The sequence below is a fragment of the Gouania willdenowi genome, chromosome 11 (genome assembly GCF_900634775.1).
Source record: "Gouania willdenowi chromosome 11, fGouWil2.1, whole genome shotgun sequence".
Classification (NCBI taxonomy): Eukaryota; Metazoa; Chordata; class Actinopteri; order Blenniiformes; family Gobiesocidae; genus Gouania; species Gouania willdenowi.
The window spans coordinates 22974522-23551237 of record NC_041054.1 but is presented as its reverse complement, the minus strand read 5'-3'; the positions used below and the strand labels follow the sequence as shown (position 1 = coordinate 23551237).

The 576716-nt window shown below is 38.4% G+C and overlaps 7 protein-coding genes, 3 long non-coding RNA genes and 1 other non-coding gene across 17 annotated transcripts; 4 read left to right on the top strand and 7 right to left on the bottom strand.

Moving 5' to 3' along the window:
* Window positions 1–3497: 3497 nt before the first annotated feature.
* On the bottom strand, window positions 3498–94688 carry kcnk9 (potassium channel, subfamily K, member 9). Its single transcript, XM_028461642.1, has 2 exons — window positions 93184–94688; window positions 3498–4384 (listed from the first exon to the last, which is right to left on the bottom strand). The coding sequence occupies exons 1-2, from the start codon at window positions 93785–93787 to the stop codon at window positions 3498–3500; spliced, it is 1491 nt and encodes a 496-aa protein (XP_028317443.1). The 5' UTR covers window positions 93788–94688.
* LOC114472395 (uncharacterized) lies at window positions 29947–31408 on the top strand. The gene is made up of 3 exons (XR_003675090.1): window positions 29947–30091; window positions 30172–30243; window positions 31129–31408. It is a non-coding gene; the product is annotated as an uncharacterized LOC114472395 (long non-coding RNA).
* A 25138-nt stretch (window positions 94689–119826) lies between the features above and the next one.
* Window positions 119827–432442, bottom strand: trappc9 (trafficking protein particle complex subunit 9). 2 transcript variants are annotated; one of them, XM_028461358.1, is made up of 23 exons: window positions 432338–432442; window positions 426516–427111; window positions 417271–417416; window positions 415723–415845; window positions 414690–414716; window positions 413838–413959; window positions 410557–410682; window positions 403876–404092; window positions 395971–396114; window positions 393212–393338; window positions 389656–389801; window positions 382076–382161; window positions 371537–371663; window positions 370880–371012; window positions 366259–366422; window positions 344651–344803; window positions 331748–331866; window positions 294184–294326; window positions 269915–270025; window positions 233525–233678; window positions 224479–224569; window positions 126395–126618; window positions 119827–121781 (listed from the first exon to the last, which is right to left on the bottom strand). In XM_028461358.1, the coding sequence occupies exons 2-23, from the start codon at window positions 427097–427099 to the stop codon at window positions 121602–121604; spliced, it is 3447 nt and encodes a 1148-aa protein (XP_028317159.1). In that variant the 5' UTR covers window positions 427100–427111; window positions 432338–432442; the 3' UTR covers window positions 119827–121601. The 2 variants fall into 2 exon arrangements, with proteins under 2 accessions (XP_028317159.1, XP_028317160.1); XM_028461359.1 differs by lacking the exon at window positions 414690–414716.
* Window positions 432443–434672: 2230 nt separating this feature from the next.
* On the bottom strand, window positions 434673–445868 carry sh3bgrl3 (SH3 domain binding glutamate-rich protein like 3). The gene is made up of 3 exons (XM_028461297.1): window positions 445740–445868; window positions 438443–438610; window positions 434673–436602 (listed from the first exon to the last, which is right to left on the bottom strand). Exons 1-3 carry the CDS (start codon window positions 445782–445784, stop codon window positions 436537–436539), a joined length of 279 nt encoding a protein of 92 aa, XP_028317098.1. The 5' UTR covers window positions 445785–445868; the 3' UTR covers window positions 434673–436536.
* Window positions 445869–459638: 13770 nt separating this feature from the next.
* Window positions 459639–464206, bottom strand: LOC114472333 (uncharacterized). Of its 2 annotated transcripts, none has more exons than XR_003675078.1 (6): window positions 464104–464206; window positions 463058–463182; window positions 462894–462981; window positions 462720–462822; window positions 461193–462606; window positions 459639–459920 (listed from the first exon to the last, which is right to left on the bottom strand). It is a non-coding gene; the product is annotated as an uncharacterized LOC114472333 (long non-coding RNA). The 2 variants fall into 2 exon arrangements; XR_003675077.1 differs by having other exon boundaries at window positions 463092–463182.
* Window positions 464207–481727: 17521 nt separating this feature from the next.
* On the bottom strand, window positions 481728–487285 carry LOC114472183 (membrane progestin receptor alpha-B-like). Of its 5 annotated transcripts, XM_028461340.1 has the most exons (5): window positions 487202–487268; window positions 487083–487131; window positions 483269–483385; window positions 482114–483192; window positions 481728–481789 (listed from the first exon to the last, which is right to left on the bottom strand). In XM_028461340.1, the coding sequence occupies exon 4, from the start codon at window positions 483188–483190 to the stop codon at window positions 482132–482134; it is 1059 nt and encodes a 352-aa protein (XP_028317141.1). In that variant the 5' UTR covers window positions 483191–483192; window positions 483269–483385; window positions 487083–487131; window positions 487202–487268; the 3' UTR covers window positions 481728–481789; window positions 482114–482131. The 5 variants fall into 5 exon arrangements, with proteins under 5 accessions (XP_028317141.1, XP_028317139.1, XP_028317143.1 ...); XM_028461338.1 differs by lacking the exon at window positions 481728–481789 and having other exon boundaries at window positions 481963–483192; XM_028461342.1 differs by lacking the exon at window positions 481728–481789 and having other exon boundaries at window positions 481963–483192; window positions 487013–487131; window positions 487202–487261.
* A 5941-nt stretch (window positions 487286–493226) lies between these two features.
* On the bottom strand, window positions 493227–508099 carry LOC114472184 (membrane progestin receptor alpha-B-like). Its single transcript, XM_028461343.1, has 2 exons — window positions 507975–508099; window positions 493227–495612 (listed from the first exon to the last, which is right to left on the bottom strand). The coding sequence occupies exon 2, from the start codon at window positions 495596–495598 to the stop codon at window positions 494546–494548; it is 1053 nt and encodes a 350-aa protein (XP_028317144.1). The 5' UTR covers window positions 495599–495612; window positions 507975–508099; the 3' UTR covers window positions 493227–494545.
* Window positions 508100–519800: 11701 nt separating this feature from the next.
* Window positions 519801–526831, top strand: tmem222b (transmembrane protein 222b). The gene is made up of 6 exons (XM_028461664.1): window positions 519801–519995; window positions 522197–522281; window positions 524475–524506; window positions 524629–524725; window positions 524812–524942; window positions 526319–526831. Exons 1-6 carry the CDS (start codon window positions 519859–519861, stop codon window positions 526404–526406), a joined length of 570 nt encoding a protein of 189 aa, XP_028317465.1. The 5' UTR covers window positions 519801–519858; the 3' UTR covers window positions 526407–526831.
* A 5121-nt stretch (window positions 526832–531952) lies between these two features.
* Window positions 531953–539444, top strand: tpbg1b (trophoblast glycoprotein 1b). Its single transcript, XM_028461225.1, has 2 exons — window positions 531953–532373; window positions 534652–539444. Exons 1-2 carry the CDS (start codon window positions 532120–532122, stop codon window positions 535499–535501), a joined length of 1104 nt encoding a protein of 367 aa, XP_028317026.1. The 5' UTR covers window positions 531953–532119; the 3' UTR covers window positions 535502–539444.
* Window positions 539445–562330: 22886 nt separating this feature from the next.
* Window positions 562331–562402, bottom strand: trnag-ucc (transfer RNA glycine (anticodon UCC)). Its single transcript has one exon. It is a non-coding gene; the product is annotated as a tRNA-Gly (tRNA).
* Window positions 562403–562516: 114 nt separating this feature from the next.
* LOC114472543 (uncharacterized) lies at window positions 562517–563781 on the top strand. The gene is made up of 3 exons (XR_003675141.1): window positions 562517–562620; window positions 563363–563464; window positions 563543–563781. It is a non-coding gene; the product is annotated as an uncharacterized LOC114472543 (long non-coding RNA).
* The last annotated feature ends 12935 nt before the right edge of the window (window positions 563782–576716 follow it).

The window sequence follows — 576716 nt, the reverse complement described above, 5'->3', positions numbered from 1 at the left end:
AACCTATTACTAGATTAGCCTAGCAATAGTATTAACCTAGCAATCATAGACATTATATACGTAGACGGCGCATTGACTGTGGAGGGCCACATCTACAGCGCCTCCTTCTTGGACCAGTGGTGGTGGAGGCAGCGGTGCATGGACATTACGACAGAAAGAGATACTTTTTTTTTTTAAAGGATTTTTTGGGCTCTAGTAGCCTTTATATGACAGTTGCTTGACAGGAAAGGGATCAGAGAGGAATGACATGCAGCAAAGGGTCCCAGGCCGGGAATCGAACCTGGACCGGCTGCAGGTGAGGAACTACAGCCTCCGTTCATGGGGCGGGCGCTCAACCCATTGAGCTAAACACCACCCCGAGAAAGAGATACTTTTCAATCTCTAAGTAGAATAATTTGTTGAATTTTGAACCGATTTCCAAAGTGTTTAATTTTTTTAAAAAGTAACACATGCAGTTATGATACAAGGTGCTTGGATATACTTAAAATGCTGGTTTTACCTCGCAACACTTAATCTCCACACCCTCTCTGCCTCTAGTTTAAACAGTGCAGCAGACAAGAACGATGCTAAACTGTGAATTTACATAAACGCATGTTATTATAATTTAAATGTTCATTTATGCACACTCGTTAATGTAAATACTGTAAAAAATCATCACCTCATGTTTACTTCATCATCCTTTTGCACTACTCACCACTGCAGGTTACTTTTTTACTACTACTACTGATGATGACGTGTTGTTGCAATATTAATCCTGCTCTGCTGATCTTATTACAGTATATTGTCTTATTTAGTCTTTAGTTACAGGCAAAACATTTTTTAGTTGATTGTTATTATTTTTATGTTTACATTGCACAGAGAGAGCACAGTCTACTGTCTCCTTGTATGTTAAACTTATATGGCCAGTAAAGATGATTCTGATTCTGAAATAAACGCCGACAGGACGAACAGAACCCTCAATGTTATGAATCTAGCGTTCCTATAGCAACAGCCTGTTACACAGAAAAAAACAGACTTACTGCAGTAATTGATGGGTTAGAATACAGCATCTATTGGAGCTATTAATAGGCCTAATCAATGATGAAATTACATTTGTTTGTTGTTGATTATTCTTTATCCCAAAGACAATGGGAACTGGCAGTGAAACAAAATAATTTGTAATTTTTTAATGAATATTTCAGTTATTTTTCTACAACAATAATAAAGATGATGATGATGATGATAGGTATATAATAGTAATAGTGATAATAATAATAGTAATAGTAATGGTTATATAATAATAATAATAATAATAATAATAATAATAATAATAATAATAATAATAATAATAATAATAATAACAAAATAATATAATAATATAGTAAGTATAATACAATAATAAAAACATTAATATTCATAATAAACTATGTATATATATATATACTGATCATAATTGAATTGTATTTGAAGATGGGTAATTAAAAAAGGTAATTGTAATTGACATTCATGGGATAAAAAATTGTAATTGTAATTTAATAGTATTTGGAAAAAATGCTGGTAACTGTAATTGTAATTGAATCATAATTGAACATGGGTAATTGAAAATGTAATCGTAACTAAAACATGTAATTGACCCCAACCCTGTCCTGAACTAACAATGTGTCTGAATTGTGCTTTCACCATTTGTAACAACATCTAAATGCTTGAGTTGATGTTTACTTTAAAAGTCTTATTATTATTATTATTCATGTTGATGAATTTAAACATCTTTATTCACTTTCTCCTAATAATGTTGCATGTGGGGCAGCCAGAGTAACTCATGTCCCTATTGAGGTCATCTCTGGGTGTCCATGGGAAGAATTGTTAGCTGTTTTTGTTTCTGGTCAGTTTAAAATTGACTACTTTTAAAAAATAAATAATTTTTGTAAATTCATGGAAATATGATGAAAGGGGACATCTGTGGGTTTTAATGGAACTATTCAATATGAATCTCAGCAGGACAGTTTTACACACCATTTATTTATTGGGTGACTGGTCTTAAAAACTATAGAATCAATATAATAGTGTAGCAGGAGATGTGGCTTTTTCATTTTGGTCAATATTAGAAAAAGAAGGCTGAATGGGTGAAGTTAAAGCTGCCGTGGAAACATTTGACCTTAATGGGGCGTGAGCGGCAATAACAGAAGCATAATTGTTGGATTTAGGACTTACATTCACCCCATTACAGAGCTGTTCTAGTAACATAAAGAAGAAAAAAAACATGGCATCATTTTGTGATAACATATAGGCCTACACATAATCATATTGACAATAGTATTTTAGCCTGGTGTATAAAAAAACAGAAAAATACATTTGCATTAAAAAAACAAAAAAAAAAAAAAAACAATACAAGGTTATTTTGAGATTCACCATCTGACAGTAAAAAAAAAAAAAGCAATGGAAAGTTACAACATAAAGATTTTTTATAAGCAAAACTCGCATCCTCACTTTGAAAAATAGCATTTGTCAGTGTGCATTATTTGGGAGGAAACCAATGAAAATGTATTATCTTCATGGTATAGTAAAAATAAAAATAATTTCTTTGAACTTGTAGATACAACATAATTAATGTAGTTGTGCACCAATCTATACAGCAGCTTTTTAAGACTCAATAACTAAGGCCATGTTGAGAAACAGTAGAGGAGGCAGTTATTTCTAATTAAACAGAAGGCTGGGAATGACATACACACTGTACCATACGGTAAATATTTTGTCATCTAAAGCAGTGGTTCTCAAACTTTTTTTATCGTTCCACACCTTTTGAATGCAAATACCCCTCTTTATCCAACCACTGCATTTTGCTCAGAATTCTGTGAAAAACCAACCATAGAGCATAATGCTGGAATTAATGGGTGATAACACACATTTTTAAAGAATCACATTGTGCAAATAAGTGGAATGAAACAGTATTTAGTGCCTCCTGAAAATATTTGTTTCTACAGTTTTGCATTGAATTAAATTGTAATTGACATTTTTTAGTGACTTTCCATGGTAATTACAATTACAAAGCCAATTATCGGAATTAAATTACAATTCAATTCTGATTACAACGGCGACAGATTCTTAAAATCACAAATATGAATATAATTACGCCATTATTGTAATTAATTATCAATTACGCAATCACAGTTATAATTGATCCCAACCCTTCTGGCAGATGTCAAACAACATACATTTTGTGCTTGAAGGTATAGATTGATGCAAAACTCCACATGAAACAACGATAATTATGTTCTTATTAACAATTTCAAAGAAATGTATTTTTGTGTTTTCTTTTACTGCAACTATTTATTTATGGATCATTCTCTTGAGAAAAAATAGACATCCATGCTTCATGCTTACCGTCCCATTGAAATTTTTGTTACAGACAGCCAAACTGGGATTAACAAAAGTGCTGAAGAAGATTTGGTAAGAGCAGCTTAAGAAATGTTTGACCTTGTGTATAAAATCTTAAAACCCATTTGTCCTGCTAGAGGGATTCAGATGGATTTCCTTCTCCTCATTAGCTGCTGACTGTCTGTGAAGCTGTGGAGGCCCGGGGACACCGAGCTAATGGGCGAGGGGTAGAAGCTGCTTTTCAACATGCTGGGGGAAATCTCCTCTATCCTGTAGGAGACAGAGTGAAAGTACTGGTGTGGGTTAAGCTGTGAGCTGAATGAGTTCTGTTGCGAGAAGGCACAGCCCAGACCTTCCATCCTTTCCCCAGAGCTGCCAAATTCATGTGAGTGGTAATGCATGCAGGAGCACACCGCCTGCAGGTCCGTCACCTCCGCTCGGTACGGTGGCTCGCGTCTTCGCCGACCTCTCGGCAGAGTCTCGTCCTGGATGTGGATGATCATGCTATTCCGATTGCCAGCGAGCGAGGCCCGTTCCTCAGCATCCCGCCGCTCATCCTCATTGTTCATAGTCAGAAAACGGAGCACCACCAAATTAAGAAAAGCTCCAATGACCGTCAGACCTACTAGGATGTACATAAAACTAAACGCCACATAGAGGGGCTTCTTTTGCAGGGCCCTATTCTTTTGAAGAGCCACAAAGTCCCCAAAGCCTATAGTTGTTAACGTAATGAAGCAATAATAGTAGGATTGGAAGAAGCTCCAGTCCTCATAATGTGAAAAGGCTGCTGCTCCAATGCAAAGTGTCCCAATGCAGGAGAAAAAGCCCACAGTCACCATGTTTTCCATTGAGACATCGGTGATGCTCATCCCACAGCACTTCTTAATCCGTTTTAGGAGGTATTTAACAAAAGTGTTCATTCTCTCGCCCAGACTTTGGAACATGACCAGGGTCAAAGGAATTCCCAGGACAGCATAAAACATACAAAAGGCCTTCCCTGCATCTGTTCCCGGTGCTGCATGTCCATAGCCTGAGAAGAAAGAAGAAAACAGCTGCATTAGTCATGTTGTTCTATTTTGTTAATGTTCCAGTATTATGCTACTTTTCACACATCTCCATTTTGTTCTCAGCACCCCAACAGCATATTGAGGTTTACTTTCCCAAACTTGCCTGTTTTACAAAGTTTTAGTCCTCTGAAAAGTCACTTTCATGACGCTTCTAAAAACAGGCTGTTTTGGACTCTTCATGCATATGCATGAGTGGGCGTGTCTAGACGCAGACTTCCTGACAAGCTCTGGTAGAGGATTATCACCATAGCGATAATCCTGTTGTTACTGTTTTCAGCCAAAAAACTGCACATTACAGTAAAACACATGGCTATTTAAGCGGCTATTGTGATTGTGAGTCCGATTAACGCCGCTTCAGGGGTTGTGTGCTGCAGCAGCAGTGGAGTTGTTTCAAACACTCACCAGAGTGTTAAACTGCTAAATCACTTGCTTTTAATCCTCGTCTCTTCTAACCACAGGAATAGTTCATTTAAGGTGATAATCATTAGTGTTGTACAACCGCTGCGTCACATGCAAACACGTCAGATCACGTCAAAGACGATATGAGGCAATATAACAGCTACTAAAAATGGAAGTGATAGACAACACTCACTGTGGGATGTTGATCAGTCCCTTATTTTAACCCTAACTGCTTTCAGGTCACTACACCGTGGCTGCCCACTGCTCCTCAGGGAGGAGTTAAATGCAGAGAACACATTGTGTGTATGTAGCTGTACATACTGTACATGACAATAAAGTATAGTGTATATTCTATATTAAACCGCAGTGTTTGTTTTACCTGTGAGATAGTTTGAGAGGGAGAAGCTCACATTCTTATATAGGGTAGGAGGAGCCAGGATCGTCAGGAGGAGGAGTTTCTCCCTTATGATGCAATATTAGGGAAAAAATCCAACTCATCCATTTTTAGCTGACTTTTTACAACATGTGGAATAACAAGGAAGGGAGAAACAGAACTTTTTCAACGTTGGCCCTCTGAATGAGGCTAAAGGAATGTAAAACACTACAGAAAAACCATTATAAAGTGATTTTTTTTTCATAATACTGTCCATTTAAGTTGTCTCTCAAAAAGCCTCAGATCGACTGCTGTTTGCAAACAGGAATAGGTAAAAAATCTCCCTAAAGGGTCTCAGTATGCAGCTAAAAAGGTGTATTGATGTTTTGGTGAAGGGTACAATGATGAGTTTGCTCACTATTCTTATTTGGACTCCAAGATTATGACAGGGAGGTGTCCAGCCAGCTTCTAGTGAGTTAAAGCAGTTTTGGAAAAAGGATTTGGAAACAGTCCTGAGGGCCAGCAATGCTTTTAGCTTAATTAAACTGTTGCTGCGCACTCAAACTGACTTTTGAATACACAGTACAGTATTGACACAGTATTACAGTATTATTTAAACAATGTATACAGCTTGTAACATACTTGACTTTCAAACTTATAGCATTGATGGAACCTACCATTGTATATATATATATATGTATATATAAAAATATATAAAAGAACAAACGCTCACGTTAACTCTCACCCTGACGTACATATGTACTCCTACACAATCACTTCCACCCACACACACACACAACCCTTCAAACACCATACAACGATCCCTGGAGAGCAACGCTCAGCCGTGTGCTCGGGAAAACCCACACACACCCAAGATCTCACACCCTCATCTGTGTAAATCAGGGTAGGAGGCCTACATAGGGCCAGTCTTCCTGCATTTGGCCCTAAAACCCAATAGGCCGGTCTAAGGGGCAGATTCACTAAAGGTTTAGGGTTATTAAAACATGTGCAAATGTCACTCCATGCACTGATAAGGGGTACAAATCCCAGGGAATCAGGAATGCACATCTTCAATGTGTCACAATGCACCCACAATCCATTTAACGCGCTTCCCTCTGATGAATATGTAACATAGGCAGATCGTATACGGGGGGCAAAAAAAGGGAAACTCTCGTGTCACGTTGATGGCAAAGAGCGGCTTCATGAGTGAATGTGTGAGTGTGCGTGACACAGCGCGACTCAGGAGCTCAGACCTGCTGGATGATACTCAGTAGATCATCTTCAAGGGCCAGTTGTTTGTGATCAAATCTTGAAAATGGGTTGTTCAAAAGCGAAATAAGGATTCTGAAATTGGATTGGATGAAAGAAATCCAATCCTAGTTTTTATCTGGATCAAACCTTCAGTATGTGTTGTTTAAAACGTCAGTAGGATTTGGAGCTTTGATCCAAAAAACAGGATTATCCCGATCCCAACAGTGGGTAGGATTTCAAGGTGGATTTCAGGAAGAAAATGTAGTGAAACATTAAAATTGGTCAAATATTACATTTGTATAATTTAGTGTATATACTTTTGTTTATATTTTGCTCTTGACTTGTTTAACATTACAGTGATGAAGTAAATACCATTGACATAGGATACCAAATAAGCCTTTCACTATAGTAAAGTCAAAATATATTAAAAATGATCTTGTGAAAACAATTAAACCGTCGAGCAATCCCCCCCAAACAGATTTCAATAACAAAGAAAAATATATTAAATGTTTCTGTCATCACTGAATATTAATTTCAAAGAAAAAATCATCAGAGATGAAACTGTCAAATAAATAATGTCTAACAATTACATCCCTGACTACACGTTTAGTCAGTGCCTCATTCTGACAGAACGCCAGAGGTTGGTCTGGTTCTGAGAGTTAATTCCTCTTTAAAACTCACCGTGTAAACACTTCATTCCTAATGCTAATTTAATTCCGAATTAAACTTCAATCCAAATGAGGTGGCTGGTTTATTCTGATTTGAGTTCAGAATGAGATAATTCCTCTTTCATGTAAGCACTTAACTTACTTAGATCAGCTTTATGTTAATTTGGGTCATTAGAGCCAAGACTATTTAATTATAAGAGCCTCAAAAGACATGGTTATAATGAAGAGAGTGGATGGACAGAGGCGTAAACACGACTTTCACACGGACACACACGGACTTATCAAACACACACGGACCACGGTAAACGAAACAGGCTTCTCCAGACGGCTGGCACTAGGACCTGGAGGCGGAGTAAATACGGCCCTGTATTGCATGTACAGGCTGTAATATCACCAGTTTATCATTTTACCTGTTGTTAGAGCTACTATCTTTACCAGGGAGAAAATATTTATTCCTGGTGATTGTTTTCTGGAGTTTTACTGGGCTTTATTTACCGGTGAAAACAGTTCTCATGTGTGGTAGTCTATGTTGTAGCCGACAATAAAAGGTTTGTTGTGTTTTTCCCGATAAACAATACATCACGTTCGCCCACTGTCCAATCAGAGCCTTCCCAACCCCCAGACCTAAAGCAGAATTATCTAAATGGCTCAGGTGGTAGAGGGTCGTCTTCTGATCGAGAGGTTGGGGGTTCGATCCCAGTAACTGACTATGTGTCGAAGTGTCCTTGGGCAAGACACTGAACTAAAGTTGCTCCCAGTGGTCGACTAGCGCCTTGCATGGCAGTCCTGTCCCACTGGTGTGTGAATGTGAGAGTGACTGGGTGAATGAGCTGATATGTAAAGCGCTTTGAGACTGCTTCAGTGTGGGTATAAAACGCTATATAAATCAAGTCCATTTACCATTTAAAGCTGAATAAACTAGTTTTCTATGTACACCTCAATTTGGGACTTACTACTTCCATGTAAATGCAAAGCAGAACACTTTAATTCCGACTGATATAATTCGGAATAACTAATTCCGAATTAAAAACATCATGTAACGTGGCCATTGTACCTGGTAGCGATGTTGTGCAGGACAATACACACAAGTATTATGTTGCATGCTCCCTGTGGTTCTACACGCAAGTAGTTAAGGCATGCAAAGCAACTCTTCACAACTCCATTTAAATGCTCAATTGCACATCTTGTTTTGCAATGAGCAGTGTTGAAGCGTGGGCGCACAGTTTCTTAGTGGTTAGCACGTCTGCCTCACAGCAAGAAGGTTCTGGGTTCTAGCCCTGGAATCGACACCTGGGTCCTTTTCTGTGTGGAGACCGGAACATTTCTTATACTATATTATACAAAAAAATTATTACTGCCACAATAGACGTGAAACAACAAAGGAATACAGAGTGTTATAAGGAGGTTTGGAGCATCCATCTTCCTGCAGCGAAGTCTCGCGGGATAAGATTTCATAGGAGTTATGAGGCTCCTCCCCAAAACAACGTTCAAAGGAAACACGTTCAAAGCGCAATTATGCTTTGTCGACATTTAGAAACATCGCTTTTATTTTGTGAAAATCTGTAATGGAAACCCAGCTACAATTACATCCATCAATGTTTTTTTCTTGCAGACTGATTACTGAGTGTTTGAGGTTGTAGAGTAGAGTCTCACTGTGTAACCTGTTTGTCTGGTCATATTACTTCTATTATCTGCCGTCGTCTTGGGAACAGACATATTTACTCAGCCTCACGAAGGCCCTGCCATGCACAGGTGTTTTTGTCCTTGTGCGTGCACAGGTGATTGTGTGTGCAGCGTGGAAGAAAGAAAATTGCAACCTCATTTATTTTGAATGAATGAAAAAAAGCACATGTAAATCCTGCTCACAGACATAACCCCTCTATCAATTTTTATAAGAGAAATGACAAGCATCCCCATCCCAGACACACAATGGACACGTTTATGCAGAAAGTTACTTTTGTTTTATTTTGAAAGGGTTTGACTTTAGTTACTTCAATTCCATATTTGCTTCTTCGAGGATTTAACAGCTGGGAACACCTGATGCCAATGCTCTAATTTTTAAAATACCAAAGAAGTGAGAAGGGTCATAATTGTATTAATCATCTTTATTATTGATGGCATATTTATTTGTGGATCTTAGGTGATGAAGAGTTGTTTTTATATATACATAGTGTACAGACATTTTAAGGGAATGTATAGAAAATTGTTTATTTTATTCCTGATTTTGGGTCAAAGTATTAAAAAGTGGGTTATATTCCTGGACAGGATAGAATAAAATATGCTAAGCTACATGTCTTCTATCTCTGTTGCTGCCTAGTGGGGAGCTCAGTGTGTTATTATTGATGCAAGATGTTGAAGAAGGCAGAATCAGGCATAAATAAGATGGAAATAGGTTGGAATGAGCATCACGCAGAGGAGATGGAAATCCAGAATATAAAAGGGGCTTGACTCAGTCAGAGTTTAGAGGTTAATCCTAGATTTCAGCAGATGATAAGGTAAATGTCATCTTGGAGTTGCCTTACTTTAATAAATCCATTGCTATTGGCACAGCTTAAAGTCAGGAAACATAGGAAGCAGGTTAAAAAACAAGATGAGTCTTTTAGTGCCGCAAGGTCAAGTACCAGACGATGGGTTTTTCCTAGGAGACCAGGGGCTACAAGGCCAAGACAGGAGATTATAGCAACACGCAGCCCAAATCGGACAAAAACCAGCCATGGTGGAGGATGAAGTGGAAAGAGGACTGTGAAAGAAGAGTAAGGTTTTAGATTTAATTCATATTAATATATTATACATATATTATATGGAAAACACAGATGGAGATGAGATGCCTCCATATTTACTTTCATAAACAGTGTGTGTGCCTGCATGGTTACATATTCCTCAGGACCTTTTTTACGCATGCAGGTCACTTCAGGGTTTTATTTAGTTCATACTCTAAACCAGGGGTTCTCATCCTTGGGTTCGCGGATAGTGGGAGGGGGTCGCCAGATGCCTTTAAGAAACTATATTTCTCACAATTTTTGCTTATTTTTACCATTTTTCTACACCAAACCTGCCATATTTTAACATTAACTTGCTAAATTGCACATTTTCTGCACATTTTTTCCACTTTCAAGACATTTTCAGCACTTTTAAACCATTTCAACCACTTTTACCACCTAATTTAACCACATTCATGATGTGTCATGCCCATTATTTGCCAGTTTAAACAAATTGTTCCTACTTTTTTCCGCCACTTTTAAGCCAATATTGATTTTACCTCTTTTTCTGTCCGTTTTTCACCACTCTCATTTGCAACTTTTAACCATGTTCTGTGGTTATTAAAATCCCATTTCACCACCATTCCATTTCCACCATTTTTGTTCACTTTTAACCCATTTTATTTCTGATTAAAGCCAGGATTTACATCTTTAAGATGGCTTTATACTATGGTACAAATAATAAACTTCCTGGATAACAGTGGATTTTATTAAGATAAATAAATAAATAAATGTGGTTATCACAGATTCAAATACAAACATTTTTACTGACTTTATGGATGGGCCCCAAAAAGCTCTCCCCATTATTCCCCCTCTATAGATGGCCCTGTCGCCACACGACTGTTCTTCAATGTCTGTATTCAACCACCTTTAGGTACAGTGGGGTCCCCGGTCTTCAGCACCTTTGTGTTGGTGTTGTGGTCCAGAAAGGTTGCAAACTACTGCTCTAAACTGATAGAAGTCTCATTGAATGCATAATACGAACAAGCACAAAAAAAAAATTGGAATTGTGAACTTCCTTCAATTACGTAACCTTGCCTGCAAGATGGATTCTGGTGTTCCCAAACACCAGAATCCATTTTGTGCTGCTCCAGCCCTTACCCTTCATAAGCAAACCTAACTGGTTAGAACCAATCATGAGGCAGTGTTGTGGTTTAGGGTGGGATATCTGATTTGCTTCAACAGAATTGTTGAAGCAAAACTGGCGCATTTGCAGTTGTGGGGAGAGGAAGTAGCTGGACTACCGCTATTAGCATAGCTCTGAATCGAAACAGAAAGATGTTGACGCAGGAGGATAGTAAACGTGTGGAAGCTGCTATAAACTTAGTTTTAGAAGAATCCAACATTTCCTTTTTGAAAGAGCAACGTTAGAGGTGTTTTGTGCATTTTTGGACGGTAAAGACGGCAAAGTGGAGCCTTGTTGTTGTTGTAGCCATAGCAGTGTCGTGTGATTGGATAAAACAAATCATGGTGGACAGGCGCTTCACCCAATCAGCTTCAAGCTCTATGTTCATGTCTCTCTCAGGTTCCGAAAGGATTCACCTGACACAGACCCAGATCGATGTGTAGAACTCAAGTTAGAGGGAGGGCTACACATCAATCTGGCTCTTGCCAGGTTAGCAAATACTGCCAATCTTGGATGAGCCCTTTAGTAGTATTGTATGGACATTGTTGGACCATTAGAAAGAACGCAGGGCAGAAAGAAAGTTTTATTCTGGTAATTTGTGATTATGATACAATATCTAGAACCAGTGTTGGAAGGTGACTTGTATGCCTGAACGTCATTGAACCCTCTAAGAGGGAAAGGAACATCCACAATATCATGGTGAATGAAAACAGTGAAGTATCAATTTTGTATTGACTTCAGGAAGGCAAATGCAAGCTCTGAATTCAATATTGATCCTTTGCCAAGGCTGAAAACTTTGATTGAATGAGTTGGTCGGTCAAATTTCATTACTACCCATGCAGAGACTGTTGGCAAAGACCCCTGTCTGATGCTGCTGAACCTTTAACTGTTTTCAGGACGCCACAAGGATTTTGGAAGTTCACCAAGATGCCATTTGGTCTTCATGGAGTGCCTGCTGCATTCCAGAGACTAATAAATGTCATTCTGTCTGGTATGGAGTCTTTTCTTTTGCTGGGGCTAACCTTGATGACATTTTTTATACAGTAGTTCTTGGTAGGATCTCCTGCCCCTGGGTAAATATTGAGGAAGATAAAAGATGCAGGTCTGAGGTGAGCAAGTGCATGAGACCCCACCTTTCTTCACCAGATTTCTCATATTTATTAATTTAGCTATAACTTACTTTTGCTTTTATAACATTTCAACACTTACTATTCCAGGTTTGTTTGTGTCAGCAGCATAGTTTACATCAAAGCTTAGTCACTTAAAGCAACACACAATTTATTAAAACCTCTTTAGTTAGTCTTTATTTCATTACCTATCATTTTGACGTTTATGTATACTCACGTGTTTGTTTTTGTTTAGTGTGCCGTTTGGTCAGCCACTAGTGCAGGACCATCATTTCCTGCCTTTTCAGTGTTCAGACATATCTGGGCCATACCAACTGAGGGGTATTTTCTTCTTTGATTGACATTTCTTTTCGTAACTTGTAATGATTATTTAGTCCCTCCTATCTCCTTTCCTATCCACTGTTCCTTCACCCCCGAAAGTGTTTAAGTGGTGGCCGTGATAAAGAGCGTCAAAGCTCTCTTTAAGCTCAGGAAAAGAGGCTCATTGCTTCCTTTTTCACCTCCTTTAGCCTAGGAAACACTGATACATCCTTTACCAAAGGAGGCAAGATACTGCTGACCCACAATTCCTTGCGGCGACAACATTTAAAGGGACACGCACACCCGAGCGCTTACGGAAACTCACGATGATTGACAAGTAAGGGAGATCATGTAAGTTACCAATGCAATAATATGCCTAGAACAACTTTAAATAAATAATCTTAAACCCATAACTTATTATATGATTATATGACACATTATCAGATTATAACTAATGTAAAACAGACACTCTGTGGTTCAAGAAAAAGGATCAGATACATTTTTATTCACATTATGTTTTATTCAACATAATTCATATTTCTGAGTGGAAGGTGAGTGTGAGCAACTATTCCTAATGTGACGTTCTTTGAATTTCACTTTTGTTCCTCGTAGCCTGGTAACCTCTTTTCCTTTGGTTTACATGTGATTTTTAGATTATATCAAGGGAAAGTGTTATAAATGTTGTTTTAGTCCATTTTTATAAATGTTTAGTTTTTTCACCACGGCAGACGTCACTAACCTTTGCTGCCGTCCGATTATTACGTCACCTAGTGGAAGTGTGTCTTATTGTCAAAACAAACGTGATGGCCTTTTCCTTACTCCTCTTCTAACACCTTTCCTTAACCCTGTGACGTCATCCACGGGGTTATGGAGAAGTGGATAGGAACGGAGATAGGAGGGACCATTCTGACGCAGCCTATATATACAATTTTGTGTAGAATACTGTATATATTGAATGTGTGTTGTAAAACTAGTAATATTAGACTACTAATTATTATAATGTTTTTTTTTATATTATCTCAAGAGCCTTGCTTTGTTTTTAGCGATGAGGTAGGTGTGTATAAGCTTTTGCTTCAACCTACATCCTTTCAGCTGATTAGTTAATTGAGTGTTGTTTGTTCTGCTTTTAGTTTTTCTGAAGACTGCTGAAATGAAATAACAAAAATAAATTCTAAAAATGGAAGCCTCACAACTCCAGTGAAATCTCATCCCACGAGACTTCGACGCAGGAAGATGGAGGCTTAAAACACTCTGTATTAATTTGTTGTTTACTGTCATTACTGTGTAATATGGCAGTAATAATTTTTAAGTATAACACTAAGAAATGTCCCATTCTCCTCTTCTGTCCACATGCACCGCGTCATGTTTACTCTGAGAAAAGTGGTCACGTCCTGTGATGTGTATTTGCGGAAAAAAAATTTCCATGGCTCTTTTGCGACACATTTCAAAATCAAACAATATGTCCTCATAAAAGCGTAAAAACATTTTTGCAATATTTGAGAGATTTTTTGACATGTGGGTATTTCCATTACCAGTTTTTATTGCTCTATTTAGATTTTACGCATTTCTGACGGAAACGCAGCTACTCTGAGCTTGAAAAATCAAAACAGGTGAGAGAAATGACTTACATTAGCAGAAATTGTAGCTTTTTAAACAAGTAAAATTGCATTTAAAGCACAACAAAAACTTTTCTGTAAAAATATTCAGAAACTGTTTATTGAAAAAGCTGAGACTTATAACTTATGAGACAAAATTAACTTTCGGTCACTAAAAAAAGCTTTTGTGTCAGTAAGCGGTACCAGGTTGTGGAACAGTTAGTGTGTTAAAATGAAAAAAATTCAGAATTTAAAGCAATTTAAACAAAAATAGATAACGTTTAACTTCTTGTGTTAAAGGAAAATAAATTGTAAATAGGTTTGTATATACTTGCATATGTGTGGACCAACGATTACATGAATTATGTATATATATATATATATATATATATATCTTTATGTTGTAAATAGGCGTATATTATAAGTGTATAGCACTAGATATTACAAGGGGTAGGATCATATAAGTTTATACTTCCTCCTCCTCCTTTTCGAACATGTACAGGCTTCACGAGCAGGATTTTGTAACCATTTATTCTTTCTTTGCTTTGTTTGATTTATTTAAACTATATTATCATATTTTTTTTTCATTGTGGTAGATACATTGCTGTCGTATTCATGTTCGAAATTAAATTAAATCAATCAATCAAAAAAATAAATAAATGCGCATCTAGATTTATGCATGCTCATAAATCTTTCTATTATAACAGATTTTCCTCTAGATCCATATGCCTGCACCAAATATGCATGAACTGTTTACAAATGGTAATGGTGCTGGTGTGTGTGTGTGAGTGTACGTCATACCCAGCTACCCTCTAATGACCTTATACATTACATTGATTATATAAACAAAAAAAAATTAGAACCATTAACATCTTGATTTAAAGACAACCCATTCTTTTTTTTGTTACTTTTAAACTGTGTTGTGAAGCACTTTGTGGCTTTTGTCTGAGAAAGGTGCTTTATAAATAAATGTTACTTTCTTACATACTTCTCTCAATGTTTTCCTTTCACTTGATTCTGCTTGTACAAGATACATTATCAATTATTCATTAAACCGTGGGGGTAGTCATTAGCACACACCTTCAGCCTCCATAGTTGTACTACATGCGCGTGCAGTTGCTTAAACTGACACCTTTTGCTCGTTTGATCTGCAGGTTAATCTACCTTGAATCATTTCTGTTGCCCCAGTGGCATTAATAGCTACAGGCCGTGGCATTTTAATGAAGGTCAAGATTAGGAGGGAGCTCTAGCATAAACACAGATTATAAAACCTTTTTTTCCAGAGTCTCCACCACGTTGCAGACAGGAGCTTAATGTCTTTGATATCTTACTGCAATGACGGTGTCTTTGAGCTGCTAGTCACTGTAATTGGCTTAAGAAAAAATGTCAAACAGAGAAATTCTGCCAGCAGCACAGAAAAATCACATTTACATTTTAAGTGTTTCGTCCACTTCTTTTATTCCGAGACAAACAATGCAGAGCAGAATGAATGGTAAACAGCAACATGAAAACAACAACGTGAAGATCAGAATCCCCTTCAAGTCTTTGTTCAACATGTAAAGATGTGGAAGGATCTGCAAGATTTGGCCGAGAAAAATCTTTCCGAATTGGTTGTTGAGCACCCTGTTTTGGCAGCACATAAATGGAACGATGTGAGAGACTTTTCTTTATTTTTATTAACTAACTCACTTATCATAGAGCACATATTGGCAGAGGTGAAATTAACAGTGCTCATGTTACTGTAATTGACTTGCTTTTATGGGTACTTTTTTGAGTATTTTTCTAAATCAGTAATTTCACTTGTACTTAAGGACGTTTTAAAATAAGTAAAGTAATTAGTTACGTTTCTCAAACTGTTACTGAGTAAATTATAATTCTTTGTTTTAAAATGATCAACGGACAATGTGAAACTACAAATGATCACACAACCATCAAATGCATCACATCATAGCCTCCCAATCAGATTAAATGAAACGCACCGTGTCAAAACAGCATTGAATGCAACATCACATAAAGAAGAACTAGCTACAGCCGCTTATGTGGACTAGAGTAAACCATGGACAGTATAGGAGACAGTCCAGAGGAAACACCACAAGAGAGAGAGGCTGATGATGATGATGATGATGCTAATCCTTGGCTGCATATTTATGACATATTTACATTTAAACAGGAAAGGCTACATTGTCATCATGCAATATAAACTTTGCCTACCCAAGCAAATGGATGTTGTCGCGTTCAGGACTTCTGCGTCAAATTTGGGTAAAGATGTAAAGTTAAGAAACATTCACTGCTAATATTTAGCAGAAAATGTATAGACCCGTTCCCAGGATTACAATGTGTTGTTAATACAAGACTATTAGTTACGTTTCTTCATTTATACAGAAATTTAAAAAAAAACAGATGTGATATTGCTTTATTCCAGGCAACTAGACTCTGTTAGAAAAACTTTAATTTTGCCTGCAATGCTCATCAACTGCTGCCTCGTCATGTTGTGAGCTACAAGGTTATTTGAGAAAGTATATAACCCTTTATCCATCCATCTTTATACCCGCTTATTCCCGTTTATCAGGGTCGTGGGGGTCTGCCGGCTCTCATAGGGCGCTGGGCGGGGGTACACCCTGGACAGGGCGCCAGTCCATCACAGGGCAACACAGACAGACAATCATTCACTCTCTCATTCACTCCTATGGGCAATTTAGAGACTCCAATCAACCTTACAGTCATGTTTTTGGATTGTGGGAGGAAGCCTGGGTACCCGGGGGAAACCCACGCAGCACGGGGAGAACATGCAAACTCCACACAGAAAAGACTTAAGTGTCCACCCCAGGGCTTGAACCCAGGACCTTCTTGCTGTGAGGCAGACGTGCTAAACGCTAATCCACCGTGCGCTCCTATATAACCTTTTATTTATTTAAAAATACATTTTATATGGATACCTTTGTGGAAAAAAAAACAAGTTTCAATTGTGCAAGATTGTGTCTCTTCCTTTTTAAGTTTATACATGAGATGTTTACTGTATGCAAAAGAATCGTGGCAGGATTTATAACCAAAAATAAACGTGTACTTGAGTATTTTATGTATGACTTACTTGAGTACAATTTTAATCAAGTAACAGTACTTCTACTTGAGTAGGATATATTAATACTCTTTATACCTCTGTATATTGGATAAGTAAGAAACATTATCCAACTGCATCAAGCATAAATTTTAAATTTTTTAGCTGCAAAATTGAAAATATTAGCAAAGACAGATCTTGGAATTAAGGGAATTATTAAGTTTAGGAAAGTTATCCTGACTAATTATCAGTTTTATAACCAAAACATTTTTAATTTCTTTTCACTGTAACATTGTTAAAGGCACACTGTGTAACTTTTGGCCATTAGGGGCGTTAAACTGGTAACTTTCACGTCAAGCGCCCCGAGTGGCCACAAGCGCCGCAGCACTGTCGCAAACAGTCAGTCGGGCCAGCCTCCCTTTTCTTTTGATTGTGTATGCAGACAGTAGTTGACCTGTAACTTCAGGATAAGGATTGGCTCTCAGGGCTGGGCTCGCCCTCCTCTCCTTGCCGCTGGAGTCCCGGCGCACGGCCTTCCTCGCCGCGTTGGTGGCGCTCCCCCCCTACTCCCTGGCCTCGCCGCACCCTTCGCTGAGGGTCGGCGCGGCGGCCAGGGTTGAGGCGGACGGGTTGCTCATCCCCTCCAACCCCAAGCGAAGGTGGCCAACAATGGCGGCGAGGCCAGGGAGTGAGGGGGAAGCGCCACCAACGCGGTGATAAAAGGCCAAGCATCGGGTCTCCGGCAGCGGAGAGAAGAGCGCGGCGGTGGCGGCTGAAGTTGTTGTTTTCAAAGTTTGAGCGTGAGCTCCAAAATATGACTTCTATCGTTCCCTGAGTCCAGGCTAGTTTTTGAAACTTTACTCTGACATAAGTTGCAGTAGTCCCTGCACATATATCACATCAAGAGATAGAGTAGAGGTTTTGCCTGCAATCACGTCTTCTTCCTTAAAAAACACTCTTTTATTGTTTAGAAAAACAACGTACTGATCAATGTCCAACTTGTGTTACACAGCAGCACTGAAATTATGTCTCTCTCCTGCACAGCATCATCCTCAGCTGCACTCTTACTTTGAAAACAACGGTTTTGCTTTTGTGTTCAAACCTTTGATTTTTTGTTTTTGTTTACGCTTTCTTGACCTTTATAAAGAAAAATGCCTTGATTTCAATTTTAAATTCTTGAATTTCAAAATGAACATCATATACCCATTCTTTTTTTTTGTTTGTTTTTTTAATATCCGTTTTTTAATTTTAAAAAAAATTCTAATTTTAAAATCATACACTGACCCTCATAGATCAATTAATCAAAGATCATTTGCTTGAAAAAAAGATGTAAAAGGTTGAAAGAGAGTCCCGTAGAATAGATGGATCCATAGAAGTGTTTTTATTTCACTCTTACTGTGATTTCTTGGTTTTGCCCTCAAAAACACTGCCAAAGTTACTTCCCCAACACATTTGTGGCGCTTTCATGGACTGAAGGATGTAGCAAATAATTAACATTTATTTTCAGATTTACTCTGAAGTGTCCGAATCTGGCTGAAATCAAATGTCTCACGAAGTGAGGTGATGTCATGGGGAACACCGAAAAACAAAAGAGAACAAAGATTGTGTCAAGAGAATCACTGTCCTTGAATTCATTTGTGTGTCAAGCTGCTTTAATCCCTCTGTACTCTTATGACACCAAAATATCACCTGACCTACTACATTATAATATAAACAAAGATAACTAAGGCGGGAACGCTCTTTGGAAACAACTCTCGGGGGGGACTGTCATGCATCAAATCAGTTTTTCATGAATCCTTTGTAGGCTTACAATAGGTGGGTCACGGAAAGGTACATTTTTCTTGGGCAGACAAGCGTAATGCTACACAAACACAGGGAGTGTGAAATAAAGGATGAGCCATCTTGACAATACAAATGATAATCCTCAGCCTTGCCTGCGTGTGTCACTTTGATGCTGAAGCTCCTTGGAGAAATGGAGATTCCTTAAATCCTGGCAGAAACTGTGTCCATTGGGTATGTAACCTATTGCATATTTCTACCCTGACTGTAATGTTTGCAGCGACACTAGATTCTCAATAGCCGGTTCCCTGATGGACCCATGAAACACTACAGTGAAATTTATCTCTGAATTTGACCTATCCTGCTGAGGAATAATATATAATAAAAAAATAATACTAATCTGTAAGCACACAATAAAACATCTTATTCAGAATTATCACTTAATGTATTTAATTAATTAGCCTTTACTGGCATTTGCAGTGAGACACAAATCAGAAAAAATTGTAAAAATAAATCTACCAAACATTTGTTGATTGAACATGTAGCAGTATTACAACATATTCATCACTCTGAAACAAATCGCTACAACTTTAATGAGAAGGGTGAGGTAAAAAAGATGCACAGAATTCAGCAATGTTTGGTTGAATTTGAGAGACTTTTATGATGCGTTCACACCAAACGCGTTTCGGGCGCAAACTTGTGCCTCACGCCCCTAGTTGGACGCTTGTGCTCAGTGAATCAGACACTTGTCATTCAGCGTAGAAGACGCTCTTGACGCGCGTCCAAACAAGTTTGGAAAAGTGCACGTTGAGCACGTTTAGGGGAGGGACTTCTCTGTTGCCGGTGGTGTTCATACAATGAATGATATTGTGGCGATCAGCTACGTTCATAAATCACCCTGTGACTGTGAAGTGGTGGGGAACATTATTGTGTTGAGAAGGCGGTGTATAAGGTTGGATGTATTTTGGTGTGACTCAGTGTGTGCACTGTGATATTAGAGGGTTATAGAGAAATGTGGTTGAATGGAGAATAAAGTTTGGAGTTCCTTGCTGAACACGTCGCCTCTGACTCCCGTTCATCAGCTCTACATTATCCAGAGAGTGACTTGGCTGTATTTGCGCCTCGGCGCCGTTTCTGAATTCACCAGAGCTGCGCTCGGACGTGAGTCGCTTTCAGTACTACGTCTGTCTCTCCCGTGCCATGTATGACGACCTGCTGACCCATATCGGCGCTCACATCTCCTACCAGGACACCAACTACAGGCGCTCTATTCCATCAGAAGAGCGACGGTCCATCTGTCTACGGTGAGTGTTTTTTTTTTTTTTTTCATTTTTTTGAATACATCACGGTTGGGGAAAGCTCCTGATTGGTCAACGCGCAGCAATATGCCCCAAAAGTTCAACAATTCCAACTCCAGCGTCAGCCACGTTGGAGGCGCCGGAGACCCGTCAAAAGCGTCCGCCGGCATAAAGCTTCAAAACACGGGCTTCAAGGCTCGGGATGCGCAGCGGGATCTCTCGATGCTCCTCGAAGTGCGTCCACTAAATATTGTCTATGTAAACCTGACACTGTTGACGCTTTGAACGGTTTTAACGCATTTGATGTGATCGTGCCATTAGTCTTTCATCATTCTCTAAGCAAAGTCTTTTTCTATATTTTGTTTTCATGTTTTTCAAAACTGAAAATCCACTTTCACACAAGTACTTGGTGACAAAGGGCATCAAAGCAAAGCAAAGCAATCATTGTATTTGTGCTTTTTTGAAAAGATTGTTCCACTGTCACCACTAGAGGATAGTCTTACAGAGGGTAATGTGTAATGTGTGGCAATGCATGGAGGCTCCTAACTGCTGGTGTATTTATATTCTAGTTTCCAATGTTGTCAAGCTGTAATTTTTATTCACGTACCCCGTCCCCTATGACAATTTGCGTACCCTGGCGGTACCCGTACCCCAATTTGGGAACCTAGGATGTAGACTTAAACAACAGTACTCGGTTAGGAAGTTTAAGTGAGCATGTTGCATGAAGAATATAACAACATTTACAGTATTATGTTAGCCGTTAGGACTGTGGAGCTCTACCTGTTGTTTCTTTCTGTCTCTCTCACTCGCCCTCTGCGAGAATGTTGTGCGTTCGCAGACATTGGTGAGTTAGCCTGTGTATGTGTGCAGGTGTTGCTGGGTTTGCAAGTTTCAGTGTGTGTTGTTGTGACTGAACACAGGTGTGTGTGTTTTGTGCACTGGTGCTTGTCCTCTATTTTGTGATGCTGTTACCAGTTGGTTAATATAAAGCAAGCATTAATGCAAACAAGGCATCTGTGAATTCCTAATAAATATGAAAATGGGAAGTGTCGATGCATCCAACCCCTGCAATTGCAGAAAAGGACTTTCAAATCAGATGTATGTCACACATGAATAAGGTTGTGAAAACAATAAAAGTGCAAAGTCTTGAGTGTCAAAGTTTTGAAATTTGAACCTGTATTTTGAAAAAACAAATTACACGAAATCAGAATCTATATTTGTATGCTCTCCCTCATGATAAACCTGCTTGCTCAAAATAGATGTTCGAGCTTTTTAATGTAACATTTAATCTGTCTACACACCGATAATTTCCCTTTTGAGTTTTACACACCTTCTACCTTTAATGTTAATACTGTATGTTTTCAAAATCCTTCCTAACATTCTACTTAACTACATTTTTGGTGTCATTTGGTGAAAAATCAATAATAATCTTTCAGAAAATTGTAATTTTGTTATGCTTTTTGTTAACTCTCTATTCAAGGTTTAGAAAACAAGGAGTGGGATGTTTTTCCTTAGCCAGTCAAATGTCTTTTTTACATGAGCTGTTTGGAGCTGTTTCTATTTTAAATCTACTATTACTTGTTTTTTAGCCACATAAAGCCCATAATGATTTTGTGAAGCGTGCATTCTAAATGTTGAATTATTGTCTGTCACTGTTAATGTCTCACAAGAAAATATACACAAGCTCTGATGTGATGCTTTGAAAAGTAATTTCTCTGGAGATATATTGTCTTTCTACATCAGTGACACAAATGTAACAAAAAATACATATATTCCTCTTTAGCAGGAAGAAGACGTGCCTGAGGATGCAGCCCTGCCACAGCTACAGGAAAATGTGATGTTGGGGAGACAGCTGAGTGGTGTGATTGGAGATGATCCAGCGTCGTAGCTAAAACACCTCAATGACAATGCAAATACAGACTGACTTTCCTAAAAACCAAGACAATTAGCGATTAAATAGTCATTACTACAGGCTAATGACTAACGAAAAGAAGATCAGAGGGTCCTGGCTGGTCTACAGCAGAGCAAATGATTCAGTTTTATGCTTTCATTGTAGACTCTTTGGGGATGAGAAGACACAGGCCACGTTTACATGGCAGCATTAAAGGTATAGTGGACGATTTTTTGGAGGTTTAGAAAAGAAATGCCCTCTGGACATACAACGCACTACCTGCTTCCAAGAGGGAAAGTCTACATGCGTGACAGGAAAACTGGGCTCGTCCACAGCTTTGTTTACAAGTTGGAGTCGGCTGCGCTGATGCAAACTTACCTTCCAAAAGAAGATATGCACTTTCCCCACAATGTCAGACTCGCCACCGGTAAGTGAAAATCCATTTTCAAAAGAACCCGATGTGCGCCGGGCACGCGCACGAGCGCCTACGAAGTGCCTCCTGTTGCATAACTGACAAAGACGACATTATACATGCTGCTCAAAAACGGCCAAGTTTACATGGGAGCTTTAATTCCCCTTCAATTCAGAATAAAAGTTAAATCCTCTTTAAACTGACCTTGTAAACACTGAATGCAAATGTAACTCCGAATTAAATTTCTGAATTAGGTGGCTGGTTTATTCTAATTTTAATTCCAAATTAAATACTTCCTCTATCTTCTAAAAGTTTAATTCCACTTTAAGTTAATTCCGGCGCATGCTTGGCCAGTCGCGATGGCACACTGGTGAAGACATATCCCAAGATGGCCGCCTGAATTAGAGCCAAGACTATTTATTTAATAAGAGCCTTATAAGACATGAATATAATGAAAAGAGTGGAAGGACAGAGGCATAAACATGTGGACATTCACTCGGACACACAAACTTAGTGCCGTGGTGGCCAGTGGATGCCGATTTTGTCGAGGAGGGGGGAGTCGATTGAAACAGCACCGCTCAATCTACTGCTTTTTATCCAGACAAGCGCGCATTGAGCGTAGGATTTGCTTGTTCTCTGTTCCAGCCGGCTTGTTTTCTCAGTGCATTGCTACAAACAACAGACTACTGAGTCTATGGAGCACCCGCGGTGTCCGCCATGTTGTAAACAAAGCTCTGAGCTGCTACGGGAAGCAGGAAGGTCAAATGTCATCGTGCTGCTTGTCCTTTTAAACTTTTTTACTTGTTCTTATTTTGTGAAACTTTGAATTTTATATTAACGTTTTTATTATTTCCTAGTCACTGTGTTTTTTGGCACTTAAAATATTTGTATATTATGTAAATTATATTAAAAATTGGGAATACTGTAATGAAATCTTTTGACCACTATGAGGGGCAATGCCCCCCAGCAAACTCCGCATATGCCCCTGTCTTTCATGTAAACCTTTAGGGTTAGGGTAAATGATTTAATTTAGAAAAACTAATTCTGAATAAAAAAAAAAACATCATGTAACCGTGAACAATGCTAGACTGAAGTGGATTCAACAACTGGAAAAAACAGTAAAACAGTACTTTTAATAAGTGCATTACCATTTTTTGGTGAAGTTTTAACTACTTATCTAAATATTTTAGTTAAGCCCATGGTGATGATACATCTTAACTTTCATATCAGTCAGACTGCAAGGCAAGAGAAGATTAGCTGTGCTTTGTGATTCAAATATCATCCGTCTCCCTTCAGCAGAGCCATTTTTCTTAAGTGTAGAAGTTTCATTTTCCTCCCTGACATCCCCATACTTTGAAAAATCCAATTCCTGATAATGGGTTAAAGAAAAAGACATTTCACTTCACATCTCCAATCCTCCGCTCATATGCATTCAGTCACACTCTCATTTTCTCACAAAGGGGACTCAGAGGCCACCTATCTCCTCAAAACTGCTAATCAACAATGAGTCAGCCAGCGCCTTATCAGATAGGCATTGTAACCGTGGTCTTCAATCTTCAAGTTTTTAGTTATTTATTTATTTTTCCTAAGCCCCCACTACAACACTGCCTGGAAGTAATTTTGCTGATAAAAACATTGTAGGCAAGATGTGTATTAAAAAGGTGATTCATGCTTGTGTGACCAGCAAATCAAATCATAGTTCGATATTTCATATTAAAGGATGTTTCACAGATTTTCTCTGTTCTAAATGAGCAGCCCTTTGTGCTGTCTTTGAAGTCTCCCACACACAAACAAAATAGTCTGTTTTGTCTGAACTCCGCTATTATCACTATGGAGCACGGCTATAGGTTGGTAAAACTCCAAATGTGTAGGCAAATTGTTTTTCATTAACAAAGATTTATTACAGAATTGTTAAACTTAATTGGTTTTATATATATATATATATATATATATATATATATATATATACATATAGCGCTGGCTGACTCATATCATGATTATTTTGTATCAGGAGTCCTATATTGTATTTTGTATTGTATTGTTATTATTATATTTATTATTACTATTTTGTTACACCACTGGTAATGGATCTTTAACCGAATGTTACATGTATATAAATTAACTTATACAACAACACATCATCAGTAACAGTGGTGATTTTGGTATGGAAATTCTGGTGGGGCCACACAATATTCAGGCAAGAAATTCTCAAGCAATCTGTATATATGTATATATATTTATATATATATATATATATATATATATATATATATATATATATATATATATATACAGATCTGCCCCTGTTCACAAGAAAAGTTTAGTAGATTAAAGGCTCAAACATACCCGGGCAGACACCCGCAAAACAGAGTCCGTGAGGAGTCCGCCATGGAGAGATGAACACGAGCTTAGAGGAAAGACTGGCAGATGAGCTACGACAGTAGCAACACCTTTAAAACACGTCCCAGGAGTACTATGCGCCGGTGCTCCCAAGTATGTAAGCTCTGAGGAGTGCGGACAGTCCGCAGAGATGTCCGTTGTGCGCTGGGTCTGCCTGGGTATGTTTGAGCCTTAAGCCCACCCGTAAAAGGCTTCCTATTCACTGGCAAGCAACAACATGGAAAGACCAGAGCTAAAGTGAAAAGACTACATCAAATTTAAATTCTTTTGGATTACGGATGAGGACCCCAAACCACACTGTATTTTGTGCTGCGAATCGCAAGCAAAAGAGGAAAGGAAACCTTTGAAACTCAAACGGCATTTTGAGACAATGCCAATTGAGTTTAGATTATTCATATAATAATAAAGTATATGAATAATAATATTATTTTGTAATAATAATGTTGGGGCAGTATACAGTTCTATTGGGTTTGGATATTGTTGAGTTTCTAAATTGCTCAATTGATGTAATTTCCGCTGGCGGTCATACGGGTGCGTTCACACCAAACGCGACTGTAGCGCTGCAGTCACTTAAATTGCCCCTGAGTAGTCGATTGCACATAGTGGTGCTTTTTGGTCACTCCACCACGTCATCAGTCCAGTGACGCGATCACCAGGGAACAATGTGTGTGTGTGGGTGTGTGTGTGTGTGTGTTGAGCCAGTGACATGGAAGAGAGAAAGAGAGAGAGGGTTGATAACTTGTTTTCCTTCTTGCTCAGTTTTAAGGTTTAAATGATCAATGTACGGAGATATTAAAGGATGAGTTAACTCAGAATGTGTTATGATCAGTTACTCTGGTTTTCAAGAACTTAACCGCATTAATTTTGCCCCGATAAATTGAGGACGTTGCACAGCCCTCCGCAGCAGCCGTCTGCACTGAAGCGGGAGGGAGCAGGGAGGGGCTGCGGCCTCCGCTCTACACACAGTGAAGGACAAGAGAGTTGTTGCTTGAAGTTGCTTATAAAGTTCAGATATTTCAACTTTGAGCGATGAGGTCGCGCTTGACCTTGTTGCTCAAATCACGCAAGTCACGTCGCTTGAGGGGGGATAACTTGAGGTTGCGTCATTTACATTGATTTCAATGTAATCTAGTTCCTTTAGTCGCGTTCGGTGTGAACGCACCTTTAGAAGACAATCTACCCCCACAGTCTTTTTCCTGTTGCTGTTGACCACCTTGACCAAAGTTGGTACAAGCTTTTGTCATGTCATTGGGAGTCCAGCAGAAATACAACATGCACATTTCTGTCAGTACAACAGTGACCGCTCAAAAGATCCAAAGCAGGGTAAAAACAGATACTTGCTAATCCAGGCTGAAACAGCAAAATACCAACCAGCTGTATAGGCAGGGGTTTTATTGCTGAGTTTGAATAAAGTTTTCTTTAGGAGAAATGTATCAATTTTCAAAAAGTAGCACAGTGTGTAAAAAGGATAATGACCCCTCGTCTATCTTGTTAAAAAAAAAAAAAATTAAACTGCAACCATGTGGTTGGCACATAGATTAATTTAATCATAAAGTTAAAAAGCCATGATAAGATTATATTTAAGACTAGTGTATCCAGGTACATTGCTTTTCACACCTTTAACACCCATTTATCTATAACCCTGTTCGAACGGGACTAGTTTTATCTAGGGGCATGTTTATTTACTTTTGACGAAGAATGGAGGCTGCATTGGAGTGTTTAGAAAACCTTTTGGGTCCCGGGCCAGTAAAACCTTATCAGCCCGTAACGTATGGCAACCAAAACAGAAGGAGCAATATCAGAAGCAAATGGTAGATCAAATGGTAGCAGACGTTGGAAGGTAATTTATTTATTACATGTAGTCCCTAGGTAAAACTTATCCCGTGTGAATAGGGCTTATGACGGCTCTGAGAGGTTTTGCATTTTTTCAGAACTGCCAAAAGAAAATCCAACACAGCATGACAAGCATCCACTGTTAAGCTAGTAGAACATATTACCTTCCTAGCTCCTTACAGTTCAACTCAACCATTCAGTAGAGTAGTGAAGCCTTAGAATGGATAAAGAAAATCAACAGCAAAGCATGGTCTTCCTCTGACAATTAAAAAAACCAATGAGCTTATTCCAGTAGCTCATACACTCTTGGTTAAAAATAAATTTGAACAATAAGTAATTCAATAAACATATCAATGCTATGTTGATGACGTAAAGACCAATGTTTAGAGCAGCACTGGAGGCTTACTTGTTCATATTGGACAATTACCGTGTGCAGTATGGATTTGTTTCATCAATAAAGAGAAGGCTACTATCGGCTGTGCTGTTTGCATTTGATTATCAACCTAAAACTCAATTTGCGTGTGTTTCGGTGTCAATAAAAAGACCTGCCCAGCAACTGCTGCCATGCAATTGTGAGGGTGTTACTTCATTTCAAACGCTCTCAAATATCCTGCTTTTTGATAGCTAGCTAAAGAGCACATGCTATGCTTTACTACTTTATGCAATGTATGAAAATAGATTAAAAGCAGTGACGTGCCGTCAGGGTAGGCAAGGTAGGCAGTGCCTACCCAAGGGTGAATTGATATTTTCAGAATCAGAATCAGAATCAGTCGGCGCACGAAACAAAAAACAAAGAAAACAAAGAACAAAGAAACAAGCCAGAAAAACAAAAAAACAAAGAAACAACCCAGCAACAATAATAATAATAATGATAAATATAAAGGATGATTGATTATTTGTTTTAATTATAATATAAATATAAATTATCATATATATATATATATATATATTTATATATATATATATATATATTTATATATATATATATATATTTTTTTTTTTATTATTATATATAATAGTCTACAGTACCTATAAGTTTGAAAGTGTCTGCATTTTCTGCATTTCATAGCCCAAATTACTAAACAGCGCTATTTCCTGGAACAGCTGCACAGTCTCACTCCGCTGTAAGGCAGAGGGAGGCCACGCCCCCTCCCAAAAGCACATTGCTGCTCTACCTCTGTTCTCATTGCGTGTTTTTATGTGTTTGCGCATGCGCTGTCAGTTCCCCAAGATGACAACCATTTACGTCCAAAGGCAGCATAGAGAGCTGCCTTTAGACGTAACCGCGCTATGCTAAATACGTAAGTTCACAGTGCATTAGTGAATTGATTCCATGTGACCGCTGCTGCTACGTTCTCTAGCTAGTGGGCGGGATAACACTACAGGCAGGATGACAGCGCTAGAGACGATAGAGAAACTTTTTTCTGAGGAAAATGACAGCTTTTAAAAGATAGAGACCAACACCTGAGCTACCAGACCTTCAGCAAAGGTAAGGTCAGAAAACGTTTCATACTTTTCACAGTGAATGGTACAAAAGGAAGGATTGGCTTTGTGGATGCTCCTCACTAAGGCTGTTCTGAGTTGTTGTTGTTGTCTTTTTCTCCGTGTTTCTGTGTTTCACACAAACAATGGATGCGCTGCCGTGTCATGAGATATATCTTGTTGGGAGTATGGAGGCTATATTAAACAATTGTTTATGTTTCTTTAATGGTGTTTTACAATGTTGATTTTGTTAGATGGCTAAATACTTGTTCATGTGGATCTTGTTGGGTTTTTTTTTTCTTTCTTATTATGAATTTTATATTTTGATAAGCGTATAAAAATGACTTTCTTGGAAATTGCTTTATACAAATAAAGCTGATTTGAATTGAATTAACACTTGCCAGCAGAAACATATAAAATTGTCATTGGTGGTCTCGATTTACAAAGTTCCTACCCAACCCTAGTGGTCAAGGCACGTCACTGATTAAAAGGTAGGCCAGGTGCGCAAGACATAGAGACATAAGTGTAAAAATATCTTAGATGGGGACTGATGATATTGTTTAGTGCAGTGTTTCTCAAATACACACAACAACAAAGACAACAAAAACACACAAAATAAGAGAAAAAAACTGAATGATAAAAAGAACAAACAACAACAAAATGACACCAAAAACGACCGATGGATGGATATAATTTTCTAATGTTGTAGTCGGACAAAGGGGGTACTTGGATTCAGAAATGAGAGAAAGGGGAATCTACTGCACTAAGGAACTGCATTGTTGTGCAACAATTTAGTTAGATCAAAGCAGCAGCATCTTTCAAGTTTCAGTTCTCCAGAACGTTGTCCAGAGTACCTAAATATTTTAGTGAATTATTTATTTGTGTTACTGTACATCAACAAATTCATAGTATAATTACAGAACATACATGTCCTTGTTTATGTTTTGTGTTTTTTACTATCAGGTATTCAGGCAGAACTGCTATGGATTATTTGTTCTCTATATGTAGTTCTACAGTCACAGTGCTGTCACACTGTATTGGTTGTCCAACCTCCAGGGCTCTACATTTAGCATCAGAAACACTTCTTGTGTATCAAATGCAATAATGGCTCACACACTGAAACCAAGCCACTGACACAGATTTTATGCTGCTGTTCGATGGTAATAACTCCTACAGGTGATCACACACTCCCACACACTCAAGTCGCCACAGATGGAATAAAGTGATTGTGATACAACCCACGTAGGAGTGAATTACTGTGTCGGCTTCTACAAAGAGAAAGGGATTGTCCAGGTCCTGCTGGAGTAAAATAACAGTAGATGTATAACAACCCAGTCTCACAGCAAAATGTCTAATAGCAACATTTGTCCACAAGCTACTGTATATTGTAAGTATTTTACATATGAGGCGTAGAACGTAAGATGCGCAGAGTGGAAGGTTATGTTTTACCCTGCGTTTATCTGTGTCTGTCTGTTAGCAAGATAACTTGAAAGTCATGAACGGATTTGGATGAAATTTTCAGGAAAATTGATAAATGGGACAAGGAACAGATGATTACATTTTGGTGATGTTCTGGCAAAACAAAAAAATATATATGCTAACGTGAGGCTAATGCTAACGCTAGGCTAATGCGATTGCTAGGTTATTGTTAACGCTGAGCTAACTCTAAGCTGATAGCTAATGCGACACGGGCCAGCACCTGCATCCTCACTTGTATTTTCTTCAGAAAATATATATATATATATGTAACCCACATGAATAATAGGGTTATAAATCTGTGTGGTTAGAGGTGTAGTCTTGCCGCCGAACAGAAGGTGGCGCACCTACTCTGTGTTTATGTTAGTGTGCACTCTGTGGTTTCTTCCTTTTCCGGTTGAGACGTTATACCTGACGGCCGCACCCACACAAGCTAAGGATACCCCGTACGTAGATAGGATATAAAAGTCATAAACCCATGATTAATATTCCTATATTGATTATTAACAGGTTGTTGTTTATACAGGCACTGATTCTTGTGTTAGAGTGAACGGGAGGCGCTGCATGTGTCTTGTCGGCCCTCTCGCTGTGAGCTCCGGTAAGCAAGGCCTAGTCTATGTTGCTAATAAGCTAATCCTCCATGTTAGCTTGTGGAAGTTAGTTGACTACACAATACCTTGTTTACACACTTTCCTTAAAACCAATCGGAGTTATGGTACTGATGCCTGATGTTTAGCATTACTAGGGAACGGACTGTATCACTGTAATTTAGTTGTAATGTCCTCAAAAAGATCGCTAATAGTGTTAGCCTCTATGCTAACAGCTATCATTTCCTATGCTATTTAATGAGTGCTAATGCTGCAGCTATTCCAGCTAGATAATATAGCAGCACAGTAGTGAGTGTGGTGCAGCATTAGGTGCATTATACCCATTTATGTTGTATTAAATAATTTTGTTAAATGAGTATTCATTCACTGTGATGTTTGATAAAGATGCAGTTTGATTTATTTCATTTTTATTGTTAAAATGCCTATATTTAATGAAGAGTTAATAGTTAATATGTTTTAACAGGGTAATTAGATTAAAATATTTATATTTAAAAAAAAAGAAGGAGTTATATGAAAAAGCTGTTTAAAAAGTTAAATGTTGTTTAAAAGATAAATGGTATTTAAAAGAAAAAAGGACTGAGTTAAATGTAAAAGCAGTTTAGAAGATAAATTGTTTAAGAAAAAAGGGAACGACTTCATTGTTTATTTAAACTAATAATTGCCATTAGGGAAATTAGGATTAATAAATTGTTATAATAATAAAATACTTTTGTTGAGATGCATGTCAATCTATTTCACAAGGATTGGAGTACTTGATAACCTGAATAATTGGTTATACTGGAAAAGATACTTTGAGTGATGGATACAAGTTATGAGGTCTGATGATGAACTGATAGAGAAGATAGTAATGTATTCTTTCTGCACTATATGTGTAGATTGGTTTTACTTTGACTAGGATTGGACCATTCAGAACCAGAACCTGAATCCTTTCGGGTTCAGTGGCGAGCCAACCCAAGAGACGATAGACTGTGGACGGACCGGAATCACGGTGTGGCCAGCCGTGGGGCCGCCCTCAGTGGACATCGGGATCATCGACTCAATCCATTCATTCAGGAACAGATAAGACTCAACACAATAAAACTACCCGGGTAGTGTTAAATAGGGTGCACCCAACAATTCAAGAACATCTGTCTTTTCCATAAAGGAGAAGTGAATCTAAGGGAATAACTTGGAGGATTTCATAAAAGGACATTTTTATTTGAAGTTCGTTTATTGAATTTATTTTGTATTTTGGTACATTGGAAGAGTTCTATTTTGTACACTTATATTTTTATTTTGGGATATTCATTTGAATCGCCACATGGTAGCGATGAGGCAATAAAGATTGTCATTGTTCATCTTCACGTCCATTCGTCCTTGTTATTTGATCAGGAAACTAAAGATATCCATTCACGAACCTAGTTGAATGTTAGCGTTGTCGATCATAGCTGTTATCAAGTAGGTAAAGCTAGAGGGCGCTACATAAACCTTGGCGAGCCAGCCAGGAGAGTGGTTTAAATTCTTCGTGACGTGAAGGCTGAACGGTGGACAATTTTATTGCACTTCATCTGTGTGCACTGGTATCATCCAAACATGGATACGATTACATCTGAAAATGTTAAAGTGCCCAGTTCTCTTTTAGTAAGTGGCATGGGTAGCCAGGAAGCGGATGTTGAAATCCTCGAGCATTTGGAACAGTATGGTAAAATTCGAAGAGTAATTCCGGTTACCAGCCCTGAGGCTAAGTTTAAAGACACTGTCATAGTGGAATATCAATCAGGTGAAGCTATTGAGTATATCCAGGATAGCCTACCTTGCGACAGACCTTCCAGTAATCCAGATATTGTTTACCACATACAACTTCTGTCTGAACTGTACACTGCTGATAGAGGTTCCACTTTAACTCAGACTTACTTAAACGAACTAAAGAGTGTTGCTAAACTAAGTGGGGCGGATTTTGAGAAGATTTTGCTAGATGAGCTAGCTAGAATTCAAGCCTCTACCCAACCTAAGATGACCGAACCTGACACATCAAAAAGTCAGGTATCTCAGCATACAATTGCTCCACACGCGGCTGACACAGCAGTTAATCCAAGTCCCCTGAAAATAGTTACAGACTTGATTCACCCCCATGAACGTGGCTCACCCTTACTTGACATAGGTGCCGAGGCGTCAACCATGCAGAGGAAACCAACCCTGTACTTACCTTCTGAACATCTCACAACCCCAGAGGTGCAGAAAGTAGTGGTTGAGCATGTAATTAAGAATAGCAGTCTGCCCTCTCACTATCATGGCAATACCAGACTCAGACCCTTCTCAGGGAAGATTCCATGTCCACCTTCAGAGACTGATTATGAGACATGGCGCAGCAATGTTGAGTTCTACCTTGCAGATCCTTCCATGTCTGACAAACATACAACCAGGAAAATGGTGGAAGGCCTTCTTCCTCCTGCTACCACCATAGTCAAGCATCTTGGGCCCAACTCTCCTCCACATGAATATCTTGCTCTTCTCGACTCTGCGTATGGTATCATTGATGATGGAGATGAACTCTTTGCAAAATTCCTACACATGAACCAAGACTCTGGTGAAAAGCCTTCTGGATATTTGCAACGCTTGCAGACAACCCTGAGTAAAGTTATCAAACGAGGTGGTTTGGGTGCTCAGGATTCGGATCGCCAGCTGCTTAAGCAATTCTGCAGAGGCTGTTGGAACAATGGCTTAATTACCAGCCTCCAGCTTGAACAGAAGAAAAATGACCCACCCCCCTTTTCTGAATTACTCCTTTTGGTACGCTCCGAGGAAGATAGGCAAGCTGCCAAGTCAAGCCGAATGAAGCAGCACTTTGGGATTACCAAAACAAAAGCCCAGTCAAATTCACTCTCAGTAGAAGAACATGCCCCTGACATCGACGCAGCAACACCTGCCTCTTATGACACACAAAAACTAGGAAAGCAAATGGCTCAGCTACAAGCCCAAATAGCTTCTCTTAAAGCCTCCCTACGTTCAAGCCAGGTGTCTGCAAAACCAAGCAAGAAAACAAATGCAAACCCTAAAGTGCCCACTGTAGAGAATACCCCATCCTCCACCGAGGCGAGATTCACAAAGAAGCCCCGACCATGGTACTGTTTCAAGTGTGGGGAGGATGGCCACATTGTACCTTCCTGCAGCAATGAAGCAAACCCTGAGCTAGTTGAAAAGAAACGGAAAGAGTTGAAACAAAGACAAGCAGCTTGGGAGGAGAGTTTAAACTGAATGCAGTTCCTGTGGAGGGACTGCCAGGAACTGGAGCTAGAAATGAACGTCCCAGAACCAAAACCAAGACTAAAGCATTGATTCAATCCCACAATGTAGATCACCAAATTCAGCTACATAAGAAACTTGTAGGACAGAAATGTACAGTCAATGTTGGTGTGTCAGGAGTCAACGCTACATGTCTCCTTGACTCTGGGTCCCAAGTGACCACAGTAACTCAATCTTTCTACAACAACCATCTGTCAGAGCATCCCATACAATCACTTGATAGTTTGGATGTTGAAGGTGCCAACGGCCAGAACGTTCCATACTTAGGTTATGTCCCCCTCACTCTCAAATTTCCAAAAGAATTCATCGAGACTGAGCCCGAAGTTTCTGCCTTGGCCTTAGTGGTCCCAGACCGGCGCAGTAACTGCAACCTACCTGTACTAATTGGGACAAATGCACTCGATATCATGTATGAGGAATACTGCAGTGACAAAAACCCAAACGAGTTGTCCTCTGCTTATGGCTACCGGCAGATCATTCGTGTACTCAAGCTCAGGAACAAAACAAATTCTACAGGAAAAGTAGGGTTAGCTACCCTAAAAGGCAAAATGCAGCAAATGATACCTGCCCACGAGAGAGTCTGCCTTGAAAGCTATGCCCGAGCTAACACCACCAGCGAGCATGCAATCGTTGAACAACCTGACTCCTCTGCCTTACCTGGTGGAGTATTTGTAGAGTGCTGCCTCATCACCCTAACCAAACAGCGCCCTCACAAATTGTCTGTGTGGGTGAGAAATGAAAATGATCATAACGTCACACTCCCCTCAAATTGTGTCATCGCTGAGCTCCATACTCCCGACAAGATTTACGACCATTCACCAGGCCCAAACAAAAGAACTGACAAAGTGAAATGTTGTTCTGTCATCCCTCAACCAGTCAATGGACCTGACATGCCCAATCCTAAATTTGACTTTGGCGATTCCCCTCTCCCAAACGAGTGGAAAGATAGAATAACAAAGAGCTTAAATCAGTATGGTGATGTTTTCGCCGCCAATGACTTAGATTTTGGACATGCCACTAAAGTAAAGCATCATATCAATCTAAAAGACGGAACCCCATTCAAGCAAAGGTCCCGCCCAATCCATCCAAATGATTACGAGGCTGTGAGGAAACATCTGCAGACGCTCCTTGATGCAGGTGTGATCCGAGAATCAGAATCCCCTTATGCGTCACCAATTGTGGTGGTTCGTAAAAAAAATGGAGAGGTCCGTCTTTGTATAGATTACCGGAAGTTAAATGCACTGACAATCAGAGACGCCTATGCACTTCCAAACCTCGAAGAAGCTTTCTCAGCTCTTTCTGGATCCAGATGGTTCTCGGTCATGGATTTAAAGTCTGGATATTACCAGATTGAGATGGAGGAGTGTGATAAGCCTAAAACCGCCTTTGTATGCCCCTTGGGGTTTTACGAATTTAATCGCATGCCCCAGGGTATTACCAACGCCCCTGGTACTTTCCAGCGATTAATGGAGAGAGTCATGGGCAGCATCAATCTGAAGGAAGTACTAGTGTTCTTAGACGACATCATTGTGTTTTCAAAGACATTAGAAGAACATGAAATTAGGCTTAAGCATGTCCTCCAGCAACTGAGAGAAAATGGCCTGAAACTTTCCCCAAAAAAATGCCACTTCTTCAAAAGCTCAGTGCGGTATTTGGGCCACATTGTCTCAAGTAGAGGGGTAGAGACCGATCCTGACAAAGTTAGTGCTCTCCGCACTTGGCCCAGACCTCAAACCCTTGGTGAGCTGAAGTCATTTTTGGGTTTTGCCGGGTACTACCGTCGTTTTGTTCAAGACTATTCAAGGATAGTCAGACCTCTGAATGACCTCACCAGCGGCTACCCACCCTACAAGAAGGGCCAAAAAACATCTTATCCTGGGGGGTACTTCAACCCCAAAGAACCCTTTAAAGAACGGTGGACCCATGAGTGTCAAAAAGCTTTTGACGTCATCATTGAAAAACTTACCTCTGCACCTGTACTTGGTTTTGCTGACCCGAAATCACCGTACATCCTCCACACCGATGCGAGTACTACTGGTCTAGGGGCTGCCCTGTACCAGGAGCAGGATGGTGAAATGCGTGTGATTGCCTACGCTAGCAGAGGGCTTTCATCCAGTGAAAAGCGATACCCAGCCCACAAGCTGGAGTTTCTAGCCATGAAGTGGTCCATTGTAGAGAAATTCCAAGACTATCTATATGGAAACACATTCACGGTCATTACCGATAACAACCCATTGACTTATGTCTTGAAGTCAGCTAAGCTTGACGCTGCCAGTTATCGGTGGTTGGCTGCTCTTTCCACCTTCGATTTCAATATCAAGTATCGTGCTGGAAGAAGCAACCAAGATGCAGACGGCCTTTCCCGTCGACCTCATGAAACTCTGGCCGATGACCAAGCTTCCCTTGAGGAGAGAGCGCGAATCAAACAGTTCACCTCTCATCATCTCTCTTCGTCTCCTAATCAACAAGACATACCAGCAGACACAGTTACTGCTTTGTGTCAACGCCATCTCTCAGGAAAAGATGACGACAATCCATCTTCAATCACCATAGTGGAATCTCTTGCCATTCATCCTGAAGCAGTACCGGATATCTATGGCGGCGAGGAAGTCCTCGGGTGTTCTACCATACCAACTTGGAGCCCAGCAGAACTCCAACAACATCAAAAGGCTGACCCCGCCATTGGACGGGTCATCAATATCTTGGAAGCGGGAGGTGAAGTCAAACCCAACCTTGCCTCTGACTCTGATGAGCTCAGGCTGATGTTCAAGGAGTGGAAAAGGTTGGAGATGAAGGATGGTATACTCTACAGAATTCGTTGGTCAGGAGAAAACGTGAGTTACCAGTTCGTTGCCCCCAAGTCTCTTAGGCCCACCATTCTCACATGCCTACATGAAGATATGGGGCACATGGGTTTAGAAAGAACACTGGACTTGGTTAGAGCAAGGTTTTACTGGCCGAAGATGGCTGGAGATGTAGAGAAAAAGCTTAAGTCATGTGGACGTTGTGTCAGAAGGAAGACACAACCAGAAAAATCGGCACCCTTGGTGAATATCCAAACAACACGTCCCATGGAGCTAGTGTGCATGGATTATTTATCTCTAGAACCTGATAGTCACAACACTAAAGACATCTTGGTCATAACTGATCATTTTACTAAGTATGCGGTTGCCATACCAACAAAAGATCAGAAGGCTACTACAGTTGCAAAGACTCTTTGGGAACAGTTCTTGGTGCATTACGGGTTTCCAGAACGGCTGCTAAGTGATCAGGGCAGAGATTTTGAGTCTCAACTCATCAAGGAACTCTGCACCCTGGTAGGCATCACTAAAGTGCGCACAAGTCCCTATCACCCAAGAGGAAACCCTGTAGAGCGGTTTAACCGAACACTTTTAGGCATGTTGGGAACCTTAAAGGGCAAAGAAAAAAGTCACTGGCGAGATTATGTGAAACCGCTAACTCATGCTTATAACTGCACCAAAAACGATGTCACAGGGTTCAGCCCATATGAGCTAATGTTTGGGCGCCAGCCACGGTTGCCAGTGGACATTGCATTCTGCTTACCTGTAAAAGATGGCTCTCCTAAATCCCACTCCCAGTATGTCAAGAATTTGAAAGCACGCCTAGAGGAGAGTTATGAGATTGCCACCAAGAATTCACAAAAAGTTGCTGATCGAAACAAACGCCGTTTTGACAAAACCGTAAGAGAGTCAACACTAGAACAAGGTGACCCAGTTTTAGTGAAGAACCTACGGCTGCGGAATAAACACAAGCTTGCAGATAAGTGGGAGTCAACTGTGTACAAAGTTCTACAAAGAATGGGAGACTTACCTGTGTATAAAGTACAGCCCATCAGTGGGGACGGACCCGCTCGAACTTTACATAGGGATCTCTTACTCCCTTGTGGTGACCTGACCGAGGTGGAGGAAACTGAACCAGCTACACCCAAAATCAGCAGACCGAGAACCAGACAAAGTCACCCTCAGCTCTCAGAGGTGCACTCAGAGTCTGAGGACGATACACCTATCTATCCTATTCAATCATCTGAAATTCCTGAGAAAAGATTTGTCCAGGTGTGCGAAGTTCCCAAGAGACAACACATCAGTGTAAATCGAGCAGCGGAGGATAAATGCTTGCCGTTCATGCCAACAAACCCCTCAGCCTCCAGTCCTCAGGATGAACTTAATGAGACCAGTCTTCCTGTTGAAACCATTGGAACACCTTCTGAGATGGTTGAAAGTGAGGAGCCTGAAGTCATGGGTGAGCAGTCCTCTGCAGACAAAGACATAAATCAACTGGACATGAGAAATGAAGATGAGATTGAGAAAAATGAGAATGAAATGGATAAGTCAAATAAAAATCCAGCTTTTGCTGATGAAGGAAATGATCAATCCTCTGGTGATTTGGAGGAGCCTGCGAATGAAGACACAAGTGACTCTGCACGAAAGTCAGAGAGGCCACGACAACCCCCTGACCGCCTTCACTACATTCAGTTAGGAAAACCTTTAATCTCCTTTGCACAAAGTCTCTTTAAAAGCTTTAACGAAGCTCTTGACACAATCAGTGACTATGATAATTCCCCTATGAGCTACATTACAGCATGAAGAGACTCATGCAGATTCAAGAGGGGAGGGTGTAACCCACATGAATAATAGGGTTATAAATCTGTGTGGTTAGAGGTGTAGTCTTGCCGCCGAACAGAAGGTGGCGCACCTACTCTGTGTTTATGTTAGTGTGCACTCTGTGGTTTCTTCCTTTTCCGGTTGAGACGTTATACCTGACGGCCGCACCCACACAAGCTAAGGATACCCCGTACGTAGATAGGATATAAAAGTCATAAACCCATGATTAATATTCCTATATTGATTATTAACAGGTTGTTGTTTATACAGGCACTGATTCTTGTGTTAGAGTGAACGGGAGGCGCTGCATGTGTCTTGTCGGCCCTCTCGCTGTGAGCTCCGGTAAGCAAGGCCTAGTCTATGTTGCTAATAAGCTAATCCTCCATGTTAGCTTGTGGAAGTTAGTTGACTACACAATACCTTGTTTACACACTTTCCTTAAAACCAATCGGAGTTATGGTACTGATGCCTGATGTTTAGCATTACTAGGGAACGGACTGTATCACTGTAATTTAGTTGTAATGTCCTCAAAAAGATCGCTAATAGTGTTAGCCTCTATGCTAACAGCTATCATTTCCTATGCTATTTAATGAGTGCTAATGCTGCAGCTATTCCAGCTAGATAATATAGCAGCACAGTAGTGAGTGTGGTGCAGCATTAGGTGCATTATACCCATTTATGTTGTATTTAAATAATTTTGTTAAATGAGTATTCATTCACTGTGATGTTTGATAAAGATGCAGTTTGATTTATTTCATTTTTATTGTTAAAATGCCTATATTTAATGAAGAGTTAATAGTTAATATGTTTTAACAGGGTAATTAGATTAAAATATTTATATTTAAAAAAAAAGAAGGAGTTATATGAAAAAGCTGTTTAAAAAGTTAAATGTTGTTTAAAAGATAAATGGTATTTAAAAGAAAAAAGGACTGAGTTAAATGTAAAAGCAGTTTAGAAGATAAATTGTTTAAGAAAAAAGGGAACGACTTCATTGTTTATTTAAACTAATAATTGCCATTAGGGAAATTAGGATTAATAAATTGTTATAATAATAAAATACTTTTGTTGAGATGCATGTCAATCTATTTCACAAGGATTGGAGTACTTGATAACCTGAATAATTGGTTATACTGGAAAAGATACTTTGAGTGATGGATACAAGTTATGAGGTCTGATGATGAACTGATAGAGAAGATAGTAATGTATTCTTTCTGCACTATATGTGTAGATTGGTTTTACTTTGACTAGGATTGGACCATTCAGAACCAGAACCTGAATCCTTTCGGGTTCAGTGGCGAGCCAACCCAAGAGACGATAGACTGTGGACGGACCGGAATCACGGTGTGGCCAGCCGTGGGGCCGCCCTCAGTGGACATCGGGATCATCGACTCAATCCATTCATTCAGGAACAGATAAGACTCAACACAATAAAACTACCCGGGTAGTGTTAAATAGGGTGCACCCAACAATTCAAGAACATCTGTCTTTTCCATAAAGGAGAAGTGAATCTAAGGGAATAACTTGGAGGATTTCACAAAAGGACATTTTTATTTGAAGTTCGTTTATTGAATTTATTTTGTATTTTGGTACATTGGAAGAGTTCTATTTTGTACACTTATATTTTTATTTTGGGATATTCATTTGAATCGCCACATGGTAGCGATGAGGCAATAAAGATTGTCATTGTTCATCTTCACGTCCATTCGTCCTTGTTATTTGATCAGGAAACTAAAGATATCCATTCACGAACCTAGTTGAATGTTAGCGTTGTCGATCATAGCTGTTATCAAGTAGGTAAAGCTAGAGGGCGCTACATATATAATTAGAGCGGTGGCTTATGGGTAATGTAGTAGAGGTAGGGAAGTGCATTGTGTGTATGTCCCGCTCGGTACTCATGCTGTACTTGGTGCAGGTCTGCACTCTGAGTGCTCTAGTTTTTGTATATATTTTTTTGTATTAGTGGTGTTTTTCTAGACTGGCGTCCTGTACAGGGTCAGTGGCGGATGCTTTAAGACTACAAGGGAACCTCAGCTTCCCCTAAAATCAGTGGTCAAATATGTAGTGTTGTGTGTACATTTCATTGACTAAATATATGACAGAACACATGTATGTTTAGTTCAGAATCAGCTTCTTATAACAGGAAACTGACAGTGACAGCGTGACGTTCTTCATTCATTACCGCAGCGTCACAGTGTTAATAAACAGTGGTGAAGTTCAGCTTCAATTGACTTCAATGGGAGAGGATTTAGGGGTTGATCCACTGCAGTCAAACTAGACGCTCATTGGATAAATGCTCGGTTATGACGCACTTAGTCCCGCCCATCGGACGCCGGGCTTCACAGGAGGTCTATGGAGCAGTGGGCTGGATCTGTCTGTTCCGGACGCTGGAATAATGGATGATGATTGGATGATCTGTCTCAGGCTAATTCAATTTTGATTGACAGCGAAATGAGCCAATCAGAGAGTATGACGTTGTAAGCACACAGGCGGGTTTTTCAAATATTTCAGTCTGTTGCTCTGTGTTGACACGGAGACTTTGCTGATCCTCTCATAGCGAATCAACTTCTGACAAACCTAGTGTCTGTTTTTGGTGTTTGTGGAGACTGTTACTGCTTGTGTTGTGAGACTTTTGACCAAACACTCACACTCCAGCGCGCAGCAGCTACGCGCATGCGTGCGTGCGTGTGCGCGCGCGTGCATGTGTGATAATCTACAAATAGTTGTGGACAACAAAATAAACAGATACATTTTCTGAAGTAGGCAGAAAATCAGAATCAGAATCAGAATCAGAAATGTTTTATTTGCCTTGTACAGTTTTAAGGACAGTACAAGGAATTTGACTTGGTGGTTGGTGCACAAAACAAACAACAAAAAGAAATAAAAACAAAACAACAAAGAACAACCCAGCAACAATAATAATAATAATGATAAATATAAAGGATGAGGGATAAATAAAGGATAGATAGAGAATAAAGGATAAATAGGATAAATATAAATATATATATACAGTGCAGCAGATATCAAGCTGGTGGAGGTGGTGATCGGGTGGGGGGGGTGGGGTTCAGTGGGTGAATGAGCTTCCCCTGCATGAAAGACCAGCAGCCGCCACTGTACAGGGTGTACCCTAAATACCGCCCAATAAGAGCTAAAGATAGGCACCAGCAGACCCCCGCGACCCTGAAAAAAGGTACAACCGTGTCAGAAAATGGATTAATGGATGTATAGTGTTTTCCTATTTTCATTTGTTTTTCTGTTTTCATTCATTTATACTATTATTATTTATTCTATTTACTGTATTCTTTAAGGGCTTAACGTGGAACTTGGAGATGTTATTTAATCACGTTCATGCACATGACAAATAAAAATAATTTTTTAACAGAAATAGGTTAAATATCTTTAAAATATAGCTCATTTAAAAAATGAAAAAAAATCTTGTTTAGTGCCTGTCTATCAATTTTTTTCTTAATTTATTAATCTGAAAATAGTCATTGTTTTTAAGTGAAGGCTTAAAGCTAGGGTAGGCGATTTTCTCCAGATACACTTTTTAATTCAAGATCACTTCATATAAACTGATTCCATAGTATGAAAGTTAAGGGTAGGTTTGTCACTAGAAATGTTATCAAAACAATTCTAAAGCCACAATCTATTTTGAAATAGGGCAATTTGCCACTAAAATATACAAGATGTCCGCCATGTTTTTCATTTAGGCAGGCTGATGTCAACCCTGGACCTCACACACTATTATTTTGATAGCCCATTTAAATAAAGTCAATTAAGAAAATATTTTAATCGTTGAACAACTATTCATGTGAAATTGTGACAACTGCTAAATACATTTCAACAGCTTCATTATCTGTGTCTGAATGCAAAGTTTCCAAGAAGAAGGCCATCTTATTGTTCTTTAGTAAAACCCCTTCAGATCCCTGGTCCTGTGTCTTTTCTTGATTCTTCAGCAGGTTGGTCACATGACACCACACTACAGCCCTTTGACTTTGGAAAGACATTTAAATTCCCAAACCTGGGGGCCAAGTGCAGTGGCAATGTTGATCCAGCTAAGATCGATGCACTATTGTTGTGCCAAGACCTCACAAATGGCCTTTTGAAAGTACACAATGCTGACAAGGTCATCATCTGAAGGCTCCATGACTTTGGGAGGATGGCACAAGGCCGGCAACACAGCAGAACTACAGATGCAGTACTATCTGTATTTTTATGTTTAGTGGTCGACATACATTAGTCGCTGATATATTGGCCGCTAGGCGCTCACTTCTGAAAGACTGTGGAAAGTTACAGCACTTTGAACATTTCAAGATTGAAATGTAGGTATGCCATATCTCAGGAACGTTAAGGCCATTCCCAGTGCGTTGGATAGCCTGTATATGATTTACTGGGGGTGCGTGTGGACAAAATCTAATTCTCTACCAAGAAAAAAAACTTATTAGCTTAGTACAAGCAAAATTGGGTGACTGTGTATCAGTGGTAGAGTGGGTTGTCCAATAACCGAAAGGTTGAAGGTTCGAATCCCGCACTAGCCAAGTCATTGTTGTTGCGTCCTTGGGCAAAGCACTTTACCCACATTGTCTTGTATGAATTGTGCATTAATGTTGGTGGTGGCCACGCTTCTGTTGGTCTTCCCCAGGGCAGCTGTGGCTACATTGTAGCTTACCACTACTGGTATGACTGGTGTGAATGGATAATGGTCTCTGTACGCGTTTTGAGTCTCCTCGAAAAAAGTGCTATACAAATCCAAGCCATTATTAAAATTTGTGCCCCCATTTTGGAGTTTTTTGAGGCTAGCTCCTAGACAATAAGTGCCACCATAATGCTTCTTATATCAAAAGATTGGCTCATTAGTGGAGGTATTTTGTACCTTAGTGCACATGTAAAGAATATTTTCAGAGAAAGGAAGTTATGAGCCAAAAACATCCTTTTTTTGCTGGTCCGAAGGTGGTTTTCGTCTCTATAACCTAACCCTGACCCCAAATCTTTATAACTAACAACTAAATGTACCAGCTGCTTAACTAGTAATAATAAACCTTCTAGTCAAAGGCGAATACAATATACAGTTGTATACAAAGATCAATGACATGCACAAAAAATGTGTACTGAACATAACACAGCAAAATGAAAAGGTAATAGTTCCTGGAGTTTAACCAACTACGGTATATACATGAACTAAACCAAAAAGGGTGATCAAGGAAGAACTTCAAGACTGAATAATTGAAAATGTGAAAAATGCAAACAGGTGTGTGATAATCACATCTATATACCTGTATGTGGAAAAATTATTTTCCTACACAAAGAAAATATGTGAGCAGGTCTACAAACTATTAATGTTTTACTTTGTTCAACATTGAAAAGTACATTTCCTAAAAGGAGGAAATTTAAAAAAAAAAAAGGTATCAGATGGGATTAATGCTTTATTATACGTGTAGTGTTTTTTTTTGCTATTAAAGCTGAAGTATGTAAGTTTTCTTTGGCGACATTTGGTCGGCAATACATAACAACCTTTCAGAATACTGTAATTCTTCATTAAGATAAGACACTGGAGCTCTGCACCTTCTCGTATTAGCTCTGAATTCATATAACATACGTGCACGTTCACAAGGATGCCTGTGTACGACAACAGCAAGTAATTTATGTTCGAAACAGAAAGGGGAGGGGGGATCGTGGTTGTTTCCATACCAAGCTCACATATTCCAGCTTTAAAGGGGACAAATCTACTTTTTTTAGCCCTTAAATGCATTTTGTTGTATATTTAGAGTGTTTAGAAGTACAGAAAAAATCAAATTAGTCTCTTCAGGTTCTCCGTAGATATCTTCATATTCTGTTTTGGTCATATTTTTCAATCTGTTTCGATTTTTCTATTCTCTATTACGTTTTTTGAACAATAACGTCACAGTATTTGCAGCGGAACTGCCAAATTAGGACATCGACTCCAGGCCAAACACTTCGAGCAATCCGCCATTTTTATTTCTCGCTTTTATTTTGTAGTCCAAGCTCAAGGATGTAGAAGTTACGAGAGGATAAGTCAAAATGTTCGGTTGCTGGATGTAGTAACCCACACGCTTCATTACGTCTCCCAGCATCAGAACCTTTTCAAAGTGCCTGGTTGAGTTTTATTTTTCACGGAAATGTACCCACATCTGTGGGTAAGGTCATTTTTGTGCGCGCGAAGCACTTCAAGGATGACTGCTTCAGCAACCTCCGCCAATATAAAGAAGGATTTGCCGAAAGACTTTGTCTGATTGAGGGTTCAATTCCATCTATCTTTGGAGACGACGAACAGAGCTGTAAATAACGCTAAAAAGTGTGATGATAAGACGTCCCTGTCATTGTTTTGTTAGCATTAGCAGTTGCACCGTCTTCAGACTTCATATGTTAGCGCTGTGTGCTCGTTTTAGATCCTTGATGATATGGCCTACGTGATTTAATTTAAGTCTAAAGTTTTCATTAGTCATTTCATTTTGCCGTTTTTTGTCTTTGAAAAGACTGTATTAAAATGCATTTTGTGACGTTAGCTTGGCGCTAGCGTTAGCTCGGTGCTTGTGTTAGCTCACTTGTTAGGGTTCTGCAGGTTCATCATCTTCATTTTCATCTCGCTCTGCCGGGTCAGACTCTGGCTGGAACATGTAGGCTGGATGGACAAGTCTTCGGTTGTTGACATTTTGTAAATAACCTCTGAATAAAAGTTTATGCGCCGCTACATAACCTTATCTCTTCTATCAAACTACAAAAATGGCCGAGCAGGGTGGAGTTGAACCGAGAGGGGGCGGGGTATGAAGTGTCTCATTTGCATTTAAAGAGACCGCACCAAAACGAGTTGCTCTTAGAAGCACATCAGAAAAGGGTAGAAAATGGGTGGAGCTATATATGAGGAATTCAGACCCAAGCAGTGCAGTTCCACTTTATATAGACCACAACTGTAATGATTTATATCTAAAAAGGAAGGATTTAAAACCATGATATGTCCCCTTTAAATGTTATGTTTTATTTATTGCTTATATTGTTTATTGAGAATCTTTTGCCAGTTGGAGAACTTTCTTTTGGAATTTTGCAGCAGTATGAATAAGAATCAGATAATGGTATCTGTTATTCTCTGTTTTTGTAGGATATGTTTTGTTTAATCAGAAGTTTAATATTTAAAAAAAAAACTGCTGATGTTTCAATTTAATAATAAACCGTCTCTTGCTAAATGATGCAGTGACATGTACTCAGGTCATCATGTTATGTAAATACTACAATGAAAAGATAAAAATTAATCTGTCCACTCACTTGACTGCTCTATAAATTCATTTTCTGTATGATTTAATCATTTTTATGGTAAAAAAAAAAAAAAAATCATTAAATTTACACATTAATCCATTGAAAAAGAGTGAGATGAGACCACATGCAGCCTTCAATCTTATTAAATGTGATTCAAGAATTTGGAAGTAATATGAAGCCCAACATAATAAACAAGATTACTCCAAATGCTACACAAAACAACAGCAAAGTGCACAGAATTTCAACAAAAGTGCAAGAAGCAACAACAAAAAAAGGATTGCAAAAATAGACAAAAAAGACTCATAATGCACACAAAAGGACACCAGACACACAAAACAACCACATAAAGGCACAAAACAACAACAATTACACAAAATAACATAAAATATCCAAAAAAAACAAAAATATTGAAAAATGTTTTTTAAAGAAAAGGCACAGATTGACAATAAACAAAATGTAAATATACCACACAAAAAATAACAAAAACACATATAATGACTCATAAAATACACAAAATGCCAGCAGAAATTTCTAAAATGTGAGATAAATACACAAAATAACTCCAAAACCACACAATGACTAAAAACAAACAACAAAACCTTTGTTTTTTTCTGTGTTAATGCTCAAATGTGTCATAATCCTTAATACTGCATGAATGTTGATAATGTGGCCCTTGGATCAGACGATCACATTTTTGTGGCCCTGCTGTGATAGAGTTGCCCATCCATGATGTGTTCAGCACTAGGAGTGGTGGCTCATGCTTCAGTACTGGAGGTGACAGACCAGCAGTGAGCAGACCTAAACAATACCCTTGACCTCCAAACTTCATATAAAGATATGATTATTATTGAAAAAAACATGTACATCTTGTAAAAAAAACAACGTGGGACCTTGTAATGCACGTTCCTGCTTTTTTTTTTGTTGCTATTGTTGAAAACATATGGAATGGATTAAAACAAATAAATGTTCCAAGTGAGGTCAAAATTTAAATATAATCAGAATCTGAATGCTCATGATAAATTATGTTCCAACTTGTGCCATTTCAGTGCAAGAACATACAACATATGCAACAATATCTTCTTGCAAAAACAGGATAAAATGGTAAAAGTACGAGGAAATGACTGCTGCTTATTTACAAATACAAAATGACATTAAAAAAAGACATTGAAATTCTATTGGGTTCATGAATTTGTTCAGCACCTCACCAGTCAAGCACCTCACTGCGTGTCACTGAAATGATGAAAATGTCAAACCATGTAATGTTCCTCTTTCTCGCACTTGAGCTGTGAGCAGGAACACTGCACAGTTTGGCAGCTGGATACCATGTGATGCTGACTCACAGTTTAGAGCGCCCATAGTGGATCAGAGAGCAGATAGCAGCCAAGCAATGAGTGAGCTAAATGTCAGATCCTCTGTTGCTCTGTCACTTAATTTCCGGCTAAGCAAAAATATGGATTCCATTCTGCTGATGACTTCAAATGACTCAACAAAGTGAGTGGTGGGTAAATTGGTATACTGTACATCAGACGTGCCAAACACACATCGTCAGAATTCCATTTGATAATTGTAGGATGATTCACCTTAAAGTGAAAAGTGTTTTTTAAAACTTTAATCATGACTTAAATCACAATGTATTTCTAAACAAGTGGTTTACACCCGTTTAATTCTAAGAAATGTAGTTATTACCATTTGCCCTTAGAATACTCGCACACTAAAGTTAAAAATGCAATAAATATTCTGATCTGAACAATTTAAGATCTAACTGAGCTGTACTATATGTATCATCTGAACTAAAATGTGTTTGACACTCCTGATGTACATTAAAGGTCCAGTATTATGATATTTTTCACCCATCTCCATTTGTTCTAAGAACTCCAACAACATATTTGAGATTTATTTTCCCAAACTTGCCTGTTTTCTGGAGTTTTAGCCCTCTGAAAAGTCACTTTCAGAGCTCTCCTAAAAACAGGCAGTTTTTTGGGCCTTCGTGCATATGCATGAGTGGGCGTAAACACACGCTACTTCAGGGTGTGTGTTTATCACAGCAGCAGTAAATCATTAACAGCCTTCATTCTCCTTACTCGTCTGACCACAGAACTAGTCCATTGAAGATGATAGTCGATTGTTTTGTCCAACCGCTGCGTCGCATTGGGTCACATATCATATCATCTCATAAAGGCGATACAAGGCGTGTAATGGCTTCTAAAAATGGAACTGTTGTGAGTGCCTTCGGTTTTTCTTTATACTGAATGTAAACATATTAACTGTGATATCAATCTGCCATATGTTTGTTTTACTTGTGGGGTAGTTTGAGAGGGAGGAGCTCACATTCTTATAGGGAAGGAGGAGCCAGGATTGGTAGGAGGAGGTGTTTCCCCCTTATGACTCATAAGGGGGCAAAAATCCAGCAGATATTTTACAAAATGTGGAATAGCAAGGGAGGGATAAAACAGACCTTTTTCAACTTTGGCCCTCTGAATGAGGCTAAAGGAATTATATCACTGTAGCAACATCATTATAGTTTTTTTCATAATACTGACCCTTTAACAGGGCATGTTACCCCTTTTACTGTAAGTGTCCTCACTGTGCTTTTGGTGAATACAAGATATTTTGAATGCATTATCACATGTAACAGAAGTATCTGTATGCTATCTAGGTATAGAAAAGAGATTGAAGCCAATTAGCTCTGAAACTAAAAGCTGACTTATCCATCATCAGGTCATCTTCTTTGCACTACTGTAGATATGAATATGGGCACAGCTTAACAAGACTAAAATTCAATTAGAAATTCATTACTCCAACTTTTTGTTCCTTTTTAAATGGTCCTTGTCTTTGCAATCTTTAGGCTATTTTTAAACAAATACTATTTGTATAATACAAGTAACAATGGTATATCTATTAAAGCCTCCAGCCTTACCTCCTGACCATTAATCAGTAGCTTATTGCAGTAAGTGAAGCACACCCTGTGTCTCTAGCTGATGAAGTGAGGTGTGAAAATGAAGCTGATTTAAGTCTTTTTTTAGAATTGCATTACTGCTATTTCTATTTTTAGAAGAATAACCTCAGCACAGAACCTCAATTTATTGTGTTAAATATACACTTTGGGAGCAAAAACTAACAGTTAAAGGTTTAGTTAGTTTTGCTCATTTTAAAAACATATGTAACTCAAATACAATCCTTAAAGTTTCACGCAGAAGCGTTTCAACGAGTCAAAGTTCCATTCATTATATTCAGTAGAGCCACAAGTCATAATGATGTTACTGTATATCTAAGACAAGATATAATGTTCATTCCCCGTGACCCTGCAAAAAGGAGCAAACGGGTCCAAAAATGGATGTCTTGGCCACTCAAGCAGTGGACAAACAGTCATTAATAGTGATGGGCATTAACGTGTTACTGTAATCTGATTATTTTTCCCAATTAACAAGTAAAGTAAGGGATTATAATTGAAGAAACAATAATTAGATTACAGTGATTTTCCCGCAAGCAGGCTGAATTTTACTAAGTGAAATTGTCTCGCTACTGTTTGTTGGGCATCTCACATTTTATAGCGCTTTTTTTTTCTTTCTTTTTTTTTTTAACATTATAACCCAGTCAGCCACCGTAGTCTCAAGCCAATGACGTAAGCAGTGCGACATCATTGGTAAACAACACACGAAGATGGAGAGAGAATGTCCAAGCAGCTTTTACGTAATTCTTGGAAGAACCAACATTACCTAGAGTTTGACTCCATAAAAGACGACAAAAACATTTGCGTCCGCTGTGCACTCTGCGTGGGAAGAAAACTTGGTTCTACATCGAAGAATTCCAACGGAAATCTGAGTAAGCACCTAGCAAGCCGGCACAGGAATGTAGAAGTCATTGAGAAAGACCCAGATCAACATCCACTTCCACTGAGCCAAACTCCAGGGGTCCATCTCCTGCTAAACAGGTGAAAATAGATTTAAGAGCGACAGGAGTTAGTGCTGCTGAACTGATAAAGCTTGTTGCTGGCTATATTATCTAAGACTGTTGCCAATTTCTATCGTAAACGTAATTGTCTAAGCATCGTAGAAAAAATACCGGCCAAAAACGGCTTCTAACTGCCACAGAGAAAGTCAGAAATATAAGTTAATATAGAAGAAATATTTTTTTTTTTTCCGAGTCAGAAACTTTTGCATTTACTTTCATTTTTGCTTGATGCAATGTGCATAGTGTTAAAATTAAACAAGATTAAAAAAGAAACTTAAATGTTGTATGTGGAACATGCCAAAAGAATAGAATTAGGCTGAAAGATCTACTGGTTAATATTTTGTGCATCACATTATAGTGTAACTTAATTATATTAAATACAGTAATTAAAGTACCGAGATGATAAATAATCAGTAAAGTAACTGGATTACTTCCTTTGAGGAGTAATCACTAATCACTTACTAATTACTATTTCCAAATAACTTGACCAACACTGGTCATTACACATTTTGGAGTGAAACTGGGCTGTAACCCTAAAGGGCAATTCTCACTGTCCAGCTACACTCCCTCTCTACTTCAGATTAATCCATCCATAATTTCATTATATGGCGAGCCAAAAAAATCATATTTAAAAGCATATATTTAGGACTAGCTCAGCTATCTTATTTCTCACTCCTTCTGGCTGGCCTTCTCCCACCTGGGTGGATCTTGGCCCACTTTTTCATCCACACACTGACTTCCTAACTTTATCACTAACATTTAAGTGGTTTCTTATTTGACGTTAATGTGCTCTCCTTTCTTCTTTCATCTTCAGATTTATACATCCATATTGTCTCCATCTGTTGAACGGATATTATTAAATAGGGCTTAAAACTGATTACATGTAAATGTTGATGCTGTGATGTGTTATTCTTTCAATGGTGTGTGCTTTCTTCTCTCTATTCTCTTCCTCTATCCATCCAGGATGTTCTTAGTGTCCTGTTTTTTCCTCGTCTTCATGTCCACTAGCCACAACCACTTTAAAAAAAAGTACTTATTCCTCTCCATCATCACTGATGCTTTCTCATGTGGAAACTTTTTTTTTTCCATTATAACATAACTTTATATTTGTGATGAGTGCCTTAAAATTACTTGTTGTACTTGGGGCTTTATGAATAAAACTGAATTGAATCTGACCCTGATTGTGCTGTGTGCTACCTTTTTCAAAGCAAAATGTCTGTGCACTGTTCTTATTATTCAAAGAATAATAACAGTTTTTATTTAATGTAATTCTCTCTTTTTTACAGTGAGTCAAGTAACTTTTATCACAGTGGGGGCCACAAAAATGTGATTCATCATCATCAATATCTTTTTTTTTTACCTTGTCTGCACATGCTGTTGAAGTTCAACACTAAGTATAAGGAATGCATGTTTTATTATTGCAATTAAATACATTAATTTATTTTATTGCATAACCGTAATTATCACTAGCCCTCAGACCATCACCATCATTGTCAATATTTATTGCTGACTCTTAGTCCAGGAAGTGTAAATTTGTGTATTTTTGTTGTCCTTTGTGCATTTTATTGTTTAAATTTTTGCAGTCATTATGTGTATGTTTGGTCTTGTTTTGTGTATTTGTCTGTCACTGTGTGTGTTTCAAGGCATTTTGTGAGTTTACTTTGAGGGCCACACAATACTATATCAAGAGCTGCATGTGTCCCACGGTCTGTCACTTGCCATTGTCTGATCTAAATAATACCTCAGACGGGAGTTAGTCTGGTAGTAATACCTTAACAGTTGCTATACAAATAACCTAAATTATGTCAGAAGCATTTCATTTCTGGTGCATGTGGGTTTAGGATCCCACAAAACGTCCAAAGGATAAAGCGAGACTTGGACCCCCACTCATTAATTCTGGAACTGTGTACTAACAAGTTATTGAAGTTGTTTACAGAAAAAGTCAAGTATTTATTAGATAAGTACTAGGGATGTAACGATTAATCGTAAGGCAGTTAAAAATCGATTCATAGGTATCACGGTTCATATTGATTCTCTGAAAATTGAATCGCAGTACTTTTCTAAACAGCAGAGGGCGCTCTTATCCTTCTCTTGTCCAAATCCTGAGGCGGTGGGTGGAATTTGCTTCTACTTTCTTTCTGGCCGCCTTCTACTCCTAAACATGTTCATAAATGATTCCTTACCTCTTTAGCATCGAAAGAATATCTGCAATTCAGAGACAAAACAAGCTGTAAACTTGGCTAGATATAAAGAAAAAAGAGATGAACTTTTCTTTTTAACTGGAGGAACACAAACAACGTCTGGGAATGAAATCTACGGGGAAGAAGGACGACACGAACAACGATGGAGAGGAAGAATAAAAAAAAAAGAAGACAACACTGACTACAGATGAGAATAAATCCTACACAAAAAAGGACAAAAAAAAACAAAAAAAAATTAAATTGTGTTCAGAACCAAAGAATGTTTGACCAGAGAGACAAGCTCTGATGTAAATTTTCTGTGTTCAAAATGGGGGACGGGACTCGGATAAGCAACCTGCTTCTCTCGTCTCCTTTTTCGGCATGTACAAAAAAAAAAGAGAAAAAGAAAACTTCTGTGAATGCAACTTATATTTTCTCACATTGAGAACTGTTTTACTGTATGGTGATTTTCTAACAACACTGCACTAAAACCTGTAGAACAGTTGTATAAACAAGCCTTTAAAAAACCCAGTTCTTCTCACCTTTGTCCATTTTTAGAGAAATATAATTTTTTGAGTTTTAACAACTTTAAAATTTTGAAACATGCCTGTCTGATGTTGCTTCGATTAGTTGTAAATAATGTATATATTATGTCCATGTCTGTATTTTTTATTGGCACTGTCTTAAATGTATGAGGACTACAGTTGGAAGGTAGCTCATGGCTAAATCTGGCACATGTACACAAATTATTGTACTTGTGTTCATTAATGTGCACTTTCCTCTCCAGATAAACAAATAAAGTAAATAAAAACTACTTTGTTAAAGCAATAAAAATGCATTGATTTGCCCTGTATTGTAAAATAATTTGATCTTTTACTGTACTGTTGCACAAAACCAAAATACCTAAAGAAAATCTTCCTAACATAGCCTCACAATTCTAATCAGTCGTCATAAAAAAGCTACAAACAAGGCAGTGACAATCTGTACGGTTGCCGTATCAATATACCAACATTCTATCCGTACGCAGTGCCCCATTTGGCCAGTTTAAGTCACGTGATAGGTCAGTCATTGGTCAATTTAGGTCGCGTGACTAAGACTAAACCTTACCCTAAACCTAATCTAACTCTAACCCTAACCTTAAAATTTGTTGCGATATTAGTTATAACCTCACCCTAACCCTAAACCTAATCCTAAACCTAACCCTAAATGCTAAATACTTGTACTTCGGTAACCGTACCAATAGCACCGGGGGTTGTCCGTATGGCAACTGTACAAATAGAGACTTTCTACAAACTTTTTTTTTTCTCTTGTCTGCACGTGCTGTCAAAGGTCAACACTACAAGAAGTGCAATCATTATGAGACAGCAACGCATGTTTTGTTATTGCAATAAAATAAATTGATTTATTTTATTGGTTTATTGTGACCATCACCAGCCCTCCCTAAGGAAGGGTAAGAAATATTTTATTATAGGCAGGATGTAAAAAGGGAGAGCAGTGTTACACCTAGGCAGGGGGGGGGGAGCAGGGAGGAGAGACTCAAGGTAGGAAATAGAAAGGGTGGGGAAGAATAGATTGTTTTACAGTGAGGGTGAGATGTGAAGTTGTAGAACATATTGTGCTTATTATGTTGTGTAATCAAGCCAGTATAGTGACAAGTGTGAAGCTTAGCTATAAAGTTGGTGGCTGTGGACAGGGGGAATGAGTGAGTGGTAGTACCTAAAGCAGGTATTTGGGATTAACGTGTCTAAAGTTATGCCCAGTATGAGTTCTATCCCACATCCCAAGGCATGCCAGTGCATCTTAGACCAGTTTATGTGCAAAAACCCCTACCGCAAACCCAGGAACTGCCCCGGGCCCGCAGATGCAGCCAGGCCAGCAGAAAGAGCGGGGGCCAGGGAGCCCCAGGACACTTTCTACAAACATGCATCCACTGGGTTGTTCTTAATAAAGCAGTCCATATTTCATACAGCATTTAAATTGCAGTGCAATTCCCTTCAAGCTGTTTTTTTTATATACCCTGATTAAAGATAAACTACTACAATAGGCGTGCAGTAAATCTCACTCATCAGGTTATTGCCACCTTTAAATATTTACCTCGTCTGCAGTAATAGCTTGTTTGATTTGCAATGAAATGTACCTTGTCTGAGAAGAGATTTGTCTTTATATTCACCACAGATCCACCAGTAGCAGAGTTCAGACAAAATAAAGTACTGAAACGACATTAAATCAAAAAACACAGCACGATATATGGATGGAATGGACAACAGAAAAATATTTGACTAGGAGTGATGTTTCTGTAAACCAATAAATGTTAATAATAATACAAAAAGCAAAGACATATGCTCAAAGCTCTGCACATGAACACTTAAAGGTAAGTTATAGGTTTTAGCCAACAACAGATGAGCATGCACATTTCCTTCTGCACACAGGATCATCAGGTGCTCCAAGTGTTGCTGTGCTCGAAGCCAAAACTGATGAATCCAATGAGGCAAAAAAAAAACTAAATATAGTAAAAATCAGCCGGCAGATGGCAGAAAGTAAAAGCACCAAAAGGTTATTATCAAAACCACCTTATTTGGAAGAAGTACAGTAAAAACACCAACATGCTGATGTGATAAAATGTAATTTGGCAGCAGTTTGGTGAATGTTGTCATGTGCTTGTGTTTTTTTATTAGAATTAGTTTAGTTAACCCAAAGGCTTGTTTTTATGGTCATCATGCTGCGTGTTTCTCGCACCATCTGACTTTTTTTTCATTTCATTTCATTTAGCAGCTATTTATATTATAGAAATTAGTTTGGTGAATATTTAACAAGCCTGGACAGATGAAACAACAACATGCTGGGGAAATCATGCGCTCTCTTCTACAAACTAAATGTGTTTTCTTTTCAATGTTTCAAATAATTGTCGTTAGCATCAATTCTGTCTGACGAAGAAGCGGGTTAAATTCAGATTTAAATGGAAGTTCTTAACAACTACGGAAATTAGAAACTTTTAAATTGATGATCCTTGATGAAGACAGTGACTATCTGCTGTAAATATGCATTGTTTAAATCCTTATGTAACTTGTAGAGATAGTTAATGCCAAAGTGCTTTTATCGAACGAGTTCAAAAGCTCATGCAGCTCATTTCGACATACATTAAGCAACATTCCCCAAGTACGACATAATAACATAGGATGTGGGTTTAAAGTGCCTGTGTTGAAGTCAATGTTTATACTTCATGATCAAAAATTGCACAAATACACACATCCTTACAGTTACAAATCTGGCAACTACCTCACTATGATTAATTGTGAATGCATGTACCGTTCGTTCTTTGGTTATTCCATTTTAAAACCAAATTAAAAGCAGAAATCCAAAAATTAGATAAGCAGTGATTTTCTGTTTTAAAAAATTATTGTTCTATGTGCCTGATATTTGGATGTTTACGGGGCTATTTACTGGGATTAGAGCGAAAACAGAAGTCCGCTGCACCTGGTTTCCCTCCACAGATCCTGGACCAGGTCTCCTCACACAACAGGACTGTTTAGGATTTATTTCAGTATTTTTCTTGTCCTGCTCCTGTTTTCATTCAATCTGTGAATATTTCAGTAAAAAGCTGTTTTGCGGTGTTACGGTTCAAATAGTATCCAAATAAACTGGTGACTGATATTGACTGTGAGGCTGGTGTGAAGAACAATAGATGTTAGAACTTCTACCATTTGACATTTTGCAAAAACAATTACAGCTTTTTTGAGAGCAATAAAAACTATTTATTTTTTGCACGTTATAAATACCACCAGCCACTAACAGCAGCCGTCAACACACACGGAAGTTGATCACAAGAAACTAGAAGCACTAGTAGATTCATTACACCACCTCTGGTTCCTTTAATCACATATTATGTGCATGCTTTTCGTAACATCCATTTTGGGGGGGATATATTTAGACAGTGACTATCCGTACGGTTGCCGTATCAATATACTGACATTCTTTTCGTACACAGCGCCCCTCATTGGCCTGTTCAGGTCATGTGACTAAGACTGAACCTAACCCTAACCCTAAGATGCTACGTACGTGTACTTCAGTAAACCAATAGCACCAGATGTAGTCCATACGGCAACTGTACCAATCATTGTAAAGTTCCTCTACTTTCAGCAGAAGCTCAGAGTTCTCCATCTCTCTCGCGACAAAAAGGAGCTTGTGTACAATGGAGCCAGAGTGCATATTATCCTGACTTCAGTGTGGCACTAATGGAGAAGCGCCGCTCATTTAATGCCGCAAAGAAGAAGCTCCGTGACCTGGAGATACAGTACAACTGGGTCTATCCCTCATCTCTTCGAATCCATGCAGACAACGGCAAATTCCTACTGCTCCGTTCTGCTGATGAGGTGGAGGTGTACATCCGTAACGTTTCCAAATGATTCACACGACTCTGGTCTGTAAACCTTCTTTCTGCGTGTCACTTATATTTAAGTTCTGATCTGATGCGGCTGACTGTTGACTATTGTGCACGCTGTTCTCTGTTTGCCGTAAACGGTGGCTGTCGTGATTTATCACCTGATGCATCCCGTCTATTTGACTGTTTGGAGCAGCAGATTCGACTGTTATAATGTCAATATATTAATGGTGAGTGGTTTCTGCTTTTGTTACATTAATTAGGGTTATTTAATTTTTCTCTAACAAATCCTATGTCTTTGATTGATATACATTTTGGTATGCTATCTAGTCTAAGAAGATCTCCCTAATTTAATATTGCAGACTGAGATTTCTTTCTGAGATTTCTGTTTTGTTTTTGTTGCTGTTTGCTGTTTCTTGTATTATGTATGTATGTGTGATTGTGTGGTGGTGTGGAAGTGTAGTATGATTATAAGTGCTCTTGACTGGTTGTTCTCACTCTTATTTGTTGTAAATTGCTTTATATTTTTCTCTATATTTTCTTTTTTATTAAGTATGGTTAATGGTCTTAAAATGATTCATGTGAACATTAGAAGCTTACTTCCTAAAATCGACCAATTGAGAGCCTGGATAACTTACAATAAACTAGCATTATTACAATATCTGAAACATGGATTTCTTCTAGCATCTCTGACAATGATATTTATCTGGAGAATTATACTTTGTACAGAGCAGACCGAGGCTCTAGAGGCGGCGGCGTAGCCACCTTTATAGCTAATCTTCAATCTCTGCTTATTCACCCAAAAGAAAAACAAGTGCATTGAAGGTCTGTTTGTATAAGTTATTTTGCATGAAATAAACAATTAATCATTGGTAATATTTACAGACCTCCTAACTCCCCTTCTGATTCCGTGAAAAATATATTGTCTACAGTTTCATCCTTAGGCCGTAATAATGAGATGATATTACTGGGTGACTTTAACATAAACTGGTTGGCTCCTTCCTCTGCATCTGAGCGAAACATTTTTAATAGCTCAAACTTTTCCCAGTTGATTAATGACCCTACAAGAATTAGTCCCACATCACAATCTCTTCTTGATCTGATCTTAGTAACTCACCCTGAGCGCTTTTTAGACTCTGGTGTGTTATCTGATTGTTTTAGCGATCACTGTATTGTGTATTGTATATGGAAAATTAACCTCCATGTCTCACCCCAAAAATTATTAAAGTTCGTAGAACAAAATGGTTAAACAGTGAAAAACTTTATTAACGATATTTTAAATATTAACTGGGACAGATTTTTATTTAATACCTTCCATAATGAAGCCTGGGACTATTTCTCCTCTGAACTGCTAAATGTTATTAATCTTCATGCTCCATTTACAGAAATCAAAGTTAAAGGAAGCCATCTTCCCTGGGTGAATGGACTCCTCAGTCTGTTTAGACAACGGGATAAGGCCTGGTCAACATTTAATCAAACTAAGCTTGCTGCTGACTGGGATGTACATCAACACCTGCAAAATATATGTACCACGCAAACTAGAAATGCTAGATCAAATTATTACAAAAACAGTCTTACAAATAACTTTAAACATCCTAAACAGTTTTGGAAGCAAAATAAACAATTATCAGGTAAATCTAACTCTGCAAACACATAATATGCTTATTAATGATGTAATTACTAATGACTCTGGTGCGATTGCTTCTGCCTTTAGCCAACATTTTTCACAACTTCCACAGGTCCATTCTCCTCCCCATGCTTCACTTTCTTCCTCTGATGCTCTATCTTGCAGCAGTTTCTCATTCAGTAGGGTAAGCCCAGCTGTAGTAGAGCAGATCATAAATGAACTTTCTCACAGCAGTGCTGTCCAGACGGCATTGAGACCAAGTTTATCAAGCTTGCCGCTCATGTTCTATGTTTTCCTTTAGCCGATTTGTTTAACTTATCATTTAGTACATGTGAAGTTCCCTCTGCCTGGAAATGTGCAAAGGTCATCCCCCTGCATAAAGTGGGTGACACTAGTAATGTAAATAACTACAGACCAATCTCTATGATTAATAGTATTGTTAAAGTCTATGAGAAAATAGTCTTTAATCAACTATCAGAACACTCTCAACCAATAACCTCTTATCTCCATTTCAATCTGGCTTTAGAAAAACACTTCTCTACTACATCTGCTTTATTAAAATTACCAATGATATTTTTTCTGGCTTTGACAATAATCTGCTTACTGGTGCTTTATTTATGGATCTCACCAAAGCGTTTGATACGGTCGATCACTATTTGCTTTTAGACAAGCTTCATTCTATAGGCCTGGATAGGTCTTCGCTCCTCTGGTTCAATTCTTACCTTCATCATCAGCAACAGTGTGTGTTTTACAATGGCAGCTACTCTGAATTTTCATTTATTGAGAAAGGCGTTCCGCAGGGGTTCTTCTCTTGGCCCACTTTTATTTTCAATATTTATTAATGATCTCCCTCTTGCATGCAATGACTGTAACATCCAACTTTATGCTGATGACACCGTGATTTATTCTGCAAAATCTAATATCTCAGATATTAATCACTCTATTCAGCATGACTTCAATGCAGTTCAATCCTGGCTACAATCTAATAAACTATTACTCAATAACTCGAAATCAAATTTTATGCTGTTCCAGAAGCGGGTTCGCCCAGTCTCAGCCAATGAGATTAAACTTACTTTTTCTGATTTTGTCACCTGTCCCAGTTGTTGATCAGTTTAAATATCTTGGTCTATGGCTAGACTCCTCACTGTCATTTAAAACTCATATAAAAACTATTACAAACAAAATTTCTTATCACTTAAAATTGCTTATCAATCAGTTAATTGTTTTAGTTACTCAGTTAGAAAAGGATCATTTCCCAATTGATTCTTCCCATTATTGATTACAGTGATATTATTTATCAAAACACCACTGCCGCGATTCTCCAACCACTTAATGTCATTACAATAGTCTGTGTAGATTTATCCTCCGCTGTCCCTTCAGAACTCACCACTGCCCAAATGTATGAACATTTGTCATGGCTCTCTCTGGCATCTAGATGACAGCTTCACTGGTTATTATTTATATTTAAATGTATTAATTTAAGTTTTCCTGATTATTTAAAACAATATATAATTCCTTTCAGATCGTCATACAGTTTGCGTCATGCTGATCAACCATATCTTGTAGTCCCTAGAGTCAAAAAAGTAGTCGGTAAATTTACATTCAAATAAAGCTCCATTTGACTGGAACATTCTCCCATTATCGATCCGCTCTCTAACCTCTGTGTCTCCGTTTTAAAAATGCTCTTATCCTCCATCTCCAGAATATCTGTCAGTGTTTTTGATTATAGGCTATGTAACCCAAACCTTTTTATTCATTTAATCTAATGAAAGTTTTTACTATCATTAGATAGCTACTATTAATGATATCACTATTATACTTATTTATTTTTGTATAAAATATTTACTGTTTTGAGCAACTGTTAAATGTATACTGTGTGTGTGTGGGTGTGTATGTGTGTGTGTCTATTTATATTTTGTTGTATTTATTATTTTTGAAATATTGAATTTTTGTATTGTCTGCTCTGTTGTATCTGTCATTTTATGTAAGTTGAGGACCCCCTCGAAAACGAGATGTTCCATCTCAAGGGGCTTATCCTCCAATAAATAAATTTGAAATAAATTTGAGACACTTTCATTTACTTATGTATTGCTCCTTTTTTTGTCAAGGTGCATAAGTCTGCCCCGTCTGTGGGTCCCCTTTGTGTGGTGAGCTTTAAAACATGAAGCTGTCATCCTTTTTTCCCCTAAATATCCAAATATCACACAAATAAAACAAGATTTAATTTTAAAACAGAAAAGCCCTGCTTGTCAAGTTTTTTTTAAGTTTTTTTTCTGTTTGATTTTAAGTCAGTAAAATAAAATAATCACACCATTTTTTTGTTGTTTTGATTTGGTTTTAAAACAAAACAACCAAAAAACAAACGGTACACGGATTATTGTGCTGTTTGAATAATGATTTTCAACCTGTGTAACCACATTCACATTGCACACCAATGTTCAGTTCTGAGAGGTCGGTAAAAAACATGTTTTTTCCTTTTCTTTTAAACTGTAGTTATTTGGTCATCAATCATCGGTGCAAAAATATAAATAAATGTTAAGGATGATAAAATACTTTTCCACATTTGTGAAAAGCAGGTTGACAAACAAGTACTTCATAATGAATTGAAGTGTGCTGCAGAGCTCTTTTCAGTGCACAAACCTGTCACACTCATACCGCTCCACAAAACAGTCTTCTTTGCTTCAACATCTTGCGAAAAAACTAGTTGCTTCATTGATTATTTTACACATAATCTCATGTGCAACAGGATTCAGCCGACTGATACATATCTAAAGATGAACGAACCATGAATTCAATCCACTCCTACACAGTAGATATAGATACTACAATGTAGGTCAGGCAGCAGCAAACTTTTGAAGTTTTGTCACATCTTTCTCACTGATGTGACAAAAATTCTGTGATGTAGATAAACCTAGCACACCTGGTACATTGATTCACAAGTACTGGTCCTGCCCTTCATTGGTCAATTTTTGAAATTTAGTTTTTAACACAATCTCCGAGGTCCTGCATCACCAAATTCAGCCAGATCCAACCTGTGCTGTTTTTGGTGTAGCCCTGGATCTTAACTTGTCAAAAAACAATCTCAGTGCTACATTTCTCATTACTGCTGGCCAGACAAGCTATATTGCTCAAATGGAAAGATTCCATGGCCCCTTCACATGCACAGTGGATAAAACGATGTAATGTCCTATATGGATTTGGAAAAAATGAGATACAAAATTCGCGGATCTGAAAACAAATTTTATAAATGTTGGCGCCCTTTTCTAGATTACTTTGAGAGACCTACAACTACAGCATCTGAGTTTTTTTTTTAATTTATTTATTGTTTGTTGTTGTTTTGTTTAATGTGTATGGGGTAAAATTAAAGAAAATGTAAAGCTCAACATATTTTCATTGTACATCGTAAACTGTTTAATAAAAACACCCTTGAAAGATAAACCTAGAGGCAGGATAATAATCCAGCCTACTAAGAATTTAATAAAATTTAATCTACTCTGATTAGGTAAACTAAAATAATAATTTCAAATGTTCTAGATTTCTTCTCCTAAATTATTTGCTGATTAACCTTCACCAAAAAGCTGGAAGAAGAAAAATAATGACCTAAGCATCTTTGCTTTGTCTGACTGTACAGAGTTCATTTCTGTTGCTTTTAAAGTTATGCTGCACATGTGACTTATCTCCATTGGGATTGATAAACCCAAAGACAACAATTCTTTAGGACGGTGATCATAGTGTAAGAAAATATTGAAAGTCAAGGCAAAAAATATTATCTATTGTTTTTTTTTTTTTTTATTTTGTATACATTTTTAAAAAAAAACATTTCAAAAGGCCACAAACAGGTTTACAGAACAGCTAAATGTTAGCTATATGCTAATTTCAGGTTGATCACTTGTATACAAAAACAAAGAAATACCATTCAGATCATCAGGAGTGCCTCCAACTAAATCCACAGCCTTAACTACCCTGTTCTGTATTTATGATTGTTAGCTGAATACATAAAATAGTGGCAGCAATAATGGTTCATAATACCTAAAAAACAAGATCACTGCAGGCATGAGCGGTGTTTGTGGGAGGGCAGGGGGAACATTGCTTCCCCTAGTGGTTAAATATTTTCATTGCAGTTTTCCCAAATTCATTTAAAAAAAAAAATTCTTAATATAATGTACATAATGTACAAATGTTTTAAGTGCCATAAAACACAGTGACTGGACAAAATATATATGAATTAACTTGTTTTTTTAAAAAAAAAAAAATGTTATTTTTTGGTGCTTGAGTCATGTGACTTGGTTCTTCTTTTGTTGCTCACATATTCTTCTTCACACTGTAAATGTGATGTGACACTGCACCCAACAGTTCATGTATGGTACTGCAGCAAAAATGAAGCAGAAAGCAGCCGCCGGAATGATTTTAACATGAATTTACAACATTAATCTAAAAATGTGGATTTTTAATGACACGGTCATCCTCACAGAGCTAAAAAAAAAAAAAAAAAAAAAAAAAAGTAAAAAAGAAATCACAACTGAGCTGCTTTCTTCTTCTAAATAGGATGTTACATTTTTTTTTTTTTACAGCAATTTTACTGTATTTTGGACCAAATAATGGAATTCATTGAATTTTTATACGCAAACGTATAAATGGACTGCCAGTCTATGCATACGCAGCGCCCATATTGGCCAGTTTAGGTGCGTGATAGGTGCACCACCTGACTTAAAGTTCCATCAGTTTTATTTTAGCTCGTATTTATTTTTAGCTACCTTGCTAACCCTTTTGTCATAGCCCTAATCCTAACCCTAATCCTAACACTAAGCCAGGAAATATCCTAAAATGTTTATTTTTTTCATTAATGTATTTTTAAAGGTAGAATTTGCCGTGTTAAATATGTTAAAATGTAAAAATACATATGTCAAAAGTGGGATTCAAACCCAAAGCTCCTGAAAACGTAGCCTTAGTCCCGGAGGTATTTTTTAAAGTCTGAGGAAGATTTTGAGAGCACTTTTGATGAAATGTGGATTCAGTATGACATGGCATTGCTTTTAAGGTGAGAGTGCTGGCTTGTTTATGTCGCCATTGTTTTTCCTAGTTTGACAAAATAATAGTGTGTTTACTGTGATGGTTGTGTTTTAAAATGGTATTAGACAAGCATTTATTCTAGAGCAGCGATTCTCAACTGGTGGGTCGGGACCGCAGAAAGCTGGCCAAGAAAAATAAATAAAAAAATACTTTAAAGTATCTTTAAAAAGATACTTAAAATCTCTCATGTTGGACTTGTCTTTTATTTTGAAAGAAACTTTTCTTTTGACAGGCATGCTGTGAAATGCATGTTGCACAGCGATAGGTTAGAGAAAGAAAAAAATTAATTTGGTTGGTTGGATTCTTTAAAAAAAAGTGGGTCGCAATTTGATGACCGTGGCAAAATGTGGGACCTTCACCAGCCCTCCCTAAGGAAGGATAATAAACACTTTATTATAGGGAGGATATAAAAAGACAGGGCAGTGCTACACCTTAGTGAGGGGGGAAGGGAACAGGGAGGAGAGACTCCAGGTAGGAAATGGAAAGGGTGGAGAAGAGTTGATTATTTTAAAGTGAGATGTGAAGTTGCAGTTGTGCATATGGTGACAAGTGTGAAGCTTAGGTATAATGGTGGTGGCTGTGAACAGAGGGAAGGAATGAGTGGTTCTACCTATAACACGTATTTAGTTTAAACCGACTACTTGCACATGGTATATTGTTGTCATGCTTTACTGCTACTTACCTATCCTGTACTTTTTGTTTTACTTGGTTGTGTACGGGTATATTTAAAGTTCAACAAATGTTAAGAGTTCTATTGGTGTATTTAATTTAATTTCTAATACATTTATATCATATGAGTGTTTCAATTGTCTTTCATATTCAATGTGCTTTAAAAAAAGCTTTCAAAATTTTTGTAGTCGACATTATTAATTATGTTACTCATCATTTTTGCATTATTGTATATGTTACACACATTTTGGTTGGCGTAAATCTCGAGATGGTCTATATATTTAATTCTATTTTGTATTTTTGTCCCCTCTGGCAAGAATCACAAACCTAGCCTGACTGCAGGTCAAGTAAGCAAACAATAGTTTATACCTCAAACTACAATGATCATGTTATTAATATGAGTTTTTCAATTTCACTTCAACATTCACTCAACACACTTATTCAAACGGCAAACGTTGATTTATTTCATTGATGAACTACAGACACCCATTTTCTGCACAATGGATTTCAAAACCAATCAAACTGATCAGGAAACCCTATCATAATTCAAATTATAGTTAGCAGATGCTTTTACCCAAAGCAACATACAATACAAGCAGTTAGGTATGAGAGACCTGCTCGACAGTGATGGACCAGCTTGGATTTGAACCAGTGAACGTTCCATTACAAGCACGCTCACTCCACCGTTACGTCACCACTGCCCACCACATATTCTACTATTTCTCTGCAAGGATAACTGTTTTTTTTTTTTTTTTTTTTTTTTTTTATAATAAAATATCAGATTCATGGCATTAATGACAAACTCACACAAACTTGACCATTTTTCTTTTGCACACAGCATTCTCATTTCATTCACAGTAAATGCAGTTTGTCATCTTAACTTGCCCTTTTGAGAATGTTTTGCAAGAGTAAGTCTGAGCAAAGTTTACCCTCAGGGCAGTGAAACCTCCCACAGAGCAAATCAGCACAGCAGTAACTCATCCCTATCGATCTGCGTGCGTGTGTGCGTGTGTGCACATCCAGCATCATGCAGGAGACCCCCAGGAGGGAAAATCACCTGCTACACAAAATACCACCCTCAAAACTTGTGCCGGCACTAGCTGTCCAACAGTATGTTCTATTTCCAGAAAATATGAGAATAAGTTAGTTCAACGTTATGACAAAATACAAAGTTATTGTTGAAGGTCAGGGAGCGAATACCAAATAGACATGGGCAATATGGACCAAAACTCATATCCCAATATTTTTCTTGAAAATGGCGATATACGATATTAATCTTGTTATTTTTAACTTAAAGTTTTCATAAAAAGCCAATTCTGAGTTAAATTTGCTCATATGAAATGCCACACGAGCACATTTTTAAGAAACAGCTGCACAATATGTGCCATTTTAGGCTTTTTCTCCTCTAAGGGACAGCACGTGTGAGTGAGTTCTGTTGTGTGGCTTATTTAGGGGAAGGTCTGGGTTAGGTAATCCACCTAACTGTGCTTTTCATGCTGTTCTGAGATGTAACGAAAGCAGCAACTCCTAAAATAAGCTATAAAAATATACATATCAGAAATATGGAAAAATTGTAAAGAAGGGATAATATTAAATACTTGTATGATGTGATTTGTACTGTGTGATTGTAAAAATAAAATCAAGTTACAAAAATATAGATATATCTCGATATAGGAAATATTGTCATTTTCTATATCACCAAAATAGAAAACTTGATATATCTTTAATTACGATATATTGCCCAGCTCTACTACCAAACTATATATCATCATCTGATGGTTTAAGGCCTAATCGAGGGAAGGAGTGTAAACAAACCAGTGGACGATCAGTAGAACAGGTAAGAAGTAAAGGATTATAAAACGTAGGGTTAGGGTCAATACATATGTGTCTGTAACGTTCAGTCAAACCCCATTCCAAGCCTGCTACTACAATACCCAATTTCAAGAAAATCATCGCCAAATATAGATATTATTCTGGATTCAAGTACATTTAAACAGAAAAATAAATAATAGTAGGTCAATTTTAAGGGAATTATCAGAAGTATCAGTGATATTTTAATAGATGAAATTCCATCTATTCCCAAAATCTTGAAATAGATAGAGCATTTATTGAATCCAGTTTGTTAAGCTAGATGAGCTTTCCGAGAATCAACAGCCAAGGTGAAGGTACATGGCCTAGAATTAGAAAACTGCACAACTTTCCTAAACCTTGGATAGTGTAACTGGGGAGCACAACTGGAGCCGTTAACAGTACAGGATCAATGACCATTGTTGATACTCGGTGGGTAAATACTGGAAAAATCCCAAAGCCTACAAACTGTTTGAGCTGCATATGGTCCCCTGAAAATGATAGAAATGGATGTGTGGAGGATGTACAGTCTCCTAGGATAGAAGAATAGAAGAAGAATTCACATTTGCAGCAACACAGAATAATAAGGAACAAAAATAAATACTAGCATAGTACAGTAGTGCAAAATGTAAAGTGTAGGACATAAATAAAACAACAAATGTGCAAATGACTATAGAGACAGTGGAGTTCAACAGTCTGATGGTATCACACTTGTGGCCAATATCCAATACGTTGATATTTTCCCCCACATATAATTCTGAGAAGTTTTTGTAGTGAAATTAACATACAAAATTATTAACAATAATAAAAATGGCTTGGATTTATATAGCACTTTTTTCGAGGAAACTCAAAGCGCATACATTCACACCAGTCACTCACATCAGTCATACCAGTGGTGGTAAGCTACAATGTAGCCACAGTTTCCCTGGGCATACTGACAGAAGCATGTCTGCCATTTAGCACCTATGGCCCCCATGACCACCACCAACATTTATATCCATTCATACTATTGCTGGAGTAAATGATTAATGTATCCATTATCTCCCCATTAATTGACTAAAACTAATTTATACATGTTGATTTACATATCTAAAATGAAAAAAAAAACATTAATTCTTTAACATTGCAATATATGTTTGTTGGTCTTCAACTCAAAATACCAAAATAAAGTTCAAGTAAGAAAACAAAGTACAAATAATGCATTCAGAGTCAGAGAGGTCGCATTCATGGCAGTGGGAGAAGGTGTAGTAAAAAATAATCCTACACGTGAAAACCTCCTACAGGCGCATGCGCACTAATAGCATTGTAAATATTACACGCATACATACATTATTTTGCTACCTTAAATTTCCCTAATATGATAAACCCTAATTCCTAACCCTAACCCTAAAAATTAAAGGAAAGATTCTTACCTTTTTCAACACGACGGATGCGCATGCGCAGTTCACCAGGTGCGCATGCCTATTGTCTATAGTAGGAAACTTTCACGGTAGGTTTATTCTACACTACACCGGCAGCCTGTCATGGTGTCCTTAGTGAACCAACAGATTTATGTTGAAAACACATAGGCCTAGCTTACTGAAAGTGCATCTTTTAAAATAACTTAAAGTAATACAATCTGCCACTCACATTGTTCTTGAACCTAAAATTCCAAATGCTAATACAGAAAGTGTTTTCCTTTTACCTTAAGAATAGTGTGTGTGTGCTGCTGCTGCCATGGCGGGTTTTCCTACTTGTCGCGTCGATGCGCTGCCGTCCAGTCACACCTGGCATAAAGGACGAGGGTTATGGGGAACAGCGACCTTCACTGCCTTGCACATTTCAAACTCGGAGGAGCCACTCAAATAAGTTATTCTCCGGCACCGTCATCTTTGTTTTGGTCGAACGACGCATCAGCACGCACATTTTGCGTCAACGCATGTTTTCACGTTGTCCTGGTCCTAATTCATATGGAGCAATGTGGGTAAAGTGCCTAGCCCAAGGACACAACAACAATGACAATGACTTGGAGAAAGTTGGATTTGAACCCCCAACCCTTTGGGTATTGCACAACCCACTCTACCACTGAGCCACAGTCGCCCAGTCTGCAAACTCTTTATCATGTTGGCCCGCTGGCAAATGTAGATATAAGACAAAGCTGAAAATGATCTAACATCTGGAATCATTCCTTAGGCAAATAAGAAAAATACTTCTACTTATTCACATCATATTTATTCATGACAATTGCTTTAAAACAAAACAATTATTCTACTTAAACACTTACTTACATACTTAAATGTTATCTTTGCAATATCCAAACTTTCTGTGACACAGATATATGACAAAGTAAAATCTAACCGTGAAGAAATTGTACTCTGAGATTAATGCCTCTTACATCCATTGATTTATGAGCACGCCTGCAGTCTGCTTCCCACACACAAGATAGAAGAGCTGAGTCACGCCTCTCTACGGGCGGATGAGGCGTCTACGTACAGTATATACTGTATATGACGACTATTGGAGATGAAGGATGCAAAACTCATTGTTTCATCAGGTAATTAATTGGCCGAACGGCTGATGTCTGACATTGAAGCCAATAGCGATAACGTACAGATAATATCATGCATTGTTTTTCTCCAGTCTAATTAGACACCGTCTAACACAGTGGTTCTCAAACTTTTTTTGGCTTAAGTACCCCCTTTTTCTTATTTCTGAATCCAAGTACCCCCTTTGTCCAACTACAACATTCTGTTTAGAAAACTATTTAAAAACGTCTATAGAGTATAATGATGGAATGAACGAGTGATAAACACCTTTTAAAGAATCTCATTTTGTAAATAAGTGGAAAGAAACAGTATTTAGTGCAGTGGTTCCCAACATTTTTTTGATCGTGATCCTTTTTGATATCAAGAATGTTTTTCTAGGAATTTGTTTTTGATCATGTTTGAGCTCAGATGTATATATCAAAAACACCCCCAAAGTATTATTGAGGGTCCTTCCGCAATAATCCTGCTCTCTGAGCTGCTTCTCTACCCTCTTCTGAGAAACGAGCGGTTCATATTCTAGTGACGTCAAGAGAATTCCGAACCGTCCCCCTCCAGGAAGTGCCTGCTACTGGTGCCACACCTCTACAGTGAACATACACGCCCATTCTCTCTGGTGCTAGAGGCATGCGAGCGGCCGGAAGAACATCTGTTTTAGATGGTGATTGTCCTTTCTTATCCAGTCTGCACATGGAAGAGAAACAGTTTTTGTTTTTGTACCAAAAGACAATGTCTGGTATTCGAAAACGCGTGTTTGACTGCAAAAATCCTCAGAATTTGTTCAAACTTCCTAGGAATTTATCTCTGGGAACACCCGACACACCGTCTAGCATACGTTAGTCTGTGACCGTCACTTTACAGGAAACTGCTTGGACCCTTTGTCAAAAAAGTAAGGCTCCACAGAACGCTCCTCCATCTCTAGAACTGTTTACAAAGTTTGGTGGGCGTGCCTGTTGCTGGGGTTCTAGGGCTACGTCATGAAATGGGAGGCACTCACACGGGGAGAGGCGGCGCTCTTAGAGACCGTGTGTCTCAACTTCCGGGTTGGAAAAAAAAAATTTCTTCGAAAATTAGTATTTTATTTTGAAAAATGTAAAACATTACCCATATGTGGCTGTAGTTGATTTTGGGAGGCCTTTATATAGCATGATATAGGACCTTTAAAAGTGTATCTGTAGTTCAGTGAGGAGTGATTCAATACAATCAATTCAATTTTCATTTCAATCAATAATGTGTTTCAAACAAGACTATCATGAATAAAATGTCTGGTCTAGTTCCTGTTAACTAAATGTAAGGTAGGGATTGAAAATATTGTGCAATCGCTCTATAAAAGCAAGGAATCTCTGTCTGTCTGTCTGTCTGTCTGTCTGTCTGTCTGTCTGTCTGTTCCTCAAATATCTCTGTGGATCAGGATCAGACTGCCCTGAGAGTTTCAACATGGCTGCTGCTTGGTTCAAGAGTGTGCGAAGTTGGATTTGTTTGGGCTGCAATGATACCGTGAATAAATTATTTCATAAATGCTTTACAAATTTTGTTAGAGTCCTACCTCTACAGTAATGATGTCACCAGTCCTACCTCTACAGTGATGATGTCATCAGTTCTACCTCTACAGTGATGATGTCATCAGTCCTACCTCTACAGTGATGATGTCACCAGTCATACCTCTACAGTGATGATGTCCATCAGTCCTACCTCTACAGTGATGATGTCATCAGTCCTACCTCTACAGTGATGATGTCACCAGTCCTACCTCTACAGTGATGATGTCACCAGTCCTACCTCTACAGTGATGATGTCATCAGTCCTACCTCTACAGTGATGATGTCACCAGTCCTACCTCTACAGTGATGATGTCACCAGTCCTACCTCTACAGTGATGATGTCACCAGTCCTATCTCTACAGTGATGATGTCACCAGTCCTACCTCTACAGTGATGATGTCATCAGTCCTACCTCTACAGTGATGATGTCATCAGTCCTACCTCTACAGTGATGATGTCACCAGTCCCTACCTCTACAGTGATGATGTCATCAGTCCTACCTCTACAGTGATGATGTCACCATCCTACCTCTACAGTGATGATGTCACCAGTCCTACCTCTACAGTGATGATGTCATCAGTCCTACCTCTACAGTGATAATGTCATCAGTCCTACCTCTACAGTGATGACGTCCCACCTTCAAACGCACCCTCATTTGGCCATCCATGAAAAAGCTACTTGCCCTCCCACTTTTCTACAGCAATACATACTTCCTACAGGCACTGAACTAGTGTTAGAAAACAATGAAAACTTTTACGTAGAACATTTCCAAGAATGAGTTATTAGGTTATGTGGATTTAGTGGGTGGAGATTGTTTTACTATTTGAGAATGCCTGATTGCAGCTGAAACATGCTTCACTATTCACTATCATCCAGGGATAAATAAAAATGCCACTGATTTAATTGACCGTTGCTTAAGGAAACATGTCCTGAATTTGTTATCTTTAAAGATTAACATAACCCACACTTAATAACAGTTTCACTTCAGACACATAAGGAGTCTTTGTGACCCTTCATAACAACACACTAACAGTTTGTAGTTGTGATTCAAATTTCAGTGATATTTTACACCCAACACTATAATTAAATCCCTTAAAAATAAACACTTACAGACTAGCAGTGCGTGCCATATTCAGCATCCACATGCATTTCTCACCTTATCATCGCTGCACAGATTACAGGGTTTAATTCAAACCACAGGATGCAGCTGATCTGAGAGCAATGGTGGCACTTCAAGGCTATTGGCCTATGTCCAGTATTAGACTATATACAGAACATTTCTTTGGAAAAAAAAAGCTACCTGTAGACTTTTCCATTCCTAAACTCCTTTAGTAGATATTACACTCCTGCATACAGCAATTAAATAAGCTACAAAGGGTTTTTCCCTTGCAGCTCAACTGACCTTTTGGTGGAACATATGCTAGAACACTACCCAATATCTGAGAAGAGTCCATTCACTTTTTCACAGTTGTTAATGAACTACTTTTTGGAATAAAAGGTTTCACATGATGACAATAAACTATAGCATGATGAAAACAATCCAAAGTTTCAGTCCCAAATATCCTCTTCAGTTATCTGATCGTGGTACTGTGATCATTTACACTTTAAAGCGTAACTAAACCCCTGTTTTCTCCTGACCTGCTACTAGGAGGGAAATCCAAAAAATGCCTTGATTATGGGCGGAGCAGTTAAGACACGCCCAGTCTATACTATAAAATCTGCAATGAACAATTTATGCTATGCTAGCTAGCTACTCATTACTCAGTATACTCTCTACCCTCTCATTTCACGCTTCTCTCAGTCCAAGCTACTCACCACAGATTGTAGAGCCCTCAAGTGCTCGTTTTTATAAAAGGGGCGGGGCTAACAGTGCTTGATTGTGACATAAGATGGTCCCAAAACGTCACATACTCTTGTTCTCAGCCAATAACAAAAATCAATTGTAATAGCCGGGTTTCAACCCATAGAGGGCAGTAACTCTGACATTTTACAACTAAATATGCCAAATTAAAACGATGAGATGTTGAGAGTTGGACCAGGATCAATCATTGGACTACTTCATACCCAAATACATTTATATTCAGCAGAAAAAGTGGGTTATTATTATTATTATTATTATTATTATTATTATTATTATTATTATTATTATTATTATTATTATTATTAATAATAATAATAATAATATAATAATGCATTAGATTTATATAGCACCTTATTTGGACACTCAAAGCGCTTTACATGGCATTATTCTTTCACTCCACACTTAGTGGTGGTAAGCTACTATTGTAGCCACAGCTGCCGTGGGGCACACCGATGGAAGCGAGGTTGCCATAGTGCGCCATCGGTTTACACAGGCTGTAATATCACCAAGTTTATCATTGTACCTGTTGTTACTGCTACTATCTTCACCAGGGAGCAAATATTTATTCCTGGTTATTGTTTACCAGAGTTTTACTGGGCTTTAGTTTCTATTTCCTTCTCCTGCTCAGTGCACCAAACTGCTGTATTCAAGTCTACAATCAAAATAGTGAAAGTGAAAACAGTTCTTATGTGGTCTTCTATGCTGTAGCTGAAAATATAAGCTTAGCTATGTGTTTTCCCGATAGATGTAAATACATCACATTTGCCCCTGTCCAATCAGAGCCCTTCCCAACCCCCAGACCTAAAGCGGAATTTAACGAAGCCGAATAAACCTGTTTTCCATCTAAACCTCAATCCGGAAATACTATTCCACGTAAACACGAATCAGAACACTTTAATCCCGAATAATTAACATGAATGTAAGTTGTGTTATTGTGTTGCGTGCAATTCTTTAGTCGTTTATCCAACCTGTAATATTGGCTGGTAGGGGCCAGAGTTAAACTCCACTGCTAAAATCTCCACGCCATCTGCATGTTAGTGAGAGGAAGTGTTAAGCAAGACCAAAATAATGCCTTAGATTTGAGGTAGACCTTTTGACATCCTTTCACCCCACAATGTAATCGCTACATAAAGTGTTCTGGTAAATAAAAATGGGAATGCCAGTAGGGAAAATTGCAGGAGAACATAATGGAAAAAATACTGTCACAACATTACTGACGTCTGACTTATCTTCACAGACTGCTTTCATCAGAAAATGACAGTTTCATGAATTTATCTGTGAGGACACCACTCGCATAGATCATTTAGCTGCGCTCTTTGAAATCTCTGTGCTTTCAAGCCATTTGCTCACATTGAGGAGAGGAGAATTACATGGACGTTTAAGTTATTTATGGCGATAACTCATTTCTCAAATGTCTGAGTTAAATAGCCAGAGTTTATAGGTGCTGTGCTCCGAGCAAATTGCAGAAATAAATAAAAAAGTTGAGAATTAAATTGGTCATAATCAACGTTTTCCATTGAAGTGTATGTAAGGTAATATAATAATAACTGTGGCATATAATTAGGGGCCAGGCAGCATAACTCTTCGTTCTTCTTCTTTGGTCCTACAGAAAATTCACCAAAGTGTATCCCAAACACTTGAAAAATATTTGTGCTTTCAAAACCCATTGCAAATTATGAAGTTAATCAACTAAAACGTTTTAAACCTCCCACAAATGTTGTTCACTTCACACCAAACTTGCTCCAACACGTCTTTAGACTGTCCTACACTAACAGTGACAAATAGGCTGTTTGATCATGAAATAGTTGTGCATAATTACAGCTGTAGAATTCCTATAATGAGCGGAGAAGAAGTTTTAAAGATATGCACAAATAATTGTCCCTTGCTAATTAACTCAGTGAGATTGAGGCATCGTCCTTATTGCCAAAAATTATGAGTTCAAGCCTCAACTGATTCACATGAGAATGCGATCTTTCTTTCTTCTTCCTACACTCTACTGACTAGTGGCTCATAGTGGCTCTGACCCAATAGTGTGTAAATGAGCTGATATTGGACAGGGTTACGATGTTTTTTCTTTAAATTCAGAATTAGTTATTCAGAATTAAATAATTCTGAATTAAAGTGTTCTGGAAATGGGGGTTTACATGGAAAACCGGGTGAACATGAGAATCGGGAGATAACAACAATAACACACTTCGGTCCACGGAGCGGAAGAGATAGGAACTAATCAGCTGTAAATAAAGCCCAGTAAAACTGCAGAAAACAATAACCAGGAATAAATAGTTGCTGCTTGGTAAAGATAGTAGCTTAAACTCGGTGATATTAAATTATGCATTTACTCCGTCTCCGAGTCTTAGTATCCGATGAAGGCTGTTCTGTTTGCTGATGTCCGTGTGTGATAAGTCCGTATGTCCGTGTAAATATCTGCATGTTTATGTTTATTATATCCATGTCTTTTAAGGCAATTATTAAATAGTGTCGGCTCTATTCCGGGCCGCCATGTTGGATTATGTCGTTACCCAGCGGGTCATCGCCGCAAGTCGCACATGTGCAGAACAACCGGAATTAACTTAAAGTGGAATTAAGTTTTGTTAACTGTTTACAAGAAAGAGAAATTATTTAATTCAGGATTCAAAACAGAATAAACCAGCCACCTAATTCAGAATTAAGTTTAATTCGGAATTAAATTAACATTAGGAATTATGTGTTTACAAGGTCAGTTTAAAGATGAATTAACTTTTATTTCACTTTAAATTAAATTAAATTAAAGCTCCTATGTAAACGTGGCCATTGTAAAGCAATTTGCAACCACTTTGTCACAAAAGTACTATTTACATCTGGTCCATTTTACCATTTGTGACGCGTCATGAGGAAACCAGGAATATCTCGGCCAGGGGGTGTTTTGACTGATTCTGAGCTTTCCAATGGTATCACATTTACAGAAATCAAATAATGTTTGGAGACGTTCATGCCGTTTGATTGTTGCCACTCTCTAAAGTACAAAACAGTCTTCAAAGATCCTAAAATGTTTATCACAGAGCAGACACCTGAGGGGAAGAAACAATGGCTGTACATCCCCCCATCCCCACAGCATTGGTTTTTAATAGCTGTGTGAACCATTTTAATGTGATTTATCCACTATTACTATTTTTCCATTCAGTATATAGGTGAATCGAAGCATTCAGGAACAGTTTCACTTTTAGGAGCCGCTGGTATCACTTTTATCAGATGAGCTGCAGCTGCTGCTGCTGCTGCTGCTGCTGCTGCTGCTGCTGCTGCGATAAACAGTTTATAAAACAATCTCCACCCACTAAATCTTCCTGAAGCAGTTTTTTAAGAACTCATAATCAGAATAGGTGTTTAAAGGTCAGAAATCATGCTATTTTTTACCCATCTCCATTTGTTCTAAGAACCCCAAAAACATAGTATTTTAGGTTTAATTTCCCAAACTCGCCTGTTTTCCAGAGTTTTAGCCTCTGAAAAGTCACTTTCTCAGCAACTCTACACAAACAGGCTGATTTGTGGTCTACGTATGCATATTAATGAGTGAGCGTGTCCATAAACGGAACACTGAATTCCTCCTCCTCGCACGGTGACGTAGGGCCAGAGGACGGCTCACCCTCCTCCCACCCACTCCGTAGCCGAGCTCATGCTGCTTTATAAACCATTGCTGCGCAGCATCTGTAATTATAAGACCAACCCCTACTGCTATGGTTGAATCCATATTTTTTGGATTTTAGTGGTGATGCACAATATTATTGGCCCATCACTGGTATAGGCTGATATCGCCCAGTCTGTTGATATAATTAATAAATATAATAACAAGCTCTGCTTCCTTGATCAACCCATAGCCATCATAGATGCCTCAACGCCCATGGAGACGTGACTAAGCGTAACCATCTTGTGTGCTGGAGCAGACAACAGGAGTGCTTGTTAATGAACAGAGGTAACAATCTCAAAGAAAAATGATTTACTAATATTACCAATTTCCAAATGTTGGATTTCTTCCTCATTTATAGCTATAAATATAATTACCATGAACAAAGATAGCATGTTTTACATGACGTAAGTTGAAGTATTTTTCTTATTTTGCACAAAGAATGATTACTGATGATGCGTCATATTCAGATTTATTTTATGTCTGCATTTGCCAGCGGGCCAACGTGATAAAGAGTACGAAGAATAATTGTTAATGTAATTTCACAACAGAAACAAGACGATCTCTGCAATTAGGTTTGGGGGAAAATAGTATCAATATCAGTTACCAGCCAAATATTGGTCACAAATGCAATATTGTGCATTCTTTAATTTGACAAACTTTGCCTGTGGATCTTATTATTATGAGGACTTATACACATTCTACATAGATACAGATAGGTGAGTTGGAAAACACTATTCCTGCAAACCACAAGTATGAATGCTGCACACCCTTCCTACATTATTGAGTGGCCATTGTGATTAACTACACAGGCTCACTGCTTTGATGTTTGTGTGCTGGTCTTCACTGAGTCTGATGCTCTTCCCTTGATGGATTACTCAGACTGCATCATAATTTAGCATTACGTTTGACTGATGGGTGCTTTTTATCGAACGTGACATTCAATTGTCAGCTGTCACACTCTTGTACAAATTGACAGCAGTGGCAAATAAAAAAAGCCTAACATTTTTCATTAATTATAACTAAAACACCATTTTGATTTTGCAGCAAACTTCTTCTTCGTTAAAAGGCAATTATCCATTGTTTGACATTTTATAGTCGTAGACGCTGCATTTACTGGGAAATGACGTGGCTGTTTTATATGTTACAGCTTTTGTTTTGAAGAATGTTTGGAAATGAAAAAGCCTGCTGTCAGTGTACTCTCCCTATATATACATCATATACACTTGGTGATATTTCCAGACATTTAGCAGAGATGACTTTCACCTTTTAAGCTGTCTTTGGTCTCCCAGCAACCCAAGTCACATGCATGTATGTACACACGCACACACTGTACACACACAGTGATTGCTGTTCTTTCTCACAGTAGAACTTCAATGAAAAAACACCTATTGTTCACCACATGGTGTCATGGTTAAGTTTCTTTTTAGTGCGGTAAATCACCGGCAATAGATTAAGTCATCTCTAAGATGGACATGGTCAGGAACATTCTACACACCTCACCTCACTTTGTTTCCTCTCTGAGGATTCTAAAGTGACAGTGACGTCAGATGAAGTCTTCAGTAAAGCTGTAAGTGCAACTCAGATGGTTTGTTATCAGGAAGATAATGGAGGGCAACGTTTAGTTATAGGATGTTCAGGTAAGAGCGACCTGAGGTGTGAATGATTCAGCTGCATGTTTAAATGAATCTATGTTCAACCTATTCAAAAATATGAGTGTTTCTTTGTTACACCAGAAATGGAGGATTATATTTATTTATTACTTCTGAAAACAGTTTTCGAAAGTATGTTGATCAGTTTGTTTGTTTGTGTACACAACAACTTGAAAAGTTATGAACAAATTTTGACAAAATTTTCAGGAAATGTTGATAATGGGACAAGGAACAGCTGATGACATTTTGGTTGTGGCTACCAAAAGAAAATATATGGATATACAGTATATATCCCATCATTTTCCCATCCACACTGTGGAACTACTGGTATACACTGTTTTAGAACACTGATGATGGCTATACCAGCCTGTCATTGTCCGATCCCGTTAGATCTCGGAAGGTAAGCAGGTCTGAGCCTGGTTAGTAGGTGGATGGGAGACCACTGAGAATTACAGGAGCCACAGTGGTATCTGTCATTGTTTCCTTGGGCAAAGCACTGTATGTACAATGTTGTGTTTGTGTGAGTGTTGGTGGTGGTGGTGGTCGGAGGGGCTGATGGCAGCCTCGCTTCCGTCAGCCTGCCCGAGGGCAGCTGTGGCTACAACAGTAGCTTACCACCACTAAGTGTGGAGTGAAAGAATAATCCTCTAATTCTGTAAAGCGACTTTGAGTGTTCAAAAAAGCGCTATATAAAGTTGATGCATTATTATTATGATTTCATCAGTGTTCCAGTTAGAATGTTCTAAATGATGATGTCATCAGACTGACCAATATACTTCCATTTTTGTTTGGGAACAGTGTCTCCGTGGAGACGTATGGATCCCATCGGTCGTTTTCGAAAGTCTGCGCTAAATGAGCTGTTTTTTTTGTTTTTTTTTTCAAACAGGGACAAGAAAACAAAAACAAAAGAAGCAAAAATACTCTTTGTGTCCAAAGAAACTCCAACAGAGAAAAACAATCAGAGATGTTCAAAATAATATATAAGATCCATCTATACTTATATTTGTAATCACATGTCTGCTCAAAAGGGAGTGGCAAGAAGAAAGACTTATATTGAATCCCACCCACATTTGATAATCAACATTTTTCATCATATTGCTTCGTTCTGTTTGAACATCTAGAAATACACAATAAGTACTAAACAGAATAGGGGAAACAACTGACTAACTAATAATCAGTAGCTGAAGATATACAGGAATGCAAAGCAAAATACCAATAATGATAATAAATTCTATTCAATTAAATTTGCATATAAAGACAACCCTAGCCATAGATGGCCTGTTAGTTGCATTAAGCCCCTCCCCCGCCCTCACTGTACTATGACCAGATCATACGTTTATGAAGTGATTTGAAACTCTGAATACTTTGGCATTGTGAATCCAGGCTGTTCCATGATTTCACTCTACATACAAACGAACATAAACTCTTCATGGTGCTTCCAATCTTGGGTATTATAAAATGTCCAAAGCCCCTGGTACCATGAGTGTTCTCTTTAAAAATGAAAAATATGTGTATGTTGACTGGTAGAGATTTATTAAGCGCTTCACAAGATAATGGATTTTCAGTCACTTGGATTGAATAAAGAGATTATTAGTGTGTGCTAAATACTCAGGCTTATGTATGATTCTTATTGCTCATTTTTTGTAATAGGAATAATGGATGTTTGGAACGTCGATCACTTCAATACAATAGGTGAGATAGGGAAGTACTAAGGAACAATATAATAGTCAGAGAGCATCATGGTTGAGAAAATGTTGAGCTTTGTTATATAAACTTTTTTATTATTATTCTAGGTGTAAACAGAAAGTTTGTTCTCTCTTAAAAAAAAAAGAAGGTACCATTGTGGTCAGGATTGCACCCACTTCATTGATCTGGCTCAAAGTCCCTCATTATTCAGGGCCTTGGTTCAATTTCCCAAAAGCATTTATTCCTAGAATAGCTGTTGTAATATGATCATTTCATTTTATTGAGCGCTCCATTAGCTCCTGACTTATTGCAGGAGCTATTCTGCCTTGGGTTTCCTTCATTTTCATTACAAATATTTACAATATTACATAAAAAGCAACACGTGTCTGTGGCGGCTGCCTCCGGTGGACAATATGTATTTATGAAATAATTTATTATCGGTGTCATTGCAGTTCAAACAAATCCGACGTTGCACAGCCTTGAACCAAGCAGCAGCCATGTTGAAACTGTCAGGGCAGTCTGAACCTGATCCGCAGAGATATTTGAGGAACACACACACACACACACACACACACACACACACACAATTGACACCGTAATTCTAATTGGAATGGAAATGACAGTTCTATGTCTTACACATACGCAGTAAACAGTTATTAAAATATGTTTCATATCACGTTTACCTGTTTCTTCTCTTGAAGGATCATTTTACCATTTTTTAAGTAATTTAAACCTAGGATGCTAAGATGCTAACAGAACGCTAACACAAGAGGAAGGTTAACTTTTATTAGATTATTTATGAAAGGCTCAGTAATTGTGATAAATTGTAATTGAACTTTAGTAATTGAGAACGTAATTGTAATTGACTTTCAGGGAGAAACAATTATTGGTCATTGTAATTGAGTTGTAATTTAACATAGATAATTTAAAAATGTAATTGACCCCAAACTTGATGTCGATTATAGAAGAATGATGGTATAGATCTCATTGTTGAAATTTCCTCTCAATGTTGCACTTTGTAGACGTCCCAGCCAGGGTTGGGGTCAATTACATTTTTCAGTTACAGTTACGTTTTTAATTACCCATGTTCAATTACAATGAAATTATGATTGCAGTGACAAGTTTATTTCCAAAATTAAATTACAATTGTTATTTTATCCTCAAAAAGTCATTTAGAATTATGTTCTCAATTACAATTAGTCACAATTACTGAGCCTGAAATAAATAACCTAATAAAAGTTAACTTTCCTCTTGTGTTAGCTTTCTGTTTGCATCTCATATGATAACAGGTCTTAAATCAGCCGTAAAATACACTAAAAACAAATATCTATCATCTAATTTATTTTCTATCTATTGGTTACCTTGTTAGGCTTCATAATCAATAATAATATAGGTTTTAATATTTTTGGTTTGGGCATATGAGCCTTTTTTGTGTCATTATACCCCTAGATTTCAATTCAATAATTTAAATGGTAAAATGTGGGAAAGCTTGATATAAAACATATTTTAGTTTAGTTAGAACTGTAACATCGTTCCCCAGTTTTGCGGTAAATTATAATTGACAATTTTTGTAAAATTCTCATGGCAATTACAATTACAAAGTCAATTACCTGAACTCATTTACAATTTAATCATGATTACGACAGCAACAGATTTTTAAAATTACAATTACAATTATAAATACGCCATGATTGAAATTAATTACCAATTACGCAAATTACAAATATATTTGACCCCAACCCTGGCCCTGAGCTCAATGACATCACTGTAACGTTTGTAGCTCAGCAGACAGGTTCTATTGATGACAACAGATATGTTCTCCGTGTTCCACCGACACAGAAAGGTGTAGATTGTGTTTGTGCCACCTTTGGATATGAGTTATCAATGTGAGAAAAAGGAATCTATAAACAGCAGTTAAGAGTGAGGCTTTGCTTGGAAACTGCAGACCACCTGCCACTGAGCCACGGGTGAGATTACTGTGCGGATCACTGCTACCCTTTGTCTGCTAAAAATGCAAATGTTTAAAAACCTGTTTACGCAGGTGAACAGAAATTACCATTCTGTCTACCATAAAAAAAGGCTGTCCACTCCTGTTTATCTGTTTATTTGAATCTCCATTAGAGCCATCGCTACACTTCCTGGAGTCCACACCCAAGACAACTAACTCATTTAGAGCAGCATACGATTACATATAACACATCACACAGCAAAGCAAACAAACTATTTACAAAACACGTAGGACTGTGCCAGTCACCAACAAAATCGGAGGAGAATGAGTGTTAAATCACATTTTAATGCCAGATTACTCTGTCACGCAGGGATCATGGGTTCAAGTCCTGCTGGTGGCCCCCAACTTGTCCCTGTCTAGCCCTGAGATAGACTGGTGTCCTATCCACTGGGGGGGTTACACTGCCTATTGCCCTATGTCTGCTGGGATAGGCTCCAGCATCCCTTGAGACCCTTGGACTGGTGCCCTATCAATGTAGCCACACCTACTACCCAATGACAGCTGGAGACCACCGAAAAAGAACAAGCAGGTTTGGAAAATGGATGGATGGATGGATGGATGGATGGTCATTGCGTGTGGTTCCATCTTTGTCCAATAAGGAGTAGAGAGGGGCGGGGATACATAGCAGCTCAGTGAGCTCAGCACATGAAAGAGCAGGAAGGCAGAGATGGAGTGAGAAGGCGGGGCTAGTACGTGGTAAAAGTGATGGAAAACAAGCATACGCACGGTTTGCGGGGGGCAGGGGGGCATTATCCTGCCCCCCTGCAGGATAATGCCCAAAATTCATCCCAAAACAAAAAATTATGACTATATTGTACATAATGTACAAATATTTTAAGTACCAAAAACACAGTTAGTAGGAAATGATTAAAAATCAAAATCAAAATAAAATCAAGTAAAAAAAAGTTTTAAAGGACCGGCAGCACAATGACATTTGACCTTCCTGCTTCGCGTCCATGTAGCAGCTCAGAGCTTTGTTTGATTACAACATGGCGGACACCGCGGGTGCTCCGTAGACTCATAAGATCTGTTGTTTGTCGTGATGCTCTGAGAAAACAAGTGGCTGGAACCGAGAACGAACAAACGCATTTGTCTAGATACAAATCGGTAAATTGAGTTTTGTTGATCCAGTCAACTCGCCTTCTCCCAGACAAAATCGGCGTTCCCTGGCTGCCGTGGGAGTGTGCAAGCATTCAGCGTTCAACAAAGGTGGAGTAAAGTTGTTAGCGACTTTTAATGCAATAATCTACTCAGTGATTTACAACTGACAGAAAGTTTCTCCCTCCATGTTAAAGTGTACCTCCCATATTAAAGCACATGTATCCAGTGTTGTTTGTTTACGCTCTCCTTCTTTAAGTTACAGTGGGTGCTGAACATTTCAAGCTGCATTTTGGATGTATTTTAGCAGGTTCATAATACAGCTTTCAAAACAGTTCGATTGGTACATTTGTTTTAATTCCTTATTTGTGAAGGGAAACGTTCAAGACGTTCTACATATTTAATTCTTTTTTTCTCTCTCTCTTTTGTTTTGCTAACCCCTGGCAAGAATCTCAAACTCCGCCTATGGAAACAAGTATATGAAAACAGCGCAAAGTTTGGACACATTTTATTTATTTTAGGATAAGGTAGGAAACAAAAAAATTGAGTAGCCATTTGGAAGCAGAAAGCGATGGTTCTCTAAAAAAAAAAAAAATAACTAAATTCCCATCACTATGCTACAGTGCAGTGGCATTGACATTAGGAAGTAGCTTGAAACTAAATCTAACTAGGCTGCCACATCCTGGTAAAAAAAATTGACTGCGTAATTATCTGATTAAAAAAAATGGCCCTAAAGCACAGCAAAACTGATCCATGCTCGTAGAAATGGCCCCTCCCCTCCCCGCTCCCCCATGTGTGCGATTGACCATTCAGAAGCGAGGATTTGGAGACAGTGGGCTGTGTCTTTTTAGCGCAACAGCCAGTGATATGACCGAAACAAAGTCATTTTTCTCTACTGTAAAGGCAGGATGCTGAAATTTGCCTTCATCATTTCTACGAGCATGAATCAGTTTTGCTACAGACGTCTCGCAAAATGTGCAGTGCAGATTCACAGGAGAAAAGTTGTTTGTGCATCTGTAGCGGTAGATTGGAGAAGTTGTAACCGGAGAGTTGTGGTTGTAAATGATCATTTACGGAAGTAATTAAAAAACATGTGAATAAATGTTGGATTGACCAACATTTTGCAGCTGTAATTTTATGTGTAAATATCAGTCTCTAAATTTTTTTCCAACATTTGTGACATTAACTTTATTTCACGTGTGTGGATTTTTTTATACACATGCTCAAATCACATTCTACAAGCTCTCACATTGTGCAACCTATCTGCCTTCATAAGTACCCCGTTTCTTAAACCTGAATCCAAGTACTACAACATTTTCCTCAGAATACTATGAAAAACCCACTATAGAGAATAATGGTGGAATGAACAAGTGATAAAACATATTTACAATAATCCAAGTATTTAGTGCCTCCTGAACATGTTTATTTCTAAAGTTTTCATCATTTCCAGTGTGGGACCAAGACTGATCCTTGTATTTTCAGTTCATGTTCTAATCAAGATCATTTCATCATGATTAGTATGATTATCAAAAATAATCATTTTTAAACCCCATATAATTTACTGCTTTTATTTGTTAATTTTCCTCTCTCTCTCAAGTAGCCCCTGTAGTGCTATCGTGTACCCACATTTCAAAATATCAAGGATATATAGATTTAAAAAAAAAAAAAAGTAAAAAAAAAAATAGAAAATAGAATAGAAATGTTGCTTCCTATTTGCTACTTAAAGTTAATCTCAGAGCAATTTTCCCTTCAATTCTGAATGCTGCGGAACAAAATTACTTTATTTTGTGGGGCAATTGTAAAGCACTTACAGTAAATTTAAAATGATTTTTTCAGTATAATGACAACTAGTCGTATTATTCAAAAGATTGATATAATATTGAGAAAAGGCTGAATTACTGGATTGAGCAACAGGATTTGCTGCATAAATGTGGTTTTTCATCAATGTACAGTAGGACTAATTGTGTTATTTGTAAATTGTAACCCAGGCCTAATGAAACAGCCTAGGAACAAGAGTTAATGCATTGTCTAAAAATATCTAACATGCTCTTTAGACTACAATAATACACAAAATATATCATTATACCAACATATTATTTTAAATCTTAATCCCAAAAAATTCAATCACTTAATTATTTCAACCATGAATTTTGCTTTGAATCCAAAATGCATCTTGTGTCTATTATAGTTCATCACTCTGGGCTGAACGCAGGTTCACTGCTAAGGCCGTACGTCAAGAGATATTCCTTTTTTTTTTTTTTGACGAAATTGTGTGCGGTCTGGCTAAATCTCACTTAAAAAAAAAAAAAAGTCGGCAGCTCTGATGATGGACAGATACCACAGCACACTTTCAGTTCATAAGTTAACAAGTCGTAGATGATTAAGCAGTAAAATAGAGACGTAATAGTCAGGTAGTCGTAATGTTTAAGTGAGCTAAACACACGTAGACTGAAAAATAATAGGGATAATTGAGTGATGAATGCCACAATTATTGTCTTCATTAAGTTTTACTGCTCCAGCTGCTAGCTCAGCTGTTAATGCTAAAACTCTCAATGCTGCTGCTAATGCTAACGTTTGTGTTGTCGCTGCATTATATTCAATACCTGGCAACACAGCAATGATTCATGGAGATCATGTTTTAAAAATTGTATCACTCTTTTATTTTACCGTTAAAAAGACTCATATTCAAGGGGTGGACAAAAGGTGCGTTCTCCCTAAAAAAGAATCTTTGCGCTCAGGAATGCACCCACCTTATCTCGCTGGATCAAATGCCCTCATTATTCAGGGCCGTGGTTGAGTAATATAATAATCATAATATAAACGTGCCTGAGAGGACAGTGGGAAAGGGAGTTGTTCTGTAACAGCTCATTCTTTCCTTGAGATTCTTCATATTATGTGTTACATTAGCCTGTATTTAGTCAGGCATAGGGCGATTGTCTTTTACTGAGGTTTGAAATGTAAAATCCCCTGAAACACTATTTTAAGGGCCACATTTTGTGAAGTAAACCTAAAGTTTCATGATTTTTTTTTTATTTTTCTATTGTTTTATTTAATTGATTGTTTGGATGGTGATTATGGGTTAGGTCCCAAACACAATCAGGCGTAACGAACGCAGAGCGGATTTGTGGACTGTCTGCACTCCTCAGAGCTTTCACACTCGAGTGTACCACCCCAAAAGTAGTTTCCAGTAAAATCCTACATTTCCCACAATCCTTAGTGCTCTGTAGTCCGTGTACTCTTTCTGGGAAGTGTATTAAAGGTATCAGTACTTTTGTAGCTTGTCTGCAAGTCTCTCCTCAAAGCTCGTCTCCATCTCTCCTCTGTTTCACCAGGCGATGAAATGCAGGTCATTGTAGGGCTGGGCAAAAAATCGATTTCATCGATTTATCAAATTTGTAGATGAAAACGTTTTTTATTTTATTTTCTCACCATAGTTTTTTCTGACTTTTTCACTTTTTAGCGTGATGTGAGCCAGCCCCCTCTTTGTTTACATTTCTTTACCCTCTGAGTAGCTATATGTGTGCCACAGGCATGTTTAATTTTTAATTCACACTATGCTGAGATGTTAAGGAAAGAGTTTATTATTTTTTTAATTGTAATGTTATATGTTATAAAATATGTAGTTATCTGATTTCTTAATCAGAAAATTGAAGCTACTGTGAAGTTGCTGTTGCACTTTTGATTAAACCTGGGTTAAAGTTTGAAATTGTTGAATGTCAGAGACTCATTGACTTTGTATTTTGGGATTGTTCTATGCATTTTAACTCTTGAGGACAATCACAGCAATAAAGTTGCATTTTTGACAACATATCTGATGTCTGCAGTCATTAAAAAAAAAAATCAAAATCAAATCAAAACTCGAATTTTTCTTTAAAAAATCTGAGATTTTTTTTTTTTTTTGCAAAATCGCCCAGCCCTAGGTTGGTGTTACATTTAATGCAAGTCAATTTGAAAAATACAAGCCGAGCAGTGTTTCATGTTATACAATACAGCGGACTCTACGCGGTTGTAAAATCTGAACTTTGCACACAGGCAACATCAGGGCAGCTAAGTAGCTGCAGGGATCCTCGGGTAAAAGCAAGAGCATCCGAGCAATTTGCCCGTAGTAAATAGACATATGTTTTTCACGGTTGTGCCGATTAAAAAGCAGTTGTACAGATTAAAAGGAAAGTTAAAACAATCCTTGGACTCATGGAAGTCCCTTTTGTGTCCAAATGTCCAACAGGTATTACAACTGTGCCCATTAAAAAAGTACAAAACAACAGAAAAGCCCCCTATGGTATTTCAGCGTAGGGGTGGATATCACAGTGTTGGGGGCCCCTACGCTCAACAGCACTGGCGCGAGAACCCTGACAGTGAAGTTTTTAGGAAAAATTGCTGTAAAAGTTCCCTACACTGTTCCATTGAGACCAACTCTGGGAGTTTAAAGTCTTGTTGTTCAATTAATATTCATATTTGGAAAAACTTCATGAAATGAACTTTGTCTCATTACTAATGTTTAGCTGTTAAGACCTCTGAACCTGTAAGTGATATAGTTGATGGTTGATTATTACATGAAAAGTGTCTTTATGCAAATGAATGTTTCATAAGGTGGTACCTATTCTAATACCACCAAGTATTCAAACATTTTATCATTATTACCCTCCTGTACGGACCCATTATACAGACACCAGTTTACCCACTAATAAAAGGGACAAAAGGAGAAATGAGAGGTTGGTTTCCTCTGAATTAAAAAAAAAAACATACAAACAAACAACCATCATCCTGGTTTGACTCATGTTTTTAATCTATCATTGTCTTTATCTAGAGTCCATTACATCATGTATATCAAAAATAGTTTTTTTTCCCTTTTTTTCACAGCCTCTACAACATGGACCTCACATCCCCGTGGAGCTATTTTGCTTGTGCGGAATCTGATTCAGGCACGTTGCAAACTAAAAATGCATTGGGTTGTGACGATGGAAAGTCCTGTGATAACAACAACCTGATAAATGTGGGCAATCATATCCTTTTGTATTGGGATTCATGCCAACTGATAAATCCCACTGTAAACATCAGCCACGCACACAGGGAGAATCTTAATGCACATCTCTGTACTCTATTTTTACAGTCTCACATGATGACATAGAATTTAATTAGTTTCCACAAACAGCTCATCGTTTACACAGCTAAAATTACTTCCTGATCACAGCTGTAAAGTGTCATTTCACACAAAGCGTCCTTCACTTCCCAGTCACTAAAATAAGGATTTCAAACCCATTTGGTGCATTGATGCAAGAGAAACGGAACAGCTATGTTATTTTTCTGAGGTGGAGGTCAGAATCTGCTGAATGAAAGGTGTGAGTTCAGCTTTTCTATCAACCAGTGAACTGGGAAGAGATAAATCGATGTGAGATCGCTACTTAAAGACACGGATGACTGGCTGATTCAACCAGTCCAAGCACAGTCTCTATTACGAAGATTGCAGAGGCTGCAGAACACTCACAAAGACCTCAAACAGACTTCTAGACACATTGTTTTCACATTCTGTGTTTAAATCCTCCCTGAGGCACCAATACCCTCCAGTCCAAACTGCTCATGCAGAGACTGGTGAGTATACAGATTCAGCTGAACTCGCACTAGATGAGTGCGTGTCATAGTTCTGTCGACTAAAACAACTTGTGAACAATATCTCCACTTGTGGCTCCTGTTGTTATTTTAATTTGGAAAGTTCTACCAATTAACACCAAGTCTCACAATGAGTGTTTTTACAGTCCATCTCAAGCTGTGCACAAGTGTTTTCAGCAAAATTAATGGAGGTGCTAAATGTAATGCGATACAATAATCCAAGTATAGAGTGAGGTGAATCCCAATGCAATGGATGGATGAATGGATGAATCTCCAAATAATAATCTGTGCATCTGTGTGCAACTGTTTGGGTTAAAAAGCTAATTTACCAAATCTGAAGGTGTTTGGTTTAGAGTGATAACACACGTTTTAAAAAATCTCATTCTGTAAAAAGTTGGAATGAAACTACTCAGTGGCTCCTGAATAGAATTATTTCTATAGTTTTTGTCATTTCCAGTCATTTCACACCTGGTGTGGGACCGAGACTCACCCTTGTGTTTTCAGTTCATGTTCTAGTCAAGATCATTACCATCATTATTATGATTATCATTTTTAACTAAAAAATAGACGTTATAAAAGCCCATATTTTTAAGAAAGTGTCTATTTGTAGGGTTGCCATACGGACAACCCCCGGTGCTATTGATACGGTTACCAAAGTGCAAGTACGTAGCGTCATAGGGTTAGGGTTAGGATTAGGTTTAGGGTTAGAGGGTTAGGTTATAACCCAATATCGCAACAATTTTGGGGTTTAGGTTTTGGGTTACTTTCTCGATTCATCCCCTGAAAGCGATCCTTCAACCAATCCAGTTTGGTGTAGGGATGAAAAGGCAATGCATGGGCAACACCAGGTACCATGCTCCAAAATCAGTCAGGGCCTCGATGTGATAAAGATGTGCCCTCTCTTTCCCTTCCCTTCTAACTTTTTCGCATCCTCTCCTGTTTCCTCTTCTTTTCCCCTCCTACCTTTTGTGTTTCCTCTTCCATTTATTCCTCCACATAAAACTGAATGGGAGTGACAAGGGCCAGGTCTGGGGTTAGGGGAAGGTTTAGGGTAAAGTTTAGTCTTAGTTAGGGAACCTAAACTAACCAATGACTGACCTATCACCTAAACTGGCCAAATAGGGGCATTGCATATGGATAGAATGTCGGTATATTAATATGGCAACCGTGCGGACAGCCCCCGCTTATTTTTAATGTTTTTGTTTGTTCATTTTCCTATCTCTCTCTCTCTCAAAAGCGTCTGTTTTTAGGATCAGGCCGAGTCTCGACTAAATCGTGTGTTGTGCTTGGTGTAGTATACATGATGTAGTATACATGGTGTAGTATACGTGGTGTAGTATACATGATGTAGTACACATGGTGTAGTATACATGATGTAGTTTACTCTGCATGGTGTAGTATACATGATGTAGTATACATGGTGTAGTATACGTGGTGTAGTATAAATGATGTAGTACACATGGTGTAGTATACGTGGTGTAGTATAAATGATGTAGTACACATGGTGTAGTATACGTGGTGTAGTATAAATGATGTAGTACACATGGTGTAGTATACGTGGTGTAGTATAAATGATGTAGTACACATGGTGTAGTATACATGATGTACTTTACTCTACATGGTGTAGTATACATGATGTAGTTTACTCTGCATGGTGTAGTATACATGATGTAGTATAAATGATGTAGTATACATGGTGTAGTATACATGATGTAGTATACATTATGTAGTATACATAATGTAGTATAAATTATGTAGTATACATGGTGTAGTATAAATGATGTAGTAAACATGATGTAGTATACATGGTGTAGTATACATGGTGTAGTATACATTATGTAGTATACATAATGTAGTGTAAATGATGTAGTATACATGATGTAGTATAAATGTAGTATACATGATGTAGTTTGCTCTACATGGTGTAGTATACATGGTTTAGTATACATGATGGAGTATACTCTACATGGTGTAGTATACATGGTGTAGTATACAGTACAGTGTTTTTTTTTATTTAACTCACTCAGTGCCAGTGACGAGATAATTCGTCATTTCAAATCCAAACCCTCAGTACAATTGACAAGAAAACTCATCAATTAAGTTTTATCACGGAGATTACTAGAATACTATTGATATTGATGAGGTCCCTCATCAATAGCTAAGCCGTAATGTGATGTAGTGACCAACTGTGCCCTGAAGGTGGCAGCAGTGCACCTTTAATTGACACTGATGCTACCATTAGCTAAGGAGGAAGAAGCAGAAACGAGGGATATTATAATGAGGGATATTATTACGCTATTAAGTGATATTGTGAAGTATCCAGCAGCTCATAACACCACATACTAACACAGAATATATGTGGACCTGAGTGGATTATTGATAATGTTGCGATATTGAGATAAAACCATCAACTAACCGGGCTAAACGGGTCATTGCAGCATGTGGGGAGGAAGAGGAAGTGACGTCTGTGTGATTGACGGATGGAGGAGATACAAAATAATAATAATTTTGCCATCAAAAGCCTTGTCTTAGTGTTGTTTGTTTTGAGAAGGAAACCAATGTTCAGATGTTTTAGTTTTCAATAAAGCAAAAACAATTGATTCAAAGTCACTGAGAGATTTTTTATGTTTTTATAGAAAAGGCCTGTTTTCTCAGCTTTTTGCTCTGAAACTGGTGATTTGTGTAAAACTCTATTCAACTGCTGATTACGGAAGAACTAAACAAGCTACAAACAATGTTTATACAGGGATACACTTCAACTCACAGTAGCTAGGATTCCATCCATCCATTCATTTTCAAACCCACTTACTCCTGTCTCACAGGGTCGTGGGAGTCTGCCGGTGCCAATATCCGGCTCTCATTGGTCGCTGGGCGGGGGTACACCCTGGACAGGGCGCCAGTCCATCTCACTCTCATTCACTCCTATGGGCAATTTTTAGAGACCCTAATCAACCTTACAGTCATGTTTTTGGATTGTGGGAGGAAGCCGGAGTACTCGGAGGAAACCCACGCAGCACAGGGAGAACATGCAAACTCCACACAGAAAGGACTCAGGTGTCCAACTCAGAACCTTCTTGCTGTGAGGCAGACGTGCTAACCACTAATCCACCGTGCGCCCAGTAGCTGGGTTTCCATTACAGATTTTCGCAAAATAAAAGCGATATTTCTAAAAGTGGACAAGATATAATTGCGTTTTGAACGTGTTTCCATTGCAGGATGTTTTGAACAGGAGCCTCGTAATTCCCGTGAAATTTCATCCTGGAATGTTGCTGCAGAAAGATGGACGCTCAGAGCCTCCTTATAACACTCTGTATTCATTTGTTGTTTCACGTCTAATGTGGCCTTAATCATTTTTAAGTATAATGCTACGAAATGTCCCAGTCTCCCCTTCTGTTTACACGTACTGCGCCATGTTAAGAGGTCATGTGACCAGGTATGTATTTGTAGAAAAGGTGTTTGCGTTTAGCTTTTGCGACACATTTCAATATCCAACATCTGAAATTCCTCTTCATGAAAGCGTAAAAACTTTTTAGCAAATTTCAGTGTTTTTTTTTTTTTTTTTCAAAATTCAGGTGTTTCCATTACCAGTTTTTATTGCGCTATTTAGATTTTGCACATTTCCAAGGGTAAAGGAAACACAGCTTGAGACTAACACACGTTATGAGTTATAAGACATGGATAGTAAAACTAACACACACACACACAGGTATTTATTTATTTATTTTTTAATCAATGAAATCTCAGTCCTCTTTCTTTTCTTTATCACAGCCACAGCTGTGTTAAATGGATGTAGTACTGCTGAGAGTTCACTCCACTGATGCCCAACATGATCCCAACCACCTGTGTCCTTCTGTGCTCCCACGTCTGATGCTTTACTTTCTTTTTTTTTTTTTTTTTTTTGTCAAGTTGCATAAAGGTCGAACGCTGTCACATTTCAAAGGTGAAAACTTGTATATGTCGTTCTGAACCTGTTCATGTTATTTATGCAGGAAGAACAGATGAAACCCTGTGTTTCCCTGCAGAGGAGGACTCGGCGTCAGCTGCAGTGAGAGCGACCACTTCACACAGCATGAATATTACAATGGAGGATCTCAGCGCTGCAGCCTGGAAACAGTGGATCCACCAAGCGCTCTTTGCTTTTAAAGTGTTGCCTGGCAAACTGGAGGACAGGCCTGGTGGTGCATTAGTTCCCCCCCACCCCCTCGCTTTTCCACTCCCTCTACACCCACCCACCCACCCACCGGTCCAGCAAGCTAAAAGTCAGCTTGTATAACCTTTAACTGACTGCTGTAACAGAGAAAAGGCAGGTCGTCTTCCTTTGTTTTTATTGTTTGATGTTCATGATGAAATATATTTAACAACTTCCACTGACTCCTCCAAAATGATTTTGAAATTGAATTATTAAGAAAATATTGTGGAGCTTAATAATAGTATATTGTGTTATTAATAAACCAAAAACTGGTTATAATTTCTACAATAAACTTTAACAAAGGGGCTGTTTTCATCACACGTCAGACGTGGACATGGAACACTTTGGTGTAATAAATCATAGTAATGACACACCTTGATAAAAGTCCTTCATCCCATGAAATAGTTTAATAAATACTATATTAAAGCTGGGTTCCAGCCTGGCCCCATCAGTTCACCTGGACGACGGGTTCCAGGTTGAAAGTATCATTGATCCCCTTCCTTTTATTTATCTATTTTTATTATTATTATGATCATTATTATTTTTATTATTTATTTATTTTGATTTAATTATCTTTTTTGTCTCGTTTTCCCTCTCTTCTCGCAAGTTCATTATATCTATTTTGTACGTGTATATATATATGTGTGATATATATATATATATATATATATATATATCATTCTTTTCCCCCACATATTTGTCTATTATTAAATTGTTGTCTCCTCCCCTCACCCACACATAGCATAATACCAATATTATCATTTTAATTATTATAATATCACACACATACACACACTTACTGTATTATAATGTATATGATTCTTAAATACTGTCTATGATCTTGTGCATTTTTCTCTGTAATTGTCTGTGTTGCATGTGGTTAAAATAAAATTAAAATAAAGCTGTGATGAGCAAACCTCTGCCATCTGCTGACATGGGGGATATCATATCTTATTGTTCTAAATGAATTGGATTTACAATAACCTCAGTGAAAATGAACTGATCTGTTTGTAGTTAGTGAACAGAGAGCTTTAAAAATATATATTTTGAAGATTTAAAGAAATGCAGTCATTTTATGAACCTCTTTAATATTAAGACGAGTGCACCTCTCAGCTGGATCTGACTGATAACAGTTTGTGGCAAAACTCAGATAAGTTAAGGTACATTAAAAAAAAAAGGCCTACCATCACAGGACAGAATAACAGGACAAAACAAGAAATGAGATCGAATTGTCCGGTTCCCTGCAGGAAGTGAATATATTTCAGGAGAAATCTTAGTTTCTGGTGTACATTCATGTTCACAACAACAGCTATACTGTATAAACACCAGTGAACAGCTGTGTTGCAGTTTAGAGTTTAGATGTTACATGTGTAGGAGCTGTTTCTTCAACCATGCAGCAGCTCCTGGTTCTTTTTATAAATCAACCTTAATGATGACCAAATGCTATTCTCTCCTCCAGACTGTTTTAGTGAGATATCCGCTACTGCTGGGGTCAGATATTAACCAGTTTGATCTCATGTGGGCCGCAGATAGGCAGAGAAAACAAGCAGTTTCTCACATTATTGTGTCTATAACTTACGTATATAGTTCTGCTTAAAAATGATATGTAAAGTATTGGAAGGCACCGACAGTATCCAAGCAGTATGTGAAGGTCTTAGATTTTTATGACCAATTTTAATTTAATTTGGGGACATTTTGTGGAATGATTTGAAGAAAATTTGCAGGGTTTTGGAAAAACGTTGGGATAAATAAATAAATAAGACTATCATGTGATATAAACATGGGGGAAAATAACTGTGAGCCCTGCAAATATGGTGGAGTTTCATTAAATGTGTGTATTTGGAGGGACTGAGGTATGAGTTGGTCATTTACACATTGATTCATATCGTCATGTGTACTTTCTCCTGCGGGACACATTGGAGGCGCCAAAAGGGCCGGATTTGGCCCCCGGGCCTTGAGTTTGAAACTGGTCCGGCTGTGTGCGTCAAAGCGCTGAGGAGTGCACCAAACCACGTGGTTTTGCGCACTTGGTTTAGTTTTTGTTCTAAAGTCGCCTATGTGATGCTGCGCTTTGAGCGGTGGTGAGATCTACAGCTCCGTGACGCACAGCAACGTGTTGCTTAAAACTTTAGGATCTGTGTGTATGGATGGCCTGATTCAAACACAGTGTGATTGTCAACCAAAGTGTGTGGATTTTAAACACACACAGGCTTACCTATGGTGGTGATCACCGTGATGGCAAAGTAAAAGGAACCTGCAAATTTCCACTGCACCCCGGCTCTGTGGGGCTCAGCCTCCATGATGATGCTCTCCAGCTTGCGGTAGTCATCCTCACTGATGTTGTATTTCCCCTGGAGACGCTTCTCCTCCGCTTCCAGCTGCTCCTTCTCACGCATTTCAAAGTCGGACTCCAGCGCGTCAAAGACAGCGGCCCCGACCAGCAGGTACGTGAACGTGCAGATGATCAGGGACAAGGTCCGCACGTTTTGCCGCTTCATGACCAACAGGAGCCGGCGACCGAGGGGTTCATGTCCCCTCGTGTTTCCCGGGAAGGCGCGGGAGCGGGCGCGAGGAAAGCCGTGTAGGCAGGGGCCGGAGGCGCGGGCGCAGAGAGGTGCACTCCGGTGACAGTGACCGGAGCTGGTGCGCAGGTGGAGGTCTCCTGGCGTATAGTAATCCCGGTGACGCACTCCCAGATCCTGCTCCTGGTTCGCAGAGAGACACAGTAGACTGCTGGATCGCCTGGACCAGGAGCCCTGCAGTCGAGAGACCCTGCGCAAGACCTGCCCAAACCAAGTCCTCCCGGTGCGCAGTGCCATCAACCACCGGCTGCCCGTCTCTGGTTCCACGAGCAAATGCACTGATCTGACTTACAGTTTCCAAACAAAGTCAGCACTTTAAGATCCTTTTTCCTTTTGTCAAACTTCGCGATGTGAACAAATGCACAACATATTGTCTTCCCGCATGTTGTCTTAGTTTCAGCTGAACAGAAACATTTTCAGTGTATCCTCACCTGGCCTCATTTCTGCCTCCATCTCTCCACCTGTAGAATGACAAACATCAACGTACTGTCATCTATAGATCATCAAATCTTTGTCCCAATTACAATGAAACCTCATCAAAAACGTGCTGAGTCGTCCAGGCGATGGGAGGGTCACAGTAACAGAGTCAGGACATGTCACGCGTCCTCATTAAAAGAAATCCATCATCAACCAGTGTTTGTCACAGCGTTGAGGTAAACAATCCCAAAAGGAAACAAAAACACAACTCCAAGTGATGAGGCGGAGGAGGAAGATTACTTTAAAGGAGGGGCAGAGTTGATCAAACTCTCCATTGTGCACACCAAGCACGCGCCAGAGCGCGTTCAATCACTTCTGCATCAGAGAAAGGAGATAATTAATGGATGGTGTTTGGTCCAGTCTGGTGCGTCACGAACCGTGCGTATTTTGAAGTATCTCCATGATGTGTCCACACTAGTGCGCGTTGGTCCTCCTGTGGCTTCTCTTTACTCAAAGTGTCACGAATCATTCCATCTGTGATCACCCACTCCTCAAAGCTTCCCCTCAGCAGCAGCACCACAGCCACAGCCTGATCTCCACTCTCTGCTCTGTTCTGCTCTGCGCACAGGGCGACCACTCCCACGGTGACCACTCCTACTCCTTACACACACAGCTTTCTGATGAGTCCAGGATGAATCCCTCAGTGTGGGATTTCTGTAAACGGATCGAGCTCACCACGCTGCGCTCAGCGGCAAATGGAGGCGCGCTGTCCATGGTGCTGAAAGCTGCTGGAATAAACGGTGATGCTGCTGCGTAAAAGCGCAGCCAACTTGGTTGTTTTTTTCTTCTAGTAGGTGCATGCAAACAGAGAAAAGAGAAAACACTCTGAAAATGGCCTAAACAACCAGGATTTGAAATGTTTACTACACAAAATAAGTCCGAAAACCTGAAGATGAAAGACCTGGTATTTTCTCAGTTATCAATTTCCTCAGAACGATTAGTGATATCAATCAATGTTATATGTTTATTTGTCTTAGAAGTTTAAAGGAAAATATACTAAGTGCCTATTTTAACACACTTACGTTTAAGCTTGGTTATAAGTTTTGTATATCCTTTGTTTTAAGTTTCAATAGCACATTTTCTGACCTGCTAAATATCTATTTTTTTTAATTAATTTTTTTAAATTATTATTATTATTGTCCATTTTTGCAAGTTTTTTTGACACTTTGGTATCCTTTCTTTATCTTTTTTGGCCACTTTTAATCAAAAATAAGCTACATTTTGCCCAATAAAAAAAAACTCTTGTTTCCTTTATTTCCTACATTTGGCCTCTTTTTGCTTCACATTGTTGCCCTTTTTCACTTACCACATTTTGTCCTTTTAAGCTACCCTTTGCCATTACATACCACCTGGTTCCTCTTTATTTGCCCATTTTTTGGCCCTTTTTGTCTGCTTTTGGCCCATTTATTCACTTTACACTCTTTTCTTGCCTTGTATTTGCCACTTTTGGACCATTTTTGGCCACCTGTTACCATGTCTGCCTTCACTTGATTGTCAAAAACAAACAAAAAAAAAAAAAACAAGCCGGCCCACTTTGCGTTGATGGCCCACCAGAATGATGCCCGGTATGCCAGATGGCCAGTCTACCCCTGTTGCTATCCACAGGATGAGCCAGTGGTCTGCTCACCTCCTCTGTCTTATCATTGCCCTCCATGGAAGTTGGACCAAACTTACTACAGACTGCCTAAACTATGCATGATTGACCCCCGTGGATAAATAAGTTTCAGAGAATGGGAATAAAGCCTAACAAATGTATTATTTGATACAGTCGTTTTTGGATGGCTTACTGTGCTATGGGTACAAATGAGTGCAAACTTACCCAATCATGGTTTTCATTATTTCTTGTGGTATCATTATTTCTCTTCATGACCAAATATGCCCGTTAGAGTTAAATAAATTGTAATGATAAGCGTGTTAAAGACAGACCATTTTTAACACAGGGTTAGGGTGCAGGCCTTTTGATCGAATGCACCATAAGCAATGTTAGCCTGGTGGTGTTTTCTCCTTGCATGCATGTGGTTTTCCTTTCATTGTGATGCCTTTTAATGTTCATTCCCTCTATGTCATGATCCAACTAAATCTAACAAGGCTAAATGAACCTTGTTAGATTGTGAATGGTGCCGTGTGTCCGTCACTCTATTCTCTTTGTAAATGCTCACGATTCAGAGTCATCTGGGGATGGACTTTTGTTTACAAAGCTGATTGTTTAACCATCTGCTTCATTTTGTTGTGCTCTTTAAACAAAAAGCTCTTTGACCACAACACACTATCAACTGTTGCAACAAAGTCATCTGATCCTCGACCCCACCCTACCATAACCAAAGTCTTAGAAATACATTTGACAAGGAGTTCTTTATAAATAGGTCAGTTTCTGTATGAACACAAAAAAATTGACAATTGAAAAATGAATCAAAGAGATGTTCTAGTAACATGACCCACAATGTGACGTCGATGAATAAGGTTGGATGATCAGTAAACACAACCATGAAAGCGTGTCATCAGCTTAGGGCACACGGTGCATGTGAATGATGTGAATTCCAGACAATATATGAACCTGTCTGTCATTGTGTGGACATTTGTCCAAATATGACAGAGTTGCACCGAAGCATGAAATGAACAAGAAGTTGTAGAAATGAACAAGAATAAACGGGTCAGAAAATGAATACATTGATTATATATATATATATATATATATATATATATATATATATATATATATATATATATATATATATACAAAAAATGTAAAAAAAAAAAAAAAAAAAAGTGAATGTAACCATGTGTCGAAAATAAACTGAATAAAAAAAAAAAAAAAAAATATATATATATATTATGGTTGGTTCATTGGAATAAAAAAACTGCTGTAATGCCATGCAGATGTTCTGTCATGATCTCTCTATAAAAGCAAGTAATCTGTTTGTCTGTGTGTGTGTGTGTGTGTGTGTGTGTGTGTGTGTGTGTGTGTGTGTGTGTGTGTGTGTGTGTGTGTGTGTGTGTGTGTGTGTGTGTGTGCGTGTGTGTGTGTGTGTGTGTGTCTGTGTGTGTGTGTGTGCGTGTGCGTGTGCGTGTGTGCGTGTGCGTACGTGTTCCGCAAATATCTCTGCGGATCAGGATCAGACAGCCCTGAGAGTTTCAACATGGCTGCTGCTTGGTTCAAGGGTGTTTGTTTGTTTGTGGGATTTGTTTGGACTGCAGTGATACCTTTAATAAAGTATTTAATCAGTAAATATTGTCCATGGAAGGGAGCCACCACAGTCACGTGCGCTCCAGAGCCAATCACTGGAGAGCACCACCCCAAAGCCCCACCGCCTTAGTCGACGGACTTCACGTGACAGCAGATTTAGACCTGCAGCGTCGCTGAGAAACAGGCTTACATTGCCAAAGCAAGTGTCACATAGAACGATGTACGCACGAAAAGATTAAATGTTAAACAATAGCTACATTTGTGATGTGCAAAACAATAACATAACATAAAAAAATATAAAATAAAAATAGGCTTTCACTATACATATGTGGAACAAAATTTACAATTAAGTTATGAGTGTTATAAAAGGGGAACAGGTTATGTACAAAATTTTACGTATATCAATGTACACACACATGTGTCCGGTTGCACAAGTACATACATATATACATACAGAACATGTACACAAACACCTACATATGTATGTATTCATACATACATGGGCAGACTGTATATATAAAGTCTGCCCATGCATGTATGAATACAGACTTCCTACGGGCACTGCACTAGTAGCTACAAAATAAAAACAGAATTAAGAGAGTGCAAACCTCCGCCAGCGTCAAATATCATCTTAGCCAGATATTCACAGTTATCTGAATCAGTAGCTGGGTTTCCATTACAGATTTTTGCAAAACAAAAGCGATATTTCTAAATGTCGACAAAGTATAATTGCGCTTTGAATGTGTTTCCATTGAATGTTGTTTTGGGGAGGAGCCTCGTAACTCCCATGAAATCTCATCCCACAAGACTTCGCTGCAGGAAGACGACACTCTGTATTCCTTTGTTGTTTCACGTCTAATTTTAAAATATAATGCTTAGAAATGTCTGGGTCTCCTCTATTTTTGGTAAGTGGTCATGTGACCATAAACGTCACGTTTTTTGATGTGTATTTGTGAAAATAGAGTTTTCATAGTGTTTTTGCAACACATCTCAATATTGAAATGTCTGAAATTCCTCCTCATGAAATCGTAAAAACTTTTTTGCGATATTTGAATGTTTTTCGAAATTCAGGTGTTTTCATTACTAGTTTTTATTGCACTATTTAGACTTTGCGCATTTCCAAGGGTAATGAATTAGTTCAGAGACGTTTAGGATGGTTTTTGACATAACAAAAGTCCATCAAAGGCATACAATAGAAAGTAGAATATGTTTTTCATACTGTATGAACTTTTGATTTCTTATTCTGAATTTATAGATTTTATTTCAATGATATAACTTTGCTTTCTTAACTTTTTTGAAGCTTTCCTTGTCTTTTCCTGTAGCCTAGTCTTTCTGTTCTGTGTTGTTTCTTATGGCTCATATCAGAGGCTCTGACTGTGGTTGATGCTTGAAAACATGAGGCAGCACCAACCGCCGTTTGCCAGCTCTGCCTGTTGAACCATAAGCACAGCTTCAAGAATCAATTGTTAATTAAAAATGGGATAAAAGTGAATGTTGAACTGTGTGATGAGGATTAGAAAAAGACTGGTAGCGTACAGTGAAACGTCAATTCAGTTTTGATAATTACTGCATTCATCATTAAAAAAAATCAGGATGTCCTTTTGTTATTCAGACTGCTGTACAGCTTTCTCATCCATCATCATCAGTATTCATCCATCTATAAATCTTTTCTCTTAATGATAAGTGTAATGAAATGACCTGAGATGACAAAGAAGCTGTGTTGTTTTTAAACTGATTTGGTCTGTATTACCATTTAAGGAGAGTGTGTCCTTTCTCTTAAGTTCAAACAATAACACAAATTCTCTTCCAAGGATACAGACATATTGTATTTGTTCTGTCTGCATGTCTATCATTGTTTTTTTATAGACAAAACATATGCTGTATATAAACCCTATAACCCTAAAATGTTCAGCATGGACTCACTGAGGATACAAGGAAATGTTTATTCAAGTATGGCCATTGATTTATCATAAAATACCAACAAAGCCAACGATGACACATTCACTGTCACCATCAACTTACAAACTCCCTATAACATGTATCAGAATCAGAAAAAGCTATATATCCCTGTGGGGCCATTAGCACAGTTTCATCCTGTCCATGAACATGAAAAGACAATCACATAACATGGGGGGACAGGAGCAGGAGAACTGTGGATCGCCACATGGGCAGCGCCCCGTATTTAGATAAAAAGTGGGAAAACAGAAGGAAAGGGAGAGGGAAAAAGGCAGGTCCTAAACTGAGTTCCCTATTGGGGAGCATAGTGTTAAACTCGGAAAAAAAAGTCATCAGCGTAAAAGCACCAAAAACAAACACAGTCACAACAAAAACTGAGGACCAACGATATAATATATAATCCCTTCGCTTCATTCTGATTCAGTCAGATGACGTGTGATGACCTTGGTAGGTAGATGAGGCAGATGGAGCATCATGTCTACACAAACATTTAGGTAAGTAAGAGACAGCCTTGGGCGGCTGGCTGTGGGAGCCAATGATGATAAGCGATTTGTATTTGATTCAAGCTAGTACAATTTTGGTTGGCTTGAGTCCTGGTCCCCAGCAGTAATCCAATAAAGTGACCTTAACTCGCAGCCGAGCATTTAATTTCTCCAATTTGATTTCAAAATACATGTAAATGTTCTTTTGAGTTTGTTCATCACATTAGTCTGAGTATTAAGAGCCCTGCACAATACATCACAAATGACTGGCAGCCTTCCCCAAACAGCTGCCAGCGTAATACGGACTTTGCAATAGGTCAAAAAGCTGCCAGCTCCAATCAGCAGCATGCCTGCTACCATAATTTCAATGTAGATGTTTTCCACATCCTCAACGGAGAAAATGGACAGACACACGACCCTTTGCCAGGAGTCAAACGTGTATCCAGCAGCAAATGTTTCATCCAGACCGGCGGGCCCATTCTTTTTGTTGAAAACATAGATTGCATTGAGAGACCAACTGATCAATTCCATATTTTCAATTTTTTTTTTTTTATATATATAAATTTGGATGTAAAGAGAGGCTCCTATTAGATTCACAAAAAAAACAAAAAAAAAAAACAAGCATCAGGAAGGGCAGGTAAGTGTCAGAGAGGGAGCAGAGAAAAAATGGTGACCACCTTCGTCAAGTGCAAGAAGAGAAATGGAGAAATGTACCCCTAGGGGTACGTAATGGCACTACAGGGGGTACTTGAGAGAGGAAAATTAACAAATGAAAGCAATAAAATATGGGGTTTTATAATGTTTATTTTTATCTGCTCTACAACATGTTTATTTTTAGACTGGGAGGTAGTTAGAGTTCTCAGGGGGAAATTATTCACACCCAAAGAAAACATACAAACTCTATTCAGAAAGAAATGGGACTCTATCGATTCTAACAGCAGTTAAACGTCTTTGAATTTAGGTGAAATTATTAAAAAATAAAAAATGAACCACTGAATGTTAACTAGGAATTGTTATTTTATTTTAAACCCTTTCTAGAAGGAGAATTTCATAACTGCTCATTTTCTTTCTATTTGTACAATTTCAGTGTAAAACCTCACAGTATATTCAGAGAATTATTATTATTGCTATTATTATTGCTACAAATACTATTATTATTGTTGTTAGTATTACAGTTCAGTTCAGGGATTTTATGTTTCATTAGGAATAACTGAGTACAGTATGTTGCCATGGTGATGCTATGTTTATGTTTAAGGTAAGTGCTAAGTGTAAGCTACATGAGTCCAATGACCTATTTGTTCTAAGCTTTAGAAATGTAAGTTTTTTTCTTTTTTGTGAGAAATGATGGAGTTCTAAAATTATATATTGTTTGTCAATGTGTTTATTTCAACATAAAATAGCACAAATCACTTTTTTTCCCCATTCTTCTTTGTTGCATTTGGTCAGTGTTTAATTACATTATAACACACAAATATTGAAGTCAGGGACTGCTTAGATATACAGTATATGTTAAACTTCAAACCTTACATATCATACTTGTTGCTCTTTTTCCTTCTCTGATATACAATGACAAAAAACACTCAAGAAGCATCCAGCACCGCCTCTCACTGCCAGCATTGTATCATGTTTCACACTGTACACAGTAGCCAAGCTACTGTATTAAGGCAGCTATAGGGATGTATTCTATTGGTGCACTTACTTTGAAATTCACTTGAAAAGTTTTGTGCCGAGCTTTATTTCCACCCAGAACCCACAGACTTTTCAAAATCTAATAAAAAAGCTTCTGTTAACTTTTGATTTAATGATATCACATTAGGTTGACTATCATTGGTGCATTTTGAGATTATTTCCCTCTGCAAAGCTTTTAATGGTTAACCACAAAGTACATCAGGAATGTTGTTCCCCTTTCATTGGTCTAATTTTGGCTGACAGTAAACAAAGTGGAACACGCTGGTCTCTGGAAGAAGCCTGAGTGCCAGCAGCAGAAACCCAGAACGTCGACCACAGTGGCTTTTCCAATGCATCACTCAAATACAACAGCTCCACTAATGATTCTGTGTCTGGATCTGGAGTCACTCTATATTTAGCCTGTTGTTCTCATGTCTTCAGCCCACCTACAGAACTTCTGAGGCAATTCTGGAGTTGCTGCGAGAGGAAAGTTTATTAACAGCAACCGTTGCGATTAGTCGCTATGGTAATGATGCCGTCCTTACTGTAGCTCCACACTCGTCACACACTCGCACCAAGAAATCTGTTCTGACGGCTGCACTTTGCAGGGCAAAATTCATGAACCATCAACAGCAGCCAGACTCAGACACCAGACCAGCAGAGAGCCTATGTGAGTCTGACCCTTACTGCAACATCAACTACTATTATCAGATACATGTTCTCTGGTAAAAACATTATCAAACATTTTGCTCAACCTTTGGTTTAAACAACAGCAAAGTTCTTATAATGATATCAATATATTTATTGCTTTTCCTTCCAGAGCAATTATTTATAATATGTCATATTACTGGTAGTTCCAGCAAGATTGCTATTTTTACCCATCTCCATTTGTTCTAAGAACCCCAACAACTTGAGGTTTATTTTTCCAAACTCGCCTGTTTTCCGGAGTTTTGGGCATTCATGCATATGCATGAGTAGGCGTGTCTGTAGGTGCAGACTCCCATTGACCGAAGTTACCCCTGATAGAAGGAAACACCAACTTTTTAGGGCCTCCAGCAGGCGCAATTCAGACTCTACCCATGAATGATGTACATATTCGGACCCAAGGGGACCGGACCTTGGATCGTTTGGCCCGATCCAAGGACTGTTGGAGAAACTTCCAGGCCTCACCAGCCAGGACTCTACCCAGGGACGAGGCACCCTGCCCGGCCAAAGGAGCACCTGAGATGTCCCTGGTTCCATTGATGGGTCTCTGAGCAACGAGCATCGACTTCCAGGGCCTTCAGCGGGCACAATTCGGACTCTTGCCAAAAACCAAGCACATATTTGGACTCAGAGGAATAAAACGTGTCTGCTGATGCCACTTTATGACCAAAATTTGCACTTTTTAAACCTTAACATAATATTCAAGAAGAAGACAAAATTAATCTCGCTGGAACTAGTACATGGAAGTCAAGTGAAACTTCAAGGTAACCATCAAAAGCGATCAGCAGAACTCCTCTGATGAAGACTGGCAGTTGACAGGAGATGAAACATTTCCTGAAAACCCTTGTCTGAATAATCAAAACCTAAACTAAACCTGTCATATTCAGTGATGTCCAGAAGTGTAGGCGGAAGGTGGAATTGCCTACTACTCTGTTTCTGGCCACTTTGTACTCTATTAACATGTTCATAAATGATTCCGTAACTCTTTAGCACCGAGAAGAATCATTAAAAGCCATGAAAGATTAAAGTTTTCCACACTTGGAGTAACTTTTGAAACGCTGTTTCGGTGGCCATTTTCTAAATCTCGCGCAAAGTCTCGTGAGTTCATCTCACGCTGCACCAAGCAGCAGCTTTACACGCCTCTCCCATCAGCGAGTCAAATCACTCTCCCGAAGCACACAACAGTCTGGTATTGGCAGGGAGAAGATGAATGAAGAGTGAATATGCCACCACTCATACGTCACACTACAAGCCAGCCATCAATACTGGGCTTTGTAACGAAGAAAAGAGTCACAGGTAAGAATATTATTATTATTATTATTATTTTTGCTATTAGTTTGGAGCTCCATCTGAATACCAAGAGACTGCACATCTGTGTACATATGAATAAAATACACAAATACAACTTCTACATACTTACCTCAGTTTATATATTTTTTTAGTTTATTTGTAACCAGACCAGATCTGTCAGGAGCGCCTGGTTTCCCATTTGAATATGGTCCCCCAGCTAAAGGTCTCATACATAGCTTTTAGTGCTTGGTTAAAATATGCTTGTGTTAGATATATTATGAATTTTAATGTGCGTTGATACAACTAAATATATTACCAAAACAACTACAAGCAAACCACACAAAAATGATGTTAATCATGCAGATATGTTACAGTGCCAGTCAGACAGAATTCTACAGAGAACTATAGACCAATCGCCCACACTACTGGATAGGTTTGTACATTTTCAACTGGAAAGAGGTGAACTGATAATGACGCTCAATTCTTTGTCTTCATTATCATGGATATCAGGTTTAAACTTGTAATCAAACAAACACTAGGTGAGAAAATACATCATGCTAAGAAAAGTGCTACAAAATAGACAAAAGAAGAAAAGCCACAATAGAAGAAAAGCCACAATTACACTAATAGAATGCACCAAAAGCCACCATATAGCATCATTTTTGCTAAATTTTCCCCCAACCCCCTAGTTGTCGCACGCCACTGGTGCGCGGGGTCGGCAGTCATTTCTTACCACGAGTTTTAGCCTGCATATTACTGGGCACATAAGCTTAATGATCATATATTCACACTGGAAGGCCTCGCTGTGCACCATGTGACCAATGTTTGCTCCACAGGCCTTTTTAGTCACGTTGTAACATTATTCCTAGCAAACAGTGCAAAGCAGTTGTGGGTGGGTTTGTTTTCAGCAGATTGTACCACAGATACCTCCAGCACAAGCAGTTTAATCTACAAGGATATCTGGGTTAGTCAGTCGGGATTTGAACCGCCAACCCTTCAGACATTTAACCTAAAGCCCTGTACAGGACCCCCTACTGCTGCTCACTGAAAAAACATAATAAAGTAGTGTCATATACAATGTAGTCATAATATATGATAAATAATAATAATAATAATAATAATAATAATAATAATAATAATAATAATAATAATAATAATAATAATAACAATAATAATAATAATAATAATAATAAGCACACAACAAAACTTACCAGAGTTATCACTTGATTTATTTAATTAGTAAGCCTACTGGCATTTTCAGTGATTAAAAAAAAAATCAATTTTATTTTGGAAAAAGAAATCTACCAAACATTGGTTGATTGAACATATATCAGTAATACAACATATTAATCACCCTGAAAATCTACTTTCTCAAAAATATGTGGTAGCAAAGGGCCATCAAGCATGTTTGGCTAGCACACACGTGTCAAACTCAAGCCCCCGGGGACCCTTCAGAGCATCCAATTCAGCCGCAGGAGACAGTAGCCATGAGAAACCATTATTTATTGTGTAAACGACCAAATAATTCAGTTGTAGATATCTCAAGTTCACAATTTTTTGAGGGGTTCACAGTTTTTCTATGCTTTTATCACTAGAATGGATTCATTTTTAATTGTAAATTGTGGAAAGAAATCTAACTTTTTCCATACATCTTGAAATTTCTGACAAATAATTCCACAAAATTCCTCTAAACAACACAAAAATTGGTTACAAAATCTAAAAGTTTTTAAGTGATGATCATGCATGGACTTTGATGTTAAAATGGCTCCTTTCCCAATCTGAAATCTGTGGCCCACTTGAGATCAAACTTGTCCATATTTGGCCCCTGAACCGACATTAGTTTGACACCCCTGGCAAAACAATGTAGCTCTCAATATATTTGTGCTTTTATGATGAGATTGTTTTTCTGTCACCACTAGAGGGTCTTACAGAGACCATTTATGGCAGTGCATGGAGGCTCCTGACTGCTTCTCTTTTTATAATCTAGTTTATAATGTTGTCACACTGTTTCTAATTATTCACGGACCCCCTTTGACAGTTTGCGTGCTCCACTTTGGGAACCTAGGGGTTATTGAAGGAAACAAAACTACTCTCTTCTGGTTCAAATGTCCTTATGAATATATCTTTAGAATCTTCCAACAGGGTCGTTTGAGCCAGAATAATGAAAGATAGATCTGTATTTATTTTTTTATGTCAAACATAATGAAACAAACATAAAAATGGCCACAATAGGCACTAACTTTCCTCCCAATGAAGCTGGTCACACAGAGTCCTTATACCCATCATTCAGAGTGTTATGATGCAGTTTAGGAATAAATGTGTTTTTCTTCTGTTAGAGAAACAGTTTTCCATGACAGAAAACCTGCAATAGTGTGTGTCCATCAGGATATGAAAGAATATACTGTAAATGCAAATAAAAACATCACACACAGTAGGACTATCCAGAACCTATAACACATATGTGAACAGTCATTGTTGTTTTGTGTTATCAAAACATTGGCTAAACGTATTTCTTTGCTCCTGGGAGAGTTAGAGTTAGGGATAGAAATGGTCACTAGTGTATTAGAACAGTGATGCAGGCATTTTTCTATCTATCGTCTTTAGTTTGCGGCTCCCATATTAAAAACCTTCCCACACTCGGACCAATTGTAAAGTCTGGTTCCACTGTTGATAATCGCTCTAGATACAACACAGTTTACAGCGTATTCCTGTTCTATTTGGCGCATTTTCTTTTGGATGTCAGAAAATGTATTGATGGTTCAAGAGCATTTTCCGTGCACGTGGGGGTGGGAGGGGGGAGGGGGGGGGTTGCATAAGCTGCAGTCACGCAGCTACACTGTAGACCTCCAGTAAGACGAGCTTCATATTTTCCGACATGTGTGCTGCTGCAGATAGCGTAGTAATTAACTCAGAGAGTCACAGTGGATGTGTAAATACGGCAGCTCTGCAGTGCTACAGACGTGATCCCAGTCTGTTTCCCACACACACCTTTAATTCCCCCACTCCGACCCCCAGCTCGACCCCTTCCAGGAGTCATTTACATATCCACCTTACAGTCGTGACAGCACTGGAAGAGAAAAACTCGAGTTTGCTGAATCGTGGATTTCTCGCAGTGCCACTGCTCCACTGAATGAAAGGCACTGGTTTATTCTCAGTCAGAAGATTCTCCTCACGGTTGGAGTCATCCATCCAGCATCACACAGGAAGGCAGCGCATCAGTGCATATTGATGGATGATTTTTCGGCTGATTACAATCACAATTACAAGTTGGCTGTGAGGTAATGAACCCTGCAGGCTAATAATGCAGCACTGATATCTGATAAGAAACCTCATTTAAACTCTAGCAGGAGATGCTCACAGCTCCTCCTGGTGTCCTCATATTAGGGTTGATGACAATTCTCCAAATATAGCATCATGTTAGCTATCAATAGGTTTCCATTACAGATTTTTGCAAAATAAAAGCAACGTTTCTAAATGTCGACAAAGTATAATTGTTTCCATTGAACGTTGTTTTGAGCCTCGATAACATTCTTTATTCCTTTGTTGTTTCACGTCTGGCAGTAATAATAATTAAGTATAATGCTAAAAACGTCCTGGTCTCCTCTTCTGTTTACACGTACCGCACCATGTTTACTTGGTGAGCAGTGGTCATGTGTTCAGGCACCTTACGTCATATGACCTTGTATGTCACGTTCTATGACGTGTATTTGCGGGAAAAGGTGTTTTTGTGACACATTTTAATATCGAAACGTCTGAAATTCCTCCTGATGAAAGCGTTAAAAGTTTTTAGCCAAATTTGAGTGTTTTTTTTTTTTTTTTTTTTAATTCAGGTGTTTCCATTGTCAGTTTTTATTGCACTATTTATATTTTGTGCATTTCCAACAGTAATGGAAACACAGCTATTGTTAACTTATTAAACATCTCAACAATTGATTTCGATTCAACTTTATTTGTATAGAGCAAAATACAACAAAGTCATCTCAATGCGCTGATCAAAATATAAAAATAATAGTACAAACAACTGTGTGAAACATTTTGAATACAAGATGTCACACTTTGTTTCCAGTGAGGACCAGCAAAGCCTTCTTAATGACATTGAAAAAACTAATCTAGATTTACAACATAGATTATAACATCTATTTATCTATATTATTTATTTGTGAAACTTTACCTTGGCTGCACTGCTTCCACTTCATACATGTCAACGTTAGATATTTTCTCTAATCAGATTCCAGATTCTATGTGTTTCCAAGGTCAAGTTAATCAACCCAAAGTCTATAGAATCAGTAGTGAGTGTAGATGTACTATAAACAATCAGTAGAATTGGAAATGTTCCTTTTCATATTTGCTCCTCAGGGCCAGTCAACTGGTCCACAATAATGTCACCATTTTTAAGTTCCCTAATTGGAAGGACAGAGCAAAAAATATTACACATTTTTACAAGAAAAACACAGGAAGAACATGTCTGCAGCTATCTGTACACAGTCTGGCTGAAAGATTGACATACTTAAAAATCAAGGTGGACTTCTCTGGAACATCTAGACAAGAAAAGTCAGCGTTTGAAGTCATAGACGTTGGTGTCGGACACCAAACCACCTGCTGGCTGCGGTGTTCATGAGAACATTTGGGGAAGCTCCAGTTGATCTAGAGCTCAACAAACAAGTGTGAAGAGAAATAAAGCTCCACCATGAGAAGGTGATGAAAAACAGGGAAATATAAAGTGTTTTGTGAAACCATTCAGAGAGACAGGGACCAGTGTAATGTTGAAGTTTGGAGTTGTCTAATCTGGGTTTCCTGTGTTAGTCTTCACCCTCATTTGTGAAAATGAATGCTTGTGATTGTGATGTCATTGTGGCATTAATAAGGGGTGGATTAAGATGGATGAGGTAAGGCAAGCCAAATGTATTTGTAGTGGGTCGTCCAATAACCGAAGGGTGGGGGGTTAAAATCCTACTCGCAGAAAAATGTCCGTCGTAACGAAAAAACTACAGGTCATTTACATAAACTGATTGCATAGCATGAAAGTTAAAGGGCCCATGTTACGCTAAATTAACTTTTCTGTGCTTTAAACATCATAAAGTGTTATTTGGGCTTCATACATGTTTTTTTCATTGATTTCCTCAATCGTTAGTTAGAGGGTGATTTGCTCCTTTCTTACTGCAGGGTGAGCCCAAACACCTCGCTCCAATTTGATGACGCGTTCCCATTTTGATGACAAATTTGATTCGGCACTGAGCTGGAGAAGCCACGCCTCCAGGAAGCTCTCTGCCATGATTGACATGTAAACAGTTACGCCCACAAAGGTGAGCATTTCAGCGTCCTTCGTGCAGTGCTATGTAAGTATTTTCTACAGTCTATGTATGTACCGGTGAATGCCCCGCCCCCACACTCTGTCTCGTGTTTATAAAGCAGCATGAGCTCGGCTACGGAGTGGATGGGAGGAGGGCGGGCTGTCCTCTGGCCCTACGTCACCGTGCCGGGAGGAGGAAGTCAGTGTCCCGTCTATAGACACGCCCACTCATGAATATGCATAAGTAGGCCGCAAATCAGCCTGTTTGTGTAGAGTTGCTCAGAAAGTCACTTTTCAGAGGCTAAAACTCTGGAAAACAGGAAGTTTGGGAAAATAAACCACAAATATTATGTTTTTGGGGTTCTTAGAACAAATGAGATGGGTGAAAAATAGCATGACATCTGACCTTTAAGCCACCATCTATCTTAAATGATGTTGCAAGATGGCGCCGCGGATGGCTGCTGTGGTGTGTTGGTGCGCACTTTTTTGTCTTGTTTTTGTTGTAAAATCCGCAACTGGCTTCTCTTATTCAAGAGAAGAGCTCTTGAATGTCAGGGCAACAACCCCGAGAGATTTATTTCCCACTTTCATCGCTTCCTCTGTGGATTTACTGGACATTTTACTCAAAGGTGCGCTCACCTTTGCTCACGCAGTGAAGCGCCGGAGGAGAGGAAAAAGAGCTGGTGCGCTTGTGCGCCTCCGCCAGCGCGACCGGCGCACACCGTTACCGGGGATATTCCTCTCTAACGTGCGCTCACTGTGTAACAAAGTGGACGAACTCCAGCTGCTGTTAGGTAGAAACAGAGACTTCTCCTCATCTTCTGTTCTGTGCTTCACGGAAACGTGGCTGTGTGGAGCGGTACCGGACTCTGCGCTGCAGCTGGCCGGCTTCCAACTTCACAGAGCGGACCGAGACGCGGAGCTCACCGGGAAGAAGAAAGGTGGAGGAATCTGCTTTTATGTGAACAGTAACTGGTGTAACGACGTGACAGTGATCCTCCAGCACTGCTCTCCTCACCTGGAATCCTTTATTATCAACAGCAAACCCTTCTATTCTCCCCGTGAGTTCGCTTCATTCATCCTGGTTGGTGTGTACATCCCACCGTCAGCTGATGTGCGCGAGGCACAGCGCACACTCGCCGACCAGATCCTGTGCATGGAGCGGACCTACCCGGACTCTTTTATCATTGTGCTTGGTGACTTTAATAAAGGGGACCTCTCACACCAGCTCCCCAAATATAGACAATTAATTAAATGTCCGACCAGAGAGGAGAAGACACTGGATCACTGTTACACCACACTAAGCAGTGCTTATCACGCCGTTTCCCGTGCTGCACTGGGCCAATCAGACCATTTGATGGTCCATCTGATTCCTTCATACAGACAGAGGCTGAAGCTCTGTAAACCTGTGGTGAAGGAATCTAAACAATGGACCAGTGAAGCAGTGGAGAAACTCCAGGAGTGCTTGGACTGGACTGACTGGGATGTTTTCAGGTCTGCGAACAGTTCTCTGGATGAGTTTACAGACGCTGTGACGTCCTACATCAGCTTCTGTGAGGACAGCTGCATTCCATCAAAGACCAGGGTGAGTTATAACAATGACAAACCCTGGTTCACAGCTAAGCTCAGAGGGCTGAGGGCAGACAAAGAGGTCGCTTTCAGGAGTGGAGACAGAGCCAGGTACAGAGAGTCGAAGTACACGTTTGAAAAGGAGGTGAGAAAAGCCAAACGTTTGTACTCAGAGAAGCTACAATATCAGTTCTCTGCAAATGACTCGGCTTCTGTCTGGAGAGGGCTCAGGCAAATTACAAACTACAAGCCCAGAGCCCCTGCTGCTGCTAACGACCTCTGCCTGGCCAACAGCCTGAATGAGTTCTATTGTAGATTTGACAGACAATGGGACAGACCTGACTCCAACCCCCCTCACACCTCTGACCAGCCTCACTCCAACACCTTCACCCCCCACATCAAAGCTACAGTTTCACCCCAGCTGCCTACAGAGGCTCTCTCCCCTATCTCCCCCCCCTCCTCCTACAGAGACACCTTTCTCCATCAAAGAGAGAGATGTGAATAGACTTTTCAGGAGACAAAACCCCCGTAAGGCTTGTGGACCGGACTCTGTCTCTCCCTCTACCTTAAAGCACTGTGCTGATCAGCTGTCTCCAGTGTTCACAGACATTTTTAACACCTCACTGGAGACATGCACCGTACCAGCCTGTTTTAAGACATCGTTCCTGTCCCTAAAAAGCTGAGGATCACAGGACTTAATGACTACAGACCCATCGCTCTGACATCTGTGGTCATGAAGTCCTTTGAACGCCTCATGCTCTCCCACATCAAGGACATCACCGACCCCCACCTGGACCCCCTGCAGTTTGCCTATAGATCCAACAGGTCAGTAGACGATGCTGTAAACCTGGCTCTCCACTTCATCCTCCAGCACCTGGACTCCCCAGGCTCCTACGCCAGGATCCTGTTTGTGGACTTCAGCTCTGCTTTTAATACAATAATCCCAGCTCTCCTTCAGGACAAGCTTTCCCAGCTGAACGTGCCAGACTCCACCTGCAGGTGGGTCACAGACTTCCTGTCTGACAGGAAGCAGCACGTGAAGCTGGGAAAAACCATCTCTGCTCCCCGGACCATCAGCACTGGATCTCCTCAGGGCTGTGTTCTTTCTCCTCTGCTCTTCTCCCTGTACACCAACAGCTGCACCTCCTCTCACCAGTCGGTCAAACTCCTGAAGTTTGCAGACGACACGACCATCATCGGTCTCATCGCTGATGGAGACGAGACAGACTACAGGTGGGAGACAGACCGGCTGGTGTCCTGGTGCAGCCAGAACAACCTGGAGCTCAATGCTTTAAAGACAGTGGAGATGATAGCAGACTTCAGGAAGAACCCAGCCCCCCTCACCCCCCTCACCCTGGGAGACTCTACAGTGAGCTCTGTAGAGTACTTCTGCTTCCTGGGGACCATCATCACTCAGGACCTCAAGTGGGAGCTGAACATCAGCTCCCTTATCAAAAAAGCTCAGCAGAGGATGTACTTCCTGCGGCAGCTGAAGAAGTTCAGTCTGCCAACAAAGATGATGGTGAACTTCTACAGCTCCATCATCCAGTCCATCCTCTGCTCCTCCATCACCATTTGGTACACTGCAGCTACGGCCAAGGACAAGGCCAGACTGCAGCGTATCATCCACTCTGCAGAGAAGGTCATCGGCTGCAATCTGCCCTCCCTCCAGGACCTGTACGCCTCCAGGATTTTGAGGCGTGCAGGAAAGATTGTGGCCGACCCCTCCCACCCCGGTCATAAACTGTTTCAATCTCTCCCTTCTGGTAGGAGGTTTCGGTCCATCAGGACCAGAACCTCCAGACACAAAAACAGCTTCTTTCCCTCTGCCACCATCCACATGAACACACCCCAAGTCACCCACTGAACCCCCCACCCGATCACCACCTCCACCAGCTTGATACCTGCTGCACTGTATATATATATTTATATTTATCCTATTTATCCTTTATTCTCTATCTATCCTTTATTTATCCCTCATCCTTTATATTTATCATTATTATTATTATTATTATTGTTGCTGGGTTGTTCTTTGTTGTGTTGTTTTTATTTCTTTTATTTCTTTTTGTTGCTTGTTTTGTGCACCAACCACCAAGTCAAATTCCTTGTACTGTCCTCAAAACTGTACATGGCAAATAAAACATTTCTGATTCTGATTCTGATTCTGATTCTGATTCTGATTCTGATTCTGAAAATAAGGCAAATTGCCACTAAAATACTGCGGAGTCTGCGGTCACGTGACCTGGCGTCAGCTCGTTGAAAAGCATTACGTTCTACAAGCGTCATATGTAAAATGATTACAATGTTCCTTGTGGACAAACGTTGCTATTACACGTTTTTCTGTGAGATTGGGTTGGAAATGGCAGCTACGCTTCTGTCAGCTGTGGCTACATTGTAGCTTACCACCACTGGTATGACTGGTGTGAATTTCTGTACGCGCTTTGAGTCTCCTCAAAAAACATGTTATATAAATCCAAGCCATTATTATTATTATGATTATCATTCATACACAAGGCAATTTGATGTGCATTACATTAGTTATTCTTAACCGTAGGGCCGCGGCCCATTCTTGGGCCACGGGTGCCAACTACTGGGCCGCGACACATATTCAGTTGTGCCCCTGTGGGCCTCGAGGGCTGCAGGACCGTGGCAGTTTCTGAACACGCTCTAATAAGCAGCAGCAGAAGAAGACAGGTGCAAACTTGTGGCTGAAGTTATGGAAAAGTTTTTAATACGAAAACATGAAGATGAAAGTGATGCCACCCCCTCCTCAAAGGCGAAATGTATCCGCAAGTACAACCCTGACTTTATTAAGTTTGGCTTTGTGAACGGAGGCTGTGAGGCAGAGCCGAGAGCCCAGTGTGCTGAGTGTGGGATAATAACGCTAGCCAACGAAGCACTGAAGCCTTCAAAATACAATTGTCAAATTCATCAGCAAGTTAATATTTACAATTGCACTTTATTTAAATTATATTTATAGTTTATTTATTTAATTTGATACATCTTATTTTGAATGTATTTATTTTATTACCAATTAATTTTATTTATTAGAATTTTTCTTCAGTTTTTTTTAGAATCTAAATTAAAATATTTTGGGATTTCTGATTTTTTTTTTTTTTTTGTCAATAATATGACTTGATCCTTTATATTTGTTCTTGTAGCAACTTGATTTGTTCTAATTCTTCACCTGTTCACTGTTGTTCATACCTGTCAAGTTTTGGATATGAAAATAAGGGACATTTTCTGGTGCCCATCTAAGCTCCATTATCCCTTATATTTTAAAATAGGTGTATAATAAATCTAAATACCCACTTGTCAATCACTTATTAAGTACAATTATGTGATTAGAATCTGGTAGGTCAACCTTTATTAAGCTGTACAATATGTGCTGTTCTGAGAAGTAAAAGCAGTGACTCCTAAAACTAATATTTTGATACATAATAAGCTATTATAGCATAGAAAACTCAATACATTTTGAATCTCGATATATCACCCAGCCCTAATTCCTAAATTATAAAACAGCCTAAATAAAAACATAAATGTGTATATGAAGCACGTGTTTATTTAATATACTTACAGTTCATATACAAGTCAACACGTTGCATATTAACTGTTAATTTCACATTGTCTTTAAGTTAGACATTAACATTTTATTTTCATTATATATTTTCTTATAATTTCTCATGCTCACTCATGTGGTTCTCTGTTATTCACTAATGACTTATTAGACACATTTATTACAGACTTTACGTCCTTTAACACTTTATAAAGTAGTTTATATTTGTGGAGCTTGTGATTGGCTGATATTTCATGCTGACTTACGTGGTTCCTTCCACTGTGGTAGACGTTAAAATCTCAGTTATTAATCTAACAGAACGTGTAACTGTGTCCCATCCTGCTGCTCTTTAAGAAGATAAACTGTCTGTAACATTTTACAACGTATTTACATGAGTTCTTTGTTTTTATCGCCAGAACGTCTTCATTCATCATCTCTCTTCTGAGTTGTTTCTGGGTTTGTTGACGCTGTCAGCACTAATCTCGCGAGAACTGCCACTCAGGCCATTTCAGATGGAAGTTCTGGCGAGGCTAGTGACGGAATTCAGTTTAGTAAGGCATATTTTAATTATTATTACATTAAAATACGGGATATTTAAGGGAAAATACTAATACGGGAAGATGGCGGGAAAGAGGGGTAAAATACGGGAGTTTACTGGCCAAAACGGGATACTTGACAGGTATTGTCAAAATAAAAAGAAATGTCTTTGAGATGATTATAGCTTGTTAAAATGTAAGTGGACTTGATTTGGTTATTAAATACATATCAAACCAAGACTCGGATCAACTGAAATGAAAAGGTTAATTTTTAAATGGGCCACTTTTTACTCGGAAAATTGAGTCCCGAGATCAAAAAGGCTGAGAACCTTTGCTTTACATGATCAAAAAGTGCAACAAAAAAACATTCAACAGCTTAAAAATCAATAAGAACATTTAAAATCAGCAGTAAAAATGTTAAATCAACAATAACGTGATTAAAAATCTCCCTCTCAGTCATGCGCAGTAGAGAATAAGAGTGCCTTTGGATGCTGACTTCATAAGCATAACAACTAAAAGCAGCATCACCATGTTTACTGTGAGCTCTGGGCTCCACTATCTGACCTTTGTCCATAGATCTCAGAGACCTGCTGGGTTCATACCTGACTAACATCTCACTGATGTATTCTGGAACAAACCCATTCACAGATTTATACACCAGCAGCAGAACTTTAAAGTCTATTCTGAGGCTGACTGGGACCCAGTGTAAAAATTTAAACTTAAAACTGGAGTAATGTACAGCCCACAACTGGCAAGAATCTTTCCAGATTTTGCAGCTTTTCCCATCTCATAAACGTGATACTCCAATTGATTTTAACAATTTCAATAAGTTATATCACAAGAACTGCATGTGGTTTACCAAACATGGACAGAGAACCTGGGTCATGAAAATCCAATGTTGGACCCTAAAAAAGCTGAGAAACAGGAAATAAAGACAGCACTTCTCCTTTTTCAGTCTTTTTAAAATGTTTGTAAGTGTATGTCGACATGTAACAGTCTTTTTACCCCCGTCAGCTGTGCTCAGCAAAATATATACTGTATATATAGGGTAACAGAACATTATGAACATACACCTATCTTTATAAAGGTCCAAGGGTGGTCTCAGGGTCACGGGTCAGTTCTGACATCATCATCCATGAAAGCATTGCCTCTATTATTACATGTCAGCTGGTTGATGGAGAGCAACACAAGTGGAAATGCAGAACGAGACACAGATCTGTAGTAAATGCTGCATGACTGGCATTGTCCAATTTCTTGACACTGGTTAATCCTTTCACCATAGTGTTCCCGGTCTTTTTAGGAATAATGTCATGATGTCCAAGGAAAAGGATCAAACAAAATAGAATTTAATTCTATTTCACATTGGGCCAGAGTACGTAGGATAGTCCTGATGTGACGATACCATTATTTATGAACGTTAATTGCCTGAAAACTCCAAAATGGCAATGCCCACATATAAAGTGATATTGTGTGTATTTAGAAGGTATATAAATCACTCCAAAGACATTTCTTACATGTGTTGGTAGCAAAGTTTTTACAATGACAATTTGTTTTGGGAAGACCCTTTCCACCAGCAGTTAGTGTTAAAGGGATCCTCCACTGTTTTTACAAATGCGGGATAAAACCTTTGATAAGTCCTTATTAAAAGATCTATGTCTAACAAAACGCATTATTTTTGCACCATATTCGTTTTATTAACTTTTAAAACTGGGACAAGTTTACCCTGTGCGCCGCCATGTTGAGATGACATCATTGATGATGTAAATCACCCCTTTTAGTCCATTGAGTTCTATGGGAGTGAAGCATTCAGGATCATTTAGCAGCTTTTTCAGTCAAAATGACAACTTGTGCTGCTTTGGGTCGATCTAAAAATCAGTCAAAGTTAAAAAAAATTTTTTTTAAAAAAAGTCGATGTAAACCGCTTTTCTTTACCAAAATTTTAAAAAAAAACAGTCATTGCACTGTATTTACGTCAGATATTTGTTTGGACCAGCAGAGGGCACTGATAACCCAGCGGTCGGTTGGCATGCAGATATCTTGCAGTGAAGAAGAGATGCTATGCTAGCAGACAGAGCTAATAGAAAAACGTGACTTTTACAGATATTCACGTAATATTACAGGTATTTTTTCGGTGCTAAAGGGGTAAGGAATCATTTATGAATATGTTTAAGAGTAGAAGGCGGCCAGAAAGAAAGTAGTAGCAGATTCCGCCCGCCGCCAACACTTCTGGATAGCGCCCTCTGCTGTTTAAAAAAGTACTGCGATACAATTTTCACAGTATCGATGTGAACAGTGATACCTATGAATCGATTTTTAACTGCCTTACAGTTAATCGTTACATCCCTACCGAAATATAATGGACAAAATCTGCGAGCTGAAAAAATCTGCGACCGCAGGGGGCAACAGTTCCATCTCTGCTGTTTCGTAGACAGCATGAAGAAGAGAAAAAGAACTCCGGTTGCATGTAAATACAGGCAACCACGATCAAACTGCTGCTCTGAGCAACAGCAGAGATGGAACTGTCGCCCCCTGTGGTCACAGATTTTTTCGTCTCACAGATTTTGTTCAACAAATTTCGGTTAACAAAAGAGGTTTACGTTGACTTTTTTTTTTTTTTACTTTTACTGATTAATAATACTAATGATACTTAGAGCAACCCAAAGCAGCACAAGTTGTCATTTCGACTGAAAAAGCTGCTAAATGATCCTGAATGCCTTCACCTCCTGTAGAACTCAATGGACTAAAAGGTGGCGGCGCACAGACTCGAAAATGGTAAAATAGTCCCTTTTTAAAAAGTTAATAAAATGAATATGGTGCAAAATAATGTGTTTTTTTAGGCATAGATCATCTAATAAGGACATTTCAAAGGTTTTATGACACATTTGTAAAAACGGTGGAGGATCCCTTTCAGGGACTTGCTCAACATTCCACAGTGATGGACCAGGTTGGATTCGAACCAGTGAATACAAGCCCACTTCCTGAACCATATTGTGGCTTATTTGTGTATATGCTGACAAATATTTATGACTAAGTACCATCCATAATGCCAGCGTGTGTTGACGCACATCACATCTATATTGAAAAAAGTCATAGAATCACCAGTGAATAACACTTTTTCAAGCTCACTTCACTTTAACTGGTGACTCTAGAAAACAGGAAGACACTTTTTTTTACTTTAAGTGACTCAGATAAAGTACATTTATCCAAAGAACGTCAACAGATTTTTCACTAAATAATAAGCAGGAGATTTGTTTAGCATTTAAAAGTGTGTGCTGTGCTCTCACACCAGCACTCCCACTTCCACACTGGAGAGGTAGATTCTACTATTGTGTGCTGCAGCAAACCCACCTCAAGCCAACGTTAATTTTTAAAGCACTGAATGAGTTTTCGCAGCGACTCCACACGCCCAGACAATCCATTATTAATAAGATAAATACATAAATAGATAAAGGGGCTAATAAGCATTGAGGGCAGGGCTTTGAGACTGTTTGCACTGCCTGCATTTCTGATGAAGTCACATTTATACAGAATGGAAATGCTTTTTAAACTTCAAATATGACCTTCAGAGGGATAAATGTATGGAATGAAAGTCAGATACATCTTTATTGTGACGCTATGGAGACGAACGGAGCTCAGGGGAGGTTTTACCCCTGTAAGGCGGTTTTTTAGATCTGCAGCAAAAAAAAATGTGGATTCCAATACATTTTTGCACAACAAATGTTCCAGTTTATTAGTAACAATAAATACAATTACCAACAAGAAGACCGTCATTAACAGATTGGTTGTCATTATAACTCACAACCTTTTCCTAAATATCCTAAATCTAAGAACTTGAAAATATTATCACATCAGAATATGAAATTGCTATCTTAAACGGTTTGTATAAGAAAAGCTGTCCACTATGAAGATACCTCGAACAAAATGGCACAGGGCAATAACTGCGGCAAAAATAATTGCGCACTTCTCATTTTCGAACTCCATCAATGTATTGATACCCTGAAGCCACACACCAAATTTGGTTATCCTATCTTAAACAGTTTCTAAGAGCTGTCCCCTTTGAAGATTCCTTGAACAGAGTGAACAAAACAAAAACAAAAAAATGGAAAAAGGGCAATAACTCCAGAAAACATAATTGTGCGCTTCTCATTTTCAAACTCCCTCAAGGTATTGATACCCTGAACCCACACACATATCCTGTCTTAAACAGTTTCTGAGAAAAGCTGTCCCCTTTAACTCGGATGGACAGATGGAGCTCAAACCTTTATCCCCTTCCACACTTTGAGGCGGGGTATAATTATCACCTTATTTTAGGGTGAAATGAGATGGAACATGTAGAAAAAAGGTAACCACTGACTTCCATTGAAATCACTCCCTACAATATGATGCATAAATAAGATAAAATATCAAATTTTATTGATCCCCCAATGGGGGAAATTTAGATGCTGCAGCAGCTCCAAAAAATAGCTTAGGCAGAGCTTAATGTGGGCCGTATCCAGATTTGAACTAGCACTTATTGGATCCAGTATCCATTTTTTTTTTTTTTAATTCCACCACCTCACTTGCTTTTAGGTGTTTTGATTACATTTTGAAGTATTATATATGGACAGCTGTGTTTTTTATTGAGTTGAAATCACTGGAAATGTAATTGTAAACACAAAATTTAATTTTGAAACTGAGTGCGAGTGAGGAAGAGAGAGGAAAGTCAGTCCACGCCCCCACGCTACCTCTAAAAAAATGTTTCTCTGTCAGCTGGGAAGATGATAGAAAATGGCTAAAATAAAAATAAATAAATTAAAAAAAAGGGGCAGTTGGATTTAAAGAGCCTTTTTAAGCCAAAAAGTGAAGCTAAGCCTGAGGTAAAGAAGGTAAAATTTGTTTCTGTGGAAATCGCGAAAAAAAAGCCACAGAGCAGCAGCAGTTAGCGTAGCGAGTAGCAGCACCTGTAGCGATGATGCTAATGCAGGAGAACTATCCAGGGGACACGAGGACGACTCAGGGACAGAGAAGGAGAACGTTCTGCTATGGACATAGAGACCAGGAATGTTTGGACAGAAGCTCAGTTATAAGCTAAGATGAGCTTCTAGATACAAAGTTCTCCGTGGGTGGCTTTTTTTTTTTTTTTGGCTGTTTTGACAAACAAAAGGTAAGGACATGTTTTATTTTCATTTTCTGCTGATTCATTAGAGGAGTTCTGGCCTTATGGGTGTACCTTTGTGATGAGTGTGTGATTGTCCATGATTCATCTTTCTTTTATTAAACATTTAGATGAATTGGTTGTTTGTGTTCACGACATTATTGGCCCTTTAGTTAGCAAAAGGCACTTTTAAAAAATGTATTCCGTGACACTTTTGTCTCTCTTTTACTGCCGGAAAAACACGTAGCCTGTGATTTACAAATTAAGCTTCGGTAAAATTATGATGACACAAGAACACAGTCTTTGGTATGAAGTGTATGAAAGGGTTTCTAACTGGATCATGGTTCTATTACACTGTACAGAAAAGATTCATAAAGATTGTTTAGCAAAATAAATGAGAAACAAATGAAGTCCATTCACAAAGGTTAATCATTCTTAAACTTATTTTATTTACAGTATGGGTATATCACACATAACACGGCAAAGGAGATGAATTACATTTAAACAGTAAATATTTGCACTGATGCAGAGGAATAAAATTGTCCATCAAACTGTAAAGCATTTAAGCTCTTGAAACTAGAAGCTAGTGCTAGCTAGCTAGCAATTACAGCAACATGTTAGCTCAAAAAGCCTTCAAAGGACATTAGTGGTAGGAGAGGTGAATATTAGTTATTAGAAATGTATACCAGTGTGTGTGTACCTTTTAGCCAAGTTTTCTCAACAGTTAGCTAACGGCAGGGGTGGACTGGCCATTTGGTGGGCCATTGACCCCAAGTGGGCCGGTCCGGTACTTTTTTTTTTTTTTTTTTTGATCAGTGAGTGGAGGTAGACATGGTAACAGGTGCCAAAAATGGTCCAAAAGTGGCAAATATGTGGCAAGAAAAGAGTGAAAAGTGATTCAAATCTGATTAAAAACAGACAAGAGTGACCAAAAAAATGGGCAAACAAAAAGCAATCAGGTGGTATGCAATGACAAAGTATAGCTTAAATGGGCAAAATGTGGTAAACAATAGTGAAATAGGGCAAACGTGGAACAAAAAGAGGCAAAATGTACGGGAAAAATGGAAATACCGGTAAGTGGTATTTTTTTTGGGAGATGAAAAGTGGCCAAAAAAAATTAAAGGACAAAAATAGGACATAAGTGTCAAAAATAACTTGCAAAAAATGGACAAAAATAGGAAAAAAATGGCTATTGGTAAAAAGTAGTGAAAGTTTGAAAAAAGTGTCGGAACTTTAGCTGCAAAAACGGGCCGTCGACCCTAAGTGGGCCGATCCGGTCCACTATGTGGTTTTTGATTTTATTTTTGACGAGCGAGTCCAGGCAGACATGGTAACAGGTGGCCAAAAATAGTCCAAAAGTGACAAGAAAAGATTGAAAAGTGACTAAAATGGGCCAAAAGCAGTCAAGAATGGCCAAGAAATTGTTAATTAAAGAGCAATGAGGTGGTATGTAATGGCAAAGGCTAACTTAAATGTGGAAACAGTAGTGAAAAGGGGCAAAATGTAGAAGAAAAAGTAAACAAGTGGTATTTTTTGGCCAAAAGTTGGCTTATTTGGACAAAAAGTAGCCAAAAAACTAAAGAAAGGACAAAAATAGAATATAAGCATCAAAATTAACTTGCAAAAGTGGATCAAAAATAGGAGAAAATTGATATTTATTGGTAAAAGGTTACTAAAGATAAAAAAAAAAGTGTCAGAACTTTAGGAGCAAAAATGGGACAAAGTTAGTTGCAAAATGGTTAAAGGAATCAGATAAAAGGGGGTAAAATGTTTCCCCATTTTAAGATTTTCTTGGGGAATAATAACATAAATTAAGACATAAAAAGCCACATGTTGAGCATCACTGATTAATAACAGATCCAACATGGTGTCACTGATAATGTAGTGAACTGGTCTGGACAGAAAATGCCAGGGCTGAATTTTTGTCCTAGTCCTCCCCTGACTGATGGTACTTGTTAGTGCAAGCCAATACCTCTCCCATAAAAACTAAAAAGAAGCGACATCTTTCTGAAGCAGAGTATGAATTAGCTTACAAATATTATAACCAGCTAAATAAATTAGCTCACTTTCTAAGCATGCTTTCAATGTTTAAGCCACTGTCCTTAACCTAAACTGTAATCACTGACAAAAAACAATAACTCATAAGTCATGAACTTTTATTTTCAAGCGTATTAAATAAAGGTTTCATTTAAACTATTGTGCTTCTAGGCCCCGGCCTGTAGCGGGGCTTCCAGAGCTCGGAGGTGAACGCTGGGCAGAGTGAACCAGGCTAAGGGAAGAGCTCGTCCAGCGCTGTCGTCTTGGAACTTGATGTTTAGGTAGAAATCACCAGTGTAGAGGAAAAGCAGAGCTCCTTCACAGACAGAACTTTCTCTGGGTTTCACCTTTTGACCAAAAAAAAAAAGAGACAATAATTCTGTCATTAAAAGTCATCTTTTCAGTATCCTTTTCTAATCAGGTGGTCAGCTGACCTGACGAGCACTGCCATTCTTTGGCTTTGGTATTAAGGATAAAAAGCATGAGGATGGTTTGACATTGAAGGTTATGTTCCGTCTTTTTTTGTGTGTGAAGAGAAACTCTTTGTTGTAGAACAAAGCCTTTTGGCCGGGAGCTTGTTGAACATTCAGGCACGGTCGTTACACACTTCTGTGAAGACTCTTTAATTCAAAGATTAAAGGTTGTAGGTTTAGTTTCTTTGTTGCTAAAAGCTGAATGAAGCCTTTTCAAACATTTTTCATGCCTTTTCTACAACCAACTCATTTCTTTCCATTTCCAGTCACGTCTGATGGTAATTTATTCAAGCAATCAAAGCATCAGCCAAATCTGTTCATTGAAAAACAGACAAGGAATACAAACGAGTTAAAAAGTATCATATAAACTTAAATTAACATGATTACAACATGTTCTGTCTAAACAGGACGACTGTTTACTGTACATACAGTACATCTCCTTTGGCCATGACTACTACTGATCATTGAACTGTTTCCACAAACACACAAACGCCCATATAGTATGTGCTATGTATATATATATATATATATATATATATATATATATATATATATATGTTAGGGCTGGGATAAATGATTAATCTAGCCATTATTTTTTCGATGCATCGATTAATCTAACAATTATTTGTTCCTGTTCTATTCGATTATCTCCCCATTAATTGACTAAAAGTAATTTATACATGTTGATTTACATATCTAAAATAAAAAAAAAGCATGAATTCAACTCAAAATTCCAAAATAAAGTTCAAGTAAGAATATAAAAGTACAAAATAATGCATTCAGAGTCAGAAGTAACATGCGCGTGTGTGTGTGTGTGTGTTGTCCTTTAGGGAGTTTAAGGGAAAATAAAAAGTCAAACTGCAAAGGAAAAACTCCAATAAATGCCTATGTGTAAAGCAAACACACATTTTGTTTAATTTACAAATACTAGGGTATCACAGTGGTATGTAAATGTGTTCTTTCATAGCGCGTGTGCGTAAGAGCGTGCTGCTGCTGCTGCTGATATCACGGCAGGTGTTTCCTCCTTGTCGCGTCAACACGCTGTCGTCCGGTCACACCCGGGATAAAGGACGAGGGTTACGGGGAACAACTACCTTCAACGATTGAGTGCGTGCCTTCACTGCCTCGCACTTTTGAAACTCAGAGGAGCCACTCGCTTTAGTTGTTCTCTGGCACTTTGTTTTGGTCGGACGCCCACATTTATATATACACACACACAACACATACGTATATGTATATGTTAGGGTGACCAACACATACGTATATGTATATGTTAGGGTGACCAACACATACGTATATGTATATGTTAGGGTGACCAACACATACGTATATGTATATGTTAGGGTGACCAACACATACGTATATGTATATGTTAGGGTGACCAACACATATGTATATGTATATGTTAGGGTGACCAACACATACGTATATGTATATGTTAGGGTGACCAACACATACGTATATGTATATGTTAGGGTGACCAACACATACGTATATGTATATGTTAGGGTGACCAACACATACGTATATGTATATGTTAGGGTGACCAACACATACGTATATGTATATGTTAGGGTGACCAACACATATGTATATGTATATGTTAGGGTGACCAACACATACGTATATGTATATGTTAGGGTGACCAACACATACGTATATGTATATGTTAGGGTGACCAACACATACGTATATGTATATGTTAGGGTGACCAACACATATGTATATGTATATGTTAGGGTGACCAACACATACGTATATGTATATGTTAGGGTGACCAACACATACGTATATGTATATGTTAGGGTGACCAACACATATGTATATGTATATGTTAGGGTGACCAACACATACGTATATGTATATGTTAGGGTGACCAACACATACGTATATGTATATGTTAGGGTGACCAACACATATGTATATGTATATGTTAGGGTGACCAACACATACGTATATGTATATGTTAGGGTGACCAACACATATGTATATGTTAGGGTGACCAACACATACGTATATGTATATGTTAGGGTGACCAACACATACGTATATGTATATGTTAGGGTGACCAACACATATGTATATGTTAGGGTGACCAACACATACGTATATGTTAGGGTGACCAACACATACGTATATGTATATGTTAGGGTGACCAACACATACGTATATGTATATGTTAGGGTGACCAACACATATGTATATGTATATGTTAGGGTGACCAACACATACGTATATGTATATGTTAGGGTGACCAACACATACGTATATGTATATGTTAGGGTGACCAACACATACGTATATGTATATGTTAGGGTGACCAACACATATGTATATGTATATGTTAGGGTGACCAACACATATGTATATGTACTGTATATGTTAGGGTGACCATATCTTGATTTCCAACAAAGAGGACACTTGGGCCGACCTCGGCTTACTCAAAATACTCAGCATTTTCTTGAATCTACCTACTTTATAGTAGAAACATAAGTTGTTATTGTCTATAAGGTTTAAAAATGAATTTGTCTCTTTGTAACAAAGAGTGGTGAATCAAGTCAATCACCTTTATTATGCATTATAACAATCAACAATAAGAAACATTTTCTTCTACAAATTAAAACTATGAAAAAAAAAAAACACTTAAGGCTTACAGAACAGTAAATAATCAATATACACTTCAATAATAACTGTGAAAGTTTGCATCACATGGTCCCATGCTGACTCAGCTTTATTCTGTCTGTTTTCTGTGGAGGTGATGAGGTTTGACTCAGAAGGACTCAGGTCTCATTTTATCATTCTTGGATTTTAATCTTTCTTTTGTGTGTCACAATGTTGTCAAAGCAAAGCGGCATCTTTAACCCTTGGGGCACCTTCAGGTAGCAAAAGTCTACTTTCTGCTTATTCAGCGTTTTAAACTCATTCAGTTTAAAACTTAATTGTATAAACTTTGGACAGGAGACTTTCTTTTATTGTCAAGTTCATAATTCCATGATCACTTTTATTGCAACACGTATAAAAACAGTAGATGTAAAATGTACCAACACTTTGAGTTCAGGACTGATTTTGTCCCATTATAACCACATATTTTGGATGTACCGTTATCCTGACATAAACGTCATTTTTCCAAAAATACCTAATAAATCTAAGCCTCTACCTTCGAAATACAAGTAAAAACAGGTTTTAGGTGGGATAACACCCCCCACCCCCCATAGCAACCAGGGTAAGCAGAGCTTTATTACATAGAGTTTCAATGGAGGATAGTTATATTTACTTAACCTGCAAAATGCATGGCAATAAAAAAGCAGAGAACCATACAAATGGTCTTGATTTGTTTGGATACACATAAAGCAGGGGTGTGAATGCGGTTGAGAACATATTTTGTGTGTATAAGTGTTAAGGCGTGTGTAAAAGTCGAATAACAAAAGGCAAAATGAACTGGTTCATCAGGGATTTATGACAAACAGGGCATAAAAACATTTAATACCTGTATATAAAATGTAATGAAAAACTTTAGATTTATGGTTAAGTCTGAAGTTCTGACGAGAAAAATATTCATACATGACATTTCTAATACACTTTTATGAAGGGTACCATTGTGGTACCTATCAGTGACGTGCAGGCAGGGAAGGCAGTGCCTACCCAAGGGTGAATTGAAATGATTGAAATATACATTTTGATTATTTGTTTTAATTAAAATAAAATTGTTTATTTTTTAATTTCCTACAGTACCTATGAGTTTGAAATTGTCAGCGTTTTGTGCTCTTCATAGCCCAAATGACTTAACACCGCTATCGCCTGGTGCGGCAGAGACGCTGAATAAGTCACTCACTACTGCGCTTTATTACGGTGATGGCCACACCCTCTACTGAAGGCAGCCCGATATGACGGCAAAGGCAGAGCAACAGTGTGCCTTTGGGAGAGGGTGTGGCTGCTCTGCCTTTGCCCCTCATATCAGTGTATGGATGTGTTTGTGCATGCTTAGTCAGTTCCTCAATATGAAAACCATTTACATAAAAAGGAAGATCGCTACACTACCTTTGGACGTAACTGTGCTATGCTAAATGCTATATGTACGTTTACAGTGCATTAGTGAATTGATACAGCATGGCCGCTGCTATGTTCTCTAGCTAGTTGGCACTGCAGGATAAAACTACAGTCAGGATGAAAGCGCTAGAGACAATAAAGAAACTTCCTTTTGAGGAAAAACGACAGCTTTTAAAAGATGAGAGACCAACACCTGAGTTACTTGACCTTCAGCAAAGGTTTCATACTTTTCACAGTGAATGGTACAAAAGCTAGGATAAGATTTAAATTAACGTGTTCCCCGAGATGCATTCAGGGACCCTGGAAAACCTGTCCAGACGGTCCGAATAAGACATGTCTGAGTAAATCTGCATGCACAGTATGGTCACCCTACTATACGTACATACACACACAGTATTTAGGTGCTAAGTGTGTCATCACCCTCTGTTGCTTTGACTGACCGTATCAATGTTAAAGGTGTTTGATCCGATGAAGGTGACGGCATCCTCCAGGTCATAGTTCTGGACTCCATTCTGGAAGTCCTGGTAGGGCATCACGGTCAGTGCCAGCGGGCCCACTGGGTTCTTGCTCCTATTGGTGAGTTTGACCTCCAGGGTAACAGCAACCCCCACGTTACAGTCAGCGATGATGTCACAATCACACGGTTTCCCGTTCACCAACACATCTGGAGAGAGAGACACCAACATAGGAGGATTAACGTGACAAAGCCAGGTAACAATGATGTTAAAACGCTTCATTGTGGTGGATTATAATTATATAAAGACACAGTGCTTCAGTTTTCATCTAAGCCTGTCTATTCATTGCAGAGCCTATGTTTCCTGTAGGATCAACAGGCGTTTGTCCAGTTGAAGCAAAAAATGATATTTTGGGGGAATTGGACTTGTGAATGGCCAAATGACTCAATGGCACCCCCTTGAAAATTGTATTTGCACCCAGGTTGCACTGGTGACATCATCACTCTCTATAGTGATGACATCATCATCACACACAGATAGAGAAATACATCTTGCATCCAACACTGCACTGTTAAAGTGCTTCACACATTCATATTTTTATTTTGAATGTTTATTTGGTTGTGTTATAAAAACACAAACAATCTTTACAATAAAGTTGAATGTTTATAGATTTAAATATTCATCTTAGTAGCCTGTGCACTTAGATGATGTGCTACACTTATGGAAGTTATTAAGACTTTGTAGAGCTTAGTAGATGCTAATTAATTATAGTAGCTTTTATTTGTTGCTCTATATTTGTTCATTTTTTAGCAACTCTTGACTGCGTTAGGTCCATTTTAGTCACTTTTCACTCTTTTCTTGCCACGTTTTTGCTACTTTTGGACCATTTTTGACCATGTCTTGGCCATGTCTGTCTCCACCTGCTCGTCAAAAAAAAACAAAAAAACAAAAAACTCGTAGCGGACCAGTCCGGTCGACGGCACACCAGATGACCAGTCCACTTCTGCCCATAAGTAAATATCTTAGCTGTCACTGGGCTTCACAGTCGATATCATCACTCTTTTAAGACAATTGGAATGAAATAATAAAAAGAATGTTGTCGGAGCTTATTATTATTATTATTATTATTATTATTATTATTATTTTGGCCTGTATTTGGGTGTGACAGTGAGGGTGAACGATGTGTTGGAATTCTCTTTGTGGTCGAAATTAAAATGAGAAAAAAACCCCATTGAAAACATCACCCAGATGAACACGGTTCCTCTGCAATCCAGTAGTCATACGCTTTCTAGAGTCACACCTCCGTCTGCGATAAACACTGTGAGTCAGAGTAGCTGAGCCTGCGTGACAGCCCCATGAAAGAGCCCAGCTCGCGTTGGGTGCCTGCGGTGTGCCGATCTGGCTCGTGCGGTGAAGAGGTCAGGGGGGGGGTGGGGGGGGGGGGGGGGGGGACTGTGATGACAGAGAGAGGAACCAGCAGGAGATGCAGTGAGGGTGGGGTGTGGGCGGCTGAGGCTGTGCTGTCGACAGTCAACCAGAGAGAGAGCTAGAGCCGCGGGGAGGCAGGAACTACAGGAGGGTGACATTTTCCTTCACGTCTAAATTAAAAGCACACTTCAGTCACATAAGAAGACAGGCTCACACACAGGTGCTCATACGCTGCTTGTTTTTCTGTTGTTAATGCTGCAGTACCTAAGTTTTTGTTTTTTTGCATCATTTTGGTAAAAAAAATCCATAATCATCTATGAGCATATTGTATTCCAAAGTATTCTGAGTGGACGGTGAATCTCTTCTCCTTCTCCTGGACCTGTAAATGAGTTTTAGGAATTGTTCTCTGTTTGAGTAACATTACTTGATCAAGCCTTTTTTAACATTCCACACTACAAAATAAGTAATAAAAGTATGTATGATTCATGCTGATATCGCATCGGTTCGGTATCGGCCAGTACTCAAGGTTGCAATATCAGTATTGTATCTGAAGTAAAAAAGTTGTATCGGGAGATCCTTAAGTATTTTAACTTTACAGTTTGACCAAAATCCCATCCGTTATTCTTGAGGAGGCGGGGTTTATGCCCTATACTGCAGCCAGTCAACAGTGGGAACTCTAAAAAAAAAAAAAAAAAAAAAACACCTTCACTTCCCCGTGAGCGTGCGTCGTCCATTCTTTTTTACAGTCTACGGGTGGAGATAACAGATGCAATTCATTTGCAGTCTGTATGTGGAGTGTCTCTGCTCTGATCAGCTGGAGTCGGCTGCAGCTCAGCTGCTTGTGTGTGAGGAGCGGCTGTGACTGTGAGCCTCTTACTGTCCTCACAGCAGTGAGTGATACATGCTTTCATGTCTCTAAAACATCAGAAAACTCTCCAATAACACAAGACAAAGTCCCTACATTTGTTACTAGTCTCTATGGAGAAAACAGTCAGAGTTCAACAGTGTGCATGACGCATTCACAAGAAAACCAATAAGTTTTGTTCAGGAGGGGAGGGTCTCACAATTCTACATAATGCAGCTTTAAGTACCTGTGATGCAAACATCTGTCTATATTTATTTTAAGAAAAGAACAAAAATGGGGGTTTTGAAATTAGTAAAAAACATAAAAAACTGTTTTCAAGGGGATTTTTTTGACAGAAATAGAGTTCAGAGTTATCAGGATGACTGACACAGACAGATGATAAATGCTAGATCACTGCTAGACTTTTAATAGGTTGTTCTTAGTAAACAATCTCTGCACAAAGCTATCCTGAGGTTGTAGGGTGCCCTGAGTTTAAGCCAAGAGGGTTCAAATCAGTATAAATAGATCACCTGAGTTAGATTAATAAGCCAGGTCAACACTGATGTTTCATGATTGGCTCAGTGGAGCAGTTCTTTCTTTCACATGTCTATGTTCGGCTTTTTTATTCACAGCATTTTAAAATACAGCTAATGTAAACTGCTTTACTCAGTTCTACGATCCAGACAGAGAATGATTGAGTTTCATAATATATCATGTAGTAAAAGTGAAACAAATTGTTTTGTAACAGCTTTTATAATATGATTCTAATTAAGAAATGAAGGTGTGTTATTTATGCACTTAAGCTTCAAAACAGGGCCGTTCTCTCATGTACTCTGTGCTTTTTACTTCTCTGAGTAAATGTAATTTTAGGCAATTTAAGTTATCGCCATCCTTACATATTAACAAGGTCTGATACTTTGTTGTTAAGCCCTGATCAGAGGTGTATAGACTAAAGAGTACTGATATATCCTACTCACGTAGAAGTACTGTTACTTGATTGAATTTGTACAAAAGTAAAAGTCAGTCATACATAAAATACTCAAGTACAAGTAAAAAGTAGCTCAGTTAAATAGCACTCAAAGTAAAAGTTGTAAGTTACATTCACTCCCCACGGTTATTTTTGGTAACTAGTACAGTGCCCGTCGAACGTATGCATTTATGTGGGAGCATAAGTAAAGTTGTCAATTATGAACAAATAAGTATGTGTTTGAAGGTCGGATGTAAAAGAGGTGTACATACTCTGTACACTGTAGTGTTATAAAGGGGTATATTTGCAGGTGCAAAATGTGGGTGCAATTTCCCTGGTTTAATTCTTTGGGACATGTGCACGATAAATGTGTTTTTTTTACTCACTTATATTTTTTGTTTGATGTATTTTTTTGTAATGTAGGTTTTTTGGAATCATTATGTGTATTTTTGTATCTTCCAGTTGTGTTTTTGTGCATTTTTTGTATAATTATTGTTTTGTTGCCATTGTAGTGATTCTGGAGTCATTTTGTGTAAATATTTAGTTTTGTGTATTTTTTGTATACATATTTAGTTTTGTGTATTTTGAGCCATTTTCATATTTTTGTTGTATTTTTCTGTAATGTATATTTTTTGGAGTCATTCTTATGTGTATTTTGTCTTTTGTACAGCACTTTGTGATTTTATCTGCAAAAAGCGCTTTATAAATAAACTACTTACTTCCTTACTTTTGGTTGCCAATGGAGTGTGATTCTGGAGTAATTTTGTTTACTTTTTTGTATAAATATTGTTTAGTTTTTTGTTGTATTTTACTCATTTAGTATATTTTTATCATAAATAAATAAATACCGTGTGTGTGTGTTCCCGTGAAATGTTTGAGACGCTGATAACCAAACTCCATAGCCATTGTAGCGCCAATCAGAAAAACCACAAAACTGCGCAAAACAAAATGTAAAGCTCCAAACTACATGAGTGAGTAAGTAAATTAAAGTATTATCTACAATTCGGCTGTCATTTTTAAAAAAAAAACAAAAATCATTGTTTACCTTCGAACCGAGTGGTCAGAGCTTAGCTTCCATGCACGGCACCACAGAGAATCTGCAGTTTTTGGGTTGAGATGAATACCAACTCTAGTGAAACAGCGCGTTAGTGAGCAATTGCAAGAACAGTTATATGGTTTAAACAATGGGAAACTTGTCGATAAAAGACTCACCAGTGTCTGACAGTTTCAAATGACTTATTCACAGAGCTTTTTTGAGACGCTGACGACAGCATGGCAGGCACAGAGATGGAGACGGAAAAGGAAGTGTACGTTTTTTTTTTTAGAGGAAGTGGACTGACCCGCGACTTAAAGGAAGTTTGGGATCACGGGGATAATTTTAAATAACCATGAAATACTAACCTAAATGACTTTTAGCAGAACAAAAACTTCTTTAATATTGACTTCTTTTTTTAACCCAAACAAACTGACACAGTGACGTCATGAACCTGGAACCAGAAGTAGCGCGATCAATACACCGCTCATTACCTCGAGGGCCGTAATCTTAAAATTAACATTTTGAATGTTTTGCAACACCAAGTTACTCCAAAATAACAGATACACACACTTGGAGTATTTGGAACCCGTTGACTAAGTTTCAGGTCAAACTCATACCGCGTCGGGGAGATATTCGCTCCACACACACACATGCATGCATACCTTTTTTGCTTTTATAGATAGATAAATCTTGCCACGGTTCCCTTGCATACAGTAAACATCTCATGTATAAACTTAAAAAGGAAGAAACCAAATCTTGCAAAATTGGAACTTAATTTATTTTCCACAAAGGTATTTGTATAAAATAAAAGGCTTGACAAAATGTACATTTATTTTTAAAATAAAATAAAATATTATCAGGCTCTAAGTATAGATACATTTATGAACTCTAAAACTGATGAAAAAATTTCAATGCTGTTTTGGTGAAGTACATTACGTTTAATCTGATTGGTTGACTATGATGTGATGCATTTGATTGTTGTCTGGTCATTTCATTTTTTTGTAGTTTCACAATGTCCGTTAATGATTTTAAAACAATTTAAAATAATAATTTACTCAATAACGGTTGGTTGTAGAAATTTAACAAATGACTGTACTTCTTTTAAAATGCACTAAGTGCAAGCAAAATTAATGATTCAGAAATATACTCAATAAAATACAAGTACCCATAAAAGTAACTCAATTACAGTAACGCAGTACAGTACAATCCATTACTTTCAATTCAGGCCCTGAACAAGTGCATGAAAACTGTAAATATTTTTGATAGCATTGTATCATATAAGTATGAAAGCTTAGTTTGATTTCACAGTAAACACTGTGAAAAGCAGGTAGGTTTGGCTACATATTTTGTGTATGACAATAATTCCACAAGCACAAATCTTTCTCCTGCTTTGTTGCTGCCAAAGATCATATTAATTGCTCATTATAGATTTATGTTGTGTTTACAGTGTATTTAAACACAATTGCCCACGTACAGCACAATCTCTCCAATGCTTATATTGCTGAGTCTATAGTGACACCTTGGCAAGTAGTTATATTTAGTTTGTTCAAAGTCTTGTTGCTAGGAGATGTGCAAATTATAGGTTGCCTACATTGGTTCTAAAACTGGAAATACATTTGATCCCATTAAAAGAACAAAAGAAGAGAGTTGGACTGTAATGAGCTGATGAACTCCCACGCACAAGATGTTTGGTCACACATGCCCACTGACTTGCTCCAGAGTTTCTTCGTTCCAAAGTCCCAAACCGTGTGTCAGCGCACAGAGATTAGCAAAAGGTCGGAATGAGATGTTGGCCTGCTCCAACGACAGACATTGTGTATTGGTAAATTTAGACTGTGGAGAAAAGATGCCCCGAGCTGATATTCACATTTCAAAGAAGTGGTGCAGCTCTGCATCATGTCCTGAGAGAATAACAAAGGTTGGGCCAGGATGCTACTTTTTAAAACATCTCTAAGCTGTAGTTTTCTCTGTGAGAACAGACTTCAAACTGTTGCCCTGAATCTGTGAGGAAGAATGCCGTGTAGCAGAGGTGAAAGTAATGGATTACAAGTACTCATGTAACTGTAATTGAGTTGCTTTTATCGGTACTTGTACTTTTTTGAGTATATTTCTAAATCAGTCAGTTTACTTCTACTTAAAGCTGATATCCAGAGTTTCTGAGTAATCTATGTTTATGTATAATTATTTTGAAATGCAAAAAAATACCTAACTAGTCTTTAACTATAGTCCACGGCCGGTGGTCAATCATATACATTAATGTATATAATAAGTCCCTCCTTTGTCCTATTGACCCCAATGCAAATAGAAATGAGCAACAATAGGCTTTGACTTCCTGTTTTTGAGACTGTCAATCAAAGTGAATGATGAACTGTGCACGTAAACAAGGCAGCGCGTCACAACAGCAAACAGGTAAATATGGTTTTGGCTCTTACCTGACCCATAGACCTATATCAATGCGACCTTGTTATGTTCTGCGATGTGCACACAGAAAAGTAGAGGCGTGGTTCTGCTGGATTGCAGAGGCAGTGGGAGGAAGTGAGGCTGTTTAGGGCGGGACATCGAGATGTTTCTCAGAAACTCCGGATATCAGCTTTAAGTAAGTTTTAAAAGAAGTAAAGTAATTACTTACATTTCTTTAACCAACCATTACTGAGTAATTTATTATTTTTTTGTTTTAAAATGATCAACAGACATTGTGAAACTACAAAAAATGAAATGACCAGACAACAATTAAATGCATTACATCATAACCGACCAATCGGATAAAAAGTAACGCACGGCGCTAAACAGTTCATTAATGTATACTTAAGAGTCTGAAAATAAATTTATTTTGAATTGAATTTATTGGTGATAATTATTTTATTTTATTTTAAAATAATTGTACATTTTGACAAACCTTTTATTTTCTACAGATGCCTTTGAGGAAAATTAATGAAGTCCCAATTGTGTTTGTTGGTTTCTTCCTTTTTAAGTTTATACATGATTTATTACCAACAATAAACAAAAGTAACTAGTAACTTTTACTTTGAGTACTATCTAATTGAGCTACTTTTTTACTTGTACTTGGGTATTTTATGTATGACTTACTTCTACTTGAGAACAATTTAAATCAAGTAACAGTACTTTTACTTGAGTAGGATATATCAGTACACTTTACACCTCTGGCTAAAAAAGAGCAACCTTGTGTTTAAAATCCAATGTATTAGATTTGTGTTCATTAGAGTTTGTCATTTATATTTGTTCCAGTAAAACTCATAAATTAGAGAGGTTTTTAGGGACAATAACAAATGTTGAGTGACTTAGAAAGTCATGCAAATTGGTGTTAGTTTCCAAAAGTCAAGAGTATCCCATCACTCAAGTGAGTTTGACGTATGTTCAGGTTTGGGGTCAAATATAATTGTAATCATGTAAATTCTAATTATTACAATTATGGCATAATTGTAATTTTGAAAATATGTTGCTGTCATAATCGTAATTGAATTGTAAATCAGTTTAAATAATTGACTTTGTAATTGTACTTGCCATGAAAAAAATTGTCAATTATAATGTACAAAAAAAAAAAAAAAAAACAGTAAAAAAAGTGAATGTAACCATGTCGGAAATAAACTGAATAAATAAATAAATAAAAAAAAAATTAACCTCTGAACTGGGGAACCATGTTACAGTTCTACACATATGTAGTTAACTATTAAAATATGTTTCATATTAACCTTTCCCACATTTTGACATAAAAAAGAAAAAAAATCTCGGGATATACTGACACAAAAAAGTCTCAGACGCCCAGATTAAAAATATAAAAACCCATATTTTCATTGATTAGGAAGCCTAACAAGGTAATCAATAGATATTAAATAAATTACATGATAGATATTTGTTTTTAGTGTATTTTACAGCTGATTAAGGACCTGTTATCATAGGAGATGCTAAAAGAAAACTACCACAAGAATAATTTCAGTTTCATTAGGTTATTTATTTCCGACTAAGTAATTGTGATTAATTGTAATTGAACTTTAGCAACTAAGAACATAATTGACTTCCTGAGGATACAAAATAATTGTAATTTAAATATAACTGGAAATAATGCCGGTCACTGTAATTGTAATTGAATTGTAACTGAACATGGGTAATTGAAAATGTAATTGACCCTCCAAGGTTATTGTTTCCTCAGTTGTAATCAAATGTTTTTTAGTTGGGCACATCAAACAATACCATTTCTTTAATGTGATTAATAGTTTTCTCTCCTCTTTTATGACATTGACACTGAAACCATGTGCTAATCAGGTGGAATCCTACGCAAATTTTGTAGGAGTTTGTTACAATTAATTAGAATTAATAATAAAATATTGCAAGTTATTTAAAGGAAATTAAAGAACTTGTCCAGGACTAATACATAATATCTACTGACTACATTTTTCTTATTATTATGTCTGAAATGTAATGTGTCAGCAAATATAACGCCCACCTCTTCCCAATCTGTCTAATTCTGCTGTTTAATATAAAAAAGCAAATTCCTTGATCAATGTTTCATAGTTTCATCTATCCCAGCTGACTGGTGCAAGGCAGGGCCCGATACCCCCAGGACAGGATGTCAGTCCATAAAAGGAAGAACAAAACCAGATTCATTTACAACTAAGTGTCTCAGCAGAAGTAACCATGAGTCAGGAGAAACACACAGAAACATATAAAGCCCCTGATTGGCTGGTGCACAATGATTGTCATTCTGATTTACAAGATTCAGAAATGAATTGATAGCTGGAGAGGAATTAAATACAATTAGTTACAAAAATGAAACAGGAAAAGAAGACAAAGTCATCCTCCACCTGGCACCAACATTATTGAATGCTGTAATAAATGTAATATAATGTACTGCATCAAAAAATAATGTACATTTGACAGTTCTGTGTAACAGGATATTAATAGATTGTACTGACCAACGTGGAACAAACGGTAATTCCTTTGTATAATTACATTTACATATTATTTATGCGTATTTACACTGGTTATATTTATTTATTTTTATTTTATTTTGTTTACCTGTTTGTCTAATATAATGTTGTTGTTCTGCTATTATTATTATTAATATTATTATTATTAGTGTGTATATGAATGTGTTATATATGTATGTATACATTTTCTTTTTTATTATTATTAATTTATGTATTTTGGTTTGTGTATATTTTCAAATATATATATTTTGTGTGTGTGTGTGTGTGTACAGTGTGTGATGTTTTTGTGTTTGAAAAATAACAAATGGGTTGCATGTACCTTGAGAAGAATATATGTACAAATATATGTGAAACCCAACAAAAATACTTTGAAAAAAGGGGAAGGAAAATAATCTCCATATCAAAAATATTAGAATATTGATATTTATGAATAATATTAGTGATTTATTTTTTTGACTGAAATAATTTTGTTGTTCTTCTATTGTCATTATTATTATTATTATTATTATTATTATTATTATTATTATTATTGTGTATATGTATGTGTTTATATACTGTATATGAATACAGTTGATTTTATTATTATTAATGTATGTATTCTTATTTGTGTATTTGTGTGTGTGTATATATATATATATATAACCGGTTCAATGGAATAAAACACTGCTGTAACGCCATGCAGATGTTCTGTCATTATCTCTCTATAAAAGCAAGGAATCTTGTCTGTCTTTCTGTGTGTGTGTGTGTGTGTGTGTGTGTGTGTGTGTGTGTGTGTGTGTGTGTGTGTGCGTGTGCGTGTGCTGTTTTTGTGGGTTGCATGTACCTTGAGAAGAATATATGTACAAATATATGTGAAACCCAATAAAAATACTTTGAAAAAAGGGGAAGGAAAATAATCTACATATCAAAAATTTATATTTATGAATAATGATATTTGTGATTTATTTTTTTGTCTGAAATATTTTGTTGTTCTGCTATTTTCATTATTATTATTATTATTATTGCGAATATGTATGAGTTTATATACTGTATATGAATACAGTTGATTTTATTATTATTAATGTATGTATTCTTATTTGTGTATTTGTGTGTGTGTGTGTGTATATATATATATATATATATAACCGGTTCAATGGAATAAAAAACTGCTGTAACGCCATGCAGATGTTCCGTCATTATCTCTCTATAAAAGCAAGGAATCTTGTCTGTCTTTCTGTGCGTGCGTGCGTGCGTGTGTGTGTTAGTGTGTGTGTGTGTGTGTGTGTGTGTGTGTGTACGTGTGTGTGTACGTGTGTGTGTGGGTTGCATGTACCTTGAGAAGAATATATGCACAAATATATGTGAAACCCAATAAAAATACTTTGTAAAAAAAAGGAACAGAATCTCCAAATCACAAATATCAGAATATTGACTGTTTGTTAAGACTATTCAAACTAATGGTAACAAAAACTTTCTTTCCACTCTTTCATTCATAGTAGACTGCCAACAATTGAAGCAGATGATTTAAAGACACAGTCCATCACATAATCTGTTACACTATTTGAGCAATTTAAACACCATTACACACATTTTCATGGGTGCTGCCTTTAAAAAAAAAAAACAACAAATGATTCCTTGCACCACGATGGCAACAGAAGGCTTAGACAATAAAGCAGGAGCAGGAGGGAAAGGATGAGGAGGAGGAGGAGGAGGAGGAGGAGGGCTGAATACTAAATGTAGCTGTGAGTGAGCTGCCTTGTTCCACGTTGGAGAAGCAGCAGCATTTAAAGCCGAGGTGAATATTACTGTAAAACAGGAAGCCATTTTAAAGGGAGAAATATTTTATCTTCCTGATCCAAGGAGCAACAGTCTGAGCAACAGGTTCATCACTCAACTAGAGAGAAGAATAAAGAAGAGGAGAAGTTCTTCTTCCAGGTGTCTCTAATCGGCTCAATGCTAAATTGTTCCCCTGCTCGTCTCTCATATTAATGATTAAGTGCAGCATTTACAACAAGTTATGTAACAAGTGGGTTGGGCTGCCCAGATGCTTCTGCTGTGGTCGGAAGTCTGCAAAGGCATAGAGCTACAGGAGGCGTTGCCGCAGCAACCATGGAGAAAAAGAGAAAAAAAAAAAAAAAACAGCACACGGGGAGACAAGACGCTCCCATGTGAGCACCAACACCACCCATCAACAACGACTCAGGTGTCAGTCAATTTTCCCGCCCCTTGTTAAATGTCTCCCATTCTTCAAGTTGGATCTCAGGTAAAGATAAAGATAAAGAAGACAACAGAGATTGGGTGATTTGTCATCGTTTACAAGATTACGCTGCTGCAACACAGCAACTGTCAATTTAGCTTATTAAGATTAGCAGTGCTAGGGGAAAAAAGTTTGACCAAATGTGGGCCGAGTAAACAGAGACACTGTGTTTATTATGCTTGATGTTAAAGTGTGTATCTAATAAAGGTGATAGACACAGTTTATCGGGCCTCAATATTGTGATATTGAATTGTCACAATATCTAATGACAAAGGTACGAGACACATAGTCAGTGTCAAAAGGTCTTAGTTGCAGAGAGAAAACAGATGTACTAATATTCTTAAAGAGTAAATAAACTCCTGCTTTCTCCTGACCTGCCACTAGGAGGGAAATTTTATAAATGCCTTAATTATGGGCGGAGCTCCTGAGCAGTTAAGACATGCCCAGTCTATTCTATAGAGGGTTTTCACCTACGTCACATAATGGGCAGTAACCAGGATGCATGGCCATATTGGAGGTACTCGGAAGTAAACATTACGATTGATGAACGTTTAAAACCACAGAAAAGCTCCTCAAAATGCGCTATAAATGCAAAGGTATACAGGGAAGGACTTGGTCTGCAGGAAACGGCCCGATATTTAGAAAAGTTAGGTTTATTGGTGGTGCAGATCCATACGAGTTGGCTCCCTCGTCTTGGATCAATGACGACCCAGAGAGTCTTCCATCTGTTGTCTATCCTGATATCATCACCTACCTGGTTTTAACCCTAACCCAATCTTGGTCATCCTTTTGATAAAAGTCAGACCTTTTGCCTGGAATACAATAAGAAATACAGCACGTTTTAGCTCTACGGGCTATTAAATGTGATTATATTAAGTCAATAATGCTACATGATATGAATTACATCATCATCATCATCATCATCATCATCACTACAAAATGAGTTAAAAACCGCTGCTATCAACAATTCCCTTACCCGACAAGAAATGGGCTGAACAAATTCAGATGTCCAGATTTTTGTCTCGTAGATACTGGTTTAACTTCGCTAACCACAAACGAATCCTTTCCTCTGATAACGTCTGACATTGTCCTCCCTGATTTGCTCTAACTTTTGGCAGTCTATAAAACTTCAAATCTTTTTCACGGTCTGACCAATTGGTACAGCCAAAAACACGACAATAATTTATTATTTCCTTTCGTTCGGGATCTGCTTTGTTTACCTGCTGAGTACCTCCAATATGGCGGCTTCTGGTTTGATGACGCGGTGATGATGCACCATGAAAAGCCTCTATAAAATCTCCAATGAACAATCTATGCTATGTTAACTAGCTACTCATTACTCATTATACATCTCTATTCACTCTTCTCTCAAGCCAACCTACTCACTACAGATTGTAAAGCACACAGGTGCTAGTTTTTATAAAAAAAGGGCGGGGCTAACAGTGCTTGTTAGTGATGCAAGATGGATACAAAACATCACATGATCTCAGTAAATAGCAAAAATCAATTGTAATAGCTGGGTTTCAACCCATAGAGGGCAGTCACTCTGACATTTTACAACTGAAAACACTAAATCAAAAGTCTAAAATGTTAAAAGTTGTACCAGCATCAATCAACAGCACTACTTAATACCTAAACACATGTATTCTCAAAGTGGATTCAGGGTTTAGTTACTCTTTAAATCTGGGCTGTGTAAACAGTTTTTTAGTTTAAAACTTGTTAAACAAAGTTCACTTTAAACAAGAAAAAATGGTCTCATTTAGATTATTGATTATTTTGCTGTTGATATCCTTATTGAGTTGAAAAGGTCATACACAGAGTAAGTATGTAAAGATGTCCAAAGTTAAAGTCAAATAAAAGCAGGATTATTTTTCGAACTGCAATTTTTTGGGGGTCTTTTTCCGCTTTCCAAATCATTGTGAGCACATATTTGTCAAACGTATCGTAAATCCTTTCTTCTTCCATTATGACTGCGGTTTTATGAGTTTGGAGCGCCCTGCACAGAGCCATGACCTCAAACCTATTGAGCACCTTGAGGATGAACTCAAAAGAAGATTGTGGGCTAGACCTTTTTATTCAATATCACGCTATCACACTGCTTAAAATGATCTTGTGCTTTTTTTTTGGCTAAACATGAATTATTAAATGATTTCAAATCAAGAATTAATTTAAAACTATTCTAATCAAAATATGAACCTACCTATCTGAAACACTGGCCTATGAGTAAGGATGTATTGTGGTATGTAGGCAGTCATTTAAGCACAATAGTAGTTTTCTGGTTGAATACTCAGGTTTACCTAAAGGCCGTACAAATCAAGATGCAAGTCATGAATACCTTTAGGCCGTCAAGGCCAGCAAGGCCTTCTCTGCTGGCCTAAACATAATCAGAATATAAATTGAACTTTCATATATTTTTCCATAAATATTTATTAAATTATTCCTCATGGTTATACTCTTTGTTTCATAGCTTTCCTTTTGGTTAGGTTGAGAGTTGAAGGGCTGGCCTTTATGTTAGAGCTTTTATCCAATCATATTCAACCATCATGTGTTGCCAGGGTCTAAAATCTGTGCTTAGGCCTTCAGAATCAACAGTGTGGGTACCTGTTTGTTTAAATGAATGGAAATGAAACTCTGGCGTTAACCAATCAGCTTTCGAGATTCAGCCCGTAGAATCAGCTTCTGCTTCGTCTATGGGTGGACATGACATTGGCTGCCTGACACGCAATAACTCCACAATCAGAGGTGGGATTGGGCCGTGCCTGGTATCATAAGATAGGTCTGGTCCTCTCGAGCCCAAAAATGTCTCTCGTGGCGGTACAGTCTGAATTGAGCATGCTGGAAGCAAAATGCACCCTTTTTGGAAACAGTATAAAACCTACAAAAAATGGACCCGACCCGTCCGTATCAGCTCTTCGTTCCTGCGACGCTGGTGAAGAATGGCACTAAAGGGCACGCCAGAGTATGCATGCCCCGTCTTAATCCTTGTTAACGGTGTTGCTCCTATGCCTCACACACACCTGGGACACCACCCCCCACCAGCGGCACAAGGACACAGAACCAACACGGTCCCAGCCCGATCGGCTGTCACACAAGGAAGCAGGTGACAGCATTGACAGCTCTGGGGAAGACTGCAATGACACAATGAACACAATCCATCCATCACACTTGTTTCCATGTAATAAGGTAGTGTCAGGGTCAGTGCGGACCAGATGGCTCCAGAGGGCCAGATCTGGCCCGGGGGCCGCTGGGTTAACTGGTGTCGGACCTCGCTGAAGGCCCAGGTGTAAAATGCAAAGCCCGCCACTGGCTTTAGGTATTGCAGAGACCACCCACGAATCCATCAGAATGCAGGAAATCATCTACAAATACAACATTTCCTGTAGGCAGACCATTAGTCATGTCTTTGCACAAAATGTAACCAAAGTATTGTCCATCTCCTCTAGGCCGCCCCACAAAACCAACACAATAACTGGTCAAAAAAATCAAATTTATTACAATCTTCTGTTGTACACAGCAACATTTTGGTCACCCCCAACAAATCTCATTCCAAGGTTTTTCAAAAAGTTGGCAGCCTTGCTTTAACACATTTTGTCGGAAAAATGTAGCACATTTTAAACAGAAAGGGCAGGTCTACTTCCAGCCTCAACATCAACATGTTTCCCTCAAATAATCTAAAAATTATTTCTGCATCCTGCCTTCATTTTATCTACTTTTTTAGTCTATTGTTGGACATGTTGGCATTTGTTTCATGGCTATTTATGACTCTCAGTAAGCACAGGCTAGCGGCTAGGCTAACTGTAGTACATTGGTTCGAGATCAACAAGTACTCAAACGAACATTCCATAGGTGGGACCAAGTCATTGTTTTGCAAGTCAAAGTCAAGTCTCAAGTCTTTGTGCTTGAGTCCCAAGTCTTGAGTCAAGTCCCAAATTGAGTCCAAGTCTTAAACTTTTTTCCTCAAGTCCTGAACAATTCTTTAAAAAATTAACTGTCCATTTTAGTCCATTTAGGATTGGCTCCAGCACCCAGAGACCCTGAACAGGATAAGTGGTGGAAAAGAAGGATTGATGGATGGATTGATCCAGAAAAACTCTGCTGCTGTCATTTTGTGCAAAAACTAATAGATATACATTAACTTCAGCTTGAATAAAAAATGATATACGGACAATGTTTCAAAATCTTTTTTTCTTTGAATGTGTGCCACTGAATTGTAACAATAATGAACCCAACACAACTTTCTCTGTTGCCTATAACAGTCTTTGGGCTTATATATACAAGATTGCCCTAAAAATAACTGATACGTAATGTTTTGTTTTTAAATGTAAAATTTCAACTTTGAAGGACCACTTCACCTTTAAAATGACTTGTTCTATCAGTGACTTTATGAGTTGAATACAAAGATAATTTAGGTTTTTGTGATGACAGCTCGCTTGCTAGTAAAATGCTAAACAATAGGTAGCACGCACCATTACAGCTGGTATGAAGTGGGTCAATCAACTCTGAGTATGTGAAGCTTGGGTTACTTACGTGCACAGGCGCGATAAAAAGCCGTCATCAATTGTGCAATGATCACATCTCATTTATAATGTAGTCGCCAGTCCAAACAATGTCATAAAAAATATGACTGAGCTTGGGATCAAACCACCAACCTAACGCTCCCAAGAGCGCCTTCTTACTCGCAATGAATTGAAGCGGTAAAAATGAATATGATTTAATCTAGTCAATCTAGTCATTATGGCATAACTTTATATGACTTGTCGAGTCAGGGGGGTTGAGCCAAGTCCAAGTCTAGAGTCACTGAGCCTAGAGTCCAAGCAAGTCCGAGTCTTTTTTTGATTCCATCAAGTCGAGTCAAAAAGTCATAAAATCGGGACTCATGTCCGAGTCGAGTCCGAGTCTCAAGTCCAAGTTTCCCATCTCTGAAACTGTTCATTGTTAGTCCTCTTACACATTTAGTGCCCACACATCCAGGCTTTGTTTCCTGCATGCATCCTTATTTACCATAAAATCTGGATGCATCAAAAGTTATAACAGCTACAGCTATTGATACTTTTGGTGACACTAAGTAGTTATGCTGACAAACTGCCAGAGCTCTCTTCAGAGACGCACAGCTGTGAATGTGTTTCCTCTCATGATTCATTGTCTGACTTAAAACAAAAAAATATATACTTAATGATGAATAATATTCTTAGATGCATACCCTGGCATTTTCAAATGTAAATTCTAAATATGTGTTACAACCCAAATCATACCATGCATACAGTTACACATGAACCTACAGTATCTGTGATGAGATGTGGGCTGACTGATGATCTGAATTATTCATCACATCACAGTATTTTTTGAGTCACAAAATATTGCTCTTTGTCTAATCCGAGTCAGCCACAGGTTCTCCTCCATACTTGACGATGCTCTGTCTGTTACTGCCACACTTGGACTGCCATCAGTCCTCTGCCTAACGACCACATTTATATCCAAACACTTCTTTTTAATGTTTCCTGTCTCCACAGCTTTAACAGCCTCACACACACACACTCCCACTCACTGCTCTTGTGTCAGGAGCGCCCACACTTTTTTTTTTTTTGCTGAAGAGCTATTTTATCAACTGATGGTTCATCATGACTAACTAGAGCATCTGTGTGTGTGTGTGTGTGTGTGTGTAGTGGGGGTTTATAGGGGTACGCAGGTGTCATGGTTGGTGCATGAGAGTTGGCGACTGATGAATTGATAGACAGATTGTACACTCACTTACACTGTGTGTAAATGTGACTTACAGTGTACTACACTCTTGTTCTTGTTCTACCTCACCTTTGTTTTTTTCAATAAATGTTCCTTTTTTAAAAATTGAGACTCGTACCATTTGTTATCAACATTGTGTAATTTGTATGATGCTAATTGAGGAAGCAAAAGTATTATTGGCTCCAAATATCAGTTCAAGAAAATCAGCAGTCTATCAGTCATCGGCTAAGGCTGATGGAAAAAAAATTGGTATCAGCCCTAAAATAAAAATCCATATCGGTATATTTGTAGTCCTATGTAAGTAATAATCGCTGTGTATCATGTTACGCTACGTCTAACCCTCAATTTCCACCACATGCATAACTACTGCAAAACAGCAACGGAGCTGATATGTTTCCATTAAAGTCATTGTGTCAATTTCCACCACATGTACAACTGCCCTCTGCAACAGATACACAGACCATCTAATTTTCCCAGACACCGGAGCTGTGCTGCAAATTCAAGTACGACAGGAAGTAGTAGCCTGGAATCCATCCTAATCTCCTTGTACTATTTAATGTTTAATACAGGCGATTAGTCCAGATGTTTGAATTCTCGAGTGCTGAGGGGGGCGGGACAAACGTGCACAGAGTAACCAATCAATCAAAGAGTGGATGTGACGACAATAGCGCAACAAGCTAAGCCGGTTCCCTAAACAGAGCAGAGTGCAGCTCAGTGGTGGGCACCATGTTTGTTTTGATGCTGCTTGGTGCAGGAGGTATGACATTATTTCTGTACGGCTTTGATCAAACCGAGGAAGTGGGTGTGGCTTTCTTACAAAAAGCAAGGAAGTGGGTGTGGCTTATTGCTATGCTAAGGAAGTAGACACATAATAAAATATCCAGTTTATTTTAAAAATGAAATACTCCACATTCCAGGCAGATCATATTTCCATCCATTTTCCGACCCGCTTACTCCTTTACAGAATCTCGGGGCTCTGCTGGTGCCTATCTCCAGCTTTCTTCATGCACTAGGTGGGGCTACACCCTGGACAGGGCAGCACTGAATTGTATTTGACATTAAAATATTGACCTTATCAATGTCAATCACAATAATCTCTACAAAAACTGAAGATCTACAGGGCAGGACCGAGTCCAATTCCTTCTGCTTCTCTCCAAGGAAACAATGACCTGTTTATATGGCTTTGTGCTTTTCTTTGTATTTACTACAACTCGTTATATTGCGCGATTACGCATGAAGTAACAGGATCTCCTGAGTCCTCACTGCAACAGATGCGCTTTACAGACGGAGGTGGTGGAGATTGCCTGACTGCGGATTACGCATCCAGTGGAGAACTGGTGTAAGTAGTAAAATAAATCTCTTCTTTCCTGTGTTGCAAATGTTAGGGCTGCAGTTTTCTGATCATGCTGAGGGGAATCCTGGTGCTGGTCTCATTTTTAACTGGATTTGCATATCTAAGCATGGGCAAGGATTGTGTACACTCAGTTTCACACAGAAGTTCAAAGGGCGTGAATTCATTCATATGCACAGATTTATAAATCTGAATCTTTTTGTGCATACAACATTTTCTGGATTTAAACGTAGGCTTATGCCATTTTCCACACAAGTCTTTGTACTTGAGGCCCTCAGTCATCACAGTTTAACAGCTCATCCTAGCCATGGTCTACTGGTAAGGCAGGGTTATTGATAAATGCTCTGATAGAAGAGGATGATGTGCTTTAAAAGGTTGAGGTGAGCTGCAGTCGTTCTAAAAATAGCTCCATTTCTACTGATGGTCCGACAAGCCATCAGTCCCTTTCACTATTATCCCCATAATCATTTACTCAATCTATTATCTTTTTTCTTCAAACTACAGTATGTGTAAAATTATGTCAGCTGCCACGGAAAGTTAACAGAGACACTTTTGATCACTGTTTCTGCATAATTACAACCGACACATAAACCTTTACCAATTCTTTTAGACAAGCTTTGCACCCACATTTCATTCATTACGAAGCTTTTTCTTTTCAATGGAAAAGACAGAGGGCTTGCAACGCAATTATGGGGTTTCCATAGAGTTTGTGATATACGTAAAATTAAAATATACGTTTTATCATAAATGGGCTATGATAATGGCGCCGTTTCTGCTCACATCCTTGGTTCGAAAAAAATCGAGCCAATCAGAGCCGTACAGAAAGAACGTCATATCTCCTGCACCAAGCAGTGTCAAAACAAACACGGCGCCCGCCACGGAGAAGCTGCGCTCTGCTCTGTTTTAATAGACCTGGATACTGTATATCATTGAAACCACAATAAGAAGAGGCTTTAAAACCATAATTCTGTACCGTATTACACTCTCAGTTTGTCGCGCTATTGTCGTCAAGTTCGCACTTCATTTGATTGGTTACTTGGCGCGTTTTGTTCCGCCCCGCTAAGCCTCCCAGAACTCAAACGCCTAATGAGTGCTTCCAGATTAATCACCTGTATTAAAAATTGAATAAAACAAGGATATTAGGATGGATTCCAGGCAGGTAAAGGCATCTTTAGCACAAATTATTCTCTAAAGGCGGGCATACACTGTTTGATTTTTCACTCGTGCATTTATCATGTGTCATGCATCATGTAGTTTACATAGTGTAGTATACATGGGGTCACGAGAAGCGATCAACACCTCATGACTGATCAGCCATCGTATGGTCGCAAGAAGATCAAACATGTTTGAAATCTTGGTTGTCCATTGTGAGGGTATCGCACAGTTGAAGCTGTGCCACAGACTGGCTTACCTCAAACTCTCACACTGCCCATGCCTGAACACTGTAGGACTGCCCACGTCTGTCCAGCCAGTTCCTGGTCCATCACATTGCCGACATTTCTTTTTTAAAGCTCCTTTTGCTTTGCTTGCAACGCGAGTGTCTATCCATTTGCAGGTTCTTCTTCTTCTTCTTCTTCTTCTTCTGTTTTAATGGCCACGCTTCAGAGTTCTTCTTCTTCTAATTTTTACAATGCATTTCCGGAAACAAGACTCAGACGTGTCGCGTATGAATGTACAGTGTGAGCAGTCAGATCGTGTCAGAGTGTCGGTCCTTATAGTGTGAGAACATGAAATGTGAGCTGCGCACATTCAGACTTCACAATTGAGTTGCACAGTGTGAGCTGGAGCTGAGTATCTGAGTATTGAAAAAATTGCACAGTGTATGCCCGCCTTAAGTGGCACAATTACAACACACATGGTTGACTCCATGCTGATGTTTAGAGCCCTTTGGGTTAAAGAATAATAATATTAATAATAATATATGACAGTAGAGCATTATTCATTCACATCAGTCATTCGGGTATTTATATCAAAGACCTGAATGGGATCAGGGATCATTATGCTGTCACATTATTATGTTATGGTATGTTTGTAGAAGAGTCATAAAAAATGTGCAGTGAAAAACTACTAAATTATCACCCATCCATTTTCTGACTCACTTGCTCCTTTTTCAGGGTCGCAGGGGTCTACTGGTGCATATGCTTTCTTCGGGCGCTATAGGCGGGGGTACACCCTGGACAGGGCACCAGTCCATCCCAAACTTATGAATCTAATTTGGCTCTGTTGCCAATAGCAAACAAAGACAAGGACAATATTTCTAGTTCAATGTCCTGCAGGAAATATGGAATAAAACATGCCCGAAAAGTGAATAAAAATCGAGCCAAACTCACTGATTTAACATCTGTTTCACCATCTTTCTAAAACATTGATCCTGCTAGAAGTCTAAATCTGACCTTGTTGACAAATATCAATATAACCACTGGTTCATTGAAATGTTACATCCTTAAAAAGCAGAGATGCTGGGTTGTTGGGATTTCCCTCTGTATCAGCCTGTAGTAACTGATGAGAGTTTTATTAAAGTAAACCAACATAATGCTGAACGCTCAACACTTAACACACAATTCAGCCCCAGTCTCAAACAGCATCCCTCCGTGAGCAGCAGTTACTCATCTCCAACACTCAATGTTGCTTTCATCCACGATCCTACTTTTACACAAATAACCACTCTCAATACTACAGGTCATCAATGTTTTTTAAGCCTTATTCTTTTCTTTGCAGGCTTAACTTAAACCAGGCAGAATTACTGATAGTGATTGACACATAATGGGATGCAACTTACCATGACAACGCATCACAAGTGGGAGCAAGAGAGCATTCTGAAGAGCATCAACCAACAATCAAAAACCTATTTGAAGAGGCTCTTCAAGAACTGAGAGCACTGATATAATGAATGAATAAAAATGAAGACTGATGCTATTACTTCTAGAGATGTTACTGCCTGCCAAAAAAATGTATTTTCTTCTACACACACAAATTATCTTTGGCCGGATCTGTATCATAAATTCTGCAGTTTTGGCATTAAACACATCTGAAACTAGAAAACCCATCAAACCAAAAACCCAGGACACTAACCATGGGAAAAATAAATTCAAGCTGGAAATCAAATGCTGCCTCAAACGGGGTCGATAATCGCACCCCCCACGTTCATGATGTGTAAGTAGGCTGCGTTTCATAGTTTGTGTTTCACTTTGAAGCCAATTTGTTAAGCTCGCCCACCAAGCAGCAAAGAACGGCAAAACAGCAAGAAACAAACAAGTACAAGACAAAAGGTGGTGCACAGCCTCACATCTTTACATTTGCTAGACATTTTTCCAGCTTTGAGTTGGAAGGAAGGAAGGAAGGAAGGAAGGGAGGGAGGGAGAGAGAAAGAAAGAAAGAAAGAAAGAAAGAAAGAAAGAAAGAAAGAATTTCCCGTCCTTTAGAATGTAATGAAGACTTTGCACTTTGACAGTAATTTTGTGATTCCTCAAACAAGGATTAAATCTGCTTCAGAAGTCTTTCATTCATCACCAAGGATAGCATTGCTGAAACAATCTGAGATATTTTACAAGACCAATGTTGTCTTTACAGCAAGACATTGATATCACTCAACACATTATCAAAATTAAACATCAGAACTCTATTTGATAAATGAATGGGCCTGCTGCCTAATGTTTTATAGATCCTCTTACAAACCAGCTTTTGCCCATTTAAGCATAACCCCAATATAGGTCCTTGTATGAGAGCAGTAAGTAGCTGCTGAAAGTTGTCAGGAGGGGGATTCCCCCTCTCCTAAACACTCTGCAGATGTTTGACGACGAGAACATCTGTCATTGAATCTGTCAAAATAAATGATGGATGACAAAAGAAGACTTTCAATAAAGTAATAAGTACAAGGTCTGCAATAGATGGACACATTTTAAGTAACTTTCACACAATAATAATTAACTAATGCTTTTAGAAAGTTAGATTTTCTATAAGGGATGAAAAATATATTTATACTTCATGCTGTTGCAGTTTGACTCATCTCCAGCTGTGAGTGTTGGGGTAATAAAAGAGTGTCCTGTGCCAGAGTATGCTAAGGTGGTTTGGTGTTGTTGAATATCCAACTGTATGAATGATAGTGAACCCAACGTGGAAGCATATATTAAAGCTTAATGACTTCCTCATTGCAATATTCTATATTGTTCTTAAACCCATACAGAGGGGTCGTCTTCTGATCCGGAGGTTCTATCCCAGTCTATACCTGTCTATGTGTCAAAGTGTCCCTGGGCAAGACACTGAACCCTAAGTGGCTCCCAGTGGTCGACGAGCACCACTGGTGTGTGAATGTGAGAAGTGAATGTGTGAATGAGCTGATATTGTAAAGTGCTTTGAGACGACTTCAGTGCCCTAAAACAGCCTATATTTAGTGGTTGAGAAAGTGACTTTTCAGAGTCCTGAAACTCCGCAGAATAGGTACATTTGGAAAAATAAACTTTGAATACTATATTGTTGGGGTTCCTAGAACAATTGGAGATGGGTGAAAAAAAAGAAAACTGGACCTTTGAACTTTGAGATGAAGACTTTAGAGTTTGTTCTTCACTTTCTACACTTTAAAGGAATGTTATATTTTAGTCATATTCCTGAACAAGATGTCAACATATGTTGCAGTCTGTTTTTTGGGGTTTTTTTGCCTCCCCCTGCTTTCTTCCAATGACATCACACCTTTTGATGATACATAAATCAGCACATCTTGTTCTCAGTCTTGATTCAACAAAGCCAGAGGGCTCATAATGTTGTTTTTTTTCTTTTTCATTTACACAAAGTCAAAAAGATCATGCTGAAGATACCGCGTGTGACAAGAAGACTAATGACAATCTACTTCTCGACAATAGCTGTAGCCACAATGGTATTATCTACACATGTAACATAGAAGCAAACCTTTCTGATTTTTTTTTTTTTATTATTGAAAACCAAATCAGTCAAGATGTGTTAACAAATCATAAAAGCCATAAAAACAGGCCATCACCTGTTAGAGATACATAAAACATAAACACAGGCATTTAATTTGAGCTATAGTTCACTCACCTTCATCAACACGATCTAGGTCAAGCTTGCTATCACAAAGTCAGGTTAAGCATAGAGTGATGGTCAAAGTTGTTTGAGAAACTTCCTTATTGTTGTTCATTTTCACAATTCCCTGATAGTTAAAAACTGGAATCAACAGGGTAATTAATCTCTCATTCACACTGGTAATGTGTGAACGATTTTCTCATTAATGATGAACAACACTCAGCAATGTACATCATTTAAATCTATGGTAATTGTTCTTTTATCTTTTGTAAACTGCAAAATATTGTCTTTTTTTCCTCTATAATTATCGATGCACCAATTCCATAACAAATTTAAATTCCTCGTGTTGTGGAAACTATACCTGGCAATAAAACTGATTCTGTGTTCAACAGGCAGAGCTCGGACTATAACCAGATAAATCCATATGATAGTAAATCATTTTCATCTACGCTTGTCTTGCAAATAACAATGTTAACAATCATTACACAGAGCAGGAGAAAACTACTGCAGCTTACAGCTAACCAACAAAATATTCATCAAATCATAACAGCTGCAGTAATACTCAAGCGTGTGTGTGTCTGTAAATACAATGTATCATCATCCTGTTGTAAAAACATATTGTTTGTAGAACGTTGTGGGAATTTCTATATACCTGGTTCTCGAAGGACTGCAGGGTTTTCTCTTTTTTCTGGTCCAGATACAGAACATTTTGCCCCAGTATTTATAATTTTAAAAAAGTCAAAAAACAGACTTAGACTAAATACAAACAGAGGCAAGATGACTATATTAAAGATTACACATTTTCAGAAATGATTTTGTCCAATCTGTACCTAACTTTGAGGTGAGGGCAATTTAACGGTATAGATGGGACATGATGTTAAATGAGCTCATCAAATTAAATCTTTATGAAGAAAGTTCAAAATGGGGCCTAGTGGAAGTCATCATTGGGTATTACATGTAAATAGAAGTTTTTTTAGACTTGTTATAAATACAATAGACATTTTAGAATTTAAACTAAGAATGATTGCAAATTAAATGTTTATTCAATAGTCTAAAAATACAATTAAATAAACATTTGTTGTGACAAATTGAACTGTTTATTAAAGTTAGTTTCAGTTAAGCATTTTAAACGACTTAGTTAACCTACCTACTGTTACGCGGAGTATTATTACCTTACTCTGCCCAAAGATAAGGTCACTGGTGGCACTTTGTATTTAAATGATTGCAATTCCCTTCCTGTTACTTTCAAAATCACTTAGGAACATTAAGCTCCTTGACATGCAGCGACGTTGATCAGAAGCTCTTAGTCATTTTTATTCTTACAAAATCCTGTATGTCATATGATGTAACATTAATATTTTAGCCTCCAGAAGAGTAATTTCCTGATATATGGTCATAATTAATCGGCTGTTATCGAGCCCTTTGGTGAAATCGATAGCAGACATTCCTGGAGTGCTCATGAGCTTAATATATAGTACAGCACTTATCCTGCCTGGCCAGAGGTCTGTAGTGAAATTTACAACATGTAATTGTCTAGGAGCTATTAAAAGAAGGAAAGTTGTCTTAAACCAAAATGATTATATCATTTAGATGCTTATTACATAAGCTTTGACAGATCTGACAACCCACTCTTACATCACATCTGGCAATTAATACAAGCTTGACTTAAGTTCCTTTGTAGTGCAGTTGCAGAGTGAACAATAGCCTGAAGCAAACAAAGAGAGCACAACAATGAGCTCAAAGACAGCATCATTAGCCTCTGCTTTGCTTGGGTATAGACTGAACAGGGGGAATACAACCTCTGCTACTAAAACATTTGCTTAGTGGAATTGTATGGCTCTTGACAGCGCATTGAACACATCATTCCTTTGTTCTCGCAGAATAATCTAAAAATAGAAGACCCAACCTGGCCTCTGTACAACAAATAGTGATTCAACAGCTGACACAGAACAACAGCTGCTACGGCAGGTGAGGGATGTTGTTGAAGGATGGATTCAACTGTCAGAACGCAAAGAGGTGATGGTTGACTCTTTGGACTCTGTTTAAGTGCTTTCAGAACTATTTTTTGACTTGATCTTGGTGAGGTTAGAAGGCTGAAATTCTTTTCTCCATCTACGTAGACCTAACGCAGTTTTTTAGGCTGGGCTACCAAAACTAAAAACGCCACTCTGTTCTTCTTCTTCTTGTGTACAATAGTAAAAATCGCTACTCCTCAGTTATTCGTGAACGGATCAGGTTGAAATCTATGGATGTGTACGCATCGACGCTCAAAGCCCAATTTTTGATTTAAGGCCCCAAAAGTAAAAAAAAAAAACAAAGTCTTTTTTCTCATTTATTTGCGAGTCAAATATACCAATATATAAATGGGGCCCATTACCCCATACGTGTCACCGGACCTCCAGGAGTTCCATTTTCCAAAAGACTACTCCTCCGTTACATCAGAATGCAGTTTGGCATGAACAACGCTCAGAGCCCATTTTTTTTTTTTTTTTTTTTTTTTAAAATGGGACCCGAGGACACCCCCCCCCATTTCCGGTAATTTCAAAATTTATAGGAACATAGTCGTGTGATATATTGTTTCAAAGGTAATTCAATGTAGATTACGATTATGCCTCGCACGATTAAATTAGGGGCCACGGACAGTTTTTTCAGCAGTTTCCATTAAAGTCCTTTTCTCATTTATTTGTGAGTCAAATATTGCAACAGTTGGTGGTACAAAATCATGGGGCTGCTCGATTATAAAAAAAATAATAATGAAGGGATGCATGGATAACTTCACTTTAATTGCCACTAGGGGGGGACATTCAAAACATGCCTTGTTTATGGGCGTTACTCCTGATGCAGTAAGACACGCCCACTCAGGCAGCCGGTCAGGGCTGCAGTGACAGAACGCCACCTGCTCAACAACTACACACAATACACAGCCCACAAGCACACACACAGCCCCACAGACACTATATTACTCACAAACAGTCACTGCTCTACTCCCACCATGAGCCTCAGAACACTACCTCACACACACACATAAGACACACACAGTTTGCGCACGCGCAGAGACATACGGGGATACACACACACACTTGATGAGCCCTTTGATTAGACCATAATCAGCTCTTTATAGAAGCTGATGCTATAGAAGGTGACGCTTGATTGTCACAATTATCCGTTTCAGTCAATAGCATTCAGTGCCAGCCATTTTCAGATTTTCTACCCCTGTCTGTGCCAGAATACTTTGTACTATAACAATCTGAAATCTGACACCGGATTCTGAAAGATTAAAGTCTTGTTTGTAGCTTGTTTAGTTCTTCCGTAATCAGCAGTTGAATAGAGCAAGTTTTACACAAATCGCCAGTTTCAGAGCAAAAAGCTGAGAAAACAGTGACTTTGAAGCAATTTTTTTGCTTTATTGAAAACTATAACATCTGAACATTGGTTTCCTTCTAAAAAAAAAAAATAACAGGGTTTTGATGGCAAAATTATTATTATTTTGCTATCTGGCTCACAGTTGAATGTTTTGCTTACTGTATTTTGTATCTCCTCCCCCCGTCAATCACACAGACATCAATGTCCTCTTCCTTCCAACACGCAGAGATGACCCATTTAGCCCGGTTAGTTGATGGTCTTATCTCATGATCGCGGCATTATCAATAATCCACTCAGGTCCACGTATGTTTTGTGTTAGTATGTGGTGCTGTGAGATGCTGGATACTTCCCAATATCACTTCATAGCATCATAATCTCTCCCTCGTTTCTGCTTCTCCCTCTTTAGCTAATGGTAGCATCAGTGGCTAATCTCACATCTAAAAGTGCGCTGCTGCCACCTTCAGGGCACCAGTTGGTCACTACATCACACTTCAGCTTAGATATTGATGAGGGACCTCAGCCAGGGTGTATTCTAGTAATCTCTGTGATAAAACAAATTCAGCCATGCCCCTCTGTCATGGTTCAAGAATCAGGTAGTGCAGCTTTAAGGTTGTCAGTGTTGCCAATGACTCATATAAAACAGGTTTTTATTCTGATTGGAATCTTAAAGACAAAGGGCTATATTCTCACATGCAATTAAGTCCAAAAAGCCACGCAGCAGTCCCATTTTTGGCTGCACATTATTCTCCCTCTGTATTTAAGTCAGTCACTGCGCGCCTTCATCCCAGTTACGCACTGTGGGAAGAGCAGCCCTGAAATGTGGGTGTCTGGCTTTACGCGCATTTTCCGGTGTGCGTAAGTCCTTATCCTCTTACGCGCTTCTAACCTTGGAAGAAGTGCATAAGGTGAAACATTATATTGCACTAGAAAAATGGACTTGGTTACATTTGAAGCCACACGGACTCGTGCGTCGCGCAGCAGCTGTGATCACTCAGCTGCTGCTGCGCGATTAATTAAAACTCTGACAGACACAGACTTCTGTCCACAGTAATTCAACTATTTTCATACTATGTCCAACGTAAAGTCACAGATTGATCCACTACAGAGTGATAAGACATGTACAAGTTGGGAAAACGCCATGTTCCGTGATTTCTATACAGCTCAAAAAAATAACATCACCGCCTCCTTTCATTCAATCCGCCTTCGTTCACAGACTACACAGTTTTGCTCTACTTATGCGCAGTGGGCGTGTCAGGAGCCTGGACCGGAGAATACACATAGGAGAGAAGTATGTAACTGCAGGCGTGCAAAAAAAACGGGACGGGAGAACAGACCCCAAAAAGAATAAATGAAAAAAAATACCTGCTTTCTTTCAACTTCTTTTATCTCTTATATTTTATCTTCTTCTATCCACACTGTTAATGTCTGTACTGTACATGTATTCACTTTTGTTTATTTTAGAATGACAGATGTATGTACGTGCTGACTGTGTGAGCTGCTGCAACAGTTTAATTTCCTAAAATGGATTATAAAAGGATCTATCTACTGCATCTATCTATCTATCTATCTATCTATCTATCATATCAATGTCTTCCTTTATATTCTGATATCCTCTTTTTTGCCAAATGTGGTCCAGTTAGTTAGAAAATGAAACATACCTACAGCATCACAATTCCAAAATATTGAGACGCCCCCAGACTCAGAGCTTGAAGTCCCATATCTTTCACTGGCAGCGAACAGAAAATATTGCAGAGCAGAAAGCGATGCCCACACGGATCTCTGTGTAATGGGGCGGAACCTCCTCTGACATAATTACCATTTGGGAGACTAAAACCACCATTTATCTACAGTTTGGGAAGATTCACATTCTAGTTCCCTGACAAAAAGACACAAACATTTCTAATATTAATAACATAAATGTGCATTTTAGAGTTCTTAAGAAAGTTGTCACTTAAAACAAACTTCAAGCAGCTGAAGATGACACCCAACTTTTCCCCAGAAGGCTCAGGAACCACCATGTTTATTTTTATGCCTCTGCTCACTTCTCTAACTTGCCATCATGTGGGAGGTTGAAAGATGCACAAAATTGCTCTGGATGACGCAGATGCAGCAGTGACGTGGGGAGGATTTCCCTGGCATGAACCAAACAGGCGCTGCTGCTGGGAAAGTCTTTTTTTTTCTTGGTTTAAAAACAGGAATAAAAGACACATGACAACAAATCCCTGCCTGCACACCCACACGACACAATCTGCTGCTGCATAATGTTCCTCTTGCTGCTGTTTGTAGCTGGAGCTGATAACGCACCACACACACACTTTGCGGGGGTATGACACTTTTATGTAGCAATTATGTTGTGGATAATGAAAACCCAGTATTAGACAAGGTAACAAGCTTCACATACAGCACAGAGAGCTTAACTACTAAACATGTTTCAGTTGGGTTGTAAAGGACAGAGTGTAGGAAACAAACATTACATTCACTACAAAAATGTGCAATAGCTTTATAAAATGTGTTTAAATATTTACAATTACATTTTTAACTACAATATTTCTATTTCCTGAAGAAAATGTAAGTGAGGATGCAGGTGCTGTACCACGTCATTGAACACTGCATTAGCCTAGCATTAACCTACCAATAGCATTAACCTATTAATAATATTAGCCTAGCATTAACTAGTATTAGATTCTTAATAGGACTAGATGTTACAAATCCCTAATATTCAGCACAACAATTGGGGTACTCTTGGGTGGGGTAAAAATTTAGTAAAGATCGCAGGGCGCCACCCCTGACGCATCGTCAGTTGTGTGCCCTGACTTCATTGGGTGTTTCGGCCACTTATCACAATACACCCTCTGCCGAGGTTGGCCCATCACAGGCTGATCAAACCTGGGTGTGCGTCGCATGGTGGTGCCCAGCGATCATAATCCACCATCATCTCTTGCCATTATTTACCAACTCATGTTGCATCCCTACGTTTCAGCCACAGCCAGTGACTGCTCTGTTCTGCTACAGTGGAAAGTTATTTTATTGCCTTCCGTTGGGCACGTCCTCTAATTCCTACTTCCTTCAGTAGTCTTGTGGTGGAACAAGCTACAAAGCCTCTACATCCCACCTCCACAGGCCACACCTTCACGTTCCAGCCCCGCCCCCCTGCTTCAGCTGCTAGGTTGGTGTATCGCAGCTTCTTCCCATGAAACTGTAAGCTCAACGATGAAGACGCAGCGGCAGGACTTGGACCAGAGGACGAGGTCTGGGCAAAGGTTGGTCCTTGCAATTTCAGGTGGGAAAGTCAGCCTCTGGTTGAGATCTACACGCATTTCCTAGTCCTGGGCTGCGTTCAGTGGGCTTGAGTCTGGAAGTGATGGCTTGGTCCTCTGTTTTTCCCCTTCCTGGACGATAGTCTTCCGTGGAAAGGTAGTTTGTGCATTTAGAGGCTTAGCGTTTGTGGTTACCCTTTTTTCCTCAATTTTATCAGCCAGGCACTTCAACACCTGGTTGTGGCGCCAGGTGTATCTTCCCTGAATTAGGCTGGTCTTGCAACCCACCAAGATGTGTTTGAGGGTTGCAGGGGCTGCACATTGGAGACAGCCTGGATCCTTTCCATACCAGAGATGTAGGTTGTTCGGAGAGGGCAGGAGATTGTGTGTGGATCTGATCAGGAAACTCAGCCTAACAGACTCCATGCTCCAAATCTCATTCCAAGTGATTTTCCTCTTTTCCACACACTCCCACTTCATCCAGCGACCTTGCTTCGCTTGGGAGACTGCCTTGGCACATCTGGGTGCTTCCTCCTGGCGACGCACCTCCTCTATCACCATGTGCCGCCATTCAGCTGGAGTAGCCTTTTGCCATCTGGGCGTTGTTGCTTTCAAGCCAAGGCCCCCTCTGCCATGTTGGACACTTCCCACAATCTCCCGGTGTCTAAGGGCAGTCTTTGCCACCGCTACCGCTACAGATGGCTTCCATTTCTTTCCCGTTGCTAGGGCTGGGGCAGCACCTCTGTCGACTGGATCCCAGGATTAGTATTAGTATTAACCTAGCATTAACATTTACAAGCAGCATTAGCCTAGCATGAACAATAACATTTACTAGCATTAGCCTAACATTAACAATAACATTTGCTAGCATTGGCATTAACCTAACATTAGCTAGCATTAACATTACCCGAGAATTAGCATTAACCTAGCATTAACATTAGCCTAGCATTAACTTAGCAATAGTATTAGCTAGTATTTGCTTAGCATTAGCATAGCAATAATATTTTGTTTGCAAAGATTTTTAGGTAAAAACTGGACCGCTTCACTCTAACATAACGAGCTGTTCACTAACATTGGGATCGGAGCTGTTGAAGGGCTGTAGGTTAAAAAACAGTTAAAAATAGAGAAAAGTTGAACAGTTGAAAAGACAACAGAGAGCAGAATATTTTCAAAGTCGAATGGTTGAAATCCATTGAAGAATGGCTGAAGAGATGAAGTTCAAAGTTGAAGCCGTTAAATCTAAAAACGCTGAAATTCCCAATCAAAATGAACGGTGAAATTTTTAAATAAAAAATTAGATACAATTTTTTTCATAAAAGTTACAAATCACAAAAGTACAAGCACTGCTGTGCTGAACATTTGGCACGTTTTCAATAAATATTTTAATTGTCAAACTCGATCAAACACTGAAGGAGTTGAAACGCGCCAACATTTTGTGACGGAAGAAAAAAATCGATAACAATAGTTACAAGATTTCTGTGAACAGTCAATAAAACAGTCTTGCTTACAATGTATGTATTCAATTTCATACTAAATTCTATCCGCTGCACTGCTTTGTAAAAAAAATGGACCAAGTGTTAAGTGATAAAGTTTAAGTACTTTTAATAAAGGAATTTGAACTATTTTAAAGCATCAACATCGTGATCACAAGAGTAGGAAAACTACAATCAGACGTGTTGACCAATGGCAGCCTTTGTTGTAGCTTTTCAACATACTGAAATTAGACAGAATTGACTACTAAAGACCCAGCAGCACCAGATTATGAGCATTTTTATACAGCAAAACATTGTATTCATGTCTTAAAAACTTCCAACAGTTATAGTTTTAACTTGTAAATCTACTTTGTGCACTGAATGGCGTAGCTGACTAAGCACTTTACCCTGGTTCATCTCATTTTATACTTTGAACTGGTGAATCCTGTGCAGATTCAAGAAATTCTTTAGCATATCTCAGCTGACTCAGCACAAAGGAGTGCACACGTTTGGACAGCAAGTCTACCAGCTGGATTTAAACCCATAAATTCACTGCTCCTATGAAAACCAGCGGATAATAACCATTAATGTTATAATGATAAAGACAGCAACAAGACAAAATTATTCTTACCATTGTTTCACATGGGACCTTAAGCATTTTATTCTAATTTCTTGGATTGTAATCTGGCGTAAACCAAGTCAGAAAGACTATATCTTAAGGAACATATTTGACTGGTGTATTAACTGATGTAATTCCTTTTTATAATCACATCTCAGCTAGTGGTTCAAGATGATATGGTTTCAGGCACAATGTTATATATGTTGGAAATACTTGAACAAAAGGATGACAATAAGAAGGCGTGCAAACTTCTGCATCAAAAACAAATTACACATTTTCACTTGAGTTTGTTCTTAAAGAGCAACTAAACCCGAAAACCTCTTTTTTCTACCGAATACAAACATATTTGTGTATGAAGTAGTGCTGTTGATTGATTCTGGTCCAACGCTCAACATTAGTGTGACTGCCCTCTATGGGTTGAAATCCAGCTATTACAATAGATTTTAGCTATTGGCTGAGAATAAGATCATGTGACGTTTTGTGACCATCTTGTGTCACTAAAAAGCACTGTTGGCCCCGCCCCTTTTATAAAACTAGCACCTGTGGGCTCTACAATCTGTGGTGAGTAGGTTGGATTGAGAGAAGAGTGAATAGAGAGGTATATTGATTAATGAGTAGCTAGTTAGGATAGCATAGATTGCTCATTGGAGATTTTATAGTATAGACTGGGCGTGTCTTAACTGCTAGGAGCCCCGCCCATAACCAAGGTATTTTTGAATTTCCCACCTAGTGGTACATCAGAAGAAACAGAGGTTTAGTTACTGTTTAAAGGCAGCTAGCAGCACTAAATGTAAGCAACAGATAGTCCAAAAAATAACTTTCACTGCATTCATGATCAGTGTTTGGAATAACGGCGTTTAAAATAACGGCATTATGTAATGGCGTTTGTTTTTCAGTAACGGGGTAATCTAACTAATTACTGTTTACGCCGTTACAACGCCGTTATCGTTACTGAACGTTAAATGCGGTGCGTTACATGTAATGATTGAATAAACTGTGATCCGAAAGCATCCCCGGCTTCTTACTCAGCTGTAGTGAGGAGGTGGGTTAAAAACAAGGTGAGCGATTATGATTGGCTTAGGCGGCGTCATGTTTCATGGTAGCCAATCAGAGCCAGTGTTTTTACACATGTGCCAGCAAGAGAAGGCGGGTTAAAAAGAAGGTGGGGGTGGTGTGTAGCTCAGTGGGTTGAGCGCCCGCCCCATGTACGGAGGCTGTAGTTCCTCACCTGCAGCCGGTCCAGGCTCGATTCCCGGCCTGGGACCCTTTGCTGCGTGTCATTCCCTGCTCTCTCTGATCCCTTTCCTGTCAAGCAACTGTCATATAAATAATACATACAAAAAAATCCTAAAAAAAAAAAAAAGAAGGTGAGCGATTATGATTGCCTAATGCGACATGCCAACGCACGCGACATACAGGCATGCAATTCTTTGACATATAGCAACTTTTTTTTTTTTTAACAGTAACGCAAATAGTTACTTTCCTTGGTAATGAGTTACTTTTATTATAGACTAATTCAGTTACTAACGCAGTTACTTTTTTGAACAAGTAGTGAGTAACTATAACTAACTACTTTTTTAAAGTAAAGTTCCCAACACTGTTCATAACTTTCATCTGCTATTCCCTAACGTAACTTGGGAAGTGTAGCTCTTGAATTTCCTTTTACTTCGAGTTGGTCAGGAATGCCACCAACAACACTTCAGTTAGATTCCCGTCACCTCAGTGGGATGGTCCATTGACAGACGTCTCTTCCCATCTCCTCCCACTGACTCACACAAAGTCAAACTTCTAAAAGAGCAAACATTGGTATGCAGATCCCAGGCTTAACTTTGTGTGTAAATTATCAGTGTGAAGCAGGAACACCGAGGTAATCAACTGTCAGTGCTGAACACTGACACAAGAGCTGCCGGCAAGTTTATTGTTTCCTCCTCTGGAAGAGTGGCAATCAATGTCTGAGTGAAGTTATTTCAGCCACCTGCAGTGATACCAAGGATCCAGACTCATTCTTTTTATTTAATAAAAAAAAAAAAAAAAAAAAAAAAAAAAAAAAAAAAAGCTATCTTTTCATACACAAATCACTCTTAATGTTGTAATTTAAGTTAAATTAGAAAAGTCAACAACACTTGCTTTTGTTTTGTTTTTTGTAAATGAACTACTGCCGCAATTAATTAGACAACCTTCCTAAGTAAAACATTTGCTGGAACTCTGTATTATATCATGGCAATACGAATGGAACGTATAAGCAACTCTGTTCCAGCAAATGTATTGTGCTAAACAAAAACAAATGTTCAGAATTTGTTATGTTAAAATGAACATTTTCTTTACAAGGAAGCAGATATATTTAGCTCAACGGGGGCTCGTATCTGCAGGTAGTTGCAGAACAATGGTCGTTTTTACTCTTCTGACACACACTGGGTGCTGAGCGTCCACACCGGTTATAGCACTAACGCGCGCACGCACGCACGCACGCACGCACGCACGCACGCACGCACGCACGCACGCACGCACGCACGCACGCACGCACGCACGCACGCACGCACACACACACACACACACACACACACACACACACACACACACACACACACACACACACACACACACACACACACACACACACACACACACACACACACACACACACACACACACACACACACACGCTAAAGCTAAAGTGCAAGAACATGAAAACCTTACATGAAAAACGGGTGCAAATCTGAGCTCACTTTTGGTTGTACGACAGGACATCAATCCCAGCATACAAATAATCGGGTGTTGATAAATGCGGCGGCTGAATTCGATCGTCATAAAGATGTTACGTCCTCCTGTTTCGGAGGCCCCGCCCACTGAGGTCAAACAAGAAAACAAGCTTTTTCAAGATGAAAATCGGCATCCTCACATCTGAGGTGGAGCAAAATAAAGCAGTGCTTTTTGAACATGTAAAAACTGGAATTTAAGAAGTAAATTTAACCGCTATGTGGAAGAGGATCAGTTACCAAGCAGGTGATGTCTGGCTGTGTGCGCTACGCGCAACTTCACAGCAGAGATCCTGGAGACACACGGATATGACATTCATATCAACCTCGGTCTGCACGCTTTAGGCAATAAATATCACATTTTAAGAAAATAACGACTGAAATGCTTAAAAAAAAGCCATAAAATGACTAAATGTTTTTGTCCCTTGTCTGTGTTTATTCAGCAAATTTCACCTATAATTCATCACATTACCAATTAATGCAGCGCATTTGTTAAAGTTTAAGGAACGATTTACATTTAAAAGCATGAATGAGGTCCTATTCCACCGTACAGCCCCTCATTCTCAGGCACAAAGCATAGCAGCACGTCTTGTGTGTGTGTGCGTGTGCGTGTGTGTGTGTGTGTGCACTGAGTGAACCTATGCACTCCGGTAGCAGTTTACCAGGAAAATACTGTTTTCCTTTTACGGTATTACGTGAAAGGAAAAACATGAAATTCATTTAATTTTGTTTAATTTGTTTTAATAATCTGTTTTGATCTGTTCTGAATGTGTGTCTCCTCAAATGGCAGCTGAGGCTTATTTAATACATTATTTTCAGTCTCAGTCAGATTTTGCTGTGCTGAACTACAAATCCACACACTCAGATTTGCGTACACGAGGTCAGACCTGACGTTAGATCTGATCGTAGCGTACGCTCAGGACAAACATGATAAATACTAAAGTTTGTGTGAATATGGTCGAACGCACGTCGTATGCTCAGATCTGAACAGACGACGTGCATGTCTGCAAATTCTTCTCCGCTGACGATGCAGCACTGTTTGCTTCTTCAGGAAATCCGCTGCAAGATGTCTTGAATAGCCTCTCCTAAGCCTGTAAGGAGTTTGGACTTACAATAAGCCTAAAAAGACAGTAAAACGATCTCAATCTCATGATAATTCAATTTTCAAAAATGATAACTCGAAGTGTAAATGGGTTTACTTATTTGGCTAAGACTTCTACTCTGTCTTAATATGTGTCCAGTTAAAGCTACTGCTACTATCTTTGGGAAACTGTCAAAACGTGTTTGGGATAATAGGGTTCTGACAGTTCAAACAAAGGCCAGAAACTTCTCTACTAAGTGCTTTGCTCTATGGATGTGAATGCTGAACAACCAACAGGCCCAGGAGGATGGTTTGAGTGCATTTCACACACGATCTTTAAGATCGACGATCATTGTATCTTGGAGGGCACATATGACTAACAAGAAATTGTTTGAAATCACCCAATCCGGACCATTTTTTGTCCAAAATGACATTTATACACTGGGCTGGCCATGTGAACAGAATGCCTAACACTCGTCTCACCTCACATGATTCTCTAGCGTACTTAAAGCTGATATCCGGAGATTCTGAAAACGTGTGACGCGTGGCCTTGTTTCCGTGCACAGTTCCTCATTCACTTTGATTGACAGTCTCAAGAACAGGAAGTCAAAGCTTATTGGCTGGGCGCACTCATTGTATATTGTTTACATTTGTATAGGGGTCTATAGGACGAAGGAGGATGCCTTAGAAAATTAAATAAAATTGCAATTAATGCAAGTTAGATAAGCAACGTTAATAAGCTAATGCGTTCACTTTGACAGCTATCAAATAAACCCCAAAATTATTCAATCAGTACTAGTATTTTTTTTTAATCATGTAAAACCCAAAGGTACATTACAAGAAAAAGATTTGGCCAAAACTGTAGATCTGTGGCAATTAGTTAATAACGCTCCTCCTCAGTTGCTATGTCAGTTAGATTTGGGCACCATTTTAATTACAACTCCGTTCACAACACTGAAGTTAAATGTGTCTAATTTTAGTTGTTGGGGTGTGTGCCAGAATAGAAACAATGCTGAACACAATAATGTGTGACTCAAGCTGTGGAGGATGATGATCATATGAAGCCAACGTGTTGTACTTGCATCAGAGCGGGCTTTCACACTGTGGGGGGAGGATGTCACATTGTTCTCTTGTGCAAATTTAAATGCTAATATTTATGGATTTTGATAAGATAAATAACTGGTGCTAAACACTAATTAGGTTGGGCACACAATTGACTAAATGAAAACCACATTTCTATTTTAGGTCATTTTAAACAGATTAAGGTGAAATAGCTTTGTGTGATTCACAGCTTTAATGCAGTCCACGAGTCTTTCCCTTGTGTTTTCATGGTGGCTCCAGAATTTTTACTCTGTCCATGTTTTGTGATGAGTGATTAATTGGAATGGAAACTCTAACCACACCCAAATAAACACACAATGACTCAACGTGTTGTCAATGTCAACACGTGTGGAGATTAGAGTGACTGTAGCTAATGCCTGTCCAAGTTCATTAACTCCAGAGTGTGCGGAAATTCAAAAAGCAATGAAGATTGTTTTCTACAAAATGGTATTTTAATGAATTGTATAATTTCCTATCCATTGAAAAACATATGTTTATCAGTGACTATTGACTGATTGATGACTTTGAAGTAGGAATTTACAGAATTTGTAAAATGCCACAATGTGTCTAATCTTCCGTCCATTTTCTGACTCGCTTGTTTCTTTTTTCAGGGTCGCAGGGGTTGCTGGTGCCTCTATTGGGTTATCTATCAGTTGTGTTTCATTTTACATCTGTTGATTAAGGTTTGTTTTGTTCTTCTTCATTTGGTTTAATTATGAGTTTTGTCTGTATTTTGGGCTTAAGCTCCTCTCTCTTTCCTTCTCTTTCCACTCAGGTGTTCCTTAATTTCAAGTACCTTTAATCAAATGGTAAATGGACTTGATTTATATAGCGCTTTATCCCCACACAGAAGCAGTCTCAAAGCGCTTTACATATCAGCTCATTCACCCAATCCCTCTCACATTCACACACCAGTGGGACAGGACTGCCATGCAAGGCGCTAGTCGACCACTGGGAGCAACTTAGGGTTCAGTGTCTTTCCCAAGGACACTTCGACACACAGTCAGGTACTGGGATCGAACCCCCAACCTCTCAATCAGAACGACCCTCTACTACCTGAGCCACGGTCGCCCAAAAATTTAGAAAGTGTTTGGACTCAGGGTGTTTGATTGGTTCATTGCCTTTGTAATGTATCCCCTATCCAGTTCCTGGTAGTTTAAACTTTTATCCACCAGTATTCTATACTTTGTTGGGTTTCTCCCATCATCCTTCATACCCCTCTGAATTTGGGTCCCCGAACCCTTCATCTTCTAATTTTCACGTTTGTATGCTAAATGCCACTTGTCATCAAACTCTCTTTTCCCTTGGTTTTGTTAAACATGTTCTTTGTGCAGACAAATGTGAGTTCATTACAGCAGAACAATCCAGATAATTGTGAGTTATGCTGATGGAGTGCTGAGACAGAAGTATTCCCATATTACCTGTGCTTGTAAATCAATAGTTGTAGTGATTTGTGTACAAAAACAAAAAATGTATAGTATTTCCTACAGGCAAGGAAACGTTTCTTTCAAATCATTATCTCCTATTTTATTTACAGTAAATGTGCAGCTACCACCAATATACAGGCAGGTGCTGTGCCGTTACTGCCTGACGGACATCAGCTGGTGTCTGTAGGACAATCAATAAGATACAACCAATAACCAACATTTTTCTGCTTTAACCTCAGAACATCTCTCTGCCAACAAGGGACTCAATACACACGGACTTAATGATTATGTATGGGATGGTAATCTATATCAATGTCACACTTAGCAGGTAGTGATAATGTAAATATAGTAGCTTAATTAGGATGCTGGCCTTTTTGCTTAATGATGATGCTGCCTTTACATTTCTTCTGAATCTTGTGATATTTAGTAAAAAAGCTTTGAAGAAAACATATTAGTTGAAATCTAATAAAGCTTATAAAAGTAGAACCAAAATTACAAACTGAAACAAAGTTTGCAGTCAAAGTGAGATATAAATGAGCCAACCATAGAACCCAAACACCCCCAGCACCGATAAGCAAGACGAAGGAAGACTAATACACTAACAGGAAAAAAACAACTCCTATATAATAGTCCAGGCTGTACAGTATGTGCAGAAATGGGAAGCAGCTGAAATAAATAATCCTAACCACACTTACCAATAGCAGTAGAGCCACTACTAATCATTTATTGGTAACTTGGGGATCAATGTCCTGCCAAAGGGCACTTCTACAGTATACAAGCAAATAAATATAGCAACCTCTTGATTAGAAGACAACCTACTTTACATACTAAAGATAAGTGTTTGCTTTTGGAAGCCTAAAACAGTATTCATTCACTACATGTTCACTCTTTCCTGCGACCCTGCAAAGGAGCAAGTTTGTTGGAAAATGGATGTTCACTTATCACAAAACAAGAGAAGCACTCCAGTCCATTTCTGGAGTGTCTCCCGCTACCAAACCATTAGCTGGAGTCATTTTAAGATTTGGCTGTGGCAAATTATGGAATGCCAGCTAAGATCAATGAGGTAGATTCAAGCTAATTAATGAAGAAATGATGTGAAACTTCTCTCAGAGTCTGAAGAATATCAAAAAGAATTAGACTTTGCTACGTAGTCCAAGCTTTTAGTCTCTAAATTCAATCACCACTGATGACATTACATCTCTAACCCATCCATGATCAATCTGCCTCCTGAAGCAGGTACCCAAACAGACCATCTGTCTGATCAGCATCTCCTGTGATATTACCGTAGTCTGTGAATGAAGGCGGTCTGAAGCCAGGGAGGCGGACTGGGCCATGATGTCATTTTTTTAGGGACTGTCTAGAAATCATGGAACATGGAATTTTCCCAACGCTTTTAAATGTCATTAAAATCCGTGAAAATTTTAACGCACACTTTTAATTTGAAAAGCCTGTGTTGGTAAACAATGTAACAGGTTGATTTGATCAGATTACTGCATGGTGCAGATCGGCCGCATTCTTCTGTCCAAACCACAGTTAAAATCTCTCCTATTTCCCCCTCATACTAACGACAGAATAATGTTTGTTTGTGTGGAAAGCCTGATTTTATTAACTTCCTACATTCCTGCATTCAGAAATGATCAGCGCGCATTAGTCGTCAATTGTCATCACTGTTTCACTTCTTATTTACTCTGTAGTGGATCAAAATGTGGCTTTATGTTATACACAGTGTTAAAATAAATGGACATCAGTCTCACGTCTGTCAGAGTTTCATTGTAACAAGCTGATCAGCTCTGTGACGCAGCACCCACCGCCCTCCCAGGAAAAGGAGTGGACGTATGGGTAAAATATAATGAAGTACAACACATTTTGGCCTGTCTACAACTAATAATGTGAACTTATTAGAAATGCTGATGGTCAATCTATTGGCCTGCTTGTAGACAATCCCGTGACAGCGTGACATTGTCAGTTTGAATAGATTCTTAGAGTCCGTGTGTCTTCAATTGTAACAGAGCCAGATTTGAATGGGAACGCCCACCGTGCGTAACTGGAATCAAGGCGCGCACTGACTAAACTAAGTACAGGGGTAGAATAGCGCGCAGCCAGAAACAGCGCCACTGCACAGCTTTTCTGACTTACACGCAGGAGAGACTGGAGTCCTTAGTCAGTCAGATGGTCCTTCTGCTACCTGTCCTACTCTCATTCTGTATTTTGCCCTGTCACTGCTCAGCTCTATCACTCCCGCTCATTAGCTGTTGTGAAGCTCATCTAGTTTGACAACTCTACATCACCCCACTCTACCCACAATCATTTCACTCCCTGACCCTAGACCTTCTGTCACCTTCCATCTCCACGTTTCCTGTCAGTCCCAATTATTAGTAAAAGCTAGATCCATTTCATTACATTATCTCCTCTAAATGTGATACAGACTTTAAATGACTTGTCAATTTTTATACCAAGTAGTGCCACAGTACAAGAGTCTGTCTTCAGGAAAAAGTCATCGTGGGGCAAAAAAAGACAGCTTGAAATGATGACTTGACTAGAAAATATAATACGACGCGCGAGTAGAAAAAATCTCTGCCACCAGATGCTCATTGTGGAAGCACATTACTGACTTGCCATATCTGGAGAAAAACTCAATTGCATTGCTTTTTCTTCACCGCTCTAAAGCTAAGATAACTAAAAGCTAAACTGACATCAAGGGTAGTAACAGGTGTATGAGACCATAGCATACTTGTCATGTTTTGGATTTGAAAATAAGGGAAATTCTATGGTGTCCTCTACAATTCGTCCCACCACCCCAATTAAGTTCCAGTATCCCTGATATTATAAGACAAGTGTACAAGAAATCTAAAATAGCCACTTGTCAACCACTTACTGAATACAATTAGGTGATTAGAATCTGGTAGGTCGACCTTTATTAACGTTGAAATGCTGTGAACTGGGCGATATGGACCAAAACACATATATCAATATATTTTCTCAAAATGGTGATATATGATATAAATCTTGATAATTTTATCAAATGAAGTTTGAACAGAAAGACAATTCTGGGTTAAATTTGCTGATGCAAAATGCGACACAGGCTCATTTATTAACGAACAGCTGCACAATATCTGTCACTTTTGGCATTTTCTCCTGTAAGGGACAGCATGTGTGAGTGAGTTCTGTAGTGTGGCTTGTTATGGGGAAGGTCTGGGTTAGGACGCACTCATTAATCCATCTGAGCTTTACATGTTGTTCTGAGAAGTAACAGCAGCGACTCCTAAAACAAGTATTTTTAAACAAAATAAGCTAAAATATATACATATATATGGTATATATATTGATATATGCAATATCAGAATCAGAATCAGAAATGTTTTATTTGCCATGTACAGTTTTGAGGACAGTACAAGGAATTTGACTTGGTGGTTGGTGCACAAAACAAGCAACAAAAAGAAATAAAAGAAATAAAAACAGAACAACAAAGCACAACCCAGCAACAATAATAATAATAATAATGATAAATATAAAGGATGAGGGATAAATAAAGGATAGATAGAGAATAAAGGATAAATAGGATAAATATAAATATAAATATATATATATACAGTGCAGCAGGTATCAAGCTGGTGGAGGTGGTGATCGGGTGGGGGGGGGGGGGGTTCAGTGGGTGACTTGGGGTGTGTTCATGTGGATGGTGGCAGAGGGAAAGAAGCTGTTTTTGTGTCTGGAGGTTCTGGTCCTGATGGACCGAAACCTCCTACCAGAAGGGAGAGATTGAAACAGTTTATGACCGGGGTGGGAGGGGTCGGCCACAATCTTTCCTGCACGCCTCAAAATCCTGGAGGCGTACAGGTCCTGGAGGGAGGGCAGATTGCAGCCGATGACCTTCTCTGCAGAGTGGATGATACGCTGCAGTCTGGCCTTGTCCTTGGCCGTAGCTGCAGCGTACCAGATGGTGATGGAGGAGCAGAGGATGGACTGGATGATGGAGCTGTAGAAGTTCACCATCATCTTTGTTGGCAGACTGAACTTCTTCAGCTGCCGCAAAAAGTACATCCTCTGCTGAGCTTTTTTGATAAGGGAGCTGATGTTCAGCTCCCACTTGAGGTCCTGAGTGATGATGGTCCCCAGGAAGCAGAAGTACTCTACAGAGCTCACTGTAGAGTCTCCCAGGGTGAGGGGGGTGAGGGGGGCTGGGTTCTTCCTGAAGTCTGCTATCATCTCCACTGTCTTTAAAGCATTGAGCTCCAGGTTGTTCTGGCTGCACCAGGACACCAGCCGGTCTGTCTCCCACCTGTAGTCGGACTCGTCTCCATCAGCGATGAGACCGATGATGGTCGTGTCGTCTGCAAACTTCAGGAGTTTGACCGACTGGTGAGAGGAGGTGCAGCTGTAGAAAATTCAATACATCTTGAATCTCGATATATCGCCCAGCCCTAATTCCTAAATTATAACCTAACAGCCTAAATAAAAACATAAATGCGTATATGAAGCATGTGTGTTTATTTAATATACTTACAGTTCATATACAAGTCAAAACATTGCATATTTATTGTAAATTTCACGTTGTTTGTCTTTAAGTTAGACATTTACATTTTATTTTATTGCATATTTTCTCATACCCCCTCATGTGGTTCTCCGTTATTCACTAATGACTTATTAGACACATGACACTCCGGTCATGTGACCAGGTACGTCACGTTCTGTGATGTGTATTTGCGGAAAATAGCGCTTTTGCAACACATTTCAATATCGAAACGTCTGAAATTCCTCCTCATGAAAGCATGAAACCTTTTTAGTCCTATTTGAGTGTTTTTAAAAAATGCGAGTGTTTACATTACCAGTTTTTATAGTGCTATTTAGATTGTGCTCATTTCTAAGGGTAATGGAAACAACTGGCTTCCAAAACTGTAACCGGTGTTAGTGGTAGATGCCCTTAAGCATACTTTTATGCATCTCATACATTCATACTTTATTATTTACACTATACAGGGTCAAGTAATGCAACAATTGTGCAGGTATCAAATGTCAAATTCAGTCTTTTCAAAAGAAAGGCTGCCATATTACAATAAGATCTAATCAGACTTTCACATTCCAGAATCATCCCATGACTGAGTAATGAAAGGCGATCAATGAATAAATTCAGAGGTTAAGCTCAACATACATAATACAACAGCACAGGTAACCCTCATGTCCTTGGTGCTCAAAACGTAATCTTTTCCACTTTTTACATTGTAGCAAAGAATAAACGTTGCTAAGTTCCTTAACTCACCAAGCAACAGCCTGAAATATCCCCTTTCTACTTTCCACTTTCCCTGTCTCCGACCCGGTGGCAAAAAGCACTGCTTATGGCAGCTCAATACAAACTAATGCTCACACAGTTGTCTACAAATTCACTTTTCTCAAACTTATATCATGGAGGAGCAGGTAAAAAAAAAGGCAGAAAAGACCTTTGTCCGACGAACGGAGCAACTCTATGCAGTGACAGCTCAGCAGCAACACACAGCAATCACACACACGTCGTCACGGCAACAGGCATGCACACACACTCACAACCCAATGCGCCATCTGGCAGCACACACACAAATATCCATCCATCCATCCATTTTCAGAGCCGCTTTGTCAGCAAACAAACACATCACACATATTTCCACACTCCCTTCCGTATTGCTCCCACATCATTCATTTATTTTACTTGTCTCTCTTCCTTATACAGTTCACATGATCACATGGAACTATATGTGACACCCTTAGTGTCACTGATGTATTAGGATATTTCAGTGATCAGTTGCTACCGTCTTGGGAGAGCAAAGGTGTGTATGTAGCTGTGGGGTGGGGCAGGGGGCGCGGTGTTTACGACAGTGACATAACCAAAAGGGACCTTTAGGGGGAGCGCTAAGCGCAAGTTACTTAGTTTTGCTTTAAATGACGCATAAAATAGAAACATGTACCAATGTGTAATAAAAATTAGTTGCCATTGTTGTTGGCATAAAACACTTAAAATGTTTTAAATTGACAAGTGAACTTGCTTTTAAAAAGAAAAAAAAAACAATAAAGATTAAAAATTGGTTCATTATTTGATTAAACACAATTTTAAAAATGTCATCTAACTGATAGTCCAAAAAAAAAAAGCAGTGGGCAAGAACTTTATTGGTGATTAAAGAGCATTTCTACACTCTGACAGTACAAAGATAATATATTAATAAAACAGACCCGACTCCACCCAGTGTTGTAGATTTACACGTGTTTAAAGATAATTTGCGGTGTCATCTTTTGGTTTCTTATACTTTTTGTAATTAAACTAAGCATACTTGTCAAAGCACATTCTTTATTGGGTATGCAGGTGTATTGAAACAAGGGCAATACTTCTTTTTTAATCTCAATCTCTCTAAATAAATTAACGAGGCCAGATATTATATAAATGGCATTTTCCAAAACAACATGGTAAAAGACCAGGTGGCTAGGACCATCTGTTCTTGAAAAGACGTGACAAAATAAAATCATCAAATCATTACAATGTCCCTTTCTCATCTTTTCCTTCCCACAAAATGATCAAAAGAAGAGACGGATATACTTATGAATATCATTAATGGTGCATTATTAAAACGGTCAAAGGGGGCACTTCATTTGGAAATGCCTGACAAAGATAAGAAAAGCGTGATTGATGATACTCGACATGGATGCTACTTCTCAAGTGACTTAAACTTAAGAAGGTTTAACAAGCCTTCTGAGCTCCATTAGTCTTGTCCTTGGATCAGGAGTTTATAGTCTAAATGTCAATGAAAGGTTAGCAAAATCTTGCTAAAGAGTGAATATCAGATTCAATTATAAGAAAGGCATGAGAAAGACCCCTGGGCCTCTCTGCCAGATACTAATTATGTAGTTTGTCAGTGTTTGATATTATCAAGAGGCGGAGGAGAGGCTGAGAATGTGATGAGGAAACTCCAGCATTGAACACAACCTGTTGATATAACAATGAATATTCAAGGAAAACCACATAAACAACCCTTTATGTGCCAAAGTAACTATATTGCAAAAGCGTGCAACGTGAAAGAAAACGGTCCATAACTTAAAGAATAACGACGTAATAATGAAGACGATCAAAGCTGTTTCTAATCACACCCTTTGATGACCATGTCTTGTAATTAAAGGCCTCACAAATTACAACCTTAATGATTTGCCAGTTCCAGTCAACCTCATAACATCACAATTAGCAAACTGAATATGTTTATTAACTTTTCTCAATCACAAATAAAATGAAAAACTTTTTTTTTTAAAGAACTAATAACTTTAATGATCCAATATAACTACATACATTATGTTAGGCAGATTGGATCAGTTAATTTACTACAACGGGAATCATTGGGTTATAATAAAGATTTTTCTCACTTACGGTATGAATTGTACAAATGATGTATCTCAATACCTATAAACAGCTTGGAACAAAACCTGCATGTGTCTGACAATATGGTTGTAGATACTCATAAAAGATTGATATAAAGTTATTTTGAAATCTCATAAAACATAAATCATAAGTCTGCTAGCCCTGCACTGATGTACTGTTGTTGCTGCCTTACACCGGATTTCCACTGGATGCGTAACTACTCCCTAATGCCTTGACTGCGTAACTGCTGTGTAATTCGCTGTTCATCAATCCCCACTGTGGCGTCTGTGATGTGTAACTGTTGCAGCAAGGACTCAGGAGATCTCGCTAGTTCACGCAAAATAATGCTATATAGCGAGTTGTAGCCAATACACTGAGAACCACAAAGCCATATAGTTTGTGTTCTTCGAGAGGAGAAGGAGGAAATCGACTTGGTAGATATTTTCCTTTTGTGGAGATGATTGTGATTCAACAATGGATAAGTGCAATATTTGTATGTGAAATACAATCCACTGCTATCCTCTCCAGGGTGTACCCCAGCCTAGCGCCTGAAGAAAGCTGGAAATGGGCACAAACGAACCAGAGGGTCGGAAAATGGATAAAGGTAGTATTACCTAGTAGTATTTTTACAATATATGTAATATATTTTATTTGGAAAATAAACTTGTCTTGAACACTCGCGTGAAGAGAGGATCGGAGCTGTCAATCAATCACCACCTGGTGGTGAGTTGGCTCCGATGGCGAGGGAGGATACGGGTCAAACCCAAACCTATTGTGAGGATCTGTTGAGATTGTCTGGCAGAGACTCTCATCAGAAAAAGTTTGAACTCTGACCTCCAGGAAAGCTGTAATCATGTCTTGGGGGAGGCAGGGGACATTGAGCCTGAGTGGGTATGTTCTGTGCCTCTGTTGTTGAGGCCGCCGATCAGTGCTGTGGCCGTAAGGTAGTTGGTGCCTGTCGTGGCGGCAACACCCCAAGACCGGGGGTGAGGGATGTTGTCGAGCTGAAGAAGGCGTTCTATCGGTCACTTCTTGGCCTGTGGGACTCCGGAGGCAGCAGACAGGTACCGACGGGCCGAGCGGAGCACAGCCAAAGATGGGAGGAGTTTGGTGAAGGACTTCATGGAGAACGACTTCAGGACAGCTTTGAAGAGATTCTGAACCACCATCCGGCATCTCAGGAGGGGGAAGCAGTGCACTGTTAATGTTAACACAGTGGTGGGGATGGTGTGCTGCTGACCTCAACTCAAGATGTTGTGGATCGGTGGAAGTAATACTTTGAAGACCTCCTCAATCCCACTGACACATCCTGCGGTGAGGAAGCAGGGCCTGGGGACCCAGGAGTGGACTCTCCTATCTCTGGGGCTGAAATTGCCGAGGTGGTTAAAAAGCTCCTCGGTGGCAGGCCCCAGGGGTGAATGAGATCCAACCAAAGTTCCTCAAGGCCCTGGATGTTGTTACTCGGAGTAGAGCCGCTGCTCCTCCACATTGAAAAGAGCCAGATGAAGTGGCTCGGGGACCTGTTTAGGATGCACCTCGGATGCCTACATGGTGTGGTGTTCAGGGCACGTCGCACTGGTAGGTGACCCCAAGGAAGACCCAGGACGTGATGGAGAGCCAATGTCTCTCAGCAGGCCTGGGAACTCCAAATAATATTCAAACTCAATCTGCTGACATACAGGTCAGTATTAAAGCACGGCATTACTGCCTCAAGCACACCTTGCCATCTTTTCAACTGGAGCATCAGCTGCAACAGATGTAATCAAGTATGTTTGCCGACATGATGAGTCAACTATAGAGTGTTGAAACGCTTAGCATCAATTGATGAACTGATGAATAAGCTCATAGTTAATTTTTTGGATATAAAGTGGGGCAAAAAAGTATTTTGTCAGCCACCAATTGTGCAAGTTCTCCCACTTAAAATGATGACAGAGGTCTGTAATTTTCATCATAGGTACACTTCAACTGTGAGAGACAGAATGTGAAAAGAAAATCCAGGAATTCACATTGTAGGATTATTAAAGAATTTATTTGTGCATTATGGTGGAAAATAAGTATTTGGTCACTTCAAACAAGAAAGATCTCTGGCTCTCACAGACCTGTAACTTCTTCTTTAAGAAGCTCTTCTGTCCTCCACTCGTTACCTGTATTAATGGCACCTGTTTGAACTGGTTATCTGTACAAAAGACACCTGTCCACAACCTCAAACAGTCAGACTCCAAACTCCACTATGGCCAAGACCAAAGAGCTGTCGAAGGACACCAGGAAAAGAATTGTAGACCTGCACCAGACTGGGAAGAGTGAATCTACAATAGGCAAGCAGCTTGGTGTAAAAAAATCAACTGTGGGAGCAATTATCAGAAAATGGAAGACATACAAGACCACTGATAATCTCCCTCGATCTGGGGCTCCACGCAAGATCTCATCCCGTGGGGTCAAAATGATCATGAGAACGGTGAGCATAAATCCCAGAACCACACGGGGGGACCTGGTGAATGACCTGCAGAGAGCTGGGACCAAAGTAACAAAGGTTACCATCAGTAACACACTACGCCAACAGGGAATCAAATCCTGCAGTGCCAGACGTGTCCCCCTGCTTAAGCCAGTGCATGTCCAGGCCCGTCTGAAGTTTGCCAGGGAGCACATGGATGATACAGCAGAGGATTGGGAGAATGTCATGTGGTCAGATGAAACCAAAATAGAACTTTTTGGTATAAACTCAACTCGTCGTGTTTGGAGGAAGAAGAATACTGAGTTGCATCCCAAGAACACCATGCCTACTGTGAAGCATGGGGGTGGAAACATCATGCTTTGGGGCTGTTTTTCTGCTAAGGGGACAGGACGACTGATCCGTGTTAAGGAAAGAATGAATGGGGCCATGTATCGTCAGATTTTGAGCCAAAACCTCCTTCCATCAGTGAGAGCTTTGAAGATGAAACGTGGCTGGGTCTTCCAGCATGACAATGATCCCAAACACACCGCCCGGGCAACGAAGGAGTGGCTCCGTAAGAAGCATTTGAAAGTCCTGGAGTGGCCTAGCCAGTCTCCAGACCTCAACCCCATAGAAAATCTGTGGAGGGAGTTGAAAGTCTGTGTTGCTCGGCGACAGCCCCAAAACATCACTGCTCTCGAGAAGATCTGCATGGAGGAATGGGCCAAAATACCAGCTACTGTGTGTGCAAACCTGCTAAAGAGCTATAGTAATCGTTTGACCTCTGTTATTGCCAACAAAGGTTATATTACAAAGTATTGAGTTGAATTTTTGTTATTGACCAAATACTTATTTTCCACCATAATTTACAAATAAATTCTTTAAAAATCCTACAATGTGAATTCCTGGATTTTTTTTTCACATTCTGTCTCTCACAGTTGAAGTGTACCTATGATGAAAATTACAGACCTCTGTCATCATTTTAAGTGGGAGAACTTGCACAATTGGTGGCTGACTAAATAATTTTTTGCCCCACTGTATTACCAGCATTAAATTGCTGCTTTTGGTTTCAAAAACCTTGAATGTGGGCCTAAAATATGGCCATGGATGCTCAGACAGAGGAACATCATCCTTCTCAGTTTCAATCTCTGTCAAAGAGGCTGTCCAAACCACACCGTTATTAGACGTGACCTGCCTCTCTACTGATTGTACTGAAAAGCATGAAGTATTAGATTTATGGTAGAACTGGGACAACCAGTATGAGGATCAACAGAAATGTTTTAGTATTAAAACTGAATCAATGGAGAAACCTAAACTGACATAAATACTTTGTAACAAGGGCATGTATAGCAATGTAGTGGAGTAAAAAGTACAATATTTTTCTTTCAAATGTAGTGGAGTGAGAATATGAATAATCCTTAAAATATAATACCCAAGTAAAGTTCAGATAGTCAAAAATACTACTTAAGTATAGTACTTAAGTAAATTTACTTTGTAACTGTCAACCACTGCTTGTCACTTTATTCTGAAAAGCACAGAGCATTAAAGACCTCGGTTCCCTTCTGGACTAACACAAATGCATCGGTTTTAATTTGAGGGTTCACTCAAATGTGGAATATTTCCTGTTAAGCATTATTTCCTGATTGGTAGAGTCCTAGTTCTAAACGTTTTAAGTAATGATTAATGATCCATACTGCATTAGGTTTAAATGTCTATTTCCCCAAAAACTTGTGGAAATACTTGAGCTTTTCCCAGCAGCCCTCACAGCCGGAATACTCACGTTAAATTATTCCCTCAAATTATACCTGTTTTTTATATTTTACTTAGCAGAATAAGGGTTTTTGTTTTTTACTTTTAAAATATTTGTGATATATTAAATGACAATAAGGCTAAATTTGAGTGATTTCTTATCATAAAGTTATCTAAACACAAAATAATTCCTAACGTGCTTTGTTAGTGTCATTTGTGTGGCATACAACATTCCAATTTTGAGCAAATAATTCATTTTCATCTGTATTGTTTTCTTTTTTTATATACTCTATTATCATATTTTTAGTTTGTGTCATAGACTGTAAAAACGTTAGGTGATCGCGAATATCATTAATAGCTCACTAACAATATTTTCTGTCATTTGAAAATATATTGTCAATAAGCGATGCTATGTCGATACTGTATATAATGTTGATACATGAATATCTTAATGTAAAAATCTCTACAAATAAAAAATAAATTTGTGTTTAGAGGGTTTCTATCATCATTCAGTCTAAAACTGTAAAGTTGAAAGTTTTGTGTATGAACTTTGCCACCGATTTAATCTTTTCACCTTTATGATACAGTTTTTTTTACAAGACAACAAGTACATGATGTCAAGCGTGGGAAACTCAGTGGTCCTCAAGAAAATGTAGTGCAGGGAAAGTAAAACAGCCATTTTTTTTTCAAAACTAAAAACTCCTGCTCGTGGCAACGGGTCAGAATAGGTCCCAGCAAGTGGGAGTCCAGTACACCCAGTTACCATCCACAGAGAGATGATTGGAAGGCATTTTATAGTGTTTTCAACAGAACAAAGTATAACAAAGTAAATTCTCAAAAAGGAGATCCACGCCAAAACTCTCAGCTACGCATGAAACTTCAAAAACTCGAGCCTGGAAAATTGGCAACAGGTGCTTTGGACTGATGAGTGAACATGTTAAAAAGAATTAGCAGGCAACAACAAAGCATGGTGAAGCTGAGATAGAAGTTTTTTGGCAGCTTTGTAGAGAATTTGAGTGGAGCATAAATAATTGGGTGGCTTAACCCTGAGAAGTACGAGGAAATTGGTACTCAACACAAAACCAAAATAGGTCTGTTTGCTGGAAACTCATTTTGGATGCTTTAAAAAACTAGACTCAAGAAAATCAAATCCAACCTGATGTGATAGTAGCAAAAAAGTGGCTTTAAATTCCTCAGAAATAGTAGATATAATAATAAACCATGCAAATATATGCAGTTTGTCAGTACCAAGTCATCTTACTCATGTATAATTAATGAAGGTAATACATTTAATAGACATTGACTAGTGTAACATAAGTAGTAAAACACTTATTTTCTTTATATTTCTGCCATTACTTATGGCGGCTTTACCAAAAACTTGTCTTTGTCTAATTCCTACTATACATCACCTTTGCAGTGCCTCCTAAAAGTCCTTGACTTCATTATTATTATGGCTGCTATCTTAATAAAAGCTACTTTAACTTGTCTTGCCAGACTAATGTGTTTACTGCTTAGCGGGGCCCCTAAAGGCAAGGCTGCTTATGTCAGAATGACACTTTGTTATTGTAGCACAAGCTGAGCCAGTTAAGATTTTGAATACACATTAAAACCCTTGCAGTCTTCATGCACTAAAGCTGATTCATCTCTACCTAGCGTACTTACACCTTTTCTCACTTCGAAAATTTAATCTGATGAATCCTTCAAAGGCCTGTGGTTTTTCATGCACAGGATGATTCGACACCTTGCTGACATAAATATGATCCCTCTTGCACAAAAGCCTGACTGTGTTGGCGAAGACTATTTTCAGAGGTAGGTGTTAAAGGCGATGCTGCCAATTAAGGCACTGGTGGAATTACTCCAGGGTAGTGTTAGGTAGAGGGAATGATTCATGAGCTGATTAGAGCTGGCTGGTTGAAACGTCCCTCCACCGGTTACATATGTTCCATTTTTTATCTGTATGACTTCTGCCTGATGGCATGTGGCACATTTGTCACATACCAACAGAATTCCAACATCCGGAATGTGCTACTGGATTACATACTTCCATTTAATGGTTTAATTAGATTTTTAACTATAATTGCACACCTGAGGACACTGCTAATCTTTGCTTTGGCAGTTGTAGGAATATTGTTGACAAGTCAGAAACCAAAGTCTACACCTCATGCAATTCTTCCCTAATAACGCTTTGTTGTTTAATTGGCCACACGAAGATGTCAAAAGGATTAAGTAATGTAAATGCAGTGTGGTTAAGGGTCAGAAAAAAATATCCTAACCAACAAATAGATCGTGAAAACAACATGACAAATACTGAGTATGGCCTCTCAGTTCAAGTTTGGAGTTTAACTCAGCTGCTTTATGCTACCTCCAGTTTGTGAACTTAATTCTAAATGTGTAACATCCAACGAATGCCTTTAATTAAGGCAACATCCGAGACAGACATAAATAAGGGAAGGTGTACTAATGATACAGCAGTAATTACTATTTGGGTAGCAATCTCCTGAAAAGCAAGCCCATTATCAGCTACAGCAATAACTTTAAAAAATCTGTCTAGATTATGTGTCCCTTTAGAACCAAAAGGCTTTGTTAAACACTGATCTTAACATGTTGATGCATTGCTTTATAGGTGGCAATGAGTTTATCCACTCGATTGTTAATCCTCAAAACAACTAGAGTATATTACCAGCTAACCTGTCAGAATAGGTTAGTGAATCCAAGTTACTCTATGTAGAAAGCCTGAATCATGATTCTGCATTGACGCAGAGCCATAAGCCGGAGCTTGATGCGCTTCTCCAAAAACCGTAACGACCCGTCAAGGTGATGTGGACCACAAGGGCTCAAATCCTCATCTCAGGCCATTACTTTTTCCAGTCGACACCGCCATTTTTTTTAACTTTTTGCAGAGCTGTCGTTTTTATAATGGCTCAAGTAGAAAACAGAACCGAGGCGGCCAAAAAGTTCCAGTATTTTATTGTTTCCTTTCATGGCTGGAACCATGTGTCCAATTAGCGACATAAGGTGTGTGTTTTTTTGTTATTACTGGTACTCTGCCATTACTCTGAACCCAACATTTGTGTGTCGGTATGTTTAATTAAAAACAGACGGTGTGTTTCATTAAAAGCAATAGCTTCACACGCTCCGGAGGCTGCCAGAGGTCCGCAGACCTAACGTTATGTTTAAAGTCTAGAGCTTGATCCATGACAGTGTTACACTTTTATACTTTGTTTGTTTTGAGGAACAAAGAGCATATTTTGAAACCGTTGTTTTGATTTGTTTCCAACACAATACACACATGGTTACGTAAGTATTATTCCCAAAAAAAATTGCATTTTAAGATGCTTGAGACATAAAATATTGTTTACTTTGAGCGGAAAATAAACATGGATGGTTCTTTTTAATGCCGCTCTGAAACCACACAAAGCCACAATCCTCTAGTGGCATGGCAGTAAATTGCAGAGCGATGCTTTCCCTCGATGCAGAACTTTGACGGTGTAGTTTGTGCAGCAAAAGCATGACTCAGGCTTAAATCAGCAGTGTGGCAGAAATGGTAAATGGACTTGATTTATATAGCGCTTTTTAACCAGACTGAAGCAGTCTCAAAGCGCTTTACATATCAGCTCAATCACTCTCACATTCACACACCAGTGGGACAGGACTGCCATGCAAGGCGCTAGTCGACCACTGGGAGCAACTTAGGGTTCAGTGTCTTGCCCAAGGACACTTCGACACATAGTCAGGTACTGGGATCAAACCCCCAACCTCTCGATCAGAAGACGACCCTCTACCACCTGAGCCACGGTCGCCGTGTGACTACTTCATTGGCATTGAACAACATCAAAGTTAAAATGTCCTGAGACTAGTGGGCCTCAACATTTAACCTGTATGTAAACAAACCAAAATGATGTGACAAGATAACCTACAAAAACCTGTCTCTTGACACAGCGAAGAGCAAAATACTTGACAAAAGGAACTTGCAGGAAGAGCTTGAAAGTTATTTTGATGTAATAAAGAAACCTGCCAAAGCTTGTTTTCCACAGGTAGCTCACTGAAAACCTGGCACTGATAGTATGACAGACAGCATTTCTGCATTGGTGTCTGAGCTGTCCCACAATCCCCACACTAGTTACCAGGAGTCATGAGCTAAATCATTTTTTTTTTTTTTGTTTCTTTTTATTAAAAATGTACAAAGAGAAAGGCATTATGAGTCACATTGGATTGAATCTTTAAAACACTGAAGCAAAAATGTTGATTCACAAAAAACTGAAACGATGTATAAATAGTCAAACAATCCTGAATCTCTACCAAAAAATCTAACCTCATACAAATGTCCTGTGCTTAGACCCTTTTCCTCTCTGCCACATCTTGAAATGTCAAAAAAGTTGTTCTTGAATTAAAAAAAATAAAAAATAACTAACATTTTGCTTTACATTTATGACACTGACGCAAAAAACGTCAATCGTTTTCTTCCCTAAAGTTTTCATCAAAATAGGACCATAATGACTTTGTACAAGATTTACACCAGAATAAAAGTTTCATGTTGAAATCCTGCACCCATTGCCCTGTGGCCAGCAAAGAACCTGGAGTTACAATGAGCAGCACATCGTGAGAGGAATCATAATTAGTCACATGCATGCTAAAGTTCCTAAAGGCATGAGCTGAAATACAAATATTAGTCTTCTCTTCTGAGAAGCTGGACATCTTCACTCTATTATGGACCAAGCAGTATATTGTGGTGAAGACAGCACAAGAGAATCAAATGAGATTGTGATTGTCAACAGCCTGGAGCTTGCCCGATGATAATGTATGATAATGAATTCTGCCTTATCCCAGCCTCTTTCCCTATAACTCCAGGCGTCCTGCACCTCAAAAACACACAAAGTGCAAAGCCCTTTTCTGTGCACTTAACTGCACACTGTCCTGTAATCTTGATCTTATATCCACACTATCAGAAAAAACCTTTGGAGAGTCTGAATGGTTTTTCTTGACCAGCAGACCGGCCTACGAAGATTTCTGAGAATTTCGAACCCAAGAGAACAAAACCGAACCTACGCGCAGTGGACGCAAGACACCCAGTGGATCAATTTACATAATCCAGGTATCAAAGCTAAGGATGATCCATGTTCTTGTGCAGAAAGAGGATTGCATCAACGGTGGATGGATTCAGGGCTCTCCGCCTCTGCTTAATGGTCCAACTGGCAGTGTGAAGTTTGCTCATTGCTACTGCTGCTACTGGCAGGAATGGCAAGAACACTGCACGCAATGACACAATGTGACTGAGGTCGACTCAAACCCAACCAGCACTTCTAAATATCTGTCCGAACCCGACCCGACCTGTCGGGTCTCTTCGGGCATCGGTGGGGTATCCATCCTCTAGTCAAGGGGTTCCCAAACTTTTCACCCTGTAACCCTCAAAATAACGGTGACAGACTGCCGACCCCCACTATCCCAGGTGGTGACTGAACACAAGAAAATGTGCACATCCATGAAATGATTTACATGTTATCAGAACAATTAGTCAAGGTAATAGACAAACTATTGCAGTGCGTCAACATTTGAAAACAACTGCACTGCAAAATGATATTCTGCTAATCACACCTAATGAGACAAGTGGCCAATAATGCATCCAGCACAGCAGGTCAATTCTGGGTTTAATTTTAGAGACGGCCACTTGGAGATCATCCCATATTTTTAATATATGTCAGTACTGAGAATGTCTTTCCACACAGATGTTTAGAGCCAAAAGGCCTCAGTGCATTGGATATTCACTCTCCGCTGAAATCCAGAACTCAGAAAGCGTCTTTAAATGAAAAGCTGTCTTTAAGGTGCGGTCACTTGACAGTTGATCCAGTGCATCCAGCATGTCAGCTGACGAGTGTCGGTGCATCCCCCACGAGCGCACCCATGGTGAGTCCGTCGTGGCTCTTGGAGCGGGCCGTGAGCTGCGTTGCTTGACCGGGACGGGGGCGAGTGCCCGAGGGGCTGCGGAGCCGGGCCAATGCTCAGCCTTAATGCAGTGTAATAATTTGAGCTAACTACTGCCTCACACCTGTGCATGTTTGTTTTGCAATATAGTGACGTGCAAATGTGAGTGCCATAAATCTGTCGTTATCGCTTCCTTTAAATAATCTTGCGACCCCCAGTCGGCGGCTCGTCTGTTGTACTTCATTCAACCATACTTCAACCCTTTAAAAACCAACGGTTAAAAAAAGTGCTTAAGATTTCCAAAGCATACCATTTTAACCAAATGACCTCATATCTCTTTTTTGACAATTAAAGAGGTCTCAATATAAAAATTGCACCAGCCTCTAAGAAAGTAAAGTAGACCAATTTGATTCACGCAGCAGCAGCAAAAAAAATCCAAGCTGATGCAGCTATTTGTAATAGGGATATTCCTTCTGTTGTTAAATCCTGGTCATTTATTTTCCATATAACTCCAAGAGACACTTCACCAAATGCCAACCCTATAGTCAGAGAAGAAAACTCCATCGCTATTCAAAAAATGAAATAGCCGTATACATTTAAAAAAAGAAAATCAGCAGAGCGGAGAGGGGATTCTACATACTGCAGCTTTAAGTAACGCACTTCTTTATAGCTATCACTGGTTGCATTGAAATAAGATGTGTGGTGCCTACCCAGAGTGTCACTTCTTTCGCATTGCTGTTTTCTCTAAATCCCATTCTTTCCTTGACTTCCTCACCAACGCTGACGCAGTAAGCACAGTCCTTCCCAAAATCTCATTAAGGCTCACCTCAGCCACTAAGTGCTGTTGCATTATTCATGCGTTTTTCCCAACCACTCAAAAAAAAAAACAAAAAACAGGGTGAATAATTTTTTCAGATGGTTAAATGCATGATGAAAATGCATTGAGCTTGCATTTATAGATGCCTTTGAAGGAGCAAAGCAATAAATAAGAAGTTTCCATAAAGACAACCCTCCTAAGTCATCAAGATTACTCATCTGTGACATTAAACATGGTATTTTTGTATGATGTGCTACTCGGTGTGTGCACACAGCCACTAGCATCTGTAACCATTAGGAGCGGTCTCTGCATTAAGTCTTTAGGTGATGTCACATGACCTGTCAAACATGCAAGGAGTGGAAAGCTCATCGTTGTGAGAGGTCAAGGGGTCGGAACGTTTGGGTACAAGAGTTACGAGTTCATCTGACAGCGGTGTCATAATGTCATTATGTAATTGTCCTGGCTGGTGGAAGGAACTATTTTCAGAGCAGTGATGGTACACTTGACTGCTAAGTTGCCTAATTTTTCACACTTTAATATACACTTATACTTGCTTGGCTCTTAGCCAGCATTAAACACAAAATAATTTCAGTTATACATAAGTTTTGATGACAAAAATGCAAAAGAAAAAAACCCTTTGAATGAATATATTTCCAATGAATATTGAGCCTAATTCAACATGATGTTATCCTCGGTAAAAAACAAAGCAATGTCTACAGTGAACTCAATGCAGAGCCTAACTCCGTAATATATCAAGTACTAAATCATCAGCATCACATTTTAGTCTTTCAGGTAGCTGAGTATTAAAGTCTGAATGCACACTTGATTATTACACATCAACAACACATTTTCTTATTTCTTTCTTGGGTACATTTAAATCTTCAGTTTTAGTAATGTAGTTATCATTTTGAGCAGTAACAGCTGGGGTGGGACGACATACAAAGTTCACGAGACGAGACAGTATATGACAATAGGCTCAGAATAAAGAAAAAAAACGCAGTTTGAATAATATCCATGCTTTTTGTGATTAACTCTGGGTATAAACATTTTCACTCAAGTGAAAAAAAAAAAAAAAAAAAACACAAAACATAACATAAGTAAGACCAAGTGTCATTCTGACATACAAAAACAAAGCAAACAAAACAAAATGAAAATCAAATCAGGTCATCATGACATTCTACAAAAACTCTGTGACTAAAACAGTCTACACAACCAAGATTTAAGATATGGTTGTTTTTATTTATTTATTTAAGAACATAAACATATCTCCATTTTCTGGCAGCAACGACATTGACTATGTCTCCTGTAGTTAAAAAAGACACTAATTTGGGAGAGATGTAGCAGGAATGGAGAGGTAAGCTTTCCCAACACAACACCAAAGTTGCAGTGCATAATTTTTAATCTTGTTGATCAACAAACAAGCTAAAAATATTCAAAAAGTTTTTACTAGCAGGTTTCCTAACATGCCATTAATGCTTAATGTGTAACTGGGTTCAAACATAGAAGACTTTAGTTTGAAGCTGCTCATAAAAAAGTGTCTAAAAGATGCTCCGTTCAGGAAACTTTCTGGTCTACTAATAAGGGATTACGATGTTTTTTTAGGAGTATAATTTGATGTGGAGAAAGCAAAATTCACTGTCACTTTGTGCTGCATTGCAACCAGCTCAATGATACAGAGGAAACCAGCACCAGAAAACAGAGCACGACTGCACATTAACTGTTACAAGTCACACAACATAAACGTAATATTCAGTTAACTAGTAATTGCTTAACCACATGTTGCGTTGGGATCTCCTGATTTCTGTCCTCCTCACATCTGTACACGTACAAAAGTGATATGGTGCAAAGTTGTTAATCTCTGCTCTCACAATGTTTCTCAGCAAATGCACACAGCATGTATAGCATGAAAGGTGATCATAGTGAGAGACTTGATGTTGACTGGGACATAGGTACTGAGTTAGAATTGAATGAAAATAGCATTACATAAAATTGCTGGGCTGTGTAAAAAATCATGAGGAGGATTGGTTGGAGTTTCTAAAGAGACTGATGAAACCTCCAGGGAGGACATACCTGGATGTTTCTGATGTATAGCCACCCTAACGTTCCATAAGGGCACATGCCTCTGAACTCCATGTGCAGTGAAAATAGAAACTAACTTGGTATGGCAGATGGGTAGAGGGCATCTGGTAAACAGCCACTCACATTAGGATGACATTAAAATATCTTTCACTGGCCAGCTCACTAAAAAAGTAGAGCTTATGCATACTTAAATATCTGTTACAACCCACAATGAAGTTACACTGGCTTTAAAACACATTTATATCATAGCAATGAAGCATTAGAAACATATGTAAACTAGAATATTTGGATTTCCTGAAGAAAATGCAAGTGAGGATGCAAATGCTGGCACAAGTCGCACTGCATTAGCTTAGTATTAACATTATAATTTGCTAGCATTAAGTTAGCATTAGCATTAACTAGCATTAACAATAATATCAGCTAGCATTACCATTAACTAACAGTCTAGCATTAACATTAGTCTAGCATTGGCACCTGAGGTGTATTGACTGCTTCACATGATATTCATTTAATGCAATATACATTTTTACCTAGATTTCAGTGTTGACCATTTACATGCTTGAACACATGTTTTCACAATTAAACCCAGCCAGCACAGTTTCTAGAGTGATATATTGAGCCGGAAACCAAGGAGGTTCCTTGGTCCCAGACTAGCCGCACACCAACAAAGCATTAGCATTTACCTAGCATTAGCATTCACCTATCAATAGCATTAATCTAGCAATAGCATTAACATTAGCAATAACTAGCATGAGCATTATCGTTAACAAACACTAACATTAGCCAGCATTAGCATTAACTAACATTATTCTAGCATTATTATTAGTCTAGCATTGGCACCAAGAAAGCCTTAGCATTCGCCTAGCATTAGCATTTACCTATCAATAACATTAACCTAACATTAGCATTCACCTAGCAAAAACATTAGCCTCACATTAACATTCACCTATCAATAACATTAGCCTAGCATTAGCATTCATCTAGCAATAGCGTAAGCCTAGCATTAGCAATCACCTATCAATAGCATTAGCCTAACATTACCATTAGTCTCCTGCATCCTCACTAATTAGTTCTTTCATGTTACCAAACATGGTTTTGTGGATATTTACAAGTGATTTGCATGAAGTTTTAAGAAGCTGTTAAAGTTGCATGTGATTCTTCTACATAAGCCCACTCACAGCCCAGTCTAACCACTAGACAACACCTGGCACAGTCCTCAAGCCATTATGAGCACTTCTCCACTGACCTGAGAGTGAGACGAGAACACACAGCAGAGCAGCACATCTTGCAGCTGACCACAGATTAGCATACCACCTGTGACGTGGACAATGTCTTTCAATTTATTCTCTAATGGAGGGTCTCTTTGACCCACTCAACCACCTGAGACTCAACCACCTGAGGCACAGCCTTCTGAGGACCCAACCTGGCCCTCAACTTTGACTTTACCCTTCTCTGCGGCAATAACAAATGTACATCATGAGAGAATAAACACAGAAAAACATAAACTAGCTGATATACATTTTCTTAGATTTGGCTTTACTACAGAGCTCGAGCCACTGACTTAAGCTGGATGAGGAACAGTTTGTGCACAAGGCATTACAGCATTATTCTGTAATTACCAGTAATTCACGTTAAGCTTTAAGAAATAACCACAAGTGCCAATAATGGCCAAACTATTACAGCTTATCATGCTTTAATTTTTTGACAATAAAAATTTAACTTTCAGTTTGGTAGGAGTCTAATAAATAGTGATGCCGACAAACGTCACTTGACCTTCCACAGACAAGACACTGATGTCAGGTCACCAGTCAGATAATTATTAGAATATTAGTCACTTTGTTTCTTTAAGGGCAACTATATTTCAACCTCCAGGCTAATTTGTGGCTATGAAACAAGTATAAGTGTACACAAAAAAGTAATTAATATTAGTAATATAATTCCTGTAGCTAAAGCTACATGACAAAAATTGTTTTTATTTCTGTTGCACTTTACATCCAAAGTCGGGGTAAGATAAGAGTCAACATAAAATTGTTCCATGTAAGCACCAAATGCAAAGCATTGCTAAAAGCTTTTGGCGAAAAATCATTGTATAAGCCACACCGTGGACTTTCTGACCTAAAGTGTTGACCCATATGAGTTATTTTAAATGATTCCTCAGGCCAATATACAGCGCTTGACAGTATCAATGCTTATGTAAGTTTGGAGAAGGCGCACCGTCGTTGGCCAGGTCATGAGACCTGGAGAATTCCTGGAGAATGTTTCACTTTACAGCAGTCACATGACCACAGGCTCTGATACAATCATTGGGCTAAGGCTTTTGCTAGTATTTTTCCACCTGTTCGACTCTTGGTCATGGCCGAGGCAAGCAAAAAGTTTTAAACTATTTCTGAGGAGGCACTTCAATCGCCCCTGATGAGTCACTTGAACATAGCAGTGCTTTTTGGTGTGTGTGTGTGTGTGTGTGTAGAAGCGGTAACAGAGGAGAGAGAGAGGTCTGATCACTTCTTTTCCTTCTTCTCCTGCCGTATGTTTACAGCACTTATCATAAACAGCTCCACTTTTACGGTTCAAATGATCAACTTACGGAGTTACTAAAGGATGAGTTCACTCAGAATGCAGGCTTATTCAAGAAGTTAACTGGCTTAATTTTGCGGTAGTACAGTCTTCCGCTGCCGCCATCTGCACTGTAGTGGGAGGGAACAGGTAGGGGCTGCTGTCTCAACTGTACAGACAGTGAAGGACGGGGGAGTTGTCGCTTGAAGTCCCTTAAAAAGTTCAAATTTTTCAACTTTGAGCAACGAGGTCACGCTCAAATCAGTGCTAAGGCGCTTGTGGCCACTAGGGGCCCTTGGCGTGAACGTTACAGGTCTAGCGCCCCTAGTGGCCGAAAGTTACAATGTGTTGCTTTAATACTTTGGGTCATCTTACATCCTTATACAAGGTTGAGATTCCATCTTGTTTTGTGCAAAATTATCAGTCAATGCATTTATTAACATTGCAAAGGCAAAGGAAATAATTCAAAGATATTAATACAAACATACTTGACGTCACATTTATTCAACAAAAATTGAGCATCGCGTTAGTTCAGGCAGGCATGGAAGTCAAGCTAGCCCAGCCCCTTCATCCGTCAGTAGCTGTTAACAACTGACAGCATCCATCCCCTAATTCAGTTAATCATCCAGCTGATCCTGTTCCATGCTCCCCATTAGTTAAAGTTGGTCTCAGCGGGGCGGTGTTTAGCTCAGTGGGTAGAGCACCCGCCCCATGTACAGAGGCTATAGTTCCTCACCTGCAGCGGGTCCAGGTTCGATTCCCGGCCTGGGACCCTTTCCTGCGTGTCATTCCCTGCTCTCTCTGACCCCCTTTCCTGTCAAGCAACTGTCATATAAAGGCCACTAGAGCCAAAAAAATCCTTTAAAAAAAAAAAAAAAAAAAAAAAAAAAAAAAAGTTGGTCTCAGCGTTGCATTTAAACCATTGCAACACGCCTACTTCCACACACTTCGTCCGCAAATGCCTTGCAACCCACCCCCACCCCAGCTCCTCCTTTTCTCTTGTTGCCATCTAACGTCTGTGCTTCTGTTCCACGGGGTCCTACAGACCGCTCTCTCTGCTTATGCCTCTCCATGTAGCTCATGGATGAGGGAGGGGGAGCTCCCAGAACAGTGCCTTACCTCCAAATCTAAACTGCATGCTGATCCTGACTGAAATGCATTTTACCCATCAGCATTCACTTAAAGGTCAAAGAATGAAAATATCATCTGTCAAACTAAAATATTGTTTTCTTCATTGGCTTACATATTAAGATGTACTGTATACCTGACTTTCTACAACTTGATAGCACCCTGATACGCCTTAAAAAGCAGTTTTATAGGAAACAAAAACAATGTAAAAACTATTTGTGATGGTTTAATTTAAATGACAACTTTGTGTTTATGTGCACATATGCGTGTTTCTCCATCGAGTACATGACTTTGCCAAACTCTGGCCAGACTCTATGAATCATACTGGGGTGAGAGGGCAGAACTCAAGTCCATCTGCTTTCATTTATAATTCAGAGCAGCACCACATACTATTTGTCTCCATAGCATTACAATTGTATAAACCCTTATCTGCAATCAAAAACAAAAGGGAAAAAAATGAATCAAATGAAAGCTGCTTTTGAGGTTTTCAAGGTTTTAAGGTTAAGGAAGCCAGGGACTAACAGTGTAAGGAAAAAATATACGATTGTTTAAAAATGTATCTGCAAAAAATACACAAAATAAAATGTTTCTACACCGTGATATGACATAACAGGCCATGTCTTAAGAATAAGAAGAAAAGAAAACCTGCCACAATTCAGTATTTGCTTTCATTAAAGCAAGACTAAGTGACAGATCACATCATGAAGTGTTCCCTAGACCTGAATAAACCATCTTTAGGTTTAGTTAAATTCAATTCTTTCCAAAGAAGATGTAAAAAAAAAAAAGAGAGAGAGAAATAACCCAGTCCAGTAAATAATGAAGAGTTTCAGCCATTATTAACATCTCACTTTTGGTGTTTAGCTGCTGGCAGAGGAACCAGCAGAGGAGATTTATGGTCTCCCAACAGAATGAAGAGAAGTTCAATAATATCCAGTATGCTGCTGAAAAAACAGTTTGTGTGTATGTGTGTTTGCATTCGTCTCAGCTGGTGAACGGACCTCCATGGCAGCCCGACCGAGACTCATTGGTCAACCTGTCATCACTGGTTCTGACTCAACGTTTAACCTTTGAGAGCATCCGCCATTATTTAGTACCAGACTGGCCCCACGGGGACGCCCAAGTGGATAAATGGATAGTGCAACAGTGGACTCACTCTACTATTCCACCACATACACACACATCTTAGAGTGTAATACTTCCTCAAAAAATAACCAGTGCCTGTATTGACAAAGCATCCTAAGAATAAAAGTAGCTCTTAGTGATGTCACTCTTATAAAAATCTTAAAATTCTAGGAATCCTAAAATTGTTCAAAGAATTTTCTCTTGTTAGGATAAAAGTAATTCACAAAACATGTTAGGTCCTTTTAAGAAGCCTAAAAGTGTCTTAATCAAAAAAGAAAAGAGAGGACGCAAGGTAGTGTTGTGGTAGTCAAGACCGGTCTTGACCACCAAATTTTAAAGGTCTTGGTCTTGTCTCGGACTCTGAAGCATTTTGACTCGGTCTTGTCTCGGACTCGGGATTTTCCGTCAAGACCGTTCGAGACCAGCACTAATTCCTGCAATTTTTAAACTTTTTTATAATGTGATAATAACACGGAGAAGAACGGGATAAAACAATCCTTTATTCATTATTTAATCCACCCCGTATAATGACCACAACCTTCCTTAATGTGACTGAGTGACATGTGTGACACACTCATACATGTGTGGCTACGGTGTCAGTTTGGACCGCGGCGCGCAAGGGAGATATGAACTATTCACCGGTAAAAATCCCAGTAAAACTCCAGAAAACAATCACCAGTAATAAATATTATCTCCCTGGTAAAGACAGTAGCTCTAACAACTGGTAAAATGATAAACTGATGATATTACAGCCTGTGAAGGCTGGATAGGGGACGCACTTACTCTGCTTCTGGGTCCTAGTGCCAGCCGAGCGGTGAAGCCTGTTCCGTTTACCGTGTTTACTGAGGTCCGTGTGTGTTTAATAAGTCCGTGTGAAAGTCTGCATGTTTATGCCTCTGTCCATCCACTCTTTTCATTATATCCATGTCTTTTAAGGCTTTATTACATAATGTCGGCTGTAGTCCGGGCCGCCGCCATCTTGGTTTATGTTGTCACCAGCGCGTCATCGCCGCAGAGTTGCACTAGCCCAGAATGACTTAAATAACTGTAAAGAGGTCTTATATTAGTCTATTTTCTTTTTAAAGTGGTGTTTTTTTGTGTCTTTAGACTCCATTTATATAATATGTTCCCCACAATATAAACAGGTTCACAATATAATTATTATTTATAGTTTCTGTTTCCACTGTATCCAGAATAATAATAACTCTCAACAATAACTATTGATTAATTTGTTACATGACTGTTCCAGGGTTTGAGTTTGTTTTATTTAGTTTCACATCTACCTGTAGCTCTATGTTTTTTAGACTGCTGACAACTTGTTTGTAGTTTTATTTCAGAAAGTTTCACTTTTACAGTTACAGTTGGAAACCTTTGTTAATTGAATATCCAGTTATATTACAGCAACCAAATTAAACTATATCAACTAAGTGAATTAATAAAAATAACCTGTGTAAAGGCTTTTTCAAACTAAAAAATTATCTTGTGAACCCTGTGACCTGTTAAACCTGAACAACTGAAAGAATCAGAATCAAGAATCATTATTTCTTGGCAGAAATGCTTTTAAACACTTGCTGTACATTCAGCTGACATAAAAATCTTGTTTTCAAATATGTAGAATAATTGTGAATTTATCAGTAGCAGTAGTAGTTTCAATATTTTAGTTAATTTTTTGCAGGCACCTTTTTTGTCCGTCAAATGTATTTAAAATAAACTAAAATTAAAGAGAGATGTTATTTAACTGTTGAACCTTGTCATAATTTTATTTATTTACATATTTTTTTAAATTGAAAAAAAAATGTTTATGGTCTTGGTCTCGGTCTCGGCTTGTCTCGGTCTTGGTCTTGGTCTTGACTCGGTCTCGGCTCCTGAAAGTCTTGGTCTTGTCTTGGTCTCGGTGCATTCTGGTCTCGGGCAAGTCTTGGTCTCGGATAGTGCGGTCTTGAACACAACACTACGGCAAGATATTCTCTATATCTTATGTATGTTTAATGACAGTGAATATGAATACCAGCTTATATTTATTATTATTATTATTATTATTATTATTATTATTATACTATAGTGTTTTTGCTTTGTTTTTGGTTTTTCACACTATCCACCAAGTCACATTTCTTGTATTTGCTGAAAGATTGTTTGTGTTGACCTGAATGATCTCGGCCATAATTTTGACGTAAGGGCCACTCAGAAGGCAAAGGTCATCTTGGAAGACCCTCAGCATCCCCTGCATGCAGAGTTTAGACTTCTGTCGACAGGGAGGAGGTTCACTTATTCTAGGAGGCCAAAATCTAACAGATACTTGGGGTTGTTTGTCCCATCAGCTGTTGGGTTTCTAAATAAGCGGCAGGCACCATTGCCTGTACATTATTAGGATGTACTGCTGGTTTTTGAGTCCCTCATCCCGCTCACGTCCATCATGATGATATTCTTGGTAGTTTTCTATTATATGTATGTATCTATGTCCAAAAAAAATATTGTTTTAAACTCTAACTGGCAATAAAACAGTTGTGATTCAGACTTTCTCAGACAGTTTAACGTAATAACAACCTTGTATTGCTGTGCGATTTGTTCGCTCCCTTTTTTGTGTGCTGTAATCTCCGCCCTCGCTTTGATTGCAGCAGGTAACAGTGCTTCACACTCGTATCTCGTGTGCACACAGAGGGAACCACACACTGATTATCAGGGCAATGAGCTCCCAGCTCTGCCGTGATCAGGATCCAGTTTCCCACTTAATACTCTTGAATTTCACTTTTTTAAAGAGTGCCAGCAATCACTGACAGCTGTCTACTCCACCATTATTATTAAATGCATAAAGCTGTAAAATTACCAAAGTAAACAGTTAACTACAATAAGTAAATCAATAGAATAATCAGCACGTGAACGAGGTTCAAACATATTAAGCTGTGTACAAATTAATGTAATTTTGCTGAATTAAATTCATTTCATAAATACACATTTCTTAATGCAGTTCAAGTATAATCCATTGATTTTATTCTGCATTCATTACTAGGAGCACATAGCGCTTTTTTTTCCTTTTCTTTTTTCCCTAACCCTAACCCTCTAACAACCAATCACAGCTTTTAGCAGACTGCAACAGAGTCAACCACACCTCCTCACTAAGATACAAGTTTCTGTCAACTCCTTGCCCAGAGTTGCTCTCAGACACTTCCTGAATCACTTTTAAGCTAAGATTCCTTGCGAGGTATTTTTAGGCTAAGTTAGGAGCTCTCTGAGAGGATTCTGAGAAGCATCGTGAATACGGGCACAGGATTTCTAAAAGTAGTGACAGACACTATATGGGCAGTGGTGACCAAATGGTCAGAGCAGATCTGGAGCTACGTGTTCAAACCTAGCAGTCGACCACTATGGCCCCCTAATCAAGACCATCAACCCCTAAATCTGGTCCCTGGGCACCTCCAAGGTGGCAGCTCACTGCTATTACTTGGGGAAAAGGGGTGAAAATGCACAAACTTCTCACATTAAAAAAGCATTATTTGAGCTAATTAAGCATTACATTTTATTGTGAATACTTGCTTTAGGTAAATAATAGTTCGGAATAAGGGTGATCAAAGCTTTTGTTTTTTCCCCACAGTGGAACTAAACTTGGTCAAAACAAAAATAATAATAATAAAAACTGGGCAATTCAGAAAAACACTTGACCTTCCATTGGCATAAAACAAAAATATATTTGTTATGTTGATTCAAACTTAAATAAAGAAATATAAGTATTAACTAAGTCAGTGTTTCTCAAATGGGGGTTTGTGTACCCCTAGGTATACGTGATGGCACTACAAAGGGTACTTGAGAGAGAGAGAGTGGAAAATTAACAAATAAAGTGTCAATCTTTAGTCCCACCCCAGGCGTGAGATGACCGGAAAGATAACAACAATAGAAATAAAGCTATTCGGGAGCAACTAAAATTAGTGCTTTTCAACCTTGGCGTCGGGATCCCATGTGGGGTTGCATGGAGTTTCAATGGGGTTGTCTGAAAGTTCGCAAAAAGTAAAATAGATTGTAGAATTTTTTTTATTAATATTTTTTTTAAATTAAAACACAATCTTAAACAACTGTTTGTCTATACTTTCACTTTGTAAAAAATAAATCTCGTTCAACTAAAATGCAGTAAAAAATAAATAAATCTGAGCTCAAACATGATCTAAAACTAATTCTACAAAAAAAATCTCTCTAGAATTGCCACACATTTTTGATATCAAAATAGGGTCACAATCCATAAGAGGTTGGTAACCACTGCACTAAATACCATTTTTTCCCACTTATTTACAAAATGAGACTCTTCAAAATGTGTGTTATCACTCGTTAATTCCATCATTATGCTCTATAGTTGTTTTTAAATAGTTTTCCTAGCAAAATGTTGTAGTCGGACAAAGAGGGTACTTGGATTTAGAAATAAGAGATACTAGAGCCAAAAACGTTTGAAAACCACTGAACTCAAGCCTGGCACTGGCCAATGGTCATCATTCTACAGTAGGGGTGTGGCTGATAGTATGCATACTAAAACCATAACGCTTCAGGTAAGTGCTTCAGTACAGATCAAACTGTTCTGGTATGTTTACCAGAACGAATGGTTGACAATCTATACAGCTGGTAATAAACAGGCATCCAATAAGGGGAGAACATATGGAAACAAAGCAGAAAAACAGTAGTGTGACGTCTGGTTGACATTCAAGCACTTCAGAGATAGACAGAGAAGTTTAACACAATGCAACTCGTTTGTATACAGCCAAGAAACAACTATCGGTCTTTGAGGGTCTTACTTCTCTCTCAAGACATGGTATGTTCACTGTCAATTAAAAGGTGGGAATTCACATACAACTCAAGGAGGGATGTACTGAATGTTGAGATTAAATGGAACTGATCAGCAGGGGTCATTAGTTCTGTACTATAATAGCTCTTTTTTCATTATTGTTTAGTTTGCAAATCTGTTCAATTATTAGAGAATATTATACCATTTTGGACAAAATAATGATCGTTTCATTTCATAGAATCAGAATTAAAAATGTTTTAATGGCCAAGTACAGTTTTTAGGACAGTACAAGGAATTTGTCTTGATAGTTGGTGCACAAAACAAAAAACAAAGAACAAAGAACAAAGGTGATGATCATTACAGATCAAACTTACTGAAACTTAAAAAAAAAAAGAAATGGTATGACAACCAAAAGCCCTGAAAGAATTGGCTGAACATCCTGAGTTCTAAGATAGTCAAAGCAACGCTGTGTTATTCTTGATTCGGCCTCAGAACAGAACAGGATCCCTCTCCTGCTGTCTGATCTAACAATATTTAATACCAGGCCACCTGTTACTCAGCATTGTGTCTCCCATTCTGATTGCTGCAGCTGAAATGTTGTGGTTCCATGTCTGCAGAGAGAATCAGCTTTGAAAAATACTGCATCAAGTCAGACTCCAGAAGTAAATTGCGAGTAGCGCCATGGTGGTTTATCAGCCCTCGTTCCAAGTCTATTGGGTTTATTGGTTCTGATATGTGTAAATAAGTCGACAGAGAGCTGTCAATATTTAGCAGCGCTGCTATTATCCTGCAGCTCCATAATGGAGCAGGTGGTTGATTGGTCCTCCCATGAGTGGTTAAAGAAGAGGTTTATGTGTGAGTCCTGTGGATCGATTCACCCGGGCAGAGAAACCAATTAGTTCTCCAAGCTATGGGAGCGTAGAAAAGCTTCTTTCTAATCATCCTCTCCAATCTGCACTCCTTTCTTCAGGGTCAGCACATGTGATGGACTGATGCTTGACTGGGTCGAAATCATGTCATTTGTAGATACTGAAGGTACACATCTGAAACTATGATCACAGATTAGCCAGATTTCTGAAGTCTATGGAGATTGTGGAGGAGAAACCAATCTGTTTATGTCAGTGGACATTAAAAAATTAAAAATGCTGCTCTTAAAATTAAACATGCTGTCGTCTTATGAGATTAATTCTACATTTAGAAAAAAAAAAAAAAAATCAGATGAGCAAGATGTAATTTCTAGGTCTTTGACCAAATCTGGCTGATGATAAATGTTATATACACACGTGGACAAAAATGTTGGTACCCTTCTGTTATGAAAATAAGACAATGCTTTTGAATTGTGGTTCAACAGAATTATTTAAATTGGCCCAGACAAAAATGATGTACCCTTTTGAGTCAATCACTGCAATCAGTTGATTTCTGTAACTCTTAATGGGACTTTTGCACCTGTTGACTGGTATTTTGTCCCTCTACTTATGAGCAAACTGCTCCAACTGTCTCAGATTTGAAGGGTATGTTCTCCAGACTGCATGTTTCAACTCCTTCCTTGTTAGATAATATTCAGATCAGGCCTCATAGAAGCCACTTCAGAATAGTTGTTTTGTTTTTAGGTGCTTTTAGCTGTGGGTTTTGGGTCATTATCCTGTTGGAGGACCATGACCTGAGACCGAGACCAAGCTTTCTGACACTGGGCAACACATTTTTCTCCAGAAAACCTTGATAGTCTTGAGATTTCATTGACACCCTGTGCCAGATGCAAAGCAGCCCCTGAACATAACTGAGCCTCCTCCGTGCCTCATCTGTCTAAAGGACATTCTCTCTGAAGCTTTGTGGCTTGTCAATATGCATTTTTGCAAATTCCAGTCTATGAATTGCTTTCAACAATGTTGTCCTTCCATTAAGTCCACTTTGGCTCAAACAGTGACCATAAAGGTTAAACTTATGAATAACATGTTCAACTGTGGTCACAGGGACATCAAGCTCCTTGAAGATGATCTTATAATCTTTACCTTTAACATGATTGAATATATCTTTCTTTTTTTTTCTCAATTTGTGTGTGTGTATATATATATATATATATATATATATATATATATATATATATATATATATATATATACATTAAAGGTCCTGGTTTCAAGCTCTGGGGTGGACACATGGGTCCTTTCTTTATTTTTTTTTTTCTTTGTGGAGTTTCCTTGTTCTCTCTGTACTTGCATGGATTTTCTCCGGGTAACCCGGCTTCCTGCACCAATCCAAAAACATGACTGTTGGGTTGATCGGAGTCTCTAAATAGCCTGTACGATTGAATTTGAGTGTGAGTGGTTGTCTGTGGTTGAGTGTTGCTCTGCGATGGACTGGCGCCCTGTCCAAGGTGCACCCCCGCCTAACACCCAATGAGATCTGGAGATAGGCACCAGAAAACCCCCACAACCCTGAAACAAAGGAGTGGGTCAGAATATAGATGGATGGATATATTACAAAATGTAGGTGTTAAAATGTTTTTAAACATTATTATAAAATGAAAGATTATATAATTAATCAGTCAGTTTTACAACAAAGCATTAGCTTCAACTTTCTCAAAGTTATTTGGTAATTTTAGCTTTAACAAGTTTCCAAACAAGTTAAAAAGTTTAAAACCTTTTTTGAAAGAAACAGTTATATATTTCTACCACAATTATGGGGCGGGTCTATCCTGTCTTTAGCTTGATTTGGTTTTGGTTGTAAAGTTGTAAAATATTAATTACAATATCTTCCTGAATGCATAATGAAAAGCTGGTGATCTCATCATCCAGTTCACATACAGTATATCCTGGTTAGGGTAATCTCTTATATGGGGTCCAGTTAGCTTGTATTAAGTCATTATGTTGTTTGGCTGTTTGACTGCAAAAAATGAGCTGCTTTCTACTGGGACATTTAGGCATTATTGATATTCTGTGGTGAATCTGGTAGTGTGTCCTTGCTGACATCTATGGAAGTTGATAATGACTGACAATTAGGCCAGCAGCTAATGATTGCAGTCAGCGTGTAATGTGAAAGGTCAATATTTAACATTAAAATTGATTAATCATGTTGTCTGCCAGCACCGCTTCCATTGATCTCTAGTGCTATAAAGCTTTTATGTTACGACAGTGGTGGTCTCAGCGTGCACATCTGACCCCAGTCATTACTGCCTGCAGTGTAAGAGGCACTATTTGCAGTCAAAAAGCTTCATGTGTGTAGGTGTGAAGGAGGGGAAAGTGAGGAGTCATTGTGACAATGAGGATTCTTATCGAGAGTTTCCTAAAATAAGCCTCCTTTTCAGGCCTTGTAGGACGCTGTGACGAAACTGCAGAACGCTCCAAGCTGCTCCTTCCAAGTAGCATCCCTAAGTGGCAGAACCTGTGCACACTTATCCCGACCTGCTCTGGGCGGATAAGTTCATATTTGAGGGCAGAGAGGATTGACAGTATACACTCCCACTAACCGTCTCCCAGCAGCAGTAGCTGCCACGATCAGCAACGTGCTGAAAACGATAGGGTGTGTCATTCACACTGACATGGGAAAAGGTTGCAGTTCCCAGGAATTCTGTGCAGCGACTCTTGCACTAATGACAAACAATAATGAAGATGGTAGATGGTAGTCACATGAGATTTACCATTTGAGAGTGGAGTGGGAGCTGTGTCTCAGATATGGGAAGGATGTAATTTGGGACACATCAGTAGTGTTCCTTTGGGTCAGGGGGTGTTTCAACCTTTTACACACTAGAAACCCTCATCAAAGGTGGCCAGCTACAAGGTGATCAAGCCTGAGCTTGCATCCCAAACCTGTTTCCCGCCCTTTCCACTCTGCAGCTTTGTGCCACTTCACTCTCGGTTTGTGCCCTATGATCTCTTCAGCTGCTCTGCTCTCTTCCTTTGGAGTTCTCTTTAGCTGCTCTTTGACCTGTACTCTTAAGTAATGTCATTTTAACAATGTCATTTCCTCAGCCAAGGAGTGCACGACATCCTCATCAAAGGTGGCCAGCTACAGGGTAGAGTCCTCCACCGGCATTTCTGCGCTTGTACCAACCTTTTCAGTGACATGGGTGCTGATGCACCGCAAACTGTGGTTTTGTTCACGTCGCTGTCCTTCAACTGACTAGTTTGACTGGCTGCTTTGTAAGAAGAACTGGTCAATGTGATTCCCTTGCCTCTGCTACCTCAAACATAATAATAATAATAATAACGCATTGTATTTTATTAAGAGCTTTTTCATAGACACTCAAAGGGCTTTACATTGATGTGCATTATTATTTCACTCCACACATGATGGTGGTAAGCTACCCTGAGGCAGACTGATAGAGGCGAAGCTGCCATAGTGCGCCATCGGCCATTCCGACCACTATCACACACGACATTCATACAAGGCAAATGTGGGTGAAGTGCCTTGCCCAAGGACACACCAACAATGACAAGGATAGAGAGAGATTCGATCCCACAACCGTTTGGTTATTGGATGACCCACTCGACCACTGAGCCACGGTCGCCCCAACAACATCCTCTCTTTCCTTGGTGGATTCTCAGCCCCCTCAGTGATGTTATTTTTCCCAGCCACTGGTGCACATCTGTCTCATGCCCAATTATGAGAAGCCCGGTGGTTTAATTGGCGCAGCCCATGGGACTATGCAAGGCAGGGGGCGTCCTCGTCCCTGAATCAAGCCTAAAGCTGACCACATACCTTGAATATATCGGATTGTCAGAACATGGAAAGATGGTTGGTTATAAACTCTGAGTAACGGTACATGAATTCATCATAAAGATTTTAGATTAAATTAAGATAAACCTGTAAAAAAGATTGAGTTTTCTTTGGCATGACTCACAAACCACCTAAGTTACAGTGACATGCTGCTGTACACACAGTATGGCTCAGCTATTTCAACATAGCTCGGGAAAATAGTCCTAAAAACTAAATCCATCAGAATTCAACTCAACAACAAAATAAAGGAAATTAGAAACAAGCTTACAAGTCTTAAATTTTAGGTCTATTTTAGTTATCTGGGACCATTTCCTGACACTTATGACCTAAAAACAAGCAACACAAACCACAAAAGCAGCTCCACTCATGTAGGAGCAAATTTGATTATGAGCCCATGTCTCCAGAGCGCCATTGAAGGTAATCGATACCGACAGATGATGCAGTGGAGTGACTTCTATCTCGGAAAAGCTTTGTCATGTCTAAACAGCCTCAAATAGAAAAGTAGACTTTGCAGATGTTCAAGATTTACGCCTTAATAACACAAATAGGCCTGTTGATGGTCTCTAAAAGCAAATCTGTAATTCTGAGGCTAAAGACCAGTCCAAGAGATTTTTTGTTTTCTGATCTGGGAAAATGTTAGGAGAATTATCGGTTATATGACACATTGGCCTTGCCATCCTGTTTGAGCCGATTGAGTAATGGGGACAAAAGGATGACGTCATGCGCAGGTGGAGTGTCAGAATGGAGAGGCATGTGACATTATTGGCTCATATAGTGAGGGTACTTAACACTCACACAGCTCTTTATAATAATTACTCTTGTCCTTGTTTTTTTCATGAAAATAAAACCATTAGAGCAGCACAAATACAAACTATCATTGGTCAACAGGGAAGCCTTCCAATTAAAAAGAACACGAGTCTTTAAATCTTTGCATATTCGACAAAGGTTGGCGTGTCTTTTAATCCACATTTTATTTGATTATTTCATGTGAAGTCCAAAAATTTCTTGTCCATCAAAAACATGATAAGCTAAGTATAATAATCTAGCAATAAGGAAGAATTAAGTATTTATTAGGGATGGGAATGTTTAGACACCTCACAATTAAATCATGATTACAGGGTCTGCGATTTGGTTATGAATTGATCCATCAAGATGAACTTTATCACAGTATTTATTTATTTCTCACCGTGACCTCTGATGAATTGCATTCAGACATTTTCCTGACAAACTTATTTAAAGAGTGAATTTGCATATATTTGTGAGATCTCGTGATTCCTGCTCAATGAGACTGATGGTATACAGCACGCTCACTTTGAGAAAATCCTTTACATCTTTGGGTTTAATATATTTGAAATATTAAAAAAAGGCTATATTTACAAGCAGTGAAATTATTCCATGACTTTTCAAGACTGGAAAATCGTTTTTTCAAATTCCATAACTTTTCCAAGAAATTTCATGACCATGGGGACCCTGGCTGTTCTACATGATGGATTATAAATAAGCAGGTCAAATACTAGTGCTTTATAATAGATGAACAATTATCGGAAATGTCTGCATCGATTATGAATTACTACGTATGAATAATGATGGATTGATTATTTCTCTAACCCTGGTATTTCTGCAGGAGATCCTTGGAAATACCTGGTCTTACTGCATACTAGGGCTCATTCCAACTGACTTTTTTTCTGGTCGACTACATTGATGTTTATTTACGACGAGTCGATCAGTCTATTAAACAAGTTTTTTGCTAGCATTAAGTGAATCACACAAGCTTTTTGCTCTGCTGTCTGATATTTTACAGAGCTCATGTTGTGTGTCTATTTACTGGTGCGTTCTGGTGCAAACATAAGGGGCGCAGATCAAAACAGGGACAACGGCATGAGAATGACATAGGAGACTCAAGGTTCAGACCAAGACCAACAGCCGACCACATGTGGTTAGCCCTCTGAGCCGAAATACAACAACCAAACTTATAACATTGCAAAACAGTTTGATCAAATGTTTCAAGTCACCTTGTAAAACCTCATTTCATGATATTTGTTTTTGCGGCAGTGTTTATGGCATCAACCAGAAAGTAATACATCCAATGTGCTTGCTTCTGCATGCATGCTCATAAAATGTTACAAATCTGTGCAATAAAGAAAAAAAGGCAGATGCTTTAGATCAGTGGATTTGTGATGGCACTACAGGGAATATTTGAGAGAGAGAGAAAGAGAGAGAGAGGAACAAAAACACACAAAATAAGAGAAAAACATACTGAATAATAAAAAAAGAACAGACAAACAACAAAATACACAAAATGACACCAAAAACACGCAGAGAAAAAAAAACTTACTACTACCAGCAACACACTAAACAACAAAGACACTAAATGAAAAAAGAACATACAAGATCACTACAAATTACACAAAAATCACTGAGAAACATACAAAACAACATAAGAAACAACCAAACAGCACCAAAAAAAAAGAAAAAAAAACCAGAACAATTTAAATAATACCAACAACACACAAAATAAGAGAAAAATATACTGAAGAATAAAAAAACAGACAACAAAATACCAAAAACCAACAAAAAGACACAAAATAGAAAAAAGAAAACATATATAATTAAGGAGAAGACTGTTAACCTTTAACCAAATAAGGACCAAAATATCAGTGCACACAACTGTGGTAAAAGATAAATCATATAAATAAGATAATAATAATAAAAATAATAATAATATTAATAATAATATTAATAATAATAATAATAATAATAATAATAAAACTATTACTACCACAGACATATACAACAGGAATAATAATAAAACAGATTTTTACAACAGTATAATAATAATAATAATAATACTTGCAACAATCCAAGCTGATGAGTTACAAAGTACAGTGATGCATTATAAAGTTTAGAACATGAAATGAAAATACAAAGGTACATCAGGAGGGAGTGACAGGAAATGAAAGAAACTATTCAGGAGGCACTAAATAGTGTTTCATTCCACTTATTTAGAAAATTAGATTATCTAAAATGTGTTTCCACTCATTCATTCCATCATTAAGCTCTATAGTTGTTTTTTTTTTTTTACTAAATTCTGAGCAAAAAGTTGTAGTTGGACAAAGGGGGTGCTTGGATTTAAAAGTAAGAGAAAAGGGGTGCTTGAGCCAAAACAGTTTGTGAACCACTGCTTTAGATGATGTTAATGCCCATGTTCACATCACGCCCTAATTGGTAATACATTAGCAACCAAATCCAACTGAGTTCCATCTCTGCAGAGAAAGTGCAGAGGAATGTAATAATGTGTGTGTGCCCCAGCAGACCAGCTCTTTTACTAGGTTTGCTCGTTCAGTGGTCCTTTAAAAAAAAAGAAGAAAAAAAAAAAATCGGCAAAATGCTGGTGATGTGTTTACGATGAAAGCAGAGGCTGAACACTGTGTTTAGAAATGTCAGGTAATCTGTCTTTCAGGAATGAAAAGGCAGCCGTTGGGGATACTCCTGTTTCCTCTAAAGAAATCAATGAAGGAGGTGGTTTTATTTGATAGAAGGGAAGGAGCAGGAAATTAGATTAAGATTGAATTACATTTGTAGACTATCAAGCAGATGTTAAAACAACTTTTTTTTTTAAACAGACACCAATAGTGTTGATAAACTGGAGTTTGAATCAATGTTTGACAACAAATGAGCATTAAAATTAATGCAAAACTATATTTTACACAATACAGTGGGTGCAGAAAGCATTCAGACCCTTTTAGATGTTTTACACTTTGGTATGTTGCAGCCATTTGCTAGAATTATTGAAGTTATTCTTTTTTCCTGAGTAATGAACACACAGCTCCCCAGTTTGACAAATAAAAAAACAGACATGTAGACCTTTTTGAGAATCTATAAACAAAGAAAAACTAAAATATAACATATTCATACATTCTCAGACCCTCTGCTGTGAGACTTGTTTATTTCTGTCAATTTCTTCTGATCATCCCTGAGATGTTCTTCACCTTCATTGGAGTCCAGCTGCATTTAAATAGATTGATTTGACTTAATAAAGAAAGGCACACACCTGTCTATATAAGACATTAAAGCTCGCAGTGTATATACAAGAAACATGAGAATCATGAGGCCAAAGGAACTGCTAGAAGAGCTCAGAGACAGGATTGTGGCAAGGCACAGATCTGGCCAAGAATACAAAAGCACTTAAAATGCTTAAGAGCACAGTGGCTTCCATAATCCTGAAAGGAAAGATGTTTGGGACAACAAAACCTCTTCCTCGAGTTGGCGTCCGGCCAAACTGAGCAATCGGGGGAGAAGAGCCTTGATGAGAGAAGTAAAGAAGAACCCAAAGATCACTGTGGCTGAGGTCCAGAGATGCAGTGGGGAGATGGGTGAACATTGTAGTAAGTCAACCATCACTGCAGCTCTTCACCAATCAGAGTTTTATGGCAGGGTGGCCCAACGGAAGCCTCTCCTCAGTGCAAGACACATTAAAGTTTTATAGAGTTTGCTAAAAACCATGTGAAGGACTCCCAGGCTAAGATGAATAAGATTCTCTGGTCAGATGAGACCAAGATTTAACTTTCTGACTTCAATTGTAAGTAGTATGTGAGGATAAAACCCGGCACTGCTCATCATCTGCCCAATACAATCCCAACAGTAAAGCATGGTGGTGGCAGCATCATGCCAAGGGGGTGTTTTTCAGCTGCAGGGACAGGATGACGAGTTGCAATAGAAGGAAAGATGAATGCCACCAAGTACCTCAAAATTCTGAATGAAAACCTTTTCCAGAGTGCTTTAGACCTCAGACTTGGCCACAGGTTACATTTCAACAAGCTAAAATAACAAAGGTCCACCTATCTGTTTCGTTCTGTCAAACTGCGGAGCTGTGAACATTACTCAGGAAAAAAGAATAACGTCACTGATTCTAGCAAATGGCTACAATATACTAAAGTGTGAACTATCTAAAAGGGTCTGAATACTTCCTGTACCCACTGTTTATCATCAATCTTCCCATCCAGGTTTGAGCCACTAAATCACATTTTCTGATGTTTTCCCCTTCTTTTTACCTACTTTTCCTCCCTGCTCCTTCCCACAAGTCTAAAGAAATGGGTGAGAGTGCAGTGTGCTATCTGTGGCAGGCTGGAGGAGTTTTGATTTATCGCGATAGCTCACACAAAAGGATGCACTGACAGGAAAAATTGTTCTGTGCTCATAAACACACTCTAAACTCTAAAGTCACATGGTTCTAGAGACAATAAAGGGCTATAATGGAATGAGCCTGTTCTACTGATTGTCATTTTCATATTAAAGCCAACATGGGCGTTCTGTTCTAAGTTCAGCTGCAATTGGCATTTCAAATTTACTGTTAAACTGTTGTATTCATATTTCTTATGAAATGGTATTTCATCTGAATAGAACATGTTCAAACTGTTAAGCCCAATGCGTTGAAACAACTGGCATCAAATTATTAAGACATTTCCTGAGTTTAGCATCTCATCATTAACAAGTATAATTATCTTTGTCTCCATCTCTCAGCCTCTCTGACTCAGCACAGCCTCTGGGGCTGATTAGTCCACAATATATGAGCTCTGCCTCTACTTTGGCTGCAATAAGTGGCCTTAAATGGTATCTGTACTGATTTTGCATACAACATAAAATGTGTTTCATGCAATTTCAATAAACAAAATATGTACATATTTATTAAAAACAACAACACACATTTGTTGTGCTTGTTTGCAGGGTTTTATATATGTTAAAATACAATCCAAGCCTGGTCAATCAGAGCTGGTTAAAGGAGGGACTGCGCGATGCGCTCATCGGACGGATTTCTCAACTGAGAAATGCCGAGATGTGAATAATGGCAGTTTCTATCTGACAACACGATTTGGATTTATCAAAATATGGAGTTGTATGCCCATTGGAGCAACTTCTGATAGGACACAATCTGTTATCATTGATTACTTTTTCCGCTGTGTATTTTCTGATTTTGTGGCAATGCTTTGATACGTAACATATCAGACATGTACAACCACCGATCAAAAGTTTTAGAACACCCAAATTTTTCCAGTTATTTATTCAAATTCAAATCGTGCAAGTCAAATGAATGGCTTGAAATGGTACAAATAGGCCTTTTTCAGGGAACACAAAGTGGGTTAACAATTTAAAGCTGTTCTGCAACAATGAAGGTTGAATCAGCCTTGAAAGTGGTGCTACTCAATCCTACAGGTGTTCCAATTTTTCTTGGTTACTTCCAACCTCCTTTGTCTGCATAAAAGCAGTGTTGGAACACACTGTGGTATTCCAACACTTAAAGTGCTTATTAGTTCTATGCTTTCATTTCAGAGTGCAATGACACAATAAACTGAATCATTTTCAGTAAAAAACTGGAAAAAGTGTGGTGTTCTAAAACTTTTGACCGATAGAGTATATTAGTAGTTTCAGCACCGCCTGTAGTTTCAGGTAGGCTCTTGTTATAGAGCTCTGTGTTTATTATTGTGACTCACAACAATGGAAAAAGGCAGAGTTTGCCGAGCTGTCGACGTTTCCCTCTTTGAACATAGTGGGCTGGTGTGTGTGTGTGCTGTGGTCTTTTGTTCTGAATGTGGCTTGGTTACAGTTTTGGCTGAGATTCTTAGGATTACGGAGAGGTTTAGAATGTGTGATTTCATTTATTCTTTACAACATTAAGACCGGCAAGAGTCACAGAAGCTGGAGCTGAAATGGCTAAACAGAGATTAAATATGAGTGAGGATATTTATTTGTTTGAAATGAAAAATATTCAAGACATTGAGGATAGTCGTACACCAGCTTGTCCGGCCGGCCAGTGTCATCTTTTTTCGCCATGTTTTTATTCATCAGTTGATAATGAACAGAGATTTCATTTACATTTCTTAAATTTACGTTTTTGACACAAATTATTTGCGGAATAAAGGGTCATTGCTGAAAAGTTTCAATTTAGGTTATTGTGGACAAAATTAACACTGAATTATCTGAGCCACACATAGCAACAAAAACAATGGCCCAATGTCACTACCAGCATCTAAAGTGAGCATAATGGTGGCCACTGTGTCTCACGGATAGGCAGGTCTAAAAGGACCTTTAAGAAAAAAAAAAAAAACAGAGTAACCCTTCAGTATTACATATGATTTGAGAGCTTACAATGAAAATTCACTACAGGTACCTCAATAATGTGTAATTGTTGCTGGGAGCTTGACGGCAGAACAAAAAACTCTCCTGCTGTATCAGAGCTGTGCAGGTTACTGCTCAACAGCCTAAACCTAAACAGGTGTGCTCATATAATATCAGCTCCAGGTCCAGTAGGAACAGTTTTTTGCATTCTAGCCACACATGCAGATACTTTATCATTCATTCTCTAAGGGGATAAAGGCTCTGATCGTCATCATCACCACTACGACCGACTTGATCGTTGGCTGAGTGTGGGCCATTTGGCAGGACAATTTGTCAAATTCTGCAATACGCATGGCAACCGAGCACCTGACAAAAGCTTAAAGGCGTATTAATCGACAAGGCCACTTTGGTGCATGTGTGTTTAAGAAAACCACTACCCGTGACAGAACTGAATGTCCATCTGTGTGTGTGGAAAAGATGTGTGAGTCGCTTTAGAAGTGCTGCCTTATTAAATTATCACTCTGCCTTTTACGGCGAGGCCCCCACCCCACTCTTTCCATCTCTCTCCCAGGCTAAACATTTGCCTTTCCATTCATGGGTGAATTTGTATTCCACTGAGTTGGGTACGTGGTGGCAGACAGAGGCTGGAGAAAGGGTCGGGGGGCGGGGGGGTTATTGGGTACAAAGTCCACTTTCAGGCTGGGTGTTTTTCCATCTCACTGCTTAGTTACAGCAGACGACAGTTGAAAACCATGCTCGTCCACAGTAGGTGTTTTTATTGACGAAGCTTATCATAATCAGTAATTGTCTCTCTTCATGTGCTTTCGTCATTTTCTAACTTTCAACACAATACATCTTACTCTATTCTCCCTCATATTCAAAACATTTATTCAATGCTCTAGAACCACATTGATCACCAACCCAGACTGTGTTTGATCTGTTCTGTTTGTTTGGTTTGAACCTCGTGCTTTCTGTTAGCAGCCTGTCGTTACATCAGACGATTGCTCTGATCAGACGACTGTGGAATCAGTAGCACTCTAACGACTCCTAACACAAGGTGCACCACTTTATTTTGCAGGAATTTGGCATATTACGAGGATTATCTTTACAATGCTAAGCTATAAAGAAATACAACATCTGTTTTGGTACATTACATTAAGCCAGATATATCGAGTTCTCTCTTTTGGCGATATAGAAAATGATAATATCGCCCATATTGATACATTTGATTCACAATATTTTATGTATACAATTACATCATAGTATTAAATATTATGAATAGAGTACAGTCAGTGTCCTATTTCCATAATTCTGAGATATATTTTTTATAGCTTATTCCGTATTAAAATAATTGTTTTAGGAGTTGCTGCGGTCACTACGTATCAGAACATGTAAAGCTCAGTTTTCTGAGTGTGTCCTAACCAGACCTTCTCCTAAACACACCACAAAACTCACTCACACGTGCTGTCCTTTACAGGAGAAAAATGCAGAAGTTGTTTGTTAATAAATCTGTGGCATCAGCAAATTTAACCCAGAATTATCTTTCTAGTAAAAATGTATTGAGTTAAAAATATGGAGATTGATAACGTATATCGTCATTTTGAGAAAAAATATCGAGATACGAGTTTTGGTCTTTATCGCCCAGCCCTACAACATATTACTTGTGGTGAGAAAATGTCTTTTTGCCCTCAAGAGGAACCGACTGATGATTCAAATATATATTTATTCATTTCATGAATGTGATCACATTAGGGTGAGTGAGTTTCGACATGACCCTGCTCATAAAGTCTCTGCACTGGCTCCCGGCATCTTAGCAATTCTATTTCAGATTCTCTTCCTGAACTAAAGGCTACAAGCTCCGTGGCCCTGCAGTATCACAGTGATCCACTGACGCCGTACACTGCTGAGCTCCCCGCAGCAAGGACTGCTTGTTGCGCTTTGAGTTGGAGGCACAGTAAGTCCTTGAATTATTGAACAAAATGCACCACAACATTGTATCTTCAACACTGGGGTCGTCACAGAACCAGGGTTATTATAGACAATGAAAACCAATGAAAAAACAAAAACTACAAGTAAAAAAAAACATTTCTCTTGACTGATATACAAATAAAAACAAGAGTTTAAAAAAACTACTAATAGAAACTGTATTGCAGGGATGAGCAACTCAATCACAGCGAGGGCCACAATAATGTGATTGTATCTAACTGTATCTGATCAGAGGGCCACATTATCAACAATCATGTCAGCATTAGAATAATGGCCAATCAGAGCATTAATACGGGGGGGGCATTTTGTATGTTTCAGGGGTCTATATGCTTGTTTTTTTTTTATTTTTTGTGTTCTTGTTTTAATTTTGTGTATTTTAGTTGTTCATTCTTTTGTTATTGGAGTCACTTTCTTTATTTTTGTTGTTTTCTGCATTTTCCTGTCATTTTGTGTAGTTCTCTTAACAGTTTGTGTGTCTGGAGTTATTCTGTAACGTGTTGTTTTGTGTGTTGTTTAAGTGGTTGTTGTGTCTGTCTTTGTAGTCATTTTATGTTTATGTTATTTTGTGTATTTTGAAATTTTTTCTGTACCATTTGTGTGTTTTGGGAGTTATTTTGTGTATTATGTGGGGCTTCATATTCCTTCCAACTTCTTGAATTACAATTTTTGGGGATTTGCTTTGGGGGTCGCCAGTTTCCAATCATTGCTGTATTGTGTGTTTACAAAACTAACTGAAACAAACTTAAATTTCAACCCTAATGTCTTTCGTTTTCATCTTTGTAAATATATTTTAAGCACAAGTTTGTTAGGTTGATTTATTATTATCAGCACTGTCCAGGGTGTAGCCCCACCTAGCGCCCGATAGACATCAGCAGACCCCCGCCACCCTGAAAAGGAGCATGCAAGTTGGAAAATGGATAAATAGATGGATGAATGAGTCAGCAATAAAAGTAAGTGTCTTGTAGTAGAAGCAGGTGATTTTTACACTAACCTCTAAAGCAGCACACTTTATACTTAAGGCTGCTATCCTGTGGACTGCTGTATTTGATGTGTGGGTAGCTGTTCATCAGACTTTTGAAATATTTTATTAAAAATGTTGTAAAAATTTTCTATTCTACATGTTCTTTTGTTTTTTTTTTTTACCTCGTCTGCAAATGCTGTCAAAGGTCAACACTACGTGTAGTCCAATCTTTTTACGACAGCTATACATGTTTTATTATTACATCACTTTTCTATATGTTCACGTATACCAAGATAAACAAAAAACTAAACTGAAACAAAAACTAATAAAAACCAACTTCAACTAAACATTTTCACAAAATAAAAAATTTATAAAATTAGCAAATCTGCTCTACAAGCTAATTAAACTAACTGAATTCAAAAGTAAAAAAGTCAAAACGAAATGAGAACTAAAACTAGAACACAGGAGAATCTACATTTTAAGTAAATGTAAAACCTTAGAATTTACTACATTCACTGTCTACGAAGGTTTGTTCTGATTTTTATGTATGTATGAGGTATTTTTTTTTAGATTAAATTGACTTTAAACCAACTTTAACTTCAACCAAATCTTTATATTTGCATACGGTGCCAATCCAAACTAATCTAATCTGCTGATCCCCATTAAGACAATAATGATGACTATCAGACCATGTAACATTAAAATAGAGAACACAGACATCAAAAAAGTGAAAACATTTGTCTATTTAGGACAGATGATCACTAAAGATGTGAAGAGTGATGCAGAATTCAAGCGTATAATCAGCATAGCAAGGTCAAGGTTAAACAAAATGAGAAACACCATAACAGAGACATTTCATTGGAAACAAAAAAAAACAAATCTTGAAATGCTACATAGGGTCCTCCACGTTGTTGTATGGTTCTGGACAATAACATCACCAATGAGCAAGAGAATCGCTACGTTCGCAATGTGGACACACAGGAGCATGATGAGAATAGCATGGGCTGACAGAGTGACAAAGTACTGAGATGGGTAAATACCAAAAAACAGCTGACAGACATCATCAAGAGGATATAAGACTGAACAACATCTACAAAACAGAAAAACGAATCATCTTCCTTCTGTTATTTTAAAAGCAGGCACTAGTGCCCACACATTTTAAGCTTGCAATCTGAATTGAAATGGACCAAACTTCGTGATTGATCATGCAAATTAAAGCTTGAATGAAAGATAGAGGGGATGAGAACGAGAAGAAGGCCAAGAATGTCATGGAGTGACTATATCAAGGAATGGACTGGAATGAGCTACCAACAGGCAGTGGGATCAGCCAAGGAAACAGATGAATAGAGAACTGCATCATCCAACCCATGGCGAAGGTGAAACCTGAAGAAGAAGCAGAAGAAGAAGAAGAAGATTCCCATTTGATCTTTTGTTATGTCAGCTGGAGGTGGTGGGATCAGCTGTGGAAGATTGTATGGAGGGAAATGAGCAGAGACAATGAAAGTGAAACTGTTTTCACTCCCTTACACAGCTGCTGACTTATTTTACAGAATGAGACACTATCAATTTAAATAGTGACGCATGCATACAGTGCTAACCGACACGCTCTGCTACAATTTGTGCAGCAGTACGTTTGTGAATGTATTCGTTATGTGTAGAGGTTCTCAAACACAAGTCCAAGCCACAGACAAGCATTGGGATGAAAACAGCTCTTTGTATGTAAAGCATGGTACAATCAAACACACATACACACTCTGATCCAAGTACATGTATGATGGGGATTTGGTGCTTCTGCATTTAACTGTTTGTTTGCTCTTAAACAGAGAAACCCTGTTATAGAGAATTGGGTTTAATCATATTAAGTTTTAGATCATTACATAATTGCTCGATGAACTGCAACAACCTTTTTAAATTGAAAACGTAGTTACACATCTTCATTCAAGGTAAAAAAAAAAAAAAATCTATCATGGAAGCTGGGTAAGAGAATTTGTTACATTGGGAAAAACAATATATCACAGAGCTTTCTTTAAGATCCAGTAAGGTAAGGGTTAAGGTTAAAGTTAGGGGTGCCTAATGCAGAAGTCCAATCAAGACAAACTCTTCTTTGCAATTACATATTGTGCTGACTTACTTTTTCTTGTTCAGAGCATCAGAACCAGAGTGTCACAGACCTGGAGCTATTACTTCACTCTCTCACACTCGCCCACACTAGTGGGAATAGCGTGCCTTTAGAGACACCAGGACGTGTTTGTATGAGTGCAGGTGTTGCTGGGTGATCACATTTGTGTCTTACTACAGTGTATCACATAAATGTATAATGTTCATTAGAGTTAAAGGAGCATAGGGCAGGATTTGTAAAAAATAAATAAATATTGTAATACTAATGGGTGATGAAGTGTTAAAAAAGAAAAGAGTGAGTCCACTCATGTATCTCCCTATTGCCTTGAACAGACAGTGTGATGTATTTCATACTGCAATTCTGGGTACAAAATGATGTCATATGACGCTGAATGCGCTTTCTCAACGGTGCACTCACATGGGGGCGTAGCCTCGTACAGACCTGGAAGCCAACAGCAGTCTCTCTGATGTCACCTCTGTGACTTTCTTTCATCAGTTTAAATGAAAAGGCCGACGAACTGATGAGAACTTAAACTTCTGAGCAAGTACTGGCCACAACACTGAAAACAAACCAACACCTAATCCTGTCAGTTACAGACTGCTAAAAGCTCATAATGCGCACAGACGGCACCACCCACGCAACACGCACTTAACAGGCGCACCTCCAAACGCATATAAATGATTATTCATCAGATTACACAAAAAAAAAGTGTGCGCATACATACTACCCAAAACCCACACACAACTCTAACCTACTATTCATACACACGTACAACCTTCACACAATGCTACTCCACCTCTGACCACGGAAACACAAGCACCGCCCAACCGTGCGTTCCAGAAGACAAAATCAAGCACACTCAGTTGCACAAACATACTCACAGCACGCAGCATCTACACCCACACACCCACACACACACAGATCAAGCTCTCATCTTCATGAATGTAACTGTTTCAGAATAAACAATCTCTGAACAATAACTTGATGATAGTGTGTCGCTTACAGATTCACAAGATCTGAATAAGTGTGATGAATTTATATCCGAGTATTTAGACTATACACTAAGTTGATGGTGTGAAAAAAACCAAAAACAAACCAGAAAGGGTATAATAATAATCTATCTATACTATAATTCAAGGGAGGTCTGTGTGTGTGTGTGTGCGTGCGTGTGTGTGGAGCAAATATCTCCCCGACGCGGTGCGAGTTCGACCTGAAACTTGGTCAACGGGTTCCAAATACCCCAAGTGTGTGTATCTGTTATTTTGGAGTAATTTGGTCATTTCAAAATGTTTATTTTAATTTTATTTCACTTCTGGACGGCCCCGAAATGAAACCTATTCAGCTTTTGACCTCAGGGTGTGAGGGGGCGCTAGCGCACCATCTATATCTATTTCACTACACAGCTCCTCACACGAGCAAGAGTCACATGTGCAGCCAGAGCCAATCGCTGCGCACACAGCAAAGCAGACACGGACTGTAAACACGAGTGAGAGAGAAGAAGATAGTTTTGCACAAAAACACAACAGAAAGATACATAAATACACATGACTCCAAAAAACATATGTTACAGGAAAATACACCAAACAAAAAAATATAAAGGTGATGAAGTCATGCACATGTCCCATAGAATTAAACCAGGAAAATTGGACCCGCAAATATACCCCTTATAGTCCCACATGAATGCATACTTCCGACGGGCACTGTACTAGTAATAATAATAATTATTATTATTATTATTATTATGGTCAGATTTACATAAATTTAGTTATTTCTTATTATATTTCTTATTTAATTTTTTATTTATATATCACATTAAACACATTTTATGTTATATACATGACTAATAACTAATACAGGTCGTATTAACATTTTTAGGGTGGCTTAAGTTCTTTAAGCATGTTTTCCCAGCTCTGTGACAGAAGGACAGGTTGCTGAAATAACAAAATAAATGAATATGACACTGAAACTCTGCAGGATCCTATTGGAATAATAACTCACATCTAATCTTTATCTAAAACCCAAATTGTCAACGGGGTTGGCTCTGGTAAAAGATTTATTATGATATTTCCTTTTTGTACTTCAATAAATCATGCTGTAATTTGGTCTTTAACACACACTGATGGCATGACTAACAACCCAAAACGTTTTATTCATAAATGTTTGCACAATAACAGAGTTTTTATCTTTTACCAATAAAGGTGTGCTACTTTAAGAGAAACACCCCTAGAAAATATGACGAGAAACTGAGGAGGTTAATCTAATGTCAATGTCATCAATTCAGAGATGACTAAGTAAATACTGAGATCGCCACAATGAAATTGGTGCATGCAACTGCTGACAAATACATAATTTATCTGCTCATATTAAACCAAAATCTGTCTAACCTCAATGGACAGCACTATATCACTAAATCACTATACATAATGACAGGGACTCACCACATGCTTTGAAGGCACCTGGTCACTTGACTTAAAGCTGATATCCTGAGTTACTGAGAAATCTATGTTGTTTATGTATGATTCTTTTGAAATGAATTTTACGATGGTCTACTGCCGGCGGACATTCATATACATTAGGGGAGTTGAAAAAAATCGATTTGGCAATTTATCGCGATATTACGTTACACAATTCTTGGATCGATTCTAAATGCATCCACCGATTTGTTTTTTTTTTTTTTTTAACATTTATTTAACCAAGAAAATCTTTTCCTCTGCAGGAGACATTGTAACTGCACAAAGAAGTGTGCTTTTTTCAATAAAATCTAAAAATAAAGTACTAACGTTCTGCATTTATTTGTTGTTCTAGGCATATACCTCAGTTAAGTTGTGCTTCAGTCATGTTGCACTAAAGTCAAAGTTGGTTTAAAAGCCACAGGCAGATTGTATGTTATTTTTTTGTTTGAAGTTGTTGGCACATGGCATGTTAAAGCCAATGTTTTGAGTGTAAAATACATAATGTACTTATGAAGGTGTACAAATTTACAGATTAGTTGTTTCTAAAGTCATTTATAATAAGAAAAATCTCAATAATCGCCTTATACTTTATCGGGATATGTCGTATCGTATCGTGACCTATGTATCAGGATACGAATCGTATCGCCAGATGCCAGGCAATACACACCCCTAATATATATTAATGTATATAAGTAACTCCTTCATCCTATAGACCCCTATACAAATGGAAACTATCACTGAGTGCGCCAAGCCAATAGGCTTTGACTTCCTGTTTTTGAGACTGTCAATCAAAGTGAATGCAGAACTGTGCACGGAAACAAGGCCGCGCGTCAAAACAGCAAACAGGTAAATATGATTTTGGCTCTTACCTGACCCATAGACCTATATCAATGTGACCTTAAGCTAGGCGCTGCGCGTGCAGAAAAGTAGAGGCGTGGCTTCTGGTGGATTGGCAGAGGCAGTGGGAGGAAGTGAGACTGTTTAGGGCAGGACATCAAGACGTTTCTCAGAAACTCCAGAAAGCAGTTTTAAGTCATTTTGAACAATTTCACTTTTTAAAAACCAGTGCCCATATTCACAAAACATCCTCAGACTAAAAGTAGCTCTTAGTGACATCACTCTTAGAATTCCTCAATTGTTCTCAGAATTTTCCCTTGTTAGGATAAAAACTTAGAGAGCTTTGTGGTGGGTTCCCTTCAGTAGATGTTGAAGGTGTCTCCGCTGACACCGCCATGATATAACATTTATTAATACATGGTGTACAATGTCAGAAAACAGGCTTCCATGGCTAGTAGGGTGCATCAAATTAACATGGTGAAATTTTAATTAAAAAAAAAACAGTTTGGCTGGCATTGCATTTTGTTCTTATTCATATACTGTAACTCATTCAGTACCAGCCATTTTCAGAATTTCTAACCCCTCAGTTCCAGCCATCTTTGAGCATTTTGACTGAATATTTTGTACTACGACAATCTGAATTCTGACACCAGATTATGAAAGATTAGACTCTCTAATTTCATCATAAAAATAATTTTGTTTCTAGCTTGTTTCGTTCTTCTGTAATCCGCAGTTGAATAGAGGCAAGTTTCACACAAATCACCAGTTTGTGACAAAAAGCTGAGAAAAATGGCTTTTTCTGAAAAAATCTATTAGTGACTGAATAATTTTTTATTTATTTTTTGCTTTAGGTACACCTCAATATTAGTTTCCTACTATAAAACTACAGAAACATTGAGACCGGGCTTTTGATGGCAAAATTATTATTATTTTGCTACCGATGTCAGGGTTGAATAGATTTCTTACTGTATTTTGGCTGTCCTCCAAGTCTCTCCCCCCGTCATTCTCGACACACGCAACTTCTTCCTCCTCCCGACACGCAGAGATGACCCGTTTAGCCCAATTAGTTGATGGTTTAATCTCACGATCGCAACATTGTCAATAATCCACTCAGGTCCACATATGTTCTGTGTTAGTATGTGGTGCTGTGAGCTGCTGGATACTTCACAATATCACTTTATAGCGCCATAATCTCCCTCATTTCTGCTTCACCCTCCTTAGCTAATGGTAGCATCAGTGGCTAATCTATCATCTAAAGGTGCAGTGATGACACCTTCAGATTACCAGTTGGTCACTACATCACACTACAGATTAGATATTAATGAGGGACCTCCGCCAGGGTGTCTTTTAGTAATCTCCGTGATGAAATGTAAATGACGTAAAATTACGTCAATGGCACTGAGCGTTTGGATTTGAAATGACATATGTCAATGACACTGAATTAGTTAATATCAAATAAATAAAGCTGTAAAATTACCAACATGGACAGTAAACAACAATAAGCAAATCAATATTATAATTGGCATGTGAAAGAGGTTCAAACATGTTTAAGCTGTGTACAAATTAATTAAATTTTCCTTAATTCCATTAATTTCATTATTACATATTTCTTAATGCAGTCCAAGTATGATCAGTTGATTTTACTGTACATTCATTACATGGTGCACTTTTTTTCCCTTTCTCTAACAACCAATCACAGCTCTTAGGAGACTGCATCATACCCAGTAACGGGGTCAACCACACCTCCTCAGTAAGATTAAAGTTTCTGTCCCCTCATTGCTCAGAGTTGCTCTCAGAAACTTCCTGAATCAAAAAAGAAAGAAAAAACTGAACAAGCAAGAACTGAAGAAGACCAAGCTGAGAGTTTGACCATACATTTGGGTGCTGAAAATCTAAATGTTCTGTTGACTTGAATGTATTTCAAACACTTAAGAGTGGAAAGAGCTGAGGAAGCTTCTGGACAACCCTTTAAAATATCATCCAATTGTTTTTTCCTATTGAATTTATATTTTTGTTTTTCTCATTGGGTATTCCATACACACAACACTAATCTGCTTTATTTTTTTCTTACAAACCTAAAACTGAATCCTGTGAGCTGCTGCAAAACCAAGCATGACTAATTACAGAAAAGAAACAATACTCACATTATTCATGTGTAATTACGCAGTGTATTTTGTTATTGTCAGCGTTGGTGTTGACCAAGGGGCTGATTCTGTATAGAGATAAAAATCATTCACTAATGGGCTGTGCCAGTTCCTCCATTCAATAGAAATGCTTTTGTAAACAAACAATGCAATTAAATATTTAAATTCCTTATCTGTTTAAGTTTTCTATTTACTTATATTCATTTTATGAAGTAAGCAAAAATCGTCAAGGTTCCAAAGCCCAACATGCAGCTCAGTTAAGAAAATGCACACACTTAGAGTACCGGTACAAAGATTAATAAAAATAACACACATTATCACTAATATGCAATATGCCAATTTCCTAAATGCTCTTGGTTCTTAGGGCGCTCTCTAAAAGAGTAGAGGTGGTAGTGTTCCCTATCCAACCTCCAGTGCATTAAAGGGTTTTAGAAAATTGTACATTTCTTATGTATCTAATTCAATCTTACAAGGATTTACTTGTATTTTAGATAAATGAAACTAAAATCACAACAATACTTTAAAAAAAAAGTAAACATCCTTTTTGTACCTCTTTGAAAAAAATATTCATCCCCTTCAAGATTATCCATCTTAAGGAAAGAGGTTTGCCAATCAGGTGTTGAAAACACCTGTACAAGTGAACTGAACCACAGCCAGAAACAATAAAGCAGATTTTAAAAGATAAAGATACTCAGCTCCTTCCACACAGTTCGTTGTCTCTGTGCAACATGGTAAAGTGAAAAACTCAAAAAAGTGAAGAATAGGAAGGGCATTTCTCTTTAAAAGCTGGAAAATAGATATAACAAGATATTAATGACAAACAATTCATGTGACACATTTGGAAGGATAATTTGCAAGTTTAAAGGTAAAGTGGGCGTGGCAGAAAGGATGCAGTCAGTGAATGCCGTCTGGTATTTGAAATGGGAGGTTTATAAAGACACAAGAGTTGGCCAAAGTTTACCAAGTGGAAAAACTTTAAAGATTTTGGGAAATTGTTTTCTGAGCAACAAGACTAAATTGTTACTCTATGGGCCGATGGATATATCAACAGTATGCCTGGAGGATGAAGAATAAGGCATTCAAAAAAACAAACCCTTGGCCTACCCTGAAGCATGTCTGTTGGTCAGTCAGTTTAAATCCCAAAGAAAATCTCTGCTAGAACATGAACAAGCCCGTTGAAGTAAACAAGCTCAAGAACATCAGTGGAACTTGAGGCCTTTTCCCCTATCAGAAATTAGCCAAGATATCTGCAGACTGTTATAAGAAGTCGATGTGGAGGACATTAGGAATGCTAAAGGTTTGTTAGTATATCATGAAAAGTGTTGTAATTTTAGTTTCATTTGGCCAAGTTGCTGTGGGATATAATTATTAGCTAGTAAATATTTTTAATGTGGGTTGAATATTTTTTCATCAGAATTATAAGTTCTGCAGGTTGGCGTATCGAAACACCAACATTTAGCCTCAAATAATTATGCAAAATGGACTTTATTTGCTCCATAAAACTAAATTAGGAATTTTAGCATAAAGAGGTTCATAGTAGTAGATTTCTGAGGACTCACTTTTTAAGCTTATTGATTCTATAACATGTACAAGCATCACGACACTCAGTGCCCAAAGCAATTTGGCAACATTGACAAGTTTTAAGGTGAGGCGTCTTTGCATCACATTAAAATTCACTGACAATTTCAATATCTTTTCACAAGAGCCTAAATATCTTTATCTTTCTCAATTTCTATTATTTTTTAAACATGAAATCAATTAAAAGTTATCAAAAAGAAAAGAAAAAAAAAACAAATCCAAATGATCCAAACAAAATGTAAAAAACCACAAAAAAACCAAGATGACAAACCATTGTTTTGTCCGACCGCTGTGTCGCATTGGGTCATAAACACGTCAGATCATCCCATAAAAGCGATACGAGGTAGTATAACGGCTACTAAAAATGGAACTGATTGTAACGGCTCGCTCTGCGTCGCAGGGAAGTAAACTCTCAACTATCAGCTGAGTCAGCTATTTCAACCACTCACATGAGCCGCTACGCCGCTTTCTTCTCCTCTTCACCTTTTCTGACCAGAGAAATATTCCATTTAAGACGATAGTCCATTGTTCTGTCCTACAGCTGCATACCTGTGAAGTAGTTTGAGAGGGAGGAGCTCACCTTCTTATAGGGTAGGAGGAGCCAGGATTGTGAGGAGGAGGAGTTTCCAAGTTGGATTTTTTCCCCCTTATGTGTCAAAAGAGGGAAAAAATCCAACTTGCCCATTTGGACCTGACTTTTTACAAAATGTGGAATAGAAAGGGAGGGAGGAAACAGAACATTTTTAACTTTGGCCCTCTGAATGAGGCTAAAGGAATGTATATCTGTTGTATATGGCTTTGGATAAAAGTGTCTGCAAAATGAAGTTGTAATCTTGTAATAAATCAAAACCTTAATCATGTCACTTCGGTCAGCCATCTTTGAACACTCTTCAACGAGGACACCAAGTGCTCGAGCGTTCTGATCGTTGGCACAAGTAGAGATCAAAAATAAGTGATGAAATTCCTCAATCAAACAGCTTCTATAAAGATGCATCAGACAGATTGAATACGAGCAATAAGTGCTATTCACAGATCAAGTGAAAAGAAATCAGCAACATAAGCTTGAGACATTGCTTTACTTAACATTCACACATTGCTCATCATGGGGCTTTGCTTTCAACATGTGTGACTTCAACCTGAATACAAACAGCTTGGCAGGGCTGCTTTCAGTCAATTATTTATCTCTTTGCAATCCTGCATACGTGTTTATACCACGCCATCCTGCTCACTGAAGGGCTTCACATGCACACTGATAACAGATTAGTGGTCGTCCATCAGAGGTCAGTTTGCCACACAGATTGAGTGCTTTTGCTAAATATGGGTACATGAGGGAACAAAATAAATCTAACAAACATAGGCTTCATCTAAAGCTTCTACTTGCTGGATTGTCATTATTTAATGTACTAAAATATACTTGACACTAAGTTTATTATAGTTAACTAAAACCAACAAAAGAACAAAAACCAGAAGTAAACAAACTTTCACTAACTGAAATTTAAATAAAAACAAGTGTTGAAAAAACTCTGATAAACAGAAACAAACTTAAATTATAGCAATAAAATCCTTTGTTTTCATCTTTGTAAATGTATTTTATTTATATAAGCATGTTAGGTTGATATATTTTTATCAGCTCTGCTAGTTTGTGGCAGCTGTTTGGAACCTCATGGTCTGTGACGTCATGTGTTGACACATTGGCTACGATAAATTAGCACTATCTTGTGTTTTTTGTTCTTTTCTATATACAGAATGATACATATTTTTTTTAACATACAGGATACGCTTATTTAGCAGATACAACACTAAGATTGGTGACTTCTAATGCTAAATAATTAGTGGGACAAACTTGGCTTGTGATAGTCATTGCAACATAGTAAAACAAGCACAGAAAATGAGAACCTCATACATTTGCTCTCAGGCTTCATTGGTCACAGAGAATCTTAGAACAAACAGAGAGCAAATTTAAAGTAGTAGAACCTAAACCTCCCCACTGACCTCACTGTGTTTACACAAACCAAAATTATTAAAACAGAAAGAAAATGACCTTTTTACAGGTCGAGGACTGTTCCCACCTTAATTAGCCTCTGAGCTAAACATTTTAGCATCCGATGAAAGGAAATTCAACTATTTCCTTTCGCTTTAATCCAAAGCGATGTACAACACGTACAATAGCAGTTAAGTTAAAGAGACTTGCTCAACATTCCATGATGGTCCAGGTTGGAGTCAAACCGGTGACCCTCTGATTACTGAGGGTGGCAAACACCAACAGACTCAACAGACTCATCCACAAGGCCAGTGACGTTGTGGGGATTAAACTGAACTCTGACAGTGGTGACAGAGAGGAGGAGACTGTACAAGGTGAAATCCATCTTGGTCAATGAGTCTCACCCACTCCATGATGTGTTGGTCAGTCACAGAAGCACCTTCAGCACCAGGCTGATCCAACCACGGTGCTCCACAGAACGCCACAGGAAATCATTCCTGCCTGTCAAATCAAACTGTATAATGCATCACTGTAACCTCACAGCTTGATTGTTGTACATATCTAAATCATATTTGTATTATTTTTGTAAATAGATGTACTATATTTGTATTATTATTATTATTATTATCTATCCTACTTTATTTTCTACTACTGTAATGTGTGTATCTGATCCCTATTTTTAACAGTCTTACTTCAATATACACTAATTTATTGTTTATTCTTTCTTTCGTTTTTAACATTTTTATTCTTTTATTTGTGAAATTTTTATTTTATTTTTTTTCTGTGGCTCTAACATAAGCAATTTCCCCCTGGGATTAATAAAGGGATTCTGATTCTGACAAGCCCGCTTCCTCGACCGTTACGCCACCACTGGATCACTGAACACAAAGGTGCCACAAAGACATTTAGCTGGCCCTCCTTAACGTATCTCCTCTGGTTTTACATTGATACAAACATGAAATAAAACTCACCAACTAAAGGAAACAAACCTGTGGTTAGCCTGGCAATAAACTAAGAGTTTACAGAGAAAGAAACAATGGCCTATAGCTCTCCCCATCTTCTCACCTGTTGAAAACCTTGTCTCTTCCATAAATTATGATTTGAGTCTAGTTTAATAATAATACACCCACACTATCCACAGAGGTCCTTAATCTAACACTTGAGCTAATCAGGGTACATAATTCATCTGTCAGATTATTTAATGCAATGCAGAAATGTAAAGATGATGTTGGTGATAAAGGTGTTGAGTTGTAATTGAAATGATCGACTCTTGAACTTCTTTGTCTTTTTCTCTTAAATTGCACTGTTTTTGTTCTAGATTAGTGGGTAGCTGTAAAATCTTCTCAGCACTTACAGCGTGACACCAGAGCGACTTTGCGTCAGTTTGATTTCCGTTTAAGTGCGTTACAGGTCACTACCCCAGCAAATCCAGCCTGTTGATTCTAGCTTCCATCTCAGAATGTGATCCAGGCCTCCTCGGTCTACACAACAGAACTACTGAACCCCACGAACTGTGCCCACGGCTCCCACAACAAACCTGAAGGGAAATCATTCTGTCAAAACACAGGACAAGACGTACCAGAACAGATGTACAGAATCATAATTTGAACTTGATTATAATCATCTACGGCGTAGTCATTCATGCTGACTTTTTTGATTTCTTTCTCTTCTTTCTTTTTCTGTTGTTACTTTAGATCTTCCATGTTTCTGTTGTTTTTTTGTTCACTTCTATTCACCCTTCAAGGTTTTGTTCTGTATGGGCCCTATTCTCTCGTTAACGCTTAAGCATGTTTTTATGTGCATAAAATTACACGTTTTTAGCGTATTGTCCTAAATTCCTGACACAAAAATCAAAAACTGCCGACACGCCAAACACGGGAGAATAGAGCCCTTAGTCAGTATGATTGCTTTGTGTTGCAGACACTGTTTCTGTTTATCTTCTGAAAGTTCAATTATTTTCCTTATTCATATATCCTATTACATAATACCACTTATTGTTTATGATGCATGTTTCTAACAGGTTTATTGTGCATTATTTCATTTTTGTAATCATTTTTAATGTGATTGATGGTTTATGAAGTCTGAGGGAGATTTGATTAAGAAAAACAAACACTTACCTCGCTCAATTTCCTTTGGTAAGGAGTGACACCCCTAAAATATTAATATTCATATCATAATTCATAAATCTCATACAGCGTCTTTCTAAAGCTTTTATTGTGAAGATATTTCATTGTTTGAAATGCCACACTATCTAAAAATGAGTGAGTGGAGAGAAGAAGTGTTCCTATTTGATGCTCTCCTAGATTCTAGAACATCTCACTGCTTGATCTGTCGAGTGACTTCATTTCACAGATTGCCTTGGTTTTGTGAGGCAGGACAGCCTCAGCTGACTAATCAATGTGCTGGCTGTGAACAAAAGAGAATCAGGAGTTCCAGAAAACAAACAGCCGCAGCAAATCAAAAGCATTTTTAGACGACGATCACAGATGGTGTGACCAACAGCGTGCCGGCAAATTCTGCACATCCCCAGTGAATCACACTTTTCCCATGCAGCTATCTCTCTCAAATTATACTGTGGCTCATTATCAATGCTAATAAAAAAAAACATAGCTCGAGACCAGCTCTGAAAGTTTGACAGTTTAGGAAATGTCTCAGTGAGCTTCTCAATAAATGTAACTGGCAGAAACAGAAAAACAACTACAACACTATATTTATTATATACAGAGAAGAGCAAAGTACTCACCTTTGTTACGTGATTGAAAGTACAGATACGCCATGTCAATAAATATTTCAAGTAAAAGCAGCTCAGCCAAAATATGACTTAATTTAAAGTACTGAATTATTTGCATGTCTTAAAAATGAATTAAACATCTTGAATAATATAATAATAATAATAATAATAATAATAATAATAATAATAATAATAATAATAATAATAATAATGAATAACATAATTCAAAATAATAAAACACTACATATTTCTAGTTGTGTAGTACAACTGAATAACACTGGAGTTTCATAAACTACCATAACATTTGTGTTTGTGTTAAATAAAACCACATCGACCGACCAAATCACCATTATTTACAGGATAATCAAAGAGCTGTTCAATAGGCTCTACATTACACAAGTTTAATAACTCAGCTGCATTCATCAATACTATTGTTAAAAATGAAATCAACAACTGCATTAACAAAACAATATTTCCATTACTTTTAGTAACATTTGAGCACCAAAAGGTATATTTAACAAACACTAAAGAACTAATAAAAAAACAATGTTTAGGTTGTATTTTGTTTCGCTAACCACACTTTATACTTCCAGCATTAAATTTCTGCTTTAATACAAATCACTTATCACTCATCTCTTAGTTTAAAGAATCTTTAACACGGGCCTAAAACAGCCATGGATGCTCAGGTAACATCTTTATGCTTCTCAGGGTCAATTTCTGCCAAAGCAATTGACCTTTGAGATATATATATATATATATATATATATATATATACATACATACTGTATATATAAAATGTGTGAGTGTGTCATGTAAGCAGCTATCACAATCAAACAGTCCGGCTAAAACCAACAAGGGACTTACCCCACTGTAATGGAGCTAGCTGCAGGTGCTCAAGGACCAGCTGGTTGAGGACCCCTTCCACACTGGCCTCGCCATCGCGCTCCAAGGACGGGTGAATTTGGTTAAGGAGAACAGCAGAATATGCACTGATGCATCTGGAGGTTTCATCAGTTTGGGAAAATCTGCACAACACTAAAGCAAACAAGAAATACAAACACAAAACTGCTATGATGTTGGAGAACAAAAGGTCAACAAAAAAGGAATGTGTCCTGGAAACCATGACTCGTGAATGTGGAGACCAAATCTACTTTGCAAACTCATTAGCGTGGTTCCTCAAAAAGTTTCAGTTTTGCATCTAGGCACATTTCCCTGCTGAAAGCTACTAAAGATCATGTTATTTCTGTGAAAAGGTTAAACAGTGCAACATTGCTTAAAGATACAGATAAAGATAACCTTTATTAGTTCCACAAAGGGGACATTTGCACAGTTTCACCAGTAGATGAATACATTAAAATAAATAAAAAGGGAATATATATATATATATATATATATATATATACACACACACACACACACACACCCTTGGGCCTGTACACCGTACAGAGAGAAAGAGGGAAGACATGTGGCAAGAAAGGACATTGCACATATGAACAGAATATATACACACACATTAAAATGGCTGACTGTGTCAAAGAAATACTGTATCTACATGGATTGCAGGATCTTGCAGTTCTCAACAAAACACTTTCCAAACAGCTTTGCCATTTAAAGTAGTATAGCAAAATGGATTTTTCAACAAGAGGCATTATCACAATCGGAATAATGCCAGGGGGAAATTACTACTAATACATGAATGAAACAAGAAACACTTTGTCACTACTGATAGGATGCAGACGTGATGCCTTGAGTATTGGGTGGTACCGATATCGATCAAATATCAGCACAAATCATACATTCCATACTCACATTATTTATTTTGTAGTGTGGAATGTTAGAAAAGGCTTGATCAAGTATTGTTACTCAAACAGCAGGTATGAGAAAACTGGCCAATTTATTATTAATCAATGGGTTACATACATAAATTTGTACCTTAAACATAAGAATATTGTGCAATTTAATACAATAAATAAACTAGAAGACCCTGAAAAATAAGTTATTTAAAAAAAATCTAATAAAAACAAATACAGATTTTAAATCGCAAAATAACTACTAGTTTAACTTACAATTGTGTTCAGAATTATTCAGCCCCCACAGCAGTGAAGTGTTTTAGCAATTTTGAAATGTATGTTTTATCTTGTTTATAATCAGATCAAATAAGGACTTGTAAAATAAACAAATTCACCTTAAATTACAACAATATTTTTTGTTATATACCATCAAAAGTCCTTTTTGTGATTTCCTCACTGAAAAAATTATTCAACCCCCTCAAGAGTTGACCCCCTAAAGACCATTCTTTAGAACAGAGGTTTTAATCAGGTGTTAAAAACACCTGTAGATGTGAACAGAACCATAACAAGCAACAATTAAGCATATATAAAAGGCCTGCGATACTCGGCTCCTTTTAGACAGTTAATGGTGTCTTTGCAACATGGTGAAGTCCAGAAAATGGTCAAAGAAGACAAGAGAGGAGGTAATAAAGATAGCAAAGACATTAAACATTTCAAGCAACACGATTGAAGCATAATTTGCAAGTTTAAAGCTAAAGGCACAGTGGAAACGATACCTGGATGCGGCAGAAAGAGGACACCGTCGGCAAATGCTGTCCGGTACCTGAAGCAAAAGGTGGAGAAAAATCCCCAGGTGACAGCTGAGGAACTGCGACAGGACTTGTCAAAGAGAGGTAATAATCGGCCCAGACAATAAGGCGCACACTGCGAAATGAAGGCCTCTGTGCCAGAACTCCCAGGTGCGCCCCCCTGCCGACTCCAAAGCACAAGAAGAGTCGACTCCAGTATGCCAAAAACCACGTGGACAAGCCACATAGGTTTTTGGATACTGTTCTCTGGAGTGACGTGACAAAATTGGGCCTATGGAACAACAATATATTTTGGAGGAGAAAAAATGAGGCCTATGAAGAAAAGAACACGTTGCCTACTGTGAAGCATGGTGGGGGGTCAGTCATGCTCTGTGGCTGTTTCGCTTCTTCAGGTACAGGGAACATCCAGCGTGTCCAAGGTACCATGAATTCAATTGCCTACCAGGAAATCTTGGGTTTAAATGTCATGCAGTCAGTGACAAAGCTGAAGTGTAGCTCCAAATCTACCAGAGCTTGGTTGTGGACGAAGGGCTGGAAGATTCTGGAGTGGCCATCACGATCGCCGACTTAAATCCCATAGAAAATCTCTGGTGGGACTTGAAAGCAGTTGCAGGACGCAAGCCCAAGAATGTCAATGAACTGGAGACCTTTGCCCATGAAGAATGAGCTAAGATACCTGTAGATTACTGCAAGAAACTTGTCAAGCTATGTTTCACGTCTGAAGGATATTATTATTGACAAAGGGTGCCGTACTAAGTACTAAATATGTATGTGAATAAGGGGTTGAATAATTTTGTCAATGAGGTAATCACAGAAAGGACAATTGTTGGTATATTACAGAAAAAAATGTTGCAATTTAAGTCCTTATCTGATTATAAACCAGATGAAAAACAAATGTTAGACTTGCTAAAACACTTTACTGCAGTGGGGGTTCAATAAATATGAACACAACTGCATAACTGCATATTGTAAAACTCAATTGAATTAATAAAAAAAAATAATTAGAGGACCCTAAAAAATTACTTCAATAAGTCAAATCAACACAAATTAAGTATCAGAGTGCTTATGTAAGATAATTTTGGATGCAAGACAATATACAGTACCGTACATGAAAGTAAAGTCTACAATGTAAAAATTTTAAAAAGTAAAAGCTGTTCTGATGCAACAAGGAGGCCATACCATTGCCTCACACTACCCTGTCATTAGCACTCAACTCTTCTGACCCTGAACTACTGTTGATAGACACACATCAGTCTAGACAATAAACACCCGTCAAGTGCTGCAGTTTTACAGATACTTAGATGGAGCATCCAGAACATCACAACACAATCCTTGTAAACTTACTTTAAAGCAGAACTAAGTAACTTTTTCACCTTAAAACATCCTTCTCGTAGTCTCTGTCCAGATACCAGCACCTGCAACTTTCCCTGCCTCCGACCCGGTGGCAAGACTCACTGCTTTACAGCAGCCCAATACAAACAAATTGTCGTCACGGCCACAAACTCGCAAACCACAAAAACACATTTCCACACTCCCTTCCGTATTACTCCATCATTCATTTTACTTGTCTCTCTTCCTTATACTGTTCACATGGGGCTAGATGTGTGAAAGCACCCTTAGTGTCACTGTTGTATTAGGATTTTTCAGTGATCAGTTGCTACTGTCTTGAGAGAGCAAAGGTGCGCATGTATCTGTGGGGTGGGGCAGGCGGCGGAGGATGGGGCGTTTTTACGAGAACCTGAAAACCGTTTATCATAAATATATTACCTATGATTAATTCCATTAATAAGCCAGAGTAAATAAGTATCTGCCTTACTTTGAGTATCTGATAAAGCTGATAAGCTATTGTGCTGTAGATATTTGCATATGTTTTTCTTTCATTTTATTGATGAGACACATCAACTGTTTCCGCTTTGGAAGGAACAAATCATGTGCACACAATTATTCCAACGCATTTAAAGTGTTTGTGCCAGCAAACAGGTCATTTTTACATACTTTAATTTGTAATGGTTCAAAACTTACCAATGTAAATAGATACATTAAAAAGAAAAGTATTTTTGACATTTTAGTTGGAACAGACTAACTGAAATGACCAAGCAATGAAAGTCACTGGTTTTAAATCATTCTCCAGTAACAGCTGTTGTTAACGGTTTTCTAGAATTTATGACAATATCAATATCCTCAGGATATCAATGACTGAAAAGCCCTTATAAGCATTCATATGCTATCTGCAAAACCAATTAAAAAAGCATTAGATGTTAATGTTAGCAGCAACATTAAAGCAAACACAAGCATCTTAATTGGGCCATTTTTGTGCTGTGCATTCATTTAAATGTCAAAGGTACACCAGAAGCATATTTTTGTAATGATAGTATTATTCCAGTGGCACAGAAGGCCATCAACGCCTTGAACAGTGCATCAAAACAAATATGGTGGTCAGAGAGCAATTCTACTGATAATGTGATAAGAACACCTGATCATTTACACAGCTGACATTTGGAATAATGGCCTAGACAAGCTGCTCCCAAAGCACCTAACTGGTGTCCATTAACCTTTGAAAGGGAGGCCACTATGTATGCTGCTGAAGGAGAACCAGTAGCTCTGCTTAAATCAACAAGTTCCTCTCTTTCACAAACAGAATAATGGCATTCAGATTTGGACCTATTTGTAAGTGAGGATACCATTGTAGAGGTACGTAGCCAATAAGATGACTGTCTTGGCACCTCATTAGTTACTTCAAAAGTAAGTTACAGAAAGCAAGCAAACCTTGGCGGTTCCATTAGCCAGAGAAAACAATCCCATGAGGTTAGAGTTTTGAAATGAAGCAAGCAGTACTTGCCAAATATTTTTAATCAAAGAACACTGCCTAAGTGACTTACAATTTAAAACGGCCCTACATTTAAAGTAATACAAGTTGAATTACTGTCAACTGGTAAAAACAATGGATTTGCTGTGTATTTCGATGAAAACAATACAAACAATAAGGTCAAACATCAGTGCTAAACAGCAAAAATACAAAAAGCTTGGACCGCTGAGGAAAGAGTCAACTACAATGTCACTGTTTGTTATAGTAAATCCAAAAACAACAGAGGAAACTGTTCAGCAGCTAAATCTATGGGCTGAGATTTGTGCCACGAGAAACTGAATTTTAATAGTTGGTTTTGAATTTGAAAGTAACAACTTGAAATTGAATGTACTGTTTTGAAACTGAATTAGTAACTTGAAATTGTATAAGTGAATCTGAATTTGAGAAGCAGACATATATTGAATTTTTGGATTGTACTAAGATGATTTTTTTTCCACAGGAAAAATACAATTTCAAGTTACGAATTCAGTTTCAAAACAGTAAATTAAATTTCAAGTTGTTACTTTCAGATGCAATACCAACTATTCAAATTCAGTTTCTAGTGGCACAAATCTCAGCCCATATAAATCCATCAATGTGTTGCATTGACACAAAACCCTCAAACTTCTTTAAAACTGTTGTAAAATCAATTGTGACTGATTTGTGTCAGATAATTAACTGCTCATTCCAATCAGGCACCGTACCAAAATCCCTGAAAGTAGCTGCTGTGAAACCTCTGTTAAAAAAGAGAACACTGGATGCCTCTATACTGGCTAACTATAGACCAATCAGCAACCTTCCATTCATAGCCAAGATCATTGAGAAGATGGTCTTCAACCAACTGAGTCAATTCTTAACATTCAACAAAATATTTGATACATTTCAGTCAGGTTTTCGTTCTCATCACAGCACAGAAACTGCTCTGATCAAAGTGATCAATGACATAAGGTTGAACACTGATTCAGGAAAAGTATCTGCTCTCATTCTATTGGATCAATATCATCAAATAAAAATGTGAAATATGTCTCATTAATTCCTTCGTCCTGCCTTTATTCTGAGTAGCTGGAGTTTAGAACAAGGCAAATTATGCCAGATGCGTTTACGTCTTTTATACAGGAAGAAAAAGAAAAAAAATATACGTAGAAATTTTTACTACAAGCAGCTCAGATGCTTCAGTAATTGCATACCATGAACACTGTCAATCTGACAGTCAGTGCTAATCTCTAAATACGTTCACCGGCTCCTGCCAACTAATGAGTGATGGACTCATTCAAGACGCAAAAGAATCCTGCAGCTTTTTAGATGATGCTCTTTCAGGCTGTGCAATAATCACTGCAGTGAGTGAGTGGAACTGAGCAGGTTAGTGGGAGTGCAGGTGTTAGAGGTAGCAGTTACTCCATCAGCAGATGATGAATGTTGGTTTTAATACACTGACTTTTATACCTGGCATAAGTCTGACTATATGATCACAGAGGCAGAGAAAAAAACCATGAAAGATATCCACAATGGATATAAAACGAGTGGATGGACTGTAGGAACCAGTGGCAGATCAACAAATACTCATATGGTCTGATCTCAAATGATGACCACCGGTGGTATAAAGCCACTTATCAAATTATAATTTAAACCTGGAAAGCAATGGAACAAAAACACAACAAAAGTGGGATTTAGGTAAGTGCACCACTTTACAAGGAATCAATGAGATTTCTGACATGAAACTCTTTTTTTATGTCGATTAATGTTGAGTTCAAGCAGTCCTTAGAGGTGGATGTTTTGAACTTTTACTACAGCTCATCCTATGAGGATGAGCACAACAAATAGTGTCAAGGTCATATTAACTCTAAACCAGGGTTTATACAACCTTTATCTAGACTTTTGGCCATGGACCACTTAAAGAGGGCATATATATTTATTGTTAATACTCCCTTAAAGGTGCAGTCCGCAACTCTCAGATCCCTTTCCCCCCCTCCCCGCTGCTCTCTTGCCTTGCCTCCAAACTTTCCAAAGCCCCTCCCTCAAAGGACCTAACAAGCTAACTTTAGCCAGACAGCAACATCACAGTAATATAACATGCTTTGTTAAAAGCATATTGCTGAAGCGCTTCTCTCTCTCTATGTGCACACACCTCAGCAGCAGGGACAACGACACAATGTTACGTACAGCAGCCCACACGGAGGCTGCTGCACGCACATGAACACATGCACTACAGAGTTCTAGTCAAATGACGACTGAAAAATATTCCTTTAGAAAATACTGTATTATTTTCCTTTTAATTTTCATTGTCAAAAGAATCCTTTGATAAACTATTCAAAACAATGCAATTTAACTAAAAATAAATCTTGAATGAAATAAATAAAGGAATAATACAAATGAAGAAGAAGCTTATTAATTTAAATTCTGGTTCCATAGTAAACAATGCAAAACTGCAAAATAGTTATTTTTCTTTTTAAAAGTGCAACTGAAAATGTATTTTGTGCTTTAACAACTGGACTTTAAAAAAAAAAAAGTCATTGCACTGATTTACGTCAAATATTCGTTTGGACCAACAGAGGGCGCTGGTAATCCAGTGGTCGGTTGGCATGCAGCTAATCTAGCAGTGAAGAAGAGATGCTATGCTAGCAGACAGAGCTAATAGAAAAACGTGACTTTTACAGATATTCACGTAATATTACGCATATTCTTTCGGTGCTAAAGGGGTAAGGAATCATTTATTAACATGTAACATTAACATGTAAGAGTAGAAGGTAGCCAGAAAGAAAATAGTAGCAGATTTCGCCCGCCGGTACACTGCTGAACAAAAGAAGGGATAAATATATAGCGCCCTCTGCTGTTTAAAAAAAAGTACTGCGATTCAATCTTCAAAGTATTGATGTCAATCGTGATACCTATGAATCAATTTTTAACTGCCTTACGATTAATCGTTACATCCCTACTGTCCTTACATAGTGACAGCTTTAGCAAATATGACAAAAAGTCACTTTTATAAAAGTTGCATACTGTACCTTTAAAGCTGATATTCGGAGTTTTTGAGAAATATATGTTTATTCATGATTCTTTTGAAATGCGAAAAAAATACCTAACAAGTCTTTTACTATGGTCTACTGCCGGTAGTCATTCATAAACATTAATGTATATAAGTCCCTCCTTTGTCCTATAAACCCTTATACAAATGCAAAAAATCGCCGAGTGCGCCCAGCCAAGAGGCTTCGACTTCCTGTTTTTGAGTCTGTCAATCAAAGTGAATGCTGAACTGTGCAGGGAAACAAGGCCATGCGTCACAACAGCAAACAGGTAAATATGATTTTGGCTCTTACCTGACCCATAAACCTATATCAATGCAACCTTGTTATGTTCCGCGGTGCGCATGCAGAAAAGTAGAGGTGTGGCTTCTGGTAGATTGCAGAGGCAGTGGGAGGAAGTGGAGCTGTTTAGGGCGGGACATCGAGACATCCTCTCAGAAACTCTGGATATCAGCTTTAATAATACGAACCTTCAAACATGTCTACTGCTAATTCTTGATGTCTTTGGTTCAACATTTTCTCCTTTGCATGTTCCCATGCTATATTATGTAAAAAAATAGGTTTTGGATTTCAGTTGAATTGTCTCAGTTTGATTTAATGCATGCATAGTAATGTTGAATGTTACTAGTGGGTCAGAATAATCTCTTTAGTCTATATTTTCAATGTTGACAGAAGATCATTGCAGAATTAATAACTACTGCCAAGTAATTGTTTGATATTTGTGTTGATAAGCCCAATATGTTTTTAACCGCAGACATTTTATTCCTTATATTTTTCTAAAGATTAAACAAGTCTCACAAGACTTCACAGAAATCAAACCAAACAACTCCTAAACCTAATGATGATGGAAAATGTGTTACTTTATCAAAAATCTTCCATTGGGATTAGTAATGTTAACTGGAAAAGCCTCTTGGTTCGGAGGTAAAACTTCATGTCCAGTTGCTTCAACTAAGCGAACAAACTTATAATGACCTCTTAGTTTGAGAAACTTTACAGGCAGGTTAGCTGTGGTTAATGTTCAATTATTTTAAATGGGGGTGTCAAAGTATTAAATATGAAAAGTTGTCTTCTTAAGGGCTGTATTTCAAAGAACACCCTAAAATACACCATCATGCTAGTGCAAAAAGTGGTCCTGGAGAAAACCTGATGCCCAACAGACTGACACACCGACATTGCTTCAGAGTTAAGTCAACTTCCAACTGGTGCACATGTACTTTCCCATCTGTTAGTACAAACAAACAAGTTCCGACAGTCCAGAAGGCTGCCAGCTGATGGGTCCAGATGTGCTCTGCCACTGACCCGATCCATATCAACATTTAGGTGATTAACACTGACTCTTTGCCCTGGGAAAATTACCTGGTGCTTTATTACCTGTAACTAAATGACAATAAAAAACATGTTTATGTATTTCTGCTCATTATCTAATTGTAGACATTAAAAGGATATGATGCGCCAACAGATGCCTAGCTTGCTGTTGATCTGGCCGCCTTGGGCATGGAGGCGCTCTTCTTCCAGCTGTTTGGGGTTGCTGAAGTGAACAGTCTCGTGATCCGGCTGTGGGAGACTCTCAAAGTCAAACTTGTCAACCTGGATGGCCATCCTGCAACATAAGAGGGAAGGTTAGAGGCATATGGTTCAGCTTACATAATTAGTGACCAACCAAAGGTTCCAATGGCATCGTGACTCGATGAGTAGCAGTTACATAAACATCACTGAAAGATATAAATCCAAGGGAACATACTTTGATGAACGGTCATAAACTTAGATCTAAATTAATTTATTTTCGCTTTAGAAATAAGTAATGAAAGAATGAAATCCTTGCTGCCACTAAATTAGAATATCTTGTAGTAAACAGGGATTGGCAGAAAATAGACTCTCTCTTTGGAAGTTGATTTCACTGAGGGTCAAAGAAAGAATGTAGGAAGTGTGTTTGGCGTCTTTGCTATTGGTCAAGGCTTATATCATTCTCTATTAAACAGTTTAACACTTCAAATTCAGAGAAGAGTCTGATGTGAGTCATTTGTGCAAACTATTGAGAGCATTCAGTGAAAAAAGGACAATGAAATACACAAATCTTAAAGTGTATATGAAAGCGTATTCAAGTGTATTTAAACCTTCCATTCAAATATTAAAATGTCAATGGTATCTTGATTTTTGTTTGACTGCAAATGCCTCAGTAAAGTAAGGAGCTGATAAAATCATCAGAGCCCGAAATCAAAAGCTCTCGCTACCTTCTACATCAGCGGTTTTCAAAGTGTGAGGTCCGCCTCCCCAGGGGGGAACCAGAGGGCTTCAAGGGAGCCATGGCGTGGGAAAAAGTATACTGGAAGAAGTTCACAGAGTTCCCTCACCTTACCAAAAAGGCTGTAAAAGTGTTCATCCTCTTCACCTCCACTTACCTGTGTGAGTGTGGATTTTCCACATTGACAATGATTAAAAGTCACGGCTACGGGCAGAGGATGATCTGCGTTTATTCCTCACTACAGTGCATTCCCGCATCAACTGCCTGTGCGCATCAAAGACACAGAGTCTTTATTCCCACTAAAATAGAGGTGGGCAAAATAAAATGGCAAAATCGGTTAATTATTATGTTAAGGATTTACGCACAATGCTGAGAATGATATGAAAAGCAGCGCTGCCCATGGTGCGCAGGTACGATAAAAGTGTCCAACTGACGTTGATCTGTTCATTATTCATTATTTGATTTGAGGAATTCAGTTATTTTCAGTGTTTCAGCCCACTATGCAAGCGTTAATGTGAGATGAGTGAACATGTGTTTAAATGTATTCAAAATGTGTTTACAAACACACAAAGGTGTTAAAATGTGTTTTGAAAAGATGTTAAAAACATACACAAAGATTGTTTTTAAAAAAAAAACATTTGTGAGCACATTCTCAGATAAAGTTGTTTAAAATGTTTTAAAAATATGTTTAAGAACATACAAAAGATGTTATAAAAAAAAAATGAAAAATGGGTATGACATTTATTGTTGAAACCTGTTTTTGAGCCTGTAATAATAATTGGGGGGGGGGGGGGGAAATCCTGCTTTTTTGTTCTCTTAAGGCTGGGATACACTGTGTGATTTTTTGAATCATTGTAAGCACCAGCTCAAACTGTGCGACTCATGTGCAGAGCCCGAATGTGCGCAGCTCCTGATTCATGTTCTCACACTATACGGGCCGACACTCTGACACGATCTGACTGCTCACACTGTACATTCATACACGACACATCGGGGTCTTGTTTCCGGAAATGCGACATACAAATTAGAAGAAGAAGAAGAACTCTGAGGAGTCGCCATTAAAACAGACGAAGAAAGTGAAAAGAGACTTGAAAAAAGAGGAGAGAAGAAAAGACAGCAATGTAATGAACCAGGAACTGGCTGGACACATGGGCAGTAAAGTCCACCAATTTTACAGCGGTTCTACGGTGTTCGCGCATGCGCAGTGTGAGAGTTTAAGGTAAGCCGGTCCGTGGCACTGCATCAACAGTGTTAGGGTTAGGAGCGACCAAGTTGATTTCCTTACGACCATACGATTGCTGGTCGGGAGCTGGTCGTGAGGTGTTCATTGCTTCTCGTGACCCCATGCCTACTACATGATTCACGACACACGATCTAGCAGAGACTCAAACGATCCCAAAAAATAGAAGCACAAGCTGAAAATGGCACAGTGTATGCCTGCCTTTAGGGGAGGCCCACTATCCAACACTTTGAAAACCCCTGTTCTACATCTTCTGAAACAGATGCGGATGATATGGTGTTGCTAATCTCAAGTTTAAATAGTTATTATTATTTGTAAGGGGGTTAAGTTCTTAGGCCTCAAAAGAGCGAGCAACATTTCATCAGAAATAATAGTTTCGGGTAGTTTTAATGAGAGCTTTAGTTTTGAAAAGCAGAGCTAATAATTAAAAAATCTGTTTATCTTTTATTATGCAATGGGCATTCATCAAGTAACATACTGTATATGTCAAAAAATAAAGACTGGACAGCTTGTTAGTTAGTTTGTGTGAATGTACCTTCAGCCAAAAATAAAGGTGACAGCTGAGGGGAAACAAGTGTTTATCAGAATTTCCAACAATTTTAAAAAAGAGGAAAAAATAAATCAGCCAGGAACATCTTGAAAATGAAAAGAATGACAGCTACAACAAGATAGCGAGAGCCCCCAAGTTCTGGAACTCTCCCAAAGGCCAAAGCTACACAGTATAAAGACCCAATGGATACATTAGATACAGTAAAGTATCAGAACTCGACAGTGAGCCATCATGGAAAAGGGTTTTAGCCAACTGTTATTTAGCTTCTTCTGAAATAAGCTTTCTTTTTAATATTGAACCTTAAACACAGGTATTTTCAGCATGATGAATTTAGGTTTCAATGTGCTTGTTGTACACTCTGTTCCTCACTCATGTAATACATGCTCCAAAATGACTAGAAACTGATCAAGTTAATTACATTGAACATCTTTAAACCCAAACTGAAAGGACTTGAGGAGAACTCCACATCTTGTAAATGCTTTTATTAAAACTGTCTACATTTAATTTATTTACTGTCGTGTTAAAGATTGTTAATCTCAACTGGACATCCTGGTTAAATAAAGGTTAAATAAAAACAGATCTACAAGGAACTGGTTCCAAGATATTCCAAAAATTCTCAACTTAAAAGAAGTTTAGGAGGCAATGAGGGGAATTTTACGACTGAAGAAGTTGGCGAATGATTATCCACATGGACAATATGGAAATAAATACATTTGCACATGTAAATTTTCCAGCCTAAACGCACGTCTATACGATATACAAGCAGGAGAGGTTAATGCTTCTTGATACACAGTAATAAGGACACCTAAGGAGTTTCTTTGTACTCTCATTACTAGTACAGTGCCCGTCGGAAGTATGCATTCATGTGGGAGCATAAGGGGTATATTTGCGGGTCCAATTTTCCTGGTTTAATTCTATGGGACATGTGCATGACTTCATCATCACTTTTATATTTTTTTGTTTGGTGTATTTTCCTGTAACATATGTTTTTTGGAGTCATGTGTATTTATGTATCTTTCTGTTGTGTTTTTGTGCATAAATGTTTGCTGTTTTTTTTATTTATATTTTTTTTGTAATGTATGTTTTTGAGTCATGTGTATTTTTGTATCTTTCTGTTGTGTTTTTGTGCATTTTTTGTATAATTATTGTTTTGTTGCCATTGTAGTGTGATTCTGGAATCATTTTGTGTATTTTTTGTGTAAATATTTAGTTTTATGTACTTTTAGTATAAATATTTAGTTTTGTGTATTATGAGCCATTTTCATATTTTTGTCATATTTTTCTGTAATGTATGTTTTTTTAAGTCATCATTATGTGTATTTTTTTTATCTTTCTGTTGTCTTTTTGTGAATTTTTTGTAGAATTATTGTTTTTTGTTGCCATTGTAGTGTGATTCTGGAGTAATTTTGTGTATTTTAGTTTTTTTTTGGTGTAGTTTTGTGCATTTCTGTTGTCATTTTAGTGTATTTTTGTGTAGGTATTTAGTTTAGTGTATTTTGAGTCATTTTCATATTTTTGTTGTCGTTTGCTGTATTTTTCTGTAATATATGTTTTTTCTCTCTCACACACGCTGCAGAGAAATTTGTAGCTTTCAACACAGCAGCCACTGCCGTCAATCACTTCCGGGTGAGGTCCGTCCGGTCTAAATAGCGTACGGTCAAACTAACGTTTTGAAACGACATCACGAAATAACGAACAGTAAAAAAATATTTTTGCTCAAAAGAGAAGTCCACAGGAGCAATATCAGGGCCAAACTCAGCTGGCACGCACCGTAAGAGAGCTGTGCAGTGAAATAGATACAGTACCCGTCGGAAGTACGCATTCATGTGGGAGCTTAAGTAGAGTTAATTATGGCCAAATAAGTATGTGTTTGAAGGTTGGATGTACAAAGAGGTGTACATACTCTGTGCTCTGTAGTGTTATAAAGGGGTTTATTTGCAGGTGCAAAATAAAACAGTGTGTGCGATTTCCCCGGTTTAATTCTATGCGACATGAACATGATAAATGTGTTTGTTGTTTTTTTTTTTTTTAACTCACTTTTATATATTTTTGTTTGGTGTATTTTTCTGTAATGTATGTTTTTTGGAGTCAATATGTGTATTTGTGTATCTTTCTGTTGTCTTTTTGTGTATTTTTTGTATAAATATTTAGTTTTGTGTATTTGAGTCATTTTCATATTTTTGTTGTATTTTTGTGTAATGTATGTTTTTTGGAGTCACATGTATTTTTTATTCTTTCAGTTGTCTTTTTCTGCATTTTTTGTGTTTTTTTTACTCATTTAGTATATTTAAATAAATACTGTGTGTGTTCCGTGAAATGTTTGAGACGCTTATAACCACACTCCATAGTGATTGTAGCGCCAATCAGAAAAGTAACAAAACTGCGCAAAACAAAATGTAAAGCTCCAAACTACATGAGTGAGTAAGTAAATTAAAGTATTATCTACAATTCTGGCTACCTTTTTTTAAAAAAACAAAAAATCATTTTTTACCTTCGAACCGAGTGGTCAGAGCTTAGCTTCCATGCACAGCATGACACAGAATCTGCAGTTTTCCAGATGGAGTATTGAACGGGTTGAGGTCAAAACCGACTCTAGTGAAACAGCGCGTTATTGAACAACAGTTATATGGTTTAAACAATGGGAAACGTGTCTGCAGAAGACTCACCAGTGGCTGACGGTTTCAAATGATCTATTCAGAGAGCTCCCGTATTTGAGACGCTAACGATAGCATGGCACAGGAGGAAGTGGAGTCTGCCGTGGCTCACACACACGAACATCAGTGACTAACATCAGGCCCAATAAGTGAGACTTAAGAACTTTGCTAGTTTATCAGTGCAAGCACTGCTGCTCAGACGCTCCTCTCCGGTATAAAACTATCTTCTTCTCTCTCACTCGTGTTTACAATCCGTGTCTGCTTGGCTGTGTGCGCAGCAATTGGCTCTGGCTGCACACGTGACTCTTGCTCGTGTGAGGAGCTATGCAGTGAAATAGATATAGATGGTGCACTAGCGCCCCCTCACACCCTGAGGTCAAAAGTTGAATAGGTTTCATTTCGGGGGCCGTCCAGAAGTGAAATAAAATTAAAATAAACATTTTGAAATTACCAAATTACTCCAAAATAACAGATACACACACTTGGGGTATTTGGAACCCATTGACCAAGTTTCAGGTCGAACTTGCACTGCGTCTGGGATATATTTGCTAAACACACACACACGCACGCATGCACACATCCACACAGACGTCCCTTGCTTTTATAGGTAGATGTGCCACTAACAACTGCCACCAAACCAAATCCCCATTTCTACAGACAGCCTGTGAAGGCAGTCGTTCATTCTGAACACATTTCTATAATCTTAAGCCTCAACACAACAGTTCAGCCACTTACTTGTAAAGGGACAGGTATCAAATTCAGTAGTTTTATAGGTACACACCAAATTTAGTTGATACTACCAGGTACCGATTCAAGTCAAATATAACTGTACCATGTTTCGATACCTCAATGCATCTTTGTGACCGTGAGAGAGTGAGAGTAGGTGATTTTTCATGCCAGCATGAACACAGCATTGCAAGCACAGGAGCTACAGGTTTGACATGTACAGCTGATAGAAAACGCTCAAAAGTTGAGCTCTGATTTGTAAAATGTGACGCAGGTTATGCTTGCTGCAATATTTGTCACGTGAAGTGAAAGACCAATGGCAAGAATACTTCAAACCTGAGGAAACACCAGGAAAAAAAAAATCAGATTCATCGTCTGCAGCCAGAGACACGGGAGAAGAAATAGACTTAAAGGGGACATATCATGCTAAATCCACTTTTTTAGCCCTTAAATGCATTCTGTTGTATATTTAGAGTGCTTAGAAGTACAGAAAAAATCAAATTAGTCTCTTCAGGTGCTCCGTAGATATCTTTATATTCTGTTTTGCTCATATTTTTCAATCTGTTTCAATTTTTCTATTCTCTATTACGTTTTTTGAACTATTACATCACAGTATTTGCAGCGGAACTACCAAATTAGTACAACTCCAGGTCCAACACTTCAAGCAATCCGCCATTTTTATTTCTCGCTTTTATTTTGTAGTCCAAGCTCAAGGATGCCGAAGTTACGAGAGGATAAGTCAAAATGTTCGGTTGTTGGATGTAGTAACCCACACGCTTCATTACATCTCTCAGCATCAGAACCTTTTCAAAGTGGCTGGTTGAGTTTTATCTTTCACAGAAATGTACCCACATCTGTGGGTAAGGTCATTTTTGTGTGCTCGAAGCACTTCAAGGATGACCGCTTCGCCAGTATAAAGAAGGATTTTCCAAAAGACTTTGTCTGATTGAGGGTTCAATTCCTTCTATCTTTGAAGACAACGAACAGAGCACTTCGGTAAGCTGTAAATAACACTAAAAGCAGTTGCACCGTCTTCAGACTGCATATGTTAGCGCTGTGTGCTCGTTTTAGATCCTTGATGATATGGCCTACGTGATTTAATTTAAGTCTAAAGTTTTCATTAGTCATTTCATTTTGCCGTTTTTGTCTTTGAAAAGACTGTATTAAAATGCATTTCGTGACGTTAGCTTGGCGCTAGCGTTAGCTCGGTGGTTGTGTTAGCTCACTTGTTAGGGTTCTGCAGGTTCATCATCTTCATTTTCATCTCGCTCCGCTGGGTCAGACTCTGGCTGGAACATGTAAGGCTGGATGGACAAGTCTTCTGTTGTTGACATTTTGTAAATAACCTCTGAATAAAAAGTTTATGCGCCGCTACATAGCCGTATCTCTATCAAACTACAAAAATGGCTGAGCAGGGTGGAGTTGAACCGAGTGTCACCTAAAGAGGGGGCGGGGTATGGAGTGTCTCATTTGCATTTAAAGAGACCGCACCAAAACGAGTTGCTCTCAGAAGCACATCAGAAAAGGGGTAGAAAAGGGGTCTGTGGAGCTATAATAATGAGGAATTCAGACCCAAGCATCGCAGTCCCGCTTTATAGAGACCACAACTGTATGATTTATATGTAAAAAGGAAGGATTTAAAACCATGATATGTCCCCTTTAACATTTGGCGATGCAGCAACAGTGACAATAACCATGCAAGTGAGGGTTAATCATTATCACCTGATTCCTTGTACTTTGAAATGTTAACTCGGATGAATTGATCAATGGCCCGCAGCTCAACTAGTCTGGGACACTTGAATGGTCTATCGTTCTATCCTATCATTGCGTACATTTCTCTTGTGTTAATTATGGATGAACTATTTTCTTTGAACTGTGTTCCTATTGTAATATACTACGTGGAAATTCTGAGAGTTTTAGTCCAGGCTTGGTGCTTTGTTTTAGCAGTAATTATTGTTATTTGTCATACTTGTTCTCTTTTGTCATGTTGTACTCTCTTAGTATTGAACACCTTGTACATTCTACGTTGCCTTTTAAAACCTGGCCGGGGACACCAGATGAAAAATAGCCTCTTTTGGCTAATTCTGGCTCATCTACAGCATGTCTGCTTATTAATGTGCATTGTCCCTTTTAAATAGTCAATAAATTCAAATATAAATTAAATTCAAGGAGATCCTTTTCCTGACAGAGGGCAGATGAGAGTCACAGAGCTGTGTTTTAATTTGTGCATTATTTAGAAAAAACACTGTGTGGCTGTAGTTACGGGTTTTCATGTTGAAATAATTAGTGAAACAAATGCAATGTTACAGTAAAAACAGTTGGATGTTTTTTAGTTTATAGATGGATAGAAACATTTTAATTGAAAAAAAAATACATATATATATATTGTTAAACAATTTTACAGTTATTACCACACAAACGCACACATACCAACAATTGGTGACTTTGAGTACTAATCCCCAGGTACCACCAACATATAGACTCAAATGTGAAAGGCACCCTTCCCTAGTCTTGTTGCACTCAAGTCTGTTGTGAGCGATTATTAGGTGTGCCTTTTATAACTGTTCCTTAGGGATGTAACGATTCACTCAACTCCCAATACGATTCGATTCACGATACTGGATTCTCTCACGATTTATTTTACAAAATGGGAATGTAGACAAATATTCCTTTATTTTTTGGGGGGAAAAAATACTGTACTATTTTCTTTTTATATTTAATTGTCAAAAGATTCCCTTGATAAACTATTCAAAACAATGCAATTTAACTAAAAATAAATCTTGAATAAAGGAATAATACAATTGAAGAAGAAGCCTATTAATTTAAATTCTGGTTCTATAGTAAACAATGCAAAACTACATAATAGTTCCTTTTCTTTTTAAAAGTGCAACTGAAAATGTATTTTGTGCTTTAACAATTGGACTTAAAAAAAAAAAAACAGTCTGCATTGTATTTACGTCAGATATTTGTTTGGACCAGCAGAGGGCGCTGGTAACCCAGTGGTCGGTTGGCATGCAGATATCCTTGCAGTGAAGAAGAGAAGCTATGCTAGCAGACAGAGCTAATAGAAAAACGTGACTTTTACAGACATTCACGTATTATTACAGATATTTTTTCGGTGCTAAAGGGGTAAAGAATCATTTATGAACATGTTTAAGAGTAGAAGACGGCCAGAAAAAAAGTAGTAGCAGATTCCGCCCGCCACTTACGAGAAGGATATATAGCGCCCTCTGCTGTTTAAAAAAGTACTGCGATTCAATTTTCAGAGCATCAATGTGAACCGTGATACCTATGAATCGATTTTGAACTGCCTTACAATTAATCGTTACATCCCAACTGTTCATTGTTCCTCAGTTAGCACAAGGCATACGTTGTGCTATGCCTCACATTTGATTGGCTTTTTGGATCGTATTTGATCAGCAACATGTGGCAGATCATTAATACAGTGCCATGAAAAAGTAATCGGCCCCTTCCCAATTCCTGATTATTTTGCATATTTATCGCACTTAAATGTTTCGGATGAACAAACCAATTTTACTATTCAAAGACAACCTAAGTCTATATACAATGTAGTTTCTAAATGATGATTTTATTCATTTAGGAATGAAAATAATCCAAACCCATCTGCCTAACAGCACAACACACTGTAACAGCATCATAAATCCTAAATGGACTGGTGAGTAATTAAACACACGCACACACACACACAAAGGGATATCAAAGTGAGGAGGACAAGGAAAGGCAATATAGTTATCACTTCAGAAAGATTTCAACAAAGCCCAACACAAATTAAATAACTATTAAGGCTTCAAAACAAAAGCTCCTGCTCTACAACACTTAAACACATCTGCCTTTGAACATTGCCGCCACCGGGCTCGTGTCACCGACTGAAGTCCCATCTTCAAATGAGCTCTGTGTTTCTTTCAGTCATCTTCAAAAGAACACATTACACTGTGTCTAAAAATAAATCCGACCAGACATCCAGAGGGAAGGACACAAGTCTGGTGAGGTGGGGGACATTTATTTTAGTTTGGACGTACAATTACTCACAAGCAGACGGTCATGTTAAAATGCAGACTTTAAATGGTAGGGGCAAAGGAAGGAAGGCCAAACATTTATTATTGCAGCATTTAAGGGGGGTATCATGTTTTTTTCAGGCACATAGTACAATTCTATAGCATACTCTAACTATGATACCCAAAACAGTTTGGAAAATGTAGCAAATATTAAAAAAAAAAAAAAAAACTTCAGATACAATTTCTGTCTTCTCCTTGCCTGTCTGACACGCCCATGAACACTCCCCCTTCAGTGTGTCATCTCAACACTCATGGATGTCGTTTACTTGCACTGTATTTGGCTACTTTCTACATTTTTACATTGCTACAATACATTAGAATGGTTATCAAAGTGTGGAATGCTAACGTACAGCCGGAGGAGAAGTGATCTCTCCCCTGTCACAGGCTCTGCATGCAGGCGGCACGCACACACCCCCACGCGCACACAGGCTCCTGGCAGGAAATTTAAAGATTACTCAAAAATATGTGAATTAATCTGAGAAACAGTGGATGTACAGCATGTTTTTCAGGAGGGAATGACACACTAACATGATATAAAGCTTGAAAAGCTGATTTTTACGTGATCCCACCCACCTTTTAAAGAAAAGTAGGCCTAATTCTTTTACAGTCAATCTGTATTCTTGGAGAAGATGGAAAATTTTAATCTAGAATTTATTCTGTAACCATTTGTGCTTTTTCATGCATTAACCACTTCAAACCCAATGAACCCGCTGGTGGGGGCTGCTCCAGCTTCAGTGACTGTCACAGGTCTACATGTTGTAAAGAATGAATTAAATCACACATTCTAAACCTCTCTGTATTCCTAAAAATACTCAGCTACAACTGTAGCCAACCCACATTCAGAACAAAAGACCACAGCAAACACACCAGCCCACTATGTTCTAAGAGGGAAAAATCGACAACTCTGCAAATTGTATCACAAAATAAACACAGACCTCTATAACAAAAGCCTTTGTAAAACTACAGGCCAAGCTGAATTCACTGATATACAGGTCGGGTATGTTACAAACCAAAACACCGCCACAATCTCAGAAAATACACCGCGTAAAAAGTCAGCAGTGATGACAAATGGTGTCGCACCTTTGTCGTTTCTTAACAAAAGTTGCTCCAATGTGCATAAAACTCCATATTTCAATAAATCCAAATCCTATAGTCAGATAGATACAGCTATTACACACATCTGAGCACTTCTTAGTCAACAAATCAGTCCAATGAGGCGCATAGTGCTTGTGCGTAAAATGGGCGCCCCCTCTTTTACCGAGCTCTGATTGACCAGGGCTAAAGCCCAACCCTTAGTGTTTGAAATCACCAATTTCTACAGGCTCTCAGCTTTGCAACGCTGTGTCATTCATCATGATCGGTGAAAGCATTGCTCAATAACACACATGCGTAACGGCACCAAAGAGTGGAACCAGGAACAGCATTGTGCATGGCATGGCAAATACATGAATAAAAATTAATGTGTTTATTTCAAGCCAAATTGCAACACCAAACATAAGACTAATGATTGGAATCAATTAGACTGACATATTACAGTTATAAACTTGTTTCCAAAAGTTGTGGAAAACTTCTGCACAATTGTGGCCAAGTGGGCTATCACCTGAACTTTTTTGGACAAAAACATGCATCTTTTTCCTAATGTTTATTATTATCCCCAAACTTGCTGCATATTAGTTAAATTATTTCTGCTTTTGCAGCCTTCGATAAAGATTATTAGCTTTATATTTGATGTAAACATCTACTTTTTTTTTGGGCGGACTACAGATTTCTGTATTTCAAAAAGGATTTATTGTGACAAAATTCCACACCATCTGTAAACACTAAGGGTCCTACTTCAATCTGAAAAAAATAGTAATGGAGGTCATGTAGAAGCTTAGAAAAACATTATTTGTTATGTGATTTTTGTAGAAAAGTGGCTGGGTTTTAAGAGAGTAATTGGCTTTAAATGTTTTCTTGGCACAATATTCTATATTTTGCTTAATCAGACAACACGTAAAAACCTATTGTCTGCAAGATGTCCTCCAGATAAAGTTTCAACATGTATTATAATAATGTAATATACAATCCAATAATTAAGTGTAAAACAGATAGAGTAAATGGTAAACCTCCAACAAGAGAATACTGCAGTAAGTGATTACTTTAATTCTGAAACAGGTATTTAAACTGTGTGTTAATTTGTATTCAGTATTTTTCAAATAAAAGGCTAAGTTTTGACGATTAGCACAGTATATTGATGTTAAAGCAAGGCGACTACTTAACTCTGAATGCCCTTAAACAGGGCATTTTACTGAGGTGGGAGACCATTTAAAGGCCAAGCTCTCCCACTCGCATTTAGACCCCCCCTCCCCCTCCAACCTGTTATATTTTCTATTGATTCGGTTGTGGAGTCTTTCATGGATTACGCTCTATCGGTCTAATCTAGCCTATTACAAAGCTTTCAATAACCTGTGCACTGAGCTGGGGCCACGATGAAAAATCTTTGTACCCTAATTCCCAGTCTATTTCACCCAGATGCCCTCTTTCCTCCTGCTTTGTGCTGATAACACAGTGCTTTGGTCTTTAGTTCCAAGCTGAGAATGAAAGCAGGAATAGATGAGGACAGATGAATGACTGAGTAAAAAAGGTGGACCAATTTCACCTAAAGTCCTTAAGAATAAGGTGAGGTTTACCATGTGCAAGCAATCATAAAACATGAGAATAGCATTTATAGAGCTCAACAGAACATATAGATTGACTTCATCTATTGGAAATTATTCTATTTAAAGAAAAAGAGTGAAAGTTTGCTGACATGCATGCGTATTATCAAACGTAACGTGAGTTTAGATTCTTGGGCCAGGCTCGGGCCTCATTTTCCCGCTCAGCTGTCGGGCCGGGCTTCATTTTTTACTTTTATTTAATTTTTAATCTCTATTACATTAATATTATTTTTAATAAACACAAAAACACTTCTATATTGTTGTGGTATCATTTCTAAAGTGATTTCTGCTAGTAGTGGGACAGGATATTGTTGTGTTGCGTTTAGTTGTTCAGCATTCATATTCACTGAATATTATCTGCTGATTTTGCTCATTCCACACTTGCTGCTGGAGCGCAGGGAATAAATATGATTGTGTGCTTCAGTCAGGTCTGCGCTCCACGCACGGGACGCCCATACTGTAACGGACTGGGTTCTATGTTCTGGTTATGTTCCACTTGTGTGTATTTAGTGGTTAACTGATGCTGAGATTTCCCATGGCCATAAAGGCATCATGGCTACGTGCAGCTTTCTCTGCCAATGTGTGTCTTTGTTTACATGTGTTCTGAGTGTTGATTGGCTGGGAGGCTGGGGAAAGGGCGGGCGTAAGCGGAGAAAAGAGTGAACAATACTGTTCCCACGGTAGTGTGAGTGTATGACGGTGTAAGACGGTTCTTTGTGTGTTTGATTGTTTATTTTTGGCGTGTTACTACGACCTCCATTAAAGCCTGTAAAACTGTGATAACGGCTCGAGTCACATCATGACAATACATTTTGGGCTGCGGTGAGTGTGTGTGCCCCCCCCTCCCTCCCTTCTCGCTGCACGAGACACCACGCTACCAGTCTACCGACTGCAATACGTTCAATAAAAGGTTTAAATCGGGCTCCGGCCTACAATTTAAGTTAATGGCTCGGGTCGGGTCGGGCTGGATTTTTTGGGCCCAATCTAAACTCTAGCACGCACTTGAAAAATCCTCAAATATTAACTGTCACAAAAAAATAATTGACATTGATTTATTGTGACGCTAAGCACTTAAGTGAATTTATAGTTGGAAATGGTTCATCCACTACATTTACAATACCGGTAGGTGAATAAAACATTATTAAATATGATTACTCACCCGTTTATGCATAGAGATTTATTACGTAGTAGTTTCCGTGACAAACACAAAGATAAAAAAAATTGCCACTAATTAGGAGCCCTACGTGAATTTCACCTTACAGCAAGGTATCAATGGTCCACCTCCTTTCCTTCTTTGAAATCAGTCCACGACAAAGTTTTTTTCAAATTCCTATCCGGAGATACACAACGTCATCAATATGTGCTGCTTTGGATATGAGTGAGTTGAAAGCTTTTTTTTATTTATTCATTTTCAAAGGTTCAGACATATCAACATTTCATTTAACTATGTATTTATTAATCAAAAAACAACATTAAACAGCATTTTAACTTACTTCATCATGTGTACTTCTGGTTTCTTCAAAATGAAACGCCATGTTGTGTTTTACGGCCTGCTGCCATCGAGTATGATGACTTTTATTTTGAAGCCTGAGGCCGTGTCTTTTGACGGCATTTGGTTTGACAAGCGATGCCCTTTCATCTGACGGAGGTTTTGCTGAGACATGAGTCCGTTTGGGCTGATAAATGATACCTGATATCTCACTCTGAGACCTGAGGATGTCCTAAAATGTACATGGTCCCAGACATTAAGGGTTTGTTTTTATTTTATTTGAAAAGGTCATACCCAGAGTAAATACAGTATGTCCAGAGTAAAAGTCAAATAAATGCATGGTTTTATTTCCAACTGAATTGTTTTTTGGTCTTTTTTCCCTTTCCAAAGTGATCGTATCATAATCATTAGCCAATTATTGTCTATCGTGCTGTGAACTGTGAGCATCGTTCTACCTAAATTATTCAGGTTAGGGTATTGCAATATGGAACTAAATCAGAGCACTAGGGGGAAACTTCACAGACTCAGCAATGGATTTGAAGTGAGGACCTTTGAGTTGTCAGATAATGAAGCTTAACACTGTGCCGCACACAGAAATATTTGTAAATATTGGCACTAGCTTCAGCAACTATCTTATTTGAACAGCAAACTTTGAAAACGATTTCTTTACTCATGAGAGAAATTCTGAGACGTGGAGATGACAGCTGCAGCTATCCTTCATCTTTCAGACCCACCAGTGGTCTGAAAAACATCCTAAAGTGGGTAAAAACACAGTATTGCTAAACATTATCAGGTTCAGGGGGTGTGATTTCAGACCCCATGTAGCTACCATAATTATGGCCATCGCTGCAAAAAGCCGTGTAGACTGAACCATCTTCAATGGTAAAGCCAGGATGAAAGAGTCACAGTGATAAGGCTTTCTAATTAAATGCCATGCAGGCTCGGACCAAAAGCACATTATAATCATATGAACGTGTACGGAGGTTGCTTTCATCAGACGACATAAAAACTGTGATACCAATAAATTAATCCCTCTCTTTGTGTCAGAGTAGTGGGTTCATAATTAAAAATATCCACCAATGTGCTTAAGGATTGATTAGCAGAATGCTTTCAAAAAGTGCTTAACACGTGACGCAGTAAGCAGTGAAGAAGCTCTGCACAGCGGTTGGTTTTATTTTCTCTGCTAATTCCCAGGTGATGCTGAGCCACACATATAGAGCGTGCCGTCTGTTGTGTGGGACTGTGAGCACGCTGTGATCGGGTGTGTACTTTTGTAAATGTAAACCCACATGTTTTCCTGATTGTGTTATGTCACTTGGGAGAAAGCTGGAAGAGCTTACCAAGTGCATGTGTGCGTTAGTGTGTGCATGCACGTTTCTCAAATGTGGTTATTTTTAGCTCACGTGCGAGAGCTTAAAGGCGGCGCTTCATGGACTCCTGTGCAGAGGCAGGCGAGAGCAATCGTCTATTTTTAGACTGCGGATGACTTGACGTAACTCTTTGTTTGCTAGAGTGTGAGCTCAGAAGGCAGCGCCCCCAGCATGCTTACAGCCTATAGCTGCATATGTATGAAATATATATTAAAATATACCTTATGCATTGAGTATTTGCATATGTCTATTTAAAGTCTGCTAGAAAATGCATGGTGAGGTTACTGTACAATGACAGTGTGTGTGTGTGTGTGTGTGTGTGTTTTTGCTAGTGATTTTCTACTGCATACACTAATACAATAATCAATAAAATTAAAATGTATCTGTTTAAAAAGAAAGATTAAGAAATACAAATACATTAGAATAAAACATATTTTGTACAAGTGAAAATAAGAAATCCATATTAGTGAATGTAGGAGAATTGTGTTCATATCCACAGCAGTATCTGCTGTTAGTTTTAATTCTGGTTTCTAATGTGTGTAGATAATGACATAGACCACACATGGCGTTGGCAGCTGTTGAGGTTAAAGCTGATATCCAGAGTTTCTGAGAAATCTGTGTTTATGTAAGATTCTTTTGAAATTCAAAAAAATGTCTTTTACTATAGTCTACTCCCAGTGGTCATTCATATACATTAATGTATACAAGTTCCTCCTTCGTCCTATAGACAAGTAGGTTCCCAATCTTTTTTGTCCCGTGCACCCCCTTTGCATTTTTGTCAAACCCTTTTCATACACCGGTATATACATTTTTCTTCACACACACACACACACACACACCAGTGTATATATATATATATATATATATATATATATATATATATATATATATATATATAAAACTTTTTCATTTGTTGAACACAGGGCTCTCCTAAACTTCTAAATGTGTCTCAGATATTGGTTCCATAAGGCTTTAACTACAAATTCAAAACAATGAGTGAAATATAGTTAAACTACAACTTTTATGTGGTTTTACTTCAATAGTAAGTAAATCTCCTTTGTTAAATGAAGCTAATTATTGTCTCCTATTGTCAGAACTGATAAAATGGCCACTGCAGCATAAAATAATAATTATTTTAATAAATTACAAGTAAATATAGTATGTATTTTTGAGTACCCCCTGCAATGTGCTCCTGTACCACTAGGGGTACACGTACCCCTGTTTGGGAGCCACCGCTATAGACCATTATACAAATGGAAACAAGTGTGCACAGAAACAAGGCTGCGCGTCACAACAGCAAACAGGTAAATATGATTTTGGACGCATAGACCTATATCAATGCGATCCAATGCAACCTTGGTATGTTCCGTGATGCGCAAGCAGAAAAGTAGAGGCGTGGCTTCTGATAGATTGCAGAGGCAGGGGGAGGAAGTGGAGCTATTGAGGGCGGGACATCTTAGTGTTTCTCAGAAAGGCCGGATATCAGCTTTAAGGTGAAAAAACTAGGCTTTACGTGATCAGGATTTTTTTGGCTGATCACCAATCAGTGAATTTCATAAAAACCTGATCACTGATCCGATCATATGAGGAGGGACAAGTACCAAATATGGAACTTTTTTTAGGTACCGACCAAATTCCTATTTACCAGCTGTAACTGATATACGTAAAATCAAACGGTACCATGTTTCAATACCTATAGACGCATGCTTGTGACTGTGAGAGAGTGGAAGAGTAGGTGATTTCCCTCTTCACAGGTGCATAGCGGAGGTGGGATGCACAAACACAAACGCACCTATGTCCACCAACCCCCTGAACAGACAGAAACGCCCGGTAAGTATGAGGAAGTGCCTCGCTCCACTGTCAGCTCTTAAATCAGACTCTCCTTCACCCCGTGGCTGCACTGGCTGAATGAACCAAACTAACTCAGGCACACACGTGTCAACCGACGCTGACTCCGCTTTAAGAGCCAGTAGACTATGGAAACAGACTAGGCCCAGTGCGCCGCTCCGACCGACAGATGTTAGCGAAATACTAAAGAGCCGTGTCACGTAGATCAAACACGTTGGTGGTTTGGTACGTCTTCAGAGTAAATGAGTCAAATAAAACAATCACAACAATGATGTCATTGATCAGCTCGACGAATTAAGACATTACAGTCGTTCATAATAATTGCGTAAAATGCAAAATATCAGCCGATCAGATCGGTGTAAAGCTTAGAAAAAACCTTACTTAATATCACAGGAGATATTGGATGAGGCATATCCTTGCTGTGAAGTCCACCCATGTTAACTTTAACTGCTTAATTATTATTTCAGGGGGTGATAATGACTACTGATACAAAGGCAAGTAAAACTTTCACAGGCAAAAAGGGGTTTAACATACACCATCATTTCCATCTTAAATTTGACCCCATTTCCATATACAAAGGATTTTATTTTTTGCAGATATGGTTTGCTTGCTTAATGTGAATGAATCATTTCTGTTGAAACCGAACCCTAGCATTACAAAAAACCTCAAACCAAACAAAACAACATATTAAACCAAAAAAAGATCGTTAGGGAGGGTACCTAAGGGTTAACCCGTGGAAACAATTGTTTTTACGACATTACTAGTGAGAAATTGACCCATAACTTATGGTTAGGGTTAGGTTAGGTTTAGTTAGAAGTCTTATTTTGAAAAGTTGCGGTGAAAAAAAGCTTAAGGGGGACTGAAACCGATAACTTGCTCTCCAGGAATGTGGATATTTACGTTTCTCGGGAGCTTTTTCTTGTACACTAAGTAGTTTTCTAACTCCACATGGTTTACATGCTTTAACATATTCCTTCTGTGCTTTCTTTTTCTTTTCCTCTTCCCCTCTCTACCTTTTTGGAGCTGGAGCTAATGGTTCAAGCTCAATGGTTCACTGTCCAACCAGCATGTGATACCGTGATGTTCTCTTTTTTCTATCCTGTTCAGTTCCGCTCTGTTTACTAACCCATCTCTATTGTTTCTGATGCTTACTCATCTGGAAATGTTGGGCTTTTTTGTTTTTAATAAAATGTACCTCTATTTGTAAAGAGTGCCTTGAGATGGCCCTGTTGTATTTGGTGTTATATAAGTGAAGTTGAAATGAATTGAATGGAGTTAAATCAGACAACATGGCGATTATTCTTGCTGTCCCATTGCTTATTCACTTCCATCCATCTCTGTCAATGTTCTAGCCTCCCCTCATACAAAGTTTTTTAGTCAGCAAAACCACATACATCTGTAGATTACAATCAGAAAGTTTTAAAAAAAAAAAAAAAAATAAAAAAAAAACTTTATAGTGCCGTAAGACATTGTCCAAATAGTAAGTCTGACAGGTCTAAAAGGCCTTGATTACAGCAACTTTACATGAATTCAACTGAAAAAGACCAGAACAGGCAATGACAATACGTTGATTCAGAGGCAGGAGAAAAAAAAGTCGGGAATTCATTTATTATTCCGTGAATGTGAAATAAATTCATTTCCAGGTTGCCTAAAATATAAATAATATCTGTTAGAAAAAAACTGACATGAGGTCTAAGGCAGATGGAAGTTTTCGTACTCAGTTCATGAAATTTTGATGTTCCTGCACCTTAACTAACCCACATACAGCCAGCAGGGCTGAACGCATTATTTTAAGAAAAAACTGTGTAAGGTGGTCAAAGGGGAGACGAAAAATTATCCACAAGAGATGCTGTAAAAAAGTGACATCATGTGCTGAAATCGAAGGTGAACAAATACATCTTAGTACAAGACACTCATCTTTATTTTAATTTCTATTACAAAAAAAAGTCTGTTTGAACGTGCTCCTTAGGCATACACATCACACGCATGGATGGACTCAAGACATTATACACTAGTCTGTAACTGCCCTGAGCAGATACATTAAGTGGTGTGCTATTACACAAGTGGCGGCGTGTAAAGGTGGTCACTCTGGCAACAAGCTTTGTTTGAAGAACATATGCATTGAGATGTCTATGCCTCTCTCCATGGTAATCTAGCAGCTAGCAAAGTCATGGTAAAAAGAAAAAAGTGGAATAGCAGGCAGTGAGGCCTAACTTTGCTCTCAGCTTTGGCTATTACAGAGTCAGCTCCACTGAGATAATAGTGGAGAGCAGCAGGAACTACTTAGTGCCTGTAGGTTGATGCAGTAATGGGACATAAATTCCCAGAGGTCTGTTCAAAATCCCATGGGAGACACAGCTGTGGTGCTGATGAAGGGGTCTAAGAGCAATCTCCCGCTGGTATAAAAAAGACACCATACAACTTTTAAAATGTAGGGTCTCCATGTGAGGAAAATGTGATCCTATTACAGATACTTAAAATAGCCACAGAATGACAAACATGATTTGGAGGAAAATGAAATAAAAAATGTTAGATATTACATGCATACATTATTAATTATCACGGTATTTGAGTAAAACATAATCAAAATATTTTGCCTCTGGCTTTGCACTGCTAGTTTATTGAAACACTTTAAAATACCTCTATACACTGTCTGTGTGTGTGTGTGTGTGTGTGTGTGTGTGTGTGTGTGTGTGTGTGTGTGTGTGTGTGTGTGTGTGTGTGTGTGTGTGTGTGTGTGTGTGTGTGTGTGTGTGTGTGTGTGTGGGTGTGTGTGTGTGTGTGTGTGTGTGTGTGTGTGTGTGTGTGTGTGTGTGTGTGTGTGTGTGTGTTCCTCAAATATCTCTGTGGATCAGGATCAGACTGACCTGAGAGTTTCCACATGGCTGCTGCTTGGCTCAAGGGTGTGCAACGTTAGACATCAGTCCCAGCTTGATGATGTCATCAGTCCTAGCTCTACAGTGATGATGTCATCAGTTAGAACATTGGAACAACCTTTAGAACATTGGAACATTGGTTCTACCTCTACAGTGACTGTCGCTTGCAGAACATGCGCATGGCTGCTGCTTGATTCAAGGGTGTGCGATGTCTGATTTGTTTGGACTGCAATGATACCGTTAATAAATTATCTCTCTATAGAAGCAAGGAATTTCAGAAATGCTTTACAAATTGTGGATTAATGACAAACTGGAATTGGAATAGATGGGGTTCAACTCCCTACAGTGTCCTTGCTAAAAGTCAAAATATATGCAAATAATAGTTATCACTCTACACATTTCAAAACGAACCTAAATGTCCCAGACATCCCACCTTCAAACACAAACTAAATTGGTCATCCATGAAAAAAGCTACTGAACCTCCCACTTTTCTATAGCAATACATACGTCCTACAGGCACTGTACTAGTATATAAAATAAAGAATGCACACTCGGAGCATCTTTGTGACCAAAAGTGACATTTTGGGTGTTTTTATTTGTTTGGCTCTCAATATTCTGGTCATTTTAAAGGCTAGCTGTATGAAATTTTGCCACTGTTGTTTTTACATTTGTATTTGCTTAATTCCAAAGTTCTGTGTATTGGAAGTGTATAGAAAAGGAGATATGCATCATACCGGCACCTAGAGACCAAATATGCCCCATTGACTCCCATTGTAACCACGTATTTTTCATATACTATAATCATGACATGTCATAATTCTTTTTTATTAATACCTAATAGATCTAAGCCTGTACCTTCAAAATAAAGGGAAAATACACTACTGGTCAAAAGTTTTAGAACGCTGTAACATTTCCAGTTATTTATTGCAATTCAAGTCATGCAAGTCCAATAAATAGTTTGAAATGGTACAAAGGTAAGTATTGAAAAGCCATAGGTTAAAAAAAACTAAAAAATAATGTACATTACAGAATTATGCAAATATTACTCATAAAATTTGACCGGTAGTGTACGTTTTAGGTGTAATGACCGCCTACAAACCGCCTAGATTTTCAGGAAATTTCAGTGAAGGCCTGAAATTCTTGTCTTGCAAAATACAACTTGCAAAAAGGAGTGTATTTTTTTCTTTAAAACTGTCCTTGTGTCAAAAACAATAATGCATTAAATACAATTCTGCTATCAATTAATGACATGTCAAGACTGAAATATTTTTATCACAAATATTTCACTTTGGCCCTCATTTTTTTGAAACACTGCATATTTAGTGTTTTTCCTGCTGGATAAAAGTGAGGTTATCATAATAAAAAGTTTTGAAATGAAAAAACATAAGGTTTGAAATAAATAATACATTTTATAACTATGGATAGGTCTGAAGTTGTTGAAAAAATGTGATCCGGTGGAAGTTAAAAAAAAATTAATGGAGTACATTTTTATTGCACTATTATGAGATGGACCGTTTGTGTACACAAGGTGTATAAATTTAGAGGAGTGCACATTCTGAATCAGTATATTGAGCTGTGTCCAATCCAAAGGAGGTATGCTTTTTGTATATATCAAGTTTAATACATTCCGAAAATACATGATCAGAAAGGTAAAATATTTGTTAGAAAATGATATGCAAAACAAAGCAAGTTGTGAAATCTCCTGGCAGACAGTGATGGTTCTGATGAAGTACGATCAAACAAAGAGGAGGACACAGTCCCCCTGCTGACAGCATGAGAGAGACGCCTCAGGGGCTCCACTCTCCAATTCTCATAATTAGATAGTGTTCAAATGCATCAAACCAATGTTGTACAAAAGAAACCACCATAAAAACCACTTTACGGACTTGCAATCAACCCCCACATAATTATAGTGCTTAAGGCAATCGCTTTATGGAAATGACTTTTCAATCTGTCATCTTTAGATGATGCTTCTCATTTTCTCTTCAAATTGTTTCAGGTTAGTCATTTCAATGTAATGTGATAGAGATCAAAGAGTGAGTCTGAGAAGTGAAGTCTAATGGTACACCGAATCACTTCATTCTTTCATCAAATTAGAGTATAATTGCGAGATAAAAAAAATTGGCTGAGCAGTGAGCATTAAGGTCTGATTTCATTGGTCAGATTATCTCTTACCAGCTGGAACCAGAATATTTGTAAGACAAGAAAAAAGGATGAAGTGAAACAAAAGAGGACGAAAAGCCTCTCGAGCCTCTTTTGGACAAGAAGTGATTTTGTACGCTTCTATCATTGACTTTATCAACATTCCCATCGTCAGTCATTTAAGCCTCTATTTCATTTAAACCACTTATGAATGGTTATAATCTGCAGTCGTGTCAAGCAATGAGTGATTAAAGCACGTTCTCTGCCTTAGCTGCACACAGAAAATAACCAACCAAAATAACCTCCTAATGTCACGTTATAATGGGATTATTATACAAGTTACAATGATCTAATGTTACCTCTCTTGCCCACTTCAGATCAAGTTGAGGTATGTGTGGCCCCTGAATGGGATGAACGTGACCCCCCGCTGTAAGCGCAACCAACCAGCCTTTAAGAAACAAAGCTTGTTTTGTGTTTTTAATGGGTAGTGGGAAAACTCATGAGAAGACGCAAGCAATTAGACCAGCATCCATTCACTGCGAGAGATGTCTTATCCTCAGTTCACAAGAACTGTGTGCGTTCATTCACATAACCAAGTGTTTCTCGTAAACCCCATAAATGCATGGAGGAAAAACTGAATCCTCTGAATTTATATTTGTGGGTGCAAAGTAAAATAGTGTGTGTGATTTCCCTGGTTTATTTGTACGGGACATGTGCATGACAAATGTGTTATTTTTACTCATTATTATATTTTTTTTGTAATGTATGTTTTTTGGAGTCATTATGTGTATTTTGTATCTTTCTGTTGTCTTTTTGTGGATAATTTGTATAAACAATTTGTTGCCATTGTATTGTGATTCTGGAGTCATTTTGTGTATTTTTGTATATTTTTTATTGTAGTTTCGTGCATTTCTGTTGTCATTTTGTATAAATATTTATAATTTTGAGTCATTTTCATATTTTTGTTGTTGTTTGGTGTATTTTTCTGAATTGTATGTTTTTTGGAGTCGTGTGTTTTTGGAACCTTTTTGTGCATTACTGTTTAGTTTTTTTGTTTTATCTTACTCATTTAGTATATTTTTATTATAAATACCTTATGTGTAGTGAGGACGTGTTTTAAGATGTGTGTGTGAGTGTGGCCGGCCCATTTGGGGTCAATGGCCCACGGGAACGATGCCCGGTATGCCAGATGGCCAGTCCTCCCCTTGTACAACCTCTTGCGTTTTCTCAAGATAACTGAAATAGACATTAAAAAAGATTAAGAGGCTTTGAAGCAGAAAAGGCAAAACAAATGTATTGTGCAGCACAAATAACACAAGACGACTCATTTTAAAGCTGCTGTTTTTTCATAAAGACCCAGTGTAGGCCTAATAAATCAATAAATAAAAGATTATTTGCTAACCATCTCCCTGTCTCATCTTGGGAAACTGGTTGTCTCTCCACCTTAGGTTAAACTTAAAACCTACTTATCTGAAACAAAGTGTATAATTAAGTCCACTTCAGTTATTACATTAGCTCTCTCCTCCTGTCTTCAGCTTCTCCCATGTGGGTGGGTGTAGAATGGGGGTCAGGATACGGGACTACAGATGTAGTCTTCCTACATCGACTCCCTAACCATGGTTGTGAGCCTCCTTGTCAAGGCTGCATCATGTCTCGTTCTGCAGTCTGTGCTTTCTCCCCATCCTCCTCTCTTTCTTTTTTTCTGTTTCAGGTGTCTTGGTGCTGGAGTTGGCGGTTCCTTATCTGTGGTTCGCGGTTCAACCAGTTTGTGATTATCTGATGCTATTTCTCTCTATCCTGTTCTGTTCTCTTCTTTCTGTCCCATAACTCCAACCAGTCCAGCAGATGTCTGCAGCCTCTGAGCCTGGTTCTGCTGGAGGTTCGTCCTCTTCAAAAGGAGTCTTTCCTCTCCACAAGGGTGTAAATGGTTGACATTGCCATGATTCCTGGTGTTTTCCCCATAAACACTACCAATGTGACTTTCAAACACATTTCTGGTGTTTTCACAGACTGAAAGTTACAGCAAAACAATGGCAAATGTTTATTTTGCGGCTTAAATGGACAGATCCGAATCGGGCCACGGAGGTGACAGTGAGGTCACTGGGACAAACTAAAACTAAAATGGTGTCAACTGAATCACTGACCTCTTTGGCTGAATGAAGTAAAAACACTTTCATACAAACTTTACTGCTTACACAAGACGTTTGGGTTTTATTTACAACAATAAATATTAGAAAAGTAATGGATTAATGTGCAATCACTAATTATATGAATGGAGAAAATGCATTGTTGTGAAAAGGCTTGAAGTAAACAATTAAAACTGTTTCCTTTCTAGAATTAGAGATGAATGGCATAATGCTTGTTGAACTAAAGGCATCAGCATCCAGAGTCAGGAATAATGGCTCTTGGGAAACATTTTTTTTGTCTGACACCTCATTTATCATGAAACAGAAACTGAATATAAAGTGACGTGGTCACCTGACGTTGAGAGATGATGAGCTGGTGAGGCACCCACATTATGGCTCAGCAGATGGAGATACACACATCTGTGGCCCCTATTTGTTTCAAAAGTTGTGTGTGTGTGTGTGTGTGTGCGTGTGTGTGTGCGTGTGTGTGTGTGTTACTTTTGAAGGAAATGATTGGCATCGTGACAAAACTTGACCATGTGTATAGAAGTTGTTTGCCATTTATGTCTGGGTGAGAGGGTGAAACTACACAGCAATAAGCTGGATGTGGGCTGAATTTCAAATAATGAATAAACAGTATATACTGTATGTTTGTCAGTCTTCTGGAGAATCCACACTCCAATTTGGCGAAGTCAAAGGCAACAACCTACACTAAAGGGAATGTCAGTTAAAGGGGGGAAAGAAAGGGAAAAGCACGTTATGTCTATATATGCATCTGCTGTGGTTACCAGAGTTGACATTTTTTGCCTCAGAGGCGTACTGTGTCAGACTGTATCATTTTCAGGAGAAGCAATATATTAAATTCAAATATGGAGCTGGAACATTATGTATTCTGAGTTCAACTGAAGGCCTCTTCTACTTTTCCCAAAGACTTGCTTCAGAGAAGTATAGATAGAACATATCTGGGTGATTGCATAACCAAGATGGTCTGGTTTAAAATGAATACAGTAAAAACCGGCTGGAAAAAACAAAACTAATTATATAGGCTTTTTGCTTTGCATTCCTTCATCTTGGTGATTGACTTTAAAAAAAAAAAAAGCAATTCAAAAAATCCAACCGTGTTGAGTGCTTTGAGGACAACATAAAGCACAATTTAACATTAAAGGATGGGGTCTAAGTTCATGGTAAACACAAGTCTTAACTATGTTTACGTGCTGAAAAGAACAGCAATTAAAGGAATGTCAACAACAAGGTTTTAAAGTTTCTATAAAGTGAAAATAATAACTTATAACACTTTCATATTCAGCCAGAGACAAAAAGAACAAATACACGAACACAACATACTGTTTGTGGCCCCTGTGTATGTTTATTAACATAGAAGAGTATTTAACTGAAAGGAATGCGAAAGTGATATACTGAGGGCCATGACCATGCATCGCACGGGAAATATAAATACAAAAATTGACTGGAAGCCAATGAAGACCGGAAATAATGGGGGTAATGTGGGCTGTTCTGGGAGCACCGGTCAAAAGTCTAGCAGCAGCACTCTGAACATTCTAAGGTGCTCTATAACTACCATCAAATGTGTCAGATAAATTATTAGATAAACTCAGTATGGGCCTCATTGACCAATAAATCAACAATAATTTGACTATGTGTCCTGAAGCAAGGCACTTTATTGCCTTGTATGAATTGTGCATGAATGTTGGTGGTGGTCAGAAGGGCCATAGGCGCGAAATGGCAGCCACGCTTCTGTCAGTATACCCCAAGGCAGCTGGGGGCTACATTGTAGCTTACCACCACCGGTATGACTGTGAGTGACTGGTGTGAATGAATAATGGTTTCTGTAAAGCGCTTTGAGTCTCCTCTAAAAAAGTGCTATACCTGTTTAAATCCAAGCCATTATTATTATTATTACATGTTGAGCATCACTGACTTAAAGGTGCAGTCCGCAATTCTCAGATCCCTCTCTCCCCCTCCCTCCCTGCTGCTCTCTTTCCCTGCCTCCAAACTTTCCAAAGTCCCTCCCTCAGAGGAGCTAACAAGCTGACATTAGTCCGACAGCAACATCCCAGTAATATAACATGCTCTTTTAAAAGCATATTACTGCAGCGCTTCTCTCTCTCTCAATGTGCACACACCTCAGCAACAGCAGCAACAACACAGTGTCACTTACAGCAGCCCACAAGGAGGCTGCTGTGCACATGAACAACATGCACTACAGAGTTCTAGTGTACAATTACAAATCAAACATAATGTAAATCAAGCAGAAAAGTCACCAATTCAATCTTCTACTCCTCCTGACCATGCACTGTAAAAAAAGACGGCACTACAGCCTGGGAAAGGGGCAGGACTGTGAGCCTGTAGACAGCCCATCAAACACAAACCTGGCTCTGTTTGGTTCTTTTTGCTCGGTCGTGGTGCATTCTGGCAATCTGCCAAAGGCTGCAGGACTCAGTGAGTGTTTTATTCACACAAACTAGTTTAATGTAAAGCTGTCCTTACATAGTGTTAGCTTTAGCAAATATGACAAAAAGTCACTTTTATAAAAGTTGCAGACTGCATCTTTAACAACATGGTGTTGCTGATAATGTAGTGGACTGGTCTGGACAGAAAATGCCAGGGCAGAATTTTGGTCCCAGTCCACTCCTGGCAGTGAGCGAACTTACTGGGGGACTTTCTGGGAGGAAATTAAAGCAACTTAATACCTGCTTATTACCTGGCAACAGCCAGACGTCACTGCAAGCATCTGAGCTTCTTTCTCCTTCTAGCGACTCTACAGGAACTTCTAAAGGAAGTGACCCAACTAAACCTCTAGTATTGTACCTAGAGCTTGCAATTATAATACACGACAGGTACCCTTTAAAATATAATGAAGTCTGTGAGTGAATGTACATTGGTTTTTCCCAGTGTCATTGAAACATTTAATATTGCTGAGCTGTCATTTTAATTGCTTCATACATAGGAAAAAGGGCCAGCAGCAGAAGCCAATTAAAATCCAAACGACTGTCTGTACTAAAACACGACTCATCGCAAATTGTGATTTTAAAATTCTGTTTAGTCTATTTAGCTGTTTTAATAAGGTACAACAGGTTTGAATGGATTTGCCCCTTCATTAACAAAATGGTTCTTTAGCATCAACTTTAGTTGTAAAAAATAATAATAATAAAATGTGATTATTATTATTATTATACATCAACTTATATAGCGCTTTTCTGGGTACTCAAAGTCGCTTTACAAAGAAGGGAGCAGTGTTGCTCCCTTGCTCAAGAGCACCTCTCCAGCTACCAGAACAACTTCTGTTCTTTTGGTCCATACTGGGACTTGAACCGGCGACCTTCCGGTTCCCAACCCATGTCCCCCTTAAGAGAGATATGACTTGTGCCATATTGTTTTATATAAATCTTTCCAAAGAAATCACACAGTATTAATGAATTAATCTACAATGACAAATATAAAAAATGTAGTGATAAAAATTACACATTAATATGAACTACTTGGTCTACAATGCGGTGTATAATCTTGTTATAATGATAAACATATCTAAATAATTAATAAAAAATAGCTCTTAACAATATCCATTGTTTAATGCTTGCCTGTCTATGTATGTTTTTATGCTTTTTGGTCACGTGATGGTCACATGATCTCTCTCACACAGCACGTAAGCACCTGTTTTTACTTGTTTTAATCATGTGCTGATGAAGACTGAATTAAAAATGCATCTGCATGACATCCCTGTATTGAATAAAAACAATAGTACTGAACCCTGATAGTGTCATCAGTGCATTAACAGAACCCTTCATAACTGGGAAAATAAAATATGTTTTCTTCAATACATATTCTATTAGGACACACACGTAAGCCTGCTCTGATGTTTTTCATTTGATTTTATAAAGTATTATTATTTTTCATGAATGCTTACATTTTAAAGTGAACATTATCGTGATTTATGTTTGAATAAATGAGTTGATCATAAAATTAATTTAGTTTAAGTGTACTGTGTCACTCTTGACTCCTGCCAAATCCCCGAGACTGACTCAACGAACCCAGCTTCAGAAATCTCTTCTCCAAGGAGCACAGTGAGGTGAAGTATGACAAACATGTCGTCATATCAAAGAAATTCATACACTATCAATTTATTGTGTAAAACTGGACCGTGTGGACGCCTAAACAAGTCTAATCCTTACTGAGAAGCCCATCCTGACAGGCTGCACAGCAATTCAATGTAATAAAAAAAATAAAACAAAGACAAACTAACCAAAATAAAAGCATTTAATGAGTTTTTATATGGATTTATTAATTTTCTTTATAGTAAACTTGAACAAAAAATAAAACCTTGAAATCTACAGCCTCACAAACACATCAGAAACTAGAAAGATGGTAAAATTCCATCTCTTTGGTTGGCTACGTCACAGAAAAAAAACATACGTTCAAGCCAGTTAATATTTTTCTCTACTTTCAACTCTGCCTTTGCAGAATGCAATATTAATTAATCAAAAAGTGAGAAATTAAAAAAATAACCCATTACCTGGTTGGCCATTACACAGTTCTTAGTAAAATGTAGTATATTTTCTTAATTTTCATCATATTTAAAGTAGCATAATTTATTATATACAGGAACCAGTTTTATATTAAAACTAGTATAAAATGTTTCAGTGAAAATAAACACTTAAAGATGATTAATTTAATAATTTGATAATAACTCTACTAAGGCACTGACTACACCCGTCATCTGTATTTATTTGTATGGGTTTGAATCCTTTTAGATGGAGATCCAGATCATACCTGAGGGCACCTCACATTGTTTATGTGGGCTACCTGGTGCCCACGGACACCATGTTGGTGACCCCTGCAGTAGGCTGTGTTTGAAGACGTTAAGGTAAGATTTCTGATTTTATTTTATTTCCCTGTTTGTTTGTTTTTTACTGTCTAGGTGAGATCCATTTGTTTGTTGGGTGAAAGGGGAAAATATGGCCTGGCTTCAGTCGACATCTCTGCTCTGCTCACACTGTGCAACTAAAAACTCACTGATCACCTGATTCCTCAACTTTATTGTTATCAACCCTAGCGTCACTACAGTAGTGTCATCGGGTCCATGGACCTTAAAGTCCAAACCTTTGCAGAGCCAGGAACTGGAAACATTTTAAAGGGTACACGATGTTAATATTAATTTAATGCAATTTTGCAAATAATTATAAAATTCAGTTTATTTTTACGAAGTGAACTTGAAGAGACAAAATAAAGTTATTTTGTGGTGAGATTATCTGGCACACATGAGGGATGAGCTGTTGTGCTCTGTTGAACATGTCTTTTCCACCACCTAATTCCTCTCAAATAATATCTTTGGATGAGTCACCACTGTAGCACTGCTCGTGACCAGGGATGCACAGGAGGGGACAGTGCGACAGAATCATAATTTGCCACTTTCCTGCCAAACAAGGAACTGAGCCAGAGAGAAGCTGAGGTTAATGACAAACACAATGAAAGGCAGCATAGGGTGGTAAGTGAAGGCTTGTTCAGTGTGAGAAAAAAGACACCAGAAGACACACTGAAGGACATGGCTAATGAAGGGTATAAAATATTGTCTGCAACAAATATGCACAAGGGATTCTAAAGTATAAATAATGCTACCAGTTGCAGGTAAACCTCTGCATCAATGCAGACCCGTATGCCATAACCTGACGTGCGCTTCCCAAAAATGACCAGGGTTTTATTATTTCCTTTAATGGCTGCAGCACACGTAAAGCACCGTAGAACGAAGTCCAATCATGGACACAAGGTTTGTGTTGTCTATTATTACAGCTACTGTACGTCTCTGCACCAATTGCAACATCTAAATAAAGCCACCTCCCCCTTGCATCCTATCCAATCACTCTATTGAATTTGCCAACAGTATGTTTGTAGAAAAAGTAAAAAGTAATTTGGATAATAATGCTTGTGTTGGTGCTGTTTTTAGATCTTAAAAAAAAGCATTTCACTCTGTCAATCATGACATTTTATTATCTAATCTAACATATTTCAACTTCTTAAATGCTATTCAATGGATACAATCTTATTTGGACTCAAGGAAACAGTGTGTTAAAATTCACAGTGTAAAATTGTCTGTCCTTGACGTCCCCGTTGGTGTACCTCAAAGGGCAATACTTGGTCCCTTATTACTTTCTTCTTTATAAATAAATGACCTTCCTAACACTTGTGTTGATGTTGAATTTCAAATGTATGCTGATGACGCACTCCTCTACACAAGTGCAAAAAATATTCAAGAGGCTTCTGCCATCCTGACCTTCGCTCTGGTTCCTGTAAATGAATGGCTTTTTAAATCCTGCCTGCAACTCAATACAAAAAACACTGTTTGTATGATGTTCACTAAACAGTCTCACAACAACAAAAACTATCTGGTGTATTTTTAAGAGAAGAATTAGAAATTGTCTCGGAATTTAAGTACCTTGGTGTGACCCTTGACTCCGCATTAAGTTGTAGAAATCATGTAAAAAGATTGTTGAATAAAGTCAAATTGAATCTATAAAATTTTAAACAAATTCGTCAATTCATACCATTTGGGGCTGCCAATGTGTTTTTACATTCTATGATTTTATCACCTACTGCATATTGTTTTACAAGTTGGTCATTAACTCATTCAGTGCCAGCCATTTTCAAATTTTCTACCCCCCTCAGTGCCAGCCATTTTTGAGCATTTTGACTGATTTTAAAGACCCACAGAATGTCCGTCTGTCAGAGTTGAATGGATTTCTTACTGTATTTTGGCGTTCCTCCAACTTTCCCTCCCATCAGTCTGCACACAGACGTAACTTCCTCTTCCTCCCTACACGCAAGCTAATGGTAGCATTAGTGGCTAATCTCTCATCTAAAGGTGTACCGCTGCCATCGTCAGGGCACAGTTGGTCACTACAACACCCCACAGCTTAGATATTGATGAGGGACCTCCGCCAGGGTGTTTTCTAGTAATCCCCGTGAAAAAAACACAAATGACGAGTTTCTCGTCAATGGTGCTGAGCGTTTGGATTTGAAATGACGAGATATCTCGTCGGGGGCACTGAGTGAGTTAACTGGTGTGAACACACTCAAATCAATATAATCGCTCAATAAAATGGCCTTAAAAGTCTTTGATAAAAAGCCAATGTCCTTCCATATTTGCAATATTATACAAAAACAATCTATTGAGCCTAGAGAATTTTAAACATTTTAAATATGCATGTATTGTTTACAAAGTGTTAAATGATTAGCCCCACCTCCCCTGTCGGACTTCTTTAGAAAAAAGACTCACCGTGTTGCTAGGACACGGGCCTCCTCTAGATGTGACTGTGAGGTGCCTTTCAGAACAGCCTTTGGACAAAATGCTCTGTCTGTGAAGGCCTGTAGGTTATGGAACAGTCTCCCCCTCACTGTTAAGGAATGTCCCATATTTCCTATATTTAAAACCAAACTCAAAATGTGGCTTAAAGGCTGGGATACACTGTGCGATTTTTTGAATCGTTGTACCGAGCTACAACGTACTAATTAGAAGAAGAAGAACTGTGTCACCACCAGAAAGCGTCACCATTAAAACTGAAGAAGAAGAACCCAGAAGTGGAGAGACACTTGCAAATTTCAGCTAAAAAAAGCTTTAAAAAAAAGACAGCAATGTGATGGACCAGGAACTGGCTGGACAGATGTGGGTAGTACAGTCCGTCAATTTTACAGCGGTCCTACGGTGTTCTCGCATGTGCAGTTTAAGTGTTTAAGGTAAGTCGGTCCATGGCACTGCTTCAACTGTGAGATATCCTCACGAGGAGCGACTAGATTTCAAACATGTTTGATTTCCTTACAACCACATGATTGATGATTGGGAGTTCGTTCACAATTCAAGAAACAGGATTTAGTTGAGACTCCCACGATCCCACGAAATAGATGCATGAGTCGAAAATCAGCTAAAAAGGGGCCAAAAATCGCACAGTGGACACCTGCCTTAAAGCGAACCAGTCTTGAGCGCATTAAGTGACTCTTCTTTTGCTTTTCTTGTACTTATTCATTTCTGTTATATTGTTTGTTGTATTTTCTGTATTTCTGTCATCTGCCTAGGGACTATAGATGTAAATTAGCCCTGTGGCTATAATCCGGCACGTTTAAGTCTGTTCTTGTTGTTTCAATGCAGATGTTCATTAATGTGCATTGTCCCTATCAAATAAATAAATAAAAAATAAAATAAATAAATAAATATTGCCAAAGTTAATTTTTACCCACAATTGGCAGGTTGACAGGTGTTAATTTAAAGCCTTGGTTATGTTTAAAGTCTACAGCTCCATCCATGACAGTATTACACTTGACTAGTGAAGTCATGAATTGATAATTTTTACTCCACCAGCTGTTTTTGGGGAGAGAGTAACTTTGACTTATTAATTTAAAACCTTTATTTATACATGTAAGTCACATTTAGACAATGCACTGCAGCAGCAGCAGACACCAGGGTAGGGGTAAATTACATTTTTCAATTACAATTACGTCCTCAATTATCCATGTTCAATTACAACTAAATACTGATTATGGTGAGTGCCATTTTTTTCAAATTACAATAAAAATTACTATTATTTTTCTCCTGAAAGTCGATTCTCAATTACTAAAGTTCAAATTCAATTACGGTAATCACACTTCCTGAGCCTTTAATAAATAGCCCCCTAAAACCTTCTTCTTGTGTTAGCTTTCTGTTAGCATCTCTTATGATAACGAGTCGGTTTTGACACATAACTAAAACTAAAAAATATTATCTATCACCTAATTAGTTTTTAATCTCTTGATTACCATGTTAAGCTTCTTTATCCATCATAAATATTGGTATTAATGTCTTTGGTGTGGGTGTCTGAGCCTTTTTCTGTCAATATGCCCCTGAATTTCAATGTATTTAAAAAAAAAAAAGTTATACTGAAATGTAGTTGGAAAACTTGATATAAAACATATTTTGAAAGTTGTTAACTGCACATGTATAAGCCATAAAACTCTGTTTGAATTGTAGTAGTTATACAATTTCAATACCAATTACAATTACAAAGTCAATTATCTGAGCTCAATTACAATTAAATTATGATTACAGCAGCAACAGATGTTTTCAATTACAGTTACAATTATAATTACGGCATCTATACTATAATTCAAGGGAGGTCTGTGTGTGTGTGTGTGTGTGTGTGTGAGTGAGTGTGTGTGTGGAGCAAATATCTCCCAGACGCGGTGCCAGTTCGACCTGAAACGCGCTCGACGGGTTCCAAACACCCCGACTGTGTGTATCTGTTATTTTGGAGTCATTTGGTCATTTCAAAATGTTTATTTTAATATTATTTCACTTCTGGACGGCCCCAAAATGAAACCTATCCAGCTTTTGACATCAGGGTGTGAGGGGGCGCTAGCCCGGAAGTTGTATAACGGACCACCATTTAGTCCGGTTACAGTCTGTGTCACGACACACGTCCGTAGCGTGGTAGTGAGCTCCCGTGAACTTCTCTTTTGAGGAAACATACTTTTTACTGTTCTTTATTTGGTAATACCGTTTCAAAACATTTATTTTCTGAACCAACGGAGGAGATTAGAGTCTCAGGTAGAGAGTCTCTCACACACACACATCGATCAGGTGGGCTTCACTATTGATCACCGTCTACGAGTGACATGCGTGCAGGTATGTGAGTGTTGAGTGAATAACGGACCACCATTTAGTCCGGTTAGTCTGTGTCACGACACCCGTCCATAGGGTGGTGGTATTGACTGTAGTGTAACGCTCTGAGTCAGATCTAAGTGTTTACATGTTGTTACATAGTGAAGGTCACCTGATTACTGCAGCTTCTCTAACGTCACACCTGCCACTACACCTAACTACTGACAATAGAGAAGTAGAGAAGACTCCCCCCCCAACACACACCAAACAAAAATATGAAAATGACTCAAAATACACAAAACTAAATATTTATACTAAAAATACACTAAAATGACAACAGAAATGCAAAAAACTACATAAAAAAATACACAAAATGACTCCAGAATCACACTACAAATGCAACAAAAAACAATAATTATACAAAAAAATGCACAAATGATGTAAAACAAAAAACGAAACAATATTTATACAGGAAGTACACAAAACGACAACAGAAATGCACAAAAATATACAAAAGGCTCCAAAAACACACAAAATGACTCCAAAAAACATATATTACAGAAAAATACACCAAACAACAACACAAATATGAAAATGACTCAATATACACAAAACTAAATATTTATACTAAAAATACACTAAAATGACAACAGAAATGCACAAAACTACATAAAAAAATACACAAAATGACTCCAGAATAACACTACAATGGCAACAACAAACAATAATTAAAACAAAAAATATAAAAATGAGTAAAAAAACCATCACATTCATTATACACGTCTCATAGAATTAAACCAGGGAAATTGCACACATTATTTTACTTTGCACCTGTAAATATACCCCTTAATAATGCTACAGAGTATGTTATTATTATGCCCGTAATTGACAACTCTCCTTAAGCACCCACGATATGAATGCATACTTCCGACGGGCACTGTACTAGTACTTGTAATTACTTATCAATACGCTGTTACAATTATAATTGACCCCAACCCTGGCAGACACCCCGGTATCAGAGGAGGCTAAAACATGAATTGTTATGTACAATATACATCATACATAGCAATTACCTGAAGATAAGAATAGGATAAGATACCAATAGGACAAACTTTAACCCAGCTCAGCTCATGTGCTAAGATAACCAAAACATGTGGGACTGGTTAATTGACAGTCTCAGAGAAAGAATCACATATTGTCTCTAATACGTGGAACACAAAGATTCCCAGAGAAGAGAAAATATCTCAAGTTTTCTTATACATCACCTGAAAGGCCCCCAAAACGAGAGGACGTGTGAAGGAATAAACACAGACTCTGTCATAAAAGCTGCGTAATGTACAAGGTTTCAGATAATGTACCCCCTTTCTTTTTATTTCTGAATCCAAGTCCCCCCCACTTTGTCTGACTGCAACATTTTGCTTAGAAAACTACTCATATATATATATATATATATACACATACATATACATATATATATATATACGTATATATACACACACTATAGAGCATAATGATGGAATGAACGAGTGATAACACATTTTAAAGAACCTCATTTTGTAAATAAGTTGAAAACAGTATTTAATGCAGTGGTTCCCATGGGTTTTTTTGGATCGTGACCCCATTTTGATTTCTGGAATATCTTGCAACCCCAAAGAAGAATACGTTTTTGACTGCATTTTGCATTTTCGTTTAACAAGATTTATATTTCACAAAGTGAAAATATAGAAGTACAATTGTTTAATATATGTTTTTTAATTTAAAAAAAAAAAAAAGGAACAATAATTACAAAATTTCAAAAATCTATTTTAATTTTTCAGAAATTTCAGGCAACCCCAACATGGGGTTTTTACTGTAAAAACATTTGTCACAATGTTTCTGTAAAAATAAACATTTAAAGACGGTTAATGTAATACAAAAAGCAGTATTTGACTTTAATAACCACATCTCTCATTTGTATTTATGTTTGTGAGTTTGAATCCTAGAAGGTAAATCAGATTTTAGATGGAGCTCATTGGTGACTAGAGCTCCTGTGGACCACTCACCTGGTCCATACGGGCTACCTGGTGCCCACGAGCACCGTTGTTGCTGACCACTGGTCGATACAGTTATACTGGAGGAAGTCTTTCAGAATATCAGGCGGTACAATTAATATGTTTCTACTCACCTCTGGCATTCGCTGGCATGGAGGACCAGTTCCTGGTTGTTCTTGGCACTGACTGTGAGCTCATGCTCCGTTGGGTTGAAGATGTCAAGCAGAAGGTGACACTGACGGGTGCTGTTAACACAGAAATGAGGACAATTTAGGATTATTTTTGCTCAAAGGTTTGTGTTGTTGTCACAGTCTCCCTGCCTTATTTTGAAGAAATAATTTAACCTGCATCCATACACTTGTTTTTTTTAACACAGCACAAAATGTATAAAAGCATTACATCAAGAGCAGACAATAGTATGACGAAGCAACAAAGCAACGCTGGCTGTTTATAGTGTGTGCAGTGCCTGCTAGTCGTCTCCACTTCATCTCAGGCCTGCTTTCCTCATCCAGGATCAATTTAAGATTAAGAACAAGACAAGAAAGGTCATGTTGGAGTTAATTTCAACTCCCTAAGAAGAGTTTTCTTTCAATGCTCAGTAATAACGGATGAAAACACTTTATATTACAAATTGAGAGCAGATTAACTAATGATTTCAGTCGGCACTGTTGCTAATTCTATCCTTTGTTGGAAAACCTTAAACACTGGTGCAGTACTATGTTATATCCTTTTTTATGTTTTTGTAAAATGTTTAGTCTTATTAATAACATTATCTTTTATGTCATAAGAATACCAAGTGCTGGCAGATGTTTTCACCTTAGAACTGCCACACCTTTAATCATAGATAATGGTTACTTAGTAACAAGTAATAAAACGCGTTTTATTATTTTATTATTTCCAAAACAGTATTTAGATTATTTGCCATTTTCCTCATGTATGCAACAAGTCACGTTTTCAGCATGTGGTTCACATACTCAGACAAATCCTTTATTGTTGTTCTTTGTCCTGCAGTACAGGACATTGATCGCACCACAACCAAAGACTGTGATTGGAGCATGAAAGAAAGAATCTTGTTGGGTTCTTTCTTTCTTTCTTACTATAGACTATATTTTGTAAAGCACTTTGAGATAACTTTGTTGTAATTTGCGCTATATAAATAAAGTTGAATTGAATTAAATTGAATAATGTCAGGCAAAGAGCATCAGTTGGATGGTGATTCAGGGAGGGACTCTGTCTCGATTGATCAGAGGTGTAGCTCATTGTGATTAATCACAGCCGTCTTATATCTTCCACAGAGAATATGAGGGGAAAATATGTATACTGTGCTTTAACCTGGAAACAAAAAGCCATGCAAATAGAAACCCATGTGTGCCGTGCCAAACAACCCTTACCTTGCTAATGACAGATGTCATGTCATAATATTGACAGCCTTCAAGTAAAGTGTTATCTTACGTTTTCTAGAGAATATCCTTTGTAGGTCTGTAATTATTGTTTGGTGCAGTAATTATATTTCCTTCTGTTCTCCTAATGCCCAAAACACTGAAGTTTATCCCAAACAGCACAAACAAATTACACACGCGCTAAGTGGGATTTAACCAGTGAAGAAAACCAAAGCTGATAACTCAGAGACAATACACAGGTATTCTTAACAAAATAGTTGAGCTGCCTAAATTCCAAAATGAACGTCAGGAGTAATTACCCAAAACATACGTTTTATGTCCCATTAGTGTTTCTTTAATTGTGTTGTTGTCTTTGATGGCAGACCTGATAAACTGTGTGAAAGTACTAAGGTATTGATTAATGGAGTTCTTGACGGTTTATCCAAGGTAATCAATCAGCCCAGTAATAAGACACGTATACGGGCAGGAAAAGCATGGATTTATTACTGATAATAAAAGCTGAACATTAAAAACATATAATTGTTGGCCTCTAAATATCTTGAGCAATGGGGGCTTCCTCTAATGACTCAGAGAATGCCACAGGATGACTAGGGACTAAAGCTGAATCTTGTGCAAATAAAACAAATTTGAGGTATTTGGCCAAATCAGAACATAGGGCATAGAGGTTAGTGTTAAACTGCCAGCACGGTTTCCAACTGTTAATCTTCACTTAAAACTGCTGTATGTTGAATCGTGAGACGCTCCACGCTCCCCCCTCCCCTCCTGAATGAAACTAATCTGTCTTTTTGTGAACGCTTGCGTGCACGCGCACACTGTGGAACTCTTTGCAACCGTTTTAGAGACTAGTAACAAATGTAGGGACTTTGTCTTGTGTTATTAGACATTTGTATGATGCTTTAGAGACATGAAAGTCCCTGCTGTAGGGACAGTAAAAGGCTCACAGCCGCTCGTCCACCTCCTGATCCCAGCTGATCAGACACTCCACATCCACACTGCAAATGAATTGTGTCTGTTCTCTTCATCTTGGATAAAGTTTTTCTTAGGTTTACAAGTGATTTATCTCATCTGTTCTCTCTCTGACTCGGTATGTGGGGCAGACTGAGCACAAACTGAAAGCGGGTCGCGCACAGTCCGCTGCACATACAGAGTCCGAGGGACCTCCGTTACTCCTGAACACGTTAGTGCCTTTATTCTGTTGCTTCTCCACCTTGTCCTGCCTTTTTTCTCTTGCTGTGCTGTGTAGTCGCTGTTCCAAAAGCCACGTTAGAGACTTCTGCTGGAAAATCTGCCTTTGCACTTTCCCTATTCTCAGATTGTGAGCGAGCATAGACTTTTGACGAGCAGCCAATAGTAATGCTAAAACAGCTCATAGATCACTCAGTTGGTAGAAAGGTCTTTAATTGGCTGAAGTCCAGTGTCACGCTCTTGGATTTCTAAAGCTCATTTACAGGGCCAGGAGAAGAGATTAATTTTCCACTCAGAACACTATGGATTACAATATGCTCAAAGATGATTGTAGACTTTTGAAAAACAAACTTACATACTGCAGCTTTATGTTTGATAATGGTCACCTTGGTCAGACCTAAAGCTAAACTGTTCACAAAAATGTTGTATCAAACTTGCTAATTTTTCTTAACATTACAAAGTATTTATTGACAAAATCTAATCACTTCTGCATTAAGTACACTTAATGGGGTTGAGAATGTGTTCAGCGGATTTGCAGGGAAAAGTCTAGTTACTATAAACACAAGTTCACCTAATTGGACTACCCCCCTGTGTGCATTGGAACATTAAAACATAAAATTCGTTTTTGGACATAGCTGCCCAACCCAAAGTCTTATTTGACAAAATCATCGTTTGGAGCTAGTACCATCATAAAGCAGGGTAAATGAAAGCCAAACAAACCAGATGTCTTGTTTAGAAACCCTAACAACACTATGAGGCCCGAGGCCAGAAAGTATGAAAACAGAATGATATATAAAAAAAATAAAATAAAAGGAAAACGACTATGGTTTGAGAGGCTCACAATCTATACACAAAGGAAAATAAACCCTTGACAGCTTGTTGTGTGAAGTGGGATGATTAGTGCATTACTACAACAAGCTAACGGCTAGTGGCAGTACCACACACAACGTAAAGAACCAAAAATGCAAAGATCAGTCAGATATCGCCCACAGCCATGTCACGTCGGCAAATCACGATCAATAAATGCAGATTTTGCAATCTACAGCAGAAAATTTTGTAGCCCGAATTTGCATTATTGGATTCAGAGTTCAATCAATAACTTATTTGACTTATTTATGGCAACAATAAAGTTAAAAGGGATGACTGTCAGACACAACTCTTAAAATCAGATTAAACTTTAAGGTATATACATGCTAATGAATTTCCAAAAGGAGCCTTGTGTTAAATAGATGTTTTAAATAATATTCTGATTGATCATGGATTGGAGGATGGATTTTACAAATGTTTTGAGCTCTGCCAGGTGAGCAGTGACAAGAGATAACAAAAAGATTAATGAGAAGTATTGAGGTATGTAAAGAATAGAAATAGGTGCTAGGTTCACTCCAATAATGTATGTTGTGGGTTAGGGTTAGGGTTGCTAGAGCGAATATGGGCTCACCCGTAAATTTTCTGGTTCAATAAAGAGGAAGAGATTCAAATTCTGATGTAGCTGGTTATGATTTACAGTCTGCATAAGCAGGACTGAATCATAACAAAACATAACCACAAGAGTGGACATGGGCTCGTCTGTGAACGGTCGCATTTACAAACCTTGGAGTCGCTGTTAGCTTACAAATAAACGGGAAGAGATTTGTCACTTTTATAATACGTATTGACTAGGCCAATGGGAGTGAGGCCCAAGGCCAAGGCAGACTGACTAAATAATACTGTATCATGTTTCCCTGCAGTCAGTGCCTTCTCCTTGCCCTGCTCTGTCTTCTCTATTTCAGGTGTTGTGAAGCTGATGATGGCAGTTCCTGATCTGTGGTTAATGGGTCAACTAGTCTGGGACACTCTGATGTTCTATATATCTATTCTGTTCTGTTGGTCCTTCTGTCCACTAACCCCAACCAGTCACAGCAGATGGCTGCCACCTCTGAACCTGGTTCTGCTGGAGATTTCTTCTGTTAAAAGGGAGTTGCTTCTTCCCACTGTCGCTAAATGCTTGTTCATGTGGATCTTGTTGGGTTTTTTCTTTCTTATTAGGAATTTTATATTTTGATAAGCGCATTGAGATGACTGTTGTAAATTGTGCACTACAAATAAAGTTCAATTGAATTGAGATCAAATACAGGTTTTCTTCTTATTTTCATTCAAACTAGAATAATCATGAAAATGTGGCCTTCTTCGAGTTCTGGCTGCATCGGTCTACATAAACTAAATTGCTTTGTTTGTGTCTGGGTTTTATGTCCTTAGGGTAAACCTGTATAAGTCTCTGATTTCCAACAAGTCAATTCTGGAACAGAAGAAGCCTCTTAAATAGAAATCCTACATCCAGTAGCTTTGACTTCAATACCATAAACCCATGGGGATAAAGACCGGATTACTCTTTCAGCAGCCTTGTTGTATATAATAGACTCAAATTACGCACAGGTTGTTGAATTTTGTCATCCATCAAAATAACAAAGAAACTGAAAACAGTTAATAATTGTGATGAATTAAGATGGAAATTCTTCTATGTAAGTTTTGACAGACAAAATATATGCTGAGGATTTTCCAAATCACATTTATGAATTTGCTTGTATAGTCAGAAAAGACTGGGCTAGTGAGACTTAGTCACAAATATGAGACAGACTCACAATCAGAAGTAATATTTTTTAAACAAACCAAGGAACGGGGGCACAGTAAAAACTGCAGCGCTTTGATTAGATTTAATTTAATTTCAAACATGAACACAAAAAAGTGATAATAATTGGCGCTAAACTTAACTTGAAATTAGATTTTCAAAAAAATCTCCTCTGCTCCAACTTTCAATAGTTTGACAATAGTGATATAACAATCTCAACAAGCCCAAAAAACTTCATTACGGTAAAAAGAGCAGCTCGAGAAGTAACGCTCTATCAGGGACCACAATTCAAGGTCTAACGCAAACACTGTAGGTGGTTTGAAGAAATGGACACCATTTACGGCAACAAACCCGTGAATATGGGACAACACGTCGCTCACAAAGCTTCTGCCATATACCACGGATGATGAGTTGTTATTTGTCTTCACGTGTGGTTTGAAGCATCTGACATTGAATCCACTGATTACAAGCCTTTGTAAAATGTTTACTGTAGGCAGTGCTATCCTAACATACTACAAAGCCATCAACCTTCATACAGGGGTGTTAATGCGTGGTTTTCAAGCACATTTTACATTCTTCATTCTGCATTCAACATGTTGATGCAAATCGATTACCAGGAACTAGATAATTTAAGTGGGCCGTCAAGATCATCAACCTGGTTCCTGCATGAAGAGTTGGCTGCTGATCAGATTGCAGTTTGCTCTAAAAGCATGATGCCAAAGCAGAATTTAACATTAGTTACACAATTTTACTGTTTTACAATCCATTTCCCATGTAAAGTCATGGGCGACTAAATCCAGAACATAATAAACAGTAGAACTGCAAATCAGATACAAGTATGAATTTTTACTTTTACTTCTGGCAAGAGAAAAAGGAACGAGAGTGTTCGAGACAATCTAAAGGAGCTTCATGCACTGGACAGTGAGCAACAGGAGCAACAGCAATGGGAGAATTTGAGAAAGCAATTGTAAATACTATACTCCAAAGGAAGCAGCTTAGAATCATGCAGAAAAAATGCGTAACCAGAAGCTTGCCCTCAGGTGGGAGGTGATTTTTAGACACTTTAAAGGTCTTCCTAGAGGCAGGTAGGGACAAAAAAAAAATTACCTGACAGCACAAAAATGAGTTTATACTTTTAGGTTTGATGTGTTACATGTATTATAATACATATTACCCTGCATGTTTGTGTGCAATAAATCTTATTATTTAGATAGCGGTTCACATGTGCTAACTAGCTATTCACTACTACTAGTATACCTCTCTATTCACAATTCATTCAGTCTAACCTACTCACTATAGTTTGCCGAGTCCACAGGTTTTTATAAAAGGGGCGGGGCCAACAGTGTTTGTTTGTGACGAAAGATGGTCCAATGACGTCACATAATCTCGCTCTCAGCCAATAGCGAAATTTAATTGTAATAGCTGGGTTTCAACCCATAGAGGGCAGTAACTCTTAGATTTCACAACAAAATATACCTAATTTAAATACTTTGACTGAAATGTTGAGAGTTGGACCAGGATCAATCAACAGCGCTACTTTATATCATACCATATACATTTGTTTTCAGCAGTAGTGTTGGGGTTAAGTTACTCTAATTATGCGTCGGGGGCAACTCAGAATCAGCTTAATTTGTCATTGCACGTTACAGTGCAACAAAATTTTATTTCAGTTTCATCCCGTCCAAAGAAACATGAAAGACAATGAAGGACATGAAGGACAAGAAAGGGAGAACTGTGGGTGGCCACAAGAGCGGTGCCCCGTATTTAGATGAAAAGTGGGAGAACAACAAAAGGAGAGGTGAGGGGAAAAGGCAGGTTTTAAACCGAGTTCCCTTTTGTGGAGGATAATATAAAACTAGGAAAAAACCTGCTCGGCGTACGTGCACCAAAGCAAAACACAGTCACAGAAACTATCATGTGGGGGGCCTCTTGTGGGCGCTTCAACCGCCTCCCTTATAGCTTGCAGGGAGGGAGGGTGGATGGATGGCCGACGGAGGCGTTGAAATATATTACCTTTGCTTCTTTTCTGATACAGTCAGATGATGTGTGACAACAAAGTTCCAGGTGGGGGTGGACGGAGCGTCTTTCTGCACAACAGCTCGGTGATAGACGAGTCAACCTTGAGCGGCTGGTTTTGAGAACCAAAGATGATAAGCTATTTGTTTTCGATTCAGGCTAGCTCAATTTCAATAGCCTTTAGTCCTGGTCTCAAGCCAAGCATTAAACTTCTCCAAGATCGATTCAATTCTGTGTAAACATTCCAAAGTAGCCTCCTGCTTACTTTTGAGATCATTCAACACGAGTGTTGAGAGCCCTGCTCCATTCTTCAGAAATGACTGGCAGCCTTCCCAAAACAGCTGCTGATGTAATACGAACTTTGCAATAGGTTAGAAAGCTGCCAGCTCCAATCAGCAGCAAGCCTGCTACCATAATTCCAATCATGTAGATGTCTTCCACAGAGAGAATCGACAACCACACCACTCACCACTTGTTCCAAGGGTCAAGCGCATATCCAGCTGCTAACATACTGCTCGGACAGGTGGGCTCACCATTTGCCTGTTCTTTTTGTCAAAACAATTTCTTTGATTGCATTTAGAGATCAAATGATCAATTCCATAGCTCAAGATTTGGATGAAATGCAAAGAGAGGCTCCTAATAGATTCACTAGACCAGACAAAACAAAGCAGCAGCAAGCACAGATAGGATGGATAAGAGGAAACAGAGAAAATGTGACCGTCCTTGTCGAGAAACAGACAAAAACCCATGGGGCATGTAAACTGTGTAGTGATTAACAAAACAATGAACATTAATTTTACTTAATGTTTATTCAATCATATGTAGGTACAGTACGGTAATTATTTTTAAGTACCACATCAGACCACCAAGTAATCAGAGTTATTTCTCTTCAGCAAGTAGCGCCACCTTCCCTTCCGGCATCCAAAGGCATTTTCAGCCACTGCAGATATTTCTATTGTACACCTGCTTCAGTGAAGGTAAATATAAACTTTAAAAGCCACTTCTGCTAGGGATGAGATACATTCCCCCAGAATGTTCTAGCCCACATCTATCCAACTAATGCTTCTTGTGTGTATGGAACGTGAATATCATCCCAGTGATACTGTAATGATGCCAGGATGGTTATGTGAGATCCATCCAATGCACTGAGGGAACCTCCATCTGCTTTCACTAAAGCCAGCAGCAAGTTCCTTTAACCTCTGACGGCCTGGCAAACAAATTAACTTAGACACCAAAGCTCTCTCGCAGAACTCCACACACCAGCACACAGCAGGGAAATTCATCCCAAAGAGGTGGCCAACCATTCTGTATTCATACCCTGTTACAAGCTTCCATACTGCCAGTGCCAGTTTCTTCTCAAGAAGAATGCATTTTTTAAAACTTGGATCATATCTGTCCGTAAACAGATGCATTTTGTGGCACATTAAGGCTTCCTCAGAGATGATGAAGTTCTCTACTTAGTTACTGTGAAGCCAGCAACAATTTCACCCCATCACTGAATAGCTCGAGTGAATGACGAGATGGATGGTGAATGATAGCAACTGGGCAAGTGGTAATGCGCCTGGAAATTATTTTGATTACAAGACACTTCAATGGTGAATTGCTCTACAGATTATGATAGATTTATTGGACATTTAACCAAGTAATAACACAAATAAAATAAGACATTAATACATTTGTCTGTATGAATAAAATATGTTTATGTTGCATTTCTAGTCTTTCTTAAAGGCTTTTGTTTTTTCATTATTTCAATCTTTGTTTCTGCTGCAATTAATTAACTTCCAGGTTATTGAACTAGCAAACAAATAACCTGAATAATGTTTTATCTTCTTGAATCTTAGATCTTATCTCATCTTCAATAATCTCAGTTCAAACAGTCTTAATGTTATCGTACAGTGAGCAGGAAGCAAACACACCAACCCTACCACTTCATCAATTGCTATTGTTTATGTTTGTAATCGAGTAAGGTGCATTTACAAGACATCACTCAGACGTAAATGAAGCCAGGGGAGAATCAGTTAGTCGGAAAATGGCAGAAGGCTCTGTGGTGAGGAGACAAATGAGTATGTAGGCCCGCTGCCGATGCAATTTTGTTTATCAAAATCATCAATAGCTGTAGAAACATGAGTATGCCACCTCTGGAGTTGACATGAGGCTCTGTACATTTCCATGCAGAGTTTAATCCTCTGAATTAAACTGAACTTTGCCATGGAAAAGGGTGTAAGCTGGGTGTTCGTGTGCACAAACCCTTCGTACGTGAGGCCCCAGGTGCTTACCTAGAGTCATGTGTGTTTCTGTAACTTGGCAAACAGAACCAAAAAATGAAATTAAAGTAGACTGACACAAACACAAATCAAACGTACAATTAAAATAAATAAACCCAAACATTTGTCCTAAGTAAGGACAAATGCAACACTTAAGTTTAATAGTTACAACAGTAAGTGATTTTTTTTTTGTGCCTCCTATATGAATACTTGTTTTTATTATTATTATTATATTTTTTGTATTTCATACTAGACAAGCTCACAGTATATTGGATTCAATTCTAGTAAATCGTTCTGAAAAATCTGGTTTCTCTGAGTCAGTAAACCAACTTTATAAATATAATAAAGTCAAATTATGAATGCTTAGCATCATAGTTCATAGTAGTTGTATAAAAACCTCATGATAAATATCAGCCGTATGGCAGCAGCCAAATCCTCTTCCGTAGCCCGTCGGAAACTCCTTTGTGTAGCAGTACAGAGGCATTCTAGATACACGCACACAGCCACAAACACCGCTCTACTCTACGTGCCGCTGTGACCCCCTCGCTGTTAGACACAGAGCCACTTCAACGCTAACCGGAGCGATAACCGAGACTTCCCCGCAGCCTTTAGCGACCCGAACACCATCAGACATTACCGCACAGCTGCTCCAACGCGAGCCAACCCCGAGACCGAAAGCTCCACTGCAGCCAATCTCTCTTAGTGAATGATCTTATAACTGACCATCAATTAAGTTTATTATGCCTAACGGAGACCTGACTCAAAAATGAAGATTTTTTTGCTCTTAATGAAGCCAGTCCTCCCAGCTATGATAACCACCATATTCCCCATGGGGGCGGTCGGGGAGGGGGAGTGGTAGCAGTCTTTCACTGTAGCTTATCAGTCACCCCAAAAACCAAACTTAACCACAATTCATTTGAAAGCCTTTCTCTTGAAATCTGTAATCCTAAAAATAAAACAGAAAAATCTATTACTTACTGGTTATAGTGTATCATCCACCTGGTCCATATTCAGAGTTTCTCTCTGAATTCTCTGACTTTCTCACTGATCTGGTGCTGAGCACCGATAAAGCTATCATAGTAGGTGACTTTAACGTTCATGTTGATGATAAAAACAACAGCCTATATAAATTATTTATCTCACTATTAGATTAAATCGGCTTTACACAAAATGTAAACAAACCAACTCATTATAATTACCATGCCATTGACCTTGTCCTAACATATTGTTTAGATATTGATCACCTGACAATATATTCTCAAAATACTATTCTTTCAGATAATTTTTTGCTATATTTTGAATTCAGAATATCAGCTTGCTTAAACTCTGAGAGAAGTATACACTATAGTAGATCACTGAAAAAAAAGCTGTAGTTAAATTTAAAGATTTAGTTCCATCACTGCTAACCTCTGATCCATATGATACCTCAACAGAGAGTAGCCATCAATATCTTATGACAAATAAAAAAGATGATCTCGTTAATAGTGCAAAGTTGTCACTGCACACAGCTCTGGATGCTGTTGTTCCGCTTAAAAAGAAGACGTTCTTCTTGCTCAACTTTAACAGAGGAAAACAAAAATAAGCCTTGGCTTCTATTCAACACTAGGAATGTAACGATTCACAATGCAAAACTGCATAATAGTTCTTTTTCTTTTTAAAAGTGCAACTGAAAATGTATTTTTGTGACTTAACAATTGGACTTAAAAAAAACACAGTCATTTCACTGATTTAAGTCAGATATTTGTTTGGACCAGCAGAGGGCACTGGTAACCCAGTGGTCGGTTGGCATGCAGATATCTTGCAGTGAAGAAGAGATGCTATGCTAGCAGACAGAGCTAACAGAAAAACGTGACTTTTAAACATATTCACGTAATATTACAGACATTCTTTCGGTGCTAAAGGGGTAAGGAATCATTTATTAACATGTTTAAGAGTAGAATGCGGCCAGAAAGAAAGTAGTAGCAGATTCCGCCCGCCGCGTACACTGCTGGACAAGAGAAGGGATAAATATATAGTGCCCTCTGCTGTTTAAAAAAAGTACTACGATTCAATTTTCAAAGTATCGATGTCAATCGTGATACCAATAAATCGATTTTTAACTGCCTTACGATTAATCGTTACATCCCTATTCAACACTGTAGCGAGGCTCACCAAAAGCCACAGCTCTGTTGAACCCTATATTCCTGTCAACATGAGCAGTGATGTCTTCATCAATTTATTTACTGATGAAATTCTAACAATTAGAAACAAAGCTAATGTCCCCCCTGCAGGAGTGCTCAATAATTTCTTAAACAAAGCAGCTCCTGAAATATCCCCAACATGGAACTTTTATTTACACAGTTTCAATCCACTTGGTCTATCTGAACTGAACTCAATAGTTAATGTTTCTAAACCAACAACCTATATTTTAGATCCACTCCCAACTTCACTATTTAAAGATGTTTTTACACTAATTAGCACTAATATGGTGAACTGGATTAATGCATCTTTAGTAACAGGTTATGTACCACAGGCCTTTAAAACCACTGTAATCAAACCTCTCCTTAAAAACATATCCTTGATCCAAGTGACTTGTCCAATTATAGGCCAACATCCAATCTCCCTTTTGTTTCCCAAATTCTTGAAAAAATAATAGGTCAACTATGTGATCATCTACATAGGAACAATTTAGACGAGAGCTTTCAGTCTGGCTTTAGAGCACATCACAGCACAGAGACTGCCTCAGTAAAAGTAACCAATGATCTCCTCTTAGCCTCAGACAGAGGGTTGGACTAATTTCTGGTACTCTTAGATCTCAGTGCAGCCTTTGATACAGTGGATCATCGCTTATTGCTGCAGAGACTAGAAAGTGTTTTTGGGATTAAAGAAACGGCACTAGGTTGGTTTAAATCCTACTTATCAGATAGCACCCACTTTGTTCATGTTTATAATCTCTCCTCAGGGCACGCCAGAGTTAACCATGGAGTTCCACAAGGTTCAGTTTTGGGACCAATAGTCTTTACATTATACCGTAATTTCCAGGCTATAAAGTGCAATGTTCTATTGGCCGTATTACAATAATTTAGCAATTTTTTAAGAAAAATCCACACAAATGCCGCAGCCTAACATAGGCCGCACCCTATTGGCTGATGAGGGTGCCCATCAGACAACTCGGGCAATGAGAACAAGCAGGTAGGCGGGCTGCTGTACTCGCTTAGGTTTCACGGAACTGTCCGTGTTTCAACTGATAAGTTTCCTTTACTAGATGAAGTCTCCTCCTCACTGCCCCACGTCTACAGTTTTTATGATCACTTTTTACTGGAACCAGACTGAGACACCGCTTCGTCCGCTCTTCTTACCGTGAACTACCACGGAGCGATCATAGCGAGTCGGGCTCTGAGTCAGAATATGGCGGCGATCGCTTCTGCGCAAATCCAACGTGGTGATATGACAACTTCATGCTGTTATGCTACTATTACAAACTGGCTGACTTTTACTGTAGACGGAGCAGAGATAACAGCTTGGATACAGCCTGCATCCAGGCTGTTCTGATCTCCGTTCCGTATCCGTATCAGGAAGAATGATTGTTTTCCTTCAGTTGCAGCCTTCAGATATTTGTTTCGACCAGAAGAGGGTGCTGGTAACCCAGTGTTTGGTTGGGATGCAGCTATACTGCACAGTAAAGAAGAGATGCTATGTGCTAGAGACAGAGCCAACAGAAAAATGTGACTTTACAGATATCAGTTATAATATTACAGATATTCTTTCAGTGCTCAAGGGGCAAAGAATCATTTATGAACATCTTTAAGAGTAGAAAGTGGTCAGAAAGAGAGTAGTAGGTGATTCCGCCCGCCGCCTATGCTTCTGGACATCCCTGGTTAGGTGTTATCTTTGATACTGACTTATCCTTTAACTCTCATATTAAGCAAATCTCAAGGACAGCCTTCTTCCACCTCCATAATATCTCTAAAATTAGGAATATTTTGGCCCAGAGTGATGCTGAAAAAATAATACATGCCTGTGTTACATATAGACAAGATTATTGTAACTCCCTACTGTCAGGATGTCCTAGTAACACACTAAAAAGTCTCAAGTTAATTCAGAACGCTGCAGCCAGAATAGTAATGGGTACTTACAGCAGAGAGCATATTTCCCCAGTATTGGCTTCCCTTCATTGGCTTCCTGTTAAATCTAGAATAGATCAAGCTACATGATCAAGCCCCTGTATATCTTAAAGACCCGTTAGTGCCCTACCGTCCGTGCAGAACTCCCCGCTCTCAGTTTGCTGGTCTACTGGAAGTTACAAATGTGTCTAGAAGTAGAACAGGAAGCAGAGCGTTTAGCTACTAGGCTCCTCGCCTTTGGAGTTGATAATTCTTGATCAATGGTTCACAGCTCAACTAGTCTGGGACTCTCTGATGGTCTTTCTCTCTATCATGTTCCGATCTTCCTCCTGTCCACTAACTCCAACTAGTCGAGGCAGATAACTGCCACCTCTGAACCTGGTTCTGCTGGAGATTTCTTCCTGTTAAAAGAAAAACTGTTAGAAGGGAGTTTTTTCTTCCCACTGTCGCTTATGCTTGTTCATTTGATTTGTTGAGATTTTTAATATTTATTACAAATTTTATATGTTGTTAAGGGCTTTGAGATGACTTTTAATTAGCGCTATGTAAATAAAGTTGAATTGAATTGAAGGGTCTCCATACAGTCAAAAAGCTGCTGTTTTTATCACTCACTGATATATAATGTACTTCATTAAAAAATCATCAGAGGATAATTACTGCTGTACAGTGATGTGTTTTCCCAGTCGTACACAATGTAGAGTGAATGGGACTTTAACCGTTCCCTGTAGGGTAAGGATCACTGAGTGTTTCACACATTCAGCCTCTCTTATTTTCTTTAACAGCTCTGTCACTTTACATATGGCCGCACCCCTGAGGAGCAGTCCTATATTTGTCAATAACAAATGGTAGACAACAAAATGTATTATTTCTTTATAAATATTTCTCCCTCATGTGTTCAAGTGTAGGAATCTACACTAAACTGCAGTAGATTGCTACAAAAATTACAGTGCAGTGGGTTTCTGTTGAAAAGTGTGTGCTTCAGCAGATAGAAATGTATGACAAATCCTCAGCTATCACATGTCCATCAGTTACTACATTATAATCAGAGAGGCTGCTCGTGAATATTTTCTGCTTGATGTTACAAAAGGGGAAAAATAGGTTAGCCTAAGGATTTGAGCCAGCAGGACAACAAGGATCTGAAAAGACTAAAATGGTGTTTCCCAACCTTTTTTGTCGATGTACCCTTTATCTTTTCGGTCTTAACTCGAGTACCAATTAGTTCATGTTATTCATCTTTTATTTATGCTAGCAGGCATACTGCATCTAGTCAAACATTAACCACAGATTGAAGCCTTTCTTATTCTCATCAATTTCTGATGTTTCAGATTTTGAACAGACCACGGCTGGTTTCATTTTTTCCATTGATGTAGATAAGTGTTGTCATTAAAGGTAACAATAATAAATTAATATTTTATAACAATCATTTTATAATTATGTTAGAATAATCAAAATCACATCTTAGTGTCAAAAATGTATACAATTCACAAATTAAGTTTAATTTATTTCTACTCTTTTTTATTGAAATTTGTAATCAAGTACAAAAACAAAAAATGTAAATGAGAGTGGTATATTTTTGAAATAGTTTGTCAAAAAAACACATCAAATCCCACCTCCTTGCGCCCACCCAACTCAGGTCAAAATCAACCAGGGACGTATGATACAAACCTACACTAATTGAGACAGTGCGTGCACATACACACACACCACAGGAGACAGGCATTAGAAGCTGGGGAAATAGAAGGGCAAATTAGTCCTCATCAAAATCCAGGGAGAAATCAAGAGCATTGACGTACAAAAGGAAGGGACACCATGAGCTTTGGAACTCTTTAGCAATGCATTTTAAGTTTTTCAAGTTTTAGATTATACAATGACCATGTGATGGGGGGAGGACCACCATCCAGTTGAACAGGACCAATCTCCTGGCTAGCAAGGTCATAAAGGCAACAGCACATTTTAGTGACGCAAAGACTGTAATATCAGAGGAAAATGCCAAAAATGGCTGCTAGTGGATTTGAAGGAGTGATCTGGCTAAATGCCCTTCATATTGTGTCAAAAATGCTCTCCCAGAAGAAACACAGCATAGGACACGACCAGAACATATGAATGTGGTCAGCAGGAGATTTAATCTATTACAAGTGTTGCTAACAGTACAGTAGATGCGAGATAACTTTGCATCAGTATAGTGGACAGACTTTGCATAAGATAAGGCAATGGCAGACACATATCACTGTAAACCCAATGTTCAAAGTAATTAAATAAATAGTTTAAATAGTAGTTTATACTTAAAGTCTACTAGCTTAATTATGTCAAGTTGGTGCAACAAGTTCTTCCTTTTTGAGTAACTAACTAAAATTTTTGGAGTAAATGGAACTACATTTTTTTTTATAAGTAAGCATAACCTAAAAACACAAATTAAGTACAACTTAATATAATTAAGTAATGACATGATAAGAATGATTACTTTTTTCTGTTGTTTCAAAATGTACAAGTAGCTATTCAACCTTTTAAGTTCTGGAAAATTTTGACTTCTAAGTGAATCAACTTTTTAAAAAAAAAAAAAAAAAAAAGAGTTCTGGTAACTTATTCAAAATTACAGTGAAAGACGCATGAACGAGACTTAGGGAAAAATTCCACTGTTGATTCTGTTATGTCCGTATTTAAATCCCACTCCTACGAGGCTCTTACTAAGGATAGACAGTTCGGAGCAACAGAACCTAGGAGAACCTATAGATTGAACCATGAAAAATGCATATTGGAACAATTCAACAAATAATTGAAAAAAAAAAAAATTATAATTGAGGCATTTTTCAAGCCATATAAGTTTTATAAGATAACAATAATATGAATACATTTTATTTAGAAAGCGCTTTTACAGAGACACGTTACAAAGATTAAACATCAATCCATCCATTTTCAGACCTGCTTGTTCCTGTTTTTCAGGGTCGTGGGTGCCTATCTCTGGCTCACATTGGGCGTTAGGCGGGGGTACACCCTGGACAGGGCACCAGTCCATTGCAGGGCAACACACAGATAGACAACCACTCACACTCACATTCACTTCAACGGACAATTTTGAGACTCCAATCAAGTTGTGAAGAGTCATGTTTTTGGATTGTGGAAGGAAGCTGAAGTACCTGGAGGAAACCCACACAGCACAGGGAGAACATGTAAACTCCACACAGAAAGGAACCAAATGTCCACCCCAGAGCTTGAACCCAGGACCATCTTGTTGTGAGGCAGACGTGCTAACGACTAAGCCACCGTGCACCACAAGATGAAACATCAGAGGCAAAAAAAAGGCATGAATAAAAGAAACAATAATAGACATAAATAAGAGAAGAAACGTAAAACAGATTAAAAAGAAGACAGGTATAATGAGATATTAAAGACTGGGATATCAAGGTTGAGAAGTTGGTATATTGTCTAATGAAGTTCAGAAGAGAGATCCAGAGGACAAGGATGGAGAAAGCTCTGTACCCGCAGGTTTGGCGTTTGGTCCGTGAAGGTGGTGAAAGGAAATTTCCATCAGATAAGAAAGTGTGGTGGTAGAACATGTCTAAGAGGTAGGAGGGAGCCTGGTTGTTAAGTGTTTTGTAAGTGAGAAGGATTTTGAACTGTAAGCAGTGTGCTATGGGGAGCCAGTCCAGGTTTAGCAGGAAAGGACTCATGTGGTCTCCAGAGAGGGCATGTGTAAGCAGGTAGAGTTCTGGATATATTGAAGTTTATTGAGGATTTTGGAAGATGAGCCGTAGAGGATGTTGTTCCAAGTAGTCTAATCTGGAATTGATAAATGAATGGGTGAGGGTTTCAGCAGCAGAAAAGGTGAGTGAGGGGCGAAGGTGGGAGATGTTCTTAAGGTAGAAGAAGGCAGCCCTGGTGATGTGATTGATGTGATGATTCCACTGTTTTGTGCAGGGAGGGAGACAGAGTGCAGTTGTCAAAGGTGAGGATGAAGTTGTGAGCAGCTGTAGTGTGAGATGGGGGGTTGATGATGATAATGTCTAAATTCTTACTGCTCTGCTTGAGGTAGTTTTCTTTTGCCTCCAAAATTTGATATCCATGAGACAGTTGGTGAGAGTACTGTGGATGGTAGTGGTGATGGCTTTGAAAGAAATGTACAGTTGGATGTCATCATCATAACAGTGGAATTGGAGGCCATGATGATGGATGATGTTACCAAGTGGGAGCATATAGAGGATGAAGAGGAGTGAACCAAGCACTGACCCCCTGCGGACACCAGTTGCACTTGTTTATGCTAATTAACTGTTGCCAGTTAGTGAGGTATGAGTGAATCCAGAAGAAAGCTTTGCCAGTGGTGAGAAGCAATGATTTCAGTCAGGTGACAAGGATGGGGTGATTGATGATGTCAAAGCCTGCTGTGAGGTCAAAGAGAATGAGGATGGTGAGGTGTCCAGAGTCAGACGAGAGGAGTAGGAGGTCATTTGTAACTTTGAGAAGGGCTTTTTCAGTGCTATGTTTTCAGCAGAAGCCAGACTGAAAGGATTTAAACAGGTTATTGGAGGTGAGGTGCGTTTTGAGTTGTGAAGCAACAGTTCATTCCAGAATTTTTGACAGGAAGGAGAGATTGGAGATGGGGTGGAAGTTAATTGAGTTGTCAGGGTTGAGTCCAGGTTATTTGATGATGGGAGAGACAGCAGCCAGTTTAAGGGTTAGTGGGACGGAACTCGAGCTGAGGGATGAGTTGATTATGTCTGTGATAAGTGGAGAGATTGCAGAGAGGGAGTTCATGATGACTTAAGATGGCATGGGGTCCAGAATGCAGGTGGAGTTTTTTACCCCAGTCAAGATGGTTGGTAATTGTGCTGGGGATAGTAGAGGAAACTGGGACAGGGGCTGCTGAACAGTAATGGGCGAGGAGACATGTGGGGAGATGGGAGGGTCACCGGAGGTGTTGAAGCTACTACCTCATAGATATATATGTTGATTATTTTTTTCACAGCAGTTACACAAAAGGTCGAAATCTCTCTTAATCAATATCCACCAAATCCTCCCTAATTTATAAGTTTTTCTGTATTTGAATGACTGTTTTGTGGTATGGGGGGATACCTGTAAAACTCCACTAGCCCTTCTAATAACCATAAGAATAATTAATAAAGCAAACTACTCAAACCACATCAATTGATGAAATAAAGCAATTTTAAAAAATAATAATAAACTACACAAATAACATATCAACTCAACACAAATTCTTACAATCTTAACATACCTTTGAATGTCAACTAATGATAAGCACAAACCATTCTCAAAAACCATTCTGTCAGGGAGTGACATTATTGAATGGATTCAATGAGAAACTAATGTGTAAAATATGGTTTTGTATTATTTAATTATTTATTGTGGTATTAGGCCTTCATTGGGTGAATTAGCTGATATTGTAAACCACTCTGGGACAACAGTGGTAATAAAAGCACGATACAAATTAAGTCAATTAACCATTTAAAATGGACGACTATCTGATCAGCTGTTCCATGATCAGGTCATTGTCAGTTCCACTGTATTTACAAGGAACTAAGAAAAGGTCTACAGTTCATTTGTGGGTGAGCAAGCCATTGTTAAAATCATTCTAAACCCTTAAATAGAGCAGAAACATGAGGTGTGCCACAAATAACTGTTTGGTCTGTGGTCAGAACAGCAATACCTAAAGGTCTAAGCATAATAGAAAGCAAGTAGCAGCATCACTTCAATCCTAACACTAGTGCAGAAAATTCAACTAATTTCATTGAAGGAGGATTAATGTTGTCCGTGTCATTATCAGCCAAAAGATTAAGCATCCTAAAATTTGGGGTCTGTGTTTAGCTGTGCTTTTTAATGCAATGCAACAACTTTTGTACAAATTATGTCAAATCCCCTTAACAACTCGTGATTTTTGGACTGGATTTAATGGATGAATGGATGTCTTTAGTAATTATTTCTCACATGAAACACTTGTAAATGAAGACCATAGTGGAGGTATCAATGAAAATAAATATTTATGGAACTGTAATGTGATTGTTGAATCTATGAAAAATGACGCGTAAAAACAAAATAAATTCCACGCTTGGGTTGTGTGCAAGTGACTAATCTTTATAGGTCAGTGAGAATCAAGCAACATGGTCTCTAAAACCTGTAAAGTCCCTCAATTTAATGCTGAGCTGTACAAATAAAATATGTGTGGCTTAAGATGTTTTCTTTTTCTAGATCTACAGGCCATCACACGCTAAAGCTCTAAATTTTAACACACTCTGTTTCACAACGTTTTTCAGCAGATAAAGTGTGGCTACCATAGTGATTCAGTAAGGGCAGTAAACATAAGAAACAGAAAAAGAGAGGTATGACGACAGTATGATAGCATAGCTGCATATCTATCAGCACTGGACTGAAATAGAAGGCTCATACTGCAGATATTATTACAGCTAATGATTAACCTCAAGTGGCCATTACACGGCTGTCATCTGTCTCACTTTTCGAAGCTGGAGAGTGGGGTGAGGCATGGGGAATTTTTGTGCGAAGGCGTCCATTGAATACAGTATGTATGCAACTATCAACACTGCTCACTCCGCTCTGGAGCTCAAACGCAACCTGTAAATATCAGTACAAGCACTAAGTTTTCTTGGTTGATTAAGCAGCGAGGTTACAGAGCATAAGCTGCTAAATAAAGGGTTCAACTGTGAAAAATCTAAAATAATGATGCGATATGTAAACTGATTTAGAAACAGATTTTTAGAAATCAGTAGGACAAGAACAATGGTGACAGATTAGGCTGAGCTTCTCTGTTGCTTATGAGGTAAAGGCAATACATTTATTTTGATGGAAACGAGGTGAAGTGACCAGATTAAGGAAAAAAGGTTTAAGAACAAGAGGTATTGCACTGAAATAAGCAACAACTTTACTACTTTTTTCTCGTTTAAAAGTTGCTTTTTTTTTTCCATTAACTCATTCAGAGCCAGCCATTTTTGTATTTCATACCCTCCTCAGTGCCAGCCGTTTTAGAGCATTTTGACTGATTTTTAAAGACCCACAGAATATTTTGTACTATGATTATCTGAAATCTGACACCAGATTCTGAAAGATTAAAGTCTTTAGTTTCATCAAAAAAAAAAAATAGTTTGTCTTGTTTCGTTCTTCCCGTAATCAGCAGTTGAATAAAGCAAGTTTTACACAAATCACCAGTTTTAGTGCAAAAAGCTGAGAAAACAGGCTTTTTCTTTAAAAAAAAAAAATGTCTGGGATTTTTAAGCAATTTTTGTTTTTTGTTTTTTTTGCTTTATTGAAAACTATAACATCTGAACATTGGTTTCCTTCTAAAAAACCAACAGCTTTTGATGGCAAAATTATTAATATTTTGCTATCTGGCTCACAGGTGAATGTTTTTCTTACTGTTATTTGTATCTGCTCCCCTCGTCAATCACACAAACATAACTTCCTCTTCCTCCCGACACGCAGAAATGACCCGTTTAGCCCGGTTAGTTGATGGTTTTATCTCACGATTGCAACATTATCAATAATCCACTCAGATCCACACATGTTCTGTGTTAGTATGTGGTGTTATGAGCTGCTGGATGCTTCACAATATCACTTAATAGCGCCATAATAGCCCTCCTTCGCTAATGGTAGCATCAGTGGCTAATCTGTCACCCAAAGGTGCTCAGCTGCCACCTTCAGGGCAGCAGTTGGTCACTACATCACATTACAGCTTAGATATTGATGAGGGACCTCCGCCAGGGTGTATTCTACTAATCTCTGTGATAAAACGTATTTGACGTAATATTACGTCAACTGAGCGTATGGATTTGAAATGACATAATATTATGTCAATGGCACTGAAAGAGTTAGAGGTCCAGTATTATGCTATTTTTCACCCATCTCCACTGGTTCTAAGAACCCAAATAACATAATATTTGAGGTTTATTTTCCCAAACTCGCCTGTTTTCCCAAATTTTACCCCTCTAAAAAGTCATTTTCAGACTGCTCCTAAAAGCAGGCTGTTTTGTGGGCCTTCAAGTAGCAGCTGCAAATCATTAACAGTCTTCCTTCTCACCTCCACTGACCACAAAAATAGTCAATTTAAAATGACAGTCCATTGTTTTGTCCAACTGTTTGGCCTCATCTATTGCAATGATCTGATTGGACAATGCCATGTATGGCAGATGGCCAGTCCACCCGACTGCAGCTGAGTTCTGAAAGCTTTTTGACATTATACTTGTCTCGCCTCAGCCTCAAACCTTTGAATGCATTTTCCGACAAATGGGGGAAACCATAGGGTTTTAAATATGAAATGTCACAACCATACTGTAGCACCTGAAAACAACTTTCAAACCACCACTGAGTTTGTTCCGGTCAAATTGTGCAACCACGCATTGGAAGAGAAAATAAAGTGTTTTATAATGTGTAAAGTACAGATGAAACATATAGCAAAGCAGCAGCCTGATCATAGTTGAAAAAGTTGTAAATGGACTGAGTTAACCTTTAACTCAGTAGAAATCGATGCAGAAAATTATCTCAGTGTTTTTCTGTGACTCATCTCAGAATAATTTTATTTAAAGAAATAATGTTCTGCTTGCATTCAAGCTGCCCATTTGGTGTTAATGTGCAAAAGCTGTATTTGTGACAGTCGAAAACTACCAAAAATAAGTCAATAACAAATGACTGCAGTTCTTTGCTACTCTTTCCTGCATTTAGACATTATGAGGCATATTTCAAGACTTGATCAATTTGGAAGTATAATAGCTTCATATAAACCAAAAGAGATAACAAATGATGTACCATACATTGTATAGCCTATAGGATTAACTTACAAATAAGAAAAACAAATGTGAAACTAAAATAAAATATATTGGACTAATGATGAAAAAACAGCAAAGTTTCAATATTACAGTGGCCATTATGAAAACACAGAAGGAAACTTGTTTTCATGATATTTTAGAGACTGTGCCCTGTAACGGTTTGTGTGTCACCACACTGAGCAAAAATTAAATGCACAGTTATATTTTTTATCAACTGCGAAATATTTCAACAGAACACAATTATTATTTTATTCTTGCCTGTTTTTCAAGCAACAAAATCCATTTACTGTGCAAAATGCATGAGTTTTCACACCTAAACCCACCAGGGGTCGTTGGCAGAGTTCACAGCTTTAACTACCAAGTGTGTCCACCATTCACATCACGTAAAACGGTACATAGAGTTAATTCAGATGGTCAATAGTTGCCCGTGGAATATTGTTGCATTCCTCCTGCAGCGCAACTCGGACCTTGCAATCATTTCATGGAACCAGAACATGTTGTCTGACTCGCTAATCCAGAACATCCCAAAGGTCTTTACGAAGATTCCCATTGCTGCCAGTCTCTCTGAATTGTATTCTCAACCAGCTGATGGTGGAATGATGCACATTTAAGTGTGTTTACATGGCCTTCACAGATATCACTAGCCTGGAATCCATCCTGATCTCCTTGTATTATTCAATGTTTAACAGATGCGATTAGTCTAGAAGTGCTCACAAGGTGTTTGAGTTCTGGGGGGCTGGGCGGGGCGGGACAAACTCGTGCAGAAAAACCAATCAAATGAAATGTGTACATGATGACAGCCCCAAATGGATCTGACAGAGGAAAATGGCATATAGTAGAGACTTACGGTTTCAAAGCCTCTTCTTGTTGTGGTTTCAACAATATATCCAGATCTTGTTTGTTTTGACACTGCTTGGTGCAGGAGGTATAACGTTCTTTCTGTATAGCTCTGAATGGCTCGGTTTCTTTCAAGCCCAGGAACTCAGCAGAAACAGCGTCATTACCATACACACTTTCTTACAAAAAGTAAGGAAGTGGGTAAGGCTTATCGCCAGGCTCGGATTAGCCAGCTTTCATCATGCTAATGGTACACTCCCTCATGACTTGTGACAACTGTGGCACTGTGACAAAAGTGCACATTTTAGGGTGGCCAAGGCTACGTTCACACTACAAGCCTTATTGCTCAATACCGATTCTCAGATCCGATTCTTTGTTTGTTCATTCACATTACCATTTAAAATGTGACCTAAATCAGACTCCAGTGTGAACGGTATTAATTGTGGCGGCCAAAATTGTAATCACGATTTAAATTTGATGTATTGTGTAGCCTTAGGTCACGCAACTTGACCAACTCAGTATTATGCTCTATGCAGCTCAGGGGTGGAATAACCAATGACTGAGCAATCTTGCAGGGAGTAATTATTCAGTACACTAATAAAACACTATTTTTGAGCATACAGTAGTCCCTCGTTTATCGCGGGGCTTCACCTTCTAAAAATAACCCACAAGAGGCGAAATCTGCAAAGTAGTCAACTTTATTTTTCACAATTATTATACATGTTTTAAGGCTGTAAAACCCCTCAAGTTCTCTCTGTAGCACTGAGCTAGGATAGCATTAGCCGCTAATCACACTGGCTTTTTTCACTGGTGGTTTATGTTTATGAGAGGAGAAAAAGGAGCACAGCTCCTCGCTTCAGCAGGCAGTGAAACTCACCGAGTTGGATGTGTCGCTGGTGGGTGAACGCAGCATTAGCCAATCAGGACGCAGAACACAATGCACGTTCATACGCTGTTAAAAAAATGCATCCAAAATTGCACTGAAAAAAAATATCTGCGAAACGCCGCCGCAAAAGGTGAACCGCGATATAGCGAGGGTCTACTGCATTTCACTCAGCATTTTTGGTTTGTGCGTTTACAGTTTTGTTCAGTATAGTTAGAAATATCCTCATCACAACAGATATAATTTGCAGAGGACAGTGACTATTCCATTAGCACAGATAGCTTAGTCCCTCAGGACCAGAGATGAAGGGTTGATACTGAGTCTTACCTGGTAGCAGGGAGTGTGCTGACTCGGGTGAAAAACACAGAGGGTTCCACATCAACGTGGACTCCTAGAGACAGCTCTTTGTAGTAGCCCTCCACCTTACCGACACCCCCAGAGTACTTAAAGTTTAGTACAGCCTCCAAAGTCTGCAAAAAAGCAAGAAGAGGGAACATGTTTAGGATAAACCCACACTCTACACTAACAGTTGATAAACTACTGAATTTCCACCTTGGATTGTAACTAACAACAACAGATATTGTCATTTATTATTGGTTTATTTCGGGTTTGATTCTGAGTGACTCCTCAAATCTGACCACCTTTAAGCTCACCAGATATACTGTATACTGAATTAGTATTGTAAACTCAGGGACTTGATGGATTTCTTCACACTGAGTTTTTAGTAAGAGATCTTATGTGCTTGAGGATAATAATGGAAAGGCAGTGAGGTGTAGGGAGGTGGTTGTGAGAAAAAATAAAGAATAAAAGACACCAAGAATCATCCAAAACTGACTATGTGGGATTTGCCACATTGATGGTAGTGGGTAGACACTGAGTTTCTAAAATGGAACTCTAATGTGAAGGAAGGTGGAGAGGCAAAGGCAGGCAGGTCTGACAGAAATAAAAAGTGGTAGAGTGGAAACACAAGCTGACTCAGGCTACATTTCTGAGACAGGGTAAAAGGGTCCCCGCTTTCCTTTGCATTCAGCGTCCATCATCACTGCACAAATTGCTGATGGAGACACTAACTGTTCCTGTCTAGAACACTTTCCATTATTATTTGATTATTTCTTTTTTCCCCCCATTGTGGTAGCTAAAAGCCACTATGCAATTTTTTCAGAGAGGTCGGACTAATGACAAAGAAATAATAGAATCATACAACGTTCACATTTATGGCAAAGTTAAACTTCACCAAACATTAAATTGGCCTTTCATTGAGCAATTATCTTTTCTTAATTAATTTCAACCCATTTCTAGTTTTAGTCTCTGACAATTTTTGAGGAATAAGAGGAAACATCCAATTTTCATCCAATTTTCAGGATCTTTAGGTATTATGAGTAATGATTATTCAGTGATGTACTGCACTATGGTGTTCTTAAGCCTCAGTTGACCCTTCCATCTACCTGTTATGGCACCTATAGTTCTCCTTTGAGAATTCAGTTTGACAGAAAACAGTTTATAATCCCTTGATACAACACATTATAACGCAATTTTACTTACATTTTACGTTTAAAATGTTTTATTTTCTGTAAAAACAAAAACACAAAACAAGAGAAAAATATACTGAATAATAAAAAAAGAAACAACAAAATACACAAAATGACACCAAAAAACACACACTAAGAGAAAAAAAAATACTTATTATTACCAGCAACACACAAAATGGCAATAAAGACACTAGATGAGAGAAAAATACACAAGATTGCGAGAAAACACACAAAAATAACAGAGAAATAACCAAAGACACCAAAAACATACACAGAGAATAATTTAAATAGGAACAACACCACAAAAATAACAAAAAACACACAAAATGATAGAAATTATCTTGATTACGACATGAACTGAATATACAAAAGTCATTCTTGGTCCCACACCAAGAGGTAGGGACAGGAAATGATAAAAAAAAAAAAAAATTATCTGTGATACAATTTATAGATAGGCTTGAGGTGTATCACTAGTACAATGCAACATTTTGAAAATACTATGACAAAAAAGTTTAAATTCTGACCTTCACGTTGAAGAGTTAAGAAGGATGTACAAATATCAGTAGAACTGCGGCCACTCCCAGAAGTAAGAACATTGAAGTTGTTAAAATGTAAAGCAGTCTCTGGATCTGCTGTTGCTACTTTTCAAAGGTTTCCACGATAATAAAGATGTTCAGTATAACTTACATCAAGTTTCAGAAGTCATAAAGTTCTGGCTGATCACTGTATCTCCTGTGTGTGTTATTCTTTCTGTTAAAAAAAAAAAAAAAAAAAGAAAAAAGGCCTTGACATGATCGTCTTAAAAAGCAGATATTGTTTTGGTGTAACGTCTGTTTACTCATTCTCTCCTCGCACCACAGCCAGCCCTTGAGCCCCCCCTACCATTCAATCTCTCCTCGCTGTCAACCCCCCTTGGAACTGCATTTCAATCACGCACGGCTAAAAATAGACGCCGTTGTAATGAGCTGCCTGAAGGAGTGTGCTGCCAGCAAACACACTCACTGACGAAGGAAAGTGACTGAGTATACACGTGTGCTAAATCAGAACCATGGGAGTGGCAATTCTAGAGTAATAATTTGATAAAAGTTTATAAAATTTCTGAAAACCACACACTGGGGGCAGAAGTTGCTTAAAATCAAACCAAAGCTTGTGCTTTTTTTGCCCTAAAATAGTGAGTTAATTGATAAAGTATTAGTATGGATCTGCCAGATTCATGAAAATGAGAATAGACCCAATTTAGATTGCATCTGCCTGATCACAATTAGAAGTGTCTTCAGTCAAGAGAGCAATTTAGTAACAGAGTAGTTCAGGTTTCTGTGGGATACATACCTGTCAAGTTTTGGATTTGAAAATAAGGGGAATTTTCTGGCGCCCACTACGAGCCGTCCCAGCTGCCCAATCAAGCTGCAGTATTTTTTATATTTTAATATAGGTGCACAAGAAACCTAAAATACCCACTTAACCACTTACTGAATACAATTATGTAATTAGAATCTGGTAGGTCGACCTTTATTAACATTGAAATGCTGTGAACATTCCTACTGGGGCTGGGCGATATGGACCAAAACTCATATCTCAATATATTTTCTCAAAATGGTGAAATATGATATAAATCTAGATAATTTTATCAAATAAAGTCTGACCAGAAAGACAATTCTGGGTTGAATTTGCTGATGCAAAATGCTACACACAGACATTTATTAACAAACAGCTGATCAATATGTGCACACAGAAATCCATCTAACTGAGCTTTACATGCATTTTGATATATAATAAGCTATTATATATATATATATATATAAATGAAATATTGTAGTTTTCTATATCGCCAAAATAGAAAACTCGATACATCTTGAATCTCGATATATCGCCCAGCCCTAATTTCTAAATTATAAAACAGCCTAAATAACAATATAAATGGGTATATGAAGCACATTTTATACACAAGTTAATATACAAGTCAACACGTTGCATATTAACTGTTCATTTCACATCGTCTTTAAGTTAGACATTAACATTTTATTTTCATTATATATTTTCTTATAATTTCTCATGCTCACTCATGTGGTTCTCTGGTATTCACTAATGACTTATTAGACACATTTATTACAGACTTTACATCCTTTAACACTTTATAAAGCAGTGTATATTTGTGGAGCTTGTGATTGGCTGATTTTTCATGCTGACTTACATGGTTACTTCCGCTGTGGTAGACGTTAAAATCTCAGTTATTAATCTAACAGAACGTGTAACTGTGTCACATCCTGCTGCTCTTTAGGAAGATAAACTCTGTCACATTTTACAACGTATTTACACAAGTTTTTTTTCGCCAGAACGTCTTCATTCATCATCTCTTTTCTGAGTTGTTTCCGGGTTTGTTGCCGCTGTCAGCACTAATCTTGTGAGAACTGTCACTCAGGCCATTTCAGGTGGAAGTTCTTGCGAGGCTAGTGATGGTGTTCAGTTTAGTAAGGCATCTTTTAATTATTATTACATTAACACACGGGATATTTACGGGAAAATAGTAATATGGGAAGATGGCGGGAAAGAGGGGTAAAATACGGGAGTTTCCCGACCAAAACGGGATACTTGACAGGTATGGTGGGATACCAGAGAAAAAGACCGGAGGGCTGTTAAGTAGCAATGTCCTTTTGGGGCCACACTGGGACGACCTCTCATGTATACATACATGGATCACATAGCCAATAGGCTTAGCACCTTAGGGTTCCACCTGGATGATCAAAAGAAAGGGGGATATAAGACTAATCATGATTACCAGTATAGGAAATGGGAGATTCTGCTGAACTGGAGTCATTTTGTGATCTGTGAGCAACAACAACAACAACAAAACATTTGTTTATTCATGTTTAGCATGAGAATTTCTACTGGTTTTCTTACTCAATTATGGCTATTTTTAACCTAATAACAATTCAACATGTCTTATTTTTAGACTAAAACAAACATGGTCCCCACACTTTTCTCACAATGATTTTTCACAACTTTTCCAAAATATTTTACCAAATTTCCGAGACGGTTCTGAACCGCTAAGATCTATTCCACCAAAAATGAGCGTGCCTTTCAAGTGTACTAGTGTAACAGAGCTCTGCAAGTGCGCCACAGTTAGCCTAACCCTAACCAATAACTTCCTGTCACAGTTTGTGAGGGTGCTGACTTCAGGTCCATTGTTGTTGTTATGAAGCCAGCGAGCGGAGGGAAAAATGAGCATGCTCGGTGTTAAAAAGAGGTGAATGGTCTATGAAAGGGTTGGAGGTTCAGCATTACACTGTTGTGTACCTTTTCTTCACGGTATAATTCCTGTATTAGCTTTGACTGCTTCCCTGCTGATAATACAGCACGTCAGCAATGGCTAGCCAAAATCCGGACAGAAAACTTCACTAAGTTGAGACACAAGAGTATGCAGCTGGCATTTATTACCCAGTAATATTGTGCTTATGCCAAACCAAAAACGAGGACCTGCGAAGATGATTTGAGCTGGCTTTGAGTCAAATAGAGTGGCTGCAGCTGCGGACGCATTTTGGAGCGCTTTGCTAACTCAGATGATCAAATTCACCATTATACCAGGTGAGTTTGCATTTTATATTCTGTATGTAGTTATAGTAACAGGTGCATGTAGTATTCAAAGTCAAAGCTGCAGTGTGTGAGTTTTGTGAGGCACTCCACGCTCCCTCCTCCCCTCCTGAATGAAACTTGCGTGCACGTGCACACTGTGGGACTGTTTATGACTGTTTTCTCCATAGAGACTAGTAAAAAATGTAGGAACTTTATCTGGTGTTATTGTAGAGTTTTCTTATGTTTCAGAGACATGAAAGCACGTATCACTCACTGCTGTGAGGACAGTAGAGGCTCAGAGTCACCGCTGCTCACACACAAGCAGCCGAGCTGGAGGAGATCAGAGCACACACACTTCGTTCACACTGCAGATATTTTTTAATAAGCTATTTATTCCGTCTGTTCCCACTCTCTCCCGGACTGCGCTGACTGAAAACGTTTCAACGAATACAATACAGAAAAAATGTGCATTCTATTTAGATTTTCTTTTGAAGCGTGACGCGCTTACAGCTAAGGTTGCTAGACAGCTTCATAAACATTCAGTGCTGCTGGCGTAGAAGAGCCATCACATACTGTACTGCCAAAAATACAAAACACTTCTTTATGTAACGTCATATGGGGCACAGTGCAGCGAGAGCTGTCAGGGACTCGGCCGCTCACATTGTGTCGTCATTGAACCGGAAGTGTGGTGCCTCACACCGTCGAATGCGGAAGTACATTTTCGTTGCCCAGTGCAACAAGATAATTGCTTTTGACACCCATGAATGTAGCATTAAATGACAACTAAGTGCTACCATGTTTAATTATAAGATTATTAGATTACAAGATGTACAACACAATGTGTTAGGGTTAAGGGACTTGCTTAACGTCCCATAATAATAGCAAAAGTTGGATTTTAAACATTTAAATAAAATAGGCTATATTTCCAAAACAATTTAATTATTCCATGACTTTTCAAGACAATTATGAACTAGCAGATAATCTACAGTACACCAAAACAACTATAAAACTTGGCTACAACATCTGTTTTACCTGTTACAATATACACTAAAGGGTGAATTCACTCAAGGTTTAGGGGTATTAAAATGTGTGCAAACGTCACTCCACACGCTTATAAGGCATACAAACCCCAGGGAATCAGGACTGTGCATCACTTTGCGCCTGCAATCCATTTAGCACATTTCCCTCTGTTTAATATGTAAAGTAGGCAAATCTCAAAAAAATGAGAGGAGGAAATGCAAATAAATCAATGCAGTGGGCAAAATGTAATTCATCAAACCTGGAACTGTTTGCGGTGATTGTTTTAGCCTCGGAAAATAGCACGACTGACAAGCAGGTGCAAACACACACACAGAGATCCAATGCAGAAAATGTTGACACAAAACACAGTGGCAATGTTAAAAAGGGTCCAGTTAACCTTTCTAGTATAAGAAAATAATTTAAATCAAACAATAGTCAATATTTAACAGCTACCGAATAAGAAAATGTGAAGTGTGCTCGAGGGAGAGAAAATTCTGCACACCCGCGGCGGTGCGTGTAGAGTCTGATGTGGCTGCGGTGGAGAGAGGATGCTGTGCACCGCTCCAGTGATGTTTTGACTGTCAAACTCTTGTGTCGTGTTGATGGAAGGAGCATCAGACCAGAATCAGCTGATCAGATGCGTAGTTTACGCAGTGATGGCACAATGTTCACATATGAGAGTGTGGTGACATAGCGCTACTCAGGACCTCAGACCTGCTTGATGCTCAGTAGATCATCTTCAAATGATGCTGATCAACTGATTGACAGATTGTGTTGCTGCATTAACTCAGATCAATGTCATCAACAGATCAATAGGATGGTTTCTGTCCAAATCTGCCTATTTTTCATGGACTGATCTGAGCAAAGTTACAGGACCTAATGGAGCAGCCACATTAAATTAGGAGGAAAAAATATTAGGTTTTAAAGTTGTTTTAAAAATAAATAAATAAATAAATAAATAAATAAATAAATAAATAAATAAATAAATGAAAATAGATCAAATGTGTTTTGTTGTCTACAATAATAAATGTTTGAACAAAGAAGTCCATCTGCCTCCAATTTAAATTCCTCAAATGTCATTGTGTGATTCTGTGCGCCTCACCTCTTCACATTGAACGAGCAAAACGCTAATTTAAATAGGGCGGTCTGCACCAGTTCTGCACGTGCGCTAATCAATGCTGTAATCTTAGTGAATTCCTCGCAGCAGGTGAGGAAACTGCGTCACCAAAGGCTATAGTTACGCAACTAGCTTACCACCCTTTATTTCAGATCTTAGTGAATCTGCCTTTAAGTGCTAAAATATCAAACAATACCAAATTGTATTGAGTCATTGGAGCAGCTCGATCCTTTTCACCAGACAAGACCAAATCACATTCCCAATATTTAGACACAATGAAATCTGTTTTGTTGTGTCCTGTTCAGTGTCGGTCAGTGGTCACTGGTGTTTATTTTATGAGTCGAGAACTAAACAAAAGTTTTAATTTAGGAATACTTTCAAGGGTAAATGTAAAGGATAATTGTGTCATTCAATCAGCACTGGACTCTTCTGCTGAACATTCATGTTGTGGCAACAGCTGTACAATGTGTTTGAACACTGTTTCCTGAAAAGTTTCTGATAAAGACGAGCTATGCATGCTCCAACATTCAGCAGCACCTCCGGGTGCTCTGGTTTTCCCCACTATTAGTTCATTTGTTTTCCACGTGAGAATGATGGAATTCCTTTTTAATGGTTTTAAACTTCTTTTCACAAATGTTTAATTTACAAATACAATAATGCAAAGTGATAATAATGGTTTTATAAGTCGTTTTGAATCACAGTTATGCTATAATTATTGGCCGTTGATCACTCATGAGGAGAAATGCTGGAGGAACTAATGAACCAAACTGTTCTCTATTTTGCCTGTAGTCTAATGACTGAGCAATAATTGTAAGATGATTCAGAGTGAGGGCGCTGTAAACTAAACAGTAGTAATCTGACAGCTGGTAGAAGTTAGAGAGAGAATGAAACTATTATGAAACAAACTATTCTATTCTGTCGATGAAAAAAGTCTTTAACTATTCTGTATGTTAAATGGTGAGCCACTGACATTTTGCTCATGTTTTATACCCATTCAATTTGTTCACAATTATCTGTAACAATTACATTTCATTAAATTAGAATACTTTGAGAAAAGCTTTTATTTTGTCTCAGAGCAGAAAATCCAAATCATACATGTAAAAAAAAATGTAAAACATACAGTATGTTGCACATCCTTCTATTAACAAACAAAGCTAAAAATGATCAAGCTCCAGTATATTAAGACCTGACTGTGCCCTATAAGCCTTTTCACACTCTGGAACTGCGCATGTGCAACCTGGGGGGTCAAAGGTTGAGAGGGATATAAAAGTAAACAAGCTCCTTCAATGTGTTGACGTGTCCAACCTAACAGCGTTTGTAATTTTATTCCAGATATCTTTAATATTTTAATAGCGTTTATATTAATATTACACAAATTTGAACTCAAGGAGGGACCAGGGATTTCCGCTGAAGCCACTTTCGGCCGATCTGAGCACTTTTAAAAACCGATGGAGCAGCTAAGCAGCAGCGTCGAAGCAAGGCAGTCCCCTTGCTTCCACACAGGTGACCCCGGTGCACAAAAACACAGACTACCTTGGTCTCCAGCGGGCGGAATTCAGACTCTACCCGGGAATGATGCAAATATCCGAGCACTTTTGTAAAACCGATGAGAGAAGCAGTATTAAAGCAACAGACCTCTGCTTCCATACTCCTTCTCCCAAGCTTTTAACTGGTGATTGTTATGTATTTATTTCTGTATTTACCTTTATTATTGTTAGTTTCTTTTTATGATTTGTGTAATTGTTTTAAGAACTGTAAAGTGTCTGTTTTTAGAAAGCGCTTATAAGTAAAATGTATAATTATTATTGATGGGACAAACAAGATTTCCGAGTGTAAATGACAGTATGAGTTTTCACTGTGAAAAGGTACATTTACGAGTTAAACCATTCACTAACCAGGTCCATGTTTATTTTTATGAAACTATTTTAATTCAAATTTGAAGTGCACAAGATGCACATTAAACAGGCCGATAAGTGAAACAGCACTGATCAGCTGATTGGTCACTGTTTAAAAAGCAGGAAAAAACTGAATTTTCAGCTCATGTGCAGCATTAGCTTTAGCAGCTAACTGGGCATTTCTGCCTTGGAGACCGATACCACGTTTCCGCAAAAAATCTTTCAAGGAATCAACGCTCTAACAGTAAAAATAATCTAAATCTCTGTCAGACTCGTTGTCAGCCAAGCCGAGTTTATCCCTCATTGAACTCACGAACAAGAACTGAAGGAGAGCGAGATTTCCGCGTGTGAAAGGCTTATTGTGCCAGCAGATCTCTTTGGTCCCAGGCTGCTGCTTTACTGGATGTACCCACAGTAACAAAAATTAGAGTGGAAGGCAGAGCTTTCAGCTATCAGGCTCCTCACTTATCAAACCAGCTGGTATACTCTCTGGTTTAAAAGCTAAAATCAAGACTATATGTATACTATTTTATTTAACTTGTTTTTTAGTTTTAGATCGTCTTAAATGTTGTGCCGTTTGAATCAAGTGTCTGAAAAGAACCTAATTTCCGGTCCTCTGTACATATCAGGGTTGGGGTCAATTTAATTTTTTGGTTACAATTATGTTTTCAATTACCCATGTTCAATTACAATTACAGTGACCAGCATTTTTTCCAAATACAAATTAAATTGCAATTATTTTTCATCCTCCGAAAGTCAATTACAATTACATTCTTAATTACTAAAGTTCAATTACAAGTAATCACAATTACTGAGCCTTTAATAAATAACCTAGTAAAAGTTAACCTTCCTCTTGTGTTAGCTTTCTGTTAGCATCTCTTATAATAACAAGTCTTAAATCAGCTGTAAAATACACTAAAAACAAATCATCTAATTAATGTTCCTATGTATTGATTACCTTGTTAGGCTTCCTAATCAATGAAAATGTTGGTTTTAATATTTTTGGTGTGGGCGTCTGAGGCTCTTTTGTGTCAGTATACCCCTAAAATGTGGGAAAACTTGATATGAAATTGTGAACTACATGTGTAAAACTGTACATAGAACTGTAACATGGTTTCCCAGTTTTGCATTGAAATATAATTGACAATTTTTATAGAATTTTCATGGCAAATACAATTATAAAGTCAATTATCTGAACAATTTATTTACAATTGAGACGGCGACATGTTTTTTAAAGTACAATTGCACCATAAATGTAATTAATTATCAATCACGCAATTACAATTATAATTGACCCCAGCCCTGGTATGTACCGGTACTATACATGCAGTAGGATTGCCAATAAACTTCTGACACTTTTGATCAGGGCTGGTTAAAGTAATACTGATCCTTTTCCGATGTTGAGATGCTTTAAGTCAAGCTGCTGGGGACCCTTTTCAAGTACACCGAGTTGCTTTGTCCTTACTTCACATTCTTTAAATTTAAATGTTTTAATCATGTTTCTCTCTCTACAGTCTGTTTTGTCCCTGTTTCAATCCTTTTCTCTCTGGCAAACCTGTCATTGGAGCTGCCATCTCTGAGCCTGGTTCTGCAGGATGTTTCTTACACTGTGGTTAAAACACAGGGATCATCACAATCCATCAAAATCAGAGCTAAGAATATCCTCAATCTGTATTCCTATCGTTTCAAAATACTGATGTGGAACTGTAGAAAAAACATTTTAAAAAAAGTAGAGGTGGGCGCAGCTTTGTTCTGGAAAGTAAGCGTGAGCTAAAAATCACCAAACCACTTCATAGTTGTTAATGTGCAAAAATAAGAGATTTAAAAGCAATCATTACACATTTTAACAGCATGAAGCCATTTTTTTCAACATTGCTTCAACATAATACAATATTAAAATCAATGAAGAGATTTCTAATCGACATCAGAGGTGCGAGGGAGAAGACTGCATGATTAAGGGAGCAGCAACTTATTGCTATATGAAATATGATGCCCTTTAAAATAAAAAAGAAAGATGAAGAAACAGCGGAGAAGTGGCTTTAGTGACAGCAGACAGAGCGAATATATAGTAGAAAGAATCACAAGTTTATTTAACACTGACCTGTTGGTTTAGGCCTCAGCAAAGCGTGTTGAAAGCTTAGTTTTAGCGTCTCAACGTCTTAGTTTTATGAAGCTGCCTTAAAAACTAACCCTGGGGTCATAGATGCTTCCAAAACCCTGAGAAAACCCCTTAAACAAGAGGAAACGTCTAGAACAAGATCGCATACTGAATGTAAGCTTTATGCTATGTATACTTTTGGGTACACTTTAGTATATTCTTTAAATAAAGAACTAGAGATAAAAACAACATTACCATGAGTAAATTTGCAGATGAACATATTTTATAATCCTCCTCCTGTGGTGTCACATAGCTGACACATAAAATGCAAGACTGCTTTTGTATTATATCTTTTAGCTAACCATGGCTCAGGCTATAACTACGAGTACTATTACATTGTTGGAATACATAACCTTGTTGAGAAACTCATTCTAAGCACAAGAGCATCTGTGTTAATCTCATTAGCAGGCAGCATAGTACTGGTAAATCCATCATTTCTCTTTCTACAGCCTGAAAACTTAGCTCATTAGCCTGTCTGTGGTCTAGTAATACATCATGACTTGAGTTGTTGCTGTTTTCCAAAGGTATGAAGAATAATAACAGCAGCATAATGGTAATACTGTATGTATGCCTCCATATAAATATAGTTGCAGGCCTATTTTTTCTATATACTGTATATTAATTCACTGCACGTACAGCTATCATACACAACTACACTTGATTACGTCTGCTTTAACAGATGATCACACCATCTAATATGGGCTTTCCTCATATCCAGCAAAATTAGGTATAGTTAAACTACTAAATATTCTAAGGTATCATTGTTATTTACATTAAAGCCATTGGTTGTTTTTTTAATCCCAGTTAAAAAACTGTAAAGTGGGTATATGCTGAATTGAACAACTAATGTATGCATGCATGCATGTATATTATGTGGTAACATTTACAGTAGAGTGTGGATGCACGAGGCCACACCAAATTAAACCAATGCTAATTTTTCAGCACAACAGCACGACCTCAAGTGTGATATTGCTTTTATACAACAGTTTTACAAGCGCATTTCATTAGTCAACAGTATTAAGCGAAAAGAGATTATGATTTGTTTATTTAATCATTTATTTGGTTACACCAAAACAAATAGATCCACAACTGTAAGGGAGACATGGCTGTTGCCAGGCAACACAAACCAGTTGACTAATGGTTATTATGCAACAGTTATGTCCAACCAAGTGATTTGATTAGACGACAGACATTGCAAGAGTGCTGATATAGAGCATAGACTGTAAGAGCGCTCCCCCTGCTGACTGGCTACAGTATAGGTCATAAACCCCGCCTCCTCAATGATAACGGATGGGATTTTGGTCAAACTGTAAAGTTAAAATACTCGTCACATAATTTTTTCCCAAACCTAAACTCTGGTGTGATCATTAGTTATTATCACCCTACATTGTGTTCAATGGCTCATTTTTCTGTGAAGTTTGTTTCAAATAAGTTATTTGAGGTTGAAATACATGATTTGACTTCATATGTTACAATGATTGACAGCCGCGGGTCTTGCGTAGCTCTCTTTGTGAATAGCATAAGCAGTTACGTCGTGAAGGAAAGTCGAGACACCATTAAACTTTTCCATTCAGTGTTTTTGTCTTTTTTGAGCTACTAACACTAGTACTAACTTTTATGATCTGATCATCTGAATAAGACATTGGTAGAATTTCCAGTAAGAAAGATACTCAAGTTCATGGCCTAGCTGTGCTGCGCAAGCCATCAGGAGAGTACGATAAATGGGCGGGGCGTGTTACCAGGGCTCATCCCACCGGACCCTACTGCGCAGACTCTGGCTCCAAATGACGTCAAATTTGCAAGATGGAAGCATCCCTAAGCGCTGTTTTTTTGCTTCAAGAACGTTCAGTGAGAACAGCGACAGTGCACACCAACTGATATAGAGCAACAACAGCACTGGGACTTCTTACCCGGGGTTTCCACTGGATACGTCTCCGCTGTGCCACGGCACCGATCTGGTATTTCACCGCTGTCCGCCATCCGGTAATTCACACCGGTTGCGTTTTGAGTGCGCCGCGATGCGCTCCGGTTGAACGAGTGTGACATCACGAGACAGATCAGTTCTCACGATATTTATATAATCGCGCGAGAATGCGGTTAAATGTATGTGTTATAAACACAACAATTAACAGGTCAGTGTTCCTAACGAAGGAGAACAAGAAGGTTGGACTCTGGATTTGTCATAGACACATTTTTTAGCAACAGCCAACAGAGAAGAGATAAAACTGCACCAGTAAAACATGAACTAAATCAAAGTTGCTGCAGTTTACAGTGTAGTTACAGTATGAGAGGAATCAATATAGTGGATGTGAATTTGTTTTTAGACATTATGACATTTTGGTGATGTATTTACTTGAAATATAATCTGAAGAGTTTTATTTTGAAAAGTAACCCGATATTTTATTGCGGAGTACGTGCTAAATTTCCTGTTTAGCTTCATTTGCTCTGTGCTGATTGATGCGTTGTGCTCCGGTGTCCGCCAGAAATAGAAGCCCTGCGTATATCTGGCGGAGGGCATCTGGGAAGAAGCGGACACGCACCGCAGCGGACCCGGTGGAAATTAACACATAGACTAAAATGGAAACCTATCAGCTCCGGTGACGCGCCGGTGACGTTCCGCAGCGGAGCCGCATCCAGTGGAAATTGGGGGTTACGGATTGTATCACTCTGCTGTACAGCTCATCTAAATACTGTTAATTACCACTACTTTTTGGGCTACACACCGCTGTACACTGTTACTACATTCAGGCTGCAGGTCTTAATGCACAATGCAGATTTTTCTTCAAAAACTGTTTTTTGTGTGGTCGTTCATATATATTAAATGCATCTTCAGTCAGTTTGGAGTATGAACGGAATGCGACCCTTTAGTGACGCGCATATGCAGAAGAGGTCCTAAGGCGACCCATGACCCCACGGTGTTTACAAAAGTAAATATGAAGGCATCAGTGTAGGACTGTGTGTTGCGCTGAGAAAGGAGTCAGCACTACATAAGAGACGAAATCAACAGTCGTGGGATAGGGATGTCAGCGGCTTCAATGATGTGGAGTTCAATAAAATCAGAAATATGTTGTTGAGACCGTCTTTAACAGATCGAGTACAGGTCGCATATGGGCAAGTGCAGTGTGAACGTAGCGTGTGTGCTCTCCACTTGTGGAACTATTTCTGTCGGCGGAGCCAAATGATCAAATAAACAAACAAATCATAATCTAATGTCACTTATTACTGTTAACTAATAAAATGTACTTGTAGAACTGTTGTATGAAAGCAATATCACACTTATCACACTTGAGGTCATGCTGTTGTGTGAAATATCATTACTCGTGAAATTATCTACAGCCAAATCACACCAGTGCTGATATTTCATCACAACAGCATTCCCTCTCGTGTGATATTGCTTTAAAAAAAAAAATAAGAAAAAAGAAAAAAAAATATACCTAACTACTACAAAATAATATGAAAACTATAGAATTAATTTCTTCTCTCAGGTATGTGTCAGTATATACAAATACATTTTAAGATATTTATTTTATTTTAAACGTGAGACAAAACAATTTTATATTCCATTTGTTAGCATTCATTTTCATTTTAATGGTGGAAAACAGATGGAATATTTTTATTATTACTGTGATTTTAAGAGGAGGCTTTAACATTTTTTATGTTTAGTGCAAGGTAGAACACAGTAGACACAAGATAAGCGCAGGTGTCTGCTCAGTGATTTGATTTATTTTGAGTGTTAACTAATCCTTTTATACATGGCTAAATCAGATTAGTGAGTGTGAGTCATGACAGCTAAAAAAAGAGGATAGACAGCAGCACTACATTCTGTCAGGAGAAAGTGGCATCTGTCAAAGATAAAGACCAGCTGCTGCACAAATTTGTCATTGTTGTCGAGTGATCAGTGATAAACAAAAAGACCAACAGGTACGTTTATACAACCGTATAGTTGAATAAAGGTGCTAAATAGTTAATGAGAGCTGCAGGTTAACAATTTGATACCTTTTGACATTGCTGTAGTTTATCAACCACCAGTAATCCACAGAAAAACTAAAGGACAAGCCAAACAAAGATGAATGCAAAGGATCCAAACCGAGCATTAAATGCTGATAAATTGCAAGTAAAGTGTGTTGGAAAGCAAAACCGTGTGGATGTGACAACATCTTGTGGAGCAGTCAGAGGTGATTAGATCTACAGCGGCTCAGAAACGTATGGATCTACGCTTGGCCAAGCTCACCAGATTTCACACACAGATTCAAATCCTGTACGCATGATGAAATTTCACCAGCTGAGGCTGCATCCACCTGTAATTTAACACTTATACACAGACAAACTGACAAACAACTTGATCATGACCTTTACAAGTTGGGACAGAATTTCAAACTGTGGCTTATTTTAACGATCACTGCAGGTTGCCAAAACTAGTGAGGCTTTGTTTTGGATTCCCCAGTTAAAGTTGCATTTTGTAGAATCGCCACTCCGTTTTGAAACCGAAACTCTCGTACCGGTATTTGTTGTGAAAGCTCTTAGCAACGTTTTTCTCAATAGAGACTAGTGACAACTGTAGGGACTATATCTTGTGTTAGAGGAGATTTTTCTGGTGTTTTAGAGACATGAATGCACAAACTACTCTGTAGTTACTGTCCTGATCCCAGCTTCTCTTAGGTTTACACACGATTTATCCCGTCTGTTCTCACTCTCCCTCTGACACCAGTACATGGGGAAGCCCCTGCACAGTCACGGAGATCCGCAAGAATACAATGCGGTCCGTTCCTCTCAAGTATGTTTATGACTTTATTCTGTTGCTTCTCCACCTCGGTCTGCCTTTTTCTTCTCAATTTGCTATGTAACTGTTGTGTCTAACGTCGCGATGGAGACCTTTGCTGTGACATCCAATGTTGCACTTTTACTACCGAAGGTACATGAACGCGCCTGACTTCAGTTGAGCAGCCAATCGTAATGCCCAAACCAGCTCAGAGAGCACACGTGTTCGTAGAAAGATCTCTGATTGACTGACATCCAGCGTCACGCTCCTGGATTTCTAAACTTAATTTACAGGGCCAGGAGAAGAGATTCACTGTCCACTCAGAACACTTTGGATTACAATACACTCAAAGACAATACTGAATTTTTGACCAAAAGGATGTCAAAAAAAAGTTACATATTGCAGCTTTAAGTATTTGGCTCTATTGGGGCTGTTGTTTGGATTTCTGTTGGTTTAAATGTTCCCCTAAGCTTCTGGTTTTTCTGCATGGATTTTGGTTCATTCATGCTTTTTGTTGTCTGCCTTTGATTTTTCACACAGTAAACCCAGGACTAAACTTCCACATCCTCAGTCTGGTGACCGTAATTTCATAAAAACATCCCTCTACTTTATTACCATCAACTTTCCACACACTCGACCTCGGAGCTACATCATCAGTATGCCACATGTCTTTTGTGTGTTTTTGTGGTATTTTTGTATTTGGAACAAAAAACACAAAAAATATTAAGTTGGCTGAGTCTTTTATAAATTTCCATCTTACTGACAATGTTTTTCATAAATAGACCCCTTAATTAAATGAATGCACATAGCACTTTAGAGGGAAGCCATGAGCATTTTACTGACATTGTCAATCACTGCTAAACTTTGATGACAGCACTTGTGTAGGTTGTATTTTTTGATGCTCTGTTCTGTCCCGTTTTTTCATCTATGCTGCACTTGTGACCCTGTTATTGAATTGAATTGTTAAATGACTAATACAAGGAATGCCAGCATCAATGCCAGCATCAATTCATCTGTGCTTTTACATTACAATTGATTCAAATGTATTCCTAAAATGTAGTTAAGAAAATAGTTAAAACGGTTTAGTTTTTAAAATGTCTTATCTTCTCTACATACTATCCTGTACAGGGTTATAGGGTCATATCCCAGCTGGCCAAAGCTCTATATAAAACAACTGTATAAACTTAATTGGCACCTAAAAGAGACATTTTTTTGGATTGTGAGAAGCCATGAGGCACACCCATTGACGCAGTTAATAAAACCCTACCGGAAAGCTCTGGAGCGTTTGTACATTTTACATGAAAAATAATTAGGAAGTTAAATACAAACCTTAGATGTCCTGAGGGTTTCAGTCTTAATGGACCATGTCATTTGCACATTGGTTCCAAACACGTAGTAGAGCCCATTCACTGCGTTAGTGCTGATGGAGCAGCCACTGATCATTGGGGAAAAGATGTGCCATGTTTACTTGAGTTATTACAGATGACTGGGCTGCTTAAAATAGTATAAAATTAATGCTATATTTGGTTTCATATTTGTACACATAATTCCCTATCTATATAAATGCACTGATTTGCCTACATATATACAGACAAAAGAAAGCTAAAATATATTTTAGGTACAAAGTTCTGTGATTCGTGGCGTTTGCCTTGGTAATGTAAGCTGTTTTCTTTTTCAGAAGGTGCCAAAACATTTTTTTAAGGTAATGTCTACGTATTTATTAGGTAATCAGTTGCTTTTTTTCTCCAGTTGGCTTACTTTCTTTTAATAGCACTTTTAGTTTGAACCATTGTACATTTGTGGAAGTAAATCACTGTCTTTGTGTTCAAAGGATGCACATTTACTGTCGGCTTTAAATAAACTGTTGCTATCTAAATCAAAAACCTTCAATGCTTTCCTTGAGTTGGGTCACAGAACGCATATGCAAAGTAAAGGAGGTTCACGAAGCCAGAAGGTTGAAAATAGTGTTTTAGGCATCAATAAAAGTTTTTTCAAAGTAGAATTAAAGTCACTCCATTAAACAATCCTAAATGATTCCACAATAGTTGAATTATATCACTTCCAAAGTAAAAGTTGCACAAAAAATTCTGCCTAATACAGTGTGCCGGAAATGCATCTGTTTGTAAAAAAGGTTTTTGCTTTAAGTACTGATGAATCTCAGCAATCTAAGCTTTTTTGGAGTAAAATACTAGCCCAATAGAGTTCTAGAGAGAATAAAATTAATGTGACATGCCATATGGATACAGCAAATCCCAGCCTAAGAAGAGGCTGATTGTTAATTTGATTACCCATAAATTGTGATAGTCACAGATTCTCAAAGGAAATCAAGCAAATATTTCTCAGATATTACCCCATTTTATGCAAGTGCCTCTTGAAGGTTTATAATGCTGATGTAGGACTCCCTAGGAGCTGTTAGGAAATGCAAATTACTTGGTACATACTTCACATATGCACCATTTCCTTCTATTATGCACTGACTTAATAGACCCATTTCAATGTGGACAAACATAAGACGAATAACTGACGTGCATGCGCATACTCGGTGCAGAAACCACTTAGTTTACATATGTGACGCTTGAAAAACTGAAAGATGGCAATGAATGAACTGCTGTTAAGGCTCGTAAATAGTTCTAAGTATGTAGAAAGCTTGTCACCAGAGGACGCTTCCGCTTATTTAAGGAAACTCACTTTAAGTACAGGTGAACGATTGAGGGACCCATGCAGCATTCCCGAAAACGAGTGGTCATCCAATGTGTGCTCCTGGCCCGATGTTCAATAGCCAGACATGCATACATATGATAGAAAAAACCCAGTGTATTTACAAAATAAAACCTAAAAGCATACAAGTCTCTAGATGCTTAGAACTACTTGTTATGAACGGGCAGGTGGGTGGGCTCCTGTACTCCTCTTAACTAAGGTTTCCGTGTATTTCCGCGTATTTCAACGGATGAGTTTCCATCTCTACATGAAGTCTCCTCCTTACTGTCCCACATCTGCATATCAGTCCATTTACAGCTTTTTATGGCCACTTCTCACTGGAACTGGACTGATACATCGCTCTGTACGTTCTCGTGCACCATCTCCTCAGCAGTAGCGCTTATGTTGACACGATTGCTTCTGAACAAACATAGTGGTTATGCTATATATTTTTATCATAAATCACCTGATTTTTACTTTATCCGGAATGTTTCAGTGCTCTCTCGCTCCGTGTGTGTGTGTGTGTGTGATACCTCAGCCTCTGTTTGATAGCATTCAACCATGAGTTTCGTCTATTCTTCTGAAAAGGGTGCCCTGGATTGTTGGTACTCCTATTTGTGCAATAAACAATCGCGTGCCGATGCTAGTACAATGCAGTTCTCCAGTAGTTTTGCACCGACCCTGCGCGAGCATGCACCTAATATAGTATACATACGTCACATGAAATGGGTCTTGTGATCATGTTAAACTTCTTGAAAAACGCATTCCATCTTACATATTAATACACATTTGAATAGATAATCACTCATTAGTAATGGAGTACAAACAGTCTATGAAGTGAAAGAGCCAACAGACACGCAACTCGTGTGAGTTTTTACCATATCTGCATTTGTTGTTATAGGTTAACATACGTGTATTGCAATCACTTCACTGCGCTTGCATAATTAGCTTAATATATTGCATAATTGTGACTGTCACCAGCCCTCACCAAGGAAGGATGAGAGGAAATGTATTAGTGGGGATGGTGGTAAACCAGCATGAAGGGGGATTACGAGGGTAAAGGAGGTTAGGGAGGACAGCAAAAAAAACAAAAAAAAACAAAACAGAGACGAGAGTGAGGGCTTTTTGGTCTTACCAGCAGACGTTATAAGATATTGTTTGAATAACAAAAATCTATTGAAGAATTAATTATTTATTATTCCATAAAATATACGCTTTGACAAATGCATACAATATACTGCAGATCAACACACACACACACCCACCCACCACCACACTGACAACCACAACCTCCTTCCTCACTTATGTCTGCCATCTTTAGAGGAAAGGAAAATCACATCTCGTTTCAAAAAAATCTAAAAAAGATTTTTGGATGTCTTGTTTTGACGGATTTCTTCCTGCCACGCCACACATTGAGGACAATGAAGCTATTCATCTTATTTGTTGTGGCGTCCAAATGTGGCATCACTGAAAATGATAAGGCTGTATCTTACACTGCGTGAGTTGCTTGTTAAATTGTTTGCAAAGACGAAGATTAATATTGATCTTTTGACAGATTATTGGAGGAATTACTGTTACCCTGGTAACTATCAGTTTTGGGAAAAGTTTAGATTTTCTGAGGGAGGTCTGAGTAAATGCCTGGCTTTTGATTCAAGTAGTATTAGAACCATGACATACAGGATTTGAATCAAATGCAGGAGAATGTTCATTTAAAAGCTCTGAGATAGGCCTGGCCACAATATTGGTAGATATACACATTTAGATTTTCTCATTAACAAAACATAAAATATGAAAATATAACTAATCTGAATACAGCTTTATTTTAAAGCTCAATTTGGTGCTTAAGTACTAGCTTTAGAACTTTAAAGATCAGTTTACCCATTTCTTCTCTAAAGCTCAGCGACTCAAACAAACACCATGTACTTCCTCTCTCCATCAAAGCACACTCCCCCACCTTCTCTCACAAGTTTTGCAGAAACAACATAGTGATGCTCTGTTTCTGATGTGCAGCAGAAAAATGCAAATTGCAGAAAATGCTGTTCTTACTAAAGGGTTTCAAGCACAACTAATCTCTTCCATCTTCTACAACAAATACAATTCAAACAATGTATCCCTGCTCCAAGAGAAAAACCAAAAGATCCAAGTGGCAACACATGTTGATTTTGTGCAGCTGTTTCAAATGTGCCTGTGTGGCATATTGCACCAGTGACTTTGATCCAGGATAGGTAAAACCTTAATGAGAAAAAAAATCCACATAAATATCTATTTTTTTTCTATTTTAAGATGAAATATCAGAAAATAATTCATTTAATTCAAATTCCCCAGCCGTACTCTGAGATATTTACTAGCTTGAATGCTTTTAATGTTCAGCCTTCTGGGACAGATACAAGCCATCAAGACGCAAGAGTATCAAGATTGATGACCATGATGAGCCTGATCAAAGGCTGGAAGTCTCAAAAATAAATTCAGACATCAATCATTTCATTGCACAGTAGGGTCAAACATTAGGGAGGAATAACTTAATCCTTATCTGGCCCTGATCCAAGGAGGAACAGTTTTATGATACATTTATAATTTTAAAGAGTATACTTCAACTGGAATTGATTTCATGGACTAAAGACAGCAAGTAAGTGCCAACACTGTGGAAATTTTGATAACTTATTAATATTTCCACTCACAAGTTTTTGAACACCGGAGTAACTTGTCAAATGTTACAAGTTCTTTAATCTGAAAACAAATCCCTAACTTTGTGGCAGTTATGGATGGATTTAACTTTTAAACATTATATCCCACACTAAAATTCTCTCAGAGATTCTTGCTTTTTGGTTCCAACAAATAATCTCCTTTGTTATCTACCAATAGTGGATGTGCTTAGAAAGTTTGCCAGTCTGGCTACAATAGGTACCTCTAACATGTACAGATGTTGTGGAGGTGGTAGTGTCACTTGAAGCAAGATTGAACGGAGATACTCATTTGAGGAAAAATGACTCTTTGGTTTTTCAATAACCTTGGTGCAAACTAATATAGATTTTCCAGCCCCCTTGCCCCTCAAAAGTGGTAAAAAGCAACGAAGCCCAATAAGATCACTAACAGTTTGTTGTTGCAATAGAGCCCCTGGCCCTCTGGAGGGTTTTAGGGACAGTACTTGGCTGAGTACCACACAGTCGCGCTCTTTATGGACAATCTGCTTCTCTAAGTTTCAGATCATACTCACTCCCTACAAGTGATCATTAACACTTTGCAGTGGTATGATCTGTATTCTGGTTAGAACCTTATTTACCAAAAAGGCCAAAATATCAACCAACAGGCTCAGATTCCTACAAGCACAATGGGACAGTTGAAATGGGCTGACAAATGATTTTGCTATTGTTATGGTCAATTATTATATTCATCATCATATCGTCAAATGTATGTTCATGTGTACAATTTGTCATGTTTTAATACATGACGACTCCATTACTCATTACACTTTTGAACATCTGATTAAACAGTACAGATCGTATTATTCTCAGTGCAGCACAGTCTCTGCCAAGGCCAGAATCTCTGCTCACATGCAGACATACACTGACGCACACACTTATCAAGACAGATAAAGACTGGAGCCAAACCTTCTCATAACATCTTCATCATCCTCCAACAATTCCACTATGGGCATCTGACTCCCTCCCTTTTGTCTCTCACTGTTGGGACCTTTTCTTATCTGTATAAAAAGCTTAAGCTTTGAAACTGTTGGAGCGGGGCGCGGCACTTCCTTCGGACGTCCGCCTGGACGGACGCTAATTTTGTTTCACTTTGTTCCATCTTGTACCTTTTTACTTAGCAATAGAATAAACTTTTTATATAAAATCATCAATGCTTCTCCTGGATTCCATCATTCAACCAGAGCAATGAATCATGTCACTAAATGAGGTCAACCGTAAATTCTGCCGTAACAATTGGCGTCGACAAACTGAATCCATCTTCTGCTCTGTGGGGCGTCGATCGTGGACCAGCACTGGGTCGACACATTTGAAGCCCCGGGGCTGGCCCGCGGTGGTCCGCCCTCGGACAGAGACTGGAGCACGAACCATCGGTTGAACCTCAAACACCAATTCGGACTAAGGTAAAGCTGCCTTTATAAACATATATGTATAAATTTTCATTTACATATATATATATTCGCTCTGTGTTGATTTTTTTTTTTTTTTTTTTTTTTTGGAACCAGTCAAGCATTGTATTGATTTTCAGCTTTGAGCTTTGATTTTGATCCTCAGCTGTTCTGTGTTTTGACGCAGTGAACTGCCATGAGAAAGGCTCAAATGGTTGAGGTTCCGTGCTTTTTAATGCTGTAGGTTCTCTCTGGTTTCCTTCGGGCTCGGATATTTTGTTTAGGCATAAAATACGGCTGGTCATTATTTACTTTGGTTTTGTTCGGACACCCACAGCCTGTGAGGTCCTGACCATAGATAGACGGGCAACAAGGTTTCCAAAACATCCCAGCGGTGCCATGATCTGAGTTCACCTCTGTACCGAAAGATTAAAACCCCGAATCTAACCTAAATTGTGTTTCTGTGAATCAAACAGATGAACAACCCAATAAACAAATAATATATGCATACGCATATACAATCTTGGTATGATGTGAACTCAGATCATGCTTTCAGGCGAGTTTTACTTTTTTTTTTTTTTTATCTTTGTTTTTATTTTGTTTAAACGTGGAATCAGATTTCTCCCTTTGGCTTGGCTTTAATGCTTTCATTTGGACGAGCTTTTGAGAAAGGGAGAGAAAGACAGAGAGCCAAACACACACACGTCGCTGCTGTGTTTTTCTTTTTTTTGGACGTGTGACCACACACACACACACACACACACACACACACACACACACACACACACACACACACACACACACACACACACACACACACACACACACACACACACACACACACACACACACACACACACACACACACACACACACACACACACACACACACACACGTACAGAGAGAGAGAAAGGGAGAGAGAGAGAGCACACACACAGGCACGCGCACGGGCGCACGCACACGCACAGCCACACCCATCCCAAGAGAGAGGTGGCGCCCCTCACTGGCCAGTTTAGTGCACTACACACTTGTGACACAACATTGTGATTTCTCACCTCTCCTGTGCCTACAGAATAGTGCCATTACACACAGACACTATTTTTATTTTATTTTGATTTCATGTTTGATGGGCAACACACACTCAAACACACACACACAGATGAATACAGTATTTCATTTTATTTTATTTTAATATTACTGTTACCATCATTATCATTTTTTATTATTTAAATTGTTAGTTTCTGTTGGCTTTGTGGTTGTCCCCTGAAGAAACGACATCTTCAATGAAAGAATGAAATCACCTTCAACTCTTACGCTAATGGAATGTCAACATCATTCAAAGGACCAAGCATCAGAAGGAAATGGACAATCAAAGGTGTGTGACCTTTCAGGACTCAAGGACTCAACTCCCATTCAGCAAAGCAATGCTGAAATAACTCGCTCAGTCCCAAGTCAACTCTTCATCGTCTATGAATGGGCCGCATGCCAATGCCCCATCATCAAAGACTGAGAACCTGTGGGCGTCGGAGTGGACACTCCCCCCACCAATGAGTTGCGAGTTAAACGCCACGACTACTGCCTGAATGATGGGCAGCAACTGCAGACTGGTCACACGTCTGCTGGAAATCTTCACCAAAAAGACACTGTTTCAAAAGCACCAAGGATACCAAGCAACAAGAAGTCCACCACAGCCTTTGGTGGTAGTGCTAAATCACTTTAGCCTTGAACTTTGGCATGGAGGGGGACAACTAGCAAATAGCCAACAAGCTTCTCCTTCGCACAATACTAACCCCTCTATCTTCTGACTGTGCACTAGATTATTTTGTTTTCATTTATTCTCTCACACGCAGACAGACCAGACATACAGTCACACACCCACATTCACAACTATGAGAAACACAGGACCACCAGAACTTCACACAGAACCCTTCTGTTTGCCACATGAGATCAAGTGTGCCCATCATTTATCTTTGCTTTTATTCATTATGTTGCTCATTTATTTACACTGCTTTGGCCTTTATGAGAAAACAACAAACAAAGGGGAAGAAAATAGTGTTACTGATAAGGTTGTTTTTGTTTGCTTTTCTTTCATTTATTTTCTTGATTAAGGGGAGGCCCCCCACAATGCAAGATATGGTTACATCCGCTGAAGACAGAGCCCTCTGTTGCCTCAGCTTTTGGAGCTGAAGTTTTAATTTTTATTGGCCATGATTTTTTTGAGCTCACACATTTTTCTCCTTTGTTATTTCTGAACGATTCTTCTTTTTCTCTTTTGTTTTTACTCAATTTCAGGAAAATTGAGACAGAGATTGAGGACTGCAGCCTCAACAAGTTTAAATTTTGACATTTTTTGACCGATACCCTCGTAAACAATCTGTACCTTACCCTTTTTGAAGCTGCTTGCGACAGACAGCCTAGTTCAACATTCATTGTTTTCATTTTGCGCGCCTCCCCCTTAACCGCGTCGGACTGTCTGGCCGGCCCAAAGCCACTCGACAGCATGGGGGGGGGTACCAAATTTTTCCTGAGAAAAAAATGTCCCATTAGTTGCTATGAGTACATAGGCAATTACTTTTCAAACAAGAAGTCCTGGTTTAATGTGCAGAAAAAGGATAAACCTTGCTAGGGAAAGCACTCTTCGGGGGATAGCAGTCCACCTGATTTGATACATGCTTGGTAACCGAATACCGTTCTGAACAAATTTCTACGTTCCCTTAGAGTGAGGGTTATTAGAGGTTGCGTGCTCCGTTCAATGTTGAGTGATATTAGAGGTGCCCAGAAAGTTCTGACAGTTGAGTTTCCCTCAGGTTGCAGACCGAGGTTGAGTTTCCTGCCGATTCAGAGGTTTTTTTCTTAGACTTCTGGAGTTTATGGTGGTTGAGTTATTCCCAAACTCTTATTCTTCAAGAGTGGCGGTTGAGTTTCCTGCCGATTCAGAGGTTTTTTCTTAGACTTCTGGAGTTTATGGTGGTTGAGTTATTCCCAAACTCTTATTTTTCAAGAGCGGTGGTTGAGTTTCCTGCTGATTCAGAGATTCTTTTTTACATTTCTGGAGATGGACAGCGGTTGAGTTTCCCCCGCGGACCGGGGTTGAGTTTGGTTATTGTGCATGGCCGTGCGATTTCTGCCTGATCAGCAGCTAGTAGACTGTCAGTACTGCAAGGGACAATACTCTAAGTGTAGACTCCGCCAAGGCGGAAGTAAAAAGGAGCGTACCTCTTAGTAATCAGACAATACCAGTAAAAAGCAATTAATTAACACTAAAAGGTTGCCAAGCATGGGGGGGCAATAAGAGCTCATTGACCCCGAGAGACGAGGTGGACTGGCTATCGCCGCTGGTGGGTTAGATGAGACCTATATTTTACTTAGACACTATGCAGCAAAACCTTGTGAATGCATGGACGTGAAAATTGAGGCATGAACGTGTGCGGTGTATGAATGACTGAATGATGACACGTTACGTATGCCTGAGAGAACCGCGTTGTGAGTGCAAATGTGCCGTGGACGTGTCATTGAGTGATTGACCGATGAATGGCTGTTTGACTACACATGTTCCTCTGTTTCACCTTCTTTTCCTCCTGGGTTCTGATGCACTTGATCTTCTCCCTGTTTTTGCCAATTATGTAGTGGGGTGTTCAGAAAACACTGCTGCTTGTTAAAAATTAAGGTTTTAGGCCTTGGGCCTTCTAAAAAGTTACCAGGTTTTAAAGGTTTTTTTCTGGGTGTTTAAAAACACCAAACGACGTTTTTATATATGATACCACTTTCAGTGGAATGACTGGCTTTGACCTTGACTGACCTTACTGTTCATGTTCAGTGTCCATGTTTTTTGTTGTTATATGTGTATACTCGTTGTGGTGTGCACTTGTCTACGTCTTCGTCTTAGTTGTTGTTATTATGTAGCTTTTTCCAAAATACAGGTCGCTGTAAGGAGACGAATCAGATCCAACTAAAGAAAAGAGATATTTTAAATTATCCAGTTAAGTCTTAATGGTTTCCTCTCTTTCTGTTTCTGAGTGTTTCCTAACAGAATGCCACCGCCTTCTCGACTCCGATCCTTCCTCTTCGCCGCCATGCCTGGTCACTGCTTCTTATGATGAAGGATGAGAATTAAAGGGAAGTATTGTCCATAACTGTAACTGGGAAGCAAAGGGGAAATAGATTGAAATAGACACGTGACAATATGACATATTGTGGATGTTCTAACATAATATCTATTCCAGAGACTACAGCGACTTCCAATCCAACTGCAAAAGTGGGGACAGATCTTCAAATTTCCAAAAGGAGCGTACAGTTGACCCTGGCTTTGACCTTTATGGCTGAGGAGAAGGAGGTCGAGGAGGTTGGAGGGCACAAAGGCAGGTGGACACAAGAGAGAGGAAAACGGAGACACATCCAAAATGATCAGATAAGTGATTTTCCAATGATATTTATCATATGGTTTTAAGAATCCAAATGTATTCTTATGTAAAAAAGGGAAGGGAGGGGCCAACGTCCCTCTGATTTTTGATTTATATTTTATCATAGGAAAATAATATACCCCAAAACCCTCCAACCATTTTCTTCTTGTTCCAACAGCACTTAGCGTGCAAGACCATAAAACACCTTCACTGGGTTTAGACACTTTTAAGGGAAAAATTAAGTGTTCTCAACATTGGGTTGGTGGCCCAATCTGGGTCGCCTGAGATTTAAAAAGGGTCCTCCTGAAATTCTTGATAATTGATTGAAATAAGAGATAGTCTAAAGTTAAGTAACTTCCAAGCATTTAAGGAAGCTCTCCAAACCGTGCTGGGGCTCGTCACCCCTACGAATGGGATAAATACAGAGAGCAAAAGACAATATGATTGTTCGACTCAACTTAACTTTAATTCTGTCTAACCTTAAAGGGCCAATAATCTCGCTGAACTCTGGTTCAGACACAGAATAGGAGACACTTTTGCCACCAATTGACCTTCAAAATTAAGTAAATTACATCTCAAATAATAATTATGAGGGAAATGAATGAAATAAATGAACTGACAAATTCAGCTCTATAAAAGAATTAGGCTATGTGAATAGGTGTGGAGTGTTAACATTATTCAGAATAAATAAAGGATAGAATAAGATTTCTCCTTCACAAATAAGAGATAGCAACGAAAAATGAAACAAACAATTTAAATAAATAAATAACATTATTTATTTATTTGGTTAAACTCATTTAGCTTTCTCACATCTCCATGTCTCCCAATTGTATGTATTCATCTTGAGAAGACATGTAATCACACTCCACACTTCTCCGTCTGACTTGCATGTCCTTCTCCGTCCGACTTGCATGTCCTTGTAAACAGTGGTTCTCAAATTGTTGCTTCTCACCAGGTAAGTAGATGTACGACAGATAATCACTGCAACTCCAGCTATGCTTCTTCTTACTCCAGGAAAAGAAAATCGAATTAATACTTCCTGCTTTTCTTTCAGCCTCATATTTTCCCACTCGCGTGCGAATGCTACAGATAACATTGAGCTAGCATGGCTAAAAGCTCACTAACCCACACCTAACCATTGTGTGATTGTGCAGCAGCACCTTTTAGGATCTGAAAAGCTCTCAGATCCTGACCTCTGACCTGTCTCTGCCTTCCTGGCCATACTAACTATTCATTTAGTTAGTTAACTAAACCTAACACCCCTAAACTTCTATTCTATTCTATTCTATTCTATTCTATTCTATTCTATTTTATTCTATTTTATTTTATTTTATTTTATTTTATTTTATTTCATTTCGTTTTATTTTATTTTGTTTTGTTTTGTTCTGTTTTGTTTCCCCCCCCCCCCCTTTTTTCTGTCCAGGTACCAGCTAAAGCCTACCAGGTACCAGGTACCAGCTAAAGCCTCAGTAGTGGGATCGCGCCTGTGTTCAGGTACCAGCCAATCCCAAGAGTTCTGTTTCGGTGTTTTTCCCCCTCTTCTGTTCAGGTACCTTCCGATCCCAAGAGAGGTTGCCAGGTGTGTGGAGACTACCCTTCCTCAGACAACAACCAATCATCTACAACGCCGACCGAAATGAACGACCCACACGGCAGTGAAGGTCGCACAGCGGGCGACATGGATCCAAGATGATTGCCGAGACCAGCTGATGCTGAGACGGAGGCTGACCGAACAATGAAGGGGGAACCGACAAGGCCACTGAGACACACACACAAGAAAACGCTCTAAAACAAGGGCCTAGCTTTGTTTATAAGCCACACCAAATGCTCATAGCTAGGTTGAGGGAGGACAACCTCACACCTAGCTGCAGGAATACAGTCATAAACCCTTCTGCTACGATTGAGGAAAATACTCAAGGTTCTTCACTCATGATGCTATTGGTTACCCCAGTTACCACTGAACTCAGCCGATGAAGACGAGTGATGCCCTTGATGCAAATGATGATTTTTGCTTATCTAGATGCAATAAAGGATGATTTTTGATGATTCATGCCATTGATAATAATGATGAAGTTTTTTTTAAGGTTTATTTCCACATTTTTCTTGATATATCTATATCCGTGCCTCACAAAAGAAGAATATATCCAATGTATGACAATAACGATGCTAATGGTTAACCCTGACAGACAGCAAAGGTGGAATATAATAATTTTGTTTCTTGATTTGGTCGTTGATGCGACCAAAAGTGGGGAATGTTATGGTCAATTATTATATTCATCATCATATCGTCAAATGTATGTTCATGTGTACAATTTGTCATGTTTTAATACATGACGACTCCATTACTCATTACACTTTTGAACATCTGATTAAACAGTACAGATCGTATTATTCTCAGTGCAGCACAGTCTCTGCCAAGGCCAGAATCTCTGCTCACATGCAGACATACACTGACGCACACACTTATCAAGACAGATAAAGACTGGAGCCAAACCTTCTCATAACATCTTCATCATCCTCCAACAATTCCACTATGGGCATCTGACTCCCTCCCTTTTGTCTCTCACTGTTGGGACCTTTTCTTATCTGTATAAAAAGCTTAAGCTTTGAAACTGTGGGAGCGGGGCGCGGCACTTCCTTCGGACGTCCGCCTGGACGGACGCTAATTTTGTTTCACTTTGTTCCATCTTGTACCTTTTTACTTAGCAATAGAATAAACTTTTTATATAAAATCATCAATGCTTCTCCTGGATTCCATCATTCAACCAGAGCAATGAATCATGTCACTAAATGAGGTCAACCGTAAATTCTGCCGTAACACTATTTAGAAATTTCTAATCCAAAACATTTCTCAGGCCTGTTCAAATCCTAATGTGTATAATTGAAAGGGTAGAGAAGGACTTGATTACTATTGTCCCTTGTCGGACGAATAAACCTTTTTTTTTTTTTCTTTTCAAACATATTCTAATATATAACACGAAACATATCTTTGACAAGCTACACAGAACAGTATTTATGTTTTCACATGGCATTATAACCCACCAGAATTTGAAGACAGCCCTTCATCTACTTAAAATTGGGAGGTGGCTTTGCATTGTGGACAGTGAGAGACTTGACAAAATAGAATGAGAACTACTGATTAAAAACTGCAAAAAAACCATTTATATATATATATATATATATTTTTTTTTTGTTTTGTTTTAAATAACAGCAATGCATTGATTTCTATATAGCGCTTTATTATAGGCACTCAAAGCACTTTACAGAATTATGGCATTATTCTTAGTGGTGGTAAGCAACTATTGTAGCCACAGCTGCCCTGTGACCGACTGACAGAAGCGAGGCTGGGCTTGGCGGAAGAGGCTTTGTGGTGCTGCTGTCAGTGCTGCCCACTTACAGAGAACTTTTGAAACAGAATTACCACATCGTCTTGTTAGCCACAAACTCTTGCACAGCTGTCCCACACAGTGTGCTTGTGCACAACGTCCAACCACATTAAGGCACCAAACACACCAATACAGGTAACATGAGAAGCTTGGTTCGCTACAGGACCATAAGGTGGAGAACAGAAGTGAGAAAACAAGTGTAAGAGAAAGGACAGAAAGGACCTGTAGATAGAGGTCCGGAAAACAGATTGGAACCCCCTGGTCTCATGACATGGTCTCATAATTAGAACACTGAAGATAGGCCTTAGACTGCTGCATCTCACATGCACCACAACAGAAAATCAAAGAAAAAATAATATGCTACAATGTACCTCTTTCAGACAAGTTACAATGTTCCAATTCCAGCTCCAGTAAATCGTGCATTTTAACAAACAATAAACTATGATAATGTGTGCAGAGAGAAGTGTTGTGGAGTCATATTGTGGCCTCAGGCCTTTGTGTCATACAAAAACAAAAGGTCTTGCAGGCTGTATGCAGCTTGGAGACCATTTGGTCTCCCGAGCTGCCTTAAAAGGTTTATTTATGAAATAAGATGCACTATTTGTCCTTATTCTTGTCTACTACTGAAAGAAATAACTCATTAATTGGACAATCTCACTTGCTGGATAATCTGTAATAGGTTCACATCTATTGTCCACGCATCAGCGCAAAAACCATTAACTGAGATAAAGCTAGAGATGAAGAAGCTACAAGGTTATTCAGAGCAGGGGAAAAGAAAACTCATTGGCCTGCTCGTAGTTGAATTTCACACTTGGGCAGACAGCTGTAGCAGCTATAAATATCTTTATCAGAAGTAGAAATCTGTATCTGTGAAAAGAGCTAAGCAGACATCAGCAGGGCTGGGCAACTAAAAATAGCACAGGCTGGCTGGAAGGCAGGCAGCAACTTGGCTTCCGTCTCCACTGGATTTGATTAGCCCCGAAGATACTCTGAGCTCCCTCTTTGTCTGAAGGCAGAGCCCCCTCTTGCTGCACGCCACTCGCTCTGCTCTGAGAGAAATATGCTTACCTTGCTTGTGCTTCTCTGAAGAGGGATATCATTTCCATTTATGCCAAAATGTTTTAAGATTATTATCTTGGCATTTATGCTGCTAATGCACGGTTGCTGACAACCAAAAAGAGAAACCACTTAGGTATTTGATACAGCAACTTTTGTTTTGGGTCATTTAAAATAGGAAAAAAAATCTTAACATGAAATTAGTTTTATTTGTATAATAAACAACGCTACTTAAGGATGAATCATAAAATATGAATGTCTTATACTGTTAAAAGATGTTTACTTCCTGTTGAAAAACCCTTCCTTCCTTTTCTTCTTCCAAGAAAATCATACTTCCCATTCACGAACAAACACCACAATTTGCATGCTATGCCATATTCACTCAGCTGCAAAAACAGAACAGCATCCTGAAGATGGTGCTACAGCAAGCCTCTAAAGTTCAGAATTTTGAAAATTCACAACTAATCATCCATATGCTACACACCTTTAAGCAAAATGTAGTCCCAATACCAAAAAACTTTTGTACACTTAAACCTATTGCAAAATCATGAATTTTTTTTGCTCAAAGATGACTATGAATATATATATATATATATATATTTCAGCTTTAAGACAACAAATCAAAGAGAGGAGCTTTTGAAGTCAAAAGCCTTCCTGTTTACACAGTGGTTAGCTTATTATTGGTTTCACCACAGGATTCTATCTCTCTCACAATTCTTGACAGAGAGCCAGCACGATATATCTTTTGAGCATCATCATTGCAATGTCCATGTGTGTCTGGCAGTCATATTGCAGGTCTTGCCATGCAGAGGACCTCCAAATAAACTCAACGTGTTTGTGACGACCTTGGATGGAGTCAATGGGATTGGACTCAAATGCAGAGAATCAGGCAGACACGGGAGATAAGGAGAGGCGGGTTTATTGGCAAAACAGACATGTTCACAGCCTGACACGCACATACACACATGCACACTCCAACATCGCACACACACGCAAACACTCCTACAACACAAACACACACACACAAACACTCCTACAACACAAACACAAACGAACACTCCTACCATACACACAAACAATCTTACAACTGAAAATGAAAGCATGGTACAATTATACAGAAATACCAAAAGCTACATTTACTGCAGGTTTATTAAAGCTCAGGCTCAACAGACACAATTCTACCTGAGTTGAGTCAGTGTACTGTGCAATAGCCTGAATGACTCACTAAATAGAATAGCAATATGTTCCTTTTCATTTCTCTCAGGTGTAAAAGGTCCATATGTCATATAGATAATGGTGCCTGATAGGAGGAGAGAACCAAGAACCTTTGCCTTAAAGGAAGAGAAACTGAAATCTAAGTTCTAAAAGTAATCTTATGGCAATTTAGTGGCTTTTTGCACAGGGGAAAAAAACCCGCTCTGGGTGCAGCTTCAGTGCACGCTTGCCATTTGGTAGCTTCAAGATAAGCACTTTCTTTGTCTTTTCATTTATGTATTCCCTTTCCAAGAAATACCTCGCCTATGTGACATTGGGTTTTCACATTGTCTTGTACTGAAGCACCGTCTCTTTCCTTATACACTCCCTTTCTGTCATTCACTTCACCTCTGAGGAAAATAACCCACAGAGGGAGCTCACTGCCAAAAGTGTTATCAAAATTTGATGATCCTGCAGTTAAATAGATAGCTGTTGTAATACTGCTTTCTTTAGGCGATTATTATATTTCTAAGCAGGCATGTGGATAGGAAGAGACACAAAGTTAGAAAAAACAGGGAAGGTTCCCTTGCTCTGTTATGAATAATAACCAAAAAGCCACCTATATAGAGAGTTTACATCCTGAAAGCAACTTTTAAACCTGCAGAAAGGGGTTCAGGAGTGAAAAAAATGGCTTGAGCCAAGTTAAATATGTACATTCCCAATGATTTGATAGCAGATCAGGTATGATTGATTGCCCTTACTTCTGGAGTAAACATTTAGAAATCTTAGAGCCAAACAAGCCAAGATCACAAGCTGCTAGGTAAAATCTAAATGAAAACGATTTGGCCTATTAAGCACCAAAATATGTAGAGAACACTGGAATGCATTGCCAACTACTTCTGCCACAAGCTTTTTAATTTCCTGAGAATCTGTTCTCCATCTCTACTTGAACACAGTCATACTTAATCAAAATATGCACTAAAATGTCACAATATTAGGTAAAAAAAAAAAGACTAAGTTGTTAGGATGTGTAGCACATTAGCTGACGTTAAGATGATAAGAATCAACATGATTTTCACTTCAGATTTCCTAGATTTTTTGACTGCTTCCTATTTAATTTGGGGAAATATGTCAAAATTTCAACAATCATGCGATATAAGCACCGGGAAAGCTGTGAGCCCATGCAAATATTAACACAATAATCAATGTTTTTTCTGACAATTTTACTTTCTCTTGCCAGCCGAATTGGATGCTCCAAAGGGCCAGATTTGGCCCCTGGGCCATAAGTTTGACACGTGCTCTACAGGCAGACAACTTCTGACTCATTGTGTTATAAATGTTACTTGTTCATTTGGACTTGTGTTTAATGAGAGCATTTCAAAACACAATGGTTTGATTCAAACTCTGTAAAAGATAAACCCCCTAATATCACGAAGCTGCAAAGAATATATTTACGGCTGTGTAGAGGCAGAGGGTTTTTAGCTTTTCTGCAGCATGCGCTGAAATAAATCCCTCTATCTCTTTCATGCTCAACAGAACAACTACTGAATGAAAAAGGAAAGGAGAGAGAGTTCTGGTTCTTTCAACAGCTCTTTCACTCAAGCATTCCAAACAATACTCCAACTTTGTCTTAATTATTTTTGCTCAACCCACCTTTGACAATGATTGGGTTGTTTTTCCTCCACATTTGTTACAGCATATAAAAGTGAGTATACAATAAATCCATTTGGACAGTGTTTCTCAAATGGAGGTATGTGTACCCCCAGGGATACGCGATGGCACTACATGGGGTACTTGAGAGAAAGTGGAAAACTAATAAAGTGTCAGTCTTGGTCCCACCCCAGGTGTGAGATGACTGAATTGATACAAACAATAAAAACAAATCTATTCAGGAGTTACTAAATCAGTGTTTTTCAACCTTGGGGTCGCGATCCCATGTGGGGTTGCCTGCAATTTAAAAAAAAATTAGAATAGATTTTTAAAATTAATTAATTTTTTTTAAAAAATAAAACAATCTTGAACAGTTTTCTATACTTTCACTTTGTGAAATAGAAATCTAGTTCAACTAAAATGCAGTAAGAGAAAAATATCTGAGCTCAAACATGAGCAAAAACCAATTATTGAAAAACGAGTTCTTGATATCAAAATGGGGTCACGATCCATAAAGGGTTGGGAACCACTGCACTAAATACTGTTTCTTTCCACTAATTTACAAAATGAGATTCGTTAAAGTGTGTGTTATCACTCGTTCATTCCATCATTATGCTCTATAGTTGTGTAGTTGTGAGTGTTGTAGTCGGACAAAAGGGGGTACTTAAATTCAGAAATAAGAGAAAGGGGGTACTATAGCCAAAAAAGTTTGAGAAGCACTGCCTTATGACATTTAGGATTGCAATTAGTATTTTGAAACATATCACACACAAACTAATGCCATTCTAAACATGCTTTATCACTACAAAACCCTTCCAACCACCTGCATACTAATGAAATCACAGTTGGTGCTTCAAGTTATATTTTCTATGTTTTTGCACTCACTTTTTTTACATTCAAAAAAGCCAAATTGAGTAGTAACAGTTGGAGGAAAAGTAAACTTCCAAAATGTGAGCTTTTTACAATTTTTTATTGTCCTTCAGATTTATTGATGTCATGTGGAACAAATGATTTATATTTAGTTGAAAAATGCTCAGTCATGTTAATTTGACTACACATGGAAAGAAAAACAAATCAAGTGTGATATTTTTTGTTCACTGAACTGTTAGAATTGCCAAACGTTATAACGTTAACTATACATCAGGGATGCCCAAAGCCAATCTACGAGTGCCACCAATTCAGTAGGTTTTCGATGTCTCCCTGCTGAAACACAGCTGGCTGGCTTATTACCAGACTTTCTGCTCAATAGCACTTCATCAGATTCAACTGTGTTGGAGCAAGCGTCTAACATCTGCTGAACTATCTTGTTCTGCATCACTTGTAATTTAGTGGTACTATTTTATACTTTGCTAGTAAAACCCTGCCTTAATACTCCTCAGGTATGGGTCTAATGTAGCACAATTATTTTGTGTTTGTACCTGTGTATGTATACAGGATACAACAATAAAGTTGCTGTTCTTCCAATAGGCAAAAAAACAATGTATAGGTTAAAGATAAATGTTGCAAACCATCCAGAGGTGATGAAGTTACCCTGATTAAAATTTTCTGGACATTTCTTTAAGAAGAAGAAGGCTTTATTTTCATGTACAAGAGTACAGTGCAAGAGTACAGGTATAAAGAAAAGTAGTATATAATAAAATAAAAACACAATAAGCTAGTAAAATATGAAATAAAAGTAATAAAAATGAAACCAAATGTACAATAGGAGAGCATTATAGTAGCAAAGGGAATAAATATATATATTGCACATTGAAGAGTGACTGAAACAATGGAACAGGGTGTGATTACTGTGTGTTCAGTACCCTGATTGCACTCAGATAAAAAGTGTTAGTATATCTGAAAGTGCAGGCCATGATGAACCTGTTTCCCGATTTGCAAAGAAATCAAGAAGATAGTTTTCCAAACCACATCTATTCTTGAAATTAACCTGGAAACCAAAATGTGGCACCACTGGTGAGAACACACTCAGGATTACCTCCACTAAATATTGTACACTAGCCTTTGTATCCTTCCTTGCTAGGCGTTGTATATTAGTACGATTGGGGGACACTGCCCCGCCCACCTGTGCACAAGAAGCCTAATGACATATCCTGTTTGAACCTAAGAAATAATCATTATTCTATTCAAAATTAACATACACTAGTAACTTGTGGAAGGAGTTTGGTTGAAACCTTTGGTGATTTCCAAATTTGTAGACAATCCAGATGCAATAAAATGTTGGAGAAAATGTGGAAGGGTTGGTGACCATTCACAGATACAGTATTTTGGGATTGATTCCGTTCTGGAAGGGTGTGAAGAGGGAGATTGATAAATATCTGGGAGGTCATTTGCTGTACACACAAGTCAGTTTCTTTTTGATTTGAATCCTAAAGACGAGTTCACAAAAGATCAAAAGCACCTGCTACATATACTCTTGATGACTGCTAGAAAACTAGTGACTATAAAATGGAGGGATTCACAGCCACCAACAGTGGAAGAGTGGAAACAGGAACTGATAGACGTGTATGAATGGAGGCTTTAACTGCAAAGTTACAGTTGAGGTCTGAGGTCTTCATGAGGAAATGGCTACCTATAGAAAAATACATGTGTAACTGAAGGGACACCTATACTCTGCTGTAACGTCTTAAATGCTCATCTTTTCACTTCTTTATTTGTCTCTTGTCGGCTTTGTTTGTTTCTGTGACAAGACATGTTTTTCCTAATTTATTTTTTCATGTAAACCCTGTCTTTCTGTCTAGGAAAGTTTTGTAATGTGTTTTCTCATGTTTATTACTAAAAAATAAAGTTCTAAAAAAAATAAACAAATAACATACAAGAGGTAAAAAAGAGAACAATCTTGATCTCTCCACCATTATACTGTACACAGGGTCCACACACTTTGTTCACAATGATTTTCCAAAATATTTAACCAAATTGGTACCATTTTTCAGGCTGGTATGCAGCACTTTCACTTTGAGATATTGCTTAACATATTTGCGGTTTAATACATTTTAAATATTAAAATAAAATAGGCTATATTTCCAAAACTTTTTAAAATTATTCCATGACTTTTCAAGACTAGAAAATCGGTTTTTCAAACTCCATAACTTCATGACCGTGGAGACCCTGTGTACAGATAAAGTCTGACAGTTATATACCAAACTCTGAATCCTGAAAAGTACGCATGTTTGCGGCTTCCAAGAAAAAAAGATTGAGAAGGGTAAATGTCGCTACTGCAAATAACTTGTTTAATACAACCAAGGTGAACTGTGTTGGAGGAATAAACAAAGCAAAACAACAGCCTGTAGTGTGTATTTATATCACATAGAGTTGTGGGCTTGCTTCTTTATTTATGTATCCAACTCCACTCACCAGAGGCCTTTGTTCTCTCACCTTAACATGGCTGTACTCAGTCTTGCCGGACTCGCTGCTGACAGATTTGGATTCCGACCTTGCTTTCAGAACTTGGCGGAGAGGACTGGAGATTGGCAGGCCTGTCACACTGATCCCATCTAAAAAGGACACAGTCAGCAAATTCACCATGAAACATCAAAACAGATAGTGTCTAGACAAGGCTCTATTTAGGGACCAGTGCATTCAAATATCAGATGTTTGTGATACATGACTTGGGTGTAAAATGCCAATGATCATTTATTTCGTGAATTAAAGCAAAACTAATTAACTTTTTCACCTTAAGAAATCCTTCTCATGGTCCCTGTGAGGGTAATACAAGTGTTTATGGGGTGATTGTGGGGTCTTTCATCCCCCCCTGCTGTCTCTGGCCAGAAAACAGCACTTGCTACTTTCCTGCGTCCGACCCGGTTGCAAGACGTACTGCTTTACGGCAGCCCAATACACACTGAACGCGACTGCAGTCACTTCAATCGCCCGTGATGAGTCTCTTGAACACAGGAGTGCTTTTTGGTTGTGTGCGTGCGTGCAGCAGGGTGACAGGGGAGACAACTGGCGGATCAATTCACTTATAAACAACGCCGTATAAATGGTCAACATACTGAGTTGCTATAGGATGAGTTCACTCAGAATGTAGGATTATTCAAGATTAACCGCTTTCATTTTGCCCCGGTACGTGTAGGAAGCATTCCGCTGCCCGTCTCACTGTAGCGGGATGGAGGAGCTGCTGCCTCGGGGGTGCAGAGTCTTTATGACAGTGACAAAACCAAAAGGGACCTTTAGGGGGAGCGCTAAGCACAAGTTACTTAGTTCTGCTAGCAGCTACACAGGCCAGCTGGTTGGGGGGTCAGTCTTTGGATTTCCTTAGGGGTACAATAGAAAAAACTGCTGCAGCTTTCATTTTTCTTTTTACAGGGACTTATTTATTTAGTTTTGACCTAGACATGAACATGACAGAGAAAGAGAAATTAACAAAAAAAAGCATTAAAAATATGGGGCTTTATAATGTGTATTTATTGTTAAAAATGAAAATCACACTGAATATTAACAACTCACAAAACGAGAACAAAAACACAAAATAAAAATATCCGAACAATAAATGTAACAGACAAACAACAACAAAATGCGCATAATGACACCAAACACACACACACTAAATAAGAGAAAAATACACAAGATCACTACAAAATACACAAACATAACAGAGAAACATACAAAACAACATAAGAAACAACCAAATGACACCAAAAACACACACACTGAGTTAGAATTATATAAATAATACCAAAAATACACAAAATGACACAAAAAAAACATACAAAATGATGATAGAAATGATCTCGATAAGAACATGAACTGAATATACAAGGATCAGTCTTGGTCACACATAAGGAGGGAAATGACTGTAAATGATAAAAAACTATCAAAATAAATATATTCAGGAGGCACTAAATACTGTTTCATTCCACTTATTTAACAAATAAGATTCTTTAAAATGTGTGTTATCACTCATTCATTCCATCATTATGATCTATGTTTTTTCATAGAATTCTGAGCAAAATGTTCTGGTCGGACATAATAGGGTACTTGGATTGTAAGAGAAAGGGGTACGTGAGCCAAAAAAGTTTGAGAAACCACTGGTATAGTAGAAACAAGGAGAACTATGAATAGTAGTACTTTCAGAGTATGAAATAAAATCTAGATTATGCCGTGTAGACTGTGACTTGCCAATAGGTCTGTGGTTAATAATGACACTTTTCACAATCCTCCTCTCCTCTGCACTCAGCATCCAATCAGTATCTGTCTCCATCTTTTTCTAACCCACTTGGGGTGATTTGAGTGAAGTCAGCAGTTCAAAGACCACTTTGATTCCAGTGTCTGGAGAGGAGATGATATGGTGCATTTATAATTAATTTAGTATTAGATTAATATAAAACTATAGAAAGTAGAATACATTTAATTTAAATAGGGGTGTCCCGATCTGATATCAATATCGGTCCAATATCAGCCTGAAAACGAATATCGAATTCAAATTTCCGAATTTCTGATATTTTTATTTTTTTCCCCAATTCATTTTTTTTATTTCATTCAGTTATAGAATACTGTAGTTATTATGTTGAAGGTTAAAACGTATGTAACCAATTGGTTAATAATAAATGGGTCAGTTTTTCTCATACCTACTGTTGACTATTGTTCTCTGTTTGAGTGACATCACTCGATCGAGTCTTTTCTAACATTCCACACTACAATATAAGTATTTTTTTATTTATTTTTTTATTTAAAAATAATAATAATAATAAAAGTATGTATGATTCATGCTGATATCGGATCAATATCGGTATCGGCTGATACGCAAGGCTGCAATATCGGTATCATATTGGAAATGAAAAAGGCGTATTGGGACATCCCTATCATTTAGTGATTTTCTTTAAAGTTCCAGACCACAACTAACATTAAATGTCCTTCCAAAGGACACGTTTGAAGTTTCTGGTTGAAGTTAGATGTAAACTTATGAGTAGATTTTAGATATCGTTTCCAAATAATCACAACATTAGTGTAGGCAGTAGCATTGTCATTAGTTGCAATGCGCACCATTTAATACAGTAAAGTGTGTTGCAAGATAAGGACCATTAGTTCTGAGTGATGACATTAAAACCCATCTGATCCTGAGTTGTGGATTTGAAGCCAAAGCAAATGGAAAGAAAAAAGACACTTTTAATCAGTATTAATCAGAGAAACTGTTTTTAATCATTTGTTGTAATCCAGCTGTTTTAAATAACCTGGTTTGTTCCTTTTTTCCTGCAATTCACATCTGATGCTGTATTGCTCAACGTATCCTTGTTAATTCCCATTGACAGACTGTATCCAAAGTGGACCCAGGAATACTGTGTTTACAGTATAATGCAAGCAAAAACTTGCTAATATTACCACACTACATGAGAAGCACAGCCATCGACACACACAACACAACACGTGCACACACACAGCGAGCCATCACTTATCCTCAGGCTTGGGAGCTGGCGAGATAAAGGAGAGATCTTGAACCTTTTCACCTGTGTAAAGTGGTGAAATTAAATCCAATGACAAATCCATATTCATCTACTCACTTTTCTTTTGCATTTGTTAGCAGCTGTCCTTATCATCTCCCTTTCTATTTGTGACTGATTGGATTGACCTACCAGCGGCTGCCAAAGACAATGAATATTTTCCAGTAAAAATGTGAAAGCACATAGCTCAGGACATTGGGCCTCAATTTTGATACTTTTTTAAGGCTACAAGCACACACCACACTCTATAAGAACTTGTAGTTTATGAGTTAACAGTCCAGTTTAAACCAAACATTTAAAAAGTTAAATATTATAGAGCAGTGGCTCCCAAACTTCTTGCAGTCCCATACCCCTTCAGACCATTAACCTGAAGCCATGTACCCCCTACTCCTGCACACTCATGTAATGTCATATACAACGTAGATGGCCTTACAGTGAAATGTGTCCCTGAATTTTACCAATCCTTTAGTGGAATATATAATAAAAAATAATAACCTGTAGATACACAAGAAAAAAAAAACTTATTTAGAGTTATATCTTTTGAATTTAATTACATTTTTAGCCAACTGGCATTGAAACAATTCTCTTTTTAGAAAAAATAAATATCCAGATATTTGTATTTATTTAACATGTAACAGTAATGCAAAATATTCATCATCACGAAATTGTAAAATGCAACTTTAATGGGAAGGCTGAGGTTGAGGGGATGCAAGAAACATAGTTCCTACTGCTCGGGAATCCTTATAAACCATTAGTATTTTTATCATTTATTTATTTATTAATTATTCATATTTAAAAGGTTACCTCATTTAGATTTAGCTTACGTATATGTTCATAACAGGAACTATGCACAATAATAAAATAATATTCATAAACTTGTAAATATGCAGTAGTTACTACTCACCGGTAAATAAATCCCTATAAAACTGTGTAAAACAATAACCAGGAATAAATATTTGCTCCCTGATAAACTTGGTGATATTACAGCCTGCACATGCAGTACGGGGCAGAATTTACTCTGTCTCCTGATGTTTCCGTGTTTTAGTATCTACCAGCTTTTCCGCATACAACACAATGTGGCCGAGTAACTCTACCCGTACAAATATATATGAACCCCATAGCAATGTAGCTCTTATCATATTTGCTTTTTTTTTTGCTGTGATTGTATCACTATCTGAAGCTGCATGAAGGGACTCTGCCTCCGACTCCTCGCCGCTCTCCATGGCCATGCTAGTTGCTAGCTAGGCTATCCACATACTACAGGTGTACCGCTGCACACTGTGAATATTTGGTCTTGCTATCGCTGTCAGGGGACACTTAACTATCGGTCGACTTGTTGAAGTAGTGACAGTCAATGTGGAAGGACAATTAATGTCTTTTAACCACTTCTTTATTTTCAACGGTTCGCCGTACACGGTGAAATGAGCACCAGTCACTAATGGGTGTATATTAATCAATTAGATTTACATAAGTGTGCGAGAGCTGGGCAACTGGCCATGTAATGAATTAGCTCACCACTAGAGGACAGTCTTACAAAGGGAAAGGCATGGAGGCTCCTAACTGCTGATCTATTTATATTCTAGTCTCCAATGTTGTGAAGCTGTTTTTAATTTTTTATCCACGCACCCCTGTGACAATTGTACACGTATCCCACTTTGGGAACCGAGGTTATAGAGAACATTAGTGTTGTGTTCAAGACCACACTATCCGAGACCAAGACTTGCCCGAGACCAGAAAGCATCGAGACCAAGACAAGACCAAGACTTTCGGGAGCCGAGACCGAGTCAAGACCAGGACCATAAACATTTTTTTTTCAATTTAAAAAAATATATAAATTATGACAAGGTTTGACAGTTAAATAACATTCTCTCTTTAATTTTAGTTTATTTTAAATACATTTGACGGACAAAAAAGGTGCCTGGAAAAAATTAACTAAAACATTAAAACGACTACTGCTACTGATAAATTCACAATTATTCTACATATTTGAAAACAAGATTTTTATGTCAGCTGAATGTACAGCAAGTGTTTAAAAGCAAGAAATAATGATTCTGATTCTTTGAGTTGTGCAGGTCAACAGGTCACAGAGTTCACAAGATAATTTTTTTGTTTGAAAAAGCCTTTACACAGGTTATTTTTATTAATTCACTTAGTTGATATAGTTTAATTTGGTTGCTGTAATGTAACTAGGATATTCAAATGTTTCCAGCTGTAACTGTAAAAATGAAACTTTCTGAAATAAAACTACAAACAAGTTGTCAGCAGTCTAAAAAACATAGAGCTACAGGTAGATGTGAAACTAAATAAAACAAACTCAAACCCTGGAACAGTCATGTGACAAATCAATCAATTGTTCTTGTTGAGAATTATTATTATTATTATTCTGGATACAGTGGAAACAAAGTATAAAAAATAGTTATATTGTGAACTTGTTTATATTGTAGGGAACATAGTATATACATAAATGTAATTGGAGTCAAAAGACACAAAAAAACACCACTAATATAAGACCTTTACAGTTATTTGGGTCCAGGCGATGATGCGTTGGTGACGACATAATCCAAGATGGCGGCGGCCCGGACTACAGCCGACATTATGTAATAAAAACCTTAAAAGACATGGATATAATGAAGAGTGGATGGACAGAGGCATAAACATGCGGACTTTCACACAGACTTATTAAACACACACGGACCTCGGTAAACAAAACAGGCTTCACCGGCCGGCAGGCTCTAGGACCCAGAGGCGGAGTAAGTGCGTCTCCTGTACTGCATTCACAGGCTGTAATATCATCAGTTTATCATTTTACCTGTTGTTAGAACTACTATCTTTACCAGGGAGATAACACACACACACGCACACACACACACGCACACACGCACACGCACGTCACTCAGTCACATTAAGGAAGGTTGTGGTCATTATACAGGGTGGATTAAATAATGAATAAAAGATTGTTTTATCCCGTTCTTCTCCGTGTTATTATCACATTATAAAAAAGTTTAAAAATAGCCGGAATTAGTGCTGGTCTTGAGAGAAAATCCCGAGTTCGGGCAGCTCGAGTCCGAGACGAGACCGAGTCAAAATGCTTCAGAGTCCGAGACGAGACCGAGACCTTTAAAATTTGGTCTCGAGACCAAGACCGGTCTCAACTACCACAACACATATTTAGCATTAAAAGGCAAAAACAAATATCAAATGACACATGGTTTTCCTCAACATTTAGATAAGAACAGATAAGAAAATGGAACACAAATACTTTGGTAAAACGAGTAAATGAAAACAAGCATATAATTAACTCTCCACAGGGCAGGTTTAGGACAGGGGGGATGTGATGTCATCAAAACAGAAATCTACGTATCCCACCTTTGATTTGCCTATAGTGTAGTCACACTCAATTTTCCATAACCAATGTAATAAACCTCAATAATTACCAAAAAGAAATGTGTTTATTTCACTAAGTTAGCAGACTACAACCTTTAGTCTCATAGGAGTCATTTTGCTTCATCTCACCTGAATTAAAGTCCTTCCGGGGCCAAAAAAATACCTTCTCAATGAAGACAATACAGTTGAAATTATATTGAATAATGTTTGATTTGATTTAGTTATTCAATTCAATCATGTACATGACAACTTAAAAAATGAGTTAAAATAAAATAAAATAAATTGACATGAAATAAATAACAAAACAGTATCTTGCATCTTCAAATTCTTGCGCATCTCAGTTAACATGAAGAAAATATTATATGAAAAAGATTTTATTTTTTAGTCAATGTATTTGAAGGGCTACAAAAAGTAACTTGAACCTAATAACACATGGGTCAACACATGCTAATTGCTAATTTCTTGCCACATATCCAGCATGCATATCTAGCTGGTACATTGGCAGTTAAAGCTAAGGTAGGAGATTTTCTCCAGATACACTTTGTAGGTTTTTGGTTGAAATTGTTTTTATGTGCTCAGAGAAATTAAGATCTTATGTGCTCTGAAAAAGGAACGAAGAAAATCCATCAACTGTAGCAGCTGTAAACCTGTAGTAACTTTGACCAATAGAAAAAAACTGTTTTTTTTTAACCAATCACGTCTCCCTGCTCGTTCTCGATCCCTCGCACATAGGAAAGTGAGTTATTGCACAACGTGACAAATTGTTATATCATGATTTTATTTGGTGTCAACGTAATTTATCAATAACTCACTCAGTGCCCCCGACGAGATATCTCATCATTTCAAATCCAAACGCTCAGCACCATTGATGAGAAACTCGTCATTTGCGTTTTTTCACGGGGATTACTAGAAAACACCCTGGCGGAGGTCCCTCACCAATATCTAAGCTGTGGGGTGTTGTAGTGACCAACTGTGCCCTGACGATGACAGCAGTGCCCCTTTAGATGAGAGATTAGCCACTGATGCAACCATTAGCTGGGGAGGAGAAACAGGAATAAGTGAGATTATTGCGTTATGAAGTAGGGATGTAACGATTAATCGTAAGGAAGTAAAAAATCGATTCATAGGTATCACGGTTGATATCGATTTTCTGAAAATTGAATCGCAATACTTTTTTTTAACCAGCAGAGGGCGCTATCCACAAGTGTAGGCGGCGGGCGGAGTCTGCTAATACTTTCTTTCTGGCTGCCTTCTACTCTTAAATATGTTTATAAATGATTTATTACCCCTTAAGCACCGAAAGAATATCTGTAATATTACTTGAATATATGTAAAAGTCAAATTTTTCTATTAGCTCTGTCTGCTAGCTTAGGTTCTCTTCTTCACTGTAAGATATCTGCATGCCAACCGACCACTGTGTTACCAGCGCCCTCTGCTGGTCCAAACAAATATGACGTAAATCAGTGCAATCACGATTTTTTTTTTTTTTTTTTTAAGTCCAATTGTTAAGGCACAAAATACATTTTCAGTTGCACTTTTAAAAGAAAAATAACTATTATGCAGTTTTGCATTGTTTATTATAGAACCAGAATTTAAATTAATAGGCTTCATTTTCATTTGTATTATTCCTTTATTGATTTCATTCAAGATTTATTTTTAGTTAAATTGCATTGTTTTGAATAGTTTATCAAGGGATTCTTTTGACAGTGAAAAATACAAAGAAAATAGTACAGTATATTCTAGTTTTTTTCCCAAAAAAAAAAATTTGTCTACAGTCCCATTTTGTAAAATAAATCGCGAGAGAATCATATCGTGAACCCAGTATCGTGAATCGAATCGAATCGTATCGGGAGTTGTGCGAATCGTTACATCCCTACTATGAAGTGATATTGTGACGTATCCAGCAGCTCACAGCTCCACATACTAACACAGAACATGTGTGGACCTGAGTAGATTATTGATAATGAACCATCAACTAACCGGGCTAAACGGGTCATTGCAGCGTGTTGGGAGGAAGGGGAAGTTACGTCTGTGTGCAGACTGACGGGAGGGAAAGTTGGAGGAATGCCAAAATACAGCAAGAAATCCATTTAACTCTGACAGACAGCAAAATAATAATAATTTTTTTTTTTTTTAAAGGATTTTTTTTGGCTCTAGTGGCCTTTATATGACAGTTGCTTGACAGGAAAGGGGTCAGAGAGCAGGGAATGACACGCAGGAAAGGGTCCCAGGCCGGGAATCGAACCTGGACCCGCTGCAGGTGAGGAACTATAGCCTCTGTACATGGGGCGGGCGCTCAACCCACTGAGCTAAACACCACCCCATAATAATAATTTTGCCATCAAAAGCCCGGTCTCAGTCATTTTTTTTATGTTTTATATAAGGAAACAATGTTCAGATGTTAGAGTTGTCACTAAAGCAAAAAAAATAGCTTTAAAGTCACTGACAGGGTTTTTTTTTTACAAAAACGCTGTTTTCTCAGCTTTTTGCTCTGAAACTGAAGATTTGTGTAAAACTTGCTCTATTCAATGGCTGATTACAAAAGAACGGAACGAGCCAGAAACAAATGGATTTTTTTTCATGACAGTAGAGGCTTCAATCTTTCAGAATATGGTGTCAGATTTCAGATAGTCATAGTAGAAAATATTCTGTGGGTCTTTAAAATCAGTCAAAATGCTCAAAAACGGCTGGCACTGAGGGGGGTAGAAAATTTGAAAATTGCTGGCACTGAATAGGTAAATACCCTCTGTTAATTATTTTTTATTTTTTTTAAAACTATAGGGAGCCATTGCAAAATAGTCAAAGAGCCACATATTGCTCCAGAGCCACAGGTTGCAGACCCCTGCACTAAGCTATGAGAGAACACTAAAATTATTACTCTTCACTGTTTCAGTATTATTCACAAGCAGATCCCATGCACCAAGTGATGATTCAGCACAACACAACAGTCGCTGTGGGCACCAGCAGCATCTCAGATAATAATAATAATGCATCAATTTTATATAGCGCTTTTTTGGACACTCAAAGTCGCTTTTACAGAATAAAGGCATTATTCTTTCACTCCACACTTAGTGGTGGTAAACGACTATTGTAGCCACAGCTGCCCGGGGGCAGAATGACGGAAGTGAGACTGCCAATTGCGCCATCGGCCCCTCCGACCACCACCAACACTCACTCACTCATGCACTACATTCATACTAGGCAATGTGGGTGAAATGCCTTGCCCAAAGACACAATGACAGATACCACTGGGGTGACTGCCACCAGATAATGTCAATCTTACAGTAGCCTAAGCAAGAGCATAAATAACTTGGTAATATCTCAGCCAACAAAGCAAAACAGCATCATTATGCAAATATGTTCATCAGTATCCCACATTAATGTATTCAAGTGTGAGATACCATCAGTGGTATTGAGCGCAGAATGCCTCCTATAATGTATAAATAACTCCATTCATAGTTACGCTTTAAAAGAAAACATTCTTTATCTCCTTAATTCCGGTTCCTAATAATTGCTTGGCTAATTAAAACCACAAAACTCTATTACCTAACTGACCCCATGAGGAGAACAGAACTTGGGTATAAGATAAACATGCAAGTACTGTATGTTTACTTCCCCTGTGGCACAAAACTTTGGTGAGTGATTCATACTGATTGCACAATAATATTTATATAGTCTGAGAGGTTGCTCAGACCAAGGGTGAAAAAGAAAGCTAAAGTATAGGAGAAATGGTAAAAGAAGACAAATAACATTGTTTTTGGGAGGATGGAAGGTCAAACTTGTTATAAAAGAGAATAAAAATAAGAAGTGAAGGACAGTGATAGATGAAGGGAAGGAAGCTTGCAGCCTAAATAGAAACTAACAGTAGAGACCTTGAGACCTCTCTCCTATTATTAAATAATGCTGAATGCTACATAGGTAAGAGTACAGTGGTGCATTGACACTTGTCTCGACAACTGGATACTGAAATGGTATGAGTTCTATTGCATTTCCACAACAGAATAAACAAGCATTTCTTAATCACTTTCTTACCTTCTAACAACTGTTTGGGCCATACAATGTTAGGAGGTGGAGTAAATAAAGAACACAAGTCAACATTTTCAAGTGTTTTTTGGAAAAAGAAAGTATATCTAAGTCTTTAATGACTTAACCAAACTCTACGGGAAAAATGTTTCTCTAAACAGGGAAACACTGATGTGTGTGCAAAGTAGGCTTTACACGATCAGGATTTTTGGGCCAATCGTCGATCGGTGAGTTTAAAAAAAACATCACCGATCCGATCATGTGAATTCGGGTTGGTTTTTTTTATACCCACCGACTTCCTTTGGTACTACGTGATACAGATTCGCTTAAAATCAAACAGTACCATGTTTTGGGACCTAAACGCAGCCTTGTGACAGTTACTGAGTGGAAGAGTGGAAGAATTTCTATGCAGGACTTGATCATAACATTTGTTGTCAGAGTGTGTGTGTGTGTGTGTGTGTGTGTGTGTGTGTGTGTGTGTGTGTGTGTGTGTGTGTGTGTGTGTGTGTGTGTGTGTGTGTGTGTGTGTCTTTAACTGTAAATGAATGCCCTAGTCAATCGCAATATTGAGGGAAAAAAAAAAAAAAAAAATCACAATTAGATTATCTTTCAAAATTGTTCAGCCCAAATATCTTTCCGCCCTGATTGGCTGTACACCGCACAACTCTACGTTGGACGTAAAGCGTGACGCCACTGGGATGAGTTCGGGCGGATTCTGAAAATTTAAGTATCAGCTCGGGGCGGTCGGTGCGGGTAAGATTTTGCCGTACATGCGGGGCCCTGCGAGTTGGAAAATTCCTGGTCTGCGCATCACTATTGCACTCTTACAGAGTCCACGCCCCAGCCTGTACATGTAGCTCTAGACAGGCTCCTGCAGCTCCAGTCAAACACACATGCAGCAGGATCCACGCTAGAGTTTAGATTCTTGGTCCGAGCCCAACCCGAGTTAATATTATTTTTTAATAAACACAAAAACACTTCTACAGTATATTGTTGTGGTATCATTTCTAAAGTGATTTCTGCTAGTAGTGGGACAGGATATTGTTGTGTTGCGTTTAGTTGTTCAGCGTTCACATTCACTGAATATTATTTGCTCATTCCACACTTGCTGCTGGAGCACAGGGAACAAATATGATTGTGTGCTTCAGTCAAGTCTGCGCTCCACACACGGACCACCCGGTCTGGTCTGCATACTGAAACGGACTGGGTTCTATGTTCTGGTTACTGATGCTGAGATTTCTGCCAATGTGTGTCTTTGTTTACATGTCTTCTGAGTGTTGATTGGCTGGGAGGCTGGGGAAAGGGCGGGCGTAAGCGGGGAAAAGAGCGAACAATTCTGTTCCCACGGTAGAGTGAGTGTATGACGGTGTAAGACGGTTCTTTGGGTGTTTGATTGTTTATTTTTGGCGTGTTACTACGACCTCCATTAAAGCCTGTAAAACTGTGATAATGGCTCGAGTCACGTCATTACAATACCTTTTGGGCTGCGGTGAGTGTGTGCGCGCCAGTCAAAAGGTGGAGGAATGCCGGTGAAACATGGATGGTTGGTGAGGAGTCGTACAAACAGACAGCAGAATTTAGGTTTACAGGTTCCTCCGCACCGCAAACACAATGTTCTGACAGCGGAGGAAGTTTCCCAGGAGCCAGTAGGAAATTCAGAAACGTTCTGATTGGCTCTGAAGGCGGCATGAGCAGCACATGGCACTGAGCCTGAACAATGTGCTGCTCTCAAGTCTCTGCTCCAGAGAGGATCACACAGCATGAGCGGCTGCACAAAGTTTTGAAAAAGTTTTGTGATGGGGAAACGTACCGAAAATACCGTTGTTTGCCGTTGTGCATTGAACCGAACCGAACATATTGAAAGGTTCAGTAAAATACTGAATATTGTTGCATTCCTTTAGCATTAGGAGCTGCTGCTGTTGCTTATAGTCCGTATTCACAGGTTGCACAGCAGAGGTGGGGCATAGATACACACGCACATACACGTGCTTCTGTGTCCATCACCGCTCTGAAATGGACAGAAGCAAAAGTAAATGGGAGCACATCGTTCCGCTCTACGACTCTCCCTTTTAACATACAGAATAAACAAATAAAACAAGCGCGCACTGATACAAACACTAACAGCAGAAGACGCATCCCCTGCTTTCAGAGCCAGTAGACTGGGGAACAATCCCGCGCTCAGTCACTTTGCTCCAACCGAGAGACGTTTTTGCCGTTCGTGTATAGGGTTTCACCTTTGTGCACAAATGTGAGTGAAATAAAGCTTAATTAGCATCTATTGTTTGATAATGAGCTAACCAACAAATGTTAACATGACAAATTGAAGAAAATGTGTGTTCTAAATCTTTCACCCATTTCAGCAGCTATGCATAGACAGTAAAGCACGTGAGTCTCTTTCAGGTTACAATGATAAATAATTCTGTCTACTCACCCTCATTGAGGTCCTGCAGCAGACTTTCCTGACCAGAAAAGTCCAACTTAACTTTGATGCCGACGGTCAGTGTCACTGCCTGGCCCGGCTTTAGAGGCAGATGAGACAAAGCATCCTCCAGGTCCCAGCTCAGAAACTCCCCAAACACTTTCTCTGAAAGCAATAAGGAACTGAAGAATTAGTTTTAATTTCTACCTAATTAACAAAGGTCACATAAATTATTTAATATATTTTATAGTTCAGTATTATGCTAGACAAAAAAATTACTTTAATTTAGAAATATGAAGAAAAAAAACTTTTAAAATAAAAAATCTCTAAAAGGTTGTTCTTAAAGTCCAAAATATATCTTTTTTTTTTTTTTTTAAATGCAACATGTGTGATCACAGACCAGTGAAAAAAAGTGCTTGTGCGCCTAATAATGAATGGAGAGTAAAACCAACTGATCATACTTTGACTGCATTAAGAAATGAGTAGTCATGAAATGTATTTAATTCAGCAAAATTTAATTTGTACACAGTTTAAAAATGTTTGAACCTCGTTCACATGCCAATTTTTAGCCTTCTTAAAAGTCCTCATTTCTCACAGTTTTACACCTTAGGAGCTTTCTAAGGGCCTAAGATGAATTACTTTTACCCTTACAAGATAAAATTCTAAGAAAAATCTTGAAAATCAAGGAATTCTAGGATATTTCTAACAGTGAAGTCACTAAGAGTTACATTTAGCCTTAGGATGCTTTGTGAATACGGGCACAGTGGTTCTCAACCTTTTCAACCCGCGACCCCCGAAATAAAGGTTCCAGGTTCGGGGACCCCCACTGTACCTGAAGATGGTTGAACACAGACAAACACTGAAGAACAGTCATGTGGAAATGGGGACATCTATAAGCGGGACTAAAGGGGAGAGCTTTGTGGGGTCCATCCATAAAGTCAGCATAATGATGCTCCATTGTTGTCTGAATCCGTGATAACCACATTGGTTACAAAATAGAGTAGCCGAAAATTAACAGAAAAAAATGATAAAAAGGGTTAAAATGTCATGACAAATCGTGAAGGTGATTAAATTGGCAAGAATAAGCATTAAAGATTTTAGCCCGTTAGCAGCTAAGGACCCACAACCACTCCTAGAAATGGGACCAATTAAACAAGATATATTGAGATGAAATAGGGAAAAAGCTCAGATTTACAAAATACTACAAAGCAAGCCTTAAATCCTCCAGGATACAAGTTTGAAGGCTGTGAAAACAACTTTTTAAAAAAAGTTTATAAAATCAGGAATCCTACATCCAAAATGAACACAGGGAAATAATGAGGCATTTGAAAAATTATATAAGACCTCAATCAATACTTAGATGTCTGTAAAGTTAAAGAGTTTCTAAATCATTTAGACCTGCCCTGTGTAGGAAAAATGCTCAATATGTTAATTAGAGAAACATGAAGCTGAAACTCTTTATTGTGAAAAAATTTGGAAAAAATTAGTTTCCATGAGAAGTTCAGAAATAACATCAAAACATGCACAAAATCAATAGCCATTGCTTGTGTTGTGGTGGTCAAGACCGGTCTTGGTCTCGAGACCAAATTTTAAAGGTCTTGGTCTTGTCTCGGACTCTGAAGCATTTTGACTCGGTCTTGTCTCGGACTCGGGCTGCCCGGACTCGGGATTTTCCGTCAAGACCGTTCGAGACCAGCACTAATTCCTGCTATTTTTAAACTTTTTTATAATGTGATAATAACACGGAGAAGAACGGGATAAAACAATCCGTTATTCATTATTTAATCCACCCTGTATAATGACCACAACCTTCCTTAATGTGACTGAGTGACGTGTGTGACACACTCATACATGTGTGGCTACGGTGTCAGTTTGGACCGCGGAGCGCAAGGGAGATATGAACTAATCACCGGTAAAAATCCCAGTAAAACTCCAGAAAACAATCATCAGTAATAAATATTATCTCCCTGGTAAAGACAGTAGCTTTAACAACTGGTAAAATGATAAACTGATGATATTACAGCCTGTGAAGGCTGGATAGGGGACGCACTTACTCTGCTTCTGGGTCCTAGTGCCAGCCGTGCGATGAAACCTGTTCCATTTACCGTGTTTATTGAGGTCCGTGTGTGTTTAATAAGTCCGTGTGTGTCCGTGTGAAAGTCTGCATGTTTATGCCTCTGTCCATCCACTCTTTTCATTATATCCATGTCTTTTAAGGCTTTATTACATAATGTCGGCTGTAGTCTGGGCCGCCGCCATCTTGGTTTATGTCGTCACCAGCGTGTCATCGCCGCAGAGTTGCACTAGCACAGAATCACTCAAATAACTGTAAATAGGTCTTATATTAGTCTATTTTCTTTTAAAAGTGGTGTTTTTTTGTGGCTTTAGACTCCAATTACATATATTTATATAATATGTTCCCCACAATATAAACAGGTTCACAATATAATTATTATTTATAGTTTCTGTTTCCACTGTATCCAGAATAATAAAAATAATTCTCAACAATAACTATTGATTGATTTGTCACATGACTTTTCCAGGGTTTGAGTTTGTTTTATTTAGTTTCACATCTACCTGTAGCTCTATGTTTTTTACACTGCTGACAACTTGTTTGTAGTTTTATTTCAGAAAGTTTCACTTTTACAGTTACAGTTGGAAACCTTTGTTAATTGAATATCCTAGTTACATTACAGCAACCAAATTAAACTATATCAACTAAGTGAATTAATAAAAATAACCTGTGTGAAGGCTTTTTCAAACTAAAAAATTATCTTGTGAAATCTGTGACCTGTTGACCTGCAAAACTCAAAGAATCAGAATCAAGAATCATTATTTCTTGGCAGAAATGCTTTTAAACACTTGCTGTACATTCAGCTGACATAAAAATCTTGTTTTCAAATATGTAGAATAATTGTGAATTTATCAGTAGCAGTAGTAGTTTTAATATTTTAATTAATTTTTTGCAGGCACCTTTTTTGTCCATCAAATGTATTTAAAATAAACTAAAATTAAAGAGAGAATGTTATTTAACTGTTGAACCTTGCCATAATTTTATTATTTATATATTTTTTTAAATTGAAAAAATAATGTTTATGGTCTTGGTCTCGGCTTGTCTCGGTCTTGGTCTTGACTCGGTCTCGGCTCCCGAAAGTCTTGGTCTTGTCTTGGTCTCGGTGCATTCTGGTCTCGGGCAAGTCTTGGTCTCGGATAGTGCGGTCTTGAACACAACACTAGCCATTGCAAAGATCATTGGGTACCTATCGCCAGGGCTGTCCGGCTAGCCCAGGACTCTTTCATTTATGTATTGAGCTGCTTACACAAGCTATAAGATAGGATCCTAACCTAGAAGAAATACATGTAAAATATACAAAATAAAGGATTTATCTTTACATGAATGATGCTTTTAGTAGCCTAAAAAATCCTAAATCCAGAATCCCTAGATCAATAGATCTGTTGCTGATGTATGGAGCAACGTTGGGCTACACCCTTGATATTGACAAAACTCAGGTTTTTCACACCACTATCGGTATTGAACAACAAATAGTATGAGATTAACAAAACACTTATCTCACCATTAAAATAAAAACTATACACCAATTACCACACAAATCAAAGATGACTTCCACAGGTGGGTCCCTCTACACTTTGATCTTGGTAGTAGAATAATATCAATAATTATGAACAATTTACCCAGACTGCTCTATCTGTTCCAGTCTCTACCCATTCACATTACAGATAATCAGTAGAAAATTGAATTTTAAGCCTTAAAAATTACTATCTAGGGACACAGATAATTCCACTGATGCTCTGTGCAACCAAGAATACATGGCAAAATGGAAAGCCATGGAGCCGTCACTGTTTGATACAACTTTACAGAGTCAGCTAGGATGACCATTGGTTGCTAAGCAACATGATATCCAGAGTCAGTGGGTTAAACTTTCTCTTGATACATGGGCCAACCATAGTGAAACAATCCATGAACCAGACTTCAGGCTGGCTGCTCACATTGAAGCACTTAAATAGTGGGTACAACAATGGGTTCGAAACATTGTGTCTTCTCGTTAAAGATACAGTCTGCAATTCTTAGAAAAGTGACTTTTTGTCATATTTGCTAAAGCTGTCACTTTGTAAGGACAGCTTTACATCAAACTAGTATTTTGTGTGAAAAAAACACTCATTCAGTCCCCCCTGCTGCTCCTGCAGCCTTTGGCAGATTGCCAGAATGCACGGCGACCAAGCAAAAAGAACCACTTAGAGCTAGGATTGTGTTTGATAGACTGTCTGATAGCTGTTGCTCACAGTCCCCACCCCTTTCCCGGGGCTGGAGCGCAGTATTTTTTTTTATAGTGTATGGTGTGGAGGAGTAGAAGATGAAATTGGTGACTTTTCTGCTTGAAAGATCTGTGGTGCATGCGTTCATGTGCGTGCAGCAGCCTCCGCGTGGGCTGCTGTAAGTGACACTGTGTTGTTGCTGCTGCTGCTGAGGTATGTGCACACAGAGAGAGAAGTGCTGCAGTAATATGCTTTTAGCAGAGCCCGTCATATTACTGTGATGTTGAACTAACATTAGCTTGTTAGCACCTCTGAGGGAGGGACTTTGAAAAGTTTGGAGAGAGCAGCGGGGAGGTACGGGGAGAGAGGGATCTGAGGGTTGCGGACTGCACCTTTAATAATTTTGAATTTCCAGATTTTAAATCTATGTCAGAAAAATATTGCCTTGCTTGACAAGGTTTTTAGGTATCTTGAACTCAGATACTACTTTGATAAAAAATATCAGAAGACACTTATCAAATGTGCCAGGTATCACAACTACTCATCAGGGCTTATCATACAAAATTGTTCAGAAATGATTATTGTAGAATTATACAGGTATATAAGTTAATTAAGAGGCTATTCAACAAATCATGTAAAGGAATAATGGGTAAAGGGAATTGGGAATTTCTATTGAACAGGACGAATTGATGAATATAATACACACTTATATCTCAACCACAGCCTCACAAATGTGGCAAGATTTTTGCAATGTGGCAACTCTAAAATGAAAATCTAGACACCACAATGCACAATACAATTGCTGGAAAAACGTAGTAGCAATATGGCTGAGCACACACACACACACATTCTTGTCCAGCTAATAAACACTACTCGAAAGATGTCCACATTATATAGCCAGGAGTGTTTTAAGCAACAATCTGTTATTCTCCTTCCTGATTTTCTACTGGGGGAACAGACTTTAAACTACCCAAAAAGAACAGATACCTCTTGGAAAAAAGGCTATAACAATGTGATGGCTTTGTAAGGAACCACTCACGGTTAATCAGGGGATAGACAGCGTCATAAACACCCAAGACGAGGAACACATGAATTACAATTTAAGACTGCGGAGGGACAAGATGTGAGCCTCTCTGGACAAAATGGGAAATTGCTTCGCACAAAGAAGTGATAACCTAACTTAGATCTGAAACACTCTGCAAATAATGTTGATAGTGCTGTAGTTACTGACGACGCCCATCATTCCCCAGAATATTGCTGTTATTACTGATGTTTTGCTCCGAAACGGAGTGATGGTGCTCCCTATGCTCAGTTTTCAGCAATATTGGAGGGGACGGTTTCTGTTTTTTTTTTTTTTAATCAGTGCCTTGCTACCTACTGTGTGCATACATCGTGCGTGTATTTGCATCCTCCGTGTGTGTGTGTGTCCACAATGTTATAAAATTTTAGAAATTTTTCAATAATTGACTGGAAACATGCATAAACATAAGTTATTCATTGAAAGCCAATACGGTTTTAGATCTAATTGAACATCAAATACAATAGAATCCGTTGAAAAATAAATCATTATTTCAATAAACTAAAAACAGTTGGAATATTTGTGGACCCAAAAGACCTAAGACATGAAAAACCATAACATATTAATCAATAAACTGTAATAGTATGGCATCAGAAGTAAAGTGTTGGACTGGGTGAGGAATTATCTGAAAAACAGGAAACAAGTTGGATGATTATTGTTTAGCATTATCTTCTAATTTCTTTTACATGTCCGAAATATACTAAACCAAACAGTTTAAAGGGACCATATATAGGATTATTGTACATTTCCAACTTTTAAATATGTCTGAAATACCTAAAATCAAAATTCGAGTATTAAGAAACATGTCCTTAACTGTCATGCCATATGTGATTATTTTTAGATTACAGTTATATATACATTAATAAATATAGCCGACCCAGCCAACATATAGAACCTTTTTTCCATCGGTTGGGTGAGTATAAGCCTATTTACAGTAGAGCTGTCCCTGAACTAGGCCATCTCTGGCATGAACTAATTTTTCTCAACCTCTGCTGGGAGCAGGGTTACTTACTGGTTCACTTGCAGGTGAAATACTTGACAATGTCAACTTCTGAAATAACTATACACTTGTATTCGTCCCGTTGACGCCATGAAAGCTTAAGAGTGGAGGATTTTAAAAAGTAAAAGTCAAATGTTCTGGGACTGCTCTACCTTATTTGATTTTTGGAAATTGATTTTTGACTTTCTCAACCAGATGTGGGAAAACGATGGACCACTCATTTGGGGTTTGCGGTGAGGAAGTGACAATAACTGTAGCTCCAAATGATTTTATTGCATTTTCATCGTTGGTTGCATCGTTGGTTTCCTGGAATTTGCTCTTGCATTCCTATTTCAAGAAATACCAGCTTAGTAACAGATGGTGAAATGGGTTTCCCTTGACTCTTCAAATATTGGTGATATCTTTTCTTACAAAAATCCTGTTTCATATATTTTATACACTTATATATTCCTTATTAAAACTGGTAGAGCCCAATGTGAAAAACAGAAAGTGTTGTGATAAGTTAGAGAGCACATGTAGCATGTGCTAGATGGTGAATTCTGGTCCAATTGGATTAACATTGGAATGTTCACTTTTGTAACTTATACAATTTTCCATTGAAAAATATAAATTTGTCAAATCTACGCACTTATTACATTATCTTCTATAGGGATGCACCGAAATGAAAATTTGAGGCCGAAGCCGAATAAAATATGAAAGCTTGGCCGAATACCAAATGTTAAGTTTTTCACTATTTTTTTAAAAAAGTGCACAAATAGCCTAGAATACATTTTTAAACATGTTTTTTTAAAGAGTAAATGTCTATTGAATATTATGACATTTTTTAAATATTCCAGTAGTATTTGCTTTTCATAAAAAGCACAACAAAGTTTTTCATTTATATAAGCCCTTCAAATAAAACAAAACATGCATTCCAAAAAAAAGCTAAAAATCACTTTATAATGGTTTTGCTACAGTGATATACTGTACATCCATTTAACCTCATTCAGAGGGACAAAGTTCAAAAAGTTCTGATTTCTCCCTTGTTATTCCACATTTTGTAAAAACAACGTCAGCTCCAAACGGGCGAGTTTGATTTTGCCCACGTTGGTAGGCGACGTCACCTAACACGCCTCCTAAAACGTGAGCTCCTCCCTCTCCAACTATCTAACAGCTAAAACAACACTGCTGTTTAGAATATATATTATACTTTATTGCCATATATGTAAATGCAAACTGCACTACTGGACGACCAAACTGCACTACTTTTTCTGCTGCCGATCGTGGTGGGAGTCACTGCTTGGAGCCACGGACCAATTGTTTACACACATCAGCTGTTAGCACTCCATGCTAATGCTACACCAGTCTATGCAGCACGACCCGGTGTGGTGTAGGAAGGAAACGTTAGGAATGTTGATGGCTTACAGCGCTAAAGACGGACTCTGTTGTGGAATTGGACGGTTTCCTACTTTTACGGACGATGGAGAGCGGTAAGGAGAGTGTCTGGCTGTTTGTGTGTGGAAAGGAGGAGCTGCTGCTGCTGCAGCAACGCGCACACACTTTTCCGACTCAAAATCACTGCATGTTGTTTGATCATTGTGTCATACGCTACTATTCGGCCTTGCTTTTAACTCACAAAAGCAAAGGCCGAATAATGCTTTTTTTGCAATATTCGGCCGAATATTCGGTGCATCCCTAATCTTCTACTGTATATATATATTAGAAGTTTAACATGTCAAAGAATATAAATTGTAACATTCATGTTTCTTTAGTGTCTAAGTGTGATACAACTCAGCAAGTCTTTAATTGCCCATAATAATACCTGATGATCTAATTATAGTTGCCTCTAACCTCTACTTTCCACTTTAGTCTGGAGTATACAGTATCTCAGTTTGTGTAGATGAGCTGCAGCCGCTTTTAGGTTTGACATGAGCAGGAGACAGCAGGTTTATAACAAGAACAGTTTGCAAGACACGGTTTATTCCAAAGCCTGTCAAACTCCTGAGAATATAACTTCATTATAAATATTCATGAGTTGGATTTGGAAAAATCAGTTAAGTTCTTCATTAATTACGCTTCATCAAAAATTGTAAGTCAACAGGTAAATAATAGGGAATACTATTACAATATATGTTTTACTTAAACATCAGATATATGAATCTTACATCTGCATACAAACATTTCAGCTAAACAGTCTTTTTGGTTAATATTGCGAGATGTGAGCCCTGAAATATGCAGAGTTTTCCTCTTAGCATCTTATTCTATAGAAAACCAATCAGAAAACATTTAATCAGCATTAGAGTGCATCGCTGGCACAAATCAGAACCAGTGCAGCAACAACTATGTGGAGGTAAACCCACCATGAAAGGCTCTCTTTAACATATAATTAGCACACTCTCCTGTATTTGGAGAGTATAAAAGGCATTCAGTTGATTCATATATTGAATATATAAGGACACAGTAATGCATTTATGCATAGATTTTAAATGACAGAATAATAAATTTGTTGTATTTATAATAAACCCATGCAAAGACAGTGGAAACCAGCAAATTCCATGTACAGAAACTATGGGCAGAGATACCGACCAGTGGGCGTTCACTGTAGCTGTTCCCATTCAACGTTCTTGAAGCCAAAATATGGTGCTTAGGGGCGCTTCCATCCTCCAAATTTGACGACATTTGGAGCCAGAGTCTGCCCAGTAGAGCCCGGCAGGAGGAACCCTGGTAACACGCCGTGCCCATTTGGCGTACTGCCCCGATGGCTTACGCAGCTCAGCTACGCCAAAAACATTAGCATCTTTTCCACTATAAACTCTACCAACGTCTTATTCAGATCATAGAGGTGAGTACAAAACCACAATATATTTCAACTCAAATATCTAAACGTATTCTATTTAAAAATGAAGAAAATCACGCGTCTCGGTGCTAGCTTTTATAAAAACAGGCGGGGATAACAGTGCTTGTTTGTGACGCAAGATGGTCCCATAACATCACATGATCTTGTTCTCAGCTAATAGTAAAAACCAATTGTAATACCTGGGTTCCGACCAATAGAGGACAGTCACTGACTTTTTACAACTAAATATGACAAATTGAAATACTTTGACTAAAATGTTGAGAGTTGGATGAGGATCAATCAACAGCACTACTCCTTAACCAAATACATTTCTATTCAGCAGAAAAAAAGTACTTTTGGGGTTTAGTTACTCTTTAAAGCCTTGTTTTGCACTTGTTGACAAAACATGTGCTGCCCAAACATTTTACAGGGTGGTAAAATCACTAACCAGCTGACATTAAGACACGAGCAGCAAATTGCTTGAGTACTGTACGCTGCAAGTTATGGACTCCCTAGGCTGTACTTAACTTTTTCTTTATCTTGCCGTACAAGGTCCCAAGTAAAAGGGTGTTTATGCTACACTGAGGTGTTGTCATCAGTAGCTTAGACAAAATATTCAATGTTGTCCAGAAGAACATTGCCCTGAGCTTCACGTTGCCCTTATTGTAGCAACATCTTCCCTCAAAAGCATCCTGAAGTTTTGTGACCCAGGAGAGGATAGTGTTATTATACTGTATGTATGGGTTAAAAAAACAAAACTCCACTCACACAACCAAAAAAGAATGGTATTGTCCTCTCTTGCTCAACATGAGACAATGCTTATAATGTGAATAAGCCACCGTAGCACGGGTTGTCATATCCTCAGATGAGGACTATACAGACAGCTGGCAGCCTGCACTGCCTGTGGTAACAACAATCACTGAAGCAACATTAATCCTCCTTTTTTCTATTTCTTATGAGCTGTGCACTATTGTGTGTTCCAGATATTTGCTATGAATGACGATGAGCTAACGTTGACAGAAATACAGAAGCAGTGTGAGAGAAAAATAACGACGGATATTTCACTGCTTTTAAAAAAAAAAAAACGTTTAGCCAATTTCAATGTTACACAATATATTAGAAGTCTTTTATAGTAAAAGTCTATATACTGTATGTTTCATATTCCAGATGGTTTGTGTCCGCACTGTCGCAGAAATAGATGTCTTGTTTGTTTTGCCAAAGATGTCTTTTTATTGTTACCCTTCTCATCTTTTATTCATTACGTTCTCATAGAATAACGGCTCCAGGGCGGATCTTACAGCTCTGGTCCAGTCCACGTAAAAATAAGCATAGTGATCACAAGAGAAATGACAGGATCATGTCATGGCAGTACATTCCATTGGGGGGGAGGAGGGGGGGGGGGGGGGGGCAGCCAGAAGCATCAGAAGAAAGGAATAATGATTGAGAGGCAGCAACAAGTCTGATCTCTACATAACAGGTGTTACTGCCTTACGTACAAGGAGCAGATGAACAAGGCAAAGAAGGAGGTAAAATACATTAAAGTTTTGATTGACGTTCGAACTGAAGAATAAGTAAAAATGGATTTGTGCAGAACTCCAACATGGTAAAACTTGCATTTTGGGTGGTTTCAAAAACAATTTAGCAAGATTTTTCAGGGTGTTTGGTGCAATTTGAAGTTGTTGAGATGCCAATGCAGCAGAAGGTTTATTTAGATAAAAACTAATTGATAAAAGTGCGTAGGGTTGCAAAAATTCATCAAATTTGAATCAATTAGACCATTTAATTAATTTGAACGTCGGAAATATTTGCATTTAAAATCCGGGCTCTAAACTCTGATGATGTATTTACTTTGTGAACCTTTGGTACATCTTAAATTATTGGGTTAATTTTCTTATTTAAAGCTTTATTTTGCACTGTAAACTGTACAGTGCAAAAGTAGTGTAATAAAAACAGATTTTTTCCTAACATGATAAATAATTGTGATAATAATAGTGATCATAATATTGATCAAAATAATTGTGATAATCAATTTGGCCATAATCGTGCAGCCCTAAAAGTGTGCATGAACATGTCATTTTAGACATTCTAGATAGTTCTATAAAAAACTGTTTTTAATTGAGCATAAAACAAAAGTGCTGCAATAAAAAATGTTCAATTAGTGATTGAATTATTTAAATAATTATTGAAAGTAACTCAAAAGATGGTTCACAAGTGAACGATTTCAATCAAAAGACACGGTGGTGCTGTATTTTGGCATGCAGTTAAAACTTCTGTTATAAAATCTAAAATACCTAAACTCAGTGGGAAAGAGCACCTTTTTTTGTCAGACGTTACTCAGAAAGGTGTGATACAGGTGCTTGTGTTCAAATGCAAAGTCTCTACAATGGGAATTGTTATTAGAAGCTCATGTGAGGAGTGGCTGTCCTCACAGAGCAAAAATGCTGGACCCTGTGGAAAAACCTGTTCATTTCACAACTGAAATTTCTGAGAAAAAAAGGCCTGATCCAAAGAAGATCCAAAGAAAACACACCACTGTTAATTCTGATTCAAACGAGGACAGAAGTGTTAAAACTATGCAGTTGAACAAATGTGACTAAAATAGACCACACATAGAAATATACAAGAGAACGGACATGACTCCGGCAGGAACGACTCCACTTTGGCACTGTTTTACCCAGGACCAACTACACATAGCAATCAGCTTCTGGCCATGTAAATAATCACTATCACATTTATCACAATAAAGGACCATTCTGTGATAATGAATTATATGCAAGACATGCAGTGCCTGACGACAGTGGTTCTCTAAGTCTTTAGGCTTGAGTACCTCCTTTGTCTGATTCCGACAACAACATTTTGTGCAGAATACTAATTAAAAAAACAACTATGGAGCATAGTGATGGATTGAATGAGTGATAACACACATTTTGAAGAATCTCACTTTGTAATAAGTGGAATGAAACAGTATTTAGTGCCTCCTGAATAGATTTGTTTCTATTGTTTTTATCATTTCTGGTCTTCTCCTGCCTGATGTGGAAACAAGACTGACCTTTGTATCTTCAGTTCATGTTCTATCTTCATTATTATGATGATTATCATTTTTAACCAAAATAACATTATAACACCCGTTATTTTTACTGCTTTAATTGGTTCATTTCCACACTCTCTCAAGTACCCTCTGTAGTGCCATCGCGTACCCTCATTTGAGAAACACTGCCTTGGGAAATAAAAGTGTCTAGTGGTTTTATTTACAAAATTATAGTGTAAGATTTATTTTATATTGTGAAAAACTGCCACAAATTAGTGGGGTATTACATTATTACATAATATTTCTTAATATATAATAATCACCATAATTATTACTTGCTATTATTATTATATGTATGAATATTGTAATACATTATAGTACATCAGGATATTGTAGTATGTATTTTATAGCATATATATTGCATTACTTTATAGTAATGTAGATAGCGTTTATGATTTGTTTCAGTCATTTTACACGGTAATAGTTAATTGTGCCCTTTTTCGTAGATATTTATCTAGCTCATAGCTAACTGCTAAGCTAAATCTAACTCACTATCTATGTTAATCGACCCGTGCCACATGTACATGCTACAGTCATGAACAAAAGTATTGGCAGCCCTGGATTATTAGTGAAAATACAGCATTTCTCTCAGAAATGGTTGCAATTACAAATGTTTTTGGTATACATGTGTTTTTTCCCATCATGTGCATTGAAAACACACAAAAAAGCCACATTTTACACAAAATTCAAACATTGGACCATACAAAATTGCTGGCACTCTTTTAAAATTGTTGATAAATCATTTTAAGTCAAGCATGTGGTGCTTGTTTAAACTCACAGTTGGCAAGTAACATATATAGAAATCCTACCTGAAGCCAGTTACAATGTGTAAAAGTTGACAGATTCTGAGCATGTACTGCATGTATTTTTTTATATATATGTATGAATTGTCATTTATTTTTGTCAATTGTCAATTATTGAAATGTGAGTTATCTGTCTAATGGATAGTTTTGATCTGTATGACTTTTAAGAAGGACCCCAGGAAGATCAGCTGGCTGTAAATTGCAGCTAATAGGGATCCTAAGAAACTAAACTAAACTCGCCCGTTGTGTGTGTGTGTGTGTGTGTGTGTGTGTGCGCGTGCGTGCGTGTGTGCGTGTCACCAAGCATGGAGAAGAAAAAGAAGAGTCAAAGACTGTCTGAGGATTGAAGAAGCAAAATTGTGGAAAATATGAACAATCTCAAGTTTAGAAGACCATTTCCAGAGATGTTCAAGTTCCTTTGTCCACTGTGTATAATATCAACAAGTTTATAACCCATGGAAGTGTGTTTAATCTCCCTGGACGGGGACAGAAGAGAAAAATTGATGAAAGAATGCAATGCAGGACAGTTAAAATGATGTACACCAAAAACATTTGTAATTGTAACTATTAGGAGGCCGGGTTGGGGTCAATTGAATTTTTTCAATTCCAATTACATTTTCAATTACCCATGTTCAATTACCATTACAGTGACCAGCATTTTTTCCAATTACAATTAAATTAAAATTATATCTTCTCCTCAGAAAGTCAATTACAATTATGCTGTCAATTACTAAAGTTAATCACAATTACTGAGCCTGAAATAAATAACCTAATAAAAGGTAACTTTCCACTTGTGTTAGCATCTCATATGATAACTGGTCTTAAATCAGCTGTAAAATCCACTAAAAACAAATATCTATCATCTAATTTATTTACTATGTATTGGTTACCTTGTTAAGCTTCCTAATCAATGAAAATATGGGTTTTAATATTTTTGGTGTGAACTTCTGAGTCTTTTTTCGTGTCAGTATAGCCCTCGATTGATTAAGTTTGATATGAAACATATTTTAATAATTGCTAACTACATATATGTAGAACTGTACATAGAACTGTAACATGGTTCTCCAGTTTAGGGTTAAATTATAATTGGAATTTTTTGTAGAATTTTCATGACAATTACAAAGTAAATGATCTAAACTCAATTAGAATTACAACAGATTTTTTAAATTTCAAATACATGTATAATAATTCCATAATTGTGTACCCAATGGTGTAAAATCCAGGGTAACGTAAGTAACAAATGTTGTATAAGATTTGCTTGCAGCACAATATTGAAAGTTCATTTTATTTTGTATTGTTAAAGTTTCACAGTAAACATCAAAGACTCCGTGTTTGTTGTGGAGTTCTTACAAACTGTTTATATGTCTTGACTAATTAGTCTGGACGAGTACTGAGCCAGAGACAGTTTGAGACAACACAGTGAAAACAAATATGATGCTTTTCCCACTACTGAAATTATCTGATTTTTTTTGCCTTATTTGTGTCTCCTCTTCCCAAAGCTCTCTCTGCATAAATGTGCTTATTATGATTACTTAAGAGTGTTCTTACTTTGTACTGCAATGATGCCTGCTGCCACAGCACACCAGAGTAAACAGGAAGTTTTGTACAGCATGAATAAAATATGGATAGTATATGTGTTTTAGACAACTGTGCATCGTAAAAGGATTTAAGTAATACATTCAAAATGTGCCACTTTTTGTTTCTGTATCAAATCAGAGACTTATAGCACGAAATGAAGAAAAGACTCTCATATGTAGGTGGTTTCTTAAAAGCCATCATTACAGGGGTTTTGTATTTGTGATAAAACTGTAACATCAAGGAAAACAAGTGCATTATTGCTGTGCTATTTTTATCCAACAAATTCATATAAAATATGCACTACACTTGGTTGCAGGTTTACTGGTAAATCCTTTACACTTTTTAATAAAAGTCTCTGATATAATCAGTAGTGCTTATTGAAATAGGTATACAGATGTTTTATTTTGATCCGGTCAGATTATTCTTTATTACAAATACAAGGTTCAGGCTGGTTAGTATTCACTGCAGTGCGTAAAATGCTATTATATTTCAAGCTCTGACTGTGCCTTGTCAAGAGCAGCAGGTACTGTGGCCTGTGAATTACAGATAGCTGCATTTTCTTTGATGCACTTCAGAAGGTTTTCAGAAAATTTTTTTTTTTACAAAAAAGCCATTTTTCATTTGCTACAGTAAGGCATAAAGAACTTCTGCTTTTATATGTAGGTCCAATTTGCTGCTACCATAGTGCATTATTTGACTCTGAAAGTTTCCTTTAAGTAGTTTACACTATAGATGTGTGTGAAAGTATAAAAAAAAATTAATGAAAGGTTTTCCTTTTTTTAATGCAATTTATAAAATTTATAAAATTACAGTTGGATGAAGCCCATCCAACAGTTTTTCTTCTTTAAAACTTAAAATTAAATGTGCAGGGTCAGCATAGCCATTTTCTATTTAATCATTTAACCTAAAAATAAAAAGGTGTTGGCTGAAGCTCCCTGGGTTGACCAAGGATCCTAATGTGTGAAGTTTGCACGTTCTTGCTGTGCTATGCTCGTACGGTAAGTTTGGTTACTTTGAGTCCACAGGAAAGATTCTTGCAGGGGTGTGATAGCCGAGAGAAGAGAGGGATAAGCAAGTGCAAGCTTTAAGGGGTGAAAGTGACAGATAGATGCTCAGATGGATAAAGAAGTTGACAGAAAGGAAATACATTATTAATTCACAAGGCAAGAGAACTGTAGAGAAAAACAGCCAGGCTTTGTTTGGTGTTCTTCAACTGGCTTGAATTTCTATTACTTGTGTCATGAAAAAAGCAACAACTTAAGTTGCATTTACCTTGTTCATGTCAATTGCAAACTCACATTCACTTAAAGGCAAGATGTAGACCTTTTCTCCAAACACTAGTGTTTTGAAAGAAGCATGTATTAGTTAGCACTGTTGCATCATTACCAGAAGGGGCTGAGTTTGATTCCCAGCAGGAGAAGATCTCTGACCTGTCTGTATAGAGTTAGCATGTTTCCTTTGTGCCTGTGAGGGTTTTTTTTCCTCTTGTACACCAATTTCTTCCCACAGCTCAAAAACACAGCTTTTTTGTTGACTGGAGTCCATAAATTGTCTCTTCGAGTGAATGAGTGCCTTATTTCTGTGTTTTTTGTTCAGCTTTGGTGTGCCCTGTGACAAATCGACACTCCGTCTGGGGGTACCCACATTGAGCTCACTGTGAGGGAAGACAGGCACTAATGATCCCCCCCTTCAACCCAGTGCAGCAATAACTGAGTACAGAAGACAAGAGAATTAAAGAAAAAGGCTCAAACTTATTGTCACTTGGCAGCTAAACTTGGTCAAACTACCATATTTGCACTGCTGTAATGGCCATTTTCCAATAATTTAGCAATTTTCCAATAAAAAAGCCATGTTAAGTTCATGCCGTGACGCAGGCCGCACCCTATTGGCTGATGAGGGTGCCCTTCAGATGACTTGGCCAATCAAAACGGGCAGGTAGGCGGGCTGCTGTATTCCGGTTAATGGAGTATTGTGATTAGTTTCAAGGGACACAATCACAATCACTGCCCTGCGTCTACAAATCAGTCCATTTACAGCTTTTCATGGTCAATATTAAATGAAACCAGATTGAAATACCTCTCTCGTGCACTGGCAGTGATTGGACTCGAAGTCAGAGCCCAGTCACGATCGCTTCTGAACCAACGTCACCTGGTTATTTGGCAACTTTATGCTGATTAATGTTTCTTTCCATCAGTAACCGGCTGATTTTGACTTTATCCGTGTGTGTGTGTGTATCACGTCAGCTGTCAGCCTCAGAGTCATGCGTGTGTGACCGCTCCTGAACAAACATAACGCAGTGATTTGACAATTTATGCTGTTTATTATTAACTATTATATAGATATCTTAGATTAGTGTACTTTTCATAAGCTCTTTCCACCGTAAATATATAGGTGGCACTGCTCCCGGTCCACAAACTGCATTTTATTTTTAAATAAACAATCAACAATCTTATTTTATGTATAAATGTATAAATAAAAACGAATATTCAACAGATGTATGACTTCTGCTGTCACTTGCTCCCACGCAATTTCTCTCCACAATCAGACACCGTCCTGCATACTGACCATGACGCCTCCGTTATTCCGCCGAGTTATTAAAGCTGTGACAGTTTTCACTTTCCTACATTATCCGAAGATCGTTTCTGAACGTTCAGTTTACCGTGATGTTCAGTGGCTGTTACAGTTAATTCATTTCTCTGTAGGGGTGACTGTCAGTAACATTCTTCCTTCTGCCACCCACTTCGACTGGACACGTGTGTAACTGACTGAAATATTAGAGATGCACCGAATATTCGGTAACCAAATATATTTGAAGGAATATTGCAAAAAAAGCCACATTCGGCCTCACATTGTCGGGTCTCGCTGCATAGGCTGGTGTAGCATTACCACGGAGTGCTAACAGCTGATGTGTGTAAACAATGGATTTGTGGCTCCAAGCAGTGACTCCCAACACAATCGGCGGGCAGAAAAAGTAGTGCAGTTTGGGCGTCCAGTAGTGCAGTTTGCATTACATAAATGGCAATAAAGTATAATATATATTCTATATTAAACCGCAGTGTTTGTTTTAGCTGTTAGACAGTTGGAGAGGGAGGAGCTCACATTCTAGGAGGCGTGTTAAATTACGTCACCTGCCAATCCAACTCCCCCGTTTGGAGCTGACATTTTACAAAATGTGGGATAACAAGGGAGGGAGGCCCTCTGAATGAGGCTAAAAGGATGTATATCACTGTAGCAATACCATCATTAAGTGATTTTTTTCATCATACCTCCCCTTTAATGCAATGTTTTGCTTTATTTTAAGGGCTAATATAAATGAAAAACTTTGTTGCGCTTTTTTGAAAAGCAAAGGCTGCTGGAATATTTAAAAAATGTCAGAATATCCAATAAAGATTTACTTTCGTTTAAAAAGATGTCTGAAAATGTATTGTAGGCTATTCATGCATTGTTATAAAAAATAATGAAAAACTTAACAACATATTTGGTATTAGGCCAAGCGTTTATATTTTATTCGGCTTCGGTCACAAATTTTCATTTCGGTGCATCCCTATGAAATAACCGCACAGAGCGCACCACCGCATTGGCCACACCCTCAACTTTAAAGGAAAAAAACAGTGTCCTATGCGCCGCAAAACAAGATAAAATCTAAAATCTGTAGCTTATTTCCGAAGTGCCAGTCAGTCATGAATTCTTCCTCAGATCTGCTCATTGCTCAATGTGACGTTTTCCTATCAAGACAGCAGAATCCTGATAAAGAAAGCATGAATAAATATGAAAAAGATGTAAGTAAACTGTGTAAGTCTGAAGTAAAGTGCACGTACTGATAGGATCTGAGTGATCTAACCATAGAAAAGAAGCATGCCGTCTGAAATGACAGTGGGACAATTTTGGAAATGTCGGAGGAATTTATCATGTGTTAGCTCCCTGGCTTTTGTTTAAAATAGGCTTTTCTGTCATTAATACTTTATTTGGAATATGAAGATTAAAATATGATCTAATAAAATCAAAGTGAATAAACAGCTAACACATAATTCCCAAATCAAAACATTAAAAATATGACTTTGAACATTAAGGTTAACATCGAAGGAGAGTGGCCCCTCTAAACAACAAGCTAATGCTGCTAAAGATATTCTTTTTTTTCCTGCTAAAACAACGAGACAAAGCAACAAAAAACAAAGTCTGTGTAAGAGAAAAAGGGGAATGAAGAGGTACAGCAGAGATCTGAGGATGTGAGCAGGTGCTGAACAAAGAGCTGGAACACAGACCGAAAAGCCACAGGGGCATGAAGGATGTTAAAGCAAAGACAGCAGGGTAGAAACCACTGTAGCAGGACTGATACAGGGACTGTGAGACCCGAACATCAACACAGTGGGTGGTAAGGCACATCAAAGCCTGTCCAAACTAAAACAACACTGATGACATATTGTGCGTTAAGAGTTTCACCCCTGCCCTTAAAAGATTTCACTGCAATCTGTGTCCATTTCATTAAGTTTTTTACACCATAAAAGAGTGTCATAGAAAGCAGGGACTGGTGGATTAAAGTGTATGTTTATATCAAATATGGGTCTTGAGCCGATACCGCCAATGGAAACGTGCCATAATGGGGCGTTTCCATTGGCGGTATCAGCTCTACACAGCTCCGCACTCGTCACTTTCGGGACCCGATACTCTTTTTCGGAGTGTTTCCACTGAGCACCAACATGACATGCAAAACTGCCTGTCTCCATGGATTGCATTTTTTTGCTGACATCCTCACAAGATCGCCAACAAAAATCAATGGTGGCCAAATGCTTCCTCTCTGTGTGTGAGTTGATGACTGTGATGATTCTCAGACCCAATCGGTGTCTGAAAATGTGACGTAGGCACAAAGCAGACCAGTGCTGCTTCTTTTGGAACCTCAACAAAGGAGGTACTAAAAAAAGCAGCACCAGGTACCACAGTTTGTCCCAGTGGAAACAGAGCAAAAAGAGAGTAGAGCCAATACCGCCAGTGGAAATGCCCCATAAGGGTGCATTTACAACAGTTTGGTCCTGGGCTCCCTATGAATGGGCAAAGGACAGCTGACAATTTTATCACCTTGATTTGGCTCGGTTTGTGTTCAGGGCATAACTTCCGATCCACTCTAACAGCCTCTGGTGCAGTTACATGAGCTAACCTCTTGAGTGGCCGTCACTAGAGTAGAGGCTTCTCTCAGCATAAAAACAACAAATGAGTAGAAGAGGCTCTTAATGATGGGTCAAAGCAAGTGCTTAAGTGTGCGCAGAAACTTCTGTCTTCTCTGTTTGTTCTTTCACAACGTTCAACAATGGAGCAGCAACAAGTGTTTTAATATCCTGTTTTGCGCCATCGCAGCTCTCCTGACCACCCATTATGCCGTGCGTTTGACGTCATGTCCAATACTTCGCTCTCAACCTCACAATCGCTCAAGAATTTGCCTGTTTGATCAACTCTCGACTTTGTTTGCGTGTTTACATCACCCAAACAAGGCAGAATATACGAGCAAACTAATCCTAGAGCTTTTAAATACTCTAGGATTGCGTATGCATCCTAAAATGCACTGCAGGTAACTTCAAGCAAATTAATTTTCTTTGTTCTCAAAGTTAAATAAGTTTTGAGAAGTAACGAAGTGCTTTTAAAAAAGTTACTTTCATCATTTAAGATTTCTTTGCAGTTTACACAGGATGATTGTACGAATACTATTATAGTTGAAGCTTTTTAAATCTGAACATCTTCGTCAGGTTTAGGGCCCTATAAAGTCCACGTTAACAAAATCGCGAACGGAATCACAGGATTGACAAATGACAACGGAATCTACTGTTGAACGTGGAAATGGACAGAATTGGGATGAAATGCCATCACATGAGGCAAGGAACATTGGTTTTTAATGAAATGTTCCCGGGGACCACTCATTAGGTGCACCGCCCTGCCCCCTCCCATTTTGGCCGTTTCAAACAACACCTAAACCACACGAAACACCGTCTAAACTGCCAAAAAAACTACGTAACTCATCACTCACCCCTAAATATGGAGCCACCAGTTACCGCTTAACTTTAATGTGTCTGTGAAACTCGATTCTAGTGTAGCGCTGCGGCGCTCCATGAAAACAGAGTGTTTGAACAACATCTCATCAGAGTTACAGAAGATCTATGGGGAAAGTTGCGCGTTGTTGTGGACGAGACCATCGATGCCAGGGATTGTAGAGTCTGAAACATTGTAAACTAATGATTGCTTCTAATACTAGAAAACATTCTGGCCCCTAGTGGTGAAATAACGGATGCATCCTTGCGTTCACTTGTTTTTGTTATATCATTACAATCTGGAATAATGTCATCAGGATCATTTAAATTAGGTTAATTTAAATTAAGTTCAGTAATTCAGCAAACCCTTGAACCCAGAGGGGAAATAGGGTTCTCTCGTACATCTTTATATGACATATAAATAATTAAAAAGGCGTAGTCAATAATCCATGTCAGTAGAACTTATATCTACGTTTTAATTGTATCTTACTCATTATTTTTATTTTTGACAGATTTTTGTTTAATTATGGTTTTATTTTTATTTGTTATTCTTACAAACTTATATCTTCTGAAAAAAACTATTATTTCTTAAAAAAACGGAATTTAAAAAAATGAATGCGGAAAACAAAAAATTTTATAGGGCCCTACATGTTATGCATTTAGGTCCGAAATAACACTGGTACAATAATAATCTCATTAAAATCAATTCAATCCTGACCAACACTAAATGATGAGAACCTGGTGGTATGAGGAGAGTTCTCCTCTAACAGTGGTGACGTAACGGTTAAGGAAGCGATCTTGTAATCAGAGGGTTCAAATCCAACCCCAGCCATCACTGTAGATGTTGAGCAAGTCCCTTAACCCTAAGTGCTTGTGTTGTACGTCCCTTTGGAGAAAAACATCTGTATAAATAAAATTGTAATTGTATATATTGTGTTTTTTCTGTTTGCGACTGGAATAACTGTTTACCTTTCGTGCTGACAATCTTCGAGGTTAGCTCCAGAGTCTGAATTTCCTCTGATCCAATGTTCTCCAAGGTGATGGTCATCTGCTGCTTCTCTCCGTTGAAAAGTTGGACGGAAACACTACTGCACAGTTCTTCTTTAGACATGGACTGAACTGTGTGAGTTGACCTATGAAGAGATGCAGAGAGAAAGTTTAAAAGACAGCAGAAAAGAAATGGAACAAGAAATGTCCTGGATGTTAAAAAGTTGATAACATCCAAACAAAGTTACATGACCAGATCATTTTTACCTTCACTCTAATGTAACTTATTACAGGATTATTCTCATTAAGTAGTCTGACCCCATAGTAGGTGGGGTCAGACTCACATTACTGTCATTTAGTTGCTTTTATGGGTACATAGTTAAGTATATTTCTAAATCAGTAATTTTACTTGTACTTAAGTACATTTTCAAATAAGTGAAGTAATTCATTACATTTCTACACCCAACCATTAGAGTAAATTATTGTTTTTTGTGATAATGCTTTTATTTATGTTTAAGGGCACATAGAACATAATCAATGTTCTTAGTCATTCCATTTATGATTAACGCCACTTTCTTGGGTTCAATTGTATTATTTTGAATTGAATTCATTGGAGGTGTATCATTTAAAAAAATAATTGTACATTTTTTACAAACCTTTTATTTTGTACAGGTGCCTTTGTGGAAAATAAATTATTTTCCAACTGTGCCAGATTGTGTCTCTTCCTTTTTAAGTTTCTACATGAGATGTTTACTGTATGCAAGGGAATTGTGGTAAGATTTATAAGCAAAATTAAATGTGGGGGGTAAAAGTAACTAGTAACTTTTACTTTGAGTACTATTTAATTGAGCTACTTTTTACTTGTACTTGAGTATTTTATGTATGACTTAATTGTACTTGTACTTAAGTACAATTTCAATTAAGCAACAGTACACTTTACACCTCTCTGACCCTAACCAGACCCTAATACTAACCCTACTCAACAGTAGTGGTTAAATTATGAATAAAGCCATCAGTAGTAGCTTTATTTTCATGCAATGATTATTGTTTATCTTCCTTCATCCATGTAAGGGTGTAAGGACACTTTATTTATCCCTACACCCAACAAGAAAAGAACATTCTGACTCTAGAGCATTGTGTGGTTAAATTGGGTCTTATGTAGTAGAATAAAAAAACAAAAGAGGAGTTGTCCTGAATTAATTGACTGTCAGAAGCAAACTGACGGTTGAAATGGTTGTAAATCATTTTGACTGAGCTGCTGGAATATTTGGGCCATGCTTGAAGGTACAGCTCTTGAGCGCGTTCAGTAAAGAAAACCAATTTGTGTTCTTGGTTCCGGAAGCGCGAGGTGGCTGGCACATAATGCGAGCACAACAATGTGATGTGTGGTCCCCTGGGGGCTCTCGCAGGATCCACAGGTAGATTTGCTGTTTTTACTTAAGGGTTAGGGTTAGCATGAATGTGCACTCACTATGATAGTTTCATTCTTTACCTGCTAGTTTAGGGTTGACACCATCTCAATTTTAAAAGAGCCAACACATTTAGGATTAAGGGGTGAATTCCTATGAAACTATTTAGACTTGATTTACAGTGATATTCATACAGCTGAAACTTTACCGCATTTTGTCACAATACAACTACAAATGTAAATGTATTTTATTGGGATTTTATAGATCAACACAATGTGTCGCATAATTGTAAAGTGGAAGGGAATAATTACATTGTGTTAAAAATAAATAAGTTAATAAAACAAGCAACCTTGTAGCACTACATTTAGCTGGCATCACAGCTGCAAGTCTTTTGGGATATATTTCTACAAGCTTAGCTCATCTAGAGATTTTTGGGTTTAAAGTCTGGATTTTGATTGGACTTTTCTTAAAATATTAATATGCTTTCAGCTAAATTCTATTGTAGATCTGGCCATATTATACCACCATAGTCTAGATTGTATGGTTTCCATTCAAAGATCAAGTGAGCTGTAAAAAATCTGTACAAAAGGTCACGAGGTTGGTGGAATGACCTCCTGTAGCATTTTGAAAGAAATAACATTTACCAGAGATTAGTCAGAAATACTTCATATAAAACTCAACTATAGCTCACTATGACAAGACATTGTTTCACCACAATGGATTATACAATTTGAGACCTGGCTTTAGGCTTAAAATGAATTTTAATGCGTGGCGTTGGCCATTTTCTCTTTTATTTACATGGCCATACAGCCAAACAGATTTGACAATTGAGTCAATAACCAGTGTTGGGGAGTAACAGATAACATGCAAGGGTGTTACGTAATCAGATTACAAATTATGAGTAACTGCAACAGTTTAAATAGTTGGTAATCTGATTACAGGTACATTGTTAAAATCATTGAATTATACAACATTATTTCTCAGTTTCGCGGGTTTATTCACTTTCAATATGGCAACAAAATGCTTTCCTCAGAAGTAAATATGAAAAAAACCTATTTGCGTTCGTCACTCAATCTAATGATTTCGAAAGATGAGTTGAGGTCAATTCACTAATACAAAATAATCGATTTATTTAACACAGCCCGTCTTTGTTGGCGATTACTTGAGGCGCCAAGTCGTCTTTTCATTAGGAGTAACTCGCATAAATAAACTAGCCACACACGCTCTTGCAGATAGAGCTCTGGACATCCCGTGACTAGTTTTGTTTACATGACCATGTTAGCAGGAAAAGCTACAATGAATGACATCTGCTTCAAGCCTTTAGAAGGTACTGCACAGTTTAATCACATTGATATTAAACAATACCACACTAAAGTTGATGGTTTCAACATAACTGACCAATATTAACACCTGGCGTGCTTTTTAAGTCTATCAAGTCAGCCATAACAAAGGACAAGGTTCCAGATCTACAGTATCCGGACATATGCGACTTATTCATTGACTTCCCATCGTCCTACTCTGGAGAACGCTGAATTGCAGTTTTACCTGCTCTTTTTTTCTTCTGTGATTTCTGAGAAATGAGAGAACAGCTGTTCTACAAACGGCATTTGTTAATGACTTTGAACCGATACAGGCTGTTGCCGTGTGAACCAAAACAACCCAATAGAAATGTGTGAATATCTTATTGACTTAGCTTCTGAATCGGAACGAAGCAAATAAGCCCGAGATGGGAATAAAACTCACTTTTCCTTAGTGTGTTTAAGTTAGTGAAGTCTAGGATGAAGCCCATATGTTCTTTAGTTCTAACAGAGCAAATAAAAATTGAACAGCAAGAAGAGTGTTCAGCTAACATGATCCACGCTTATGGAACCAAATCTCAGTTTATGTGCAGGATGCCAGTTCGCGCTATACTTTTAAGGATAAACTTAAGGCCTTCTTTCTGGAGAAAGCATATGTTAGGGCTAGCTCAGCTATTTCATGACTTTTTGTCTTCTCCTCCTGACTCTGTCCTCTCCCTCTTGTGTGGATCTTAGGTAGGGGTCAGGATATGGGACCTCGCCCAGTGGATTTCAGTGTCTGATGTTCTTTACACTGACTAGCTTCATTTCTCCTCCTTTTCCAGGCTTGGTGTGGAGTCCACCTTGGACTTAAATCGATTCTCCAACATGAGCCTTTTTTGTGTCCAGGACTTCTTTTTCTTGCTCCACTATTGATATTTTTCAAAATAAAAATAGAATATAGTGTTTCAAGCCAATATTTGAAAAATGCTCTCCTGAAATGTGGTCAGGACTGGCTGTGCCGGTGTAGGTGTTGGTAGTTAGGGAGTCTTCTGTTGTGCCCCGAGCAATACTCCATCTCTGCATTACTTTATATGTAAATGTGGTGCTTCAACAGGTTTTCCATTTGTGGTCTGAGCTTGCTGCTCTCTCTTCCTCTCTCTATATTTTCCTCTAACTGTCCTTGGTGCTGAAAATGTATGACCTGTGGTTCACAGTGTTCTGATGTTCTTTCTATCTTGTTTTTTTCTTCTCCTCCTCCTGTCCACTCACCCCAACGAGTCCAGTAGATGTAGTAGATGCTGCGGAGGATTTCTCCCTGCTAAAAAAATAGTTCCTCTTCATTGTCGCTAAAGTTTGCTCGTGTGGAATTGCTTTGTTTTTTTTGTGTTTTTTTTATTTATTATTATTATGATAAGCACATTGAGGTGACTGTTGTATTTGGAGCAGTATAAAAAAACTGAATTTTAATAGATTCACCACATTCAAAGAAGAAAATACTTTATTTTGTCCTACTCCTAATCGGGTTTTTTAGTAAATTCTTCATTCATTTAAATTGCTGTTGTCAATAAATATTGCAATGGATTTGGCTTTATTGTGCTTCAGAACTGTATTGTTTGCAATGTAGCAATATCATAAAAATGTTAGAACGCCTATGAGTTTATTTTAAGACAATCCGCCTCTCTGAGATGCATTGTTGTTATTTATGAAATAATAACTGTACATCTTAAATTGGTCCTGTTTTGTAGCTTTGGTTTGGATATGTAACTTATTTTTTATTTTAACTGATAATATGTTTCTAACATATTAACATTTTCTTTCCTCCTTTTATAATTTAAAAAAAAACAAAAACAAAATATATGATGTATATAAATTATTTTTACCATATGATATGACAGTGTTTCCGGAGATTCTCACCGTGGTAGTGATGTACTGAGCTGGAGGCGAGGAAGGGAGGGAATGACCTCCACCAAACAGCCACTGGTCTTCACTGTGGGTAGTGTCTCCAACAGACATTCACTAGTAACACCAAAGACTGATGTGTGGTAACCTGGGGACACACAAAGACAGAAAATGAATGCTTTTGTCCAATGAAGTGGGGAAATTGATGTTAAAATACACATTTTTTATTCAATAACTCTATTAGCTTAAAACACAAAGTACAAAAGAAAGGACGCAGTGAGGTTAAAACCCCTGGTACCGATTCAGTGATTGAAATCACACAGACACAAGTACATTTAGTACTACGGTAAATTGATTTTTAAATAAGGGGAAAAATTGAACAATTTCTTAAATGACTGAATAAGTGAATGAATGAAATATTAAAAAATCTGTAAAAGTTAATAGATTTCTGCTAACGAAATTAGCAACAGCTCAGTATATTGATACATTGCTTGTGAGACCCATAAGGATGCATTCCTATAAAAATTAGTGTGCATATGAGGCTGTTCATAGTGTGTAATCATTACAGTCTGTGTGAGGTGTATTTACATATACAAGTATGCATACGTGTAGTAGATGCAGTGTAATTATACTAGAAAATAAAAACTGAGATGCAGTAACAGTGTGACCAACCGTTGATGGTGATGTTGCCAGCTGTTCGTGGGACGCCGACCAGAGTGACAGGGTACAGGCCTGACTCTGCAGGCAGTGACAGCGCCGCAGGCAGGGATTCAAACTCCACCCCAGATGTCAGCAAACCCTGAGTGTGGCACAGAGCAAGATGAGCTTTTTTCTGCCTGCTTCTCAAGATGATAAATGTTGACTCATAAAATGAAATTCAACCGACAGCAATGGAAAAAATATGAAAGCAGACGGGAAATGAGGGCCACGTGCAGCCATTGTTCTGATGTTGTGCGGTCCCCAAAACAAATACACAGAATAACAGAAAAACACACAAAGACTCCAGAAACACACACCAACAACAAAAACACACTGACCTACAATAAAAACACACATGACAACAGAAACACTTCTTCCTCCTAACCTATATCCATCCATCCATCCATACAACTTGACTCTTATCTGATTTGCTTTTGAAAAAAAGCATTAAAGCTGCAGTATGTAGAATCATGAGACTTGTATGGAATCATCCACGCTCCCCCCTCGGTTTTGAATTCACCAGCATCCTCGTAAACACGCACAACTGGTATCGACTTTTTTCTCAATAGCGACTAGTGATAAATGTAGGGACTTGATCTTGTGTTGTTGGAGAGTTTCCTGATGTTTTAGAGACTGACATGAAAGCACATTTCACTCTCTAGTTACTGTCCACATGGCACGGCTGCTTCTGTGAGCCAGTCCTCCACCACAAAGCTCTCACAAGCGGCTGCAGCAATACAAGCCGCAGGTCAGAGCAGGCCAACACCACTCCGCATCCAGACTGCAAATGGATTGTGCATGTTCTCTCCACCTAGTATATGCTTCTCTTAGGTTTACACATGATTTATTCCGTCTGTTATCAGTCTCCCTCTGACACCAGTATGTGGCGCGGACTGCGCACGGCACAGACCTCCGTGGAGTCTATTCCACTCGAGTATGTTTGTCCCTTTAGACCAGGGGTGGGCAAACTACGGCCCGCGGGCCACATCCGGCCCGCCGAAGCCAAAATAAACAATTAAAACACAAAATGAATAGTCTCACTCCGTCATTTTTCTCAACACCCGTTGGAACCAAATGTTCTCCCATTCTCTGCCCTTTTCCAGCCAATCAACACGCAGAGCACATGTAAACAAAGATAAACATTGGCAGAAAAAGCTGCACATAACAATGATGCCTTCACAGCTATGGGAAAGAAGAAGAAAAAAAAGGAAAAAAAGAAAAAAGAAAAAAAAAAAAAGAAGAAAAAAAGAAAAGAAAAAGAAAAAAAAGAAAGAAGAAAAAAAGAAAAGAAAAAAGAAAAAAAAGAAAAAGAAAAAAGAAAGAAAAAAGAAAAAGAAAGAAAAAAAAAAAAAAAAAAGAGGTGGAGGTTGACGGAGCAAAACCACGGCGCTGACACAGCGATACACATCTACAACAATGAGTGGCCCAAAAAAAAGAAGAGGTGACAGTGAGTGCTGAGTGTTAATTAATGAAGTAAATACTTTTCACTGAAGTCCAGTCAAAGGCTGTATGCCTTATTATTTGCAAAGAACCCGTTGTGGTTTTAAAGGAATACAACATCCACCGTCACTTTTCCTCCAAACATGCTGTTAATTATGCTAATAACCATTATTAACAAATTATGTTGGAGGATTTTTTCAATCAAATACTTTTTATTTAACTGAGCTACATTTACACACACACACACATATATATATACTGTATAAATGTGTTGAATCAACAGGGAACAAATAATATATTTCATAATAAATCAAAAACTAAATTAAACTTATTATCTGAATTAAAAAATAAATAAATGCATAAAATCAAATGTAAAAAGTGCAGTAGAAAACCAAAAAAAAAAAAAGAAAGAAATTCAGTACAAGTATGAAATGAACTAACAGGGGAACAATCATCATGTTTCATAATGCAAGTATATTTCATAAATAAATCACAACTGAAAAACTAAATGAAATTATTTACGTGCATAAAAAAACAAATGTAAAAGTACAGCAGTCCAAATATTCAGGAAACATCAACACTGTTTGCAATCTGTGCCAAAAAGCTTAAGAAAACAAAAAAGTAAACGAATGTTTTAAATCAGCTAATAAAAGTTTGTTTCTGGTTCCACTCCACTTCATATGCTGACGTAAATCATTATGTTTGCACTATAGTTCCAAGATACATTTTGATCCCAGTTGCATATCTAATGTAGTCTTAACTGAATGCTCTTTTCATTTCTGATACATTTTAGGCTTCTAAATTTGCCGAGTAATGACCTTTATTGTCAATGAAAAAAGGATTTTTAAGACGATTGGCATGAAATTGAAAATTTCAACATCTCATGTCTCCATTCTCTACCACACACTTTGAGAAGCACTGCTTTACTAACAGGCCTCTCTCTCCTTAAATGTACAAACATTTCTTTAAAATTTGGGCTAAATTTGGGTGAAAGTTGCAAATCTGTAACGCATATGGTTGATTTGTTATGAAGTTTTATAAATTTGAACTTTAGACAAGAAGAAGAAGAATGTATGTATGCTGGCCCGGCCCTTCTGTCAATTTTTAAAAGTGCATGTGGCCCCTGAGCCAAAAAGTTTGCCCACCCCTGATTTAGACTGTTGCTTCACCATGTCTGTCTTCTTTTTTTTGCTTGCTTTGCCATGTGACCGTTGTGCCTTACGCTGCGATGGGGAGATCTCTTGCTGGAAACTCCGCCATTACACTTTTACTAATGATGGTACATGAACGTGCATTGACTTCAGTTGAGCAGCCAATAGTAAAGCCCAAAATAGCTCATGAAGCACTCTGTTTGCAGTTGGCTGTAAAGTAGCTCCTGGATTTCTAAAGCTCAAATACAGAGCCAATACAAAATGTTCAAAAGTGATTATGGATTTTTTACCAAAAAAAAAAAAACATACATACTGCAGCTTTATGTTCAGCTTCAAAATTCTGTTAAAAGGACCCCAAAAACTCCTTTTCAAGGCCGCAGAGACAATGCAGCAAACTTAGAGATATCAAAAAAGTTATGACATAAGTATACTGTATATGTCACATACATATATATATATATATATATATATATATATATATATATATATATATATATATATATATATATATATATATATATATATATATATATATATATATATATATATACTGTGTATACACATTACCATTAAAAATATGACCTGTATCAGATTGAAATGTGAAATGTTTGCGGCTCTTAATTGACCCGCTTGTGCAAAAGAACAGTAAAAATGCACATTTGTGCATTTGTCTTAAAGTCTTTGTGCAGTGGGAGCTGGAGAATGAACGAGCAGATGCAGAGGACGACAAGGATGAGGAAAAAAGCCAAATTGTTTGTTTTGGCTTTTTGTTGTGCTGATATGCTTTCAAACACAGACCAGTTAATTCGTGAACCTTCAAGCATTGTTTGTATAGGTGTCACACCAATTACTTAGCTCCAAGACCTCACTGTCCCTCCATTGACTTGTTCATCATTGCCATCATCCATATTTGCAAGGCTCCAATTGGGCAGAATAATGAAGTGTCGCTATAAAGTGACATCAACGTATCAAATGCGCATTAAAGGAGACATATCATGCTTTTAAATCCTTCCTTTTTACATATAAATCATACATTTGTGGTCTATATAAAGCGGAACTGCAATGCTTGGGTCTGAATTCATTATTATAGCTCCACAGGCCCCTTTTCTAACGTCTCTAAATGAGACACTTCATACCCCGCCCCCTCTCCAGGTTGCAGAGGTGACACTCGGTTCAACTCCACCCTGTTCGGCCATTTTTGTAGTTTGATAGAAGCGATACGATTATGTAGTGGCGCAGAAACTTTTTATTCACACGTTACTTACAAAATGTCAACAACAGAAGACTTGTCCATCCAGCCTTACATGTTCGAGCCAGAGTCGGACCCGGTGGAGCGAGATGAAAATGATGATGAACCTGCAGAACAACGTCTTCAAATGGATGTTAACAAGTGAGCAAACACAAGTACCGAGCTAACGCTAGCGCCAAGCTAACGTCACGAAATTTATTTTAATACAGTCTTTTCGGAGACAAAATGGCAAAATGAAATGACTAATGAAAACTTTAGACTTAAATTAAATCACGTAGGCCATATCATCAAGGATCTAAAACGAGCACACAGCGTTAACATATGAAGACCGCTAATGCTAACAAAACAATGACAGGGACGTCTGATCATCACACTTTTTAGCGTTATTTACAGCTTACCGAAGTGCTCTGTTTGTTGTCTCCAAAGATAGAAGGAACTGACCCCACAATCAGACAAAGTCTTTCGGCAAATCCTTCTTCATACTGGTGGACGTTGCTGAAGCAGTCATCCTTGAAGTGCTTCGCGAACACAAAAATGACCTTACGCACAGATGTGGGTACATTTCCGTGAAAAATAAAACTCAACCAGGCACTTTGAAAAGGTTCTGGTGCTGAGACACGGTGTAATGAAGCATGTGGGTTACTACATTCAACAACCGAACATTTTGACTAATCCTCTCGTAACTTTGGCATCCTTGAGCTTGGACTACAAAATAAAAGCGAGAAATAAAAATGGCGGATTGCTTGAAGTGTTGGGCCTGGAGTCGATGTCCTAATTTGGCAGTTCCGCTGCAAATACTGTGACGTTATTGTTCAAAAAATGTAATAGAGAATCAAAACAGATTGCAAAATATGACCAAAACAGAATATAAAGATATCAACGGAGCACCTGAAGAGACTAATTTGAACTTTTCTGTACTTCTAAACACTCTAAATATACAACAAAATGCTTTTAAGGGCTAAAAAAGTGGATTTAGCATGATATGTGTCCTTTAAATCCACTTTGGCTGGATCTGATTCAGGACCACATATGAAAGTGGTTTCAATCTGATTTTGAAAAAAATCAGATATGGGCAAGATTTGAGTGTTCACACTGCTTCTGAAAAATCTGACCTGGTCACTTGACACTAAAAAAAAATAAAAATAAAACAATTTGTGCCACTTTTGCGTGCAGTGTGAACATAGCCTTAATGCAGTAAGGTTTTTTTACAAGCTACCATACCCACTATAGTACAGTATATAACAGTCTTTGTGAATGATGTAAATAATGACATCATCTCATTATTATTTGTAGTCAGAAAATGTGGCGTTACTTGAAACCTGAGGCATTAAAGCTATTTAAAGGGAAGCTGGCTTTGCTTTTGTATTCCTGGTACACTCCCTCAAGCAACAAGACAGAGTGAGGTGACGTAATAACTGCATCAATCCCTTTGAGCAGACACTACCTCACTTTGAAAAAAGCTCCTCAGGAGTCTGATGACTAGGGAGCCATAGATATAAATTCAGCACTTTGGGACAATGCTAGGCTAATATTGGACAGAAGGAAGTGTCATTAACCTATCAGATAGAGTCAGTTTGCCTTCAGTCTTAAAAAGGTTAATTAGCTGGTTTCACCCACAATAACGATTAAAACATGCAAAACGAACTACATTCGTTGTGTTGGGTGGGATGGACTTCATTCTGCTAGCTAACCTTTTGAGTGGCTTTATACAGTGCTATCATAATAGTATTCATTGTTATGATTATTAGGATTTTTCTTTGTCGAAAACAAAAATGCACATTGTTACAGAAACAAAACACTCATTCTAACTAAAAGATAAATTATTAATTTGATAATTTCTTAATTGTTGAAAAGAGAAATGACTGTAAATGTTGCGAGTGTCCCTTTGAAAAAAGCTAAAGAGAAATGAAGGTTGCCGTACAAGGCATAAAATCTAGTGAAAGTCAAAAAAACACAAAAGCAAAGCAGTGTGTTAGAAGCTGGAACAGGGTGGCCACTGCAAAGGAGGCTCCACCAACCATGCCAAAATTATGGGTCACCTTCATGCAAGAAGAAAGTAAAAGTCACTCTGTGTGACTGTGTCCGTGTGTCAGTGAGTTTTTAGTAGACGGATGATCCATTGACGGTCTGTCTGAGGCATGGAGGAGATTGTGGCAACTTGCGTCACTCTCTACCTGTGACACTCTCCAGCACCACCCACAGTCTTCAGCTGCCATGGAAATGAAAGATTCAGCCTCTGCCTATTTATTTCTAATTCACCACATGATAAAAGCAATGATCTTTGACCTCATCTATGGGAGTGTTTCCAAAGGTTTTTTTAACTATAAATAAAGTCTTTAATCAAATATCTTTATGTTTTTTGTAATGCTTAGTTTTACGTTCTGCAACTTGCAGATTTTAGCTTGGTCAAGATTACAAGAAGAAATAGCCACCTGCTAAAACACTAAATCTAAATAACAAAAATACGATAAAATGGTTTTCCATACTTTTCTAAAAACCTATTAACAATTCCCATCAATACCTATTGGCCAAACCCAGGGCAGAATATTTAGGAATTATTAAAGAACATAAATGAGACACACGTAGGAACACATGTTTGAAACAAGTACTTGTTCCGCTGGTCACCTGTTTAAATCTTACCCGGTCCATCACTGTGGGATGTTGAGCAAGTCCCTTAACCCCCAACTGCTCCCCGGGGGCCACACCGTGGCTGCCCACTGCTCCTCAGTGATGGGTCAAATGCAGAGAACAAATTTCATATATGTGTAAACAAACGACAATAAATAAAGGCTGAAAGCCCCTGATTTTTTATTTTATTTCATTTTTTGTTTAATTATTAGATTAATTTTACTTCCTGGCTTATGTTCTCAAATTGCAATAGAGCTGGTAGACCTTGTCACTTCCTTAACTCGAGTAACAGAGCGTCCCTGACCAGCAGCATTTTTTGAATGAATAAATGTGCAGCAGAGAGATTACTCTGACCACATTATTTTTGATATATTATATATAAAATCATCACAGACACTGGTCCAAACTTGGACTGAGCTCCCCCCTCTGTGACTGGTCCTGGACTGTCTATCAGACAGGCCTCAGTCTGTCCTCAGCACTGGCTCACTTCAGGGCTGTGTCATCACTGTGTTCAGTTCTTTCCTGTTCACACTGCTAAAATACGACTGCTCACCCCAACAACCAGGCTGCCATATTGTTAAGTTTGCGGACCACTCAGAGCGCACAAACCACCGCCAAGATTAGAGGCACAAAGTCACCAGAAGGTAGTGCTGTAGAACCACCCAAATATCCATATTATGCCTCCAAACTTGTGTGGAAACTATCCACAATACCTTCTGAATCATCTTTAAAATTGAGCCCGTTCTTCCTTTTGACATGGACGATCACCTTGCCTAATTTCATTTAAATGCATTAAGAACTTTTTGAGAAATCCTGCTAACAAACATTCACATGAACAGTTGGATGGGCAAACGCTGCTGAATCATCCAACAGGAAGGAGGTTGAACACCTGGAGGGTTGCTGTAAAAATTATTCTCTGCATAAACATAAAGACCAAGGAGATACTTGGGGGGGAGCGGTGGATGTGGTCTCTGGCTTCAGGTAGTTGAGTGTACACCTGCGTGATGACATCACCAAGACTTCAAGCCTTTTGAAGAGGACTCTACTTTTACTTCCTCAGGCTGCTGAGGTGTGGCTGGTTTAAGGGGCGGGGCACAGTTCTGACCTCCTTTTTCAGACTTTTTTTTAACTTTTTTTTTTTTTGCTTTACTTCTTGCAGAGACACTACCATTAGTGACATGTGTTTGCACCCAAGTATTTGACCTTGAAATTACAATGCATGTATTCTTCTGTTTCAAGGTAAAAAATAATTTCAGATTTAGTGTAGAGGACTTATTGAGAGCAAGTACATCAAAGTGGATTTTCACACGGTTTCCAAATTACTGTTTAAAAAACCTGATAATCAAAACATTGTGGGATAGAAGATTTTGAAAACACATATATGATACACAATCAATCTTGAAACCCAAGCAAAAGATGTTAATATTGAGGAACAACCCAAATTAAGCAAACTGTTCAACATTTCACAAGCCTTTATAAAAAGGTTGTGCAGTGCATAATAAAAACAAGTTTCATGACAACCCAAAAGGTCTATCAGTTGGTTCTGCTGCTAAATGTTGCTGCAATTCCTCAACAGAGCATGTACTCCAACCCTGGATTTAAACTGGATCCGTAACTGCTCCGTAACTGCTGCAAAACAGCAACGCAGCTGATAGGTCTCCATTAAAGTCAATGTGTCAATTTCCACCACATGCGAATCTGTACCAGCACAGCACCGTCACTGCTGAGTCATGCTGTTAAACAAAAATAAGCCTGACAGGAGGTAGTGCATAGACAGAATAAAATATGTGGATTATTTTCAAAATAAAATACTCCGCGTTCAAGATGAAAAACGCCGACCTTCTGGGACCTCCAGTGGGCCCATTTGGGAATCTATCCGAAAACCGAGCAGATATTGGGACTCGGGGGGACCAGACATTTCGTTGTTTGGCCCGAGTTGAGCACTTTTAAAATTCTGTCACATATAAATCAAATTGTATTTCTCCATGGTTGAATCACATATACTGTATATCGCGTGATTACACGATACATTGCTGCAACAGATATACAGCAAAACTGCAGGCGGTGGAAATTGCTGGACAGCAAATTGCGCTGCAGAGCAGTTTCTGAGCAGATACGCATCCAGTGGAAATCCAGGGTAAAGAGGATGCAGAGCAGCTAAATAAACCTCCAACCTGTCCAAATCCATTTGCAAGCAGCTTTAAAATGGGTGCCAGAAATGGAAATGGCAACGTTACCACCCATCCTCACGCTCAACACAAAACTTTCACAGCAATTTGTTGTCAACATTCTGAATAATTAGAGGCAACATCACTTTTGGCAGGAGGCACATTGCATTTGGGCTCACCAGTTACACAGCTATCCAACAGCATAGAGTTTAACCCTTTTCCTACCATTCTTTCATTTAGGATTTTGATTACACTACATTTCAAGGTTGTCCCACAACACTGCTTTCATAACTGGACACAGCACCGAGAGGGAAGGAAAGCAATTTTCTGGGAAATATTTCAAACCCTTGAACTCACAAGGCAAGTGAGTATATGACATGTTTGTTTTAAATCATGAGGTGAACTAGAATCCCTGATGTGTGATGAAGCTTTTAAAAACAATTTTGCACAGGAAAAAAAAGAGGTGTCCTCACAATAGAACTGACAGGACAACGAGTGAAACAATAAAATGGCATCGCGAAAGCCACATTGTCTCTCCCTGGTGATGTTTTCTTCACAATATCATACAATGATTACAACAGGAAAATGTCAGGAAGGCTTTTAGGAAAACTAATTAGGAGATCAAACCACTATCACTTGTTCTGGAAATGCGAGGTGGAATTCTGATGAACTGTTTGATTTTCTGAAGCAAGAAAACCATCTCAGTAAATGTGCCATTACCACACTGGGTCAAATCTATACTGTGTATCACATAGCCCTAAGGTACACAGCTGTCAGGAAGCATCTTACTCATCGTCTACACTTAACCAGAATGACATTTAAAGCTGCGGTATACAGAATTCTCTTTTCGCTTCGTTTGGAAACCGAAACTTAAAATCCCAAACTGGTGTCACGTACTGAGTTTGTATCATGCTAAGATTGTATATGCGCATGTGCAATACCGGAAAATGAATTTTTGCTACTTCCGCTGTGCTGAGATTGTTCATTCAATTTCAATGTTAAATTTTGGCATAAAATGCACTTCACTGACAAACAACTTGCTGAAATATTTAGAATACATTATTACACTTCTTAACACACAATATTAACGTGAATTACAACTAAGATATTATTGTAATCTCAGTATGACATTTGTGCATCACAATTCCAGCACGGGTACAAACTCAGTACGTGACACCAGTGTCTTGTGAATGCTCTTAGCGATTATACAATATAGACAAGTGACAAATGTATGGACTTTATCTTGTGTTATTGGAGATTTTTCTGGTGTTTTAAAGACTCTGACATGAATGTTCGTATCACTCTGTAATTACTGTCCTGAGCAGCAGCTGCTGCGTCAGCTCGTCCCCGCCACAAGCTTAAACTGTTGCTTCTCCACCTCAGTCTGCCTTTTTCTGCTTGATTTGCCGTGTAACTGTTATGTCTAATGCCACGATGGAAACTTTTTCTGGGACGCCCGTTATTTCACTTTTACTACCGAGGGTACCTGAACGCGTCTGACTTCAGTTGAGCAACAAATAGTAACTCCCAAAGCAGCTCATGGAGCACATGTGTTTGTAGAAAGATCTCTGATTGGCTGAAATCCAGATTCTAGGAGCGTCACGGTCCTGGATTTATAAATGATTTATAAATTTTACAGGGCCAGGAGAAGGAGAATAGATTCACTGTCCATTAAGAACACTTTGATTACAATATGCTCAAAGATGATTATGGATTTTTGAACAAATGATGCCAAAAACTGTTACATATTGCAGCTTTAATGAAGAGACATGATGGAAACTGTTCTTGTAATCTGTTTAGTTTTCTTAAAATAATAATGTAATGCCAAGTCTCTACCAGTATAGTAAGAGATAGACAACCAAATAGTAAATATTACCATGTTCTCAACGCGGAGTTCATAAGGCATGGGGTTGTAGACCATCAGCTGCACTTCACAAACATCTCCTTGAACCCACTGGAAGTCTGAGAAAAGAGAGAGTTTCACAGCAGGTGAGCAGCCTTATGTGTTACTGTCCAAACTAAACAGTAACCAGAACAAACAGCAATGCAGAAAATGATGTTGGTATGTCTAAAAAGTGCATTTTTTTTTCTTTGCCTTTACCAATTCAGTTGTATTTGGTGGCGTTGAGCACAGGTAATAAGCAGGACTAAGGATGTTTAGGAAAGCATGGAGCACGCTAAATATATCATTCACTCTAATGGATACGTTAAAAAAAATCTCATGAAAAAAGCCAGTCTGGGAAATAAGCTGGGAGACATGCATGTTGTTTACAAGTAGTTTAGAGATTGGATGCAAACTGCCAGCACAAGGTTTGGGTCAATTACATTATTCAGTTGCAATTCCATTTTCAATTACTCATGTTCAATTACGATTGCAGCTACCAGCATTTTCCCAATAACAATTAAATTAATATTATTTTTTAACCTCAGATAGTCGATTACAATTATGGTCTCACTTAATAAAGTTCATTTACAATTAAACACAATTACTGAGCCTTCAATAAATAAGCTCATAAAAGTTAAGTTTCCTATTGTGTTAGCTTTCTGATAGCATCTCTTATGATAACGGGTCCTAAATCAGCTGTAAAATACATTAAAAACAGATATCTTATGAATTTCCAATCTATTGGAAATAGGCTTCCTAATCAATGAAAATATAGGTTTTAATATCTTTTTAAAATGTGGGAAAACTCGATATCAAACATTTTCATAATTGTGAATGAAATATGTGTAGAACTGTACATAAAACTGCAACATGGTTCCCCAATTTTGTGTTAAATTATAATTGACAATTTTGGTAGAATTTTCATGGCAATTAGAGCTGGGTATCATGGCCAGTTTCCTGAATCGATTTGATTCAGATTAATCAGGTTTTGAATCGAATAATCACGATTCAATTTCGATTCGATACTGATTGTCTTCATCTTGTCCATGTATTAGCTTTTTGACTAATACTGTAGTTTTCTCCCACAGTACATGTATGACTAGTGCACCTTTACATAAACAGGTATATACTGTTTGAATATTCAAAAAGTCATCCATTTGGAAAGTCAATTTATGTACTTGCTAAACAGGGCATGAAAAATCCATGTTCAGATCCAGACAGCAAAAAAGAATAATAGATGGCAAACTGCAGACATGCACCTTGGGAAATTAAAAGAGTTAAAGAAAAAAATGTCTGTAATACGAATGTCTAAAAAAAAAAAGTTGTACACAACATCAGGTCTCGCTCAGAGCAGTCTCTTATGGCCAGCCAATTGGGTGTGAAACATACATAAAAGAAATGGGAAAATAAAATGATTGCTGCCACTATGTGTTGTCTCAATTCAAGTCCTCAAGTGGTCATTGATATTCAGCACAAATCTCCAAAGGCCTTCAGCTCTTTGAAACCTCATTGTGCAAAGCTATAATTAATGTTCCTAGTCATTGCATGGTGACATGGATAGTTAAACACTGCCAGTGTTTTTTTATTTCCTTGCTCAGAGAGTATATTATTCTGTCAGGAAGCCTCGTGTGTACGATGAAAACCTGATTTCATTTACCAGAAAATGAACTCAAGACATTAACTGAGGTTTCTGCATTCTATATGGAATATTTCGTAAAATTGTTGCCGTTTAATCTTTTCCACTAAATAATGTATGTACACTCGAGGCCTGAGGACTGGAGCAAAGAGTATGCATGTAAAATGAAGCAATCGAAAAGCAAACACAATAAAACCTGATCAAAGCGGAGCTCCTGGGCTCTGTAGCAGTTTGTGGGTTTGTACAATGTACAGTATTTCTTTGGAGATAGTGAGTTAATGAACTACTAATGTTGTAGTCTTCATGATGTCACATTAACACACACAATCGTGTTACTCATTATGATTAGCACTCTATATGCAGCTCAGATTCTTGGTTCAAATTGCAAAATGAAAGAATATTTGAACCCATTTATCAAGAGATGCAAAGCCCAAACCAGAACTTATTTAGTAATCGATCAGTTCATTAGCAATGTGCCAGTATTGTAATATCTCAGTTAGTTGTACTTTTGAATGTGTGACCATAAGCGCAATTTTTTTTTTTTGTAACATCACAGTTCAAGCACAAGTGATTCATCATCAATTAAAGTTAGAACCTGTGTTCGACTCTAGCCTTGTGACGTTCCAGAATGAACTATGTGCTCATTGCTCCACATCAAACAACATGCGCACAAACAGGTCCGCTGAGATACACACCCTCACGAAAAAATACACTAGCATGCTTCAAAATAAATAGCACACACGGGGACTATCACTAAACAGTGTGAAAGAGAGGAAATAAGAGTGAAAACCCTCAGGCCAACACTAGTGGGTCCCTTTGACTTATATAGACCTCTAAAAAAAAAATGTAGTAAAACAAGAACTTTCCTCAACGAGATTGTAAAGCTATATTTAGACTGCAGGCAAATTCAACCCAAATCCAATCGTTTTGCCCATATGAGACCTGTATTCTATCTTTTAAAAACAGGTTGAACAGCAAAAACTGGATTTTTTTTTTTTTTTTTTTAAATCCAACCTTGGCAAATTTTATATGTGGTCCTAAATTATGGAGGATGAGGAGTGCCACAATTAAATAAATACACCATTCATTTATTTATTAAAAGTGTCAATAATTAATTAAATGTGTCAAAAATTTATTAAAACCAGTTTACATTTGAAATGTATGAAGTATAAACATTTCACTATTTATTTATTTCATGGTCTGCTTTTACAGCACTTCATAATCTAATTTTATCTGTCAAACTTGCCAGTCAAAGTCTGGGGGGGCGGGGTTAATATCAATCCAGCCAAATCCATTACTTTGGTCGTCACTCTTTCCAATCATGGCGGCTACGACAATGGAGGATGTGCATGAACTTTCCAGGGAGTTGGTGAGAGAGAATGTAGAATGTAGAAGCAGGAATACAGAGCAAAACCAACGTACAGACTGCATAGCACCACCCAGTGTATCAGAATAATGTTTACTAGCTTTGCCTCAATCCATTGTCGGGGATTGATTTAGCTTGACTTGATGTGCAGGGAACCAATCAAGTGTTAGGAACCCCCCCACAGACTTTGACAGGTAAAATGAATTCATGAAGTGCTGCAACACCAGACCATGAAATAAAAAAATAAAAAAATACTTAAATATTTATGCTTGATACTTTTCAGAATGTAAATGAAATGTAAACTTGATTTAATTCATTATTTACACATTTAATTCATTTTTTTACACATTTAATGAATTATTAAACAGTGTATTTATTTATTTAATTGTGGCACTCCTTGTCCTCAATACTAAATATGATCTCATCTGATATTTTGCAATGGGGCTGCTGTCTGAACGGCAGGGTCACATTCTATCCAACCTCTACGTCATCATCCTGATTGTGGAATAGACTTCTCCAATTTAAAGGTCCAGTATAATGCTATTTTTCACCCATCTCCATTTGTTCTAAGAACCCCAACAACATAGTGTTGGAGGTTTATTTTCCCAAACTGGCCTGTTTTCTGGAGTTTTAGCCCTCTCAAATGTCACTTTCATGATGCTCCTTAAAACGTAGGCGTGTCAGTAGATGCAAACTCCACACTACAGATGATCACCATAGCTATTGTCTTTTGCTATCTACACACTTGTTATTGTTTTCAGGAAAATAAAAAAAACCTGCACATTACAGTAAAACACATGGCTATTTAAGCGGCTATTGTGGTTGCAAGTCCGACAGGGTGCGTTTGTGTGAGTGTGTGTGTGCGGCAGCAGCAGCAGAGCAAACCGTCTAAGTCAGCCGCTTCAAATAGTCACCGGAGTGTTAAGCTACTAAGTCACCTGCTTGCCTTCTTCACCACTTCTAACCACAGGAATAGTCAATTGAAGGTGATAATCAATTGTCCAACCGCTGCATCGCATTGGGTCATCAAATCATGTCAAAGGTGATACTAGGCGATGTAACGGTTACTAAAAATTAAACGCTCAGAGATAATCTGAAAACGCTCACACTGCACTTCAGATTATCTACAGTATATACTGAATAATCTATATACTGAACGTAAATATATCATCTGTGGATAAAGGGACTAGTTGTTAAGGGAGCAGGCTTGTAATCGTAGGCTCACAGGTTCTAATCTCCCTGGTCCATCACTGTGGGATGTTGATCAGTCCCTTATATTAACCCTAACTTCTCCCTGGGCGCTACACCATTGCTGCTCACTGCTCCTCAGGGAGGGGTTAAATGCAAAGAACACATTTCGTGTATAGCTTTACATATATGACAAAGTATAATGTATATTCGATATTAAACAGCAGTGTTTGTTTTAGCTGTGAGGTAGTTTGAGAGGGAGGAGTTCACATTTTTATGTAGGGTAGGAGGAGCGCTGACTTTTTACAAAATGTGGAATAGCAAAGGAGGGAAGAAACAGAGCTTTTTCAACACTGAATGAGGCCAAAGGAATGTATATCACCACAGCAAAACCCCTATGATAAGTCCATCTTTCTTGTACAGCTTGAAGGCATGCTTGGCTATGAAGTGAATGAATGAACTTTATATATTTTCTGAACATGTATACAAAAATATAATTTTGAAATTATACACAAGTTTTAAAAAGGAGTAGGGTGAAGTATGCACTTTTAACTTTACCCATTTTTAATGCATTAGTTTATCTCCATTTATATCATTGCTATTATATATATACCCATATAAAAGTACATATAAACGTTTAATACTTTTACATTCATATATACAGACATACAAACACATACACTATTTAAAAATCCATATAAATGTATAGTACATGCATACCACCTAAACAAATACCCAGATGGTTATCCAACATATACTTAACAGCTTTAATGTTTGTTGTGCTTCACGAACACTACACTTTTATTAACTAATGCATCTATTAGTGGCATCCAAACATTGTATTGTCCATGGGACAGTGAATAAGCACTAAGATTTAAATGCCATTTCACTATAGACACTCTATGGGAGTGGAGCAGGGTGGAGTACACCCAACATGATAGTTGAATGGCTGAAATATTCAAAATGGTTAAGTCCACATATATAAGGATTAAAGGTGGGATGATGTATCGTCAATGGTACGAATGGTATCGCCAACAGAGCAAAATTATGACTATATGTCATATGTTAAGGCATTTGTGAGTTTTTTTAACCTTATTTAACCAGAAAAGTCTTAATGAGATTCATTTTTCAAGAGAGTCCTGAAATCAGTTAGGGGTTAAGGGACTTACTCGAAGTCCCACAGTGAATTCGAACCGGCGACCCTTCAGGTTATAAGTTCGCTTCCCTAACTATTAGGCCACCATTTTTGCATTCCATTTGCAAATGGATATTTAAAATTTGCATGTTAAATAGATTAATTTGGTTCCAATAATGCTATTCTTAACACTCCTATTGAGTTGAAAAGGTCATGCTCAGAGTTTAAGTCAAATAAAACCATCGTTATCTTTCCAGCTACAATTTATTTTATTGTTTCCCCTTTGATAAATATCATCTCTTATTGTTGTTGTGAGCCCATTATTGTATACTGGATCTGTGTATCATTTCAACCTTAACAGGGATATGTTCAAAGAAGTAAAGTTTTATTATGCACCTTTAGATCTATCATCTAAAGTGTATTCATGTGATTGGTTTTGTATTGCTTTAATGTGCTGTGTTGCTCTGAGTTAAGGAGAAATTCTATGTCAATTATCTGAGAGCCAGCTCTCCAGAGCAATTGAAAAAGGTTATGAGAAGCAACCTTTCTACTTTACATTGTACCAACAACATTGTCCTGACTGCAACCTCTCCATTATGTGATACCCAGATTTTCCTCGGCAACCTCTTCTGCCGTATTATTTACTGGCATTGTTTCCCCTCAGCAACCTCCATACTGAACTGTTTAACACTATGCCTCTGTATCCACCTGCCTTTTATGTGATCCCCTAATGTGTCTTCACAGCAATATCTCAGCTAAGTGGTACCAAAAATAAAATGTAACCACAGCAACCTCTCTGCTTTACTCTGTCCTGACATTGTACCACCAACAAAATATATAACCTTTAACTATCTACACAGCTTCAGAAAACAATGTTTTACTACTTCTAAAAACTACCAAAAAAACCAAAAAACCTGGAACCATTCAGTCACTCAACAGATCCCCCTCTTGCACACCAACTATAATGGTATTAGACACTTCTTTTATTACCAATTTTTGCATGATTTCAATTAAAGCTGATATCCGAAGTTTCTTGATTTGGTGAGGTTTCTCATGCACGGGAAATAAACATGTTTTAATCAAAACTAAAATAAATGTTTTATTAGTGAAAAACAATACTACACGTGTGTTGGTGTGTTAACCATTGTTATGATGTTTTGCGATGCGCGTGTACAAAAGTAGAGGCGTGGGGGAGAAGTGGAGCTGTTTATTGAGGGACATCGAGACGTTTGCTTTTGAATGTTCTCTTTTCAACCTCCGGATATCAGCTTTAAGTAAGAGTAGCAGCCTTCCTAAAAGGGTACCTGTAGTGAAAATATATATAACAAAAATGTGTTAAATGAATTACCAATAAACAAAATATGTGCACCTTTTTATAAAAAAAACACTTTCGAAGGACTTTTTAGAACCATTTTATACCTTCGGGCATCAACTATGGAGAGTCGCCATTTTGCACAGGATATGATGCACTTTAGTTGATTCTTGTTAGCAGTTGCTAGGCAACAGTGTTCCCTTGGTCTACAGTTTCTGAACAATGGTGGAGTGTAAAGCTAATGGATGTTATAACAACAGAAAAACCCTGCATAAACATTTATGTTGCGTCTCAAAGAGAAATACTGACACTAAGTCAGAGTTAGCCAGATGTTGGATCCATAATATCTGGTACGGGATACACACTTAAAACATTTCAATTCAGACAAAATTGAGTGAAATGCGAACACCGCTCCAACCTGAGCTGCTATTAAAGGGATCTGTGGGCTAAGCTAATATTTGTGCATGTCCAACACCTAACTACACGGCCTCATTTCTACTGCTCTGTCCGTTTGGCTAATTCTGCATGCTGAGTCAGCACAGGGCCGCATACAAGAAGCAGGCAGATGCAATGAATGGTGACACACTGCTGCTTGGCACCGAAAACTAACTGAAAAACTACACTTCCCACAATGTAAACGGACCTGTTGCACATCCCAAAATGCACAATTCAGTTAAAGCAACAGGCCAGGCCGATCAACAAAAGTGAGTTATATCCTGACAAAAATGGCGGCTCTCCACAGTTTATGCCAAAACGTATAAAATCATCCTTTGCATTTTTTTTTTTTTTTTGTTTTTTTAAAAGGTGCACATATTTTGTTTATTGGTAATAGATTAAACACAGGTTTTTTTCTATACATTTTCACTACAGGTACCCTTTAATCATAATAACATTCAGATTGACTGAGCTGCAGAAAGCAATCCAAGGGACTTACCTATCTTCTTACAGCGCTCATCACTTCTGTTGTGCATTATGATGGGTGAGTAGATGAATGGGCTGGCAGTGGACATATTTTGTCCGAGAAGGCCTTTCACTTTGTGCGGTCGCAGAGTGATGGGAAGATTGAGCAGCTTCACTGATCTAGTTTGGTTTTGAAAAAAGGATAAAAATAAAAAAAAATGTTACAGGATAGAATACTATGTACCACTGTAAAATGCATAACACAAACTTATTTTGAGAAAAGATCAGTAAAGCTTGTTCTAGTTTTTTTGAATAGATTATTTGTCATGCTTAATTGTATATTTTAGAGCTGAGTGGGGGTATATATATATATTACAGTTCGTCATAATGGATATTGCTTTTTAAGTTTGGAAATTCAGCCAAATGAGATAAATTCTCTCCTTAGTGCTTTCTAAAGTTAATCATGGAGTTTCACAAGGTTCAGTTTTAGGATCAATACGTTATACCTTATAGATTCTTCCAATGGGCAACAATATCAAGAGAATGATCAAAATTCCTTATTACGCAGCTCTATTTGTTTATGAAATCAAACTCCAGGAAAAAACTGATGAGATTTAGTTCCGTCCGAAACACCTCAGAAACAAATGGTAGCCAATGGTATCTTTGGATCAGGCACCCAGAAACACAGCAAAAAACCTATGTGTTATTTTTGATACCGACTTGACCTTTTACTCTCATCATTCAAATCTCAATGGATGCCTTAATTCACTTTCCCAATATCGCTAAAATCAGGAATATCTTGGCCCAGAGTGATGCTTAAAATTGAATCTATGCGTTTGTTACAACTAGACTAATTTAGTGTTAATACTTCACTTTCAGGATGTCCTGGGAACTCATTAAAAAGTCTGCAGTTATCCAGTATTGGCTTCCCTTCATTGGCTTCCTGTAAAATCTAGATCAGAATTTAAAACCCTCCTGTTAGCAAAGCTCCTAATGATCAAGCTCCAGTATTTCCTAAAGACATGTTAGTGCCCTATTGTCCAGGTAGAACAAGAATATAAAACTCCAACAGGAGGGAGAGCGTTCAGCCATCAGGCACCTCACTTTTAGAACCAGCTCCCTGTTTCTTTACGGGAGGCTGGTGTTCTCTTCATCTTTAAGCATAAATTTAAAATCTACTTATTTGACAAAGCTCAAATATTTCATTCCTCTGTCTTCATGGCATCTTCTCCATCTTGCATGGGTCTAAGAATACGGTACCACGCCTAACTCCTAACCTTTAAAGAGTAACTAAACCCCTGTTTTCTCCTGACCTGCCACTAGGAGGGAAACTCAAAAAATATCATGATTATGGGCGGGGTTCCTGAAGCGGTTAAGACACGCCCAGTCTATACTATAATCTCCAATGAACAATTTATGCGACGTTAACTAGCTACTCATTACTCAATATACATCTCTATTCACTCTTTTCTCAATCTAACCTACTCACCACAGATTGTAGAGCCCACAGGTGCTAGTTTTTATAAAAGAGGCGGGGCAAACAGTGCTTGTTTGTGACACAAGATGGTCCCAAAACGTCAAATTATCCTGTTCTCAGCCAATAGCATAAATCTATTGTACTGGCCAGGTTTCAACCCATAGAAGGAAGTCAATGACATTTTACAACAAAATATAACAAATTGAAATATATTGACTGAAATGTTGAGAGTTGGACCAGGATAGCACTACTTCATACCAAAATACATTTGTATTTAGCAGAAAAAAGTGGTTTTGGGTTTAGTTATTCTTTAAGTAGATTCTCCACCATGAGGCTTTCTCTCTTTTTAGGTGCTTTCCTCTTCAATCTCCACTCTAGCTTAACCATCCATATTTTTATTATCTGGCAGACCAAAATAGATTAGATGGGGCTTCAATCCATTGTAAATGTATACGTTGACACTAACATTTTTCTCTCTGCGGTTTGCGCTTTCTCCTTCATACTTTCTTCCTCTTGCGCTACTTTTTCTCTAACTGTCCTGGCATAGGAGCTGACAGCTCCTGATCTGTGTATTTTTACTATCCTGCTCTCCTGTCCCTAACCACTAACCCCAACCAGTCCTGCAGATGGCTGCCACCTCTGAGTCTGGTTCATCTGGAGTTTCCTCCTGTTAAAAGGGAGTTATTCCTCTCCATGGTCATTGATGCTTGCTCGAGATGAGTTTTATCATTAAAACATAACTTCTTTTTTTTTTGTGATGAGTGCCTTGAGATGTCTGGTTGTATTTGGTGCTATATAAATGAAGTTGATTTGAAAAGGCTTTGTGCTATCTTTACCCACAATGCAATGGTACATAAACTAAAGGGCATTATAGCTGTTTAACTTTATTAAACATTATGGTTTGGTTTCTCTTGGTTGACTTCCTTTTTAACAGTGTTTCTGCTTCCACAGCAACTTCATGGATGATAGAGTCATTATATTAGTTTATTTTGCCACTAAAGAGTTGTGATTTGTCTGTAGAGTACTGACCTTTTCTTGCTCCATCAACTCTCAGAGTTATAAACTCAGTCAGTGCCACTGATGTAATATTACATCATTTCAAATCCAAACGCTCAGTGCCACTGACGTAATATTACGTCAATTACGTTTTTTCACGGAGATTACTAAAAGACACCCTGGCGGAGGTCCCTCATCAACATCTAAGCTGCAATGTAATGTAGTGATCAACTGGTGCCCTGAAGGTGGCAGCAGCGCACCTTTTGATGTGAGATTAGCCACTGATGCTACCATTAGCTAAAGAGGGAGAAGCGGGTACGAGGGAGATTATGATGCTATGAAGTGAAATTGTAAAGTATCCAGCAGCTCACAACACCACATACTAACACAAAATATATGTGGACCTGAGTGGATTATTGATAATGTTGCGATCGTGAGATAAAACCATCAACTAACCGGGCTAAATGGGTCATCTCTGCGTGTCGGGAGGAAGAGAACGTTACGTCTGTGTGATTGACGGGGGGAGGAGATACAAAATACAGTAAGCAAAATAACTGTGAGCCAGATAGCAAAATAATAATAATTTTGCCATCAAAAGCCTTGCCTCAGTGTTGTTTTTTTAAGAAGGAAACCAATGTTCAGATGTTATAGTTTTCAATAAAGCAAAAATAAAGCTTTTTTTAGAAAAAGCCTGTTTTCTTAGCTTTTTGCTCTTAAACTGGCAATTTGTGTAAAAGGTGCTCTATTCAACTGCTGATTACGGAAGAACTAAACAATGAAAGTAGAGACTTTAATCTTTCAGAATCTGGTGTCAGATTTCAGATTGTCATAGTACAAAATATTATGTGGGTTTTTTAAACATCAGTCAAAATGCTTTAAAACGACTGGCACTGAGGAGGGTAGAAATTCTGAAAATGGCTAACAGTGAATGAGTTAAAAACAAAATGTACAATAAATGGTGACTTTACTACTTTGTGCACTGCAATCTATAAATTTTGTGCTGAATCTAAAATTACCCAAAACACAAACAATTGCCTTAACTTATGACTATAAGATCTAGAATATCTCCTTAAAGGTTTATCATTTCAAATTCAAACAGTCTTCATTCCTATCTTACCGAACAATAGGCAGCTTTGTAAAAGGAACAGGGGGTAACTTCATGCCATCAGGTAGGGTGATAACCTCCATTCCACCAGGACACTTTGAGGTGTAGTTCTCCAGACTCTGGGTCACCTCTTTCTTCTCTGTAAATGAAATAAGACAAAAAAAAGAATAAGGATTATAAATAAAGATTGGGACATTACCCACTTACCATTAAGCACTTTTTTGATTATCTTTTTTTGTTGAAAAAAATTAATTCTGCAATATATCGCGATATTACGTCGAGCAATTCTCGGATCGATTCAAAATGAAACCATATCAGGTTTTTTTTAATTTATTTTTAAATCTATTTTTTGTTTACCTTGATTTAACCAAGATTGTAACTGCACAAAGAAGTGTGCTGAAAACTGGGCATGTTGACCATCTCTTTTTTTTTTTTGAAAAAACACAGTACTAACTTTCTGCATTTCTTTGTTGTTCTAGGCATAAACCTCAGTTAAGTTGCACTAAAGTCAAATTTGGTTTAAAAGCCACAGGCAGATTGTATGTTATCGTTTTATTTTAGGTTGCTGGCACATGGTATGTTAAAGCCAATGTTTTGAGGGTAAAATATGCCAATAAAATATATTTCATACATAATATCTCATGAAGGTGTACAAATTTACAAATTTGTTGTTTAAGTCATACATAAAAAAAAAATTTTAAAAAAAATCACAATAATCGCCTTTATACTTTAATATCGGGATATATTGTATCATATCGCATCGTCACCTAGGTATCGCCAGGCAATACACACCCCTACTTACGGATTACGTATGCTAAAAATGTAGGAAAATTATAAAAACAATATAAAATGAAGACACCCCAAAGCAAACAAAGTTGAACTTGCTGATCTGCTCTTGTATGCAATCATGGAGAGAATATTGTTAACATCTTTCTGGTGCCAGAACTTTTGGGGAAGTGGTCAGCGGAGAGGACTGTGTGAAAATGCTGAGAGAAATTTCACTAATGTGGTTAGTAAAGGGTGGTGGTCATTTATTAAACAACTGTGTTACAAATGGACAAAAGCGATCACTTCAAATAAAATTTAATATATATAACATAAAAATTTTAAGACGAGGAAAGGCCTTAGGTGTTAGGATAGGCAGGCCATATGTCTTAAACCATTACCCAACTGCTCTACTTAACTCATTCAGTGCCGCCCATTTTCAAAATTTCTACCCCTTCAGTGCCAGCCATTTCAGAGCATTTTGACTAATTTTTAAAGACCCACAGAATATTTTGTACTAAGACAATCTGAATCCTGAAAGATTAAAGTCTCTAATTTCATCAGAAAAAATAATTTTGTTTCTAGCATGTTTCGTTCTTCTGTAATCAGCAGTTGAATAGAGGCAAGTTTCACACAAATCGCCACTTTGTGACAAAAAGCTTAGAAAAAACGGCTTTTTCAAAAAAAAAAAAAAAAACCTATTAGTGACTTTGAAGCAATTTTTTTTTGCTTTAGGGACACCTCAATGGTTTCCTTCTATAAAACTACCAAAACAACACTGAAATCGGGCTTTTGATGGCAACATTATTATTATTTTGCTATCTTTGTCAGAGTTGAATGGATTTCTTACTGTATTTTGGTCGTCCTCCAAGGCTCTCCCCGTTCCCACACACGCAATTTCCTCCTCATCCCGGACATGCCGAGTGTCAGCGTTTCCCCCCTTTTTTGCGATCGTTTTATCTCACCATCATCACCATCAATAGTTCCACACATGCTCTGGTCGAGTGTGAGCTGCTGGGAACTTCAGCATCAACTCTCGTAGCGCCATTTTCTGCCTTGTAAACTTCTTTCCTTTCCCTCTGAGCTCTGCCAATAACGAGTGATCTCTCATCCAAAGGTGCTCTGCTGCCACCCGTTGATCACTACATCATTGTACAAGTTAGATATTCACCGGAGAGCTTCGTCACACTGTCTCCTAGCAACCCCAGCCGAAAAACACAATTCACGTCTATAGATGTGAATGGCACTCAATGAGTTAATACACATACACTAATTTACATACATACAGAATATTCACTACTTTTTTTATGTAATACTTTTTCAATGCATTCATGTTTTTTGTTATTCAAAACTGTACGCTTTTAGTCCTATTAACTTTTACAACTTGAAATAGAGAAAATAAAGATGTAATGCCTCAAACACCCGACTATTCTTATTCTATAGGGTCCACCTGATCCCACTTATATACAGCATATGAATATGGCAAATTCCGATAGGAATCTCATTGGAGAGAAGAAACATGGCAATCTTCTTCCTCTAGTCCACAGCAAAACAGTATGGTAGTAATCCCTGTAATTTGATGCCTGTGAAGCTCCAGACATTTCTATTTCATTCAGCAAAGCTGTTTTTACATGGTTTAACGCCTTTAGAAGATCTCCCTATGCTAACTTTTAATATTTTATTCAGTCAGCTTGCTTCCTTAGTATTCTACTTCTCAAGTTGCTCACTTTTAATGTTCAACAATCAACAAAGGATTAAACAAGCTTCTTTCTTCTGTTTCACTCTGCTCTACAAAGAATTTAATCTCTCCTGGATGACTAGGATTTCTGCACTCCCAACAAGCTGAATTTGTTATACATGTATTTAACACTAAAGTATAACCCTCTGTCATCACAACGGAGGAGGGGTGCTTGTTTGTCTGTTTTTAAAGGCTGGCAAAAGCAAAAAAACTGAAAGATTGTCAGAAGTCTGTGCAAAGGAGTCTAAGATTTCATCTTTAAGCTGACCTTGATCGGACAGGAAATCCAGCATGGTCTGCAGCAGGAAGGACAGGTGGCGCACAGACAGGGCCGGGTTCCCCATGCGACGGGAGGCGTACACCAACTCGTGCAGTAGGCGCACCTGCACAGCAGCCCAGCCTCTGTGAGGACCTGGGAGAGAAAAAGTTAAGTCAGCACAAAGATTATTGCATACAAATGGATTGTACCACACATAACACAACTGTATACACCAAGCTCTTAATAAGCCTAAGCTTCAATGAATAGAACCATGTTCTGAGGTACTTTGACCATTGGATTTATAAGTGAACATAAAACAGTTTGTTATTACTGGACCGGGGGATGTGAATTGCTACCATGAACCCAAGCAAAAAGCAAATGTCACTATTGACGTCTTAGTAGTTCGAAGTCTCATTGTCAGTGGGTGGAATAATGCTCAAACTGCTCAACCATAAATGTCATATCTAGAATTTGAATCTATTTTCAAGTATAAATGCAAATCATCAAGAATTACGATTTATTTGATTTCTATTTTAGGCGAACACATCTGTCCCGGTTCACTTTTTTCCCTCTACATATAAGTCACATATAATGTTTGATGGTGTGTTGAGAATGAGAAACCCTAGAATGTGCTTGCCTAATTTGCTCTAGACATTGTTTGTGTGTTCACATTGACCCAATTGAAGTGAACTTTCAGGGTTTATCAGTAAAAGCACTCTAGTATTCCAGCCCAATCTCATGGAGTTCAAGACAATGACACCAAATGTACTTTGGTTAATCATTTGTGCCTGGCACCACAATTTCTGCATTATTTACATGCTACACAGCACATAACATTACGTGTCATGCAGCACGTAATATTGGGAATCACAAGTATAGTTTGTGCTGCGTGTCACTTAAGGTTGTGGCGTTTCCTTGTGGTGACTGCAAAGCATTTTAATGAGAGTTATCCCCTTAACCATAACCCAAACCTTGAGTTAAGTATTTTTATAATATGGAATCGCAGGAAATAACTTCCAAACGTAACACATTGGGTTTAGAGTTCCCTCAAATAAGCCCAAGCAGGTTGCCATGTGCCTTCCATGTGGCTACTACCATAAGGGTTTTTCAGCAATGGTTGACCTTCTGAATAGTTCTTACATTGCAATAAATCAACTGATGGTACACCTTAGAAACCACATAGGGTTCTTGTTCACCTCTATAACCAAAACCATTCATGACTAGTTACTTTGCTTGGTCAGGTGTCAAATGTAGGTAAGGTTCTGGTAGTTCCAAGTTTCTCCCTTTTCCAAATAATTGAAACCACAGCACTTTCAGGGACCTTTCATGCTGATGAAAAATGTATTTATCCTTTCTCAAGGTTTATGCCTTGACACGGGGTCCTCACACAATTCCTTAAACATGATTGTTTTGTTTCTGCTCTGACATGTACTGGCAACTGTAATACCTTAAAGTTGCAGTCCGCGACTCTCAGATCTCTCTCCCCCCCCCCCCGCTGTTCTCTTGCCTTGCCTCCAAACTTTCCAAAGTCCCTCCCTCAGAGGAGCTAACAAGCTAACGTTATCCCAACAGCAACATCACAGTAATATAACATGCTCTGTTAAAAGCATATTACTGCAGCGCTTCTCTCTCTCTCTCTCTATGTGCACGCAGTACACCAACCTAGCAGCAACAGCACAGTGTCACTTACAGCACCCAAACAAAGGCTGCTGTGCGCACACAAACAACACATGCACTACAGAGTTCTAGTGTAACAATTACAAATCAAACATAATGTAAATTAAGCAGCAGTAATTACCTTTCAAGCCTCGGGAAAGGGGCGGGGCCTGTGAGCAACAGCTGTCAGACAGCCTATCAAACACAATTCTGGCTCTGATTGGTTCTTTTTGCTTGGTCGCAGTGTATTCTGGCAATCTGCCAAAGGCTCCAGGAGCAGCAGGAGCCTGTTTTTTCACACAAACTACTAGTTTCATGTAAAGCTGTTCTTACATAGTGACATCTTCAGCAAATATGACAAAAAGTCACTTTTAAAAGAGTTGCAGACTGCACCTTTAAGTAAGCAGGTGTGTACTATTCTAAATCATGTTCAATCAACTGACTTTACCCCAGGGTGTAATCTTTATACCTTTTATATTTTCATCTACTGGGAAGAAGGCAACACCCTTTTTTGAATAGTGATTACAAAAGAGAAATTCGTTATTCTAAACTTTCCTTTCTGGAGCTTTTTCTCTTTTATACATATTTCTAATGTTTACCCTGTAGTGGCTTCACTGAGCAGAAGGTCAATTCAATTTAAATTCAACTTTATTTACCAGTATGTAGCGCTAATTACAAAAATTCACCTTATAGCGCTAATCACAAAACATAAAATAGTTAAGAAAAAACGCAACAATTCCAAATGAACAAGTATCGGTGATGGTGGGAGGAAAAAAAATCCCTTTTAACAGGAAAAAACCGCCAGCAGAAACAGGCTGAGAGAGGAGGCTAATCGTGAGAATCTCACAAAAAAGTCAACAAAAGCCCAGATCAACTCTCAAGATTTGCTTCTTTAATTAGCTAAGCGGTGGCTTAAAAGGTGCACGCCCTGATGAAACACGCTTAAACAAATGGGTTTGACTCCCTAAAAGACGACAAAATGATAAAGCCCCAGATCAACATCCACTTCCACCCAGCCAAACTCCGAGAGCCCATCTCCTGCTAAACAGGTGAAAATGGATTTAAGAGCGACAGGATTTAGTGCTGGTGTATGAGTGCGGCTGTATTATCGAAGACATGTTCCCACCGTAAACTCTGAATCATTCTGAAGCATCGTAGAAAAAATACTGGCCAAAAACAGCATCAAGCTGCCACAGAGAAAGTCAGAAATATAAGTTAATAGAAGAAATAGTCATTTTAGCTTGTAAAAACTTGGTGGAATGTGCAGTAAACAAGTTTAAGGGTGCTTTCACCCTTCCGGTGGACTATGTGTGAATCTGCAACACTGTTGCATTTTAATTTGGTATGGTCCGCACATTCCATTTGCCAAGCACACCAAATTTTCTGAACAACGTCACGCAGGCGAAACGATCGGTCTCCGATTGGACAGAATACTTTAGCCTCCAATACCGTGACGATGTGGCGCTGCCCTGTCACTACTCACAGTCGCGCGATCACGTCCTATATTTGGTCTCTCGTCCTATGTTTTCCAAAGGAAATCCTAAAATACTCCCTGCAGAAAAGTCATTAATAATAATTCAAAATAACCCATAATCACACAATGCCGCAACCTGCGCTAATGCGCTACATAAACACAGAGACGTTGATGTACCATCTCCATCTGTCAGCGCTCAGAGCCGTCATGTCACCTGTAACTTTCCAGTAAGGATGTGTAACGTGTGAAGATATGAGAATATATATGCAGATAAAACAGAGCATTCAAATGTGTAGCCATGGCTCATCATGTGAACAGTTTTGGAAAACAGAGATAAATGAATGATGTGAGAGAAATATGGAAGGGAGTGAGGAAATTACGTGATATGCTTGTGTGCTGACAAAGCGACTCTAAAAATGGATGGATGGATGGATGGATGGATGGACAGATAGATGTGTGTGTGTTGCTGCTGGAGCACTGGGTTGTGAGTGAGTGCTCACACCTGTTACTGTGACGACAGGCAGCGGCTGCTGCTCTGTCACTGATGGAGTTGCTCCATTACAACTGCGCTTTAGTGTAAAGTCCTATGTTTGGTCCTGGTTGCTTTCTCATGGTTAAAGACTGCACCATGCTTTGCTTGAGCCAAACCGAGACCTACAATTTTCAGAGGACCAAAGTTCGCTTGTTTGCTCCGCACCAGAGTTCCAGTGACCTTTCACATATCGCAAAAAGACCGGAGTATCCGAGGAAGCGAAGCATGGTGCGGAGCAAAGAGGCATGTGTGAAAGCACCCTTAGTGTTCAACAATTTTCTTCAAGTCGGAAATTGTTGAATTTAATTTCATTTTTGCTTGATGCAGTAAAACAAGATTTAAAAAGAGACTGTTTCAATTGATTACATTTTTAACGTGGAATATGCCAAAAGAATACAATTAGACTGAAAGATCTACTAATTACTATTTTGTGCATCACATTTTTGAAAAGTAACTTTATTATATTATGTAATTAAAGTACCTAGTTACTTTTGAAAATAAGTAATCAATAAAGCAACTGGATTATTTCCTTGGAGGAGTAATCACTAATCTTTAACTAATTACTATGTCCAAGTAACTTGACCAACATTGCTTAGGACACAGTGCTGGGGGTACCTGTGTTCATTGTGAAGGGGTTTGATGTACGGTAGCTAACTCTAACCCCGCCCCCTCTCCAGGTTCAACTCCACCCTGCTCGGCCATTTTTGTAGTTTGATAGAAGAGATATGGCTATGTAGCGGTGCAGAAAAAGTTTATTCACACGTTATTTACACATTGTCAACAACGGAAGAAGACTTGTCCATCCAGCTTTACATGTTTGAGCCAGAGTCTGACCCGGCGGAGCGAGATGAAAATGAAGATGATGAACCTGTAGAACCCTAACAAGTGAGCTAACACAAGCACCGAGCTAGCGCCAAGCTAACGTCACGAAATGCATTTTAATAGTCTTTTCGGAGTCAAAAACGGCAAAATGAAATGACTAATGAAAACTTTAGACTTAAATTAAATCACGTAGGCCATATCATCAAGGATCTAAAACAAGCACACAGCGCTAACATATGAAGACGGTGCAACTGCTAATGCTAACAGAAAAATGACAGGGACGTCTTGTCACACTTTTTAGCGTTACTTACAGCTTACCGAAGTGCTCTGTTCGTCGTCTCCAAAGATAGAAGGAATTGACCCCTCAATCAGACAAAGTCTTTTGGCAAATCCTTCTTTATACTGGCAGAGGTTGCTGAAGCAGTCATCCTTGAAGTGCTGCGCGCACACAAAAATGACCTTACCCACAGATGTGGGTACATTTCCGTGAAAAATAAAACTCAACCAGGCACTTCGAAAAGGTTCTGATGCTGGGAGACGGTGTAATGAAGCGTGTGGGTTACTACATCCAACAACAGAACATTTTGATTTCTCCTCTCGTAACTTCTGCATCCTGGAGCTTGGACTACAAAATAAAAGCGAGAAATAAAAATGGTGGATTGCTCTAAGTGTTGGACCTGGAGTCGATGTCCTAATTTGGCAGTTCCGCTGACGTAATTGTTCAAAAAACGTATGACCAAATATGACCAAAACAGAATATAAAGATATTAACGGAGCACAAGAAGAGATTAATTTGAACTTTTCTGTGCTTCTAAACAATCTAAATATACATCAAAATGCATTTAAGGGCTAAAAAAGTGGATTTAGCATGATATGTCCCCTTTAAGTGTTCTTCTGTTCAAGGTAGGGAAATATGAGGGAGTATCATGGAGACTGCATTCTCCATGGAGTGGTGGGGTCCGCGCGATGGCACAAGGCATTGTACCACTTGAGCGAATTGGTTTGGGAATAAAGTTCATTTCTTGATGCTTCATGTACACACACTCAACTCGTCATATTTGGAGGAGAAATAATGCTGAGTTACATCCAAAGAACACGATACCTACTGTAAAGCATAGGGGTGGTAACATCATGCTTTGGGGCTGTTTCTCTGCAAAGGGACCAGGACGACTAATCCGTGTAAAGGAGAGAATGAATGAGGCCACATATATTGAGATTGAGTGAAAACCTCGTTCCATCAGCAAGGGCATTGAAGATGAAACGTGGCTGGGTCTTTCAGCACGACAATGATCCCAAACACACCGTCCGGGCAACAAGGGAGTGGCTTTGTAAGAAGCATTTCAAGGTCCTAGAGTGGCCTTGCCAGTCTCCAGATCTCAACCCAATAGAAAATCTTTGGAGGGAGTTGAAAGTCCGTGTTGCCCTGCGACAGCCCCAAAACATCATTGCTCTAGAGGAGATCTGCATGAAGGAATGGCCCAAAATACCAGCAACAGTGTGTGAAAACCTTGTGAGGAAAACAGAAAACATTTGACCTCCGTCATTGCCAACAAAGGGTACTACATTACAAAGTATTGAGATTAACTTGTTATTTACCAAATACTTATTTTCCACCATAATTTGCAAATAAATACATTAAAAATCCTACAATGAGATTGGATTTTTTTCTAATTTTGTCTCATAGTTGAGGTATATACCTATGATGAAAATTACAGGTCTCATCTTTTTAAGTGGGAGAACTTGCACAATTGGTGGCTGACTAAATACCTTTTTGCCCCACTGTATAAATAATAATCTGCCATTACTACTCACCAACCACAAAATGGCAAAATAATGCTATTTTTTTTATTTCGTAACCCATTTGGCCATTTGCCCTCATTCTTTAGAAGTGCGAAGAGTAGGGATGTAACGATTCACTCAACTCCCGAAACGATTCGATTCACGATACTGGGTTCACGATACGATTCTCTCACGATTGAGAGAAATGAGACTGTAGACAAATGATGATTGAAAAGTATTCCTTTATTTTTTTGACTGTACTATTTTCCTTTTATTTTTCATTGTCAAAAGAATCCCTTGATAAACTATTCAAAATAATGCAATTTAACTAAAAATAAATCTTGAATTAAATAAATAAAGGAATAATACAAGAAGAAGAAGCTTATTAATTTAAATTCTGGTTCTATAATAAACAATGCAAAACTGCATAATAGTTCTTTTTCTTTTTAAAAGTGCAACTGAAAATGTATTTTGTGCCTTAACAATTGGACTTTAAAAAAAAAAAAACGTCATTGCCCTGTATTTACGTCAGATATTTGTTTGGACCAGCAGAGGGCGCTGGTAACCCAGTGGTCGGTTGGCATGCAGCTAATCTAGCAGTGAAGAAGAGATGCTATGCTAGCAGACAGAGCTAATAGAATAACGTGACTTTTACAGATATTCATGTAATATTACAGATATTCTTTCGGTGTTAAAGGGGTAATGAATCATTTATTAACATATTTAAGAGTAGAAGGCAGCCAGAAAGAAAGTATTAGCAGACTCCGCCCACCGCCTACACTTCTGTATAGCGCCCTCTGCTGGTTAAAAAAAGTACTGCGATTACATTTTCAGAAGATCGATATCAATCGTGATACCTATGAATCGATTTTTAACTGCCTTACGATTAATCGTTACATCCCTAGCGAAGAGCATTTACTTGTCGAGTGGTGAAATGGACAGTCTTCTAATTGGCAGGTTATGGGTTCACTGGCAGCTTCACCCAGGGGTAACGGAGACAAAAATTCAGCCCTGGCATTTTCTGTCCAGACCAGCCCACTACATTATAAGCACACACCATGAAACCGTTTAGTCAGTAATGCTCAACTTTTTACATTTTTTCTTTGGCCATTTTGCAACCATTTGTGTCACATTTTTGCCCCTTATCAAAAAGTTATAGCTAACTTTTTGCCAATAAATACCTCTTTTTCCTTATTTTTTGACACTTTAATCCAATTTTTGTCCTTTAATTTTATTGGCCACATTTCATCCCAATTAGCTAACTTTTGCCCAATAAATACCACGTGTTTCCTTTATCCCCCTACATTTTGCCTCTTTGTTTCACATTTTTGCCACATTTTGCTCAATAAACCCTTTGCCATTACAAACCACCTGGTTCTTCTTTATTTGCCCATTTTTGGCCACCCGTTACTATGGCTGCCTGCACCCGATCATAAAAAAAAAAAAAAAAAACTAGCAAACCGGTCCGGCCCACCGCAACGATGACCGGTATGCCAGATGGCCAGTCTATCACCCATCTATCTCCTTTTCCAGACAGCTCTTTTACCTACTGTGTGTGAATGTGTGTGGGAATGGATAAATGCACTGTTGGTTTTAACCAAAAACATGTTGTTTCCCGCCTTACTGAATTTAATGTAAAGTCAGAGATTACCTTTGCTGAAGTCTTTGGGGTCGAGCGACAGGCTGTAACCAGGTAATGTCTCTAACAGCAGCTTATAGCAGGCCCTCCAGCCGGGCTCAGGAATGGTGGGAGCCACACACTGCATGGCTGCCACACGCTTGAAGAAAGCCGACTTGCGATGAAAGCCAATCAGTTCATAGAGCTCAGAGAGGATGCTGTAACGCTGGATCTTCTCCTCCTCTGACAGCTGTGGACAAAGAAAAGTCGTTTCTCTACTGAGGCTTTCCTCTTGAGTACAATGTTTGATTTGTAACTCAGATCTGATATCGCACCTTGAGGTAACAAACAACTGGAGGACCCCTGGGGGTCTTGAAGTAGGTTTAGAGTCAAGAAAAATCTTATGAAAGCTGAAATTATATTCTCCTTTTGAGTGACGCAGGGTAAGCCTTACCTCATTTGTGAATTAATGAACAAATAAATGATTAAAATAAATTTAGAGAAATACTAAAGTCAATCAACAGGGATACATGGGGTCCGTAATACTAACTGGGACAAACCAATAACATTATTCTACTCATTTAAAATAAACTTTTGTCACATTTCATTAGTGGTCTCTGTCCCATTATTATTGAGTGTCTCTAAAACAATTCCAATAATAGAGTTACTGAAAGAAGACAATTGATGGTCCCTAACCCTTTTAGTATTGTCTATGTTTATTTGTATCGTCTGTCAGCAGGCTGCCCAAAACACCCGCCTGTGTCCACTGGAAATTGTAACTGAGCATTACTTACTTTTAAAATTAACTACTGAATTGCTTATCGTAAATGTATCTCTACTAGTGTTGTGTTCAAGACCACACTATCCGAGACCAAGACTTGCCCGAGACCAGAAAGCACCGAGACCAAGACAAGACCAAGACTTTCGGGAGCCGAGACCGAGTCAAGACCAAGACCGAGACCAAGACCATTTTTTTTTTTTTTCAATTTAAAATTTTTTATAAATAAAATTATGGCAAGACTCAACAGTTAAATAACATTCTCTCTTTAATTTTAGTTTATTTTAAATTAAAAAAAAAACTAAAATATTAAAACTACTACTGCTACTGATAAATTCACAATTATTCTACATATTTGAAAACAAGATTTTTATGTCAGCTGAATGTACAGCAAGTGTTTAAAAGCATTTCTGCCAAGAAATAATGATTCTCGATTCTGATTCTTTGAGTTGTGCAGGTCAACAGGTCACAGATTTCACAAGATAATTTTTCAGTTTGAAAAAGCCTTTACACAGGACATTTTTATTAATTCACTTAGTTGATATAGTTTAATTTGGTTGCTGTAATGTAACTAGGACATTCAATTAACAAAGGTTTCCTGCTGTAACTGTAAAAGTGAAACTTTCTGAAATAAAACTACAAACAAGTTGTCAGCAGTGTAAAAAACATAGAGCTACAGGTAGCTGTGAAACTAAATAAAACAAACTCAAACCCTGGAACAGTCATGTGACAAATCAATCAATAGATCTTGTTGAGAATTATTATTATTCTGGATACAGTGGAAACAGAAACTATAAAAAATAATTATATGGGGAACCTGTTTATATTGTGGGGAACATATTATATACATAAATGTAATTGGAGTCTAAAGCCACAAAAAAAAACACCACTACACCACAAGAAAATAGACTAATATAAGACCTCTTTACAGTTATTTGAGTCATTCTGTGCTAGTGCAACTCTGCGGCGATGACACGCTGGTGACGGCATAAACCAAGATGGCGGCGGCCCGGACTACAGCCGACATTATGTAATAAAAACCTTAAAAGACATAAATATAATGAAAAGGGTAGATGGACAGAGGCATAAACATGCAGACTTTCACACGGACTTATTAAACACACACGAACCTCAGTACACACGGTAAACGGAACAGGCTTCACCGGTCGGCTGGCACTAGGACCCAGAAGCAGAGTAAGTGCGTCCCCTATCCACAGGCTGTAATGTCACCAGTTTCACATTTTACCTGTTGTTAGAGCTACTGTCTTTACCAGGGAGATAATATTTATTCATAGTGAATGTTTTCTGGAGTTTTACTGGGATTTTTACCAGTGATAAGTTCATATCTCCCTTGCGCTCCGCGGTCCAAACTGACACCGTAGCCACACACGTATGAGTGTGTCACACACGTCACTCAGTCACATTAAGGAAGGTTGCAGTCATTATACAATATATAATATACATATATTTATTTTTCATTGTCAAAAGAATCCCTTGATAAACTACTCAAAATAATGCAATTTAACTAAAAATAAATCTTGAATTAAATAAATAAAGGAATAATACAAATGAAGAAGAAGCTTATTAATTTAAATTCTGGTTCTATAATAAACAATGCAAAACTGCATAATAGTTCTTTTTCTTTTTAAAAGTGCAACTGAAAATGTATTTTGTGCCTTAACAATTGGACTTTCAAAAAAAAAAAAAAAAGTCATTGGCCTGTATTTACGTCAGATATTTGTTTGGACCAGCAGAGGGCGCTGGTAACCCAGTGGTCGGTTGGCATGCAGCTAATCTAGCAGTGAAGAGATGCTATGCTAGCAGACAGAGCTAATAGAATAACGTGACTTTTACAGATATTCATGTAATATTACAGATATTCTTTCGGTGCTAAAGAGGTAAGGAATCATTTATTAACATATTTAAGAGTAGAAGGCAGCCAGAAAGAAAGTATTAGCAGACTCCACCCGCCGCCTCCACTCTGCTGGTTAAAAAAGTACTGCGATTCAGTTTTCAGAAGATCAATATCAATCGTGATACCTATGAATCGATTTTTAACTGCCTCACGATTAATCGTTACATCTCTAATCTCTACTATAATAAAGAATCTGAATCACTGACATCCCCAATTGGGTCATAAATTGGCTATTCTAAAGGTAAATGACTTAGTTTTAAAATTTTAAAAAAAGATGTCAAAAACATTTCTTTTTGAGGATGAAAAATGATCTGACACGACTGAAAACGTAGACGTGAGTAACACTGAGGAGAGTCGGTGACTAAGAGGTATAACGTTGGTTCAATAAAAAACAATGTAAACAAGACAACAGTCATCAACATCCCCGCCAAAAAAAACAAAAAACGGAACAAGGGCAATAACTCTGGAAAAAATAATTACGCCCTTCTCATTTTCAAACTCCATCAAGGTATTGATACCTTGTAGCCACACATCGAATTTGATTATCCTACCTTAAACAGTTTCTAAGAAAACCTGTCCTCTTTAACTCAGAGACGCACAGCTGGAGAAGTTCAAACCTATACCCCCCTTCCACTTTGTGGTGGGGATAATAAGCAATGACTACAAGAGTCTTAATGAGAAATGCACTAAAGCTACAAGAGTTGGTAACAGAACAATGATGACTAATTAGAAAAATAGCTTGATACAAAATGGCTAAATAAAAGTACAGTGCTGTGAAAAGCATTTGCCCATTCCTGATTCCTGATTATTTTGCAGATTTACCAGACTTAAATGTTTTGGATTATCAAAGCAATTTTAATATCTCACAAAGCCTAGAAAATGCAGTTTCTAAATGAGGATTTTATTCACCAGGGAAAACAAATTCCAAACCCAACTGACCCAATGTAAAAAAGTAATTACTCCCCAAATGTTAAAATATAAGTTAACAGTGTCTTTGTAAATCTTAGTACAGAGTCACTGGCCACACCCAGGTCTGATTACCGCTATGATTGTTGAATCAAGAAATCACTTACATATAACGTATCTCTCAGGTTCTCAAAAAGGAATGGGATTCTAAGCATTTCAGGAACAAATGAAAAACAAAGTGATTCAAATGAATGAGTCTGAAAAAGGTTACGAAGCAAAGCCATTTCCAAGAATTTGGAACAACAGCAATGAAAAAAACTGGGAACAGTGATGAACCTTCCCAGGAGTGATCGACCCACCAACATTACTCCATGAGTACTATGTGATTTCAGAATCTCTCCTGGTCAGTTCTTGTCAAATTGCCTTAAGCAGGCCAGATACTATCGTACTGATAACATTTACCAAGGCCTCTTCTCAAAGACACTGTCATTGTTATGCTTAGTGCTATCAGCAGCATACAAAAACCCTGAGAGCACAGAACTACAGATTCAATGAACAGTGGACACACACAAAAACCTCTGAATCCCAGAATGGTTTGCCCCTAAACCCTGTGTGTGCATTTGACCTGTAACCTCTCAACTTGACTCCATCACATTTCATTCAAAACCGTCACAAGTACAACTAAAAACTTTGCATTGCCACGACAATGCAACCGGGAATGCGAATCCACAGATAACTAACAGCATTTCGTTCAGTAATTGAACATTTAACAAATGATTTTTTTAGAGTGAGAAATATTGACCAGAGCAGGTTTTGAACCAGGGTCCTCATGATGATTGCTTGGATGAAGGAGCAGGCTCTGATCACACTGAGCTACAGCTTCCCATGGAAAACTGAGAGTAAAAGTCCTACTTGTGGAAGCAAATTGAGCGGAAATGCAAAGCCTTCCCACTTAAAGTATAGTTATAAAAAAAGTAGAAGACAGTGGCAACATTTTAAGCTATAAATTGTAGCTGTAGCTTCAAAATTAAAGCTTTAACAACAGTATTACTAAAAGTTAAAGAGCAACAGCATTCCCACAATTACAACCAACTTATCCAGGACGTCACAAATGATCCCAAAACGACTTCCAAAGAACAGTAAGCCTCTCTGGCCTCACAGTTTAAGTCAGTGTTTTGACTCAACCAAAAGAAAGACACTGGGCAAAAATAGAGGCCTTGGCAAAATTCCAAGGTAAAAACCACTGCTGACAAAAAGGAACACAAAGGCTCCTCCCACATAAGCCAAGAAACATTTTGAACTTTTTGAAAAATATTCTGGGGACCGACGAGACAAAATATAACTTTTTGGAAGTTGTGCAATTCATCACATCTGGCGTAAAAACAACACAGCAATTGAGAAATTGCTGGTAAGAATATCTTACCAACAGTCAAGCATGAAAGTGGCAGTGTGATGATCTGGATGACTTGCTGTGATTGATAAAACAATGAATTGTGCCGTCTACCACAAAATGCTGAAAGTGAATGTGTGGCCATCAGTTTGTGCCTTATAGCGCTAGGACAACAAACCAAAACATACCAGCAAAGCCACCTCTGATAAATCAAATAAACCCAAATTAAGGTTTTGGAGTGGCCAGGTGAAAGTCCAGAATCCTATCCTATAAAGACGTGTGACTGTAAACAGGCATTTCATGCTAAAAAAAAAAAAACTCAAATATGGTTGAGGTAAAACTGTTCTGCAAAAAAGAGTGGCCCAGAATTCCTTCACAATTATGCAAAAGATTTGTCATCACTTATTGCAAAAGCTTGATTTCAGTTATTGATGCAAAGGGAGATGCTATCAGGTTAAATAAAATCATCATTTAGAAACTGCATTTTATATTGACTTGGGTTATCTTTGTGAAATATTAAACTTTGTTTCGATAAGAAATGATGACAAGAAAATACAAAATTGAAGATGCTCTGAAAATTAATATTGATGGAAATGCAGGTGATATGGATCAGCTACGGGACGATGAAGAGGAAGAGGAGAACTGGACTCCTACTGCAGGGATTGAGAAAAAAGTCCCAGAACAGGACACACAAATCCCAGTAAATGCCCCTGTGAAAGTTCCAAGCTTCTGTTGGCATCTCTCTCATAGGCGGAGGAATAGCAAAAAAGTGTGGCAGACAATCCTCTCTTAGAAAAAATGCCAACCCCTCCACGGAAGAGGAAAACCATCGAGGTCTCCCCGAATGTGAGAAAGGATGGCCTCGATCATTTCCCAACATCGGATACATAACAGATGCAAAAGCATGTATGGAATCAACCACACTCCTCCCCTCTCCATTTTAAATTCACTGGTATCCTTGTAAACACGCACAACTGTGGAGCTCTTTGTGACTTTTTTCTCAATAGCGACTAGTGACAAATGTAAGGACTTTATCTTGTGTCTGACACAAAAGCACGTATAAATCTGTAATGACTCCTCAAAAACAGCAGGTGCTACTGTGAGAGCCTCCCCCCCACAAAGCTCAAAGTCAGCTGTAGCAATCCCAATTGCCGGTCAGAGCAGACGCATACCACTCTACGTCTAGACTGCAAATGAACTGTGCATTCTTTCCACCTTGCATATATGCTTCTCTTAGCTTTACATACAAATATCCCATTTGTCAAAACTCTCTCTCTGACAATAGTATGTGCTTGGAGTCCGTTCTGCACGAATATGTTTGGGAAATTAGGACTGTTGCTTCACCATGTCGGTCTTCCTTTTTCCACTTGCTCTGTCCTGTAATCGCTGTGCCTAATGCCACAATAGGAACTTCACAAAATGGGACATGAACGCACATCACGTCGAGCAGCCAATAGTAACGCCCCAAAACAACTTATGGACCACTCCGTTTGTAAAAAGATCTCTGATTAGCTAAAAAGTAGCATCATGTTTCTGGATTTTTAAAGCTCAAATGCAGAGCTCAGAGAAGATGCAGAGGTCCAGTTTCCTCTCAGTAAACTTTGAATTATAATATGCTCAAAGGTGATTATGGATCTTTGACCAAATGAAGCAAAAAAACAAAAAAGCTTACATACTACAGCTTTATATAATAATATAATAATTGGCCTCTCAAACTGTTAATACCTGTCCCAGATTGATGTAAACAGCATTCTGCAGGAACTCTGAGGCCTCCCTGGCCCTCTTCTGAATGGCCAGCACCCTGACGGCCTTCACACACGCCTCCAGCTCAATCACACCAGCATTCTTGTACTGTGAAAGATAAGAGGTAGACAAAGAATGGAGCATTCTGGGTGAATGTTCTCTTTTTCTTGTGTGATCACATTTTTCAGTCACCGTCCACCCAACATGATATAATCTAAAAAAAGAGACAAATTCAGATGCCAAGCTGTTATGTTCAGGGTTCCCGTGCAGCACTTTTTTGTCCCGCACTGAAAGCCTGTGCTGCTACTGCAGCAGTTACACCGTTAGCCTTTTATCTTTCCCTTGACTGCCTTACACTTCTCCTCTCATTGTCTCCTTATTAAAATTCAATTAATATGAGAATGGTTATGAGTTGAGATATAATTTGATTCTGAATGAACAAGTTCGAGGTAAAGGGGCTGGCGGAGGTCAGTGCAAAAGGCAATTATAATAATGAAGATAAAGCAGTGAATTGTATCTGAATAGTTAGGCAGCATAATGAGCCTATTTAGCCTACACTGAGCACCTGTAATAGTTTGATGCTATGCTGTTTGAATTTGTAAAAGTACAGCCGTGGTCAAACATGTACAAGTATTAAAAAAATGAGTCTCACTAATCACTGGTTGAGAAAAGTAACACAAACAAACAATAAAACCTCAATGTCCAGTACATGCATGTGACCACCTGCTTTATAGAAGGCCCGGTTTTTGTTGCGATTACAGCAGCTCTCAGTATGTGCATGAGGTAGCTTTGGCAAACTAAGTCAAATAATGCCCTCTAGTGTCTGTGATAAATAGTACAGTAGAAGAATATTCCTGTCAGGGTTGGGGTCAACTATAATTGTAACCGCGTAATTGATAATTACAATTATGGCGTAATTATAATTGAAAAAACGTGTTGCTGTTGTAATCATAACTGAAATGAATGATAATTGAGTTCAGAAAATTTAACTTGTAACTGTAATTCTTAGAACATTTCTATGGAATTTCTACAAAAACTGTCATTTACAATTAAATTAAAGGCAAAGTCTGGAACCATGTTACAGTTCTATGGCTTACACGTATAGTAAATTATTAAAATATGTTTCATATCAACTTTTCCCACTACCTGTCAGATCTCTTCAGGATCATTTTAACGTTTAAAAAAAAAATGAAATCAAGGGAGACACCCACCTCAAAAATATCAATACCAATATTTTCATAGATAAAAGAAGCCTAACAAGGAAATTAAGACATGAGAAACAAATGTGATGATGGATAATATTTTAGTGTATTTTACAGCTGATTTAAGACATTATCATAAGAGATGCTAACAGAAAGCTAAAACAAGAGGCTCGGTAATTGTCATTAATTGTACATTAACTGACTACTAGGGGGAAAGTAATAATTTTAATTGGAAAAAATGACAGCCACCATAATCATAATTGAGCTGTAAATGAACATGGATAATCGAAGTAGTAATTGTAATTGAAAAATGTAACTGACCCCAACCCTGATTCCTGTACAGTATTGGGCAACACGTACAGCTGGTAAATTGACATGAGATTTTCACCAGATGTTGGCAACAGCCCATGTAATCCACACATGCAAAGATACCAAACCCTAGACGTCCATGAAATAATGTCTGTGTAACAATGTGAAATGGCACAGGGAAAAATAATTGAACACGTTTACTGAAATTTACTTAGTCTTTGTTGGTAATAACAGCTTTAAGACGCCTCTTGTTTGGAGAAACTCGTCACATGCATTGTTCAGGTGTGATTTTGGTCCATTCTTCCACACAAACAGTCTTCAAATCCTAAAGGTTCAGTGGGTCTCTTATGAAGGTGATTATCTGGGCCATTCTAGCAGCTTTATTTTCTTTCTCTGAGACTAATTGAGAGTTCCTTGGCTGTGTGTTTGGGATCATTGTCCCGTCTTAAACTGGTACATTGATGGTCAATCCTTTGGCGTGCTTGTGTTACAGCTTACCCCCACCACCCCCATGACATTTTGTCAGTTTCAGTTCTCTTTTTCAATATTAGTCTCTGTTGCATAAATTGTAACTGAGTGAAAACTTCTAGAGCAAAATGATGTTTTACCCTCCCGGGGCGCTGCACTTAATCCCGAAGCATGCAAGAGGAAAAGAACAAAAAGCTGCAGTTTGAAGAATCTTCTCTCCGCTTCGTTTTGAAACCGAAACTGAACCTCCCATAAGGTCTATTTTGTGAATGCTCTTTTTTCCTCAATAGAGGCAGTGACAAATGCAGAGACTTTATCTTGAGTTATTGGAGAGTTTCCTTGTCTTTTAGAGACTTTGACATGAATACACGTATCACTCTGTAGTTTCTGTCCTGAGCAGCGGCTGCTGCCGTCAGCTCATCCCCCCACACAGCTGAGCACACACAGACAGCTGTGATCTCAGCCGCTCTGAGGGGACTGACAACCATCACTCTGCAATCAGACTGTAAAATTAATTCACCTTGAATAAGCTTCTCTTAGGTTTACACATGATTTATCACTCTGACACCAGTACGTACGTGTGGCAGACCCTGCACAGTCACGAAGATCCACAAGGACACAAAGCGGTCTGTTCCTCCTGAGCATGTTTGTGCCTTTATTGTGTTGCTTCTCCACCTCACTCTGCCTTTTTCCTCTTTATTTGCCGTGTAACTGTTGTTCCTAAAGCCGTGATGGAGACTTCTGCTGGAACAGCCGCCAATGCACCTTTACTACCGAAATTACGTGAAAGCGTCTGACTTCAGTCAAGCAACCAATAACGATCAAAACAGCTCACACTTGAAATATCTCCTGAATTTATAAACTTAATTTACAGGAGAAAGAGAAGAGTTTCACTATCCACTCAGAACACTTTGGATTACAATATGTTCAAAGATGATTATGGATTTTTGACCAAATGTTGCCACAAAAAACTTACATATTATAGCTTGAAGCTAACCGGAGAATACGCGTAAGGCCAGATTTGAATGTTAACGCCCACAGTACGTAAATGGGATGAAGGCGTGCAGTGACACACTTTAGTGTGGGGATAGAATAGTGCGCAGCAAAAACCAGCACCGTTGTGCAGCTTTTCTGACTTTCACGCACGGAAGAATAGAGCCCAGAGTGAGAGTTGTTACGAAACCTACAGCCAATACAATTTAATTGATAACTGGTTTTCAATTGTTATCTATTGGTAAACACATCTGACAGTCTGCAATCAATGATCCAGTATGGGGTCATTACCTTTCCATAATAGGAGATGGCTTCTTTGTATTTCTCAATGATGTCCTCGGGACTCAGGCAGTTTTTGGCTCGTCCAATCTCAGTGCTGGTATCTGCACTAATGCCATTGGCTGTGAGGGCACCTGTGCTCCAAAAGGTAATGTGAAGGTTAGTTAAAAAAAATGATCACTGATCATTTCTCTGCTCTGCAACTGAAGAGAAGGAATTAGGGTGGACAGCTGAGTTCCATGACATATTGAATGCAGGACAAGATTTTTCTCTCAAAATACATTCCTATATTGGACTCAGATCAAGCCAATGCACAGCAGTGCATAAAGAATAAAGGGCCCAAACATTTTTGATTCTAAATGTAGCTCAGTGGGAACACTTAAAACTATTGGTTTACATTTGTGAACAATATGATGCAGCACTACTTGGAAAAATACACTGCACATGCAATATGACAAATTCATGGATGATTCTGCAGAGATACACAAAGAACCATAACTAGGGTTGAAAAAACAACGTGTACAAAGTGTACACTTGATTTAAGCAGCACATTAAAGCAGCGCTACAGTAAATACTATATAAAAGGAAAGATTTAAATGAAAACAATTTAAAACAATTTATAGGACTATTTCAAGTGTTTCAAGCATTGTAGAGAAACTGTAAAATAAGTCACTCCAAATCAGTGAACTGTCAGAGGAAGGAAATCAACAGTTAACTTTCAAAATGAAACAAACAGCAATCAACAAATGGTGATGATGCAGGAGGAAGTTTTGTATCAGGCACATGTGAGCAGGGATACATGGAATCTGAAGCAAACAGGCACACAGACATCTAGGAGCACTACAGTGGTTAGACTGTCCATACCTGGGTCAATGAGAACCTCCTGAGCTCCTACAGACACAGAGAGAGAACAATGCAGATTCACTCCATGAGGCAAGGCGCAGGGTTAGTAGTTTGAGTCCTAACCATTGACCATGTGACCAACGCGCGACACACTGGATTGTACCATTATTAGCTTCTACTGCGATGTACATTTAACATTGTATGGTTAATTTATGTCGATAGCTTGATAGTGAAACTACACATTAGCAAAAACAAGTTATTTATTGTTCTATTAAAGTATCTGGTTTGATTTGTTTTTGTTGTAGTTAATGTTGCTACTTTAATTACCAGAAATTGTTTGCCTTTTATGCATTAAATTATTAATATGAATGATGCATGCACAATATCTGAACAGTTCAGCTCAGCAAAATTGACATTATCAATATCTGCATTCAAATCAAATGAAAAGCAAAGTTTGTTTCTCAAACGTTGGAATTCAGGGAATATTTTATTTTGCATCTTTAAAGGGAACCTGTACTCGTTGGTTATATAGCGTAAATGGTGTTTAATGTATTACCACTGCTTGTTGGAACAATTTCATACCTTAAAATACAGTCTATGTGGAGCAGCCACGTTCAGAGGGAAGCAATGCCAAGAAACTGATTCTGGTGCAGTGTTTGTAGTGAAAAGCAAGCTAAAGATCACTGAAATTATATTTGTATAGAGCCTCAACAATCTGTTTTTCAAAGGAAATGCAAATTATGGGATAAAGAAATAATCAGTTAATATTTACTGAATTTAGTCTGTTATGTACGATTAGTTGACAAATGACACAAGACTGTTATAATACAACATTATGTTAATAGGATGGTTACAGCAGAGCAGGCAGATGTCTTAAATATCTTCATTAGCAGTTTACAAAAATGTTCCCATCTGCACACAAAGCAAGCTACAGAGCAGAGAGAAGCTTAACAAACGCTTGAGCCATCAAAAGTCACTCAGTAGTGCCTCAAACACAGTGAGGATTTCTGAGTTCTTCCCACTTTTCAATCAATTGGTTAAAAAGTCCTCTCACCTGGTCTGTGGCGTTTTCCTGTATCCGCTGCCTGGGAGACACTTGGTTTGCGTCCTGCAAGCTTCCCAGTGCCTCCAGGGTAGTGGAAGATAACCGAAGCAGAGCACAAACCCTCCAAAGCAGCTGAAGGGCAGACCACAGAGACATCCGTTTGATTTTACTTCAATCAAGCTGGCATTGAGCATTAAGAAAACCTAAAAGCAGCAAAAACCCAAAAATCCCATTTTGGAAAATTCTTGGGTTTTAATTTAATTTTATTATTTTATTACAGCTAAACCAATAGTAGGGGGAATCTTTAGAAATCCATAAACAAATGCCGTCATGCACCAAATATTAAGTATCACTGGTTACAGAGCTAATAAATCTGAAAGTGTAAGAAAATGACATGAAATTTTGATATTTTTAGTTGATTTCTCCAATCACCAATCATGCATGCATTCTACGGTGGCCCTGAAGGCTCACAACACAACACAAAATACCTGAGAGCTCACAACACAACACAGAATGACAGATACCATACGCAACGCAACATGAAAGTTCACAACGAAAAAGATCAAAACATGAAGGTTCTCAACGACACAAAAGCAGCCAGGTAAAAATCCACAATTTTTACTTTGGTGTTGTGTTGTGAACCTTCGCGTTTTGTTGTGTTGTGAACATTTGTGTTATTTTGTGGGGTTTCATGTTGTGAGCTTTTGTGTTGGTGAGGTTAATAAATGTATGCGCTTTGGTTTTGTGTTGCATTGTGACGTTAGTCGGGCCCTATAAAATCCGCGTTAACGGAATCGCGGACGGAATCATGGAATCGACCAATGAAAATGGTTAGACGCTGAAATGGACAAAATCGGCATGAAATAAAAGTCAGTTGGAGCAACATTATTAAAATTTTACATTCTAACAACATCTCAGAGCTACAGAAGATAGGATAAGTTAAATCAGGTTAATTTAAACTAAGTTGATCAAAACTTAATAAACCAGCTCAGATTCAGTAAACCATTGATACCTGAGAGGAAATTGGGTGACATTAATGCTGTTCTCATACATCTTTATATGACGTGTAAATAATTAAATAAGGAACAGTCAGAATAATCCACAACTTATATCCACCTTTTAATTGTATCTTACTTTTTTGGACATACATTTTGTTTAATTATTATTTTATTATTATTTATTAGTATTTATTTAGTTTCCTCACACGAGTTAAAAACTAATATTTTCTTTAAAAAATGATAAATATTTCTAAAAAAATAAAAAAAAAAAAAAAAATATGGAATTTAAAAAATTAAAGTGGAAAGAACAAAATTTGGGAAAAAATAAAACGCAATTTGGAAAAAAATTAAATGGATTTTATAGGGCCCTACATTAGTCATTCTGCATTCTGTTGTGAGCTTTTAGGGCCACCGTAGCATTCTGTAGGTTTCAGAAGATAATTATCTGTTTCTTGCACAAAGTTTTTTCAAAATCCTCAGAATACTATTTCTTTTTCAACAATCTGCTATTGTTTCAACCATCCATCAGAATGCAAAAAGAAGAAGCTTGCATACTCACCACCCAACCAAAGGAAGTCATTAACTCCCCTGAGCAGCTCCACAGCCATGTGGTAGTGAACGAGCGCATCCTGAAGCATCCCAGCTTGAAGGCATAAGTCCCCCACATGTTTCCTCATCCGTCCCTGGCAGCGCTTCTTATAATGCCTAATGGGGTGAGCAGCAGGAGATTGGACAAAAAACTTTGTTCGTGCATCTGCAGGGACAATAATGTGACACTAATACATATTTTTGGCTGCTAAATAAAATGTATGCCAGGGTGGAGGGGAAGAAGGACGAAAACGGATTAGGGCCAATTTAATGGAGAAAATAATTTTAAGCAAATTAAGAATAAAGTTGAAAGGCCAAGAATAAAGTCAAAATTTAATGTTGAGATTAAAGTCAAAAAGAAGAAATGAAAGTCAAAATTTGATAAATCCTGATAAAAGTCAAATCTACGCAAGTAGACTCGGGCCAATTCACCATATCCAACAACAGTCTATCAAAACTCGCCCTAATCTGTTTCCGTAGCTCCTTAATAGCCACAGACTGAATGCTCTACCTCTTCCAAACTTCACTGGTTTTTCCTTCTGAACACATTACGTGTTTGGCAAAATCTCCTCAAAGTCCTTAAAGAGATTACAACAACGCATTGTTCGTGTGCTTAGAGAAAGAATCTGTTATTAAACCCATCTTTGAAGTATAGTTTGACGCATTCATCAATACACAGCATTTTGTAGATGGCCACAATCTGCTGTTGTCATAGGGTGAATTGGTCCTAGTCAGCTTCCGTAGATTTGACTTCAATAGGGAACCTTCAACGTTTATCACAACACTGTATGTGAAGTTGATTTTCAAAATTTTGACTTTAAGCTCGTCTTTACATCTTTAATCTCGACAATATTCTTGACATTTCTTGATTTGCCCAAAATAATTTTTTCCATCAAAATTGGCTCTAATCCGCTTCCATGGAGAAGAAACCAAAGGGAGTTTAATTGACAGCTGCAAAGGTGCAACATCAGAGGGAGAGCACGAGTGCAAAAAGAGAGCACATGGACAAAGTACTGGCTGCCCTACAACCTTTGCGCATTGCCTCCAACACACAGGGAGGACCAACTGTACACAGATCCAGGGGAAACTGCTAAAGGGAGCAATGACTAAAAACAACCTTTAAAAGGTCACAAGACACAATAAAGAAGATAATGTTCAATTGAGTGATGGATGTTTTACATTTAGATTTCTCTTTTCTAGACAGAATTCTATCACCTATTTGCATTGTAAATAATGAAGTCTAAGTGAGTGAAAAATTAAACATTTAACAAGGGCTAACTGAGTAACTAGTTGAGAAAGTGCCTGATGTGATACGCAGCAGAGCCCACATTTTAAATGTAAATATTGCCGACGATCAGGTTAAGTTTAATCATGGCAACCAAAATCGTGATCACGATTAAAATTTGATTAATTGTGCAGCCCTAGTACATTGCCATGAATGACGATATGATACGATTCACAATTTTTCATGTCACGATACAATAAATCTCAATACTTATCATTAACATTGCAATAGATCACAATATCAACAATAACAAAATTCACCTTTACAAGTAGAAAATGGCATGAATTTGATTGAATTGATTGTTTTATTTTTTTTAAACTTGCAAAAACAAGTTAAGTAGTAACTAACTGTAATTCAAGCACCAATATCAAAAACAAGTGGTCGAATTGTGAAATAAAATTTTTCAAAAAAGTTTAACTTTTGTTTCTACAACAGAAGTTAAATTATTTTGTTTATTTTTTTAAAGGGGACATATCATGGTTTTAAATCCTTCCTTTTTACATATACTGTAAATCATACAGTTGTGGTCTATATAAAGCGGAACTGCAATGCTTGGGTCTGAATTCCTCATTATTATAGCTCCCCAGACCCCTTTTCTACCCCTTTTCTGATGTGCTTCTAAGAGCAACTCGTTTTGGTGCGGTCTCTTTAAATGCAAATGAGACTTCATACCCCGCCCCCTCTTCAGGTGACACTCGGTTCAACTCCACCCTGCTCGGCTGTTTTTGTAGTTTGATAGAAGAGATACGGCTATGTAGCGGCGCATAAACCATGCAGAACCCCAACAAGTGAGCTAACACAAGCACCGAGCTAACGCTAGCGCCAAGCTAACGTCACGAAATGCATTTTAATACAGTCTTTTCAAAGACAAAAACGGCAAAATGAAATGACTAATGAAAACTTTAGACAAAATCAAATCACGTAGGCCATATCATCAAGGATCTAAAACGAGCACACAGCGTTAACATATGAAGTCTGAAGACGGTGCAACTGCTAATGCTAACAAAACAATGACAGGGACGTCTTATCATCACACTTTTTAGCGTTATTTACAGCTTACCAAAGTGCTCTGTTCGTCGTCTCCAAAGATAGAAGGAATTGACCCCTCAATCAGACAAAGTCTTTCGGCAAATCCTTCTTCATACTGGCGGAGGTTGCTGAAGCAGTCATCCTTGAAGTGCTGCGCGCACACAAAAATGACCTTACCCACAGATGTGGGTACATTTCCGTGAAAAATAAAACTCAACCAGGCACTTTGAAAAGGTTCTGATGCTGGGAGTCGTAATGAAGCGTGTGGGTTACTACATTCAACAACCAAACATTTTGACTTATCCTCTCGTAACTTCGGCATCCTTGAGCTTGGACTACAAAATAAAAGCGAGAAATAAAAATGGCGGATTGCTCGAAGTGTTGGGCCTGGAGTTGATGTACTAATTTGGTAGTTCCGCTGCAAATACTGTGATGTAATAGTTCAAAAAACGTAATAGAGAATAGAAAAATCGAAACAGATTGAAAAATATGAGCAAAACAGAATATAAAGATATCTACGGAGCACCTGAAGTGACTAATTTGATTTTTTCTGTACTTCTAAGCACTCTAAATATACAACAAAATGCATTTAAGGGCTAAAAAAGTGGATTTAGCATGATATGTCACCTTTAAAGTAACCACATGCATCTATCAAAGTGCCCAGTATGTTTTATGAAAATTAAGTGAAATCAACTTCTAAGTTAAAATGCTGTGAGGAGTGAGGTAGTTTAACAATGTTTGATGTGTTTCACTGACAACTAGTGACCAGGTGTTTACGTGCTACACATATGTTAGCGCAATTAAATGTTTTTTTCTGTTGAAAAACACGATCAAAAAAAAAAAAAAAAAAAAGAAAAGGTATTTGGACATTTTTCGGATCGATGCGATAATTGCGGGGTGAAATATTGCAATATTTTGCCAAATCAATTTTTTTCTTCCACCCATAATTGTACTTTAATAACTTTTTTATTTTTTTAAAAAACACCCAAGGGAAACAGATCCATGACCCACTGTTGGGTCCCTATATACAAGCGGAGAGTCTCTGCTGTATGGTGTTTTTCTCTCTGGACTTCTAACGTCCACATCTTGAATACAAAAGTTTTTTATTACAATCAAATAGGGATGTAACGATTAATCGTAAGGCAGTTAAAAATCGATACATAGGTATCACGATTGACATCGATATTTTGAAAATTGAATCACAGTACTTTTTTTAAACAGCTAAGGGCGCTATATATTTATCCCTTCTCTTGTCCAGCAGCGAACACACGTGTTCATAAATGATTCCTTACCCATTTAGCACCAAAAGAATATCTGTAATATTACGTGAATATCTGTAAAAGTCACGTTTTTCTATAATCTCTGTCTACTAGCATAGCATCTCTTCTTCACTGCAAGAATTTCTGCATGCCAACCGACCACTGGGTTACCAGCGCCCTCTGCTGGTCCAAACAAATATCTGACGTAAATCAGTGCAATGACTTTTTTAAGTCCAATTGTTAAGGCACAAAATACATTTTCAGTTGCACTTTTAAAAAGAAAAAGAACTATTATGCAGTTTTGCATTGTTTACTATGGAACCATAATTTAAATGAATAGGCTTCTTCTTCATTTGTATTATTCCTTTATTTCATTCAAGATTTATTTTTAGTTAAATTGCATTGTTTTGAATAGTTTATCAAGGGATTCTTTTGACAATGAAAAATAAAATGAAAATAATACAGTATTTTCTAGTTTTTTTCCCAAAAAAAATAAAGGAATATTTTTCAGTCATCATTTGACTACAGTCCCGTTTTGTAAAATAAATTGTGAGAGAATCGTATCGTGAACCCAGTATCGTGAATCGAATCGTATCGGGAGTTGAGTGAATTGTTACATCCTTTGATATGACAACATTTATTCTCTTAAGTTTGTCAAAAAATAAACTTTTGTTTTTCTTAATTTAAATTGTACATAATATATATATTTTTTTGCTAGTTATAACTACATCATTACAACAACAAAATACTACATAGTGAAGTGTAAACATTTGCAAGTTATTTTAATTATTCGCCAAAACGTCAAAGATCAAAATAAATATACAATCGTAACTACAAACTAGACTTTGAAAAGTATGATTGGATCTTTTCTTATCATTGTGCAACAAGTTTCCTTGTAGGTTGTTAATTTACCTTAATTATACATTATAATAAATCAGATCACTGTTAAATAAACACAAGAAATGAATAGTTGGAGAAAGTACATCTCTACTATGGTTTTTCCAGTGATTATGTATGTAACAGGCTTTAAATAGAACATTTAATAAATTAAATTTTTATGTAATTAACAGTAAATTTAAGGATATTTTTTATTTTACCAGAATCATAAACAGTTAAATAGGTTGCGTTAATGTGAATGCTGCTATTCCAACTTGAATCAGGCTGAATGGGAACTTAACAGAGGAGCAAGTTTGGCTATAAGACAGTAATGTAAACAACAGCACAGGGTCCTAAAGCTAAAGCTGGAAGGGTTTCATATGAGTCTCACCTTTTTACACCCAACAATACACTCACAGGACAGTATGGATGAAAAGAAAAAGGAAAAATAAAGCAGTATGAACAAATAAAAATCAGAAGACAGATGAAACAGACAGACCTCGACAAAAAAATTGTGTAATTGGTAAAAAAAAAATGTTTCTTTCTGAATGATTATCTAGTTCTTCATCCACATGTAACCCAGTATTTCTGTATGTTAGTAAACTTGTCAAAACAACAGTGATTTGGTGCGGTATGATTTTTATTTGCCTTTTTAGATAAAATAAATGTTTAGCTGTTCGAAGTTATCAAACATTCGGCTGAATTACACCAATTGCTTATTTTGTCATTTGTACGTGCAGTGCACACTTGTGATGTTTGCTTACTGACTAAAAGGTTTGATCTTAAATGATTGTAAGGAGTGTCCATATTGGATAACATTTGATTGCATTTTGGTCACTTCAGATCCCAGACCCTCCTCCTTTTAATTCTGTTTTTTCAGATTCAGAATACTTTATTTGTCCCAGAGGGGCAATTCAGTTTCTGTTAAGGCTGGCATACACTGTGCGATATTTTCAATCGCTGTACTCAGCTCCAGCTCAAACTGTGCGACTCAGACGCAGAGCCCGAATGTGTGCTCATGTTCTCACACTATACGGACCGACACGATCTGACTGCTCATACTGTACGTTCACACACGACACATCAGGGTCTTGTTTCCGGAAATGCAACGTACAAATTAGAAGGAGAAGAACACTGAAGCGTCGCCATTAAAAGAAGAAAAACCCGGAAGTGGAGAGACACCTGTAAATCTCAGCAAAAAGAGCTTTAAAAAAAAAAAAAAAAAAGACGGCGATGTGATGGACCAGGAGCTAGCTGGACACACGTGGGCAGTACAGTCCATCAATTTTAAAGCAGTCCTACAGTGTTTGCGCATGCGCAGTGTGAGCGTTTACGGTAAGCCGATCCGTGGCACTGCTTCAACTGTGCGATATTCTCACAAGGAACTCATGAGGAGCGACTGGATTTCAAACATGTTTGAAATCCTTACGACCTACGATTGCTGACCAGGAGCTGGTTGGTAATCTCGTGACCCCATGTCTACTACACGATGCACGACACACGATCTAGCAGAGACCCGCACGATCCCACAAAATAGTTGCACGAGTCGAAAATCGGCTCAAAATGGGCCAAAAAAATCGCACAGTGTATGCCTGGCTTTACATCCCGACCAAGAAACATGAAAGACAATAACATATCACATGGGGGGACAGGTACGGGAGTACTGGGGAGCAGCCACAGCAGAGCAGCACTCCATTTCTTACATGAGAAATATGAAGCAATGGGTAAGAAGAAGAGGTTAAAAGAGGAAAGAACCAAACTAGGCCCTGGAAAGGTGGAGTTTGGATCATGAAAAAACTCTTCAGCAAACATTGAGACTAAAAACAACAAACATTCAATTCAATACAACTGCAAGTTGGCACAGTGAATGGGTCTTAGGATGGGTAGTTCGCAAGTAAGGCAAGGCAAATTTATTTATATAGCGCATTTCATACACAAGGCAACTCAATGTGCTATTGTTTACATCACAATTACAAAAAAAAACAGCTCAAATTGATGAAATATGTATACATGTTTTTTTTTTTTTTTTTTTTTTAAACTGCATTTGAATGATGTGGCAGGAAAAGTTGGACAGACCTGACTGATTTGAGCTTTTCATCCCTGGTGCACCTTTCACTCTGCACGTCATCCTTCACATACAGTGCATACGGAAAGTATTGACAGCGCTTCGCTTCTCCCACATTTCAACATGTTACAGCCTTATTCCAAAAGGGATTAAATTCACTTTTTTTCCTCAAAATTCTACACATAATACCCCATAATGACAGCTTAAAAAGGTTTACGATTTTTGGCAAATTTATTAAAAATAAAAAATGAAGAAATCACTTGTATATAAGTATTCTCAGCCTTTGAAATCAAGCTCAAAATTGAGCTGAGGTGCATTCTGTTTCCACTGATCATCCATGAGATGTTTCTACAGCCTAATCGGAGTCCACCTGTGGTAAATTCAGTTGATTTGGACATGATTTGGAAAGGCACACACCTGTCTATATAAGGTCCCAAAGTTAACAGTGTCTGTCAGACCACAAAACAAGCATGAAGTCGAAGGAATTGTCTGTAGACCTCAGAGACAGGATTGTCTTAAGGCACAGGTCTGGGGAAGGGTACAGAAAAAATTCTGCTGCTTTAAAGGTCCCAATGAGCACAGTGGCCTCCATCATTCGTAAATGGAAGAAGTTTGGAACCACCAGGACTCTTCCTAGAGCTGGCCGTCCTTCTAAACTGAGTGATCGGGGAAGAAGGGCTTTAGTGAGGGAGGTGACTAACAACCCGATGGTCACTCTGACAGAGCTCCAGGGTTCCTCTGTGGAGAGAGGAGAACCTTCCAGCAGGACAACCATCGCTGCAGCACTCCACCAATCAGGCCTGTATGGTAGAGTGGCCAGACGGAAGCCACTCCTTAGTAAAAGACACATGGCAGCCCCCCTGGAGTTAGCCAAAAGGCACCTGAAAGACTCTTAGACCATGAGAAACAAAATTGAACATCTCTGGAGGGATCTGAAAATGGCTGTGCACCGACGCTTCCCATCCAACCTGATGGAGCTCGAGAGGTTCTGTAAAGAGGAATGAGCCAAAGTGGCCACAGATAGATGTGCCAAGCTTGTGGCTTCTTGAGGCCGTAATTGCTGCCAAAGGTGCCACAACAAAGTATTGAGCAAAGGCTGTGAATACTTTTGTACATGTTATATTTTCATTCTTTATTTCTAATAAATTTGCAAACATTTAAAAAAAATGTTTTTCATGTTGTCATTATGGGGTATTGTGTGTAGAATTTTGAGGAAAAAAATTAATTGAATCCCTTTTGGAATAAGGCTGTAACATGATGAAATGTGGGAAAAGCATAGCACTGAATACTGCACTGTATGTTGTTCAGAATGTCATCTGATATTTTATAAAAACACTTTCAGCCTTCATTGGCCTCATTCTGCTTAATTATTTCCTGAAAAAACATTAAACCACACTAACACTTTAACAACACTCTTAATAATAATTTATAGCTAAACACTCATCTACCACTACTACACGTTTAATTGCTTTGCACAGTGTCCTTCGTTTTGCTTGTACGAATGGTGAAAAATGGGGAAACACAATTACTGTTGTCAAAAGATTAAAAAAATTGTGCAATTAATTAATTATGCTCTGTAATTAATCAATCTCTTTTTTAATCACACCTAAAAATTAATGAGAACCGCCCTCAACTTGAGGTATTTTCATTTAAATTACATTATTGTAGCAGATCAAAAGAGCTACAGAAGATCTGTGGATAAATTTGTTCTGTTGTTGTGGACGGGACTAGGGATAGACCGATATGGATTTTTTTAGGGCCGATGCCAATTTTTTTTTTTCCATCAGCCTTAGCCGATGACCGATAGACTGCCAATTTTCTGTCTGAAACATTGTAGGTTAATGGTAACTTCTAATACTTTAAACTATTCTGGAATTACTGATGATTCCTTGCATCCATTTATTTTCTGTAATCATTACGTCATCGAGATAAATTCAAATAAGTTCATTTAAATTTAGTAGATCAAAACTTAATCAATAAACCTGCTCAGATTCAGTAAACCATTGATCCCTGAGGTGAAATAGGGTGACATTGCTGTTCTCATTCTTCTTTATATGACATGACTATTTAAAAAAAATAGCAGTCAAAATAATCCATGTCAGTACAACTTATATCTATTTTTTGATTATATCTTACTCATTATTTTAAATTATTTTTTTTTATTTTGATATATTTTTTGTTTGATTACAGTTTTGTTTTTTATTAGTATTTATTTTCCTCACAGGAGTTAAAAACTAATATTTTCTGAAAAAAGTGATAAATATTTCTAAAAAAACAGAACGTTAAAAAATTAATGTGGAAAACAATATCGAATTGAAAAATCGCCCTGCCCTAGATGCCACTAGATTGAGCGTCCATGAAGAATGATTTGGACTGTACTGCTCATTGGCCTTTCATAAGGTGAATTTCTAAGAGTAAAAACATTCTTATTTGTTACTGTTGCATTGCCCTTGGTGGGCGGCATTAGGAGTGTAGAAGAAAACAAAGGCTTCAGCACAAACCCTTAGTATCTAAATTAAGTTAATTAGTTAAGGGTTTCCTGCATCAAACATATTGAAACCATGTTTTTAAAACATGTAGCTAAAACAGAAAAAGACATTAACAGAGTTTTGTGTAGGAATGTATAATAATCTACATTTACAGGCCAAAGGTATATTTAGAAGCTCTACTTTGTATTTAGAAAAATCATTAGAAGCACTCACCTGCTGTCTGTGTCCAAACCCACAAAGTCCTTCTTCTCAAAGGGCACACAAAGGAGAGGAGTCTTGTCTCCAGACTTGTCTGTCGCTCGGTCGAGCCGCTTGGACTCCAACACAATGAATATGGATTCCACAAAGTCCTCCACCCTCCTTTCTACATCAGGGGACTCTTCGAAGCTGGGGTAGAAGGCCACGTCGGTGCGCTGCTGCTCGGCAATCTCTCCTTGCAAGCCGAACACCATCAGACGTGAGTCGTACAGGGTGGAGCTGTACACCTCCTTCTGGCCATGGAAGCGCTCTGAGGTCTGGGGCCAGTCCTTGGCAGAGTCACACGTAGTGATGGAGACAAGGCCCACCACTTTCCGGTGCGTCTGAAAGTCGCCCCACTCGTTGTTCTCTGGTAGGTAGTGGTGGCGATAGCGGATGTAGAGAAGGCGCTGAGAGTCCCGAATGCTCACCTGGCTCACGCTGGCAATGCGTTTGTAGATCTTGAAGAACTGGTCCTCGGGTACAATGCCAACTGGTTGGACCACCACCAGCACTGTCTGGTGGTCCTCGGCACACTGCATGTAGTCTGGAATGCTCATCTTGACATTTGACTGAATGGGACCAAGAAATTCACAAACTTAAATTGTAATGGTACAATAATTGGTTTGTTTTATCAAAGAAAAAATGCAATAGATAAAATATCATGTTCAGTCAATTTCAAAATTAGCAAATTCTCATTTAGAAAAGGAGGACAAAGTTTGTAACATTCTGCAATAGTGTAGCACCATGAGAAGCACACTACGCTATTTAACGGACTAGAGGTTGACCAATAAATCGGCCGGTCGATATATGGACTTTTTTTCAAGATTGGCCGATTTTTTATTTTAGTTTACAGTTTGATTTTAATTATTTACTACCATGTGGTAGTGTGCTTTATTCTGTGGTCATCTGTTTGTCTTTGTTGGTTTAAGCATCTTGACTTCAAGTATCAATTTGCACTGAAACCACTTTTCAGGTTACTGTTTGATTGTATATTTTAAAATATTTTGTGAACTTAATTATCAGATATGTTAAGAAAGAAGCTTGAAATAGTTTAAATCGACTACTTGCACATTGTATATTGTTGTCATGCTTTACTGCTACTTACCAATCCTGTAATTTTTGTTTTACTTGGTTGTGTATGGGTATATTTAAAGTTTAAAGAGTTCTATTGGTGTATTTAATTTATAATATATACATTTATATCATGAGTGTTTCAATTGTCTTTCATAATCAATGTGCTTTATAAAAAAAAAAGTATATCGGCCATATATATATATATATATATATATACAGTGGTATGCAAAAGTTTGGGCACCCTTGTAAATGTTCATGATTTTCCTTAATAAATAATTGGTTGTTTGGATAACAAATTCCAGTTAAATTTATCATATAGGAGACAAACACAGTGATATTTGAGAAGTGAAATAAAGTTTATTCGATTTACAGAAAGTGTGCTAGAATTATTTAAACAGAATTAGGCATGTGCATAAGTTTAGGCACCCTTGCATCTTATTGATTTTAATACTCTTAGCACTAATTATTGGAACTCAAAATTGTTTTGGTAACCTCAGTGATCCTTGATCTCCATACACAGGTGAATCCAATCATGAGTCAGGGTATTTAAGTAGGAAAATTCTAGGTGTTTCCTCTTTGCATCTTCTCTGATTAGTGGCAACATGGGAGCCTCAAAACACCTCTCAAATGACCTGAAAACAAAGATTATTCAACATCATGGTTTAGGGGAGGGATACAAAAAGCTATCCCAGCGATTTAAGCTTTCAGTTTCAACTGTGAGGAACATTGTGAGGAATTGGAAGACCACAGGCACAGTTCTAGTTAAGGCCCAAAGTGGAAGACCAAGAAAGATCTCCGAAAGGCAGCGGCGCAGGATGGTGAGAACAGTCACAGTCAACCCGCAGACCAGCTCCAAAGACCTACAACATCAGCTTGCTGCAGATGGTGTCACTGTGCATCGTTCCACTATTCAGCGCACTTTACACAAGGAGATGCTGTATGGAAGAGTAATGCGGAAAAAGCCTTTTCTCTGCACACGCCACAAACGGGGTCGCTTGAGGTATGCTAAAGCACATTTGGACAAGCCAGCTTCATTTTGGAACAAGGTGCTGTGGACTGATGAAACTAAAATAGAGTTATTTGGGCATAACCAGGGGCGTTGTGCATGGCGGAAAAAGAACACAGCATTCCAAGAAAAGCACTTGCTACCTACAGTAAAGTTTGGTGGTGGTTCCATCATGCTGTGGGGCTGTGTGTCCAGTGCAGGCACTGGGAATCTTGTTAAAGTTGAGGGGCGCATGGATTCCTCTCAATATCAGCAGATTCTGGAGAACAATGTCCAGGAATCAGTGACAAAGTTGAAGTTGCGCCGGGGCTGGATCTTTCAACAAGACAATGATCCTAAACACTGCTCAAAATCTACTAAGGCATTCATGCAGAGGAACAAGTACAACATCCTGGAATGGCCGTCTCAGTCCCCAGACCTGAATATTATTGAAAATGTATGGTGTGCTTTAAAACGGGCGGTCCATGCTCGGAAACCATCAAACCTGACTGAACTAGAGATGATCTGCAGAGAAGAATGGTCCAAAATACCTCCCACCAGAATCCAGACCCTAAGATCAAGGATCACTGAGGTTACCAAAACAATTTTGAGTTCCAATAATTAGTGCTAAGAGTATTAAAATCAATAAGATGCAAGGGTGCCTAAACTTATGCACATGCCTAATTCTGTTTAAATAATTCTAGCACACTTTCTGTAAATCGAATAAACTTTATTTCACTTCTCAAATATCACTGTGTTTGTCTCCTATATGAAAAATTTAACTGGAATTTGTTATCCAAACAACCAATTATTTATTAAGGAAAATCATGAACATTTACAAGGGTGCCCAAACTTTTGCATACCACTGTATATATAAAATATATATTTTTTTTAATTGGCATCCGCATTGGCCTTTGAAATTTCCCATATCGGCCGACCTCTATAACGGACGCAAAAGAAACTGTATTAATAACCACACGAGAATGACCAGACCACCTTCTACAATTATTGTGTTGTAAACATGAGATGCTTACAAACCCACTGATGGGCAATAGAGATGGACAGACCACTACCGTGGACTGGGAGCGCCTGAAAAAAAACAGCAATTGTGTAGATGAGCTGCCCGTGTCATAAACCTTTAATAATAAAGACCAAGTTAAACTTTCTCTAATTATTGTATTTACCCATTTTACAGCTTGTAACATTGACTGCTTATTTGCCGTAAATATAATTCTTAATAGGTTACTATAGTATAAGAGATTCTGAATGTATCCCTAAGTAGCGTAGAGAAGGGCAGTGGGGGCGTACAGGTTAAGGAAGTGGTCTATGTGGAGAGATTTGTCTCAAAAGTATTCACAAATATATCCACATCTTTCACATGTATTTTTCAGATTTTCACGTTTTTCAAACCCAAAAATATATCCACATTTTACACGTGTGTTTTAGCATTTGTGTGCGTGTGTATTTATCATGAATCATCATGTGTAAATCTTCAATTGTGCTTGTGGATTGAGCAAAGTGCGTTTGTTTATCGGCCGGCGTGTGCGTGTGAGACAAATCTCTCCCTATAGGTGGTCTTGAAATCCTAGGGTCCCCGGTTTGAGTCCATCATTGGTCATCGCTGTGGGATGTTGTACGTCACTTTAAAAAAACGTGTCTGCTAAATGAAACTGTAATTTGTGATTTAAAGCAGAGTTTGTAAGAGTGGTCAAAATCTGCATTAAAATACCCCTAAACCTTGTGTGAAAGCCTTCTTAGAAGAGCTAAAGATGTTCATGATACTATTTTGAAAACAGACAAGTAAATACTTTTGGTAACAATGTCTCCCTCAGGGTTGGGGTTAATTACATTTTTCAGTTACAATTACGTTTTCAATTACACATGTTCAGTTACAATTCAATTACGATTACAGTGACCAACATTTTTTCCCACTTACAATTAAATTACAATTATTTTTATCCTCAGAAAGGCAATTACAATTATGTTTTTAATTACTAAAATTCAATTACAATTAATCACAATTGCTGTGTGTATTGTGTTAGCATCTCTTAGGATAACAGGTCCTAAATCAGCTGTAAAATACACTAAAAACAAATATCATCTAATTTCTTTCCTACGTATTGATTACCCTATTATAGGCTACCTAGTCAATAAAAATATAGGTTTTAATATACATAAAAATACAATTACTATTATAATTATGCTATAATTGTAATTAATTACCAGTTACGCAATTAAACTTATAATTGATGGCAACCCTGGTCTCTCTAGCTTGTATCTTGACCTTTACAAGTGTCTCAATCTAATTCTAAGCCATTTGCTCAGCCATGTCTTTGCTGACTTTAATTCATCCACTTCTAAGTAGGCCTGAGCAATATATCGAGAGTCAAAATATATCGCAATTTCTGTTTTGGAGATATAGAAAATTACAATTACGTCTATATCAATATATTTTTATTTTTAAATTAAAAAAATACACACTTAAGGAGAGCATTCAAAACAGTGTTAAAAGCACAGATGGATTTGTGAGTGCGTCCTAACCCAGACCTTCCTCTAAACAAGAACTCACTCACACGTGCTGTCCCTTGCAGGAGAAAAAGACTAAAGTAAAGCACATTGTGCAGTCGTCTGTTAATAAATGTGACTGCGCGGCATTTTGCATCAGCAAATTTAACTCAAAATTGTCTTAATTTAGGTTCTGACCGCATTTTGATTTCACACATTTGTGGCGACCTAGAATTCACTAATTCTAGAATCAGTTATTGATCAAGCTTGTGATATTGTGTTGTTACGAGTAGCCTGGATTAATGCACGAAGTGACAAAATGAAAATGTGCTACCTCAGATATTGTTATACTGTAGTATACTCTAGTCTATTTGGACTAGATTAATATGTGAGAAGGTGATAGTACAGAATACAGTTGTTTGAGATTGTGTTTTGTTTTAATTTGAATAAAATAACTTTTTTTTTAAAATTACTTGTCATTTTATTTTTTGATCTATTACTAGAAATTTCAGACAACCCCATTTGAATTACGGGCGACTGCAAGGTTGATTAACAGCTTTATTGAGTTGAAAATATTGAAATTTATATTGTATATCACAATTTTGAGAAAATATATCAAGATAGGAATTTAGGTCCATATCGCCCAGCCCTACTTCAGGTTATTGTTATCCCACACGTGTTTAACGACAAACAACATTTTCCATAGATATTCCTGTGTGACTTCCTTTATCATCAATATTATAGACAAATGCATCATATCTGTGTTATAGAGTTCATTCATTGTATACAGTTCATTGTAATAGTATTAAGTAAGTTTAAGCTCAGTTTTGTATGAGATAAGTGACAATATACGTCCTTCGATTTAAAACAATACAATTAGTAAATCATGTGGAACACCTGCTGTTAATTCTAGTCCTCACTAACACTGAGCAGTAACAGCTGGAATAATGGACACAATTAACAAGCACATGCAAAAAAAAAAAAAGCACAATTATTTCTGTCGTTTGTTGAATTTAAAAAGTTAACCCTCTTTGTTAACGCTAACGGAGTAAGTTAGGCTTTATTTTGGTGTACAAACACCTGTGAAAGCTAGTTTAGCTTAGCCAGAGAAGCTCTGAATTAGAAACACACAAACACGTCGGTCTGGTGTGAAACACAGCACTGCTGCACAGGATAATGTTACAACAGAACATTTTATCTCAGTGTTAGTAAAACAAAAGTCTCTACTTACGTTACTTTTGCAGATATTTCTATAATGTCAACTAGGGCTTCCTGTTTTGCACTGGTTCTTCTTCTACCGGGTTTAATGTTGCACTACCGCCACCTTCTGGAATTTATCAAAGGCTGCGTCCGAATAGTCCCTCCTATCTCCTTTCCTATCTCCTTTACTATCCACTGTTCCTTCACCCCCGGAAGTGTTTAAGTGGTGGTCGTGATAAAGAGCGTCCGAGTTCTCTTTAAGCTCAGGAAAATAGGCTCAACGCTTTCTTTTTTTTTACCTCCTTTAGCCTAGGAAACACTGACGCATCCTTTACCAAAGGAGACGAGATAATAATGACCCACAATTCCTTGCGGCGACATTTTTTACAACAGCACTAACTAGCCTTTGCGGCCGTCAGATTATTACGCCACCTAGTGGAAGTGAGTCTAATTGTCAAAGTGATCGCCTTTCCCTAGCTTCTCTCCTAACACCTTTCCTTAACCCTGTGACGTCATCAACGGGGTTAAGGAAAAGTGGATTGGAAAGGAGATTTAGACGCAGCCCTGGTCTCATCCTCACCCACTCACACATACATATCCTTACCTTCTTATACTACTTATCCCAGGGTATCGCTCCCTAACTGCCCCCAATCCTTTTGTAAACGAACCCCTGTGCTCTTTAAGATCTCAACAATTACCCTTACCTGTGCTCTGTTAACCATTTTTACCTCGTTCAATGTAAAATCTTTTACTACTCCTTCCTCTTTTAATTTCTTCCTCATCACTACAATCTGCATCTCATATTTTCTGCTCAAATGACTCTTCTCCCTCCAGACTTTCCTCACAAATTCCGGGTTCGGTGTTAACCTATTCATTTCATTGTTTTATTAAATGTACATTTGTACAGTGTAGATCTTGTTTATCCTGCATAGGGAAACACTAGAATAAAAGCTGACTTAAAGTGTAAAACAAGATAAACACAGGACATGACATTCTAGAAAAACACTGATAGAATATTTAGACTCATTCTGCCCATTAAGAAGCTCAGAATAAGAAAAACAAACTTTCATCCCCACAGGGCAATTAGGTTTTTGGAGGAAAGTAGAGTACCATGTGTATTTTATTCATCACAATTATAACCTGGAATGTCCTATACCAGAAAAAATGATTAAATTATAAATATAAAAATGTAAGCATTTGCAGTAATTATGTATTTCTTCCAAAACTTCTAATACAAACAAGAAGTCATCAACATCCCTTGTCAGATTGGTTGTCATTATAACTCACAACTTTTCCTAAATGTCCTAAATCTAAGAATTTAGATGTATACATAAGAAAATATTATCACATCAGAATATAAAATTACTATCTTAAACGGTTTCGAATAAAAGCTGTCCCCTTTGAAGATACCTCGAGCAGAGGAAAAAAAAAAAAATGGCACAAGGACAATAACTCCGGAAAAAATATTTGCACCCCTCTCATTTTCGAACTCCATCAAGATATTGATACCCTGAAGCTACAAACTAAATTTGGTTATCTTATCTTAAACGGTCTCTAATAAAAGCTGTCCCCTTTGAAGATACTGTACCTCGAACAGAGTAAAGAAAAACCGAACAAGGGCAATAACTCTGGAAAAAATAATTGCACACTTCTCATTTTTGAACTCCATCAAGGTATTGATACCCTAAAGCTACACACCGAATTTGGTTATCCTATCTTAAACGTTTTCTAAGTTGTCCCCTTTAAAGACACCTCGAACAGAGTCAAAAAAATGGCACAAGGGCAATAACTCCAGAAAACATATTTGCGCACTTCTCATTTTCGAACTTTATCAAGGTATTGGTACCCTGAAGCCACACACCAAATTTGGTTATCCTATCTTAAACAGTTTTTGAGAAAAGCTGACAGAGCTCAAACTTATATCCCCTTCCCTACTTTGTGGCGGGTATAATAATACTGTAAACTAACTAAATATCCATAGGTCACTGCTTTGTCATCAGGGTTTTAAAAGAGCAGCTGAATTTTGAAATTTGATGTATTATTTCAAAAACATTTTTAATTTAATCCAAGGCTTCTTCTATTTATAAAGGGCTTGTTTAAGTTTTACCATTATAGTCATGATTTATTTTAAATTATTTTTTGTTTTAATCATTTCTCACTTTCCCTCTTTTCGTGGTATTCTGTATGAAAGTGAACCTCATTTTATCTAACTTCTATAAGTTAACTTCACATTACAATGCATGAAAATCTCAGAATCCAAGTCAAACAAAAGACTACAAACGGTCTTACATTTCACTTGCATATTCACTTTTCAGTTGCATCACATCAACTGCAGGTGCCATGCATTTAATTCACATACAGTTTAATCTCAATTTTCACTTCTTTATTGTTTGTTTAATCATAAATCAATTTTCACAATCTTCTTGGAAGACAACAGCAAGTTATTCCCTGTTTTCTTCTTTTTTTTTGGCCAGGAGAATTGGTCCAAAAGCAAAGCAGGAGCTCGGAGAGAGACGTGGAATGTCTGAATCATATTTCATAGCGCACACACATTAATCACAGGGCAACATGTACGACCATTGACGTAGAAAACTGTGCACAAACACTGTGTGAGGGCTGTCAGTACTTGGAATCCCAGACTAAGAAAATGCATTGAATGTAATGAGAAAGTTATGGATGTTACAAAAGAAAGTGAAACTGTGCTGTTTACAAGTTTGCAAGTACAACATTAGGATATGTTTTATCCTAATGTTAATCATCAAGTCCACCTTCATATTACTGCATCTTCATACATGGTGTACTCACTGATAATCAACATTTAGAAAAAAAACAAACGAAGCTACATTGTTAGAAAGATTAACATACTACATGTCCAATAGAAAGAACAGCAAATAAATGATAAAGCAGCATTCATACAAATGTTTAACCACAAATCCAAAAAATTAAGCTAATCCCAAATGATGCCAATTATTTTCATACAATTTTTATTTATTAATTTTCCCTTTTTGGTCCAAACTGTTCACTTTGAGTCTGTCTCGTGCTTAATTTTGTCTCACCATAAATGTGCCCGTTCCTGAGAAGACTTAAATTCCAAAACAACCAATCCCACAAAGAGCTTCCATTTTTATACTTAGTCCATTCAAATAAAAAAAAAAAAAATCTTTTGATAAGGTCAAAGGAAAACTGAATCCATTTGAAGGTTAGTAAAATATGTTTAAGACTTTAACACAGCATACAATTTGATGCATTAAGGAATGCATATTTAAGACTTCTTTAGCTGTGTAACATTCTGATAAAGTCTACTCAATTTATCACATAGAATATAGACCGACTGCCTTGTATATCCAATTTGAAGGTGTTCGCTAAAAAGACAAAGAGGCTGCTGTCAAATTACAAGTGCTGGATGCTGGGAATGGGCAGCGGAATCCAAGTTAAAGCTGGACTTTCAGAAAGTGCAAAATGACAAAACAATGTTCAGAAAACTGAAAGAGAAACCTGCCTCTCTTATGAGTTTCATCAGCACCATGTCTTAAAGGCTTCTTTATTGATGAAATGTCATGTACTGAGTGGTGTTAACTAGTATAGGCCTGAGTCAAGGAAACACAAGTTTGGATATCAGAAAGAAGAACTCACCAGCTTCTAGATTAGTGACCTGACTGTGTTCAGCTCATACCAAACTAAAAACGTAATCCAACACAGCCCCACCAGATCAAAAGGCTAAAAACTACAAGTCATCTGTGCCAGAAATCCACTATTTAGCTGCTATACTTCTGAATGTGCTAATCCTACAGAGGTTGCGGTCCTTGCTACTCTTGTGTGTGTTGGAATGTATGAAAAAAAAAAAAAACACAGAAAAAGACGTTAAAATGCTTAAGACTGACAGATATTTGTATTTGGTCATGTAAATGACTGTGCGTGGACTGTAGGGAATGATATCTGGTCAAGTCAGAGCACCTGATAATATATTCTGTGATATGTGGAATCAAAGAAAGAAACAAACACACGTAAAAAAAAAAAAAAAGGGAGATTAAGACTGGCAAACATCCTTGACGAGAAGTCCAACAGAGCAAAGGGGATTGTGTGTCTTCTGATTGGTTGGATTCAGGATATTTGGCATTTCGTTGTTATGGCGTCGAAGGTGGGTGATGCATGGAGCGATTGGACGAACCCTCCAATGGGGGGTGGTGGGGGGTGAGGAGGTGGGCTCTGATAGAGTGAAGTCCGGCCTTCTCATGCCATTTTCAGAAACTGCTCCACTTTGTCTTCTTCGACCGCATCAGAAAACATCTCATAGTTCTGTAGAGGGGGAGGGAAAGCTCTTCAAAATGGGTTTTAACCCTTTGTACACTTCAAATACCATCACATACTGGTATATTACAAATTATACACAGTTCTGACCAAGTGATTTAATAGGACAACAGACATTCCAAGATTGGTGATATATGACTTCTTACGGATCATATCACTCCACTGTACAGCTGATCTAAATACCGTTAATTACCGTTACATCGTGGGCTACACACCGCAGTACACTGTCACTATGTTAACACTGCAGGTCTAATGCACAATTCAGATTTTTCTTTTAAAACTCCAATTTTTTGTGTGTGGTCGTTCATATTACACATTAAATGCATCTTCAATCAGTTTGGAACATGAACCGAATGCGATCCTAAAGTGAAGCATATACGTAGAAGAGGTCCTAAGGCGACCCATGACCCCGCGGTGTTTACGGAAGTAAATATGGAAACGTCCAATGTAGGACTGTGTGTTGTGCTGAGAAATGTTCTTTCCAACAGAAGTCAGCACTTCATAACTTTAAAGCAGAACTAAGTTAATTTTTCATCTTGATAAATCCTTCTCGTAGTCCCTCTTGGGGTAATACAAGTGTTTATGGGGTGATTGGTTAGTCTTTCACCCTCCCTGCTGTCTCTGGCCAGAAAACAGCACTTTCAACTTTCCCTGCCTCCGACCCGGTGGCAAGACGTACTGCTCTCAGGTCTCTCAGATCTATGGACACAGATCAGATAGTGGAGCCCAGAGTTCACAGTAAACATGGTGATGCTGCTTTTAGTTGTTATGCTGCAAAGAAGTGGAACAAACTGCCAGCAGAGCTGAAGTCAGCATCCAATGTGAACATTTTTAAATCAAAGTTAAAGGCACTTTTTTTCTCTACTGCATATGATTGAGAGAGAGATTTTTTGTCATGTTGTTGATGTAATGATGATTTTACTGATGATTTTAATTGATTTTACTGATGATTTTAAATGTTCTTATTGATTTTACTGATGATTTTAAATGTTCTTATTGATTTTAAACAATTGAATGTTTTATCATGTAAAGCACATTGAGTTGCCTTGAGTATGAAATGCGCTATATAAATAAATTTGCCTTGCCTTGCCTTGCCTTGCTTTGGCAGCTCGATACACACTCAAACCGAACATGACTGTAGAAACAGCAGTCACTTCAATCGAACCTGATGAGTTGCTTGAAACCAGTGGTGCTTTTTGGTCACTTCATCACTACAATGACGTCATTACCAGGAAACGTGTAAGTGTGTATGTCTGTGCAGCAGGGTGACAGGGGAGACAACTGGCTGATCACTTCACTTATCATAAACAACACCGTTTTTACTGTATAAATGGTCAACTTACTGAGTTACTAAAGAATGAGTTCACTCAGAATGTATACGCTTATTCAAGATTAACCGCTTTCATTTTGCTATTTTTGGGAGGAGCTAATAATGATTGGATTTGGGTCGTATTTGCCTGCAGTGTGAACGTAGCGTGTGTGCTCTCCACTTGTGGAACTACCTCTGTTGGCGGAGCCAAATGATTAAATAAACAAACAAATCATAATCTCATTTCACTTATTACTGTTAACTAATAACATGTACTCGTAGAACTGTTTTATATAAGCAATATCACACTTGAGGTCGTGCTGTTGTGTGAAATATCAGCACTGGTGTATTATCTACGGCCGAATCACAGCAGTGCTGATATTTCATGACAACGGCACTCCCTCTTGTCAGATATTGCTTAATTTAGGCAAACACGTGTTCCTGTGATGCACTGAAAAGCAATATCAAGCTTTGTTAGAATGAAGTAAAAAGCAGATGAGTGAAGGGAGTGCGTCTTACCCCACAGTATTGGTCTTCATTAAAAATCTGCGGAGGAACAGCTGTAGGGTCTCCTGCTTTGTTTCTCATTTCGTCACGGAGCTCCGTCCCCAACGAGATGTCGATGAGCTCGTACTGGATGCTTTTACTGTCCAGGATCCGCATCACCTCTGCCTGCTGGGACTTGACCTAATGGACAAGAACTGGGATTAGGCGGAATTCTTCCAGACTCATATTTAACATGGTTTCCCAAATATGGACATTTTAAAGTTAGAACATATTTTTTTAAGGATTGTGAAGTCAAAACACTTCTTGTTGACCTATTGTGCTGCTTTAGGGTTTTTGATGCCACCCTAGTGCATACATTAGCAACAATAGATCAATAGCGTCAAATCTTTTACTTGAATAATTCATGTTTTTCTGGTTCATTATTGGTTGTTATGAAACCCTTTGTATATTTACTCATCTTCTGTATGCAAACATCGCATGAATGCACTATAGTGGATAGTTCTAAAGCTGAATAATAATAAAAAACATTGCTCCAATCTGTGTAAAAACAGTCTTTTGAGTCATACAGTCAGATCCACACATGCGTTCAAGCAAAACAAGGAAGACACCCTAAATTATGAGTCTACACGACCTTGAGGACAATGAAATGTTCGCCTCATCAAACCAGTTTGAGGTATGTAAATTGTCACTATCGCAGTTTGTCAAACATATTGACCTCCACAAGCATGTGTTTAAAGGGTACCTGTAGTGAAAATGTGTATAGTAAAACATGTGTTTAATGTATTACTACCAATAAACAAAATATGTGCACCTTTTTATGAAGAAAAGCACATTTAAGGTATAGAGAGTCATGATCGTGGCTCAGTGGTAGAGTGGATCATCCAACAACCGAAACGTTGGGGGTTTGAATCCCGCTCTAAGCAAATCATTGTCGTTGTGTCTTTGTCATTTTCACTGCACCATGGCAGCCTCTCCTCTCTCAGTCATCCCCAGGGTAGCTGTGGCTACAATAGTAGCTTACCACCACTGTGTGAAGTGAAAGAATAAGGCACATCAATGTAAAGCACTATATAAAATCCAATGCATTTTTATTATTACATTAAACACATTTTTTGTTATATGAACCCCAACTAGTCGAGGCAGATGACTGCCACCTCTGAACCTGGTTTCTTCCTGTTATAAAAACAAAATAAGGGAGTTTTTTTCTTCCCACTGTCACTAAATACTTGTTCATGTGGATCTTGTTTGGTTATTCTTACAATGTATTTTATAGTGTTAGGCGCTTTGAGATTACTTTGTTGTATTCTGCACTATATAAATAAAGTTAAATTTGCACTACAGATACCATTTAAAGAGTTTTTTTAAGGCATCCGGAGCTTCTAAATCACCTCTAATTGCTCCTAGGACAGCTTTCCTATTCTCATACTGTTGTCACGATACTAGTATTTCAAACTCGATATCGATACTCAGGAGGGAAAAAAACTTGATACTCAATACCATTTTCGATACCACGGGGCAAAAAAAAAGACAAATTTAGAAGTATAATTTACTTTAATAATGTTGAGAATACAAACTATGAACAGTATACAAAGTATTTTAAAATTAAGTGAAATGTAGTGCAACATTGAACAACACTTTTAAACAACAAAAACTATTACACTTTTTGGAGAAAGTATAAAAAATGTAGCAAATTTTCTCTTCTCATTTTTGACTAAAACTGGCAGCAGCACTAGCCATGCTGCAGCCGTGTCGACATCAGCTAATTCAGTGTTATGATGAGGGCCCTATAAAATCTGTTTTATTTTTTTTCCAAATTCTGTTCTATTTTTTCAAAGTTTCATGTTTTCCTCTTTAATTTTTTAAAATTCCGTTTTTTTTTTAGAAATATACATTTTTTTTGTCAGAAAAGAATTCATAACACAAAATAAATAATAATAAATTAATAAAACATAATTACACAAAAATGTATGTAAAGAATAAAGTAAAATACAATTAAAAAGTAGATTTAAGTTGTTGCGACATTGATTATTCTGACTGCTCCTTTTTAATTATTTATGTCATAAAAATGTATGAGAATAGCATTATTGTTACAGTCACCCAATTTCCACTCAGGGATCAATGGTTTACTGAATCTGATCAGATTTATTGTTTAGGTTAATTTAAATGAAGTTTATCAAATCATCTTGATGACATCATTCCAGAGCATAATGATTAAACAAAAACAAATGGATGCAAGGATGCATCAGTTATTTCACCACTAGGGGGCAGAATATTTTATAAGTATCACAACTAATCAATAAACTACAATGTTTCAGACTCTACAATCCCTGGTATCGATGGTCTCGTCCACAACAACTGAACCAACTTTATCCACAGATCTCCTGTAGCTCTGATGAGATGTTGTTTAAAAGCTCTGAGCAGGTGAAACTGATTAAAGCTGACTCATGTTTTCACGGAGCCCCGCTGAGCTTGACCAGAAACGGCCAAAGTTTCACAGGGCACTGATGTCTCTGTGTTTAAGAGTCAGTGATGATTTGGGCAATTTTAGACAGTGTTTGATGTGTTTTAGGCAGTGTTTAATGCAGCCAGGGCAGGAGGGGGCAGGGCGGTGCACCATATCAGTGGTCCCCGGAACATTTCCCCATAAAAAAAGGTTCCTTGCCTCTCGGTGACGCCGTTTCATGTTGATTCTGTCCATTTCCGCGTTCAACCATTTTCATTGGCCAATTCCAGGGATTATAGAGCCCTATTAGTGTTCAGCTGAGGTGAGGGGCTACACGTGTCTGTAGCAACAAATAAAGTTGTAAATTGAAACAGGCAAGGTAAAAAAAAAACTGGAGATGAACCATAGATATGTTAAGAGATGAACACGGCGCTGGTGAGTACCGCATCCGATACTAACTTTTTGGTATCGATACTTTATTCAGTATCGAGTTTTTTGACGACACTACTAGTCGTTCAGTTGAGCTGTCTTTATTTCATTTTGGTTGATCCTCCCCTTTAAGAGACTGTCGTCCCCACAACGCTTTCATCTGATGGTGGGAACCTAGAACTATATGGTGGTCCTATAGTTTAGAACCACTCAATTCGGAACCCATCTAGAAAGAATGTAATTATCTGAACCATTTTTAGGCCGGCTACCAGACTCAAAATGCCACTCACTTTGTTGTTCTTCTTCTTGTTGTGTACACTAGTTAAAACACTACTCCTCTGTTATTCGTGAACGGATCGGGCTGAAATTTGGTAGCTATAATCTATGGATGTGTACGCATAGAGGCCAATTTTTGATTTGAGGCCAAGGGGGGCCCCAAAAGAAAAAAAAAATTAAAGTTGATTTCTCATTTGTTTGCAAGTCAAATATTGCGACAGTCGGTGGTACCAAATCATTGGCACATACAATATACAGTATAAACGGGGCCCATTACCCTGTACGTGGCACAGGAGTGCCAGAGGGCCCCCGAAGGCCCCATTTTTCAAATGACTACTCCTCCATTAATGCTCGTTGAATCTGGCTGTAATTTGACATAAATATTCTATGAGTGGATGTCAAGAGCCTTTTTGAAAGGGGGAAAGGGGACGAGGGCCCACCCCCTTTTCTGGTAATTTCTAAATTTATCTGAAAAAAGTTGTGTGATATATCTTTTCAAAGGCAATTCAACGTAGATTGCGATTTTACGTCGCACAATTTCATTTGTTTTACTCGGTGGAACCGAGTCATTTGTTCTCGGGAACGTGGTACGCGCTATTCGGCGCGGAGACGTGGCTGTAGTCATCAGAACTTGTTAATGCATGGAATGATCAATGGAATTTAAATCAGGCTAAAGTTTGGTTTTAATCAGTGAGATTATTGCTCTGTGGATAACATAGATGTGAACAACCTACGAAATCTTTTATTTTGATGAGCAGCAACATTTTGTGCAAAGTCAGTCAAATTAAATTTGCAAACACAGCAGGGCTTTACTGACAGAAGCAGGGCAGTGTCAAAAAGGCTGTTTCTTGTTTATAGGCAATCGTTTTTTACAAATTTTGCTGGTAAACACACATTTTGTTTCTAGAGCTAAGCTAAATGGCTAGCTAGTTGGTGAAAACAACCAGAGAGATACTATTACAATTACACCTTGCACTAATACTTCTCCCTGAGAACAGAAACAAAGCAATTGATGCAGGCAGTGCGAAAGAATAACAAGATAAAACCAGCAGCCCCGGAAGGCGGTTCTCTGCAATTCTGATTGGTGAACATATATATCACTCAAATGATGGAGACGGAGGAAAAAACCTCCGCATCTGATGTTAGGTTATCGCAGTAGGTAAAACCTCAATATCGATGTGATTAAGTTGAGCATTGCCAACCACACACAAAATGATAATAGAAATGATCTTGATTAGAATGTTCAAGTCAGATAAAGGGGGTACTTGGATTCAGAAATAAGAGAAAGGGGGTACTTAAGCCAAAAAACTTTGAGAACCACTTAAACAGATGGTGCGGCTGAGGAACAATATCGGTCAAAAGTTTTAGAACACCAGACTTTTTCCAGTTCTCTACTGAAAATGATTCAGTTTATTGTGTTATTGCACTCTGAAATGAAAGCATAGAACTAAAAAGCAATTTGAGTTGAAAGAAAAATAATGGAACCCATGAACAATACTGTTCACCTGATGCTCATGAGGGTCTGGTACCACAGTGTGTTCCGACACTGCTTTTATGCAGACAGAGGAGGTTGGAAGTAACCAAAAAAAGTTGGAACACCTGTAGGAATTAGTAGCACCAGCATTCAAGGTTGATTCAACCTTCATTGTTACAGAACTATGGAAGACCAAAAGATAAGGGAATATTATTATGAAACACATTTTTTTATTCTTAAATATCTATTTCCACGATGGTCTTTTTTATTTCATAATGTCCTTTTTCACAATGTCCTTATTTAACAATTTAATGGCTATATCATATATTTGTCTGTTATTGATCAAAATGTTATTTATTTCAAAATGTTGTTATGATTTATTTAATTATGACTCTTTTGGACTTCCATACGGAACAGCTTTAAATTGTTAACCCACTTTGTGTTCCCTGAAAAAGGCTATTTGCATTATTCTGAAAAGTACATTATTTTTCAGTTTTGGGAAACCAAACCTTTTTTTAACCTCTGGCTTTTCAGTACTTACCTTTGTACCATTTCAAGCTATTTATTGGACTTGCACGACTTGAATTGCAATAAATAACTGGAAAAATTAGGGTGTCCTAAAACTTTTGACCGGTAGTGTACGCCTGCAAGTCTGTAACAATTATTACAACGGTACCGATTGAATAAAGGAAAAAACAAAAAGCCCCCCACAAAGGCGTAGGGGGGCGACATTACACCATGCTCCTACACTAAAAGTGCTGGCGAGAACCCTGCTTTGTTTTTTTAAAAACAGCAATTAATCAGTGGTCGCTGTGAGAAACAAAGAAATGCTGTGAAAATATACATTGATTCATAATCGAATTGCAGTCCCTATAATCGTGATCAAATCAAATGGTGCCTCAAGTTTCCCACCCTTAGCCACTACTGATCAAATTCAAAACATTTTCAAACATTGGTGAACTGTATGTTCTCTTTTTATCTAGTTCATCTGTGGTTCAGTTTGAATAAAACACGCTATACTGCTTTGCCTTGGTGTCAATTTGCTTTTTTACGGGATTGTTTTGCATCCGTCCTAAGGTATTTTGCATTTCATCATTTCTATTAAGTCTTTTTGTGAGTCTATGTTTTTTAGTTCCCATTAAATATGTGGTGATCCATCTCTGAGAATCCCCTTTAAAAAAAAATAAATACATCCACATCTAAAGGCAGTGACCATTTTTTAAACATTATCTCCTGATAATTTTAAGGCAGTGGCTATCCATACGTAGCTGTATAAATGTACCGGCATTCTATCCGTACGTAGCGCCCCTCATTGGCCAGTTTAGGTCACGTGATTAAGACACTACATACTAGTGATAGACTGATATTATCGGACGATATTTGCGTTTTTTTACGTGTAGGCATCGGCCGATGCGGGCTGCTGCGTTCGCTGATCTGCATCATTTACAGAGAGCAGAAATATTTTTTACTTGTTCTTGTTCTTAATTTTAATATTTGTTAAATATGTTTTACTTGTCGTTCTACCTCACCGTTGTTCATTTCAATAAATGTTCCTATTTTAAAAATTGATACTTGTACCATTTATCATCATCAATGTGTAATTTTTATGATGTAAATTGAGTAGAATTGGCTCCAAATATCGGCAGTGCGTATCGGTCATCGCCTAAGGCTGAAAAAAAAAAATCCATATCGGTCTATCCCTACTACATAGTTGTACTTCTGTTAGCTATTAATACGTAGATTCCTAAACTACGTTATGGACTAACTAACGCTAACCCACGTTACGGACTAACTAACCCTAACCGTAAACTTAATCCTGACTTCCAGTAACGTCATAGGCCATGTACGAATAGCACCCAGGGGTTGTCTGTACGGTTACGTACGGATAGCCACTTTGTACTTTTAAAAAGTAAACCAAAACATTAACAAAGTTTAAAACAATGACATCTTGAAAAAAAAAAAGAAAAAAAAAGATGATTAACCCAAACTCACGCACAACTATTTAGACTAAACAATTCTAAATGAATACCCAACTATTATCTGTGTGGGAGACACAAGTTAATATAAAATAACAGATTATCCGTCTATGATACCAGATTAAAGAAAAAGACGCATACATTGGCTTGCATATCTACATTTACTAGCTTTTATCTTGTGCTAAATGTGTTATGTTTGCTGAATATCATGTCATGACAATCTACAACCAGGAGGTTGGGATTTGGTAACAAGCAGATAAGTTTCTAGAAGGAGGAATTTTGCCAAAGCGACAAAAAATTATATTTTAAAACGGAGTACAATCTAGCAAACCTTAAAGAAGCCATTTTTTTTCAACGGACTTTGGCGTGTAGTTCTCAGTACAGGAAGACACATATAGCCGCTGCTAGTGTTGCTTCCATAATAAAACTAAGTTTAATACGTCCATAACACACTCAATATTTAGACACTTGTCTTCATACTAGTTTTACTCTTGAGTGGGTGTGTATTATTGATTGTTTAACACTTAGAGTTGCTATAAAGCGGTCAGGGAGCCACACGGGCCCCGCTGTTGATAAGGAGGAAGCCCAGGCTGGCAGTGCTGCTGCTGGGTGTGTCTGTGCAGCTCAGCCCGGTAAAAACTACCACCGTCACCGGAGCTGAAAACATCACCGACATAGTCAGACCGACTCACTAATGGCGGCTCCACTCACCGTTCGTGAGGCAGTGACGGTGGTGTAGTACAGTTTTATTCCCATAGCTGCAGTTTCGTCCACTCTGTGTGTGTCTGCTGCCAGATAACCGCTCCGTTAGGTGAAGGCGTCAAGCTCACTTTTATTCAGTGGTAGGTAAAAATGTGCCTTTCACAATAAAAGCCAGATATTTTCTATAAAAACACAATCTTTGTCAAATGTCTTAAAACCCTTCAGACGGTGACCGACAGAGGTATAAAGAGTACTAATATATTCTACTCAAGTAGAAATACTCTTACTTGATTGAAATTGTACTCAAGTATCAGAGCTGACAGGTAACGAAGTACAAATACTTTGTTACTGTACTTAAGTAGTATTTTTTTTTTTGTATCTGTACTTTGAGTATTTATTTTTTTGGCAACTTTTTTACTTTTACTCACTACTTTTTTAAACAAATATCTTTACTTTTTGCTCTTTACATTTAAAAAACTAGTGCAGTGCCTGTAGGAAGTATGTCTTGCTATAGAAAAGTGGGAGGTTAAGTAGCTTTTTCATGGATGGTTTACATGGGGGCTTTAACGCCTCTTTAATTCCGAATAAAAGTTAAATCCTTTTTAAACTGACCTTGTAAACACTTAATTCCTTATGTAATTTTAATTCTGAATTAAACACACACACACTCACAGCCCCTATGGGGGGTGGATCCATTCTAAATTCATGCACACCAGTCCATCACACGTGTACCTGCCTGCCTAACTTGCACTAAACTTACCTAATAAAAGTAGTTAGATGTAGTAGCAGGGGTGGCATGAGTGAAGCTACAGTGGTCAGGCGCACTTCACTTTTGAGCACCGTCTGCGTGACATGTAAACACTTAGGAAAAGATGCTAGGCGTGCAGGCCCGTAAGGTTGTGTGAGTGTTGAGTATGAGGGGTGGATCCATTCTATACTTCCTCTAACCCGACCTCCTGGAGCAAGTGGATGGGCCGTGGCCAAACTACTGCAGGCCGCCAGACACTACCCAGCACAGGCCAATCGTCTCAGACGTCGATACCAAGTGAGTCAGAAAGTATGGTTATTTGTCTCCCTGGGATCTCCCCATACCTCTCAAGTTTTGGATTTGAAAATAAAGGAAATATTCCATTTTCTCAAAATGGTGATATGTGATATAAATCTAGATAATTTTATCAAATAAAGTCTGACCAGAAAGACGATTCTGGGTTAAATTTGCTGATGAAAAATGCTACACAGGGACATTTACTAACAAACAGCTGATCAGTATGTGACACTCATTAATCATCTAACTGAGCTTTACATGTTGTTCTGAGAAGTAAAAGCAGCAACTCCTAAAACGAGTATTTTGATACATAATAAGCTATATATATATATATATATATAGTTTTCTATATTGCCAAAATATAAAACTCGATACATTTTGAATCTCGATATATCGCCCAGCCCTAATTCCTAAATTATAAAACAGCCTAAATAAAAACATAAATGGGTATATGAAGCACATGTGTTTATTTAATATACAAGTCAACACATTGCATATTTATTATTAATTTCACATTGCTTGTCTTTAAGTTAGACATTAACAATTTATTTTATTTTATATTTTCTTATAATTTCTCATGATCACTCATGTGGTTCTCTGGTATTCACTAATGACTTATTAGACACATTTATTACAGACTTTACATCCTTTAACACTTTATAAAGCAGTGTATATTTGTCGAGCTTGTGATTGGCTGGTTTTTCATGGTGACTTACATGGTTCCTTCCGCTGTGGTAGACGTTAAAATCTCAGTTATAAACTAACAGAACGTGTAACTGTGTCCCATCCTGCTGCTCTTTAGGAAGATAAACTGTCTGTCACATTTTACAAGGTATTTGCACCAGTTCTTAGTTTTTTTCGCCGGAACGTCTTCATTCATCATCTTTTTTCTGAGTTGTTTCCGGGTTTGTTGCCGCTGTCGGGACTAATCTCGTGAGGACTGCCACCTGAAATGGCCTGAGTGGCAGTTCTCGCGAGGCTAGTGACACCGTTCAGTTCAGTAAGGCATCTTTTAATTATTATTACATTAAAATATGGGATATTTACGGGAAAATAATAATACGGGAAGATGGCAGGAAAGAGGGGTAAAATACGGGAGTTTCCCGGCCAAAACGGGATACTTGACAGGTATGGATCTCCCACTAAAGCACCCAGCCAAGAAATTGGCGCCGAGGTTTCTGGGTCCTTTCCCAGTGACAAGGCTAATTAACCCCGTCTCTGTCCATCTCTGACTCCAATCTTGCTGGAGAATCCACCCCACGGTCCACACGAGCCGCATAAAACTTATGCAAATCGGCCCACTGGTGCAAGTGTGGAGTAGAATAAACCTACCTTGAAAGTTAGAATTATGGTTTATAATAGTAGGAAAATTTAAGGTAGCAAAATATTGTACGTAAACGTCTAAGTATTTACTACGCTATTTGTGCGCATGCGCCTGTAAGAGGCTTTCACGCGTAGGATTATTTTTCCACCATTCCACCCGGAACGGCGAGACAGATGCAGAGAAATGCCAATATTGCTGCAGAGGGAAACGATATGGCCTAAAAACTTACCTATTCTGTATGGTTTGTGAGGCGTATATGGTAATTGTGACTTTTAAGTTTCACTCGTTCATATTTTCTGCCATTATTTGTTAAAAGTGCTGTATGTGGACAATTAATACATTGTTAGTTAGTTAGTTAGTTAGTTTTTTGGACCCATTTAATGACTGAATCGAGCTTGATTAATATTATTTGGAATCTGTCTGATTAGAGACACCATTTGGTGATAGTTTGTGTCTGAAATGTTTTTAACTTTTGTAGTTTTTACTGTGTCGGGTTACTGGAAAGTTGGCTTAACACAATCAGGATTTTTGGGCCGATCACCGATCAGTGAGTTTTAAAAAATCGATCACCGATCCGATCGTATGAATTCAGGTTGGTTTTTTTTTTTTTTTTTTAAAGCAATGATCAAATTCCTTTGGTACTACCAGATTCATGAAAAATCAAACGGTACCATGTTTAAAAACCTGAATGCATCCTTGTGACTGTGAGGGAGTTGAAGAGTTGAATAATTTCCATGCAGGACCTGAACATAACAGAGCGTCATGGCTCCAATTTTTATAATGTGATGAAGACCGAGTACTTGAAGGTGTAAATGTGAGTTAAACCATTTAATTTAGTCCCTGAACAGCGAACTGTGTCAACTACAAGAAAGTTAAAAATGAAGTTGCGGAGGCAGATCACACTGGAACTACGTGAAGCCTCCATCAGCATTAGCCGAGCAAAAACATCCCAGATAGCACGCATACGTCTCGCCAATGTTGGTCTCAGTTCGCGCTTTGGCATTCTACTTTTAATGCGTCATTTTGTGTGTTTTTTTTCCACCAAAATTGTAGAACGGTAAATTGTCACTTCCATAAAGCTGTTTTTGTGCTGGCGCTCTTTTGGCTATGTTGCTGAAAATACATTTATGATCATGAACTGTGTCTCTCTTTATTTTGTCCACACATAATAAGCTATTTAGTGGTAGTATGTTGTTGTTGTTGTTGTGATATTGCCATATTTCTATCAGATTTCAGTAAATACTCAACCATGATTTTTGAGATATTTATACTAATTGAATGATGAAGGTGAGGTTCATAAACTTGAGTCCAATAATGAGGATGAGGTTCATAAACTTGAGTCCATTAATGACGATGAGGAGCATAAACTTGAGTCCCAAATTGCAAAAATTACAAGCAAATGTGGGTTTTAGGCTCAAACATACTCGGGCATACATCGCTCTGAGCCAAACAGTGGTGCTTACGTTTCAGTAAGTAATTATAATAAAGACCACAAAACCCTTTTTTTGTGGCCAATGCTAACATGATCATCTGTAAGTGCTCGTTGATTAAAAGCAGGTGATGATATTGCCCCAATTAATATTCCCTCCACCCCCACCCCACCCGCACACACGTATATCAACGTGAACGCGCATAGCCGACACAAATGGAGGCGCATTGTAGCAGCAGACAGTGCACAGCTGCTCCTCCCCTGCCCACCAGGCAGGTAACGCATAAATGAATGGATTTATTTTTCTCTGTTGTGAAGTAGCCTGTCTCAACGCCACACAGCTGGGCATAAATTAGCCGACTGTTCACCTGCTTGAATAAAGTTGAAAAAGGTAAAAAAAATTTCCTTTATTATTGTACGTAAATGTCTAAGTATTTACTACGCTATTTGTGCGCATGCGCCTGTAGGAGGCTTTCACGCGTAGAATTATTTTTTCACTACACCACCATCCAGACCCCCCACCATCCCACTCGGGACAGTGGACAAAGGACCAAACAATAAATAACATTATTTATTTATTTATTTGGTTAAACTTATTTGGCTTTTCACATCTCCATGTCTCCCAATTGTATGCATTCATCTGGGGAAGACATGTAGTAACTCCACACTTTTCCGTATGACTTGCATGTCCTTGTAAAGAGTGGTTCTCAAATTGTTGTTTCTCACTAGGTATCAGCGTACCACTAGTAGTAGATGTACCACAGTTTGAGAATCACTGCAACTCCAGCTACGCTTCTCCTTGCTCCAGGAAAGGAGAATCGAATTAATACTTCCTGCTTTTCCTTCAGCCTCATATTTTCCCACTCACGTGTGAATGGGCTACAGATAACATTGAGCTCGGCATGGCTAAAAGCTCACTAACCCACTCCTAACCATTGTGTGATTGTGCAGCAGCACCTTTTAGGATCTGAAAAGCTCTCAGATCCTGACCTCTGACCTGTCTCTGCCTTCCTGGAAGCTATAACTGAGTGCCAAAGCCATACTAACTATTCATTTAGTTAGTTAACTAACCCTAACACCCTTTCTCTTAAACTAATTTTATTTTATTTTATTTTTATTTCATTTGTTTTTTTTGTTTTTGTTTTTTTTGTTTTTCCCTTCTTTTCTTCTGTTCAGGTACCAACCGATCCCAAGAGAGGTTGCCAGGTGCAGGGAGACTACCCTCCCCTGACCGCCACAGAGAATCTCCATGATATCCTCATAGGTGACTTTGTGATCGTGCACAACCCGAGACGGAAAGGGTGGACCGCCCAGAGGTGGATCGGCCCTTTTCAGGTTCAGCTTACGACCCACACGGCTGTGAATGTGGCAGAGCGAGCCACGTGGATTCACGCATCACACTGCAAGAAGGTGCCAACACTAGCCAACCCTGATCAGAGGCGACACCACCGCTGATCGAGGAACCACAGTAAGGAGACACGCCTTTGGGGGCTGTTTTCATCTTTTCGGGAGCAGTGCCGAGGAGCGTTTTCTTTTCTCCGGATCGGGAGCAGTGCTTTGATAAGCTTTTGTTTGCCTTGAAAGTTGCAACGGAAAAGCACAAGGAAAAGCCCTCGGGGGGTCACGAAAGCTGACCTTTTTGGCGAGGCATATGTTCTGTTGAAATAATTAAAATCCAACCTTGAGGACGTCGTGGGAGAAATACTGATCACAAGCCCTTCCGCTGTGATCATTGAGGAACAGACTGAAGGATCTTCATTTGCCATAATTTTACCGTGTGATTTTGCTGATATAAAAAAAAATAAATAAATAAAAAACTTTTCCTCACCCTCCGCGGGCGGTCTCTTTTTTCCTCCAAGCTCGGGTCCTCTACCAGAGGCCTGGGAGCTTGGGGGTTCTGCGCAGTATCTTTGCTGTTCCTAGAACTGCACTTTTTCCTGATGTTGAAGTCGCTTGGTATTGCTATGTCGACCACAACGGCTTTCCATGATGAGTGCCTCTGTGCTATCCTTTAGTCCGGCTCTGTCTAGCCATTGGTAGGATTTCTTGATATCCGCCACTTCAGTTATGTTTCGGTGGTACATCCCGTGTAGGGGCATGTCCTCCCATGACGGAATCTCCAGCACCTCATCTTCTGTTCCCCATTGTCTGAGACATTCACTGAGCACGCCATCTGTTGGAGCCTTGTCCTTGATGTACTTATGGATCTTGGATGTTTCATCCTGGATAGTGGCTCTCATGCTCACTAGTCCTCGGCCTCCTTCCTTCCGGCTAGCGTACAGTCTCAGAGTGCTGGATTTGGGGTGGAACCCTCCATGCATGGTTCGGAGCTTTCGCGTCTTAATATCTGTGGTCTGTATCTCATCCTTTGGCCAGCTTATTATTCCTGCAGGGTATCTGATTACTGGCAGGGCGTAGCTGTTTTTTGCCCAGGACTTGTTCTTGCCATTGAGCTAGGTTCTTTGGACCTGCCTTACTCGTTGGAGGTATTTGGTCGTAGCCGCTTTCCTTGTCACCTCTTCGAGGTTGCCATTTGCTTGTGGGATTCCGAGGTACTTGTAACTGTCCTCAATGTCTGCTATTGTTCCTTCTGGGAGTGAGACCCCTTCTGTGTGGACTACCTTCCCTCTCTTAGTCACCATCCGACCACACTTCTCTAGTCCGAATGACATCCCAATGTCTGCACTGTATTTCTGGGTGGTATGGATCAGTGAGTCGATGTCTCGCTCATTCTTGATGTCATCCATGTAGAGGAGGTGACTGATGGTGGCCCCATTCCTGAGTCGGTATCCATAGCCAGTCTTGTTGATTATTTGGCTGAGGGGGTTCAGACCTATGCAGAACAGCAGTGGGGACAGGACGTCTCCTTGGAATATGCCACATTTGATGGAGACTTGTGCAAATGGCTTGTTATTGGCTTCAAGGGTGGTTTTCCACAGCCTCATCGAGTTTGCAATGAAGGCTCTTAGAGTCCTGTTGATGTTGTATAGCTCCAGGCATTCAATGATCCAAGTATGTGACATTGAGTCGTAGGCCTTCTTGTAATCAATCCAGGCAGTGCTCAGGTTAGTATGTCGGGTTCTGCAGTCTCGAGCGACTGTTCTGTCTCCCAGGAGCTGGTGTTTGGCACCTCTGGTACCTTCACCGATTCCCTTCTGAGCTGTGTTCATGTATTGATCTTAGCTGCTATGGTGCTGGACATGAGCTTCCACGTCGTGGAGAGGCAGGTTATTGGGCGATAGTTGGATGGGACTGTACCCTTTGAGGGATCCTTCAGGATCAGGATTGTGCGCCGTTCGGTTAACCATTCAGGGTGATTCCCATCTCTCAGCAGCCGGTTCATTTGTGCTGCCAAGCGCTCATGGAGTGCCGTGAGTTTCTTAAGCCAGTATCCTGTATCATGTCAGGGCCTGGTGCTTTTTCATACCTGAGGCTCTTTCTTGGACGTCTGCCACTGTGATGGTAACTGGATTCTGTTCAGGGAGGTTGCTGTGGTCCTCTCTCAGAGCCACCAGCCACTGTGCATCACTGTTGTGTGCTGCCTCCTTCTCCCAAATGCCTTTCTAGTACTGTTCAGTTTCCAGCCTTGGTGGGTCTGCTCTGTTATTGTTACCCTGCCACTGAGCGTACACTTTCGCTGTTTGAGTTGCGAACAGACGATTTACTCATCTGGCTTCGTTGTCTCTCGTGTATCTCTTTAGGCGGCTGGCCAAGGCTTGGAGCCTTTGTTTGGCAGTTTCCAATGCTTCAGGTATGGGCATCTGGCTGTACCTTTTGGGTACTTGCTTTTTCATTGCACCTTTCAAGGCCTCTGTCAATTGACTCACTTCTCTCGGTGCTGCCTTGATGTTAGCCTCCAGCCTTCTTTTCCATGGTGGGTATTTCATCTCATGGTTGCTCTTATGATAGCCAAGCGTCTCTAGGATCACTGCTGCTGTGGCGTATATCAGCTCATTGGTTTCAGTGATGGTTGATGTAGGAATTGCTCTCAGAGCTGCATTCACATCTTCTAGGAGACTTTCTGACGGTACTTCTCTTAGCTTCTGTAATTGGCTTCGGGGTTGTCTGCTGGACATTTTTGACATGATCTTATTTTTTCAGGTCGGTCGCTGCCTTGTTCAGCGTGATTGTACTTATTGGGGCTTCGTACCCAATCTCCATTGGGGGGGCTGGTGTTAACTCCCCTCTGACCTGGTGTCCTGGCTCCCCGTTGCCGGAGCATCCACAAACGGCAACGTTTGTGGATGTTGGCACACTGAGCTACTAGTTGTTTCGCTGTGAGTTTGGACTGTGGGTTTCGAAGTAACCATTTCACCCCCATCCTCTGCATGTAGCCTCCATTTGGGACATTTAATGTTTGTTATCTCTTCAATAGGTTCTCTGACTGTATTAGGATGGGGTGCTTGTTGTTTAGGATAAATACATTCTTCCACTGATCTGTCAGTAGGTATCCTCAGCCAGTAGCGGCATCCCTCATCCGCATCACTTTCGCTCCTGTCTGCTTGGATCTGTCTAGACATAGCTATTGATTTTCTTTGTCTGTTGCATGTTTTCTTTGTAGTAGATGGTGTACCCTTAGGTAGGGTGAGTTCAACAGGTAAGTCGTTTACCAGGAGCAGGAGATTTTGGTGTAAGGTTCTTGTTTGTCTTTTGTCTCCAGTTTCAGCAACAACAACATACACTGGACTCTCTGTAACTTGCTCTTTGAAGATGTAAATAGTTTTCTCCCAAAACGATCTCAACTTCCCAGGTCCTCCACGTTCACTGAGGTTCCTTACTAAAACTCTGTCTCCTGGTGCGAGTAAAACTCCTTTCACCTTTTTGTCATATGTTATTTTGCCCCTTGCACTTGATTTCTTACTGTTTTCACTGGCAATCCTGTATGGTTCTGACATTCTTTTTGCCCACTTCTCAGCATATCCTCTAGGTGAGTGTGTCTCCTCTTTATCAGTGAATCCAAACAGTAAATCGAGTGGTAAACGTGGATGCTGGCCATAAAGGAGGAAAAATGGTGAAAAACCAATAGACTCGTGTCGTGTACAGTTGTACGCATGTATTATATGCGGGAGGTGATCCTTCCACCGCAGTTTGTCGTTATCTGTTAATGTTCTCAACATCTGAAGTATTGTAGGCTTGAGCAAATCTAGTGAAATGGTCAATGACAACTAAGATATACTCATAGCCTCCACGACTAGTTTCCAAGTGTAGGTAGTCAATACACACTAGCTCTAACGGGAAAACGGATGTGATGCTACTAGGGATGTAACGATTCACTCAACTCACGATACGATTCGATTCACGATACTGGGTTCACGATACAATTCTCTCACGATTTTTTCATTTACAAAATGGGACTGTAGACAAATTTTTTTTTTGGGAAAAAAACTAGAAAATACTATATTATTTTCCTTTTATTTTTCATTGTCAAAAAAATTCCTTGGTAAACTATTCAAAACAATGCAATTTAACTAAAAATAAATCTTTAATTAAATAAATAAAGGAATAATACAAATGAAAATGAAGCCTATTAATTTAAATTCTGGTTCTATAATAAACAATGCAAAACTGCATAATAGTTCTTTTTCTTTTAAAAGTGCAACTGAAAATGTATTTTGTGCCTTAACAATTGGAGTTGGACGGAAAAAAACCGTCATTGCACTGATTTACGTCATATTTGTTTGGACCAGCAGAGGGCGCTGGTAACCCAGTGGTCGGTTGGCATGCAGATATCTTGCAGTGAAGAAGAGATGCTATGCTAGCAGACAGAGCTAATAGAAAAACGTGACTTTTACAGATATTCAAGTAATATTACAGATATTCTTTCGGTGCTAAAGGGGTAATGAATCATTTACTAACATATTTAAGAGTAGAAGGCAGCCAGAAAGAAAGTGTTAGAAGACTCCGCCCGCCGCCAAAACTTCCGGATAGCGCCCACTGCTGGTTAAAAAAAGGTACTGCGATTCAATTGTCAGAAAATCGATATCAACCGTGATACCTATGAATCGATTTTTAACTGCCTTACGATTAATCGTTACATCCCTAGATGCTACACATGGGAGCTCGGTTGTGTGAGACTGGTTTCTTTGACATGATGCATGGACATTTTTGAGTGACGTCAGCTTCAACATCTTTAGCCATGAAGGGCCAAAATAATCTCTCCCTTGCAAGATGTAACACTCTCTCTGTGCCAATGTGACCCATGTCACCGTGTAACTGTTTGAGAACTAAGTTCTTGTACTTCGCAGGGAGCACCAACTGTCTTCGTTCATTTGATTTTCTGTACAGGAGGTCATTTTCAAGGTACAACTTGCTCCACTCATGATGTTGTAACTGATGTCTGACCCCTGGTCTCCAATCTGACCTCCTTGAATCTTAAACTCTCTACGATGGAGATAAGACAGGTCTCTTAAGAAAACAACATTGTCATGTGTTACATGTTTTGAGCGTGCAACAGGACCTTTAGCTGAGTGTTGTACTACCTTTCTACTTTGTGACCTGGATTGTGTCATTACCGGTGACTGAGATGCAGACTGATTAGTGGATGTGGGCATGTACTGCATAATTTTCTGATTGAGCTCTTCATAACTCTTAAGTATCTTCTGCAGTTCCATGTCATTTGAACCTGTACCATTAGCATCTGTATGGTGAGTTGCACTACCAAAAACAGGCACTCTCTCATTATTATCATCATTATGTACATGTAAAGCTAACTTGACATTACCATTAGCTTGACTCTGTTTAATACCGTCATCACTAAGCTGATCATTTGAATTTACTTTGGCTACTATTTGTAATAGTGAGTCAAATACCTGACTCTGAATGACTTCATCCACTACATCTTTCAAATTCATTAAGTGTGACCAACCCTGATCCTCGGATTCTACCAAGGACTTATTGCACATGAAATTGCTGATGTATTTGAAGCAACTGTCTTCATCCCCCAACTTCGGTCGAGCCTGGTCCCCTTCTACCATCAGACCGAGAGCCTTGACGATCTGGAACAGTTCATCAGCAGATAAACTGAGCAGGTTTTTCTTGATGCTCCACACCAAGCTTCTCCTTTCATCATCTGACATGACTGCTACCCTCTTCTTTACTCTTGGTCACGAAATGTTGGTCTCTGTCCAGTCTCTCTTCCTTAAGGGTGTGAATCAGGTAAAGTAAAGTTCTTATTTCTCATCTGTTGCATAGCATGATCATAAAGCAGGCAGCAACGACAAATCTTCATCAGATGACTGCAAGGCAACCATGGGATGGGATCCTCTGATCATTCCTAGTCCAAGGTATCAGTATGAGTAGATCAGTTCTAGCCGCAGGGTAAAGGTGATCCCGGACGAGCCCCCATAAAACTGTAACAGGCACGAGGTGGCACCTGGAAACAGCTTAAGTAATGTCTGTAAAAGACAAAGAAAGCACACTGAGCTGACTGTAGTTGTTCACTGCTCTCTTGCTTCTGCCAGATTTCTTTATGAAACAAATGTTTAAATACCAGAACGCAATAAATATGTTTTTTATTTAAATGCAGTTTAAACACTTAGATACAACACAACGTATTAAATCCCATCCCACTGTTCAAACACCAGGTCATTATGGTAAAATTACCTAAATTAACATTTTTGCTAGTGCGCAATATTCTCAATGGGTAGTGTTGTGGTGGTCAAGACCGGTCTTGGTCCCGAGACCGGTCTCGAGACCAAATTTTAAAGGTCTTGGTCTTGTCTCGGACTCTGAAGCATTTTGACTCGGTCTTGTCTCGGACTCGGGATGCCCGGACTCGGGATTTTCCGTCAAGACCGTTCGAGACCAGCACTAAATTACTGCTTTTTTATAATGTGATAATAACACGGAGAAGAACGGGATAAAACAATCTTTTATTCATTATTTAATCCACCCCGTATAATGACCACAACCTTCCTTAATGTGACTGAGTAACGTGTGTGACACACTCATACGTGTGTGACACACTCATACGTGTGTGACACACTCATACGTGTGTGGCTACGGTGTCAGTTTGGACCGCGGAGCGCAAGGGAGATATGAACTAATCACCGGTAAAAATCCCAGTAAAACTCCAGATAAACTCCTGGTAAAGACAGTAGCTCTAACAACTGGTAAAATGATAAACTGATGATATTACAGCCTGTGAAGGCTGGATAGGGGACGCACTTACTCTGCTTCTGGGTCCTAGTGCCAGCCGTGCGGTGAAGCCTGTTCTGTTTACCGTGTTTACTGAGGTCCGTGTGTGTTTAATAAGTTCGTGTGTGTTTGATAAGTCTGTGTGTGTTTAATAAGTCCGTGTGTGTCCGTGTGAAAGTCTGCATGTTTATGCCTCCGTCCATCCACTCTTTTCATTATATCCATGTCTTTTAAAGCTTTATTATATAATGTCGGCTGTAGTCCGGGCCGCCGCCATCTTGGTTTATGTCGTCACCAGCGCGTCATCGCCGCAGAGTTGCACTAGCCCAGAATGACTCAAATAACTGTAAAGAGGTCTTATATTAGTCTATTTTCTTTTTAAAGTGGTGTTTTTTTTGTGACTTTAGAATCCAATTACATGTATGTATATAATATGTTCCCCACAATATAAACAGGTTCACAATATAATAATTTTTTTATAGTTTCTGTTTCCACTGTATCCAGAATAATAATAATTCTCAACAATAACTATTGATTAATTTGTTACATGACTTTTCCAGGGTTTGAGTTTGTTTTATTTAGTTTCACAGCTACCTGTAGCTCTATGTTTTTTACACTGCTGACAACTTGTTTGTAGTTTTATTTCAGAAAGTTTCACTTTTACAGTTACAGTTGGAAACCTTTGTTAATTGAATATCCAGTTATATTACAGCAACCAAATTAAACTATATCAACTAAGTGAATTAATAAAAATAACCTGTGTGAAGGCTTTTTCAAACTAAAAAATTATCTTGTGAACTCTGTGACCTGTTAAACCTGAACAACTGAAAGAATCAGAATCAAGAATCATTATTTCTTGGCAGAAATGCTTTTAAACACTTGCTGTACATTCAGCTGACATAAAAATCTTGTTTTCAAATATGTAGAATAATTGTGAATTTATCAGTAGCAGTAGTAGTTAATTTTTTGCAGGCACCTTTTTTTTTTGTCCGTCAAATGTATTTAAAATAAACTAAAATTAAAGAGAGATGTTATTTAACTGTTGAACCTTGCCATAATTTTATTTATTTATTTATTTTTTTAAATTGAAAAAAAAATGTTCTTGGTCTTGGTCTCGGCTTGTCTCGGTCTTGGTCTTGACTCGGTCTCGGCTCCCGAAAGTCTTGGTCTTGTCTTGGTCTCGGTGCATTCTGGTCTCGGGCAAGTCTTGGTCTCGGATAGTGCGGTCTTGAACACAACACTATCAATGGGAAAAACTAATATCAACTGACAATTACTAGATAAGCACATAACATGTAACTGATGCAAAGGTCTTAATTTTATACATAAACAGGATTCATTATCTATTTCTGTATTTCACACCGTCTCAGGAGTGGTTTTAACCAACTAAAAATCTAAAAAAAAATAGTAAAACTGAAAGTTAGCAGTCATACACGAGGCACTTCACTTAACATGCTAGCATTCATAACCGTAAGTACCCTCTCACACATAAACTGAGCACAGGGTTTTAAAACCAGTAAGACGTGTACTGTGATCATATATGAATCATATTATGAACGTTCTATATTTTAAACTTCAGTTACTAACCTGTAAAAGACAAAGAAAACACACTGAGCCGACTGTAGTAGTTCACCGCTCTCTTGCTTCTGTCAGACTGAAGCAGAGAGCAGAAAGTTCGCTCAGTAGTGGAGGTGCTGCCCCCTTTTGGTTCATTCAGGATCACCTTCAACATAACTTATTTTACAAAAATACAGATATGTTTGTATAATAGTCATTCTGAATAACAAAACACAATTACAAAATGTGACAACACATTTCGGTGTGTCACACTTTCAAATAATCTTTATTGAGGTAATGGTATTAATCAAAGTGAAAATACAATAAATGTAATTTGTTTCACTTACCACGTTTTAATTATTTAAAAAAAAAAAAAAAAATCAAGTTGTAGGCAACAAACAATGAACAAAGTCCTTATAGAATACAAAATAAATAACTTTATTTACACAAAGTAAAAATAGATGTACAAATCAACTCAATATATATTAACATTTACTTAAAAAATGATTGTGGGTTTTCTATTAGAAGGGGCCAAAGCCTGATTCTATCTACTCCAGAATCAACACCAGTGCTGTGGAGTTCATCATGAGCTGGAGGTTATGGGCTGGTAGTCCTGGTTCTGCTGGTTCTGGTCCATGAACCGTGTCGCTGACTGCTCCGTGGAAGAAAATCTGCATTAACATCTTCCTCCTTTTTTTCCTGCATAGAAGCATTAAAAATAATATTTGAATTTATTATTTATTTCAGCAGTCTCCACAATAAGAAAATACAAAAACAAACAATTGTGTAATCCTTAAGCTAAAGTGTGTACGTTGAAGCAAAGCTTTTACAAACCTACCTTATAACAATAAAACTAAACAAGGCTCTCTAGATAATCACACAAAAATTTTTTAGCTTATATTACTATTTTAACTATATATTCTACACAAGTTTTATATATACAGTGTATACATTCACATCAAACATATATACATAAGTACATACACATGAATGTATATATGCCATGTACCTGGTGAAATTGTTACTCTTTCTTATACTTACTAACAATATATGATTTAAAAAACTTTTAAAACTGATTTATGTTGTTTTATTTCATCCCTTACGCAGTTCCATAATTTAACCCCTGATATTGTTATACTCATCCTTTTGACTGTTGTTCTAGCATTTTTCATCTTGAAAGGTCGTTCTCTTAAATTATTTTCCCCTTCTCTCTCTAAAAATCTTTTCTGCAAACCTTTTGGAAGTAAACCTTTACTTGTTTTATAAATCATTTGGACAGTTTTGAGTTGGATGAGATCTGGAGTTTTAAATCTTTTTTTTTTTTTAACAATAATCCATGTGTGTATTCTTTGTATCCAGCACTATGTCTGAGTCTGATGGATCTTTTTTACATTATAAATAACGATTGGATGTTCGTCATGTATGTATTTCCCCAAACCTCTAGATAGTTCCTCAAATATAGTAAAACAATTGTACAATAAAGAGTGTGCAATGCTTTTTGATTAAGAATGTGCCTGCTTTTGTCCAGGAATAGAAAACAATGTTAGTTCATAATAATAGTTTCATTTGTTCATAAACAAATTATATTTTAGGATGGACCAACAGATAATATTGTACATGTTTGCATAGAATGAATGAATCTAACTTGATTTGTTCTGAGATGAAGACGAGCTGAGATACAGATGAACCTTTAAATCCAACTCTGAAATGAGCAGAAACTTTGTTACCACATAGTTCAGTAATATTATTACATGACCATTATGTAACAATAAGGGATGTTCTGAATACAGGTTAATAATATATTACTGCTGCTTTCAGGAATATTAAAGCATTGTTATCGTTTCTTAGCTAACCAGCGGCTAACTGGCTAGCCTGCACCACGTTAGACGTAACGTTCATAGTATTAATGAGGGAATTTTGTAGCAAGTTAATATTGGTAGTAGTTTAACAACAGGGCGAAATAAAACTTACCAAGATTAGTAACAGTTTTACAGGACAAGCTCCTCCATGGCTGTAGTTCTGTTCGGTCCGTGGGGCTCCGTCCTCTTTCCCCCGAATCTCTTCAGACATGCACAGTACCAGGAAACAATGTTCTCCTCCTCTGACCACTGCTCTATCTTCTTGAACTTACTTTGGACTCACTTTTAAATATTTTTTGTCGGATTTGCGCTAACGTGACCAGCCGCTCGCCAGCTTAAAAAAATGGCTGCTTTTCATTTTTGGAGGATCGTGGATAACTCCGCCTAAACTTGAGCCTTTGGTGCATCACTCAGTTCTACCCACCTTATCTCGTTGCATGCGCAGAATATCCGCATGAGAAATCGCTCTTGACAGCAGAAATTTTTGCAAATCTGAGTCCATGTCTTCACCTTGAAACTGACGACTCACTGCCATGAATGGGGCTCAGGAGCAGATATATTTGCTTTGCAAGCCCTCGCAAGAGTTTTTTTCTTTTTTTCCCTTGAATTTATTTTTTCTTCATCATGTCCCTTTCGGGGCTCCGTACAATTCTGCTACACAAAAAAACCATTGACAACAAATTACATCTTTTTTTAACAATTAAAACTGTGTTGCCTGTCGGAAAGGCCGGCCCTGCCACCCATAGTGAGGATGAGGTGCACATATACAATTGAGGCTCATAATGAGGATACTGTGCATGAGGAGCATAATCTTGAGTCCCATAATGAAGATGAGGTTCATAAACCTGAGTCCCATAATGAGGATGAAGAGCAAAAACTTGAGTCCCATAATGAGGATTAGGAGCATAAACTGCAGTCCCATAATGAGGATTAGGAGCATAAACTGCAGTCCCATAATGAGGATGAGGAGCATAAACTTGAGTCCCATAATGAGGATGAGAAGCACTAACTTGAGTCCCATAATGAGTCCCTTAATGAGGATGAGGAGCATAAACTTGAGTCCCATAATAATAAAGAGGAGTATAAACTGGAGTCCCATAATGATAATGAGGATTTGGAGCATAAACCTGAGTCCCATAATGAAGATGTGGTTCATAAACTTGAGTCCCATAATGAGGATGAGGTGCATTAACTTGAGTCCCATAATGAGTCCCTTAATGAGGATTAGGAGCATAAGCTGCAGTCCCATAATAAGGATGAGGAGCATAAACTTGAGTCCCATAATGAGGATGAGAAGCACTAACTTGAGTCCCATAATGAGTCCCTTAATGAGGATGAGGAGCATAAACTTGAGTCCCATAATAATAATGAGTATAAACTGGAGTCCCATAATGATAATGAGGATTAGGAGCATAAACTGCAGTCCCATCATGAGAATGAGGAGCATAAACTTGAGTCCCATAATGAGTATGATATACATCAGCTGGAGTGTAGGATGCAGAACTTGAGGATCCAAACCAGCAGCCCTGAAAGAGTAAGAAAAGACTGAGCTTTGTGCAACTAAGACGTGACCATGGGGAAATAAACTTTTTCCATCCTTCCTTTTTCTCTCAGTGTGCAATTCACTTCAAAAACTTACCCAACTTATTCTGTCTGATTTTTAGGAATTTGTTTCTGCATTTCCGCTTTGTACTTTTCTTTCCTCTTCTCAGCAATTGTTTTCTTCTCTTTCTCTGACACTCCTGCAAAACACCAGTGAGTTCCCTGACTAGGGTGAAGCTGGGATATTTACTCGTATTTGAAATGTATTTACCAATCGTGAGTCCAGTAGCCAGCTTAGCATTAGCCTTGTTGATACAGGGAGTAGATCTTCCTCCAGTTGTCTTGCTATCAGGCATTTGCTAGTTATCATAGGAATGTAAGCAGAATGAGGAAGACAAGAGGCATCAAATTGTGCAAAAATGATTGTAAAAATACCTTTCTGTCATCATTGGTAAAGATCTTTGTGTACCTTTTTCCTCTCCTCTCTGTCTGTTTATTCTGCATCCTTCTGTTTTTCAGGATGGAGAGCAGGTTCCAATGTTAATCACACCAGATCTGAACTGTAAAAAGCATTTAGATTAAAAGAAACAGAACAAAAACAAAATTAACCATTACGGATCATATTAACCTGTTTAATGGGTACAATGACTTTATCCTGGTTCTGAATGAAAGGTGTTAGAATTAAAATTGATTTCAAATTAAAACTAAAAAAAATTATTATTTTTATTATTGTTGTTGTTGTTGTTAATATTATTATTATTATTATTAGACAACCCTCCAGATTTTGAAGTTTTCAACATCCTGAGACAGGAGCGTATGAAAAAATTTTTACTTAAAGGGGACATATCATGGTTTTAAATCCTTCCTTTTTACATATACCTGCTGCACTGTATATATATATATATATATATATATATATATATATATATATATATATATATATATATATATATATATATATTTATATGTATCCTATTTATCCTTTATTCTCTATCTATCCTTTATTTATCCCTCATCCTTTATATTTATCATTATCATTATTATTATTGTTGCTGGGTTGTTCTTTGTTTTTTTTTTGTTTTTGTTTTTTTTGTTTGTTTTGTGCATCAACTACCAAGACAAATTCCTTGTACTGTCCTTAAAACTGTACATGGCCATTAAAAACATTTCTGATTCTGATTCTGATTCTGATATAAATCATACAGTTGTGGTCTATATAAAGCGGAACTGCAATGCTTGGGTCTGAATTCCTCATTATTATAGCTCCACAGACCCCTTTTCTACCCCTTTTCTGATGTGCTTCTAAGAGCAACTCGTTTTGGCGCGGTCTCTTTAAATGCAAATGAGACACTTCATACCCCGCCCCCTCTCCAGGTTCAACTCCACCCTGCTCGGCCATTTTTGTAGTTTGATAGAAGAGATACGGCTATGTAGCGGCACTGAATTAGTCATTAAAGTTTACAATATTACAAGGAACTCACTTTGATCACAAACACTTGTCACTGAGGATATCTTCTGGTCAATCTTTATGCGGTGGTTTCTGAATTCTAACAGTCTTTAGTGCAGTTCCTCATGTAGATTTTGTGCAACTTTGATCTTAGCCTGAGTTCCCATGACAACCTGTCAACATTCTACAGAGTTGCATTTATGACATGTCATAAAGAAACCATAAGCACATTATTAGACATACAGGTCTAAAAATATTGTAACTGTGAAAATCATTGAGCATTAATGGTAAAGATTAAAAAAAAAAAAAAAAAAGTTGCAAAAATGAAGTTGTGCAAATGTGTGTCTTACACTGAGCCAAACAGCTGTGCTTACGTTACAATAAGTAATTATTTATCATAATAAAGGCCACAATAGCCCTTGTAATGGCAATTTTATGTGTTTATACAATTGGCGTTTTGCAAAACCCCGCCCACAAATAGTCATCGTCCAATCATACGTCCAAGCACCCATTACTACTGTATGTAAACAGGGTCCGACATGCTCAGAGCAGGCACAATGGTGAAGCGGTGTGCTCATGGCTTGCCAAAAAAACGCCCGGATTGCCGGTGTTGTGCCAATCTACTCCCCCCATCAAAATCTGCACCCCCTAGCCGCGGGAGCGCGCACGCATTCAGCGACGGCGGACCAACGCGGTTGAACATGTTTTAAAACGGCATCTTTAATCACTTCTGCTGCTTTTTGAATGATGATAATAAATGATGTAATTGCCATGTATCCTATGCCTGTTTTTGAACTTTGTTTATGGAGACCTGCAAAAAGTGTCCTCTCAGCACAATAAACACTACATCAAGCGCAGGAGTATGTAGGCTGCTTTATTTTATTTAACGTACAATGGCCTCTTTAATTATATATTTTCAGCCAGCATTTTTAACCAGTCAAAATAGGGATCCCCCCATTTACAGCACAAATGTCACACAAACCTCAGCTGATGTATATTATATTGTAAAGCATGTCTTAATTAATAACTAGAATTAATTTCAGCACTTCAAATAGTCAAGTACTTCAAGTATTACAACCGTCTTGAGGCATAGGGTAGTGTTTGATATATTTATAATGGCTTCAAGAATATGGGGGAAAATATGCTGTACATGGTAAACACTGCTTTCAGTTCAATAAAGATAAGACATTGGATTTGAAGTGTTACAAGACAAACTAACATCAACTACTGCACAAAACAAGACATAATAGGTCTTCTGTGTACACTAAAGTAAGCTACGGGGTTCCTCAGGGCTCTGTGCTAGGTCCAATCCTCTTCTGTATCTATATGATCCCCCTTGGTAATGTTATGAGAAAATACTCTGTTAACTTTCACTGCTATGCTGATGATACCCAACTGTATGTATCAATGAAGCCAGGTGAGACAAATCAGCTATCTAAACTTGAGGCCTGTCTAAAGGACATTAGGGCCTGGATGGACCAAAATTTTCTTCTTCTCAACTCAGACAAGACTGAGGTCATTGTACTGGGCCCACGACACCTTAGAGAAACCTATGCTAGCCTAACTGCCCTAGATGGCATTACTCTGGCACAAAGCACAACTGTTAGAAACCTTGGGGTTCTATTTGATCAGGACTTATCCTTCAACTCTCACATAAAACAAACTTCAAGAACTGCCTTCTTTCATCTCCGTAACATTGCTAAAATCAGATCTATCCTGTCTCAGGGCGACGCCGAAAAACTAGTCCATGCTTTTGTTACCTCTAGACTGGATTATTGTAATTCTCTTTTAGCAGGCTGCCCGAGCAAGTCGCTTAAGACACTTCAGCTGGTTCAAAATGCTGCAGCACGTGTACTGACTAAAACTAGGAGAAGAGATCACATTACTCCTGTATTAGCCTCTCTGCATTGGCTTCCCATAAAATATAGAATAGATTTCAAGATTCTTCTTCTCACTTATAAAGCCCTAAATGGACAGGCACCAGTCTATCTCAAGGTCTGGCATGCTCGGTTGGAGAGAGGTTGGAGAGGGCGTTAAGAGAGAGGTCATTTAGGCTAGAGAGGGACCGGAGAGGGTCCCATTCCTCTTTCAAACACTCCCTCTATGTCTGCTTCTTCCCTTGTGTGTTTGCTCCTGTACTCCTTCTGGCTTTTGTCTTGCAGGTCCGTGGGATCCTCAGTGTGGAGTTACAGAGTCTCAGCGGCTCTGTCTCCACCCTCTCCTCTGCACACACCCAACACAGCATAACGTGGATGGCTGTTCATCATAGGAATGGGATCCACACAAGGTTCCTGCTGCTTAACAGAAGGTTTTCCTTGCCGCCATGATGAATTCATGTTGGGCGTGGGATACATATGTATGTGTATATACGTATATATATGCATATGTGTGTATCCATAAAATGAAGAGTCCGTCCTTAAGACTGCTCTACTGTAAAGTGCCTTGAGATACCATTGGTTATGATTTGGCGCTATACAAATAAAGATTGATTGATTGATTGATTGATAAACACACCTTTAAAAGATGCTACACAACAGTACCACAGTAAAAACTCACACTGACTCACAACGCTCACTGGGGACATCGGCTTGTTCTTGAAATTTAGAGATAAATGTAGTCGAGATCCTGTAGTTTCTGAGCAAACTTTGTCTCTCCACTCATTTTATTTCAGGGGCCAAACTAAGACCAGTTGTCACTTGGGCCACAGATTTTAGGCTAGAAAACAAGTAATTTCACTATCATGCCTTTGAGTCAACGACATTAATAATTTCATAATAGTGTTAAGTTGGTTTAAAAGTTACAAATGAGTTAATAATGTACAAGATAAATAAGTTAATTTCATGGTAAAATATGTTAAAATGCTGTGGTTAAAAAGAGTGATCAGAGTGAAGTTTCTCAACACAAAATATCTTTGTTTAAAGCAGAGTGGGTGCCCATAGGGCATAAACAATCTTTGATGTTTTTCTCGTGTAACAAGCTAGCAGTGCAGCAGAAACAAGGATGGAAAGGCCTGATAAACACGCTGTGTGGGCTCTAAAACCTTTAAACCTTTGGAAATATTCATCTTTGTGCGTATTGAATGTTCAGTGCACTTATACAGAGCCCAGAAATGTGTGGTTTTATTACTTTGAGTAAGTTTTGTGAACTCTGTTGTGTTTTCATTAGCCTGGTTACTAATGTATTTGATTTGTGTTAGCAAGCTGTTTGTTAGCATATCACATGAACAATATAGTTAGTAATTGCATTTATTTTTTTTGTTATAGTTACCGCGCACGAACAATGTACAACGTTGTCAATTGTCAACTTTGATTACAAGAGACCTCCATAAATGCAAGAAAAGCAAGCCTTATCTACGGGGATTTCTTTCATGGTTAGCTGGTTGTCTAGCAGCACACAGTCACGTGTTGTGAGGACAGCACAGTAAAAAGACGATTAAAGACGTTTAAACAACACAGAGCAACATTAAGCAACCATGAATTTACGCCCAGGAAAAAACTATCTGAGACTATGAGCTGCAAAATTATGCAGACGCAGAGAATTGTTTAGATGTCGATGCAGGGCAGCTGGATGCTACAGGCCAACCGTTGGACATGCATAAACTCCACCGCCATTTGACACCAGTTCCAGGGCTACCAGCAGGCGGTCTAACGCATCATCAGGGTGTTCAGCCGCTAAGGCCTATGCCAGGATGCAAGCAGCCAAAGCTCAACTAGCCTTTGCTGAAAAACTGGCTAATATATTAAAGCAGATTTAGATGCCAGACTTCACGTGCTAAAATCTCAACAAGCAGTGGCTGCAGCTGAAGTAGAAGCTGCTGCTTATGAACAACTTGAAAATCAGAGCGGGGAGATAAACATAAGGCCCCTTACTGAAGCTGAGCCTCTTAATACAGTACAATGAACCAGTGAATTTGTTGCACAACACTGTGAGTTACTCTTTTCTGCAGCTTCTGACAGGCCACGACTACTCAGAAATGAGAGACAATCAGTCAGTTAACCAGCTAACTACTGCTACTCAGTATGTTCCTCCTCCAATAAAACAAGAACAACAGGTACCTGGATGCACAACAAACACCCATCCGTTAAACCCAATAGCTCACACCTTTCAACCTCCAAACAACAACTCAGCTGAGTCAAATGGAGCACAAGATTTTGCAAAGTATCTCATCTTCAATCTGACAGCTAGAGAGGAACTGGACCTGCTCACAACTAGGACCAAAATCTTCAGAAAAGGTAAAAAGGATCCGTGCTGTACACACCCTCAATCCCTCTGCGGGTGTGAAAATTGTCTGGTAGCGCCTTGAAGTGTTATGGCTCCCTGGAGGCCATTGAGGATGCACTACTACAAAAGGTAGAAGGCTTCCCAAGACTATCAAACAAAGACACTGGTAGGCTAAGAGAACTTGGTGACCTCCTTTTAGAGATACAGTGTGCTAAAGCAGATGGTGCACTACCAGGTCTGGCGTATCTGGACACAGCTCGAGGCGTAAGGCCAATAGTAGAAAAACTTCCATTCAACTTACAGGAAAAGTGGACCACTGTGGGATCACAGTATAAACTAAATCATTGTGTGTCATTTCCCCCTTTTTTAGTTTCTGTACAGTTTGTGCATCAACAAGCTAAAATGAGAAATGATCCAAGCTTTGCTACATCGAGCCATAACACCATACAATCGCAAAGCTGCTGTGTCTGTTCACAAACAGATGCTGCAGATAAAACTCAAAGTTATCCTGAGCAAAGGAAAATGGAGGAACCAGATGGACAATGCCCGATTTATAAGGAACCACACCCACTCAAAAAATGTAGGATGTTTAGAGACAAACCTATTGAGGAACGTCAAGCCTTTCTCAAAGAGCATCGCATTTGCTACAGGTGTTGTGGTTCAATGCAGCATATAGCAAAATATTGTAAAATGGCAGTTAAATGTGCGGAGTGCAACAGTCCCAAGCACAAATCAGCACTTCACCCAGGTCCTACTTCTGTCCCCAAGAGTGACACATCAGAAAGTGAACAATACAAAGGTGAAGAGCAAACTGCAAACTCTCCTTCGGTTATCTCAAAGTGCACGGAGATATGTGCTCAAAGTAATGGCTCACGCTCTTGCTCAAAGATCTGCTTAGTGAAAGTCTACTCAGAAGTAGAATTGAATCAGTTTGTGCTTATGCTAAAACAATGTCGGACTCCGTAATTTTCTCTGGTCCCTTACCAAATCTGACCTGTGATGACATGTATAGCCACATGTCATCATTTAACCGCTGGCTATCGAGGTGGTGTCCAGAAAACGAGGTGGGCTTCATTGATAATTGGAGATCCTTCTGGGGAAAACCGAACCTGATAGGAAGAGATGGAATCCACCCTACTTTGGTGGGAGCATCTCTACCATCAGAAAACATGGCACAGTCACTGTTATGACATCTCATGAATGAGACCATGTTACAGAGGTGGAGTCCTCCACGCCCCTCTGCGCTTGCCTTAGGACAGTTTCCCTCCCATTGCTATTATGAAAGCTGTGTTCATTGCCGTGACAACTGTTGTGATGGTGATGAATATTATTTTATAGAGACGGTGTCTGTCCCCCGACCCAAATTTCACAATGATTTTAACATAAAATCAAATAAAAGAGGTATCAATTATAAAAATCTGAAAAAAATTAAAATCTCAAATATAGAAACACCAAAACATAAAACCATTAGATGTGCTCTATTAAATATTAGATCACTGAGATCCAAATCTCTACTAGTAAATGACCTTATCTCAGAAAATAACTTTGATTTATTCTGTTTAACTGAAACATGGCTGTATCAAGATGAATATGTTAGTTTAAATGAAGCCACTCCTCCCAGTCATTTAAATACTCATATGCCACGAGACATAGGCCTTGGAGGTGATGTAGCAGCTATTTATCATTCCTCTCTCCTAATCTATCCTAAACCAAAGGCCAATTACACTTCCTTTGAAAGCCTGGTTCTAAATGTATCTCATACCGAATCAAAAACGTGCCAGCTAGTCTTATTTGCGATAATTTACCATCCTCCAGGCCCTTATTCTGAATTTCTATCAGAATTCTCTGAGTTTATATCAAACTTAGTGCTCAGTTCTGATAAAATACTGATAGTAGGAGATTTTAAATAAGTCCTACCTATCTGATAGTTACCAGTTTGTACACGTGAATAATAAGTCTTCTGTGTACACTAAAGTAAGCTGTGGGGTTCCTCAGGGCTCTGTGCTAGGTCCTCTTCTGCATCTATATGCTCCGCCTTGGTAATGTTATGAGAAAATACGCTGTTAACTTTCACTGCTATGCTGATGATACCCAACTGTATGTATCAATGAAGCCAGGTGAGACAAATCAGCTATCTAAACTTGAGGCCTGTCTAAAGGATATTATGGCCTGGGTGGACCAAAATTTTCTTCTTCTTAACTCAGACAAGACTGAGGTCATTGTACTGGGCCCACGACACCTTAGAGAAACCTATGCTAGCCTAACTGCCCTAGATGGCATTACTCTGGCACGAAGCATAACTGTTAGAAACCTTGGGGTTCTATTTGATCAGGATTTATCCTTCAATTCTCACATAAAACAAACTTCAAGAACTGCCTTCTTTCATCTCTGTAACATTGCTAAAATCAGATCTATCCTGTCTCAGAGCGACGGCGAAAAGCTAGTCCATGCTTTTGTTACCTCTCGACTGGATTATTGTAATTCTCTTTTAGTAGGCTTCCCGAGCAAGTCGCTTAAGACACTTCAGCTGGTTCAAAATGCTGCAGCACGTGTACTGACTAAAACTAGGAGAAGAGATCACATTACTCCTGTATTAGCCTCTCTGCATTGGCTTCCCATAAAATATAGAATAGAATTCAAGATTCTTCTTCTCACTTATAAAGCACTAAATGGACAGGCACCAGTCTATCTCAAGGAGCTTGTAGTGCCATACAATCCCCCAAAACACTACGCTCTCAATATGCTGGACTACTCGTTGTTCCATTTGTCTCTAGAAGTAGTATTAGCAGTTGCACCGTCTTCAGACTTCATATGTTAGCGCTGTGTGCTCGTTTTAGATCCTTGATGATATGGTCTACGTGATTTAATTTAAGTCTAAAGTTTTCATTAGTCATTTCATTTTGCCGTTTTTGTCTTTGAAAAGACTGTATTAAAATGCATTTCGTGATGTTAGCTTGGCGCTAGCATTAGCTCGGTGCTTGTGTTAGCTCACTTGTTAGGGTTCTGCAGGTTCATCATCTTCATTGACATCCCCCATCCCAGTCATTTTGAACAGTGAGTCCTTGAATGCAGGGTCTCTGCACTTAGGGCAGCTGGGTTCATTCAATACCCATTTCTGCACACATACTTTACAGCCAAGGCTGCGGCAGCACGGCGTTGCCACAGGACTGTCCATAACATCTGCAAAAGTCACAGTAATTGTAGATCAGAACAACAGCTTGATCAGTTTCATCATATAAAATGTCACCTCCATCCTTAGAAATAGTAGAGCACAGATACAGACATTAGGCTGACAAGTATTTGTGAGAAAAAAAATCAAACACATATTGTACATAATAATGTTGGCTATGAGTTTGATTCTTTGGGGTTTTGAACCTCACATTAGGATCATAACCTAATGAATTGAGTAAATGTATTAAGTATGAAGTGTTTGCCTTTTCATCATTTAATACAAAATAGTGGATCTAATCTTTGACCACTCATACTAATACTACCATGAAATATATATGTCACGAAAACCAGCTGATTAATTGTAGCCTATTTAAGCATATGAGGGGAACATATACATGATTGTGATTTACGTCTCAGGAAGTGTAAAGATCCAGCCTTGCTGAAAGAAATTACAGCCGATGCCTTCAGGAGAGAGCGCATCAGACCGTCACAACGTGCAAAGATTTTGAGGAATGACTGATCAGCTGATTCGGGATACAAATGCACGTACAGAATTGCTGCAATGTGGACACAGCTCTTTTTTACCTTTTAGGGACATCTCTTGCGTGTCTCCGCATCACCACTCTCATCCTGATATGGGTTCATAAAGGTGCGTGTTTGAATAAACATGTAATGTAAGTAAACACTGCGAGCCATAAAAAGTTAATCTTAGTCTGATCATATTTCAGTAGGGATTTGGTGTCTCATATTGTTTGTTGGGACGTTATGTAGCTTTTGTAAGGCTTTTAATGATGTATCACTCTCTGTGATAGATCCTGTGCCTGCTTTATATTCTCTCTCCCCGTATGCTTTTATTCTGACAGCATCACTTCCGCATGTCGGCTGAAAAAAAAGCCAGACCACGTGACCTCGTTTTTCGTTTCAGAGTTCAGAACGGAAAAAGGAAACAGCTGATTTTCGATGTTCAATTGTAAAAGGAGAAAAGGACACGGGACAATCGAAAAACGGGCCAATTTTGATTTGTTTTATTGTTTTTTGATTAAAAAGGAGAGGAAGAAAAACGGTTATATTATTTTGGTTTACAGATGAATTTGGGATTATCCAATGATACCCAGACCTGATATGGTGTGTGTGTGTGTGTGTGGGGGGGGGGGGGGGGCGGTTGAGGCTGGGTGAGGCTGTGTTCATGTGGGTGGTGGCAGAGGGAAAGAAGCTGTTTTTGTGTCTGGAGGTTCTGGTCCTGATTGACCGAAACCACCTTCCAGAGGGGAGAGATTGAAACACTTTGTGACCGGGGTGGGAGGGGTCAGCCACAATCTTTCCTGCGCGCCTCAGAATCCTGGAGGCGTACATTGCAACACTTCTCGTAAGACACTTCCATGAATGTTCAGCTCATCAAGGATGACACATTACAGATGGAGCTGTCCGTGGCGCTGGTTTTTGGATAATCGAAGGTAAACATCTTGTGTCCTCTGGCATCTGTAGCTGTGTCACCTGCCATAAGCTGCGAGGTAAAATGCAGGTCCAAAAAATGGCAGACTTGCCTGCAGACCTTGTAACTCCTGAGCCTCCTTTCACGACTGTGGGTTTAGATGTGTTTGGGCCATGGACTGTAGTCACTCATCGTACTAGAAGGAGTTGTGCTCAGAGCAAAAGATGGGCCGTTCTCTTTACATGCATGTCATCCAGAGCCGTACACATAGAACTAATTGAAACCATGTCAATTTCACTCACAGAAAACTGTGAAGATTGTGAAGGCCTGTGTAGCCCCGCGTAATTATTTAAGCAGCACAGATGCTGCCAACTCCCCCGGCAACCAGTTCCATCCCTCCCAGGTTCACAGACTCCTCTACACACGCAGGTGTTCCTGTGAGTGGAGAATGGAGGGCAGTGGTAGCAGGCCACAACAACTTGTTGGACATTGGCCATCTCAGCTCCAAATGATCTCAGGTCATTGTTCCTGACACCACAGGGACTTGTTCCCTGGCAGGAGAATGTAATCAGAAAAGGTATGCTGAACAGGAATGAAGAAAATATAGACTGCAGTGAATTTGAAATACAAAACTGTTTTTATTGCAACACGCTGTAACAAACAAAATAAAATATGCTAAAAAAGAATTGCACTTCTTTGTGACCTCTATTCTATATTCTCATACAGCACTTGGTAGATTGTATGTTTGACTGCCTCAACTTTGTGTGCTGGGATGGATTCTAGCATGTCAGCAACAACACAGCCAAACCTTGTGTGTTCTGTGTCCTTAATGGCAGAAGTGATCAGAATCAGAAAAAACTTTATTTATCCCAGAGGAGTAATTAGGAAGGCACTGAGCAGCATATAAAGAAACAATATTAATAATGGAACAACACAAATATTAGTTATTATACACAATGGAACAACACTAACAATAATATTTATACTATATATATACAGTATATATATAGTATCCAAATAATATACACACATGCAGAAAACAAGGGGGTTGTGATACACGTACTGTATATAAGTCAGGCCACTTCCGGCCATCAGTCTAATTTTATGCGGCCCCCAAAGTAAATGTTCAAAATGACAGAAAAATTCACAACACGTGATCATGTGACCCTCTGATCAAACAAACACATTTTTGTGGCCCTGCTGTGATTAAAGTTGCCATGATTTTCCGTGCGGCTTGTCCGCGTAGTTAGAAAAATGTGGAGGCGCTCTACGCGGAAATGTTTCTGCATAGAGTGCCCACGCGGGGGGGCATGGCGGCAAAATTTTTGCGTCAAGCATAAAACACCCTTAAGGCAGACAATAGCAAAACAATAAGTGTTAGATAGTACCAACAGGATCTTTAATTTAAATTTCCTTGATTTTGTGACACATTTTTTACGCAATTCATGGAAATGTGGTGGGATAATTTCAGGAAATGTGCAGAATTTAAAAAAATGTTTTGAGTTGTTTGAACAATTTGCGATCATGTGATGTAAGTATGGAAAAAATGTGACCCTTACAAATATTGTGGAGTTTAATTGAATTTGCGTATTTAGATTTCTACAACTGAATTAGTTGGTAATTTACTCAATGATTCACGTTTTCTTTGTCATTTTTTCACTTTCTACTGTTGGCCACATTGGATGTTCCAAAGGGCCGGATCTGGCCCCTGGGCCTTGAGTTTGACATATGTGGCCTAGAGAGTGATGGTGCGTGTTCTTCAAAGCTTTACCTCACATTGAGCATTGACATTGAACTGAATGTAGAAGTTGTACAACTATTTAACAGTTGTAGTTTAGATGTGTAAATAGTTTCAGGGAATTTTTGTATTGTTTGCACCTTCTAGTGTTATAAATAAATAGTATTTTGTATACCTGTTTATTCTTAATTTCTCCTTAAGCGTTACATTTCATCCTTGAACTGTCTTTTTCTAGTTTGTTTATTTGAAGTCTTTTCTGTGTTAATATTCTTATTTTGTGAAGGTGTATAAGCATGACAACAGCAGGTGACTGACACATAAGGAAGTCAAGAACAATCAGTGAGTAACGGTAGGCCTAAATGTTTTTTGTCAAATTAAAACATGAATTAATCTGGAACAGGTCCAAGTGATTCCAACAGTGAATCAGTGCTACTCTCCACTTATCTTGACGGAAAATCCCGAGTTCAGACAGTCCGAGAATGAGTAAATATTCTCATGACCAAGACCTTCAGAATGTGGTCTTGAGTATTACAACACTACTGGTAATAACAGTTGCAAAATTATTTGATTTATAGTTTTGTAGTATAGTATAGAATAGATTTTTATCTTAGATGTTTTCACGTTTTACAAGACTTTACTCAAAATTGTTTATTGAGATGGGTGGAGGAATGTTTAGGAAGTAAACCCCCAAATCTTTTCTTTTTTTTTTTTTTTTTTTTTACAGAATGTTACAAACTGGCTGGTTGGCCTTTTGCAGAGGTGTTATTGTTTCACCCATGGTGTTAAAACACTATTGTTGCCCAAAGCAAGCATATGGAAGGGATTCAGGAGCAGCATACACAGTTCTTCATAAAATTACATAAATATCAGGCAATAGGAAATGTACTGAGCCCAATGGAAAATATGTCCCAAAGTTTTTTGTTCCTCTCTCCTAAACATTTTCCTACCAAGTGGAACTATGGCATCAGCAATCAGGAGTTCCTGGGCATTCGTTTGTGCCAAAGGAGTCATGGCACTGGCTGGAGAGGATGGAGAACAGTTTGTTGAAAGGAAATATCTGGAATTATTATATAAACTGCACACCATGTGAATGAGTGCTTAACTTTACTCGTTCAACTTCAATGTAGGTCTGGTATAGAACTGAAGAGTGAAGAGCTTTCCTTAGTTTTTACTAACTCCAGTGGGCTTCCCCTCATGATTGCTTCATGATTGCTCTACGGACTTTGTCATTGGTCTTCCCCATATGACACCAGAAGTTCCTTTAAAGTTTGTTTATGTTATATTTTTGTCTACTTATGGGCAGGGGGGGACTGGCCATCTGGCATACCAGGCATCGTTCTGGTGGGCCGTCAAACCAAAGTGGGCCGGTGCGGTCCGCTATGCTTTTTTGTTAGTTTTTTTTGATGAGTGAGTGGAGGCAGATACAGTATGTTAACAGATGGCCAAAAATGATCCAAAAGTGGCAAAAACGTGGCAAGAAAAGAGTGAAAAGTGACAAAAATGGGCCAAAAGCAGTCAAGAATGGCCAAAAATGTCCCCCCCTCTGCAGGGGTGAACTGGCCATCAGGCATACCGGGCATCATTTGGTACGCTACTTTTTTTTTTTTTTTTTTTTTTTTTTTTGGAGTGGAGGCAGACATGGCAACAGGTGGCCAAAAACTGTCCAAAACTGGCAAAAAGTGTGTAAAGTGAATAAATGGGCCAAAAGCAGTCAAGAGTGGCCAAAAAAAAAAAATAAATGGGACAAAGGAAGTTGCAAAATGGGTAAAAAAGAAAAAAAGGGGGTTAAAAGGTTTCAACCTTTTAAGGTTTTCTAGGGGAATAATTAAAATAAAGACATAAAAATCACATGTTGAGCATCACTGATTTAATAACAGCTTCTATGTGGTGTCCTCTGATAATGTAGTGGGCTGGGCTGGACACAAAATGCTAGGGCGGAATTTTTGTCCAAGTCCAGCCCTACTTATGGGTCTCTGTCTGCTCCACAAAAAAGTGTATATATTCTCTAAAACTCAAACTCTAATATTCATGGTACCAAACAATTATAAAAATACAAAAAATAAAAGAACAGTCCAGAGAATGTGGGCGCCCGGCCACTTCTGGGACATTGTAGAGGAACCCATTTGTCTCACGGATTAAGCAAGAGAGATGCCTTGCTTATGTAAATTTTCAATGCTTTCACATGTTTTCTATATAGAGGAAGAGGTTTTAAGTAAAGCCAAATGAGAGCTGGAGATGGGCACCAGCCTTGATGTAGAAAGGATCAAATGTTTTATATGGGATTGGAAAAAAAAATACAAATCTGTAATTACAACAAAACAAAGGTTCTATAAAGATTCCTTTTTTCTTTTAAATGCGAATAAACACATCATTTTAGGCTTGTTTTCAGGATAAAATGCTTCATCTGGGAAGAGGAAACCTCACTGTGAAAATACATTCCATGGATTATCATTGTTAGGCCTACACTGTTGAGATGATATGTGGTAGCCTCTCCTCCTCTAACAATCTTGTTTTTTGCCCCATTACATTTAATAAGCAGCACACTGGCTCACTAATTCCATTGTGAGCCAGCAGGCGAGAGTGTGGGGGGGATGTCGGACAGTGCTGTAATTCAACTGATTCAGGGTTTGGAGAGGACAGCTGAGCCATTAAGCTCGTAGTGAGACTGATACTTGAGTTCGAGTCAAACTGGGAGGGTTTTATGTGTGTACAAAGTTAAATAAGCTCAACTATTGGGAAATCTTTGCCCAGCAAAGAAAATAGTTTGACGATCAGTGTGTAAGTGACATACTCTCAACACTTGAGGGCACCAGAACGACTTCCTACGTCAAGCTTGTAACTGTATTGATTTCATGGACCACACATACACACAGACTTCAAGTAGATCGGTCTGGAATAATCTTTTTATTTTCCACAATAGCTGAAAAAATCGAGGCTGTCATAGTGCACCATCAATCCCTCTGACCACCACACTCATACGAGGCAATGTGGGTAAAGTGCCTTGCCCAAGGACACAACAACAATGACCAAGCTTGCATTATGTTTTTTCATTCTGAATTAGTTATTCCAAATTAAATTATTCGGAATTAAAGTGTTCTGCTTCATGTTTAATAGTAAATCCGAATTGAGGTTTACATAGAAAGCAGGTTTATTTGGCTTGTTTCAGTTCCTGGGGGTTGGGAAGGGTTCTGATTGGACAGGGGGCGAATATGAAAAACACAACAAACCTTTTATTGTTGGCTACAACACAGAAGATCACATGATAACTGTTTTTACTTTTTTGTTATTGTAGTGTTGAAGCAGCAGCTCGACAATAGCACACGGTTTCACTTTGGTCCGCGGAGCAGGAGAAGGAGATAGCAACAAATCACTGGTAAGTAAAGCCCAGTAAAACTCTGGAAAACAATAACCAGGAATAAATATTTGCTCCTTGGTAAAGATAGTAACTCTAACAACTGGTACAACGATAAACTTGGTGATATTACAGCCTGTACATGCAGTACAGGGACACATTTTCTCCGTCTCCGGGTTTTAGTATCACCCATCTGATGAAGCCTGTTCCGTTTGTGTGTGTGTATTAAGTCTGTGTGAATGTCCACATGTTTATGCCTCTGTCCATCCACTCCTCTTATTATCACCGTGTCTTCTAAGGCTCTTATGAAATAGTCCCTGCTCTAGTCTTGGGCACCATTTTTGAATATGTATGCATCATCACGACTGGCCGAGCATGTGCAGAACGAACGGAATGAACTTAACATGGAATTAAACATTTACAAGATGGTAAAACTGACTGATCAGGTTTGAATTGAAGTGTACTGTGTTCTTAGGATTCCTGGTTGTACTTTGTTAGTAACACAGGCTGACATATGGTTTTTAATAATGAGAATATACACATAAGTGTTACGACTGGTGCCTGAATTTCTTTTAGAACATTTTTATCTTGGCTTCCTACCTATTTTTTATTGTTAAAAAGAACACAGAATAAATGATTTGCAAGATATCTGGACGTGACTCATTTTCTCTCAGTGGATGATTTACATGCTGGTGAAGAATTTGAAAACTCACACAAAAACTCACCCCCCCTATGTGACATAAGTTTATTATTTTAGTTTGGATTTCTGGTAGTCCTGTTTTTGTGTTCATGTAGGTTTAGTGTTTTGTAGTTTGGAGCAGTGTTTCCCAAACAGGGGTACGCGTACCCCTAGGGGTACGTGAGCACATCGCAAGGGGTACGTGGAAAAATGAAGAATTTAATTCCAAGATAATAAAAAATATTCAGTCATTTCACAAGTCCATCAATAAAATGGTACGTGTGCTCTATCGCTTTTTAAAGTTTAAATGTCTGTTTAAAGGAGACATTTTCAAAGAAGCTCCTTTTGTGGTAAATATCATAAAAGTTATATATAACACAGGCAGGTTTATTACTTATGTATTCATTTATATTACTTTTTTTTTTCTAATTTCAACTTTATTATTTTTCTTTAATAACAATATAATCATAATTAATTAGTATTAATATTACAAACGTTTACTATAATATTTCTTATATTAATCTTTTTTTTGTCTTGAAGGCAACATAGTTTTATGTTTAATTTGAGTTGAATAAGAAGATAATGCCTGAATATTACTTGTTCAATTTAAGAAGATGAAATAAAATGAAGTGTTGAATATTCAGTTGTGTTATGTTCTACATTTGGAGAATCATGAACACGTACGATAGAGTGAGGGGGTACTCATGTTAAAAAGGCTCAAGGGGTACACAAGACAAGAAAGGTTGGGAACCACTGCTGTATAGGTTTGGTTCAGTGCCCACCCTACTTTTGTTCAGTGTGGCCAGGATCTCAAGTCCCTTTTATTTCATTCTGTTGGTACTTTTAAGAATTTTTGTTAATAAATACTTTGAAAACTTTTGATTTCTGTCCAGCGTCTTCTATGTTGTGGACCTTCAAGCATTTTGGTCTAACATCCTGGAAGGGGCCATAACATAAATTGGTGGCTTGTCCGGGATCACTTTTGGAGGCTCCCTGTCTCGATTGGGTTACCCTCCCAAAAGTGACATTTAGATTTGTGTGGATGGGTGCAGTATTTCATCACTGGCTTTGTGTGTATGTGGTTAATTGTGCTGCAGTGGCATTATGTGTGTTTAGTTCGCTATCGTGCACTGCAGCACTCTGTTTCATTTACCACATGGTTCGTAGTTTGTGACGAAGCAACTTTGGTTTTAGTTCAGCTTGGTGCTGGTTATGTTGCTTTGCCACTTTGGGTTCGTCATTTGCCAGTATTTTGCACCGTCACAGTGAACAAGCTTTGTAGTGATCTGAGAAAATGTTCCTCTTTTAATCAACAGACTGATCCTGACCCTGCAGTGTCAATAGAGTAATTTAGACAAGTGTAACCCTAATCTGGTTATCTCTTTAGTGACATAATCAACGATTTAAAGATAAATAATGGTTAACATCTTCACCTCATGGACAGAAAATCCATTGTTTGATTTCCAAAGCTTAAAGTCAGTCTAGCCACTCTATCCAAATTGTCTCCACCACTTCACCTACAATGTTCCTGTTTATGGATGGAGAGTCATGTTTGAGTAGAATCCTTTTTTATTTGAATACAAAACCACCGTTGTACTGAGAAGGGATGGACTTTATCTCTCCTTTCAGTTAAAATGGATTTTAGTAAAATCATAAAAACTTTTCTACAGAAAGTGTTGCGGGCGCACTTAAAATTACCATTTCAATATTTCCACTATTGAAAAAAAAAAAAAAAAAAAAATCCAACAGTTTTGTGAAGCTAAGTTATTGCACTCTACAACCAATTACAGTAATATCACTCACACGCCTGCGTAAAGCTGCACCACAGACAGAGCACAGAAAAACACAGCAGATGAAGAAAAAAGAACAAATAACAGATTTTTATCAAAAATGTCAGCAGAATTTTACATAGGATATTTACTTACAAACCTACTATGTTGTATATATATAGTTTTATTACATATAGCTTTATTACAATAAAGGTTCTTAATTTGTGGGTCAGAGCATGGTATTTGGTGGCACAGCCATTTTCAATGAGTCACAGGCAAAAAGCAATAAAAACCTTTTGCTGTTATTCTGATTTCCTGACTATTGCCCTGTTTTTTGTATTTTTGGTATAAAGAAGGTATAAGTTGAGAATCTCTGTAAGCTATTAAAAGTACATCTTTAAATACATGTTGTGTAATTTTAGAGAATTCCAATTGCCAATGAACTAGATTAGCAGTAGCACAGGATATTTTTTATGTTTTTTAATATTTCTCTTCAAAAATCAAAATGAAAGCTTTTTCAGATACACAAATCTGCTCAATCAACTCTTATAAATGCTTTAAGATTGGACAAGATTGGATCGTGTGATGTTAACTGTAGTTTATTCACATGACTTTCTCACTTTATCACTTTTCATCTCAATTATGCTGTTTATCATGCATTGTCTTTCCTTTTGGCATCCAGTATTATTGGCACTTGACTCAACGCATGTCAAAGTATTGACAAGTGTCACGGCAAATTTGCGGTTGACCTCATTTGGAGACATGATTTATTGCTCTGGTTGAATGATGGAGTCCAGTCGAAGCATGATGATTTTATAAACAAAGATTTATTATGAAACTAAATAAAAAAGAGTACAAAAGAAGAAGTGTTCCATCCTGTTGGAATGAAAGGCCCACAACAAGGATGGTTTGAATGGTTTGGCCTTAGACTCTGTGTTGCACTGTGGATACAATACGATCTGTACTGTTTAATCTAACATGACTCAGCTCTTCAAAAGTGCAAAGAGTAATGGAGTCATCATGTATTAAAACATGACAAATTGTACACCTGAAGACACGATATGATGATGAATATAATAATTGCCATAACACTAGTTTAGTGGTTCTCAAACTTTTTTTGGCTCAAGTTCCCCCTTTCTCCTATTTCTGACTTAGTCCGACTAAAACATTTTGCTTAGAAAACTACATAAAAACAACTATAGAACATAATGATAGAAGGAATGAGTGAAAACACACATTTTAAATAAACTTATTTTGTAAATAAGTGAATGAATCAATATTTAGTGCCCTCTGAATAGATTTATTTCCAGTTTTATAATTTCCAGTCATTACTAACTTTTGTATTTTAATTTCATGTTCTTTTTTATTATTCAGTATATTTTTCTCTTATTTTGTATGTTTTTGTTATATTGTGTGTTATTGGTATTATTTAAATTATTCTCTGTGTGTGTGTGTGTATTTTTGTTGTCGTTTTGCATGTTTCTCTGTTTTTTGTGTGTATTTTGTAGTGATCTTGTGTATTTTTCTCTCATTTAGTGTTTTTGTTGTTGATTGGTGAGTTGCTGTAATTATCATTTCTAGGTTAAACATTACAAAACTCCATATTTTTTATGCTTTCATTTCATTTGTTAATTTTCCTTTCCTCTTGTAATGCCACTAGGTATTCCTAGAGGTACACGTACCTAATTTTTTTCTTTCCATCATTTAAATTTGGCTTTAATGTCAAGGGCGAGTTTTACTTTTCTCAACACAAAAAGAGCAATTACCAAACATGCCACTAAAGTCATTACATATAGTCCCACAAAAACAGCAGCCTCGTGGCTCCTGTGCAGGTGTGAGTACAGCTCTCTGCGGACTGTGTAGTCTATTTGGTACGAGTGGATCTGGCAAAGCGTGCAGCAAGATAGTAGCACGTGAAATATTTGATGACTGTGTCCAAAGAAGTCACACTGTCCTGGGAAACAGCACTCTGGCAAGGGAAATGTGAAGAAGAAGGCACTGCTGAAGAAAAAGGCCACTTGACTAAAGTGATAGATGATTGCAGGGTCAGCACTGGACCAGGACAAGAGTCTCATTATCAGAGGACAGCTGTCCCAGAAGAAAGCCAGCACTGAGGGAACTACCTGGCACACCTTACATAACCACAGGTGCAGACTTCCACTGTGGTATTTACCAAAGCAGCATCCCAGGCATGAAACACAGCTGAGAAGCACTGCAACAGGCATGAATAGTCCTTGGAGGTGTTTGTGTAAGCTGTGATCCACAGCATAGTAATAGTGAACCACAGCACTGCCATACTGGTACTGAGCTACACCCACATAGTCCAGAAAGTAGAAGGCGATGTGACATAGTTCGGACTTGCTGCCCAGTAGGTGAGCAGCTACGCTACAGGCCGTGTAGATCAGAGAGGACAGGATGAGGATCAGCAAAGGCCACGAGTGATGGTCACCAACAAAGTCCACCGTCTCTGTGAGTTCATGCAACTTGGCCAGAATCACCAAGAACGCTAGCAGGTGACTCCAGATGTTGATGGTTTCGTTATGACGCTGGAACATAGACAGGAAGTAGTAGCGCCAGTTCTGGTGAAGTGGTCTGTAGCCAGCACAGATGTAGCGCTCTCTGAAGTATGAGGGGACGTCCAGGTCTCTGACCGTGGCTGGCATGGAGGGAACCGCATCAGTCAGCATTTGTGGTACCTGCCTGATCTGCTGCAGGCTGATGAAAACTCGCCCCAGTTTCTCCATCACAATGGTCGCCATGGCTGTAGGTTTGAACAAAAAAAATCAAAAACTTATAATCACATTTTTACTTATGATTAAAATAAAACTCTTATTTACCTTTACAGTGTAGATCCACCCTTTATCTTGGGCCACTAATTCTTGATTGTTGGAGCAACTTCATCCATTCATTTTCAGCACCAACATTGCAGCTCTGGGAAGGATCCCAGTCAGTCACTGGGAAAACATAGATAAACACATAAACACAACTTATCACTCATACAGAAATGTTGAGATTCCAATAAATCAAATTATCAAGAATAATGCTGCATTCGATTGCACTCGGAACCCGGAAAGATCATGGGTCATCAATTTAGTGGCTGGCCACAGTTAGCTGATGTTTGTTTTTATACTTTTCAAGGAGCAAAAATGTCTGCTGGGTAGATATATTAGCTCCTCAAGGGTAAGAGAGAAAGAGAAACATCCTACACTTTCAGTAAGACTTGAATGCACCAACGGGGGGAATCCGGCATGCTTCATAGAACCATAGACTGTAGAGAGTGCATTGAACTCTACGGGTATCATTACTTACACAGAACGGTGTTCAAATGAACAAAGTAGGGATGGAAATACCACTACAGAGTTATTCAGCACTTTCAGTAACACACATGTCAAATTAGACGGCTGAGGTGAAAGCGACTGTTTACGTCTAACTGTGGGTGCCGCCATTTTGCCATTTTCCGATTCATTCTGTTGGATTTATCCGTGGTCCGAGTGCAATCGAATACAGTATTAGAATTGCCTTCAAATGGTCATAGTATCCCTCAGTATTAATAACGGACACTGTCATGTTTCAGGTGGTCGATGGGTTGTCTTCTAATCCAGAGGTTGGGGGTTTGATCCCAGCCTATATCTTTCTATGTGTCGAAGTGTCCTTGGGCAAGACACTGAACCAAAGATAGATGGGCAACTTCTATCACAGCAGGGGCCACAAAATGTGATTGTCTGATCCGAGAACCACATTATCAACATTTATATCAGCATTTAGAATAATGATCAATCTGAGCATTAATACAAGCTTGTAAAAACACATTTAGTGTGTTTTTACATTCATTGTGTAGATTATCTCGCCAGTATGGCAAATCTTTGTTGTATTTTTTTCTGATCTTGCTGTCATCATGTGTATTTTTTTCTGTCGTTTTGTGTAACTTTGTGTACTTTTGTATATTTTGTTGTTTTTGTGGTCATTTTGTGCGTTTAAGTGGTTGTTTAGTGTGTCTTTGTCATGTTGTGTTTTATGAATAATTGTTTGTATTTTTTTTTAATCTTTTTTGTGCTTTTGTTGCTACTGTACTTTGGTACTTTTTTTTTTTTTAATATTATGTTGTTCTTTGTATAACTTCCAACTTGATGAATTACAATTTTGTTTTGGGGCTGTACAAAATTAGCGCTGAACTCTAAGTTGCTCCCAATGGTTGATTAGCACCTTACATGGCAGCTCTGCCCCATTGGTGTGAGAATATGAGTGTGGGACTACCTCTGTGGTTATAAAGCACTATATAAATCAAGTCCATTTACCAACATTGAGCATCATCATTTTGGAGATTTCAACCAAACATTATACATTTCCGGTCCTGTTTATATTTTATGGAGTAATAGAATAAGTAGAGTAAACAGTCAACTGTCCAATAACCGAAGGGTAGGAGGTTTGAATCCTGCTCTATCCAAGTCATTGTTGTTGTGTCCTTTACCCACATGGCCTTGTATGAATGGGTATGAATTGTGCATGAATATGGTCAGAGAAATGGCGTGAAATGGCAGCCATGCTTCTGTACCACTACTGGTATAACTGGTGTGAATGAATAATTATTTCTGTAATAAGCTTTGAGACCCGTCGAAGAAAGCGACGTATAAATCCAAGCCATTACGGCAACCGTATGGATGGCTCCTGCCTTATTATTATTACGTGAGACCAAGTTAAACTAGTGTTGAATTGTTCTGGTTCAAATGGTTGAATGTTTTAACTAGTGACCAACATCAAACTGCGTTGCTAGTTTCAAATGGTGATGCTAGTTTTTGCCAAGCTGTCCACACAACTATCACCGTGTGACTCCATTGTAAAAGGTTTTGTACAAAGAAAATGTGAGAATGGAGTAAAAATGCATCTCCAATGATTACATCTATCTTTGTTGCTCCCAGTAACACAATCAGAAGTCGGTCACCTGTTACAACACAGGCACACACACACACACACACACACACACACACACACACACACACACACACACACACACACACACACACACACACACAAATATGGGGGGTGAATCCATTCTAAATGCACGTGCACCAGTCCATTGCACGTGTACCTGCCTGCCTTTTCACTAAACGTACTTAATTAAAGTAGTTAGGTGTAGTGGCAGGTGTGGGATGAGTGAAGCTACAGTGATCAGGCGCACTTCACTATCCGTCACTGTCAATGTGACATGTAAACAATTAGAAAAACGTTTGCAGGTATGTCGGTGTGTGTGGAGTTTGAGTGAGTCCAAAATGAAAATCAGTCCTCTCTCTCTTTCTCTCTCTCTGCACTCTTCTCTAATATCCTGTTTTTATTATTATTATTATTATTATTATTATTATTATTATTATTCAAAGAATACTAAAAAAAAACAGGATATTCACCATTTTTTTTATTTATTATTCTTTTAATAATACATAATACAAAAGCAGACAAACATGCAAACAATATATAAAGCGAATAAATAACTACATCTATATATACAGTATGTTAGGGTGCATCAACGTTTTCCAACGTTTAATATCTTTCTGTCCCCAATCTAAAATTGTTCCAATGCCAAAGAAAAGATAACCAAGCAAAATATTGGCCAATTCTATCATTTTTTTTAGGGTCCACCAAGCACAATAACAACAGAAAATATGCAATATTTTGTTGTTTTCCTGAAGGACGTAAGAAAACAGAAATTATAAATTACTGCTAGATCATCAATTCATGATGCTAACTGTGTAAATGTGTCAATCATGCTTTATAATAAACTAAATACACTTTATTTATTTAGCACCTTTCAAAACACATGTTACAAAGTGCTTTTCAAAGGAAGCTATACATTAGAAAATAAAAGATATTAAGCTTAGGTCAGAGATTAAAACTATTTAAAAAAAAAAAAACAGAAACATAAAAACAAGTTATAAGTTACAAAGTTATTTATTAGGATTCATTATCCAAAGCAAAATATATAATAATTTCCAGCAACAACAAAAAAATAACCCAAATGCTATATTAAACCTAAAAATCACTCATAATGGGGCATATGAAAACATTTCAACCTTGATGTGGACCTCATAAATATAAATTGATTTACCAAATATTTTGCAAGGCTTCCTATTTTGGTCATTGGAACATAATTAAACTAGGCACAGATTGATTTTAAAACATTGTGGGGTTTGATGCACCCTAATATATGTGGATCATGTCAACAAGTTACAACTAAAGTATCACTGACAGTCTTTTAGTCCACATGCACAGCACTTCAGTAAAGTCTATTTTTTTTTTTATTTACATTGAAACAAAGAATCAACAGTCTTTGTTTTGGTGTGGACGACTTAAACACCTGAGACGTGTACTCAGTGTACGATAAATAGACACCTAGCCTGCATTCCACCTCCTCCTTGGAGTTAAGAAAACATATCATTTTAAAGAAAACAGGAGGATCATGGTTTTCAGAACTTTGCGATCAGACAAGCCGGCAGGAAATGGGATGAGTGAAAGCAGTGGCATGCTGTGCTGTGTGAGTGCACTTCAAATACAAGAAAAATTCACATAAATAAAACTATGTGATCTCATACCTTTGACATCTAACAGCCGCTTTTCTTCAGGAACATCAGGTATGAATTTAACACCATTAAACAAACTCACCTTTTCTGATTTGGGCTCCAACAAGAAAACTCCCAAACTTTAAGCCGATCTGTAAATATTTGCAACAGGATTGTGAAGAATCCATCATGTACAGATAATCATAAAACATGCACACTTACCTAATCAAACTAGTAAACTTGTGAAAGAGACAGCAGTTCTTTCACTGCTAATGAACCTGGTCAACAGTGTGCTCAGCCTCAGCGTTTCCAACGGTTTTATAGCATTGGGCGTTGCTAAAAAAAAGTGAACAAACCAGTTCTGTCCTAGAAGTATTCTTTGATCAGTTACCACGTGAGTGCAAACAGCAGAACCATAACTTTAAGCCCTTTTTTTCTTGCAATATTAGGCAATACATCTCATAGTGTACATACTACCCAAAGAATATAGATGTGAGAACTCCCATCCAGCAGCAGGTTTACATCAGGTTTGTAACTTAATAAAGTACTGATAACTGTCATGTTGAATGCCCAGGTAGCTTAGGGTAAGCACTTTAGGGCCTGTACTAGGTAACTGGATTCCTCTTATCGCGCCAACTTCCGTGTGTCCTGTACTACAACACTGGTTACATTCTTACTGTGGTAAATCACCATGGTAACTTAGACTGAACACCTAACCTGGTCTGGAGTAGGCTTGTTCTGGCTAGAATATGAGCAAGGATGAAAGCCCCGCCTCCTGACACGCACTTGCTGTTAGGTTGCACAATGCGCATGTTAAAATAAACAACAACTTTTTGCAACATTTAACAACAAACCACGTTTAAAAAACGTATGACAATTTTTTATATTAATTTTGACCAGATTTACAGCAATATTTGTGAAATTTGTGATATTTACTTTTCTCGTAAAATATAAAGTTGACGTTAAATGTAAATGTTAAATGTAAATGTTAAATGTAAATGTTAAATGTAAATGTTAAATGTAAATGTTAAATGTTATGTTTAAATATAAATGTTAAATGTTAAATGTAAATGTTAAATGTAAATGTTAAATATAAATGTTAAATGTTAAATGTAAATGCTAAATGCTAAATGCTAAATGCTAAATGCTAAATGCTAAATGTAAATGTTAAATGTTAAATGTTACGTTTAAATATAAATGTTAAATGTAAATACTAAATGTTAAACGTGACATTTAAATATAAATATTAGATGTTATGTTTAAATATGAATGTTAAATGTAAATGCTAAATGTTAAAGATAAATATTAAATGTTACGTTTAAAAATAAATGTTAAATGTAAATGCTAAATGCTAAATGCTAAATGCTAAATGCTAAATGTAAATGTTAAATGTTAAATGTTACGTTTAAATATAAATGTTAAATGTAAATACTAAATGTTAAACGTGACATTTAAATATAAATATTAGATGTTATGTTTAAATATGAATGTTAAATGTAAATGCTAAATGTTAAAGATAAATATTAAATGTTACGTTTAAAAATAAATGTTAAATGTAAATGCTAAATGTTAAATGTAAATGTTAAATGTTAAATGTTAAATGTAAATATTAAATGTAAATGTTAAATATAAATGTTAAATGTAAATGTTAAATGTAAATGGTAAATGTAAATGTTAAATGTAAATGTTAAAGGTTACGTTTGAATATAAATGTTAAATGTACATGGTAAATGTTAAATCTAAATGTCATGGGAGAAACTAAATACTTAGCTAATATGCAAATTAACCTAAAGTACCAAAATAAAGGTTGATTTAGATTTAACATTTAGCATGTAGATTTAACATGTATATTTATATGTAATATATAGATTTAATATTTAACATTTAGATTTAGATTTAACATTGACATTATATTTTTACGGGAAAAGTGAATATCAAATTTCACAGCTATTGCTGTAAATCTGGTCAAAGTAAAAAAAATGAATAAAAAAATCACACGTTTTTGAAACATGGTTTGTAGCTACATGCGGCAAAAAGTTGCTGTTTATTTTAGCATGTGCAACTTTACAATCGGTGCCACATACACTGTCTCACACATTTGGTCAAGTTAGAGCAGGGATGTCCAACTTGTTTTAGTTCTTGGACCTTGTGTGTTCCTGTGATCTCAAGCAGGCCTGACTAGACCAAATAACCACAACTCAAAATTACCTCTTTGTTATTGAGCCAATAAATCAATTTATAGATGAAAATGTTCACATTTGTGAAACTACAATAATAAAAAATAAAAAAAACATGTTGCATTGTAATAATAATATTACTTTCTCGCTCTCATAGAAAAGAGGAAGTTGGATGTGTCTCATCATGTCCCATTTTTGACATAATTATGGATGCTGCATGTGTGCTTTCATGCTAGCATTATATTTGAGGAGGCAAAATAGTGATGGTCTGCAGCTTTTTTATTTAATAAGAGCCCCACATGTTGGAAGGACAACATTTAAAAACAGTCCTCAATACAACACTCAAAAAAAGACAGAGAAATGTCCTGGAGGGTCCGTGTTCCGCCAACTCTGTTGATTATCAGGCCTTTTGCAGAGCTGGGTCATGTTTATGGATGGATCCATAACAGTAAACCTCTCCTTAACACCCTCTGTGCCACATGTGTCAATATTTTCTATATTTTCAGGTGTGTTCCTTCACCAGCACACCTGAATGAACAGAACATATATTCTCATTAAAACTTCTGTGAGGCTAATCGAGACATATTGGAGCGAGAAAAAGAAAATTCACATATTTGACAACTGTTTTTTTTAAGTTGTCTATAGACCAAAGTATAGTTTCAGCTAATGATACACACTATAGTCAGCCTCAGGTTACAAATGAACATCATAAATGTAAAGGATGTCACTCCTGGAGTACAGTATGTCTGTACAGAATGTAAATAACAGCTGAGAACCTGCAGGAAAGAACATGGTTTGGTATGTTTTTATGAAACGACTTTTGAGGAACCCTTAAAGACACAGCTGCAGACTGGTTTGCTTTTAAACATATACATTTATTAGATAAAAAAAATATCTTATTAAAGTTTCAAGCCACATGGTTTCAATTACTTTGGTTGAAAGATTATTTAAAAAAAAAAAAAACTAGAAAGTAGCACTATATAACGTGTTTTTGTTTTTTTGTATTCGTATTACAGGTGACATTGATTGACACTTCTACAAATGAGGATTCTTTAATAAAATTCTAAAACTTGTGTCTATCTGCTGCTGATGATTTGACATAGACTGATGTAACAACTAAACACACTAGTGTCAGACGTGGGTGGCTGACACACACACACTTATAGGAGGGGGTGATTGGTGGGAGCTTGCTCCAACATGTCAGAGCACAGATTTTACATAGTTAAAATATTTGTTTTTCTGAGGCCTGTCTCGCCAGATACAGAGGATTTCTGCGAAAAAAAAAAAAAAAAAAAAAAAAAACATTTAAAATGCCAAAAAACAAACACTAAAAACAACCTTTTCAATTAATTGTATTACTGTCATTGAATCTAATTATTGTAAATATACTGTATATAGAACCATTTACCTTTATTATATTTTGACTGGATATGTCTACGTAGTCTGAAAACCATGTCTTTAAATCACGGCTACTGTAAGTCTTATCCAGAATCACAAAATATGGATTTTTTATTTTAAATAAATAAAAGTTAGATTGAAGTAGGAAGTATGTTTTGCTATAGAAAAAGTGGGAGGTTAAGTAGCTTTTTCATGGATGGCCAAATGAGGTTCTGTTTGAAGGTGGGACATCAGGGACATTTAGGTTTGTTGTGAAATGTGTAGAGTGAAAACTATTGTGTTTTCATATATTTTGGCTTTTAGCAAGGACACTGTAGGGAGTTGAACCCCATTCCACTAATATGAAAGCACTACTACTACCGGTGCCTTTTGCTTTTTTAGTCTAAGCAAAAACAGTAATGCAACAGCATATTTGATAGTGTTTTGAAGGCTAAATCTGGTTAGATTTCTGTTTTTCGAGGACAATTAAAGGTTATGTATGGTCTAATATTGTAATATGTATGAATTTGTTATCCAACATGGTTATGCTGTTGCATTGGCGTTAAAAATAAACCTTTAGTATGTTTAAACAAACATGTTAAGTTTTGAATAATTCATTTTAAGACAGAAATTGGTAAGGTAGATAGAGAATGACGGCTGTTGTAGTACAGTGATGATTTTATTAGAAGGAGAAATAGTTCAGTAATGGTGAGGGTTAGATTAGTGAGTGACTTTTAAATCATAAAGGGTAAATGATTAAATTAGGGGTTGTCAAACGATTATTTAATATAATTGACTCGTGATTAATTGCTAATTAATTGCATATTTTGTATCTGTTCTGATTGTACATTAAAAGGATATTTTTCAACTTTATAATACTCTTATGAACATAGGAGTGGACCAATATGCTTACAGTATGCAAAACTATTTATTATTGCAACCTTTTAAACTCAGCCCAACGGGAATCATCAAATAGGCAAATAGCACACAATATGATTGTACTGTATATATGTGGGTTGTCCACATTACTTTTGTTTCTTAGCACTGTGCCAGTTGCTCAAACACACAAGCATGTTTACATTTTCAGACGACAGGGCAGCTCTCTTCTTCTGAACAACATGCCCAGACAGTGAAAATAACCTCTCACATGGTACAGATGTAGCAGGTGTTGCCAAGTATTTGCTTGCAAGACACAACATTTTGCTGTGAGCCCTTTAAAGTTTGGCCCACCACTGTTGGGACAGTCTTCCATGTCGAGAGTGGGCTCTACATTACAGCGCCCGATTTCTCCAGTCTCCTCTCGAAACAATCCAACGTGGTCTGCCTTTGGCGCGGAGGAGGTGGGGCCGCAGCATCGGCTGTATGCTTAGCAAGCAGGTGATATTTTAGACTTGATGTACTTCTATGATATGCCAACTCACACCGACAATTTACGCATATGACTTTTGTTTTGTCGCGTGAACCATCTGGCAGGAGTTTGAAGCTGGACTTTCCATCCAAAAGCCCTTTTTTTGTGTCCATAGCTCCGTGCTGCTCTACCTTTATCCGCAAACGCGTTGCACCTGAATTGCCAACTACGCACGGGGCCGCCCAGATGTTCTTCTTCTTTGAGGCCAACCACCCTTTATTGGTGGTCGGCCTTCACCATTTGGGGCATTACCACCTTCTACTGACAAGAAGTGTGGGGAACAGCTCCAAGCTCAATCAATCTCCTGCAAGTTGGCCAACGAGGCGTACGTTAATTGCGCATTAAAAATAATAGTGGCGTTAATAGGAATTTGCAGTAAAGTGTTAACTCATCAATTTTGACAGCCCTAGTTTAAATATATTTAATATTCACGCATGTAGCAAAATGGGAGTAATTCAATCATCATGCAAGGACACGCACCTCTTTGTGTTGAGTAGTACCCAAATCTAGTGTTGTGTCATTCGCAAATGAAGCGGCTCTTTGAAGTGAACGGCGGGAGCCGACTCCTGATTTGGAGCCGCTTTGCTTCTCTCTTTTTTTTCTCTTGAAGCCGCATTTGATTGGTCAATAGGTGTGTGTTTCGTCTCGGTCTGCGCTGAGCAGAGGGGGGAGGGGCTATGGTGTCACATTAGTTTAAAAAAGCCACACGTATGAAAACAACAACCGCACGCATAAAACCCGTAGCGAGCGGGCATGCGCTCGCGGTCCCTCTATGAGGTGAATTCTCACGCGCATTTACGTGGGGCGTGGGAGTGGGCTCTCCAGTGATTGGCTCTGGTGAGCACATGACTGGTGGCTCCGGTGGGCAAATTTATGAAATAATTTATTAACGTTATCATTGCAGTCCAAACAAATCAGACATTGCACACCCTTGAACCAAGCAGCAGCCATGTTGAAACTCTCAGGGCACTCTCATCCTAATCCACAGAGATATTTGAGGAACACACAGACAGACAGACAGACATTCCTTGCTTTTATAGAAAGATAAATAAAAGATGTATTGAAGAATATTTTCTTCATAAAACAGGTTGAGATTCTTCTTTTCAGTCTGATTCCAATCCTCCACGGCTGTACTTTCTAAATCTACATAGCTCCAAACAATGGATTCACTGGGCTTGAGCAGACATGTCCCAAAGAAAAACACATTTACAGAGTGATTACAATCACACCCAAGCCACGGATTGCTTAAATGTAACAAGAAAGTGTCATTATAATTTACCTTCGTCATTTGTTTCTTGTTTGCATAAAACAAATACTCTTCCACTTTTTAACAATGCACATTTTATTTGATTGTTTTTAAAAGAGACACAAATGCATAATCTGCAAGTGCATAATCCAGTGTTTGTAGATAAAAAGTATAAAAGTCACAGCAGTAAAAAAAATTGATCTAAAGGTTACATCCCAAAACATTTACAAAACTACAAGCATTCCTAAGGCACAACAAGGCTTAAGACAAATGATTTAAAATCTCAGATCAGAAGAAATAAAACTTACAAATCTTCAAAGGGTTTAAATCCTATGCATAAAAATATAGAAATAATCTTATTCAAGTCAATCTTCTTCAAATAATATTTTCCCAGCCAAATCATGGTTTCCCAAAAATGTTTCAAAGTCAAAAATTGAATATATACAAATAATTCTTAAGCAAAAACTACACAAAATTATTTCATAATTAATTACCATTAACATGGATAACAATCAACAACACGTCAATTCTTGCATGTTATATCACTTTCAACCACAAGGTGGTGCAGAGGCCAGAAGAATTTTAGAGGCTTAAATTTTTCCATGACAATGCAAGTTTTTTTTTGCTAATTAGTCACATGGTTGATATTCGCTAACTTTAGAACCATATGAAAGTATAAAACAGGGAACAATGTAAATGCCAATAAAGGCACAAAGTGGAACTACAAGACAAGAACTTGTGCATCTAAATGGTGACACTACACTGTGAAACGCTTCCAGAAGCAACACAATTTACCAATGTGCAACATAGTAAACATCAAAACTTAAACATGGAGAAAATAAAAAAATATTAAAATAAATACCAATACGATATGGGATGGGTTCATGTCATACCATACTATCAAACACCCAACAAAACCTTCCCTTCTGGCCAATTTGCTAGAAGATCATGGGTCAAGCTTTAAAGGATCCTGTCCTTCATGAACAGAAATTTCATGTTCTCAACAAAATGTGCATGGCTTTTTAAAAACAGTACATGATTATGTTTTTGGAAGCACCAAAGGAGTGAATATGAGTGAAAGCATAAAGAACTGGTCCCCTTTCCCCAATGGTAATAAGGATAAGTAGGTATAGTAGTTGTTTGTTCTGTTGATTTTGTTCATAGATGGCTTACAAAAATGTATTTAGAAAAAACGGTAATGCTGTGTGTTAGTACCACTGAGGATATTTAATATTTTCCACTAGTTAAATATAAAATATACAGTTTCCTTATTCAAGTGCATAGTTCATTTGTTGCTGAGAATTCATGTCCTTCCCTTTCTATTAAGGCAGCAGCTGAAAACACTAATACTTCAGGAGTTATTGTGCTTTGAGGTCGAGCATTTGTTTAACCTTTTTCAACACAAAGGCAGCAATTAGCATACACACAGCCAGAGTGACAGCGAAAAGGCCAACACAGAAAGCAGCTTCGTCGCTCCCGTGCAGACTCAAGTACAACTCTCTTCGCCCAAGGTAGTCCAAGTACGCAGCATGGATCTGACACATGGTGCAGCAAGACAACAGAACGTGGAAAAGCTGATGACTCTGACCAATGAAGTTACACTTTCCAGGAAAGCAGCGCTCAAACAGGGGGAAAGTAAAGAAGAACGCACAACTGAAGAAAAATGCCACATGGCCAAAGTGGAAGATAATGGCTGGGTCACTGTTGGACCAGTAGAAGAGTCTCTTGGCTACAATGCTGCTGTCCCAAAAGTAGGCGAGTGAATTGGGAATGACCTGGAACACTTTACGCACCCAAGTGGACAGACTGTGGCTGCGGTATTTACCAAAGCAGCATCCCAGGCATGAAACACAGCTGAGAAGCACTGCAACAGGCATGAATAGTCCTTGGAGGTGTTTGTGTAAGCTGTGATCCACAGCATAGTAATAGTGAACCACAGCACTGCCATACTGGTACTGAGCTACACCCACATAGTCCAGAAAGAAGAAGGTGTTGTGACATAGTTCGGACTTGCTGCCCAGTAGGTGAGCAGCTACGCTACAGGCCGTGTAGATCAGAGAGGACAGGATGAGGATCAGCAAAGGCCACGAGTGATGGTCACCAACAAAGTCCACCGTCTCTGTGAGTTCATGCAACTTGGCCAGAATCACCAAGAAAGCTAGCAGGTGACTCCAGACGTTGATGGTTTCGTTATGACGCTGGAACATAGACAGGAAGTAGTAGCGCCAGTTCTGGTGCAGTGGTCTGTAGCCAGCACAGATGTAGCGCTCTCTGAAGTATGAGGGGACGTCCAGGTCTCTGACCGTGGCTGGCATGGAGGGAACCGCATCAGTCAGCATTTGTGGTACCTGCCTGATCTGCTGCAGGCTGATGAAAACTCGCCCCAGTTTCTCCATCACAATGGTCGCCATGGGAGGAGCAGATTCTGCAGGCAGAGTTCAACAAAAGTTAAAAGGTTTAATATTAAGACTTTGAACAGTCATCAGGAAAAGTCAGGGACTACTTTGTTAAAGTTCACTTAAAACAGGCATGTCGAACACCTTTACTTTCATCTACAATCTGTCAGATTATGGACACTGATTTTGAGAGCAAAGGTTAAGTATTGTAGAATGTTAGCTTATATGTAGATTACTTAGGTAGTTGAGTGTTGGTTAGTAAATGCTTAGATACACACACACACACTCGTAAAAAGGAGTCAACGCAAAGTCGCAGAAGATCATTCTTGGAGCAGGACTCAAACAGATACAGATACTTGAATAAAGAATGACTCTGGTAAAAGTAAAAGTATTGAAGTTGCTCCCTTACTTGAGTAAAAGTAAAAACGTACGTGCTACTGAATGTACTTAAGATAGGGTTTTTAAACCAGCAAATTCCATATCTATTTTTTTTTTAAGAACTTGTAGAATACTGGCACATGCTGCACATACTGCAGCTTAGGCGATTTGAGTCTTTTACAGGAACCACATTTTTTGGATTCATTTAGAATTTAAGTTAATCAATCATACGTGAATAAGTACAAAGCATAATGTATCAACTGCCTTATAGGGAGAGGTTACTGTAAGAATAGCGGGTGTGTTTGAAGTTTAAATGAATTATTTTTTACCAACATAACTTTGACAGCATAACTATACATATACTGTATCTATACTAAATCTGTTACAGATATAGTCAACAAAAAAATACTGCACAAGAGTTTATGTATATTTTAAATATTAAATTACCATTAATCCCCATGTTACTGTTCAATGTACAGTTATTCACATGTGTAGTTAACAATTATTAAAATATGATTCATATCAAGCTTTCCCACATTTTACCATTAAAAATAATAATTTAAATCGAGGGGTATACTGACAAAAAATGCTCAGACACCCAAACCAAAAATATTAAAAGCTATATTTTCAATGATTATGAAGACTAGCAAGGTAACCAATAGATAGGAAATACATTAATTATTAGCGATCATGCCCCAATATCCCTCACCCTGCAGTGTGACTCTAATCAGAAAGTATCCTCTCTATGGCGCTTTAACACCTCATTACTTAATGACAGTGAATTTGAAAAAATAATAAGAAAAGAATGGGAGGACTTTCTATTGACAAACGACTCCCCGGAAATATCACCGTCCTTACTCTGGGAAACTGGCAAGGCTGTCATTAGAGGGAAGATTATATCATACTCTTCTTTTAAGAAAAAACAGGAACAGATAGCAGAAAAAACACTTGAAGAAAAAATTAAGAAACTTACGGAAGAATACGCAGCTAACCAATCTGAACTTTTATGGGAAAAACTTCAAAATACAAAACTTAATCTGGATATCATCTTATCTAAAAAAACCGACTTCATTTTGCAACAATTACGATACAAAAACTTTGATTACAATAATAAATCAGGCAAATACTTAGCAAACCAGCTTAAACACAATAAAGAAAATTCCTTTATAGCAACAATTTCTAATAACTCAGGTCAAACTTTAAACTTACCTCAGGACATTAATAAAATTTTTCGTGATTATTATCAAAACTTATACTCATCAAATTTAAACCCTGACACTGAAGATATTAAAACCTTTCTTAATAAACTAAACCTACCACAGCTCACTATAGATCAGAAAACCACCTTAGACTCACCATTAACCTTACAAGAATTACAAAATGCTTTAGACAGCATGTCAACAGGCAAAGCACCAGGTCCAGATGGGTTCCCTGCTGAATTCCTAAAACATTTCTGGTCAATGCTGGCTCCACTATTTTTCAGAGTAGTAACAGAGATCAAAAATAAAGGTTATGTAGGAGGTCACATGAATACAGCGAACATTAAATTGTTACTTAAACCAGACAAGAACCCCATGTTACCCTCAAGCTATCGTCCCATCTCACTTATTAACACAGACTTAAAAATTATTTCCAAAGCACTCACATCCAGGTTAGAGAAAGTAGTACAGTCAATTATACACCAAGACCAGACAGGATTTATTAAAAATAGACACTCCACAGACAATGTGAGAAGACTGTTTAATGTGATCAACATGGCACAGAACTCTAAAAAGAAAAAAATAATCTTATCACTCGATGCAGAAAAAGCATTTGATAGAGTAAACTGGTCATTCCTCCTAACTGTCCTTGGCAAATTTGGCTTCGGAGAATCATTCATACAATGGATCTCCACCCTGTACAATAAACCTAAGGCCTCAGTAACCACAAACCAAATAACATCCCAAAGCTTCACACTGCAGAGGGGAACCAGACAAGGCTGCCCACTCTCACCTTTGCTTTTTGCAATATTCGTTGAACCTCTCGCAGCAGCTGTACGTCAGAACTCTGTTATTAAAGGAATCCACTCATCCATCTCAGAACACAAAATTAATCTTTACGCGGATGACATCTTACTCTATTTGGAAGAACCGCAATCCTCTTTAGAGGAAGTATTTAATCTAATAAACAGCTTCTCTAAATTATCAGACTATTCCATTAACTGGACAAAATCATCAATCCTCCCTTTGACAAAAAACTCATGGAATCCTGCAAACCAAAATCCACAACACCCCTCCACCACAAATACAATTAAATATCTAGGCTTAAATATATCACCAAACTTAAATGAATTAATTAAACTAAATCATGATCCGATGTTGGACAAAGTCACAGAAGATCTGCGGAGATGGAACAATCTCCCCATCTCACTACTTGGCAGGATAGCTTCAGTTAAAATGAAAATCTTACCTAAAATAAACTACCTGTTCTCAATGATACCACTGAAACCACCAAAACAATGGTTTCAAAGATTAGATTCTGCAACTACAAAATTCTATACTAGAAATAAAAAACCTAAAATAAGCCTTTCAACCCTTCAAAAAAACAAAGACGAGGGTGGTTTAGAAGCCCCTAATTTCATGCATTATTACTTAGCAAACCAAATATTATATTTAACAGAGTGGCTAAAACCAAAAGAATACTACAACACCTGGCTAGAAATAGAACAGTTAGACTGCAAACACATTAAACTCTCTGATCTCCCTTTTATCACTGCGACCCTCAAACATCACAACTGCTTTAAAAACCCACTAATTGCCTCCACACTGACTGCATGGTGGAAAGCCCTGGACATCACAAATGTCCAATTAAAAATTAGTATACTGTCTCCAATCTGGCACAACCCTGACTTTAAAAATAAAAAAACACCACTCTATCTGAAAACATGGGAAGAGAGTGGAATCACTCATCTCCAAGACCTTTTTGAAAATGACAAGATCAGGCCATATAACAATCTAACCCAAGCATTCGATATAAATAAAAGTAACTTTCTACAGTACTTACAAGTAACAGAGACAATAAAGAAAAATACTCCACTAGACTTAACTACTTTACAACCTCCAGAACTGGCTATATATATGAAAAAAATCTCAACAAAATCAAAAAAACTCTCAAAAATATACAGAGCGCTCTCGAACACTAACTGTAATTACTTACCAATCGCGAAGTGGGAGGCCGAACTCTCAATCACCCCGAGCACTGATTTCTGGACAGAAATTTGTTGTAATACTTTTAAGATGACAAAAAACACAAACCTTCAGCTAATTCAATACAAGGTCCTCCACAGATCCCACACTACCCAACAGAAAATGCATAAAATGGGCTTCTTAGCAACAGACATCTGCTCTCAGTGCACCCAGAATACAGCGGATTCCTATCTACATGCCTTATGGCTTTGCTCCCCAGTTCAACACTTTTGGATTCTAATCACTGAAAAACTGTCCTCCATTTTGGACTGCAGGATTCCTTTATCTCCAAATCTTTGTTTGATTGGAGACCTGACAATGCTTCAACTTCCAGCAAACCAATCACAATCAATCCTTGCGGCACTAGCCATAGCAAAAAAAAACAATATTACTAAATTGGAAAGACAAAAAATCCTTAAACATAAACCAATGGCAAAATCTCCTCACAGAATTTATTTCCATGGAAAAGATGTCTGCTCTCAGAAAACAAAAAAAAATAACGTGCTTTGAGGAGCGTTGGACTCCTTTTTTAATTGCATTAAATCTAAATTTTTAAAACCCTGATGATCTAGCCTGCAAGCGACTGCCAGCACCACTCTTTACTAACGCACTAGCCCAACTGTAAGCTTGGGCCACCTTGGGCCTCTGGGGTGGTCTTGGCCGGGGTGGCTGGGGTGGGTTGCCGGGGTCTCTTGTTGCCTCGACACGGGTGTGCATTCCTTCTGGGTGTTCACGAGGTCCCGGGGCTGTTTGATTTGGCGCTGTTGCCCCTCGCGTGCACATCTGGTTGGTCTCTGGGGCTGGGGCCCTGCGTGCTCCCCTGCCGCTCCTTCCCCTTGCTCCCTGTCCCCCTGTCTCGTCCTCCCCCCCCCCTCCTCCTTTGCTCTTGCGCCCGCCATCCTGTTGGGTTGGGTTTGGGGGGCTCCCGTTGGCCTGGGGCGCTGGTGGGGGGGCTGTGGCTCCCGCCTGGGGGACGGGCGGTGCCGTGCCGGGTGGGTTGGCTGGGGGGTGGTCTCGTTGGGGGGCCTGGGGTGGTGGGGTCCTTGGCTCCGGTCCGGGGGGATCCGGGGTGGGGGTGGCTTTGGGGGTGGCTGCTGCCCGGGGTCGGCGATTGCCTCCTGGGTCGCTGGGTGGCGGGGTGTGGCTGTGGGTTGCTCCGTCGGCCCTTGCGGGTCCTAGGCTTGGCTCCCTGGGGCGCGCCTTTGCCAGGGATGTCGCTTGCGCGGCGAGCCAGGCGGGGCCCCCTCCGGGGCTTTTTGTTTGACCGCAATGGCCGGGGTGTGGCCGTTACGGCTAGAGGGGTGGGGTGGGGGGTGCTATGGGGTCTCCCCGGGGGTCGTATTGGGTGGGTGTGCGGGGGCGCGGCGCGTGGTTCTTGGCCTGGTGGATCCTTGTCGGGATTGGCTGGTCTGCTGGCTGGGTGCACCGGGCGCCGTGGGCGCGATTCCGGGGCGGGGGTGCCCCGGGGGCGGATCCTTGGTCTACGTTTCCGGGGGAGTGCTCTCCTGCCATCTGCCCGGGGACCGGCCGCGGCTCGTGGCGGCGCTGCGCAGCCTTGGGCGGGGCGGGGCTGGTGGCCTCGGGCCCGCTGTCGTCCGGGGTGGGCTGGCGTCGGGGGGGTGTCTCGTGCCGGTGCGTGGGTCGTCGGGGATCGCCTCCGTGGGGGGGGGGGGGCCCCATTGGCGCCGTTGGTGTGGGGGGGCGGTTCCGGGCTGGGGGTGCTTCGGTACTCCGGCTTGCCGGTCCGTGGCTGGCGGGATGGCCCTGCTTGGCGGTGGATGGCGTCCTCTCTAGTCGGGGGGGCCGGGGCCGCCTCCCGGTGGAGAGTGTTGTATCGTGGCGCCGGGTGGGCCTGTGCTGGCCCTGGTGCGGGCGCGGGCCTCCCCCCTGCTCGGCCGCTCCCCTTGGCGGCGGGGTGGCGTTGCTCCGGGCCGGCGTGCGGCGGGGGTCGCCCCCTGGGGCGCCGGGGGATGGGGTTGGTGCCTGGCTGTGCCCGGGGGTGGGGGTTGTCGCCGTGCTCCGCGGGGCCGGCGCGGTCTGGGGGGTGCCGTGGGGGGGGGTCTCTGGCTGTGCTGCTCCGGGGCCCACAGTGCCACTTGCCCGTCTGCGCCATCTACCCTCTCGCGTGGCCCGCCATGCGGACGGGCCCGGCTCACACCGGACAGGCCTCCTACATGTTCACTTCACCACACTCCCAGCTGGTCTGGCTCACTCACAAAATGCACCACACACCCATACCCAACCCTTGGGGGGCTGGATGGTGGGGCTGGGGGTGGAGGGGGCCGCCACCTGTGTTACTATGTAGTGGCGTGGGGGCGGCACTCCCACCCTAGTTGCCCTACTAATCCCTCCAATTTTAATCACATCTCAACATGCCACCCCCCGGAGGGTGTATTATCACTTACACCCTCCGGCCTATTACACCACATACACATAAATCCACAGAGGCTGGATGGGGAGCACCGCTCCCCTCCATCCCCCTTCTTTTAATCACACCCCATACATTCACCAAACACACACATTCACACAGGGGATCGGGAAGTGCCTCTCCATTGGGGAATGGAGAGGCACCATAACAGGGTGGTGGGTTGGTACACACATTTGGGCCTCTCCGGTGGGGGCCTGGCCCCTCTGTTGGTGGCTGGGCCACTGCATAGAGTAAAAATACATCACGATGGTGCGGTCGGGCGTGGCGGTGGGTCTCGGAGGGGCTTTGCCGGGGTCTCTCCTTGCGGGGTCTTTCCGGGCGGTGTCGGCCTGGTGGGGCGCGGGGGTGCCTCTCCCCCTTGGGTGTGGCTTGGTGCTTGTTTCGTCTCCTGGTGGCCTTGGGGGCGGGCCCCGCGGTGTGCGGGCCCGGGGCGGCCTGCCTCGCCGGTTTGGGGGGTGGGTGTGCTGGGGGGGTGCTGGTGTCCTCACCGGGGTTGGGGCGGGGTTGTTTGGCGCCTCGGGATGATGCTGTTTACTGGGGGGGCGGCGCTAGCTGTTCCGGTGGTTGAGGTTGCTTTCGGCCGCCTGGTGGGTACGTCCTGCCATCTGCGGACTGGTGGGTGGGTCCGGGGCATCTTTGGCTGGGGGCTGCTGTCCCTTACTTGATGTGTGCCGTTGGGGTGCCTCCGTCCCCGCGGTGGGGGTCGCCGGTTGCTCGCGGGCCGGCGGGGGGCGCTGCCCCGTGGCTTGCGCCGTCCGGGGGACGGCGGGCCCTGGGCTGCTGGCCTTGTGCCGTCTGGGGCTGTGCGGTTCTGCTGGGCTGTGGCCGGGTCCTGGGCCGGGGTGGGGGGCGCGTCCCGGGGGGCTTGGCCCGGGGGCTTGCCCTTGGGGGGTCCTGTTCCCGGGGGGTGCTCCTGGGGCCCGGGGTGCTTGGCCTGCTGGCCGGGCCGGTCGTGGCGGGGGTCTTTCGGGGCGGGTGGCGCGTGCCGCGCCCTTGCGTACCTACTGGTACGGCCCCTGCTTGGGCAGTGCCCCGTGAGGCAGGGTGTCGGGGCCCGAACAGGGGGCCACATCCCGGCGGGGCGGTCTGGCTTGGCCCTTGGGGGGGGCCCTGGCTTTAAAAAAAACTGAAGCTCGTGGCGCGGGCGGCATCAGCAGGGGGTGATCTGGGGCGCCATGGGGGGCTAGGTTGGGGTGCCTGGGGGCCGGCGGGGGGACTCCCAGCGGCCCCCTGGTGCCTTATGCGGCTTGGGGTGTGGTCGTCCTCCCTGGGCGGGCTGCTCCTGGTGCTGCATCCATTCCGGGTCCTTCTGGCCTGGGGTCGGGCCCCTGCTGGCTCTGGGCTCGCCGGCGGGTGCCCGCCGGCTGCCCGTTCGGCGCGGCTCTGGTCGTCTGCTGGGCGTGGGCTTCGGTTCCTCCGCTGGGGCCTCGGGCAGGGAGTTCTCTGGGCCCTCCCCTCGGGGGGTTGGGCGCGGGGGTGTGTGTGGGGGGGGGGGGGGTCGGTGGGGTGGGGGGTCTGGGGGTTGGGGGTGGGATCGGTGGCGTGGTGCGCTGGGTCCTTGGCTCCTTGGGGCTTTCTCGGGTGTGTATGGGGGGGGCGATGGCTGCCTCTCGGCTTGGGACCTTGGGGGCGTGCGGGGGGCTGCTTGGCCGTGGGGTGGTCGCCGGGGGCCCTTAGGCTGCCCGCTCTCGCTGCTGGCCTGACTGCTTCTTCGGGCCCGGGGGCGGCTCGTGGGTTTTGCAGTGGCGGTTCTTGGAAATACATTTGTCATGTATGCACTGGCCTTGGGCTGTGGGATAACACTCATACTGGGCTCAACCTTAGACACCTTGTTCCCAAATACCTGTTTTATGGAATTTCCACTCACCTCTTCCTCTGTTCACAGCCACCACTATTATTCCTAAACCGCACACTGGTCACCAAACTGCACAATATACACAACCACAATTTCACATCGCATCACTTGGAACCTAACAACTATTCCCCACTCATTCCATATCCTATCTTGTATCCCTCTTCCCTGTTAACTTCCCCACCCCCCTCCAACCCCTCACCTTGGTGTAAACACTGCCCTCTCTTTTTTTTACATCCTCCCTTTAATAAAGTATTTCTTACCCTTCCCTAGGGAGGGCTGGTGATGGTCACAATTATGCAATGAAATAAATAAATTTATTTAATTGCAATAATAAAATATGCATTGCTGTTAAAAGATTGCACTTCTTGTAGTGTTAACCTTCGACAGCATGTGCAGACAAGGTAAAAGAGAAAAGAGAAAGAGAAAAAAAAAAAAAAAAAAAAAAAAAAAAAAAAAAAAAAAAAAAAAAGATAGGAAATACATTAGATGATAGATATTAGTTTTTAGTGTGTTTTACAGCTGATTTAGGAACCGTTAACATACAAGATGCTAACAGAAAGCTAACACAAGAGGAAGGTTAACTTTTATTAGGTTATTTATTTCAGGCTCAGTCATTTTGATTATTTTTAATTAAACTTTAGTAATTAACTGTATGAGGATAAAAAAAATAATTGTAATTGGTAAAAATGCTGGTCACTGAAATCGTAATTGAATTGTAATTAAACATGGATAATTGAAAACGTAATTGTAACTGAAAAATGTAATTGAACCCAACCCTGCCCAATGGCTTGTCCCAAAAAATTGTTTTGATTGGATATATTTCTGATTAAGTTATTGTTTTGTTTTTATTAGTTAACAAAAACATTGAAATATTCTGATACAGTTTTCCTTCTCACATTTTTTTTTTGTAACTAAACCCCTGGTTATTGCCAACCTGCCACTAAGGGAGAATTCAAAGAATGTCTTGATTATGGGCGGGGCTCCTGGAGTAGTTAAGACACGCCCAGTCTATAATTTAATAATATATATGCTATGCTAACTTGTGACTCACTACTCCATTCTTTCAACTCAACCACAGATTGCAAAATCCACAGGTGCTAAATTCCACAGGAGGGGCGGGGCTAACAATCACATTCTCTGCCAAAACCAATATTTGATTGTAATAGCTGGGTTTCCACCCCTAGAGGGCAGTCACTCACATTTTTACAACAAAATAAGAGGAAATTGAAGTTGGACTAGAATCAATCAACAATATTTCATACCCAAATACTTTTGTTTTCAACAGAAAAAAGTGGTTTTGGAGTTTAGTTACTCTTTAATTATTCATAGTCTTGTTATTGTCACATAAAAAAAATTTGATAAGAATTTCTGGCAACCCTAAAGAAATTTTTTGTTTTCTAGAATTAGTTTTTGATCATTTTTTTAGCTCAAATATATATATATATATATTTATATATATATATATTTATATATATATATTTTTTTTTTTTTTTCTATTTTTTTTTCTGCATTTTAGTTGAACTAAATTTATATTTCACAAAGTGACAGTATAGAAATACAGTTGTTTAAGATTGTGTGTCGTTTTACATTTAAAAAAAAAAGGAATAATAATCAAAAATCTATTGAAATTTTTCAGAAATTTAAGGCGATCACTTCTGGTCTTCTCACACCTGTGGTGGGATGGAGATACTTTATTTGTTAATTTTCTCTCTCTGTCTCTCTAGTACCCCCTGTAGTGCCATCATGTACACCTAGAGGTACACGTCCCACCATTTGAGAAACACTGCACGAGAGCATAGTGTGTATTACATTTCTGGGGTTGACATGCACGTGTAATATAAAACCCTAATAAGTTACGAGACGTGAAATTCAAGCATTACAAGTACTCACGTTACTGTAATTGAGTCACTTTTAAGGGTACTTTTACTTTTTTGAGTATATTTCTAAATCAGTCATTTTACTTGTACTCAATTATGTTTTAAAAGAAAAAAGTAATTAGTTACATTTCTACACCTCATTATTATTTTTGTTTTGTTTTAAAATGATCAACAAACTTTGTGAAACTACAAAAAAGGAAATGAAAGAACCCTCAGGGCTGCAGAGAACGTTCATATTTCTAAGAATAGGCTCAAGACCCACCTTTTAAATTAGCTTTTAACTGATTATTCATTCATTTTAGGATTGTTATCTTTCATGTTTTGTTATCTTTTGTTGTTTTTATAGTTTTAGGATTGTTATCTTTTATGTTTTTTTTATAGTTTTAGGATTGTTATCTTTTATGTTGGTCATATTATTTTTGGATCACATATGAGGAAACTTGAGTGTCCACCAGCACAAAAAATGTGAAATAAAAGCCTCCAGTCGTTTGTTTGTGGTCTGTGTACAGTACAACACAGAGAAAATTGCTCTGTTTCAAATTTTCAGAATTTGACGTCACAAAACCTTAGGGAGAGCCAATACCCTCCCCTCCACTGGTATCTCCACCCATGGACTCCACCCCCAACCTGATGAAAACTTTTGAGAAAGTCTGCCATTGTTTTTCTCGCTAGCGAATGAGTGATGGCTACCGTTAAAACTAAATACAGAACTTTCCTGCTGCCGGTGCCACGCCTCCACAGTAAACTTACACTGTAGTGAAAGCACTATTTGTTCATGTGCTCCACTCTTGTGGTTCGGTGCATTGACAAACCTGTTATATCGCCTCTTATCGCTGATCTGACATGTTTGTGACACAATGCATTAGAGAGAACAAATGATAATCACATTCAATGCACTATTCCTGTATTTAGAAGAGAAGAGGAGGAGGAGAAAGTGACCTAGCAGTTAACACACTGGTGAGAGTTTGAATGACTGCTGCTGCTGCTGCTGCTGAATAAATACGGACCCTGAAGCGCTGAGACGGACTCACAATAACAATAGCTGCTTAAATAACCACGTGTGTTACCGTAATGTGCAGTTCTTTGGCTGAAAACAATAACGGTGTGTGAATAGCAAAAATAAAATAGCTTTGGTGAGCACTGAGTGATCACCCTGTAAAAGAGTGAGACATGAAGTAAGTGAGCGTCTACTGACACGCCCACTTATGAATATGCATAAGTAGGCCCCAAAACAGCCTGATTTGAGAACTGCTCAGAAAGTGACTTTTCAACGTGACTTTTCAGAGGCTAAAACTCTGGAAAACAGGCGAGATTGAGGAAATAAACCTCAAATACTATGTTTTTTGGGTTCCTAGAACTAATGGTGATGGGTGAAAAATAGCATAATATGTCCCCTTTAAGGATTGTTATCTTTTATGTTGTATGTTGACTCAGTGTGTGCACTGTGATGTCAGAGGGCTATAGAGAAGTGTGGGTGAATGGAGATTGTTGAAAGAGTGGCTTGGCTTTATTTGCGCCTCGGCGTCGTTTCGGGATTCACTAGTGCTGCGCTTGGACGAGAGTCGTTTTCAGCGCTACTTCTGTCTTTCCCGTGCCCAGTTTAATGACCTGCTGACCCACTTCGGAGCTCGCATCCCCTACCAGGACACCAACTACAGGCGCTCTATTCCAGCAGAAGTCCATCTGTCTACAGTTCGTGTTTTTTTTCTTCTCATTACTCTGAATTTGTGAAGATTGGGGAAGACCTGATTGGTCGACGCGCCGCAATATGCCCCAAAAGTTCAACAATCCCAACTCCAGCGTTGGCCGCATTGAAGGCGCCGGACGCACGTCAAAAGCGTCCGCCGCGCAAAAGGCTTCAAAATGTGCCGCACAGGAGGCGCAGGATGCACAGCGGGACCTCCGACGCGCCCTAGAAGCGCGACCACCATATATTGTGAATGTAGACCTGCACATTCAGCAATTTGCATTATCTGTGGATTTATATTACAAGTGTGCCTCAAAATAATATTTGTGAAACAGATCGCATGCAGTTATGAATCTGAAATACAACTGTGAAACAAATATATATTTGTGAACCAGAGTGTGTGCATTTGTGAAAAACCCTGCAAGAGTTCATTCATTATGATACTGTTCTGATTCCATAATTTTCTATCCAAGTATCGATACTTTTACTTGAATACTGAAGACTAGAACGTTTGCTACCTCTGCTAATAAATGCTACATCTGTCATATGTATTTATTCATCTTTGTGAGTTTGAATGAAAGTAAATCAGATTTCAGATGAAGCTCATTGGTGATTAGAGCTGCTGAGGGTCCCTCACATGGTCCATGAGGAGCCCGCGGGCACTGTGTTGGTGACCAATGCTGTGGAACTTTAAAGGTCTGGTAAAGTCCATGTGTTTTTGCAGGTAATCAGATTACATCACATGTTTAATCTAGACCTGGTGAAAGAAAAGTGTCCATGGAAGGATCACTAGATGATGTCATTGAGACCTAGTCCTGACCTGTAGGACCAGTTCAACCACAGCCTGAGCTTTAATGAGACCCAAACCCACAGCAGCAGAAGTTCTACCTCAGAGTCTCCATGTCCTCCATTCACTGTCACACCTGAACACAACTAACTCACCTCTGATGGAGGACGAGACTGGCTTCCTTTAGGTCCGCTCACTCCAGCTCTTCCTCTTCCTCCGCTCGTGTCCACTTCACTGTTAACGTGCAACAGGTCGAGATTCAAGCTAACCGATGAGCCACGAGCACAGGGCGAGGAGGCACACGATTGCTTTTCAAAATAAAAGCATCAACCATGACCCGTAATACAGAAGCTTATTGTGTTCACTGAAGAAAAAAAAAGTTTAGGTCTTTAAGAATTGATGAGATAAAATTAAGTTAATGGAGAAAAAAAATACCGTTTTTTCAGGAAATGTTTTTCTGCTTCTCTGAATTGTTGAGATAAAAAGAAGTTAAAAATAAATAAATAAATAAAACGTAATTGCCCTGTTTTTCTGTTTTTATAAGAATTTTTTTTTTGGTTTTTCTGAATTGATGAGATAAAAATAAGAAAAAAAATCCCAATATTTGGCCTGTTTTTCTGTTTTCATCGGAAATATTTTTTGGTTTTTCTGAATTAATGAGATAAGTTTTTATAGGAAATATTTTTTTTTTTTTTTTTTTGTTTTTTTAAATTGATGAGATAAAAATAAGTATATGGAAAAAAATGCCCTGTTTTTTTAGGAAATGCTTTTCTGTTTTTCTGAAATGTTGAGATAAAAATAAGTCCAATAACAATAATAATAATAATAATAATAATAATAATAATAATAATAATAATAATAATAATTGCCTTGTTTTTTTTTTTGGGGTTTTCTGAATTTCTGAAAAAAAAAACAAGGAAAACCAAAAAAATTCAACAAAAACCATGGGTTTACACATTAGATGGCGCATTTGTACATTGGAATGCATTTTTTTAAAAAGCATATATATATATATTTTTTATACTATAAAAATATAATAAAACCCTTTTAAAAATTTCTATTTATTTTTATATATTTAAAATTTACATCAGAATTTATTTTTTTTTCTTCACATTGATAAAGCTCATCGGATATATGTTTTTTCACATTTAAAAAAAAACTAAAATAATAATCAGCAAACGAGAAAAGCAAGTAAGTCACTTCAATAGCGCGTAGCAGTACTTTTATTCTCTAGCAACCTTCCGGCAACAGGATTCATGTCTATGGCAAAAACAACTAACTTCCTGTCAAATCAATTAACGTCCGGTTGCACATCAGTGTTTTTTTTTTTTTTTTTTTTTAATGTGAAAAAACATATATCCGATGAGCTTCATCAATGTGAAAAAAAAATCTGATGTAAATTTAAATATATATATATACATACAAAAAGTATGCTTTAAAAAATGCATTTCAATGTACAAATGCCCCTTTTTAATGTGTAAACCCATGGTTTTTGATGTGTTTTTTTAGTTTTCATTTTCACTGTGTTTTTTCCTAAATGGCCTCCCATATGGCCAAATTCGTTTTTTGTTTTTTTGTTTTGTTTTTTTCATCAATTTAGAAAAAAACTAAAGTTTTTTTTTTTTTTTCTTCAGTCAATGCAATAAGCTTTAAGGGCTTAAATTTAATCTACTTTCTCTCTTTTTTTTTTTCAAAGACGGAATCGCACTGAATGATGAGGATTAATTCAAAACAACCGAACAAAGCTATAAAAGGTGTATGTTTTTTAAACCTGATCAGAATAATCAGAATCAGAACAAAGATGGAAACAAACACTAATGAATAAAAAGTAGGGGTGGGACGATACACAAAGTCCACAAGATGAGACAATATACAATAGAGAGCTCACAATAGCAATATAGGATGATATTTTTGGAAGAAAAAAAAAAAAAAAACTGCTGCTTGACAAAAAAACATTGCTTTTATTTTACTAACTGTGGATATATTTAAATATACTCTGAGTATAACGTTTTCAACTCAAACGAATATTGAATAAACAATAACACAAGTAAGAGCAATTTTTCCGATTTAAAGTGCAAAAAGTGCCACTGCCGATTTATCTTGAGGTTTTCATTTCGGAATAACTTGTCACATGATATATTGTCCCACTGTTGTTAAAAATTTAAAGAAAAAAAGGAAGTAATAATAAGAATAATCAAGATTAAATACAAATAATCTAGATTAATTATGTATTACAAATATAGACAATACGAGACAATGTCACTTTCAAGATAAAGCTTATTTTATATCACAGGAATACAAAGATAAGCAGGTACAGAAGACGAACAATCTGGAGACTCCAGTTAACTTCAAATGATTAATAATATTGTTATGTTTAAAGACAATTCAATAACAATGGACAACCAAGCAACATTTTGCCATTATAATAAATTACCGGTAGTTTATGTACGTAGAAATTTGATGTAAAATAAATAAATAAATAAAAACGTTTTTTATTTTGAAATCTAAGAGCGGAAGTACCCAGGTGTATCATAGGAAGTTGGCAGTGGGTGGAACAAAACGAGTGTCAAACATGAAAAAAGGGGAGAGGAAAAAATGACTGCTTTTGAGCTTTTGTCCTAAACACTTTAGTTTATCTGGTAGATCCTTTGTTGACATTTAAAGTGCTGTCAGAAGTTGTCCTCATTCATTCATTTAAATGTATCATCTTAGAAGACAAATGCATGACTTTAGTCTTAAATAGTTGCATTTTAGTAGGAATATACCCTAACACTAGACAGAGGAAGGTATGTGGACTGAGAGTGGGTGTGAGCTTCTGGAACATTCTTTGTCAGTGACTTTTCCTCTGGAGGTTTACATAGTTTACACTGACATGTCACGCAATGCAATACATCACAGAGCAGCGTGTAACTACAGCATGGCAGGAGCAAGGCATTACGCTGAGGAAAAAAGCTCAGTATTTTAATACGTATCAATATTTGTATGTGTAGTCACTACTGGTTCCCGTGCTGTTAGATGCTGGTAAAGGCCCACAGCAGGCCAGATGTTTTCAGGTCATCACTCCGTCTCCCAGGATGTTTAACAAGTCTTTAACACACTTCCTGTAGCTAACCGCACTCCCCCTCACGCTGTTTGGTCTTCCAGGAGTTTGTATAAAGTTTGTAACTTGTGCATCATAGTGACTGTCTGTCTGTGTGTGTTCTGTCTATATGAAATAACTCATTATCTTCCAATTAGGTGACTTTTAATGTTCATTATATGTATTTTTGAATGTACTTCTACACAGGGGTGGACCAGGACTCCTACTTTTGTGTCCAGACCAGTCCACTACATTATCAGTGACACCATGTAGAAGCCGTTATTAAGTCAGTGATGCTCAACATGTGGCTCTTTATATCCTAATTTTAATTATTATTCTCCCAGAAAACCTTAAAAGGGGGAACTTTTTAACCCCTTATTACTGTTTTCCATTTCGGAACTCGTTTTGTCCCATTTTTGTCCCTTTTCAAAAAGTTCTGACACTTTTTTCAGACTTTAGCTACCTTTTTCCAGTAAATATATATTTTTTCCAATTTTGCCTATTTTTGCAAGTTCTTTTTAACAATTTTTGTCCCTTCTTTAATTTTTTGGCCACTTTTCATCCAAATAAGGTAACTTTTGCATAATAAATACCACTTGTATTACACACACTTCCCTATATTTGGCAAATCTTGATCAAACAAACAGACGAGAAAGCATTTGTATGTTTTTGACATACTGTAGATCTATAAACTAATTCCCACATGTGTGAAGTGTATGATGGGTCACTAACCTTTCTGAAACCGCGAGCTACTTTAAAGATACTGAATAGTCCGAAGGGCTACCACTTTGATACACACAGAAAAAATGCTACAATTTCCCAGTTTCACTTGAATTCCATCATGAAGGAAGACTTAAAAAGTTAGGAAATACTTAAGTTTCAACATGCAACACTTTATTTCACTTTAATTTTATGCCATTGTTTCATTTTCAAATGACCACTTCTGAAACATTTCTTAGGCAATCATCACGTTCCTATTTTACCACTCACTACTCTTTTACTAACCGAAACATGTTCTTATAATTTAACAATTACGTAAGATTTTTTAAAACTTCACTTTCTTTCTTATTTAATCTTATTTTATTTGTATTTATTTTTTAGAATCTAAACACCAAATCTGCAACCTTTTTGTTGAAATCCTATCTGTGATACTTGAATACATTTGTCCCAATGTTTCAGTGAAAATGATCATTTAAAGATGGTTCATTAAGTCAAATAAAGAAAACGTGTCAGGTCCAACACTATTTAACTCTATTAAGGCACTGATCTGTGATCTGAATGAATCTTTGTGAGTTTGAATCCTGGTAAATCATATTTTAGATGGCGTCAACTGGTGACCAGTGCTGCTGTGAGGGCACCTCACATGGTCTACGCGTGCTGCCTGGGGCCCACGGGCACCGTGTTGGCGACCCCTGTGTTTAACGTGTGGCCTACGCTGCACATTGAGCCGTGGTGTCACCATGTTGTGGGTCGACCGAGTTCCTTTGTGTGGTGTCAACTGAAAGCCCTCCATGTGTGAAACGTGTTAGACCTGTCCAGCGGTGATGTCACATGTTAGTATTTTAACCCACACACACATCACACAGGTGTGCTTTGTCTGTGTCGTTTGTCTGTTTAAGAAAATCACTGTCAGAGTGAACAGATGAATGAAAAGGAAGTTGAATACTTAGTAGCAGAGGTGTAAATAGTACTAATATATCCTACTCAAGTAGAAGTACTGTTACTTGATTGTACACAAATACAAGTACAAGTAAGTCGTACATAAAATACACAAGTACAAGTAAAAAGTAGCTCAATTAAATAGTACTCAAAGTAAAAGTTACTAGTTACTTTCACCCCCCACATTCATTTTTGGTAATAAATCGTTGCCATGGTTCCCTTGCATACAGTAAACATCTCATGTATAAACTTAAAAAGGAAGAGACCAAATCTGGCACAATTGGAGCTTCATTTATTTTCCACAAAGGCACCCGAATGAAATAAAAAGGTTTGTCAAAATGTACAATTCTTTTTTAAATAAAATAACACCAATTAATAATTCAATTCAAAATAACAACGATTATCAGGTTATAAGTATAGCTACATTTATGAACTCTAAAACTGATGAAATAACAAGCATTAAATGCTGTTTTAGTGAGGTGCATTACGTTTAATCTGATTGGTCGGCTATGATGTGAGGTCTGTTGATCATTTTAAAACAAAAAATTATAATTTACTCAGTAACGGTTGGGTGTAGAAATGTAATTAATGAACTACTTTACTTTTTAAAGCTCAAAAAAGCAACTCAATTACAGTAATGTATTACTTTCACTTCTGATTGTATGGTGTTTAATTTTACACCTGTCAGAGTTCAGAATATACTGTATTGCGTCATTGGACGCACGCTACATACACAGACAGAAACTCGCACTACAGGGGGTACTTGAGACAGAGAGTGGAAAATGAACAAATAAAAGCATTAAAAATATGAGGTTTAATAATGTTATTAAATAATTTAATCAATTATTAGTTATTAGTGATAGTTATTAAATCATTTAATGTTTATATTTAGTTAAAAATGCTAATCACATGATGATGGAAATGACCTTGATTAAAACATGAGCTGAAAATACAAGTTAGGAGATGAAATGATAAAAACTATTAAAATAAATCTATTCAGGAGCCACTAAATACTGCTTTATTCCACTTATTTACAAAATTGGATACTTTAAAATGTGTGTTGTCACTCATTCATTCCATCACTATGATGATCAATTGTTGTTTTTTTAACAGTATTTTTAGCAAAATGTTGTAGTTGGACAAAGGGGCGACGACACCAAAAACACACACACTGAGATAGAATAATTTAAATAATACCAACAACCCACAAAAATGACAACAAAAACACACAAAATAATTAAAAAATATACTGAATCATAAAGGCCCTATGCTACGAATCGAGATAATTACTGTATATCCTGGATTAATATCTGTTAGCAGGCTAAAACTAACTAACAAACTCGCTAATTTAAGCCATGTGTTTTCAGCCTCTGCACGTTCACATGAAAGAGGTGGAGATTGCAGCGTCTGACCAATCATTACAATGGAGAACCTGGCAGAGCATGCGTGTTCACAGCTTATGATTTTAATAAATATAATGAATTTATATCCATAATGACAGCGAAGAGCAACAATTGTACTGCGCATCAGGAGGCGGAGCTTTTATACTCGCTCAGATCTGATCGGACTTCATAATTTGGTCCCGACCTGGTTAGGTGTTGCTTAAGTTTAAAATATGAATAACTAAAATCCATAATTCAGACCAAAGACAACCCTGTTGTTACATATAAGGCAGGAAGCTGCTGACAACTGTTAATGCGTAAAAGCGTGAGATTATTTATGATATTAATTCATTGGATGGATTGGTCCAGTGTCGCCGGACTCCCAACCAGGCCAGCCGCTCAGCATAAGTTACCATGGTGATTTAGCTCCGTAAGACGTTAGCAAGCTTCGTAGTCCAGCACACACTGATTAAATCCTGGAAGTTAGCGTGTTAAGAGGTAATCTGGATTCGTAGCATATCCCCAAAACAAACAGATGGACAACAACAAAATACACAAAATGATAACACTAAAAATACAAGGGTCAGCCCTGGTCCCACATCAGGAGGGAGATGACCCTAAATGATAAAAACTATAGAAATAAATCTATTCAGAAAGCACACATTCATTCCATCATTATGCTCTGTAGTTGTTTTTTTTACAGTATTCTGAGCAAAATGTTGTAGTCGGACATAAGTAGGTACTTGCATTCAAAAGTAAGGGAGTTTGAGAACCAATGCTGTAGTAGATCCGCCCCGACATGTTTTAGCTCAAATTAAACTTATTTGGATGTATAGACATAAATAGGGATCAATTATTAAAAATTCAAAAAGTTTTTTTTTTTATTTTTATAATTCACACTAAAATTTTCATAGACTCCACGCCTTTACATTATTTCAATAATTAAAAGAAATTTTAATTACCACTTAAACATTTTAATATGACAATTTATTCGATGCCTGTAATTTAGTTTCACTTTTTAAATTATGACTGCAAGTGCACAAACTATATTTTTATTTAATCCCCTGTAGCAAGAATGGGACAGAAAACAAGTGGATGGTGACATTTTACTTCTCAAACCTGTGACTGAATGCGACTGAATAATGTCACCCAGTTACATTCCCCACAGCTTCATGTCTACTGGCCTAATTGGTTTGTATGGCTCAACTGGATATCGAAGTGGCATTTTGTCTGAGAATTCCCTCCGCTCCCCGATGACGAGCCCAGTGTGCTCCCCTTTATCAACGTCCGCGTACTTTTGCTGATTGGTTTGTTTTTGCCCTTCACGCAATTTATCACCTGTCACATCTAATGGGGCCTAGAGTAGAGAACACAGAGCCCCGCTGGATCCCTTGGGTTCCTCTTTGTTTCCATTTCCACCATTGCCAGAGATAACTCTCAGCAGCAGTAACCCTCCCTCTTAACTTTGCACTAAAATGAAAACAAACGGGGATCTTTTGCAATAAACTGAAGGGAAGTCGCATTTACTGAAAGCACATGGAGTTCTGTATTACAAAAACATTCTGTACAGAAAATTAGGGGTGTGAAAAAAAATCAATTTCACGATTGGGTGCTGATTTTAAATCAATTTTTTAATTTAAATTTTTAATTTTTTTGTGGGGGGGGATATTTAATCAATATTTTTGTGTATTTGTGCAATATTTCAGTGACTACAATGCTTTCAATGTAGGGGTGGGAACCTATGGGTTCCTCACGATACGATACGCGATACAAAGCTCACAATAATGATTATCTCACGATATGACGATGCTGCGATTATCGATATATTGGTCAGAAATCAATCTACAATAATCTAAGACAACAAAAAGAAAAAAAAGATTAAGTGAAAAAATACCATTTTTATTTTATATCTCTGAAAGACATTAAATTGAAAAAGTGTCCTATGAACAGCGACACTATTTTAATGCAGCATTTCTGTAAATAAGTGTCAACATAACAATGTAAACGAATACGTATCTACAATAGTGCTTTCTGTAAACAAAAAATAGGGTCTTTCTTACCAGTGACACCATTATCGTGCAATATTCCAGTAAACAATATATTGTTTCCTTCAACAAACAGTGACAACATTTCTGTGAAGACCTACCTGCACATTTTAGTAAAAAGCAGAAAAGGTTTTGAATAAAAAAAACAAAATTAAAAATTAAATTTTTTTTTAAAAAAAAATCTATACTTAGCGCAAGCATATCGATAATCGATCGCGAGAAGAACTATTGGGATAAATCGCCGTATCGAGATACCGTCACACTCCTATTTCAATGTGTTGCAATGGTTACTTGAAGCACTTGATTTTATGATGGCAGTGTGTAATGCCTGAAATATTTATGTATACACAGACATTTTATTTTCATATAATCTGTTCAGATCAGTGATTAAACTGATACAATAGGATAAATTAGTTTTTCTTATTTTTGTGCATTGTCAGTAACTCAGGGTGATTTATCCTTAATGTTCTCACTTACAGTTGTTGCAATGCCGTCATTATGTTGTCATGGTTACTTTGAGACTTCTACACAGTAGTTTCAGTGAAAAGAAACTTGTTGCACTTTATTTATGATGGCAGTGTGTAACACTGCATTTTCTTTTTCTCAGTGAAAAACACTAATAATAAATAGGATGTTTTGAAGCAAATAGTTTTGACTCAATTAATCCTCAGAATGATCAATATCTTCTGATGAACATATACAGCAACTAGATTTTTCATTTCTACGTTTCATTTTGATATTAACTGGGTAGAATATTGGGATATATCTTAATATCGTGACTCAAGCATCGTGATACATATCGTATTGCAACATCCTAGCCAATACTCACCCCTACAGAAAATGCACAAAAACCAATGCTTAACATATAAGTCACGTATTTAATAAGTCTAAAAATAATGAACATAGATTATTGATAATTGATTACAATTATGGCGCAATCCGTTGCTGTCGTAATCGTAATTAAATTGTAATTGAGTTCAGATAATTGACTTTGTAATGGTAATTGTCATGGAAATTCTATAAAAACTGTCAGTTGTAATTTAAAGCAAACTGGGGAACCGTGTTACAGTTCTATGTACAGTTCTACACATACTGTATGTAGTTAACAATTATCAATATTTTCAATGATTATGAAGCCTAACAAGGAAACCAATATATAAGAAAGAAATGAGATGATAGATATTTGTTTTTAGTGTATTTTACAGCTAATTTAGGACCCGTTATCATTAGAGATGCTAACAGAAAGCTAACACAAGAGGAAGGTTAACTTTTATTAGGTTATTTATTTCAGGCTCAGTAATTGTGATTAATTGTAATTCAGAATGTAATTGTAATTAACTTTCTGAGAATAAAAATTGTTGTAATTTAATTGTAATTGGAAAATTGAACATGGATAATTGAAAACGTAATTGTAACTGAAATTAGTATTTGACCCAAACCCTTGCTACAGTAGTACTACTACAGACTTGGGGCCTCATTTATAAAGCATTACATAGGATCTATGCTAAAAGGATGCATGCACTGAAAATCTGAAAATGTGCCACCCGAAAAAATATCTAGATTTATTCATAAAATTGTGTGAATTTCCATGTATTAATCACAGTCCAGAGAGAATATTATGCCGGTGAATTGACTTCACATCGCACCCTCAGCACACCCACATTACAATAAATGGTCAATGTAAATGACCTCATGAATGGTTTCATCTAGACAAGCCTGATAACCAATGGTCATGGCAGAAAAGAAATGGAAAAGGGGTAGGCAAGGTAGGCAGTGCCTACCCAAGGGTGAATTGATAGTTTGATTATTTGTTTTAATTATAATATAATTATAAATTATTTATTTTTCAATTTTCGATAGCCTACAGTACCTAGTGTCAGCATTTTGTGCATTTCATAGCCCAAATTGCTAAACATCGCTATTTCCTAACTGCTGTAAGGCAGGAGGAGGCCACACCCCTTCTCAAAGGCACATTGCTGCTCTCCTCTGTTCCCATTGTGTGTTTTTATGTGTTTGCGCATGCGCAGTCAGTTCCCCAAGATGACAACCATTTACGTTCAAAGGCAACTCTCTACGCTGCCTTTGGACGTAACCGTGCTATGCTAAATGCTATACGTAAGTTCACAGTGCATTAGTGAATTGATATCACGTGACCGCTGCTGCTACGTTCTCTAGCTAGTGGGCGGAATAACACTACAGTCAGGATGACAGCGCTAGAGACAATAAAGAAACTTTTTTTTTGAGGAAAAATGACAGATTTTAAAAGATGGGAGACCAACACCTGAGCTACCAGACCTTCAGCAAAGGTAAGGTCAGAAAAATGTTTGTAATTTCCACAGTGAATTGTTCACAAACAACGGATGTGCTGCCATGTCATGAGATATATCTTGTTGGGAGAGCATGGAGGCTATATTAAATAATTGTTTATGTTTCTTTAATGGTGTTTTACGACGTTGATTTTGTTAGATGGCTAAATACTTGTTCACGTGGATCTTGTTGGGTTTTTTCTTTATTATGAATTTTATATTTTGATAAGCGCATTGAGATGACTTTGTCGTAAATTGCGCTATACAAATAAAGTTGAATTTAATTGAATTAACACTTGCCAGCAAAAACATATGAATTTGTCATTAGTGTTGACATTGGTGGTCTCGATTTGGAACGCCCCGCCTACCCAACCCTAGTGCTCACGGCACGTCACTGTTTACACATATATGAAATTTGTTCTCTGCATTTGACCCATCCCTGAGGTGCAGTGGAGAGCCTTTGGCAGTTAAGGGACTTGCTCAACATCCCACAGTTACGGCCCAGGTGAGATTCAAACCAGTCACCCTCTGATTACGAACCCCCCCCCTTAACCACGAGGCCACCACTCCCATTAACAACAATAATATGGTTAAAAATCTCCCTCTCAATTATATGCAGTAGAGAAAAAAATAGTGCCTTTACCTTGGATTTATAATTGTTCACATTGGATGCTGACTTCAGTTCTGCTACAGTTTATTCCACTTCTTTGCAGCATAACAACTAAAATCAGCATCACCATGTTTACTGTGAACTCTGGGCTCTACTATCTGACCTGTGTCCATAGATCTGAGAGACCTGCTGGGTTCATATCTGACTAACATGTCACAGATGGATTCTGGACCAAACCCATTCACACATTTATACAAACGTAATTTTTTTCCCATCCTGACCAATAGTTTGTGCATCGTTACACTTTGTTCTGTTCTGTTTCCATCCTCATTTTGGTGTAAATAAGCATATTATGCAGTGTCATTGCTTCCCTGTAGATAGAATTACCTGCCTATCCACCATTCAGTCAGTACATTTTCTTTTTCATTTTTTAAAATTTTATTATTTTATTCTAACTATTCTGTGTGTGTGTGTGTGTGTGTGTGTGTGTGTGTGTGTGTGTGTGTGTGTGTGTGTGTGTGTGTGTGTGTGTGTGTGTGTGTGTGTGTGTGTGTGTGCAGCTACTGTTCTAGTTTTACTGGTTTTTATCTTGTGTTCAACAACCTTGAGGTATCAAATGACTAAAATAAATATTTTCAGAGAACCCGGAAGCTACAATTGTTAGGAAACAAGACAGTAACAAGCTAAAAAATTGTAAAGGAAACTTTTGACATATTTCAGTGTAAAGGTATTACATGCAACCAAAATCGCCAAGCTCCTCTATTTATCTCATTTTTGTGAGGTTTAAAATTAACATACAGCATATAGTTTAAAGAACAAAGGTAAATATGTTTTTATTATTGTAAAAGTGATATTGACTGGCATACTTGAGTACTTTATTTTGACAGTGTTTACCGGATTGTGTCGTGCCTTCCTCGAGCAGCAGCGCAGACATGGTGGAGCTCGCACAGAAAGACTGATGAAGTTTAAGCGCATGATGGAGGAGGATGTTAAAAAAGAGAGTATGAAAAACTACCACATAGCGTCAGAGAAAATCAACCCGCAGGCCGGTCGCTATCCTTACTGTATAGTCTGGACTCCAATTCCCGTGTTATCGTGAGTAACTGCTGCGGACGTTCAGTTAGCTTAGCATTAGCATCCTGTTGCTGACTTCCTGCTTGTTATTGACCTGTTTGACGTTGTTTGTTATTTCATAGGAGGAAACGATTATATGTGCGAATGTAAAGCGATTTATACTCATCGTAGAATGGTAGCTCTGCATTAAAAACCCTCCTGTTTATGCTATTCGGACATAGTTTAGGCTTTGTGAAGGTACTGGTATTAACAACACCACAATTAACTTCAATGTCATTTATTTAGTCATTACAACGAGTAGCCTATTCGTAAAATGTACATTTAACAAAGTTACACAAATAATTTAGAAAAAAAAACATTTATGTAATGTAGAGCTGCACGATTATGGCCAAAATGATAATCACGATTATTTTTTTCATCAATATTGTATTGACGATTATAATCACAATTGTTTATTACAATCGGAAAAAATCTTTGTTTTTATTACACTACTTTTAAACAAACAAAACGTGTACAGTTTACAGTGCAACATTAGGTTTAAAATGTAAGTCCTAATGTAATGCACAGAGTTCATAATGTTTATTTGTTGGCTGTTTCTTCTTGATTAATGTTTTGTTGATGCATTCATGTAGTACAGGGGTCACCAACCGGCCACCAGGGAGCCCTCATGGACCATGTGAGGGACCCTCAGGATCTCTAGTCACCAATAAGCTCCATCTAAAATCTGATTTACTTTCCATTATTCAAACTCACAAAAATACTGTATACAGATGAGAGATGTAGTATGTACTGTAATACTGCTGCAACTGATAAAGATTTAGTATTAAATTAACAATCTTTAAATGTTTTAGAATCAGAAATACTTTATTCATGGTGTCTATACGTACAGTTGCCATACGGACAACCCCCGGTGCTATTGGTACGTTTACCGAAGTACACGTACGCATCGTCTTGGGGTTAGGGTTAGGTTATAACCGTATATCGCAACAATTTTTAGGGTTAAGGTTAGGTTTAGTCTTAGTCACATGACCTAAACTGGCCAATGAGGGGCGCTGCCTACGGATAGAATGTCGGTATATTGATATGGCAATTATACAGATAGCAACTGCTTATTTTATTTATGCCAGGGGGAAATTATATGTGTGACAGAGACTCGAGAAATTGTACAAATGAAATGAAAAAACACTAAACAAACAAAACAAAAAAAGAAAAACAAAAATAATTAAGTAAGACTGTTAATTAAATAAATTATTAATTATTTTTACTAAAACATTGTGACAAATGTTTTTTAGTGCTGCAGATTTGATGTATGGCTTGTGGTATGTTATATATAATAGGCAGTGGCTATTCGTACAGTTGCCGTATCAATATACCAACATTCTATCAATTCAGACGCAGCACCCCTCATTGGCCAGTTTAGGGGACATGATAGGTCAGTCATTGGCGTAGGACGCGTACACACACACACACACACACACAACACAGTAGAGCTTTAATTGGGCCGAAAAAGAAGACACGGCCCGAACCCGTCCAACCTGATTGAAGCCAATGTCTCTCTAAGCCCCAACACATTTCAAGTCAACGTTATTCACACCCGTGCGCGCTCATGTACAATGATTCGTTGCGAGTTTTAGAAACATGACGAGCAGGTTCATGTGCCGCTACACGCTACGTCCTGGTTGAAGCACTGTTTATATTGGACGGTGCACACAGGCAGCATCGGGGCAGCTTAGGGCTGTAGGGGCCCTCAGGTAAAGACGGGAGCACCCGAGTTTGCCTGTATTAAATAGACGATGCGGCTGATTCATGTGTTTCTCGGTTATGCAGATTAAAAAGAGAGTTAAAACAACCTGTGCACGCCTGGAAGTACCTTTTGTGTCCCAGTGTGAAACGACGGTACCGATTTAAAAAGAAAAAGAAAAAAACAATAGAAAATCCCACCTACGTTGCTGAAAACTGAGTGTAGGGGACGCCATTGCTCCAGTTCGTAGGGGAGCAAAATTACAACGTCGGGGGCTTCTACACTCAACAGCGCTGGCGAGAACCCTGTAATAAAAAGAAAACCATAGTTTACTCACTCACTAAATTATATCACTTTTTTTAGCCTTCCATTTTTTACATTTTAAAAACAAACTAAACTTGTCCATCAGCTCACACTGCAGACCTGTTAGGAATTATTGTGTGGCTGAATACAGCAGAACTAACTCTCTTTCTCTATTCAGATGGCTGCTTCCATTCATTGGTCACATGGGCATCTGCACTTCCACAGGAATCATCCGGGATTTTGCTGGACCCTATTTTGTCTCAGTGAGTAATGACTGTAGTGCAGCTCGGGTTCATAGGAGGTACAACGGAGTAAATGGGATTTTTATGTGTGTTTCACTGCTATAGCTACACTTTAGCACTGCGCACGTGCAGGAAGATTATATATTTTGAGACTCAAACTTTCATTCACTGTCCTGTAGCTTGTCCTTGCACTAAAACTGTTGGATCAACTTACTGTTCTTCATGTATCTCATTAGAATATTGGGGGGTTCTTCTTTTCTAATTCTTGAGAAATTCTCTAGAAAAAGTTACTCATTGTGCCATAGAGCAGGATAACAACAACAACCTGAAGGCAGGTGCAGTTCTCATGTTTTTTGTTGTTTTTAGGCCGGGTTACCGGACTCAAGACGCCACTCACTTTCTGAGCCCGATTTTTGATTTGGGGCCCAGAAAAAAAAGCTAAAGTCGATTTCTCATTTATTTGTGTGTCAAATATTTCGACAGTTGGTAATACCGAATCATTGGCACATACCATTATATAAATGGGGCCCATTACCCCGTACGTGTCACGGGCACCAGGGGGACCCATTTTTCAAATGACTACTCCTCTAGATCGGAATGCAGTTTGGTACGAATACTGCATGAAGGAATATGATGAGACGCTCTGAGCCCTTTTTTTGAAATGGGGCCCATCCCCCCATTTTTGGTAATTTCCAAATTTATGGGAACATAGTCATGTGATATATCATTTCATAGGTAATTCAACGTAGATTATGATTATGTTTCTCACAATTTGATTAGGGTCCTGGGGGCCCACTCCCATTTTTTAGGCAATTTCCATTAAAGTGGTTTACTTATTTATTTGTGAGTCAAATATTGCGACAGTTGGTGTTACCGAGTCACTGACATATACCAATATATGAATGGAGCCCATTACTCTGTATGTGCCACGGGGACGCCAGGGGTACCCTGGGGCCCCCATTTTTCAAATGACTACTCCTCCGTTAATGCTTGTTGAATCAGGATGTAATTTGACATGGACATTCTATGAGCGGATGTCAAAAGCCTCTCGGAGACATTTTTGAAAGTGGAGGGGTCCTGGGGGCCCGGGGGCCCACCCCCTTTTGATGTAATTTCTACATTTATTGGAACATAGTCATGCGATATATCGTTTCAAAGGCAATTAGATTGTGATTTTACGTCACACAATTTCCTTTGTTTTACTGGTGGAACCGAGTCATTTCACTGAAGTCTCGGGAATGTGGTACGTGCTATTCGGCGCAAAGACATTCCTCGGGCCCGGCCGTAGTTTATCAGAACTTGTCATAAAAGGCTAAGTAGCAAAGATTGTCAGGCTCATGCAATCCACTATTGTAGGAAGTATTACTACATGACTTACTTACACACAAACCTGATGTGTGGTCCAAACAAACAGGATGGGAGCCACATTTTCTATGTTTGATAATCTGTCCCTTATTCCCGATTTCAACTATTCTAACTATCTCAGTACATTTGATCATGGGTGACTAGGGCTGTAACAGTATAGTTAACTCACGATACGATATAAAAAAAGAAAAATTCAAAATGAAGAATAAAAAATGTGTAACAAAATTTTGTTGATGAAAAGCAATCTGCAAAAGTGTGACACAGTGTGTGGGAGTGTTTCGCTTCACAAATAATGAGTGAAAAGAAATGTACCAATCTACATGTTGGGTTTTTTTTTTTTTTTTTTAGTAATTATTTCTCATTACTTGGAACAAATTTTGCTTCTTTTTTGACCTGCTAAAATAAATCTAAAATGCAGCTTGAAATGTTCAGCGCCCACTGTAACTAAAAATGAGAGAGTTAAGTTGCTCAAATTAAGCAGTGTGATTATTTATGATGTTCTACATGATATATCATACAGCACTCGATACATGTCTTATTATGGGAGATGCGCTGTAACATGGTGGGATAGACTTTCTGGCAGTTGTAAATCACTAATTTAGACAACAGATAGGATAGAATAAAATGATTCACAAGGATTAAAAGCCCAACAAAAGTCAACAACCCGGCTGTTGTGTTGTTTCTTTCAACAAAATTGTTACATTCCTATTGGTAACATTTTAAGTCTGATTTCTCATAATGATTTAGACTTAAATTGATTTTCTGTCACATATTTTAAAAATCCTTTCAGTAAAAGAAAAATGAATGTGAAGTTGAGCCGTTATAACTGAAGTTCTATGGTATTTGCAGGAAGACAACATGGCCTTTGGAAAACCAACTAAGTGAGTTCAAAAGCCTTTAAATGAGTTAAATTAATATATTTTTATCTAAGTTTTAAGCATTGAAACTAAGGCTGTATTTTCATTTGTCTGGCGCTTCAGCCCATAATGATTTATTCCTGCAGATACTGGATGCTTGACATAAGCAAAGTCTATGCAAGTGGTTCCAACTCCTGGGACACAGCGGTGCATGATGCCTCAGAGGAGTACAAGCACAGAATGGTGAATATACCAACACGCACACACACGCATGTAAATGTGTGCAACAACAAAAAGCAAAAAAATTAAACATTTGTCCTTTTCCATAGCACAACCTCTGCTGTGACAACTGTCACTCTCATGTCGCTATGGCCTTGAACCTGATGCGTTATAAAAACAGCAGCTCGTGGAACATGGTCAAACTCTGCCTCCTCGTCCTCATCCATGGAAAGCACGTCAGGTGAGAACCAGTCTGTACGGTCTCCATGGAAATGCACAAATCCAGAACGAGCAGGGAACAAAGCTAACGTTCTATAGCAGAGGTGGGCAACTTTTATCATAGCGGGGCCACAAAAAAGTTATTTTCTGATCTGAGGGCCTTTTATGTCAGCATTTAGAATAATGGCTATATCTAAGCATTAATACAGGGAAGAACGATACGTTTGTGTTCGTCATTTCATGTGTTTTTAGTGTCATTTGTTTTGCTTCATTTTGTGTAATTTTTTTCTCATTCTGTTGTTGTCTTGTGTTTTTGAATTCGTTTAGCGTATTTTCCTTAAAATTAGTTTTTGTGGCTTTGTGTGTTTTGAGCCAATTTGTGCCTTTTTGTTGTCATTTTGGAGACATTTTTTGTGTATTTGTTTTCTGTGTTTTTTTGTTGTCATTTTGTAATTTTATAGATTTTGTATCATTTGGTGGTGTTTTTTAAATCCCGTCACAAACGTGTGGAAGGGGGATATAGGTTTGAGCTACTCTTGTGCGTCCGTCCGTACCAGTTAAAGGGGACAGCTTTTCTCAGAAACCGTTTAAGATAAGATAACCAAATTCGGTGTGTGGATTCAGGCTATCAATACCTTGATAGAGTTCGAAAATGAGAAGCGCGCAATTCTTTTTTCCGGAGTTATTACCCTTAATCGGTTTCTTTGTTCGAGGTATGTTCAAAGGGGACAGCTTTTCTTAGCAACCGTTTAAGATAGTTAGCAATTTTATATTCTGATGTGATAATATTTTCTTATGTATACATTTAAGTTCTTAGATTTAAGATATTTAGGAAAAGGTTGTAGGAGTTATGAGAACCAATGTGGCGGGGGATGTTGATGACTGTCTTTTTGTTATTCCTAAAAATGACACCAAAGTGCGTAGGATGTCATTAAATTTTGTTGAAATGACATGGAATGACCCAACTATCAAAGTGGCTACAGTCACTACTTTTGATGATTATACCCATTTGTGTGTATATTGAAGTTTTTTTTTTTTTTTTTTTTTTTTTAACACAATGTGGCGCTCTCCCTTGTTTCAGTTCTGATTTCAGTTACACCTTTCACACATTGCTGTTGTAGTTTCATCACTCATCATGTTCTACATGCTTTTAAAAGCTGCTAAGGTTTCCTCTCTGCATGATCCGCGCATAGTGAAATTATGTCGGCACCGACGAGCTTGTTGCCATGGTTGCAGAAATACAGGGTCAATGATGACGTGCATATTGCCATCAGCAGGACTTTTTTAGGTCTACACTACAGGATAATGAATGATGCTGTTGTGTTATTTTCATCTGTTGTACACACGTTTTGTTACCTTTATTAATCACATGTTCTTTCTTTCTCCTCCTTGTTCCAGTTGTGTGGGTTTCCTTAAGACTTGGCTGCCTTTCTTGATGCTCATTGGCGTCATAATTACGGTGGCCCTGGCCGTCAACCTCCGGTGACCTCCAAACCCCTCCCACCCAAACAGGGTCGATGCAGGTGACGAGCTTTTCTAAAAGGGGAGGAGTCACATGGTGATAGAAGAACTTCTCACCTCTATGAAACAACCGCTTCCAAGAAATCCTGCACATGCTCTGTTTATAGAGAGCAGATGAGCCGCCTCATAGAGAGCTGTAGAACTTCCATAATGGAAAGTTTTAATTCCTATTTAGTACCATCTGAAAACGGTAACAAATTTCTATATTTGTCACTGTTGATCACAAACGAAACACAAACAAGTTTCTGTTATTTTCAACTGCATTCATTCAATTCATTTGCTGCTTTTTGAAATATATGATTGTTCACGTAGCGATGGGCCACGCCCCCATGGACATTTTTGTACTGAAGACCACAAACTTGGTAAATAAATTAGTTACCTATAATTGCATTTGATGACGTTTATTTAATGGTTGATTTCAGCTCTTTAACTAACTGCTAAATAATTAGAAATAGTTTGTGTTTTTCCTGCTGGTGTTGGGATGAATGTAGCGCATCAATGTGCATGTGCTGAACATGCTTCTTCATTGATGTCATCTAACAAGACATGCTGACAGGTATGAGGTCATCTACTCCATGTGCCAAACGCAGGAAAACAAGGGCAGAATGTGTCATTTTCATGTTTTATTCTTAGTCTGTAACTATAGGCATTACAGGTGGACAGAACCCAACACACTATCAGGTGAATGTAGATTATGCTTATGTTGGTTATGCTTTCAAACAGTAAACATTACATTATCTCCTGTAGAACAGTTTGGGTGCATAAGGAATGGAAAATTTGCTCTAACCCTCAATTTCCACTGGATACAGGTTCACTGCGTTACGTCCCCGCCAGCGTAGCTGATAGGTTTCACTTTAGTTTATGTGTTAATTTCCACCGGGTCCGGTGCGCTGCGTATCTGCTTCGTCCCAGCTGCGACAGTCCGAAACCCTCCGGCAGAGATACGCAGGACTTCTATTTCTGGCGGACGCATCAACTCAGCACGGAGCAAATATAGGAAAACAGGAAGTTAAGTACATATTCAACATTAAAACATCAGATTACTCTTCAGAATAAAACACTTCAAATCATAATTTATATGACTACATCGCCAAAACGTCATAATGGGTGGGGCCAGGCCCGGAGTCAACATGTAAGAGATTTTCATTGATGACACCATGGACCTGTTTATCTGTTTGTTGTTGCATTCATAACACATACCTTTAACTGCGTTCTTGCGCAATTATGTAAATAGTGCGAGAACTTCTCAGTCTCATGACGTCGGTTGTCAGACCATACTGCGCCACTCAGAACGCAACCGGTAGGGATTTCCGGACGTCAGAGCAAAACCGAATCGGAGCCTTAACGCAGCGTTGACGTATCCAGTGTAAACTTGGGGTAATGATCTACCTAAAGTCCACCTTGGACGTCATGTTTGATAACTGGTTATTTCTTTAACAGCCTTTGTCGGACAGTGTTCTAATGTTTATTAACAGCTATGTGATGTGTGCCTTGTATGTTTTCATTTCTACACTGTAAACCCCAAAAAAGTTACCAACTTAATAACTTAAAAGTCAAAATTTTGCAGAACTTAAAAGGTTGGACGACTGGTTACTTGTACTTTTTGATAACCGTTAAATTAAAGTGCTATATGAATTAAGTTAAGTAAGTAAATAAAGTTTATTTTTTAAATAATCCCTATTTCAAACAACAGAAATAACTAGCATGTAATTACTTAATTCTATTAAGTTGTACTTAAGTTGTTTTTACGTTATGCTAACTTTTAAACAAATGTAGTTCCATTTAGTCAAAAATGATTAAAGTTGCTCAAAAAGGAAGAACATGTTACATCAACTTGACATAATTCAGTTAGTATAACTTTGAGTATAAACGACTTAAGCTAATTAATTACTTTGAACGTTCAGGTTTACAGTGTAGATCATGGAACTTATTTTGCTCTTGGGCAGTGATAATATTCATAGAGACATATATTATTGTCCTCACAGCAGATTTTGCACCAGTATGGCCAGTGATACATTGGACTCTCTCTTAATGGGTGATGCTTGCTAAGGTTTTTTGTTGGAAGCCACTGATTCCTTCACATTTTGAGTTTTCTCCTGGCTTTTAACTGCTTTTGTTGGCTCTCAAAAGTCCGTCGACATGGCGTTTGTGAGCAGAATTAAAACTCCTTATTGTTGGCAATCAAACAGAAACCCCCAAAAGAAAAGAGTTGAGCCCCTTTTTGTCCACTGTGCTCCTCAGCAGGTAGTCAGGAACCTCAGGTTTAACTCCCTCACACCAAGCAGAACCTAATGTCTGTCTGTACAATCCCACTGTTCAGCCTCAGGTTTGATGGTCATTCTGCTGATCAGTTCCTATCATATCTAACATCCTACTTCTACGGGGCATTTTTCTGTGTTTTTAATGAAATTAGTTTTTTGTCACGGCTTAATTTTTGATGTAAACATGTCAGCTTCCTACACCCAAACATGCAGGGAGCTTAGTGTTGGTTCCACCAGTCTGGCCTCCAGAACTGAACACACATTACACCAGGGTTGGGGTCAATTACATTTTTCAGTTACAATTCAGTTACGATTACAGTGACCAACATTTTTTCCAATTACAACTAAATTACAATTATTTTTTATCCTCAGCAAGTCAATTATAATTACATTCTCAATTACTTATGTTCAATGCAATATGCAATTTCTCACAATGACCGAGCCTGAAATAAATAACCTAATAAAAGTTCACCTTCCTCTTGTGTTAGCTTTCTGTTAGCATCTCTTATGATAACAGGTCCTAAATCAGCTGTAAAATACACTAAAAACAAATATTTATCATCTAATTTCTTTCCTCTCTATTGATTACCTAATCAATGAAAATATGTTTTAATATTTTTGGTGTGGGTTTATTCTGTCAGTATACCCTTCGATTATAATAATTCTTTGCTACATATGTGTAGAACTGTAACATGGTTCCCCAGTTGTGTGTTAAGTTATAATTCACAATTTTTGTCACAATTATAATTGACCCCAACCCTGCATTACACTGTTCATCACTTCACAGACCTGAATGCTCCTTCCAGAGTTTAGCCTGTGAAATATTCACAGCGTCCTTCTCTTTGTTCATGCCTGCTCAGCAGTGGAGCACACTTTCGTGCCTGAACAAACGTGTGCTCTCGTACATGCGTGTATAGTCTGATCACTGCAGCGTAGTAGCTGCTGGGGAAAGCATGCAATTGCATGTCAGCATGTAGGTCTAGTGCATTTAATGCGAGTCAGGGAGAGAAGTCTGATCAGAGCCATTTATCAAGTCTTTGTTGAGTGGTGGGGAAAAGTTCAGTGAGAGAACAGTAGATCAGGCTTTAGCAGGGCAGCCTCAGTGTGTGTGCGTGTGTGTGTTGTCAAAGCAGATTCTGTAGAAACCTGCTGAATATTTCCCTAAAACAGTGAAAGTCTAGGAATGACCTAAAGCAAATGCCTTATATTGTACATAGTTAGATCATAACTACTTGTAAGTTGAATAAGTAAGGTTTGGGTTTTTCTTTTACTTTTATAGTGTATCCTAGTTTTCTTTCCAGGCCAGTGAATCTTTAATCACATAATTGTACCATGGCTCATTGTTCTGAAGGAGAAGAAAAAAAAATCGATCAGAATCCAACATTTAACAATAAAGACATTTTTATGAAGATGAAATGAGTTGGAAGTTCTACTGCCTGGTATCTGTGCTGGAGCTTTTTAATATCATACCTACTTGTGCAATAAAAGCATCTTTAGTATTGTTTACATTACTTACATATTACATTATTGTCCTATAGAAAATAAAGTGTCTATTCATATGGTTGCCGTACAGACGACCCCCAGTGCTATTGGTTTTTCACCTAAGTGCACGTACGTAGCGTCATAGAGTTAGGTTATAACCTTACATAGCAACAATTTTTAGGTTTACGGTGAGGTTTAGTCTTAGTCACGTGACCTAAACTGGCCAATGAGGGGCACTGCGTACGATTAGAATGTCGGTATATTGATACGGCAACCGTACGGATAGACATTTTCCATAGAAAAAGCGCAAACTCTCACTGAACAACTGTTATTTCATCTCCAGGCTGAGAAAACATGACCGTTTGTCTCTAGTTTAATTTCATCTTTATATTCTGTATTTATGTTTTTGTTTTGTTTTTTAACAAACAACAGAGTGGAAAACTTCTTTAAGTTGTAAGAGAGCAACAAAGTTGGACTCAACAAAACTAGTTTGATCTGTAACCCAAAAACGTCAGAACATCTAGCAGTAATCCCCAAACCGCCACTACAGAGAAGTCCACATTGGCCTTAAGCAGACCTGAATCCACATCCAGGTTGGTGTTATTATAAAGGCATAAATGTCCTGCAGTGACATTTTACATTTGTGTTGCGACTGATCAAATGTGACCAAACAGCAGTAGAGATGGAGCAAATCCTTTCCGTTCTCTGTAATTATTACAAATGTCAGAAAATGGGAGACAATCGGCAGCGCTGAAAACCAAAAGTGGCTCATTTATTACACTCGGCTGTAAAAGGTATCGACTGCGCTGCCCTTTGAGGCCAGATGAAACACATTGTCCACAGTGCTATAAATCTGTATATTTCAGTAGAATACAATCTATATTCCATACTTTGAGCTCAAAGGACAAGGCGAGATCTTTTCCAACTGGTTTGATCGTCGCCTGCTGTGGTGCCTTGTTGTATCCAAGAGCCCAAGCCTTGGAATGTGGAGACCTGTGGTCCCAGCAATTCAGGACATTCACAAAGGACAGTTGGCATGCCATTATTAGTGCCACTATCCACATATACTTAAACCAGAAAGCAATATCCCTCAACCTTTTGTTGGTCTAATCCTTACAGGATCAATTCTAAGACGTTGATCACAGGAATTTAAATGATTGTATAAACTCTGAGCAATTTAATCAATAAAGATGTTTATTATTGTGGAAATGTGTGCAGTTCGTTTTTTGGGGGGGGGTTATTTTTTGAATAATGAGTTGACTACGATTAAAGAATTCCTCAACAACACACTTTTTTTTCTCCCCCTGTTTTAAAACTTTGTCAGAATAAACATCAGGGAAGAGGTGGGAGTTCTGTCAGCTTTGATACCCAACTGTCAAGTGGCTAAAAGTCCTCCTTTGGTGGCTGATGTCCTGTGGAGCATCATGGTATTCATGAATGGGGGGATCAAAGACTCTATGGCCTCACAAACACCCATCCCCCACTTTGACCATTACCACCTGGGAAGATCTTTTGAGATGAGTGCAGTTTGAAAAACCCTCCCAGGATTCACCTCCACCAAAGTGTCTGTGTATGATTAATGTTTAACAGCTTTCTGTGTGATATTAACTACTCTAACAGTGGTAAATGTTAAGTTTAAAAGTTGGATGTTCCAAAAGTAAAAGTTGGTCCTGGTTAATCCCTCTGAGGTCGTGGATCTTTGAGGGCAGCAGTGAAGCCCCTCCCCGCAGATCATGGTCTTTTAACTTCATTGTTGGAGAAGAAGCGACGCCCAGCTTTAGCCCAAAGGGTCTCACACTGTTCAGCCCGACCCCCACTCTGAGTGGGGCCACTCATGGAGACTGGAGCACACACGGCACACACTCGTCTTCTCTCTCCGTGTCCGTGCGCGTCTCTCCCGGGCTGCTGATCGCCAGTCCCCGGCTTGCCTTCACCATGCTCGGTGGGAAAGAGGCTGTGCTGCTGTGCGCGCTGCTCGGCTCCGTGCGCGCTTCGTGCCCGCCGCGCTGCGAGTGCTCGGAGGCGGCTCACACCGTCAAGTGCGTGTCCAAAGAACTGCGCAGCGTCCCGACCCAGATCCCCGCGTACACCCGCAATCTGTTCATCACCGGAAACCAGATCAGCAGCATCGGACCCGAGTCCTTCAAAGGACTGGAGAACGTCACCAACCTGTCTCTGAGTAATAACAGGTAAGAACTTTAGCTTCAATCACCCCATTCAAACTGACAATGCATTTAGGCTGTGAGGCAGAGGTAGGCAACTATTATCACAGTGGGGCCACAAAAATGTGTTTGTTTGATCGGAGGGCCACATGTTCAACATTCATGTCAGCATTTAGAATAATGACCAATCAGATGGTTAACACAGGTAAGTAAACAGTTGTTATAGTAACTTTTTGTGTTTTTTCTGTCATTATGTGTATGTGTGTTGGTGTCTTGCTCATTATGAGGCATTTTGTGCATTTCTGTTATTCTTATCTACCTGTCATCTTTTTTTTTAAAAAAAGTTTTTTTTTTTAAACTTGTGTATTTCTGTGCTGTGGGTTTGCGGATTCGTTTTTCATGTATTGTCTTTTTGGTACTGTTATTGTAATTTTGTATATTTTTCTGAGTAATTTTGTGTATTACTACTGTTGTTTTGTTCATTTTCTGAGTAGTTCCATGTGTTTTTGGAGTATTTTCTGTGTTTTTCTCTTGTATTTTCCTGCAGTGTTGTAATTCTATGCATATATTTTTTTTAATGTATTCTTGCTTTTGTTTTATGTATTTTTCTGTCATTTTGCACATTTACTTTGGGGGTCACACCCATTAAGACTGAGGGCCACATGTGGCCCCTGGGCCAGAAGTTGCCTATGTCTGCTGTAAAGGGTAGGTTTCACTTCTATGGTAAATAATTTACAATCAATAGTTAAACTTCAAAAGACAGCAATACATACAGTATATACATAACGCCAGATATTTAGATCATACAAACTAGGGCTGGGTAATATCACGTTTTCTGTTTCGGCGATATACGTAGAAAATGACAATATTGCCTATATTGAGATATATCTGTCATTTTTCATCATCAAATTTAATCCAGACTTGTCTTTCTTCTTAGACTTTATTGAGATAAAAAAAAAAAAAATATCCAGATTAATATTGTATATTGCCATTTTGAGAAAAAATATTGAGAAATTAGTTTTGGTCCATATCACCCAGCCCTACTACAAACCCATTGTTCCATAAGTCAAAGTTATTCAAATTTGCAGATTTTGTTGTTTTTCAAACTCTTCAAAGTTGGTTTTAAGGCCAAGAATAAATGATTTATTGAGAGGGAAGGGGCTTACAAACTAATTTTAGGTCTATGAGTGTGTGGACAACAAGATAAACCTTTTATATATCAGTGAGTGGAATAAGATAGTTAATAAGAAGTTTGACAATGTAAATTAAAGAGTATACAGATACCAAGAAATGAATATGTTCTATGACAATTTTGAAAGTGTATAATGTGTGTTTTTTTGTGTAATTAATGAAATTGTTGGTCCTTCCAAATATTTAGGTTGCAGACATAATACAATGGAGCAAGAAATTTGCTTCATTGGTTGGAAAAAGTAATTTGAAAATATAGTTTGTATGAATCCATGTTTAAAAAATAAAAAAACAAAGCGGACATAATCACAAAATAACCTCTTATTAGATTTGTTTACTATTCATCAAAAGCCTATAAATATTCATGCATATGTCTGGGATTTTGTGCATGTTTAAAGCAGGGGTTGTGATTGTGTCCATAGGGTTTTGTCTGTCACCATTTATTGCCCATCCCAACAAAACAATAGGATACACTTGCAGTAGGTATGGAAACATGTATCAGTTAATTTTTAACTTTTTTTTTAAAATTGTATCTTTTATTTGGACTGGACAAAAACATCAACATAACATAATTTGCATAAACAAATACAAGTGACCATCCAGTTTTGAGATTTTTGAGTTTAAAAAGTGAGCAAAACCATCCATCCAGGGGTGTGAGTCCAAATATAACCTTCAGTCCCAAAATAAGGGTCAGATTTCTCCTGCTCTGTGGTGATGGACCCGTTCTCTTCTGATAAATCATTTTTATGTGTATTTTTTAAAGCACCAGCACTTTAGAAAAAGAACCTTCCACCTGTCAACAAGGTGGAAAGGTTAGTTCTGACTCTGAAGACACAACAGAAAGGACATTAAAGATGACTGAAGAGTTAAAATTGACGAGGCTAAACTGATATAGAATACAAATAAAATATGGCTGGAGGGTAACACCATCTTATATACTTGCAACTAATCTTTGTTATTTTGTTGAATCATTTTAACACCATTAAAAAGGGACTTTTTTTCCATTTGATGCAATGTTTTATATGTTTTGATAAGGATTTCATTGATCTTAGTTTAATAATGGCCTCTTTTGATGCTTCATTTAATTTGGTTGTCTTCATTGTTTCTTCCGACATAGGATTTCTGAAGTGGAATCCAACACGTTTTCTACGCTCCGCAACCTTCGCTCTCTAGACATGAGCAACAACCAGCTGGCTGTCATTCACCCTGAAGCCTTCACAGTCCAGAATCAGTCCCTGAGAGAACTCAACCTGAGTCGAGCTCTCTACAACCATTCCTCAGTGGTGGATCTGGCCACGTCCCTTCGCTGGAGCTCCCTCCAGAGCCTGCAAGGCTTAGACCTGTCCAACAACGGCCTCATCTTCCTTCCTTCGCACATCTTTGCCCAACTTAAGAGCCTTCAGCGCCTCCAGCTCAGCAACAACTCCCTGGTGGCCATTCACAACTCCACTTTCTCAGGGTTGGACCGCCTGGAGGAGCTCGACCTTACATTCAACGCTCTTAGGACATTGCCCGAGGAAGGGCTTGGAGAGCTTGACTCCTTCCCTGGAGTCAGTCTCAAACTGGGACAAAACCCATTCACTTGCACTTGTGGCATTGAACCTTTTGCTCTGTGGCTCAACAGATCGCAGGACCGGATTAGAGACGTTGAGGGTCTTGTGTGTGCCTTCCCGGCCAGCTTGAGGAACACGTCCATGCTCGCCGTGGGGACATTGACTCTTGGATGTCATCAGAGAGATGCAGCGGCAGATCTTGCGCTGCATACCTCTTATGTCTTCTTAGGTATAGTTTTGGGTTTTATAGGCTTGATTTTTCTTTTTGTGCTTTACCTCAATCGCAAGGGCATCAAGAAGCGTATCTATGACCTGCGAGATGCCTGCAGGGAGGTGTGGGAGGGGTATCATTACCGCTTTGAGATGGACTCTGATCCCAGACTATCGCAGGTTTCTCCAAGCGCCGATGTGTAACAGGTCAATGAGGTTTTTTAAGAGGACTTTTCTCCTATCTGTCGCACAATGTAAAAAATGTACACATTTATCTGTAAATACAAACATAGAAAACTGTTCGGAATCTTAAACCTTGTTGAATGAAGCATGCACTGCCTCTTTGTCCCTATCCCATATGAGTGGGCCCCTTTAAAGCAGTATTATAAAGATTTTTGGCTCATCCTGAGTCAAATGTGCATGAATGTTGAGGCTCTCGCTTCTCAGTGTTGAATCCTGTCTGTCTTTGTAAACACGTAAAAGCAACATTAAGTGCCTGAAGCCAGCCGACTATTGTTTCCTCATCAATGGTGTGATTTGATCCAAACTCTTATTCCACCTGGCACACTTCCTCAGCATTCTGCAGCAGACTCCGCTCTTATATTTAGCTGCCAATAAAAGGCTGCCAGTGAGGAAATAAACCTTTGGGTTCTTCAAGCACAATCACTCATTCATCTCTGAACCATTTCAAGTCTCCTTGGTCTCCTTTGTCGTACAGCCCCAGCAGTGCGCCAAAAAGCAATTAAGCTTTCTAAAAGTTTCATCTTATCTATAAAAATCCTTTTTTTGTTTGTTGGAAAAAGATGCATCAGAATGGAAGTATGGGGACAAGAAACCAACAGAAAACTGCAAGCTGTGTTTCTTTATAAAACGTTGCTTTGTTTCAACTTTTGGAGTTTTATTGTCGAAATGATGAGAACCAGCCTACTAGCTTAGGTCGCTGCCTGAGGAGCCCCCACCCCCTCTTTCCCCTGAAAGACAACAGCTACTCTTGAGGCTCTTTGAAAGAAAAGCCTGGCTCTCCGCATTTTTTGTTTAGAGGGATTTTTCCTTCCAATGATAAGATACAGATGATTCTGAAACACCAGCTACATTGTTCGGTTCAGCAACTTGGTTTGACGATTTCAGAGTTTGAAAACTATGGAGACATTGGACATTTTGTGTATTCTCAGCCATTGTGGGGGTTTTTTAATGATAAAAAGGTGTCTTCTGGGGTCAGATCTGTTGGAAGAGGTGAAGGATTCCTGGTTTTCTTCCAAAGAAAATATGCAAAGACTTGTTGATTGAAACCATGCTTCATCACCTTGAAACCCAAATCTGATCACACTCTTTTTCTTTAGTAGTAAAGTCACAATAGTCTTTAGAGATCAGAAAACACATTGAGCCAGCTCATCTATGAAGTTAAATCATTTCTTACTTGATTAATTCAATATTCCCAATGTTACATAAGCATGTTTGCTGCAACTGCAAAACAGTTTTTGCACCTTTTCTGCAGATTTGATGTGAAATGCCAGAAAACGCGTCTTAAAGCTGCAGTTTGTAAGGTTTTTTCGGGGGGCATTATTTGTTCAGAAATCTATAATCATCTTTGAGCATATTGTAATTTAAAGTGTTCTGAGTTGACAGTGAATCTATTCTCCTTCTCCTGGCCCTGTAAATGGAGTGTATAAATGTGGATGTGAGCCAATCAGAGATCTTTTTATAAACACGTATCCTCCATGAGCTGTTTTGAGCATTTTTTTTTGGCTGCTCAACTGAAGTCAGGCGCATTGAAAGGACCATCTGTAGTAAGTCCCCATCACAGCGTTAGGCACAACAGTTACACAGCAAATCAAGCGGAAAAAGGCAGACCGAAGTGGAGAAGCAACAGAATAAAGTCACAAAAACTGAGGAACGGATCGCTTTCGCTTTGTGTCCTCATGAAACTTCATAAAAAAGTTGCTAAGAATGTTCACAAAACATACCGATAAGGAGAAGTCGATTTTCGGTTTCAAAATGGAAGGGAGAGAGGATTCTACAAACTGCAGCTTTAAGTTCTAGGTTACAGCAGTTACAACATTCCCATGGAGCAAGTTCTAATGACTTACTGTGGCTATTCTTATAGATGATGTAATAATTACTCGTGGTCTTGGAGTCCTCTTTAAATTATGTGTGCCCTGGTCAAGCTACAATTTTAAATGACCATTAATCTTTAAAGTGGACTACTCATTTCATCTTTGTTTTTGTCAATCACAAATGTAAATTTTCTATGGGCTTTTAGTGTTGTTTATTCGCCAAATGTCTTCATGTGTAAGTATTTCAAAGTAAGATGAAGGGCGCCCGGTGTCCAGTGAAACATTCCATCAGTTCGCTTAAAAGCCAAAGAAGCATCTTTAACCAATCAAAAGATGTTCTTTGGAAACTGTTTATAACATGAAGAAGTTTTACAGCATGTGGAATGACAAAACAAAAGCATTAGTAAGTGGTGCTGTATGCATATTTATTCAAACCTAGATGTAAGTATGAAAGCAGACTGTGCTCTTCTCTTATGAGCTGCACATTAAGAAGCCTCATATCACCGCTGAAAATAAAACAACTGAGGCTTGCACACCAATGTAACAGAAGTGATTTTTATTGAATATTTTAAGAAAGCCTTGTGATTATATTTGTGTCTTAACATAGTGTTATTATTCCCCTAGAAATGGGATTCATTCAAAATGACAAAGTTGGCTTTTCTGAGGCTGCTTAGGTTCAAAGTGACACCATTCATAACAATCCCCACAGGAGACGTTTTGTTGATTAAAGAACAAGTGACATTAAAGGCATCATGCCTGCCATGGTGTCAGCAAAAGATCAATGACACTCTTTGTTAGTTTTGGTTAATACATTTTTGCTCACAAGGAAGAAAAAAATTGACTATGTGTCTTTGTTCTTTGTCTTGAAACAAATCTGGCAGTCAAATGCATGCTGTGTTTTTAATAAGCTGTGCAAAATTGTCATGTACGTCTTTCTAATGCTCCCCGTGCAGAAGAGCTGCTTATTAAAAACAGAATGTTATTCCTCCTCATGACTAGATGTTGGTGCTATCCTATTAAAAGATTGTGTCTGTATTACAGCGTTATCGAGTCATGCATTATCCCAAGTCTGGGCACCGCTGAGCTTTTTCTGCACAGAAAGATACATTCAAAAACTTTTAACAGCCTCGTGTCCCTGCAGTGAGTGAGGTTTTTTTTGTCTGTTTTGCAAATGGACATTTCAGCGTATTCCTTTCCCTCTGCAGCACGGCAGAGCTTTTGATTTAATGCGACCCCTTGTCTCTGGGATCGTCTTGGCACCATTACAGAGCTGTAATAGCCATGATAGGGAATATGTTTTAAAAGTGAACAGCACATCTGTGAGGAATTGAACATGTTTAAAAGAGACCACAACAGTCAACAGCATGACGACAGAAACAAAGTGGCATCATACTTCCTTCCCGCTCTTTGGCTGGCACTGGGAAAAGGAATACAGATGTTCGCCTCTTCACACATATACACACATGTCATCATTTTAAACTCTCACTCCATGGTGTCTGATTCACATTCATGTATCCAGATTGAAACTCACACAATGCTCATCCTAACCATCACCATGAAGGGACTTTCCGTGAACTATCTGGTCCCAGCGTACTGGCTGTCATCCATCAGTCACCTCTAACAAGTCTGGTCATTAAAATTTTAGAGCTAAAGCAGTTCCTGTTGTGTATTACCCATTGTTCTATGGCTCACTTCATCAATGTGAATAATTATCCTTGCCAACGAATGCAAGCGAAGGAGCTGGTACAGCTGGACCAACTACCCATTAAAACCAACTGGCCACCAATTTATCACTTCCATTAGGGTGAGAGTGTGAGAAGAACCACACACTCAATGTCTGCAGTTATTGTACACACACAGGATTTTGTAAAAATTGTTTAAAAAAAAAAAAAAAAACAAAACAAAAAACTCCTTATTCATTGTGATGAAAGACATCAGATGTGAACAGTATAAGGTTGTTGTTAGCAAGTGTTCTTTGATACTCGGGGTTCTCCAATAAATAGTTTCAGTGTGAATCCTTTTGTCTTCTTTTTGAACAGTATGTTAAGTGGAGGTTTTGTTTATTCAGACTAAGTTTTTCAGGAATTATTTATCACCCGACATGTTTCGACTGTCAACTGCCAGTCCTCTTCAGAGGAGTTCTGCTGATCGCCTTTGATGATTCCTTTGAAGTTTCACTTGACTTCACTTGAGTTTGTTAAGTTGAGGTTTTGTTTATTCAGACAAGGTTGAAAGTGGAAACATGTCAGGAGATAAACATTTCCTGAAAAACCTCGTCTGAATAAACAAATCCTAAACATATTGTTCTCCAATAAAAATAGAGATTCTATCTGTCCAAATCTAGAATAATTTAAGATCACCATCAGGCCATTGGCTTATTGTTTGATTGTAAAAGAAGAAGAAAAAAAAAAAACCCAGTTTACTGCAAGCAAAGAAAAAAACATCAAAGGAAGCAATAGTGGCCAAAAACAAACTATGCTAATGTTGTTAGCCTATTAGCTGACCTAATAGCTAAGCGGAACTGAAAAAACGTGTTTCTGTTCTTAAAGGAACAGTCTAGTACCTGACACTTACCCAGCTAGCTAGCTAGCTTGCCTCTTTAGCTTATTGTGACTGGACAACCTGTGCTAACTGAAGATTGCTGGGCCACTTGTAATCTTAAACCACATTGTTCAAATAAATGCAGGATATAGGCTGGTATTCAAACATACATATTGTTCCCAAACACTTTGTCTACATCAGTGGTTCTCAAACCTTTTTAAAGATTAAAGATTAAATTGGGGCTTTCACCTTTATTGGTCATATACTCTATGTTACTATGGATATTAAATGTGTCCTCTGCATTTAACGCATCCCTGAGGAGCAGTGAATCCACGTACCCCCTTATGGCCGACTACTACATTTTGCACAGAATTCAGTGAAAAAACAACTATTACACATTTTAAAGATGATCCATTTGTTAATAAGTGAATGAAACAGTGTTTGTGGCTACATAATAGATTTATTTATGTAGTTTTTATTTGTTCTGGTCATCTCCCTCCTAATGTAGGTCCATGACTGATCCTTGTATTATCAGTTCATGTTTTAATCAAGATCATTTCTATCATCTTTTTGTGTGTTTTGTTGTTGTTTGTTCTTTTTTATTATTCAGTATATTTGGATCTTATTTATAGGATTTGCCTCTGTATTTGTACTTATTGTTTATCCCTGTAAAGCCTCTTTAAGCACTGTAAAAGCGCTATACAAATAAAATGTATTATTATTATTATTATTATTATTATTATTATTATTATTATTATGTTTATTTTGGTTGTCCTTTTTGTGTGTTGTTGGTGATAAATTATTCTCTCTCAGTGTGTCTTTGGTGTCATTTGGTTGGTTCCTATGTCGTTTCGTATGTTTCTCTGTTATTTTTGTGTATTTTGGAGTGATCTTGTGTATTTTTCTCTCATTTAGTGCGTCTTTGCTGTCGTTTTGTGTGGTGCTGATAATAGTAAGTATTTTTCTCACTCAGTGTGTGTGTTTTTGCTGTCATTTTGTGTATTTTGTTCACATTTTGTGAGTTGCTGGTAATATTTAGTGTGATTATCATTTTTAACTTAAAAATAAACATTATCAAAGCCCATATTTTTAATGCTTTCATTTGTGAATTGTCATTTCTCTCATGTACCCCCTGTAGTGCCATCGCGTACCACACTTTGGGAAACTGGGGGCTACATTAACACCTTCTACCAGCTATTTGGAAGAGTGTGTGAAATGTGTGTGTGTGCGTGCGTGTGTGTGAGACAGGTACCTAAACATATTTATGTATCCTGTATTGCTGTGCGTGCTGTTTGTTAAACCGCGTACTGAACAGTGAACACATTTATCTTAATACTTGAATTTCATTTGCCTTCAATTGTGTGGCCTATATATTTGACTTGGATCTATCATGAACACGTGTGCATGTCATCCTGGGATTTTTTATTTATTTAAACTTTTTTGCACTGATAATTAAGATTAAACAATTTTGGTACAAACCATAATGAGTCCCAGACCTAAAAATGAGAAACAAATGCTGTATTCAATGTGAAAGGAGCGCTCATATAAATTTAAAAAAAAATGACCACAACAATGCAGCCTCTCTCTGATGTCTTTGTGACCGCGTCTTTATTAATCTTTAAATTGACATGAACTGTATACGTAGCAACTGCACTGACATTACACCAATAACTCCCCCTCCTGCAGGCAATGGGAACAGAGTGTCCTGAGGCTGTTTTACAGTTCCATCCCCCTCCCCTCCCTGAGCTCTCGATCTTTGTGGCTTCAGGGCTTGTTTGGTTGCTGCTCTGATTGTTTTAGTAGGATGTGGCTTGAACGTTTTCAATTAGAAAAACATATTTCCCTCCATTGCATTCCGCATCATTCACCCAAACTCTGTGTGGGAGCTGAAGCTGTGGCTTCTTTCATGGGCTGAAGAAAAAGAGGGGATATTTTTCTCTCTTATATTCACCATATTTGAGAGTGCATTTAAATATACATTGTCACAATGGTAACCTCATACAACATAGTCCTTTGACACCAGAAGAAGGGGCGTACCCTGGCTCAGTGAAGATTCTGTTCATGGCCATCTAAGAGAAATGCTCTGCAGATTGTGAAGCCTATGCCACTACACCTACGAGTTTATATTACAAATGGCCTTGACCCATTTTACAGTATACAACACAGAAGGTATCAACTACCTCATGCATCATGATGCTTGAATTACCAAGGTTTATTTACATATATGTATTTATTGCTGACTAATGTTTGTGTGTGTGTGTGTGTGTGTGTGTGTGTGTCCTATATTCAAAGAACATGTTCGTTATTGAAACATTTGGTTCACTCAGTGGCAGCTAGACATTAGCAAGAAGGTGATAGGTTTGCATGTTCTCCCTGGGTGTATTAATGTTTTCTTTTTACTCAGGTTTGGGTTGGTTGAGTTCCTTGGAGTTTGCAAGATGTACTGTGGCACCTTTTGCTCGACTACAGCCCTGTAATCATAACCATAATTGGATTGTACCTGTGCATTGATAAAAGGATAGATGTTGTGGCGGTTTTGAATGGAATGAGACAGAGTGAAGTTTTAGTGTTGCTGGACAAAGGGTTTCGGGAGCAAACCGGTCTGGGATTCAAAGGTCTCAGTGTGTGTGTGTCCCATGAATCTGTAGTTGTTCTGTGCTCTCAGGGTTTTGTATGCTGCTGATAGTGCGAAGCATAACAATGACGGAGTCTCTGAGAAGAGGCCTTGGTAAGTGTTATCAGTACGATAGTATCTGGCCTGCTTAGGGCAGTTTGACCAGAACTGACCAGGAGAGATTCTGTAATCATGTATCAATCCCTCCTTTGTTAAAAAAAATAAATAAATAAATTTAAAAAAAAAATAATCTCTCTCTCTCTCTCTCTCTCCCTATATATATATATATATATATATATATATATATTGGGAGTAAGTGTGGGTGTTTTGTGTCTCTCTGGTGATTCTGTAATTTATATATATACTGTATATTATTATTGACAAATATATATAAAAAATCTCTCTCTCTCTCTCTCTCTCTCTATATATATATATATATATATATATATATATATATATATATATTGGGAGTAAGTGTGGGTGTTTTGTGTCTCTCTGGTGATTCTGTAATTTATATATATACTGTATATTATTATTGACAAATATATATAAAAAATCTCTCTCTCTCTCTCTCTCTCTCTATATATATATATATATATATATATATATATATATATATATATATATATAGGGAGTAAGTGTGGGTGTTTTGTGTCTCTCTGGTGATTCTGTAATTTATATACTGTATATTTATATAATTTGTATAATTTATATATATATATATATTTATATATCTAACCCTAATATATATACATATATATATATATACATGGATGACATCAAGCTGTACGCTAAGAATGAGCGAGACATCGACTCACTGATCCATACCACCCAGATATACAGTGCAGACATTGGGATGTGATTCGGACTAGAGAAGTGTGGTCGGATAGTGACTAAGAGAGGGAAGGTAGTCCACACAGAAGGGGTCTCACTCGCAGAAGGAACAATAGCAGACATTGAGGACAGTTACAAGTACCTCGGAATCCCACAAGCAAATGGCAACCTCGAAGAGGTGACAAGGAAAGCGGCTACGGCCAAATACCACCAACGAGTAAGGCAGGTCCTAAGAACCTAGCTCAATGGCAAGAACAAGTCCCGGGCAAAAAACAGCTACGCCCTGCCAGTAATCAGATACCTTGCAGGAATAATAAGCTGGCCAAAGGATGAGATACAGACCACAGATGTTAAGACGCGAAAGCTCCTAACCATGCACGGAGGGTTCCACCCCAAATCCAGCACTCTGAGACTATACGCTAGCCGGAAGGAAGGAGGACGAGGACTAGTGAGTGTGAGAGACACTATCCAGGATGAAACATCCAAGATCCATAAGTACATCAAGGACAAGGCTCCAACAGATGGCGTGCTCAGTGAATGTCTCAGACAATGGGGAACAGAAGATGAGGTGCTGGAGGTTCCATCATGGGAGGACAAGCCCCTACACGGGATGTACCACCGAAACATAACTGAAGTGGCGGATATCAAGAAATCCTACCAATGGCTAGACAGAGCCGGACTAAAGGACAGCACAGAGGCACTCATCATGGCTTAACAGAAGCAGGCCTTGAGCACCAGAGCAATAGAGGCCCAGATCTATCACACCAGACAAGACCCCAGGTGTAGACTGTGCAAAGAGGCCAATGAGACAATCCAGCACATAACTGCAGGGTGTAAGATGCTGGCAGAGAAAGCTTACATGGAGCGCCATAACCAAGTGACTGGTATAGTATACAGGAACATCTATGCAGAGTATGGGCTGGAAACCCCAAGGTCAAAGTGGGAAACACCTCCAAAGGTGGTAGAGAATGACTGAGCAAAGATCCTGTGGGACTTCCAGATACAGACGGACAGAATGGTAATGGCGAACCAACCAGACATTGTGGTGGTGGACAAAGAGCAGAGGAAAGCCGTTGTGGTCGACATAGCAATACCAAGCGACTTCAACATCAGGAAAAAGGAACACGAGAAACTAGAGAAATACCAGGGGTTCAGAGAAGAGTTGGAGAAAACCTGGAGGGTGAAGGCATCTGTAGTGCCCGTGGTCATTGGGGCACTCGGGGCAGTGACCCCCAAACTGGAGGAGTGGCTCCAGCAGATCCCAGGAAATACATCAGACATCTCGGTCCAGAAAAGTGCAGTTCTAGGAACAGCAAAGATACTGCGCAGAACCCTCAAGCTCCCAGGCCTCTGGTAGAGGACCCGAGCTTGGAGGAAAAAAGAGACCGCCCGCGGAGGGTGAGGAAGAGATTTTTTTTTATATATATATGTATATAATTTTTGACACAAATATATATAAATTACAGAATCACCAGAGAGACACCAAACACCCACACTTACTCCCAATCAACCCCAATAATAGTCTGTTGAATTTCCTATTTAACCTACGTCTGAGGGTCATTTACACTGGCTCCACTATCTGGGATATCCTTTCCCCTGCCTAATTTGTCTCAGTCCCACATCCTAAAAGCATTAATAAATTAGCATACCCTCAGACAGTTACCACTGTAAATGCAAATTTCACAGCCAAACACCGTGCCTGGCCCTAAGTCCCAATGACCTGACAAGCAAAAGATGGTTTCACCAATATTGTGCCGAATCAAGCTAAACTAAACCAGTACTGTGAAACAGTACATTACATTACAGGCAATACAAGTTACAGTTTACAGTTCCACCATCATTGCATAATCTGTTCAACTCGTTCATCATCGTATCACCTGATAAAACCATTAAAATTACCTGTCTCTTTCGATCTTCCAGAAACCAATTTAAAACACTTTGGAGAAACCTTAAATAAATAAGAAATGATTAAGTGAGGATTAGTTTTGTCAGTAGATTAGTCACCAATCAATAAAATGTTCATCTAAAGTCAAAACCCAAAGGAAACATCTCAAACGCATATAAAATCCATACCTCCTAAAGAACAAACATATCACAAAATTCATTCAGTTCAATGTCATTCTTATAAATCATTGTACAGTAACAAAAGTACATTTTCACAACCATGATATCTGAAAAAAAAAATACACCAACATTCAGAAGATCTAATCTCTATAGTCTAAATATTATCTTTGTGCTTCAAAATCTTTTGTTGTTTAATCTTTGACCCGTGCGCTGCTCTCAGCCACAATTCATTGTGACAAAAGTTCATAATTTAAATCCAAATATCTATTACCCTAATAAAACCATAAAACCAATCAGAGTTTTATATAAGATGTTATATTGTGACCTATATTTACAGGAATGATGTTTCCTGAGAAAAAGTTTTAATGTTCAAATTTACACAAAAATCTAACAGTGCTGCATTCCTCTGAGGAATTCTAGGATGTTACCCATGATTCTTTAGGATAGAAACTATGAATATATGTTACCCATTTAGCCTAAAGTGGTGTGTTCATAAACTACTGTATTTATCAGATTTTGATCAAGTATTGCAGTTGGAATTGGCATGAATTTCTCAATCAGAAAAGCACAGCTGTACTTAGACTGAATGAAAAACATCAGTAGAACAGGAGAAGAACGCCTCAGCTCGTCACTGTCAGAAGCACAGAGTCCACAGGTGTTGTGAGGGGCTTCTCAGTTCTCAGTCTCAGGTCTCCTTCGGACAGCAGCACAAAAAAAAAGTAGTCAGTATTAAACAACATCTTAGCGTCCACATTTCAATGTATGGAAGTATCTGCTTATCTTCAAACAATCATCCTACGACTGACCATTCTATTGATAAATCCTCCACCAATTCAACATTGCAATGCCTCTAAAACTATATTGATTGTTACTGAACATTAATGTTCTCATTTCTATCTCTGAAGCTTTTCTGCTCTTCACTTTATTTTTTATTTTTTTAGCTTCTCCCACGGCAACCACTGACCTTGTTCTTTCATCCAGCTTTGTTTTCTAAACAAAGCACAGCAAAAGATTTCTGTGTTCACTGAACTTGCCTCCTCATGTCTGAAAATTAGCTTACAGGTCAATAAAAGGAAATTCTGATTGATAAAAAATTCTATGACCTGAAATGCAGGTTCTTCACAGCGCTGCAGGTTCTGCTCAGATGGACCAGAAGCCTCCTATACAATGAATCTTAGTTTTTAGGATGTTTTCTTCCTCATGAGGTACTTTTTTTTTTCTTTCTTTCTTTTCTGCTTCTCTTCAAAGGCGGTTGCATTTCTTCTTTGCTCCTACCCTCCCTATCGACCCCAGATGCTTGTTTTGTCTGCTGTCTTGTGGATCTAAGAGACTCTCTCTGCATTCATCCAAAACCCAAAATTATGGAATTGGTCAGCTGGTCACTTAATGCTATTGATCAAATTTTCTCAATAAGAAGACCAAGATGAGGTGACCCTGCATGTCCGGACGGAACCTTTGCAGCTGGATACACGATGGATTCCTGGGACAGATGGAAGGTTGTGTGCCTGGCTTTACTCTCCGTGGAGGACATGGAGGATAGATGATAGTAGGGATGCTGCTGATCGGAGCTTGCAGCTATCTGATCTATCGTAAAGTCTGTATTCTGTCTTGACGCTTTGATGTCTTCCTTGGTCTACCGTATGATTGCCTTTTACAACCTTCCCATGTTGTTTGTACTTGGTCCAGGTTTTAGACACAGCTTCTTCTTCTTGCATATGTCTTCAGATCCTCAGCTCTGTTGCAGCAAGCCATTCCAGCGTCTCCTCGTTCAGGTTCATTAGGCCTCGGTCGCCATTTGATGGCCGGTGTTTGGGGCAGCTGGTCAAGACGTGATCAACAGTCTGTAGGGGGTCTCCACAATCAAAGTGGGCACTGTCGGCGAGGCCCCATCGCTGCATTGATTCTCCGAAACGTCCCACCCCTGTCCTCAGGCGGTTGAGAGTTGTCCACTGCTTTCGGGGTAGGTGCTCCGCAGCTGACTGTGAACAATCAACATCTTTTGCAACATTCCGTGCGAACATTTGCCTTTTTTAAAAAGTTTGATAATCCTCTCCTTTGTTTCAGCTGACATCTCTCATGTTGGAGCCATGATTCATGTCAATCTGTTTTGTGCAACAAGCTCCCCAAGGTGTGAACACTCCTTTTTAACTGCAGACTAATGAGCAGATTTAATCGGATGCATATGTTATTTTTGGAGGGTGATTCAATATTTTTTTCCCTCTGCTTGATCTAAAGCAATTGTTATTCACTACCACAATTTTTTTTCTTGATTTCTTTTTGTGTTTCTTAAAGCCAGAACGTTGCCATTTTAAATGACTTTTTAGTTTTGTGGCATGTCTGTGATCTACTTATTTTCTACTGAATGAACATCATCCAAGACTGGTGATTACATCATTTTTGCCAGGGGTTGTATTTAATTGTAACTTAGTGAATTTTCATTCTTTTAAACTCTGATAGCTGTGACGTCAGTATATGATCATACATGCTTCAGTTGTTCTCTATGATACATACTAAATAACACCAACTATTTATATTTACTATGTTAAAACCACTAGAAACGTCTTAAACGTGTCTCGCTGCTCAGTAACAAATTACGTCTCGTTCTTTACGTCTCAGCACTGGTTTCTATTGGCTGCTTACTGGAGGGAAAGCTGCAGCGCATGCGTCCTCACGACTCCGATCAGTAACTCTGGGATCGACCTTGCGGGACTTCTGCAGATGCGCACTTAACTTAAACAGAGACAGCTGGCTCGGCCGAACTGCTGCTCTTTAATACCATAAAAACTGAATCTAAATTTCCTTGAAATTAAACCATTAGCTATATCTGAAAATGATGACATTTTCAGATATACCACTAAGAAGATATACCAATTTTTTTTTTTCTTTTATCAAGCACTTTTTACTTTTGAGCAACCACTATTTTTCCAAGCAGTCCTATTCTTGATGCAACTGATGTTTCTGCCACTGAAGTTGCTGTGAATTTCAGATCTGGTTATGGACATCATCCCTGTGAGCCTGAGAGACTAAACCTCTGTATGGTGTAACAGCTAACTAGGAGATGCCTGCAGAGCAGTGTTAGTATTTTTCACCTCATTTGTTGTTTAATCATTCACGATAATGTGTAATAAATGTTTAAATGGCAACCTGGTTTCATTTTTAATGTTTTATCTTCAGACCTTTAAATGCCATTAAGGACCCACTAGAGGGGAAAAGCTATTATGAATAAAATCATAAAGTGTCTGTACTATGAAGCTGGATAAATATATGCGGACAGGGGTGGACTGAGACAAAAAATCAGCCCTGGCATTTTCTGTCCAGCTCCAGCTCCACGACATGATCACATTATCAGCAGACACCACGTAGAAGTCCACAACCATTGAAACACAAATTAAACCTGGCTCAACCTAATCACAAATACAATACACATAACACAAATTTAAATTGTTTGTGTTTATTGAAAGGGGTGGAGCTCTTATACAAGCCCATTGGGCTTTGTTCCCTCCTTGCAGCTTAAATGTTTTTTTTTTTGTTGTTTTTTTAATGTGGGATAAATAAATCCATGGGGAAAAGAAAAAAGAAAATGCTCAACATGTGGTCATGCCTGAGGTTGTGATTGGTCATTGATTTATATTTATTGTTATTAAAAACTATGGAATAGATTTGTTATTTTCCAAGAAATTGATCTGCTTGAAACAGTTGTTTAGTCACGGCTGTTGATATTTAGCAGTAAAAAGTTGTTGTTTTTTTTGTACTATGAACATTGAGTTGAGTGTTGGGTTAGAAAACCTTCATATGAGTGAATAGAGCTGTAGATTTTTGACTTGAAGACCCCTGCAAATGATTAACTTGTAAAAGTTCATGCCAAGGCTGCTCAGGTGGAAGGAGAGGGAATTGGAGAATAAAGATTTAGCACAGTCCCTCACCTGGAAGTATCTAAAAAAATGAGAGGGTAAAAAAAACCATATTTAGTAACAAGGTCTGTGAAGGAGCACAATACCCCTCCCTTATATAAATCCATAAAGCTCTTTAGCCCCTGATCGTACCATATGGAGAAAGTGGAGTCTGTAAATGTGGGTTTAAACACAGGATTTTCTAACAGCGGAGTAAAAACCGTGGGAGCAGTAAATTTAAACGGTTTCCTTAATTGAAAACATATTTTAAGTGTAGCAATAACCACAGGGGTGCAGGTAAGGCCAGAGGGGATACGTGATGCCCAAACCAGTCAATAAAGCAGAAAGAGGGACTCAAGAACATGAAAATGTATGGCTTAGGTTCCCAAAGTGAGGTACGGGTCCCCCCAGTGGTACGCAAACTGTCATAGGGGGTGCGTAAACAGAAATTTAAAAAAGTGGGACAAGAATGGAAACTAGAAAATAAATCGACCAGCAGTCAGGAGCCTCCATGCATTGCTACAAGGGATTTGTTTCTCACTGAAAATACAGGTAGGCTAAATAAATAAAGCAAACAAGTGATAATTCTAAATAAGATGTGTATTTACAGATTATTCTGATATTCCTCAACAGGATCGGTGAAATATTCAGATACACATTTCACCTTAGGGCTACATTGTATATGACATTACATTATTGTGTTTAAGTGTACAGGAGTAGGGGGTACATGGCTTCACGTTCAATGTCAGAAGGGGTACGAGACTGTAAAAGGTTTGGGAATCACTGGTGGACATGGACCAGAATGTAAAGTTAGTCATTAGTAAAACAGAAAATCATGCAGATAGAGACCACCATAGAACTTAAACTTCTGAAGTACTTTATGTCTTACTCTGGGTGTGTTACCATCCCACAAAAATGGTAAATACATCAGTTGACTGTTTAAAAAAACAATTTGGTAAAATGATGGGCAGACATTGAAACAAAAACAAAAACTTTGGTAGGATGCTCATTCTGACTGTATTTAGTGTCCTAACCAATGAGAGGGGGATAGAACTCCCTATTTGAAAATCTGCCTTGAAAGGGGGATCAACGTGTCTAAGATTAAGCCCAGTACGAGTTTTATCCCACAGCCCAAGGCATGCCAGTGCATCGTAAACCAATGTATGTTCAAAACCCCCCATACAAATCCAAGCTCTGCCCCGGAACCAAAGAGCAGCCAGGCCATCAGAAATACTAACTATTGAGATCAGTTCAGTTAGACCTATTGGAATCAAACACATTTTTTTTTTTTTTTTACTTGTCTGCACATGCTGTCAAAGGTCAACACCACAGGAAGTGCAATCATTATGAGACAGCAATGCATATTTTGTTACTGCAATAAAATACATTGATTTATTTTATTGCTTAATTGTGACCATCACAGTGAGGGATGACTGCCTGCTGTTAAAATGTGGTCGTCATCAAGGGATTCCATGTCCATTCTAAAGAAACCTCTACAGGTAAAATTTGACAAAACACACAGAAATACAGTAAGAGAAAGTGAAGCTTTGTTAGCTTGCTAACCTGTCAGTGCTTCCACTTACTACTATAACAGTACGACGTAACTAGTATCAGGGGGATTGGACTGTAGGTACTGAAGTTATTCCACAAAAAAACTTAATCACCCAGTTTATATCGTAACATCTGTACGATGTTGTGAAGAAACTGGGCCGATTCTTAAACACAAGTGCGCGCCGTTATTATCTGGTCCCTGTCGACCGTGACAGTTACAAGGATGAATCCTATCTTCTGAACTCCGACAAACCCTCAACACTAATCCCTCCTCTCAGTCCCTGCACCCTTAAGTTGCCTTTACTGCCAAAACTAACAACAATATACACTTATTATGGTAACAGCTAACTTGGATCATAGTGTGCAGTAATATAATGGCTGTATATGTGTTGTGTCTTATGATTTTGCTTATAGTCTGTATTATTGTATCTGCACTGTGTTGTAAGTTAGTGGGTCAGAAAATGTGTTGTACGTTATAAACATCCAGTCTTTTAAAAGCTTTTCCTAGGGAGGTTTAAAATAAAAACAAATCATGTTTTAGTGAAATATAAATATTTCTGCCAGAAGGTAGCAGGATGCAGGTTAACTGTATTTGTTGGTCTAGGAAATCATTTTCAGAAAATAGCATTTGGCACACATTTAATTAAAGCACCTGTACATTACATGCAGGGCAGCCTGCCTAGGGCGCTATCTGCTGGAGGGGCATCAAATTGCAGCCCCATTTTCATTTTTTATTTATTAATTGAAATACAAATTCTACAAGGTACAGTAAGTGTGAAACACACCCATTCCAATCACTGTACATGCTTTATTTTAGATGAATATTACAAATATTCTATACCTGTAACTATACCTGCTGATCTTCTGCCCATATTTATATTTATTTTATTTGAATTATTGTTCTATTCTATATAATTCTATTGTGTTAGACATTTCCTTGTACTGAAACTTTTATATCTTATTTTATCTTTACATTGCACTGTTTTGTATTGGTTTTGGATTTTGCACCAGTTTTGTTATTGTTCCGTTGAGGCATTTGCACTATACCTGTAGGTGTTATATTGTATTAGTGCATTAATCTAAATTTTAAAATAGGTTGTAATTTTTTTTTTTCCAATGGTTTGTTGTGTCGCAGAATTGCATTGTTTTGTCTTGATATTTAAAATTATAATAATGTGTACGCACTGTGTATAGACTTTATAAACTTTATGTATTTTTATTCATTATTCAATCATGGGGGGTGGGAGTCAAAGTCCACTCTTGCCTAGAGCACCAGATGACCCAAAGCCGGCCCTGATTACATGACACATGAAAGGCACTGCTTCCACTAGTGTTGGGAAATGACTTTTAATTAACTTTGGAGCGTGTTATTACCTAAAACACAGACTTCAGGTGGCACTTTTTTCTAATAGAAATGACAATTGTTAATATGTTGTGTATGTAACCATTGTAACTATAACAATAGAACTTTCACTCCTGAAGCTGCAGAGCTTGTTAGAGTTTGTATCTCTGAGCAGACGTCACTAAAGCCTGATATATGCTACTGCGTCACACGTGGCTCTCTACGTGGATGTGGACCCCTACGGCGAAACCTGACGTGTGCTGACCAAAAACCCTGACTGAACGTTGAGGCGACGTGTCCCGTAGGGGCTGTGATTGGTGCGCCCCAAACCTCAGCATCGTTCATTGCCTTTTTCAGTCAACACCGCCATGTTTTCACTTTTTTGCGGAGCGAACTGAAACAGACAAAAAGTGCCAGACTTGGATTTAACTGAGATGGAGAATTTTGATCATATTATTGTTGATTTGATTTAATGTTTATACTGCTGTTTTTAAACTCTGTTCAATGTTTTGATGTTCTTGTTGCTTTTTAAACTGTTTATTGTTTTCTGTTGCACTTTTCAATGATTTGACTTGCGCTATACAAATAAATTTACCTTGACTTACCCTGCCTAACTTTATTTAAATTTAAACTGTATGCCCTTCCTGCTCCCCCCACTTCCCCCCCTACCTCACCCTCTGACCCCCCACCTACCCTGAAGATCAATGAAAGAGATGTGTGCCAGCTATTCAAGAGACAAAAGATCAAAAAGGCTCCAGGACCAGACGGAGTGTCTCCCTCCTGCCTGAAAGCCTGTGCTGAGCAGCTGGCCCCCATCTTCACACGGATCTTCAATACATCACTGGAGCTGTGTGAAGTACCATCCTACTTCAAAAGCTCCAGCATCATCCCAGTCCCAAAGAAACCTGCCATCACAGGACTTAATGACTATCGACCCATTGCCCTGATGTCAGTAGTCATGAAGTCCTTTGAGAGGCTGGTACTGAGCCATCTGAAGGACATCACAGGACCCCTGCTGGACCCCCTGCAGTTTGCCTATCAGGTAAACAGGTCGGTCGAGGATGCAGTCAACATGGGACTGAACTACATCCTGCATCACCTCGACTCCCCAGGGACCTACGCTAGGATCCTGTTTGTGGATTTCAGCTCTGCGTTCAACACCATCATCCCGGACATCCTTCACCAGAAACTTACCCAGCTCACAGTGCCGGCCTCCACCTGTCAGTGGATCACCAACTTCCTGACTGACAGGAAGCAGCAAGTAAGGCTGGGAAGCATCACATCCAGCACCCGGTCACTCAGCACTGGCGCCCCTCAGGGGAGTGTTCTCTCCCCACTGCTATTCTCCCTCTACACCAATGACTGCACCTCAGGGGACCCCTCTGTGAAACTCCTGAAGTTTGCAGATGACACCACCATCATCGGTCTCATCAGGGATGGGGACGAGTCTGCCTTCAGACAGGAGGTGGAACAGCTGGCTCTCTGGTGCATTCAGAACCATCTGGAACTGAACCCGCTCAAGACTGTGGAGATGACAGTGGACTTCAGGAGAAATCCCCCCCCACTCACCCCCCTTACCATTCTGAATAGCAAAGTGGCTACCGTGGACTCCTTCAGGTTCCTGGGATCCACAATCTCACAGGACCTGAAGTGGACCTCCCACATAGACACAACCAGGAAAAAGGCACAGCAGAGGATGTACTTTCTGCGTCAGCTGAGGAAGTTCAACCTGCCTCAGGAGCTGCTGATAATGTTCTACACCTCCATCATTCAGTCTGTTCTGTGCACCTCCATCACTGTCTGGTTTGGACCTACAACCAAACTAGACAGACACAGACTACAAAGGATAGTCAGGACTGCAGAAAAGATCATTGGTGTTGATCTGCCCTCCATCCAAGACTTATACCTGTCCAGGGTCAGGAAACGGGCAGGTAGCATCACTGCAGACCCCTCACACCCTGCACACAATCTGTTTAAACTCCTCCCCTCAGGCAGACGCTACAGATCACTGTACGCCAAAACTTCCCGCCATAAAAACAGTTGCTTCCCTCAGGCTGTCACTCTGATCAACACTATACAGTCAAAGAGTGTCGGACCTGTTTCTGTTACTGTGATTTAACCTGGAACTAAACATATCAACCCTGGATCAACCTGTCACTGTGAATGTTCATGGACATAATTTTTTCATTTAAATGTTCACCTATTTGCACTACTCATCAATGCACTACTGCACTATTATCTTATTATTATTATTATTGTATTCTTATTTTATTTCATTATTATTATTATTATTATTACTATTATTATTATCTTGTTATTTTTATTTAGTTTGCACATATTAGTCTAACTACTCTTATATTTATGTTTATACTTCTTTTTTCATTTTATTTTTCTTTATTTTATTTATTTTTCTTTTTTCTAGTTGATTGTTATTATTTAATGTTATACTACCTGAGAGAGCACAGGTCACCAAAAGAAATTCCTCGTGTGTATTCATTCACCCCTGGCCAATAAAGTTGATTCTGATTCTGATTCTGATTCTGACTGCAGAGCTGTTACTTGCAAATTTTGGATGAATATTTTGTCTTTGTTCCACCAAACAATTCACAATAGATACAAATACCTCTTTACACATATTAACTGACCTTTACACTGAACTTGTGTACATGTAATATGACCACATTGCACTTGTGCTCATTCTTAGATAAGCATGACTGAAATCATATTTCTTTTTTACTTTAGTTCTCTACATTGAATACTGTTGAAATACTTGCGCTAGATGAATTAGTTTATTTGACCAACCATTTTTAATTTTACGACAGACAATTTAAAAAAAAAAGTAAAATGTGACAAATTACAAGTACGAGCAAGGCTTCTTCAAAGACAAATACAATACAATGGCGAAATAGAAATCACTCCAAAACACGTGCCAAATGGGGCAAAAAATATATGTGAATAGGTTATATACTAGTGTTTTGAATAAATCACACTTGTTTTTTCCAACTACAAAAGTTTCTGTAAATGCATTGAATTCGAATCAGTGGTTCTCAAACTTCTTTCTTTTATTTCTGAATCCAAGTCCCCCCTTGTCCGACTTCAACAACTTAGAAAACTATTTAAAAACAACTATAGAGCATAATGATAGACTAAACGAGTGATAACACACGATTTAAAAAATCTCTTTCTTTCCACTTATTTTGTAAATAAGTGGAAAGAAATATTTAGTGCAGTGGTTCCCAACCTTTTTGGATCGTGACCCCATTTTAATATCAAGAATTTCTAGCTAACCCAAAGACATTTTTTTCCAAAATTAGTTTTTGATCATATTCATTTATTTAATTTTTTTATACTGCATTTAAGTTTAACTACTTATAGATTCACAAAGTGAAAGTATAGAAATACAGTTTAAAATTGTGTTGTTTTAATTATATATATATATATATTAATTAAAAAATATCAAAATTCTATTTGAATTTTTCAGAAATTTCAGGCGACCCCATTTAAACTCCATATGACCCCACATGGGGTCCTGAGTCCCAGTGAAACACACTGATTCAGTGGCTCCTGAATAGATTTATTTCTATAGTTTTTATCATTTCCGGTCATATCACGCCTGGGCTGATAATTTTCCACGTACCCCCATTTGAGAAACCCTGATCTAGATAACTGTGTATATCTGACAAAGAGGATACTTGGCGCTCGCAAAGGTTGGCGCTCTGAGAGCTCTTGTTATTAATAAACCACGCTGACTATAACCCTGATGTGTGTCAGTGGTGAGGCTGGAGAGCAGCAGTGGAATCTGACATAGAAGTGAGGCGTGTCTGCATGTCTGGAGGTCAGGGGTCAGCTTTTCTTCTGGAGACCAGTATTATTGCATAGGACAAGAGACCATTGGTTAAGAGGAATCAACTGCTTGTAATGTCCGTCATCAGCAACAAATTCCAGTGCCGGACATTCACAAAAATGTTGATAGTCATAAATGAAAGTAATTCTGAGCAGATGAAGTCATTCCTTGGAAGAAAACAACAAAACGAAAACCCCTCTGCCCTGTTTCCACAGACAGGAAATTGTGTCTTTGATCTAACCACTGCCCGGCCCCTCATCTGGTCACTGCATGTGAGGTGTCTCAGTCTCACAGCCAGAGGAAATGTGCTGTCACTGCTGTGGCTCAGCCAGAACGCCCAACACTGAAGCAAGTCCATTGGAACTATGTGTGTGTAGGTTGAAAAGCACACATACGCACTCTGGGAAAGTGTGACAGAGCGACAGACTCGTTTGTCTTCTGCCTGCCGTGCTCCACATTTCCTGTGGAAGCAGGAGGGGTCATTACTGTTCTCTGTGTGTGTGTGTGTGTGTGTGTGTGTGTGTGTGTGTGTGTGTGTGTGTGTGTGTGTGTGTGTGTGTGTGTGTGTGTGTGTGTGTGTCACACTAACGGTCATTTTCACACGGAACATCTCGCATAGTCCCACACACACAGGAAGCTGGTAATAATGGCCACGGGTACATCATGTTTTTTTAATTCTGAATTAATTTTGCCAAATTAAATTATTCGAAAGTGTTCTACTTCGTCTTTCGATGGAAATCGTAATTCCGAATTGAGGTTTACACAGGCCGCTGTCGGTAGCCTAAAGGAGGCCTAGAAATAGGATTTTGTTCCACAAATTGGGGCACTACCTACTTTTTAACATCAAAAATATATAAAGATTCCTTAGGAAAAAGTTCTCCCCACACTTTCAAACCTGTTTATCAAATAAAGCCAAAAAAGCCAAATAACCACTTGAAGTACAAAATAAACCAGTTTGAAATGTGTGATATACCTCAATGAAGTTGCTATCTAGAAACAGTAAATATGATAAGTTTATCAAGAAAACTTCTACTGTAGCATTAACATCCCAATTACTTCTCATTATATTATTCCAATTCAAAAATAATATTTGAGATAAAATCTGAATAATAAATAGAAAACAAAACATTTGTTTTTTTAAAATAACACATTTAATGGTGAATTGTCAATTAGCATACACAAGCAGTAACTGAACTACATGTACATATTCACAGGAGTGATTATTGTAAACAAGATTTAATTTTGATTGATTCATATTAAATATATACAGTATGTCCTATAATACATTTATTATATACACATCACTAAATATCAAATCACTATCAGATTCACATGAAACACTATCCTCAGTGGATCTCACATTGTCACAATGAACACATTTATATAAGTCAGTGCAGGTCAACCTAGTGACATGAGCACCTTCCACACGTACAAGTGCCAGACTTACACCTACAGTGAAGTGACCCCAAAATCTGTTGAGGAGCTAGATCTTTAGTCATCCATGATATGATGAGATCATCATTCTTGACAATCCATCCAAAGTCATCTGGACTGGGAGCATTTATAAAAGGATTGGTAGTTAGCACGCTTGAAGTGCTTTGTAAGTGCATCTTTTGTTGGAGGTAATGCCTGGTTGCTGGTTCATCCAGGAGGGCAACATGTTGACTAGCAATAGCTAGCTCCGTAGTGTCCGACGTTTTGAGCCATTCTTTCGCACACTGCTTGATTTTTTCCCATCAGGCTTTGGTGAAGGGCTGTGGACCTTCCCCACCATATTTTCCCACATGAAGAAAGCATTTTACGGGTGTTAATCGGGCTTGATCGCCGCTATCAGATGAAGATGTGCAGCTTACGCTCTCCTCCATGTTTACATGTGTGTAGTGATATTGGCTTGATTTTGGCTGTGATCTACTAACATTCTCGATGATGATTGGTTGAAAATCGAGCTCAAAACGGTTGTATTTGTCTCAATGCGCAGTCAATATAGTGTGCCAATAAATTACACTTTTCTCATTAACTGCAGGATAATGCGTGAAGAACTTTTTGCTTTAATACCTTTTATTAACGTTGAACATATTGAGCAAAAGAAAAAATAGTGCCTCTTTGGTGGAACAAAACTGAACGATGCAGCTCACGTACAGCAGCCAATGGTTCTAATTGAACAGGGGGCGAACATGATGTGTTCACGTCTATTGGGAAAAAACACACAACATACATTTTCTTTTGGCTACAACATAGAAGACTATATAATAAGAACTGTTTTCACTTTCATTTTGGTTGTAGTAACAGCTCGACAATAACACATGGTTTCACTTTGGTCGGCTGAGCAGGAGAAGGAGATAGAGCAGCGGAGGAGGGAAACAGACGTTGGTGATTTGGCCAATCAAAGCCAGCGGTTAATGCAACAGTTGTTCTACCTCCACTATACAGGACAGTGAGTGAAAATTGAACTTCATAATGGTCTGCGCATTAGTGAAGCTCTGGTGCTTCATGCCCTGATAAAGCCTGTTCTGATTGTCTGTGTAAAAATGTGTCCGTGTGAATATTTGCATGTTTATGCCTCCGTCCATCCACTCTTTTCATTATATCCATGTCTTCTAAGGTTCTTATTAAATAAATAGTCTCGGCTGTAGTCCGGGCGGCCATCTTGGATTATGTTGTCACCAGTGCGTCATCGCGACAAATCGAACATGCGCAGAACAACCGGAATTAACTTAAAGCGGTATTAAGTGTTTACAAGATCAAGGAATTGTTTAATTTGGAATTAAAATTGGAATAAATCAATCAATCAATCAATCAATCTTTATTTGTATAGCGCCAAATCATAACCAATGGTATCTCAAGGCACTTTACAGTAGAGCAGTCTTAAGGACGGACTCTTCATTTTATGGATACACACATATGCATATATACGTATATACACATACATATGTATCCCACACCCAACATGAATTCATCATGGCGGCAAGGAAAACCTTCTGTTAAGCAGCAGGAACCTTGTGTGGATCCCATTCCTATGATGAACAGCCATCCACGTTATGCCAGCCACCTTCAGATTTAAGTTTGATTCGGAAATTACATTTGCATTAGGAATTAAGTGTTTACAAGGCCAGTTTAAAGAAGATTTAACTTTTATTCTGAATTAAAGGGGAATTGAATATGGCCAATGTGACGTGATACATGCAATGCATCACCATGTGTGAATAGAGAATTACAATGATGTGTGACAGCAGTGTTGTTGGTGTGATGCATGTTCTGCAGAAGCAGAGTGTAGGCAGGCCCAAGTGGATGTGCTGTTTGTCATAATTAGGGTGGACCACATTATTACCACAGTGCACTACCCAGATGTGATCAGCACTTCAGGAGCAATCATTAATAATGCTAACAAGACAAGGCCATCAGCTTCAAAGCACAATGTTGGAGAGTGAAGCACAGAGCAGAGACTTTAGTTTGGCACACAGACAAAAAACACATTTAAAGGGGCAGTATTATGAAAAATTCACATTATAATGGTTTTGCTATAGTGATATACATCCCTTTAGCCTCATTCAGAGGGCCAAAGTTTCAAAAGTTCTGTTTCCTCTCTCCCTTGCTGATCCACATTTTGTAAAAAGTCAGCTCCAAATGGGCGAGTTGGATTTTTGCCCCCTTATGAGTCATAAAAGGAAGAAAAAAAAAAAGATGACAAAAAGGAAAAACCATCGCAAAATGATAAATACAAAAACAAATCAAAACACAACATTGACAATCAAAAACCAATCATAATAAAAAAATAAAAACTAAATAATCAAAATTCACTCAAAACATAAAAGTTTTTTTAATTACTTTTGCAACAACACATCATCAGTAGAGGGTAAAACTAACCTGTCTGACGATGGTCATATGCATTTCCCGCATACGTCGAAAGAATCTGAAAAAATCAGACCCACTAAAGGACTGGGTCCTGACAGAGCAGCCAGTCAACGGATCCCTGTTGATTTCACTCTTTATGTCACCAACATACGATACATGTTTGATTACTGGTTTTACTGCACATGCTGATATTCCACAGTCGGTATGATATACAGTATGTAACGGACGTGTGTGACATTTTCAGTTTTTCTGGTCGGTGAAAATGTACACAGTGAGACAGACAGTACCCTGCCTCACAGAAAGGGGGCAATGTTCAGCACTAAGGAGTGGTGGCTCGTGCTTCAGTACTGTGGATCAGCGGTTCTCAACTGGTCTCACCCTGGGACCCACATTTTGCCACAGTCATTAAATCGTGACCCACTTTTTTTTTTTTAATTCAACCAACCAAATGTAGTTTTTCAAAAATAGCTGTTGAAAACACACATATATAATCTTTTTTTTAAAACTTAAATCTATATATTTTCATGTGCAACATGCATTTCACAGCATGCCTGTCAAAAGAAAAGTTTCTTTCAAAATAAAAAGCAAGTCCAATATGAGAGACAGACATTAAGTATTTATTTTTTTTGATCAGCTGTCCGCGACCCACCCAGTACAGGTCCGCGACCCACTTTTGGTTCCCGACCCACCAGTTGAGAATCGCTGGTGATCAGACCAGCAGTGAGCAGACATGGCCTTCTCCACTACTATTAGTTTACCCCCCAAAACACCCTTAACCCCCAAACGTTATGTAAAGATAACATCATTCATGCTAAGTAGTATATACTAGGGATGTAACGATTAATCGTAAGGCAGTTAAAAATCGATACATAGGTATGATTGACATCGATACTTTGAAAATTGAATCGCAGTACTTTTTTTAAACAGCAGAGGGCGCTATATATTTATCCCTTCTCTTGTCCAGCAGTGTACCGGCGGGCGGAATCTGCTACTACTTTCTTTCTGGCCGCCTGCTACTCTTACATGTTAATGTTACATGTTAATAAATGATTCCTTACCCCTTTAGCACCAAAAGAATATTTGTAATATTACGTGAATGTCTGCAAAAGTCACGTTTTTCTATTAGCTCTGTCTGCTAGCATAGCATCTCTTCTTCACTGCTAGATGCTAGTTTTGCATTGTTTACTATAGAACCAGAATTTAAATTAATAAGCTTCTTCTTCATTTGTATTATTCCTTTATTTATTTCATTCAAGTTTTATATTTAGTTAAATTGCATTGTTTTGAATAGTTTATCAAGGGATTCTTTTGACAATGAAAAATAAAAGGAAAATAATACAATATTTTCTATTTTTTTTTCCCAAAAGAAATAAAGGAATATTTTTCAGTCATCATTTGACTACAGTCCCATTTTGTAAAATAAATCGTGAGAGAATTGTATCGTGAACCCAGTATCGTGAATCGAATCGCATCGGGAGTTGAGTGAATCGTTACATCTCTAGTATATACTGTACATTTTATTAAAAAAAAAAAACAAACAAAGTGCACCTTATAACACAAGTTCTTGTTTTTCTTGCTATTGTATTGTTGAAACGTGGAATGGATTATATTGTACAAACATGATATTATTATATTGTATGAACAATATAATGATATTGTACAAACAATATCATTATATTATACAAAAGTGATACTTCTGTTCGTACAATATAAGTATATTGTTTGTACAATATAATATCATGTTTGTACAAAATAATTATATTGTTCGTACAATATAATTATGTTGTATGACATAATTATATTGTTCATACATTATAGTGATCCAAAATATATTTTCAGCTCTGCACTTCCGTAGTACTGCATATTTACAAGTTTGTAAATATGATTTTATTATTGTGCATAGTTCCTGTTGTGAACATATACGTACATCTGAATGAGGTAAACTTTTATTCATAATAATAATAATAATAATAATAATAATAATGAAATAAATAATTAAAAATAATCTTTTTCTAATAATAAAAACAATTAGTTTTTTTATATCATTGTGTCAAGTGTAATTACTTGTGAGTTTGACCCACACACTATCAGCTGGTTAGATCATGTTAATTAGTATGTACTATGATTTTTATTAAATAAAAAATAAATCAAAATAAATCAAAAATTTAAAAAAAAAGGTTTCCAAATGTTACCGAGCAGTAGGAACTAATCACCGGTAAGTAAACCTCAATAAAACCCTGAAAAACAATAACCAGGAATAAATATTAGCTCCTTTGTAAAGAAGCTCTAACAAATGGTACAACCTTTATTTTAACAGGAAGATCATATTAAGAAATAAAACCATGTGTTCTCGAGGATTTGGGCCGAAATTCATCCAGAATGAGCAAAACCAGACGCTCCCAAATCAAGTGTGAGAAAACACACAGAAAAAGTAAAAAAAAACATTTTGCGTTGGCCGGGAATCGAACCCGGGTCAACTGCTTGGAAGGCAGCTATGCTAACCACTATACCACCAACGCTACACGACTCTCAACCCGCAAGAAGAGCAAAAGTAGGTCAACCCCCGCACAAGGGGAAGCGTTTAACCATTCCCATTCATTCTCTATGGTCGTCTTTATCACTACGGATGTAATATATTTTTGGCCACGAGCCGCGTTTTGGGGGCGCTGTTGAGCCTTAGTGGATAGCAGTAGAAAAACAACAACTGTATAAAAAGACCCCAAAGTTAGATAAAAGAGTGAGTACCCACCTCATGCATAGTTTGTCATATTGTTGGTATTTACTCATGTTGATGTAGTTTGGTTAGTTAATGTGAATGAAAGCTAAAGCCTGCGTGTTTGCGGTGCGATCAGTGTGTTCGTAGCGCACCTGACTCATTACGCCAGTTAGAGATGCGTCATGTCGAGTTACAAACATGTTTCTTTATGCACTTATACCGTAGTGTTAGGATGGTTTATGTTTGAGCAGTAATTCGTAGTGGTTAGTGTGAATTAAGTGTTGTTACTCAGGCTGCTATTCAGTTAAGCTAATTCGGTGACAGGATGTAGTAGCATGCCTGTATGTTTCACAATAAAAGCAGCCTACTGGTTTCGGCAGGTAAGGGATTTACATAACAGTAACTTGACAAAGGACTAGTATGTTTAAGAGACCTGTGAATTCTGTGTTTTATTTGTTAGTTCATGATGTGATTGTAACCATTGAATGAATTTCTCTGTGTAAATGTACGGTTTATATTATATTGATAATGTTACTTTACATGGGTGAAGTTCATTTATGTTTGTTATTCTTCATTATTCAGATTGTATTTTATTGATATGTCTTCTGTAGAAAACCACACACACACACACACACACACACACACAAGCAAAGCAACCAGTCACAATACATGTATGTGCTGCTCCATATGAAGTAAAGAAGTTAATGGTCTGAAACCTCTATCTGCCCTTTCTTTCATCAAAATCTGGAAATGTGGCCTAAAGTGGTGTTCTGTTTAAACTGGGACAAAGAGACACTGCAGAAGTCATCTTCTCAGAAAGAAGTGCATCACTGCCCTGTGTCTGTCATTACCACAGACAGCTCAGGTAAAACAGACAAATCCCTTACCATCATTTACTGACAAACAAACACACTGAATTAATAAATCCCTATGTTTGACGCAGTATTCCATTGAGTTGGAGCAGTTCCAGTCCTGTCCTTCCAGCTGAACTCTGAAGATTCACTCCATTCCTCTTTCCATGACGTGCCAGAGAAGTACATTTACTGCCCTGCCAGAGTTTGTTCACTGTGCAGGGGGCCGGTCATGGACAAGGAGCTGACCTGGAGGGAGTTTCAGCAGTCCAGGTTTTTTGAGACTGAAAGGGACAAATGGGTTAGAGAGAAAAGGAGGACACATCACTACTGGACACGGCACTCCCTGTGTATATTTACTATTATGCTGTTACAATTTTGAGGTACTTGAATTTTACTTGAATGTTTGCATTTGATGGACGTTTAGAGCTAAAATCTCCATTTTAAAAAAGAAATACTGTGTCTTTCTGTTTCTGTTAGAAAATAATAGTGTCTGTGTTTCAGAATGAATGCTTTGCTTTTGCTCACTCAGGATCTGAGTATCTCCTTTCACCACTGCTGTGTGCTCTGATTTTTACCTGAAACATACAGTGTGGCAAAAAAGTATTTAGTTAGCCACCAATTGTGCAAGTACTCTCACTTAAAAAGATGTAATTTTCATCATGGGTATACCTCAACTACAGTGACGTGTCGTGACCACTAGGGTTGGGTAGGCACGTTGCAACTCTACGCTGCCTTTGCACGTAAATGGTTGTCATCTTGGGGACCTGACTGCGCATGCGCAAACACGTAAAAACACGTAATGGGAAGGGAGGCAGAGGAGCAACGTGCCTTTGGGAAGGGGTGTGGCCTCCCTCTGCCTTACAGCGGAGTGAAAAAAAAAAAAAGACTGTGCAGGTGTTCCAGGAAATAGCGTTGTTTAGTAATTTGGGCTATGAAATGCACAAAATGCGGACACTTTCAAACTTATCCATGCAAGATCTCACTCCGTGGGGTCAAAATGATCACAAGGTGAGCAAAAATTCCAGAACTACACGGGGGGACCTAGTGAATGACCTGCAGAGAGCTGGGACCAAAGTAACAAAGGCTACCATCAGTAACACACTACGCCGCCAGGGACTCAAATCCTGCAGTGCCAGACGTTTCCCCACTACTTACGCCAGTACATGTCCGGGCCCATCGGAAGTTTGCTAGAGAGCGTTTGAAGGATCCAGAAGAGGATTGGGTAAATGTCAGATGAAACTACAATAGAACTTTTTGGTAAAAACTCAACTCATCGTGTTTGGAGGAGAAAAAATGCTGAGTCGCATCCAAATATCACCATACCTACTGTAAAGCATGGGGGTGGTAACATCATGCTTTGGGGCTGTTTCTCTGCAAAGGGACCAGGACGACTAATCTGTGTAAAGGAGAGAATGAATGGGGCCATGTATCGTGAGATTTTGAGTGAAAACCTCCTTCCATCAGCAAGGGCATAGAAGATGAAATGTGGCTGGGTCTTTCAGCACAACAATGATCCCAAACACACCGCCCAAGCAATGAAGGAGTGGCTTTGTAAGAAGCATTTCAAGGTCCTAGAGTGGCCTAGCCAGCTCCAGATATCCACCCCATAGAAAATCTTTGGAAGGAGTTGAAAGTCTGTGTTGCCCAGCGACAGCCCCAAAACACCACTGCTCTAGAGGAGATCTGCATGGGCCAAAATACCAGCAACAGTGTGTGAAAACCTTGTGAAGACTTACAGAAAAAGTTTGACCTCTGTCATTGCCAACAAAGGGTACTACATTACAAAGTCTTAAGATGAACTTTTGTTATTGACCAAATACTTATTTTCCACCATAATTTGCAAATAAATTTGTTAAAAATCCTACAATGTGATTTTCTGGATTTTTTTTTTTTCTTTCTCATTTTGTCTCTCATAGTTGAGGTATATACCTGTGATTAAAATTACAGGCCTCTCATCTTTTTAAGTGGGAGAACTTGCACATATGGTGGCTGACTAAATACTTTTTTGCCCCACTGTACATATAGACGGTTCCAGGACTACTGTTACACAATCGGTCCATCGTCACATTTTTACTTTGAACATTTCTCAAATAAACAATGATAAACCCACAGTGTAGGACTGAGCGCCACCGCAGGTCATTCATTCCCACCGCTATGACTGTACAATAAAACTATATGAGGCATTGTACTGTCTGTTAATGTGTACAGTATATATATCTCCTTGCCCCCACCTGTTAATATATCTGTATCCTTTATTTTTTTTAGATTATTTTTCTATTTCTATTTATTTATAGCTTATATTATTGTATTTATTTTATTTTATCTTCATTGCACTATTTTTTGGGTGTCTGTGGGTTTTTCTGTGTGTTGCCTTCTGTTGTCTTTTTATTGCACTTTCTATTGAGCTGTAATGTCAGTAAATTTCCCCACTGTGGGATGAATAAAGAATCTCTACTCTAAACAATTGCTGTGCCTTTTCTGTCAAATCTGGAGTAGAATTTTATTTGAATATCATTCAATTAGAGGCAGTGGTTTCACCATAGTTTCTTCTTCAGTTGTTTATTACTAGTAGCTGTAGTACTAGTATTATTAATAGTACTAGTCGTTTGTCATTAGCTGTAATAATTAAGTAGTAGTAGTTCAAGCCATTGTGAATGCACAGCATATTATTAAAAAGCATTGTTAATTTTTATTTGATTTTGTCACTGCAACTATCTAATAAAATATCTTGAATGCATTACTGTTGACATGCTTTCATTTGATATTGACACCGATTATTCATGCCTTAGTGCCACATAAAGTACTAACAGCAGTAGAATGAAAGTATACATGTATACATTACAGCTGTAAACAAAACGGATCCAATGATTCAACAAAGACGTGTTTACTTCAAATAATTAATTTTGCATACTGTTTGCATTAATACAGCGGTAAACAAAACAAATACAATTGAACGTCAGAGTAGTCGTCTTATAAGCAACTTAATAAGATCATGCATGTATCATTTCCAGCAAAGCAACGGGATTTTTATTATTATTATTATTTGTTTGGTGAGAGCGGGATTCGAACCCTAGCACGCAGGGGGGGCTTCTTGTTTAACGTGTTACATCTTCTACGGGTTTTTACCAGATCACGTCTGGTGGCAGTTATGCTAACCACTATACCATTAACACTTTATCTCTCTCACCCTGTAAGGAGCATAAAACATGTATGAACAATGTTTGTTTATCACGAAGTCTATTTCAGTTTGTGTTGGAGTAGAGGAGCATGGTGGTGGTGGTAGTGGTAGAGGAGCATGGCAGTGGTGGTAGTAGTGGTGGTGGTGAAGATAATACTACACGCTGATGCTACTTTCAAAATAAAAGTCATTTTTCTTTTCCCTCTATAGGAAGTTGCAGATTGATGCTCCTCCTCCTCCTCACCTGTCTGATGAACACCTGACGGTAATCAGCGCATGCGGCACTGATTGGCCTCGCGCTGTTTTAAATAACACGTGGGTCCACATTGAGTGAGTGAGAGGTTGAGCTGCAGAGCAAACAGAGCCACTGCCAAGGTTACAACACGGAAATGGCTTGTGGAGTTGGTTTGGGGTGAGTGTTGTATATAATTATAAGGCTCATTAATCATGTGGGTTATAGAGACCACACCAATCCCCTTCTACACATATATATATAAAATATATTTTTTCTGAGGCAGTGTTTAATGTGCACTACGAACTAGAGCAAGAGACAATGGTTACATTTTAAGGGGAGAACTCGACTTTATTCATCAAAAAGGCCGCTCGGCTTCAAAAACTTTGTGCACTTCTGTTTGGTATAAAATCTGGAACAAATGTGTTTTATAATTTAAAGCAGGGGTGGGAAACTCCAGTCCTCGAGGACGTTCTCCTGAGACTTTTAGATGTGTCCTTACTCCAACACACCTGGTTGAAACCATGTTTTCATCAAGCTCTGCTGAAGCATTGATGAGTTATTCATTTGATTCAGGTGTTGGAACAGGGACACGTCTAAAAGCCTCAGGATACAGGCCTGGAGCCCCCCCTCCCCCTGATTTAAAGTCTTGTAATTTGATATTTATAATAGGTCCTTACTTACCAAGTAAGATCAATATAATTGAATTTGTTACAATATTGTTCACTGTATGGATATGTTTGCCATTTATAATGGCAAATGTGAGCTTTTGTTTTCTTCCTGCCTGTTCTCAAACTAAATGGTAAAATTTGTATTAAATCTTTTTTTCATATATAACTTGATGAGAACACATGTTTTGATGATTCTGTTGTGACACACGCGTGTGCTCAGAATACCAGTTTAACACTGTCTCTTTATACAGGTTTTTCATAATATACGTATTTCAAGCAGAGCGTGTTGGTTGTTTAGCATCACAGGGTGAGTGACTGCAAGTTTGGTTTTTCCATTTGTATGTTGAAGGCTAGCTGTGGCTCATTGTGACTAGTGGTTAAAATTAAACCCATATAAAGGCACAATCTTTGTGATTGAAGTAACTTTTTTTAATATATTGAATATATTCATTTTTTCAGTACTCTAGTGTTCATGCCAAAACTAAGCTTTGAGTAATTTGGAAGTTTCAAATGGTAAGACTACCATTAGTGACTCCCTGTTTTGCTAATTCCTGTTGTCTTCTAGGGCAAACCTACCCGAGGCTAAACAACCAATATGTTGGCTACTTTCAACGAGACGGCAGATTGAGTCATCATGACAGCAGCTATTCCCAGAATCCACTCAGACAAGCTGGGCGCTCTCAACACTCTGCTCAGAGCAGCAGCATTAACTCTCAAATTAAAGCCAACAGTGGCTACAGTCAAGGACACTACACACAACTGCAGACCATTTCTAAGCCAGCCTATAGTTCATACAGTGCTGCAAAAAGTGGGATGTTTTCCAAACCAGGCTGGCAAACTAACACGGCTGTAAATGCACCAAAACAGTTTCAGCTCTCTGAAGTAGCGAGTGGTGCTTCTGTATTTCAGACTGACCCTAAAAAGCATACAGGTTACACACCGTATTCTCTGCCATGGCCGAAGAAGAATGATTTAAAACCTTCTTCCCAACAGTTGGCTCCAATGATGCATAAAGGTACTGCTGTAAACCCACCAGCTCATTACAACAAACCCCAAGTAGGTTACCATTTTGCACTTGACCAAATGCTCCAAAAAGGGCCTGCACGCATGAGGATGTCTGTTTCAAGTCCTGGAAGACGAGTCACCAAAAAAACAAAAAAAATTCAGAGTTCGTCTCCAAAGGGAACATCATGGGACTTTGGCAACAACCTTAAACCCACATACCAACCAAGATCTAAAAGCCTTAAGTCTGTCAAGAACCCAACCCAGAATGCACGACACTTCTCTGCTTCTAGGAATGCTGCCACAGCTGGAGGGCGCTTTTCTCCAAGTGAAACCTTCAACATCCCTGAGCGCTTTGGCGGCTATGCCATAAGACGCCTCAAGTCTTCAAAAAAGCCGGCCGCCCAGCAGCCGAGCCGCGTGGTGGCCGCCCAGCAGCCGAGCCGCGTGGTGGCCGCCCAGCAGCCGAGCCGCGTGGTGGCCGCCCAGCAGCCGAGCCGCGTGGTGGCCGCCCAGCAGCCGAGCCGCGGGGCATTGCAGACACACAGACTTCAACCACCGACGAGGTGGAAGCTCGTACAGCTTGGAACTCAATAGCATGCAAGTATTTTGCTGTTATAAAGTTGTAAATATTCTATATACTTCAATAACTTTTTTTTTTTTTACCCACAGGTTGGATTGGTGATGGAGATTGTGGTGAATGACTAGTGTTTTCAAATAAACTGGAGACCAGTTTTGAATTCTGTTATTTGTTTTACAGTTCACATAATCTCGTGGTTGTTGGCAGAGACAATGTAACATAACACTCAATACTGGACAAAAGGCATGTGGTAGAAACATGATTTGACAAATGTTTTGTAATCAGCAGTTAAAATGGTTATTTCAACTTGATCTGCTCTAGGACGGTAGACCATGTTGGTTCAATGCATGGATCTAGGCCCACTTTGATGCCACAAATCTTAGTCTTTTGGTTACCCAACAACCAATTTTGAACCACCTTTCCCCAATGACAATGTCCTTAAAAATTCTAGCATTTTTCTGCTTGGCCACTACATAATTAAGCATTACATAATTCTTAAATGCTCAGGTCAGTGCATCAAACACTTCCAGCAGTGTCACCAAAGGCCAGATTGTTGCAATAATGCACTTGATACTGGGTTGATAAACACATGGCCACAGTTCAAAGTTAAAGCATTGGCTTTTCACATTTAAAACAATATATATATATTTTCACTGAGACCTCTGCTCTAGTGCATGAGAAGGCAATTCACAAAGGTTAGTGTTAGCACCAAATGCTAAGAACTTTGTATTGTCACAGGAGTGGTTGTATCAAACCTTTAAGTTGGGTGAAATGCTGAGTTTGAAACAAAACACATTAAACATCAAATTGTTGGCAGCCAGAGTTTAAATACCTGTTAGATGATGGATAACCTACAATTTCTCAACCATCTAACTTTACCATCAATTTTTATAAATTCTTTATGGCTGAAATGTAATTAAGGAAGTGCTATCTGGGCTAATGAAAGCAAATATTTCTTTTGACACTATGTATTTTCCATGCATGTAACAGTTTATCTGTTGACTTGACTTTTAGTGCAAATAACACCTTTTCAGTAATTACCTCCCTCGATTTCTACTTCCTGTTAAATGTAACATTAATGCTCATTTATCTGTTACATTTAAGGTCTTTGTGTAATTTACACTAAAGAATAACTTTAGAGTGAGTAAAACACATTGTAAATATTAACTTTATAGAATACATTGATAACTTTGTGGATACATATGCAGGAAGTGCTTCATCTATTAATTCCTCTGACTGCAGCTGGGATTGCTGTACTGGTCTTCTCAGTGCTTTGAGAGGAGTGGGGCATTATTTTTATTATAAAATGTCTTGGGAAGGGTCTCAGAACTCCACTAGTTTAAACGGTGTCTTCAAATGTTCATCCACAAACTGCTGGCGGCTCGACAAACACTGGCCTTTGTCAGATAAAGATGATGCGACCAAGGACTTTTCCTGCACATTCACCAGTGTATGCACAGTCAAGCAGAAGGGTTGACTACTTGATGGCCTCAAGTACATTAAATGATGGTAATCAGAATTTTTGGAAGGGAAACTTATCCAATGCCCTGTCCCATTATCTTTCATAATTCATTTTTCTCCACTACATATAATTTTGGATACACTTCATTTTTCGTCAATGAACTGATTGTTGAGTAATCAAGGGTCCGTAATTGTTGAGTAATCAAGGGTCCGTAATAGGCCTGTCCTAATACATCCTTGCATATTGGCCGATTTCGATACCGAGATATTTGTTTTATTTCTTTATTGTTCAATGTTAATCTCTTGTAAGCTCTGACATTCTAAACTCTGTTGCATTAGCTACATGCTTGGTACACACTTTTTGCCAAAAACGTTAGCACTAGCCTCCCCGGTGTCCGCACTCCTTTCCAGAGCCAAAAGAATATCAACTCCCAAAAATCTCTGTACACACACTTGCTATAGTTCTCATCTCTGTGTGAGCTGTTTGCAGGAGCAGCAGGTCTGCTAAAACTGTCCTTGTGACTAATTATGATAAATTACATTGAGAAATAGTATTACTCTTGTCATCTGTCCTTGGAGCTGTTCAAGTTAAAGATCTGGAAGAAGTTAGAGAAAACCATACAAAATGATGAAATGTCATCATGAATCTTTCATACATACTTTTATTATTTTGTAGCGTTGAATGTTGGAAAAGGCTTGATCTAGAGATATTACTCATAGATCAATAGTCAACAACAGTAAGTATGAGAGAAAATGACATTTTTTGACCAACCTGTTAGATAAGTTTTAACCTTAAACATAAGTATATTTGTCTACTCTTCTATACCTGCTTATCATGTACAGTAGTGGTTCCCAACCAGGGGTACGTGTACCCTTAGGGGTACTTCAACACACCTCAGGGGGTACACAGAATCATTTGTTAATTTAGTTTTTCCAAATTTCTGCTTGCTCACAGACATTTTCCTTATCTATAAATAATACATTGTGGCACAACTCATTAAAATACATTAAAAAAAAAAGGTGCAGATCAACACCTAAAATGGTCAAAACATCAGAAAATATGAGTGAAGCTTTCAGACGAGACTTCTGATGCAAATTAACAAAATAAAGGGGTACCCGCCTGAAGACAGAAAAGAAAAGGGGCACATTAGACAAAAAAGGTTTGGAAACACTGGGATGCTGGAGCCTATCCCAGCAGACATATAGCGTAAAGCAGTGTAACCCCCCCCCCCCCCCCCCCCCCCCTGGATAGGACGCCAGTCTGTAGTAGAGCTAGACGGAGACAGCTTGAGGGCCACCAGTGGGATTTCAAGCCATGAGTGACCCCATAAGAACAGTGTACAATAAAATACAAAACAAAACCTCAGTAAATATTATGAAAACAAATGCTGTATCAGGGTGCTTAGATCAGACATTTTTGCTGATATGGGACAATATCAGTATTGGTTCATGAAACCCTTACATTTTAATAAAGCATGTTTTTTTCTGAACAATACAAGTTAGTCATTACCTGTTTTGACCCCCACCTCCATTTGTATCCCCAACAAGATGATCCATCATCTGTAGATTGTAAGATAGTTTGTAATGAGCATGTGTGTGATGTGAAAACTCCAGGACTTAAATAATTTTACTGTATGTTCTGGATGTACATACATGATGGAGGCAATGGTTGTACCTCACCATTATGGCCAGATGAGGGCGACCTGTAGTCAGATTATAAAAAGGATCCAGCATGAGGAGAGTAATAGTAATTTTATTTTATTTTTATACACTGTATATGCTTCATAAACTAATTTTAACCCATCCCTGAGGAGCCATGGGCAGTCAGCGTTCACCCAGAGAGCAGTTAGAGTTCGAGGGTTAAAGGCCATGCTCAATGGCACACAGCGATAGCCCACTGTGGATTCAAACCAGCAACCCTTTGGGTCAGTGTTTCTCAAATGGAGGTACGTGATGGCACTACAGGGAGTTCAAAATGATAATCACACAAAACGACAACAAACACACACAAAATAAGAAAAAAATATACTGTATAATAAAAATAACAGACCAACACTAACAAAATACAAAATAACTACTACTACTACAAAATAAAACTCACTGAGAGCAAAAAATATACTTACAAATACCAGCAACACATACAATGACAACAAAGACACACTAAGTGAAAGAAAAACACACAAGATCACTACAAAACACACAAAAATAACAGAGAAACATACAAAGCGACATAAGAAACAACCAAACAACACCAAAAATCACACACACTCAGAGACAATGAGTTAAATGATACCACAAAACACACACAACCCCACAAAATAAGAGAAAATATACTGTATAATAAAAAGAGCAGACAAACAACAACAAAAACACACAAAATGATGATAGAAATGATCATGATTAGAACATGAACTGATAACACAAGGATCAGTCTTGGTCCTACATTAAGGTGATGACTGTAAATGATTAAAAAAAAATATAGAAAAATACATTCAGGGGGCACTAAATACTGTTTCATTCTAATTATTTACAAAATGTGATTCTTTAAAATGTGTGTTATCACTCATTCATTCCATCATGTTCTATAGATGTTTTTTTTTTTCTGAATTCTGAGCAAAACGTTCTAGTCGGGATAAGAGGGTGTTTGAGCCACTGCCCTAGTTACACCACTGTCCTAGTTTAATACGGTGAGTCTTCAATGGTTTATGGTCCTTCTGAAATACAAAAAGGTACAGACCTGATGATGAGAAACAGACTTGTTTTTTTAAACATCTATGAAGGAGAAACAGGGAATTGTTCTTCTACACCAGAGGGCCCAGCACCAGCCAATCACAGGCACTTCACTGGAATAACCAGGTTTTAACACACTGAGCAGGATGAAGACGTCTATAGCTCTACCAGCTCAGGAAAAACGCACACATGGCTCTGTGAAGTACCGAGGAGTGAGCGAGGAAGTCACTGACTTGCTTCAAATCGCTGAAAATCATATCCACACTGTACAATTTGAGTTATATTGCAATAAAAACATGCAGCTCTGTAACTGACAGGGTTTTTCCATAAAGTACTTTGTGAATCCAACCTGAGCTAAATGACGGTTATCAGCTTTTCTCCTACTTTGATCTCCTGATATGCCTCAACTGTCAACGGCCTGTTTTCTTCAGAGGCGTATGCTGATCGCTTTAACGTTTCCTTGACTTCCGCGTATTAATTCCAGCAAGTTAATTTTGTCTTCATTTTGAATAATGTGTTAAGGTTTAATTTATTCAGGCTTTTTTTTCTCCTGGAAATTTTCTTTGATCTTCTGACATGTTTTCAATGTCAACTGCCAGTCTTCTTCAGAGGCATCTTTCTTGACTTCTGCGTAATAATTCCAGCTAGTTTTCTCCTCCTATTCTCTGATTCTGGAGCTATTCCTATGTGAAATCAGCATTAAAGAGTAAACCTAAATATTGAGACACACAACACATGCATGATTTTAACTACACAAAAACATTAAAGAAAAGGCCACCAAGAGGGCTGCCAGATGTGTGAGGCAGCTTTGATTCAAGCACCTGGATTGTAATGACGGTGTATTCCTGATGCTTCATGGTGAATGAGTGTGTTCAGGGTTTGATAGGTGTTTAGCTAATGTGATTGTAACGCCTTTAAATCCCTTCAGAAACCTGAAAAGTCTTTGGCACGGCTTGTTTACTACAGGCTGTCACGTGTGTGGGTCACGGCTCTTTTAGAAACATCCATAACAGATGATGATGCCTCGGCTTAGGTCTAATGACTGGTTATAGTACAGATAGTGGAGGAGGACTGTGTAGCTCAGGGGTGTCAAACTCATTTTAGTTCAGGGGCCAGATATTAGGCAGTTTGATCGCAAGTGGGCCACAGATTTTATGCAGCAAAATTAGTCATTTCAACATTATTGTGCCCTAGTTTACACTTCTATGTAAACATAAAATACAAAATATGCAAAAAACCAAGAATATCCAAGCATTAAGTGACAAATATCAGTTCTAACCAGGTTTTCACTTTCAATTTCCTAGACTTTGTGACCAATTTCTATTTCATTAAAGGAAATGGTTTTTAACAATTTGAGGAAAATGTAAGGATTTTGTAAGAATTTTGAGTTTTTTCAACAGTTTAACATTAAAAACCAATCATGCGATAAAAGCATCGGGAAAACTGTGAGCACCTGCAAATATTTTGTTTCATTTACACAATGATTCCATTTTTGATATATATACTTTCTCCTACGGGCCAAATTGGATGATCTAAAGGGACGAATTTGGCCCCCGGGCCTCGAGTTGAACACTTTGTGAAGCTCATAACAGGTGTAGGTGAAGCTGGACGGTTAATCCCAAAGTATCTGGAAACTTTTCTGTATGATGAAACTATTATACAAAGAGTCGCAACATTTCTTCTGAATATATTGAAAAGCTGTTTAATAAGTGATGGTTCATGTATTAGTGTGTGACTTACTGTACTCCACTATCCATGATCCTGTGGAAGCAGACATCAAACATTCAAATATTCATGTTAACTAATTTCTTTCTTGCCACATTCGTGAATGTTACAATTAAGACACTGGTCCCCAGATGTGAAAGTAACAGATTACAAGTACTCACGTTACTGTAAATGAGTAGCTTTTATGGGTACTTGTACTTTTTTGAGTACATTTATAAATCAGTCATTTTACTTGTACTTAAATAGGTTTTTTAAAAAAAAAAAAAAAAAAAAAAAAAAAAAAAAAAAAGGAGTGAAGTAATTCATTACATTTCTCCACCTAATGGTTACTGAGTAAATTATTATTTTTGTAAATTTTGGTTTCATGGTCTATAAACAGCTATGGAGCCTTTTCTGATTGACAGATTGTTTCTACCTATTATGTTGTTACCAACATGGCACCATTTGAAATCATAAATGTAACTATACTTAGAGACTGAGAATTTATTCATTGGTGTTATAGTGGTGAAAGTAACTAATAACTTTTACTTTGAGTACTAGTTAATTGAGCTACTACTTGTACTTGAGTATTTTATGTATGACTTACTTGTACTGGTGTACAATTTCAATCAAGTAACAGTACTTCTACTTGTGTAGGATATATCAGTACTCTTTACACCTCTGCTGGTGCCTAACTTTAGTTACATTTTTACATCTCAAGCTTTGGGTCGGGACGAGTTAAAGAGCGATTTTAATGACTATTAGCACTTTCAAAATTAATAATACATAATCTAATCGCTAGAGCAGACATGGGCTCGTCTGTAAACGGTCGCATTTACTGGTTCAATAAAGAGGAAGAGATTCAAATTCTGATGTAGCTGGTTATGATTTACAGTCTGCATAAGCAGGACTGAATCATAACATAACCACTAGAGCGGACATGGGCTCGTCTGTGAACGGTCGGATTTACAAACCTTGGAGTCGCTGTTAGTCTACCAATAAATGGGAAGAGATTCATTACCTTCATAATAAGTATTGACTAGGCCACTGGGAGTGAGGCCCAAGGCCAAGGCAGACTGACTTGATAATAATGTATCATGTTTTTCTGCAGTCAGTGCCTTCTCTCTTCTCTATTTCAGGTGTTGTGAAGCTAATGATGGCAGTTCCTGATCTGTGGTTCACAACTCAACTAGTCTGGGACACTCTGATGTTCTATCTATCTATTCTGTTTTGTTGGTCCTTCTGTCCACTAACCCCAACCAGTCACAGCAGATGGCTGCCACCTCTGAACCTGGTTCTGCTGGAGATTTCTTCCTGTTAAAAGGGAGTTGTTTCTTCCCACTGTCGCTGAATGCTTGTTCATGTGGATCTTGTTGGGTTTTTTCTTTCTTATTAGAAATTTTATATTTTGATAAGCGCATTGAGATGACTTCGTTGTAAACTGCGCTATACAAATAAAGTTTAATTGAAAACTTGAAAACTAAAACGCAAAATATGTTTAATGTGGTTTGTAAACCAGTGATTTACACACGTCATTCATCTCTAAATATACAGGAGCTTCAAAGAAAGTCTTTCTAATTAAGCTTATGATTACCCATCGGAAGATATTTGTCTAAAATAAAAGTCATCTTTGTTTACTAATCTTCTTAACCACCTATGTTGATCCGTCAGTCACAAGTTAAGGTATATTTGGAAACTAACGAAA

Coding starts and splice junctions, on each gene's coding strand:
- sh3bgrl3 (XM_028461297.1), bottom strand. CDS start 445,784: ATGGGAATAAAACTGTACTACACCACCGTCACTGCCTCACGAACG. Junction 438,611..445,739: donor CCGTCACTGCCTCACGAACG/GTGAGTGGAGCC, acceptor CTTGTCCATTAG/GTCAAGTCCCAGCAGGCAGA. Junction 436,603..438,442: donor ATGAAGACCAATACTGTGGG/GTAAGACGCACT, acceptor CCCCCTCTACAG/AACTATGAGATGTTTTCTGA.
- kcnk9 (XM_028461642.1), bottom strand. CDS start 93,787: ATGGCACTGCGCACCGGGAGGACTTGGTTTGGGCAGGTCTTGCGCAGG. Junction 4,385..93,183: donor CACGGTGATCACCACCATAG/GTAAGCCTGTGT, acceptor CTTTCTTCTCAG/GCTATGGACATGCAGCACCG.
- tmem222b (XM_028461664.1), top strand. CDS start 519,859: ATGAAGTTTAAGCGCATGATGGAGGAGGATGTTAAAAAAGAGAGTATG. Junction 524,726..524,811: donor AGGAGTACAAGCACAGAATG/GTGAATATACCA, acceptor CCTTTTCCATAG/CACAACCTCTGCTGTGACAA. Junction 524,943..526,318: donor ATCCATGGAAAGCACGTCAG/GTGAGAACCAGT, acceptor TCCTTGTTCCAG/TTGTGTGGGTTTCCTTAAGA.
- tpbg1b (XM_028461225.1), top strand. CDS start 532,120: ATGCTCGGTGGGAAAGAGGCTGTGCTGCTGTGCGCGCTGCTCGGCTCC. Junction 532,374..534,651: donor CTGTCTCTGAGTAATAACAG/GTAAGAACTTTA, acceptor CTTCCGACATAG/GATTTCTGAAGTGGAATCCA.
- LOC114472183 (XM_028461341.1), bottom strand. CDS start 483,190: ATGGCGACCATTGTGATGGAGAAACTGGGGCGAGTTTTCATCAGCCTG.
- trappc9 (XM_028461358.1), bottom strand. CDS start 427,099: ATGAGCATTCCAGACTACATGCAGTGTGCCGAGGACCACCAGACAGTG. Junction 414,717..415,722: donor AGGAAAACGCCACAGACCAG/GTGAGAGGACTT, acceptor CTGTGTCTGTAG/GAGCTCAGGAGGTTCTCATT. Junction 121,782..126,394: donor ACACCTTTAACATTGATACG/GTCAGTCAAAGC, acceptor TTTGGTCAAAAG/GTGAAACCCAGAGAAAGTTC.
- LOC114472184 (XM_028461343.1), bottom strand. CDS start 495,598: ATGGCGACCATTGTGATGGAGAAACTGGGGCGAGTTTTCATCAGCCTG.